Source organism: Coregonus clupeaformis, chromosome 8 (assembly GCF_020615455.1).
Source record: "Coregonus clupeaformis isolate EN_2021a chromosome 8, ASM2061545v1, whole genome shotgun sequence".
Lineage (NCBI taxonomy): Eukaryota > Metazoa > Chordata > Actinopteri > Salmoniformes > Salmonidae > Coregonus > Coregonus clupeaformis.
Window position 1 is genome coordinate 26,003,954 of NC_059199.1, and position 568,698 is coordinate 26,572,651.

The window sequence follows — 568,698 nt, forward strand, 5'->3', positions numbered from 1 at the left end:
CCTGAATACCTCGATCTGGCGCAAGCGTTCTCTAAAACGCAGGTGACTAAGTTACCACCTCATCGGGCTGGGGATTGCGCGATAAACCTCCGGGTAGACGCTGTACCTCCCAGGAGTCACATATACCCCCTGTCACAGGCTGAAATGGTGGCTATGGAGACATATGTCACCGAGTCTCTGCGCCAGGGGTATATACATCCCTCAACTTCACCCGCCTCCTCGAGTTCCTTCTTTGTGAATGCACCCGTGCATTGATTATCGACCACTGAACAGGGATACGATAAGATTTAGTTATCCTCTCCCCGTCATTCCTTCAGTGATTGAATCAATGCACGGGGCGCGCTTCTTCACCAAATTAGATCTCAGGAGTGCGTACAACCTGGTGCGTATCCGAGAGGGAGATGAGTGGAAGACAGCATTCGGCACAAACACGGGGCATTATGAATACCTGGTGATGCCCTATGGTTTGATGAATGCTCCCTCAGTTTTCCAGTCCTTTGTGAATGAGGTGTTTCGGGACATGCTTGGTCGCGGTGTAGTGGTCTACAGCGATGACATCCTGGTGTATTCCGCTACGCACGCCGAGCATGTGTCCCTGGTTCGCAAGGTGCTGGTCCGACTGTTGGAAAATGACCTTTATGCTAAGGCAGAGAAGTGTATGTTTTTCCAGCAGTCCGTCTCCTTCCTCGGATACCGCATTACCACCTCAGGTGTGGAGATGGAGGGAGATCGCATTTCAGCCGTGTGTAATTGGCCGACTCCAACCACGGTTAAGGAGGTGCAGCGCTTCCTTGGCTTTGCCAACTACTATCGGAGGTTTATCCGGGGCTTTGGCAAGGTCGCAGCTCCGATTACATCCCTGTTGAAGGGTGGGCCATCCCGGCTCTGCTAATCTGCTGAGATTGACCTGGCCTTCAGGAGACTGCGGGGTCTGTTCACCTCAGCTCCGGTACTGGTCCACCCCAATCCATCACTACCGTTTGTAGTAGGGTCCGAGGTAGGGATAGGCGCTGTCCTGTCCCAACGCTCAGGCACGCCACCCAAGCTCAGCCCCTGTGCCTTCTTCTCTAAGAAGCTCAGCCCTGCGGAGCAGAACTACGACGTTGGTGATCGGGAGCTGTTGGCTGTTGTCCAAGCCTTGACCGTGTGGAGGCATTGGCTCCAGCATGGAAGGTTTGGAAGGCGTTCATAGAACGTCTGGGGGTCTCGGTCAGCCTGACCTCTGGGTTCCACCCCGAGTCAAATGGGCAGGTGGAACAAGTAAATCAGGATGTGGGTAGGTCCTGCGGTCTTACTGCCAGGACCGGCCGGGGGAGTGGTCGGTGTTCTTGCCATGGGCAGAATATGCCCAGAACTCTCTCTGTCACTCCTCTACTAACCTAACACCATTCCAATGTGTTTTAGGTTACCAACCGGTTCTGGCACCGTGGCACCAGATTCAGACCGAGGCTCCTGCGGTGGATAACTGGTTTCGGCGCGCGGAGGAGATGTGGGACGCTGCCCACGTTCACCTCCAGCTGCCGTGCGTCGTCAGAAGGCCAACGCTGACCGTCACCGCAGTGAGGCCCCGCTCTTCGTAACGGGGGATCGGGTCTGGCTCTCGACCCGGAATCTGCCCCTCCGCCTGCCCTGCCGGAAGCTGAGCCCACGGTTTGTGGGGCCGTTCAAAGTCCTGAGGAGAGTCAACGAGGTCACATATAGGTTATTACTTCCCCCTGATTACCGTATTAACCACTCGTTTCATGTGTCTCTCCTCTGGCCGGTGGTAGCTGGTCCGCTCCAGGAGTCTGAGGTGCGGGAGGTCCCTCCACCTCCTCTGGAAATCGAGGGGGCCCCGGCGTACTCTGTCCGTTCCATCCTGGAATCGATGCATCGGGTGGGGGGCCTTCAATTCCTCGTGGAGTGGGAGGGGTACGGTCCGGAGGAACGGTGTTGGGTTCCGGTGAGGGATATCCTGGATCCCTCCATGTTACGGGATTTCCACCGTCGCCAACCGGCTCGCCCTGCTCCGCATCCTCCTGGCTGTCCCCGAGGCCGGGATCGGCACGCTGCTGGAGCCGCGCGTCAAGGGGGGAGGGGTACTGTCATGACTTCCGCCGAGGCTGCCTCCCCTCCTTGTTCGGGCAGGTTTCGGCGTTCGGCGTCACCGGCTTACTAGCTACTGCCGATCCATTTATCATCACTCCATTTGTCTTGTCTTAAATTACACACACCTGGTCCTTATTACCTCATTAGTCATTGTATAAGTGTTCCCTCTGCTTCCTTGTCTGTGTGGGTGATTGTTTATGGTGGAGGTTAGTAAGCTCGGTGGAGCGCGTGTATTTTGTATCGACGGGAGAATTTTCCCATGTGCCTTGTATTTTCCAGTGCGCCTGTTTTGTGCCCTGGAGTGTGTTTGACGCATTTCTGCGTAAACCTGTATTTTGCGGATTAAAGCCTGTTATTCTGTGATTTACCCTCCTGCGCCTGACTCCTTCAACACCACATCGTAACAACTCATTCAAGGGTTTTCTTTATTTTTACTATTTTCTACATTGTAGAATAATAGTGAAGACATCAAAACTATGAAATAACACATATGGAATCATGTAGTAACCAAAAACGTGTTAAACAAATCAAAATATATTTTATATTTGAGATTCTTTAAAGTAGCCACCCTTTGCCTTGATGCCAGCTTTGCACACTCTTGGCATTCTCTCAACCAGCTTCATGAGGTAGTCACCTGGAATGCATTTCAATTAACAGGTGTGCCTTCTTAAAAGTACAATTGTGGAATTTCTTTCCTTCTTAATGGGTTTGAGCCAATCAGTTGTGTTGTGTGAAGGTAGGGGTTGTATACAGAAGATAGCCCTATTTGGTAAAAGACCAAGTCCATATTATGGCAAGAACAGCTCAAATAAGCAAAGAGAAACGACAGTCCATCATTCTTAAGACATGAAGGTCAATCAATCCGGAAAATGTCTAGAACTTTGAACGTTTCTTCAAGTGCAGTTGCAAAAACCATCAAGCGCTATGATGAAACTGGCTCTCATGAGGACCGCCACAGGAATGGAAGACCCAGAGTTACCTCTGCTGCGGAGGATAAGTTCATTAGAGTTAACTGCACCTCAGATTGCAGCCCAAATAAATGCTTCACAGAGTTCAAGTAAAAGACACATCTCAACATCAACTGTTCAGAGGAGACTGCAGAATCAGGCCTTCATGGTTGAATTGCTGCAAAGAAACCACTACTAAAGGACACCAATAAGAAGAAGAGACTTGCTTGGGCCAAGAAACATGAGCAATGGACATTAGACCGGTGGAAATCTGTCCTTTGGTCTGATGAATCCAAATTTGAGATTTTTGGTTCCAACCACCGTGTCTTTTTGAGACGCAGAGTAGGTGAACGGATGATCTCTGCATGTGTGGTTCCCACCGTGAAGCATGGAGGAGGAGGTGTGATGGTGTGGGGGTGCTTTGCTGGTGACACTGTCTGTGATTTATTTAGAATTCAAGGCACACTTAACCAGCATGGCTACCACAGCATTCTGCAGCGATACGCCATCCCAGTGGGACTATCATTTGTTTTTCAACAGGACAATGACCCAAAAAACACCTCCAGGCTGTGTAAGGGCTATTTGACCAAGGAGGGTGATGGAGTGCTGCATCAGATGAGCTGGCCTCCACAATCACCCGACCTCAACCCAATTGAGATGGTTTGGGATAAGTTGGGCCGCAGAGTGAAGGAAAAGCAGCCAACAAGTGCTCAGCATATGTGGAAAAGCATTCCTCATGAAGCTGGTTGAAAGAATGCCAAGAGTGTTCAAAGCTGTCATCAAGGCAAAGGGTGGCTACTTTGAAGAATCTCAAATATAAAATATATTTTGATTTGTTAAACACATGTTTGGTTACTACATGATTCCATATGTGTTATTTCATAGTTTTGATGTCTTCACTATTATTATACAATGTAGAAAATAGTAAAAATATAGAAAAACCCTTGAATGAGTAGGTGTGTCCAAACTATTGACTGGTACTGTATACATGAAGGCAGGGTAAAGTGACTAGGCATCAGGATAGATAATAATAAGAGCAAAATAAAGAACAGAGTAGCTCTGCTCTCTCTAACGGGTACTGTTTCAGTAGTTTCTTTCTGTTATCCAGTAGCAAAAATAGTGTGGAATTATCTATATGTTATTGTTAATCCAAGATGATGATTATATCATTTTTTTGCACTAAATCATTAATCTATTCATTTACTTTAGGTCTATTTTCATTTGCAACAATTACACCCCTTATTTGCTTAAAACTTTCTTTGTACTCTATCCATCTTTCATAAGTCAAACAGCATTAGACTGCTCTCCTAAAATGTACTTTTGTTTAACCAAAATTAAACTTTTAGAGGGGCTTGTAGCACAGACCACTGTTAATATATCTATTCAGCATATTATTTCTGGCTGGCCCATTGTGTGTTCCACTAAAAAAGCAATTTTTTAACACAGCAGTCCATTTTTATGTGCACCGCCCAAGAGAGGCCATGTCCTGAACATCAGCACAGGAAATGGACTACAATGCATCTATTTCCAGGAGCTCTGGCATAGCCCTATGGTCCAGTCTCGTTAAAACCCACTGCCATTATAGCTCAATCTCCGGCTCTCCACCAGCCCCAATTGCAGCCCAGGCCCTTTGTTTTTAGTGCATCTGGTGGATCAGATGAATTTCCTCTCCTCCAGGACAGTGGTGAGTGACCTCAGGTATTGTTTGAGGTTGAACAGGGTGAACGTCTTATACCTGATAAGATGGATTCGAGTGAGAGTAAGCGTCGGCCCATCTGGGCTTATCATGCTGAGATTTTCCTACTGAACTGACTCGAGCCATGTGATACGACCACTGGGCAAGCTCTTAGAACAATGATAATGATAATGGTTGCTGTGTGCTCGTGGATTGTTTCATTGTGTTCACAGTAAGAATGCAGCAGCTCTCCAACGTCAAGTGAGTTTGTAGTCAACCCAAAATAAGACACACCATTACAGGGCCTGCACTTTCCACATTATGGTATTGTACTGGTCCAACGGCACTTTGTGTTGGGAGGAAGGATAACTAAACCTTAAAGACTAAGCTACACATGTAGAGCTAAGAATGCAAAAATATTTCACTTATTTCAAAGAATGTCAGATTAGAATAAGACCTTAATAAAAACTTCACGTTAAGAGCTTTGGCAGATTGATGCTGCTGCATATGCATGCCAATGGGGCTTCCTGTACTTACTGTAGAGAAATGGTAGACTGTAGCTTTATATGATAATCCCATTCCAGTATATACAACAGCTGTTAAAAAGGACAATTAACTTGGGTCCTCTCCCCAAACCGCTAAATATCTTATTCTAGGCCAAAGTACCACTGCCTTTGGACACAAATCACAAATACAAATTAGAGTTTGATTTGAAATAGGAACACCCCAATCCATCGATTCCCATCACTTTCCGGATGAGTTTTAAACCCCCAGATGTGTTGACCAGTGCAGCTACAGCAACAGAATCACCACCAGCTTTAGTATATTCAACCTTCTCTCCCAGTCATTTCTCCATGGCTGGATTGAGTGGATGTGCGGAATGTCCTGGCGAAGCAGGACAACGTCGTTAGCCGCAGCTCCTTTCTCCTCCTCCGTGTTGGCCCTCGTCTGCTGTATGTCTTAATCTTTACTACTGTGTACACTTGTTGTCGAGCGAGGCGCCATGGCAACCGGGCTCCAATTCGCCTATGGTATCTGGAGACGCAGTCAGACAGGGGGAAAAGCAATAAGTGTTAAAACGCTAGGCCAGGCAGCCAATCGAAAGTATTCCAGTGAAGGGAAATACTGGAGCCAACACTGATGGAGAGTGGGCAAGCCGTTACTATAGCGTGCTGTTGATCTTGGCTGGTGCATCTCCTGCTGTGCCGGAGTTAAGGCAAAGCTTCAGAGCCCATCATTAGCTCTTTACTTTGAGCTGCAACGGAAAGTTTATGCAAGGCAGAATTAGCCCAATCTGACATAGACTTAATTTATTAATGAAATACAGGATATTTCATTCACTATTGTGTATTGAAAAACACAGCTCATTAGTCATAGCAACATATAGCTGTTTTAAATAGTGTTGAACAGATGTGTCTGGCTCTGGCTCCGTCCCTGGTGTGGGCAGCAGAGGGAATGCAACAAGGCTGGGTTTAGATGGCTCTCTCTTCACCACCTGTGACATCATTGTTTAATGTTTAGCTTGTTCTAAGGCAAAATGTGTTAGGGCCATACCAATACAACATAGCATAACCAACTGATCACTGTGGTAGGTCTGGGCCCCTTTGTCAACCCTGGATGAGAGCCTCAGCCTCACATTGTGGAAAGCACAAAAACGGTGAGTATAGTGTACTACAGATCTCAGGTGAGTTTGTGAGAGGGTCCTGTGACGTGTTGCAGCATCTCCAGGCAAATCTCCTCTGTGTCACGACTTCTACCGAGGCTGCCCCCCCCTCCTGGTTCGGGCAGGCTTCGACGTTCGTCGTCACCGGAGTACTAGCTACTGCCGATCCCATTCTCATCACACCACTTGTCATGTCTTGTCAATCACACACACCTGGTGCTCATTCCCCTAATTAGTATGTGTATAAGTGTTCCCTCTGTTCCCCTTGTCTTTGTGAGTGATTGTTTTGTTGTGAGAGCGTGTAGCTCGGTTGAGCTACATTTCACTGTGTTATTGCCAAAGTGGATGTTTTCCCTTGTACAGTTTTGTTTGACGCTTGGGGTGTTTGATTTATGCAAATGGGTTAAACTCTGGACTTCAGTATTTTACCTCCTGCGCCTGACTCCTTCTTTCACACCTCGTCACACTCTGACGGTTGTTTTGCTGTGTTGTGTCGTCGCCCGTAGCCACGCAGAACCGCTGCTTCCCTGGCACTACCTCTACATGTGGGAGCGTTTAAGCCCCAGGCCCCCCTCCAGCCCCCCTCCAGCAGGCAGACCCAGGCCCCAGTCACCTATGTCTGCCGGATTCCTTTGTAGTTCAACCACGGGTTAGCCTACCATAGCCATAACATGTGTAATGTACCGTGTCACCGGGAAGAAAGAAAAAAGAGGGGAAAATGCTGCTTGACTGAATTCAAGGAGGCAAAATATCAAGATGGTCCAGACTATAATTTGTGTTAGTGTACATCTCAGTCTTCCCAGGCAGTGGCCACAGTTGACCCAGAATAAGCAAGTCATTCTTCTCTGCCCTCTAGCCCACAGAGTCAGTTCCCCCTGGGGTCTCTTAATTCATAGGGCTAGGGATCTCACTCAGCCACTGCAGACCTTTCAAAGGCACTGCCAGAGCGGTTCCACAGTATTTTTTGCATGGCATTTCCCCCCATGCCCAGTCCCCATGCACCGTCCATTGTTACTGTTATTGGAGAGAGCATGACATTTACCGTATATGCAGCACTCTTTCAATACGTTCCCATAACACAAGCCTTTATGAGGGCACAAGGTTAGAACTGGGAGAAGATAAGCTGGAAAACAGAGGCTATGATTCCTGCAACTTAGGAATTGGAGCTACGAAATAGGAAGTGAAGACAGTGCAGGTATTGTAGCTACAGTGTAATAAAAAGTGACCCACAACAATGCAACACATCTGCTGTTGTCTCTCAGAGCATTCTTCTTTGGCATCAACAATATTTTACTTACACTTTGCACTTCACTATGCACTATTTTCACCCTGCAATAAACTGTTATAAAAAAAGGAAAAAGACTGATTGCAGAATATACCTAATAGAATTTTTTAAGTATCTTAATGCCTCTTAGACATATATTAATACAATATGTGCAAAGTTGTGCAAAGTTCATTATTCTGCACTCCCTTCGCAAAAACAGTAGGAAACCATCAAGGCAGCTTGGAGTGAAGGGCCTCACCTGAAGCCTTCAGGGAGCTGTGTGTTATGGCCACACATCGCTTACACACGCTCAAATTACAATCCCACAAATCTTCAGGGGCCACACGTCGGCCCCTCCAGCCTGTGTGGTCCTATGTCCGTTCTCAGATCTGGGTTTGACCTAGCTATATTGCTGTGATCTGTGTAGCCATGTCTACATCTGAAGTACTAATGTTTCAAAACGATTGAGGGTGAATTCATAAATCTCTCTCTCTCGGCTTGGCCTAAGCTGTATCTCTCTGGGTAAACTGCTTGTTTGTGCATAAATGCTGTCCTCCCCCTCTTCTTCTCCACCCTTTCTTCTCCTTTTCTCTCTTTATTGCGGGGGCTCGCGTGGGATGAGGATGGTTTACATGCTGCTAGGAAGAGAGTGGATAAGAGGATCTAAGGGTTGTTATAAAAAAAAAATTTGACGTGTTTGTTCCTGCTGCCAACTAGAGGATCCTGGTGCGTATATCCTCGAAGAGGCTTGGTGATTCTGCCAGCTAAATTACAGCGGTGGGAAGCGGTGAAAAGAACTGCCATACAGAACAAATTAGCTTGATGGTTTCAGTGGGTCATTTTCCAATTTCATGCTGTCAGTATACTGGTAGTATAGTCGAAATGATATGACAATCACAACAAATACAAGGTTTCGATTTATTTGTTATAGTCCATCGAGGCTAATCTTCCTGGGTTCTAACACAATACAAAGACTTCAAACACAGTTTCAGACTTACATATAGAACCTATGAATTATAGGCTCACTATGCGTACAATACATTACATAATTGAGGACTACTGTAACTAATCTCACCCAACGAGAGCAATTGAGCCTGGGAACAAGGTTATATTGTAGCATAAGTGCACAAAAAGATGGACAATCACCTCAAGTGGAGTCAGTCAAGTGTGAGAAGAGCTGTTGGATGTCCATTGGGTGACTAGTTGGCCAGAGAACCGATCTCTCTGCCTGTCTGGCCTCAATGCCAGTTGATGTTGGCAGTCAGAACTCCTCTGCTCTGGGACTGGGAGTGATGAGGAGGCCCACACCACACAACTGAGACCAGAACATCTGAGCGTAATAGAGCAGATAACTGTGCTCTTAACAAGGATAATAAGGGCAATAGCTTTAAAGATAACTGTAGAGGTCAATGGCAAATAAGAACTGTAGACTTGCGAGCATAATACTACTGTGGTTTACTTTAAGACCTCACTTCAGACATCCAGAGTGATCAATGCATCCAGTGATGTGTACGCTCTCTGTGAGGAAGATGGGTTTGTTTAGCAGTCCATAAATTGATATTGAATTGGCAAAACTAAGAATCAACAGTTTGAGCTTCTTCTTGAGCAGATTCAAACGCTTGCCATCAACCCCTCAGGTAATAGTTAACTATAGTAATTCCTGCCCCATATCTCTGCACCAGCGGAGGCAACTAGTCTTTGATAAGGAAACACCATAGGGAGACACTAATGTAAAAGCCATAGGCAGCATTGGCAATGCTATTATTTACATCCTCAATAATCACCCATTGTCATCTGTGTTGAGAGCAGCAAAGGGCCCTTGGCACACAGTAGCACCTGGGGACTAGAAAGGCCTTGTGTTCGGCATGGCTCCCACAATATTCAATTGTTCCACTAATGTCATTGTGAACTTCAATGTGGCTGGCTCTGCTCCCAATTCCTGCGATACAATGATCACAATTCATCATGGAAATATTGAATTCGTATTTTCATTGTCAACGTGGGTATGACAGTGTGTTATTTATTTGTCCTCCTGTCTCAGCTGCAGCGTTCGTTCACACCTTGTTTATCAATTAGACCCTTTGATAAGGCTCATTCTGTGGGCAGAACAATTGGTGGTCAGAGTCGAGCACTATTGTCTAATTGTTTAACTCATTAGTGTTAGCTAGCAGCGCATCTAGACAAGGTTAGTTACGCAACACTGCCTCAGTAATACAGTTCTATTACACTGTGTGGATAATATGAAATAATGAAAAATCCGTTGAACTCAATTAGCATAGTGCCGTGTGTATGTGCAAGCTTGGTTGGCTACACTGCACCCACTCCTAGACACAAACAATTGCTGCTAACATAACGAGAGCCAAACCCCATATCAACTTGTGTCTTTTGGGATAGTCTGTTAGTTTTGGTTGTAGCTCAGCATTAGATTCCCTCATAATTAGCTTTCTTACTGGAATGTCAGTTTATTTGGGAGCACCAGGTGCAAGTCAGTTGTGTGCTGAGTATCACAGATTCTTGATTGGATTTCCACTGATGTGCACCTGGAAGACTAGGGTCATTTGATTCCCATCTGATCCAACCCAATTGTACAGCTTCCCTTATTCCATTAAGCTATGTGTAAATCAAATGTGCTCAACTAGCCGCAACACAAAACAGCAAAGCAATAATCCCTTATTCCCCTACCTAGGCCCATTCCCCATTGAACAGAAGACCATAGGCAGGCACAGACAGAGTGCCAAGCTTGCAAGAAAAGGTGCTGGAAGGCTATTGATGGTGGCTCACTATTTGGGCTGAGAAGAAGCCCAGTTTAAAGTGCAGTAGTTACTACGTTGTACAGCAGAAAGCACTGTTCTGCACACCCACTTTTATATTCATTATGATCATATAAACATAGCTGATACGTATACTTATCAGTCAGGAGTGCTTGTTGGATTTCTTTTTATTTGCCTCACAAACCATGGCAGGCTTATCACATATCAAGGCAATCCAAAAAACATGTCCAAGGTAATCTAACAGTTTTACAGTATGATAGATCCTCTCTCCCTTGATCCAACCATAATGTTTTTACACATACCTCTATATTACCTCTATATATTCAGAAGATTAACATAACAGTAAGTTGCATAATTCTCTCTCAGTGGCGATGTCCTTTCATTTGATTCCAGGGAGTTCCTCCCCTGATGCATCCTTCTCAGTGAGATAACATCTGTGTTCGTCTGCTGCACCCTTGTGGTGCTTGGCTGGAAGGAACATCCCTTCATTATACCAGATAAGAGTGGACTATACAGCAGAGTTTAAACAGGTTCTGATCTTTTTGCCACTATTGTTTTTTTGACCAATCAGATCTGATCTTTTGCCAATAATTGGGCAAAAGATCAGAATTGGGCTGCCTGTGTAAACACAGCCAGTATCTAACAAATGCAGACTAATGCATATATTAAAATGGACAGTCAACAGAAAGTCTCTCACCTTACATATTGAGTGTACACATAAACAAAGCAGATCAGAACATATGTGAATGCATGTCCAATGGAGGGCGCCACACTCCCATTCTCTTTCACTATTCTCTAACACACACACCAGCCAACTCTTCTCTATTAAGACATCCTTTGTCTTGAGGGGTCTTGAGCTATTAGACATCTTAGCTCAAAACTCATAAAAAAAAGAAACCTGGCTACAATGCTCTTTTATCATTGGCAGTGTATGTCCCTAGGAGGTGACAAGGACAGCCATCGATTGGCCTAAATGATAGTGAAGAGCCCGATTGACCCGCATTGATTCCTTTCCCTGAAGCCGGCCTTTGATTATGACCACTTTACGCCCAATCAGGCAGGTGCTCTTTTTTATGGAGAATCCCATTAATGGGTGTTAACTCCATTTCTGAGGCCTATAATGGGAGGTGGCAGATTATTGGCTGGAGGTCACTTCAATGGCAGGTGGCAGATTAGATGGAAATATTTTAGAGGTAAGTATTTCATATTTCAATTCAACCCCACCGCATTGCACACAATTATATACAGTGCATTCGGAAAGTATTCAGACCCCTTTACTTTTTCCACATTTTGTTACGTTACAGCCTTATTCTAAAATTGAATACATTGTATTCAGACCCTTTATTCAGTACTTTGTTGAAGCACCTTTGGAAGCGATTTCAGCCTTGAGTCTTTTGGGTATGATGCTACAAGCTTGGCACACCTGTATTTGGGGAGTTTCTCCCATTCTTCTCTGCAGATCCTCTCAAGCTCTGTCAGGTTGGATGGGGAGCGTCGCTGCACAGCTATTTTCAGGTCTCTCCAGAGATGTTCGATCAGGTTCAAGTCCGGGCTCTGGCTGGGCAACTCAAGGACATTCATTCATTCTTGTTCTCGAAGCCAGTCCTGCGTTGTCTTGGCTGTGTCCTGTTGGAAGGTGAACCTTCGCCCCAATCTGAAGTCCTGAGCACTCTGGAGCAGGATTTCATCAAGGATCTCTCTGTACTTTGCTCCGTTCATCTTTCCCTCGATCCTGACTAGTCTCCCAGTCCCTGCTGCTGAAAAACATCACCACAGCATGATGCTGCCACCACAATGCTTCACCGTAGGGATGGAGCCAGGCTTCCTCCAGGCGTTATGCTTGGCATTCAGGCCAAAGAGTTCAATCTTGGTTTCATCAGACCAGAGAATCTTGTTTCTCATGGTCTGAGAGTCTTTAGGTGCCTTTTGGCAAACTCCAAGCGGGCTGTCATGTGCCTTTCTACTGAGGAGTTGCTTCCGTCTGGCCACTGTACCATAAAGGCCTGATTGGTGGAGAGCTGCAGAGATGCTTGTCCTTCTGGAAGGTTCTTCTATCTCCACAGATGAACTCTGGAGCTCTGTCAGAGTGAACATCGGGTTCTTGGTCACCTTCGAGACCAAGGCCCTTCTCCCCCGATTGCTCAGTTTGGCTGGGCGGCCAGCTCCAGGAAGAGTCTTGGTAGTTCCAAACTTCTTCCATTTAAGAATGATGGAGGCCACTGTGTTCTTGGGGACCTTCAATGCTGCAGACATTTTTTGGTACCCTTTCCCAGATCTGTGCCTCGACACAATCCTGTCTCAGAGCTCTACGGACAATTCCTTCAACCTCATGGTGTGGTTTTTGCTCTGACATGCACTGTCAACTGTGGGACCTTATATAGACAGGTGTTTGCCTTTCCAAATCATGTCCAATCAATTGAATTTACCACACGTGGACTCCAATCAAGTTGTAGAAACATCTCAAGGATGATCAATGGAAACAGGATGCACCAGAGCTCAATTTCGAATCTCATAGCAAAGGGTCTGGTATTTCTGTTTTTTCTTTGTAATAAATTTGCAAAAAAATCTAAAACCTGTTTTTGCTTTGTCATTATGGGGTATTGTGTGTAGATTGATGAGAATATAAAAAAAAAAATCCATTTTAGAATAAGGCTGTAACGTAACAAAATGTGGAAAAAGTCAAGGGGTATGAATACTTTCCGAATGCACTGTATGGAATACTAGGAGTCGGGTGTATTGGTATGGGAGGGGTGGTGTTTTAATACAGGAGATGGGATAGTCTTAGTACATTACATTTACATTTTAGTCATTTAGCAGACACTCTTATCCAGAGCGACTTACAGTTAGTGAGTGGATACATAATTTTTTATTTTTCATACTGGCCCCCCGTGGGAATCGAACCCACAACCCTGGCGTTGCAAACGCCATGCTCTACCAACTGAGCTACATCCCTGCCGGCCATTCCCTCCCCTACCCTGGACGACGCTGGGCCAATTGTGCGCCGCCCCATGGGTCTCCCGGTCGCGGCCGGCTACGACAGAGCATGGAGTTAGTAGTTGCCAATATGGTGTCTACCAAAGGCACTAAAAAGAGTACATTAAAAAAACATGTTTGGCAGTTACAGAGATTGAGACAGTGTAAAATAACGAGGCACATTATTTGTTTTCCACAGTTTTTTATTGAAAGCTTCATCAGAGGAAAAAAACAACTCATTAAAATTTAAGTTTAATCCTAACATCCACAGATGTACAGATATTTCTCAAGGATCACACACACTGAGTGGCGTGAGTGAGGCATGACCACGTCCTCCTTTGCGCTTGACCCCCAAAAAGAAGAAAAACAACAAAAAAGAAAATAGAAAAAATAGAACTAAACAAAAAATATCAAAGAACCGCTCTACTGTCCTAATAAATATTCAATTTTTTTTATCTTCTTGAATAACACTCCTGACGCCTAATGCAAGTTCTGTAGGTTTCTCTAGCAAATTTGGTTGGCCATTTCTAATGATTGTTACTCAATAGTGTTTGATGTATCTGGGAGCCATTTCATTCAGGAGAAGGTCTGTGTTAGGTTAGTTGGTTGGCTGAGCTCCTGGGGATGTGTGGCCAATCGATGGCTCCCGTCAAAGATGAACCGGAGCATCAATTAAAACGCATGGGCCACATTTTTTGTGTGGGCGTTTGAGCAATTTCCCCACTGAATTACGTGGTGGTAAGAGCTGAAAGAGTGTTGAGTTATATCGAGCCCGGAGCTCTCCTGTCACACTTCACTGTGGGAGACGTTATGTCGAGGTGAGGCCCTACTCTGAGACACTGTTTGTCATAACACACAGTGCAGTAGTGCACTGTATGGGGAATAGGGTGCCAATATAGGACACAGTATCCCCTATATAAGAATAGGGTGCCATTTCAGACACAGGGCCTGTCTTTTCTAATCCACTGTCTAGTCACAATGGGGGAATTCACAAGAAGCCTATGACAATGGGGTATGACATTGAACAACTTGGAACGCCATTCTGATTAATATGTTCCTAGGACTAGAAATATGGTAGATAGATATTAACGACTGGCTTGATATCTAGACGGAGGCAGTGAGACAGACACAGACGGATTGGAGAAGTGGACGGTGTAAAAAAAGGCAGTGAACTGAAGCACCTCTGTAACGCAGCTTGGATAGATACAGTACAGTCGTGGTCAGAAGTTTTGAGAATGACACAAATACTAATTTTCACAAAGTCTGCTGCCTCAGTTTTGATGATGGCAATTTGCATATACTCCAGAATGTCATGAAGAGTGATCAGATGAATTGCAATTAATTGCAAAGTCCCTCTTTGCCATGAAAATTAACTTCATCCCCAAAAAACATTTCCGGCCTGCCACAAAAGGACCAGCTGCCATCATGTCAGTGATTCTCTCGTTAACACAGGTGAGAGTGTTGACGAGGACAAGGCTGGAGATCACTCTGTCATGCTGATTGAGTTAGAATAACAGACTGGAAGCTTGAAAAGGAGGGTGGTGCTTGAAATCATTGTTCTTCCTCTGTTAACCATGGTTACCTGCAAGGAAACACGTGCCGTCATCATTGCTTTGCACAAAAAGGGCTTCACAGGCAAGGATATTGCTGCTAGTAAGATTGCACCTAAATCAACCATTTATCAGATCATCAAGAACTTCAAGGAGAGAGGTTCAATTGTTGTGAAGAAGGCGTCAGGGCGCCCAAGAAAGTCCAGAAAGCGCCTGGACCGTCTCCTAAAGTTGATTCAGCTGCGGGATCGGGGCACCACCAGTGCAGAGCTTGCTCAGGAATGGCAGCAGGCAGGTGTGAGTGCATCTGCATGCACAGTGAGGCGAAGACTTTTGGAGGATGGCCTGGTGTCAAGAAGGGCAGCAAAGAAGCCACTTCTCTCCAGGAAAAACATCAGGGACAGACTGATATTCTACAAAAGGTACAGGGATTGGACTGCTGAGGACTGGGGTAAAGTCATTTTCTCTGATGAATCCCCTTTCCGATTGTTTGGGGCATCCGGAAAAAAGCTTGTCCGGAGAAGACAAGGTGTGCGCTACCATCAGTCCTGTGTCATGCCAACAGTAAAGCATCCTGAGACCATTCATGTGTGGGGTTGCTTCTCAGCCAAGGGAGTGGGCTCACTCACAATTTTGCCTAAGAACACAGCCATGAATAAAGAATGGTACCAACACATCCTCCGAGAGCAACTTCTCCCAACCATCCAAGAACAGTTTGGTGACGACCAATGCCTTTTCCAGCATGATGGAGCACCTTGCCATAAGGCAAAAGTGATAACTAAGTGGCTCGGGAACAAAACATCGACATTTTGGGTCCATGGCCAGGAAACTCCCCAGACCTTAATCCCATTGAGAACTTGTGGTCGATCCTCAAGAGGCGGGTGGACAAACAAAAACCCACAAATTCTGACAAACTCCAAGCATTGATTATGCAAGAATGGGCTGCCATCAGTCAGGATGTGGCCCAGAAGTTAATTGACAGCATGCCAGGGCGGATTGCAGAGGTCTTGAAAAAGAAGGGTCAACACTGCAAATATTGACTCTTTGCATAAACGTAATGTAATTGTCAATAAAAGCCTTTGACACTTATGGAATGCTTGTAATTATACTTCAGTATACCATAGAAACATCTGACAAAAATATTTCATAACACTGAAGCAGCGAACTTTGTGAAGACCAATACTGGTGTCATTCTCAAAACCTTTGACCACGACTGTAGACTGAAACTGAACACAACTGTTTTGATATCAAAGACATAGGGGCGAATCCTAACTTCCACTAAAGTCAATGTTTTAGTTAGTGATGCATTGATGTCAGTGGGAGACTAAGTTAAAATTTTACTTAAGTGGAAGTTAGGATTGACCCCTTAGAGCCTACGTAGGTAAGTGAGACTATGATGGTAAACAATGGAGTGCAGAAGTTTAGTCTCTCAGTGATAACCTTACTCTGATGAACAGATAATATGATGACTAACACACTGACTGAAACACTGTGTATGTGTGTGTGTGTGTGTGTGTGTGTGTGTGAGCGAGTGAGCGTGTGTCAGCGGCTGTGGCAGAGCATGCTTCCAATTAGTAACTTTCTCCCCTCAGTGTGAGTGTGAGGTCCAGCTGGTTACAGACATGTAGTGAATGGACAGACCGACTGCACTGAGTCTCTCACAGTGCTGCATGAGGTGGAGGTGCTCAACACTCTGCGCTTTGACAACTTCTGCCTGGCAACATGAGCTAATGACCACCTATGGCTGGTTTGTGCTGAGACATAGGCTAGCTAGCTATATGAGCTATCCTCACCAAAAAAGATTCCTTAACTGTAGCCCCCTAAAACGTAGTGACATTTTACCAGACCAAGTTTGCCATTGTGCTCCAACTAGTGTAGAATAAGAGAGGAGTTTAGTCAGCCATGATACTGCCATTTCAATTATGTAATGACCTCATTGATGGGAGATGAAAGATTCACAATGATATTTATCTTACCCAATCGAGGTAAACCTCTACTCACTTCAATGTTTTGTCTTTCTTGAATCTCAAGCAGCAATTTGGAGCGCATACGGTTCGGTTTTGCGATTCTTATAAGCTCTATTTGTAAACGTATTTCCTTTTATGTCATTACTATTGAATCTTAGACGGTAACAATATTTGTAGAGCATTGAGCTTTGTAATAAAAGGTGACTGCGGTCAGATTCCTACAGTTAATCAAAGGTTTCTTAAAGTAGCAGCTGTAAGAGTGGTTTATGACGTAGAGAACCTAGCTGCAGGTACAGTTTGAACACCATAGAGGTTGAGGAGCAAACAGCGACCCCGACCGACGGTCTAGCTTAAGATCTGGACACCCCATACTGTAGCAGCTAGCCTGCTCACACATGGCAGGGAAAAAATAACGCAGCAAAAAAAATGTGTATTACCCAGAGCGACGTGCAGAAATGTAGACGGTTGTTGTCAGTGGTGTGAGAAGGTACAGACGTTTTGGATTTGTTTGTCTGTTGGAATATAAGTGGGTGATTTGGCGCGTATAGCCTACACTCCAGAGTTACGCTTATCTTGTAATCAAAGTTTTCTGTAATTGGAAAGTAAACGCAAAAGATGAGGGGAAGTGACAGGATGAGTGTAAAGAGGAAAGGGAGAGATGACAGTGAGCAGCTAAGTAGCTCTGGTGTTGGTAGATTGGTACAGTAATATTTGATCATTGACCTGTCATTGGATGGAAGACGTGGGGTGAATATTTTATGGGACAACAGAATGTTGAATGGTTATATTTCCTCTGGTTTTATTGCCTTTGTTTCTGACAAAAACAATATGGTGGCCATGATACCAGCTCACTATGTAGACTATGTAGTTCACTATGTGACTGTTTTCACTTGGTTTTAAAAAGCACAACCCAATAGGATGAGCCATTGTAGTAAATTAATGTTGATCAAATGACCAGTGCATCACAGACCAATGGACACAAAGCAGGCACATGCCCAAGACAGCTTCCACAGTAGCACCTTAGAGTAGGTTGTACATTTCTAGTATTTTCATTAGCACAACTCGTTAAAAAATCAACGGTTCCCTTATATAAGACAGCTTTTCCATGTGCTTTTTTCTATGCTGTAGATATTGGAATCATTTGGAAGCTTCGTTAAAGGCACTCGATAAACAATTGTTACAGACGTTGCTATGTGTGATGTCATAGCTGACCTATGATGTCACTGCCATCTTTTCCAGAATGCAATGCCTTTGAGTCACATGAACTGCTGGATCTCAATACGTGCAATTGTTAACGAAAAAAGAACACAAAAACCCCTCTTTTTCTCTAAAAAGGGGCTTTGAGGGACACTGGAGTGGATCCCAATGCCCTAAGGGGAGACAGATTGGGCCCCGTCAAGACTCATTGAGAATGTGACTAAAGTTGGTTTGTGGTTCAGCTCCTGCACTGTCCAATAAGGAGGGAAAACCTCACAGAGAGAGAGCAAGAGAAGAGAGAGAGAGTGAAGCCTGAGCACATTAGTGGTGCCAGCGGTGCACATGGAGCACTGAAAAACAGGAGGCTTTTTAGAGCTCTAGCACCACAGCGGGCAGGCATACAGGGACACAGAGGTTGCGTCAGGAATGGCACCCTATTCCCTATATACTGCACTACTTTTGACCAGAGCCCTATGTGGCTTGGTCAAATGTAGTGCACTATATATGGAATAGGATGCCATTTCAGACACAGCCAGACACTCAGCCACTCCAACAGGGTACTGTAATGGGGATAGAGACACACAGTGCTCCAGAACAGGGCACTTTAATGGGAATAGCGTGCCTGCCATCCCACAGAAACAGGCTATTTATTATGGGACAATCTTCGGAGATGAAGTCATCTCTAATGGCAATGGATAGGGTATTGATGGTAGGCTGAAAGGGGTGAGGCTGAGATGTTTACAGGCTAATGTCATCAAATTGGGGACAAAAGGCTGACAACACATGCTTTTTAGGATTGGTTGAAAGGTTACTGTCAACATATTGTAGTGTACTATTCTGGCTGGAAAATAACCCCTTAGGTCTGAGTACAGTAGTGTTTATCCAGCACATAAATATAGAATATAATGGGGTTCATTATCAGAAGGATCTTGAAGAGAGATAATGTTGGCTAAAGCCGATAACACTACTGTATGCTTCCATATGTTAGTTCTGTATGTTTAGAGTTCAGAAGCACACCAGAGGCTAACGTGTCAATGCTAGTCTTGAATTTAGTTCCTGTCCTCCTAATAGTGCTGAGCGATTAGTGCTTTTTGAAGTCGGTTCGGTTTCGGTTCGATTATAAGAAAATAATAATCACGGTTTTGGATTTCGGTTTCGCTAATTTTTGTAAACATTAAATGCACTTTGACATTGACACCAACACAGAATAATACAATTAATAAAAGTCCCATGATGGTAATGACTACCCATTATTGCTTATCACTTATTATAAACTGGGTGATTCGAGCCCTGAATGCTGATTGGCTGACCACGGGTATGACAAAACATTATTTTTACTGCTCTAATTACGTTGGTAACCAGTTTATAATAGCATTAAGGCACCTCAGGGGTTTGTGGTATATGGCCGATATACCACGGCTAAGGGCTGTATCCAGGCACTCCGCGTTGCGTCGTGCTTAAGAACAGCCCTTAGCCGTGGTATATTGGCCATATACCACACCTCCTCGTGCCTTGTTGACCTACTTGTTGTGTGTATGTACTGACATGTATGTGTAACTGATAGATGCACACACAACACACACACACACACACACACACACACACTACATGTTAATGTTTTGAAATGTATGTAAATTGTAAAGTATTTTGTCTGTAATGTCTTTTTCGTTATGTGTCGGACCCCAGTAAGACTAGCTGTCACCATTGGCGTCGGCTAATGGGGATCCTAATAAATCAAACCATCATTTATTCACATTACTTTAGTTGAATAAAATATTTCAGTTGTGTATATTACATTTGTTTTATTTGATGACTTTATTTGATGACTCCAAGTCATCATCTTATCTCTATAGAGCTGCTGCCTATGCTGTTTGACAAAAACACTATTTTGTAGTTCTTCAAATTAAATAAGGCATACTTTTATGACAGCTGAATACCAACTATCAATCACTTAGATAATGTATTTTCAGGTAGAGATATTTTGCGAAGCAACAGCTGCTCTCTATATCACCTCACGATTGCGCATTCATCTCTATTCCTTAGCAGGCGTAAAAGAAACAGACTGGACAAGCAGATGTGCAATGGATTAAGGTCATTGAAATTAACTATCACATTTTATGCGCTTAACTATGTAGAATTTGGCCTGTTGGAAACTCCAGTCCCTACTTCATCGCACAGTTCAGGCTAGATCCAATTTATCTCTAGATAAATGTGTGCATTGAGCTCAAAAAAATAAAAAGGATTTCAAATAATTGAACCAATTAGTTGTTTAAAAACCAAAAAATACCTACATTTCAGTTGATTGCTCAGCACTACTAAGGACATAGTGCCTATGGGGAGCAGGACATGTTTTACGTCCACGCAGAGCATTTTGGTGTTTGTATGACCGGAGAAAGATAAAATGCAGGGCAACGTTGATGAGACTCCCTGGGAGGGAAGAAAATGTATCAGTTTCATTTAGTTATCATTGATTCAATGAGATAAAGAGACAGCATCGAGGCATAAATCAGTGAGCCGAAAAAAGCCAGAAGCGATGCATCAATGACCAAGGAGGAGCGAGCTGCAACATTCCTACATTTTTCCTATAGTGTATTGTCTATTGTTGACTAGTGGAATGCCCGCATGGCTGGCGAAAGTGTTGTGGAACATGACAGTTGAGAGACGGAAAGACAATTGAAGTGGTGGAGAGGAACATTAGGTCGGACTGCCACTAGTTGCATCACACATCCAAATACTGTTTGACGTCAGTGTGATAGTTTCGACAACCGTGGAAGGTAACTTAAACCAAAAAAGAAAATCGGAAAGGAAGGAAAAGTAAGGACTGGTCCGGCCATCAAGGTCAAATTAAAAACAACAATGACAACAGCAACAACAACAACAACAATATCAACAATAACAACATCAACGACAAAATCAAACTGAAAAACTAAAAAACTCTGGATCAGAGTGTCTCTTCATCTTTGGTATAAAAATGGCCATCCTTGGGCTGCATTTGATCCACAACTAGGAAAGACTACAGAAATTGTCAACAATTTCTTCTATTGCTTTTGCACTGATTGGTTTAAAACGTAAGCTCCTACTGTAGGCTATCTACGAAGTTTATCACTGCGAGCATTTTTTCCACAGTTTTTTGTTTGTTTTAGACTTTTTCTTCTTTCTTTTTTTTTGTTGCAGTGTGACAAGCAAAGCGGGCTAAAAACATCTTTAAGCTCATAAAAAAAGGTAAAATGTTGCAGATAAAAAGCATTAATGTCATCAACAGCAATCTTGCCATAAAATAATATAATTATGATCATAAAAAACAAGATTAGCATTTGCAACAGACTGCCTTTTCTACAAAGCAGTTTCTTTTTTTCTCCTTATTCTGAATAATCTCTTCAAAGCTTTATCTTTTCCCACTCTTTTCCTCGGCAGACATTTAGTTTTTTTCTCTTACACTCAGTTACCTCTGACATAATTACTTATCAAAGTTTTCTTCTAATGAAGAAAAGAAAAAAACTCTTCTCTATTAAATCTTTACAGCTTATGTGATAGATCTTTATTTATTTTTTTATCTCTCTAGCTCAATTCCTGCAGTATCTTGTACCATCACAGTGGTCCAAGAGACTGATTTAGTTTGCTTTTTATTTTCAATGAGACGCCAGACTTAACTCTCTGTAAAAGGTCCTCTGACACCCTTAAAATTAAGGCCATGAAGATTCAAGAAAGAAAAACAGTTGTTTCGAATATATCTAGAAAATTAAAGTTTTACACGAGAAATCAATAAAAGAGTGAAAAGAAATCGTAGCTTAATATCTGAGGAAGACAATCTCTGTGTATCTCAAACTTTGACTCCCCCTTTTCTAATTACAAAATAAACCTCATCACCTACCTGCGCATTCAACATTTCAATTTGTTTTTGTATTTTTTTTCAGTTGAGAAATTTCTTGAAGAAACAAGTCAAGCTCAAGCCCAGCCCACCAGGCATGTTCCCAGACTAAACATTTTCACCACTTTGCACTGTGCCCAGCGACTCCACCCCCCCCCCCCACCTCTCCTCTCTTCCAGGTATGAAATGGAAAAAAGTGTCTATTTTTTTGGTGCCTGGGCAATCTGGAAGCAATCTCTCTATTCTCCACATTCTCAGTGCAGCCAACCCCCCTGTCTCAATGCAACGCTGTCACAGGAATATTCTCCTCGCCAGTCGCTATCTAATGAGGAAGAGAAGAACCACAACGAGAGAGAATCAAAGGAAAGGTAATCACCATAATGCACACATTCTAAAAATGACAATAAAGGGACAATTCACCCAAATTACAAAATTACATATTGGATTAATTACCCTGTAGTGTAAACAGTCTATGGACATGATATGACAGCATTTGAACCAGTGTCCAGGTAAACAAAACCAAAGCACGGATTGTTGTCCTACCCTGTCCATAGACTGCTTAGAGAGTAAGGAAACAAATATATATATTTGTAATTTGGGTAAACTATCCCTTTAAATTAGTAAATATCCATAAAAACTCAATGTAAAAGAACAAAGTAGCAAATAGTCAGCTATAATATGGCAAAACAGTAGACAATGTCAGCATAATATTATGACGGGTATTAGTCATCGTAACCAAATAGTCCGGACTCCATATCGGCAATACAGTGGCTTGCGAAAGTATTCACCCCCCTTGGCATTTTTCCTATTTTGTTGCCTTACAACCTGGAATTCAAATGGATTTTGGGGGGGGTTGTATCATTTGATTTACACAACATGCCTACCACTTTGAAGATGCAAAATATTTTTTATTGTGAAACAAACACGAAATAAGACAAAAAAACTGAAAACTCGAACATGCATAACTATTCACCCCCCCATGCATAACTATTCACCCTCCAAAGTCAATACTTTGTAGAGCCACCTTTTGCAGCAATTACAGCTGCAAGTCTCTTGGTGTATGTCTCTATAACCTTGGCACATCTAGCCACTGGGATGGGTTCCGCTGGTGTACAGCAATCTTTAAGTCATACCACAGATTCTCAATTGGATTGAAGTCTGGGCTTTGACTAGGCCATTCCAAGACATTTAAATGTTTCCCCTTAAACCACTCGAGTGTTGCTTTAGCAGTATGCTTAGGGTCATTGTCCTGCTGGAAGGTGAACCTCCGTCCTAGTCTCAAATCTCTGGAAGAATGAAACAGGTTTCCCTCAAGAATTTCCCTGTATTTAGCGCCATCCATCATTCCTTCAATTCTGACCAGTTTCCCAGTCCCTGCCGATGAAAAACATCCCCACAGCATTATGTTGCCACTACCATGCTTCACTGTGGGGATGGTGTTCTCGGGGTGATGAGAGGTGTTGGGTTTGCGCCAGACATAGCGTTTTCCTTGATGGCCAAAAAGCTCAATTTTAGTCTCATCTGACCAGAGTGTACCTTCTTCCATATGTTTGGGGAGTCTCCCACATGCCTTTGGGCGAACACCAAACGTGTTTGCTTATTTTTTTCTTTAAGCAATGGCTTTTTTCTGGTCACTCTTCCGTAAAGCCCAGCTCTGTGGAGTGTACGGCTTAAAGTGGTCCTATGGACAGATATTCCAATCTCCGCTGTGGAGCTTTGCAGCTCCTTCAGGGTTATCATTGGTCTCTTTGTTGCCTCTCTGATTAATGCCCTCCTTGCCTGGTCCGTGAGTTTTGGTGGGCGGCCCTCTCTTGGCAGGTTTGTTGTGGTGCCATATTCTTTCCATTTTTCAATCATGGATTTAATGGTGCTCCATGGGATGTTCAACGTTTCTGATATTTTTTTATAACCCAACCCTGATCTGTACTTCTCCACAACTTTGTCCCTGACCTGTTTGGAGAGATCCTTGGTCTTCATGGTGCCACTTGCTTGGTGGTGCCCCTTGCTTAGTGGTGTTGCAGACTCTGGGGCCTTTCAGAACAGGTGTAGATATACTGAGATCATGTGACACTTAGATTGTACACAGGTGGACTTTATTTAACTAATTTTGTGACTTCTGAAGGTAACTGGTTGCACCAGATCTTATTTAGGGGCTTCATAGCAAAGGGGGTGAATACATATGCATGCATCACTTTCCGTTATTAATTTTTTAGAATTTTCTGAAACAAGTTATTTTTTTCATTTCACTTCACCAATTTGGACTACTTTGTGTAAGTCCATTACATGAAATCCAAATAAAAATCCATTTAAATTACAGGTTGTAATGCAACAAAATAGGAAAAACGCCAAGGGGGATGAATACTTTTGCAAGGCACTGTATGTGTTGTTGATATGTACAGTGAGAAAATGTCATCAGTACTCACTTGGACTGGTATGAGTAAGCAGTAACATGTTCGCTGGAGCCATCCACCTGGATCTGTTGCTGCTGCCCACTCACGTCCTGCGACGAGGGGGCCACTGACTGAGGAGAGGCATCTGTGACCACTCCCTACGGGGACAGGAAGTGGGCGTGAGACAACAGGAAGTGACATCTTCCATGTAAATCAATGTAACCGTTTTGTAATATATTTATATATTTATGTATGTCTCTGCATAATAATGTCCAAGCTGTTTAAATAAACCTAAACCTATGGATCGTTCGCAATGATTTCCTGAGTAATACTACAGTAACCTTGAGAAAAAAAAAAACTATTTTAAAGTCACAAGGCTACATGATATGGGTTTCAATTCTGTATTTACTTTAACTCCAAAGTTTAACGTCTCATCTCTATCACGTTAACAAGATTTCAAGGATGCTCTTAACACCATGTTAATACATCATCCTCCGAGACACTCCTTGTCTACAGCTCCTCTCAACAGTACTGATATATAGAACCCCTCTGATGGTGGCATTGACGATGTGTGGCATTGAGGATGGAATAGGCGAGTGACAACAAGAGAACCCCTGGGCTAACACTATGTCTCTGAGTCTCTCGTCTCTCTCTCCAGCCGGTGACTTTATGAAGGGTGGCTATCTCCTGATGATCTTCTCCTCTCTGGAGCTGGGGGAGATGGATGGTGGTGTCAGGGCGTTGTCAGCTGGGCAGCCGCTTGCTAACCAGAGGCCTGGGGCTGAGGAATGTGTGTGTTGAGCACACGGGCCATCCGGGAGAGGGACAGCACCGCCGGCAGTGTCTCTCACTTCAGCGCCTGCCATCTGATACAGGACTGATACTCCATCTGAATGGGCCGGTGCCGTCAGCCCTCCAGACAGCCGTACACACTCATAATTTATCAGCGTGTGCCCGTCCGCTCTGACCTGCACGCTCGGCACGCTCAACGGTAGCAAGCCGTGGCAACGTGTGCTTGCCAGTTTTTATCGAGCCGATGTTGCAGTGTCAGTGTGTGTGTTTGTGTGTGTGTGTGTGTGTGTGTGTGTGTGTGTGTATATCTGTGTGTGTGAGAGTGTGTATGCATTTCTGCCCTTAGGAGTGTATGTGTGTGTGCATCCAGTGTGAGTGTGTAGACGCATTCTATGTGTACATCCGCGTGTGTGTATCTGTGTGTGTGTGTATATGCATGTGTGTGTATCCGTGTGTGTCTGTGTGTGTCTGCGTCTGTGTTTTTGTGGTTTTACTATCCTTGTGGGGACCAGAAGTCCTCACATGGATAGTAAAACAAGCTAAATTCAGACAAGTGGGGACTATTCACCGGTCCCCACAAGGAAAAATTCTATTTTAGGCTTAGGGGTTAGGCTTAGGAGATAGTGTTACGTTTAGAGTTAGGGGTTGAGTTTAGGGATAGGGAAAATAGGATTTTGAATGGGAATCAATTGTTTGGTCCCCACAACGATAGTAAAACTTACTTCAACAGGGATGGCTGTCTGAGGCACAGGAGTGTACTGAGGAATGTAGGTCCCTTGCATAGGCGCCCCGGCAGCCGCAGCCGTTATGTACTGGAACACACACATCAACAACCTGTCATGTCTTGTCCTTTCCTAACTTCAACAACAATCAATAGATCACAGGAAACAGAAACAATAATACAGTGGGGAAAAAAAGTATTTAGTCAGCCACCAATTGTGCAAGTTCTCCCACTTAAAAAGATGAGAGGGGCCTGTAATTTTCATCATAGGTACACGTCAACTATGACAGCAAATTGAGGAAAAAGAATCCAGAAAATCACATTGTAGGATTTTTAATGAATTTATTTGCAAATTATGGTGGAAAATAAGTATTTGGTCACCTACAAACAAGCAAGATTTCTGGCTCTCACAGACCTGTAACTTCTTCTTTAAGAGGCTCCTCTGTCCTCCACTCGTTACCTGTATTAATGGCACCTGTTTGAACTTGTTATCAGTATAAAAGACACCTGTCCACAACCTCAAACAGTCACACTCCAAACTCCACTATGGCCAAGACCAAAGAGCTGTCAAAGGACACCAGAAACAAAATTGTAGACCTGCACCAGGCTGAGAAGACTGAATCTGCAATAGGTAAGCAGCTTGGTTTGAAGAAATCAACTGTGGGAGCAATTATTAGGAAATGGAAGACATACAAGACCACTGATAATCTCCCTCGATCTGGGGCTCCATGCAAGATCTCACCCCGTGGGGTCAAAATGATCACAAGAACGGTGAGCAAAAATCCCAGAACCACACGGGGGGAACTAGTGAATGACCTGCAGAGAGCTGGGACCAAAGTAACAAAGCCTACCATCAGTAACACACTACGCCACCAGGGACTCAAATCCTGCAGTGCCAGACGTGTCCCCCTGCTTAAGCCAGTACATGTCCAGGCCCGTCTGAAGTTTGCTAGAGTGCATTTGGATGATCCAGAAGAGGATTGGGAGAATGTCATATGGTCAGATGAAACCAAAATAGAAATTTTTGGTAAAAACTCAACTTGTTGTGTTTGGAGGACAAAGAATGCTGAGTTGCATCCAAAGAACACCATACCCACTGTGAAGCATGGGGGTGGAAACATCATGCTTTGGGGCTGTTTTTCTGCAAAGGGACCAGGACGACTGATCTGTGTAAAGGAAAGAATGAATGGGGCCATGTATCGTGAGATTTTGAACGGAAACCTCCTTCCATCAGTAAGGGCATTGAACATGAAACGTGGCTGGGTCTTTCAGCATGACAATGATCCCAAACACACCGCCAGGGCAACAAAGGAGTGGCTTCGTAAGAAGCATTTCAAGGTCCTGGAGTGGCCTAGCCAGTCTCCAGATCTCAACCCCATAGAAAATCTTTGGAGGGAGTTGAAAGTCTGTGTTGCCCAGCGACAGCCCCAAAACATCACTGCTCTAGAGGAGATCTGCATGGAGGAATGTGCCAAAATACCAGCAACAGTGTGTGAAAACCTTGTGAAGACTTACAGAAAACGTTTGACCTGTGTCAATGCCAACAAAGGGTATATAACAAAGTATTGAGAAACTTTTGTTATTGACCAAATACTTATTTTCCACCATCATTTGCAAATAAATTCATTAAAAATCCTACAATGTGATTTTCTGGATTTTTTTTCCTCATTTTCTCTGTCATAGTTGACGTGTACCTATGATGAAAATTACAGGCCTTTCTCATCTTTTTAAGTGGGAGAACTTGCACAATTGGTGGCTGACTAAATACTTTTTTCCCCCACTGTATATGTTAGTTCATTATTAACAATCATGTCAAAGTGTTGTGATCCAAGTGACTGAACATTATGGATAAAACAACCCCCCAAGAGTTCACACCACATATTCAATTTACATGGGATCCACTCTGCAGGTCAAATACACCAGTTACTAATCTGCTATATACACTGAGTATACAAAACATTAAGAACACCTGCTCTTTCCATGACAACCTGACCAGGTGAATCCAGGTGAAAGCTATGATATATTATGTCACTTGTTAAATCCACTTCAATCAGTGTAGATGAAGGGGAGGAGACAGGTTAAATAATAATTTTTAATCCTTGAGACAATTGAGAAATGGATTGTGTATGTGTGCCACTCAGAGGGTGAATGGGCAAGACAAAAGATTTAAGTGCCTTTGAACGGGGTATGGTAGTAGGTGCCAGGCGCACCAGTTTGTGTCAGGAACTGCAACGCTGCTGGGTTTTTCACGCTCAACAGTTTCCCGTGTGTATCAAGAATGGTCCACCACCCAAAGAACATCCAACCAACTTGACACAACTGTGGGAAGCATTGGAGTCAAAACGGGCCAGCATCCCTGTGGAATGCTTTCGACACCTTGTCCATGCCCCAATGAATAGAGGCTGTTCCGAGGGCAAAAGGGGGGGTTGCAACTCAATATTAGGAAGGTGTTCCTAATATTTGGTATACTCAGTGTATATATATGTTATTGTAATTCCCTTTCCGTCCTTAGGAGGGTGCTGTGAGACATACATATGTGTTTTTAACAGAGCTGTCTGACTATGGGAGGCTAGTGAGAGAGGAACAGAGAGCAGGAAGCAGAGGAGAGCAAAACAGAGCACTCAGATCACCCTGAGCCGCTTCAGTGTGTGTGTTTTAGTGTGTGTGCGGAAGTGTGTATGTGTGTGTTTGTGTGTGTGTGCACATGTGTGTGTACATGCGTGTGTGTGCGCCCCATGACCTATATTCCATGCCTTTTAAAGCAGAGCTGCAGGATGGCCATTGTACAGATGCGCTACATGCTGGGTTACATGACAGCCACATGGCTTTCTAATGCAAAATAAACTAAGAGGCTAGTAGGCCTTTGTTTGTGTGTGTGTGTGTGTGTTTGTGTGTGTGTGTGTGTGTTTGATTTGACAGTCTGTATGCTTTTTAATCAGCACATGCTTGTGCGTAGAATGTCTACATAATATGCTGATCAGTCTAAGCCCTCCCCTCCCCAGTGTACAGTATATGTGTGTTTGTGTGAGAGAGAGGCTTTTAGCAATAACGCCTGATAATCCCTGATAATAAAAACCCAGCCAGGTTGCCTCTCCTCTTCCTGTTGCTCTTCCTGTTTTAACAGGAAAAGGAAGGACGATCCCTTTCTCTTTCTCCCTCCTTTCCCTAATTTCTTTGCCTCCCTCCCAGTAATGAAAAGCGTGGCAGTGGCCCCCTCTCTTGGCCCGGCGCCGGTGGAGTGTCATTACCGGCAACGGCGCTAATGGATCAGGTACGGCTCCGCCGCGCAGCGCTAATGAGAGGAGCTAAAGGCCACGGACACGGGTGATTAACTTACCCCACTCCTCTCCCTGCTGCAGAGGGCCACCGACACCCTTGGAGGATGGGTGGGGAGGGAGAGTGAGATGGTAGGGGGGAGGGGGAGGGGGAGGAGTTGTCACACTTTGGATGGGGTGAGGTGGCACGTCTGACTTCCTGACTCTGTAACGCTCTCTCTTGGTTCTCCCTCTCTCTCCCTCCCTCTCACTCTTTCTATCTCCCTCATTCTCTCTTTCTTTCTCTTTCAGTCCACAATCAGCTAGATTCACTGTGTGACCTTTTCTGCTCTGGCGAATGGCGCCCGTTGCATATCAATTCCTCAGGACCTTTTGTCTATCCCCGTTTTCCATTAGATTATTCTACTAACTCACCTGTGAAGACGGCATGAAAGCAAATGGAGGGAGCGGAACTTAATTAGCGATATCAAAACCGATGTGTCAAACAGAGACAGGCTTTTGAAATGTTATATCTCTCTGTAGCTTGAAAAGGGGCTTAATAAGGAACTTCTTCAGCTTCTCTGACCTTTCGTTAACCTATTTACATGACCATGACTTTACAGTCACCAGGATCCTGACATGTCAGGAGTTGACAGGGAGAGCTGACAGCGTGTGTAATATAAGTGGAATAATTGGCTTAAATGAGCAAGATCATTTTGGCCAGTTCAAGTGTGTAGGGCATTACCGCTTAAGCAAAATGAAGGTCCTCTAATTGTAGTATATATAGTGGAATTGTACACACACTTGCTTACACGAATGTGTACGCGTGCACACACACACACACCAAGCCTCGAGCAGATGGCGTGTTTGATGAGCGCGAGGCAGCCTCAGCGTGTGTTCTTAACGAGGGTAGCGTGAGTGGACTTCGTAAGGATCCCTCTCACTGTACTGTTCACACAGCCAAGAGCACCAGTGGGGTACAGGAAAGACATCTCCCTCTCTATCTGTATGTATACAGTACATACCGGGTTCCGGCAGCAACTCACTGTAGGCAACTAATGGTGGCACAGCATCAGAATGGATACTGATGAGTTCCACTTTAGAGATATTCATAAGATTTTCATCTTCCCTGCAGGGCATCGCTAGCCTGTTGGAACCAGCCAGATTGCTGCATTCACCATTCTATTTCACTTCAATTATAAGTCTGGGCTTAATCCAATAGATGGGCATTTGGATGCAGAGAGAGTGAGTGAAGCTTGTGGTCATCCATACAGAGATGGATGTTTAATTGAAGATGAAAGAAGACATGCTATTGAAATGTCTTGCTGTGCCCAACACACCATGTAAAGCCCTTTGAGACCAGGTGAAAAATATACCATACAAACCCAATCCATTACTACACAGTCATACTGTACAACATAATGTCCACTCTATCCATGCTCATTTAACGTCTATGAGGGATGAGGGCTCAGGCTAGTCTTGGTCCATCACTGTTATCCACATAGACATAGAATTACTAGAACGGGAATTCGTTTCTATGCTTATTTACATTTACATTTATCCAGACTGACTTACAGTTAGTGCATTCATCTTAATATAGCTAGGTGAGACAACCACATCTCAGCCATAGTAAGTAAGCTGCTATTAAGTCAGTGCTAGTAAGAAAAGGACCTCCCAGCTGTGTGGAAGATGGGTTCTAGCAGCAGCCTGTCTGGTTCTCCAGTCTGAATCAGTGTTAACCTGTAGGAGGGTGAGCCTTAGAACCCATCACCCGGAGGGACATCGCTGCTCCCAGGGAGGATGGAGTCGACCGAAAACCTGTCCATCAACCACTGTCGCCATGATGACCAAAGCTGGATGTGGATTATGGCTTAGGGAAGGAAGGGTCACCTCTTGTCAATACAGGACTAAGACTGAATCGTACTACACTGGCTCCGACGCTCGTCGGATGTGGCAGGGCTTGAAAATTATTACAGAATACAAAGGGAAGCACAGCCGCGAGCTGCCCAGTGACATGAGCCTACCAGACAAGTTAAATCACTTCTATGCTCGCTTCGAGGCAAGCAACACTGAAGCATGCATGAGAGCATCAGCTGTTCCGGATGACTATGTGATCAAGCTCTCCATAGCCGATGTGAGTAAGACTTTTAAGCAGGTCAACATTCACAAGGCCGCAGGGCCAGACGGATTACCAGGACGTGTACTCTGAGCATGCGCTGACCAACTGGCAAGTGTCTTCACTGACATTTTCAACATGTCCCTGACTGAGTCGGTAATACCAACATGTTTCAAGCAGACCACCATAGTCCCTGTGCCCAAGAAGACTAAGATGACCAGCCTAAATGACTACCGACCCGTAGTACTCACGTCTGTAGCCATGAAGTGCTTTGAAAGGCTGGTCATGGCTCACATCAACACCATTATCCCAGAAACCCTAGACCCACTTCAATTTGCATTCCACCCCAACAGATCCACAGATGATGCAATCTCTATTGCACTCCACACTGCCCTTTCCCACCTGGACAAGAGGAACACCTACGTGAGAATGCTATTCATTGACTACAGCTCAGCGTTCAACACCATAGTGCCCTCAAAGCTCATCACTAAGCTAAGGACCCTGGGACTAAACACCTCCCTCTGCAACTGGATCCTGGACTTCCTGACGGGCCGCCCCCAGGTGGTAAGTGTAGGTAACATCTGCCACGCTGATCGTCATCACGGGGGCCCAAAAGGGGTGCAGTCCCCTCCTGTACTCCCTGTTCACCCATGACTGCATGGCCAGGCACGATTCCAACACCATCATTAAGTTTGCCGACGACACAACAGTGGTAGGCCTGATCACCGACAACGATGAGACAGCCTATAGGGAGGAGGTCAGAGACCTAGCTGTGTGGTGCCAGGATAACAACCCCTCCCTCAACGTGATCAAGACAAAGGAGATGATTGTGGACTACAGGGAAAAAAAGAGGACTGAGCACACCCCCATTCTCATCGACGGGCTGTAGCGGAAAAGGTTGAGAATCTTGGTGTCCACATCATCAACAAACTATAATGTTCTAAACACACCAAGACAGTCGTGAAGAGGGCATGACAAAGCCTATTTCCCCTCAGGAGACTGAAAAGATTTGCATGGGTCCTCAGATCCTCAAAAAGTTATACAGCTGCACCATCGAGAGCATCCTGACTGGTTGCATCACCGCCTGGTATGGCAACTGCTCGGCCTCCAACCGCAAGGCACTACAGAGGGTAGTGTGTACGGCCCAGTACATCACTGGGGCCAAGCTTCCTACCATCAAGGACCTCTATACCAGGCGGTGTCAGAGGAAGGCCCTAAAAATGGTCAAAGACTCCAGCCATCCTAGTCATAGACTGTTCTCTCTGCTACCGCACGGCAAGTGGTACCGGAGCGCCAAGTCTAGGTCCAAACGGCTTCTTAACAGCTTATACCCCCAAGCCATAAGACTCCTGAACAGCTAATAATGGCTACCCGGACTATTCGCATTGTCCCCCCCCACCCCACCCCCTCTTTTACGCTGCTGCTACTCTGTTTATTATCTATGCATAGTCACTTTAACTCTACCCACATGTACATATTACCTCAATGACCTCGACTAACCGGTGCCCCCGCACATTGACTCTGTACCGGTACCCCCTGTATATACAGTGAGGGAAAAAAGTATTTGATCCCCTGCTGATTTTGTACGTTTGCCCACTGACAAAGACATGATCAGTCTATAATTTTAATGGTAGGTTTATTTGAACAGTGAGAGACAGAATAACAACAACAAAATCCAGAAAAACGCATGTCAAAAATGTTATGAATTGATTTACATTTTAATGAGGGAAATAAGTATTTGGCCCTCTTCTCAATCAGAAAGATTTCTGGCTCCCAGGGGTCTTTTATACAGGTAACGAGCTGAGATTAGGAGCACACTCTTAAAGGGAGTGCTCCTAATCTCAGTTTGTTACCTGTATAAAAGACACCTGTCCACAGAAGCAATCAATCAATCAGATTCCAAACTCTCCACCATGGCCAAGACCAAAGAGTTCTCCAAGGATGTCAGGGACAAGATTGTAGACCTACACAAGGCTGGAATGGGCTACAAGACCATCGCCAAGCAGCTTTGTGAGAAGGTGACAACAGTTGGTGCGATTATTCGCAAATGGAAGAAACACAAAAGAACTGTCAACTACAAGTGGTGGCCAACTACAAGAAACGTCTGACCTCTGTGATTGCCAACAAGGGTTTTGCCACCAATTACTAAGTCATGTTTTGCAGAGGGGTCAAATACTTATTTCCCTCATTAAAATGTAAATCAATTCATAACATTTTTGACATGCGTTTTTCTGGATTTTGTTGTTGTTATTCTGTCTCTCACTGTTCAAATAAACCTACCATTAAAATGATAGACTGATCATGTCTTTGTCAGTGGGCAAATGTACAAAAATCAGCAGGGGATCAAATACTTTTTTCCCTCACTGTAGCCTCCCTACTGTTATATTATTTTACTGCTGCTCTCTAATGATTTGTTATTTTTATTTTTGTACTCATCTATTTTTTACTTAACTTAAAACTGCATTGTTGGTTAAGAGCTTGTAAGTAAGCATTTCACTGTAAGGTCTACACCTGCTGTATTCGGCGCATGTGGCAAATCAAATTTGATTTGATTTGTCATGTCCCAACTGTGTCACTGTGTAAAAGGCACTTTCAGATTTAAATATGATGGGTAGAATCTAACAAACGGGTGAGGGCCATTGGCAGAATAATATACAGTGCATTCGGAAAGTATTCAGACCCATTCCCTTTTTCCACATTTTGTTACGTTGCAGCCTTATTCTAAAATGGATTAAATTATTTGTTTTCCTCATCAATCTACACACAATACCCCATAATGGCAAAGCAAAAACAGGTTTTTGGACATTTTTGCGAATTTACAAAAAATTAAAAACTGAAATACCTTGTTTACATAAGTATTCAGACCCTTTGCTATGAGACCCGAAATTGAGTTCAGGTGCATCCTGTTTCCAATTAGATGTTTCTACAACTTGATTGGAGTCCACCTGTGGTAAATTCTATTGATTGGACATGATTTGGAAAGGCACTCACCTGTCTATATAAGGTCCCACAGTTGACAGTGCATGTCAGAACAAAAACCAAGCCATGAGGTCGAAGGAATTGTCCGTAGAGCTCCGAGACAGGATTGTGTCGACAGGGTACCAAAACATTTCTGCAGCAAGAACACAGTGGCCTCCATCATTCTTAAATGGAAGAAGTTTGGATCCACCAAGACTCTTCCTAGAGCTGGCCGCCCGGCCAAACTGAGCTATCGGGGGAGAAGGGCTTTGGTCAGGGAGGTGACCAAGAACCCGATGGTCACTCTGAGAGAGCTCCAAAGTTCCTCTGTGGAGATAGGAGAACCTTCCAGAAGGACAACCATCTCTGCAGCGCTCCACCAAACAGGCCTTTAAGGTAGAGTGGCCAGACTGAAGCCACCGCTCAGTAAAAGGCACATGACAGCCTGCTTGGAGTTTCCCAAAAGGCCCATAAAGGACTCTCAGACCATGAGAAACAAGACTCTCTGGTCTGATGAAACCAAGATTGAACTCTTTGGCCTGAATGCCAAGCGTCACGTCTGGAGGAAACTTGGCACCATCCCTATGGTGGAGCATGGTGGTGGCAGCATCATGCTGTAGGGATGTTTTTCAGCGGCAGGGACTGGGAGACTAGTCTGGATCAAGGGAAAGATGAACGGAGGCAAAGTACATAGAGATCCTTGACGAAAACCTGCTTCTGAGCGCTCAGGACCTCAGACTGGGGCGACGGTTCACCTTGCATCAGGACAACGACCCTAAGCACACAGCAAAGACAATGCAGGAGTGGCTTCGGGACAAGTCTCTAAAGGTCCTTGAGTGGCCCATCCAGAAACTGGACTTGAACCCGATCGAACATCTCTGGAGAGACCTGAAAATAGCTGTGCAGCGATGCTCCCCATCCAACCTGACAGAGCTTGAGAGGATCTGCAGAGAAGAATGGGAGAAACTCCCCAAATACAGATGTGCCAAGCTTGTAGCATCATACCCAAGAAGACTCAAGGTTGTTATCGCTGTAACGTAACAAAATGTGGAAAAAGTCAAGGGGTCTGAATACTTTCCGAATGCACTGTACATGAAAAGTAGCAATATCAAGCATTTGAAACAATATCTAGGATTGCCAATTGAAAATAAGAACAGTGAGAAAGACAATAACATTGTCAAAGTGAGTGAGGTTACCACCCCATTTTGATAGCAGAGTAGAGCAGTGTTGACCTTCAAAACTAGCTCTGCGTTTCGTAACGTGGAACTTTCCTCACCACCGTTTAACGGGGGCCGACACTCCTATACGCATTCTTTACCGTAAAAACACGGCTGCATTCTCGGAAACCTACGGTCACCGCTACTGGGACAGAATGGGAACATTTAGTTATTTCCTTTGGGAGAAAAAAGCCACAGCCATGTAACCACAGGGACTTCGAGAACAGCCAAAAGTATTCTGAGGTGTGGCGGCCATTTTGGTTGTTGACTGTGAGGACAGACACTGCCGATGGCAGGTGCTAACTGAGGCTTTCATAGGACAGAGCAGCATGAATGACATGACATAAAACAGCTCACCATATGTAAACACTCCATCTTAAATAATGTAAATATACCTCAACATCACATCGAAACCTTTTTCCACAGGTTTTTCCTATGAAGCAACCATAAAGGGGCTTTCCCATCTGGCTCTGGACCACATGATAAGAAGACACATGGCTTCTTTCCAATAAATTATCAGGGCATTGCATGCAATATTGCATGCTATATGCAGCACACATAATAGTCTACATACAGTGCAGTGCCTCAGGGCTGTACGGTCGTGGTCAAAAGTTTTGAGAATGACACAAATATTAATTTTCACAAAGTCTGCTGCCTCAGTTTTTATGATTGCAATTTGCATATACTCCAGAATGTTATGAAGAGTGATCAGATGAATTGCAATTAATTGCAAAGTCCCTCTTTGCCATGAAAATTAACTTAATCCCCCAAAAACATTTCCACTGCATTTCAGCCCTGCCACAAAAGGACCAGCTGACATCATGTCAGTGATTCTCTCGTTAACACAGGTGAGAGTGTTGACGAGGACAAGGCTGGAGATCACTCTGTCATGCTGATTGAGTTAGAATAACAGACTGGAAGCTTTAAAAGGAGGGTGGTGCTTGAAATCATTGTTCTTCCTCTGTTAACCATGGTTACCTGCAAGGAAACACGTGCCGTCATCATTGCTTTGCACAAAAAGGGCTTCACAGGCAAGGATATTGCTGGTAGTGAGATTGCACCTAAATCAAACATTTATCGGATCATCAAGAACTTCAAGGAGAGAGGTTCAATTGTTGTGAAAAAGGCTTCAGGGCGCCCAAGAAAGTCCAGCAAGCGCCAGGACCGTCTCCTAAAGATGATTCAGCTGCGGGATCGGGGCACCACCAGTGCAGAGCTTGCTCAGGAATGGCTGCAGGCAGGTGTGAGTGCATCTGCACGCACAGTGAGGCGAAGACTTTTGGAGGATGGCCTGGTGTCAAGAAGGGCAGCGAGGAAGCCACTTCTCTCCAGGAAAAACATCAGGGACAGACTGATATTCTGCAAAAGGTACAGGGATTGGACTGCTGAGGACTGGGGTAAAGTCATTTTCTCTGATGAATCCCCTTTCCGATTGTTTGGGGCATCCGGAAAACACCTTGTCCGGAGAAGACAAGGTGAGCGCTACCATCAGTCCTGTGTCATGCCAACAGTAAAGCATCCTGAGACCATTCATGTGTGGGGTTGCTTCTCAGCCAAGGGAGTGGGCTCACTCACAATTTTGCCTAAGAACACAGCCATGAATAAAGAATGGTACCAACACATCCTCCGACAGCAACTTCTCACAACCATCCAAGAACAGTTTGGTGACGAACAATGCCTTTTCCAGCATGATGGAGCATCTTGCCATAAGGCAAAAGTGATAACTAAGTGGCTTGTGGAACAAAACATCGACATTTTGGGTCCATGGCCAGGAAACTCCCCAGACCTTAATCCCATTGAGAACGTGTGGTCAATCCTCAAGAGGCGGGTGGACAAACAAAAACCCACAAATTCTGACAAACTCCAAACATTGATTATGCAAGAATGGGCTGCCATCAGTCAGGATGCGGCCCAGAAGTTAATTGACAGCATGCCATGGCGGATTGAAGAGGTCTTGAAAAAGAAGGGTCAACACTGCAAATATTGACTCTTTGCATAAACTTAATGTAATTGTCAGTAAAAGCCTTTGACACTTATGGAATGCTTATAATTATACTTCAGTATACCATAGTAACATCTGACAAAAATATCTAAAAACACTGAAGCAGCAAACTTTGTGAAGACCAATACTTGTGTCATTCTCAAAACTTTTTATTCATCACACATCAAAACCCATCAACGTAGATTAGCCCGCTCCAATCTTGCCTGTTAGCACAGCTGGGAGAGATTAGGGGCATTCTTTCATCCCAGAGCCAACATGGCATTGCAGTTGCTGACAGCTCACCTGGAAACACATGGGGCCGGCGGAAACTGTATAATACAACACTGTTTCAATCACACACTACACTCAAGACACAGTGCTGGAGCACACTAAGCCCCCTCTGGCCCTGGAGCCATAGGGTTAGAGCAGGAAGTGGGGGACTGGATAGTGTGTGACACCTCTAAATCTCCTGACACGAGAGGGGAGTTCCTTTTTAAGGGGGAAAGCAGGAAGCTGGATGGAGTGATATGGTTGATGTGTGATTTAGTGGGTTAGAGGAGTCATAATATCGCCTGGTGTTCACAGTGAGGCTCGTTGTTCTAGTCAACGGGAAGTCTGTTAAACTTTAGGATATAAAGGAGATATGCTATTCAAACATCTTGCTGTTCACACACAAGTGACGGAATTTCCATGTTGGACATGGAGACAGTTTTAGAGATATATCCACACATTTCATGTGGGTAAATGTAGAAAGAATTCCATTCACCGGTGCCATGTGTACCCTTAGACATAGATATTGCTGCTGCAGATACTGTATTGACCATATAATCCTGTACTATTTGATAAGGATATGGACACTGACTACGGTGAAGCTGCAGTGAACCATATCTGGCGCTGATACTGTTCAGTACAGATTTGAGAGTGATACTATGTGGCTTGAGTCGATATAAAGATATAGCTATGCTCCTGATACAGTCCGTGAAAGATACTATTTTAGAGATGTAGGCTTTCAGAGAAATATGATTTTAGGCAGAATCTACCGCACACCCAGAGCTGATTAATGAAGGTGCTGGAGGCAAAAGGCAAAACTGGAGAAACAAGAAAAAGTATTCGCACACTTCCAATCGGATGCAAATTTCTTTAATTGTGGCTGAGCTTTCCCACTATTGTTTGTGGAGACATGCTCTGATAACGACATTCCTCATCCATATATTTATAAATTCTTATTCCATTCCTTTCCTTAGATTGTGTGTATAAGGTTTTTGTTGTGGAACTGTTAGATATTACTTGCTAGATATTGCTGCACTGTCGGAACTAGAAGCACAAGCATTTCGCTACACTCGCAATAACATCTGCTAACCATGTGTATGTGACCAATACATTTGATTTGATTTTATTTGAATGTCGACTGACCGAAACCTCATCCACAACTAGAGACTTTTTCCTGTTTCTCCAGAGAACATTAGTAGATACGGTCCTATGTGACTCGGTCGGTAGAGCATGACTCTTACAACACCAAGGGTCGCGGGTTCGATTCCTGCTGGGGCCACCCATACGAAAAATGTATGCATGCATGACTGTAAGACGCTTTGGATGAAAGCATATAATATTTATATATTAGATACAGGAGGCATGGTACTACAGATAGCTGCCGTCTCAGAGTGATATTATTTGATGTGAGTAGGATATATGGGGTGTATTATAGTGCATTCTCAGAGTGATATGATTTAGCTTGAGTAGATCCAGTATGGATGGGTCTATGGATGGTAGAGTACTCACACTTCCTGTAGTGCCCAGGGACAGATGGTTCATCTGCTGGGAGAGCGGGCCCATCATGTTGGCAGGCTGCATGGACATAGTGTGGTCCATGGCTGGGGTGATCACTGCACCCTGAGGGAGGGGAGAGGGGGAAAGGGAAGAGAGGGGAATAGAGGGCATGTTAAGGCAATGGTGCCAATGGGTGGGCGAAGAACAAAGTAGCATTTTATACTACATCAATGGGTTGTTGAGCATCGGAACAGGAGAGCATCAGAGAGTCAATACATGCTGTTGATGTTGCTGACATACTGTATGCGACTGATTCATTGATTGTCTGTAGTCAGCACACATCTCTTCCTCTCATGCTATTGCGATGTGTGTAGCCCTAACAGGCGGATCAGTAGTGGTAACATATAATTTTTCATAAAGCACTCTGGATGGAACAAGAGGGAATGTGATGAATTCATTGCTGCTCTTTCATCGCCTTGTCACGAAGCGAGTCGCTTCTCGCTTTTCTCTACCAGCCAAACCTCTGGAGTGAGGCATTCAGAAACAAAGCCTTTTTCCTTGGCTCCAACTCTTTCCTCTTTTACTCGATTTTCCCTCGCTAATTTGTCTACTGTGTCCGTCTTCCTGTGTGTGTGTGTGTGTGTGTACACCCTGCTGGTGACTGTGTGGGACGATTGGAGAACAAACTGAGCAGACTTGGCCTGTCAGAATCACTGAGGCTGTCTCCTCCCTGGCGTTCAGAACACTGCTGCTGTGTGGCAGGCCGCTCTCTTTTTCCCCTATCTCTCTCTCATATCTCTCTTTCTCGCTTCCTCTCTCTTCCTCTCTCCCATCCATCACTCTCTCTCTCGTCTCTCTCTTTCTCTTTCGTTTTCTCTCTCTTTCGTTTTCCCTTTCTCTTTTGTTTTCTCTTTCCTATTTTTCTCTTTCTCTCTCTCGCCCATCTCTCCACTTCCCCACTCTGCACGCATGCAAGGCCCAATCCATCCAGGAGTTTCATCTTAGCAAAAAAGAAGGGAAGGCGTGCTGGAGAGAGGAGGGCGTTGGAGGGTAATGGGAAAGAGGGTGACAGGAGAGAGAGAGAGATTGGGAGATAAGGGAGAGGGATAAACTGAGAGAGAGAGATGGGGGATAGAGGAGTGGGGGAGTTAGATGGATATTGGGAGACAGACAAAAAGGTGAGGAAGATGGATTGAGGGAGAAGCAGTACAGAGCTAAGGGTACCTGTAACCGATTCAGCGGCTGACAATGCTTTTATAATGGGAAACGGAGAGTAACGGAAGGGCTTAATTCACAGAGGTGTCGGGGAGAGTTAAGCCGATTTGTGATTTCGATTTTCTGTGTTTGCGAGAGTTTGTGTGTGTGTGTTTGTGTGTGTGTGTGTTTGTGAATCCAAGGAGAGCCAGCAAAAGAGATGAGAATGATTTGTCTAGTTTGTGTGTTTGTGTTTGTGTTTAAGAACAATATACTAGATAATATATATTCATGAGAATCTGATATGTATGAGATCGTGTTTTTGAGTCTATATTCAATTAATGTTTGTGTCGGTGTGTGTGTATGTGTCATACTGAGTGTGTGTGTGTGTCATACTGAGTGTGTGTGTGGGTCATACTGAGTGTGTGTGTGTGTCATACTGAGTGTGTGTGTGTGTGTGTGTGTGTCATACGGAGTGTGTGTGGGTTGCTAACAGGAGAAGTGGATAAAGTGCAGCTAGTTAGTTAAAGATGGCATTGATCCTCATCTAGAGAGAAGGGAGGCGAGATGTCAGACATCAAGGCTGTTAGACGGGCTGTAATGTCCTCTGTCTGATGTGAAGCAGGCTTTACAGACTAACCCCTGATTGAGCTGGGTGCTGTAGAGGCCCTGGGCCCCTAATACCAGGATTGCCCATCTTCAGGGCATAATGTAGGTTTTGTGTACCACCACCAAAGCACCCACAGATGAAAAAAAGGTTAGTCTACTGGTGTTTGGAAAATTGCATAAGTCATTCAGTGATAGTGTGTGTGTGTGGTCAGCAGCATGCTATTTCAGATAGTCTTTGTGTGCTCCCTTCCATGGCTGCACCAGGTTCCAGGGCCTCGGGCACCTTTCCAGGCTTGTAAGCCCTAAGAAGGGAGGCTGGATTGTGGAGTCTATTTCTCTAATCCACAACATGAAACCCACCTAGGGCTATCAGACAGACAGACAGGGCTGCCCTTGCTTTGCAGCAGCCTGCCTACAAGACCCCACGTGGTGAAGGCTAAGACACAAGTCTGAGGTACAACGTTGACCCAACAGAGATAGCCTACCTGAAACACCATGATGTACACTGTGACAGGATGTGTTGGAATTTTTCTTTGACTATGGCTAGAGAGCCACTATCTCGTTTTCCAGAGGTTCCTTAATGAACAAAAACACCAAGATTGAACAAACTGAAACCAAAGAAACGAAGAGACAAACCGAGACATTCTGAGACAAATATAGAGACTATGAGCATATCTAAAACATCTTCACACAATATACTACAGTGGTGGGGCAGAATCAGACTAACTGATATGTTAGCGGACACATCGATGGCTGCACAAATGAACAAAAAAGCCATTTAGGCGACACTGTGACTGTGATATGCTCTGGTGAGACTACTTCACCGCCCCTGATGTGCGTTGGCTGCAGCAGCCGCCCTGACCGTCACAGCACTTTTACGACATGTCTCTGACTGTCTCACTGTCCCATGTGAGTGCCTGGAAACTCTGGCGTGGTGATTTACAACGTCAGGGATGGCAGTGGTTGCTGTGGTAACGGGCACCAAAACAAACGCTGGCTCGGCGTTCCCTGAAGCAGCCTTGGAATCTGTGTGGGACAAGGAGTGTGTGGGATTTGATTTGAATCTATATCAGAGTCAGAGGAATACTACTCTGGAATTTATGTTTTATTGAGGCAAAGAAATAGCATGAGGAATGAACACATTTCTCCAAATTGATCTTGTAGAAACAAATGTAAATGTATTGTAAGCGACTCTGACAAAACATGCAGCATTCAAAAATATTGTAACACTACAAGCCAGTAAAACATCAATATCACTAACAATATCAATACTAACCTGATCCCAGACCTGTTTGTGCTTTTGCCTATACACCATTGTCATTATCAAGCCAAATGTTCAGCATGACAATTCCATTAAGAGTTGGCAAGAGAGCAGAAATAGACTGGCACCCAGGCTATCTCAATACATCTTCTATACTCCAAACCAACGGTCTAGAACTCAGAACAGACTTCACCCTCTGTAACCATATTTGCTGGCAGTGACACAGTAGCTGAAGGGAAAACCAGCAGAGCCATTTTACAGAATGCGCGCACACACAATGAGAGCAGCTCAAGGACACCGGAGACTGAGCCGAGGCCCCGGCTCAAATTCTGCCAACGAATAAAATTCATAACATAACGTTCTCCCCCTGAACCGAAGTGTATCATACAGTGGTATGATTCAGTGCTTCCCATGAAGGGAGATAGTTATGGTTCTATTTAAAGTTGCTGCAAGAAAGACCAACTATGGTACAACGCAGAGGAATTCAGTGAATAGGGTGTAACTTCTTTGAACAAGCACAAACATGGAATATATATTAAACCAGCATACTGTAGTGAGCACATATATCAAGGGTGTATATCAGTATACTTTATATCAGTCACTGGGAAAAAACAACAATGTTGCGCTTGGCTAGTTTATCTTCTGCAGTAGTTTGGCAGTGTGGAGTGTGTGTGTTTGCCTCTGTTTATCTTAATGTGTGTGTTTGCTGGAGCAGGGACCATGTAAAACTGGTTATGGTTCTACACTGCAATTTTTTAAAATCTTACATAGATATCTCCTACCGTTAGAATGCATTGACTTGACGTCTTACCAAGGTAAATTACACTATATATACAAAAGTATGTGGACAACCCTTCAAATTAGTGGATTCGGCTATATCAGCCACACATGTTGCTGAGAGGTGTATAAAATCGAGCAAACAGCCATGCAATCTCCATGGACAAACATTGGCAGTGGAATGGCCTAACTGAAGAGCTCAGTGACTTTCAACGTGGCACTGTCATAGGATGCCACCTTTCCAACAAGTCAGTTAATTACTGCCCTGCTAGAGCTGCCCAGGTCAACTGTAAGTGCTGTTATTGTGAAGTGGAAATGTCTAGGAGCAACAACGGCTCAGCCGCGAAGTGGTAGGCCACACAAGCTCACAGAACGGGACTGCCGAGTGCTGAAGCACGTAGCGCGTAAAAATCAACTATCCTCGGCTGCAACACTCACTACTGAGTTCCAAACTGCCTCTGGAAGCAACGTCAGCACAATAACTGTTTGTCAGGAGCTTCATGAATTGGGTTTCCATTGCTGAGCAGCCGCACTCAAGCCTTAGATCACCATGCACAATGCCAAGTGTCGGCTTGGAGTGGTGTAAAGCCATTGGACTCTGGAGCAGTGGAAATGCGTTCTCTGGAGTGATGAATCACGCTTCACCATCTGGCAGTCCGATGGACGAATCTGGGTTTGGCGGATGCCAGGAGAACGCTACCTGCCCCAATGCATAGTGCCAACTGTAAAGTTTGGTGGATGAGGAATAATGGTCTGGGGCTGTTTTTCATGGTTCGGGCTAGGCCCCTTAGTTCCAGTGAAGGGAAATCTTAACGCTACAGCATACAATTACATTCTAGATGATTCTGGGCTTCCAACCTTCTGGGCTTCCAACAATTTGGGGAAGGCCCTTTCCTGTTTCAGCATGACAATGCGCCTGTGCACAAAGCGAGGTCCATACAGAAATGGTTTGTCTAGATCGGTGTGGAAGAACTTGACTGGCCTGCACAGAGCCCTAACCTCAACCCCATCAAACTCCTTTGGGATGATTTGGAACGCCAACTGCGAGCCAGGCCTAATCGCCAAACATCAGTGCCCGACCTCACTAATGCTCTTGTGGCTGAATGGAAGCAAGTCACCGCAGAAATGTTCCAACATCTAGTGGAAAGCCTTCCCAAAAGAGTGGAGGCTGTTACAGCGGCAAAGGGGGGACCAACTCCATATTAATGCCCATGATTTTGGAATGAGATGTTCGACGAGCAGGTGTCCACATACTTTTGGTCATGTAGTGTATCTTAGTGCACTGGCAGACAATTTTGCTTATTTAAACAAAACAAAAAAGGCTTGATACAAGTGGGGTAACATAAAGTATCTTATTTAATGTTATTTTATTCTAATAAGACATCTTACCAAAACAAATTATCTTAGTGCGTTGGCAGATAATTTTGCTTAAGGCTTTAAACAAGTTAGAATATCTTAGAACAATACAAATTATCTTGATGCATTTTCCAGGTAAGCTAAATCAACTAAAACAAGTCAATTTTAAATTCATTATCTCAATACAATGCCACAAAAATCTAGGTAACGCTGACATTGTTTGCAGTGTAGTCTACTCAACTATCCCAGGTCTGCTTCTGACTGATCTACTGCAGGCTTTAGCTCACAGCCCAAGTACTGCTGGCAACACCACCCTCTCAGCTGGCACATACACCACACCACAGCTTCCAAGAACCTCAGTACTGGAAGGGACAGGTGAGAGTGTGAGAGAGAAAGAAAGAAAGAAAGAAAGAAAGAAAGAAAGAAAGAAAGAAAGAAAGAAAGAAAGAAAGAAAGAAAGAAAGAAAGAAAGAAAGAAAGAAAGAAAGAAAGAAAGAAAGAAAGAGAGAGAGAGAATGGGAGAGAAAGAAGCGAGTTGAAGCCTTTTTTAACAGCAATTGAAAACAAGCTGTCATTTTCGTTTGAAGTTTTCGCTCTAAGCACTTCTCGTCCAAGGATACACAAATTTCTGCAAACTGTTGTCTTTTCATTTTTCTCTCCATCTCCTAACAAAGCGCAACGCTGAGTGATAGAGCACTCAGGCTATGGTTGTCAAACTCAATCTAGTGATATAAACAATATACACTGCTGTTTCTACCATGTAGCAGCAGCCCGCAAACTCTTACTCAAAGAACACTTTCAAATCAAATCAAATTGTATTTGCCACATACGCTGAATACAACAGTTGTAGACCTTACAGGAAAATGCTTACTTACAAGCCCTTAACCAACAATGCAGTTTTAAGAATAAAATAAGCAAAATATAAAAATAGTAAATATTTAAAGAGCAGCAGTAAAATAAAATAACAGTAGGGAGGCTATATACAGGGGGTACCGGTACAGAGTCAATGTGCGGGGGCACCGGTTAGTCGAGGTAATTGAGGTAATATGTACATGTGGGTAGCAGCAGCGTAAAAGAGGGGGTGGGGGTGGGGTAGGGTGGGGTGGGGAGACAATGCAAATAGTCCGGGTAGTCATGATTAGCTGTTCAGGAGTCTTATGGCTTGGGGGTAGAAGCTGTTAAGAAGCCTTTTGGACCTAGACTTAACGCTCCGGTACCGCTTGCCATGCGGTAGCAGAGAGAACAGTCTATGATTGGGTCGCTGGAGTCTTTGACAATTTTTAGGGCCTTCCTCTGACACCGCCTGGTATAGAGGTCCTGGATGGTAGGAAGCTTGGCCCCAGTGATGTACTACCGTACGCACTACCCTCTGTAGTGCCTTGCGGTCGGAGGCCGAGCAGTTGCCATACCAGGCGGTGATGCAACCAGTCAGGATGCTCTCGATGGTGCAGCTGTAGAACCTTTTGAGGATCTGAGGACCCATGCCAAATCTTTTCAGTCTACTGAGGGGGAATAGGCTTTGTCGTGCCCTCTTCACGACTGTCTTGGTGTGTCTGGACCATGATAGTTTGTTGGTGATGTGGACACCAAGGAACTTGAAGCTCTCAACCTGTTCCACTACAGCCCCGTCGATGAGAATGGGGACGTGCTCAGTCCTATTTTTTTTCCTGTAGTCCACAATCATCTCCTTTCTTACTTCTCACTTATCATGTAACTCCTTCAAAATTCCAACTGCCACCGACAGCAGCACACTCTAGCATACCTGGGTTCAAATAGTATTCAAAATAATTTTGTCTAATGTAGTCTGGCCCAGGGGTGCGAACACTGGAGTGACGGACCACCCTTGCTGTCTCTGCCTGCCTGGCCCGCTCCCCTCTCTCCACTGGGATTCTCTGCCTCTGACCCTATTACAGGGTCTGAATCACTGGCTTACTAGTGCTCTCCCATGCCGTCCCTAGGAGGGGTGCGTCCCATCGTGCCAGGTCTTTTTCTGCTATACTCAACTTGAATGGGTTGAATCACTGACGTGATCTTCCTGAGCAGTTTTGCGCCCCTTTGGTCTTGTGAGGTGGAGGAGATCTTCGTGGGCTATACTCAGTCTTGTTTCAGGGTAGTAAGTTGGTGGTCTATTGATATTCTTGCAGTGGTGTGGGGGCTGTGCTTTGGCAAAGTGGGTGGGGTTATATCCTGCCTGGTTGGCCCTGTCTGGGGGTATCGTCGGACAGGGCCACAGTGTCCCCCGACCCCCCCTGTCTCATGAAAAGCCAACTGACATTTACTCCTGAGGTGCTGACCTGTTGCACCCTCTACAACAACTGTAATTACTATTTGACCTTGCTGGTCATCTATGAACATCTGAAAATCTTGAAGAACTATCTGGCCTTAATGGCCATGTACTCTTATAATCTCCACCCAGCACAGCCAGAAGATGAATGGCCACGCCTCAGAGCCTGGTTCCTCTCTAGGTTTCTTTCTAGGTTCCTGCCTTTCTAAAGAGTTTTTCCTAGCCACTGTGCTTCTACATCTGCATTGCTTGCTGTTTGGGGTTTTAGGCTGGGTTTCTGTATAAGCACTTTGTGAATCTGCTGATGTAAAAATGGCTTTATAAATACATTTGATTGATTGATACTCTATCTGGGCTCATTTGAGCTCGCCGGGCATAATGGACGATTAGAGTAGTCCCAAAAGTGCAAACACCGCCCATCTGGCATTCCAGGCAGGCAAAAAAGCATATGCTCAAAGTATTTGAAAGATTTCAAATTGTACATTGGCTTGCGAAAGTATTCACCCCCCTTGGCATTTTTCCTATTTTGTTGCCTTACAACCTGGAATTAAAATCGGTTTTGGGGGGGGTTTGTATCATTTGATTTACACAACATGCCTACCACTTTGAAGATGCAAAATATTTTTTCTTGTGAAACAAACAACAAATAAGACAAAATAAAACAGAAAACTTGAGCGTGCATAACTATTCACCCCCCACAAAGTAAATACTTTGTAGAGACACCTTTTGCAGCAATTACAGCTGCAAGTATCTTGAGGAATGTCTCTATAAGCTTGGCACATCTAGCCACTGGGATTTTTGCCCATTCTTCAAGGCAAAACTGCTCCAGCTCCTTCAAGTTGGATGGGTTCCGCTGGTGTACAGCAATCTTTAAGTCATACCACAGATTCTCAATTGGATTGAAGTCTGGGCTTTGACTAGGCCATTCCAAGACATTTAAATGTTTCCCCTTAAACCACTCAAGTGTTGCTTTAGCAGTATGCTTAGGGTCATTGTCCTGCTGGAAGGTGAACCTCCGTCCCAGTCTCAAATCTCTGGAAGACTGAAACAGGTTTCCCTCAAGAATTTCCCTGTATTTAGCGCCATCCATCATTCCTTCAATGCTGACCAGTTTCCCAGTCCCTGTCGATGAAAAACATCTGCACAGCATGATGCTGCCACCACCATGCTTCACTGTGGGGATGGTGTTCTCGGGGTGATGAGAGGTGTTGGGTTTGCGCCAGACATAGTGTTTTCCTTGATGGCCAAAAAGCTCAATTTTAGTCTCATCTGACCAGAGTGTACCTTCTTCCATATGTTTGGGGAGTCTCCCACATGCCTTTTGGCGAACACCAATCGTGTTTGCTTATTTTTTTCTTTAAGTAATGGCTTTTTTCTGGCCACTCTTCCGTAAAGCCCAGCTCTGTGGAGTGTACGGCTTAAAGTGGTCCAATGGACAGATACTCCAATCTCTGCTGTGGAGCTTTGCAGCTCCTTCAGGGTTATCTTTGGTCTCTTTGTTGCCTCTCTGATTAATGCCCTCCTTGCCTGGTCCGTGAGTTTTGGTGGGCGGCCCTCTCTTGGCAGGTTTGTTGTGGTGCCATATCCTTTCCATTTCTTAATAATGGATTTAATGGTGCTCCGTGGGATGTTCAAAGTCTCTGATATTTTTTATAACCCAACCCTGATCTGCACTTCTCCACAACTTTGTCCCTGACCTGTTTGGAGAGCTCCTTGGTCTTCATGGTGCCGCTTGCTTGGTGGTGCCCCTTGCTTAGTGGTGTTGCAGACTCTGGGGCCTTTCAGAACAGTTGTATATATACTGAGATCATGTGACAGATCATGTGACACTTAGATTGCACACATGTGGACTAACTAATAATGTGACTTCTGAAGGTAATTGGCTGCACCAGATCTTATTTAGGGGCTTCATAGCAAAGGGGGTGAATACATATGCACGCACCACTTTTCCGTTATTTATTTTGTAGACCTTTTTGAAACAAGTTATTTTTTTCATTTCACTTCACCAATTTGGACTATTTTGTGTATGTCCAATACATGAAATCCAAATAAAAATCAATTTAAATTACAGGTTGTAATGCAACAAACTATGAAAAAAGCCAAGGGGGATGAATACTTTTGCAAGCCACTGTACTTGAACCCAGGTCTGCGCTCTAGTGTAGTCATTCTGATTGGTTGTGGCAATGTCCTCTCCCCTTACCATGCTCTGCTGCCTCCATATTGCACAGACACCAGGAGAACACTCCCCCTAGAATGGCCCATTGGTTTAACATGCTGTGCAAGCCAACAGCCCCAAATTGCAGCACAATCAATTGGTTTAATACTTTAAGTAGCCCCCGAACGTTAGGCTAGCACGCTCCGCTAGTTTAATGTGTTTCATTGGATCGGCGGCACAGGGGGACGACCACAATGTGGCCATGTACAGGAAGAATATGAGTGCAGACATAAAGAAAGACAGGTTGGGTGGTGTTATCCATTGACGAGTGGAGGGAGGTTGAAGCGGGGGGCGGCAGCTGGGGTTAGGGCATGGGGCCGTCTGGTGGATTGTGGATGCAGCGCCATTGGAACGAGGATATAGGAACAGAGAGAGAGACGAAGACACACTGGTCTATAGGGAGAGAGCAGAGGGGACGCTACTGTATAGCTAGCATTATTCTACTATAGGCCAGGCCAATAGTCACAATAGAAGACTATAGATTAAAGGACTTACAGATACCTCATATGGGTTATGTAAGACCAACAATGACAGCCCACTCATACTCATCAATATGTAGACACGTTCACATGTAAAAACATTCACACACTGTATTTCACAAGCAATCTCTCACACACCTAATGCATTCATAAACACACCCATACAGTGCATGCTGTGCAGTAAACAGCATAAACCCCAGACACTCATACAGCATACCTAACCAATCCAATACACACACACACACACACACACACACACACACACACACACACACACACACACGTGGCCAAGCTTTGATCCTCTCCTCTTTGTAGCATCTGTAGCACCAGGGGCTCCCGTCCCGTCATGGCGGCTGGGTGGCTAGGAGAGGGAAGGAGAGGAGACGGGGAGGCTAGGTGGTAATGGGAGCAGCAGCAGGGGTAGTAGGAGGTAGGAGGGCTTCTCTATGGATAGTGGTGCTGGTGTTGGTGGTGATGGTAGATCAGGAGCTATAGTGTTGCATTGTTCCTGCTTGGCCGGCATCACATCTGTACAGTAGTCGTCTTTGATACTGCCTGTGTGTAAATGATCTTACTTACTAGCACCCCTAAAGATATGGCTCTGGAGGACCCATACAGTGCCTTAGGTATGATGTAGTGTATGAAGACCAGTGGGATGGCTTGGGGATAGATCTTTCTTCAGATACTCCAGCCTCCAGCACAATATCCCTACTCTCTGCAAAACGTGAGGCCATGAGACTGCATTTTCAGTCCCTCACATTAGTGCAATAGTAATAACATATTGATAACATGGCAATAGCCTAACATCACAATGGTACCAGTATAAAAAGCTACGTACTGCCGTAAAGCTCAGGGTCAGGATGGGAGATTGGATGCAGCAGAACCATTAGGAGCTCTGAAAGCATCAGCTCTCATAAACAACTCATACAGGCTGCTCTAATGCACAATACCTACTAATTGCCTCTTACCCAAACAAGAGACTAAGTTGTCCTAAAGTGGGAATCAGTCTGTTGCATTACAATAAGTGCTATTATAATGCTATTATTAGCTACTCTGTGTGAAAAATGCATGAAACCACAAATAATGAAATAAACAACTATATATTGTCACGGTTTCGGCCGAGACTGCTCCTCCTCCTGGTTCGGGCAGGCTTCGGCGTTCGCCGTCCCCGGAGTACTAGCTGCCACCGTTGAATGTTTCGTGGTGTGATTGCTTTGGTCTGTCTTGTACACCTGTGTCTGTTTGTGTTCTGATTAGGTGTCCTATAAGTTCCCTGTTTTGTATTGGTTCGTTTGTGTGTTGTTGTCTGCCTGTATTTCGGAGCTGCGTGTTGACGCTCTGTTTGTTTGTTTAGTGTTTACGCATGGTGTACGTATTCACTCGCCTCTGTTTGTTTTCGAGGCCGTGTATTGTATTTTTGCACTTTTGACTAGTAAAGTCTGTTGGACGAAGCCTCTGTCCTGCGCCTGACTCCTCCACCACATCCACATCGGTTCATCTGACAGAACAACACACCAACTATGGAGTCAGCAGGAGCAGCTGCGACACCCAAGTCGCTGGAGGAACGGATCAGCTATCAGGACACCATGATCCGGCAACTTGGGTCCGCCATGGACGAGGTGTCCAACACTCTGCGCCGGTTGGTTACTGGGGAGGTGCCCACGTCTTCCTACACCATCCCATCACCAACGGCCAGTCCTCCTCTCTCAGCACCGGAACCCAGGGGCATTCGGCTCTCGCTCCCGAGGGCATATGACGGTTCTGCAGCCGGGTGTCAGGGGTTCCTCCTGCAGGTGGAACTTTACCTGGCTACCCTACACCCAGCGCCCTCGGGATACGAGAGCGTCTCCGCCCTCATCTCCTGTCTATCCGGCAAGGCGTTGGAGTGGGCCAACGCCGAATGGAGGGGAATAGACGCCGCTACCATCACCTACGCGGAGTTCTCCCGCCGCTTCAGGGCTGTCTTCGATCACCCACCTGAGGGAAAGGCGGCGGGGGAGCGTCTGTTCCACCTCCGACAGGGGGAAGAGGAGCGCACAGGAGTTCGCCCTGGAGTTCCGGACTCTAGCGGCGGATGCGGGGTGGAATGAGAGGGCCCTCATCGACCATTACCGGTGTAGCCTACGAGAGGACGTTCGTCGTGAGCTGGCCTGCAGGGACACCAACCTATCCTGCGACCAGTTGGTGGACATCTCCATCCGTCTCGACACCCTGCTGGCTACCCGCGGGACGTCCCCGAGTGGGGGTCGTCCATTCCACCCTCCAGCACCTCCGAGCCGATTCCCATGGAGCTCGGGGGTGCTGGCGCTAGAGAGAGGAGGAGAGAGAACCCGAGGGGGGCCATCCCCTGCACCAACTGTGGCCGTGGAGGACACACCGCGGCCAGGTGCTGGGGAGGGTCTCCTAGGAGAGGGGACAACAGGTCACGCACTGGGGAGTCATTTCAGGTGAGTAGGCGCCCCACTTACCCAGAGCTCTCTGTTGGTCACATGAGTATTCCTGTGAGATTTCCACAGGTGGCACCTCATTCCCAGCATAAGGCGCTAGTAGATTCAGGCGCAGCTGGGAATTTTATTGATCGTGCATTTTGTTATAGGTTAGGAATTCCCCTTCGGCCGGTAGAAGCCCCCTTTCCTGTCCACGCCCTAGACAGCCGGCCGTTGGGGTCGGGGCTGATCAGAGAAGTCACAGCACCACTTAAGATGACGACGCAGGGGGGTCATGAGGAGATCATTCAGTTTTATCTGATTGACTCTCCTGCGCACTCCCGTGGTGCTGGGGCTTCCCTGGTTAAGCGCCCATGATCCTACCATTGCGTGGCAACAGAGGGCTCTTATGGAGTGGTCTGCCCAGTGTGTAGGGAAATGTCTAGGTGTTTCCTTAGGGGCGACCTCGGTAGAGAGTCCGAACCAAGTGCCCGCAATGCGCATTCCCCCTGAGTATGAGGACTTAGCACTTGTGTTCAGCAAAACGAGGGCAACACGGCTACCACCTCATAGACAGGGGGACTGTGCGATAAATCTCCAAACAGGAGCGGCACTTCCGCGGAGCCGTGTATATCCCCTGTCTCAAGAGGAGACTGCGGCTATGGAGACTTACATAGCCGAGTCCTTGGCACAGGGATACATACGGTCCTCCACTTCCCCGGTTTCCTCGAGTTTCTTCTTTGTGAAGAAGAAGGATGGGGGTTTGCGCCCGTGTATTGATTACCGTAGTCTCAATCAGATCACGGTTAAGTACAGTTACCCTCTTCCACTGATTGCGACTATGACAGAATCATTACGCGGAGCGCAGTTCTTCACAAAGTTGGATCTCAGGAGCGCGTACAATCTGGTGCGCATTAGGGAGGGGGGATGAATGGAAAACGGCATTTAGCACCACCTCGGGTCATTACGAGTATCTCGTCATGCCATACGGGTTAATGAATGCTCCTTCAGTCTTCCAATCCTTTGTTGACGAGATTTTCCGGGACATGCATGGGCAGGGTGTGGTAGTGTACATCGACGACATCCTAGTGTACTCTTCTACACGAGCCGAGCATGTAGCCCTGGTGCGCCGAGTGTTGAGAAGACTGTTGGAGCATGACTTGTATGTAAAGGCAGAGAAATGCCTGTTCTTCCAGGAGTCCGTCACCTTTTTGGGTTATCGGTTGTCCACGTCTGGTGTGGAGATAGAGGTAGACCGTGTGTCGGCCGTGCGTAATTGGCAAACTCCAACCACTGTAAAAGAGGTGCAGCAGTTCTTGGGTTTCGCTAATTACTACCGGAGGTTTATCCGGGGCTTTGGACAGGTTGCAGCTCCCATTACGTCCCTGCTAAAGGGGGGTCCGGTTCGTTTGCAGTGGTCAGCTGAGGCGGAAAGGGCATTTGTCAAACTGAAGAACCTGTTCACCTCGGCCCCGGTGCTGGCGCATCCGGATCCCTCTTTACCATTCCAAGTAGAGGTAGACGCGTCCGAGACCGGTATTGGGGCAGTCCTGTCACAACGGTCCGGCACGCCACCTAAGCTCCGCCCCTGTGCGTTCTACTCCAAGAAGCTCAGCTCGGCGGAGCGCAATTATGACGTTGGGGACAGGGAGCTGTTAGCTGTAGTCCAGGCCCTAAAGGTGTGGAGGCATTGGCTTGAGGGGGCTCAACACCCTTTCCTCATTCTGACTGATCACCGTAACCTGGAGTACATCCGGGCAGCTAGGAGATTGAACCCTCGTCAGGCAAGGTGGAACATGACACAGAGGAGAGGGCCATAGAGCCTACTTCCATACTGCCGGAGTCTTGTCTGGTGGCTCCGGTGGTATGGGAGGTCGATGCGGAAATCGAGCGGGCACTGCGTACCGACCCTACTCCCCCCGAGTGTCCTGTGGGGCGGACGTACGTTCCGCTCGAGGTTCGTGATCGTCTTATTTATTGGGCTCATACATCACCCTCCTCTGGACATCCAGGTATTGGCCGGACAGTGCACTGCCTTAGCGTGAAATACTGGTGGCCAACGTTAGCTAAGGATGTGAGGGTTTATGTCTCCTCCTGCTCGGTGTGCGCCCAGTGTAAGGCGCCTAGACATTTGCCCAGGGGTAAGTTACATCCCCTGCCCGTTCCACAACGACCATGGTCCCACCTCTCGGTGGATTTTGTAACCGACCTACTCCTTCCCAGGGGAATATCACCATTTTGGTCGTTGTGGATCGGTTCTCCAAGGCCTGTCGTCTCCTCCCAATGCCGGGTCTCCCTACTGCCCTACAGACCGCCGAGGCCCTATTTACCCACGTGTTCCGGCACTATGGGGTCCCCGAGGATATTGTATCTGACCGAGGTCCCCAGTTCACCTCCAGAGTCTGGGGGGCGTTCATGGAACGCTTGGGGGTCTCGGTGAGCCTTACCTCGGGGTACCACCCAGAGAGCAATGGGCAGGTTGAACGAGTCAACCAGGATGTGGGTAGGTTTCTGAGGTCCTATTGCCAGGACCGGCCGGAGGAGTGGTCTAGGTATATCCCCTGGGCAGAGATGGCCCAGAACTCTCTCCGCCACTCCTCCACCAATTTAACACCTTTCCAGTGTGTTTTAGGGTATCAGCCGGTCCTGGCACCGTGGCACGAGAGCCAGATCGAGGCCCCTGCGGTGGACGAGTGGATTCGGCGCTCGGAGGAGACGTGGGACGCTGCCCATGTCCATCTGCAGCGGGCCATCCGTCAACAAAAGGTGAGCGCCGATCGCCACCGCAGTGAGGGACCGGTGTACGCACCGGGAGATCGAGTCTGGCTCTCGACTCGAAACCTGCCCCTCCGCCTGCCCTGCCGGAAGCTGGGTCGGCGGTTTGTGGGGCCCCTTTAAAGTCCTGAGAAGATTGAACGAGGTGTGTTACAGGTTACAACTGCCTATTGAGTACAAGAATATTAACCCCTCGTTCCATGTGTCTCTTCTCAGGCCGGTGGTAGCTGGCCCACTCCAAGAAGATGAGATAGGAGAGACCCCTCCGCCCCCTTTGGACATCGAGGGGGCCCCCGGCGTACAGGGTCCGGACCATCTTGGACTCGAGGCGCCGGATGAGTGGTCTCCAGTATCTCGTGGAGTGGGAGGGGTACGGTCCGGAGGAACGGTGCTGGGTGCCTAGGAGGGACATCCTAGATCCATCCCTCCTGACTGAGTTCCACCGTGGGCATCCCACGCGCCCGGGTCCGCGTCCTCCTGGCCGTCCCTGAGGCCGGGGTCGGCGCACGGCTGGAGCCGCGCGTCAAGGGGGGGGTACTGTCACGGTTTCGGCCGAGACTGCTCCTCCTCCTGGTTCGGGCAGGCTTCGGCGTTCGCCGTCCCCGGAGTACTAGCTGCCACCGTTGAATGTTTCGTGGTGTGATTGCTTTGGTCTGTCTTGTACACCTGTGTCTGTTTGTGTTCTGATTAGGTGTCCTATAAGTTCCCTGTTTTGTATTGGTTAGTTTGTGTGTTGTTGTCTGCCTGTATTTCGGAGCTGCGTGTTGACGCTCTGTTTGTTTGTTTAGTGTTTACGCATGGTGTACGTATTCACTCGCCTCTGTTTGTTTTCGAGGCCGTGTATTGTATTTTTGCACTTTTGACTAGTAAAGTCTGTTGGACGAAGCCTCTGTGTCCTGCGCCTGACTCCTCCACCACATCCACATCGGTTCATCTGACATATATACCGGTAGTTAGGTATAATTGAGGTTGTATTCTAGCTAGAATGATTGAGTTTGAGATCTGTTGAGCTTGTGTGTGCTAAATATTTACGGTAAATATGACACGAAACGCTGGTCCTCTGTAGCTCAGTTGGTAGAGCATGGCATTTGCAACGGCAGAATAGTTGGTTTGATTCCCGGGACCACCCGTATGTAAAATGTATGGACCGATGACCATAAGACACTTTAGATAAAAGTGTCTGCTAAATGGCATATATTATTATTATATTACTATAAAAAATATTGTCATTTAGCAGACGCTCTTATCCAGAGCGACTTACAGTGGTGAGTACATACATTTTTGTACTGGCCCCTGTGGGAATCGAACCCACAACCCTGGCATTGCAACTGAGCCACATGGGACCTATTAGTAATGTAGGGTTAATATAACATGAAACGCTGACTGATATATGTAGTATTGCAGTACTATTGCAGTATTGGATGCTGATGGCCTGGTATGTTGCTGAGATGGATTGAGCAGGCTAGCTGGTGTTCTGCTCTGCTAGCTAAATGCTGTTGAGTCACACTACAGTCCACCAAGACCCATAAACTCTGTGTCTTCCCACCCAGAAACACATGTTTGTACACTTAAGAAAGAGCGAATGGACATCCAAGAGGTTATCACAATGGAACTATCAACTTTTATATATTGTTTCCGATGATTGAAGACAGTAGTGGAGGAATCATTTAGCTATCAGCGATGCAATTCGGTTCACTGCTTGAGAGTTTGGGTGAGTTCCGAAGGTGGTCTGAAAGTGGACTTGCCACAGGAGGAGTTTGAAATGATTTTCCAGACGGAGCGTCTGCTTTACCAATTCTAATGCTGCCTGATATTAGCTCTAAATATATTGAAAAGTGCCTTCGAGGTTGAAATATCTCTTGAGATGAGGATTATGAAAGGTTCATAACTGTCACGATCGTCAAGCATAGAGGAGGACCAAGGCGCAGCGTGTGCAAAATACATCTCTTTATTTTAGAAGAGAGAAAAACACGAAACCGAACACTATCCAAAACTAACAAAACAACAAACGACCGTGAAGCTAAATAACGTAAGTGCACCGACAAGCAACAAACGTTCAACATAGACAATTACCCACAAACACATGATGCCCATGGCTGCCTTAAATATGGCTCCCAATTAGAGACAATAAACCACAGCTGTCTCCAATTGAGAACCAATCCAGGCAGCCATCAACATACAAACACCTAGACAAGACATTACCCCATAAACCTACAAACCCCTAGACAAACCCAAAACACATACTTCACCATGTCACACCCTGACCTAACTAAAATATTAGTGAAAACAAAGATAACTAAGGCCAGGGTGTGACATAACCCCCCCCTTAAGGTGCGAACTCCGGGCGCACCTGCCTAAAGTCTAGGGGAGGGTCTGGGTGGGCGTCTGTCCACGGTGGCGGCTCTGGCACTGGTCGTGGTCCCCACCCCACCATAGTCACTACCCGCTTTCGTAGCCTCCTCCAAATGACCACCCTCCAACTTAACCCCACTGGATTAAGGGGCAGCACCGGACTAAGAGGCAGCACCGGACTAAGGGGCAGCACCGGACTAAGGGGCAGCACCAGGATAAGGGGCAGCACCAGGATAAGGGGCAGCACCAGGATATGGGGCAGCACCGGGCTAAGGGGCAGCACCGGACTAAGGGGCAGCACCGGACTGAATGGCGGATCCTGGCTGGCTGGCTCTGGCGGATCCTGGCTGGCTGGCGGATCCTGGCTGGACGGCTCTGGCGGATCCCGGCTGGACGGCTCTGGCGGATCCTGGCTTGACGGCTCTGGCGGATCCTGGCTGGACGGCTCATGGCTGGCTGACGGATCTGGCTGCTCATGATTGGCTGACGGATCTGGCTGCTCATGGCTGGCTGACGGATCTGGCTGCTCATGGCTGGCGGAAGGCTCTGGCTGATCCTGTCTGGCGGAAGGCTCTGGCTGATCCTGTCTGGCGGAAGGCTCTGGCTGATCCTGTCTGGCGGAAGGCTCTAGCGGCTCCTGTCTGGCGGAAGGCTTTGGCTGATCCTGTCTGGCGGAAGGCTCTGGCTGATCCTGTCTGGCGGAAGGCTCTGGCTGATCCTGTCTGGCGGAAGGCTCTAGCGGCTCCTGTCTGGCGGACGGCTCTGAAGGCTCATGGCAGACGGGCGGCTTAGCAGGCTCAGTACAGACGGGCAGTTCATGCAGCGCTTGGCAGACGGACAGTTCAGACGGCGTTGGGCAGACGGGCAGTCCAGGCGCCGTTAGGCAGACGGCAGACTCTGGCCGGCCGAGACGCACATAAGGCCTAGTGCGTGGTGCCGGAACTGGAGGTACCGGGCTGAGGACACGCATCTCAGGTCTAGTGCGGGGAGAAGGAACAGGGCATGCTGGACCCTGGGGACGCACATAAGGCCTAGTGCGTGGTGCCGGAACTGGTGGTCCCGGGCTGAGGACACGCATCTCAGGGCTAGTGCGGGGAGCAGGAACAGGCCGGACCGGGCTGGCGACGCGCACCGTAGGTTTGGTGCGAGTGGCAGGAACAGGCCGGGTCGGGCTGGCGACGCGCACCGTAACCTTGGTGCGGGTGGCAGGAACAGGCCGGACCGGGCTGGCGACGCGCACCGTAGGTTTGGTGCGAGTGGCAGGAACAGGCCGGGTCGGGCTGGCGACGCGCACCGTTAACATAGTGCGTGGAGCAGGAACAGGCCTGGCTGGGCTGGCGACGCACCCCGTAGGCTTAGTGCGTAGAGCAGGGACAGGCCGGGCTGGGCTGGCGACGCGCACCATTAACTTAGTGCGTGGAGCAGGAACAGGCCGGGCTGGGCTGGCGACGCGCACCGTCCATTTGGTGCGAGGGGGTCGTAACAGGCCGGACCGTACTGGGGACACACACCACTGGCTCTACCCCGGGAACTGGAACGGGCCGGACCGGACTGGTAATACACCCCAGTACCACTCGCCGTGCCTCTACATCTCCTCTCCCTACTTTGACCAGTGGCCCCCGTAACCTGGTGGCCTTTTGAATTCGCCCCTTCTCTGCCTCCGTCAGCCCCGTCGTCCATGCCCTGTGCCCCCCCCTAAAAATTTCTTGGGTAGTGCTCACGGGCTTCCAGCCTTGCCTCCGTGCTGCCTCCTCATATCGCCTCCTCTCGGCTTTAGCTGCCTCCAGCTCTTCACGAGGGAGGCGAACTTCTCCCGGTTGTGCCCAAGGACCCTTTCCATCCAGTATCTCCTCCCATGTCCATGACTCCTGTGTAGGTGGGTCCTGTTGCCGCTTGACACGCCGCTTGGTCCTAGATTGGTGGGTAATTCTGTCACGATCGTCAAGCATAGAGGAGGACCAAGGCGCAGCGTGTGCAAAATACATCTCTTTATTTTAGAAGAGAGAAAAACACGAAACCGAACACTATCCAAAACTAACAAAACAACAAACGACCGTGAAGCTAAATAACGTAAGTGCACCGACAAGCAACAAACGTTCAACATAGACAATTACCCACAAACACATGATGCCCATGGCTGCCTTAAATATGGCTCCCAATTAGAGACAATAAACCACAGCTGTCTCCAATTGAGAACCAATCCAGGCAGCCATCAACATACAAACACCTAGACAAGACATTACCCCATAAACCTACAAACCCCTAGACAAACCCAAAACACATACTTCACCATGTCACACCCTGACCTAACTAAAATATTAGTGAAAACAAAGATAACTAAGGCCAGGGTGTGACAATAACATTCTGTCCAAAGCTCTCTAACTCTTCTGTGAGTTATCCGAAGGCACTGTGAATTTACCGCAAGTGAAGGTAGACATCCAGCATCTTCGACTTCCTGTCGACCTTGAACCCAAAAGGTCAAAGGTCCATGTGGGACTGCTAGAGGACATACAGTAAATCACATGACATAGAGAATGGTAATGCACTTACTGTAGGTTGCATAACGTATTGTTGATGAGGCATCCATGACGTACTCTGGACCTATGAGGGAGACATCAAATGAAACATTATTTACTTAAGATAACCCATGCCACCTCTTTTCCCTTACAATCAACAGTGTGCAATAACTGATGTTCCATTGTCACGCTATTTCTCTGCATGCCAGTGCATGCTTGTGCCTTATCCTTTCCCACTGTTACTTCCGTGCCTGGGAAGTGTGGGCGTGTTGAGGTAAGATGAACCCTTGGCCAGTTGAAAACACACAGGTCTTGAATTTGCTGAATTAAGCACAGCGTGTTACGCCACAGGCCAAGATGGCTCAAACCAGCTTGGCTCGACAGCGGCAACCCGAATATCGAGTGACAAGAACCCACAAACTAGCCCTAAGCACAAAAAAAACCTACTGCTCTATTGGACTTTGTGGGCCATTCAGTTCAAAATAATTCCTGCTATTGACAGTGAGAGAAGCAACAGTTGAATAAATGGACCATTTAGATTTGCTGGAGAGGAGCATTAGACAGCTAGTCAGAGATAAACACATCTGCCCATTGATCCTTGGGGAAATGATTGAACTCAACAAAGACAAACAGACGCTAATCTTCTAAAAGAACGCCAATCCTCTGAGCTCGTTAAAGCCCATGATTTGGAGCTTGCCTAAACAAGTGAGGTTTTTTTATTGTATAGCACAGAGTCACGTTTGTTTGTTTCTTCCTCTCAATGTTTGTTCTCGACCAACAGGAAATAAAAAGAGACGATAGACGAGCTTTGTTCCGTAATAGTCCATCTTTAGAATTTTTCCATGTGTCATCAACGAGATTCAAATTCCATTTGGAATTTCAATTGAAAACTGTGTGCTATTGAATGTTTTGACTGAGATTGAGTGTTTTTTTAAAACTAATACTCATTATGGATCCAGTAGTAGTGGCAGTGATTACTTAATAAGAAGCTGGTACATTGTGTGACTGACTGTTGTCCAGTGGTCTGGTCTGAGTACCTCTGGCTGACCCTGCCCTGAGCTTGTGCTTGATATTAAGGCAGCCAGAACACAGCAGGGCAGACTGTACGGCTAGACCTTCCACTGTCATGTAACGAAATAATCAGGATGTTTTCCCAGAGTACACAGTCCAAAGAAAGTTTGGACATTTGGTGAATAAGACATCGTTTTAGTTTGTTTGTTATTTCCTAGATACAGTAAATAAATCAAACGTAAAACCCACAATTCAATAAACAATAAATTATAATTATAATAATAATATAATAATAATAATAATATGCCATTTAGCAGGCATCTGCATCTGAGCAGATTATATATAACAGGAGACAATAAAAAATGTGTGTGTGCAAAATGCTTCATATTTTCTACCACAAAGAGCTGAATTCATATAATATTTCTCAATTTTGGCCACTAGTGATTCCTTTGTCTCATATGCTTTGCTTCCTGCCTGCTCTACTCTTTGTACTTGAGCAGAAGATGGAGGACTCACTTTGCCTGACGCTGCCTGGCTGAAGGGCAATATTACAGGAAGCGGTGGTGGCCGATATTGAAACTGTGAGGATTAATATTCCTCAAAAGCCAGGCCATTGTTTTTGATAAATCAATTTGGGAAGCCTTCGGAACGTGGATTAGCGTCGCGCCCAGGCCCACTTCTCACCCCAGCACTGGACCTGAGTTTTAATCAGACATTTCTGAAAGGCGGACAAGCCAACCTTCACCAACCCCCTCCCCTCTCTCTTTCCTTCTCCGTCTTTTTCCGAACACACACACACTCTCTCTCTCTCTCTCTCTCTCTCTCTCTTTCCTTCTCTCTCACTCTCTCGTTCCATCTCTCTCTCCCTGTCGCTTTCCCTCTTTCTGCATTCTAATCAGCCTCAATGATAAACAGAGAGTGCTCTTCGGGGAAAGTGTAGGTGAACTGAACAGTGTTTCAAACATCTGGAGGTGCTTGAAATTGTGCATGTTTAGAAATGGAAACGCTCCGTTTCACATGGTTCCAGGGATCAACTGGGATGCAAAGTGTGGAATTCAGTTAGCAGGAAAATGACATAAAATGACTATGAAAGGTATGACAGCTTGAAAAAGCTTGAAAAGCACAACGGGTCAGGACAGCGAGGGAGAAACTGTTTGTTTTTTCCAACACTCTAATTCCTAACGGGAGTTGCTTTTCTCTCTTTTCCCTCAGTCTCTTTCCTGCTCATTTTCTGTTGAGACTTTCCATCTGTTGTGTTTACCGCCTACAAAACAGATGTCATCCAGCATCGTTGGCAAACCAATGAGGAAAGCTCAGAAATTCAGAATCTCTGAGAGCCCCTTGCTGTTTTCCAGCCCCACAGCTTGCCCATCTCCCAGCCATTCCCCAGTCGCCCGCAGCTATCTCCCTCTGGCTACACTCCAGTACATCACCCACCTGATATGTGGAGACGGGGGAAGCAGCGATGAAGGGCGTGATGGACGTCTGTGCGATCATGCGGTTGGTGGCGATACTGTAAGGCGAGGTGTAGAACCTGAGGGGAGAGAGGAAACAGAGCAGGAGAAAGGGAGGTCAGACACTGGTACTAGATGGCACTATAGGTCTCCATTCATTACAACTGTTTGCATTTAAATATCAGGAAGATCATGGTTATTAAGGGCCTATTAAGGGTTTATTAAAATGTTTGGTTAGTGAACTACTGTTTCAAAAAGATGATTGGGAATTAACATTCATTTCTAGACACCAGTATGTGAGGGCATATTTGAGTGTTTTATGCCTTAGGCTTTTTATATACTAACCTCTAAATGAACCATATGAAATCTTTTGACACACATATTCCTCGAGCCAGTCTATCGCCGCATAAGGACTGGAATGGACCATACAACAGAAACAATCTCTCTCCTAAAATACCTTTTATGTCCATTGATGCATCCACACCAATACACACACACACCCACATAGTTGTCTATGCACAGATCCTCACATAGTCAGTCTTTGAGGCCGTACAGACAGAGCTTCCTACATGTGGGTAATAGCTCTTCATTGTCTTGTTTCATCCCTTTGCCTGCTCAAATCAAACACAACGCAATATATTGTGTTTCGTGGGGTGCATAAAAGTTTCATGAAGAGTCTTATGGCTTCTCAATTGAAAAGTCTGGTTTTGTCAAATTGAGCTTTGTCGTCGCATAAAAAAGGTCTGTCTGTGTTTTCGCCCCCCAGCCTCGAGTATTAAGGCTATACCATGCTGGCTGGCTTAGGCTGATGGCTGACTTCAATCCACAGTGTTTGGAAAAATGCAATCCATTTAAAGAAGGCTTTTCCTAAGTTTTGAGTCGGCTCTTGGGGAAAGAGCTTGCGGGCTACTTTATCATGGTGGGCTACTTTATCATGGTGGGCTACTTTAACATGGCGGGCTACTTTAACATGGCGGGTTACTTTATCATGGCAGGCTACTTTATCATTTGGGGCTACTTTAACACGGCAGGCCAATTTATCATGGCGGGCTACTTTAACATGGTGGGCTACTTTATCATGGCGGGCTACCTTATCATGGCGGCTACTTTAACATGGCGGGCTACTTTAACATGGCAGGCTACTTTAACATGGAGGGTTACTTTATCATGGCGGGTTACTTTATCATGGCAGGCTACTTTATCATTGCGGGCTACTTTAACACGGCGGGCTACTTTAACACGGCGGGCTACTTTATCATGGCAGGCTACTTTATCATGGTGGGCTACTTTATCATGGCGGGCTACCTTATCATGGCGGGCTACTTTAACATGGCGGGCTACTTTAACATGGCGGGCTACTTTAACATGGAGGGTTACTTTATCATGGCGGGTTACTTTATCATGGCAGGCTACTTTATCATTGCGGGCTACTTTAACACGGCGGGCTACTTTAACACGGCGGGCTACTTTATCATGGCAGGCTACTTTATCATGGTGGGCTACTTTATCATGGCGGGCTACCTTATCATGGCGGGCTACTTTAACATGGCGGGCTACTTTATCATGGCGGGCTCCTTTATCATGGCGGGCTCCTTTATCAGCCCTGGGTGTCATTTTTATCCCCTCACTGGTTAAGTGTTATACCACACTCAATGGTCCTCTATAGCTCAGTTGGTAGAGCATGGTGCTTGCAATACCAGAATAGGGGGTTTGATTCCCTGGACCAAGCACCCATACGTAAAATGTAAGTCACTTTGGATAAAAGTGCTTGCTAAATGGCATACAGTGAGGGAAAAAAGTATTTGATCCCCTGTTGATTTTGTATGTTTGCTCACTGACAAAGAAATGATCGGTCTATAATTTTAATGGTAGGTTTATTTGAACAGCGAGAGACAGAATAACTACAAAAAAATCCAGAAAAACGCATGTCAAAAATGTTATAAATTGATTTGCATTTTAATGAGGGGAATAAGTATTTGACCCCCTCTCAATCAGAAAGATTTCTGGCTCCCAGGTGTCTTCTATACAGGTAACGAGCTGAGATTAGGAGCACACTCTTAAAGGGAGTGCTCCTAATCTCAGCTTGTTACCTGTATAAAAGACACCTGTCCACAGAAGCAATCAATCAATCAGATTCCAAACTCTCCACCATGGCCAAGACCAAAGAGCTCTCCAAGGATGTCAGGGATAATATTGTAGACCTATACAAGGCTGGAATGGGCTACAAGACCATCACCAAGCAGCTTGGTGAGAAGGTGACAACAGTTGGTGCGATTATTCGCAAATGGAAGAAACACAAAAGAACTGTCAATCTCCCTCGGCCTGGGGCTCCATGCAAGATCTCACCTCGTGCAGTTGCAATGATCATGAGAACGGTGAGGAATCAGCCCAGAACTACACGGGAGGATCTTGTCAATGATCTCAAGGCAGCTGGGACCATAGTAACCAAGAAAACAATTGGTAACACACTACGCCGTGAAGGACTGAAATCCTGCAGCGCCCGCAAGGTCCCCCTGCTCAAGAAAGCACATATACAGGCCCATGTGAAGTTTGCCAATGAACATCTGAATGATTCAGAGGAGAACTGGGTGAAAGTGTTGTGGTCAGAAGAGACCAAAATCGAGCTCTTTGGCGTCAACTCAACTCGCCGTGTTTGGAGGAGGAGGAATGCTGCCTATGACCCCAAGAACACCATCCCCACCGTCAAACATGGAGGTGGAAACATTATGCTTTGGGGGTGTTTTTCTGCTAAGGGGACAGGACAACTTCACCGCATCAAAGGGACGATGGACGGGCCATGTATCGTCAAATCTTGGGTGAGAACCTCCTTCACTCAGCCAGGGCATTGAAAATGGGTCGTGGATGGGTATTCCAGCATGACAATGACCCAAAACACACGGCCAAGGCAACAAAGGAGTGGCTCAAGAAGAAGCACATTAAGGTCTTGGAGTGACCTAGCCAGTCTCCAGACCTTAATCCCATAGAAAATCTGTGGTGTGAGCTGAAGGTTCGAGTTGACAAACGTCAGGCTCGACACCTTAATGACTTGGAGAAGATCTGCAAAGAGGAGTGGGACAAAATCCCTCCTGAGATGTGTGCAAACCTGGTGGCCAACTACAAGAAACGTCTGACCTCTGTGATTGCCAACAAGGGTTTTGCCACCAAGTACTAAGTCATGTTTTACAGAGGGGTCAAATACTTATTTCCCTCATTAAAATGCAAATCAACTTATAACATGGATTTTTTGGTGGTTATTCTGTCTCTCACTGTTCAAATAAGCCTACCATTAAAATTATAGACTGATCATGTCTTTGTCAGTGGGCAAACGTACAAAATCAGCAGGGGATCAAATACTTTTTTCCCTCACTGTAAACTATATATACAAAAGTATGTGGACACCCCTTCAAATTAGTGGATAAGGCTACTTCAGCCACACACGTTGCTGACAGGTGTATAAAATTGATCACCCGCCATTCAATCTCCATAGACAAACATTGGCCTTACTGAAGAGCTCAGTGACATTCAACGTGGAACCGTCATAGGATGCCACCTTTCCAACAAGTTTGTCAAATTTCTGCCCTGCTAGGGCTGCCCCGTTCGACTGTAAGTGCTGTTATTGTGAAGTGGAAATGTCTAGAAGCAACAACGACTCAGCCGCGAAGTGGTAGGCCACACAAGCTCACAGAACGGGACTGCCGACTGCTGAAGCACATAACGCGTAAAAATCAACTATCCTCGGCTGCAACACAAACTACTGAGTTCCACACTGCCTCTGGATACAACGTCAGCACAATAACTGTTTGTCGGGAGCTTCATGAAATGGGTTTCCATGGCCGAGCAGCCGCACTGAAGCCTTAGATTACCATGCGCAATGCCAAGCGCCGGCTGGAGTGGTGTAAAGCTCGCCGCCATTGGACTCTGGAGCAGTGGAAAAGCGTTCTCTGGAATGATGAATCACGCTTCCCCATCTGGCAGTCCGACGGCCAAATCTGGGTTTGGCGGATGCCAGGAGAACGCTACCCCAATGCATAGTGCCTACTGTAAAGTTTGGTGGAGGAGGAATAATGGTCTGAGGCAGTTTTTCATGGTTCGGGGTAGGCCCCTTAGTTCCAGTGAAGTGAAATCTTAACGCTACAGCATACAATGACATTCTAGATGATTCTGTGCTTCCAACTTTGTGGCAACAGTTTGGGGAAGGCCGTTTCCTGTTTCAGTATGACAATGCCCTTATGCACAAAGCGAGGTCCATATAGAAATGGTTTGCCGAGATCGGTGTGGAAGAACTTGACTGGCGTGCACAGAGTCCTGACCTCAACCCCATCGAACACCTTTGGGATGAATTGGAACGCCGACTGCGAGCCAGGCCTAATCGCCCAACCTCACTAATGCTCTTGTGGCTGAATGGAAGCAAGTCCCCGCAGCAATGTTCCAAAATCTAGTGGAAAGCCTTCACAGAAGTGGGTGTTAAAGCAGCAAAGGGGGGACCAACTCCATCTTAATGCCCATGATTTTGGAATGTGATGTTCAACGAGCGGGTGTTCACATACTTTTAGTCATTTAGTGTATATTTTCACACTATGAGGTTGGAATAATACCATGAAATTGTGAAAATAATGATAATGCCATTTTAGTGTAAGAGCTGTTTGAATAGACCTCCTGAAATGTCAGCCTGTTTTGGTGGGATGGAGTTTTGGCCTGCCTAGCGACATCACCAGGCGGTATAAGTTAATAGACCAATAACAGTTAGTCTTCAGGTTACATATCCCTCCCATAAGGCACGTCCAATTAGGCCCCTCACTCAGACCACTCCCAAAATTATTTATTGATAAATTGCTCTTTGCTAAGAAGCTTTTTTTGTTTCTTTTTGACAATTTTAATTGAAATAAATTACAGTAAGGTACTTCATTGTTATCCAGAAATGATTTGATATTGAGATAAAAAAATGGCTGCATTGGGCCTATAAACGTAGAACAGTGCTCACAATCCGGTCGATTTTACATTTCTGTAAACAACGACAATGATAAAGCCTTACGTTACTATTATTATTATTTTTTGTTTGTTTCACGCTGTTGGCGGTAGGTGCACTTGATTCAGCAGCCCTAGCGTCGGGAAAGTAAAGTGTTCCCATTTTGAATCATTTCATGTGTCTGAAGGTAGAACTCCGCCTACCCTGCAGCCCAATCAGAGCAAATCAAGTGCACCTATAGGCCTACAGCTGGCCAATCAGATAGCTCAGATCACCGTGTCTGCACAGTTTCCTCAAGCCATAGACTGTAAAAGACACCTAGAACTCACAGCATAGTTGATACTGTGAGATTTCAAAACTTTTAAAACCATGACTAGAGAGAGACTCAACGAATACAACAAAGAGCTGCTGCTTTTATGAGTAAGTTCATGTTTAGGCCTAAGTTGTTATTCAGCACTGTCAACACTTTGTTCAACACTTTTATAAGCCATAAAATGTGTGTTCTCCCTACTTCCACTCACGCTACAACCAGCACTGCAGCTGCAATGAATTACTATAGCAGTGTACCGATAAGCTTGCTTTGCTATTATTAGGGGCTTGTGTCTTTTTTAATATCAAGGAATATTTAACTTTCTTTGGTCATAGGAGTAACAAAATGAATTGGTGCATGAGGCAGAAATAATGCAGTGTGACTGGAAGACTGTGTCTTTATTTCTCTGCAGAGGAAGGGAGAGCGGAGGGAGGGTGTGTCGGGTGAGAGGCAGCCGCTGCTCCCTCCCTCCCCTCAGACTGACCATCAGATGAAGGCCATCAGTCCAGTAAAAAAATAATAAGCAAATGATTATGCTCACTCAGCCTCACAAGTAATACAACAAATGATCTATTACCAGTGTGATCATATACCAACATTGGCAGGGCAATATGCAGTGATAATGTATTGGGCCTATAGCCTACTGCACAAACTTCATCGCTACAGAACTGTTTTTAATTGGTTAATGTTGCATAGGCTTACGCTTTTTAAGTCATGTTTTTAAAAAATCTGAGCGGTAGATCTCGGCTTGCATTTTAACTCAGAAAGTGATCTTGACTCAGAAAAGGTTGGTGACCACTGACATAGAACTATTGTCACCGACTACAAGCCTTGAAGTAATCTCAACATACTGCAGGAATTATTCTCCATATACTGTATCTATACATTACTACTGTATGTCTACTAGGTGGTCACTGTGCTACTCTCCATGTTTCCTCTAAATTAAACGTTTTATTCATGTCGGCTTACTATTACGGTTCTAAAACGGCCAGTGCTGTATCTAATGAGATGCTATTAATTCATCCAGTCTTATTCCAGAGTCATTGAGATAAGTGCTTCAGGAAGCAGGGAGAAGAAGGGAGTGAGAGAGAAGCTTCCTGTCACAGACTGAGGCCACATTGAGATAGGACGGAACTCAAGGCTCTCCTCCCCTTCCTGTTACAGCACACAGTGAAAAATAGAACACTTTGCTTGGCCATTTATTTCCATTGCACCCCTTGGTACACAGGCACAGAAGGCACGCATACACACACGCGCACACACACGAACAATCAGAGTCACAGATAAAAGGGACAGGCACACATGCAGGCAACCAGGCATGAAAGCATACAGTGGGGAGAACAAGTATTTGATACACTGCCGATTTTGCAGGTTTCCCTACTTACAAAGCATGTAGAGGTCTGTAATTTTTATCATAGGTACACTTCAACTGTGAGAGACGGAAAAAAAAATCCAGAAAATCACATTGTATGATTTTTAAGTAATTAATTTGCATTTTATTGCATGACATAAGTATTTGATACATCAGAAAAGCAGAACTTAATATTTGGTAAAGAAACCTTTGTTTGCAATTACAGAGATCATACGTTTCCTGTAGGTCTTGACCAGGTTTGCACACACTGCAGCAGGGATTTTGGCCCACTCCTCCATACAGACCTTCTCCAGATCCTTCAGGTTTCGGGGCTGTCGCTGGGAAATACGGACTTTCAGCTCCCTCCAAAGATCTTCCTCCAAACACGGCGAGTGGAGTTTAGACCAAAAAGCTCTATTTATGTCTCATCAGACCACATGACCTTCTCCCATTCCTCCTCTGGATCATCCAGATGGTCATTGGCAAACTTTAGACAGGCCTGGACATGCGCTGGCTTGAGCAGCGGGACCTTGCGTGCGCTGCAGGATTTTGATCCATTACGGCGTAGTGTGTTACTAATGGTTTTCTTTGAGACTGTGGTCCCAGCTCTCTTCAGGTCATTGACCAGGTCCTGCCGTGTAGTTCTGGGCTGATCCCTCACCTTCCTCATGATCATTGATGCCCCACGAGGTGAGATCTTGCATGGAGCCCCAGACCGAGGGTGATTGACCGTCATCTTGAACTTCTTCCATTTTCTAATAATTGCGCCAACAGTTGTTGCCTTCTCACCAAGCTGCTTGCCTATTGTCCTGTAGCCCATCCCAGCCTTGTGCAGGTCTACAATTTTATCCCTGATGTCCTTACACAGCTCTCTGGTCTTGGCCATTGTGGAGAGGTTGGAGTCTATTTGATTGAGTGTGTGGACAGGTGTCTTTTATACAGGTAACGAGTTCAAACAGGTGCAGTTAATACAGGAAATGAGTGGAGAACAGGAGGGCTTCTTAAAGAAAAACTAACAGGTTTGTGAGAGCCGGAATTCTTACTGGTTGGTAGGTGATCAAATACTTATGTCATGCAATAAAATGCAAATTAATTACTTAAAAATCATACAATGTGATTTTCTGGATTTTTGTTTTAGATTCCGTCTCTCACAGTTGAAGTGTACCTATGATAAAAATGACAGACCTCTACATCCTTTGTAAGTAGGAAAACCTGCAAAATCGGCAGTGTATCAAATACTTGTTCTCCCCACTGTACATGCACGCACGCACAAACACCTGAGACCTATCGTCACTACATCTCTTATAGATTCTTTAAATCAAAGAGTAACAACTTGCACACACTATATTAATCAAGCGATATGACAATCATATTGAACTAGTCCTATAGACTGCTCGGAGGGATGGAAGGTGCCAGGGATGTATAGATTGACTCTTACCCATTCTGCATAGCAGCAGGATCATATGTTAACTGCATACCAGTCTGCAACACAAGAGAGACGAGACATATCACAGGTTAATCATTGAATCATTGAATTTCAATTTCAAGTCAGCATAATGAACAGGATTTGAGAGATAGGAAACAAAAGGGATTTCAATACACTTTATGCATGTGGGAAAATGATCGACGCAAGCCTTTTAGAGAGAGAGAGAGAGAGAGAGAGAGAGAGCGAGAGAGAGAAAGAAGGGAGGAATGACAGTGAGCGTATGCATGAAAGTGTGTGAGGCCCTTATCTCTCTTCCTCTTTCTCCCCCTCTCTCGTTTTCTTCCCCTCTCTCTCCTTCTCTCATCTGCATTCCTGAAGCCTCTCTCCCGGAGGAGGGCTAATCCCATTTATTTTAACGGGAGGCAGTTGATGACAGTAGATTTCATCAGCACGCTTTCCCCCTCTCTCCCCCTGTCCCTCTCTCTCTCTCTCCCGCTCTCTGTCCCCCTCTCTTTCTCTCATTCTCTCTTCCCCTCTCTGTCTTTCTCTCCCTACCTCTCTCTCTCCATCCCTCTTACTCCCTTGTTCCTCTAGGAGGGTGTGTGAGCTAAAAGGGAGGAATGACCCTCAGGATCTAGGGGGGGATCAGTGTACATGGACCTCACCCACGTGAGTGAGGGGAAACAGAGATCCAAATGAATCCTATACCGTATGCAGAAGCCCTCAGTGACACGGCCACTGCAGATGTGTGCGGACATTAGCATAATATACAGTAGGACTGTGTGTGTTTTCATTCTTGTGAGTGTGTTTGAGTGTGAGTATGAGTGTTTGCATTTGAGAGAGTGTGTCTGCATTTGAGCATATGCATTCAGACCTGAATGCTGATTGGCTGACAGCCGTATACCACGGGTATGACAAAACATGTATTTTTACTGCTCTAATTACATTGGTAACCAGTTTATAATAGCAATAAGGCACCTCAGGGGTTTGTGGTATATGGCCAATATACCACGTCTAAGGGCTGTATCCAGGCACTCTGCATTGCGTCGTGCATAAGAACAGCCCATAGCCATGGCATATTGGCCATATACCACACACCCTTGGGCCTTATTGCTTAAATATATATATATGCAGTGCATTCGGAAAGTATTCAGACCGCTTGACTTTTTCAACATTTTGTGACCTTAAAGCCTTATTCTAAAATGGATTAAATACAAAATGTTCCTCATCAATCTACACACAATAGCCCATAATGACAAAGCAAAAAACGGGTTTTTAGATTTTTTTGAAAATGTATTACAAATATAAAACAGAAATACCTGATTTACATAAGTATTCAGACCCTTTGCTATGAAACTTGAAATTGAGCTCAGGTGCATCCTGTTTCCATTGATCACCCTTGAGATGTTTCTACCACTTGATTGGAGTCCACCTGTGGTAAATTCAATTGGTTGGACGTGATTTGGAAAGGCACACACCTGTCTATATAAGGTCCCACAGTTAACAGTGCATGTCAGAGCAAAAACCAAACCGGCCTTGGTCAGGGAGGTGACCAAGAACCCGATGGTCACTCTGACAGAGCTCCAGAGTTCCTCTATGGAGATGGGAGAACCTTCCAGAAGGACAACCATCTCTGCAGCACTCCACCAATCAGGTCTTTATGGTAGAGTGGCCAGACGGAAGCCACTCCTCAGTAAAAGCACATGACAGCCCGCTTGGAGTTTGCCAAAAGGCACTTAAAGGACTCTCAGACCATCAGAAACAAGATTATCTGGTCTGATGAAACCAAGATTGAACTCTTTGTCCTGAATGCCAAGCGTCACGTCTGGAGGAAACCTGGCACCATCCCTATGGTGAAGCATGGTGATGGCAGCATCATGCTGTGGGGATGTTTTTCAGCGGCAGGGACTGGGAGACTAGTCAGGATCGAGGGAAAGATGAACAGAATTAACTTTTAAGAAGGCACACCTGTTAATTGAAATGCATTCCAGGTGACTACCTCATGAAGCTGTTTGAGAGAATGCCAAGAGCGTGCAAAGCTGTCATCAAGGCAAAGGGTGGCTATTTGAAGAATCTCAAATATAAAATATATTTTGATTTGTTTAACACTTTTTTGGTTACTACATGATTCCATATGTGTTATTTCATAGTTTTGATGTCTTCACTATTATTCTACAATGTAAAAAATAGTAAAAATAAATTAAAACCCTTGAATGAGTAGGTGTGTCCAAACTTTTGACTGGTAGTGTATATATACACTGAACAAAAATATAAACGCAACATGCAACAATTTCAACGATTTTACTGAGTTAAAGTTCATATAAGAAAATCAGTCAATTTAAATTAAGTCATTAGGCCCTAATCTATGGATTTCACATGATTGGGCAGGGGCGCAGCCATGGGTGGGCTTGGGAGGGCATAGGCCCACCCACTGGGGAGCCAGGCCCAGCCAATCAGAATGAGTTTTTCCCACGAAAGGTCTTTATTACAGACAGAAATACTCCTCAGTTTCATCAGTTGTCCGGGTGGCTGGTCTCAGACGATCCCGTAAGTGAAGAAGTCGGATGTGGAGGTCCTGGGCTGGCGTGGTTACACGTGGTCTGCGGTTGTGAGGCCGGTTGGACGTACTGCCAAATTCTCTAAAACGATGTTGGTAGAGAAATGAACATTACATTCTCTGGCAACAGCTCTGGTGGACATTCCTGCAGTCAGCATGCCAATTGCACGCTCCCTCAAAACTTGAGACATCTGTGGCATTGTGTTGTGTGACAAAACCGCACATTTTAGAGTGGCCTTTTATTGTCCCCTGCACAATGTGCACCCATGTAATGATCATGCTATTTAATGAGCTTCTTGATATGCCACACCTGACAAGTGGATAGATTATATTGGCAAAGGAGAAATGCTCACTAACAGGGATGTAAACAAATTTGTGCACAACATTTGAGAGAAATAAGCTTTTTTTGCCTATGGAAAATTTCTGCAATCTTTTATTTCAGCTCATGAAACATGGGACCAACACTTTACATGTTGCTTTTATATTTTTGTTCAGTATATGTGCCTGTATGTTCCACTGACAAGAAGTGTGTGTACTGGTATGCGTCTGAGTTAGGGTTGAATATTTTCCCGGTATTTTACAAATGTTCCATCCTGAGAATAAATCAATTTTCTCCCGGGTAACCTGGTATTTCCCGCCAAAACCGGAAGTGTCATTCAAAAGCATTATAAAGCATATAAATAGGCTTATGTCTGGATTTGATTAGAGCTTTGATCTACAATTCAAGCCTGATGCTACCTGAGCCTGATGAGCCATACATTAAATACATTTTATGAGCCATACATTAAATACTTTTAATGAGTGCAAGCCCAAAGAAGCTCAAATGATTGTGCCATTATCCAATACATACAGTATATGATGGGCTACTGCACATTACAGTAAGCATGACAGAAAAACATAAAAGCCCATAGATGTAGCTAGCTATATGCTCTCTTGGGTAAATCAATGAAACTAGCTCCAGTAGGGTAATATTTTTGATTGCGAACTGTATTACTGTACGGTATTGTATTATACTGTATTATATGGACTGGAATTATGCACATCGTTCAAACCATGATAAAGCAGGAAGAGAACATACGATTCCATACTGAGATGGGCTGAGATGTCTGTCTCCACCCTGAGCGTTGATGATTCATCATGCAGAGGCCGTAGAGAAGCCAGATTTAGACATCGCATATAATTTAACAGTTCCATTTCACGCCATGGTGTTCATATACATAATTTATTATAATTTAACAGTTTCTCGCAGTTTTTTATCCCGGGAAAAGGGAATAGTTTTGGGCGGTAAATCCTGGTAAATCTCGGTAACCAGGTTCCCGCCATTCAACCCTAGTCTGAGTGTATGCATCTGCTTCACAGTATGCATGCACTGCATGTTTCACTGTGTGCCTGCATCTATATGTTCATGTCTGTGTATGTATGTGTCTGTATCTGTGTGCCTATACAGTGTTACAGTGCCTTCAGAAAGTATTCACAACCCATTACTTTTTCCACATTTTGTTGTGTTACAGCCTGAATTTAAAATTTAGATTTTGTGTCACTGGCCTACACACAATACCCCATAATACCAAAGCGGAATTATGTTTTTAGAAATAAGTATTCAACCCCTTTGTTATGGCAAGCCTAAATAAGCTTCAGGAGTAATAATGTGCTTAACAAGTTGCATGTGCAATAATAGTTTTTAACATGTTTTTTAATAACTACATCATTTCTGTACCTCACACATAAAATTATCTGTAAGGTCCCTCAGTCGAGCAGTGAATTTCAAACACAGATTCAACCACAAAAACCAGGGAGGTTTTCCAATGCCTCGCAAAGAAGGGCATCTATTGGTAGATGGGTAAAAATAAGAAGAAATTAACTTTATGTCCTGAATACAAAGTGTTATGTTTGGAGCAAATCCAACACAACACATCACTGACTACAACTCTTCATATTTTCAAGCATAGTGGTGGATGTTATGGATATCATTTAAGGACCAAAGGATTGACAGCCATCCCATACAGATTGCAAAATAGTTGGGAAGAGATTTTTGACGTACCGATCCCATGGCATAGTGTTTATGAACTGATATGCAAAACGACACCGGATTCAAAACTTTGAACCTTTCAATTTAAATTATTATATAGAATTCTTGCTACCAATATAATGTTATTTCTATGGGGGATACAATCTTCCCAGCTCTGCAGATTTTGCTGCGAAGAGACAGAATCATTAGATAATTTGTTTTGGTACTGTCCATTTGTAGCTTGTTTTTGGACACAGGTCCAGGAATGGCTAAAGGAGTGCAATATTAACCTTGCAGATAGCTTTACTGGGTGATCTGAAAAGTCATAGTCAATCAATCAATAATATAATAATACTTTTAGCAAAAATGTTTATTTTCAATTTACAATCTGTAGAAACAATGAGAATAGAAAGGTTCAGAACTTTTGTAAAACATCACAGTACAGTTGAAAAAGATATGGCAAATAGAAATCCTATATGGAAGGTGTTAAGCGATAGATGGGTGGTGTTGAATGGAGTTGAAGGATGGGACTAATAACAACTAACAACAACTAATAACAGGATAACTAATAATGTAAGCATACTGTGTCCATAATAAGTATATAGGTTGTAGGTTGGGAGCTTTTGTGAAAGAGCACAGTTAGAAAGATATGGCATATAGAAGCAAACCGGATGGACATCATGAAAATTATCGGAGAGGTTGAAAGTAGTTCAGGAGAAAAAACAAACAAAATATAATTATTGTAAAATTGACTGTGTCCATAAAATGTATATAGTAAGTATAAGCTGGAAGTAGAGGCCTAAGCGTTGTTGTTCACTAGTTTACTCCAATTAGGGAAAGGGTGGTGGGGTTGGAAAGTAATAAAGGGGAATATATATATATTTTTAAGGATATGTATGTGTATGTATGTATGTATGTATTGTGATGTCACGAGAGGCTGTGTCCTGGAGGGACGTTACATCCCCCTGAGGTGGCTGCAAACCCAGACAGCTATGGCTCCATCTGCTGGTATGGTCGGGAACTCCACCCCTCTATGGCCAATCTTCCCACGCAGCTGAAACAAATGAGGAGCTGATGAGCTGAAGGTTTGGGAAGGGAAGACACACAGTCTCCAACCTGGGCTCTCTGGAGGACAAGAGTGCTGCACGTCCACTTCCATGAGGAATATAAGGATTTGGAGATACTTACCTTTGGGAAATACTCACCTTTGGATATATGCACCTGTGGAAATACGTGAGAGACATTTGGAAGGACTTTTTGCTGGGTTGGCCGCTAGCTGCAACGTGGACTACAGTAAGGCTGGGGAAAAGTTATCTGAGCGAGTGAGAATTATGATTTTGGATGTGGAAGAGACATCCCTGAACTGTTAACCCTTAAAGAGCCACAAGAGAACAGAATTTTGTTATATTTTCGTTAATTTCCCAAGACCTATAATAAAATCCTTGTTTTGTTTGAACCTTGTCTCCTTGCACTACTTGAGCAATCCCGCTGAAAGCTGTGTAGCCTCTCGTGACGTCACAGATGGTGGAGAATACGGGCACGCTCAAGCGTTAATAGTGCATGTCAGAGGAGGATACCGAAGGTTTGATCACCCAGTTTTCCAAGTTGGCCGTAGGCTCCCCGCCGACTGAAATGGAGGACATATTGAAAGCCCTTGTTGCTGGCCAGCAAGCCCAGATGCAAGCAAACGTGGCTCTCTTGGAGGAGCAAAAGAAAGCCAACCTTCTGAAGGCAGAGGAATTGCAGTTGCAGAGACAGAGGGTGGTCCAAAATACCCGCCCAATAAAGGCAAGTGACTTTATATCTAAGATGGGAGCTACCGATGACATTGAGGCATACCTGCATGCATTTGAGGCCACGGCCACTAGGGAAGCCTGGCCCAAGCAACAGTGGGTTGGTCTGTTAGCCCCCTTTCTAACCGGGGAATCGCTGAATGCTGTCCGGGACCTGGGCCCTGACCAGGTTACTGACTATGATGCCCTGAAGTCTGAGATCCTCAGCAGATATGGACTCACAAAGTTTGGTATGGCCCAGCGCTTTCACAGCTGGACCTTCCAACCAGACCAACCTCCTCGGGCGCAGATGCATGAACTTGTCCGAATCGCAAGGAAATGGCTGGATCCGCAGAGGAATACAGCAGCGGCGGTGGTGGAGGCCGTTGTGGTGGATCGTTACCTACGCGCCCTGCCTTATGAGGCAAAACGGTTCATCAGTCAACAGGCCTTGACCACGGCTGATCTGACCGTGGAAGCTGTGGAAAAGTACCAGGCCACAGCGGAGATGCTGAATGCTTCCCGAAAAGACCCCAGGAGTGCGGCCCCACCACAAATGGGAAGAACCCGTCCAAAGGACCCCAAGGTCTCGAACCCAGCCACGTCAGGACTTATCCCGGCTCCAGGGGGAGCCAGAAACCAGGCGGGTCCAAGAAGAGTATACCAGGAGGGGGAAACTCGACAGTGTTACCGGTGTGGGGAGATGGGACATATCTCCTGGCAGTGTGGGAAACCAGCCGATGAACCTATGCCCACTGCGGAGTCCTCCAGCTCAGCACCCACACACCGTTTTGCCTCGCTCTTGGGAGTCGTAGATGGCGGCCCAGATCGACCCCCCCCACCTGCCCGGTAACTGTGAATCACCATGATGTGGAGGCCTTACTGGATTCTGGTAGCCGGGCCACCCTGGTGCGTAAGGATTTGGTGGGCCCAACGTGTCTGACCCCGGGGAAAGTCCTCCCAGTTTCCTGTGTCCATGGGGACACCAGAGAATACCCCATTACTGAACTTACAATGACCAGCACACGGGGAACCATACACACGACGGCGGGGGTGGTTGATTCCCTCCCCGTCCCTGTCCTAATTGGACGAGACTGCCCAGCCTTTTACCCACTCTGGAGAGAGTCTCAGGAGAGGATAACCCGAGTACCTCGGAAACGGAGAGGCAAGACTCATGCTGGGAAGGCTCCGGTGCAATCCTCCGAATTACTCACTCCCGCCCGGGCTCTGATAGGGATGGCAGGTGCCCAGACCGACACAGAGACGGAGCTACAGAATCTGGACAAAGAACTGTCTGGTCTGAAGGCGACCGCTGAGAGGTATCGTTTGTTAAAGCAACAGTTAGACATGAAGACAGAAGAGTTAGATATCCTCCAGGCTAAACTCCAACAGAGCTCCTTCCATAAGCAACAGGAGGAGCTGGAGAGGCTGCGCAGGACCATCGAGGAGTGTGAGGAGACCCTGCGCAGTAGTAAGGAGGTCCAGAAGAAGGCAGAGGAGAAGTACAAGGTGTTGGAGAACAAGATGAAGAATGCGGAGGCAGAGAGAGAGAAGGAACTGAAAGCTGCTCAACAGAAGCTAAACTCTGCTAAAACCAAGGCTGATGCGTTCAGTAAGAAACTCAAGGAGAGACAACAGGAGGCTGAGTCCCTGGTCCTAGAGGTGGAGGAGTTGAAGAGAGAGCAGGCTGGCAAGCACCACGGCAATGCGGACGCCCTCTCCCGGCGTGATGCCTTCTTCGCTGCCTTTACCCCGACGAGGACGTCGGTCCCGAGGAGGGGGATGTGATGTCACGAGAGGCTGTGTCCTGGAGGGACGTTACATCCCCTGAGGTGGCTGCAAACCCAGACAGCTATGGCTCCATCTGCTGGTATGGTCGGGAACTCCACCCCTCTATGGCCAATCTTCCCACGCAGCTGAAACAAATGAGGAGCTGATGAGCTGAAGGTTTGGGAAGGGAAGAGACACAGTCTCCAACCTGGGCTCTCTGGAGGACAAGAGTGCTGCACGTCCACTTCCATGAGGAATATAAGGATTTGGAGATACTTACCTTTGGGAAATACTCACCTTTGGATATATGCACCTGTGGAAATACGTGAGAGACATTTGGAAGGACTTTTTGCTGGGTTGGCCGCTAGCTGCAACGTGGACTACAGTAAGGCTGGGGAAAAGTTATCTGAGCGAGTGAGAATTATGATTTTGGATGTGGAAGAGACATCCCTGAACTGTTAACCCTTAAAGAGCCACAAGAGAACAGAATTTTGTTATATTTTCGTTAATTTCCCAAGACCTATAATAAAATCCTTGTTTTGTTTGAACCTTGTCTCCTTGCACTACTTGAGCAATCCCGCTGAAAGCTGTGTAGCCTCTCGTGACGTCACAGTATGTATGTATATATGTATATGTGTATGTGTGTGTATGTGTGTATGTATGTATGTATGTGTGTATATATGTGTATGTATATATGTATATGGATTGGAAGTGATGCAGACAATTACATTGATGGAAGTTACAATCTATATGCAATATTATGCTGATCTACCCCCTAATATATATATATATATATATATATATATATAAAAAGAAGGGCACCTTTTGGTAGATGGGTAAAAATAAGAAGAAATTAACTTTATGTCCTGAATACAAAGTGTTATGTTTGGAGCAAATCCAACACAACACATCACTGACTACAACTCTTCATATTTTCAAGCATAGTGGTTATGGATATCCTTGTGAAGGGCAAGGACTAGAGGAAAACCTGGTTCAGTCTGCTTTCCAACACTAGGAGACCAATTCACTTTTCAGCAGAACAATAACTTAAAAGACAAGGCCAAATATACACTGGAGTTGCTTACCAAGATGACATTGAATGTTCCTGAATGGCCTAGTTCTAGTTTTGACTTAAATCGGCTTGAAGATCTATGGCAAGACTTGAAAATGGCTGTCTAGCAATGATCAACAACCAACTTGACAGAGCTTGTAGAATTTTATAAAGAATAATGTGCAAATATTGTACAATTCAGGTGTGCAAAGCTCTTAGAGACTTACCCAGAAAGACCCACAGCTCTAATTGCTGCCAAAGGTGATTCTAACATGTATTGACTCAGGGGTGTGAATACTTATGTAAGTTCGATATTTCTGTATTTAATTTTCAATACATTTTCAAAACTTTCTAAAAACATGTTTTCACCTTGTCATTATGGAGTATTGTGTGTAGATGGGTGAGAAAAAAACATATATTTAATCCATTCTGAATTCAGGCTGTAACAACAAAATGTGGAATAAGTCAAGGCGTATGAATACCTTCTGAAGGCACTGTGTATGTGCTAATGGCCATCCCAGACATGGCCAGCTGTCTGGTGAGGCTGATAAGTCCCATGCGTGGTGCCCTTACTTCCATGTGTTAATGAATTCCACACCATGGCTGCCTGGCTCACACAGACAATCCCCCATAAGGGTCGGCTGCATGGCCATGACTGATTATGCATGCTGTTGGCACGTCCGGTACAAAGAGAGAGAGAGAAAGGGAATGTGTGTGTAAGAAAGAGAAGGTGAGATGAAGAGGAGAGCGAAAATAGTGTATGTGAGAAAGAATATATGGAAGAAAGTACATGTGTCTGAGTATGTGTGGGAAAGAGAAAAAGAGAGAGTATATGTACGAGAGATAATTAGAGTATGTGAGGGAGAGAAAGTGAGAGTATGTGAGGAAAAGAAAGTGAGAGTATGTGAGGGAGGGAAGGTGAGAGTCTGTGAGGGAGGGAAAGTGAGAGTATGTGAGGGAGAGAAAGTGAGAGTATGTGAGGGAGGCAAAGTGAGAGTATGTGAGAGTGAGAAAGTGAGTGTATATAAGGGAGAGAAAGTGAGAGTATGTGAGGGATATAAAGTGAGAGAATGTGAGGAAGAGAAAGTGAGAGTATATGAGGGAGAGAAAGTGAGAGCATGTGAGGGAGAGACAGTGAGAGTATATGTCTAGGAGAGGAAGTTGGAGTATGTGAATGAGAGATAGAAAGTGAGAGTACGTGCAAGAGAGAAAGTTGGAGTAAGTGTGTGAGAGTCAGAGAGAGAGAAAGTTGGACTATGTGTATGTGTGTGAGAGTGTCTGTGTATACTGTAGTATGTGTTTGACAGATAGAGATCCCACTAAAAGGGGTAGTTTGAGGACGGCTCCTCTGGCAGCTGGAAGGCCACCTGTACTGGACTTCCACAAGAAACCCCAGCCATCCATGGTGTGTCCGGCTGTAGGTCACACAGACACAAACACACACACACACACCCTCTCTCCCTCTCTCTCAAAAACATCAGTCATGCTTCCTTTCACACAGGGGAGAACCAGGTGGTTTCGCCATTAACACTTTCATCAAGAGAAAGCACTTGAGCTAGTGTGACTTTGTGAGACTACGTGTGTGTATGTTAACGATTTAATGATTTATGGTGTGTGTCCGTGTGAGTATGGGTGCTTGATCCCACGTGACTTTGCATGTGTGTTTGCATGTGTGTGTAAGCGCACATCATTTGTAAGATGTAACACATGTTCGAGAGAGTGTTTGCATGCCTCATAGTCACTTAGAAGAAAACTTGTCACCTCTTTCAAAACCTCCATTTGACTTCTGACCCTTTTTCAACTACTGACTAATCATGCTACAATGTGGTTGCTTGCTGCTCTACGGGTGTTCTACTACACCCCTCATGTGTTTAGGGAGTTTGGCTGACTTCAAAAGGGGTTCAATGGAGAACATAACAAATGGCGTGCGCCGGCGGCCCTCTTCATCTGGCCACGGAACGGGAGGCCCCTGGTGAACGATTGGAGAGCGTCTGATAAACAGACTGCTGATCAATGACTGTGGGAGCTTCGCTGACACACACAAAGGTACGAACAAATGTGCGCGCACAAACACACTGTGATGTCACGAGAGGCTGTGTCCTGGAGGGACGTTACATCCCCCTGAGGTGGCTGCAAACCCAGACAGCTATGGCTCCATCTGCTGGTATGGTCGGGAACTCCACCCCTCTATGGCCAATCTTCCCACGCAGCTGAAACAAATGAGGAGCTGATGAGCTGAAGGTTTGGGAAGGGAAGACACACAGTCTCCAACCTGGGCTCTCTGGAGGACAAGAGTGCTGCACGTCCACTTCCATGAGGAATATAAGGATTTGGAGATACTTACCTTTGGGAAATACTCACCTTTGGATATATGCACCTGTGGAAATACGTGTGGGACATTTGGAAGGACGTTTTGCTGGGTTGGCCACTAGCTGCAACGTGGAATACAGTAAGACTGGGGAAAAGTTATTTGAGCGAGGGAGAGTTATGATTTTGGATGTGGAAGAGACATCCCTGAACTGTTAACCCTTAAAGAGCCACCAGAGAACAGAATTGTGTTATACTTTCGTTAGTTTCCCAAGACCTTTAATAAAATCCTTGTTTTGGTTGAACCTGGTCTCCTTGCACTACTTGAGCAATCCCGCTGAAAGCTGTGTAGCCTCTCGTGACATCACAGGTGGTGGAGAATACGGGCACGCTCAAGCGTTAATAGTGCATGTCAGAGGAGGATACCGAAGGTTTGATCACCCAGTTTTCCAAGTTGGCCGTAGGCTCCCCGCCCGACTGAAATGGAGGACATATTGAAAGCCCTTGTTGCTGGCCAGCAAGCCCAGATGCAAGCAAACGTGGCTCTCTTGGAGGAGCAAAAGAAAGCCAACCTTCTGAAGGCAGAGGAATTGCAGTTGCAGAGACAGAGGGTGGTCCAAAATACCCGCCCAATAAAGGCAAGTGACTTTATATCTAAGATGGGAGCTACCGATGACATTGAGGCATACCTGCATGCATTTGAGGCCACGGCCACTAGGGAAGCCTGGCCCAAGCAACAGTGGGTTGGTCTGTTAGCCCCCCTTTCTAACCGGGGAATCGCTGAATGCTGTCCGGGACCTGGGCCCTGACCAGGTTACTGACTATGATGCCCTGAAGTCTGAGATCCTCAGCAGATATGGACTCACAAAGTTTGGTATGGCCCAGCGCTTTCACAGCTGGACCTTCCAACCAGACCAACCTCCTCGGGCGCAGATGCATGAACTTGTCCGAATCGCAAGGAAATGGCTGGATCCGCAGAGGAATACAGCAGCGGCGGTGGTGGAGGCCGTTGTGGTGGATCGTTACCTACGCGCCCTGCCTTATGAGGCAAAACGGTTCATCAGTCAACAGGCCTTGACCACGGCTGATCTGACCGTGGAAGCTGTGGAAAAGTACCAGGCCACAGCGGAGATGCTGAATGCTTCCCGAAAAGACCCCAGGAGTGCGGCCCCACCACAAATGGGAAGAACCCGTCCAAAGGACCCCAAGGTCTCGAACCCAGCCACGTCAGGACTTATCCCGGCTCCAGGGGGAGCCAGAAACCAGGCGGTCCAAGAAGAGTACACCAGGAGGGGGGAAACTCGACAGTGTTACCGGTGTGGGGAGATGGGACATATCTCCTGGCAGTGTGGGAAACCAGCCGATGAACCTATGCCCACTGCGGAGTCCTCCAGCTCAGCACCCACACACCGTTTTGCCTCGCTCTTGGGAGTCGTAGATGGCGGCCCAGATCGACCCCCCACCTGCCCGGTAACTGTGAATCACCATGATGTGGAGGCCTTACTGGATTCTGGTAGCCGGGCCACCCTGGTGCGTAAGGATTTGGTGGGCCCAACGTGTCTGACCCCGGGGAAAGTCCTCCCAGTTTCCTGTGTCCATGGGGACACCAGAGAATACCCCATTACTGAACTTACAATGACCAGCACACGGGGAACCATACACACGACGGCGGGGGTGGTTGATTCCCTCCCCGTCCCTGTCCTAATTGGGACGAGACTGCCCAGCCTTTTACCCACTCTGGAGAGAGTCTCAGGAGAGGATAACCCGAGTACCTCGGAAACGGAGAGGCAAGACTCATCCTGGGAAGGCTCCGGTGCAATCCTCCGAATTACTCACTCCCGCCCGGGCTCGGATAGGGATGGCAGGTGCCCAGACCGACACAGAGACGGAGCTACAGAATCTGGACAAGGAACTGTCTGGTCTGAAGGCGACCGCTGAGAGGTATCGTTTGTTAAAGCAACAGTTAGACATGAAGACAGAAGAGTTAGATATCCTCCAGGCTAAACTCCAACAGAGCTCCTTCCATAAGCAACAGGAGGAGCTGGAGAGGCTGCGCAGGACCATCGAGGAGTGTGAGGAGACCCTGCGCAGTAGTAAGGAGGTCCAGAAGAAGGCAGAGGAGAAGTACAAGGTGTTGGAGAACAAGATGAAGAATGCGGAGGCAAAGAGAGAGAAGGAACTGAAAGCTGCTCAACAGAAGCTAAACTCTGCTAAAACCAAGGCTGATGCGTTCAGTAAGAAACTCAAGGGAGAGACAACAGGAGGCTGAGTCCCTGGTCCTAGAGTTGGAGGAGTTGAAGAGAGAGCAGTCTGGCAAGCACCACGGCAATGCGGACGCCCTCTCCCGGCGTGATGCCTTCTTCGCTGCCTTTACCCCGCGAGGACGTCGGTCCCGAGGAGGGGGGATGTGTGATGTCACGAGAGGCTGTGTCCTGGAGGGACGTTACATCCCCCTGAGGTGGCTGCAAACCCAGACAGCTATGGCTCCATCTGCTGGTATGGTCGGGAACTCCACCCCTCTATGGCCAATCTTCCCACGCAGCTGAAACAAATGAGGAGCTGATGAGCTGAAGGTTTGGGAAGGGAAGACACACAGTCTCCAACCTGGGCTCTCTGGAGGACAAGAGTGCTGCACGTCCACTTCCATGAGGAATATAAGGATTTGGAGATACTTACCTTTGGGAAATACTCACCTTTGGATATATGCACCTGTGGAAATACGTGTGGGACATTTGGAAGGACGTTTTGCTGGGTTGGCCACTAGCTGCAACGTGGAATACAGTAAGACTGGGGAAAAGTTATTTGAGCGAGGGAGAGTTATGATTTTGGATGTGGAAGAGACATCCCTGAACTGTTAACCCTTAAAGAGCCACCAGAGAACAGAATTGTGTTATACTTTCGTTAGTTTCCCAAGACCTTTAATAAAATCCTTGTTTTGGTTGAACCTGGTCTCCTTGCACTACTTGAGCAATCCCGCTGAAAGCTGTGTAGCCTCTCGTGACATCACAACACATACAGTACGTACTGTACGTGTGTGCACGCACGCACTCTCTCTCTCTCATCACACACATGCACACACACACGCACACACAAAGGCCCCAACAACTCCAGCACTTAAGCCTCCACCAGCCTCTCACTCATGTCCTTAACCAGAGTAATGGGAAGCAAGGAGTGAGGGAGGGAGGGAGACGAGGGAGGAGAGATGCAAGACTCTTCCTAGCTGTTGAGCCTGAGGCCATGGGAGGGCCTTTTTACAGAGATAAAAACACGAATCATGTCGTTAATCTGCGCGTGAGACGTAGTTGGGCGCGAGGTGAGCCGTTTAATCTAAGGAGGACAGCAGATTTCATCAGGCACGCTGTGTGGGGACGAGAGGGAGGAGAGGAGAGATGAGAGAGAGCCGAAGTGTTGTTGTGTATTCCATCTATTCTAGTGATGCTGCCTCTTTTCTTTGATCCTTTCTTCTCTCCTCCTCTTTCCAGATGCTGCACACGCACCCCTCTCACCTCACGTCAAGTGTAGTCAGCTAACCCTGTCAGTGTGTGAGGCTCTGTAGCAACATGCTGTTAGGGTAAACAGGCCTCACTGGGCTCAGTGTTTGGTCTGCTGAGTTTGTGATGGACACACACACATACAGTATATGCTTGCAAAGCACACAAAAACATCACACACAAGCAACAAGCAGACAAACTGGAGAGTATGTTATGTCTCCTGAAAGACACACAGTCAGGCCCATCTCCACATAGTGCCTATATCTTGTCCTTTCCTTCTACCTTGCAGCTTCAGCACAACTGTCAGCCCCTACAAGTTCAGCCCCGTGGTGGTATAGACCCGCATGAAAAACCCTCCAACTGCCCTTCCCGTTGTAGGTTGTTACTGCTGAATATGTTAGGTATCCAATTTATAGGCCCGAACTACTATGAACCATAGGTGGAACACCTATATGTTTGGCAGCCTTGGCAGGGCACTCATACAACCTTGAAATATAATTTATATTATATTATTTTGAAGGTTTGGATCGTTACTTAAAAGTGCTTTTTTCAACCTTTTTCACTGCCAGTGCCAAACTTAAACATGGGAGACAGACTGTCATGTTTTACATGGACCCAGATGTGTTGGAATCCTAAAAGGCCTTTCTGAGGGGACCTAAGTGACCCATTAAGACTTCCATTTCCTCAGAGGTTAAATGCCTGCCTTTGAACCAAACGTCATTACAGTGCCATGAGTAGGTGGTATGTAATGCAGGGTTATTGGTAACTGCCGAATGGCTGTACCTATGGAACCAAAATGGCGACTGTAATGAGTCCGTGGCTTACCTCGCCCTCCCTGTGCCACGGCCGCCCGTTCTGCGGGTACTTGCTCTGGCTCTGGCGTTTCTTCTGCCCTCCGTCTGCGAATTTGCACAGCAAAGGCTCGTTGGGGGCTGCAGAGAGAGAGAGAGAGAGAGAGAGAGAGAGAGAGAGAGAGAGAGAGAGAGAGAGAGAGAGAGAGAGAGAGAGAGAGAGAGAGAGAGAGAGAGAGAGAGAGAGAGAGAAGGGGTTAGTAAAAACAGAAACCAACGTCAGGAGGACTGAAATAGCGACCCTTCTGAAGAACCCGAGCCCCTTTGAAGTGTGTCTCCCTTTCTCTTTTCTGCCCCCTCCCTCCCGCCAGCCAGCCCTCCCTCCTGTAGAGTGCCTTGTGAAACTCCCAGACACTCAGTTTTGGCAAGGCCATTCATTCCCCCAGCCTCAGCCCCACTGGCAGCCCTTGAAAGAGCATAGCTGGGTATTGTTGAAATAATAATCAGAGTAATCGCTCTCGTAAATTGCTTAGAGACGGTATTGTTTCGGCGCTCTGTCAGCCAAAGCTAATTTCTGTAAGGCATTCCCGTTCCCTCCTATACAATCCCCCTATTTTGTTAGAACAGCTTTTCTTCTTGACTTTTCATCTTTATGATTCTTTCCACTCCGCAACCAGGAAGGTTTCTCATCGGGCTACAAACATAAAAGTGTTTGGGTGAGAATGTGAGAATGTGAGGATGAGTTGTTCTCTGAGTGACCACAGGGGGCAGTCTATCCATGTGCTCACGCTAGCTGCTACAGTCTGTGCAATGACAGGAAATGCGAATGGACAGAAACATTGTAAGTCACTTAAGGACAAATATCACACTGGGGTAACATAGCCATTCATCACCTTTGTGATTTAACCTCAGATCCCATACATTCACCCAGGACGTAGCCACAAAATATGAATGGACAAGAAGAGGAAATGACCAAGATTGGCTAATTGCAGTTTATCAATTGACAGTTCATGGGATCTCAACTCCTCCATATAGTCCCTTATCTAGATAATCGCAGCAGCACCAAGATATAATTGCCGTAACAAGTTACATTTTCTGTGTGATACATAGTTCTTAGAACAACTCTCTAAAGGCCACATTCTCACACTACTCCTAGAGCAGTTGAGCTTCAGACGAGATAAAAAGTCCGAAAAAACCCCACCTTCTGTGGAAAGACAGAGCCACTGAGGGCTGGAATGAAAAGAGGGGAAGAAAGAAAAACAAAGGAGAAGAAAAGCCCTTATTGAGTGGTTTCTCGTGAGAAAAACGTGTGGCTCTTTTGGCCGGGGATCGGGGGTCTTTACTGTGTCCGTCCCCTTTTAGTTTATTTTGCGTGTCTGCGAGTTCGGTATCTCTGTGTAGAAGGGAACTGTAGAGATGAGAGAGAGAGAGAGAGAGAGAGAGAGAGAGAGAGAGAGAGAGAGAGAGAGAGAGAGAGAGAGAGAGAGAGAGAGAGAGAGAGAGAGAGAGAGAGAGAGAGAGAGAGAGAGAGAGAGAGAGGTAGAGTAAGCTAGCTGAAGGATCAAACAAAACGGCTGCGCTGTGGGTCGACGTGAGCCAGCCTTGTTCAAACACTGTTCCCCCGCAGCTGCCGAGCCGAGTGGACGGGCAGACGGGTGACCTGTCATCGCGTTCGCATTAGAGGCGTTCTGACGATACCGACGCAGGTGTCGTTTGTGGCGTGAGATGCTGGACTGTGAGGAAGTGACCTTTCAGCTCCCACTCCCGAATTTGACACAGACAGGAGCTTCATTGATGTTTTAATCTCAATTCCCCAGATGTTTGGGACTCAACAATACGTCCCTGTACACTGGAGACAATTCAGTACACTGAGGACAAGGCCAACAACCCCATGTGAAAGAGAGCAACTACAGTGTCCATATTAGGACAGCCTCAGTTGAGACTGACACAATTACTGACGAGATGGTGGCTGTCCTAATATGAACGCCCTACGCAACAGAGGAAAATGACAGTAACCTTCCAGTGGAAGGTTCCATGTGCTTGAAGTGTTTGATACTTTTACTCATTTAGCAGACGCTCTCATCCAGAGCGACTTACAGGAGCAATTAGGGTTAAGTGCCTTGCTCAAGGGCACATCGACAGACTTCTCACCTAGTCGGCTCTGGGATTAGAACCAGCGACCTTTCGTTTACTGGCACAAGGCTCTTAACCACTAAACTACCCGATACCTTTCCCTTTGTTCCATTTCGGCCATTACAATGGTCCTCTCTCCACCAGCTCCTCACTGTAACCTAGGTCGTGATGATGCAGTAGACTAACACACAGAGGTATTATTTGTTTGCCTATTACAGGAAGCGAGTGAAAAGCGGATGAGGGAGGAACAAGATGCAAATGAACGGGGGATTCAGGGAACAAACTCTTCAGACTTCAACTCACAAGGGTGGAGATGTTGCTGGGAAAAACAAGAAAAAAGCTTCCGGAAACTCTCTCTGACTGTCCTCTCAGGGAGGTAATTAGCAGTCTGGCTAATTTAGTGGATCCGACATGCAGCAACACTGACGTCCCATGAGCAAGCCTCCAGATCCCTCCAGCTCCCACAACACAACGGCCAATTTGTTGAAGATTCGAGGCCAAAATCTACAGCCCTTCTTGGCCTGGACTCCCCCAGCCCCCACTATGCTGAAAATGAAACAGAAGAATGCATAATGACCTACAGTACGTTACCCATGTTGTGGCTTTACTGGCTTATGGCTACAACTTGTAAATGTAAACTTCAAATTGGCCGCCACCTCAGTCAATGTGTGCAATTCTGAGACAAAAATGTTTTCCCGCATCTACCAATTTAGCACTATTTAATGACGGAAAAATTAGGGAAAGAGGAAAAGTACTTTTGGTCCAAGGTCAACAATGGACGCTAACAAGGTACTCTACGAAAACTCTTAATTGTTCTTTATGTGCGTCGCCATAGTAACGGGTCTCTCTCTCTCTCACACACACACACACACACACACACACACACACTAGGATGCCAGCACGGCAAACAGCATGAGCAGCAATGGTGGAAACATTTCACCTGGAGTCATGTGGCTGGATTAGAAGAAATGACCTCACTAGTTTGGAGGCCGGCACATAGTCACACCACAGCTACTCTGCTTCGTTTACATCAGACATACTGGTTTCCTACTCCTTAACCTTTTACTGCAGTGGGCTAAATCAGGGTCACACAGAGTGATTCTTGGTAGTCTTAAATAAATCTACTTTGAAACAAAAGTATACACCTCACATACAGTGGGGAAAAAAAGTATTTAGTCAGCCACCAATTGTGCACGTTCTCCCACTTAAAAAGATGAGAGAGGCCTGTAATTTTCATCATAGGTACACGTCAACTATGACAGACAAAATGAGAAAAAAAATTCCAGAAAATCACATTGTAGGATTTTTAATGAATTTATTTGCAAATTATGGTGGAAAATAAGTATTTGGTCAATATCAAAAGTTTCTCAATACTTTCTTATATACCCTTTGTTGGCAATGACACAGGTCAAACGTTTTCTGTAAGTCTTCACAAGGTTTTCACACACTGTTGCTGGTATTTTGGCCAATTCCTCCATGCAGATCTCCTCTAGAGCAGTGATGTTTTGGGGCTGTCGCTGGGCAACACGGACTTTCAACTCCCTCCAAAGATTTTCTATGGGGTTGAGATCTGGAGACTCCAGGACCTTGAAATGCTTCTTACGAAGCCACTCCTTCGTTGCCCGGGCGGTGTGTTTGGGATCATTGTCATGCTGAAAGACCCAGCCACGTTTCATCTTCAATGCCCTTGCTGATGGAAGGAGGTTTTCACTCAAAATCTCACGATACATGGCCCCATTCATTTTTCCTTTACACGGATCAGTCGTCCTGGTCCCTTTGCAGAAAAACAGCCCCAAAGGATTATGTTTTCACTCCCATGCTTCACAGTAGGTATGGTGTTCTTTGGATGCAACTCAGCATTCTTTGTCCTCCAAACACGACAAGTTGAGTTTTTGCCAAAAAGTTATATTTTGGTTTCATCTGACCATATGACTTTCTCCCAATCCTCTTCTGGATGCACTCTAGCAAACTTCAGACGGGCCTGGACATGTACTGGCTTAAGCAGGGGGACACGTCTAGCACTGCAGGATTTGAGTCCCTGGTGGCGTAGTGTGTTACTGATGGTAGGCTTTGTTACTTTGGTCCCAGCTCTCTGCAGGTCATTCACTAGGTCCCCCCGTGTGGTTCTGGGATTTTTGCTCACCGTTCTTGTGATCATTTTGACCCCACGGGGTGAGATCTTGCGTGGAGCCCCAGATCGAGGGAGATTATCAGTGGTCTTGTATGTCTTCCATTTCCTAATAATTGCTCCCACAGTTGATTTCTTCAAACCAAGCTGCTTACCTATTGCAGATTCAGTCTTCCCAGCCTGGTGCAGTTCTACAATTTTGTTTCTGGTGTCCTTTGACAGCTCTTTGGTCTTGGCCATAGTGGAGTTTGGAGTGTGACTGTTTGAGGTTGTGGACAGGTGTCTTTTATACTGATAACAAGTTCAAACAGGTGCCATTAATACAGGTAACGAGTGGAGGACAGAGGAGCCTCTTAAAGAAGAAGTTACTGGTCTGTGAGAGCCAGAAATCTTGCTTGTTTGTAGGTGACCAAATACTTATTTTCCACCATAATTTGCAAATAAATTCATTAAAAATCCTACAATGTGATTTTCTGGATTTTCTTTTCTCAATTTGTCTGTCATAGTTGACGTGTACCTATGATGAAAATGACAGGCCTCTCTCATCTTTTTAAGTGGGAGAACGTGCACAATTGGTGGCTGACTAAATACTTTTTTTCCCCACTGTACATGGTTATGGGCTTAATAAAAAGAAGACACCTGTACCATGTCAAATGTAGAGTGGAAATGTACTCAATTATGAGTTTGCATCCCAATATTACACTTTATATACTCCAAAACCGCCTTAAAAAAGCCAGACTACGGTTTGCAACTGCAAATGGAAACAAAGATCGTACTTTCTGGAAAAATGTCCTCTGGTCTGATTAAACAAAAATAGAACTGTTTGGCCATAATGACCATCGTTATGTTTGGAGGAAAAAGGGGGTTGCTTGCAAGCCGATGAACACCATCCCAACCGTGAAGCACGGGGGTGGCAGCATCATGCTGTGGGGGTGCTTTGCTGCAGGAGGGACTGGTGGACTTCACAAAATAGATGGCATCATGAGGAAGGAAAATTATGTGGATATATTGAAGCAACATCTCAAGACATCAGTCAGGAAGTTAAATCTTGGTCGCAAATGGGTCTTCCAAATGAACAATGACCCCAAGCATACTTCCAAAGTTGGGGGGTTGGGGTAGAAGGATTACTTTATCCTATCCCAGGTATTCCTTAAAGAGGTGGGGTTTCAAATGTCTCCGGAAGGTGGTGAGTGACTTCGCTGTCCTGGCGTCGTGAGGGAGCTTGTTCCACCATTGGGGTGCCAGAGCAGCGAACAGTTTTGACTGGGCTGAGCGGGAACTATGCTTCCGCAGAGGAAGGGGAGCCAGCAGGCCAGAGGTGGATGAACGCAGTGCCCTCGTTTGGGTGTAGGGATTGATCAGAGCCTGAAGGTACGGAGGTGCCGTTCCCCTCACAGCTCCATAGGCAAGCACCATGGTCTTGTAACAGATGCGAGCTTCAACTGGAAGCCAGTGGAGTGTGCGGAGGAGGGGGGTGACGTGAGAGAACTTGGGAAGGTTGAACACCAGACGGGCTGCGGCATTCTGGATGAGTTGTAGGGGTTTAATGGCACAGGCAGGGAGCCCAGCCAACAGCGAGTTGCAGTAATCCAGACGGGAGATGACAAGTGCCTGGATTAGGACCTGTGCCGCTTCCTGTGTAAGGCAGGGTCGTACTCTCCGAATGTTGTAGAGCATGAACCTACAGGATCGGGTCATTAAATGTCAGGAATTGTGAAAAACTGAGTTTAAATGTATTTGGCTAAGGTGTATGTAAACTTCCGACTTCAACTGTATGTACAGTGGGGAGAACAAGTATTTGATACACTGCCGATTTTGCAGGTTTTCCTACTTACAAAGCATGTAGAGGTCTGTCATTTTTATCATAGGTACACTTCAACTGTGAGAGACGGAATCTAAAACAAAAATCCAGAAAATCACATTGTATGATCTTTAAGTAATTCATTTGCATTTTATTGCATGACATAAGTATTTGATACATCAGAAAAGCAGAACTTAATATTTGTTATAGAAACCTTTGTTTGCAATTACAGAGATCATACATTTCCTGTAGGTCTTGACCAGGTTTGCACACACTGCAGCAGGGATTTTAGTCCCACTCCTCCATACAGACCTTCTCCAGATCCTTCAGGTTTCGGGGCTGTCGCTGGGCAATACGGACTTTCAGCTCCCTCCAAAGATGTTCTATTGGGTTCAGGTCTGGAGACTGGCTAGGCCACTCCAGGACCTTGAGATGCTTCTTACGAAGCCACTCCTTAGTTGCCCTGGCTGTGTGTTTCGGGCCGTTGTCATGCTGGAAGACCCAGCCACGACCCATCTTCAATGCTCTTACTGAGGGAAGGAGGTTGTTGGCCAAGATCTCGCGATACATGGCCCCATCCATCCTCCCCTCAATACGGTGCAGTCGTCCTGTCCCCTTTGCAGAAAAGCATCCCCAAAGAATGATGTTTCCACCTCCATGCTTCACGGTTGGGATGGTGTTCTTGGGGTTGTACTCATCCTTCTTCTTCCTCCAAACACGGCGAGTGGAGTTTAGACCAAAAAGCTCTATTTTTGTCTCATCAGACCACATGACCTTCTCCCATTCCTCCTCTGGATCATCCAGATGGTCATTGGCAAACTTCAGATGGGCCTGGACATGCGCTGGCTTGAGCAGGGGGACCTTGCGTGCACTGCAGGATTTTAATCCATGACGGCGTAGTGTGTTACTAATGGTTTTCTTTGAGACTGTGGTCCCAGCTCTCTTCAGGTCATTGACCAGGTCCTGCCGTGTAGTTCTGGGCTGATCTATCACCTTCCTCATGATCATTGATGCCCCACGAGGTGAGATCTTGCATGGAGCCCCAGACCGAGGGTGATTGACCGTCATCTTGAACTTCTTCCATTTTCTAATAATTGCGCCAACAGTTGTTGCCTTCTCATCAAGCTGCTTGCCTATTGTCCTGTAGCCCATCCCAGCCTTGTGCAGGTCTACAATTTTATCCCTGATGTCCTTACACAGCTCTCTGGTCTTGGCCATTGTGGAGAGGCTGGAGTCTGTTTGATTGTGTGGACAGGTGTCTTTTATACAGGTAACGAGTTCAAACAGGTGCAGTTAATACAGGTAATGAGTGGAGAACAGGAGGGCTTCTTAAAGAAAAACTAACAGGTCTGTGAGAGCCGGAATTCGTACTGGTTGGTAGGTGATCAAATACTTATGTCATGCAATAAAATGCAAATTAATTACTTAAAAATCATACAATGTGATTTTCTGGATTTTTGTTTTAGATTCCGTCTCTCACAGTTGAAGTGTACCTATGATAACAATTACAGACCTCTACATGCTTTGTAAGTAGGAAAACCTGCAAAATCGGCAGTGTATCAAATACTTGTTCTCCCCACTGTATGTCTGTACTGAATTAATCATTCAACTCTAACCCCCAAGCCAGTGTAGGACTAGACTCTTGGTTCAACCAGAGCATTGCAACCAAAACTCTTCAGTATTCCATATCACAGTCAATGTACAATGTGCAGAAAATCTGTCAACACTGTTACAATGAAAGCTTAAGCTACTTGTTAGATCATCAGAAATTCCAACATTTTACACTTCAGTTTAGTAAGACATTAACTGCTTTTTCTATGGACCGGCATCCTTAAACCAAAAACAACAGTCTTATTGGCTTTAAAATAACCTCTTGTGAATGTCAATTCAGTATGCTACACGTCCGTCCTCCATTCTCCCTGTTATTCCTCAGAAGCATGTTGAACTGTACATCTGGCAGTCTGAATGGCAGAATCAATGCAGGAATGCCCAGAACTACGTCAGGGTGGGGGTCCATTGAATCAAGCATCTTTTAACCATCAAGCAAGTTACAAAAGAGGCCTCTCTCAAGGCAAATGCAAAGCGAGGAGGAGGCTTTGAGTCAAACCAGCATCGCCTTGTACTGTGCGGGTAAAGCACTGTCAATGATAAATGGATAGAGGCCTATTCATCTCTCTCTACAACAGTATGTGCAGTTCGCAGAATAGGATTCGTGAAAGACAACATCTCTACAGTACAACAACAAATTATTATTCTTTTTTTTTTACCCCCTTTTTCTCCCCAATTGGTAGCTACGATCTTGTCTCATCGCTGCAGGTCCCCAACGGGCTCGGGAGAGGAGAAGGGAGTCATGCATCCTTCAAAACATGACCCGCCAAGCTGTGCTGCTTCTTAACACACTGCTCGCTTAACCCGGAAGCCAGCCGCACCAATGTGTCGGAGGAAACACTGTTCAACTGACGACCGAAGTCAGCTTGCAGGCGCCCAACCCGCCACAAGGACGATGCTGGGCCAATTGTGTGCCGCCCTATGGGGCTCCCGGTCATGGCCGGCTGTGACAAAGCCTGGGATCGAGCCTGTAGTGGCGTCTCAGCACTGCGATGCAGTGCCTTAGACCGCTGCGCCACTCGGGAGGCCAACTCTATCAGTTCTGATTACTGCCTTTACTATTACTGCTTATTCTTATATAAGAAAGACAACTCCTCAATATACAGTTGAAGTCAGAAGTTTACATACACTTAGGTTGGAGTCATTTAAACTAGTTTTTCAACCACTCACAAATTTCTTGTTAACAAACTATAGTTTTGGCAAGTCAGTTAGGACATCTACTTTGTGCATGACACAAGTAATTTTTCCCAACAATTGTTTACAGACAGATTATTCACTTATAATTCACTGTATCACAATTCCAGTGGGTCAGAAGTTTACATACACTAAGTTGACTGTGCCATTAAACAGCTTGGAAAATTCCATAAAATGATGTCATGGCTTTAGAAGCTTCTGATAGGCTAATTGACATCACTTGAGTCAATTAGAGGTGTACCTGTGGATGTATTTCAAGGTCTACCTTCAAACTCAGTGCCTTTTTGCTTGACATCATGGGAAAGTCTGGTTCATCCTTGGGAGCAATTTCCAAACGCCTGAAGGTACCACGTTCATCTGTACAAACAATAGTACACAAGTATAAACACCATGGGACCACGCAGCAGTCATACCGTTCAGGAAGGAGACGCTTTCTGTCTCCTAAAGATGAACGTACTTTGGTGTGAAAAGTGCAAATCAATCCCAGAACAACAGCAAAGGACCTTGTGAAGATGCTGGAGGAAACAGGTACACAAGTATCTATATCCACAGTAAAACAAGACCTATATTGACATAACCTGAAAGGCCGCTCAGCAAGGAAGAAGCCATTTCTCCAAAACCGCCATAAAAAAGCCAGACTACGGTTTGCAACTGCACATGGGGACAAAGATCGTACTTTTTGGAGAAATGTCCTCTGGTCTGATGAAACAAAAATAGAACTGTTTGGCCATAATGACCATCGTTATGTTTGGAAGAACACCATCCCAACCGTGAAGCACGGGGGTGGCAGCATCATGTTGTGGGGGTGCTTTGCTGCAGGAGGGACTGGTGCACTTCACAAAATAGATGGCATCATGAGGAAGGAAAATGATGTGGATATATTGAAGCAACATCTCAAGACATCAGTCAGGAAGTTAAAGCTTGGTCGCAAATGGGTCTTCCAAATGGACAATGACCCCAAGCATACTTCCAAAGTTGTGGCAAAATGGCTTAAGGACAACAAAGTCAAGGTATTGGAGTGGCCATCACAAAGCCATGACCTCAATCCTATAGAACATTTGTTGGCAGAACTGAAAAAGGGTGTGCGAGCAAGGAGGCCTACAAACCTGACTCAGTTACACCAGCTCTGTCAGGAGGAATTGGCCAAAATTTACCCAAATTATTGTGGGAAGCTTGTGGAAGGCTACCCGAAACATTTGACCCAAGTTAAACAATTTAAAGGCAATGCTACCAAATACTAATTGAGTGTATGTAAACTTCTGACCCACTGGAAAAGCTGAAATAAATCATTCTCTCTACTATTATTCTGACATTTCACATTCTTAAAATAAAGTGGTGATCCTAACTGACCTAAGACAGGGAAGTTTTACTAGGATTAAATGTCAGTAATTGTGAAAAAGTGTTTAAGGTGTATGTAAACTTCCGACTTCAACTGTAACTCCAGAATGAGGCTTCATTAGAATTCTGCTTCACGTTGCTTCCTCCCTGCTGGGAAGAATTTCTAATAGATTATTTAAAAAGGGCCTAATTAGGATCAGAATGGTTGACCTATTGATTTTAGGGAGAGAGCTGACTGAATGACCATAATTTTGTCAGAGACAGAGAAAAGAAAGACAGATAGTGAGAGAGAGACAAAGAGAAATGGAAATGCAGACAGAGAGACACAAAGATGTCAGTCTGATTTTAAAATGGTCTAATTAGGATCAGAATGGTTGACCTGTTGATTTTGGGAAGAGAGTTGACTGACTGACCATCATTTTGTCAGAGAGACAGAGAAAATAGAGACAGGAAGAGAGAGAGACAAAGAAAATGGAAAGGCAGACAGAGAGACACAAAGATGTCCATCTGAGTAATACGTCTACAAAGAGGGAGAAAATCCCTATATCAAGAGACAATCTGGTTGAATAGTGGGGATGTGGAGGGAAACGGCAGAGCATAAATAAGCGTCGAGACAATATCCCTCATATGTAGAGTTTAACATAAGCCCCCACCACCCAAATCCCCCTTCTTCACCACTATCCCCACCCCGTGGGCTAGACGCAGACGGCTCACCAGCCCGGCAGAAGAAGCGGCGGCCCCTCTCGAAGGATAGGGATTTGACGGCTCTGCGTCAATAGTGCTCACAACAACTGCCAGCCAGCGTTGTGGCGTCCTTGAGGACGGAAAAGAAGACTGCCTGTCGGCCTTTTTGCTGACAGAAGCGACGGGCGCCGCTCAGCGATAATTGGATGCAGCTAGAGAGAGAGAGGGGTGCATTTTTCCTGATCCATATTTTAGACGGGGAGGAGGACGAGGATGTCAACAAAGCTCTCTCTCTCTCTCTCCCTCTCCGAGCCAATATGGTTACTCCCTGTATGGATATTGATCGCCCACAGCGTTTTCCATAGAGGGCTCATGCGGCCCGCCGCCAAGCCGTCCTGGTCTGAGATGTTATTATGGATTACGGGAAAGGACCCTCTCAATGCAGAGAGGTGGTAGGTAGGTAGGGGCTGATCAATGAGCTGTTGCACACTTAACAAGAGTAATGTAATGTAGTAGTCCCGTCTCTAGTTCTTTCTCTCTCTCTCTCTCTGCATGGCTGAAGAGAAGACAGACTGGTCTCAGGACAGATTGAGAGAAATAAACAAAGCTGATGGATGATGGGTGGATGCTGTGCTGCATCATGGCCCCCAGGTCTCAGGTCTGTCTGGTTATTGTACATGATATATCAGTAATGGATGATGATGACCACCTTTAGAGATATGAGAGGGTTGGACACTGACAAAGACCACTTTTGGACTAGATAAATAGATGCACTCAGACAAAGGCTGTGTGTGAAGACGAAGTGTAGTCAAGCTTACTAGCTTAGCATGGTGTTAAGATACAGCAGTATATCATAGAGTAGTGTATCCATGCTTTGAATAATACTGTGGGTGTATTAGTATAGTCATACTCCAGGTGAAGCAGCTGGTTTTTCAGTCCCAAAAAGTAGAAAGCGCCTAGCTGCTCGCCTGTTGACATGGATGTCACACGACCACGTCTTAAACTGTTACACTAACTCACATTCACAGCATACTAAAAACTGAGCTGTCATTGAAACTGCTGAATTGGCACAGTCGGTAGGGTCACACACTCAACATTTCAGAGGTGGACAGACCATACCTGCTATGCAGACCCACAAGGTACAGTAAAGACTAGCATGAGTGCTACCCCAGTAAAAAAATCCTATAAGATTCCTCCCCAAAAAATCCTATTAGAATCCAAAAGAAAATCCTATCACATTTAGGAACCTATAGGATAGAATCTGGTGCATCTGCAACAACAATAGCTGTGAAACCTACTGAGATTGTCCGCAAGGTTGTTTACATTTGCGTCAAAAAGATGGGCGGGGGTGGGACGGAGGGGAGGGAGGCAGGTAGGGAGGGAGAGGGGGTGGTTGCAACAAAAATGTTTGCAATTAATGTTGTTGTATTTTACTGGAACAAATTACAACAAACTATAATTTAATGGGTTCAATTAAGACATTTGTTTATAATAGGATTTGGGTAGGAAAGTAGGCCTACAGTATGGTTATCCTTTAGCATGAGTTCTAGCCAAGTAAGCCTACAGCAGTGGTCACAAACGATCTCCAAGGCATTTGTAGTCGATCACCAAACAGTTCAGTAAAAAACATCAACAATAAAGCCTTGCGTTTCTATTTATTATTTCAAATCTTTTAAAACCATGACCAGAGAGAGACTCAACGAATACAACAAAGAGCTGCTGTTTTCATGAGTAAGTTCATGTTTAAGTTGTTATTCAGCACTGTCAACACTTTGTTCAACACTTTTATAATCCATAAAATGCGTGTTCTCCCCTTTTCTCACCGGAGGGAGGGTGAGAGGCAGCCTCAACGCTGCTCCCTCGCTCCCTTCAGACTGACCATCAGATACAGGACATCAGTCCAGGCTGTGCCTCAAGTAATACAATAAATTATTTATTACCAGTGTGATCATCTTTTTTTCAACATAATTTCAGAATGGTCTGAGAAGAACAACATTGGCAGGGCAATTCAGGCATAGCCAATATGCAGTGATAATTTATTGGGCCTATAGCCTACTGCACAAACCTCATTGCTACATTAATTGGTTAATGTTGCATAGGCTTATGTTTTTTAAGTGATGTTTAAAAAAAATCTGAGCGGTAGACCTCGGCTTGCATTTTGAATCCTATAAAATCCATTAGGATACATTTTGATTTCCAACAGTAAAAAAAGTAGTCCAATAGGATTCCAATAAGATTCTGATAGAGGGGGGAGAAACTATAGGGTTGAGAGAATCCTATAGGATTTTTTGACTAAGGTAGCAAAGTAGGCCTACAATATGGTTAGCCTTTAGCGTGAGTGCTAGCAAAGTAGGCCTACAGTATGAATTATCATTTAGCGTGAGTGCTAGCACACAGCAACACTGACAGTGAGACTAGAGCAGGACAATCCTCTGGGGCAAACTCTTTGAGGTACAAGAAAAACTGTTAAAGGAGGAGAGCGCTTCACTTTAGCTTAACCTGCTAATTCCCCCGAACCAGCCTCTCCAAACATTAACATTACCATGGGGAAGATAAATAAACACGTCAGGGGGTAGAGGGGGGAGGTGCCAAGTCTAATGGAGTGTTCTCCTCTAGTCGTACACATTTCAATAACATTTATACAAGCAGACAGCTCTCACCACATTTATTTTCAAACGGCATGGTTGGAGTGTTGCTGGTACCCGCTGCTTAGCTGCAATTTAAATGTGGGTCAGAGACAGATGTTTCCAATGCTATGGGCTGTTAGGGCCTGGCACTGTACTGTTCTGCCAGCTCTCTCTCTGCTTCTGTCCTATAGGATCCTACATTTGTCCAATAGGATTCCAATAGGATTCTGATAGACGCTCCTCAGACCCTCCATCTCTCGTAGTGGGAATAGAGCCTAGGTTTCCACTGCAGGCTTTCCAGGAAGTATGGACATGACAAAATGAAATTACAGGACAATAAATGTATTATCAATGGGGCCTCAATACTCTATCGGAGTAATACTCAGATACCCATTGGCTGAGGCAGGGAGCGACCAGCCAATCAATAGTGTCACCCGGGGTGATTGATGATCAATGCTGACACAGACGTTGATTTATGATCGATGGAGCCGGGGCTAGTATGACTAGCTGCTCGATGCTGTTCCTTTACTGTAACTGATTGGGAATCGATGAGGAGTGGCACTGTAGCTGATTAGAGATCAGGGCTTGTATTCAAAAAGCATCTCAGGAGTGATGATCTAGGATCAGTTTTGCCTTGTAGGTAGATCATAATGAATAAAATAGCATGGACAGGGGGTACCTGATCCTAGATCAGCACTCCTACTCTGAGACGCTTTGGGTCGATTCAGACGCAGGAAATGTATGCCTTTCCTACGCACGCCTTTCCTACGGACTTCTCAGTAGTTGGTATTCAGACTTACCTTATGCAGGTGCGTAACGGGCTTTGCAGGCTGAATAAATGTAATTAAACCGCTGAAAACCCTCTCACTTGCTGGCCAACAGATTTTCTCGTGGAGTTTTCATTCAATAGCGTTTTCAATACTGTTTATCTAAAGCCATCCCTTTAAATTTCGTGTACCTTTAATTTTAATTCATGGAATATATGGAGAAAACGGTTCAGAATATTAGGGATCAATGAAAGAAAGCCACATAAATACACGCCTATCAGTCTCCTTTTCATCTGATCTTGTATATTATTTAGGGTTAGGAAAGTATTTATGAATAAATAAAAAAAGGTTTTGTGAATATATTGGTGAATCAAAAATACAGTGGTTTGATTAATCTGAAAGTTGCCATATTCAATTGTTCAAGCCTGTCATGGAATCAGCCGAGGCTACCCCTCCTCCTTGCTCGGGCAGGCTTCGGCGTTCGTCGTCCCCTGAGTACTAGCTGCCACCGATCTATGTTTCGGTGTTTGTCTAGTTTGTCCTGATTGTTTGCACCTGTTTCCCATTATGTTATATTGTATTCCCTTTATAAACCCCTGTCTCTCATTGGTTATTGTGTGTGATTGTTTTCCGTTAGGTCGGCAGTGCTGGTTGTATGCGTTATTTGTTCCTCCCTGTTTTGGAGGTTTGTTTTGTACTTTCTTTACTGTGTTAAGTAAAGTACGTTCTGCCAGTAGTTCGGTGTCCTGCGCTTGACTTCGTTTCCCGCATACACGTCACCTTGACAGAATCACACACCACTCATGGAGTCAGCAGGAGCGGCGGTGCCAGCTGGATCAATGGAGGAACCCGTCGAACACCAAGTGGCCATGATCCAGGCTCTCGGCACCGCCATGGAACAGGTGGTGAGCACTATTGGGCGATGGGAAAGAGAGGGTCTGCCTACGCCTTCTCCAACGATACCACCACCATCGGCGATGCCCATCGCTTCAACCTCCGGGGTCCAGTGGGATTCGGCTCTCGCTCCCGAGAGCTTATGATGGCACAGCGGCCGGGTGTCAGGGTTTCCTGCTCCAGGTTGAACTCTACCTAGCAACCATCCACCCGGTGCCCTCGGTATACGAGAGCGTGTCCGCCCTCATCTCCTGTCTGTCCGGCAAGGCGCTGGAGTGGGCCAATGCCGAGTGGGGGGGAATAGACGCCGCTAATGTCAACTATGCAGAGTTCACCCGCTGCTTCAGGGCAGTATTCGATCATCCACCAGAGGGTAAAGCGGCGGGTGAGCGTCTATTCCACCTTAGACAGGGGAGGAGGAGCGCACAGGAGTTCGCGCTGGACTTCCGGACGCTGGCTGCCAACGCGGGATGGAATGAGAGGGCCCTCATCGACCACTACAGATGCAGCCTGAGGGAGGACGTGCGTCGGGAATTGGCCTGCAGGGACACCAACCTCAGCTTCGACCAACTGGTGGACATGTCAATTCGCCTGGATACCCTGTTGGCTACCCTCGGATGTCCGGATTCAGGGCCGTCCATTCCATCCCCCAGCACTTCCGAGCCGACCCCTATGGAGCTCGGAGGTGCTGGTGCTAGGGAGACCAGGAGAGAGACCAGGAGGGAGGCCATCCCCTGCACCAACTGTGGCCGCAGAGGACACACTGCTGGTCGGTACTGGGGAGGGTCTCCTAGGAATCGAGGCGGTAGGCAGCGCACTGATGAGTCATTCCAGGTGAGTAGGCACCCAACTCACCCAGAGCTCTCTGTTGCGCATATGTGTATTAAAGTTGTGTTTCCGAGGTTTCTCCTCACTCCCAGCATAAGGCGCTAGTAGATTCAGGCGCAGCTGGGAATTTTATCGATCGCCAATTCACCTATAAGTTAGGGATTCCTATTGTACCTGTTGATGTGCCCTTCCCCATCCATGCCCTAGATAGCCGCCCTTTGGGGTCAGGATTGATTAGGGAAGTCACAGCGCCGCTCAGGATGAAAACACAGGAGGGCCATGAGGAGATACTAAGTTTGTATTTGATTGATTCTCCTGCGTTTCCCGTGGTGTTGGGGCTTCCCTGGTTAACATCTCATGACCCCAACATTTCATGGCAACAGAGGGCTCTCAAGGGATGGTCTGATCAGTGTTTCGGACGGTGTGTAGATGTTTCCGTAGGGGCAACGACGGTGGAAAGCCCGAACCAAGTTCCCACCATGCACATTCCACCTGAGTATGCCGATTTGGCACTCGCCAATTACCACCTCATCGACAGGGGGATTGTGCAATAGACCTCCAAGTAGGCGCTGCGCTTCCGCATAGTCATGTGTATCCTCTGTCTCAGGAGGAGACGGCGGCTATGGAGACATACGTCACCGAATCTCTGAGACAGGGATACATACGGCCGTCCACTTCCCCTGCGTCCTCGAGTTTCTTTTTTGTGAAGAAGAAGGATGGGGGTTTATGCCCGTGTATTGATTACCGTGGTCTCAATCAGATCACAATCAAATAAAGCTATCCTCTCCCTCTGATTGCTAGTATGACGGAGTCATTACAAGGGGCGCGATTCTTCACAAAATTGGATCTCAGGAGCGCGTACAACCTGGTGCGCATTAGGGAGGGAGATGAGTGGAAGACAGCATTCGTACCACCTCGGGTTACTATGAGTACCTCGTCATGCCATACAGTTTAATGAATGCTCCTTCAGTCTTCCAATCATTTGTGGACGAGATTTTCCGGGACTTGCATGGACAGGGTGTAGTGGTGTATATTGATGACATTCTAATATACTCCGCTACACGAGCCGAGCATGTGTCCCTGGTGCGTCGAGTGCTTGGTAGACTGTTAGAGCATGACCTGTATGCGAAGGCGGAGAAATGTCTGTTCTTCCAGGAGTCCATCTCATTCCTGGGACATCGGTTGTCCGTGTCAGGGGTGGAGATGGAGATTGACCGCGTTTCTGCCGTGCGTAATTGGCAGACTCCCACCATGGTGAAGGAAGTGCAGCGGTTCTTGGGTTTTGCCAATTACTACCGGAGGTTTATCCGGGGCTTTGGACAGGTAGCAGCTCCCATTACCTCCCTGCTAAAGGGGGGTCCGGTGCGTCTGCAGTGGTCGGCTGAGGCGGACAGGGTGTTTAGACATCTGAAGGACCTGTTTACCTTGGCTCCGGTGCTGGCACATCCGGATCCCTCTTTGGGGTTCCAAGTTGAGGTGGATGCGTCCGAGGCTGGGATCGGCGCTGTGCTGTCTCAGTGCTCGGGTACGCCACCAAAACTCCGCCCCTGTGCTTTCTATTCTAAGAAGCTCAGTCCGGCGGAGCGCAATTATGACGTGGGGACAGGGAGCTGTTGGCTGTGGTTCAGGCCCTGAAGGTGTGGAGGCATTGGCTTGAGGGGGCTATACACCCTTTTCTCATTCTGACTGACCATCGTAACCTGGAGTACATCCAGGCAGCGAGGAGGCTGAACCCTCGCCAGGCAAGGTGGTCTATGTTTCTCTCCCGATTTGTATTTAAGCTCACCTATAGACCAGGGTCACAGAACGCTAAGGCAGACGCCCTGTCCCGACTATATGACACAGAGGAGAGGTCCATTGAGCCCACTCCCATACTCCCGGAGTCTTGTCTGGTGGCACCGGTGGTGTGGGAGGTTGATGCGGACATCGAGCGGGCGTTACGTACCGATCCTACTCCCCCACAGTGTCCAGAGGGTCGGAGGTACGTGTCGCTCGAGGTTCGCGATCGATTGATATATTGGGCTCACATGTCACCCTCCTCTGGTCATCCTGGTATTGGTCGGACAGTGCACTGCCTTAGTGGGAAGTACTGGTGGACCACTTTAGCTAAGGACGTGAGTGTTTATGTTTCCTCCTGCTCGGTGTGCGCCCAGTGTAAGGCGCCTAGATACCTGCCCAGAGGGAAGTTACAACCCCTACCCGTTCCACAACGGCCGTGGTCTCACCTATCGGTGGATTTTGTCACGGACCTTCCCCCCTCCTAGGGGAACACGACGATCTTGGTCGTTGTGGATCGGTTTTCGAAGGCCTGCCGTCTCATTCCTATGCCAGGTCTCCCTACTGCCCTACAAACTGCTGACGCCCTGTTCACACACGTTTTCCGGCACTACGGGGTGCCTGAGGATATAGTGTCTGATCGGGGTCCCGAGTTCACCTCTAGAGTCTGGAGGGCGTTTATGGAACGTCTGGGGGTCTCGATTAGCCTTACCTCAGGTTTTCGCCCCGAGAGTAACGGGCAGGTGGAGAGAGTGAACCAGGATGTGGGTAGGTTTCTGAGGTCCTATTGCCAGGACCGGCAGGAGGAGTGGTCAGGATATATTCCCTGGGCAGAGATAGCCCAAAACTCACTCCGCCACTCCTCCACTAACCTTACGCCTTTCCAGTGTGTGCTGGGTTATCAGCCGGTCCTGGAAGAAACCTGGAACGCTGCGCATGTCCATCTACAGCGGGCTATCAGGCGGCAAAAGGCGAGCGCCGATCGCCACCGCAGTGAGGCTCCGGTGTATGCACCGGGAGATCGGGTCTGGCTCTCGACCCGAAACCTGCCCCTTCGCCTGCCCTGCCGGAAGCTGGGTCGGTGGTTTGTGGGGCCATTTAAAGTCCTGAGGAGATTGAACGAGGTATGCTATAGGTTACAACTGCCCATTAGTTACCGCATTAACCCCTCGATCCCTCAGGCCGGTGGTGGCTGGTCCACTCCAGGAGAATGAGATACGAGAGGCTCCTCCGCCCCCGTTGGACATCGAGGGGGCTCCGGCGTACTCAGTCCGTTCCATCTTGGATTCGAGGCGTCGGATGGGGGGCCTGCAGTACCTCGTGGAGTGGGAGGGGTACGGTCCGGAGGAACGGTGCTGGGTCCCTAGGAGGGACATCCTAGATCCCTCCATGTTGAGGGACTTCCACCGGAGTCATCCGACTCGCCCTGCTCTGCGTCCTCCTGGCCGTCCCCGAGGCCGGGGTCGGCGCATGGCTGGAGCCACGCGTCAAGGGGGGGGGGGGTACTTTCACGGAATCAGCCGAGGCTGCCCCTCCTCCTTGCTCGGGCAGGCTTCGGCGTTCGTCGTCCCCGGAGTACTAGCTGCCACCGATCTATGTTTCGGTGTTTGTCTAGTTTGTCCTGATTGTTTGCACCTGTTTCCCATTATGTTATATTGTATTCCCTTTATAAACCCCTGTCTCTCATTGGTTATTGTGTGTGATTGTTTTCCGTTAGGTCGGCAGTGCTGGTTGTATGCGTTATTTGTTCCTCTCTGTTTTGGAGGTTTGTTTTGTACTTTCTTTACTGTGTTAAGTAAAGTACGTTCTGCCAGTAGTTCGGTGTCCTGCGCTTGACTTGGTTTCCCGCATACACGTCACCTTGACAAATCCATTAAATATTGGAAGGTAATAGGGGTTGAACAGTAGTCCTATAAATCTACCCTAATAATCTTCACTAATCATGGAACTGTCATCATGAACCGTGCGCCACGCTCCAGGTTTAAATGTATGGCCTGCATTCCATAATGATTCAAATAGGTTATATGTCACAAATTATTACACAACTTTTAATACGTTAGCCTAATATGATCCACTATTGCTAGCAATCCTCAGGAACAACCACACAAACGTGACAGATGAAAGAATGGTAAACTACTAATGGAATGATGCAAAATGTAAGGAAACTAACACTAAAGTGACAGTTATAAATGTATGTGGGTATAACTGACGGTGGCTACCGATAGTGGCTAATATTTAACATGATATAAATTGTAAAACATACAGTGAAAAGTCTGGGCATATAATTAAAACATTCTAGAAATCATAAATCAACTCGGTAGGTTTGGCGCTATACTGTCATTTGGGCATGGCTACAGAAGCCTATAGCTTGGGTCTCCAAATGTAATTCCTGTAAGTTATAAGGCCAGCATTTCATAAACTTTACTGTGGAAAAGGTGATATGTTGATATACTTCAGTTTGCTGCCATATGACTGGTTTCACATTTGTCTCCAGAGATCATAAGGTAAAATAGGTCTAAAACATTTGTCATTTATATTTACAATCCCCTTATCCAAACGGCTTACTCATTTGCCTAGCTTTGATCAATTTGTAAATGACAGTGAATGAATGGTGTTATTTCTATCTGAAAAAAATTAAGTACAGGTTACACTTGGAACCGACAGGTTGCTCGACTTTAATTGTTTCATCCTGCGTAAAGGTGGTGGAATTATGAGGGAATTAAATCAAGGAATTAAGTCACCTTCATTTATCTCCACCCCAAATTAATAGAGGGTGAATAGCATGCTATTCTCATGCTTTTGATCAAGGTCCAAATACGCGTAGAGAGTGTTGTGAAATCCTGCACAGAGCCTTCACCGTGCGCTGCCACTTTAGGAGCGCACCAGCTGTCAGGAGGGAGGAAGTACAGTAAATACGGCTCTTCCATCTCTGTGTGAGAGCTCTCAGTTGGCGCGGCAGTTTTGACGGTGTGTGCAAATCTTTGCAGAAGTCATGTTTGTTTTCGCCGCGCTTAGTTAGTAACGTTTTAAGTCAAGTGTTACCGCTCTACTTCGTGTTTGGAACCTGTGGGGACTGCTCTTGCCCTTGATTTACTGGATTAATGGCCATGTTGCGAAGCTTTAACCAACAAACCAAAGGGTGTATCGGACAGACGGACAAGTGCAACTGCAAGCCGGAAGTTAACAGCTAAGACCATAGCCCTCTGTCCCTCTCTCTCGCTCCAGTGCTTTACACTGGAGCTGACTTTTTTTGTGTTCAGTGCGGTTGGGAACTGTAAATGCACTAGTATTGACATTTTCGTTAAAGGGAGTGTGTGTTTGAGTATATTGCTTATTATTTTTTTATTCTCTTTTTGGAGCTGTATGGATTGATTTATTGTGTATTGGCCTAAGAAACTTTGGGGACATTTAAAGGCATTTTTTGTTTTGAACTACACACACACACTCACCCATTAATGTAAGAAATACAGCTATTTGCAAAGCATCTAATGATAACTGGGTTCTTTATTGTCTGGTGCCTCCATGGAATTGCCTCAGAGAAGTTCTAATCATTATTATCGTATGAAGTATTATTGGTTGGGTTATCCCTGTGCTGTGAGTTGTTATATGGTGTGCTTTAACCTTTCTCTCTACTGGTTATCTGGCAAACAGGCTACACTCTAGGCAGTCTCTTCTGCTGATGTGTGTGTCTGGTTGCAGTACTCTCTCTCTCCTACTATTTTCATATCGGCAGTGTAATAACTGACTGGACCCCGAACAAAAATCTTTATCTTTACTCCTCTCTAATAATACCACTACAGAACTGGGCCCGAACAGGGATTCCCTAGGGACCTATGGAGAAAAGCACCCATGAACACACCATTTATTGGAACCCAACACTATGTCAATGTGGACACACCTAATGGTAATTAGAAGGACTAAATTGTGAAATGGAGTTTGAGAGCACTGTCCCTTATCCCCAGGCTTCTGGCTCGCCTATAACCTCTGCACCATTACCCTCCCCTCCACCTCGTCCTGTTACCCTGCCCAGACAGACTGGGAGAGGTGTCTCTGTGCTAACTGGACAAATGGAACAACAATGGACACACACCAACTATAGTGTGACAATGCAGGAGAATGCCATTCTCAAACTCAGTGAAAGTGTGGAGGCTTATCAGAAAGATGTGCAGCTGAGGTTGACTCACTTCCCCTGTCAAATGGAGGAAAACCAACAACAAACTGTTCAAAGACAGAAATATTTGCAAGATTCTCTGAAACAGGATGTTCAAGGGAAAAAATACAATGTTTCAAAACACTCATAGAAACTAACCATGATCTAGTCAGGAACAAAAACGGAGAGCAGAGGAGTCGGCCTCTGTTGTGAAGGAAGTGTGTGCTCACCTGAAAGATGTTATGGAGGACATGAAGAACTCGCTCACAGAGGAAATCTGATTCATGATGGAACAATCTTAAAAGGATACATCTAATGAGATAGAAAATGCACAGAAGGCTACCGACCTTCAACTGGAGGAGCTGCACCAGGAGGTGATGCAGTGCTTTTCCCTTCTGGACAAGCATCTGCTCCTTCCTCAGTGTTTACATCTGCCACTGACTCTGCAATCAAGGGAATAGGAACAGATGGCACTGGCAAAAACCCTTGGAAGAGACTGTTAAACAACAGAAATCCAGTTTCATCAAGACCCCCTGCCACTGTCATCCCTCTAGAGAGCTCCATCCCTATCAAGCTCCTTTTCCCCACTTTTGGCAGCCCAGAAGATTATGTTGATCCTCTGCTTTTCCTATCTAAGTGTAATGATTTCCTTTCCTGCTGGCCCCTTACGGATCTGGAGGTTCTTGCCATCCTCCATAGTGTTCTCCATGGTGCAGCAAGAGACTGGTGGGAGATTGACACCTGTTCATGGGCTATCTGGGAGGAGTTTCAGAAACTATTCTTCTCCACCTTCCTCTCAGAGGACTATGAGGATGAACTGGCAGAACAGGTTCGTAACAGAGTCAAGGGTGAAGTAGAGCCAATACAGGACTTTGCCTTCTCCTATCGAGTTCTATGTAGGAGATGGAAGGCTGACATTACTGAGCAGGAGATTGTCAAACTCATTCTTTAGAACATTGTTCCGCACCTTGCCAGTCAACTTCGCGAACGTGTGCAGAATGTGGAGGATTTGGTGCGTCTTGGGACCCAGTTTGAGAAGGACTGGGAGCACCACCTCGAAACTCAAACCCCTGTTCCCTCATCCCGGTACCCAACAACTCTCCTGGTGCTAAATCTTCTCAGCAGTTTGTGCCTAAGAACCAAGGCAAAAGTCCAGTGATGTGCTGGAGGTGTAAGGGTCAACATCCTACAGGTTCCTTCCCTCTCTGTGGCCAGCGTCAGGATTCATAAAAAGGTCAGAAAGGACAGAAAACAGACAGTCTAGACAGGCGTGGTGGCTTGCATTTGGTTAAGTCGGCCTCAATGCCATCTATGAAACCTTCAGACTGCTCACTTAGCTGTCTGATTCATATTCCTCAACAACTGCTGGTCCCCCTGACTGTTAGGAACTTTAGAGGGAAGGCCATAATGGACACAGAGCAACTTACACCCTGATACAGGAGCCCCTGTGGAGAAAGATGGCATTACCGCATGAGGAAATTCGAACCTGGGAGGAAGGACCATTGTACTTGGAAAATGGAGATGATGCTGATTTCTACATCGAACAAGCAGTGAAACAGATGATGAGAGGTGTCAGCTCTCCCAGATGCTGGAGATGAATGGTGAGGTATGTACTTTTACACCCAGACTAACAACAACCTTCAAACACAAAATCTACACCCGGCATGAAGTTCCAATTCAACAATGTCCCTACAGGCTGTCCCCCGCCAAACTGGCGATTCTCAATGAACAGCTCGAGAGCATGTTAGCTAATGGCTTTGTGGAGCCTTCTTTTTCCGGGTGGGCTTCTCCGGTTTTCCTGATTCCAAAGAAAGATGGTGGATATCGATTCTGTATGGACTACAGGAAGCCGAATGCCATTAAACAGAAAGCAATGCCTACCCTCTACCGAACATCAATGACATACTGGAATCTCTGGCCAGAGCGACCATCTTCAATAATCTGGATCTGAAAAGCGGATATTGGCAGGTGGCAATGGATCCTGCCAGCCATGACAAGACTGCCTTCGTCACCCCTGCTGGTTTGTTCTCCTTCAAAGTCATGCCTTTTGGTTTAAAGAATGCTCCAGCAACCTTTCAAAGCCTGATGGAGACTGTCCTGGGAGATCTAATGATAACTGGGTTCTTTATTGTTATTATTGTCATTATTGTATTAAGTATTATTGGTTGGGTTATCCCTGTGCTGTGACTTTTGGTTACAGTGCATTCGGAACGTATTCAGACACCTTGACTTTTTCCACATTGCCAAAACTATAGTTAGTTAGTTAGTTAACAAGAAATTTGTGGAGCGGTTGAAAAACAAGTTTTAATGACTCCAACCTAAGTGTATGTAAACTTCTGACTTCAACTGTACATATAAGATGAGTAATGCAATATATGTAAACATTATTAAAGTGACTAGTGTTCCATTTCTTAAAGTGGCCAGTGATTTCAATAGGCAGCAGCAGCCTCTAATGTGCTAGTGATGGCTATTTAACATTCTGATGGCCTTGAGATGGAAGCTGTTTTTCATTCTCTCGGTCCCAGCTTTGATGCACCTGTACTGACCTCGCCTTCTGGATGATAGCGGGGTGAACAGGCAGTGGCTCGGTGGTTGATGTCCTTGATGATCTTTTTGGCCTTCCTGTGACATCGGGTGCTGTAGGTGTCCTGGAGGGCGGGTAGTTTGCCCCCAGTAATGCGTTCGGCAGACCGCACCACCCTCTGGAGTGCCCTGTGGTTGCGGGCGGTGCAGTCGCCGCACCAGGCAGTGATACAGCCCGACAGGATGCTCTCAATTGTGCATCTGTAAAAGTTTGTGAGGGTTTTAGGTGCCAAGCCACATTTCTTCAGCCTCCTGAGGTTGAAGAGGCTCTGTTGTGCCTTCTTCACCACACTGTCTGCATGGGTGGACCATTTCAGTTTGTCAGTGATGTGTACACCAAGGAACTTGAAGCTTTCCATCCTTCTCCACTGCAGTCCCGTCAATGTGGATAGGGGGGTGCACCCTCTGCTGTTTCCTGAAGTCCACGATCATCTCCTTTGTTTTGTTGATGTTGAGTGAGAGGTTATTTTCCTGGCACCACACTCCCAGAGCCCTCACCTCCTCCCTGTAGGCTGTCTCGTCATTGTTGGTAATCAAGCCTACTACTGTTGTGTCATCTGCAAACTTGATGATTGAGTTGGAGGTGTGCTTGGCCATGCAGTCATGGGTGAACAGGGAGTACAGGAGGGGGGCTGAGCACGCACCCTTGTGGGGCACCAGTGTTGAGGATCAGTGAAGTGGAGATGTTGTTTCCTACCTTCACCACCTGGGAGCGGCCCGTCAGGAAGTCCAGGACCCAGTTGCCCAGGGCGGGGTTCAGACCCAGGGCCTTGAGCTTAATGATGAGCTTGGAGGGTACTATGGTGTTGAATGCTGAGCTATAGTCAATGAACAGCATTCTTACATAGGTATTCCTCTTGTCCAGATGGGATAGGGCAGTGTGCAGTGTGATGGCGATTGCATCGTCTGTGGATCTATTGGGGCGGTAAGCAAATTAAAGTGGGTCTAGGGTGACCGGTGAGGTAGAGGTGATATGATCCTTGACTAGTCTCTCAAAGCACTTCATGATGACAGAGGTGAGTGCTACGGGGCGATAGTCACTTAGTTCAGTTACCTTTTCTTTCTTGGGTACTGGAACAATGGTGGCCATCTTGAAGCATGTGGGGACAGCAGACTGGGATAGGGAGAGATTGAATATGTCCGTAAACACACCTGCGCATGCTCTGAGGACGTGGCTAGGGATGCCGTCTGGGCCGGCAGCCTTGCGGGGGTTAACATACTTAAATGTCTTACTCACGTCAGCTACAGAGAGAGCCCACAGTCCTTGGTAGTGGGCCGTGTCGGTGGCACTGTGTTATCCTCCAAGCGGGCGAAGAAGGTGTTTAGCTTGTCTGCATGCGAGACATCGGTGTCAGCGAGGTGGCTGGTGTTCCTTTTGAAGTCAGTGATTGTCTGTAGATCCTGCCACCCTGCCACATACGTCTCTGTCAATCTCAGTTCAGATGGCGCCAGAGAAGATGGCTGCCGTTTTACAGCGCTCTAACCAATTGTACTATTATGTGTGTTTTTTCGCGTTATTTGTAATTTATTCTGTACATAATGTTTCTGCCATCGTCTCTTATAACCAAAAATTGATATCTATCAGGACAGCGATTACTCACCTCGTATTGGACGAAGATTTTTTCTTCAACGAGTCGGACGCGAAGGATATCCTACAGACACCCGAAAAGGCCAAAATCCCGTCATTCGCAGGAGAAAGAGACGGAGATATCGTGGATGTAGGTCGGGGTGCCTTGTAAGGATCCGACGGCGAGCGAGTAAACTGCCATTTCCATCAATCCTATTAGCCAATGTTCAATCATTTGAAAATAAATTAGATGACCTAATATTATGGTTATCCTACCAACTGGACATTAAAAACTGTAATATCTTATGTTTCACCGAGTCGTGGCTGAACGATGACATGGACAACATACAGCTGACGGGATATACGCTACATCGGCAGGATAGAACGGCTGACTCCGGTAAGACAAGGGGTGGCGGTCTGTGTATATTTGTAAACAACAGCTGGTGCACAAAATCAAATACTAAGGAAGTCTCAAGGTTTTGCTCGCCTGAGGTAGAGTATCTTATGATAAGCTGTAGACCACACTATTTACCAAGAGAGTTTTCATCTATATTTTTCATAGCTGTCTATTTACCACCACAAACCAATGCTGGCATTAAGATTGCACTCAATGAGCTGTATAAGGCCATAACTAAACAGGAAAACGCTCATCCAGAGGCAGCGCTCCTAGTGGCCGGGGACTTTAATGCAGGGAAACTTAAATCCGTTCTACCTCATTTCTACCAGCATGTTAAATGTGCATCCAGAGGAAAACAACTCTAGACCACCTTTACTCCACACACAGAGACGCATACAAAGCTCTCCCTCGCCCTCCATTTGGAAAATCTGACCATAACTCTATCCTCCTGATTCCGGCTTATATGCAAAAACTAAAGCAGGAAGCACCAGTGACTCTGTTAATAAAAAAGTGGTCAGATGACGCAGATGCTAAGCTACAGGACTGTTTTGCTAGCACAGACTGGAACATGTTCCGGGATTCTTCATATAGCATTGAGGAGTACACCACATCAGTCACTGGCTTCATCAATAAGTGCATCGATGACGTCGTCCCCACAGTGACCGTATGTACATACCCCAACCAGAAGCCATGGATTACAGGCAGCATCCGCACTGAGCTAAAGAGTAGAGCTGCCGCTTTCAAGAAGCGGGACTCTAACCCGGACGCTTATAAGAAATCCTGCTATGCCCTCCGACGAACCATCAAACAGGCAAAGAGTCAATACAGGACTAAGATTGAATCATACTACACCGGCTCTGACGCTCGTCGGATGTGGCAGGGCTTGAAAACTATTACAGACTACAAAGAGAAGCACAGCTGCGAGCTGCCCAGTGACACAAGCCTACCAGACAAGCTAAACCACTTCTATGCTCGCTTCGAGGCAAGCAACACTGAAGCATGCATGAGAGCACTAGCTGTTCCGGATGTGATCACGCTCTCCGTAGCCGATGTGAGTAAGACTTTTAAGCAGGTCAACATTCACAAGGCCGCAGGGCCAGACGGATTACAGGACGTGTACTCCGAGCATGTGCTGACCAACTGGCAAGTGTCTTCACTGACATTTTCAACATGTCCCTGACTGAGTATGTAATACCAACATGTTTCAAGCAGACCACCATAGTCCCCGTGCCCAAGGACACTAAGATAACCTGCCTAAATGATTACCGACCCGTAGCACTGACATCTGTAGCCATGAAGTGCTTTTAAAGGCTGGTCATGGCTCACATCAACACCATTATCCCAGAAACCCTAGACCCACTCCAATTTGCATACCGCCACAACAGATCCACAGATTATGCAATCTCTATTGCACTCCACACTGCCCTTTCCCACCTGGACAAGAGGAACACCTACATGAGAATGCTATTCATTGACTACAGCTCAGCGTTCAACACCATAGTACCCTCAAAACTCATCACTAAGCTAAGGATCCTGGGACTAAACACCTCCCTCTGCAACTGGATCCTGGACTTCCTGACGGGCTGCCCCCAGGTGGTAAGGGTAGGTAACAACACATCTGCCACGCTGATCCTCAACACGGGGGCCCCTCAGGGGTGCGTGCTCAGTCCCCTCCTGTACTCCCAGTTCACCCATGACTGCATGGCCAGGCACGACTCCAACACCATCATTAAGTTTGCTGACGACACAACAGTGGTAGGCCTGATCACTGATAACGATGAGAGAGCCTATAGGGAGGAGGTCAGAGACCTGGCCGTGTGGTGCCAGGATAACAACCTCTCCCTCAACGTGACCAAGACAAAGGAGATGATTGTGGACTACAGGAAAAAAAGAGGACAGAGCACGCCCCCATTCTCATTGACGGGGCTGTAGTGGAACAGGTTGAGAGCTTCAAGTTCCTTGGTGTCCACATCACCAACGAACTATCATGGTCCAAACACACCAAGACAGTCGTGAAGAGGGCATGACAAAGCCTATTCTCCCTCAGGAGACTGAAATGATTTGGCATGGGTCCTCAGATCCTCAAAAAGTTATACAGCTGCACCATCAAGAGCATCCTGACTGGTTGCATCACCGCCTGGTATGGCAACTGCTCGGCCTCCGACCGCAAGGCACTACAGAGGGTAGTGTGTACGGCCCAGTACATCACTGGGGCCAAGCTTCCTGCCATCCAGGACCTCTATACCAGGCAGTGTCAGAGGAAGGCCCTAAAAATTGTCAAAGACTCCAGCCACCCTAGTCATAGACTGTTCTCTCTGCTACCGCACGGCAAGCGGTACCGGAGCACCAAGTCTAGGTCCAAAAGACTTCTCAACAGCTTCTACCCCCAAGCCATAAGACTCCTGAACAGCTAATCATGGCTACCCGGACTACTTGCACTGCCCCCCCCACCCCCACCCCATCTTTTTACGCTGCTGCTACTCTGTTAATTATTTATGCATAGTCACTTTAACTCTACCCACATGTACATATTACCTCAACTACCTCAACTAGCCGGTGCCCCCGCACATTGACTCTGCACCGGTACCCCCCCTGTATATAGCCTCCCTACTGTTATTTTATTTTACTTCTGCTCTTTTTTTCTCAACACTTTTTTGTTGTTGTTGTTTTATTTTACTTTTTTATAAAAAAATAAATGCATTGTTGGTTAAGGGCTGTAAGTAAGCATTTCACGGTAATGTCTACACCTGTTGTATTCGGCGCATGTGGCAAATAATTTATTTGAGCCGTTGAATTGCGACTCCACTTTGTCTCTATACTGATGTTTTGCCAGTTTAATTGTCTTGCGGAGTGAGTAGCTACACTGTTTGTATTCTGCCAGATTCCCAGTCACACCTTGCCATGGTTAAATGCGGTTGTTCGCGCTTTCAATTTTGTGCGAATGCTGCCATCTGGTTTCTGGTTAGGGTAGGTTTTAATAGTCACAGTGGGCACAACATCTCCTATACACTTCCTGATAAACTCAGTCACCGTTTCTGTGTATTCGTCTAAATTATTTTTGCACGCTACCCGAAACATATCCCAGTCCGCGTGATCAAAACAATCTTGAAGCGTGGATTCCGATTGGTCAGACCAGCGTTGAATAGTCCTTAGCACGGGTACTTGCTGTTTGAGAAAGGGAGGAGCAAAATGGAGTCGTGGTCAGATTTGCTGAAAGGAGGGTGGGGGAGGGCCTTGTAGCGAAGTTTGAATAGCAATGGTCGAGGATTTTAGCAACCCGAGTACAACGGTCGATATGTTGATAGAACATCGGCAGCCTAGTCCTCAAATTTGCTTTGTTAAAATCCCCAGCTACAATAAATGCAGCCTCAGGATATGTGGTTTCCAATTTGCATAAAGTCCAGTGAAGTTCTTTGAGGGCCGTCGTGGTATCGGCTTGAGGGGGGATATACACGGCCGTGACTATAACCGAATAAAATTATCTTGGGAGATAATACGGTCGACATTTGATTGTGACATATTCTAGGACTTGACTTGAGTTCCTGTATGTTACTACAATTACACCATGAGTCGTTAATCATGAAACACACACCTCCGCCCTTCTGCTTCCCGGAGAGATATTTATTTCTGTCTGCGCGATGAACTGACAACCCATCTGGCTGGACCGATTGACAGAATATCCCCAGAGAGCCATGTTTCCGTGAAATAAAGTATGTTACAGGCCTTGATGTCTCTCTGGAAAGAAATCCTTGCCCTGAGCTCATTGACTTTGTTATCCAAAGACTGAACATTAGCGAGTAATATACTTGGAAGCGGTGGATGGTGTGCGCACCTCCTAAGTCGAACCAGCAGGCCACTCCGAGTGCCTCTCCTCCGCCGGCAATGTTTTGGGTCAGCCACTGGAATCAGTTCAATTGCCCTGGGGAGAGCAAACAAAGGATCTGCTCCGGGAAAGTCGTATTCCTGGTTGTAATGCTGGTGAGTTACCGTCGCTCTGATAACCAATAGTTTTTCCCGGCTGTATGTGATGATACAAAACACTTTCTGAGCTAATAATGTACAAAATAATGTATAAAAAAATAAAAATACCGCAAAGTTTCCTAAGAGCTAGTCGCGAGGCCGCCATCTTCGTCGGCACCAGGTTAATACAAAAACTGTGGGACCTTATGTAGACAGGTGTGTGCTTTTCCAAATCATGTCCAATCAATTTAATTTACCACAGGTGGACTCCAATCAAGTTGTAGAGAAATCTCAAGGATGATCAATGGAAACAGGATGCACCTGAGCTCAATTTCAAGTCTCATAGCAAAGGGTCTGAATACTTATGTAAATAAGGTATTTAATTTTTATGGGGTATTGTGTGTAGATTGATGAGGAAACATTTTTATTTAATCCATTTTAGAATAAGGCTGTAACATAACAAAATGTGAAAAAAGGGAAGCGGTCTGAATACTTTCCTAATGCACTGTATATGGTGTGTCTTCTCCTTTCTCTCCACTGGCTATCTGGCAAACAGGCTACACTCTAGGCAGTCTCTTCTGCTGATGTGTGTGTATCTGGTAGCAGTACTCTCTCTATCCTACTATTTTCATATCGGCCGTGTAATACTCCTCTCTAACAATACCGCTACATGAGAAAAGTGCATGAAATGGGAATTACATTCCATTTACACACGCTTAACTAGGGTCAGAATTCCACCCTTTGTGAATACAGGCCCTGAGGAGTGGCTGGTTGAGGTGGTGGAGGGAGAGGCCTGGGAGCACTGAGCTGAGGCCAGTAGGTTCTCTACTGTGTGAACGGGGCAGAGTCCTGGGCCGTAATTAAGGCTCTGTTGACAAGAGCTTTCCACTGGTTTATAGAAGCAGCAGCAGGTGCACTGCTCTCCCTCTCTCTTGCTCTCTCTCTCACTCCAGATTTTTTTCTCACACATTCTCTCTCTCTCGCCGCATCTCTCATAGGCTACACATTCTCTCTCTCATCTCTTGCTTTCTCATGCTCATACATCATCTTTTCCCTTCTCTCTCCTTCTCTAGTGTCTCCCCCCACCCCCCACCCCCACAACACACACACACAATCTCTCGGTCTCTCATCTTTCTCTCAATGTGATGTCCCATTGTTTTTCTGTAGCCTACGCTGGTGGCAGAAACTCCCCATTGTGGTAGACCAATGCTCATAAGCTAACTGCATCACTCCCTTAAAACACTTCAAAGTATATATATATATATTGTGTCTGTGTGTGTCTGGTATGCATTCTGTGAATCCCAGAGGAAAAGGCAGGCGGGATGAACGGAAATACTGCAGAATGGCTGACCTGACAAGAATAACTTTGAGTAAGCCCTTGCCTAAACGTCTCAGACGTGATGAAAGCACTTGTTTTTCTCATCCTCCGTTAATGGGCCCAGATCGATGGTGGAGAAAAGCTTTTCTCTCCCTCCATGCACCGACCCAATGGGAAACTGTCTAGATATCAATACAGCCATGCCTCACCAACAATGCAGTGATGGACAGAGGCTCCTCTGCTCAGTGTGAAAGGAGGGCCTAGTTGGACATAGAGAGGTAGAGAGTCCATGGGCAGACGAAATGAGTGGGGGGAGACAGAAGAATTCTAATTAGATTTGCAATGGGAATACACTGATAAAAAATTTGTCTGTGTGTGTGTGTGACAGGTAACTAACGTCCCCCAACATTTTGACAACTAGAACTACTGTGCTGAACACAAAGGCAGCGAGCGGGCAGGAGAGTCGGTACGGCGACCGTCGCCGACAACAACCAGCCTGCCACATGCTGCAGCTTAATTGGGAGCGATTATGAAGGAAGCGAATGCTTATTGAATTCCCGGGCCTGTTATTTAGATAATACTGGAGAGAGGGCCCTTCTTCTCTCCCCCTCTGATCCATTCAGAGCCACAGCGGGGTCCAGTTGCCTAATCCTGCCTGTTTGTAATGGCGACTAGCGAGAAGGGGGGATTTGGACCCTCTACCCGTCACTCCCTGGATCCTGTGTGTCTCTACCAAGTCCCTGTGTTTGTTTTTTCTCCCAAATGATCCTATTGGAGCCTATTTGACGAGTTAACTTGATCCCTCTCCTTATTTTTGATCTTTGTTTGACGATCAGGCTAATTATTCTATTCCTTTTTTGGGCTTTCCAAAAGCAATTACCACACTTCAAAATGAGCCTGTGAGTGTGTGTTAACCGCGTGTGTGTTTATATGCGGGGAAGAGTGTTGTAGTTGAACAGAGCAGATGGCTAAATGGCATGAATAAAACTTTTTAAATGTCTGCCACCGAGTGGGTAAGGAAAATGTAACATAGGGATGCCGGAGTTGTTCACAGTTTGAGGCAACACATCAGAACTCAACATGAGTGTAAGTGAGCTTTAGTTGACTAATGCCTGTTCTACACAGACTAGGAGGACTGTGTATGATTAACATTTCAAATGTAAATTTCACAGCCTAACCTCAATATGAAAACTTTGGGTGGCCGGGACCTCATCAGTGACTGTTGTGGTAATAAGATGCTAAAACAGGGTGGCCAATAGCAGCTTTACCACGGTTATAACCTACATAATGTAATATAGCCTAATAAAGGCTTTAAGAAGCTGTTGATCCTGAGAAAGTATTCACATTTTAGTACATACTTTATAGTTTACACTTTATACTACTGTATGCCAAAAGGTATTTTTAAAGCATCTTAAAAAGGCATTTCAATGTAACTGTAATGGTTGTGCATCCTCCAATCAAACGCCCAGCTGTTGGAAAACACTGAGATTTTACTTATTTTTCTAGGTCCTAATTTCAACCCCATAAAAATGTAATGCCTTTATAAAGACCCCCAGACCCCCATTTATGCCGGACCATTGGCATAGCTTCAGATTGAGAGGTGATAGTGGTGATAGCGCGGGTATTAAAAACAGCAACATTTAGCAGCTTAGAGAGCAAACGCAGCCCTGGGTTCACAGGGAGCCAGCAGAATCATTAGCCAGCCGCCCTACCTAAAAATGTACTCTATAATCCTTGATCTCCAACGCCATTTGCTTTTCAGACTGAAATTGGATACACTCCACATGCCCCCTCTCGCAGAAGGCCGAGCACCCGTTCCACAAATAAGACATCCTGAAAAATGTATCGGGGTACATTCGTGACGAGATTATGTCTGGGGCTGAAAGACGGATATGACTTGCCTAAGGTAATTCATAGATTTGTAGGGACTTTTCAATGGAAAAATTAGGTGGTGTTGTTATCATAACTACATCACTGTTATCAGTAATACTGAACAGCTTCTGCCACAACCACTATTGCTATTTCTACAATTCAGCAAGAGCCATGAATAGGGCAGTATATAGGTAATTAGCCACCTATGCCGATAAGCCTACACAGTGAGCCACATACATACACAGTCCATTGTTGTAAAGAAAGCAATACATACAATGGCTCTGCTTTTCAATCAATCAGATAAGACTAAAACAAGCATGTAAGCCACTTTGAGTCTCTCAGAGGCTTGATTCAGCCTTAATTCCCCCACGGTACAGCACTGTGTCTTAAAGTGTCTGGCCTGCCTTTATGGGCAGTTACTGTTGTGTTTCCCCTATTACCAGTGTGCCCAGCGGGTGTGAGATCCACAGCCAGGGGAGCGGAGAGCTGCAGGGGTGGTCCCCAGACACCACAGCTTCACATTTTCCGCCAGACGTGGAATGCCGGAGCACTGACTGACTGCAGAACAGAGGAGGGCTCTGGCAATTACTGTCCCACTGCAGTCCACGGCCAAGCTTTTCTCTGTGAGACAATCTCAGGTCCAGGCTGGAGGTAATCAAAGCAATGGACTCATAAGATGGGGGGTTTGTGAGCAAGCGACACAGAGAAAGTCTGTGTGTGTGTTTGTATGTAGGAAAGAGAGAGACAGAGAGCTGAAAGTAAAAAGGTAGTAAAAAAGCGAGAGCGGGAGCCAGAGAAAGTGAGGGATAAGATGAGGTTCGATGCAGGTGTGTTTCCACTAGGCTTGGGCGGTATCCAGATTGTCATACCTTCATACCGACCTTGTACCATCCCAGGATATTCGGTAATGAACACAAGGGTTGCTATTTTCAAACCTCACTGAGCCTCTGATATCCGAAGGTTAGCAATGCTAACAAGTACATGTAAAATCCCATAGCGAATGCTAACTAAATGCTAACGAGCGCATTGCAAACTATTTTCAGGACAAACATCCCAGCTCATGAACTTATACAAGTAAAAAAATAAAAATACTCACTGTTGCTGCACGCACAAAACAAATATTAGACAGTAAGGCTCTTGATCCAGGAGGGTTTTCTCTGCTGTTACCAAGCGAATCTTGATGATCTACGATTAAGACTATCCTACCAACGGGACATTAAAAACTGTAATATCTTACGTGTCACCAAGTCGTGGCTGAACGACGACACGGATAATATAGAGCTGGCTGGGTTTTCCGTGCATCGGCAGGACAGAGCAGCTACGTCTGGTAAGACATGGGGCGGGGGTGTGTGTCTATTTGTCAATAACAGCTGGTGCCCAATGTCTAATATTAAAGAGGTCTTGAGGTTTTGCTCGCCTGAGGTAGAGTATCTCATGATAAGCTGTAGACCACACTATCTACCAAGAGAGTTCTCATCTATATTATTCGTAGCCGTCTATTTACCACCACAAACCGATGTTGGCACTAAGACCGCACTCAACGAGCTGTATAAGGCCATAAGCAAACAACTAAATGCTCATCCAGAAGCGGTGCTCCTAGTGGCCGGGGACTTTAGTGCAGGCAAACTTAAATCCATTTTACCTAATTTCTACCAGCATGTCACATGTGCATCCAGAGGGAAAAAAAGTCTAGACCACCTTTACTCCACACACAGAGACGCATACAAAGCTCTCCCTCGCCCTCCATTTGGCAAATCTGACCATAATTATATCCTCCTGATTCCTGCTTACAAGCAAAAACTAAAGCAGGAAGTACCAGTGACTCGCTCAATACAGAAGTGGTCAGATGACGCGTATGCTACGCTACAGGACTGTTTTGCTAGCACAGACTGGAATATGTTCCGGGATTCATCCAATGGCATTGAGGAGTATCCTCAGTCACCGGCTTCATCAATGTACATGTATGAATCACTCACTGTTGTGCAGTATGAAAAAAATAATTTATGCACTCACTAACTGTAAAGTCGCTCTGGATAAGAACGTCTGCTAAATGACTAAAATGTAAAAATATAAATCAATAAGTGCATCAATGACGTCGTCCCCACAGTGACCATACGTACATATCCCAACCAGAAGCCATTGATTACAGGCAACATCTACACCAAGCTAAAGGCTAGAGCTGCCGCTTTCAAGGAGTGGGACACTAATCCGGACGCTTATAAGAAATCCCTCAGACGAACCATCAAACAAGCAAAGCGTCAATACAGGACTAAGATTGAATCCTACTACACCGGCTCTGACACTCGTCGGATGTGGCAGGGCTTGCAAACTATTACGGACTACAAAGGGAAACCCGGCCGCGAGCTTCCCAGTGACGCAAGCCTACTAGACGAGCAAAATGCCTTTTATGCTCGCTTCGAGGCAAGCAACACGGAAGCATGCATGAGAGCACCAGCAGTTCTGGACGACTGTGTGATCATGCTCTCCGTAGCCGATGTGAGCAAGTCCTTTAAACAGGTCAACATTCACAAAGCCGCGGGGCCAGACGGATTACCAGGACGTATACTCAAAGAATGCGCGGACCAACTGGCAAGTGTCTTCACTGACATTTTCAACTTCTCTCTGACCGAGTCTGTAATACCTACATGTTTCAAGCAGACCACCATAGTCCCTGTGCCCAAGAAATCGAAAGTAACCTGCCTAAATGATTACCGCCCCGTAGCACTCACGTGGTAGCCATGAAGTGCTTTGAAAGGCTGGTCATGGCTCACATCAACACCATCATCCCGGAAACCCTCCAATTCGCATACCGCCTCAACAGATCCACAGATGACGCAATCTCAATCGCACTCCACACTGCTCTTTCCCACCTGGACAAAAGGAACACCTATGTGAGAATGCTGTTCATTGACTACAGCTCAGCGTTCAACACCATAGTGCCCACAAAGCTCATCACTAAGCTAAGGACCCTGGAACTAAACACCTCCCTCTGCAACTGGATCCTGAACTTCCTGACGGGCTGTCCCCAGGTGGTAAGGGTAGGCAACAACCCATCTGCCACACTGATCCTCAATACTGGGGCCCCTCAGGGGTGCGTGCTTAGTCCCCTCCTGTACTACCTGTTCTCCCACGACTGCGTGGCCAAGCACGACTCCAACACCATCATTAAGTTTGCTGACGACACAACAGTGGTAGGCCTGATCACTGACAACAATGAGACAGGAGGAGGTCAGAGACCTGGCAGTGTTGTGCCAGGACAACAACCTCTCCGTCAATGTGAGTTAGATAAAGGAGCTGATCGTGGACTATAGGAAATGGAGGGCCGAACAGGCCCCCATTAACATCGCTGGGGCTGTAGTGGAGCGGGTCAAGAGTTTCAAGTTCATTGGTGTCCACATCACCAACGAATGATCATGGTCCAAACACACCAAGACAGTCGTGAAGAAGACACGACAACACCTTTTCCCCCTCAGGAGACTGAAAAGATTTGGCATGGGTCCCCAGATCCTCAAAGTTCTACAGCTGCACCATCGACAGCATCCTGACCCGTTGCATCACCGCCTGGTATGGCAACTGCTCGGCATCTGACCGCCCAGTACATCACATGGGGCCAAGCTACCTGCCATCCATGACCTATATACCTCCTGTAGCTCAGTTGGTAGAGCATGGCACTTGCAACGCCAGGGTTTTGGGTTCGATTCCCATGGGGGGCCAATATGAAAAATTTATGCACTCACTAACTGTAAGTCGCTCTGGATAAGAGCGTCTACTAAATGAATAAAATGTAAAATGTAAAAATATACTAGGCGGTGTCAGAGGAAGGCCCAAAATATTGTCAAAGATTTCAGTCACCCAAGTCATAGACTGTTCTCTCTGCTACCGCACGGCAAGCGTTACTGGAGCGCCAAGTCTAGGACCAAAAGGCTCCTAAACAGCTTCTACCCACAAGCCATATGACTGCTGAACAATTAAACCAATGGCCACCCGGACTATTTACATTGACCCCCCCCCCCCTTTGTTTTTACACTGCTTCTACTCGCTGTTCATTATCAATGCATAGTCACTTTACCCCTACCTACATGTACAAATTACCTCAACTAACCTGTACCCCCGCACATTGACTTGGTACCCCCTGTATATAGCCTCGTTATTGTTACTTTTTATTTTATTTTATATTTTTTACTTTAGTTTATTTAGTAAATCATTTCTTAACTCTATTTCTTGAACTGCATTGTTGGTTAAGGGCTTGTAATTAAGCATTTCACGGTAAGGTCTACAACTGTTGTATTCGGCGCATGTGGCATACAATTTGACTTGATATTATACTTCAAATAAATCGTTTCAACGGTATTGAAAAACCATCCCGTGGCTATTTCCAAATACCCCGGTATACGGTATATACGGTATACCGCCCAAGCCTAGTTTCCACTGTCCTTCATCTCATAAATGCCAGCCAGCAGGCACTTCATAAAATAAATAGACTTGCCAAAGACCCATGTGAGAAAGGAGAAACATTGCCATGCTGTTACCAAAGGAAGTCTAGGGGAAAAGGGGGACGTAGAAGATGACCGCTGTTGGATCAGGATGAATGTCCATCCCAAGGTCCAGTGTGTGTGCGTGCTTGTGAGAGGTCCCGTAGCATTTCCAAAAATACCCGTAAGCGTGACCTCTGCGTGTTCCCACACACTCCTTTTCCGGCTCTAATGGCAGATCAGCTCTATTTCGGGGCACTGTCAGGTTTAATCTCTCTGTCGTAGGTATCCTGGGACGAACTGGGGGGGCGGACGATGGTGACAATGACATTCGGTTGGTAGCCGGAACAGATGCCCAGTTTTCCCAACACACAGGACGTGAGACATACAGACATTAGACACAAACAAGCAGCCCAAAGGTCAGTGCGGAGCAAGCTGTGTCAGCCAAGTTATATTTGTCTACTTCCCAATATATACCAATTTTAAGCCAACATGGTCTCTTTCGAATATGTCAAAATAGTGACATTTCACCATAGTAGTTCTACATAACATAAGTTGACAAATTAGTTACTGTATATGTAACTTATGGATATATTTCTTATTTGTCACTATAATGGCGTATTAGTTAGGCTATATGTCTGTTCAAATAGTGCTCTGCGATGATGGTGCTCTACAGTTGAGGGACTGAATACTACCATATCTATCTCTTCAACGCACTATAACCTTTACACATATGAGTTTCAGAAAAAGCGACTTAATTTACCAAATGCTCTTCATCAAACTCCCTGACCTAACAAAATGGATGGCTAGTGGGAGGCGGAGGGGAGTAGAGTACTGAGCCATGGAATGCACGTATCCAGAATACCAAGCGTAACACAGATGCCAAGGCCATGCTACCCTCCTCAGCAATCTAAAATCTTCAGTCTGTAAGACAGGCCATGGCCCCGGGTTACGAGTCCTGTGACCTAACTATGGAGCAACTCAACATAATTAGGGTTCATTGTCATACAAACCGTAACAGTAGGTCCCTGGGTTCAAACTTTGAATAATTATTCACGTCCAGAGCGGTGGTGTGCCAGGATCAATGTGTATCTCACAAATCTAGCCAAATAAGGAAATATTATGCTTAAACTGTATGCTGATACTGTTACTACAGTTTGCACCTATACAACATTTGCAAACATATTGCCATCATTCCAAATAATCTGAAGGGTTCTCAGTTTTGCTTATAATAAAGAATGATTATACACAAACTGGCTATCATTTCTAATGGGGCAAAAACAGTGAATTTCACATAAATCCCAAAACAAGAGCATTTGGCTCCAACAATAATATTGTGTGCATAGAACCGCATCCAAAAACAAGCTGAGTAGGGAGGGATGATGAGAAGGAATGTGTATAATGAGAGGAGGGGAGGGTGGATGAGAGAGGATGAGAGAGAAAGAGAGGAGTGAGATCAATCCAGAGAACAGCTGGGGTGGGTTGAGCAGGGTCAAGCTCAGGAGACCATCTCACAACCAAGGTCATCCTTTGATCTCCACAGGCAGAGAAAAGGCCCCTAAACTTTGGGTTGGCTGGAAGCATTCTAAACTCTGGGTTGTCTCTCTCTCTCCTTCTCCCTTTACTCTCGTTTTCTGTCCTCTGTCTCTCGCCCTCTATTTCTATCTTGATCTGTACAGCCCTCTCTCTTTCTCTCTTTCTTGTTCTTTCTACCTCCCACTCCCTCCTTTCCTCTTTGTCTATCTCTCTTTATTATCCCTCCCTGTCTCTTTCTACACATTAGACTTGGAATAGTGGAGAACAAAGTCAATCATTACCAGACAGGCCTAAAACCCCTCAGAGCTAAAGCATCCCTCTCCTCTAAACAAACTTTGAAGACTATTATTATTGCGTAGTGCAGTCGCTGAATACATTTCATTGCTTTGCGACAGTCTCAGTGAGAGAGAGCTAGAGAGAGAGATTTTTCCTCACCGTCGGCTGTGTGCACGGTGATTGATATAGTTCAGTGGCAAAACAAACAAAGCGTGACAAATCCAGATTATTGTCTGTGGGTGTGATAAGAGTCTAATGAGAAATTGCACGTTGGGGGGAAATTTATCCTTCGCAGAGAATCTGTGATTTACTGGGGATTTTAATAACTTCCTGTGTCTCCCTGGTTTAATGGTGAGACATGCAGGCAGCCAGAGGGGTTTACCCTATGGAAACAGATTCCATTAAGATGCAATATCTTTCTCAAAAGTGTATTTCCACACTTGTTAAAGGCCCATGGAGGATCATTATTTTCCATTGCTCTGCATATCAGAAATGATGATAGTGTTGCTGTGAAATAATGCAATCACGACTGAGGAACATAAAAATATAGTTTATATTGGGTAAAAAACTATGGATAATGATACAAATAATAAACAATACACAATAAAATCAATCAATGCCAGATCAACCCACATCACACATAAATCAAACACGTGCTTATGGACATCACTTAGATTGTCTGACACTGCTTTGCAATACAGCAGCACAAACCTCCAATCTGCTCAGCTCTGCAACGTGTTAAGTAAAATCTATCGCCGGAAGAGAAAATTGGACTTCAGACAGGCCACTTATTAGCCAGGGGAGTGTGGGAGGGATCTGAGAAATTAACATGGATTACTCAAGTATGACTGGCAGTTTCAGAAGGGCTTTTATGACTTACCAAGTGATTTGGGACTTCCCTGAATTCAGCGAGGGATGTTTAATACTGTGCGCTGTCTCGGCTATATCTTGGCATCAGAGCGCCTTGGCTGAGGCTGGTCGAACGGCTAGGGAGGGAGCTTTACCTGCAGCCCCGGCGGGCCAGGCCCCATTGTTCTGCTAAGAATGATGGGATTTGAAGTTCGGCCAACATTCTGACAATCTATTGGCCCCAGTTGCGCTTTGGGAGAGGGAGGAGAGGGAGGCTTGCCAGGGGTGGCCCATGGTTCTCTGGCATCTGGTGCGTCTGCGGTGGGCGAGTGGGTATGGAGGCTTCACCAAAACAAAAGCATGGGTGTCATCAGAATCCCTCACGAATAAGGGAAGTAAATCTGAGAAAATTGGTCGGACAGAATTTTCCAAATGCAACCACATTTATGTGTGGAGATGTTTTACATGGGAAGGCACTGCTGTTGCCTGCAGTCATCGGGAGGAACAATAAAAGACATGTAGAGCGATACATCCAAGAGAGAGCCTGGGAGACACTGTGGTTTGCCGAGGAATAATGAAAACAGACAGAGGGGATGGAAAAGGACTGTGAGAAAGAGGAGCAGGAAAGGGCCCATAAATTTTGCATGTTACCGTTTGGGTTCTGTCTCCCAGAGCCATCACCACTTCCTGATGTGGTTTCCATAATTTATAGAGCTTCTATTGGGCAATTGGAGTCCACTTTCAACCGTGCAGCCATGTTGGCTCTACACTCAGAAAAGACTAGAACAAAGAAAGATAAAGGATGAAGGGATAAAACAAGAGATGTCTTATCAGTCTGGACTTGATCTTAGTTTGTCTATATCCATGTGATTACTGAAGTCATCATCGAGCAATGCCAGTCTTAGCAAATCCTTATTCTTCTTTTAATCCCAAAATAAATCTAGAAACACCCTCACTGTGTTGATCAAGCAAAGCAAGCTGTCGTTTGATTGTTGCCTACGACACTCCAATTCGAAGAGCAAAGAGCAACAATAGGATGAAGTAGTATTGTATTTTTAATCTAATCAGTTCATTCTTCTTGCTGACATCACTTGGACATGAGATCAGAGCAGTGTGAGATCTGTTCACCTGCCAGAATGAAACAACTTGTAATGTATCTTCTTTCCTGGTCTCATATTGCATTTAGAAACGGGTATCAATGATAAGCCGTTTGAATGCATTGCATGAGAAGGACCTAATCGGCTAGGCTCATACCGCTAGGAGGATTAAATAATTTTTATCTGCTCTGCCTTTGACTTTACAAATGCTCTTGTTCACACCGTAAATCACAAAGCATCTCTATTGGGTCTCACTCAACTTTAGCGACATTTCAAAAAATTTACTTTTCTTTAAACAGCGTGGATGGGTTTACACTAAACAGACACTGAAAAACAAGGGTGTTGTTTTCATAAAATATCTCTCCTGCAAGAGAGTGTGTGTGTGTGTGTGTGTTTTGAGTTGAGCGGTGGACGGGCGCAGGCAGGACCGTTGACTGCCGCATTGCACAGAATACCTAAACCGCTGTGGTCCCCCTTCGGAGCGATTGATCATGTCCCGATCTCTGGATCAGACAAGGGGAGAGCTGACTGCTCCAATCCACATCTCATCCACATCTCATCTCACACTCAGGCTTTAGCAACACGTAGGAAAATAACTATCAGTATGGTAAAAGTTTAGTATCACCTTATTGAATTGAAATTAAACGAGCTAACGTCAGTTTGTTTGAAAATATTTAGTAACTAGTGTAGTTACTGTGTAGTTAGCTACATGTAATGCCATTTTGAAACGTACTTTGTTTTCCTATATGGTAACTGTACAACTTAATGTACAGTATATGACCTCCATCTGCGTTTCATATATCCAATGTAATTCCCTGCGTCTGCACCACACATCTCCAGCTCTGTACTTGCCTTATCTTGGAATCACGGACTTCCTGCCCATATGGAAACCAGCTTATTTCCCTACGGCCCCTTGACATTAACTGATGATCTGTTGCTGACGTCCAGATATTTACTTCCTCCTATGGGACACGGGGTGACAATTCTATATCCTCTCACAGCAACTTGACACACCTGAGAAGAAAAGCCATAACTGGTGGCGGTGCCCGTGCCCCATCTCTCTATCTGACTAAATATGATGGAGTGGCCAAGCAGGCAATTCAGAGGCTTGTCAAAATGTCGGCCAGAGGGAACTGGAGCAAGCTGAGGACATTGAGGGAGGAATGTGTACATTGGGTTTCTGGGTTTTGTTAAATGGTGATAAGAAAGAGAAAGGAGTTCATTAGCATTATGTAGATGCTGACACTACACATTCGGGACAGGATGAGTGGTTTTGTGTGTGTGTGTATATGTGTGTGTGGGTGGGCGAGTGAGTGAATGCGTATGTGTGTGCGTGCCTGTCTTGGGGACAGTGTGAGAAGGCCAGTTAAGTCCGTCTGATACACACACACACACATAAACTATGCTAGCATGCTGAGCATGTGTTGAAGGGCACCGGGGGGAGCCGCTGAGCTGTCAGAACAGGATGGATGAAGAGGCTGCCCTGCATAGCAACAGGCTCAGGGGAAATACCAGCAGCACCATGACACGACACAACACATCATGGTACACTAGGCTAAAGTTACACTGTGGCCTTCACAACGCAACATGCTACACTAAGCTAACGCTAGGCAACGCTATCGCTAGGATATGCTAGTGCTGTGGCCTTCACAACACCTCTAGGCTATGCTACGCTGTGGCCTTACAGAACACAACACCACGCTACGCTAGGCTAACGCTACACTATGCTAACGCTACGCTAGTGTTGTGGCCTTCACAGGAGCTCTACTTTCTCAAGGGACCTGCAGCTAGAACATCTGAGTTTGATGTTTAGATGCATGTTGTTGAGGGATTTCTGTTTGGCAGACAGTGACACCATGTCAACGTGGGCAGGGTTTTGATAGAAAAAGACAGTACATTTCAATCTCTATACACGAAGAGGCACAGACTCTACTGTAGCTAACAAGGTAAAAACAACAGTCAGTACTACAGTGACTGGATTAATCAGTCTATCAAGGTCCAAGGGAAATTAGCAACAACAACAATAACAAAATGAGACTTTGCAATCAAACGTCACTGTGCAAGAGGAGACCATCAAATCACAGCAACTTATCCGAACACTTCAGATGATGACAATTTCAATTGATTAAGTTTGATGAAATACAAAGACTGATTTATAGCTGATCTCTGAAAATCTTGTCCGTTGGCACTTTTCCTTAGAATCTATAAACCATAATAGTTTCCCCCCAAGCACCTGGGAGGGGACACTTAAAGGGGAAGGTCAGTGTGATATTATCACTTTAAAGGTTTCCCATTACATCCCAGCCCCATATACGCCCATGCTTTTAATGGATAGTGGGATAGCCTATACAGTGGGCTCAGTGGAATATACGGGCAATTGTAAAAATGTCTCTATGGGGACTGTACTGTAAGGGACTATATTCTAAGGGCAGTCCATGCTGTGTCCCTGTGGATTCTAGTGTGTGAGTATTCACACTGTCAATAAAACCATCGGGGGGCCTGGTGAGGTCTCCACAGAAACCCTCTTGGCCTCAGGTTCCTATTGAAATGAACAGGGGTCTTAGTGCACCACTGCACCTGGCCTGAAAACTGCTGAGGCAGCCCACTCTCGTATTCCCTCTCCTTCACTCTCTCTCTCCCTCCTCTCTCTCCCCCCCCTTTCTCTCTCACTCCCTCTCTGTGTCCCCTTGGCAGGTTGGCTTCAGGAAAGCCAGCTCTTAAGTAGATTTCAGAGCAGCAAAGAGGCCCACAGTGTGAATATTAAGAGCGCTTTGGCTTCCCTAGAAGCTCCTGAAACCAACAGTCAGCGACAGCCAGGCAGGCCCTTTTTGAATAAGAGGATAGTGCTAGTGAGAGAGCTAGTGACAACGCTCACGTCGGGTGTCAGAAGTGCAATTGTACACAATCTATCAAGGAGTGGAAAGTTGAGACGGTGCAATTAATATAACTGAATCAGGACGGAGGGTTTCTCTGTGAAAATGTGTGATTTTCTTACCTGGAATGCCTGGTGGGGTTTTCAGGTATTTCCCATTGAAATGCTGTATTACCACTTCACATTTCTCAGTGGACTCCATCCTGTAGCAAAAGGAAAAGTACATTAACTGGGGGTATTAGAAATGATGAATCCATAAAACCTGCTATAAAACATACAATACATTTCACATCTACATTTACATTTTAGTCATTTAGCAGACGCTCTTATCCAGAGTTACAGTAGTGAGGGCATACACTTTTTCATACTGGTCCCCCGTGGGAATAACGTTGTGTCACACGTCGTAGCCTAGGTATCTGTTCTTTAACCAGGCAGCATACAGTGCATTCGGAACATGAACATGGTCTAAAATCATGTTTTAGGCAAAATCCACAATGCAACTAGTTCAGCATATGACAGGAGACACCGTTTCTGTATAACAATCGTGTATTCAGACTCCTTGACTTTTTCCACATTTTGTTATTACAGCCTTATTCTAAAATTAATAATATTGTTTTTTCCCCCTCATCAATCTACACACAATACCCCATAATGACAAAGCAAAAACAGGTTTTTAGAAATGTTTGGATGCACCTGAGCTCAATTTCGAGACAATTTTAGAATAAGGCTGTAACGTAACAAAATGTGGAAAAAGGGAAGTTGTCGGAATACTTTCCGAATGCACTGTATATTCTACTCAAGTGCCTTAGCAGAATACAACTATTACAAATGATGAAAACCTAAAGCATAACATATACTATATGTAGTACATTTAAGTATGCATGGAACATTTTCTATGTTGATCCAATGTAGATTCGAGGCCCTATGACAACACCTATTGTTTTCCTTGGCACAAGGCTGAGTGCTTACAGCATGTGGCTGAGTCATTTTATGACGAGGCAAATTGAAGATGTACACCCTTGATTTACAGTGATATCCAAATTCTCCTGGACTAACTGAGGAAAGTGAGTGGAGTGAGCACTAATAGAACATGAGAGACTGGAGAGAGTGTTGACTGTCTGTGTGTCATGTAACAGGAAGGGTGAGAGTGGTAGAGTTACTAGGGGAGTGACTCATCTCATTTACAGAGAACAAAGTCACATCATATTAAACCCTAGCCACCCTCCCTTCCTCCGCTTGACTCAGACCACTGATCAACTAAATACAGTGGGGAAAAAAAGTATTTAGTCAGCCACCAATTGTGCAAGTTCTCCCACTTAAAAAGATGAGAGAGGCCTGTAATTTTCATCATAGGTACACGTCAACTATGACAGACAAAATGAGGAAAAAAAATCCAGAAGATTACATTGTAGGATTTTTAATGAATTTATTTGCAAATTATGGTGGAAAATAAGTATTTGGTCAATAACAAAAGTTTCTCAATACTTTGTTATATACCCTTTGTTGGCAATGACACAGGTCAAACGTTTTCTGTAAGTCTTCACAAGGTTTTCACACACTGTTGCTGGTATTTTGGCCCATTCCTCCATGCAGATCTCCTCTAGAGCAGTGATGTTTTGGGGCTGTCGCTGGGCAACACGGACTTTCAACTCCCTCCAAAGATTTTCTATGGGGGTTGAGATCTGGAGACTGGCTAGGCCACTCCAGGACCTTGAAATGCTTCTTACGAAGCCACTCCTTCGTTGCCCGGGCGGTGTGTTTGGGATCATTGTCATGCTGAAAGACCCAGCCACGTTTCATCTTCAATGCCCTTGCTGATGGAAGGAGGTTTTCACTCAAAATCTCACGATACATGGCCCCATTCATTCTTTCCTTTACACGGATCAATCGTCCTGGTCCCTTTGCAGAAAAACAGCCCCAAAGCATGATGTTTCCACCCCCATGCTTCACAGTAGGTATGGTGTTCTTTGGATGCAACTCAGCATTCTTTGTCCTCCAAACACGACGAGTTGAGTTTTTACCAAAAAGTTATATTTTGGTTTCATCTGACCATATGACATTCTCCCAATCCTCTTCTGGATCATCCAAATGCACTCTAGCAAACTTCAGACGGGCCTGGACATGTACGGGCTTAAGCAGGGGGGACACGTCTGGCACTGCAGGATTTGAGTCCCTGGCGGCGTAGTGTGTTACTGATGGTAGGCTTTGTTACTTTGGTCCCAGCTCTCTGCAGGTCATTCACTAGGTCCCCCCGTGTGGTTCTGGGATTTTTGCTCACCGTTCTTGTGATCATTTTGACCCCACGGGGTGAGATCTTGCGTGGAGCCCCAGATCGAGGGAGATTATCAGTGGTCTTGTATGTCTTCCATTTCCTAATAATTGCTCCCACAGTTGATTTCTTCAAACCAAGCTGCTTACCTACCTTGCAGATTCAGTCTTCCCAGCCTGGTGCAGGTCTACAATTTTGTTTCTGGTGTCCTTTGACAGCTCTTTGGTCTTGGCCATAGTGGAGTTTGGAGTGTGACTGTTTGAGGTTGTGGACAGGTGTCTTTTATACTGATAACAAGTTCAAACAGGTGCCATTAATACAGGTAACGAGTGGAGGACAGAGGAGCCTCTTAAAGAAGAAGTTACAGGTCTGTGAGAGCCAGAAATCTTGCTTGTTTGTAGGTGACCAAATACTTATTTTCCACCATAATTTGCAAATAAATTCATAAAAAATCCTACAATGTGATTTTCTGGATTTTCTTTCCTCAATTTCTCTGTCATAGTTGACGTGTACCTATGATGAAAATTACAGGCCTCTCTCATCTTTTTAAGTGGGAGAACTTGCACAATTGGTGGCTGACTAAATACTTTTTTTCCCCACTGTATGTACGTACCAGTAAGGTGTCTATGATCTATAACTCACTCTATATCACTTACTAGCTGTCCCCTCTCTCATCCTCCCTTCTTTACTTTCTATCTTGCTCTCTCTCCCTTTCACCCCCTTTTTCCATACCGATCTACCTCTCTTCTTTACCCTCCATCTTTTTCATATGCCTTATCCATTTCTTTCTGTCATCCATCTCTTTTCTCTCCCCCCCCCTTACCTATTTTTTACTCTCCATCTTTCTCACCGGTCTTTATCCCTGTTACCCTCTCCCCCACTCTCTCTCTCTCTGGCAGTGGGTCCTGTAGTGTAAGTGGATCAGGTCCCTGTGTCACATTGTGGCAGGATGAGTCAACGGAGCCCTTTTCAGAGTGACTGGCCTTGAATGGCCTGCCATGCACACATTCACCTACTGCTGCAGCCAGTGATCCAATGGGGCGCATGCGTCCCAGACACACACACACTAACACAATTACACACACTTTCAGTGCGGCCCCTCCATCCTGCTATTCACAATGCTAGAGAGGCCCCAGATGAGAGGAGAGAATCTGCATAGAGCAGAGGTAACCTCTCTCTTTTACGCAATTCTAAATAAACCCATCGCCCTACCGTAGGCACTGTGTGGATCTGGAAGGACTCTGTACTAACTATATGCAATATGGTAATGAACTTCTGTCACAAGCGAAACTAGGGATTGATTTGTAATTTGGAAAATGTATCCCTCCTGTGAGCAGTTGGATCAGACCCATCCAGGCTGACAACTAGTCTTTACCTACCTACTCTGTTTCTCTCCATCTCATCCTCTTTCTCTACCTCTCTCCATTCTCTTCTCCCTCACTATACACATCTCCCTCCCTCTATTGCAACCGTCTCTCTCTTTTACTATACACATCTCCCTCTCTCTCTCTCTCTCTCTCTCTCTCTCTCTCTCTCTCTCTCTCTCTCTCTCTCTCTCTCTCTCTCTCTCTCTCTCTCTCTCTCTCTGTTCTACCCTTCTTTCCCCCTTCATCTCTCTCAGGTCTGATGAGCCCCTGGCAGCCACCCATCCTCTTCCTGGCTGCTCTGTCTCTGCTCTGTGTGAAGCAGGGAGCCCTGCATGATGGTTAATGACATCAGGTGATCTTGTCCACAGTGATTAGCGGCGACGCCCCCAGTAATGGGCTCTGATAACAGTAATGGAGGAGTGCAGAAACACTTAGCAAGGTTTACTCTCTCAAATGCCCCTCTGTCCCTCAACATCTGTGGACTAGAGGCTGGGGCCTTCTGTCTCAACACCCAATGAGTCTAAAATGGATGGGACTGTATGTGACTATTTAGTGCACTGCTTTTGACTAGAGCCCAGGGAATATATGCACTATATAGGGGATAGGGTACCATTTCGGACGCACCCTTGCCTCTCTCTTTCTCCTGCTGTTTTGCTATCTCTCTGTCTATTTCATTCTCTCTTGCTCACTCCCTCTTTCTTCTCTCCCACTCTATTGTCTTCCTCATTGTCTCTCTCAGAACAGCATCCCTTGGCATCTTTCTTTTTATTGCTCTCTTTTGTCTCTCCCTCTCCACTCCTCTTTCCTTCACCTCTCTCCTTTTCCCTTCTCCCTTCTCCCCATCATATTACTTCCCCACTCAGCCCCATTTGAACAGGTGGCCTATCACAGCCATGCACTGTGCTGTGGTTGTCACGGTTTCGGCCGAGGCTGCCTCTCTTCCTTGCTCGGGCAGGCTTCGGCGTTCGTCGTCTCCGGAATACTAGCTGCCACCGTTGGATGTTTCTATGTTTGTTTGTTCTGGTCTGGTATTTTACACCTGTTATCGTTTAGTGTCATTAGTGTCCTATAAGTTCTCGTTGTGTTTGTCAGGTGTTGTGTGTGATTGTTTTCCTGTCTGTTGATGTTCTACTGTTTGGGACAGACGCTAGTTTACCGTCGCACTGTTGTTCGTGCGTAGTCGGGTTTTGTATTTTACGCACTGTTGCGTATTGTTTACCTCCGGGTTAGTTTACCCGTGTATTTTTGTGCTTTGCCAGTAAAGTCAAGTTTGACTGAGCTCCTGTGTCCTGCACTTGATTCCACCACACCGTCGCATCAGAACCCTTGACAGAATCACACACAGATTCGAATGGAATCAGCAGGAGCCGCAGCAGCACAGGAGACGTTGGAAGACAGGGTCCGGGAGCAGAATGACCAGATCCTGCGGATGGGGTCCGCCCTGCAGGAGGTGATCACCACCCTCCAACGCTGGGAGACCCGAGGGACACCCCCAACGCCATCTTCCCTGCCCTCACCATCGGCAAGTCAGCCCATTCCCGCTCCGGAACCCAGAGGAGTTCGACTCTCGCTCCCGAGGGCCTACGATGGGACCGCTGCCGGGTGTCAGGGCTTCCTTCTCCAGGTGGAGCTTTACCTGGCCACCGTGCACCCGGCGCCCTCGGGACTCGAGAGCGTGTCCGCCCTGATCTCCTGCCTTTCCGGCAAGGCGTTAGAATGGGCCAACGCCGAGTGGAGGAGAATAGACGCTACCACCATCACGTATGCTGAGTTCTCCCGCCGCTTCAGGGCGGTGTTTGACCATCCCCGGAGGGGAAGCGGCGGGGAGCGTCTGTTCTGCCTCCGGCAGGGGAAGAGGAGTGCCCAGGAGTTCGCTTTGGAATTCCGTACTCTAGCGGCGGATGCAGGGTGGAATGAGCGGGCCCTCATCGATCACTACCGCTGTAGTCTACGTGAGGACGTCCGTAGGGAGCTGGCCTGTCGGGACACCAGCCTCTCGTTCGACCAGTTAGTCGACATGTCCATCAGGCTGGATACCCTGCTAGCTACCCGCGGACGTCCCGAGGGGGGTCCGTCCATTTCACCCTCCAGCGCCTCTGAGCCGTGCCCCATGGAGCTCGGGGGCGCTGGCGCTAGAGAGAGGAGGGGTCGGAGTACGAGGGGGTCCATCTCCTGCACCAACTGTGGTCGGGGAGGACACACCGCGGCTAGGTGCTGGGGATGGCCTCCTAGGGGAGAGGACGACAGGCCCCGCACTGGGGAGTCCTTCCAGGTGAGTAGGCGCCCCACTCACCCAGAGCTCTCTGTTGCACACTTCTGTATACCTGTGCGTTTTCCACAGGTAGCACCTCATTCCCAGCATAAGGCGCTGGTAGATTCAGGCGCGGCTGGGAATTTTGTTGATAAGAAATTTTGTTCAGCCTTAGGGATTCCCCTTCTCCCTGTTGACGTCCCCTTCCCCGTTCATGCCCTAGATAGCCGTCCGTTGGGTGCGGGCTTGATCAGGGAGGTCACGGCGCCACTTAGGATGTGTGCGCAGGGGGGTCATCAGGAGATGATCCAGCTATTTCTGATCGACTCGCCTGCGTATCCGGTGGTGCTGGGCATGCCCTGGTTGAGTACCCATAACCCGTCTATTTCGTGGCAGGAGAGGGCTCTGATGGAGTGGTCTGCCCAGTGTGTGGGTCGATGTTTAGGCGTTTCCGTAGGGGCTACCTCGGTGGAGAGTCCAAACCAGGTGACCGCATTGCACGTTCCCACTGAGTATGGGGATTTGGCTATTGTGTTCAGTAAGTCGAGGGCGACGCAGTTGCCTCCCCATAGGCAGGGAGATTGTGCGATAGACCTCCAGGCAGGAGCTGCGCTCCCACGGAGCCATGTGTATCCTCTGTCTCAGGAGGAGAAGAGAGCTATGGAGACTTACATAGACAAATATCTGAGACAAGGATACATACGGCCCTCCACTTCCCCTGCGTCCTCGAGTTTCTTTTTTGTGAAGAAAAAGGATGGTGGGTTACGCCCGTGCATTGATTACCGTGGTCTCAATCAGATCACTGTGAAGTACAGTTATCCACTCCCGCTGATTGCGACCATGACGGAGTCATTGCACGGGGCGCGTTTCTTCACTAAATTAGATCTCAGGCGCGCATACAACTTGGTGCGCATTAGGGGGGGCGATGAATGGAAGACAGCCTTTAGTACCACCTCGGGCCATTACGAGTATCTTGTCATGCCATACGGGTTGATGAACGCTCCTTCAGTTTTCCAATAATTCGTGGATGAGATCTTCAGGGACATGCAGGGGCAGGGGGTGGTCGTGTACATAGATGACATTCTCGTGTACTCGTCTACCCGAGTCGAGCATGTGGCCCTGGTGCGCCGAGTGTTGCGGAGGCTGTTGGAGCACGACCTGTATGTCAAGGCAGAGAAGTGTCTGTTTTTCCAGGAGTCGGTCTCCTTTTTGGGTTATCAGTTGTCTGCGTCAGGGGTGAAGATGGAGGTAGACCGGGTGTCAGCCGTGCGTAATTGGCAAACGCCAACCACTGTGAAGGAGGTGCAGCAGTTTTTGGGGTTTGCGAATTACTACTGGAGGTTTATCCGGGGTTTTGGACAGGTGGCAGCTCCCATAACGTCTCTTTTGAAGGGGGGTCCGGTGCGTCTGCAGTGGTCAGCCGAGGCGGACAGGGCGTTTGGGAGGCTGAAGGACCTGTTTACCTCGGCTCCGGTGCTGGCGCATCCGGATCCCTCTTTACCATTTCAGGTAGAGGTGGACGCGTCAGAGGCCGGTATAGGGGCCGTGCTTTCGCAACGGTCCGGCACGCCACCTAAACTCCGCCCCTGTGCTTTTTATTCCAAAAAGCTCAGTCCGGCGGAGCGAAATTATGACGTAGGGGACAGGGAGCTGTTAGCCGTGGTACAGGCCCTAAAGGTGTGGAGGCACTGGCTTGAGGGGGCTCAACACCCTTTCCTCATTTTGACGGACCACCGTAACCTGGAGTACATCCGGGCAGCGAGGAGACTGAACCCTCGCCAGGCGCGGTGGAATATGTTTTTGACCCGGTTCACATTTAAAATCACGTACATCCCTGGGTCACAGAACGGTAAGGCAGACGCACTGTCTCGGCGGTATGACACGGAGGAGAGGTCCGTGGAGCCCACTCCCATACTGCCGGAGTCTTGTCTGGTGGCACCGGTAGTGTGGGAGGTCGATGCTGAACTCGAGCGGGCGTTACGCACCGACCCTAGTCCACCTCAATGCCCGGAGGGTCGGAGGTACGTTCCGCTCGAGGTTCGGGATCGATTGATCTATTGGGCTCACACGTCACCCTCCTCTGGACACCCTGGTATCGGCCGGACAGTGCACTGCCTTAGTACTAAGTACTGGTGGCCCACGTTGGCGAGGGATGTGAGGGTTTATGTTTCCTCCTGCTCGGTGTGCGCCCAGTGTAAGGCGCCTAGACATCTGCCTAGGGGTAAGTTACTACCCCTGCCCGTTCCACAACGACCATGGTCTCACCTCTCGGTGGATTTCATCACTGACCTTCCTCCTTCACAGGGGAATACCACTATACTGGTCGTTGTGGACCGGTTTTCTAAGGCCTGTCGTTTGCTCCCTATGCTGGGCCTTCCTACTGCCCTGCAGACCGCCGAGCGCTATTCACCCATGTGTTCCGGCACTACGGGGTACCCGAGGATATTGTGTCTGATCGAGGTCCCCAATTTACCTCCAGAGTCTGGAGAGCTTTTATGGAGCTGTTGGGGGTCTCGGTGAGCCTCACCTCGGGTTACCACCCGGAGAGTAATGGGCAGGTGGAACGTGTGAACCAGGATGTGGGTAGGTTTCTTAGAACATACTGCCAGGACCGGCCGGAGGAGTGGGCAAGGTACGTTCCCTGGGCCGAAATGGCCCAGAATTCCCTACGCCATTCCTCCACTAACCTAACCCCTTTCCAATGTGTGTTAGGTTACCAGCCGGTTCTGGCACCTTGGCAGCAGAGCCAGATCGAGGCTCCTGCGGTGGATGAGTGGGTGCGGCGCTCGGAGGAGACATGGAACGCTGCACACGTCCACCTGCAGCGGGCCCTCCGTCGTCAAAAGGCGAGCGCCGATCTCCACCGCAGTGAGGGACCGGTGTACGCACCTGGTGATCGAGTCTGGCTCTCTACCAGAAACCTGCCCCTCCGCCTGCCCTGTCGGAAACTGGGTCGGCGGTTTGTAGGGCCATTTAAAGTCCTGAGAAGATTGAACGAGGTGTGTTACAGATTACAACTACCTGTTGAGTATAAAAGTATTAACCCCTCGTTCCATGTGTCTCTTCTCAGGCCGGTGGTAGCTGGCCCACTCCAAGAAAATGAGATCAGGGAGACTCCTCCGCCCCCATTGGACATCGAGGGGGCACCGGCGTACTCCGTGCGGTCCATCTTGGATTCGAGACGTCGGATGGGGGGTCTCCAATATCTAGTGGAGTGGGAGGGGTACGGCCCGGAGGAGCGGTGCTAGGTGCCGAGGAGAGACATTTTGGACCCGTCTCTCCTGACGGAATTCCATCGTGGTCACCCGACGCACCCTGCTCCGCGTCCTCCTGGTCGTCCCCGAGGCCGGAGTCGGCGCACGTCTGGAGCCGCGCGTCAAGGGGGGGGTACTGTCACGGTTTCGGCCGAGGCTGCCTCTCTTCCTTGCTCGGGCAGGCTTCGGCGTTCGTCGTCTCCGGAATACTAGCTGCCACCGTTGGATGTTTCTATGTTCGTTTGTTCTGGTCTGGTATTTTACACCTGTTATCGTTTAGTGTCATTAGTGTCCTATAAGTTCTCGTTGTGTTTGTCAGGTGTTGTGTGTGATTGTTTTCCTGTCTGTTGATGTTCTACTGTTTGGGACAGACGCTAGTTTACCGTCGCACTGTTGTTCGTGCGTAGTCGGGTTTTGTATTTTACGCACTGTTGCGTATTGTTTACCTCCGGGTTAGTTTACCCGTGTATTTTTGTGCTTTGCCAGTAAAGTCAAGTTTGACTGAGCTCCTGTGTCCTGCACTTGATTCCACCACACCGTCGCATCAGAACCCTTGACAGTGGTGTTGCTGTGTGTGTGTGTGTGTGTGTGTGTGTGTGTGTGTGTGTGTGTGTATGTTCATGCATGCGAATGTCCATGTTAGTCTGTAGGAGTCTGCCTACCTGTCCTTCTGTAACCTGCTATAATAGAGTGGGGAATAGGAGTGGACTGCTGCACGGGCTGAATAAAATAAATCCCTGCAAGATGGTGTTGTTGTTCTCATCAACACCATCCTCTGGGTAAACAAGCCGAAAGTGTTGTGTTGTGGGGAGAGAAATGAGAGCAGTGTGGAGGATGAGGAGGACGTACATGACTTTGAAGGGATAAGAGGGTAAACTCTCAAGTTTTACAGGAGGAAAATATAGCCTCAAACAGCTGGGTGATATGCAGACAGAAGTATGTACAACGTGTGTGTGTATGTGTGTGTCTTTTTCTCTCTCACACACGCATGCAAACCCGCAGGCTGGCAGGCACTACCCTTCTGGCTTCATAACACTTGTCAATGGAGTTTGTGTGTTCCAGCAGGTATACCTGGCGAATCCGACCCCTCTGCTGACCCCGTTGGCGTCCCTCAGTATCCGCGTGGAGATGACGTGACCAAAGGGCTTCAGCATGTTCTCCAGCTCCTGCTCATCCATGGTTACAGGCAGGTTGGAGATGTACAGGTTAGTAGGGTCCTGCTCCTGTTGCTGTGGAGGGAGAGAGAGATTCAGAAAGCTATATTGTCTCAACATTTGGTAATTTGGTGTAAGAACGATACACAAGAACAGATACATAGTGAGAGCGCGAGAGAGAGAGAATGTGTGTTAGAAATTATGTATCAGTTATGCTTTAAATATGTATAACCAGTGTCTTGCGAGCTGTCACGAAACACAACTTTCATCACAGGCAATTCTGTGTGAACTCAGATACAGCTTGGCCTCTGCGATGATGACAATCACATTCCTACATACAGTTAGAGCACGCTTTTTAACTATGCTTGTCTATGTACGCAGTGTGTGTGTGCGATGGAATTTGTGTATGTGGGTAATACTGTGTGTGCCAGCATGTGTACGAGTAACCTATGCATACCAGCGTGTGTGTATGCCAGGGAATGTAGGATAGGATGAACTTTAATGTCCCAGAGGGGAAAATTTATTTAGACACTATACCTTACACATTCAACATAATACATACAGTGCCTTCAGAAAGTATTCACACCCCTTTACGTTTTCTAGATTTTGTTGTGTTACAGCCTGAATTTAAAATTTATTAAATCGAGATTTTGGGTCACTGATCTACACACAATACCCCATAATGTCAAAGTGGAAATTTGTTTGTAGAACATTAAAGAAATTAATGAAAAATGTAAAGCTGAAATGTCTTGAGTCAATAAAGTATTCAACCCCTTTGTTATGGCAAGCCTAAATAAGCTCAGGAGTAAAAATGTGCTTAACAAATCGCATAATAAGTTGCATGGACTCATTAAGTGTTCAATAATAGTGGTTAACATGATTTTTGAATGACTACCCCATCTCTTTACCCCACACATACAATTATCTCTAAGGTCCCTCAATCGAGTAGTGAATTTCAAGCACATATTCAACCACAAAGACCACAGAGGTTTTTCAATTCCTCGCAAAGAATGGCACCGATTGGCAGATGTGTAAAAATGTAAAAAGCAGACGCTGAATATCCGTTTGAGCATGGTGAAGTTATTAATTACACTTTAGCTGGTGTGTCAAAACACCCAGTTACTACAAAGATACAGGTGTCCTTCCTAACTCAGTTGCCGGAGAGGAAAGAAACTGCTTAGGGATTTCACCATGAGGCCAATAGTAATTTTAAAACAGTTACAATACTAACCTAAATGACAGAGTGAAAAGAAGGAAGCCTGTACAGAATCAAAATATTCCAAAACATGCATCCTGTTCGCAACAAGGCACGTTAGTAATACTGCAAAAACTGTGGCAAAGAAATTAACTTTTTGTCCTGAAAACAAAGTGTTATGTTTGGGGCAAATCCAACACAACACATCACTGAGTACCACTCTTCATATTTTCAAGCATGGTGGTGGCTGCATCATGTTATGGGTATGCTTGTCATCGCCATGGACTAGGGAGATTTTTAGGATAAAAACAAACGGAATACAGCTATAAGCACAGGCAAAATCCTAGAGGAAAACCTGGTTCAGTCTGCTTTCCAACAGACACTGGGAGACGAATTCACCTTTCAGCAGGACAATAACCTAAAACACAAGGCCAAATCAACACGGGAGTTGCTTACCAAGATGACATTAAATGTTCCTGAGTGGCCTTGTTACAGTTTTGACTTAACCTTTTACTGCAGTAGACTAAATCAGGGTCACACAGAGTGATTCTTGATAGTCTTAAACAAATCTACTTTCAAACAAAAGTATACACCTCACACACATGGTTATGGGCTTAAAAAAGGAAGACACCTGTACCATGTCAGATATAGAGTTGAAATGTATTCAATTTTGAGTTTGTATCCCAATATTCAACTTGATATACATCACAGAAGACTGAAATATAACAAAACTGTTTGACATAGAAACACCAGATTTTCGTTGTAAAAAAATAAATACGTCTTAATTTCATAATTAATAATGAATATTTTAATAACATTCCACCCATGAGGCCAAAGAGGACGCGTTTGGTCATTGACTGCAGGAAAGGGATACATCGGCTTGTAAATCTATGGCAACACTTGAAAATTGCTGTCTAGCAATCATCAACAATCAACTTGACAGAGCTTAAAGGATTTTAAAAACAGTAATGGGCAAATATTGGACAATCCAGGTGTGTAAAGCTCTTAGATACTTATCCAAAAAGACTCACAGCTGTAATCCCTGCCAAAGTTGCTTCTACAAAGTATTGACTCAGGGGTGTGAATACTTACAGTATGTAAATGAGATATTTCACTTTGTCATTATCAGGTATTGTTGGTAATCCATTTAGAATTCAGGCTGTAACACAACAAAATGTGGAATAAGTCAAGGAGTATGAATAGTTTGTGCATGTACACATATATAGGTGTGTGTGTATGTATGCCAACTTGTGTGTGTGGTATTTCTATGTCAGCGTTTGTGTTTACCGGTGTGTTTCTGAATATCAGTGAGTGTGTATGTGTTCACTAACTTGTGTGTGTATGTTTACACTAATGTGTGGTCTGTAGCGCCCGAGGGTTCTAGCTAGTGGGGGCAAAGCTGGCGGGGAGAGCCAGGGAGAGAGGGTGGCAGCAGGCCAGCAGCGTCTCTCCAATATGGCCAGTCTGGACAACCACCAGCACATCTCATCACACCCTTTAGCCCACCGTAACCAGGGCCAAGCAGCCATGGCAAGGCTTACATTTTAACAGCAGCGTCTTCTATTCTCCTGAATGGGAGCAAGCTGTGCTGTGGTATAGCTAGCAGGCTAACTAGCAGCCCTGAGGGCTAACACCTAGACATGATACTTCACTTTAGCCACAGAGAATAATGACCAGCCAAGGAATTAACTTTACCAGCAGCCTCTTTTCATTACCCTAATAGGAGCAAGCTGTGTTGTGCTGCTAGCAGGCTAACACAGGCTAGTAGCCCTGAGGGCTAACACCTATACATTTACATTTTAGTCATTTAGCAGACGCTCTTATCCAGATTGACCTACAGGAGCAAGTAGGGTTAATTGTCTTGCTCATGGGCACATCGGCAGAGTTTTCACCTAGTTTGCTTGGGGGATTCGAACCAGCGACCTTTCGGTTAATGGCCCAACGCTCTTAACCGTTAGGCTACCTGCCGCCCAATACATGGTACTTCACTTTGCCACAGAGAGGAATGACAAAACCCGACCCAGACATCAACAGACATGACCGCTTCAAAATGGCCTTGTAGAGGGAACAAACTGTGACTGATGAGGTTTGTAAAAATGTCCTGTGTAGATGTTTAGCCACTCCTCAGTACTTCTTCCCTGTCCCTTTTTAGCTTCTTCCCTCTCTCTTTATCTTTTCCCTCTCTCTTTTTGCTTCCTCCCTCTTTTTTGTTATCAATAGAAAGCAGAGGAAGTATCTCGGCTGTCTTGTTCCATCCGACCGTCGATCCTTTCTCTGATTAATTAAGTGTCTTATCGAACAGGACATGGAGGATCTGATTAAAGCCCATCATGGACAAAACCCATACTGGAAAAACAGGAAAACATTGGTCTTCTTCTAACCAGGAACTCAATTTGCAGACTTCAGCACAAATAACAAGGTCTTGTTATTTTGGTGGTTTAACACCATCCTGTCCATGCTAAAGTATGTTTTACATTGTTTCCAGTGTATTCATGAGTTATTGGGGGGTGCAACTTAATGTAGGTAGTACAAAAAGGGCTTCCAACTCTTAATTAAAAGAGACTTCTATACCATTCTATTCAATTACAGCCCATTGATTTCCAGAGGGCCAGTATTCAGAATGATATCAGATATGCTAATATTAAGGCAGTTGCTGATTCACATAGTTAGACATGCACATGCTCAGCTGTCGGGCCGTAAATGAAACAGTAATTGAGGCGAGTGTGTGTGTGTGTATATGTTTGTCTAAGTGCATGTCATAGTGTGTGTGTGTACCAGTGTATGTGTGCATGTGCAAGGGTATGAGTGTGAGCGGGTGTGTGTGTGTTTGCATGTCTAAGTGTGTGAGTGTGTGTGAGAGTCGTTGCATGCCGGGGCCTAGGCGAAGCATCCCCTTGCCATTGAGCTGTGCTATAGAAGGTTAATGGAACGCCTGCAGGCTGTGAGGGCTCTTTCATGGGGATGACGGATGGCACGCCGCGCCCGAGCCGACAGCCTCTCTCATATTAAGGGTCTGCTCTGTTTACCTCAGTGTAATTTCAATGAATATTACCTCATTATAGAGGAGGAAGAGAGAACAAGAAAGAGGGAGGGGAGAGAGAGAGAGAGAGAGAGGATGAGCTCTGACATGACATGGAGAGAGATATGACACATAAAATAAAGCCCTTGTTGCCTTTGCAGAGTACTTAAAGATAAGGCCATTAACAGTGCTCACGATCTGCCTCCAGGCAATCCAGGTTATATTAATTGAAATGATAAAAGTGAGAAGAGACAGACAGACAGACAGATGTGTGTCTTGACTAGGGGCACTGTATTTGACACTACACCGGTCCTCTGATTCGTCCTCAGAGCGGCGGCAATTAAAGACAAAGACTATAGTGTTTTGAAGCAAATTTTTGAGATTTTTTTTTCTATTGATAATGTTAAATTAACAGCCATACAGAAAGACTCATGTGAAGGTGAAATTACAGAGGAGGAACTTCTGGATGCAATTAAAGACTTTAAGTCCGGGAAAACTCCAGGGTTGGATGGCATACCTGTCGAGGTATACCAAACCTTTTTTGATATACTCAGAGGACCGTTATTAGCATGTTTTAACCACTCCTATGTAAATGGTAGATTATCAGACACTCAAGAAGAAGGCCTGATTTCATTATTACTGAAACAGGATACAAGTGGAAAATATAAAGATCCAGTCCATTTAAAAAATTGGCGGCCCCTTACACTTCAGTGTTGTGATGCAAAAATTCTAGCAAAATGTATAGCGCATAGAATTAAAAAGGTATTGTCGGACATTATTCATTCTAATCAGACAGGTTTTTTTACATGGGCGATACATTGGAGATAATATAAGGCAAGTACTGGAAACAATAGAACACTATGAAAAATCTGGGAAGCCAGGCCTGCTATTCATAGCATACTTCGAAAAGGCATTTGATAAAGTATGACTGGGTTTTATATATAAATGCCTGGAGCATTTCAATTTTGGACAATCTCTTATAAATTGGGTTAAAATCATGTATAGTAACCCTAGGTGTAAAATAGTAAATAATGCCTATTTCTCAGAAAGTTTTAAACTGTCAAGAGGAGTGAAACAAGGTTGTCCACTATCGGCATATCTATTTATTATTGCCATCGAGATGTTAGCTGTTAAAATCAGATCCAAAAATAATAAAGGGATTAGAAATCCAGGGCTTAAAAACAAAGGTGTCATTGTACGCTGATGATTCATGTTTTCTTTTAAATCCACAACTTGAATCCCTCCACAGCCTCATAGAGGATCTAGATACATTTTCTAACCTCTCTGGATTACAACCAAATTATGATAAATGTACTATATTACGTATTGGATCACAAAAAAAATACACATTTTACATTACCATGTAGTTTACCAATAAAATGGTCTGATGGTGATGTGGATATACTCGGAATACATATCCCAAATGAAATAAATGATCTCACTCCAAAAACATTTAATAGAAAGTTAAAATAGATAAGATCTTGCTACCATGGAAAGGTAAATACCTGTCAATTTGTTGAAAAATCACACTTTTTTTGTTGAAAAAAACTCTTTAGTATTATCCCAGTTTACCTATTTGCTTATGGTCTTGCCTACGCCTAGCGAACAGTTTTTTAAATTATATGAGAAAAAAATATTCAATTTTATTTGGAACGGCAAGCCAGACAAAATTAAACGGGCCTATTTATATAATGAATATGAATTAGGAGGACAGAAATGATTAAATATTAAAGCATTAGACCTATCACTAAAAGTTTCAGTCATACAAAAACTATACTTACAGTGGTGTGAAAATTGTGTTTGCCCCCTTCCTGATTTCTTATTTGTTTGCATGTTTGTCACACTTAAATGTTTCAGATCATCAAACAAATTTTAATATTAGTCAAAGATAACACAAGTAAACACAAAATGCAGTTTTGAAATGAAGGTTGTTATTATTAAGGGAAAACAAAATCCAAACCCACATGGCCCTGTGTGAAAAAGTGATTTCCCCCTACAACCTAATAACTGGTTGGGCCACCCTTAGCAGCAACAACTGCAATCAAGAGTTTGCGATAACTTGCAATGAGTCTTTTACAGCGCTGTGGAGGAATTTTGGCCCACTCATCTTTGCAGAATAGTTGTAATTCAGCCACATTGGAGGGTTTTCCATCTCAATAGGATTCAGGTCAGGACTTTGACTAGGCCACTCCAAAGTCTTCATTTTGATTTTGATTCAGCCATTCAGAGGTGGACTTGCTGGTGTGTTTTGGATCATTGTCCTGCTGCAGAACCCAAGTTCGCTTCAGCTTGAGGTCACGAACAGATGGCCGGACATTCTCCTTCAGGATTTTTTGGTAGACAGCAGAATTCATGGTTCCATTCATCACAGCAAGTCTTCCAGGTCCTGAAGCAGCAAAACAGGCCCAGACCATCACACTATGACCACCATATTTTACTGTTGGTATGATGTTCTTTTTCTGAAATGCAGTGTTACTTTTACGCCAGATGTAGTGGGACACACCTTCCAAAAAGTTCAACTTTTGTCTCGTCAGTCCACAGAGTATTTTCCCAAAGGTCTTGGGGATCATCAATATGTTTTCTGGCAAAAATGAGACAAGCCTTAATGTTATTTTTGCTCAGCAGTGGTTTTCGTCTTGTAACTCTGCCATGCAGGCCATTTTTGCCCAGTCTCTTTCTTATGGTGGAGTCATGAACACTGACCTTAACTGAGGCAAGTGAGGCCTGCAGCTCTTTGGATGTTGTTGTGGGGTCTTTTGTGACCTCTTGGATGAGTCGTCGCTGCGCTCTTGGGGTAATTTTGGTCGGCCGGCCACTCCTGGGAAGGTTCACCACTGTTCCATGTTTTCGCCATTTGTGGATAATGGCTCTCACTGTGGTTCCCTGGAGTCCCAAAGCTTTAGAAATGGCTTTATAACCTTTTCCAGACTGATGGATCTCAATTACTTTCTTTCTCATTTGTTCCTGCATTTCTTTGGATCTCGTCATGATGTCTAGCTTTTGAGGATCTTTTGGTCTACTTCACTTTGTCAGGCAGGTCCTATTTAAGTGATTCCTTGATTGATAACAGGTGTGGCAGTAATCAGGCCTGGGTGTGGCTAGAGGAATTGAACTCAGGTGTGATAAACCACAGTTGAGTTGTGTTATAATGGGGGGGGGGCAAACACTTTTTCACACACGGCCATGTAGGTTTGGATTTTGTTTTCCCTTAATAATAGCAACCTTCATTTCAAAACTGCATTTTGTGTTTACTTGTGTTATCTTTGACTAATATTTAAATTAGTTTGATGATCTGAAACATTTAAGTGTGACAAACATGCAAACAAATAAGAAATCAGGAAGGGGGCAAACACTTTTTCACACACGGCCATGTAGGTTTGGATTTTGTTTTCCCTTAATAATAGCAACCTTCATTTCAAAACTGCATTTTGTGTTTACTTGTGTTATCTTTGACTAATATTTAAATTAGTTTGATGATCTGAAACATTTAAGTGTGACAAACATGCAAACAAATAAGAAATCAGGAAGGGGGCAAACACTTTTTCACACACAGCCATGTAGGTTTGGATTTTGTTTTCCATTAATAATAGCAACCTTCATTTCAAAACTGCATTTTGTGTTTACTTGTGTTATCTTTGACTAATATTTAAATTTGTTTGATGATCTGAAACATTTAAGTGTGACAAACATGCAAACAAATAAGAAATCAGGAAGGGGGCAAACACTTTTTCACACCACTGTAAATCCGAACTGGTTCTCTAGCAAACTAGTAAGATTGTCTCACCCAATGTTCAAGAAAATACCTTTTCCCTTTATTCAGATTACAACCCCTCACTTTCAAGTATTTGAAAAGGAAATAATCTCCCAAAGATCACTATTTCTAGAAGCAGCTGGAGACAAAAAGGCAGTGGTACAAATAACAGGCTCTTTGATGAGCCCCCTTCTACTCCCAGAGATAGGCTCCCCCCCAGACCCCCGAATGTTGGGATCAAGCCACCTGCCTTTGAAGGGTCTGTTGTCAAGCACGTCCAAGCCGCCACTCTCCCTCTGTCTGCCCGCTGCACTGTCCCCACTTTTGACAGCCACATAGAGGGGACAGTAAGAGGGTGAAGGGGGGATGAGGGATACAGAGCTACATATGTTAAGTGTGTGTGTGAGGGGATTTAGGTCCTAAAGAGGGCGCTATGGAATTCTGTGAGCATGTGAGAGTACAGATACACCCCCCCCCCCCACCCATGTATCAATGCACTGAGAGAGAGAGAGAGAGAGAGAGAGAGAGAGAGAGAGAGAGAGAGAGAGAGAGAGAGAGAGAGAGAGAGAGAGAGAGAGAGAGAGAGAGAGAGAGAAGAGAGAGAGAGAGAGAGAGAGAGAGAGAGAGAGAGAGAGAGAGAGAGAGAGAGAGAGAGAGAGAGAGAGAGAGAGAGAGAGAGAGAGAGAGAGAGAGAGAGAGAGAGAGAGAGAGAGAGAGAGAGAGAGAGAGAGAGAGGTCCTTATGCTCCACACTAGGCTAACAAAATCCACATTCCAAATTCATGCAAAGAGATGAGAAGCAGAAGATTTGTGCTGTCCCCAAGTCGGCCATTTCCTTTCAATTAAGGCACAATAAACACAAACAGCTCCTAAACTGCCTGCCTGATATTAAGCCATAACTGTAAGACAATAACACAGCCTATGATCTGACATACAACACAATTGATCCATTAACTGCTTGTGCCATTATGTCAATGTAATGTACTATAATTACATTTGGACGCAGTAAAAAGCGCCACCTTTTCATTCACCTCAATGATAGTTTGTTTCATTCTGCTACAGCCACCCAGGACAAATCCACTACTCCACTCTGCCACAAAACCTATCCTAAAATCAGCATATGATGCCACGGTACGTAGTCTAATACATCACATTAATTCCGACCTAGCGTTCTTTCCCTTCCTGCAACAATCTATGTCAACGACAGCTGAGGGGGTCCGACCACCCCCGCCGAGGCACCAAGGTGTTTAGTTGAGTGTACCTTAACACTTATTCACACTCTTTAATTACATTAACCCACACAGTACCACCACAGCACCGTCCCCCTTGACACATGCATATGAATATGGTTTATTGGCACTTATGGAAAATAGGCAGCTGGTAGCTGGTACTATTATATATTATAATCTGCTGAAGATGTTAGACGCCATGGAGGGAACAAGAGGTGGTGATACATTATTAAGGGGTCCGCACGCCGTCAGCAAGTCAGGCAGCATGGGCTTTGTTTTAGGCTAAGAGGCATCATCCAGGCGGGAGGTGGGCTGGGTTGGCATCCTGGGTTGGGTGGTGAAATATTCATTGGGCAGAGAGAGTTTGGGGTGGCAAACAGGGTGTTGGAATATGTCACGGCGTGTCATGCGGTTGTGCTGCATGTAAGTAAAAAAAAGCAAACATACACACACGTACAAACACTGAAAAGAAGCCTGCAAATTGTCTCAACAACGGTTAGAAATAGCTGAAAAAATCAACATATAAAAAGGGAATGGCTACAAGAAATGCCATATCATTAGCAATCTATGTTTAATGTGAACATCTAAGAATATTAGTTCACATCAACATACATTGAAACATATATCTTAATCTATAAATGAACCTTTACATTAGCAGTATGACAACTATATTAACCAGATGAAGGGAACCTATAGACTTACTACCTCTCTCTCTCTCCCTCCCTCCTTCATTTTCTCGTTTTCACAGGCATGTACGTGGGAGAAGATCACACCTTTTCCCAGCAAAACAGACATAACACCTCTAAATCACGGCAGCCATCAGTGACATGCCTCATACATTTTGATGAAGGGTTAATGTGAATTTAAATGGGTCGATATGTGCTTCACCCGCGCTTAATCACAGCCACTGATTTGATTTTGTATCTCCCTCGGTGAGCTAATATTCCAGAGATTAAAATTTCATGTGGAGCTCATATCAAAAATCCATTATTAACATGGAAGAAAATGGGCACCGGGTGCTGGATGGCCTTACCCCTCTTACTTAAGCACAGACACACAGGCTAGGACTTAAAAAGGCAGACAAAATACATTTTTATTTGATCAAATCCCAGGTTGGTCTCATTAAGTCATATTATGTCCACAATCATGATGTTTCCTCATCTCCCAAAATTGAATAACATCACTAATCTCTCCCCCATTGCCATAATGCGTTTACAGTATTTCCCCCCATGACAGTGTTGCTACAACAGCTCATTGTGTTCTTGGTAAATGCATTTCTCCTTCTCGGGTCTAATGCATCATTTATGATATCATTTTGGGATATTGAATTCCTCTTCGTTGACATAATTTGGCAGGCGGTCATTTGTTTAGACTCGTTTAGGGCGTGTTGCTAGTTGGTGTTTGATTCCTGTGTTGACCAGGAGGGGACCTCTCCTACGACACGCCGTCAGGAGCCATGACTGTAAATTATAGATGATTCACTCAGAGAGGGCACCTGTCTCGGCCTAGATAACCTAGCCAGCTCGGATTCTCATTCTCACTTTATTCCTCCATCTCACCATCCCTTCTATTCAGCTCAGAAAGCCTCATCTTCAACAAAGGAGCAGAGATTGTAGTGATGTATCTTTTCCTACATTGACAGTATGATCCAGGCATTCCAGTTCATGGTAATCAAAATGTGTTGATACTGTGTAAAATGGGGTCTTCATATTTAAGCGTATAAATATCTATTGATATAAATGTTTATTTTATCTCACAGATCAGGGAAGATTGAGATGCTCTGTTGCCTTGAGTATCAAATGGCTACAACACCCTTCCTGTTTTCAAGATACTACACTGAAGAAAAATATAAACACAACATGTAAAGTGTTGGTCCCATGTTTCATGAGCTGAAATGAAAGATCCCAGAAATATTCCATACGCACAAAAAGCTTATTTCTCTCAAATGTTGTCCACCAATTTGTTTACATCCCTGTTAGTGAGCATTTCTCATTTTCCAAGACAATCCATCCACCTGACAGGTGTGGCATATCAAGATGCTGATTAAACAGGATGATCATTACACAGGTGCACCTTGTGCTGGGGACAATAAAAGACCACTCTAAAATGTGCAGTTTTGTCACACAACACAATGCCACAGATGTCTCAAGTTTTGAGAGAGCGTGCAATTGGCATGCTGACTGCAGGAATGTCCACCAGAGCCGTTGCCAGAAAATGTCATGTTAATTTCTCTACCATTGGCAGTACGTCCAACCGGGCCTCACAACCGCACACCACGTGTATGGCATCGTGTGGGACAGCGGTTTACTGATGTCAACGTTGTGAACAGAATGCCCCATGGTGGTGGTGAGGTTATGGTATGGGCAGGCATAAGCTACAGACAACGAACACAACTGCATTTTATCAATGGCAAATTCGAATCCACAAAGATACTGTGACGAGATCCTGAGGCCCATTGTCGTGCCATTCATCCGCCGTCATCACCTCATGTTTCAGCATGATAATGCACGGCCCCATGTCGCAAGGATCTGTACACAATTCCTGGAAGCTGAAAATGTCCCACTTCTTCCATGGCCTGCAAATTCACTGGACATGACACCCATTGAGCATGTTTGGGATGCTCTGGATCGACATGTACGACAGCGTGTTCTAGTTCCCGCCAATATCCAGCAACTTTGCACAGCCATTGAAGAGGAGTGGTACAACATTCCACAGGCCACAATCAACAGCCTGATGAACTCTATGCGAAGGAGATGTGTCGCACTGCATGAGGCAAATGGTGGTCACACCAGAAAATGACAGGTTTTCTGATCCACGCCCCTACCTTTTTTTGTGTGTTCGTGCCGTGAAAGGAGGGGTTTATTCTTTGTCTGAAAGCAATGGCTAGCTAGTATGCTAACTATTCTAGCTAACTAACTGGCTGAATAAGTTGACGACGGACTCGCTCAAGCTGTCGGGACTAACCCACAACGTTAGACACGGACACGAATGATCTGCTTGGCGTGTTGACACACTGGTGGTTTGTTGTGGCCGAGTATTGGTGCTAAACCGTGTTGTTGGAGTCCGGCATGCTAGCTGGCTGTGGCGTCTTATGACTAGGTGCCCTGGACGATTTTCACGGGAGGAATACTGTACCAAGTTAGCTTGCTGAATAAACTAAGTTAGTCTATTCCTAGAAAACATTGAACCACTGTAGTTTACAACATTTATAGTTTCTGAGGTGGAAGTTGGGAGAGTTATATTTGGGCGTTGTGGTGAGGGAGGCCCCGCTCTCTCCTTTCCCAGATGTTTAGTTCATTTCATTCCGATCTCCTTTGCATTATTGTAGCCATTTTCTGTAGCCTGTCAACTATGCCTCTGTCTATCCCTGTTCTCTCCTCTCCGCACAGGCTATACAAACGCCTCACACCGCATGGCTGCTGCCTCTCTAACCTGGTGGTCCCTGCACGCACCACCCACGTGGAGTTCCAGGTCTCAGGCAGCCCCTGGAACTGCCGTTCTGCTGCCAACAAGGCAGAGTTCATCTCAGCCTATGCTACCCTTGTCACGAACGTCTACTAAGTGAGTGGACCAAGGCGCAGCGTGCGATACGAACATGACTTTATTAATTAAAGTACTCAATACAAAACAACAAACAATGACGAATCGTGAAGTCCTCAGTTACAATGACTGATACGGAACAAAAACCCACAACACTAAGGTGAACACTGACAGTTTAAATATGGCTCCCAATCAGAGATAACGAGCCGACAGCTGACACTCGTTACCACTGATTGGGAGTCACACGACCAAACAAGGAAACACAACCAAATACAACACAACCAATACCAAACACAACCAAATGAACACACCCTGGCTCAAAATACACAGTCCCGGAGCCAGAGCGTGACAGTACCCCCTAAAGGCGCGGACTCCGACCGCGCCTACACCCCAAATAGGGGAGGGCTGGGTGGGTGTTGCTCCTCGGAGGCGGCTCCGGCTCGGGCTTGACCACCACCCTACTACAATCCCCCGTAGTGCCCCCCAGTCCGAGCTGACCCAGTTAGCTGGATCAGGACTGCCGACGCGCACCCCTGGCTTGGCGCGTGAGGCAGGAATGGACCGGACCTGGCAGACGATACGCACCCTTTGCATGGTGCGTGAGCCGGAACAGGCCTCACCAGGCTGAAGACTCGCATCCCTGGCTTGGTGCGAGTAGCAGGAATGGGCTGAATCCGACTGACGACTCGCACCCTTGGCTTGGTGCGAGTAGCAGGAATGGGCTGAATCCGGCTGACGACTCGCACCCTTGACTTGGTGCGAGTGGCAGGAACAGGCCGGGTTGGGCCGGCGACGCACACCGTGGACCTGGTGCGTGGAGCAGGGACCGGCTGGGCTGGGCTGACGACGCACACCGTGGGCCTGGTGCGTGGAGCAGGGACAGGCCGAGCTGGGCTGACGACGCACACCGTGGGCCTGGTGCGTGGAGCAGGGACCGGCTGGGCTGGGCTGACGACGCACACCGTGGGCCTGGTGCGTGAAGCAGGGACAGGACGAGCTGGGCTGACGACGCACACCGTGGGCCTGGTGCGTGGAGCAGGGACCGGCTGGGCTGGGCTGACGACGCACACCGTAGGCTTAGTGCGTGGAGCAGGAACAGGCCGGGCTGGGCTGGCGACGCACACCGTGGGCCTGGTGCGTGGAGCAGGGACCGGCTGGGCTGGGCTGACGACGCACACCGTAGGCTTTGTGCGTGGAGCAGGAACAGGCCGGGCTGGGCCACAGGGGACCAGTAAAAAAAAATATATATATATATATATAAAGAAAAAAAAAGAAAGAAAAAAAAGAATGACTCACTAACTGTAAGTCGCTCTGGATAAGAGCGTCTGCTAAATGACAAAAATGTAATGGTATTTTGGCCCTCTCCTCTAGAGCAGTGATGTTTTGGGGCTGTCGCTGGGCAACACGGACTTTCAACTCCCTCCAAAGATTTTCTATGGGGTTGAGATCTGGAGACTGGCTAGGCCACTCCAGGACCTTGAAATGCTTCTTACTGTGTTTGGGGTCATTGTCATGCTGAAAGACACAGCCACGTTTCATCTTCAATGCCCTTGCTGATGGAAGGAGGTTTTCACTCAAAATCTCACGATACATGGCCCCATTCATTCTTTCCTTTACACGGATCAGTCGTCCTGGTCCCTTTGCAGAAAAACAGCCCCGAAGCATGATGTTTCCACCCCCATGCTTCACAGTAGGTATGGTGTTCTTTGGATGCAACTCAGCATTCTTTGTCCTCCAAACACGACGAGTTGAGTTTTTACCAAAAAGTTATGTTTTGGTTTCATCTGACCATATGACATTCTCCCAATCCTCTTCTGGATCATCCAAATGCACTCTAGCAAACTTCAGACGGGCCTGGACATGTACTGGCTTAAGCAGGGGGACACGTCTGGCACTGCAGAGTTTGAGTCCCTGGCGGCGTAGTGTTACTTTGGTCCCAGCTCTCTGCAGGTCATTCACTAGGTCCCCCCGTGTGGTTCTGGGATTTTTGCTCACCGTTCTTGTGATCATTTTGACCCCACGGGGTGAGATCTTGCGTGGAGCCCCAGATCGAGGGAGATTATCAGTGGTCTTGTATGTCTTCCATTTCCTAATAATTGCTCCCACAGTTGATTTCTTCAAACCAAGCTGCTTACCTATTACAGATTCAGTCTTCCCAGCCTGGTGCAGGTCTACAAATTTGTTTCTGGTGTCCTTTGACAGCTCTTTGGTCTTGGCCATAGTGGAGTTTGGAGTGTGACTGTTTGAGGTTGTGGACAGGTGTCTTTTATACTGATAACAAGTTCAAACAGGTGCCATTAATACAGGTAACGAGTGGAGGACAGAGGAGCCTCTTAAAAAAGAAGTTACAGGTCTGTGAGAGCCAGAAATCTTGCTTGTTTGTAGGTGACCAAATACTTATTTTCCACCATAATTTGCAAATTAATTCATTAAAAATCCTACAATGTGATTTTCTGGATTTCTTTTTCTCAGTTTGTCTGTCATAGTTGACGTGTACCTATGATGAAAATTACAGGCCTCTCTCATCTTTTTAAGTGGGAGAACTTGCGCTAAATACAGGGAAATTATTGAGTGAAACCTGTTTCAGTCTTCCAGAGATTTGAGACTGGGACGGAGGTTCACCTTCCAGCAGGTCAATGACCCTAAGCATAATGCTAAAACAACACTTTAGTGGTTTAAGGGGAAACATTTAAATGTCTTGGAATGGCCAAGTCAAAGCCCAGACCTCAATCCAATTGAGAATCTGTGGTATGACTTAAAGATTGCGGTACACCAGCGGAACCCATCCAACTTGAAGGAGCTGGAGCAGTTTTGCCTTGAAGAATAGGCAAAAATCCCAGTGGCTAGATGTGCCAAGCTTATAGAGACATTCCCCAAGAGACTTGCAGCTGTAATTTCTGCAAAAGGTGGCTCTACAAAGTATCGACTTTGGGGGGGTGAATAGTTATGCACGCTCAAGTTTTCTGTTTTTTTTGTGTTATTTCTTGTTTGTTTCACAAGAAAAAATATTTAGCATCTTCAAAGTGGTAGGAGTGTTGTGTAAATCAAATGATACAAACACCCAAAAAATCAATTTTAATTCCAGGTTGTAAGGCAACAAAATAGGAAAAATGCCAAGGGGGGTGAATACTTTCGCAAACCACTGTACTTTCTCATTGTTCCTCAACTGCAGTGTATGATATACAATTTTCTAGCTCTGAGTCTCTACATTTATCCAAGTAAAAAACACAATTTCCTCCCAAGTGGCGCAGCAGTGCTTGAGTCATCACTACAGACCCGGGTTCGATCCCAGGCTGTGTCACAACCGGCTGTGACCGGGAGACCCATGAGGTGGCGCACAATTGTCCCAGTATCATCCGGGTTAGGGGAAGTTTTGGCCAGCCCGGATTTCCTTGTCCCATCGCGCTCTAGTGACTCCTTGTGGCAGGCCGGGCGCCTGCAAGCTGACTTCGGTCACCAGCTGGACAGTGTTTCCTCCGACACATTGGTGCGGCTGGCTTCCGGGTTAAGCGAGCAGTGTGTCAAGAAGCAGTGCAGCTTGGCAGGGTCGTGTTTTGGAGGACGCATGGCTCTCGACCTTCACCTTTGATGCAAAATGCATCATACCGGCTGTATTTCTGTATTTTAAAAGTTATATACCAAAATATAGTTTTTAGGTGGAATTTTCCTTTAAGGTCTCCTGAGGTTCTCCATTGAGGTGCAGACCCATGGTTCTCAGGCTCACAAGGACCCCATAAACCACAAATGGGGTGACCCCTGTCCTCACAAACCCCCAAAGGGGATGTGTGTCCAGCTTGGTTTCCCCTTTTACAGTGCTTCCAGCGCTTTACTGCACATTACCCTTGGAGCAGCGCCGGATGGGGTCCGAGGCACATAAAGTCACCATGCCTGCCGTCTCCACTATGGATGAGTCAAATGATCCGCATCAGCGGACATTACTGACTTCAAAGCGTTTGTCTGTAAGACCCCTCTGCTGGCCGGTCTGCCAGCACATGGCTATGTTAAGAATGTGGACCCCAAGACTCAGCTGGTTAAGAATGTGGTCCTCTGTAGCTCAGCTGGTAGAGCACGGTGCTTGTAACGCCAAGGTAGTGGGTTCGATCCCCGGGACCACCCATACACAAAAATGTATGCACGCATGTCTGTAAGTCGCTTTGGATAAAAGCATCTGCTAAATGGCATATTATATTATTATTATTATGGGTCAGGGATCTTCACTGTTTACTGAAGGGCAGAAGGCAAACTTAGTCAATAACTCACACACATGCACATGCATGCACACTCAAACATACACACAAGGGGTACTTCTGCTATCAAAATGTATTTTTTGTAACGGGCACACAGGAAGAGGTTATTCTGCAACATGGTTGCATTAGAATATAGTATGTAAAGAATAGTGATGTTTAACCATCGACATAACCTGAAAGGCCGCTCAGCAAGGAAGAAGCCACCGCTCCAAAACTGCCATATAAAAGCCAGACAACGGTTTGCAACTGCACATGGGGACAAAGATCGTACTTTTTGGAGAAATGTCCTCTGGTCTGATGAAACAAAAATAGAACTGTTTGGCCATAATGACCATCGTTATGTTTGGAGGAAAAAGGGGGTACCTTGCAAGCCAAAGAACACCATCCCAATCGTGAAGCACGGGGGTGGCAGCATCATGCTGTGGGGGTGCTTTGCTGCAGGAGAGACTGGTGCACTTTACAAAAAAGAATGGCATCATGAGGAAGGAAAATTATGTGGATATATTGAAGCAACATCTCAAGACATCAGTCAGGAAGTTAAAGCTTGGTCGCCAATGGGTCTTCCAAATGTTCAATGACCCCAAGCATACTTCCAAAGTTGTCGCAAAATGGCTTAAGGACAACAAAGTCAAGGTATTGGAGTGGCCATCACAAAGCCCTGACCTCAATCCTATAGAACATTTGTGGGCAGAACTGAAAAAGCGTGTGCGAGCAAGGAGGCCTACAAACCTGACTCAGTTACACCAGCTCTGTCAGGAGGAATGGGCCAAAACTCACCCAACTTATTGTGGGAAGCTTGTGGAAGGCTACCCGAAACGTTTGACCCAAGTTAAACAATTTAAAGGCAATGCTACCAAATACTAATTGATTGTATGTAAACTTCTGACCCACTGGGAATGTGATGAAAGAAATAAAAGCTTAAATAAATCTTTCTCTGTACTACTATTCTGACATTTCACATTCTTAAAATAAAGTGGTGATCCTAACTGACCTAAGACAGGGAATTTTTACTCTGATTAAATGTCAGGAATTGTGTAAAACTGAGTTTAAATGTATTTGGCTAAGGTGTATGTAAACTTCCGACTTCAACTGTATATAGAACCTATGACATTTATAAAATTAATTTGTTTTTCTTTTGTCACTGTCACGACTTCCTCCGTCACTGCCGTTCCTCATCTCATCATTCCATTTATTTTGTCATGTTTATTACACACACCTGGTTCATATCCCCTCATCAGTGTCTGTATAAGTGTTCCCTCTGCTCCTCCATGTCTTTGTGTGTGATTGTTACTTTGTGGAGGTATCGCTAGCTCTGTTGAGCCTTTTGTTATTTTATCACCGGGAATATTTACCTGTGTATGTTTGGTTCCCAGTACGCATTTAAGTCGCACTGGGATCGTGTTTACTAGGGGTGTAACGATCCATCTACTACATCGATGTATCGATTTATATTCCTATGATCCAACTACATCGATCTGTGCTCGGCGAGTTGGCCTTTTGGACAACATATATCAATCTAACATTGTTTTAAAATGTAATAAATCGATTGTATCGATACTAGGAAATAACCCATTGGATTTAAGCACGTCAGACTTTATATGGATGTTTTTTCTTAGCACTTTTAATGATAAAGGCTTTAAACATTACTCGATTCAGTCTGCCTATCCGTGACGTCATCGCCCGCGCCAGCAGCAGCGCAAAGGCGCAAAGACAACAAAACATAGCATGGCGGACGACAGAGGAGAAGCCGACGAGCGAGAAATTATCAAGCCACCATTGCGGTCCTTACAAGAAACAGGAATCTAGGAAACTTCACCTGCACTGTCCAGTATCCAGGTATTTATTTCAGTCACACTGGTTGAATTTTTGGCTAAAAGGTTACTGAATCGATTTCAAGTCACTGAATCGTTTCGGATCGTATCGTTCTAAATGAACCAATATCGTCCTTGAATCGTATCGACAACCACGAATCGTGATACAAATCGAATCGTTGTTAAAACGAATCGTTACACCCCTAGTGTTTACGCATTGCTGCGGACTACCTTGGGCTGAATAAAGCATATTCCTTCTTTACACTCCTGCACCTCCGTCACAGTTATAATTTCTGCATTTATTTGGGTAAAATATGTATATAACAAAATGTTAAAAGTGGACCCAGAGGATTTTTCCAAAGTGGATGCCCATAACTGTCAATACAGACCCAAGACCGATGACGGAATCAGAGTCAATCCTATCTGTATAAATCGTGATAACACACCAAATTGACAAAACAAATACTTATTTGCAATTTCCCTGTGTTCACCTCAAAGCGCCACATTCCTTCAGACAGAGTCAGACCAGCAGGAGATCATTGTTGCTGTATGACTGTAGTGTCTCATTGGCTCAATAGCACCAGATGACCTATGTTGAGGGGCTGGACGGCTGCTTGTAACAGTCTAATTAGCATCTAAATGGCCTGTAAGAGAAGTGGTGCTGTTAGAGGCTGGAGGAGATAGATAATGTGTTTGTCATGGACACTGATGATACACTGAGTGAACTAACAAACTAACGACCCACCCTTGTGTCTCACTGAGATCTCCCCATGTCTCAACAACAGCTTGCTGTGGGTGGGTGGGTTTGTGTGTGTGTGTGTGTGTGTGTGTGTGTGTTTGTGAGCGGGAGGGAAGACACGCATGACGGAAGGGCTCTCGTTTAGCGGCCCTGCAACATTAAAGCATCTAGACAAATTGGTCATGACGAAGATGGGAGATAGGAGGTGAACGTCCAGATCACAGTGTGTATAAGAGACATAATTAGGGACTTCTGGTCCTCAGTGAAGGATAGAGGGGAGGTTTGGATGGATGCCCATTAAGTGATGTAATTTTGAACTGAGGTCAGGGGTCAAGGAGGAGAGTGGTGAGACTGTCCCCATTTCATTGTGATGTCACACACTTTGGCAACAATTTACAATTGTCTTGAAGAGTGAAGTGATCTCTATTTTGAATTGCACATATACTCCACAAATTGGAATATTGGCATTCAATTAGCTATGAGTTACATACATCTAAGGTTCTAATCGATCCACCAGACACACTGAACATTGGCCCGACTACACTGAACATTTTATGCCAAGCCTCCACATAGCTTTCTTGATGCACAAGATATACCACTGTTTACATATCAAATACTGCTCTCACTTACTCCACACATATAATTTTTTCTATTTTAAATGTTGTCTACTATTTCTCTTTTTTTTTCTCTGCATTGTTGGAATGGGCCCATAAGTAAGCATTTCACTGTTATACACAGTCTATAAATTCTTCAGTTAATAAGCCTTTGTTAGAAAATGTGAACTCATCAATCCTTTATCATGGCAACATCTAATGAGGTCTTAATTCAAGTGTGTGTGCATCATTAACAAGGCCTGCTGTTTGAAGACAGCACTTGAATCGGCCTTTCATCTCCACCACAACGTGTGGAGAAAACTGGTCATATTACGCTGCTGCGCAAAAATCTAGCAAATGGTCATTTGTAATGTTTCACCCCGTGTGAATACTTGTAAAATACTTCTATAATATTCTTCTCTTGATTTGCCTTGTAGAGTCACACTATAAATCTCTTGACTTGGACAATGGGATTAAGAATGAGGAGAATTGCTAAAGTTGGTCAACTGGCAAACCAGCAGTGTTTAGGACCTCGGAGGCTGCCACCAGATCATTCATCCTAAAAAACGTCAACCTGCTTTACTGTACCTGGTAGTACAGTAAATGTTGGCATCCTGGTACTCAGCATCTCTTCATGGGCACTGGGCTGTGACAGCACCATGACTCGCAACCTGGCAGCAGACATGAGAGATTGTGTCACCGTGTGATGACATCAGAGGAGGCTTTGGGGGATACAGGTGTCAACCATGACTGGTGACACCATGTCCATTTACAAGACCCAACACAAAGATAAAGGGATAACGATCAAGGCCCATAGCATACTTTTTCACCACACCCTGTCAAGTGCCTTTCCCGTTGTCTCTCTACCATTACTGCTATAGCATACAGCCTAACAGAAATTGTGGTTGTTGTGTTGTTGTTGTTTCCAGTGGTATGGCCTCATGTGACTGCTATGTGCTAGCTGCATTTGTGCAGGCAGCGCAACGCCCCCACATCCCCCGCTGCTATAATTACACTAATTGGAATCAGATGATGCCCGGCTTAGTTGGAAAGGAATGCAAACGGGGCTACAGGGCTTTTCCGCACGGAAAATCCGCTGGAAGAGGTGAACACGAGACAGAGGGGGAGAGGAGAGCAGAAGAGGGCCGGTGCAGTCATGCAGTCACGCATTCTGTTGTCCTGGCATTAATAAAATAGCCAGGATTCCTTGAAACACAGTGAGGCAAACACACACACACACACACACACACACACACACACACACACAAAAGGTTTGAGTGTTGTTGTATGTTGGCAAAATGTTCAGGCAGCATGTCAGGTAAAGGCATGATTTCAATTACCTAAACACACTACATACAGTGAGGGAAAAAAGTATTTGATCCCCTGCTGATTTTGTACGTTTGCCCACTGACAAAGACATGATCAGTCTATAATTTTAATGGTAGGTTTATTTGAACAGTGAGAGACTGAATAACAACAAAAAAATCCAGAAAAACGCATGTCAAAAATGTTATAAATTGATTTGCATTTTAATGAGGGAAATAAGTATTTGACCCCTCTGCAAAACATGACTTAGTACTTGGTGGCAAAACCCTTGTTGGCAATCACAGAGGTCAGACGTTTCTCGTACTTGGCCACCAGGTTTGCACACATTTCAGGAGGGATTTTGTTCCACTCCTCTTTGCAGATCTTCTCCAAGTCATTAAGGTTTCGAGGCTGATGTTTGGCAACTCGAACCTTCAGCTCCCTCCACAGATTTTCTATGGGATTAAGGTCTGGAGACTGGCTAGGCCACTCCAGGACCTTAATGTGCTTCTTCTTGAGCCACTCCTTTGTTGCCTTGGCTGTGTGTTTTGGGTCATTGTCATGCTGGAATACCCATCCACGACCCATTTTCAATGCCCTGGCTGAGAGAAGGAGGTTCTCACCCAAGATTTGACGGTACATGGCCCCGTTCATCGTCCCTTTGATGCGGTGAAGTTGTCCTGTCCCCTTAGCAGAATAACACCCCCAAAGCATAATGTTTCCACCTCCATGTTTGACGGTGGGGATGGTGTTCTTGGGGTCATAAGCAGCATTCCTCCTCCTACAAACACAGCGAGTTGAGTTGATACCTCTTTGGTCTTGGCCATGGTGGAGAGTTTGGAATCTGATTGATTGATTGCTTCTGTGGACAGGTGTCTTTTATAAAGGTAACAAGCTGATATTAGGAGCACTCCGTTTAAGAGTGTGCTCCTAATCTCAGCTCGTTACCTGTATAAAAGACACCTGGGAGCCAGAAATCTTTCTGATTGAGAGGGGGTCAAATACTTATTTCCCTCATTAAAATGCAAATCAATTTATTAAAATGTTTACATGCGTTTTTCTGGATTTTTGTTTTGTTATTCTGTCTCTCACTGTTCAAATAAACCTACCATTAACATTATAGACTGATCATTTCTTTGTCAGTGGCCAAACGTACAAAATCAGCAGGGGATCAAATACTTTATTCCCTCACTGTATACATGAGCTCAATTGAATTAATTGATCTAATTCATGGAGATTGAATCCACTCATTTGACATGCAAGCACACGTGGTATCACAGTCACTGTATGCATACAGATTTCAGGCAGCAGACTAGAGGGACTAGGGGTTTGATATCTACACATCGTATGATGAAAACTCGAAATACACCAAGGGTGTAATATCTGTACATCGAATGATGAAAACTGGATATACACACTTGCTGATACGAGGCCAGAATATTAAAGGTTAGAATCTCTCCGTACGAGGGCAAGTATAATATAAACCCTGCCAAAAGCATATTTCCTCCCAAGTTGGCGAGGGAGGGCAACAACCCAGGCAGGTTTCATTCTGTTGAAAGTCACACTTGAAAGTCGGTCTGATTGTCTTCGGTTTATGTACTGTTCTGTGGCCACTGAGGCGTGGGACGCAGTGTATGGATTCCCTGCAGGTGATGGGGACTTAATGAAAGAGAGACACACTGGAAGCAAACAGGGCCCTTGTCAGTTCCACTGAACCACAGGGTCCTGCGCCTCAGTTGTCCTCCTCACCAGCAGGGGGCAGTGTAGCAGTGTCGAGTCCACAGGGAGGTGGGGTGTTTACGTGTCAGTCAGTGTGTTTGTTTACCCAGCTAAAGAGCTGTGACAACGGGAAGTCACCAAAAGGTTGATTCAATTATCTCCTGACTCCCACTCATTGACCCTTTTACAAAACAACATTTCCTGGTACTTGTTTCTATCACGTGTTCCAAGGCTAATAGAGAGCTCTTTGTCAGGTTCCCTCCCTATCACTGTGTACATCTCATCGGCACTGGGTGTACGTCTCGTTCAAACCGCATGTACGTCTCATCGTCCTAGTGTGCATCTCATCGCTGATCTATTAGCATGGGGGTGTTAAAGAGAACACACAACACAGGAAGTGAACAATGAGTAGTCCACCTCCTCTCCTCTCTGGGTGTCTCCATGTGGATTAGAATGTGTGGTTTGTCTATGCAGCACTTTTGTTTCCTCTTGCTTGGTGGACGACTGCTCCTCGCCTTTGTCTTCCACATCGCATTTGTCTCGCTCTCTGTTAGTTACAGAGTGTAATTAGCACGCCGGCGCGAGCCACGGACTCCCCGGACACCTCAAAACTCATTAAATTCCACTAGTGTCGTTTTTTTGCTGGCTTGCTTTTGCCCAATATTAATCTTCCTCTCTCCCCAAACTTTAATACTTTGATAAATGTTTATAAAAAAAAGGGAAAAAATATTTCGCCCTGTTATGTAATAATGGTGTGTATGTGTTTGTGTGCATGTGTGCACTTTAAGGGATATTATTGCCGTGTGGATTTAAGGTCAGGCCTTAACGAGGGGCTGGCTAATTACATGTGAATTGTTGCCTTGGTTTCTTGACGAACGTAGCAGGTCGAAGAGGAGACCCGGTGGTCTCCCTGTGCCTCCAGTCAATGACAGTCATACATTTCCTCCTGCTCTCCTCTCCCCAGCAGGCCACACAAACAAGGTCATTGTCTGTTGTACAGATGTAGGATCTTAATTTGATCAACCTGCAATCCACAACATTTTAAACTTGTAGTGTATCGGAGGTCTAAAACAGCTTCTGAAGTTGGTAATTTACAGTTAGAAATTTCAGACTTCATTTTCCCTTATGAAAAAGGCATCAACCCCTACAAAAATGTCCATGAATTATAATCCACATAATAATTCAGATTTTCTGTTGCTGCAGGATTATTTTCCTGCTGTAGCAAAATGGCTCAAATTAGGATCCTATGCATTCGGAAAAGTATTCAGACCCCTTGAATTTGCCTTATTCTAAAATGGATTAAATAGATTTTTCCCCTCATCAATCTACACACAATACCCCATAATGACAAAGCAAAAACTGTTTTTTATAAATTTTTGCAAATGTATTACAAATAACAAACGGAAATATCACATTTACATAAGTTTTCAGACCCTTTACTCAGTACTTTGTTGAAGCACCTTTGGCAGCGATTACAGCCTTGAGTGTTCTTGGGTATGACGCTACAAGCTTAGCACACCTGTATTTGGGGAGTTTCTCCCATTCTTCTCTGCAGATCCTTTCAAGCTCTGTCAGGTTGGATGAGGAGCGTCGCTGCACAGCTATTTTCAGGTCTCTCCAGAGATGTTCAATCAGGTTCAAGTCCGGGCTCTGGCTGGGCCACTCAAGGGCATTCAGAAACTTGTCCCGAAGCCACTCCTGCGTTGTCTTGGCTGTGTGCTTAGGGTCGTTGTCCTGTTGGAAGGTGAACCTTCGCACCAGTCTGCGGTCCTAAGCGCTCAGGAGCAGGTTTTCATCAAGGATCTCTCTGTACTTTGCTCCGTTCATCTTTCCCTCGATCCTGACTTGTCTCCCAGTTACTGCCACTGAAAAACATCTGCACAGCATGATGCTGCCACCACCATGCTTTACCATAGGGATTGTGCCAGGTTTCCTCCAGACGTGATGCTTGGCAATCTTGGTTTCATCAGACCAGAGCATCTTGTTTCTCATGGTCTGAGAGTCCTTTAGGTGCCTTTTGGCAAACTCCAAAGGGGCTGTCATGTGCTTTTACTGAGGAGTGGCTTCCATCTGGCCACTCTACCATAAAAGGCCTGATTAGTAGAGTGCTGCGAAGATGGTTGTCCTTCTGGAAGGTTCTCCCATCTCTACAGAGGATCTCTGGAGCTCTGTCAGAGTGTTCATCGGGTTCTAGGTCACCTCCCTGACCAAGGCCCTTCTCCCCCGATTGCTCAGTTTGGCCGGGCGGCCAGCTCTAGGAAGAGTCTTGGTGGTTCTAAACTTCTTCCATTTAATAATGATGGAGGCCACTGTGTTCTTGGGGACCTTCAATGCTGCAGAACATTTTTGGTACCCTTCCCCATATCTGTGCCTCGACACAAACCTGTCTCGGAGCTCTACGGATAATTCCTTCAACCTCATGGCTTGTTTTTTGCTCTGACATGCACTGTCAACTGTGGGACTTAATATAGACAGGTGTGTGCCTTTCCAAATCATGTCCAATCAATTGAATTTACCACAGGTGGACTCCAATCAAGTTGTAGAAACACCAAGGATTATCAATGGATGCATCAGCGCTCAATTTCGAGTCTCAGAGCAAAAGGTATTTCTGTTTTTTATTTATTATAAATTTGCTACATTTTCTAAAAACCTGTTTTCGCTTTGTCATTATGGGGTATTGTGTGTAGATTGATGCCGAAAAAAATCAATGTAATCAATTTTAGAATAAGCCTGTAACGTAACAAAATGTGGAAAAAAGTAAAGGGGTCTGAGTACTTTCCGAATGCACTGTATGTATAATTTGGTTGGAGATAGATGACATGATGATGTCCTTGCAAAAAGCCTTTATTTTTGACCCGTATCAATTGATATTGATTGCTGCACTGTTGGGAAAGAGCAAGCAAAAAAGGCATTTCACTGTACTTGTGCACATGACAATAAAAACATGAAACTGGAGACCTCTTTTTTTCTCTCTCCCTCTTGTTCTCTCTCTCTCCATTCTACAAAAAAGTAAGTTGAAGACAAAGTTAGCAAATGAAGATTGGCATCTCTGATATTTCCTCTTACGAGACAGAATCTCACCCATCACTTTCCACATCTCACTGTGTGTCAGTCCTCTGGTGACTTTCAGGAGTATGGGTGGTGGTGGTGTCATGGGTAATGTGTGACTCTGTGGTCCTTTGACTGACGGGTCCTGCTGGGTTCCTGTGCCAGGCTGGGTTGGGCAGTGCCCTCGTGGGTCAGACAGCTGCCAGGGAACGCAGGACGTAAGGCCCTCCTGCCCCATCCCTACCCATCCCACACAGCCTCATCAGGGTCTGACAGAGGCCTGAGTGGCAGCAACCACAGAAACAGCATATGATTTGACTAACTAACCACTAACTGGTGAAGCACTTACTGTAAATACATTTGACATCTACATCTAAGTCATTTAGCAGACACTCTTATCCAGAGTGACTTACAGTTAGTGAGTGCATACATTATTTTTATTTTATTTTTCATACTGGCCCCCCATGGGAATCGAACCCACAACCCTGGCGTTGCAAACACCATGCTCTACCAACTGAGCTACATCCCTGCCGGCCATTCCCTCCCCTACCCTGGACGACGCTGGGCCAATTGTGCGCCGCCCCATGGGTCTCCCGGTCGCGGCCGGCTACAACAGAGCCTGGATTCGAACCAGGATCTCTAGTGGCACAGCTAGCACTGAGATGCAGTGCCTTAGACCACTGCGCCACTCGGGAGAACAAAATAATTTTACATCCATTATTTTAGTCATGTAATTGTGCATTTTATATAAGTGATGTGAACTTATTTGTGAATAGATTGATGATACATTCCCTGTTAGCATTTATAGCCACGTACAGTTGAAGTCGGAAGTTTACATACACTTAGGTTGGAGTCATTAAAACTAGTTTTTCAACCACTCCACAAATTTCTTGTTAACAAACTATAGTTTTGGCATGTCGGTTAGGACATCTACTTTGTGCATGACACAAGTCATTTTTCCAACAGTTGTTTACAGACAGATTATTTCACTTCTAATTCACTGTATCAAAATTCCAGTGGGTCAGAAGTTTCCATACACTAAGTTGACTGTGCCTTTAAACAGCTTGGAAAATTCCAGAAAATGATGTCATGGCTTTAGAAGCTTCTGATAGCCTAATTGACATAATTTGAGTCAATTGGAGGAGGTGTACCTGTGGATGTATTTCAAGGCCTACCTTCAAACTAAGTGCCTCTTTGCTTGACATCATGGGAAAATCAAAAGAAATGAGCCAAGACCTCAGAAAAAAAATTATAGACCACAAGTCTGGTTCATCCTTGGGAGCAATTTCCAAATGCCTGAAGGTTACACGTTCATCTGTACAAACAATAGTACGCAAGTATAAACACCATGGGACCACGCAGACATCATACTGCTCAGGAAAGAGACGTGTCCTGTCTCCTAGAGATTAAAGTGCAAATCAATCCCAGAACAACAGCAAATGACCTTGTGAAGATGCTGGAGGAAACAGGTACAAAAGTATCTATATCCACAGTAAATCGAGTCCTATATCGACATAACCTGAAAGGGCGATCAGCACTGCTCCAAAACCGCCATATAAAAGCCAGACTACGGTTTGCAACTGCACATGGGGACAAAGATCGTACTTTTTGGAGAAATGTCCTCTGGTCTGATGAAACAAAAATAGAACTGTTTGGCCATAATGACCATCGTTATGTTTGGAGGAAAAAGGGGATAGCTTACAAGCCGAAGAACACCATCCCAACCGTGAAGCACGGGGGAGGCAGCATCATGCTGTGGGGGTACTTTGCTGCAGGAGGGACTGGTGCGCTTCACAAAATAGATGGCATCATGAGGAAGGAAAATTATGTGGATATATTGAAGCAACATCTCAAGACATCAGTCAGGAAGTTAAAACTTGGTCGCAAATGGGTCTTCCAAAATGGACAATGACCCCAAGCATACTTCCAAAGTTGTGGCAAATGGCTTAAGGACAACAAAGTCAAGGTATTGGAGTGGCCATCACAAAGCCCTGTCCTCAATCCTATAGAACATTTGTGGGCAGAACTGCAAAAGCATGTGCGAGCAAGGAGACCTACAAACCTGACTCAGTTACACCAGCTCTGTCAGGAGGAATGGGCCAAAATTCACCCAACTTATTGTGGGAAGTTTGTGGAAGGCTACCCGAAACGTTTGACCCAAGTTAAACAATTTAAAGGCAATGCTACCAAATACTAATTGAGTGTATGTAAACTTCTGACCCACTGGGAATGTGATGAAATAAATAAAAGCTGAAAGAAATCAATTTCTCTACTATTATTCAGACATTTCACATTCTTAAAATAAAGTGGTGATCCTAACTGACCTAAGACAGGGAATATTTACTAGGATTAAATGTCAGGAATTGTGAGAAACTGAGTTTAAATGTATTTTGCTAAGGTGTATGTAAACTTCCAACTTCAACTGTATATGGCAAGCAAATGAGCAGTCCTGTAATCTCGATCACCATCTGTGACCTTCGAAAGCCAACACGTGAACCGTATACTATAGAGTCAACCACATTTTCATTTTTGAGAGAAGGTACACTACAGGAGGGTCAAACCTCATATAACTCACATATTTCACTATATCCTATCTTGCATATGAACTGAGTCTAGACAGTGTCCAGACAGAATTAGTCTCCCACGGCTATGTAGAAAGTCAGGCACATCCCATTAGTAATAGCACAGTAGGCTAATGTCTCATGCTATCACTGCAGGTAGCCCCTGTCATGCTAATGTAGCATTGAGGATCTTTGAAGCCATCCTGGCTGTAATGACGTCTGAAGAACGCTTTTGAGGATGGAACCCTCTAGGGACTCATTAACGGAGAGGAGAAAGAGAGAAATATAGAAAGAGTGCGTGTGTGTGTGCCTGCCTGCGTGTGTGTGTGCTTTTTGAAGGAGGGGGCGTAGGGACAGATTGGTGGAAGATGGCTATTTTTGCCCAACTTCATGGGAATCTCAAGCTGTTTTCGAGTACAGAGAGACAGACTGTTGGTGGTGGTGGAGGAGGGTTATGCCCAAATTCACTGGGGTGGTAGGCATGTGGTGCCTTGGCAGAAACAGTGCCGGTGGAAAGCTTACTGAGTCACAGCATGCTTCGGTGTAGTGTGTCAGTAACTGATGTGTCCAGGGCCGTGCACACAGACAAGTGTATTTCTTTGTATTTTTTTTTTTTTTCAGGGGGTAGATCAGCTTTAATAGCAGATAGATTGTGGTTTCTATCAATGTAATTGTCTGCATCATTTCCAATTCCCCATATATATTCTATTTTGTAAATATATATATATATATATTTAAAAATATATATTTTCCTTCTTTATTATTTTCCCCTAACCTTACCACCCCTCCCCTAATTGGAATAAACTCATTAAATATTTATTTGCTAAAAGCAGTGTTGTAACATATGGCCATGAATATGGTGAAAGACCTCAATTAATTAGATAAAGGTAACGATAGGCAAGTGGGAAAACTATAATAGTGTGCAAAGCTGTCATCAAGGCAAAGGGTGGCTACTTTGAAGAATGTCAAATATAAAATATATTTTGATTTGTTTATCACTTTTTTGGTTACTACATGATTCCACATGTGTTATTTCATAGTTTTGAAGTCTTCACTATTATTCTATAATGTAGAAAATAGTATAAATTAAGAAAAATCCTGGAATCAGTAGGTGTGTCCAAACTTTTGACTGGTATATATACAGTGATGGAAAAAAGTATTTGATCCCCTGCTGATTTTGTACGTTTGCCCACTGACAAAGACATGATCAGTCTATAATTTTAATGGTAGGTTTATTTGAACAGTGAGAGACAGAATAACAACAACAAAATCCAGAAAAACGCATGTCAAAAATGTTATAAATTGATTTGCATTTTAATGAGGGAAATAAGTATTTGACCCCTCTGCAAATCATGACTTAGTACTTGGTGGTAAAACCCTTGTTGGCAATCACAGAGGTCAGACGTTTCTTGTAGTTGGCCACCAGGTTTGCACGCATCTCAGGAGGGATTTTGTCCCACTCCTCTTTGCAGATCTTCTCCAAGTCATTAAGGTTTCGAGGCTGACGTTTGGCAACTCGAACCTTCAGTTCCCTCCACAGATTTTCTATGGGATTAAGGTCTGGAGACTGGCTAGGCCACTCCAGGACCTTAATGTGCTTCTTCTTGAGCCACTACTTTGTTGCCTTGGCCGTGTGTTTTGGGTCATTGTTAAGCTGGAATACCCATCCACGACCCATTTTCAATGCCCTGGCTGAGGGAAGGAGGTTCTCACCCAAGATTTGACGGTACATGGCCCCGTCCATCGTCCCTTTGATGCGGTGAAGTTGTCCTGTCCCCTTAGCAGAATAACACCCCCAAAGTATAATGTTTCCACCTCCATGTTTGACGGTGGGGATGGTGTTCTTGGGGTCATAAGCAGCATTCCTCCTCCTACAAACACGGCGAGTTGAGTTGATGCCAAAGAGCTCGATTTTGGTCTCATCTGACCACAACACTTTCTCCCAGTTCTCCTCTGAATCATTCAGATGTTCATTGGCAAACTTCAGACGGGCCTGTATATGTGCTTTCTTGAGCAGGGGGACCTTGCGGGCGCTGCAGGATTTCAGTCCTTCACGGCGTAGTGTGTTACCAATTGTTTTCTTGGTGACTATGGTCCCAGCTGCCTTGAGATCATTGACAAGATCCTCCCGTGTAGTTCTGGGCTGATTCCTCACCGTTCTCATGATCATTGCAACTCCACGAGGTGAGATCTTGCATGGAGCCCCAGGCCGAGGGAGATTGACAGTTATTTTGTGTTTCTTCCATTTGCGAATAATCACACCAACTGTTGTCACCTTCTCACCAAGCTGCTTGGCGATGGTCTTGTAGCCCATTCCAGCCTTGTGTAGGTTTACAATCTTGTCCCTGACATCCTTGGAGAGCTCTTTGGTCTTGGCCATGGTGGAGAGTTTGGAATCTGATTGATTGATTGCTTCTAAGGACAGGTGTCTTTTATACAGGTAACAAGCTGAGATTAGGAGCACTCCCTTTAAGAGTGTGCTCCTAATCTCAGCTCGTTACCTGTATAAAAGACACCTGGGAGCCAGAAATCTTTCTGATTGAGAGGGGTCAAATACTTATTTCCCTCATTAAAATGCAAATCAATTGATAACATTTTACATGCGTTTTTCTGGATTTTTGGTGTTATTCTGTCTCTCATTGTTCAAATAAACCTACCATAAAAATTATAGACTGATCATTTCTTTGTCAGTGGGCAAACGTACAAAATCAGCAGGGGATCAAATACTTTTTTCCCCTCACTGTATGTATGTATGTCTGTATGTATGTATATGTGTATATATATATATATGTATATATGTGTACGTGTATATATATATATATATATATATATATATATATATATATATATCATGGGGGATTGGAAGTGATGCAGACAATTACATTGATGGAAGTTACAATCTATCTGCAATATTTAGCTGATCTACCAACTTTTAAAAAACACACAAAAACAACAACATAGTATACAGTGGGGAAAAAAAGTATTTAGTCAGCCACCAATTGTGCAAGTTCTCCCACTTAAAAAGATGAGAGAGGCCTGTAATTTTCATCATAGGTACATGTCAACTATGACAGACAAAATGAGAAAAAAAAATCCAGAAAATCACATTGTAGGATTTTTTATGAATTTATTTGCAAATTATGGTGGAAAATAAGTATTTGGTCAATAACAAAAGTTTCTCAATACTTTGTTATATACCCCTTGTTGGCAATGACACATGTCAAACGTTTTCTGTAAGTCTTCACAATGTTTTCACACACTGTTGCTAGTATTTTGGCCCATTCCTCAATGCAGATCTCCTCTAGAGCAGTGATGTTTTGGGGCTGTCGCTGGGCAACACGGACTTTCAACTCCCTCCAAAGATTTTCTATGGGGTTGAGATCTGGAGACTGGCTAGGCCACTCCAGGACCTTGAAATGCTTCTTACGAAGCCACTCCTTCGTTGCCCGGGAGGTGTGTTTGGGATCATTGTTGCTAAAAGACCCAGCCACGTTTCATCTTCAATGCCCTTGCTGATGGAAGGAGGTTTTCACTCAAAATCTCACGATACATGGCCCCATTCATTCTTTCCTTTACACGGATCAGTCGTCCTGGTCCCTTTGCAGAAAAACAGCCCCAAAGCATGAAGTTTCCACCCCCATGCTTCACAGTAGGTATGGTGTTGTTTGGATGCAACTCAGCATTCTTTGTCCTCCAAACACGATGAGTTGAGTTTTTACCAAAAAGTTCTATTTTGGTTTCATCTGACCATATGACATTCTCCCAAACTTCAGACGGGCCTGGACATGTACTGGCTTAAGCAGGGGGACACGTCTGGCAATGCAGGATTTGAGTCCCTGGCGGAGTAGTGTGTTACTGATGGTAGGCTTTGTTACTTTGGTCCCAGCTCTCTGCAGGTCATTCACTAGGTCCCCCCCGTGTGGTTCTGGGATTTTTGCTCACCGTTCTTGTGATCATTTTGACCCCACAGGGTGAGATCTTGCGTGGAGCCCCAGATCGAGGGAGATTATCAGTGGTCTTGTATGTCTTCCATTTCCTAATAATTGCTCCCACAGTTGATTTCTTCAAACCAAGCTGCTTACCTATTGCAGATTCAGTCTTCCCAGCCTGGTGCAGGTCTACAATTTTGTTTCTGGTGTCCTTTGACAGCTCTTTGGTCTTGACCATAGTGGAGTTTGGAGTGTGACTGTTTGAGGTTGTGGACAGGTGTCTTTTATACTGATAACAAGTTCAAACAGGTGCCATTAATACAGGTAACGAGTGGAGGACAGAGGAGACTCTTAAAGAAGAAGTTACAGGTCTGTGAGAGCCAGAAATCTTGCTTGTTTGTAGGTGACCAAATACTTATTTTCCACCATAATTTGCAAATAAAGTCATAAAAAATCCTACAATGTGATTTTCTGGATTTTTTTTTCTCAATTTGTCTGTCATAGTTGACGTGTACCTATGATGAAAATGACAGGCCTCTCTCATCTTTTTAAGTGGGAGAACTTGCACAATTGGTGGCTGACTAAATACTTTTTTTCCCCACTGTATATATTTCAATTGACCCAATTCCATCCCAATGAATCAAAACATTCTCACATATCAATTTCCGACTCACTTTTGTCAGATGGAAAGACTATGAAGGATCTATAGAAGCTGCAGCCATGAAGCGGTGCAGTGTATTCGTTACCGGGAAGATCTCACCATTTACATTCCCCTAACCCCATGCCTTTCATGCCGGGTCTGCTTTCAATATCAAAGCTGCTTTGGAGAGCCTCGGGTGGAATGATAACACTGAAAAGGAGGACTTAAGTGAGAAACGTAAGATCTTGAAAAGAGACGGAGGAGGAAAAAATGGCATATCAATCCTCCTTTAACTGACACAAACATTTCCAGAGCGAGTTGAATATGTGGGGAAATCTGAACATGACGTTTAAGTGTGATAAAACATCATTATGCGGCTCCATGAAACATAGCCATAGTTTGGGTTGATCCTTCCCTCAGATGGTGGCATTAGAATGGCATATCACTGTGTGTGTATATGTGTGTGTGTGCTTTTCCTCAAATTTTTTCCTAAAGAAATGCACCTGCAAGCTGTTGGAGATTACTCAAAAGATGTTTGAGATTTCTTGATAGAGTATGTGCTAGTTACAATGAGGGAAAAAAGTATTTGATCTCCTGCTGATTTTGTATGTTTGCCCACTGACAAAGACATGATCAGTCTATAATTTTAATGGTAGGTTTATTTTAACAGTGAGAGACAGAATAATAACAACAAAATCCAGAAAAACACATGTCAAAAATGTTATAAATTGATTAGCATTTTAATGAGGGAAATAAGTATTTGACACCTCTGCAAAACATGACTTAGTACTTGGTGGCAAAACTTTTGTTGGCAATCACAGAGGTCAGACGTTTCTTGTAGTTGGCCACCAGGTTTGCACACATCTCAGGAGGGATTTTGTCCCACTCCTCTTTGCAGATCTTCTCCAAGTCATTAAGGTTTCGAGGCTGATGTTTGGCAACTCGAACCTTCAGCTCCCTCCACAGATGTTCTATGGGATTAAGGTCTGGAGACTGGCTAGGCCACTCCAGTACCTTAATGTGCTTCTTGAGCCACTCCTTTGTTGCCTTGGCTGTGTGTTTTGGGTCATTGTCATGCTGGAATACCCATCCACGACCCATTTTCAATGCCCTGGCTGAGGGAAGGAGGTTCTCACCCAAGATTTGACGGTACATGGCCCCGTCCATCGTCCCTTTGATGCGGTGAAGTTGTCCTGTCCCCTTAGCAGAAAAACACCCCCAAAGCATAATGTTTCCATCTCCATGTTTGACGGTGGGGATGGTGTTATTGGGGTCATAGGCAGCATTCCTCCTCCTCCAAACATGGCGAGTTGAGTTGACGCCAAAGAGCTCGATTTTGGTCTCTTCTGACCACAACACTTTCACCCAGTTCTCCTCTGAATCATTCAGATGTTCATTGGCAAACTTCAGGCGGGCCTGTATATGTGCTTTCTTGAGCAGGGGGACCTTGCGGGCTCTGCAGGATTTCAGTCCTTCACGACGTAGTGTGTTACCAATTGTTTTCTTGGTGACTATGGTCCCAGCTGCCTTGAGATCATTGACAAGATCCTCCCGTGTAGTTCTGGGCTGATTCCTCACCGTTCTCATGATCATTGCAACTCCACGAGGTGAGATCTTGCATGGAGCCCCAGGCCGAGGGAGATTGACAGTTATTTTGTGTTTCTTCTTTTTGCGAATAATCGCACCAACTGTTGTCACCTTCTCACCAAGCTGCTTGGCGATGGTCTTGTAGCCCATTCCAGCCTTGTGTAGATCTACAATCTTGTCCCTGACATCCTTGGAGAGCTCTTTGGTCTTGGCCATGGTGAAGAGTTTGGAATCTGATTGATTGATTGCTTCTGTGGACAGGTGTCTTTTATACAGGTAACAAACTGAGATTAGGAGCACTCCCTTTAAGAGTGTGCTCCTAATCCCAGCTCGTTACCTGTATAAAAGACACCTGGGAGCCAGAACTCTTTCTGATTGAGAGGGGGTCAAATACAACAAAAGAGTGGCTCAAGAAGAAGCACATTAAGGTCCTGGAGTGGCCTAGCCAGTCTCCAGACCTTAATCCCATAGAAAATCTGTGGAGGGAGCTTTTTTCCCTCACTGTACATGCATGCCATGTGTGTTTGTGTGTGTATGTGTGTGCGTGCACAAGACTACATGATATCACTGTACTGTTTCTCAGCCAATGGGTGAAGTTGAATAATGATGAAAAGAAACCTATACAGTGGAAGAAGATAATGTAGATGATATTTGACAGGTGGCTGATTAAAGGTAAACAGTAAGACCTCATTCAATTGAGAGAGATTGATCCAAGTGGCATGAACTCATGGAAAGATTGAAACAATATTTATCTGCAAAAAGTGAAACAGAAAGACTGAATTACCAGGGATGCATGTCAGGGGTGCTGAAGGTGGGTGTGGTGCAGGAATCAAGCGCAGGACGCAGAAACTAAGTCCAAAAGACTTTAGTGAAATATTCACGTAGTACACGAGCAAACAAGCCCGGAGGCGAGAATAAAGGTGCACACAGGCGTCAAACAATAGGCGCACTAACATGTGCGAAAACCTCTCCAAAACAACGGAGGGAAACACGTAGCTCAGAACACCAAACAGAAAAGCAATCACACACAACACCTGACACACACAACGAGAACTAAATAGGACACTAATGAGGACTAACTAGACACAGGTGTACAACATCAAGACAAAACTAAACGAACATGAAACATAGATCGGTGGCAGCTAGTACTCCGGGGACGACGACCGCCGAAACCTGCCCGAACAAGGAGGAGGAGCAGCCTCGGCCGAAACCGTGACAATGCATTTGATTTTGATGGGGCCAAAAGCAACTTCAAAATACACAAGATTATGATCCTTTACTTTGTTTATATATGAATGTAACTGGAATTTGTGTTATGTCTTTGTAACTTGTAATCTGTAAGAGACATGAAGTAGAGTTTTTTTTTTATTGTATGATGTTTTATTGTATTATTTTCTAAAACCTTTTCTAAAAAATATCACATTTCAATGTACACATCATGCTTAGCTTATACTGCCTCTCTGTGTGCAACTCTTCTGCATAAGCTAGGTGATCTCCATCCTCCCAATCCTACTTTACCACAGTGTCAACCCCTCCCTGTGAGCCTGTGTGTGTGTGTGTGACCTCTCTGCTGTGTCCTGTGGATAGGGGGTGTAAAGAGAGGAAGCACTCCCTACCTCTATCCTCATCATTCACTTCCACACAGTAAACAACACCCTCCAGGTAGTGGCACTGATGAGGGGAGCACCCCGCTAACTGGGGACGTGCGAATGGCAGGTTTGTGTGTGTTTGTGTGCCTGTGTGTGTGTGCCCGTGCGTGCATGTGACATGTGCATGTACATGTGAGTCAGTCCATTATGCCTGTGTCCTGGCCTCTTGTGTGTTTAAGGTGTTAAGTGTATGTCTATGTTACGGATACAGGTATCCTGTGTTTTTGTGTGTGTCTCTCCTTCTGCCCTAATCACAGGTGTCCTGTATGTTCCTGATTGGTGGTCGTTGAGGTGTCTGCTGATTGGACCAATCAGTGAACATTCCTGTTAATTGCACCACCTGTTATTCGTTTGTTCAATCACACATCCCATTTTATAAAAACCAGACTTGTGTTTGTTGCAGGAGAGAGAGACTTTTTGCCATATGTGAGTATGGACACGGTGGTGTCCTGTGTGTTGTGTACGCACTAAGTTGTTGGTTACCCTATTGGTAACATTATTAGAATATATTTCTTTACCTGAGTGTGGATACTGTTGTATCCTGTGTACTTATTTAATTGCTGAGTACCCTGTTTAGTAGTTTTGTGTGTTTTTTGGGAAAAGGGGGTTTAAGCTAGTTGCCCTTGGGCGTACATTACCCGTAGGGAAGAAATCTGTCTATAAACACCAGTTAGACCTGAGCGGACCACCCACTGTATTTTTGTATGGTAGCAGTAGCCTAGCGGTTCTTCAGGCAGGCTAGATCAGTTTAGGGGGTTTTTACACTATTGTTTCATTTCTTGGGTCCTGCTCAGCCCTTTTTCCCAAACCCTTACCGTGTGTTCATAAATAAACACTTTGTGTTTGACGGTAGTTCATGGTAGTTGTGTCTTATTTGTTCTCACTATTCCATGCCACACTTATAATTTACATGAATTTATGTTACGGGTCTCATGTCCATCCACCCTAGATGTTTAGAGCCACGGGGTTCGTAACATAAAGTGGGGGGCTCGTCCGGGATCCTATCTATCCCATGCTACTCATGTAAATTAGTTAGTGTCTGGTTCAGTGTTGAGCTTAGCAGCTGTAACTACCTGTTTTTTTTGTGTGTTCAGTAGTCGACGGCTCGTGTTGCTAGTAGGATGGCTACTTTTGAGTTGGAGGCATTTTTGGAAAACCCTACGTGGGAGGTTTTGATAATTGCCGTAGAGTGGATCTACAGGCTTTGGCTGACCACTTTTCTGTACCCATACCGAGGGGTTTAGTGAAAGCAGAAGTTAGGGAAGTAGTGTTAGCGATATTGTTAAACGAGCGAGTGCTTGAGTTACCGCCGCCTGAGTCTGCTGCTCCTGTAGGGGATGTGGTTGCTGTTCCTGTAAGCCCATCAGTGTCTGAGGACGAGGCTAAGGCTCCAGCCACATTGCCCTGTTATGACCCACTCTCCCCACTGACTGACAGTGATGCCAGGATGGATGTCCGCTCGACACGGCTCCAAATAGAGGCGGAAGAGCGGGCACAAATCAGGCAAGACAAGCTGGAGATGCGTAAAATGGAACTAGAGGCAGAACAGGAGACGCGTAAGATAGAACAGGAGACGCGTAAGCTAGAGGCAGAACAGGAGACGCGTAAGCTAGAGGCAGAACAGGAGACGCGTAAGATGGAACTGGAGACGCGTAGGCTTGATCAAGAACTGGAGACGCGTAAGATGGAACTGGAGATGCGTAAAATGGAACTAGAGGCAGAAACAGCGAGGTTAGTCTCTGCTCATACTATGCCTGCTAGTGAGCCAGCCTCACCAGCGGTGTCGTCTGCTACATTTGATATTAGTAGACAGATCACCTTGGTACCTGTGTTCAGGGAGTCAGAGGTTGATTCCTATTTCAGAGTGTTTGAACGGATAGCGGTAGCATTGAAATGGCCCGAAGAGGTATGGTGCCTATTACTTCAGTGTAAACTAACAGGTAAAGCCCAAGAGGTTCTGGCAGCGCTACCTCTTGAAGACAGTTTGAATTATGAAGTGGTCAAAGCTACTGTTCTTCGTGCCTATGAGCTTGTTCCTGAGGCATATCGACAGAGATTTAGGTCTCATAAAAAGTCTCCTACTCAGACTTATGTGGAGTTTGCTAGAGACAAAGGAAATCTGTTTGACAAATGGCACAGTGCTAGTAAGGTAACTGATTTTAACTCTCTACGGGAGTTAATCTTGTTAGAAGAGTTTAAAAATTGTTTACCGGAACGCATTGTAGTTTATCTGAACGAACAGAAAGTATCCTCACTGTCGGAAGCGTCTGTATTGGCAGACGAGTTTGTGTTGACGCATAAGAGCGTGTTTTCGCCTCGTACGGAGAGCAGGGCTGCAGAGTTGCTAACTTTTAGTCCTAGTCGACCAGCAGTACATCCAGCACGCCCAAAAGATGTGCGTCACTGTTTCTATTGTCATAAGGTGGGACATTTGGTTAGTGATTGCTTTTTGCTTAAACGCAAGCCGGGGATGACTCAGCACGCCAGGCCGCCAACGGGTGTTGGGCTGATTCGTACGGTTGTAAAGCCGGAATCAAGACAGAAGCCTCATAGTGAATGTGGTTTGAAAGTCCCTGTCCCAGATCACAGTTATGAACCGTTCATTTTTGAGGGGTTTGTTTCTATATCAAATGACGAAGCGTCTCAGCGTCCAGTTAGAATCCTCAGAGATACTGGTGCGGCGCAGTCGTTCATACTCGCTGATGTGTTGCCCTTGTCCAGTAATACATATTGTGGTTCCAGTGTGTTAGTACAAGGAATTGAAATGGGTTTCGTCCCAGTGCCATTGCACTTTGTGAACGTACACTCTGAGTTAGTCAGTGGATTGTTCAGAGTGGGCGTACGTCCTATGTTGCCAGTAAAAGGTGTGACATTTATAATGGGCAACGATATTGCCGGAGGAAAGGTAATACCCATATTGGAGGTATTGGATAAAAGTGACCAGTCTCTCTCCGAGGAGCTGGCACAGGGTTATCCAGATGTGTTCCCCGCTTGTGCTGTCACACGTGCTCAAGCACGACAAGTGGGTGAAGTGGTAGATTTGTCAGACACGATTCTATTCAGAGAGTGTGACCCAGAGGATAGTTCGAGTGCTACCTCTGGTAAGCTGGTGCAGTCTGACCAACAGCCCAGAGAAAGGAAGAAGGATGTGGAACTTGTTGCTGAAGCAATACAGTTACCAGTTACTCGTGAGCAGCTGATCGCTAACCAACAGGTTGACATTAGCCTGGCTAAATGTTTTTCTAGTGTTGTCTCAAAAGACGAGGCTAAAGAAGAAAAACATGGCATACTTCATTGATGGTAATCTCCTCATGCGTAAATGGACATCCCATGTTGACGCTGGCGGAGATTGGAATGCTGTTTACCAAATAGTGATTCCTACAGCCTTTCGACAAAATGTTTTATCCCTCGCTCATGATCACCAGTGGTCCGGACATCTGGGAGTCACCAAGACTTATGATCGTGTTTTGCGACATTTCTTTTGGCCTGGTTTAAAACAAGATGTGGCTCAGTTCTGTCGGACTTGCCACACCTGTCAAGTAGTTGGGAAACCGAACCAGGTTATTTCCCCCGCGCCTCTTTGTCCCATACCGGCCATAGGTGAACCATTCGAACATGTGATGGTTGATTGTGTTGGACCATTACCAAAAACAAAATCTGGTAACCAGTTTATGTTGACAATTATGTGTGTGGCCACCAGGTACCCAGAGGCCATTCCTCTGCGAAGGATTACTGCTCCAATGGTGAGTAAAGCGTTGATCAAATTCTTCTCAACTTTTGGATTACCTAGGGTGATACAAACTGATCAGGGTACGAATTTCCTTTCTAAACTTTTCAAACAAGTGTTAAAATCCTTGTCAGTTACACACCGTGTGTCAAGCGCATATCACCCAGAGTCTCAGGGTGCGCTTGAACGTTGGCATCAGACCCTGAAGTCTATGCTCCGTAAATATTGTTTGGAATCTGAGAAAGATTGGGATGAGGGAGTTCCTCTAGTGTTGTTTGCTGTCCGTGAGACAGTACAGGAATCCCTAGGGTTCAGCCCAGCTGAACTGGTGTTTGGACACACCATGAGAGGACCTATGAAAGTCCTTAAGGATCAGTTTTTGTCACAAGAGTTGTGTGTGAAAGAAAATGTGTTGGACTACGTTAGTCGCTTTCGTGAGCGCCTACATGCTGCCTGTGCTCTAGCAAAGGAAGCGCTGTCTTCCTCACAGAAACGGATGAAACGACACTATGACACACAGGCTGTTTCTCGTTCACTGCAGCCAGGTGACCGAGTTCTTGTGTTGTTGCCTGTGCCAGGAGCGTCATTGTCAGCACGTTTCGCTGGTCCTTATGTCATTGAAAAGAAACTAACTGAAACTGACTATGTGATACAGACTCCTGATAGAAAACGCCAATCTCGTGTGTGCCACGTTAACATGTTGAAGACATACCACAACAGACCCGTTACTCAGGTAGACAGTCCAGAGAAACTGGCCGAGTCGGCTGTCTCTGTTGCTGCTACGGCTGTAGTGGGAGGTCATGTTAATGATGTGGACGGAGATGGTTTGGAGTTGCGCAATACTCAGCAGCAGTGTGCTAGATTGCCCAATTCAGAGATGCTGCTGTCTCTCCCGTCAAGCCTGATTCATTTAACGGACAGACAGTCAGATGATATTGTGAGACTATTACACAGCTTTCCATGTCTTTTTAATGATGTTCCTACATGTACAAATGTGTTAGAACATGACATTAATGTTGGAAACGCTGCACCTATCAAGCAACATCCTTATCGTGTCAACGTCGCTAAGAGAAAGATAATGAGGGGTGAGGTCGGTTATTTGCTGGAGAATAACCTGGCTATGCCAAGTTCAAGTCCTTGGAGTTCTCCGTGCATTCTGGTTCCTAAACCTGATGGGACATCCAGATTATGTACGGACTATCGGAAGGTCAATGCTGTCACAGTGCCCGACTCGTTCCCGTTACCCAGACTGGATGACTGTATTGATACTGTTGGTGCTGCTACCTATGTAACCAAATTAGATCTTCTAAAAGGTTACTGGCAGGTGCCGTTAACCCCACGTGCCTCCGACATCTCTGCATTTGTGACCCCAGATCACTTCCTACAATATGCTGTCATGGCATTTGGGATGCGGAACGCACCAGCCACTTTCCAACGCCTGGTTAACACAGTATTGGCTGGAGTTCCTAATTGTAGTGCTTACCTTGATGATCTGGTAATTTATTCAACTGAGTGGTCTGATCATGTTAACACTCTAAGGGTAGTGTGTGAACGTCTAGCAACCGCTTCTCTAACCCTGAACTTAGCAAAGTGCGAGTTTGGGAAGGCTACTGTTACTTATCTTGGTAAACAGGTCGGCCATGGTCAGGTGCGCCCTGTAGATGCCAAGGTCTCAGCTATAAACGCATTTCCCGCACCTACCACCAGAAGAGAGCTACGCCGTTTTTTAGGGATGGTTGGCTACTACCGTAGTTTCTGTAAAAATTTCTCTGCGGTAGTTGCTCCATTAACGGATTTGCTCAGTCCGGCGAGAAAATTTGTATGGTCTGAAGATTGTTGTACTGCTTTCAACACTGCTAAAGCACTCTTGTGTAGTACTCCTGTTCTTGCTGCGCCAGATTTTGAGCGGCCGTTTAAACTGGAGGTAGATGCAAGTGCCAGAGGTGCTGGTGCTGTTCTACTGCAGCAAGACCAGAGTGGAGTGGACCATCCTGTCTGTTATTTTTCACGGAAATTTAACAAATGTCAGACAAACTATTCCACCATTGAACAAGAAGCTCTAGCTTTGTTGTTAGCTCTGCAGTACTTTGAAGTTTATGTTGGTTCCAGTGCATTACCAGTGGTAGTGTATACTGACCATAACCCCTTAGTTTTCTCCACCGGATGTACAACCAGAACCAACGCCTTATGCGTTGGGCACTTGTCGTGCAAAATTATAATTTGGAGATCCGCCACAAAAAGGGGGTTAGATAATGTGTTGGCAGATGCTTTGTCTCGTGTGTAATGATCTAGGTTTTTTTTTGTTATCCCGGCAGGATGATTATTGAATTTTGGGTGTTGTGATAGTGCGTGTGTCGCAAAACCATTTTGGTTTGCTCTTTTAAGGGTGGGAGTGTTACGGATACAGGTATCCTGTGTTTTTGTGTGTGTCTCTCCTTCTGCCCTAATCACAGGTGTCCTGTATGTTCCTGATTGGTGGTCGTTGAGGTGTCTGCTGATTGGACCAATCAGTGAACATTCCTGTTAATTGCACCACCTGTTATTCGTTTGTTCAATCACACATCCCATTTTATAAAAACCAGACTTGTGTTTGTTGCAGGAGAGAGAGACTTTTTGCCATATGTGAGTATGGACACGGTGGTGTCCTGTGTGTTGTGTACGCACTAAGTTGTTGGTTACCCTATTGGTAACATTATTAGAATATATTTCTTTACCTGAGTGTGGATACTGTTGTATCCTGTGTACTTATTTAATTGCTGAGTACCCTGTTTAGTAGTTTTGTGTGTTTTTTGGGAAAAGGGGGGTTTAAGCTAGTTGCCCTTGGGCGTACATTACCCGTAGGAAGAAATCTGTCTATAAACACCAGTTAGACCTGAGCGGACCACCCACTGTATTTTTGTATGGTAGCAGTAGCCTAGCGGTTCTTCAGGCAGGCTAGATCAGTTTAGGGGGTTTTACACTATTGTTTCATTTCTTGGGTCCTGCTCAGCCCTTTTTCCCAAACCCTTACCGTGTGTTCATAAATAAACACTTTGTGTTTGACGGTAGTTCATGGTAGTTGTGTCTTATTTGTTCTCACTATTCCATGCCACACTTATAATTTACATGAATTTATGTTACGGGTCTCATGTCCATCCACCCTAGATGTTTAGAGCCACGGGGTTCGTAACAGTCTATCTGTGAGAGATGGGAGATGGAGAGAACATGCTCTGTCGCCTCAGCCCGATCTCTCACGCACTATCAGCAGGCTTCCCCACATCGTGTCAGTGCTTTCTTCAGTCTACTCTCCCCAGGAGACTTCCAGACAGGACCCACACACAGATAATGACTTGCCCTGATTCCCTCCTCCCTTCCCTCCTCCATTTCTGCAGTTCCACTGCCAGAAGAGGTGGGCTGACCCCAGAATAGTCCCTGAGCGCCAGTCCATTTCCAGGAACCTGCTGGGCATCGCAACAGGTCTGGGGGTATCTGACGTCAGAGACGAGGTAGACTGGGGTACTTTAGTACCTCAGCCCACCATGAAAGGCTTCTACACCTTTCCACAGAGATACTGATGTACAGATATTTAGAAGCAAGGGGGTGAAACTTTCCAGGTCCTCAAACGGTTTGTTCTCTCTCTCTTGCTGTGTAATGTGAGTGTTTGCCGCAACACGCAGGTAAATGCTGCTTCATTTTGGGATCAGTGCCTCAAAAGGTTTGAGTTTATCCAATCCGCCTCTGACCAAACGAAACCTCCAGAAGTCTGTCAATCTCTAACATGAACACAAACAGACATGCTCTCTGCTGAGTCTTCTTGAAGCCAAGAAAGCCGTACAGGGAGGCATTTTTGCAAAAAGCTCTACTCTGAGGGAAAAAAGTTGACGGACGCTTTGCCCCAGGAGGGACTTAATGGCATGCTGAAGGCTTTCAAATGGAGGGGAAGCTTGGCCGCTGTGCAGCGCCCTAAGTAAACCCACTCCAGAATGACACAATGCTGTTGGTGCGGGCCAAGCTTGCTTGTTCTACATTACTCACTCAAACACACAGGCACGCACATGCCACTCCACCCTTCATAGCCCTTTCCTGCAGTCAAATGACCTAGTGGCCTCATGAGTGGAATTGTCACGACTTCCACCGAGGCTGCCCCACCTCCTGGTTTGGGCAGGCTTCGGTGTTCGTCGTCACCGGAGTACTAGCTACTGCCGATCCCATTCTCATCACTCCACTTGTCATGTCTTGTCAATCACACACACCTGGTGCTCATTCCCCTAATTAGTATGTGTATAAGTGTTCCCTCTGTCCCCCTTGTCTTTGTGAGTGATTGTTTTGTTGTGAGAGTGTGTAGCTCGGTTGAGCTACATTTCACTGTGTTATTGCCAAGGTGGATGTTTTCCCTTGTACAGTTTTGTTTGACGCTTGGGCCGTTTGATTTATGCAAACGGATTAAACTCTGGACTTCAGTATTTTACCTCCTGCGCCTGACTCCTTCTTTCACACTTCGTCACAGGAATGTTATTAATATTTTTTATAATTTCATAATTAATAAACGTTCTTTCAAAAACCCGCCGAAAATCAAGTGTTTCTATGTCAAACGGTTTTGTTATATTTCAGTCTTTTGTGATGTATATAAAGTGTAATATTGGGATACAAACTCAAATTTGAATATATTGTCAACTCTATATCTGACATGGTACAGGTGTCTTCTTTTTTGTAAGCCCATAACCATGTGTGTGAGATGTATACTTTTGTTTCAAAGTAGATTTGTTTAAGACTACCAAGAAACACTGTGTGACCCTGATTTAGCCCACTGCAGTAAAGGGTTAATCACTACGCACAGCATAGCATACCCCCTCAAACAAAGCAGTCAATCTATCTCCACCCACTGTCATGCCAACCCTGGACAGGGCATTGGTGACACCGTAAAGTAAGAAATGTCATGCTCCGTATGGAGTAAATTACCCAGAATCAGTGTCATTTTCCATGCAGCCATAGTCACGTTTTGCCATCTTTCATTGCATAGCACAGAATAAAATGTAAACGCTGATGGAGGGGATATTGTAGAGTGCTTGAAATGGGAAAAGAACACTCAAAGAAGGAAAGGTGTGCAAAACTTGAGACAACAAACTGATACTTTTTAGAGCTAAAATGCTGGACAGGGATTTATAATACCAGCATGACATGCAAAAGTGTATAGTAGAGCCAAAATGGAGTCCAAGACGAGAACGAGGGACACGCCAGGACTCCAAGAGCTAGCCAGAGTAATGGAGAAAATAAGCCATGGTCCTGCCGTCCCAAAGTGAAACCAAATACCCAGTGAAACCAAACCGTTGGTTTTTATTTAGCACTGTTTACAAACCTGCCTCGTAAAAAAGCCGAAGGGAGCGGCGGCCATTTCCTTGCTGATGGCATTACAGCTCATACGGCTCCACCACTGGGAGCCATCTGCTTTTCCTGTGTTTATGTCTCTCAGGACCCCGTTTAAATATGACGGAAGACGCCAGCGATAGAGCCTGCTTTTAAATCTCTGACTCTCGGTCACTGACTTGCATGTACCAGTCGGTCTGTTTGTGTGCGGGGAAGGGGGAGTCCTGAGTGTGTGCGTGTGTACCAGTCAGTCTGTCTGACAGACTCTGTCATGCCTGGCCTGGTCGTCCAGAATTGGATCAGAGGGATATCCAGTAAAAACTGGCATTTAGATTTAGAGACATCCTTTGAGGACTGTCGCTGCCTGTTCTGTTCCCTGGGAGAGGAAGAACACTCCCTTCCTTCTGAGCGAGATAAAAGGATGACAGCCCAAAGCACAGTTAAAAACATGTATGTTTCACTGAGGCAAAGCTCCTCAGAGTCTGTGAGACAACTGAATTAAAATGCATAATTCTCTAATTAACGCACCAGATGCTCGTAAGCCAAGGCATGTTCAGTGCAGAAACTGGGTAGCAAGACACTCAAATGATGTACAATATAGACCAGAGTATCAAACATTAAGTACAGTGCAATGTAGCAGATGTTCACAAGCCACAAGACATGCTCAGTGCATAAAATGCACAAAATAATGTAGCTCCACATTATATAATATACAGTATACTGTACAATAGTACTGTACAGTATAGAATAATATATACCATTTAGCATACGCTTTTATCCAAATGACTTAGTTATGCGTGCATTCATTTTTCACATATGGTTGGTCCAGGGAATCGAACCCACTATCCTAGCATAGCAAGCGCCATGCTCTACCAACTGAGCTATAGAGGATCACAGAACAAGGTTAGGACCTGTCAGAGAATCAGACACCCACAGAGCTGTCATGAAGCATAAGGCTGCATCACCATCTCTCCAGGGTACTGGATACAGCATCCCCAGTCTCCTCTGCTGTTCTCTAAGGTCAGGAAGCCCTGCTATCACAGCAGTGAGAGGCACCATACATTGGACCACTCCTCTGCTTGTGCCAGTGATTGGGACACCCAGTAGTTTTTGTTAGTACTGGTAAATCCATGTCGGACATAAAAAAAAAAAATCCCATTGAGGCTTTCATTGGAAATTATACATTATACTTGCCTGTGTTGTCTTCTAGGCCGTAGTTAACTCTAACTATCTTTCATCCCAATATCTAATCAAATCAAATCTCCACGTGTGGGAGATCTTGGGGCTCACTCCAAGCAGAGGAAAGGCCATACAGTATGTTGCAGCCAAGAAATCAGAGCCTGGTTGGCATGCAGCGCAGGCCTAGTTCATTGTTGGTTGGGAATGATTCACATAGCAGCCGTTAAAGCTATGTTTGTTTACTCCCAGCCACCAGGGGCAACTGTTTCTTTATCGTTCTCTCTGTCGCTCTCTTACTTCCACACACACTCTCACTCTCACTCTCTCACTCTCACTCTCTCTCTCTCTCTCTCTCTCTCTCTCTCTCTCTCTCTCTCTCTCTCTCTCTCTCTCTCTCTCTCTCTCTCTCTCTCTCTCTCTCTCTCTCTCTCTCTCTCTCTCTCTCTCTCTCTCTCTCTCTCTCTCTCTCTCTCTCTCTCTCTCTCTCTCTCTCTCTCTCTCTCTCTCTCTCTCTCTCTCTCTCTCTCTCTCTCTCTCTGGCCTGAGGGCAGCTATTCTCACAACAAGACTAAGATCTAACAAGGCTTATTCATTTAACTAACACAAATAATGCCAATAGGCTTGAAACCAGTCCACTCAAGGTGTAAAGCAGTAACACTTTGCTATGAAAGCAATAGTGCTTATCGGCCTTCTCGCCGGCTAAGTAGAAATGTATAATTTATAGCTGGTACTTAAGAGGTGTTTGGCACTCGCAAGGCCACTAAAGACTGAAGACGCACAATCCCAAAGGCTGTGTATTATCCTGAACACTTTACACAAGGCTGTTATCTGATGGGAGCATCTTGTCTAAGGGGCAAAAGGCTTTATCTATCTATGGGCTCAGGGATTTGAACCCTCAACCTCGACTGATCATTTTGTGAAGCACGGCGATGATGACTGTGCCACTTTGCTGCCCAAATGTCACCCTGCCCTTTCTCTCTATTCTGAAAAGCCTGTCAGAGGGGCCCGGGAGTCCTCGCTAATTACTGTTCCCCTTTGTGTGGGTGTGGGTGGGTGTGTGTGTGCATGTGTGTGCCTGTATGTGTGCGTGTGTGTGTGTGTGCTCGGTGGCAAAAGACAGACTGTGCCTGTTTAAAGGTCACAGTAAACTGGTGTATCAGCGAGTGAGAGACGGCACGTACACTACAGACGCCTGCTATCTACACTACAGAGCACTAACAGAGTAGGATAGGTGCCATAATATGTGCTCCAATGTGCACTTTCTGGCAAACAGGGAATTATTAGCTTAGCAATTAAATGACAGATCACATTTCTTATCAAGGAGCTACTTATTACTGTAGATGAGTGCATACTTCATCATAAAAAATGTGTGTGTATGTGCGTGCATGTATGCACGCGTGTGCATGTATTCATGTGTGTGTGTGCATGTGCATAAGACAAATATAGATCTTAACACGTGCTCCCAACCCCTGCCTCTCCTCCTGCCTCCTCACCTTTCCTGGCTGTGTTGCTCCTTCCTTGTGGTGGCGGCACAAGGTGATTTAGAAGTTGTTTAGTGCGGGGGAAAGAAAGGCTCGCAGCAAGCAGAGTCAGCGGAATGGCCTCCCTGTTCTGTGCATAGCTCCCTGCTATGTGTCTAATGGCTCCTCTACATATGGAGCCTCCCTGGTGAGCTCAACTGCTAATTACTATATAGCACCTTCCCCTACTCCTCTCCTCCCTCCAAAAATAAGGACATACCACTCAGCACAACTTCTCTCCATCTCTCCCTCCTTAATTTCTCTCCTTCCTTCCCTCCTTCGTTCCACTGTTTGCTTTGTTTCTCTCCTCTCTCTTCTTCTTCTCTTCTCTCTGCCTCTCTTAAACAGATACTTCGGGATTTTGGCAATGAGACTATGGGTAACTGCTAGCATGCTGGGGAAGTAGATAAAGGGCATCATTGCCAAAATCCTAAAGTATCCCTTTACACTGTTGACCCAACACAGAGTCTCTAGACCTATAGACTTCATTCAGACACCAAACTTTGTATAGAGGAGCAATGTCTATAGGATCTCTATACCGATCGGGTGGTGGGATAAACATCTTGTGTCATGGGAGCCTCCATGCATTGCTTCCGGGATGGGATAGTCTGGGCGCTCAACTAAACCACAGCCCCATTAAAAGGTTGTTATTAAAATGGGTGCAGTGGAGCGGACGGGGTGTGTGCGTGCATGTGTGTGAGCCATGCTAATGGGGCGTAGAGAGGTGCAGTGATTCTGAGAGGCTATATGGGGAGGGAGAGAGAGAGAGCGAGAGGCGAGGCAAGCGTGAGCTGCCCGTGGCCACAATCAATTACAAAGTGTTGGGCTTCATGCTCTAACCCGACGCATAAATGTCAGCCAGTTTCCCCAATGCACGCCTCCATTTGCATCCATTGCTGCGGTGGAGAGGAGACTCAACCTCATGTGTTTTTGATGGAGGGTAAGAGGGAGGGAGAAAGGGAGACTATTAGGGGACAGTGGGAGAGATTGCTGTGGGATTGAGTGGTGCTTACTTACAGTATTTACTGATGGCTATGAAATGCGCTGAATGATGGCACGCCACAGCTCTGTCTACTTCGTAGAAGCTGTGAGGCTCTCTGTTCTGAGTGCTGATCTAGGATCTATCCATATAATCTTATTCATTATGATCTAAAAGGCAAAACTGATCCTAGATCAGCACTGAAATCTGAGAGGCTTTGTGTATACGGGCCCTGGTCATATAACACAACCATGTATACAGAGGTGCTCCATCACATATTTCTCTTCTGCATTTCCAAAATATGAAAGACATAGAGGGAGAAAGAGACAGAAATGGAGAGAGAGAGAGCGGGACAGAGAGAGAGAGAGAAAGAGGGACAGAGAGAGAGAGAGAGAGAGAGAGAGACAGAGAGAGACAGAGAGAGAGAGAGACAGAGAGAGCAAGACAGAGAGCGCGCGCGAGAGAGAGAGAGCGATAGAGCGAGAGAGAGACAGAGAGATAGACAGAGAGAGAGAGCGAAAGAGAGAGTGAGAGCATGACACCTGAGGACAGAGGTCTATGAGAATGGCCTCTCTGTATGATCCTGCGGTGCAGAAGAGAGAAGACCGGAAAAGAGAGGAAGAGAGAGGAAGAGAGGAGAAAGAACACACAGCGTAGAGCCAGACGGTTGGAGGGACCGACACAGCTGCGATAGCGATTAGGGCCCTTATGTATTAAACATACCTTTGTAGAGCAGGCTGAGGAGAGGAAAGGAGAAGAAAAGAGGGAAATGGAGAGGATGAGAGGGAAGAGGAGGGAGGGACAGTAGCCAGCAGAGCTTCTGACTCATCCCTCTGTCTAAACGAAAGTAGATGTGTGTGTGTGCGTGTGTGTGAATGTGTGTGTCAGGAGAAGTGAAAGCTGTTCCCCTGCAGGTCCAGAGTCTCTGAATGGCCTCCAACACACAGTCATTATAGGCTGACAGGGACACTTATATACCGCCACCAAACAGCTCCTTCTTTTCTATTCCTCCGCTAGCTACTGCACCTCTCACCGCTCCCTCTCTTCCTCTTTCACGTTCATTTACTTCTCTCCCTCCGGCTAGCTATAACTACTCCAGTCTTCCATGACTGACACTGTTTCATAGAGATTTGAAGCTTAATAGATGGAAGACGATAAGTGGCTGTTAAATAATGAGGCGCTATTCAATCAAAAATGGTGCAAGGTTTCAAAGGTTTCTGTTTTTGTATTCATGTGTGTGAAAAAACAATGTTTACAGTATGAAACCAAAATAATACTCACTGATTATGACAGACAGATTAATTGAAACACGCTTTTTCCTTGTGTCAGGAAAGGGTTATTTTCGCTGTATCCTGGACACCCGGGCCATATGTTATAGAGAAGGAGGTATTCATAAGATGTTAACCAGCACACTGCTGAACCTGTCAGTTTCCCTCAAGCTGATCTGCTTGATTGGCTGAATGGGATGCTACTGTTTATGCATAATCCTGTCTCGGCTACTGTACATGTATGTGCATTTTAAAATAGCTCAACATGCAAAATCTTGCAGTTGCTTGGGCACGTTTCAAAGGCAGAATTGCATGATCGTGACACAGGCTGTAGTCAGTCAGTTGGGGTGGATCTGGTTCAGGGAATTGGGGAAAGATCAAATGTATTGGTCATGCCACAGGGAAATAAGGACATGCTCCCCAATAAAAAGGGGATTGCTCCCTCCAGTCAACCGTGATTTCATAATACTACACTTTTGTAGAACTCTTTTCGGGCCTCTCACATCCTTAAACATATGCCCTCACGACGGCCAAAAACAGCCCCCCAATATCATTCTCCTGCCCATTGTTTTCGTCCATTTACGACCCTTGAGACACTTTTCAACTAAAACCCCTCATTGTTGTATTAACCCTGGAGAGAGGGGATGCCAGAGCCAACAGAACCAAAGAGCCAAAGAAGCCAGAGAGCCAAAGCAACGGGCTTCCAGTAGAAAAGCCACAACACAAACGAGCTATTGGCAGGGTCCGGAGAGGCAGTATTTTTCCAAAAGTGATTACCTTCTCTCCCTTTTTCCCTCCCTCACACAGACAAGCTGCCCCTGGCAGCTGCTTCTACTATGCGTCTCCCTGGGCACTTGGCGGAGCAGGGGAGCCGGTTCAGGAACCCTCCACATGCAAATCGCGTGGAAAACTGTCAAGGCTTTTCTCTGGGAGGGCCACTCTTTCCAAAGCCATGAAACAGAGCCTGATTAGCGCTCCACGCCAGTGTCAAACCTCCGGAAACCAACATCAGCTTTGGAGAGGGAGTCTTTGTTGGAGCCCCTACTGTTCAAACGCCAGGCATGTTGTAGTAGTGGGTTCATCGTGATTCTCCAGGTGTAAGCCCTCCTGGTTGACTGAGCGATGTTACACTGAATGTTTACAATTAGTGACATTACACACACAGCTGAAGATGTCAAACCTCATAGGTTATTGACAATGTGGAGAGAGCTATAGATCTGCACAGCTGGGTCAGAATAGTGAAATATTGTGAACAAAATCTGTGTCAAAAGTCAACATTTGAGAGCCAACCGTAAAAGCAAATACAGTAATACCAATGCAAATATGAAGTATATTGAAGTACCACATAAGTAAAACACCATTATGTACAGACAAAATGTCATGTATACCTCTGGTGAGTCAGATATGACCAGGGGCCACCAGACAGCATACAAACAGATCATAATCCTCTTTCGTAATTGGACACATGAGACATGTTGTCATTGACCAATGAGACTGGAGCAGATGGCAACACAGGCGCAATCAACCCTTCTACTCTACTCTGTCTCTTACAGCGATACGCCAAAGGCAGAGATCGAGGCATATTTCAAACTCCCCTCATCCACCCCTCCTTATTCAAAGTGAAAGATATCTCTCAACTCCTATCAAAGAACCTTCTTCCTCTGAGACCCCCCACTGAGTGCGCCCACTAAGAGCTCCACCCCCCTCCTCACCGACCCCCATCCTCTCAGCCCCTAATGCACAGCCAATGAGATTATCCCCGTTCATGTAGGCCTTGAATTACTCACGTTATGACTTGATTGGCCAATGATTCGATTGGAGGCACATTTATACTTCCTCTGGTTCTCTCAGACCCCATCGACTCTCTTTCACTCTTTCTCTCTGCCTCCCTCCCTCTCAAGGCAACACTGTGCCATCAGCTAGCTATCGAAGCAGGTGTGACCATTTCCATGGAGATTGATGAACCACTTTATCAGGAAAAGGGCTCAGATCCGGATACAACAACCACACAGTTTCTCACAAAGCCCTTTTTTGCCTTTTCATTCAATTGCCACTGCTTTTGTAAACATCCATGTTCTTGCTTTTAGTAAAAACTTGTTAGGGAATACTATATGCCTATTGTCATGGTGAATACTAAACAAGGTTACAGCTTGAAAAACCGTCCCACGCCTGCGCCTGTAGAGCTGAGCAGTGCCAGGCCAGATGGAGAATAATGTGATGTACTGAAGGGGTGTTCATCATAAAGAGGATGAGCTCTGTGTGTAGCATCCACTAAATCTGGCTCAAAGGTTGGAGAGGGAGTGATCGTTATTCAAGATGGCAATGGCTCCCAACCTACCGTCTGTTCCAGATCTTTCTTATAGCGAACGTCGGTCAGTGAACGTCCCTGGCTTGGCTCGGAAGATCGCTCCTTGAATCCTTCTTCTCTTCTAACACAGTCCTGGAGCAGCACACCTTCAACAGGCCTAGGCTATCCAGAACTCGCAAAACACAAAAGTACCCTGAAATTCCTCTGATGGGTCTTGACAAGGCCGTTTGGCGAATGTACTGTACAATTCATACGCAATTGATTTGTTCACACAAGGAACTAGCAGAAGTAATGTCAAGGATTTCCTGTTTGAGTATCATGTTAAGTAAATGTATATTATTTGAAAATCGGATGTAAACATTGCTGTCAGACTGGCTAGGAAGGAAAAGAGCATTAACCATTGTACGATGCGCAGCAGCCTAAAATATTGAACGGTTTAGAGTCAGATTACACAACATGGAACCTAAAGATGTGATACTATTTGACTGCTTGCTTCGTAATACATTTGAAAGTTAGCATGTTCTTCCATCGGTTATTGCAGGAGGCATCTGTATGAACGTCACATCCCAGAAGAGAGAGAGAACGCCAGAGAGGATGCTCCTTGTGCATACATCTGTCTCTCTCTCTGTGTCTCGGTCTCTCTCTCTCTCACTCTCTGTAGTTGATGGCAATCTCACGTCTGGTTTTCTCTCTTGTCTTGTCTACTGTTTTCTCCATTACTTCTTCAGTTGTCAGACTCCCAAAGACTAGCCATCTGGTTTCAATCAGGTCTGCTCTGCACCAAACATAACAACACAGGGACAACACAGACATGTAGCCGTGTAAACACATAAACACGGAGGACGTGATGAGCACGCAACACATAAACACTGGAGGAATCACACACAACAACTAAATTATATAATGACAAAACTACAAAGGCAAAATACTAAGACAATACCAGAGGGGAGGATGCGAGTTAGACTTCGACTACTGTAAAGACAACTCTAACCAAAAGATAACATTAAGATAGCATGATGATTATACTAGGTGTTGCAACACAAAGCCATTGCCTTGATTACAAGATGATAACACACGGACAACAAAGAGATAACCCTAACATTAAAGAGATAACACTAAGACAACATTGCAAAAGTACAAAGACAATGCCATGATAACAGTGGCACAGCACAGACGCAACACAAACATAGCGCACAGACCAAATATGAGAAGCCAGACACAATAAACACGGTATAGGAGGAGCACCCTTAGCACAGGAAGCTAGAAGCAAGTGAGACATAACCAAGGCAAAGACATAACAGACTCATCACAGGTTGAGACACAACAACAACTCTGCAGCAAATTACAGACGACAGAACGCAGACAAAAGTTTTAAAATTTTCTACATTGTAGAATAATAGTGAAGACATCAAAACTATGAAATAACACATATGGAATCATGTAGTACACAAAAAAGTGTTAAACAAATCAAAATATATTTGAGATTTGAGATTCTTCAAATAGCCAGCCTTTGCCTTGATGACAGCTTTGCACACTCTTGGCATTCTCTCAACCAGCTTCACCTGGAATGCTTTTCCAACAGTCTTGAAGGAGTTCCCACATATGCTACTTTTCCTTCACTCTGCAGCCCAACTCATCCCAAACCATCTCAATTTGGTTGAGGTCGGGGATTGTGGAGGCCACGTCATCTGATGCAGCACTCCATCACTCTCCTTCTTGGTAAAATAGCCCTTACACAGCCTGGAGGTGTGTTGGGTCATTGTCCTGTTGAAAAACAAATGATAGTCCCACTAAGCCCAAACCAGATGGGATGGCGTATCGCTGCAGAATGCTGTGGTAGCCATGCTGGTTAAGTGTGCCTTGAATTCGAAATAAATCACAGACAATGTCACCAGCAAAGCATCCCCACACCATAACACCTCCTCCTCCATGCTTTACAGTGGGGAATGCACATGCGGAGATCATCCATTCACCCACACCGCGTCTCACAAATACACGGCGGTTGGAACCAAAAATCTCAAATTTGGACTCCAGACCAAAGGACACATTTCCACCAGTCTAATGTCCATTGCTCGTGTTTCTTGGCCCAAGCAAGTCTCTTCTTATTATTGGTGTCCTTTAGTAGTGGTTTCTTTGCAGCAATTCGACCATGAAGGCCTGATTCACATGGTCTCGAAACAGTTGATGTTGAGATGTGTCTGTTACTTGAACTATGTGAAGCATTTATTTGGGCTGCAATTTCTGAGGCTGGTAACTAATGAACTTATCCTCTGCAGCAGAGGTAACTCTGGGTCTTCCATTCCTGTGGCGGTCCTCATAAGAGCCAGTTTCATCATAGCGCTTGATGGTTTTTGCGACTGCACTTAAAGAAACGTTCAAAGTTCTTGAAATGTTCCGTATTGACTGACCTTCATGTCTTAACGTAATGATGGACTGACATTTCTCTTTGCTTATTTGAGCTGTTCGTGCCATAATATGGACTTGGTCTTTTACCAAATAGGGCAATCTTCTGAATACTCCCTGCTACCTTGTCACAACACAACTGATTGTCTCAAATGCATTAATTCCACAAATTCACTTTTAAGAAGGCACACCTGTTAATTGAAATGCATTCCAGGTGACTATCTCATGAAGCTGGTTGAGAGAATGCTAAGCGTGTGCAAAGCTGTCATCAAAGCAAAGGGTGGCTATTTGAAGAATCTCAAACATAAAATATATTTTGATTTGTTTAACACTTTTTTGGTTACTACATGATTCCATATGTGTTATTTCCTAGTTTTGATGTCTTCACTATTATTCTACAATGTAGAATATAGTAAAAATTAAGAAAAATCCTTGAATGAGTAGGTGTTCTAAAACTTTTGTCTGGTAGTGTAGATATTTCACTATGATTTTACAAGCGCATACAGCCGAACATGCATCATCCACCCAGATCCACACAGGGCTCAAGGTTAACAGCCTTGGAGGAGGGCTCGGTCTGTTTTTAGGATGTGCTGATGTACAGTATGTTTTGTAGGGTAAACAACCCCGGATGGCGAAATGTGGCGTGGAGGAATCACCCCGCAGAGGGTGATAATTTCTACCCCCAGTATCAAGCCTGCCCCCGTGGTCTCTGAACTGCTGACTGGCTCTCACTCTGCTCTGACTGGGGCCCTGGAGACAGCTTCATTAGTGAACTCTGAACAGCCCCCCTCTTCACACACACGTATTCGCGCACATACATGAACACAAGCATGCACACACACACACGCTAACACGCACGCAACACACCTCCCCTGCTCAATAACAAGCATTCAGCAGAAGATGCAGATTTGACATTAACTTCTCTATTCTTTTTTTGTTGTTGTTGACCTTTCACCCCCCACTCAGAGATCACTAGCAGAGACTGGACAGACACACTGCCACACACAGTGACATTCAGATGGAGGGGAAAAAACAGCAGTGCCAAAGCCAGAGCCCACTACTTCCCCAGTTCCCTCTCCCTCATTAGTCTGAATAAGAGACATGGGTGTCACAGTTCCCCATCCATCAACAGTCACTAGGCAGGCCCTGGCTGATGCGTGGGCCCTTTGACATGGCCAGAGCTCTATGCTGCTCTGTCTCAGAGTCCTCCTACAGTACAGCCCCCACCAATATGATGGAAACTGTCAGCGTAATTTAACATGGCATGCCTGCACAATTCATTAGGGCCCTGCAGAGAGAGAACGAGAGCGAGAGAACCAGAGAGAGAGAGAGAGAGAGAGAGACAGCGAGAACCAGAGAGAGAGAACGAGACAGAGAGAAAGAGAGCGAGGGATGGTGATGGTGGGGGGACAGACGACCAAAAAGAGACAGAGACAGACAGACAGTGATGAACCGGTGACAGCCAGCCAGTCATGGGATGAGAAGGACAAACCCGACCATGATCCTCACTCCAAGCTGTGTGATTAGTCTCTCGTTATGGCCAGGCACGTAACACGGTCGGCACTATTTGTTTGTGTTACCATCGGCAGCCAGTCGAAATCCAAACAGACTGTGCAGCAGCGCCCAGAATTAACATTAAATCTTAATTACGTTGAGAGGCTTTCTCAGTGCGGTAGAAATGTAAACTCACGCAGACAGGAGCTCTAAGCCCTGAATATGTAACTGTGCTATGGTGGGAGGGTACCTTAATCGTGTTACATTTTCTAGTGAATTAAAGATAGCTTGGCTGGTGGGGCTTTCGTTCGTCTACTGTGTGTGTGTTACACAGTAAGGCCGTTGTGAGGCGGTGGATTAATGTGTGTTTAGATAGAAGAACCTACAGATTAATTACCCCTAGCAATGTAACTTCATGCATAAATTATATCTTATTCTCGCCATCTAAATGTATGGAAGCTAAATTCATACATTATGATAGCATAGTGCTATAAAAAAACGAATTACATGATGAGGCTTATTTGGTTTATTAGATAAGCCATGTCTGTGTGAATGTGAAAATAAGCTGTTTCAGGAGCACGAGCACAGTGCTCGTCATTCAATGTCATTTGGAGTCCCTTAGCTTTAAATAGCTCCTACTTCACTGCATGGTTTAGGTTGGCACTCATGTGGTATTTTCCTGCTGGTTCAGTCGGAGGGGAAACTCACAGTTCACAGTTTCCAGGCTGTAAGGGGAAATTGCCCTCTCATGCCTCGTGAAGGATGATAGGAAGAGGAAAATGATGGCAGAGAAATCCCCCCTGAAAATACATTGTCAAGGAGTAGTCTCCTTTAAAATGTGTGGAAACGGCGAAATAGTAGGCGTCCATCACACACATTTTAAAGAAAATACATGGTCAAGAAGTCTCTCCTCTCCTTTAAAATTCTGTTGATACGCCGAAGTCCACCCACCACACAGAATACTAAGAAGAGCGTTGGTTGGGATTGCGAAACCTCCAGTGATAAGAAAGTCTACGAGGGAGCTGTTAGTGGAGCGTAGATTTAAACATATCTATAATGTGTGTAGTCAGGGCTGTGCATGCTGGCAGAGAGGGTAGACAAGGGAGGGGTAGGGAGGAGGGCTGGAGATGCTGGCATTGAGGAATCTAATCCCCGAGTTAATTGGTATGACTGATGAAGACAAATTGAAATGGGGCAGCTGAATCAGCGGCTCGCATTTTAGGAAGGGCTGGGAGAGCTTAAAGCACTCTACTGCAGCCACAGCCGCCTACTGCAAGCCCACAACATACTCCAATCAAAGAAACAAACACACAAGTGTGTGTGTTTGTGTGTAGATCCGGACCTCGATAATAGTTGTTTTGATTTTTAAAAACATTTTACCCCTTTTCCTCCCCAATTTCGTGATATCCAATAGGTAGTTACAGTCTTGTCCCATCGCTGCAACTCCCGTACAGACTCGGAGAGAGGCGAAGGTTGAGAGCCATGCGTCCTCCGAAACACGACCCTGCCAAGCCGCACTGCTTCTTGACAACACTGCTCGCTTAACCCGGAAGCCAGCCGCACCAATGTGTCGGAGGAAACACTGTACAGCTGGCGACTGAAGTCAGCATGCATGCGCCCAGCCCGCCACAAGGAGTCACTAGAGTGCGATAGAACAAGGACATCCCGGCCGGACAAACCCTCCCCTAACCCGGACGACACTGGGCCAATTGTGCGCCGCCTCATAGGTCTCCTGGTCGATGCCGGCTGCGACACAGCCTGGGATCGAACCGGGTCTGTAGTGATGCCTCAAGCACCGCAATGCAGTGCCTTAGACCGCTGCGCCACCCGGGAGGCTCTGTAAAAATAAAAACAAATAAAAATATATAATAATAATAACTAACTTACTGTTGCGAATTAGAATAGAAGAATACACTATGTGCACTTTCGAAAAATTGGTTGCAGCAGTTTTCCTCTTGTTATACAGTACCAGTCAAAAGTTTGGACACACCTACTCATTCAAGGGTTTTTCTTTATTTTTACTATTTTCAACATTGTAGAATAATAGTGAAGACATCAAAACTATGAAATAACACATATGGAATCATGTAGTAACCAAAAAAAGCGTTAAACAAATCTAAATATATTTGAGATTTGTGATTCTTCAAATAGCCACTCTTTGCCTTTATGACAGCTTTGCACACTCTGTACAGATTACCTTGTAGGTAAAACTGCTAACACCATGAAGGCATAACCAAAAATACACAGATTTTCAACACTATCCAGCTTTGTCCAGCATAGCTTCAACATGTTCTGGGCATCACTGTCCTTTCTCTGACCAAATGGGTAAACTAATGCAAAGTGCTGCTTAACCTGGGAAAAAAGTATTTGATCCCTTGCTGATTTTGTACGTTTGCACACTGACAAAGAAATGATCAGTCTATAATTTTAATGGTAGGTTTATTTGAACAGTAAGAGACAGAATAACAACAAAAAAATCCAGTAAAATGCATGTCAAAAATTTTATAAATTGATTTGCATTTTAATGAGGGAAATAAGTATTTGACCCCCTCTCAATCAGAAAGATTTCTGGCTCCCAGGTGTCTTTTATACAGGTAATGAGCTGAGATTAGGAGCACACTCTTAAAGGGAGTGCTCCTAATCTCAGTTTGTTACCTGTATAAAAGACACCTGTACACAGAAGCAATCAATCAATCAGATGGAATGGGCTACAAGACCATCGCCAAGCAGCTTGGTGAGAAGGTGACAACAGAAGTGGCTCAAGAAGAGGCACATTAAGTTTCCTGGAGTGGCCTAGCCAGTCTCCAGACCTTAATCCCATAGAAAATCTGTGGAGGGAGCTGAAGGTTCGAGTTGCCAAACGTCAGCCTCGAAACCTTAATGACTTGGAGAAGATCCGCAAAGAGGAGTGGGACAAAATCCCTCCTGAGATGTGTGCAAACCTGGTGGCCAACTACAAGAAACGTCTGACCTCTGTGATTGCCAACAAGGGTTTTGCCACCAAGTACTAAGTCATGTTTTGCAGAGGGGTCAAATACTTATTTCCCTCATTAAAATGCAAATCAATTGATAACATTTTTGACATGTGTTTTTCTGGATTTTTTTGTTGTTATTCTGTCTCTCACTATTCAAATAAACCTACCATTACAATTATAGACTGATCATGTCTTTGTCAGTGGGCAAACGTACAAAATCAGCAGGGGATCAAATACTTTTTTCCCTCACTGTATGTATGTATGCATGTATGTATCTATCTGTGATGGTGGATTCAGGGTCCTTTGAAATGGCTCTCCCTCAGTCTGGTAGTGGATGCAGATCAATTGAGGGAGTAAGGGAGGGGCTTAACACAGTTGCCACATCAAAGGGATTTGAATAACTGCATACTGTAGCCATTATTGAGTCGTATTTATATTTATTTATATTTGCTACAAAGCGAAGCAATGGCAGCATCGAGCATATTGAGGCTGGCCTTCGCTCCTTTTGAAATACACCGATTTGGGCTCAGGGCCACTGCTAGGCAATTTGGTAACAAAATAGACAGCTATTCACCGAATAAAGCTTTAATTAGAATATTACTTGTTTTTGTTCGTAGTGCCATTCAACTACAGATAGGATCGTATAATGAATTGAGAATTGAATTACAAAGCGAAGTCACAACAAACAGTAAAAAAAAAAAAAAAAATCCCGTCTCAATTCTAAGTCTTTCTCTGTGTATTGGGATGGTGATGTATGCCAATGTCCATTAAAAGTTACTGTGACTCTCGCTCCTCTAGAGGGAGTGTGGCAGACCAGACACTCTCTCCCTCTGATAAGTTTGTAACTTTGTTCATTAGTGCTGGCCTGTCTCCTGCTGCAGCCGGCTGTCTGTGGTGACACAGTCTCTGCCAGACCTCTCTCTCCCTCTCCCTCTCTCTCTCCGCCTCTCCTTCTCGCTCTCTCTCTCTGCACGTCTCCAAGCTGCTCTGTGAAATAATTTACCGCACGCCGCGCTCCTCCGTATGATTGAAGCGTAATTAGAGCGCTGAGACAGTGTGAGCCAATGACGGGGCACGGGACTGCGAGCTAGTCAGATGGTCCTTCTCACTTGTGCTGGTTTTGCCCTTCAAAAGTATCACTTTGGGGAAAGGAGGGTGAGAGGAGCACTGCCGCTATGGCGAGTTGATGCTGCAGCGCTGCTGCATGAGGCGTCTATGCAATTTATGCATTTAGAGAGATTAAGAGAGAGGAATATACATGTGTAGTGGAACCTAAAGAGGCTTTGTATCCTCCCACAGGCTCAGTGATACTGTCATACTGTCACTAGGGGAGAAACGTATAGTATAAAGCTAAAGGAGGAATGGGCTTTATAAGGAGACAAGAATATACATGAAGTATGCACAAAATATGTGCTGTTGTGTGTGTATCTGTAGTGTATTCAAAGTGCGGCTGTGACAGGCAGACACATATGGAGCGGAGGAACTAGAAAGCATCTTTACTAGGCTACACCATAATCTCTATGACACCCCCAGTCTCGATGGCATCACACTACGCGTGGAGCCGGGAAATGTGCTGATTACTACTATCTTCTGGCTGACACCATATACTTTATGAAAAACATAGTTCTCAAACAGCTCGCAATGTCTTGCTGAAATGGCATCATATTCAAGGTGGGATAACACAAACTGCAGAGAGAGATGGCTGCTGAACCTGCACCTGTATCCTCTAGTCCAGCCAATTATTATTTATTTCTGAATAGATTCCCACTGCCTGAGAAGAAGGCAAAGTTGACCTCAGCCTAAGGTGCAGAGCAGCTATGCTAAGCTAACCTAGCTATTCTCAGCCACAGCAACAACGGCGTCAGCCATCCGTTTGATTGAAGTCCAGAGGTCACCCTTCGTCTCGTTAAATTGTAAAGGGGTGTCAGTGCAGGAACTGTGTCAAAGAAATCACCCTTAAAGGATAATAGGGTAATAATGAAAATAATACTACCGCTGACTGCCCAGACCACCCACAGGGAGCTTCCTCACTGTTTGTATGAATATAAATGCAATATTTACATTTCCCCTGAGAGATAGGAACGTCAATCTCCGTTATTCGACGTTTAGTGGGCTTTTGCCCTGACCGAGGCCCAAACGTTACCGTAACGATTCCATGGGCCCTTAAATCTCCAAATGGCAAACAGAGATGGCTGCCTGATGGGCCGGAGCTGAGCGTTTTTAGCATATTTTCCCCTCACTCTAATGTGGACAGGAAGTGAAGGGCAAGCGGAGGCAGAGAGGGTAAACAGCCCTGAGTTAGGGAGGGTAAACCTCGACCTGACTCCCTGTTCCTAAATATTACATGTCAATAACAACCTCAATAACACCCTCCACATTCAAATGAACCAGAGGCTCTTATTTTGGGCTTTTAAAAAAATGTGTTATTTTCTCCCGCGTTCCGATTTGCCTCTCTGCTATTACTGGAGAATAAACATGGTAATGTTTGTTAGCTCAGGAGGCAGTGAATTCAGATTGAATACAGGGTGAATCTAAATAGTCAAGGGAGTGTGACGTGTGAATATCCGTGTGTGTTGGGGATCCTATGGCTAAGCTGGGCTGGTTCAGGTAGCTTGGCGAGAGAGAGAAAGAGAGAGAGAAAGGGAGAGCTTTGTTTTCATCTCGGCAACCATAAGACAAACAAAGACAACGGTAGAGAGATAATTTCCATAAAGACTGGGTTGTTGTCTGAGAGGTAGCAGCTGTCAGGTGGAATTGCTTCTCCAACACAAACACCACAATCGAGGGCGCTCACCCCATAATTCAGTGTGATTGGCTCAAGGGGAAAATGGCACCCTGCGGAGAGTTGAGGAGGAGAGCTCTTTGACAGGTTTGCATCTGCGATGGGAGACGCGGACCGTTTCCTTGTTATCATTCTGTCTCTTTTAATGTCAGTCTTCGTGAGGGGAGAAAAAGCATTCCACACGCAGTGACACGGAGAATGAAGTCTTCAGCTAGGTGTGAGGGACCTCCCCCCCTCCCCCCCCCCTCCCCCCACTGAAGAACACACACACATACTCTCGCCCAAGCTGCTGCTTTGTAGGTGACTGACAGCGAGGGAGGTACAAGGAAGTGTCCTTCAGGTACCTTAATTATGGTTCTCATCCTCCCTCATGCTGTCACAGTCCCCAAGGGGGAGGAGGAAATAAAAGGAAGCCAATGTTTCACGTTTCCTTGGTATTACTAATTCAGAGGGGGGACATCCAGACAAAAGAAGGGGAAGGAAGACGAAATAAAGACCCATTTCTCCACCTTTCTCTTCCCTTCATCTCTTCTCACCCTTGCAGCCGTGTTTAAAATACGTAATCTTAATAAAAGCCTTTTAATGGCACTGCAGCGGGAAAAGAAGGTGCAACTTGATTACTCTGACGGTTTTATTTAACGAGCTCAAAGCCTCTGGCTCTGACTAGCAATTCCGTTTATTACTTTGTTGTGGGAGATCTACGTGACAAAATGGAGCCTTGGGACGTGGAGAATGAGGAGAATGAGCCCCAGCATGACCGTGTTCAGTCATCGGGGTGGCAGCAGTCGCCACAATGATTTACACCTGAAGGATGTGATGGTGATGCTCACCTGGGTTCCTGTTTGATGCCTCTGGGGCAACCGACTGGTGTTTCAAAGTCACAGCTACAGACCGGCCACGTTAATTATGGATGGGACTAAATTGTCCTCATTGAATGTATGGCAGGCGAACGAACACATGGTAGACGGGAGTGTGTGTGGCTGTGTGTTTGTGTGAGAGAGAGACAAAGGCTGAGAGATAGAGAGAGACAGAGAGAAAGAGAGCAAGTAGAAGAGAGACTGAGTAGACAGAGATACAGAGAGTCAATAAAAACTAAACTACCCCTTAATGTCTCTCAGAAGTGGGATAAAAAGACAGAAGTAGAGAATGCCAGACCCTTAATTCATGTGGCCGGAAACATTCAAGAGTACGTTCACCCACACACACACACAAACACTGTAAAAAGGCCAGCTGTTTTATATTGGGACAAAAGCCGACTCCTGGGAATGTTGACTGACAACAGAAAGCAATACAAAAAGGTTTAAAATGAAATAGGGAAAGAGCATATTCCCTAATCTGTATTCTGTGTGTGTGGCCTCTTATAAATATTAGAGGGAGGACAGACACTTTGTGAAGCTAGGGAATGGATAAATTGTACATTTGAGGAGATCATCTCCCCTCTAGCTGATACTCCCATTATATTCCATCACAATAATGGGGGTATCATCTTCATCATAATTTCATTATCCTCACCATCATTATTGGAATTGTGAATAAAAATCGAAGTATCTCTCATCTTCATCATTACCACAGTTCTAATCAACACCAATGCCAGCAGCATCAGTAAAAGTAAAAAGTCTGATTAATGTTCAATTACGCCTCTAGTTAACTGCCCTTATGGTATGGCCATTCACTCTCTCAAGCTGTGAAGTTCACTGGGGTCTCGTGTTCCAGTTCCTCTCATCTGCTTCCACTTTCACACAATCATATCAAAGAGCACATGACAGGCGCCTATGCCCACTGCAACCAAAGCACAGCCTAATTGACAGTGTCCACCACACGTGCACGCACACACATGCACACACGGCATGGTGCTGTACTGTATATGGCCGCAGCCCTGCCCCTGTCACACACTGTGGAGTAGTTATGGAAGAGATGGGTGACAGTGCCATTGGAAACATAGAGCATATCTAAACTCCCCTTCTGCAGGCCTCCCACCATGTCCTACACATTACAGTCTGTATCTGGGTCTGTATCTGGATAGGGGCCAGACCATGCAACTGTAAAAGCCCATATTCAGTAATGAGCGAGCAGACCTTGTATATTTAAGCAATAAGGCCTGAGGAGGTGTGGTATATGGCCAATATACCACAGCTAAGGGCTGTTCTTAATCACGACACAATGCGGAGTGCCTGGATACAGCCCTTAGCCATGGTATATTGGCCATAAAGTGAGGGGAGAAATTATTTGATCCCCTGCTGATTTTGTACGTTTGCCACTGACAAAGAAATGATCAGTCTATAATTTTAATGGTAGGGTTATTTGAACAATGAGAGACAGAATAACAACAAAAAAATCCAGAAAAACGCATGTCAAAAATGTTATAAATTGATTTGCATTTTAATGAGGGAAATAAGTATTTGACACCCTCTCAATCAGAAAGATTTCTGGCTCCCAGGTGTCTTTTATACAGGTAACGATCTGAGATTAGGAGCACACTCTTAAAGGGAGTGCTCCTAATCTCAGCTTGTTACCTGTATAAAAGACACCTGTCCACAGAAGCAATCAATCAGATTCCAAACTCTCCACCATGGCCAAGACCAAAGAGCTCTCCAAGGATGTCAGGGACAAGATTGTAGACCTACACAAGGCTGGAATGGGCTACAAGAGCATCGCCAAGCAGCTTGGTGAGAAGGTGACAACATTTGCCAACAAGGGTTTTGCCACCAAGTACTAAGTCATGTTTTGCAGAGGGGTCAAATACTTATTTCCCTCATTAAAATGCAAATCAATTTATAACATTTTTGACATGCGTTTTTCTGGATTTCTTTGTTGTTATTCAGTCTCTCACTGTTCAAATAAACCTACCATTAAAATTATAGACTGATCATGTCTTTGTCTGTGGGCAAACGTACAAAATCAGCAGGGGATCAAATACTTTTTTCCCTCACTGTATACCACAAACCCCTGAGGTGCCTTATTGCTATTATAAACTGGTTACCAAAGTAATTAGACCAGTAAATATCCATTTTTGTCATACCACGGCTTTCAGACAATCAGCATTCAGGGCTCGACCTACCCGGTTTATAATGTAGTGTATGTAATGGGTGTAAGTCATCGAAGGACTCTATAAAATGTGTTTATGGAGCAAAGCCATTCCACTAAGGGGGATGCCTGAGGAATGAGCTTGGCCTAGCGTTGGTGGGGTTGACGCTAAGTTGCTAACAGTTCCTAACCTTGGCCATTTGAGCCTGGCCTAGACTATCATATAAAGTGGTGATGCTAACATGCTAACGCCTTAACTATATTAGCATATACTGTATAGCACCGATGCTAACGTGCTAACAGTTCTTACCTTGGCCATTTGAGCCTGCACCCCGGTGGCTTTGAGAGACGACACCGCCTTCTGTGCTGCAGCCGGGCTATCAAAGTCCACGAAGCCATATCCTGAAGGTAAAGAGAGAAGGAGAGAAGAAAATAATGATGGGAAATGCAGGTGGAGTTCTTAGACGGATAGAGAGAATGACATGGCTTGGTAATTGTAGCAGTAATAGGTGGGTAATATGACCACAGAGGCTGCCAGTTCTCATATCTTGTAAGCACTACATCGCTTAATAATTAGCGGCACTGACGTTCATATGGGGATGCTTAGGAATGTTAATTAGCAGCATACATGAACTGTTTAGCAATAACAAACCCAAGCCGGCGAGCCACTTGAATGAAGGAATCTACACTGGTATTTTAAAGTCCTACAGTAGCCTACATTATACAATGCTACATTTTTAAAGCACATTTTCCAGCAAAACTATACAAAGAATCACAACAATGCACAGATAAAGTATATACACAAACATGCCAATCATTTTTATTTTTATTTTAACCTGCCTATCGGTTCTTCTTATGAAAGGAATCCCCCTCAAAACAACGAACCCTTCAATCCCTTGATATTTGAAGTGATTGACGTTGGCCATCACGCTCCTCACAACAACAGCCCATTAGTACAGAGAGCCATTTCATTTCACAGGGTTTTTCATTTTCTCCCCGGCAAACAAATCTCTCAAAGGTTGACGCCGTCGTACAAGAGCCTTCCCTTGTTTTTTGTGGGGGGGTTTTCCACTCTCCCACCCCCTCCGGAAATCCATCAGTGGTGAAAAGGCGAGAATGAAATCTGCAGCTGTGATTTATGAGTTATTGTGATCCCGACATTCCCGGGGATGTATCAGCGGAGGGGTCACGTCGGTGTTAATTAAAATTTGGTGCCAGATTAAAAGCAGTCAATGGTGGCCTCTGATCCACTGTTTCACAAGGAAAGTGTAATTAGAAAGGGATAATGGGGGGAGCTGGGCCGAGCTAGTGTGGCTGCCCTCTACACACTTTTTCACACACACACAGATGTGTGTGTCTGGAGTTTCCTGCATTCAATAGAGGTAAAGGAGCGTGAAATAATGGCAAACTCATAACCTGTGGCAGAACGGAATTGAGCTCATGTCTGATTAACAACATGGTGGTAAAATGAAGGAGAAGTGTTAATAAATGTTAATTAGGAAACACTACTGTAAGAGCTGGAGGTGAAATAAGGTTGAATTAAACCATATTGCCAAAACAGATCTAGTGGTTCTACTTAGCTGAGATGCAGTTAACCGGTCCATAAATATATTATTCAAGAGGTGAATGGTGAAGTATAAAAACAGAATATTTTCAGGACATCCCATCAAAGGAATGTTCATTGGAACAGGAACAGGAAGGGGATTTGAGAAAGAGACAGTTGACCTACATTCAGCATCGATAGGAGAGTACTGGTTCCTCAGAGCAGCGATTACCTGTACGGCACTGGAAAGTCACTGTGGTCGGCTCCATGCAGAGACCAAGTCCAAAAGGCCACGGCACTACGGCGCCACCTCAAACGATCAAATGACCCGTGAATACACAAACCATGACAGAGAGAGTTCAACTGAATCCAGTTGCAGGAGTCCGGAGAGGACAATGTAGGTCAGGACAAGAGAGTTCAATATGACAGACAGTGAAGCCCTCAATAACTGGAGTTACAGTATGCATGTCTAACTTGCTACAGTACAGGCAGTATTGTATTGGGAAGCCAAAAGCCAGGACTGTCTGGGTTCCTGCATACATACTGTATAGTCATCCCACAAGAGTCATTTGGCCAGTACAAAACACTCGCTCTCTCAAGATGCTGAGAAACAGATGCACCATTGAGAGCATCCTGTCGGGCTGTATCACCGCCTGGTATGGCAACCACAGGGCTCTCCAGAAGGTGGTGCAGTCTGCCCAACGCATCACCGGGGGCACACTGCCTGCCCTCCAGGACACCTACAGCACCCAATGTAACAGGAAGGCCAAAAAGATCATGTAGGACATCAACCACCCAGCCATGGCCTGTTCACCCCGCTATCATCAAGAAGGCGAGGTCAGTACAGGTGCATCAAAGCTGGGACAGAGAGACTGAAAAACAGCTTCCATCTCAAGGCCATCAGACTGTTAAATGTGACCCGTTACAGAAAGCTGGGCGTATTACGCACATCAATACTTCACAGGAGATGAATTTGATCTTAAAACATTTTATCAAAGGCAGAAATGCCTTCCTGAACATGTGAACTTTCATGTGCCTTAATAACAATAACAAACAATCTGTAAATATAAATAAAATGTGAAATCACCAAGCTGTTTAGACAAGGAGAAAATACAGACTCTTGCCTAGCCATGATTGGTTGAGATAATGAGGGGGCTGGGACATTCACGAGAATGCCCTTTTCTCCTAAATGGGATTATACATTTATCAATTTTTAAAGCAGCATTACTTCCCCATGTTTCCTCCAACTACAGTGTATGATATGCCCTTTTGAAACTCTGAGTGTACTTTTATCCAATGTAAAAAACACAATTTCAAATCTTTGAACATGAGACTGAAAAGAGATGGTGGGTCACAAATAGACATCACTAGCTGGCCTCCACTCAGTACCCTGCCCTGAATTTAGTCACTGCCTCTAGCCGGCTACCACCCGGTTACTCAACCCTGCACCTTAGAGGCTGCTGCCCTATGTACATAGACATGGAATCACTGTTCACTTTAATAATGGAACACTGGTCACTTGAATAATGTTTACATACTGTTTTACTCAATTCATATGTATATACTGTATTCTAGTCAATCCCATCCTATTCAACTATTGCTGTACATTATACTATTCTATCCTACATATTCTACAGATATATCCACATACTGTCCAAAATGTCTATACATCCCATCACATATATATATATTTATACTCTGGACTCTGACATTGCTCATCCTAATATTTATATATTTCCTAATTCCATTCTTTTACTTTTAGATCTGTGTGTATTGTTGTGAATTGTTAGATATTACTACACTGCTGGAGCTGGGAACACAAGTATTTCGCTACACCTGCAATATCATCTGCTAAGTATGTGTATACGACCAATAAAATGTAATTTGATTTGATTTGAATACATCAGGGTCAGGAGACAACCTTTCACTCAGTTCAAGCGATCAAAAATAATATCACACACAAACTGCACATGCTCTCAAAACACTGTTGTTCAAAGGCAAGTATGAGGTGCAGTACAGTATTTCTAATGAGGGTGCTCTAGAATTACACCCAAGGAGATGGAATGGAGGAAGGCATCGCTTTGAAGTCTCAAACACATCCTGGCTGTACACAAACCAAAAAATCAATCTGTCCTTTAAAGCCGGCTCAACTTTTTTGAGAAGATGCACCATGTCTGATACACTGCGCAGATACCAAAATAAAATCGTTAGCAGAATAAAGAGAAACATGAACTGCCATATCGTATTTCCTGGGCCTGCTCTAACTGCTGCTGTCGAGATAAAGACAGAATTGTCAGTTAGGATAGTGTAGCCTAGAAGCGCCGCAGAGAGCAGCAAGAGCCCCAGGCCCCTATGGAACGCAATGCACTTTAGGCTACACCGCTAACGCTAAGCTACGTAGCTACAATATCCTGAGACCAGATAAGGGACTTATTACAATGCATGAATCAATCATGCATGCATCATTCGTGCATCAAATTATGTTAATCCTAATTACGTAGGGGGAAATTAGCATACTTTATCTGCATAACAGTCTGGATTGTTTGGCCCCCCCCCCCCAATTAGATTTTCCCATTTTGATACAGAATTCCCATTTCCATATTCTGCTAGCTCTAAATATCCTGTTTTGCATTGCATACTACTTTATAATAATACCATCAGCAGGAATAATGGTTCAGTCACACATAGGCAGACTCATAGTTACATGTAATCTTTAACATCCATGTGAGTCATCAAAGAGAGAGAGCAGCTGAAGCACATGCATGATTAATTACAGCTGTTACACACATGTAAATGATTATCGAGAGCATTTGCATGCTGTAATAGAGGAGATACATATGGCCACTCTAAACAATATTCATGCTGCTTTATACAGTATCATAGAATTACAATATTTCAAAAATGTGACATGCCAGCCCAATGGGGGCAGATGATGCTAGGTCTTATTTCACAGTAGCAGGGCCGGAGTTATGGCCCACCCTACTGTACCTCCTTGCCCGTCCAAATAAAATATTGAAATATTGATCATTTATTTGACCGAGATGCACGCCGAATGAAAGAGTATGGCATGTCATACTATTTCTGGCCAGACAGCATCAGATACATGGGCTACATACAGAGAGAGGGACGCTGTTTCGCTCGCTCGAAAGCTTTCACCGGTGATATAGTTTCAGCAGAGAGGAAGATGCGAAGCGAGAGGGCTCACTCTCGCCACAATCTGTCCAGTATAAACCCAATGCATTTCTATGGGAATAATATGCAGACCTAAGCTTGTCGCCTGCCTTACCGGCTTTGGGACAACAACTCCCATTGTTAGGGCGGAGACATGAGCATCTCGTCATTATATACAACTCTCTGGTTTCAGCCTCTTGCGAATTGGAAAGGAAAGTTGGCGGGTGCACAGTGCACTGTTAGGATGCTGGATTTCCCTAAAGTAAATTGATGTTTCGCCAAAATTATATAAATACTCCTGTCTAAATAAAATCATTCAAAATACTTCACCAGAGAGCATGACTTCTGCACAGAGGATCATTATGTCACGACTTTCGCAGAGGATCCTCCCCTCCTTGTTCGGGCAGGTTTCCGCGTTCGTCGTCACCGGCTTACTAGCTGCTGCCGATCCATTTATCATCACTCCACTTGTCTTGTCTAATTAATCACACACACTTGGTCCTTATCCCCAATTGTATAAGTGTTCCCTCTGCTTCCTTGTCTGTGTGGGTGATTGTTTGTTGTGAGCTGTGTGTAGCTCGGTTGAGCTACCCTTACCTTGTTGTTTGCCAGGGTAGATATTTCCCCTGTGCCTGAGTTTTGTTGTGGCATGCTTGCGCAACTGTTTATCGACGGAATAAACTTTTTGGATGCGTATTACTCTCCAGCGCCTGACTCCTTCTATCACATGCATCACAGAATCACCCACCTGCTATGGAGTCAGCAGGAGAAGAGCGCATGCCTGGAGTCGTGGCATGGGTCCAGGAGCACTCCACGATGCTGGCCAGCTTGGGGGAAGTGATGGATCGGGTTCTTCAGGTAGTCCAACGCCTTGAGAGGAGCAGACCCGATCTGTCGAGACCAGCTGGCCAATCGGATCCAGCCACCTACACCCCAGCACCAGGAGGGATCCAGATATCCCGGCCACGGGCGTTTGAGGGGACAGCAGCGCTGTGCCAGGGATTCCTCCTACAATTGGAGCTTTACTTCGCCAGCATCAGGCCAGCACCATCGGGAGAAGGTGACCGTACTTGTTTCCTGCCTCTGTGGGAAAGCCCTGGAGTGGGCCAACGCGGTGTGGAATGAAGGAGGAGCCGCGTTGGAGGACTACGGGGAGTTCGCTCACCTCTTTCGCTCGCCCGAGGGTCGAGAGGCCGGTGTGCGACTGGTCCACCTGAGGCAGGGGACGAGGACTGCGCAGGACTTCACGTTGGAGTTCCGGACGCTGGCAGCGGGGTCCGGGTGGAACGAGCGGGCCCTGATCGACCAGTTCCGGTACCATCTGCGGTTGGACAACCTGCTGGCAGCCAGAGGACGTCCTGGTAGGGGTCTGCCCGTTTCCACCCCGGAAGACTCGGACCTCGAGCTGATGGAGCTGGGTGGAGACGCCGGCCATGAGAGCAGAGGAGGACAGCGACAGTGCCACTCTGGTGGCACAAAGGGAAAATCCACCACACGTTGTAGTCAACGTTCTTTTGGTTCTGGAGGCGGCAGGCAGGGCACTCACGCATCACCCCAGGTATCGAACACCCACACTTGTTCAGAGCCCTCTGCTGCGTACTGTAAAATATTTGTCTCCTTTCCTGAGCACATGGATGTTCCCCAGTGTAAGGCGCTAGTCTTGGGAACTTTATGGACAGGGCATTCACACACCATATAGGCATTCCATTGATTCCCCTATCCATTCCACGCCCCATCAGAGCAGTTGATAGTCGACCATTAGGGTCCGGGTTGGTTAAGGAAGTTACTGCATCAGTCACCATGATTACCCAGGAGAATCATTGTGAGCAGGTGACATTTTCCATTATTGAGTCTCCTGCTTTCCCTGTGGTATTAGGTATCCCTTGGCTAGCACTCCACAACCCCGCCTTTTCATGGCCACAGAGGGTTCTCACGGGGTGGTCGCGAGAGTGTCAGGGTAGGTGTCTAGGTGTTTCCATTGGTGCAACCACGGTGGAAAGTCCAGACAGTACCTCCACTGTGCGCATTCCCGCTGAATACCTAGATCTGGTGCAAGCGTTCTCTAAAACGCAGGCTACTAAATTACCACCTCATCGGGCGGGGGATTGCGCGATAAACATCCGGGTAGACGCTGTACCTCCCAGGAGTCATATATACCCCGTCACAGGAGGAAACGGTGCCTATGAAAACATATGTCACGAGTCCCTGGGCCAGGGGTATATACGTCCCTCCACTTCACCCGCCTCCTCAAGTTTCTTCTTTGTGAAGAAGAAGAACGGAGGTCTGCACCCTTGCATTGATTATCGACCACTGAATAGGGAGACGATAAGATTTAGTTATCCTCTCCCCCTCATTCCTTCAGTGATTGAATCAATGCATGGGGCGCGCTTCTTCACCAAATTAGATCTCAGGAGTGCGTACAACCTGGTGCGTATCCGAGAGGGAGATGAGTGGAATACAGCATTCAGCACAACCACGGGGCATTATGAATACCTGGTGATGCCCTATGGTTTGATGAATGTTCCCTCAGTTTTCCAGTCCTTTGTGAACGAGGTGTTTCGGGGCATGCTTGGTCGTGGTGTAGTGGTCTACATTGATGACATCCTGGTGTATTCCGCTACGCGCGCCAAGCATGTGTCCCTGGTTCGCAAGGTGCTGGCCCGACTGTTGGAAAATGACCTTTATGCTAAGGCAGAGAAATGTATGTTTTTCCAGCAATCCGTCTCCTTCCTTGGATATCGCATTTCCACCTCAGGTGTGGAGATGGAGCGAGATCACATTTCAGCCGTGCGTAATTGGCCGACTCCAACAACGGTTAAGGAGGTGCAGCGCTTCCTTGGCTTTGCCAACTATTATCTGAGGTTTATCCGGCCAACGCTGACCGCCACCACAGTGAGGCCCCCATCTTTGTACCGGGGGATCGGGTCTGGCTCTCGACCCGGAATCTACCCCTCCGCCTGCCCTGCCGGAAGCTGAGCCCGCGGTTTGTGGGGCCGTTCAAAGTCCTGAGGAGAGTCAACGAGGTCACATATAGGTTATTACTTCCCCCTGATTACCGTATTAACCCCTCGTTTCATGTGTCTCTCCTCAGGCCGGTGGTAGCTGGTCCGCTCCAGGAGTCTGAGGTGCGGGAGGTCCCTCCACCTCCTCTGGACATCGAGGGGGCCCCGGCGTACTCTGTCCGTTCCATCCTGGATTCGAGGCATCGGGTGGGGGGCCTTCAGTACCTCGTGGAGTGGGAGGGGTACGGTTCGGAGGAACGGTGCTGGGTCCCAGTGAGGGATATCCTCGATCCTGTCACGATCGTTTATGGAAGATACGGACCAAGGCGCAGCGTGATAAGCGTACATTTTATTAAGTACTTAACTCACGACAAAACAACAAACAAACGAAACGTGAAGTCCTAGGTTACACAAAACAAACCTTAACGGAACAAGATCCCACACCGACTAGTGCCAAACAGGCTGCCTAAGTATGGTTCCCAATCAGAGACAACGAGATACAGCTGCCTCTGATTGGGAACCACCCTGGCCAACATAGATCTAAACGATCTAGCACATCAACATAGAAAATATAACACAGAAACTACACACCCTGGCTCAACATTTCAGAGTCCCCAGAGCCAGGGCGTGACAGTACCCCCAAAGGCGCGGACTGCGACCGCGCTACACAAACACAACAGGGTAGGGGCCGGGTGGGCATTCCGCCTCGGAGGCGGATCTGGCTCAGGTGTGACCACCACTTTCTCTCCACCTCCCGTTACGCCCCCTGATCTGGTCTGGCACCGCTGACTGGAGCTGGACCCGGCGACGGTGGATCAAACCCGTATAGGCTCGGATTGAGCCGCTGGCCGGAGCTGGACTGGACACCGGTGGAGCGGATTGCTCTGGCTCGGAGTGGATCCGCTGACTGGAGTTGGACCGACGTGGAGCGGATTGCTCTGGCTCTGGAGTGGATCCGCTGACTGGAGTTGGACCGGACCCCGGTGGAGCCGGATTGCTCTGGCTCGAGTGGAGCAGCTGACCGGTGCGGACCAGGCACCGGTGGAACAGGCACGAGCCGTGCGGACTGGACCACACGCACCACTGGGGGGTACTGTCACGACCTCCTTGTTCGGGCAAGTTTCGGCGTTCGTCGTCACCGGCTTACTAGCTGCTGCCGATCCATTTATCATCACTACACTTGTCTTGTCTAATTAATCACACACACCTGGTCCTTATCCCCAATTAGTCATTGTATAAGTGTTCCCTCTGCTTCCTTGTCTGTGTGGGTGATTGTTTGTTGTGAGCTGTGTGTAGCTCGGTTGAGCTACCCTTACCTTGTTGTTTGCCAGGGTAGATATTTCCCCTGTGCCTGAGTTTTGTTGTGGCATGCTTGCGCAACTGTTTATAGAAGGAATAAACTTTTTGGATGCGTATTACTCTCCTGCGCCTGACTCCTTCTATCACATGCATCAAACATTAGCTAATTTTCAAAAAAATTGGCAAAGATACAGTGCGTCTCTCTCCAGAATGTAGGAAAGTGCACATTTGGCAATGTCTGATTTCTGATTGTAACTCACCACATACACCACTAATTTTTTCTTCGCCTCACACAAGTCATCAAGTCTGTTTTTTTAAACATCCATTGCGAATGATAGTTCCTCAGTATTTGAAAAATCTTTCCAACACTCAGGCCTCGATTATCACGAAGCCTCGGTGTGAAAGAGCAAAATATATAATGATCTGGTGATCCCATATATCCAGCGGAAACGTAATAAAAAACAGCTTTCTGTCCCGAGCTCACTTTCGCAGGAAACTTTGATGGCCCAGAATAGGCTAGTTGATACAATGTTGCAAGTTCATTAGCAACAGTTAGCAACAGAGAGATGAATGTGATGAAAGAACCAGAATTTTCATCAGGATATTTTCTACTTTTTTTATTTGTCTGCTTTAGGCCTATGTATTTCACTTAGTTGATGATGGATGTTATAGGCCTACTGCTGCATTGGCCTTCAGGCTATCTCTGAGTTCTATGCTTTCATTTCTTTAGCTGCGAATGGATCACAGTGTATCAATGTGTCCATATGTCCATATGGCAGAGGCTAGTGCTCTTGCCATAGTTTAATTTACATTTTTAGATTTGTATAATTTTACTTCAGATTTGTATGATTAATCACATGACAATGATTTTGAGAAACGAAAACGTTATTATTGAAATGAAACTGTTCCACGAAAATGTACATTTAAAATAATCATAACTGGCAAGACGATTGGTAGAAATGGTAGGATAAATTGCTAGCTTCCCCAAACTTGAAACTCACGAGCTGCCATAGTCTTTACTATTACACCCATTTTTAAAAATGCGCGCAAGCGCGTGCACACAGGGAGTCCCGTGAAAAAACGGGCCCGCCTATGGAAATAAAATGCCCGTCCAACTAATACCTTCTGGCGCAGGGTCTGCACAGTAGCCCCGTCAAATTATTTAAACAAATATTATAATTTTTCTTCCAGAAATGCCTTTATAGTATCTGAAGATTATGCCTTTGTTAAATGTTTTTCATGAAGAAATGGAATGTTGTTTATGGTAGTATCAAGAGGGAATGTTTTAGGTGTAATACCACATACCACAGACAGGAGGTGGGTTGTAGACAGGGGAGACTGGTGATTGGCCAGAAGAGGGAGTCACCCCCCTTTTTGCATTGTTTATAAATAGGGGTTAAACGATGAGACGTTAGAACGGCCATAGCAATCTTGAGGAGCGTTCTCCGGACAACGCGTGTCTGTAATTTATGCTGTAACCTCGTGGTATGAATAAAAGCCTCTAACACGATGCAGCATAGATCGGACTCTTTTGTTGACAGCGATAATTGCCACCATTCATCATATACGACATAATGGCGCCCAACGTGGGGGCTTGGGTTTTGCGTCTCTTCCTTGTTTCAGTCAATCGCTGGGCTAACTCTCTCTGAGGCATGGAAAGGGTGAGTGTTCTTGCCGCTTCGGAGTTTGTTAGATTGGATATGACTTGTGTACACTGAAGCGATGCTCCATTATAACCTGGCCTCAGGTGGCGGTGTTGCTGGTCGACTAGAGTCTGCTAAAATTTATTCCATTGGAAGCGGCAGTTAATTGGAAGCATTTAGAGCATTAAACGGTAGGATTTAAGTATTGAAAGTGTATGGTCCATTGGTAACGGGTGACAATGGTTGGTAAATTCAGATATGCGCATTCTTTAGGGCACTGGACCGCTTGAAGACCCCGAGGGGGCCATTTTAGATAATGGGCTGGCAAATCCGTGTGTACGATAGAATGTATATTCGGTGGGTTTCTTTTTTTTAAAGAGAGCTCAGATTCATGAGGTTTATCTGATTGTGATTATGATTTGACTCTCGTCCGACGGGATGTTTGATTGGATCTGATTTCTCGGTGTAATGGTCATTAGTCTCGGCAACAAAAACGGTAGGAGAAATAGGTTAAAAAATAAATAGGCCAGTGCAGGGTATGTTTCTGTGTAGTAGGCTGCAGTTGGCTAGAGGCTGAAGCTAAGGCTGGATTGTTTTGGGCCACGTGGTATATCGTTGCTCAGGCTAATCTTTGTAAGGCTAAAGTGTGAATCATGCTATAGTGTACCTTAGGCTAAGCTAAATGCTAATGCTACAGGCTAATTGTGTTGTGTGCTACATGTTAACGTATCCTTAGAGATTCCGTTGCGATGGGTGAAAGTCTCTTAAACTTGTTTATGTGTTTGTAAGTCAGGTTATATGTTTTGTGAGCGCTGTTAAATGTTGTTTGACTATAAGGGGGAAAATGGGGAATTACAGCTGGACTGGTATTCTGTTTGGAGAGAGAGAGTAGAGAATCTTCCTTTCACGGTGAAAGTGTAGTGAGGAATGATATTTGCGCATGCGTTTAATTTTGCGACACTACAGTACCAAATGTGGGAGTTGGAGTTTATGGCACGAGATTAGGGAACGTTTTGTTTTACGGCACCATGAGGGGATGCTGAGACTCAAGTGAGGTTAAAATGATATTTGCGCATGTGTGATTTTACGGGGCTAAAAACTACAACATGTGGTTATGTGCTAAGCCTACAAAGCACGGCATTATGGGTAAGGGTCATAGGTCCCATGTGGGGGGTTTTTTGGGGAAAAATCTCTTAGGTGTTAAACGGCTGTTGTTCGAACGGGAAACTATTTGGCGATATGTAGTAAAGTTATAAATCAAATATATGTTGACGGAGTATAATTAATTAAATTAAAAGACGATTAAAATTAACTGAAATGTTTTGGAGCGATCTATGTAATAAATGATATTTGCGCATGCGTGGATTTCTGTAAAACAACACATTGGTTAAACTGCAGGGGGAGACAGAGGAACACAGACGACGGAACAAATACGCATAAAGAGATTTTAACACGAATCTTATAAGTTTAAACGGCGGTGGGTTAAGATGAAACTTGTTTTGGGACCTATTGAATTTATAAATTAAATATATGATAATGGATTATAATGGATTGAATTAAATAATTAAATAACAGATTAAAATAATGTTTTTGAGCGATCTATTTAGTTCTGAGTTTAGTCTTAGAGTGAATAATGTACAACGAATGAATATTGAATGGTTGGAAATACTCAGTGATGGCATTAACTACTAAAATGTGATTCTGTGTCTCTGTTTTTTCCTGTCATATGAGTGGAGCGATACGATACGACAGGAGAGAGGAGGGGTTAACGTGTGACTGACGTGCGTCACGTGACAAGGTGTGACGAGGCAGAGTCAGACGAGAGGATCAGATCAGGCTAGTGCACAAAATCATCCTAACAAGATATGTGATGTTATGACAATTTTACATCGGCTTGGCAAATACTATTTCATTAAAAGTTGTATTTTGGTGGCTCTGTGTATCACTGGGGTTTGATTACAGATGTGTTGGGAATCCAGGATGGATTGAGGATTCTTCTGTAAATTTATGATAATTAGGGGTTATAGAGCAAGGGGTTAAAGGCTTTGTTTATGGGTATTTTAGTCTGAAGATGACTAACTTGCATTTACTTGCAGTTGATGGGTTGTGGTAATATAGCCACCACTAATTGATATTGGTGACATAGGAATAGGAATTGGGGTTAATTATTCAGGATTGTTAATGGATTTGTTTAGGTTATATTAAGAATTTAAGGGGGGAAGTCATAGCCATAGGCTATACAGTCTAAAATAACATAGGTCACAATAAAGGAATATAAAGGGTTGATATAGGGGAAAATTGACTAAAATAGTAATTATTTAACTAAGGTAGTGTTAGGAGAGACTAATGGCAGATGTTAGTACACCTTTCTCACATACGGATTCAGCACAAAGACACCCACCTTACGAGAAGGAAGCTTTCAGTGATCATCTAGCATGGTGATTATGGCATCAGAGATGAAGACGAATACGAGCAGAAACGACGATGAAGATGAATTCAAAACTCCAGAAGGAAGAAAATGAGAGGTCTGGAACGTGAAGGAGAAGAGGATGATGAAGATGAGTGATTGATGAGAGGTCATGGTGGAGGTGACTCTGTGATCAGAGGGAAGTGGCAAGAGAGGAAAGAAGAAATGGATACTAGAGATTTGATCTCTGATGAAAGTTGAAGGTACAAGAGCAAAGAAGAAATGGAGAAGTGGAAGAAGTAACACGACTGGATGAAGACCTCAAGAATTGAAGGAGAAGAATAATACAGTGAGGCCAAAGGAAAGGCCACTGGTAAGAAGATGATATTTCAAGAACAGAACTTAGAAGAGAACCTTTGGAAGAATACTGATAGGTCCACAACGAGAAGAACCGGACGAAGAAAACTCAATTAAATACAACTTATAACTGGTGGTGGAGAAGAAGAAAATAAGTGTTGGTTATGAAGAATCAGAGTGAACCAAATCAACAATCACTGTTACAGCTTCAACTGGACAATGTCAAGTGCAATTGTACCAGCCAAGGGGGGTACCAGGTTATCCATATCCACTGTCAGTTTCTGGACAGACACAGAATTGGAGAAGAAGAAACAGAGGAAGATCAAGGAGCAAGTGAAGATCACCTGTGCTTCAGGTGAACACTAAATATTCTAGAGTGTCTAGAATATCCGGAAGGGGGGTATCAGCTGAGAGCATCGATTAGAGAAGAAGAGAAAATAGCCAACAATTGAAGTAAAAACAACCGACCATTAGAAGTGATAGTGAATAGGGGAAAAACTTATTTGGGTTTAGGCCTAAAGAGGTTAAACATCTCACTATGTAAAATTAATTAGGTTAGGATAGGGATTTGAGGTAGTAAAACAGTTTACTCTTCGGGAATCAATTGAGCTCTGCTATAGAAGTCAAATAGGAATTACAATAGACATACTAATATTAGGACAATATATCAAGGATATTGTGGGAAGAGATGCATGGTGTAAATTGAAGTGTTCAATCAGAGGCACACTAGACGACTGACTGTCTGGTAGAATATTTTAAGAAGTAGGGTTTTTGGGAATCATTTGCTTAAAAGATAATATCATAGGAAGGATGATAATGTATTAGATTGCCTGTTAGACAATCTGTCTGGGAAAAAACTTAATAGGGGTGACTGTTATTTTGGGTTACATTCTTACATTAAGAGATTTGAGGTTAGGCTAAAAGGTGTTTAGTCGTTTTGCCAAGTCTGTGTAAAGGAGTCAGGAGCAGGTGGGGAATTCCCAATCACGTATTCTAAAAATTGGTGGGAAGGAATTTTGTCAATAAATCAGTGGAAAAAGGTTTGTTTAAAGGGTAGGAGAAGATTAGATTAAAATAAGTTAGGAGAACTAGGGGTGAAGGAACTCTGAGACAGTGAGCTAAGTTCAAAGTTAGTAGTAAGAGAGAGAGAGAACAGTAATGAATGACACTTTAGAATAGGAAGATCAAGGTAATTGTGGGTACTTTTGTTATAATCAAAAGGTTTAAAGTTTAGAGGTAGAACTGAAAGGGGGAAAAAGTGACACTAATGGTGATGGATGGAAGTACAAGTAAAGAGTTCAGAGCTTTGGGATGAGGTAGTAACAATAATGACATCACCACGTGAGTCTATTAAAACAACAGTGAGAAGTAATTTAACTCTTTCAACATTGATAGTTATTAAAGCCATAAATATAGCGCATTTGATTATAAGGGTCCAGCATCAATTATAGGGGGAAAATACTGTTATTAGAGTTAGGATAATAATAATAATAATATGCCATTTAGGATGATGACGTTTCTTTCACAGAGAGAGAGAGATAATTAGGGAGAATAAGTATTGTTAGCAGGATCAGAAGTAGAAGCTGTTGGACTTAGTCAAATAAGGGATTATTTTGTGTAAGGTTACAGATAAAGATCAGGGAGAATATGTGTACTTATCTAGTGAAAGCATAGAAATTTGTTCCGGTTAAGAATTATGGGTTAAAGGGCTATGTAATTTATAAGGTGATGCTTATAATGGAAGATTTGAAGTCTGTAAAACTTTCTACAGTCACAGAGGGAGTTAAGGATAAGTTTATTACAGTAGTCACTCCAACAGGGAATAATCGAATAGGATGTTGGTAGTTTCCCACTAGAGGGAATTAAGGGTTTTAATTCATCAACTAAATCAACAACGTTAATGGTAACTTTGGGAAGGGATTAATGATACGATGGTAATAGCAAATGTAGGAAGGATGACAACAACTTTTCTGAAATTAAAGGAGGCAGCAAGAGAGACTCAGGGGTTTAGGTTACGACGAATAGGGTTAAAAAAGCAGAGCAGATAGTAGTAGAGAGCAATATAGATTAATCTGAAATGGAGAAGAGAGATTCATCATGGAAGCTGCAGGATGAGGTCTTTTGATTTTGATGACAGAGGGGGGGGGCATCTGATCAGTGCTGCTCGTTCCTCTGTTGTGAAAATTAGAGATAGATTAACTCATTCTGTAAGAATCAGTGAGGAATCTTGAGGGTTGATGTCTGTTGGGGATGCCAGCCCAAGACCTGTTGGACGGTTGCGCAGCCTCTAGTGGGTCTGGGTCAGGGTTATGCTTTGTCATGACTGTGGTATCGGCAACAGTCATTGACAGATAAAATAATGTAGTTGTCAGAACAGTAGGGTTTAAGTGTTCTGGGGTAAAGGGATTACCCTATGGGAATTGTTAGATGGAAAGTAAGGTCAGGTAACAGTGGAAACCTGAAGTATTCAGGTGAAACATTGAGGGCTAAAAGTTATTGTTGTTATAATAAAACATATGAGGTAAGGGGTATGTTTATGGGAATATCAGAGGGTGATGAGTATAGTATAACTTTGGATAAGTATGACTTTAAGGGTAGTAATGACAAATAATAGGTTACTTTTTATGTATCAGGTAGTAGAAAAGCAGGACTTTGATGGTTAAACGATTAGCTTTTGACTGACAATGTGACTATGGGGAATGGAGATTTGATAGGATTTGGTTGCAAGATCAGTTAGGCCAGTAGGGGCAGTGATGGGTCAGATTTTAGTTTCAGCTTTGATAACACTGTGTGATGTTTGTACTGACTTTTGAGAAAGTTATGAGATTGAGATAGGTTGGAGAAGTGATGCCTGGAGACAACACTCAGATGCCGTTGGTGATTGTTCCTGATCTGGACGAAGATGGACGAGGGGATTTAGATGGACTACTGATGGATAAATATCCTTTTTGATTATTTGATCATTTTATTTTTATTGTTTCAAAGAAAACATTTTGTAGGCTGATTTTAATATGATTTTAGAATGATTTTATGAATAAAGGGGGAATGGATAATGTGATTCATACATCATTGATATGTCATTTTTATATTCTTTTAAATTGATGTGGAGGTTTAATTTGAAAATGTTGTTTTGCAAAGGATACTGTTTGGTCGTTTCTTTTCTTTTCATTCCAGAAGCATGTGGGGGAACATGGGAAGGGAGAATATGACTGGAGGAGATGAAATAAGGAGGGTGTGGCTGATTCCATCATCAACAAGTCCATTGGAGGAGGAGACTACGGAGGAGATGAAGTGTAGTGGACTACATTCCAGTGTCTGCAATGAAATATAGACATATTTGATGTGTAATACATAATGGTGTCATATTCTTAGGTATTGATTTTAGTAGAATGATGTTTGATGTTATTGAATGCAGATGAGGATCTTAGATGCTTTTGTTTATTTCGATGGGGTTAGGGAAAGGACGGTTAGGCAGGGAGAGATTCCTTTTCAAGTCCTATGGGTTGACCAGCTTGAGAGTGGATGTTTCTGGATAGGATTTTGTTTGCAGGGGAAACATGTGTATTTAATGGCATCATAGTTTCAAATGTCTTTACATGATTTATGAGTTTATCTGGAGTACCGCGGTGGTTGCCTGGGGCAGAGGGACCGTGAGAGAATTTTACTGTCTTGATTGATGGATGGATGGATTTGGAACAAAGGTTGCCGGACAGTTTTTCGCTCTCACACTCCATAAAGATTTATTCATAATTCATAGTAATGTGTTCACACTTCATAAACAGTTTGTTCATAATTCATAGTAATGTGTTCACACTTCATCAACAGTTATTCATATTTCATAAGAAAGGTATTTACACTCTAGAGGAGAATGTTTTGGTTTAAGGTTAAAGATACTCAATAAGATAAGTTGTTACTAGTCATAATCCTATTCTGTTTGGTTTCGAGACGTTTAGTTCGTCTCGAAAGGGGGGAATATAGTATCTGAAGATTATGCCTTTGTTAAATGTTTTTCATGAAGAAATGGAATGTTGTTTATGGTAGTATCAAGAGGGAATGTTTTAGGTGTAATACCACATACCACAGACAGGAGGTGGGTTGTAGACAGGGGAGACTGGTGATTGGCCAGAAGAGGGAGTCACCCCCCTTTTTGCATTGTTTATAAATAGGGGTTAAACGATGAGACGTTAGAACGGCCATAGCAATCTTGAGGAGGCGTTCTCCGGACAACGCGTGTCTGTAATTTATGCTGTAACCTCGTGGTATGAATAAAAGCCTCTAACACGATGCAGCATAGATCGGACTCTTTTGTTGACAGCGATAATTGCCACCATTCATCATATACGACACCTTCTTGAACATGTGAACTTTCTTGTGCCTTAATTACAAACTTGTATGGGATCTGTAAATATGAATACAAATGTTACATTATGAGCCTAGTTTAGCCAAGGAGAAAGCACTGAGCTATATAGGGAGAAAGACAGAATCCTTCTCCCAACTAAGCTATACCGAAACTAATTTCACACATATAACAACAGATTAAATAAATTAAGTAAAGTATGGTGGGAAGAAAGGAGGAGAATGGGTGAGTTGATGACGAAGGGAAAGCAAACGATACATAATTATGTAACCACCAATTGTGAATGAAGAACAGGGCGACCCATTCTATTGAATTGATCCATTCAAATTATAATATTAAAATGTACCCTATATCAGTCCACCGAATCAAAGCAGTCTTATCAGTCTACTCTGGCCTACTTGGAGTAGGCTGACAGTGAGAGAGTGTGTAATTGTACATGCTGAACGGCTTTCAATATCTGGGAAAATATCCACATCGGGCAGCAGGTGAGCGAGTGTCGGAGAATGTGGTGATGAGGCTTGTAGAACCTTACGTTGTCTTCACTTCACTGTCATGGCGAAGAAGTTGCTTGCAAAGAAAACAAGTTTGGCCCGCACCATGGACAAAGTGAGACGGGAGCTCCATCCCTCTGAGCAAAATAAGGCACCTGCACAACCGTTGTACTCCACAACGGTGCTGAAGAACGACAAGATGAAGAACGACAAGATGAGGAGACATAATAAAGAAATCTGGAGACTATTACGCACTACAACCAAACAAAGGTACTGTATGTCAAAGTGTGTCAAGCAAGTGAAAGTTACAAAAATTGTGTCAACTGTTAGGACAAGGGATAACAGCTCAATTAAATCCAACTGATGCGATTGCGTGAAGACGCACACAAGCAGGAGCTAACAATAATTTACTATTTTTGACTGCTGTCGTAGCAACACTTATATTCATTATAATGACATTATTGCTTTTGTGCTGAGTTTCACTATTTATCAAGGCTACTTGGAGCATATAATGATGTTTAGGATACTAATGTTTTCATCATGACCGCGCATCTTGACGGTGCGTCTTGGTGGTTAGGGTATTTTATTTTGACGTTATAAAAAAGAAGCTGTTACCATGTTCCAACACGTATGCTTTCTATTTCATAGTTGCAACAAAGGCACTCCAAGAATAAAATTGTTGAACACTTGAATTTGTATCCCCCCCCCCCCCCCCTTTTTTATTATATGTTTTACATACAGCCTACAGTAACATCAACTAACGCAAATGCTATTGTGTTATTTGAAAAAATAAATAAAAATAGTATTCTAATGTTACCCAAGGCATTCATAAACACAACCAAATTATAATTTTTTGCTATAGCATATATGAAATGTAGGCTAGGCTATTAATTACACTGTTAAAATGTTGCAGTCAGAATGACTGCTCATTAGCTTGAAGGGGGTCCGTCGAGGCCCAGCGGTTTTAGTGTTAAGGGGGTGTGAACGATTCATAATGGACGTCAACAAAGAAGAGCTCTCGAGCACTCAGCAAAATCTTTCATGGACATTTATCCTACTTGTCTCCAAAGTGGGATAAAACATTTTAGATGTTTTAAAGAAGCATATCTTTCCCATGCTTCCTCCAATCTCAGTGTATGATATACCATTTTGGAGCTCTGAACTTTTGTAATCTGTAAAAAAAAGCATTTAATATTTTTCGACATAAAATATGAAATGGGATGTGCTGTCACAAATTATTTAATTACATTCAAAAGGCTCTATTGGCATGGAAAGTGCAACAACATATATTGCCAAAGCAAACATATAGAAATGTATCAAATCAATGATGACACAGATGTATTTCAAGTGAGCAAGTGTCACTTACAGAGTTACAGGCATAGCAATGTAAAACCCTAATTGATGATATACTGAATGTAATAGGATATCCGATAGACCTATGGCTAACAGTGAGAAACATGGTAGACCATGGGCCAGGACTAATGACTCAACTTATGGGAGTGTTTATAGTTGACCCTGTTATTTCCACCACCACATCCCTCAATAAAGTTTTTGATGAATTCATTAAATGAAGCAATGGGACATTGGTCATGTTTTCGTGCTTGTAGCTTTGCTCTTGTTTACTCAGCCCCTATCAAATCATTGGAGAGGACATAGGAACCCTTGACAATATGTTTTTAAAGGGAGACTTTTATGAGATGTATTTAGTAAGTCTTTGGGGTTTTGACCAGTGACCAGCCCTTTCGCCGGCAGGGAGGGTGGGTGGGTGATGGTTTGGGTGAGCTGCATTGCGGTGAGCAGAGCAAACAGTAAGGCAATGTGGGGGTTTTAAATAGCTTGCTGGATGGCATTCTGGGCTAGCTGAGTCTGAGTGAGTGTCTCTGTGTGTGTCTGTGTGTGAGTGTGGCTAGCTGCAGCCAAGCCAAGGCTGGGTTGATTGGTCCCGCTCCAAACCCAGATGAGAGAATCCTCGCTAGGTTCTGCATTCCTCCTCATTTATCCTCCTGCACTGAGTGACTGGCGATAAATAAAATTAGACTCCCAGAGTCCGTCTTGTGGCTGCTGTCCATTCACCACCAAACCAGCAGTGTGTGCGTGTATGTGTGTGTGTGTATGTGCGTGCGTGTCTAAACTGAGGCGATGTATGAAAATGTTATCTTTGGGTTGGAGACCTCTGACCACATTAGTCCCATCAGGGCGTAACAGCACAGGGAGTTGACATATCACACGGCACCACTTCCCCCTCACAAATACACTGGTAGGACAGACGTGTTTTCATCTTGGCTCCTCTGCACACATACTCACACCCAACGCACACTGCTCATAGAAACACACACGTGTGTGTGTACATGTATAGTACGTGTGCATATGTGTGCACACACACACACACAACGTACAGAACAGAACACACAGCTATTACACATTCATTTACCATTCACACATTCAATGTCAACCTGTCAGCCTAATGCTCTGGGACAATATCTCATTTATTGTAAAATAATAATAATAATTTTATATGAGACACTACAGGTGAGATAGTGGTACATGCAATTAACTTATCAACCCTGCAACATGGATTTATGGGGGATTCATCTCTTGCTGATGCACCATATTGGCTTCATTGTATTTCTTGTAATTTTCTCCCAGGTATAAAAGTGTCCTTGAATGCATCCCAAATGGCCCCCTCACTACATAGTGCACTACTTTTGATCAGAGCCCTATGGGTCCTGGTCAAAAGCAGTGAACTATACAGGGAATAGTGTGCCATTTGGGACGTAGTTCTTATCTGTGAGCTGCAGTGCCCTGCTGAGGGCAGAGTGCCAGGGCACAGGGCCAAGGGGACACGGACAGCACAGCTCACTGGTAACATACATTACAGACTGTGGACACTTGTCAGGAACAACCTCATACAGCCTTGGGTATAGACACTACGGGCTGGTTTCCTGGACAAAGATTAAGCCAGTCCTGGACTAAAAAGCATTTTCAATAGAGATTCTCTATTGAGCATGCTTTTAAGTTCAGGACTAGGTTTAATCTGTGTCCAGGAAACTGGCCCTATGGGTTTCAACCCAAAATGGATCTACCTGTCAATCATCATCTGATCAATAACCTTCTGCCTTCTGCCTCCCTTAGCTGCAGGATCTGTTTATTGATCTCCTTTCTGTCTGCACCACTGTTACTGTAGCAGAACTAAATGTTACTGTAAAGCATTGCTTATTGTAGAACTGTTACAGGTTAGTGCAGCAGAACATGAAATCAACCAGGTGCTATAGATATGAGATTATCATCTTGACTATTCAAATACTGAAGTATTTTCATATCTGGGCTTTAATTAATCCTTCCTTCCCTCTATCCTTCGCCTTCCTACCAATGCCCAGGGGTAACGTATAGTACAACACCATACAGTACAGCTGCTATAGTATTTTACTCAAATTCTCATAAATCAAAACAAGTAACTGGGTTTCTGAGGTACAGCAATTCCAAAACCAACATTGTTGTTGCACAGTTGATTTAACTGATGTGCAGTTCACATTTTATGAATAATTAAGAAATATGAGGACTATCATAAATCTTACTATCATAAATGTTCCATCATGATTTGTGGACTCCTGAAGCTATCTATATTGGGCTAAAATGTTACTGAAATACCCAGTTACTATGAGAGACAGCTCAGGTTTGAACAGCGCTCAGTTCACAGTGTTTAAATTAAGCTCCATTTGGATGAGAGAGAATTACAAATGCGCCAATCTTGACTAAATGGCTAGCCTGATTTAAAAGACCCAAAACCAGCCTTTAAATTATAATTAGCATATTTTATGAACACCGCTCACAGACAACTGGTGTTAATTGATCTGAGTTGGTAGAATAATGTTAGTGAGAAAATATCCTAAACGCACAGCAGACCTGGTCTCCATTCAGATGTGTAATTGCCTTCGCCACTCAGTTACACAGTAATTCACAGTAACTACATTGTCTTGTTAGCTTAATAGTGTAACCCTGCATCATCTGAATAGCTCTTGAGAGGGAGGGAGGCAGAGACCTGCAGGGTGTTAATTACTTGTCAAAAGGTTGTTAAAGGTAGACTCAGCTAAATGACCTTGTAGTACCGCAGATTTTGAGATGAGCGAGATGCAAGACTTCGCTCTCACACGGTCACACATAGTATCTGCGCATGTGCACGAGTTTGCTTCACGCTGTTGGAGTGTGGTAGCCAGAGCACCAAAACATCAGAGAAGTTGACCCTCGCACTTCAACACTCTTAGTTGTTACGGAAATTGACCCACTATGCTGTTTACTTTCTGCATCTACGTCATATCGCTGAGTCTACCATTAAAATGGATCATCTGGCAAAACACTGAGTGGTAATAGTGACAAGAGTGCAAACATACACACACACACACACACACAGGGGGGGGTAGAAAACACTGGTTCTTGAGGGCTACTTAATGCTGATATTTAATTTGACGATTTAAGTAAATTAAGTCATAGGCTAGAATGTCAACAGACCTTAAACAGTGGCAGATTACGTGAAAAGGTGAGAACCAGAGGGCACTTAAGCCCACAAAACTTGGAGTTCTAGAGGGACAATTAATAAACAGTGCCATTTTGTGCTACATGTATGTCCAGTTTAGCCGGAGTGTTGATGCAGGTTGGAAAAGAGCAACATAATCAAATCAAATCAAATGTTATTTGTCACACGCTTCGTAAATAACAGGTGTAGACTAACAGTGAAATGCTTACTACCCAGCAATGCAGAGAGAAAAAAAGATAAATCATTTAAAAATAATAACAAGGAATAAATACACAATGAGTAACAATAACTTGGCTACATACACGGGGTACTAGTACCGAGTCCATGTGCAGGGGTACGAGGTAATTGAGGTAGATATATACAGTGCATTCGGAAAGTATTCAGACCGCCATATTCTGTTACGTTACAGCCTTATTCTAAAATGGATTAAATTGGTTTTTTTCCTCATCAAACTACACACAATACTCCATAATGACAAAAGGAAAACAGGTTTAGAAATTGTTGCTAATTTATTACAAATAAAAAACAGAAATATCACATTTACATAAGTATTCAGACCCTTTACTCAGTACTTTGTTGAAGCACCTTTGGCAGCAATTACAGCCTTGAGTCTTCTTGGGTATGACGCTACAAGCTTGGCACACCTGTATTTGGGGAGTTTCTCCCATTCTTCTCTGCAGATACTCTCAAGCTTCTATTTTCAATAAATGTGCAAAAATTTATAAAAACCTGTTTTCGCTTTGTCATTATGGAGTATTGTTTGTAGATTGAAAAAAACAAACAATTGAATCCATTTTAGAATAAGGCTATAACGTAACAAAATGTGGAAAAACTGAAGGGGTCTGAATACTTTCCGAATGCACTGTACATTTAGGTAGGGATAAAGTGACTAGGCAACAGGATAGATAATCACCTCAGCTACTGTGGCAGATTGCACAAAAATGGGCAGACAGAGCAAATATTTTAACAAAGCATAGATCAATGAAAAATCAAGATTGGCCTCCGAAAAATAAATCTCCAGTGCAGAGACAAACATAAAAATCATGACAAGGACAAAGTGTTCCTGTATTTTTTATGCGCGGCCCTCTTTGTCCCCCAGCTCTGATTCATTCATGAGGAACAGCCAAGCCGCCCCCATCTACCTTTATTCATGCATTTCTGATTTATTCCTTCCTTAACTAATCAAGGATATGATCATTACTCAGGAAGATGCAGGGGCGAACCCCGAACCCCTGGCAGGTCAGGGGAAGGCCGCAGCCCCCATTGTGGTTACCACACCAGCGACGTTGGCTCTCGGATAAAAAAGGGTGGTAGATACGCCCTCGACTGATAACCCTCAAGTCCGTTTGTCGATTGACCGGGAGGGAAGAGAGCTCAACAGTGTTGTATAAGGATGGAACTGACGTCAAACACAAGCAAGGGTGGTGTCAGAGCTCAGGGCTCATGACACAGAGACAGTGCTGCTGTCCCTCGGGGCATTGGTCTCCCGGCCAGCCAGCCCTGGAAGTGAAGCGGCGACCACACTTCCAGCGGGAGCGGCACAGGAAGTGGAGGGGTGGGTGGGGGGTGGGTGGGGGTGGGGGGGACTTTGGGAAGGTCACTGCTGGAGGAATGTGGTGGCCGGGTTCAATTTACGACGTGCTCACCCTTTCAGATGCCAGCTTGGTGAGCAGCCAACTTGGAAGGCAAGTGAGCGCCTTGGCTTAAAGGAATGGGAGCTGGAAGAGGGAGGGAGATGGAGGGGGGAGGCTTGAGCTGTGTGAGGCTCTGCAGCAAAACAAAGAACGGGTGGAGTATGGGTACACCACGTTGAGGTTTGCGACGCCACCCAATCAATGGAATTCTCCCATTGTGATTACCAATTAAGGGCATTACTACACATACAAACAGGGGACAGGCTTATGCTCTCTCTTTATGCCTCTTTCTCTCTCTCCTGTTTCTCCATAGCTCGCTTCTTTTTGGAATCGCTTTTGGGAAGAGAGAGGCATTTTGGAAGAGGTCCGCTGCTGGCCGCACTTAAGTTGAGATTCTCATCTGCACATAATTCATTTTCAAAGGGCAGAGGGGCTGTGGAGAGAATCCTTAATTGCGCCGGCAACATAGACAAATGTTTATATCTCGGCCCCTCTAATGAGAAACCGATAATGGATGCAAACAGCACTCGCTTGGCTTTCTCTTTCCACTTCCCCGAAAGGCACATGGGACAATCCGAAACAGGCCTTTTTGGAGAGCGCAACCTCATTCATCAATTCTCCTTTATGCTCGGCATCATGCAATACTCTACTCAGCCATCGATGTAGCCATAAATCTCTTTTTATAGAGACTAACATTGCAGATATTTCTCCATTAGAGGGTCACTCTGTGCAAGGGGGTGGTGTATGGATGCAGGCAATTGTAATGGTCAAGCCTAGTAGAAAGTGATGCACCACTTTATATACTGTATCTCTTCTACAGGATCATTTTGATTGGATTTATTTTATTATTGTAGTGTCATGCATCTTCAAGGATTCCCAGCCCACATTGGCTTATAAGATACTTTATGAGCTGTAGAAAAATAAAATAATCTCATATACACTGAGTGTACAAAACATTAAGTACAAAACTTTCCATGACATAGACTGACCAGCTGAATCCAGGTGAAAGCTATGATCCATTATTGATATCACTTGTTAAATCCACTTCAAATCAGTGTAGATGAAGGGAAGGAGACAGGTTAAATAAGGATTTTTAAGCCTTGAGATAATTGAGACATGGATTGTGTATGTGTGCCATTCAGAGGGTGAATGGACAAGACCAAATGTTAAGTGCCTTTGAACGGGGTATGGTAGTAGGTGCCAGGCGCACCGGTTTGTGTCAAGAACTGCAACGCTGCTGGGCTTTTCACGCTCAACAGTTTCCCATGTGTATCAAGAATGGTCCACCTCCCAAAGGACATCCAGCCAACTGTGGGAAGCATTGGAGTCAACATGGGCCAGCATCCCTGTGGAACGCTTTCGACACCTTGTAGAGTCCATGCCCTGACGAATTGACGCTGTTCTGAGGGCAAAAGGGGGTATATGCCATTTAGCAGACGCTTTAATCCAAAGATATTTAGAGTCATGCGTACATACATATTACGTATGTGTTTTCCCGGGATTCAAACCCACTATAATAATAATAATATGCCATTTAGCAGACACTTTTATCCAAAGCGACTTACAGTCATGTGCGCATACATTTTTACGTATGGGTGTTCCCGGGGATTGAACCCACTACCCTGGCGTTACAAGCGCCATGCTCTACCAACCACACTATCCTGGCGTTGCAAGCACCATGCTCTACCAACTGAGCTACAGAGGACCAATATAAAATAACAACAGGCAGCTGAGAAGAGAACAAAGCCGTGGGAGCCAATCGTATCATCTAATTTCCCACAATCCAGTGTGGTGTTGAACCGCCAGGCCGGCTTGGCGAATCTCAGCCTCAGCGGCCTTATCTCCTGGCAGAGGAAACGGAGGTCCTTTAAAGGGCTGAGGTCATTTCCTCTGCCTCAGGGCTCATACAGGAAAATATAAAATGTCTTCATTCGGTCAGCCCCTGCTTTCCTTCAAATGCCTGCGCTGCCTTATGGCAAATTAGTGGTTTCGGTTCCCCCAGACCCTCAGATTATGCTAACCAACATCTCACTAAATGAAAAACATCCAAAGGGAAGCAGAGGGAACAATAGAGGGACAGAGAGAGAGAATGCCTCCCCTATTACCTACAGAGCTTGACGGCCCTTAAGCCTTTCACAACTTCCTGTTCCCATTGCTCTCCAGTCAGTCCAGGGTGTGAGTCAGTGATGGGAAGATGGAGAGGCTCATTCAGGGCCCGCACAATGCAGAGGTGGAAGGCAGTCACGCTGTGATGCTAGGCAGGCGGAGGATTGATAGATCTGCTGCTGGTTGCTGCAGGAGCCATAGAGTCCTAAGGCAGATGGATGATTGTGTGGGTGGGGGTGTAGGCTGTGTGTGTGGGGGAGAGGAGAGGCTCTAGTATGCTAGCCTCAATGTGATTGTGCACTCTGCGAGTGTGTTTTACAGAGTGCATAAATGTGGAATGTACATGTGTGTGTTATTCTATGTGCATGTGTGCATGAATGTACGTATGTGTATGCATGCTCAGTGGTGGAAAAAGTACCCAATTGTCATACTTGAGTAAAAGTAAAGATACCTTAATAGAAAATGACTCAAGTAAAAGTGAAAGTCACCCAGTAAAATCCTACTTGAGTAAAAGTCTAAAAGTATTTGGTTTTAAATATACTTAAGTATCAAAAGTAAATATCATTGCTAAAATACTTAAGTATCAAAAGTAAATGTAAAAGTATAAATCATTTCAAATTCCTTATATTAAGCATACTAGACGGCATCATTTTCTAGTTTTTTTAATTTACAGATAGCCAGGGGCACGCTCCAACACTCAGACATCAATTACAAATGAAGCATGTGTTTAGTGAGTCCGCCAGATCAGAGGCAGTAGGGATGACCAGGGATGTTCTCTTGATAAGTCTGTGAAATAGACAATTTTCCTGTCCTGCTAAGCATTCAAAATGTAACGAGTACTTTTGGTTGTCAGGGAAAATGTATGTATTAAAAAGTACATAATTTTCTTTAGGAATGTAGTGAAGTAAAAGTAAAAGTAGTCAAAAATATAAATAGTAAAGTAAAGTACAGATGCAAAAAACTACTTAAGTAGTACTTTAAAGTATTTGTTCTTAAGTACTTTACACCACTGTGCATGCTTGAATGTGTGTGTATAATGAGTGCATGCATGCGTGATTGTGTGAATGTGTGTGTGTGTGTGTGTGTGTGCGTGCGTGACTGCATTTGTGTGTGTGGTACATCAGTGCCCAGCATATCTCTGTCTCTCTACAACAAACAGGTTCCTCTCCCACGCTTCTCTCTCAGTGTATATCGCATTTCTTAATCTTTCCCAGAGATGACTGGTTGCTGACCTCTTGCACCCTCCCCTTTCCTCGCGCTTTGCTGCATGCTCACTGAGCTGAACTAAATACAAATAACACAGGAGAGGAGGGAGGGAGGATTGGCCTTGCTTGTTCCCGGCTCGGTGTCTGTCTGATGGTGCCACCGTGTTGAAAAAGCACTGCCTCTGACATTTAAACAAGCGCCAGGTCAAAAGGGCAGACGACTGAAAACAAAGTGATACTGGAACAGGGCGAAGCAATGCTCTTTTTATGACGGATACGAAGCCTGCTCCAACCCATACCTGCCTTCCTGCTTCTCTTTGAGGGGAAATGCATTCACCTTTACAAGGATGGAGAGGAGGAGAGAGCATCTTTTGAAAGGAAAAAAATCTATTTAGAAGCAGATTGTGTTGACTAGAGTAACCTCTGAAGATTGATGTTATCATAAAAAGGTGTACGGGTATGTTACAACATTCGATTCTCACTAGAAGAAAATAATTTCAGTTTATGAAATAAAATACTGGTCAGAGTCAAGAAAAAAAAAACTCAGGCCCTCTGTATCAAGCTCTCTAAAATCTGAAATATATTGCACATGTATTTCAACATCAGTATGAAAGGAATGAGGTCCTGGCTGTCAGTAGCGATCAGAGACATGGGTTACATGGTAGGGGTAAGCTAGATATCTGCATTTATTCAGAAACACATGGCTTCTGATGAGACCTTTGAGCTATTGCTGTCTCTCTCTCCACCCCCCCCTCTTCCTCTCTCTCCTCTCTTTCTGTCTCACTCCCTCTTCCCCCCTCTCTCTCTCTCCCTCTCTCTCTCTGTGCACAGGGCTGGACCATCATTTCCACTCGTAAAATACAGACGCTTATACTTGGCTTTTGGCATCTCAGCAGAGCTGCATTCCAGGCAGGTGAGGTATGGAAAACTGGTCTCCCGCTAGTACAGAGCCGAGTGCCTGGCCCTCCAGAGCATAACTCACCAGGCCAGTGCCTGGACACAGAGAGGCTCTACTGTATTTCATCTCCACACCCTGTGATTTACTTCTCACCTCTGGTGTACCCTTATACTCCCTCAATCCTCTCTTCCTGTTTTCCATGACCCATGGGTCCATCCTTCCTCCTAACAAGGGGCCCAGGCTGACTTCTGAATGCCTACATGAGTCACCAGCAACAAATTGACATTTTAGTCATTAAGCAGACTCTCTTATCAATTAGGGTTAAGTGCCTTGCTCAAGGGCACATCAACCGATTTTTCACCTAGTTATCTCTGGGATTCGAACCAGTGACCTTTTGGTTACTGGCCCAATGCTCTTAACCGCTAAGCTACCTGCCGCCCCACACAAAGGTGGTTAAGCCAATCCTAGGTTTTTTCAGCCTTGAATCATGGAGGGTTGTTTTCCCTCCACATTTGACCCGGCACACAACGGGTGGTATCCATCCAGGTAAGGACGGGTAGGAAGGCGGCTTCACCTTGAAGGGGGCAGCAATACCGAGTAAGGAAGCTGCGAAAAACAATTTAAAGTATTGATGGAACTTCAATAGCGCTTAAACAGTGCCGCCAGACACCTCGGGACTAATCCGTTGTTTTTCTCCCACTCTAAGACTGGCCATTAAAGGGCTCTACACACTCTACGCAAACGGAGCGACCGCTGAATTTTTGGAACGGACCGTACACGACACTCCGTCGCTCCGTTTGCGTAGTGTAGAGGAGAGTGAACAAAAGGAAAACTACTGAAATGTATTTACAGTACTGTACCAACTCGGCTGAAGCAGGGAATATGTCTATGAATAACTTGAGATGTAAGACAAGAGTGATATTAATTAATGTTTAACTACATCGTACTTGCCTGTTAGCCTTCTAATTGGATATGTATACTTGATTAGCAATTTGAAAATGAGCCGCTAATATGACGGCTCTGTTGTTTGGTTTGCTGTGTCAACATGACATTCATAGTGAGTATACAGACAGCACAGGCTAATGCTGTTTTCCAAGACCCGGTTGAAAGAGGAGGAAATAAAAGAGTCGACAGAGACGTAGCTAGGGAGGGGTTGTACAACAACTGCCTATCCTCTGACGTCCTTCCAGCGAGCGAGCTTCATTGCAGGGCCTAGTTATTTACCTCCATCCTTCCTCCAGCTAGCGCTAACTGCTAAATAATTGATTTACGACATGCTGCCACTTCCTTGACTGAGGTCTATGTTAATGCCAGGGCTTGGCTCCGAACGCTTCCTATGACAAAACATCTGCTTTGAAGAGTGATCGTCGTGCCAAGGACGGTGGCAGACACAAGGCTCTCGGTGGCTAACACAAGGCTCAGTATGCATCCCAAATGGCACCCTATTCCCTACATAGTGCACTACTTTTGACCAGAGCCCTGGACAAAAGTAGTGCACTACCTAGGGAATAAGGTGCCATTTGGGATAGTGACCTTGGTGACGTACCTTTGCACTGGTTGGTGTTCTTGTCCAGGATCGCCTTGGTTGACACTATTTTTCCATATCTGTGAAGAGAAGAGAGAAGCAGAATGACTAGGCGGAATTGTTCTAGAACATAACAACGTCGGGAATATTCTTAGAATTCAGTAATGCTATTAACATTACAGTAGGCTATTTGTCCTCTCTCAATTCTCTAACCTCCACTTGGCCTATTCAATAAAAAATGTAGCGAGCCACGATTGCTCTCTTGATAACCATTACCACTGTTGGGAAATAAACATAGCGGAAGTTAACACATCGGGAATGTCTACTACCACTTCATCTCTCCCATTAATCAAACAACTGCACTATGAATAAATCAATAAAAAATATTTAAAAATGACTTGCTGTGGCAAAAACTCATCGTTATGGACTGTGTGGACTAGAGGATGACGGCATCAGGCAGCTCTGTATGTGTTTGTGCCTGTGTGTATGCGTGCGTGCCTGTACTTGCCCTTGTGTTTGAGTGTGTGTGTAGGAAATAGAGCTTCTCTCTCAGTACATAGGGAAGTGTGGAGCTTCCTGTCCCATATTTCACCAGCGGGGGATAATTGTGCCATTTCTCAACGCACAGTGAAGACTCTATTTACTGCATGCTGCGGTGGGGTGGGTGGCAGGTATGAACTGATGAGCACAAAGAGGAAAACTACAGCCTGACACTCAGCCTCCTGGATACCAATCAGACTATTGTCTTGATGGGATAGAGACACAGGGTAATTTGACTGTGGGTGCGTCCCAAATGGCACCAGTTCCCAATGGGCCTGGGTCAAAAGTAGTGTACTATTAAGGGAATAGGGTGCCATTAGGGATGCAGCCCTACAGGCGGAAACTTAGCCTCATGGATACCAATCAGTCTATTGTATTTTATGGGAGTGAGAAACACAGGGTAATTCGACTGTATCTGGTAAGAAATATCAACAGGGATTCTTAATCACTGAGAGAGTTCGAGGGCGTCTCCCATGAGCAATAGAAAAGATTGGATTCAACATATGGTTGGTGCATATGTTTGATGGCATTGATATACTTTTTATTTTGGCTATTGATGTTAAACTGTTGAGGACAAAGCCTGCAAGTAAGCATTTCACTGTATCGTTTACATCTGCTGTATCCTGTGCACGTGACAAAGAAACATTGATTAAAAATAATCGTGCATAATTACCGAAGACACAATGGTAATAATGAGCGTGTAACTCTATGCTTGTGAATAGGGTTTGACAGAACATAAATTGGAAAGGATATCAGAGCTTTACATTTTCACAACTAACTCAATGAAGTTACACATCAATTGTAAAATGTATAGTGTTAACGTTGCACTGATCAATGTGTGCATGTGTTTTTTGCATGTCTGGTTGTGTGTGTGTGTGTGTGTGTGTGTGTGCAGTCGGCTCGTTCTGGGAAACAGTTAAAAAGGCCTCCTATTGGCATGGAATTGGGGAAAGTTCTCATTATAACTTTGTTTGGGTCCACTGGGACCAGGAGACACTCATTTCTGGATGCCAACTCATCATGGCTCGTCTCATTACATATTAAAGACGGTTCATCAATGCATCGTGTCTGTGATCCAAAAATACCCCACAAAGACACCAGGGGTGGGATGAAAAGAAAGGTAGAATCAGGCATCTAGCCCATAATGGAGAATATTGGAAATAAACAGGGAATACAAGCCATACACAAGCCGTGTGTGTGTGTGTGTGTGTGTGTGTGTGTGTGTGTGTGTGTGGACACCTTGCTGGCGGCTTCTCTTCCATGACTGGTTGGTGTGGCTTTGATGTGACAGAGACAGTCCCTGTGAAGCCCAGGTTTAACACTGGTGATGCTGTAGCTGTGCTAGAGCCTGTCTCCACTAATCCTATTTCAATCACTCTCAGTCTCCGTTATCACTGTCTTTACTCGTCCTAGTCCTTCCCCAGTCCCTCTCGCTCTTTCCCTATTTTTCTCTCTCTCCCTGGCTCCCTCTCCTCCTCTATCCCGCTCCCAATTCTCTCTCTCTCTCCAGTGGCGTACCGCAGTTTCGCGGGACCCCCGCAAGGTCTGAGAAGGTCTTTTGTCTCTCTCGGGGAAACAGCTAACTTCCTAAAATTCTACACAATTTGCCATGGGGCAAAGACATTTATTTTTATTTTTATATCTAATCTCATGCTATTCTACACATTTTGCAATGAGGCTGAGAGAATTTGGCATTTTTTAAGATAATTTCATGCTATTCAACACGTATTGCCATGGGGTAGAGAGGGAAATGTGCAGTTTTATAGCTAATCTCATGGTATTCTACACATTTTGAATTGAGGCTGAGAGAATTTGGCATTTTTAAAGCTAATTTCCTGCTGTTCTACACATATTGCCATGGGGCGGAGAGGACTTCCAAACCAGCCTAATTGGAATGAATGGCAGTAGAGGCATAATACTGATTTTACTTATGCAGGAAAATAAAACAAACAAAACATTTGATATATGAGAAATTATGTAATAGAATTACTGTCAACCTAAAATATTGTCATGTAATCATAAAAACAGTTTATGCGGGTTTAATACCAGTGTTCTGTATCACCAGCTTCTAAAATATATGTAAACAGACCATAAATGTCTCAATTGATGTTTTCTTGGAAAGCTGAGAGTGCTATTTATATGATCAAATGGGGTATGCCAGCGTCTCTTTCCCCCGTCTTCCTCTCACTCTTTCTGCCTCCCTCTTTCTCTCTCTCTCTCTCTCTGGCAATCATTCCACCGCCCTATCCAATCAAGAATTAGAGATGACAATACTAAAAAGAACACCCGCCCAATAAAAATACAAGGTTTTATAGGTGGTTCTATGTCGTTGAAAATTGTACAAATTGAGGCAACTGAAAAAGATGTCATTCGTTTGAAAGTTTTCTGGGAATTGAAATACGATGCGTAGCCTCAACCATAGCTTCTACTTTTTGGGTGGAGGCCTGATGATGAGACATTAGATATTTTCAATCCATTGAATATCCACATCTCCTTTTTCCTCTCTGGGTGAAAGGATCCAGGCATATTTCACTTCCACCATACCGCTGGGGGTGAAGTAGTTCTTACGTGGGGATGGGGAGCAGGCCAGAGCCAGCACACATCACTGGTGCAGCTTTGCAGGACGAGGCGTGAGGGGGACTGGCGGACCACCCAAGCGTGGTGTTGTCCCCCCTCTGGCTCTCCAAAGGCTCTGCGTGTCTGTTTGCTGCAGTAGACGTGTGAAGTGGCATGACAGGTAGGTGGGAAACAGCTCCAGGCAGTTTCTGCTCCACGTCTATGTTTCCCTACCTCCCTTCTGCTGACCACATGGTATAACCACATCCACTAGGGGATACAGTCACATTCTCTCCTCTGTGTGTGTGTGTGTGTGTGTAAACACCCCAGGGTTTCTGAAAAGGGGTCTGACAGGCCCTTGGGCCCCTAGGTTTCGGGAGGAGTTTGAAAGGAGGACTTTGAAAGAAAGTGATCCTGCTGTCGATCCCAGAGGCAGATGAGGGCCCCTGGCTGTGTGGTGTCTGTGTCAGTTTATCCCTGAGTTTTGCGTTTATATAACTCAATGTTTGATGGTAATTTAAGAGACAGGTGTCACTGTTGTACACAGATTCTGAATGGACAAGTAGGGATAGAGGTAGAGAGAGAGACAGAGGCAGAGGAAGAGGGATAGATTGAGTGATAGAGTGAAAGCAGGAAAGTGAGAGATGGATAGAGTGTCACATCAAGGTATGGCGCCTGCCTTGGCATCCCGGGCCCATGAGTTAGTGCCATGTTCCGGTTGACCCTCAAGCTCAGCCAACCCCTCTCAGAGCTCTAAAGGTGAGCCTGACAGACAGGGGTCAAACCACAGCTATTTGTTCAGTGGGGTATTAAGAACTAGGACCAGTGAACCTGGAAGCATGGGAGCTTCCTCTGTGACTACAGGACAGAGGGTTAAGGGCAGGCGAGGAGGCCCAGGTTGTGTTCCAAATGGCACTACATTTCACTATATAGTGCACTACTCTTGACCAGAGCCCAGGGCTCTATATAGGGAATAGGGTGCCATTTGGGACGCAGGCCCAGTCTCCCAGTGTACTGCAGAGATCGACAGGCAGGTGCTGTGCACTGCTGAACTAGCCTGCTCTATCCTGATGGACACCTGGCAGGGGGGAGAGACGCTGCTCACTCAAGTAGCACTGAATCAAAATCAATCATGCTCCACACTCCTGAGCTGTACTTGTGTACTGTAGAGGGACCTGCCCTTTGAAGATATCCCACAGCATGGCCATTACACTACCACTGTACAAGATGTTAAAGTTGTCGGTTAAGCCCTTCTCTCTCTGCTTCTATCAGGTGATACAACGGTTTTCTGTGATCTGTAGGTCTAAGCTCTTTGGCCCTCCTCACCCTCCGGTCCCACCCACCGAGGAACGTATTCCCATTGCTGGAAGACAACAGTTCTATTTCAAAATGTAATCTTGACATTTCTGCATTAGAAATGAATTATGATTGCTCTTCTGGCAACGACGGCCCTTTGACAAATTGTGACCCCGGTCGATTAGGCCAATACTTTGCTGGCTCACTTCAAGATGACCTGTCAACTGGCCCAGGGCTGGACAAAACTTGATCACACACAAGCTCCAAGCTTGGGTTGCATTTCCTCCTTGGGATTTTGTTAGCCAGTTCACACTCATCCGGGATCCGGCACTTCGTCACTTTTAAGGGGCTCTGACTGAGGCTAGCTTGACTAGCCTCCAATAGACGTGTCAGCCATGTCGGCCATGGTTGAGCATCACCAGTGTTAAAGAGCAGTGTTGGCCATGGTTGAGTTAGCGCCTGCAGCTGACCTGAGAATGATTTAGTGGTGATGTCCTTGTCAACCCAGGATCTGTCTCAGGCCAAAAATAACACACACACTCTGAACACACACACACACACACACACACACACACACACACACACACACACACACACACACACACACACACACACACACACACACACACACACACACAGGCCATGATTGAGCATCACACACAGCATAATGCATTTCTGACAGGTAGTGCTGGTGAAAGATGCTGTCCGATCATCAGATTGAGCTCACAGTAGAGATCTCCACCCACATGGACCAGAGGGAGGGAGGGCAGGAGAGAGAGAAAGAATGAAAAAGAGAGAGAGAGAGGGGGGAGGGGGAGTGAGGGAGTGAGGGAGAGAGAGAACGAGAGCGAGAGAGTGAGAGAACAAGAGGACGTGAGAGCGAGAACAAGAGAGAGTGAACGACTACAGTGGCTCCACTTTAGTTATAAAAAAAGTGCTTTAATGGAGTGAGTGGGAGAGAAAATGGCAGTGTGTTTGTACAGTGGGGGAAAAAAGTATTTAGTCAGCCACCAATTGTGCAAGTTCTCCCACTTAAAAAGATGAGAGAGGCCTGTAATTTTCATCATAGGTACACGTCAACTATGACAGACAAAATGAGAAAAAAAATCCAGAAAATCACATTGTAGGATTTTTAATGAATTTATTTGCAAATTATGGTGGAAAATAAGTATTTGGTCAATAACAAAAGTTTCTCAATACTTTGTTATATACCCTTTGTTGGCAATGGTACAGGTCAAACGTTTTCTGTAAGTCTACACAAGGTTTTCACACACTGTTGCTGGTATTTTGGCCCATTCCTCCATGCAGATCTCCTCTAGAGCAGTGATGTTTTGGGGCTGTCGCTGGGCAACACGGACTTTCAACACATCCAAAGATTTTCTATGGGGTTGAGAGATCTGGAGACTGGCTAGGCCACTCCAGGACCTTGAAATGCTTCTTACGAAGCCACTCCTTTGTTGCCCGGGCGGTGTGTTTGGGATCATTGTCATGCTGAAAGACCCAGCCACGTTTCATCTTCAAAGCCCTTGCTGATGGAAGAAGGTTTTCACTCAAAATCTCACGATACATGGCCCCATTCATTCTTTCCTTTACACGGATCAGTCGTCCTGGTCCCTTTGCAGAAAAACAGCCCAAAAGCATGATGTTTCCACCCCCATGCTTCACAATAGGTATGGTGTTCTTTGGATGCAACTCAGCATTCTTTGTCCTCCAAACACGACGAGTTGAGTTTTTACCAAAAAGTTATATTTTGGTTTCATCTGACCATATGACATTCTCCCAATCCTCTTCTGGATCATCCATATGCACTCTAGCAAACTTCAGACGGGCCTGGACATGTACTGGCTTAAGCAGGGGGACACGTCTGGCACTGCAGGATTTGAGTCCCTGGCGGCGTAGTGTGTTACTGATGGTAGGCTTTGTTACTTTGGTCCCAGCTCTCTGCAGGTCATTCACTAGGTCCCCCCGTGTGGTTCTGGGATTTTTGCTCACCGTTTTTGTGATCATTTTGACCCCATGGGGTGAGATCTTGCGTGGAGCCCCAGATCGAGGGAGATTATCAGTGGTCTTGTATGTCTTCCATTTCCTAATAATTGCTCCCACAGTTGATTTCTTCAAACCAAGCTGCTTACCCCTATTGCAGATTCAGTCTTCCCAGCCTGGTGCAGGTCTACAATTTTGTTTCTGGTGTCCTTTGACAGCTCTTTGGTCTTGGCCATAGTGGAGTTTGGAGTGTGACTGTTTGAGGTTGTGGACAGGTGTCTTTTATACTGATAACAAGTTCAAACAGGTGCCATTAATACAGGTAACGAGTATTAGAAGAAGTTACAGGTCTGTGAGAGCCAGAAATCTTGCTTGTTTGTAGGTGACCAAATACTTATTTTCCACCATAATTTGCAAATAAATTCATTACAAATCCTACAAAGTGGTTTTCTGGAATTATTTTTCTCAATTTGTCTGTCATAGTTGACGTGTACCTATGATGAAAATTACAGGCCTCTCTCATCTTTTTAAGTGGGAGAACTTGCACAATTGGTGGCTGACTAAATACTTTTTTTCCCCACTGTATGTGTTTAATAGAAGGAGTAATAGGCGCTGCATACAGTAGGGCTATTTTCCACAGCACCACAGTTCTCGTTCAGTCTTCAGCGTTCCAAAATAGCTCCTGTTTGTCCACGGCCGTCTACAACCTGTCAAGCCGACATGCCACGCATTTCTGTCTGACACGCACAAATGAACATATCTCATCTGTGCTGCTTTCTCCACACTACTCCAGATGAAAGGGAAAGAGCGAAAGAGGGGGAAGGGATGAAGAGCTAGAGAGCGTCAAAGCAGCTGGGAGGGAGGGAAACTGTGGAGTCCTGAGGGCTCGACTTCCTGCCCTCACGTCAATCAGTCTTTAGGCTGCTGGCTGCTGCGACTAATAGATGGAGTGGAGCTTTCATTTTACATTTACATTTTAGTCATTAAGCAGACGCTCTTATCCAGAGCGACTTAAGGTTAAGTGCCTTGCTCAAGAACACGTCGACAGATTTTTACCTAGTCTCTCTGGGATTTGAACCAGCGACCTTTCGGTTACTGGCCCAGTGCTCTTAACTGCTAGGCTACCTGACGCTTCCCAGCAGAGTGTGTGTACTGGCTGTAACTGGCTGTAAAGAGACAAACAGAGGGAGTGCCTATGAAAAGCCAAGCTGTCCCGATACCATGTATACAGTAATAGGGGGATGAATAATGTAAGAGATTGCCTGGGGGCATATCAGCCACTGCAGAGCAACTGCTCTCCAAATCGATGTTGCCGTTGTCTCGCCGCCTCAGAGGTTAAGCGCCGTTATCTCGGTCTGTTCTGACGGACGTGCGGCGGAGTTGGTCGACTGGACGGAGAAGGAGAGAGAGAAAGGGCCAGGAAAGGCGGAGCTGGACCGAAACTGTAGGGCGGACAGGGCGTCGATGACAGAGCCGAAAGAGCCGAGGCTGGGCTGACTGGAGTGTCTTTTCTCACACTTCATCCCTTTTTGCAGTTTGTTGAAAAGGAGCCCGTGGGATCGGGGAGGCTCTGATAGCCAGCCGGTTTGTGTCAACAGAGGGCCTCTGAGAGTCATTAGGGATAATGTGGCGCTTCGGATCGCAGAGGCTCTGTGGAACAGGTGGTCCCAGGGTCACCCCTTCCTCCTTCCTCTGCTGTGTGGAGCTCCAACCCCTCCCTCCCCACTCTCTCACTCCTCCATCCCTCGCCACACATGGGAAAGTTTTTTGGGACAATTGGCGGTGATTTGTTCTTGATTTGGGTTTCTCTCCGTTTGATCAGGCGAGGGATAGCAGCGTGATAAAAATAAAAAAATGCACTCACTAACTGTAAGTCGCTCTGGATAAGAGCTTCTGCTAAATGACTAAAATGTAAAAAATGTGATACAGAACACAGCTGTAACTGGTCCGCGGCTGAAATTGAGTGCAGAGATCCAGAAGGGCGGGATGGAGGGAGGGGAAAACAGAGAAGGCAAAAGGGAGGAGGAGGAAAGGAAGGGAGGGAGGGGAGCTCTGGGGTCCTTTACAATGTACATTTTTGAGTTATGGATTTGGGCCACTGGCAGGGAGAATGTGAGCTCGAATGCTTCTGTTATTCCAGGTGTGGGCCCTATGTCCAGCTCTGGAGCGCCTTGTATAAAAGTGCTCTTTACTCGAAAGAATCCGCGGGCTGGTTCAGCCCCTCTACCTCTCCTGGGTGGTGAACTGCAAAAAAGAAAAACACTGGGGCTGCCCAACCGATTGGTAGTGAAATGGATCATAAAGTTTGCCATTTCCCAAAAGGGCTGGGGGGTTAGCGTTGGCTGCACACCCCATGGGTGGGTTACGCTTGGCCCTGTGCCCCACATGCCTGGCTTGGTCCAGGCATTTTTCTCACGGTAACGGCTGTTCCATACAGGTTTCTCTAGCTCTGGGTATTCAGCCAAAACCCCCTTCTCTGGCTGCTTCTCCACGCCCATATATCAGGCTGATGGTTCTGGAGAGCTACAGATTCAGCCAATTGAATAAAACAGATTAAGCACACTCCCAAATCCCACTAATTGCTCTTCCAACTGCGTATAATTAGAACCTCTGTGGCCATTGTTGTTATTGACTCTCTTTTCTTTTGGCCATGTTTGAAGGAGTAGAGGAAGTTGTAGCAGTTGAGTGTTAGGACTCGTTGGAGACTGTAGCTCGCTGTATCGTTACGGTTACGGAGCTGAGTTCATTTTCATGCAGCAGTTTGAGAGAACTTTGGCATTTCCAAGCATCACTCAGGCTGGCATGTAACAACCTCCAATCAACAGCTACGATATGACACACTCTCAAGAATGCGTCAGTTGGCGGCACTGTGTTTGCTTTAGAGATACGGGGCCTGGGCTGCTGGGGCTGTTTCACAATGTGACCCCACGAACCTGTCTCAGGAACTGGCATGGCTCAGCTCACCACAAGGACTCATAATAATCGGAGTTGTCTCGAAAACCCGACCCTAAGCGACAGTGACCAGGGTCTGGTTTCAATGACAGACTCTTTAGGCATAGAGGAACTACGTCACTGTGTACTTCACTACCTTATCCGATTCACACCAAACCTCTACACCAAAGTTGCAGTCTACCAGGCAGTGTGTGTATCTACACACCTTTATGGATGTGAAACATGGACAGTCTACAGCCGACACTTAAAACAACTGGAGTCCTTTCACATAAAATGCCTTCAACGCATTTTGAAAGTGACCTGGCAGGACCGTGTGCCACACTGAGACATCCTACAGAGAACCAACTGCAGGAGCATTGAGGTGTCCATCACACACCACCAGCTTAGACGGCTCGGCCATGCCATCCGGAGGCCAGAGGATCGCCTGCCGCGAAAGACGCTCTATGGACAGCTAGAACACTCTGCAGGTGGGCAGAAAAAGCGGCTAAAAGATCAACTGAAGATATCACTAAAGAAACCCTGCCTCCCTCGAGATTGTTGCTGTGGACCGTTCCACCTGGCATGGCCTCTGCCATCAAGGAGTGCAGTTGGCCGAGGAAAAAAGGACTGTACGTAGCCTGTGAAGCGACAGAGAAGACATATGACCATGCCTGCACCGGCCTCAACAGGACAGGCCTTTGTGTGCTCTTTCCGTGGCAGACAGTGTGCATCCCGCATCGGATTATACAGTCATCAACGAACCCACAAGCAGTAGTGGAAGTCATCATCGGATATGATGGATTATCTTAAGTACCTTATCCACTTGAATAAAATATAAAAAAGTAGCTAGCAAAATGGATATCAAAGAGGTGATTTTTAATGAGTGCGAAATGCAAGAGGCTAGTTTGCATTAACTACCTTCACTAAAATCACTGCAAATGTTTTGCCTGCAAACTTTGGTTTCGTATCGCGACTTTCTGGCCTTTGTGATTTGTTGAAAGAGTTGTCTGTCTGAAGAGGACTCACCCCAGATTATTTTCTTTCTTCCTTAGCGAAGTTGCCAAAAGAGTCCGTCATTGAAGCCAGACCCTAGTCACTGTTGCCTAGGGTCGGGTTTTCAAAACTAATCTCTGAGAGGAAAATGCTGCTACACACACACACAGGCAGAGACAGACAACCCCATGATACTGATGAGGGAAAATAACTTGGACCTCATTTCAGAGGTTTCAGTTTAACATGAAGCCTTGGGGGACAAGGCGTCGAGCCAAGGGAGAATGCCATTGTGGTGGGGTGGAGCAGGTTGCGGTGGGAGGAGGACCCGGGTGTCACAGACTGCAGCGCCACATGACCTTTTGTGAAAATGCTACTACCCACCTGTGCCTGAAACAGTGGCTGGCTAATTAAAGTTTCATTGGCATTGGATTTTCATTGGCACAGCAGACCTAGGGCAACCTTGGGGGCACATGGACAATACGGACGAAGGAGACTGGCAAAAATACAGGGGAGAGAAATGCTGAGGGAAGAGTGTGTGGGAGAAAGGGAAGTCAAGCATCCAATAGGGTTCAGTGAGGCAGTAATGGTCTACGTCCAATGTTCCAATGACCGCCAAAAGTCATGTTTTGACGTGCAGTAGCTAGTAAACCGTAGAATTATATTTGAACCCTCACGGCCGGGTACTTTACTTAAGTTCCGACAATGCCCTTCTGAAAAACGTTCGGCCTCAAATTCAAGATCATATTGAATTGAAAATTAAGTTGAAACTGTCTACAGTGAGAATGTACAAAAGGGGACTAAGAGATATGCAATGTCAAAACGCGGAGTACCTCCATGGTCTTATTACGCTTGCTCTCTAGCTAATGGAATTTTGATGGGTCAATATCAAGACATGCGGGACTTCTGACATAGTGAGAGCATTACCAAATACTGGACAGCGCATTCCGATTCCATAAGATCATTAAATAATTGGCTGCATTTGACTGGGACATTTCTGAAAAGATGGGCAAGAAAAGGTTACGTAACCAGCAGACTTCCCTTTTAGCCTGTATTTCACAATTTGCAGTGTTGTCTTTATTAATGATCTTGACCCTTTACTCGCTTAAGACGTGGAGGAATTTAATGGAGCTGAACAAAGCTGTTAGTGTGTGTGTGTGTGTGTGAGGGGCTGTGTGTGTGTGTGTGTGTGTCTGTGTGTCTGTGTGTTGCAGCATGATGACGCCCTGGTTCGTGGTTCCTGGGGGAGGCAGTCCAATCTAGGCTTTATTAGGGCTTTATTGAGCTGTGTGTATGTGTGTGTAAATTCATGCACGTGTGTTTTTATATTGGACACACACTTGGCAGAGCTTTTATGATTACCCGTGTCTGTTTCTTTTATACACTCACAGTTGGTGGAGCTTTAATACGGGTGTGTGTGTATCAGCAGGTAGGTGTAGGTGTGTGTGTGTGTGTGAATGTGTGTGCATGCGTGTACGCGCAGGTGTGTGTGTGTTTCTAATCATCTGTGTATGTGTGCCACACTCACGGTTGGCAGAGCTTGATGAGATCCTGGTCCGTGGTCCCCGGGGGCAGGCCTCGGATGTACAGGTTAGTTTTACTCAGCTGCTCGGATCCGCCATGACTGCAGCTGTTATGGCTGGGGCTAGGCGGAGCCATCGGGTGGGGGGGTGGAGCATAGGGCTGCTGCAGGAAGAGAAGAGAGGCGGGGTTAGGGCTAAATATATATTTTTATAAGTAACGTGAATAACTTGCACATCTTTGAGAGAGAGAAAGGGAGATAGAGAGGGGGAAGAGAGAGAGAAAGAGAGGTAGAGGGAGTGATGTTAATATATCTTTTATGGAATCAATTTTCTATGGAACCCAACAGACACAAAGAAAGAAGTGGTGGTGTATATCATTCAGGACTTCGTAAAATACTCTGGTCAGTGAGCTGGCTCCTAAACCACTATGGCATACAGGACAGTACTGATCCGGTTTGCAAAACATCACTGCGTCATTAGTGAGTTGGTATCATAAGAATGGTAAGCCTTTCTGGTGGTTTAGTGTTATATGAGGGGCATTCTCAAAATGATGTGTTGAGAGATGTTGGTTGGAGTGCATTTTTTGGGGGAGTGACATTTCTTCTGTTGTTGATGGTTTTAACGGAACCAACAACCTGTGAACCATTCACTCTTTCGCTCTTCACATTTGTGTCTACAAACCTCCCCATCTATATCACAAAACTACATTTCTCTCTCCCATCTTCTATACACTAAATCTCTCTTCCTTTGCTCTCTCTCTCTCTGCAGCCTTCTCTCCCTCTCTCTCTCTCCCCCTCCATGTGTCTGTGTTCCCGTTAGTGTGGATTTATGGTGTGAGTCAGGGCTCCCCGCTCACAGCCCATTTATATCTCTATTCCAGGGATGCTGCTCCCGGTGACAGAGAGGGAACGGGGGGCCTGTGGGCATAGAAGAGAGACAGAGGGATAGAGAAAGAGGGAGAGAGGGGAAGAAAGAAAAGAAGGAATAGTACGAGAGAGAGAACTGGAGATGGGGGAGGTGAAAGAGAGCTAGAGACAGAAAGGGGTGGGCAGTGATGGAGAAAGAGGAGAAAAGTGAGAGAATACAGCTTAAAACGCCACCAGCGGCTCCACTTAACCACGTTAACCCCCTAGCCTCCCTGGAGAGACACTGCACTCTGGGATATGCGAAACCTCCTACCCCGAGATAAAACAAACACGCGCACCCCTCATTGTATCCGCATGTTAGCACCGGCCTGTGAAGCATTGCTGATTTGATGTGCTATTTTGAGTGTGCTCGGGCAGTGTGTCGCCTCCTCTGACAATGAGCCGAGGCCCCTGGAGCGTGAAGGGAGCCCACGTCTATCAATGGGAGGCCAATTATGATGCTGGGCTAACTGGAACTGACGGCCAGCCACTCTCTCAGTAGAGTATTGAGTACAAACAATGTGGTTCATCGCCGCCGAGCCACAGCATATTGTGTGGAGGGAGAGAGAGAGAGTGAGAGAGAGAGAGAGAGAGAGAGAGAGAGAGAGAGAGAGAGAGAGAGAGAGAGAGAGAGAGAGAGAGAGAGAGAGAGAGAGAGAGAGAGAGAGAGAGAGACCTGGTGGTAGTACACAGTCCATTTAGGAAGGAGACTGGACATTTACTGGAGGGGGGGTTGTTTTGGGGGTCAGGATACATTTTATGTAGAAGGAAAGACAAGCTCAGTTCTGGTTACTTTTTTAAAGGACATTCTACTCCAAAATGAATGGAAATAAAATTATGCTGACACCATCTAAAGTATACATTTCCACCTACAGAATAACATATTGGTAAAATTATTTGTTAAATTTTTTTTTTTGTGTGAAACAAACAAGAAATAAGACAAAAAAACACAAAACTTGAGCGTGCATAACTATTCACCCCCCCAAAGTCAATACTTTGTAGAGCCACCTTTTGCAGCAATTACATCTGCAAGTCTCTCAGAGTATGTCTCTATAAGCTTGGCACATTTAGCCACTGGGATTTTTGTCCATTCTTCAAGGCAAAACTGCTCCAGCTCCTTCAAGTTGGATGGGTTCCGCTGGTGTACAGCAATCTTTAAGTCATACCACAGATTCTCAATTGAATTGATGTCTGGGCTTTGACTAGGCCATTCCAAGACATTTAAATGTTTCCCCTTAAACCACTAGAGTGTTGCTTTTGCAGTATGCTTAGGGTCATTGTCCTGCTGGAAGGTGAACCTCCGTCCCAGTCTCAAATCTTTGGAAGACTGAAACTGGTTTCCCTCAAGGATTTTCCTGTATTTAGCGCCATCCATCATTCCTTCAATTCTGACCAATTTCCCAGTCCCTGCCAATGAAAAACATCCCCACAGCATGATGCTGCCACCACCATGCTTCACTGTGGGGATGGTGTTCTCGGGGTGATGAGAGGTGTTGGGTTTGCGCCAGACATAGCGTTTTCCTTGATGGCCAAAAAGCTCAATTTTAGTCTCATCAGACCAGAGTACCTTCTTCCATATGTTTGGGGAGTCTCCCACATGCCTTTTGGCAAACACCAAACGTGTTTGCTTATTTTATTCTTTAAGCAATGGCTTTTTTCTGGCCACTCTTCCGTAAAGCCCAGCTCTGTGGAGTGTACGGCTTAAAGTGGTCCTATGGACAGATACTCCAATCTCCGCTGTGGGCGCTTTGCAGCTCCTTCAGGGTTATCTTCGGTCTTTTTGTTGCCTCTGATTAATGCCGTCCTTGCCTGGTCCGTGAGTTTTGGTGGGCGGCCCTCTCTTGGCAGGTTTGTTGTGGTGCCATATTCTTTCCATTTTTTAAATAATGGATTTAATGGCCCTCCGTGGGATGTTCAAAGTTTTGGATATTTTTTTATAACCCAACCCTGATCTGTACTTATCCACAACTTTGTCCCTGACCTGGAGAGCTCCTTGGTCTTCATGGTGCCGCTTGCTTGGTGGTGCCCCTTGCTTAGTGGTGTTGCAGACTCTGGGGCCTTTCAGAACAGGTGTATATATACTGAGATCATGTGACAGATCATGTGACACTTGCATCTTCAAAGTGGTAGGCATGTTGTGTAAATCAAATGATACAAACCCCTAAAAAATCAATTTTAATTAAGGCAACAAAATAGGAAAAATACCAAGGGGGGGTGAATACTTTCGCAAGCCACTGTGTATATATATATATATATATATATATATATACACTGTGATCCTGTGACACTTAGATTGCACACAAGTGGACTTTATTAACTAATTATGTGACTTCTGAAGGTAATTGTTTGCACCAGATCTTATTTAGGGGCTTCATAGCAAGGGGGTGAATACATATGCATGCACCACTTTTCTGTTATTTATTTTTTAGAATTTATTTTAATTTCACTTCACCAATTTGGACTATTTTGTGTATGTCCATTACATGAAATCCAAATAATGTAATGCAACAAAATAGAAAAAACGCCAAGGGGGATGAATACTTTTCCAAGGCACTGTAGCCTATGCATGGTCCATATCATTAGCTATGCTGTTAGCAATAACAATTATCAACGGTAGCTCAACTGATGCAGCATAGTGGCTATAAATAAAAAGGCTGAATCATTAGCCATATCCCAAACGTGTTCTTTTAACTAGTTGATTAATTTTATGTCCTAAAAAACTTGAATAAACACAGTGAATATAATGTAGGCTTTTAAGCAAAGGCTATTAAAACCGCTGTTTTTTGAAGATTTGTTGTGCATTGACTGCTAGTCAGAATTCATGTTTCCCTCATGTTTCCCTCCCTGTCTGATTTCTCTATTCATTTCTTGTTTTGTTTGCTGAGGAAAAGTAAATGTAGACTGTTCTAACATCTCCAAAGTGAGCATCAGCAGAAATATTTTTTGGCCATGGCGTCAATGATTTTGCCAAGGTGCAGCGCCATAGCTAAATGACTGCAGCGGAAACACTGTTGGGAAGAGTCTGCACAAAAATCAACATATATCATTCCACTGCTGGGATGTTTTGATAGTTTACATGTTGTTGATGCCATAGTCATTTCATTGTCTTGAATTACATCATATTAGCTACTGTAACTACTAAAAGCAAGGTACATAAAATCATCCTCCAAATACTTTTATATGTGTATTATTCATCTAAAATAAAATGTCCCTGTACATTTTGACACACACCAAATGAAGATTAAAATCCAAGTGTTGACTAAACTCTGAGCTAGGGTGCATCTCTCCCCCATCCCCTCTGCGGTACATTAGATTACCCACACTACACTAAACTCACTGGGTGACACAATTTACATGCAAATTCACTGCAGCACACTAGCGATACAGTGTTGGTCCCTATTGAAGGTGACATGAAAGAGTCTCTTTACTCCCTAGTATATTGTGCAGCGCCGCATTCCTCCCTCCACTCCAGACTTGGCTTACGTCCTGGACTTTGGAAATCATGTGTCCCGCCCTATTGATTTGCTTTCATTTTTAAGGTCAGAAGCTGAAATCTTACACAATGAGGCATGGAGGGTCAACCCCGACCCATTACTTACAGTGCTGGGAAAGAGGGAGGTTATCCAAGAGAAAAGAAAAGGCTCTCAGAAGCCCCGGGATTAGAAATGAGAGGGTGCTAGAGGTCCCTGAAGAGCTGTGTGTGAGGGTTTGCGTATGAGTGTGTGTGTGTGCCTGTGTTCTGCGTCCAAGTCTGAGTATGTGAGTGCACACTGACCAGCATGTGTGGTTGACTGTCTGTTGTCTGTGTATTCAATTACTCCCTCTTTTCCTCTCTCTTTCCTCTTTTCTCTTCTCGAGTTTAATAAACAGATTTCTTCCTCTTCCGGATTGTCCGTGACTGGTATTTACCCTCAGCCTGCTCACCCTGTCAGTCTGTGAGACGCACAAAACCCCCAGCCCCCCCAGAAATATATAAACATCTCCCTCACATGTCTGGCTGATCGGAATTGAATACAGCGCTTGACAAAGAGGATCTCTGCTGCCTTGCTGGCTGCCTTCAGTAAAAGGAGATGGTTATGACACTTCAAAACCTCCAGGTGGTAAATGAGACAAAACTCCCGTTTCCCCTCCAACCCCCCGTCGCGGCACGTCACTACAGAGGCATGCCAGGGTTTGACGTTTGCCGTAGCTGTGTTTCAGATGGGCAGAATGGTTTACACAGGGACAATTTACAGAGCTAGCCATGCGGGGGGCTCTGCCGCCAACGTGACACGCTGGAGAATGTTTATGAGTGTATTAACCAAGGATGATAAATCTATCGTATCGTATATATGGCTGCGGCGGGCTGTACAGTATATACACACACGGAGACAGCGCACACATTTCTTCTGATTGGAGCAAGGGAAGAGCTGTCAGTGGTAGAGAGTGTTTGTGTAAATGTATGTGTGTGTGTGCGCAAAATCCAATCCACTGCAGATTGCCAGTCCAAGCAAAAGCCAACTAACCAAGGCTTGATAAATAAATAAAAAACATTGGGCTACAGTAAAAATACTAATAAATAAAATAAGATAGAAAACACTCAAATCATACCAGACCGTCCTCCTACTGTAATCCAAACAAAGCAAACTTGTAAATATGGACAGCTACCTGGTACTATAAAGAGCCTGCATTAGGCTACATAATTTCCACACCAGTATGTGTGTGGTATGAACATGTAGCAGATATAAAGTCCATAGAGAGGGAGGGAGTAGGCTACAGTCATTTGTATGGGGCCTGTGTTACAGTAGTTGGTATAGGGCCTGTGTTTGCCCTCTCTGCCTGCCTGTGAGTGGATGAAAGGCCCTGTGCTGTAGGCTGGTAATTGGGTCTGATTTATAGGTGTCCACGGCAGCAGTCACTGAGCCGGTCGAGGACTGGCCGAGGGCCAACCACACTACAGCCATGGCGTCAATATCAGAGCACCAGCACCCTTCAGCCTACACTGCTTGGAGGGAGTTATGACACTGTTTGTGTGTGTGTGCATGTGTGTGTGTGAGTGAGAGTGTGCGAGGATGACTATGCAAGTGCGATTTGCTGGGTGAATGCCTTTATACAGTGTTACAGAGCCTTCGGAAAGTATTCCCACCCCTTGACTTTTCCACATTTTGTTGTGTTACAGCCTGAATTTAAAATGGGTTAAATTGAGACAATAAACCATAATGTCAAAGTGGAATTATGTTTTTGAAATCTTTACAAATTAATTATAAATGAAAAGCTAAAATGCCTTGAATCAATAAGTATTCAACCCCTTTGTTATGGCAAGCCTAAATAAGTTCAGGAGTAAAGATTTACTTAACAAGTCACATAATAAGTTGCATTGACTCAATCTGTGTGAAATAATAGTGTTTAACATGATTTTTAAATGACTACCTCATCTCTGTACTCCACACATACAATTATCTGTAAGGTCCCTCATTCGAGCAGCGAATTTCAAACACAGATTCAACCACAAAGACCAGGGAGGTTTTCCAATGCCTCGCAAAGAAGGGCACCTATTGGTAAAAAGCAGACATTGAATAACCCTTTGAGCATGGTGAAGTGTTAATTACACTTTGGATGGTGTATCAATACACCCAGTCACTACAAAGATACAGGTGTCTTTCCTAACTCAGGAAGGAAACCGCTCAGGGATTTCACAATGAGGCCAATGGTGACTTTAAAACAGACAGAGTTTAACGGCTGTGATAGGAGAAAACTGAGGATGGATCAACAACATTGTAGTTACTCCACAATACTAACCTAATTGACATAGTGAAAAGAAGAAAGCCTGTACAGAATAAAAATATTCCAAAACATGCATCCTGTTTGCAACAACGCATTAAGTAATACTGCAAAAAAATTGGCAAAGCAATTACATTTCTGTCCTGAATACAAAGTGTTATGTTTGGGGCAAATCCAATACAACACATTACTGAGTACCACTCTCCATATTTTCAAGCATAGTGGTGGCTGCATCATGTTATGGGTATGCTTGTAATCGTTATGGACTGGGGAGTTTTTTCAGGATAAAAAAAATAAACGGAATGGAGTTAAGCACAGGCAAAATCCTAGAGGAAAACCTGGTTCGTGTCTGGTTTCCACCAGAAACTGGGAGATGAATTAACATTTCAGCAGGACAATAACCTAACACACAAGGTCAAATCTACACTGGAGTTGCTTACCAAGAAGACAATGAACGTTCCTGAGTGGCCGAGTTAGCTTTGACTTAAATCTGCTTGAAAATGGTTGTCTAGCTATGTTGAACAACCAATTTGACAGAGCTTGAAGAGTTTTGAAAATAATAACGTGCAAATATTGTACAATCGAGGTGTGCAAAGTTCTTAGAGACTTACCCAGAAAGACCCACAGCTGTAATCGCTGCCAAAGGTGATTCTAACATGTATTGACTCAGGGGTGTGAATAGTTATGTACATTTATATTGATGTGTTTCATTTTGAACAAATTAGCAAAAATGTCTAAAGACGTGTTCACTTTGTGATTATGGGGTATTGTGTGTAGATGGGTGAGGAAAATAATATATTTAATCCATTTTGAATTCAGGCAGTAACACAACAAAATGTGGAATAAGTCAACGGATCTGAATACTTTCTGAAGGCGCTGTATGTGCTTGTATGTGTGCTTGTGTTAAGCATCACTGTGAAGGCCCACCTACACTACAAAAACATAAGCAATTAATTTGTAGTGATGGGGGGGAAAATTAACCGTTAAATATCGCAATATTATTTTGGACGATATTATATATAGTATCAGTCAAAAGTTTGGACACACCTACTCATTCAAGTGTTTTTCTTTATTTTTAAAATTTTTTACATTGTAGAATAATAGTGAAGACATCAAAACTATGAAATAACACATATGGAATCATGTAGTAACCAAAAAAGTGTTAAACAAATCAAAATATATTTTATATTTGAGATTCTTCAAATAGCCACCCATTGCGTTGATGACAGCTTTGCACACTCTCGGCATTCTCTCAACCAGCTTCACCTGGAATGCTTTTCTAACAGTCTTGAAGGAGTTCCCACATATGCTGAGCACTTGTTGGCTGCTTTTCCTTCACTCTGCTGTCCGACTCATCCCAAAACATCTCAATTGGGTTGAGGTTGGGGGATTGTGGAGGCCAGGTCATCTGATGCAGCACTCCATTACTCTCCTTCTTGGTAAAATAGCCCTTACACAGCCTGGAGGTGTGTTGGGTCATTGTCCTGTTGAAAAACAAATGATAGTCCCACTAAGCCCAAACCAGATGGGATGGCGTATCGCTGCAGAATGCTGTGGTAGCCATGCTGGTTAAGTGTGCCTTGAATTATAAATAAATCACAGATAGTGTCACCAGCAAAGCACCCCCACACCATAACACCTCCTCCTCCATGCTTTACGGTGGGAACTACACATGCGGAGATCATCCGTTCACTCACACCACGTCTCAAAAATCTCCAATTTGGACTCCAGACCAAAGGACACCGGTCTTATGTCCATTGCTCATGTTTCTTGGCCTAAGCAGGTCTCTTCTTCTTATTGGTGTCCTTTAGTAGTGGTTTCTTTGCAGCAATTCGACCATGAAGGCCTGATTCACACAGTCCCCTCTGAACAGTTGATGTTGAGATGTGTCTGTTACTTGAACTCTGTGAAGCATTAATTTGGGCTGCAATTTCTGAGGCTGGTAACTCTAATGAATTTATCCTCTGCAGCAGAGGTAATTCTGGGTCTTCCATTCCTGTCGCGGTCCTCATGAGAGCCAGTTTCATCATAGCGCTTGATGGTTTTTGTGACTGCACTTGAAGAAACTTTAAAAGTTCTTGAAATGTTCAGTATTGACTGACCTTCATGTCTTAAAGTAATGATGGACTGTCGTTTCTCTTTGCTTATTTGAGCTGTTCTTGCCATAATATGGACTTGGTCTTTTACCAAATAGGGCTATCTTCTGAATACTCCCTGCTACCTTGTCACAACACAACTGACTGGCTCAAACACAAATTATATTTTAAGAAGGCACACCTGTAAATTGAAATGCATTCCAGGTGACTACCTCATGAAGCTGGTTGAGAGAATGCCAAGAGTGTGCAAAGCTGTCATCAAGGCAAAGGGTGGCTATTTGAAGAATCTCAAATATAAAATATATGTTGATTTGTTTATCACTTTTTTGGTTACTACATGATTCCATATGTGTTATTTCACAGTTTTGATGTCTTCACTATTATTATACAATGTAAAAAACAGTAAAAATAAAGAAAAACCCTTGAATGAGTAGGTGGCTATCATAAGTTGAATGCACCAATTTGTAAGTTGCTCTGGATAAGTGCGTCTGCTAAATGATGTAAATGTAAATGTGTGTCCAAACTTTTGACTGGTAGTGTAGATACTTTGACTCCAAATATCGTTTTTCTATAATTTGTTTTAGGGGGGTAGCGTTAGCTAGCACTAGTCGCCTGAGCCAAAACTCCGGTATTTTTCATACTATAGCTTGTCCTATAGCTTGTTCTCCATCTTCTTTTTAAATAGTGAGTTAACATGTTTTCAGCACTTATTTCCATGACTGATCAAAACTCATTTTGTCATGCTCTCTCTTGTCCTTCTGCAGCAGACATATAGTGAGCAATATGTTCAGAACATCAAATCGCATAAAACTCGCAGTTTCGAATCACAATACATATAGAATCGTGAGAATCACAATACATACTCTATTGACAGCAAAGTATCGTGATAAAAGTATCGTGATAATATCGTATTGTGAGGTCCCTGGCAATTCCCAGCCCTATTAATAATTTGTGCTGCAAATCTCAGACAAGCTGAATATTCATGTATACAGCCAGTATCTGTACAGCAAGTATACAGTATGTCTGCCAAACACAAATCCCAATACACGAAGGGTGACCGTAAACATGTGTTCTTAAACCACTGTCTTCAAGCAGAAAGATACAGTGTGTCGTCCCATCCACTTCCTTTGTCTCTCTCTCCCATGGTTAACCCATAGCCAGAGGAGTGAATAGGAACACATCTTTCACTGCCCTAAGGACAGATGCTAAAGCCAATGTCTCCTATTACGAGGCAGACAGAGAGATATATATGATGGGGTGGAGGGAGAGAGAGAGACAGAGAGTGAGAGAAAAAGAGAGAGGTTGAGATAGAGAGAGAAATCGAGAGCTTGATAGACAAAAAAAGAGAGAGTGGGAGAGAACAAGTCACAGCAGTGCCTCCTTCCAAAATCCCGTTGGACTTCTGGTTAGCCTGGGGGCCTTCCATCCAGAGAAACAAAACAAAAGCGAGAGCTGGGATCTAGGATGCAGCAGCACAGCAGAGCAGCCTGAGCACCAGCCAATGAGGAGACCAGGCTATTTTTAAACATGTTGATTGGTCTATCTCAGAGTTTCCAAACTCGGTCCTGGGCCCCCCCCAGCACATTTTGGTTTTTGCCCTAGCACTACACTGCTGATTCAAATAACCAACTCATCATCAAGCTTTGATCATTTGAATCAGCTGTGTAGTGCTAGGGCAAAAAACGAAATGTGCACCCAGGGGGTGCCCCAGGACCGAGTTTGGCAAAACCCTAGTCTATATCTAAGGTTTCTGTCGGTCGGTGGGTGAAGACAACAAAGCGGCAGGCTTTAGTGGGGGAGACAGAGCTGGATATTGTGTTCTCTGTGTCAGGCCACGTGTCTTTATATAAAAACCAAGGGGTTTAAATATAGTCCGTCTTGGCCCCCGGGGGAGGGAAAGTATGCAGAGCATGTCGTCGTATTATGACAGAGATGGAAGAGGTGAACGTTGTACATCGTAAATAAGACATGTTAGACGCAGTTAGTGTGCTGTGTTTTTCTTTTTAATATAGAGGCGACTCTCGTGTCTATGAAAAGCTGACGTAACGTATAAATTGATTTGGATGAGTAACAGAGTGTTTTTCTGTCACTGTGAACGTATGGCTATCACGCCAGTCTCACTACAAGAACAAACTTTACAAAGTGACATTGTGTGTTAGGCATATGATTGACTTTGCTTTCATGATATGGTTATATTTTTAAACATTTCTGTTCATTATATTATCATTTGTATTTATTTTATTATTTATTTCTAGTTTATCTTTTATTTTATGCACTTTGAGATTAATCTTGTATAATGAAAAGCACTTAACACATTTTATAAATTATATGGGTACATATATTCTGAGTATGTGATTACAAGATAGACAGGTGCATTACTACATTGCCATGGGGAGCAAGGCATTTAAAGTAGAGGGCGTTCATGGAACCTACATAACCACTCCTACACTGTCTACATGTAAGTAGCTCCTTGGACAACCATAAATCTCCATCGCAACAGACATTAACAGTCAACTGGTGTTTAAGTGACATTTTAAGGCTGAGGCGTGTTAGTGGGAGTGATTTCGACAGCTTGGCAGTTGAAAACTATTGAAAATGTGAAAAAACACAAATGTTTCATAGGGATAACTAAAAAGGCAGTGAGTGCTGTGACCCGAGCGAAAGTCAAATTCGATGGATATAAATATTTGGGCTGATTTACAGTTACAGCCGGCTGGGCCGCGTGGGAGGAGAGAGTCTGCCGAGACACAAGGTTACAGAATTCCATCGCCTCAAAAACTCCCGAAGCTATATAGTTCTCCCTGAGCTCTTTAACCTGTTTTTAAGAAATTGTCACAACACTCACAATCATACAGGCGCAAACACAATACGAAAACAAATTGGCTACCGGTTTATTACGGTTATTTTGATTTTCATTCCTATGCAATTACTCCCAATTGAAACAGAGTATAAACGGAACAGTTGGGTTTATTCAATTGGTTTATTGAATTTACTTCTGGTTACCGTAGCTTGGGTACACTCTGCTGCGTTTTAATATATTGTGACTGATAGGATAAGTAGGTAGCTCTCTGTTCGATTCTCCACAGTGTGCAGACTGAATGGTGCAGGTAGTTTTGTGCAGATTGAATGGGGATTTATGCTGTGAAGTAGAGCTGCAGTGTTGCTGGGAGAGCAAGGGGTATCCCCTCTCTCTCTCTCTCGCTCTCTCTCTCTCTCTCTCTCTCTCTCTCTCTCTCTCTCTCTCTCTCTCTCTCTCTCTCTCTCTCTCTCTCTCTCTCTCTCTCTCTCTCTCTCTCTCTCTCTCTCTCTCTCTCTCTCTCTCTCTCTCTCTCTCTCTCTCTCTCTCTCTCTCTCTCTCTCTCTCGCTCTCTCTCTCTCTTCTCTCTCTCTCTCTCTCTCTCTCTCTCTCTCTCTCTCTCTCTCTCTCTCTCTCTCTCTCTCTCTCTCTCTCTCTCTCTCTCTCTCTCTCTCTCTCTCTCTCTCTCTCTCTCTCTCTCTCTCTCTCTCTCTCTCTCTCTCTCTCTCTCTCTCTCTCTCTAATTTGGAGCCACATTCTTCAGGAGTCAGTTGTGTTTCTCACAGGAATCCCAAACACAAACAGAGGGGAGGCGAGGGTGGGGGCGCGGCCCACTCCTGTGTGACCTCTCTCTCTCTCCCTCTCTCTAGCCCTCACTCCCTCTTTTTCTCTCTCTCTCTTTTTCTCTCTCTCCCTCCCTCACTTTCAGACGTGTCTGCCAATCCAGTCATGAGCCTGACAACGTCCCCACGCTGCGCTGCTGCAGTCAAACAAAGAACACACACAGACACACACTGTGCTATCAGAAACACACACACATACACAACCTTCGTACACATGAGTGTGTACACATGCACACAAACGTCCTAATAGGTGATAGACCAATGCACTTGATGCATTAAAGTACAACATATTCCCTCCTCACTCATAACATCTCCTCTCCCATACACATGCATCCGCTCACATAAGCAGATATACACAGAGCACTAATAGCTGCCGTTCTATCTAGCTCCATTGGCTGCAGGCAGAGAAGCAGGGCCTGGCCTGGGTGGAGGAGAGTTATTGCTGATGTGCAGGGAGAGCTGGGAGGAGAGGGGGCCGCTCCCGACAGACCATTTGTTCTGCCGTTCTTCAGCCAAAACAAATTTAAGTCTCTCCTACAGAAGGTCAACTGTGCTCAAATTCATAAATAAGGGGGTAATTGGCACAAGAGCAGTGGCGAAGCTCAAAGGCCACCTCCGTCCTGTCCCAGAGTTACAGCCCACTGACCAATGGGGGGAGGCAAACCCACAAATACACACACTGTGTCACACACACACACAGACCCACACACACTGACAGACATGCACACACTGTATAGTTGTATACATAGTTGAATTTGAGTAATGTCTGTACCGTCTACCTTTTAGCACAGGGTATGCTATATACAGACTATTCTAGAGCCGGATCGACTCCCTTATCAAGCATTGCAAACGCCCCCTATGCTATGCGACTGTGAGTGGCTATACAAACCACAATATAACTATTTGCATCTGTGTGTGTGTGTGTGTGTGTACGCAACACTGCTTTTCTCTGGCAGCCTCATTCACACATGCGTAGTACAGAGATACAAGCGTCTGTTTGCATCCTAACACACATGAACGCATGCAGATCCCTAACACCTGTCTTGAATATGCTGTCTTTCTTTTTAACATCTAAAACAGCCATACCATCTCTGGAATGTCACTTTAGGCCCCCAGCAAATCTATTCCATGAGGCATCAATGACAAAAGCCAGACTGGATGCTGGCACCAAGTGCCAGGCACTGCTATGGTAGATGTGCACAAATGATGACAAACCAGCAGGGAAACAATGACTGTTTCATTGTCTTTTATGGACTATTTTACTGCATTCCTCTCAAAGGAATGCACACGTTGTGAATTGTGCTGTTTGTTAAAAGGTATGAATTCCTTTCCTACACAAAAACAGACTAAGGTGCCCTCAAGTGGGCCGAATAGCAATATGGACTCACACCTGTGAGACATCGCTAACAATTCGAATTTATGTTTTTTTTAAGCCTGCAAATGTCAAATAAACTACTTGAATTTGAACATGTATGTAGTTCCCAAACTGTAGTTTAAACTCAACTAGCCCCAAAAGAATGCAGACCATATCTAACGTATAGGTGAGTAACACAGAGCTAGAGGATGACGGGAGCGCGCTGGTGTTAGTCACAGTCTTGTATCGCTTCAGGCCTCAGTATTCAAGAACCGTGCAACCATCCTCCTCCCTCCTCCTCCTCCTCCTCATTCCTCCCCCTCCTCCTTCTCCTCCCCCTCTCCATCCTCCTACCCCTCCTCTCCCCTCCTCCTCCTCTCCCTCTTCCTCCTCCCTCCCCCTTCTCCTACCCATCCTCTTCATTCTCATCCTCCTCCTCCCTCCTCCTCCTCTTCCCTGTTAAGAGCCATCGGGGAGCTGACGCAGTGTGATGAGCAGAGTTTAGTAGGCCAAAGAAGACCATGTGCCAGATTCCAGCATCTTAAGCAACAGGCTCTCCTCTGTGGAATACTGCATTACTCAACACAAACCCTCTACATCCCATCCCACCTCCTCACGCACTTAAGCATATCGCAGGGTTTCATCACAAATAGGCAGTAGAGCTATGTAGTGTGTATATCCAAATTGCGGAGAGAGTAATACTATATGTAACCTATTGGAATGGTTTTGAGTATATATAGTATGTTGAGGAAGAGGAGAAACTAGTTTATGTATCTTAGTAAAGTTATTGTTGACATTCACAGAATAATCCATCATTCTGATGCAATGGTTGGCTTGGATATAGCACTAGGTGACACATGAGAGAAGTTTGGACATGTGCAGTTCTGGGTTTATTGTATTGGCATGCCTGATGAATTAGTGCCCCTTCAAACGAGACTCTCAGTAAGTTAGGGGAAAGAGTGTTAGACTTCCCTGGGCAGGAGATCTATGCCGTCTATCGCCATGACTTACTGGAAAAAGAGGAACGTTCTGAACTTTTCCCCAGCTCTCACCAAGTGGAGTTCAATCGTTGTGGGGTTTAGAGCTTTTTCCAAGAGTGTCCCAATTTGTGAGAAATAACATGAGCCATACTGGACGGCCAGCAAAAAAGAAGAAAGTGTGAAATAAAATAAATGAAGAGACGGAGTAAGAGACAGATCGCGTGAGAGAGAGAGAGAGAGAGAGAGAGAGAGAGAGAGAGAGAGAGAGAGAGAGAGAGAGAGAGAGAGAAAGCATAGTACTGTTGTACATCAATGCTATAGGCTAGTGATAGAGAACCCTGCCAATTGGGGAGAATTACAGTGTTTGTCCAGCCCTTGTTAGGTGGTGTGATTTATTCATGCCATAAGTCACCAGTGCTGGGGAATATGAGAGTGTAACGGTGTAATGTTTCCTCCCTGCCGCAGTGACTCAGGTCTGCCATGCCCTCACTGGGGAAGAGTTTACTGGGTGCAAAACAAGGCAGTGGTCAGGGATCAGGCTTGTATATTTTTTGGAGAGGAATATGTCACTGACAAGAGTCTTTAAAAAAATAGTTTTCTTATGCAATTTTTACTTTTTGGCTGTTATAAAAACGTATTCAAATCTAGATACACTATGGGCTGCATTACACATGCGAAAGTTTATATGAGGAGCTCTAGTTTTATTTTCTAGGGGGAGAAACTTCCACCAGTGAAAAATTATAAAAACGATTCAAGATTTCACAAGATTGCAGTTTCTGTATATCCATTTGTATTGCCGACCTACAGTGTTCCATAAACCATGGCAAGTTGTGGGGAGACATAAAAGATGAATTCAGCAACGGTGGTCTTGTCTTTTGTATCTGCTAAAGTGTTTCTAAACTATTTATTTACCCTCCAATGGAGTCTTTCCCTCAGACGATAGTCACGCACTATTGTTGTGTGCCGTGTGGCCCTCCATTCTGTCGGGCCTGGCTCTGAGGGAACAGCGATCGGCCCATTGTCCTGCCACACAGATTACCACATGAACAGGAAGCTCCTTGGCTCTGCCAGCGGCAGCCTCCCGCTAAATACCCAAGACAGGAGACTCATTGTGGAGGGAATGGCGGACGGGTCGGTCAACTACCACGGACGGAAGATTAGCATGACAACACGGCACATGCAGCGTTTTATGTCTGTACGACTTATATGAGTCGGAGGAGAGGGATACCACACAGAAAGCAGCCATCAGACACAGGGTGGCCTTCCTCTAGGCGAGGAAGTGAAGGAAGCTGGAAATGCATTATTAATAAATTAGAGCCGGCTTCACGCCCCGCGGGCACCCAGACATCTTCTGCTCCGATCCCATTCGCCCCGGACACTGTTGGAAGCTGAGTTTTAGACTACATTTCAAATGGCACCCTATTCCCTATATGGTGCACTACTTTTGACCAGGGCCCATTGGCACAGACTTGAACTTATCCTGAAAATACCTGAGGCTTGAACGATTGTGAAATCCTGTGGTTTCGGTTTCAACAGCCTTTGACAATGGAGCTGTGCTATCTCATGCAATGGGGTTTGAAGGATACAGATGACATCACCAGAATATAACTCTAGGCAGACGTCTGTTGGACAGCTTAATGTTCTGTCCGTGTTGAACGTTGTAGCTGGATCGCAGGTGTGGGGGCAGTGGAGGCGAGCATTGGGAAAGTCTACGCAACATTCTGATTGCACAGATCTGCAGCCATCTCTAACCATGCTACTAGCCATTTGAATCGCACATTTCATTCAAATACTGCTATGTTCCTGTTAGTTATACAATTCTCACTTGCCACTCAACGTTTGTGTGTGTCTGCTGGTGTTAGCAAAAAAAAACAGAAAACCAATTTCCATTTGAACCAAATGGACAATAAATTATATATTCTATTACCCCACAAGGCAACATGTGGTTTTGACTGTGCTTGATGAGAATGTGTCTAGTAACCTCAACAACATATCCTTCATCCAGATTAAAATGTATGCATTAATGACCGTAAGTCGCTTTGGATAAAAGCATCTGCTAAATGGCATATATTATTATATTTTACATTTTAGTCATTATATTATTTTCAGGGGTGAAAGTAAGGCGGTGTCATACCGGTAAAACATGAGCCTGTCACAATAATGAAAACAAAATGTCAAAACTGTAGGCTATTACACCATTATTTATCATTACCATATGTCAGAGGCATGAAAAATTAGCAAATGGACTTGAAAACGGGTGGTATAGCCTACACTCCAAAATGCGATGTGGTTAGACGAGAACACATATATTTTACCAAGGCAGAGATGTGTGGCCGACACAGAGACGCGGGCGGACAGCAGTGGAGGCCTAATGACAATCGGCAAATGTCATTACAGTTGTTGGTGTTTTGTGTAAGAGATGTCTCTTTCCATTCACCTCTGTTTGGAGGCTGGAAATATGGTGGGAGTGGATGAACGTGTGCGGTGGCCCATTTTCGGAGCTAAACTGACAACAACACATAATGCCTCACATTATTCTGCCCAAAAACAATAACTTCTCTCACCCAATGGCATGAGGGCTGTTTAGTTGAGTGCTGATGCCGCCCCATGATAAGCAGTGCCGCAAAATATTTAGCTTGTCCATGCCCAGCACGCCTCTCCAGGGTGCTGTTGGAGAGACGCAGCACTGCGACGCTCCACCAACGCTCCATCAAATTCATTAAACATAAATGATGTAGCCTACGGTAGAAAGAGTACACTCTTAGAAAAAAGGGTTCCAAAAGGGTTCTGTCCCCATAGAAGGACCCTTTTTGGTTTCAGGTAGGACCCTTTTGGGTTCCGAGTAGAACCCTCTGTGGAAAAGGGTTCTACCTGGAACCAAAAAGGGTTCTTCAAAGGGTTCTCCTATGGGGATAGCCAAATAACCACTTTAGGTTCTAGATAGCACCTTTTTTTTTTTCTAAGAGTGTAGTAGCCTATGTGTTTTTTCTGTAGCTCATAGACTGGAGACCAAATGTATTACAATGTCATGAGACAAACACTTTCTCAATCATTAACGAGGAGAGAGAGTGTGGGTCAACTAAAAAGGCAAGCAGGCAGACATCAGCTTTGGAGTGGCTGCGACATAATGAAAAAGTGGTAGACAGCAAATGGTGCTGAAAGTAATTCGTTTCAACAATTGTCTTCATTTTAATTCGACCTCACATACAACAAGAGGGCTTTGTGTTGGAGCCTATTTCTTCCTATTCAAACAAATAAGAAGTAGGCCTACCTGTTTGACAGACGCAATTACACTATGCATAGATTTGTCAGTATAGGCAAATCCTCCAATACTGTCACCATGCACTCCTTAAATACCTTAGTGTCTGGTAAGGGCTTGGTGTGTTTGGTTAAAACCAAGGCTCAAATTGAGTGAGGGTATGCCATACCCTTTCTTAAAGAAAAGGGCAAAAAGGATACCTATTGTTAGCTTTATATTTTGAAATAAATAAATAAAAAGTATCCAGATAACATAAAGCGTTCTATAACTATGCTTAATAGGTGATGTCTTGTGCTAGAAACAAGCTCTAAAATGGCCACAGAAGATGTGACTGATGCATATTGGGAGATATTGATTAGTCTATATGACATTCTGAGGCTGAGCTACGGCCTTCCATATTGGGGGAGACAAAAAATGGACTAATTCTGTCCCTATTAATTGAGCTTTCACTTTCTGAAAATAGAAGATGTTTAAACACATGCAGCTTTTAGGGAAGCACTTCTATTGTTGGGTTAAGCAACGGACGTGTAGCAAGCAGTTGAAGCTTACATTTTTCTGCGTCGGTCGAGCATCTGTCTGGGTGGAAAGGTAACTTTTGAAAGTGCCATGCTTAGATTCATAAGGATGTCTAATATTACATTATTTGCAAACAGCAACCGTTTCGTTGCAAACAAGACACTCTGGTTTGACATTGGAGAAATAGGGTAAGAATGCATTTTTCTCTGTCCCTTCTTCCCTGAAGATTTTATTTTCACTATCCACCTTTCTTTTGAGACTTTTCCAGAACTACATTTTCTCTTGATTGCAATCGTTTTTTCCCCAATTAACGCACAAAGAAACATAAAAAAAAAACTAATTTAATAGAGACATTGGTGATTTTATCAGTGTAATCACATTGAAAATATTAGGATATGTTATTGACATTGAACTGATTATATAGCCTACTAAGCAGATGTGTTAAAAATTGTGTTTGTAACTCTTTAGTATTATCCCAGTTTACCTATTTGCTTATGGTCTTGCCTACGCCTAGCAAACAGTTTTTTAAATTATATGAGAAAAAAATATTCAATTTTATTTGGAATGGCAAGCCAGACAAAATTAAAAGAGCATATTTATATAATGAATATGAATTCGGAGGACAGAAATTATTAAATATTAAAGCATTAGACCTATCACTAAAATCTTCAGTCATCCAAAAGTTATACTTAAATCCGAACTGGTTCTCAAGCAAATTAGTAAGATTGTCTCACCCACTGTTCAAGAAAGGCCTTTTTCCCTTTATTCAGATTACAACCTCTCACTTTCAGTTATTTGAAAAGGAAATAATCTCCCAAATGTCACTATTTCTAAAACAAGCCATAGAAAGTTGGTTGCAATTTCAATTTAATCCTCCAGAAACGACAGAACAAATAATGCAACAAATATTGTGGTTAAATTCAAATATACTAATTGACAAAAAACCTTTATTTTTTGACAGAATGTTTAAAAAAGGTATAATCTTCGTAAATGATATCATCGGTAGGACTGGTGGAGTTATGTCACACATGCAGCTAACAAAAACATATGGAAATGTCTGCTCTACCCAGAATTACAACCAAATAATTGCAGCCTTACCGCAAAAGTGGAAGAGGAAAGTTGAAGGGGGAGAAAGTAAGGAACTTGTCTGTCGGCCTTGCATTAAAGAACATAATTGGTTAAGGAAAACTGTGATAAATAAAAAAGTATATCAGTTTCACTTAAGGACCAAAGGATTGACAGCCGTCCCATATAGATTGCAAAATAGTTGGGAAGAGATCTTTGACGTACCGATCCCATGGCATAGTGTTTATGAACTGACACGCAAAACGACACCGGATTCAAAAATTAGAATCTTTCAATTTAAATTATTATATAAAATTCTTGCTACCAATAGAATGTTATTTATATGGGGGATACAATCTTCCCAGCTCTGCAGATTTTGCTGTGAAGAGATAGAATCATTAGATCATTTGTTTTGGTTCTGTCCATTTGTAGCTTGTTTTTGGACACAGGTCCAGGAGTGGCTAAAGGATTGCAATATTTACCTGGAACTAACCTTGCAGATAGCATTACTGGGTGATCTGAAAAGTCATAGTCAATCAATCAATAATATAATAATACTTTTAGCAAAAATGTTTATTTTTAATTCACAATCTGTAGAAGCAATGAGAATAGAAAGGTTCAGAACTTTTGTAAAACATCACAGTACGGTCGAAATATATATGGCAAATAGAAATCCTATATGGATGGTGTTAAGAGATAGATGGGAGGTATTGAATAGAGTTGAAGGATGGGACTAATAACAAATAACAACAAATAATAACAAAGATAGCTAATAATGTAAGCATACTGTGTCCATAATAAGTATATAGGTTGTATGTTGGGAGCTTTTGGGGAAAGAGCACAGTTAGAAAGATATGGCATTTAGAAGCAAACCGGATGGACATCATGAAAATGATCGGAGAGGTTGAGAGTAGAAGAAGTTCAGGAGCAAAAAATAAATAAATATATATATATATATATATATATATATATATAGATATAGAATTATTGTAAAATTAACTCTGTCCATAAGGTGTAGATAGTAAGTATAGACCGGAAGTAGAGGCCTGGGCGTTGTTGTTCACTAATTTACTCCAAGTAGGGAAAGGATGGTGGGGTTGAAAAGTAATAAAGGGGAATATATATATAAAAAATTTAAAAAAACATGGGGGATTGGAAGTGATGCAGACAATTACATTGATAGAAGATACAATCTATCTGCAATATTAAGCTGATCCATCCCCCCCCCCAAAAAAATAAAAAAATAAAAAAATAAAAAAATAAAAATTTGTGTTTATTTTGTAGCATAGGCCTATGAATTGGCCTGCTAATATGTTGTGTTCTGGCGACTATTAGCTGAGAAAAAAGTTGGCCAAAGGCCAAAACTATTGCCTACCCCTGCTGTACACTATTCTAGTTTAGCGGGGATAGAAGGGGGTAGCAATTTTTTGTTCCGCCCATACATTTTTGGGGTGCACTCGCGTGCAAACATAGGAGGTCCCTTACCGGGAAGAAATTAAATCCGCTTTCACCCCTGATTATTATTATGTATTAATCCAATAATAAATATAAAACTGAGTTTGTGTGGCCTTGATCGCATCCTTACATCATGACAGCATATTCTTCCCATGGTATAAAACCCAGCTACTTTCTGCTGGAACACTGCATAGCCAGCTGTGTGTGCTGTCTTGTGGGAATCAGTAATGTCCTCAATGTCTTAAGTAGAAAAAGAATGAGCAAGTGAGAGAAAACGAGTGACAAATATATACCTGTTTGTTTATCATTAGCTAGGTTTCCATCCAATTGGCGACAGATTTTCATGCGAACATTCAAAAATCTGCATAAAGAAAACATGCGCATTTTCCCACCAGTGGTGTTTTAACCAAACTGACTTGTAGATAAAAATCAGTGCGTGATGACGTAGAGATGGATAGAGGCATGGGGATAGGTGGTGGTAAGAAAAACTCTGTTTTTATGTGCACACTAAACCATCTTGTCATGTTTATTCAACATTGGGAGCACTGAATGTCATGTCAGCTAAAGGGAATTTGGGCTATTCTGGTGACAAAAAGGGGCATGGCTAATGTACAGTTGAAGTCGGAAGTTTACATACACCTTAGCCAAATACATTTAAAAACTCAGTTTTTCACAATTCCTGACATTTAATCCCAGTAAAAAATTCCCTGCCTTAGGTCAGTTAGGATCACCACTTTATTTTAAGAATGTGAAATGTCAGAATAATAGTAGAGAAAATTATTTATTTATTTTATTTTATCTTTATTTAACTAGACAAGTCAGTTAAGAACAAATTCTTATTTACAATGACGGCCTACACCGGCCAAACCCGGACGACGCTGGGCCAATTGTGCGCCGCCCTATGGGACTCCCAATCACGGCCGGTTGTGATACAGCCTGGAATCGAACCAGGGGGTCTGTAGTGATGCCTAAAACACTGAGATGCAGTGCCTTAGACCGCTGCGCCACTCGGGAGCCCGAATTAATGACTTCTTTCAGCTTTAATTTCTTTCATCACATTCCCAGTGGGTCAGAAGTTTACATACACTCAATTAGTATTTGGTAGCATTGCCTTTAAATTGTTTAACTTGGGTCAAACATTTCGGGTAGCCTTCCACAAGCTTCCCACAATAAGTTGGGTGAATTTTGGCCCATTCCTCCTGACAGAGCTGGTGTAACTGAGTCAGGTTTGTAGGCCTCCTTGCTCGCACACTCTTTTTCAGTTCTGCCCACAAATGTTCTATAGGATTGAGGTCAGGGCGTTGTGATGGCCACTCCAATACCTTGACTTTGTTGTCCTTAAGCCATTTTGCCACAACTTTGGAAGTATGCTTGGGGACATTGTCCATTTGGAAGACCCATTTGCGACCAAGCTTTAACTTCCTGACTGATGTCTTGAGATGTTGCTTCAATATATCCACAATTTTCCTAACTCATGATGCCATCTATTTTGTGAAGTGCACCAGTCCCTCCTGCAGCAAAGCACCCCCACAGCATGAATGCTGCCACCCCCGTGCTTCACGGTTGGGATGGTGTTCTTCGGCTTACAAGCTGCCCCCTTTTTCCTCCAAACATAACGATGGTCATTATGGCCAAACAGTTCTATTTTTGTTTCATCAGACCAGAGGACATTTCTCCAAAAAGTACCATCTTTGTCCCCATGTGCAGTTGCAAACCGTAGTCTGGCTTTTTTATGGTGGTTTTGGAGCAGTGGATTCTTCCTTGCTGAGCGGCCTTTCAGGTTATGTCAATATAGGACTTGTTTTACTGTGGATAAATATACTTTTGTACCTGTTTCCTCCAGCATCTTCACAAGGTCCTTTGCTGTTGTTCTGGGATTGATTTGCACATTTCACACCCAAGTACGTTCATCTCTAGGAGACAGAACGCGTCTCCTTCCTGAGCGGTATGACGGCTGTGTGGTCCCATGGTGTTTATACTTGCGTACTATTGTTTGTACAGATGAACGTGGTACCTTCGTTTGGAAATTGCTCCCAAGGACGAACCAGACTTGTGGAGGTCAAAAAAAAATTTCTGAGGTCTTGGCTGATTTCTTTTGACCTCCAAATGACTCAAATGATGTTAATTAGCCTATCAGAAGCTTCTAAAGCCATGACATCATTTTCTGGAATTTTCCAAGCTGTTTAAAGGCACCGTCAACTTAGTGTATGTAAACTTCTGACCCACTGGAATTGTGATACAGTGAATTAGAAGTGAAATAATCTGTCTGTAAACAATTGTTTGAAAAATGACTTGTGTCATGCACAAAGTAGATGTCCTAACCGACTTGCCAAAACTATAGTTTGTTAACAAGACATTTGTGGAGTGGTTGAACAACGAGTTTTAATGACTCCAACCTAAGTGTAAGTAAACTTCCGACTTCAACTGTATATGACCAAACTGAGAACCAGTCGTTTTTCTCTTCGTGGCAAGAGAGACAGACCAGCATTAATTTCCTTCATTCCCTGCAGCCAAACAATAAGTAACTAAATCAGAACACTCTTAAAAGCCCTGCACCACAATGCACACATATCTCTCCCCACCCCACTTCCACTCTTAGCTGCTATAAAGGATTTAAATTCCGGGAAAGAACAGTCATTCACATAAGTAATCAGTTTCATGAGCTCTCTCACTCACTGACTTATTCGACAACTCCGCCACATTAGACAGCCACTGGTGAAAATAAGAAAAAGGGAAACGCATCCAATTATTTGTGCATAATGACGGCTCTGTTATCCACTGAGGCAGTGCCTCCCAGTAAAAACAATTCCCCTCTTCTCTCTATGCATCTCAAGTACTGACAATAGCCAGGAGTAACAGGGCCCTAATTTCATGGTACTCCTATCATTCCTTAAGAGTTATGGCCCATTGGCACCGTCTCTGAGATATATTTATGGTGGGAGCGGGGTACATTAGTGAGGTGTTCCCCTAAAAGCAGGCGCATTGGCAGGCCTTGGTGGCGGCCATCTCAGGGTCATGTATCGGGCACTGGAGCTTGGAGGAGTCGTGGACCGTAGAGTTTATGAGGAGGCTTCCCTCTGTGAAGCGCCACTGGCATCCGATGGCATGCCCTTCAGATGCACAATGATTCATTACCTCGCCTCCAGTCAGGCAATAAATCCTATAACGACATGAGTCGCTTACAAGGTCTCCAGGGCACCCAGACTTTCTATTTGTGAACCCCAACAACATGCCCCCTGAAACGACCCCTTCCAAAATGGAAATATTGATAAATCAATGCTAGATTAATCCAATATATGATGGAATGAAAGCAACAATGACAGTATCCTGGATACTAGTTGATATAATGGTTTTGGAGCAGGCAAACCGCTAACAGCTCAGGTTTTCAGGTGCCTTGGCGGTGGACTTTTGCCCTCCACCACTTCTCATTGTCAATGGGTGCTCTTAATAATTCATAGGCTTTAAGAATCGGCAGGCCCTAATTGGTGGGCTGCTGTAATCCTCTCAGCACTGCGGGGACCGCAGCTCAGTGGCAGCTGCTTTTTACAGGGAAGCCGAGAAGAATTGACTCGCCTTTTTCCAAAAAGGAACCCAGCTTGAAGTTAAAAGGCCTCGCTTGAAATTGAAACAGCACCGTGAAGCAGCACACAAGGTGTGTGGGTGTGTGGTTGGGTCGGGGCTCCTTTCATACACTTTGAGAATGTGAGCTGGACCACTCAGGACTCTCCAGGACTCTTTTTGGAGTTTGGTGTTATGTCAGTCAGTGGGTCTGTGTAGAATCGATTAGAGACAAAATTGTGTCGGCTCACATCTGGAAAATTACACTTATGTTGCTCTGTGTACAGTTAGGTGAATGGGTTTAACACCAATTACACCTAACAACACATCTCACTCCTTGCAGCGGAGAGAGAGCTAGCGAGAGGGACACAGAGAGAGAGAGTGAGCAAAGACCAGATCACTGACATGACAAGATCCTCCTGCAGGGTGGCTGACAAGTAATCACATGATCACGAGTGTGTGTGTGTCAATCCATCCTGGGTATCTCAGGGGGACGTGAATCATGCTGCTGGTGCTGTCAGTCACAGGCAGGGCCCCTTAGGGCAGGCAACCTCTATTACCTATCTCTCTCCTCTCACTGTGTTACCATGGAGCCGCATCACAGTATCTTTGCTTGAGCAAATCCCATCCTCATCCACCCTGCTATTTTTCTAATCTCCTTCGCAATTGGTCCTAATCATTTGGAAATCTTGATTTGCGAGCAGAGGCAGACTAAGCACACACTACTTCTCCCTGTAGCCGGAGATTGAAGATTCTCAGCAGGTCGTCGGTGCCTGATCACTCTTTTCTGCCTGTTTCTCAAAGTCTCCCTCTCAGTCTCTTTCGGTCCCTGACTCAATCTCTCTATGTCTAGCTTTCGATTTAGCTATGTCTGTGCTACAACCACTCTCTCTGTGTTCAATCTCTTTCTCTTTTTTATTTAACTAGGCAAGTCAGTTAAGAACAAATTCTTATTTACAATGACGGCCTACCACGGCCAAACCCGGACGACGCTGGTCCAATTATGCGGCGCCATATGGGACTCTCAATCACGGCCGGATTGTGATACAGCCTGGAATCGAACCAGGGTCTGTAGTGACACCTCTAGCACTGAGATACAGTGCTTAGACCGCTGCGCCACTCTGTGTTGCATCTCTTTCTCTCTCAGCTTCTCCCTCCCTATCTCTCTCTCTCTCTCTCTGTCTGTCTCGTCTCCCCCCTCCCTCCTTCTCCTCTAATAGCTCAAATTGAGTTCAGCCATGAGAAACCCTTCTGTGTGTTTAAGTCCTCTCTGGCTCTTCCCCACTTGTTATCCCCAGAGTGGCTTTCCGAGGCGCTTAGGCAGCAAGGTGCGTGGGTAACGGATCTAAGCGAACGACTAGAACTTCACCTGATGCTTTTCACCTGAGAGCCGCTGACAAGCCGCTTGCAACCGCATCGTGCGTCTGCCGAGCCGAACTCCATCTCTCCCTCCCTCCCTGCACTCGCTTTTATCGAATTACCGGGCGTAGTCACACCCTGTACTGCGTTTAAAACAGCCTTAATATGTCTCGGCGTGGTGTAGACAGCTGTGTCATAGGCACTGTGTTCCAGATAGTTACCGCAAACGGAGGCCAAATGGAGAGGAAACAAATAGCAAAATGAGGAGCGTTACTCTGAATGACTCATTAACCATCCAGCCCATGATGCTCAGTGTGATTTCAGCCTTGCTCAAAATGCCTTAAGTATGTCATTTGTCTGTTCCCATCGATTCCTTTCTCCCACAACTTGTAATTGAAAAAGAAAAGAAAATGCTATTCAAAACCATGGGAGGGAAAGACATTGCTGGATGACAGCATAGCTAGTCGGTGGATGGGAATCTTTGAATCCAGATGAGTTGGAGTGATTGAGCTGCATTCAATGTATCACATTCTAAATGATTATTGTAGCCCTGCAGATAATGATTTCCTACAAGTCAAATTGTTTAGAGGAGAAATCATGCATTTTCTCTTTCCCCTCGCTCAAATCGAATGGTTGGGGACCAAGATGTCTGATCCGATTCAACATTTGTTTTGCCGTGACTGTCAGCGAGCCCAAGCTTTCTAACCGGGGTCACTGCGGGAAAAAACAAATCAGGTTTTATTAGGGGAATGAGAGGCGCTTTGGGGGCCAATAGCTATCAGAGTGCTGCTAAAACACACAATACCCAGCAAGGAGATTGGATTCCTCCTGCACCTCATCGACACAACACTGGGGTCACTCCTCAATTTACACGGGTCACAGCTAAAACAGCGCTACAAGCAAGCTTTGACTTTCTCCATTAGCTTCCCATCTCTTATACACAGAAAAAAACAAAGGCCTAATCCTAAGGAGAGGGAGAAAAAACAAACAGATGCAGCTGATGACAATTCATTGCCCAACTGGAATCATTACAATGCAGCATGTGGAGCATGTGGCGTTTTATCTCGCGCTATTGATGCGCGAGCCATTAGCATAACAGATACCTTTTGACGATGTGTCAGATGTATTTTTGTAAATGTACAGGGAGAAATCTCTAACAGCTGTATCCTGGGTCTCATGTATGCTTCAAAACAAATAGATTTCTTTAAAGCCAATTGATTCAAGTTAGTAACGTTGTGCTCGTATTGTGTTTCAATAGTAGGGCTGACCCCAATTAGTCGACTGGTCGACTGTTTGGTCGATAGGCTGTTGGTCGACCGAGATTTTTCTTTGTCGAGCAGTATCAAATATATATATATATTATTTTATGGCACACGAGACACCTGTCTTATTTGCGCCCATCTCAGTGAATTAATCCATTGCGGAGGCCGAGCCTAATCCATTGCGGCGATGGCACAGTACAAGAAGGAGAGTGTGGCTAAGATGGACAATGCACTCTCTCTCCAGAATGCACTCTCTCCCGCCAATTTGTGCACATTCATTGTTTCATAACTTAATTGTGTGAATTGTTTCCGTTTGATTGTTATCAATTCTCCATTACATACCACCAGTAGTACATTTACCATTAATTCCTATAATTTCTAATCTACAATGGTTGGTTACGGTAATGTCTGTTAATGCATTCAATTTATTATTATTCCAGTCTTTTACCGTTCTCATTGTAGGAGTGGACACATTGTTTTCAGAGAGCACAACCTACACTTGTGAGAAACAAGTTTTACTTTATTTCATTCCATTTACGAGTTTTGTCAATTTAGTAATTATCTTTTGTTTGGAGCGCTCCTGTCAATGTTGAGTAAGGACGCGTACCTGATTACACATAGAAGTAGGCCTATAGGCTACTGTCACACCCTGGCTCTGGGACTCTATATGTTGAGCCAGGGTGTGTTCATTCTATGTGTTGTATTTCTTTGTTGGCCTGAGTGACTCCCAATCAGAGGCAACGAGTGTCAGCTGTGGCTGGTTGTCTCTGATTGGGAGCCATATTTAAACTGTCGGTTTTCCCTTAGTGTTTGTGGGATCTTGTTCCAGTTGGTTGTGTTTAGACTTAGGACGTCACGGTATCGTTTGTTGTTTTGTTATTCGTGTGTGCACTTTAATTAAATAAAGTATGTTCGCTCAACACGCTGCGCCTTGGTCTACTCGATACGACGATCGTGACAGAAGATCCCACCATACCAGGACCAAGCAGCGTGTCCAGGAGCAGGCAGCCTGGACGTGGGAGCAGATTTTGGACGGGCAGGGGTCCTGGACCTGGGAGGAAATCCTGGCCGGGATGGATCGCCGGCCATGGAGTGAGATAGTAGAGGCGCGACGGAGAGAGGAGCAACGGCGTGATCAGTGTCGTCGTCGGACGGTCGAGAGGCAACCCCCCAAAAAATTTTTTTGGGGGCACAGGGCATGGACGACGGGGCTGACGGAGGCAGAAAAGGGGCGTATTGAGGAGGCCACCAGGTTAAGGGGGCTATTGGCGCAGAGGGAGCAGGAGTTAGTGTTGCAGAGGGTGGAGCTATTGGAGGCGATAAGGGAGAGGGTGAGAATTGAGGCACGGCGAGAGGAACTCGGTAGGCAGCTGAGGGAGCGGAGGGTTATGACGAAACCCAGTCCCGCTCCTCGCACCAAGCCTAAGGTGTGCGTCGCCAGTCCGGCCCGGCCTGTTCCTGCCACTCGCACCAAGCCTACGGTGTGCGTCGCCAGCCCGGCCCGGCCTGTTCCTGCCCCTCGCACCAAGCCTACGGTGCGCGTCGCCAGCCCGGCCCGGCCTGTTCCTGCCACTCGCACCAAGCCTACGGTGCGCGTCGCCAGCCCGGCCCGGCCTGTTCCTGCCACTCGCACCAAGACTACGGTGCGCGTCGCCAGCCCGGCCCGGCCTGTTCCTGCCACTCGCACCAAGCCTACGGTGTGCGTCGCCAGCCCGGCCCGGCCTGTTCCTGCCACTCGCACCAAGACTACGGTGCGCGTCGCCAGCCTGGTCCAGCCCGTTCCTGCTACTCGCACCAAGACAGGGGTGCGAGTCGTCAGCCTGGTAAAGCCCGTTGCTGCTCCACGCACCAAGCCAGGGGTGCAAGTCGTCAGCCCGGTAAAGCCCGTTCCGACTCCACGCACCAAGCCAGGGGTGCGAGTCGTCAGCCCGGTAAGGCCCGTTCCGGCTCCACGCACCAAGCCAGGGGTGCGCATCGTCAGCCCGGTCCGGCCCGTTGCTGCTCCACGCACCAAGCCAGGGGTGCGAGTCGTCAGTCCGGTGAGGCCTGTTCCGGCTCCACGCACCAAGCCAGGGGTGCGCATCGTCAGCCTGGTAAGGCCCGTTCCTGCTCTACGCACCAAGCCAGGGGTGCGTATCGTCAGCCCGGTCCGGTCCATTCCTGCTCCACGCACCAAGCCAGGGGTGCGTATCGTCAGCCCGGTCCGGCCCGTTGCTGCTCCACGCACCAAGCCAGGGGTGCGCATCGTCAGCCCGGTCCGGTCCGTTCCTGCCTCACGCACCAAGCCAGGGGTGCGCGTCGTCAGTCCGGCACAACCCGTGCCTGGGTCACCGGTGCCTAATCAGGTACCAGTCAGCTGCTCCACTACGGAGCTGAAGCTAACCGCTCCTGCTACGTCCAGTTCAGCTCCAGCCAGCAGGGCCAGACCGGACCAGGGGCGCTATGGGGGGATTATTGGAGGGTGGTTGGCAAGCCCGGAGCCAGAACCGCCGCCGAGGAGGAATGCCCACCCAGCCCTCCCCTGTTTTGTTCTAGTGGAGGCGCGGTCGCAGTCCGCGCCTTTAGGGGGGGGTGCTGTCACACCCTGGCTCTGGGACTCTATATGTTGAGCCAGGGTGTGTTCATTCTATGTGTTGTATTTCTTTGTTGGCCTGAGTGACTCCCAATCAGAGGCAACGAGTGTCAGCTGTGGCTGGTTGTCTCTGATTGGGAGCCATATTTAAACTGTCGGTTTTCCCTTAGTGTTTGTGGGATCTTGTTCCAGTTGGTTGTGTTTAGACTTAGGACGTCACGGTATCGTTTGTTGTTTTGTTATTCGTGTGTGCACATTAATTAAATAAAGTATGTTCGCTCAACACGCTGCGCCTTGGTCTACTCGATACGACGATCGTGACAGCTACCTGGCCTGCGCGCAAATGTAGGCATATAAAATGTGCCCATTTGGGGATCTGATAGTATTTCTGATTGGCGTACTAATGAGCTGTGGAGCTTCTCAAAATAATGTTTTCTTCACCTCAAACAGCAAGCAAACAAAGTTTGTTTTTACATCTGAAAAATCTTTCCAGCTCTCTCCCTATTCGATAACCACTCAGTGTGAAAGGGAAAAATGTCATGCTCTGATCCAGTGGAAACGTCATAAAATAGGCCTACCTGATTACTTCTTATCCCTTGCGCAAGTAGCCTATAGCTGTGTCTGTCCAGAGCTCACAGGCGCTGGAAACAATGTTGCAAGTTTGCTAGTGTGAGCTTCGGGCTGGAACCAGTTGATAGTTGATATAATGTTTCCTAGTTCCTTGCAGACAGGCCATGCATAGCCAATGTGATTTATAGGATATTTCTTTTTAAAATCTGGATATTTTCTACCTGCAGGCTGCAATGTTTTTATTTGTTGGCTTTATGTAGGCTATTTTTACATAGTTGGCAATGGCAACAGAAGTTACTTTTTAGGTTTGTATCATTTTAATTTAGATTGGATAGAATTTTGATTAACCACATGACAATGATTTTGAGATACGGAGACGTTATTATAAATTAAATGAAACTGTTCCACGAAAATGTGCATATGAAAACCATAACTGGCACGCAGATCGGTAGAAATTGTAAGATAAATTGGCATTCCACATGAGAAAGGTTGCCGACTCCTCGTACGGCAAATTTGCGAAAGGCAGAATGTGCGAAAGCAGGAGCAGGATGGTTGGGTCAGGTTAAGGTTTTTTTCTTCGGGTTATCATGATCTCTGGCACCCTTTTGAGTCATTTGTGTCTTATTTCATCAAATAGTAAAAAATACACATTTAAAAGTCAATCGATTGGTTGAAAGAACAGACGACTTTTGGGCGACAAAGATTTTCTTTAGTCTGGGACAGCCCTAGTCAATAGGGCATTTAAAGTCAAGCCAGGTGGTCCTATGTATCCACCTGGCTTGACTTATATATATATCCCTCTAGAATATCCGACAGGGTCAATTCGTTATGAATAGAAGCACTACAGCCCACTGCATAGCAATCAGGCCCTCTATCAAGTTATTGAATGAAAACATGGCCAAGGGCAGGAAGAAAGCCAACTTGAAATATACTACCTAGTGTTTTATTAGATTTTTTGCATTTTCATTTTGTGGGCAAAGTGATATGTTTAGGGAGGGTAGACAGGCTGGGTATTAGACTTGATATAATGTCAGTGGTGGCATATTTGGGAGCATGTGTGAGTTGCAGTATGGGTACACTGTGCACGGTATAGGATAGTCCTGCAGCCGCAACCACAGCCTCATTTAAACACTGCTCAACCTTGAGTGACTTCCAAAAAGTTTCTATTCGGGATAAGGTTATTCAGGGTAGCCCTCAAAACATCTGAAACAGCAGTTAAGACTACACATTAATTTCATGCTTACAAGTGAGAAACAAAGGCCAACATATGCAACCAGTTTGAAGTTCACTCAGTCGTTATGTATTATGCATACTAAAAAACAGGAAATAGTCTGTGTTAAACAGTGCATACACTCGTACATTGTAGAGGCATGTATTAGCTAAAGCCTATTGACAACCATGGCACGCCATCCATGATGGTGCAGCACAATAATCCACACTTGTGTTTCCTACAGAGCATTTGAGCTCCAAATAGCCCTCTCAAATACAGTATGACTTTCTCAGTCGGTGCTTCTTAAACAGTGAAACATCACATGCTCTTTCCAACTGCTGTCATACAGATTTATCAAGCCGGCAACAATGAATGCTAAACTCACTCCTGTACAAAACACCACGGAGACAGACCGCTGCTGCTCTCCAACAAAAACAAAATCACGGTAGGACAATTATCCGCGTCCATTTTAACGTAATATGGGAAGAATATGAGATGTGTGGGAGAGAGAGAGGGAGGTGATTTTCATGCCTTGTGGGGGTGGGAACAAAGTTGTGTGTGTGTGTAGCTGTGGGCTTTGGTGTGTGTATGTTTGGGGTTGAATAGAGGCCGTGGTATGAGCTATGAGGGTTGTTTGGGTCTTGAGGGGGCTAGTTCAAAGGGTTGTTTGGAGGTAGGAGCAGAGCAGTATTCAGTATTCGGAAAGTATTCAGACCCATTCACTTTTCCCCAAAAAAATTACGTTAACGTCTACACACAATACCCCATAATGACAAAGCAAAAACAGGTTTTTAGAAATTTTTGCAAATGTATAAAAAATATAAAACAGAAATACCTTATTTACATAAGTATTCAGACTCTTTGCTATGAGATTCGAAATTGAGCTCAGGTGAATACTGTTTCCTTTGATCATCCTTGAGATGTTTCTATAACTTGATTGGAGTCCACCTGTGGTAAATTCAAATGATTGGACACAATTTGGAAAGGCACACACCTGTTTTGTTGCATTACAATCTGTAACTTAATTGGATTTTTATTTGGATTTCATGTAATGGACATACACAAAATAGTTCAAATTGGTGAAGTGAAAAAATAAAAAAATAAACGTGTTTCCAAAAATTCTAAAAAATAAATAACGTAAAAGTGGTGCGTGCATATGTATTCACCCCCTTTGCTATGAAGCCCCTAAATAAGATCTGGTGCAACCAATTACATTCAGAAGTCACATAATTAGTTAAATAAAGTCCACCTGTGTGCAATCTAAGTGTCACATGATCACAGTATATATATATACAGTAGCTTGCGAAAGTATTCACCCCCTTGGTATTTTTCCTATTTTGTTGCCTTACCACCTGGAATTAAAATAGATTTTTTGGGGGTTTGTATCATTTGATTTACACAACATGCCTACCACTTTGAAGATGCAAAATATTTTTTGGGGTGAAACAAACAAGAAATAAGACAGAAAAACAGAAAACTTGAGCGTGCATAACTATTCACCCCCCCAAAGTCAATACTTTGTAGAGCCACCTTTTGCAGCAATTACAGCTGCAAGTCTCTCGGGGTATGTCTCTATAACTGCTCCAGCTCCTTCAAATTGGATGGGTTCCGCTGGTGTACAGCAATCTTTAAGTCATACCACAGATTCTCAATTGGATTGAGGTCTGGGCTTTGACTAGGCCATTTCAAGACATTTAAATGTTTCCCCTTAAACCATTCAAGTGTTGCTTTACCAGTATGCTTAGGGTCATTGTCCTAATGGAAGGTGAACCTGTCACGACTTCCGCTGAGGCTGCCTCACTTGAGCGTGAATAGTTATGCACGCTCAAGTTTTCAGTTTTTTGGTCTTATTTCTTGTTTGTTTCACACAAAAAAAGATTTTGCATCTTCAAAGCGGTAGGCATGTTGTGTAAATCAAATGATACAAACCCCCAAAAATCCATTTTAATTCCAGGTTGTAAGGCAACAAAATAGGAAAAATGCCATGGGGGGAGAATACTTTCGCAAGCCACTGTATAAGGTCCCACAGTTGACAGTGCATGTCAGAGCAAAAATCAAGCCATGAGTTCAAAGGAATTTTCCGTAGAGCTCCAAGACAGGATTGTGTCGAGGCACATATCTGGGAAAGGTTACCAAAACATTTCTGTAGCATTGAAGGTCCCCAAGCATACAGTGGCCTCCATCATTCTTACATGGAAGAAGTTTGGAACCACCAAGACTCTTCCTAGAGCTGGCCGCCCGGCCAAACTGAGCAATCGGGGAGAAGGTCCTTGGTCAAGAAAGTGACCAAGAACCCGATGGTCACTCTGACAGAGCTCCAGAGTTCCTCTGTGGAGATGGAAGAACCTTCCAGAAGGACAACCATCTCTGCACACTCCACCAACCAGGCCTTTATGGTAGAATGGCCAGACGGAAGACTCTCCTTAGTAAAAGGCACATGACAGCCCGCTTGGAGTTTGCCAAAGGGCACCTAAAGGACTCTCAGATCATGAAAAACAAGATTCTCTGGTCTGATGAAACCAAGATTTAACTCTTTGGCCTGAATGCCAAGAGTCACGTCTGGAGGAAACCAAGCTCTGCTCATCACCTGGCCAATATCATCCCTACGGTGAAGCATGGTGGTGGCAGCATCATGCTGTGGGGATGTTTTTCAGTGGCAGAGACTGGGAAACTAGTCAAAATCAAGGGAAAGATGAACGGAGCAAAGTACAGAGAGATCCTTGATGAAAACCTGCTCTAAAGCGCTCAGGACCTCAGACTGGGGCGAAGGACAAATACCCTAAGCACACAGCCAAGACAATGCAGGAGTGGCTTCGGCACAAGTCTCTGAATGTCCTTGAGTGGCTCAGCCAGAGCCCGGACTTGAACCTGATCAAACATCTCTGGAGAGACTTGAAAATAGCTGTGCAGCGACGCTCCCCATCCAACCTGACAGAGTTTGAGAGGATGTGCAGAGAAGAATTGGACAAACTCCCCAAATACAGGTGTGCCAAGCTTGTAGTGTCATACCCAAGAAGACTCTAGGCTGTAATCGCTGCCAAAGGTGCTTCAACAAAGTACTGAGTAAAGGGTCTGAATACTTACGTAAATGTGATATCAGTTTATTTATTATCTAAATTTGCAAACATTTATAAAACCTGTTTTTGCTTCGTCATTATGGGGTATTGTGTGTAGATTGATGAGAAAAAAACTACAATTTAATCCATATTAGAATAAGGCTGTAACGTAACAAAATGTGGAAAAAGTGAAGAGGTCTGAATATTTTCCGAATGCATTGTATGCATTGTGCTGCTGTATGGTGCTTTGAGCGTTAGACGTAAGGAGGAGATGCAGGAATGTGCAGGGGACGTGAGGAGGCTGCAAGGCAGGTAGGCCAGTCAGGGTGACCTCATGCGTTTGGCACAGGGACAGGCTATCAGGTTTCCCCAGTGCAGATTCCAGCTTGCGCTCCACAGAACATTTCCCAGGGCCCTCTCCTCCGGTCTGACTCTTTGGAAGTGTGTGTGTGTCTGTGTTTGCGTCTGTTTGTCTGGCTGTGTGTGTGTGTGTGTTTGTGAGTGTGCTTGTGAGTGTGCTTGTGAGTGTGCCTGTGCGTGCGTCGTGTGTGTGTAAGTGAATGCGTGCATGTCTGTGTCTGTGTGTGTGTGCGTATAAGAGTCATTGTGTGTCACTCTGCTCAGTGAACTCAATGGGCTATGCAGTGCTCCCACCCTCTCTCACAACACATCACCGTTTCCCCCCTCCTGTCCAATGTAAGTCCTGCCAGTTTTAGTTTCTTCAAAAGTTGAGTGCGTATGTTTATGTGTATTAGCATGCTATGTATGTATGTATGTATGTATGTATGTATGCACTGTATGTATGCACTGTATGTGTGCGTCGCAAATGGTACCCTATTCCTTATTTAGTGCACTTCTTTTGACCAGGGCCCTGTTCATAAGTAGTGTACTATATAGTGTAGAGAACTGGGTGCCATTTGGATGCAAGCCATGTTTATGTATGATAATGGATTTGCATGATTTAAGTGTGCCACAGTTTTCATTATTATGTCAAAAGTGTGTCTGTGCATTTCTATCTGTACATACATAAAATCATGTTCTCTCACAAACTATTCGTGTGCATGTACTCCATTCGTTATCTTATATAAATCTCAATACGTTCTTACGTATGCATGTCTGAAGGCGCTGCATCGGGTCTGTGGTTTGGTGACCTTGGCTTACCCGCACTCACATGTCGGGGGCTGCCTCAGCGCTCTCGCTGCAAATGAGGTCTCCGGCATCGCTACGACAATGACACGACAACGCCAGTGATCCGCTAGATAACCCCCGTTAGACAGCCTTTAAAGGACCTCCCTCTTCCACCAATCACGGCAGTAATTGCCCAATATACCGGCATGGGCCTCCTCTACACATGTGGATGGGATAAACAGATGTGCAGCGCTAGTGCTACAGACAAGCCCTGGGACTGGAAGCGAAGGGAGTCCATGCCCCTACAAGGCAGGATAGAGGGCCTCCTGCTGCAGCTACCACTGGCTGTAAAACTGCGATCCATACCCAAACAGAACGGCAGATGATCTGCTCTCGAACGGAGAAGAAGAAGTACATAACTGGGGCATAAACATTTCAGAGAGGCTACAGTAACAGTCTAAACGATTAGAACTGTAGCTGCGTGGCTGGGGGAACGTTGCGTCACTGGAGTATTTATTCAACGTTGGAGGAGAGGCCATGTCAGCTTGGTGAATAATTGCAGGCCCAAAGTGCTGAGGACTGAATGGAGCAGACTGCAGCTCTATCCGAGCAAGGCTTTATCGACTGAATTCTAACGGTGAGGCAGTATCTCTGCCAGAGCATCCGCAGATACTAGGCAAGATGCCATTGTGGGTAATTGGCCAGTGCAGACCAAAGTTCAAGTTATCTGAGTTGGGAACTTTTTTGATCAGTCAGTTCTGGAAATGTCTGTGGCAGTGTGTCCTTGTAAGCCTGATATAATTCTCTATACAGAATAATTCTTCCCAATCTGCTTGCAAAAGCAGAACATATGGCAATTACACAAGCATACAGCTGCTGTTTTGGGGCTAGGCGATAAATAATGGATACCAGTCTTCCACAGGGTCCTCAAAAAAGCTAATGAGAGAGAAGGAATTAATAATCAAGTGTTTTCTTACCCAAGGACTCAAAATATAGGAAAAACAATTAGATTCTATTCACACTTCCACAGCAAGTATTCCAAAACTAACATTTGCATTTAGTAGGCTAGATTTTATTCACATCTCTAACTGATGCTGTCGTTGTAATGAATACTCAGGGAGAAAAAGGTGTAGATTCACACGCAGAGCGCGGCAGGTGTTTATTTCGCCTTCGCAAAAGGCAGGAATCGTGGTCACAGGCAGGCAATGGTCATACACAGGTAGGCAAACAGGCAGGAGTAACAAAACTAGGACTGAAGGCTAAAACTGATTCTCACAAACGAGCTAGGAAAAGTCAATACCTCACAAGGCACAAACAGAATGAACTGAACTAAATAAGGAGATAATGAGACCAGGTGAGTAACAAACACAGGTGAAATCAATGAACAAAAATGAAAGACAGGGCTACGTTCAAAAACACAAAGAAACAGAGCTACGTTCAAGAACACAAGGTTGACTAAGAAAATAAATACAGAACCTTACAGTACCCCCCTCCCAAGGGAGGCTCCTGACGTATTCGGCCCAGGCCATATACCGACTCCAGTCATGTGGAGAGGCAGAACATTGTTGGCGGAGGTACTTCCCTATTTCTTGGTTCAGGCGTTCCGTCTGCCCGTTGGTCTGGGGATGGTACCCGGAGGAGAGGCTGAGGGCGAGCCCCAGTCAGTCACAGAAGGCTCGCCACACCCGGGAGACAAACTGGGGCCCGCAGTCAGAGACGATGTCCTCCGGAATCCCATACAGACGGAACACCTGTTGGAACATACACTCAGCCAATTCCATGGCGTTAGGTAAATGAGGAAGAGGAACCAGACAACAAAATTTTTTTAAACGGTCTACTATGACAAGGATGGTGGTGTTACCAGAGGATTCAGGAAGGTCTGTGATGAAGTCAACAGCTATGTGGGACCAGGGTCTGTGAGGGATTGGCAAAGGTTGAAGCTTACCGGAAGGGAGATGACGAGGGCTTTTGGTTTGGGCACAGACTGGACAGGAGAGTACGTAATGCCATTGAGGACCACCAGAACTTTGGTGGTTTGTCTAATGCCCAGATGTCTTGACCCCAAGGACGTGTGAAACCATTGCATCAGTTGGGGTCTAACAGCTGCTGGTACGTAACTCTTCCCAGGTGGTGTCTCAGGAGGAGCCGGGTCTGAGGTTAGGGCTTCTTGTATAGCAGAAAATGGAAGCGTGTGAAGAGAGCCCTGCGGGCTTGTCTGGAGTTTAACCTCTTGGCCCCTTTGATATATTCCAGATTACGATGATCTGTTAGGACGAGAAAGGGATGTTGTGCACCCTCCAGCCAGTGGCGCCACTCCTCGAGGGCCAGCTTGATGACGAGGAGTTCTGTTACCCACATCGTAATTTCTCTCAGCGGCTGATAACTTCCTGGAGAAGAAGGCACAAGGATGTGATTAGGGAGGTGTTCACACCCGCTGAGAGAGTAAGGCTCCTACTCCTACTTCAGAGACATCCACCTCCAGGGTGAAAGGAAGGGTCGGATCAGGTTGGCGAAGGACAGGAGCTGAGGTGAAGAGGTGTTTCAAGTTGTTGAAAGCAGTCAGGGCGGTATCAGTCCATTGAAGGGTCCGGGTCTTTTGGCTGGTAAGGGCAGTGAGGGAAGCGGCAGTAGAACTGAAGTTCAGAATGAACCGGCGATAGAAGTTGGAGAACCCAATGAAACGTTGGAGTTCCTTAACGGTGGTGGGTTTGGGCCAGTTACTGACGGCGGTGACTTTGTTCTCATCCATGCTGACCCCTCCAGGTGTCAGTACGAAACCAAGGAAGTTTACCGAGGTTACATGGAAAGTGCTCTTTTCAGTCTTCACATAAAGGTTATGGTCAAGAAGCCGTTGAATAACCTTTTGTCCATGCTGTATGTGTTCCTTCAGGGAGTGGGAGTAAAATCAGGATGTCATCAATGTAGACGATGAGAAAGCAGTTGATCATATCCTGGAAAACCTAGTTCATAAAGGATTGGAAGCCGGCGGGGGTGTTAGTAAGGCCGTAGGGCATGACCAGGTATTCGTAGTGCCCTCGTGCGGTGATAAAGGCCGTCTTCCATTCGTCGCCTTCATGTATACGGACAAGGTTATATGCACTTCGCAGGTCAAGTTTTGTATAGATGTTGGCGCGGCCCACTTGTTCAAGGGTCGCTGGGATCAGAGGAAGAGGGAAACGGTTATTGACCATGACATCATTCAGGGAACGGTAATCAATACATGGACGGAGACCACTGTCCTTTTTTCCAACGAAGAAGAAGCTGGATGCAGCCGGGGAAGAAGAAGGACGAATGAAACCGTTTGAGTGTTTCATCAATGTAGTTCTTCATTGCCACATTTTCCGGGATAGATATGGGGTAAACACGGCCCTTTGGTGGGGACACTCCAGGGAGTAAGTCAATAGCACAGTCCACTGTGTGATGTGGTGGCAGAGTGGAGGCCTTGATTTTGCTGAAGACATTGCTGTACTGGGCGTATTCAGATGGTATAGTGGGTGGTACTGCAGAGGCAGAGTCCTCAATAGTGATGGCTCTGCAGGGTAGGCGGAAACAACTGGTGAAGCAGGTAGAAGACCAGGACAGTAGTTCACCTTGTCGCCATGAGATGGCAGGGTCATGACGACAAAGCCAGGGTTGTCCAAGGATGAGTGGCTGTTTGGGGGATGAGAGTTCCATGAGTTGAATGGTTTCGGTATGGAAGACTCCAATCTGGAGGGTGACGCTCTGTGTCAGGTGCGTAATGAAGCCTGTGCCCAATGGCTGCCCTTCCAGGGCGTTAATTCTTAAGGGAGGGGTGACAGGTGTTAGATCAATGTCAAGCTCTTGTACTAGCTGGTGATCGATAAAATTACCTGCTGCTCTTGAATCTATCAAACCCTCTATGTACTTCGTAACCCCCGTCGCGGTTATCAACACTGGGATGGAGAATTGCTTCTGGGAGATATTTAGAAATAAGGACACGCCTACCTGCATGGCAGCGGAGGGACCCTTCTCATCTCTCCGTGGGGGGCGAACAGGGCAATGGCTGAGTAGATTATCTTTCCCTCCACAGTATAGGCAGAGCCCTTCTTGGATACGCCTTTGACGTTCGATACACGGGAGAGGAGCGTGGCCCAACTGCACAGGCTCTGGAAGACTCGGACGGGATGACAGAATCATGGAAAGAAAAGGTTTTGGGTTCCTGGGTGGCAGAATTCTTCGACGGTCGGCGATCAGGTGGTCGATGGAGATGGACATACGAATGTATTGATTTAAATCCTGAAGGTCACCTCTACAGGCCAGCTCCGCCTGAAGTTCCCTGTTGAGCCCTCTTCGGTAGATGGTAAGTAAAGCAGCCTCACTCCATCCACTCCCTGCAGCCATGGTGCGGAACTCGAGGGCATACTCGGCAGCTGAATTGCATCCTTGTTGAAGTTCTATGAGGAGGTCTCCTATAGGATGACCGGAAGGAGAGTGATCGAATACCTCTTTGAAGACGGTGTGGAAATGGTTCTCGGATCCGAGTTCTGTGCTGTTGGCAGTCCATATGGCGGTGGCACAACAAAATCCACCCTGCTCTTGTCGGTGGCGAAGTTAGTGGGGTTGTGCTCAATGTATTTGCTGCATTGCATCAGAAATCCCCGACATTTCCCAGGTGAACCGTCATACTTTCCAGGCATGGATATGAATGAAGGAGGGCTATGGGTTACGATACCTGGCATCGGAGGAGTAGGGATAGGCTGGCGGAGAAGATGGCAGATTTCTTCCATACACTTGTCTTGCTGGGTTAGGCACCGCTGTAGCTCCGCTGAATCCATTCCGTTTTGGTGAGGTATTCTGTAATGAATACTCAAGGAGAAAAAGGTGTAGATTCACGCGCAGAGCGCGGCAGGTGTTTATTTCGCCTTCGCAAAAGGCAGGAATCGTGGTCACAGGCCAATGGTCATACACAGGTAGGCAAACAGGCAGGAGAATCAAAAACTAGGACTGAAGGCTATAACTGGTTGTCACAAACGAGCTAGGAAAAGTCTTAGTAGAGTCAAAACAAACAATACCTCACAAGGCACAAACAGAAAGAACTGAACTAAATAAGGAGCTAATGAGACCAGGTGAGTAACAAACACAGGTGAAATCAATGAACAAAAATGAAAGACAGGGCTACGTTCAAAAACACAAAGAAACAGGGCCGCGTTCAAGAACACAAGGTTGGCTAAGAAAATAAATACAGAACCTTACAGTCGTGATGACATTTCATGCCGAATAAGGTTTGTTTCTCTCTCACAGACACGAGGCATTAAGCCGTTGATTCACGGTATGCGACTTCTCTATCCTCTTCTCTCCAGAACATGTGGGTGACCTTAATAATTTATGAAAGGAGTAGAAATGGGAAATACTGTACGCACCAGTGCAGATTGTGCAGGAGAAACTGGTGTTCTACATCAAAGCCTGAACCATGCAAGTCAGTCTCATGCAGTTGTCTGTTACAAAACTGAACCTTTACCCTGAGAATATGTGGCTGCCTGCGAAGCAGAGTGATTAACTATTAAAAGGTGCGAGAAGAGACATCTTGTATGGAGAACACACATCATAATGCCACTTTTTAATTATGTTGCCAATGGCTGTTTATGTGCTACTAATTACTGGCGAAGAATAATAATCTTTCCTCCTATTCGACTCTATAATGCCGACGGCGTACTCTTACTCTCCATTCATCCTCCTGCTGCGTGACTACTTGGCTCTCCCTCTCCCTACACCGGTGTCATTGCAGTCTAATTCATGCCGCCTACCTGTCCCACTCTGTGTTTTTCCACACGCTGACTAATACTCCCAAGCCATAGCATTGGGGAGGGGTTAGGGCGTTCTGAAGGTCTGCCAAAATAATCCCTCAGACAAAACCCACAAAGGCGGCTTGAGTCATTTAACACGAATAGAGCCCAGAGAAAGGGCTGTTTGCATTTGGTTATCCCCAAGCTCGAAAAGGTTCATCTGCAACACCAAATTGGTGCATGTATCTCTGTTTGTATAGGAACTCATTGTGGTTTAGTTAGAGGGATCCGACACTACTGGCAGCTATTCAAGCCCTCATGCCTATTTGCTTATCCTCATTCACAGCAGAATTAGCTTTTACCTGAGCCATTTGTCAAGCTAGGTGTGACATGGTATTTTCATTGAGTCTGCCATTGCTAGTGCAGCTCTGTATGGTAAATGTTAGGGGCTGTACATGTTTGAGAGGCCAGGCTGGGCCTCCCTGGTAAGGCTTCACCACCATTTGCATGTCTGTGACACGAACCTCACAACATTTCCATGTCTGCAGATCTGATTAGAGACGCTAGGTCATTGGTTTGTGTGGCTGGAATGGAAATAAAATGCAAATTCCACAGAGTGAGATGTGCACCGCCAAAGGATTTGTACTGTCAAACTATGATGTCATTATTAGGGGGATAAAATCACATCATGAAAAATGAGACCGTTAGTAGAAACTCTCGGCTGGTAATTTTCCCAGAGTCTTACTCCAACATGCAAATCCTGGTACGTTTCCCAGCGTGTAAATCCAAAAAGGTTTTCCACTTGAACAATATTGTAACTTGAAGTGAGACTCCCATTTTTTGGGGGGGAGGGGGGGTAGATCAGCTTTAATATTGCAGATAGATTTGAACTTCCATCAATGTAATTGTCTGCATCACTTCTAATCCCTCATATGTTTTTTTTTCTTCTCACATATATATATATATATATATAGTGAGGGAAAAAAGTATTTGATCCCCTGCTGATTTTGTACGTTTGCCCACTGACAAAGACATGATCAGTCTATAATTTTAATGATAGGTTTATTTGAACAGTGAGAGACAGAATAACAACAAAAAAATCCAGAAAAACGCATGTCAAAAATGTTATAAATTGATTTAATTTTAATGAGGGAAATAAGTATTTGACCCCCTCTCAATCAGAAAGATTTCTGGCTCCCAGGTGTCTTTTATACAGGTAACGAGCTGAGATTAGGAGCACACTCTTAAAGGGAGTGCTCCTAATCTCAGTTTGTTACCTGTATAAAAGACATCTGTCCACAGAAGCAATCAATCAATCAGATTCCAAACTCTCCACCATGGCCAAGACCAAAGATTGTAGACCTACACAAGGCTGGAATGGGCTACAAGACCATCGCCAAGCAACTTGGTGACAAGGTGACAACAGTTGGTGCGATTATTCGCTAATGGAAGAAACACAAAAGAACTGTCAATCTCCCTCGGCCTGGGGCTCCATGCAAGATCTGACCTCGTGGAGTTGTAATGATCATAAGAACGGTGAGGAATCAGCCCAGAACTACACGGGAGGATCTTGTCAATGGTCTCAAGGCAGCTGGGACCATAGTCACCAAGAAAACAATTGGTAACACACTACGCCGTGAAGGACTGAAATCCTGCAGCGCCCGCAAGGTCCCCCTGCTCAAGAAAGCACATATACAGGCCCGTCTGAAGTTTGCCAATGAACATCTGAATGATTCAGAGGAGAATTGGGTGAAAGTGTTGTGGTCAGATGAGACCAAAATCGAGCTCTTTGCCATCAACTCAACTCGCCGTGTTTGGAGGAGGAGGAATGCTGCCTATGACATCAAGAACACCATCCCCACCGTCAAACATGGAGGTGGAAACATTATGCTTTGGGGGTGTTTTTCTGCTAAGGGGACAGGACAACTTCACCGCATCAAAGGGACGATGGACAGGGCCATGTACCGTCAAATCTTGGGTGAGAACCTCCTTCCCTCAACCAGGGCATTGAAAATGGGTTGTGGATGGGTATTCCAGCATGACAATAACCCAGAACACAAGGCCAAGGCAACAAAGGAGAGGCTCAAGAAGAAGCACATTAAGGTCCTGGAGTGGCCTAGCCAGTCTCCAGACCTTAATCCCATAGAAAATCTGTGGAGGGAGCTGAAGGTTCGAGTTGCCAAACGTCAGCCTCTAAACCTTAATGACTTGGAGAAGATCTGCAAAGAGGAGTGGGACAAAATCCCTCCTGAGATGTGTGCAAACCTGGTGGCTAACTACAAGAAACGTCTGACCTCTGTCATTGCCAACAAGGGTTTTGCCACCAAGTACTAAGTCATGTTTTGCAGAGGGGTCAAATACTTATTTCCCTCATTAAAATGGAAATCAATTCATAACATTTTTGACATGCGTTTTTCTGGATTTTTCTGTTGTTATTCTGTCTCTCACTGTTCAAATAAACCTACCATTAAAATTATAGACTGATGTCTTTGTCAGTGGGCAAACGTACAAAATCAGCAGGGGATCAAATACTTTTTTCCCTCACTGTGTATATATATATATATATATATATATATATATATATATTCCCTCCAGAGGGTGGTCCTCTGTAGCTCAATTGGTAGAGCATGGCGCTTGTAACACCAGGGTGGTGGGTTCCATCCCTGGGACCACCCATACGTAAACATGTATGCGCACATGACTGTAAGTCTGCTAAATGGCATATTATTATTATTATTATTATTATATATATATATATATATATATATATATATATATATATATATATATATATATACGCACACATACATATATACATATAAATACATATATATATATATATATATATATATATATATATATATATATATATATATATATATATATATATATATATATATCCTTTAAAAAAAAAATCCCTTTATTACTTTCCAACCCCACCACCCCTTCCCTAATTGGAGTAAACTAGTGATCAACAACGTTTAGGCCTCTACTTCCAGCTTTTATATTTTATGGACAGAGTCAATTTTACAATAATTCTATTTAGTTTGTTTTTACTTCCTCTACCCTCAACCTCTCCGATCATTTTCATGATGTCCATCCGTTTTGCTCCTATATGCCATATCTTTTTAACTGTGCTCTTTCACAAAAGCTCTCAACCTATATACTTATTATGGACACAGTATGCTTTACATTAGTTATCTTGTTATTAGTTGTTGTTAGTTGTTATTAGTCCCATCTCCCATTTTTAACAATTTCCAGAAACTCTGTTCCCGTTATTTTCTGCAGGCTGTTTTGTCCTAAAACAGAGTCTCATTTTGAGTGGGGAGCTCTGCTCTCTGTTTCGATGTCATTAGGCTTTCTGTGTTTATCATAACATAGACGGCTGGTATGGCTCAAACCACAGCCTAGAATATAACCCTATAATAAGCTGAAACCACGCGGAGTGCTGGGACAGCCATGCCATGTCCCTGAGAGGATGGCTAGTCTAGGCAGATGATTATCTCTCATTGCGTATGAACATAGAGACAAGCCACTCACTCTCACAGACTCCCGGACAGCCACATGCGAACGAACAGCCTTTCTCTAGTACGCAAAATGCAGGGGATCCATCAGCTTCTTCAAACGAAGCCCCTTCGTTAGAAATGCAGGAGCAATTACCCTGGCTAGCTCTGAGTGAGTGAACACCGCGCCACGCCAACACTCTGGGAACCATACCGCACTTTCCGTCCTGAAGCCGGCTGCCAGTGCAGAGGCAGACCAGACACAGCAGACAGAAAGCCGGGTCTACAGTTACAGTAGAAGAACACACCCTTTCACTAACATCCTGTCAGTCTTTTCCAGAAGTAACTAAGACCCTCAACCCCATAGCTGCTGCCTAACCTCGCTCAGAGAGGCAAGTGCATGCTAACAGAGAGCGCCACTCACAGCAGGCTTTCTCAATAAACATTCTGCCTGCTCTGTCCTGTCTTTCCAGAATGGGGCGAAGTGAGATGGTATCTTGTACCCTCGGAATTGCAGTTACGCAGTTCAGAATACAAGGCTCTTGGTTTGCCTGCCCTGCAGCTAGTCCTATTCATGTCCTACTTCTCTGATGTTAATATCCGTAAGTGAATGTAAAAATGGGCATTTACAGGAGGTGCCTCTACCGCCACACCTGCCATCCTGCACTGTAGTCAGCGGGGGCTCCAGGACAGAGGGAGTTAGACAGAAAAAGAGGGTGGAGAGATGGAGAAAGAAATGGGAGTGAACTTGAAAGGCAAAAAAAGAGAGGGAGGTACAGCAACAAAAGCCATGTGTATGAGCCACAGCATCAAATACAAAAAATAGAGCGTGCACTTGCAGAAAAGCAAGACCGGGAAACAAAGGAATCCGCAGTAGGGCTCCACTGGGCATCCCTGAGCCCACTCCACTCCACTGTAGTGCTGCAGGACTCTGCTATACTCCAGCCCCTGGCCCCCATGCAGAAGCAGCAGCAGCCTAGCTTCCTTCTGTAGTGCAGAGCAGAGCTGCCTGTGAATCCAGATGGCCGGGGACAGAGAACACAGTGACGAGGGCTCCCTGAGGTCACACTGACACCACCGCCAGCAGCACTCACTCATAGCCACTCACTCACAGACTCATAACCAGGGAGCATCTGTGGTCATAAGCCATTCAGGGTATGCAGGTTACACTATGCCTACATTCATTGTGCTACAGTTACATTTGATAGTAAATCCCAGTCCCTAAATCCCATCTGATCGTTATAGCTCTGCGGGTTGAACTAGAGAAGACCGGAACAGCGGAAATGGAAGATTCCATCAAATTTTCCCTGTTTCTTTAATTCTCGTCGATAGAATTAATATTGAACGTTGAAAGGCAGAACACACTCTCACAAAGCAGCCGTAATGAGATGTGGACCTGAGTGTGTAAGGGGCAGGGGCCTACTTTATAAATGTTGAGTACATTTCAAACAAAATATAGAGATTTATAAACTTGGGACACGCCATACGCATGTTTCTCATAATAAACCAGACCTGACGTAAAACTGTGGCGAGTGAACAAGCATTATAACTCCGCCTGAATAACGCCCATCATTCACCTTTTATGGTGACAATAACACCCTTATTTGCTGTATACTTTGGAAGTATTGGAATTAGGCCAAGACAGTAGGCTATCTAAAGGAAATAGCAACTGCGAACTTGATCAAATATCTTTGGAGGTGTTGGCAGAATGTTTTCTTGTGGCTTGCTGTATCTGACCGTTTCTGAAAGACAAAAACAATTGCAAATTGCTGTTGACCTGTAAACAGATCGTTTGAATTCAATAATGTTTTGCATGTACTTTTTCTTGAACCTAAATATGCTGCACTGCCCACGAATTCTGTAACATTGTCTACTCTGAGTAAAATGTAAAGTAAAGTAGGCCTACTTACAATGCAAAAGATGAACTGTCTGTTTATCTGTTCAATTCTACTGTATGTTATAAACTGTGCATAGCGCATAGAGCAAAACCTTGAAATTATAATAGCGTATCTAATAGGCCCAATTAAACGAGAGTTGTGCATGGTTGTTGTATGGCCAGAAAAGGTAAAGAATTTATTCTGCAACGGTTATGATATATGTATTATATTTATGAATTAAATATTGTCTATTCGAGAAATGTGACATTACAGTATTCAGACATAGCCTACAAAACGTCAATGGAAAAGGTGAACCGTCTCTGTTCTACCGTTAAACTATGAGCGTCGGATCGGATCTCATAGAGCAAAATACTTGAAATAGCTTATTTGTGAAGTGGGTCCAATTAAATGAGAGATGGGACCAATGGTAGCCTATCCTAACTTAATTGTTGTAGGCCTATAGTCTATTTCGGGCTATCACAGTCAGACAAGGTGAGGAATTTATTTTCTGCAATGATCATGTAAATGAAATAGCCTAAATAATAGGAAATATTCCTATTTCTAATTATTTTAGAATGCAAAGATAAAATAAATAGATTTTCGCTCTTCTCACTAATGGCAAATGATTGCATCTTGTTATTATATTTAGGTAGGCTACCAGTGTTTTGTTGTGAATAAGAGTATCATCATACATTCCCCATTTGCACATGGCTACTAAGCTACTTTTGCCGTCTTGAAATGCAATACTTCAACCACTAGAAACTGTGCGTACGTATGGTGTAAGGTTTGCGGGTGGATAAACACATTCTCATGTCAAGTTAAGTTTGATAAATGCCAACTTTTGCATGAAAACTGGCGCATACATGTTTTGGGTCATATTTTGTGCATACGCAACGTTTATAAATGAGGCCCCAGGCCTCTGTAGCTCACTCAGTGCTTATGAGGAGGCAGTGGCGGCGGCACCGGGTACAGCGTAAAGTAATGTATGTGTGTAGATAGGGGCCGAGTTGTCAGTTGATAAATGAGAAGGAGGCCAGAGTGCCCCAGCGCTGTGTTATGTACAGCACACAGGTAGACAAATGAAGCCATCCACTCCACTGAGTGACAGCTACACGTAGAGGGATTGTATGGCAAGATAACAGGCGTAGGTAGATAAAAACCAGAGGTGTGGGCGTGGGTTGATTAATGATCAAAAAGCCACTGGATTGTGGTGGTGATCCGGGGGAGGGAAAACAAGGTAGAATGGGAGCTAGCTGAGAAGCTGCTGCCAACCTTTACAGTATACTGACTAAATGAGCTTAATGCAAGGATTTCAACAGCACTGCCTCTGCATGTGGTTTCGTTCAATCACTCTTGAAGCATGTATTAGCAATTGTGTCTAGAAATGACTCATTGTGTTCTATGATGCTGTCTGTGTTATATGAATACGTTGAGTCACATGAATAATACGCCTTTAGCTCAAGAACAGTAAATATAATATCAAATAAAATCCAGTGGTGTAAAGTACTTAAGTAGTTTTTTTGGGTATCTGTACTTTACTTTACTATTTATGTTTTTGACTACTTTTACTTTTACTTCACTACATTCCTAAAGAAAATAATGTACTTTTTACTCCATACATTTTCCCTGACACCCAAAAGTACTTGTTACAATTTGAATGCTTAGCAGGACTGGAAAATGGTCCAATGCACGCACTTATCAAGAGAACATCCCTGGTCATCCCTACTGCTTCTGATCTGGCGGACTCACTAAGCACAAATGCTTTGTTTGTAAATGATGTCTGAGTGTTGGAGTGTGCCCTTGGCTATCCGTACATTTTAAAATGGTGCCGTCTGGTTTGCTTAATATAAGGGATTTGAAATTATTTATACTTTTACTTTTGATACTTAAGTATATTTTAGCAATTACATTTAATTTTGGTCCTTAAGTATATTTAAAACCAAATACTTTTTTTACTTTTACTCAAGTAGTATTTTACTGGGTGTCTTTCACGAGTCATGTTATATTAAGGTATCTTTACTTTTACTCAAGTATGACAATTGGGTACTTTTTCCACCACTGATCAAATCAAACTTTATTTGTCGCATGTGCCGAATACAACAGGTGTAGACCTTACAGTGAAATGCTTACAAGCCCTTAACCAACAATGCCATTTTAAGAAAAATAAGTGTCAAGTAAACAATAGATAAGTAAAAAATAAAAGCAGTAAAATAACAGTACAAAGAACAGTAGCGAGGCTATATACAGGGAGTACCAGTACAGAGTCAATGTGCGGGGGAACCGGTTAGTCGAGGTAATTGAGGTAGTATGTACATGTAGGTATAGTGACTATGCATAGATAATAAACAGAGAGTAGCAGCAGCGTAAAAGAGGGGGTGGGGGGTGGGGAGACAATGCAAACAGTCCGGGTAGCCATTTAATTAGCTGTTCAGGAGTCTTATGGCTTGGGGGTAGAAGCTGTTAAGAAGCCTTTTGGACCTAGACTTGGCGCTCCGGTACCGCTTGCCATACAGTAGCAGAGAGAACAGTCTATGACTAGGGTGGCTGGAGTCTTTGACAATTTTTAGGTCCTTCCTCTGACACCGCCTGGTATAGAGGTCCTGGATGGCAGGAAGCTCCAGTGATGTACTGGGCTGTACGCACTACCCTCTGTAGTGCCTTGCGGTCGGAGGCTGAGCAGTTGCCATACCAGGCAGTGATGCAACCAGTCAGGATGCTCTTGATGGTGCAGCTGTAAAACTTTTGGAGGATCTGATACATGCCAAGTCTCCTGGGGGGGAATAGGCTTTGTCTTGCCCTCTTCACGACTGTCTTGGTGTGTTTGGACCATGATAGTTTGTTGTTGATGTGGACACCAAGGAACTTGAAGCTCTCAACCTGCTCCACTACAGCCCTGTCGATGAGAATGGGGGCATGCTCTGTCCTTCTTTTCCTGTAGTCCACAATCATCTCCTTTGTCTTGATCACGTTGAGGGACAGGTTGTTATCCTGGCACCATACGGTCAGGTCTCTGACCTCCTCCCTATAGGCTGTCTCATCGTTGTTGGTGATCAGGCCTACCACTGTTGTGTTGTCGGCAAACGTAATGATGGTGTTGGAGTCGTGCCTGGCCATGCAGTCATGGGTGAACAGGGAGTACAGGAGGGGACTGAGCACGCACCCCTGAGGGGCCCCCGTGTTGTGGATCAGCGTGGCAGATGTGATAATGAGCTTTGAGGGCACTATGGTGTTGAACGCTGAGCTGTAGTCAATGAATAGCATTCTCACGTACGTGTTCCTTTTGTTCAGGTGGGAAAGGGCAGTGTGGAGTGCAATAGAGATTGCATCATCTGTGGATCTGTTGGGGCGGTATGCAAATTGGAGTGGGTCTAGGGTTTCTGGGATAATGGTGTTGATGTGAGCCATGCCTTTCAAAGCACTTCATGGCTACAGACGTGAGTGCTACGGGTCTGTAGTCATTTAGGCAGGTTACCTTAGTGTTCATGGGCACAGGGACTATGGTGGTCTGCTTGAAACATGTTGGTATTACAGACTCAGTCAGGGACAGGTTGAAAATGTCAGTGAAGACACTTGCCAGTTGGTCAGCGCATGCTCGGAGTACACATCCTGATAATCCGTCTGAATGTTGACCTGTTTAAAGGTCTTACTCACATCGGCTACGGAGAGCGTGATCACACAGTCATCCGGAACAGCTGATGCTCTCATACATGCTTCAGTGTTGCTTGCCTCGAAGCGAGCATAGATTTAGTTTTGTCTGGTAGGCTCGTGTCACTGGGCAGCTCGCAGCTGTGCTTCCCTTTGTAGTCTGTAATAGTTTGCATGCCCTGCCACATCCGACGAGCGTCAGAGCCGGTGTAGCACGATTCAATCTTAGTCCTGTATTGATGCTTTGCGTATTTGATGGTTCGTTGGAGGGATTTCTTATAAGCGTCCGGGTTAGAGTCCCGCTCCTTAAAAGCGACAGCTCTACCCTTTAGCTCAGTGCGGATGTTGCCTGTAATCCATGGCTTCTGGTTGGGGTATGTACGTACGTTCACTGTGGGGACGACATCATCGATGCACTTATTGATGAAGCCAGTGACTGATGTGGTGTACTCCTCAATGCCATCAGAAGAATCCCGGAACATATTCCAGTCTGTGCTAGTAAAACAGTCCTGTAGCTTAGCATCTGCTTCATCTGACCACTTCTTTATTGACCGAGTCACTGGTGGTTCCTGCTTTAGTTTTTGCTTGTAAGCAGGAATCAGGAGGATAGAGTTATGGTCAGATTTGCCAAATGGAGGGCGAGGGAGAGCTTTGTATGCGTCTCTGTGTGTGGAGTAAAGGTGGTCTAGAGTTTTTTTTTTCTCCTCTGGTTGCACATTTAACATGCTGGTAGAAATGAGGTAAAACGGATGTAAGTTTCCCTGCATTAAACTCCCCGGCCACTAGGAGCGCTGCCTCTGGATGAGTGTTTTCCTGTTTGCTTATGGCCTTATACAGCTCATTGAGTGTGTTCTTAGTGCCAGCATCGGGTTGTGGTGGTAAATAGACAGCTACGAAAAATATAGATGAAAACTCTCTTGGTAAATAGTGTGGTCTACAGCTTATCATGAGATACTCTACCTCAGGCGAGCAAAACCTTAAGACTTCCTTAATATTAGATTTTGTGCACCAGCTGTTGTTTACAAATATACACAGACTGCCACCCCTTGTCTTACCGGAGGCCGCTGTTCTATCTTGCCGATGCAGCGTAAACCCCGCCAGCTGTATGTTATCCTTGTTGTCGTTCAGCCACGACTCGGTGAAACATAAGATATTACAGTTTTTAATATCCTGTTGGTAGGATATTCGTGATCGTAGCTTGTCAATTTTGTTATCCAATGATTGTACGTTGGCTAATAGGACTGATGGAAGAGGCAGATTACCCACTCGCCGTCGGATCCTTACAAGGCACCCGATATCTCCGTCTCTTTCTCCTGCGAATGACAGGGATTTGGGCCTTGTCGGGTGTCTGAAGTAAGTCCTTTGCGTCCGACTTGTTGAAGAAAAATCTTCGTCCAGTATGAGGTGAGTAATCGCTGTCCTGATATCGTAAGAGACGGTGGCAGAAACATTGTGTACAAAATAAGTTACAAATAATGCGAAAAAACACACATAATAGCACAATTGGTTAGGATCCCATAAAACGGCAGCCATCTGAAAGAATCCTCTTCTAGCTGGAGCGCTTTGTGCTGCCCTCATAGAGATTTGCATCAGCAGATGACTAGCTATGTTTCTAGCCTAGTTTAACTGCATGTCCACCATTAAAACCCAATATAACAAAAAAATATATAACTTGTGCTTTGCTCTGCCTTTGATTAGGCTACACTGAAAGGTTACAACCAGAATGGGGATATAGCGGTGGCCAGCCAGCGGCTGTTAGCCAGGCTTGAAAGCAGCAGGATTTAGATGGGTCCGTTGTTATTTCTGCAGCACAATGGCTCACCCCGTGTAATGTAACCAAACCCTTTTCCTTGCTTTTCACCCGCCCCTCCCTCCCACCAGCCCCCATCTCCTACCCCCACTCTCCCGCTTTAAGGAATTAGAGAAAGTATAAATGGATCCCAAGGTTCCAGGCAGAAACAGGCATAAAGCCACTCAATGGGCTCCATTGACTGGTGTTTACTTAAGACCCAGGATATTAGCCTTTGTTAAATCTATCTCTGTGTCTGCCCCTCAGCTTCTCTCTGTATGCTCTACTAGTGTGACTGTGACACAGACGGTGTGTGTGTGTCTGCCTGATTTCTTGATAGGAAGGGTATAATGACTAGGACTATGAGTGGTGACATTGTAGTACAGTGGACTCCGGTGACTACTGTAGGCTGTACTGTAGAAGATGAGTTCCTCTGCATAAGCGAGGCAATTCATTGAAAAGGAGATGCATTCAAAAGGGGCAAAAAAATATACATGCAAAGAAATCTATTGTGACATAAACTTGATCTTCCGCAACTTGTACTTTGGAAATTCTGTAGTCGTAAACCAAAATAGCTGTCAATTCAAGTTTATAAGGATAATCATGACATGCCAAGGCATACATAATGTTGCCAACAGACATAGTGTTTGGATGAAATGCACACATTCCCCATAATAACTATAATTAAATTACATAATTGATATGTGAGGCGTAATTGTTTACTGTTATTTCCTCATTTGTAAAACATATATAATTCACTTATGATTAAAATCAAACAAATACTCAAATCAAATATAGAATACTAGTGAAATCCTAGTCACCATGTTCAATAAAGTATCATATCTGAGAGATTCAGCGTTGGTTACGTTCGTTCGTTCACGGAGCAGCATGGGTATAGAAACAGGTCTTTAAATTATTATTTATCAAAGCACTGACCTGCAGGCTCCCTTCACCTTCGTACCTTATAAAACAAGCCATAAAAATGCTCTTTCAGGAATCAATAATTCTGTTCAAGAGAAGCACATGCTACGCTCCACTGCAGTAATCAATAGAGGGCCAAATGCTATTGTTTCATCTCATTTCTGAGTTTTACATGCCAATCCTCGCCGTCGACTGGCATGTGCTCGTCGAACGGCGGCGGGTCCAGCGAATTATATGTGGCTATATGAGACATTTGAAATTGAAAACGCCTTTGACAATGAAATTCTTTCATACCAAGAAGACTCATAATATACTTTTTCATCCTAATAGAACCCAGATGTTCTGTAGATTATACATACAGTGAGGGAAAAAAGTATTTGATCCCCTGCTGATTTTGTACGCTTGCCCACTGACAAAGAAATTATCAGTCTATAATTTTAATGGTAGGTTGCCAAGGCCCTCTCTGGGACCCTGCCAAGGCCCTCTCCTATAATCTACTGATCAATGATCATTAATTGTAGCGTCGGAGGGTTCTCTCTGCACTCTCAGTCACAGAGAGAACCCTCTGCTCTCACATCACTGGCCCTGGTCAGAGGCCCATACATACATATGCCATACATACCAGTTATTGGCACAAACTAGAGTAACTAGCCGGGAAAACCATTTCTCAACGACTTTAAAAGGGTGAAATGCATTGCTGTTGGGCATGTTCACCGTCGTTGGTCAGACGAGTTTGCATGACATGGATATCGCACTCAAGGATACATCAATCGCTGATGGAGGCTAGATCCGATCTGCGCTGACCTTGAGTGGGAGTCGACGATAAAGAGGGGGGGAGATATGCCTGTTGCAGTGGAGTGGGGAGGGAGGGCGGAAGGAAAGGAGGGATGAGGGGCACCCCTGATTGAGAGACCTGAGATGAGCTCCTCTGAGATATGACAGAGAAAAATAGGGAGGGAGAGGCAGAGGAAAGAGGGATAGAGAGGGGAGGGGGCAGAGTGAGAGGGAGAGGGAAGCCATATGGCAGCAGCACAAATGTATTGAACTATAAATCAGAAGAGAGACCAATGGGCTACCAGGTGGGGCCGCCGATATTCTTCTCTAGGATTCTCCAGCTAGCTACCTCAGCAGCTCTTTACAATAGGAAGGGAAGATGACAAAAGACGTTCCATGGCTTTATCTGCATTAGTTTATCCTTTTGATGACGGAGGACTTTAAGTCTGCCCGACTGTCTTGCCATCTGCCACCAACCAGAGGCCAGGTTTTCACGCCAGAGGTAGTGATGCGTACAACGGCTAGAGCAAATATAGGCAGCCCTGGCGGATGCCTGTTTACTTTCAGCCTGTGGCTGGTCACCATGTCGGTTATAAGGATGAAGGCATGGCTGAGCCAGGATAGGAGATACGGCTTTTACTGTGTTACTAATGGTAGCAGAGATGGGTGGGTAGTCATCTCATTGGTTGATTTATTGAATGTATTAGACAATTAAAAGTATTAGGCTGCTCCAGGCGTAGACAACATTACATACATAAACAATTATTGAGGATAGAAACACAATAAAGCCTGGAGGCTTATTTCCATTGTGGTTCTCATTGTGTTTCTGACTCATGCCACGCCACCCTCATTTGATATTTCACCCAATATTCATTCTCCGTTTCTTAATATAGCAGACTAAGAAACATGACAAAGCCAGTGCGATTAACAGTTTGCCAACCTAACAATCGCAACATAGGAGTAACCCATCACACTACAATCCAGTTAGCCTTAATTAATCAATCTTCCGGACAGCTCCACTGGCCGTACCGAGACTGGACAAACAAGCGTTGATGCCTCACCAAGTGACAGACATGAAAACCCCAGAAAGCCACTTGCCATCTGAAACCATCACGGCTAAGGCCAGCCATCCTTCACACCCCATCCCCACTCAGCGGCTTGACAGGAGGAGCAAAGGAGGGGTAGGAGGAGAGGAGGAGGATGGAGGAGGGGGTTGGGGTAGGGGTGTGGGACGGTGGGGGTGAGGTTAAAGGTACTGAAGTGATGAGCCATGGGTGTCCTACCTTGGTCTGGAGATAGTGGGGGTAGTAGTATGTGTACTGAGGGTACATTGGTTGCTGTTCCAATCGCTTGCCCATGTAGCTGGAATCCTTAGCGCCGTGGCAAGGAATGGAGACGGCGGACGAGCGTTAATAGTACTGGGGCTTGGCTCTCTGACTGTAGGTCCCTTATTTTTCCCGTCCACACTGGTGTGTTGTATTACTGCTGGTCCTCCGGAGAGCAGGCAGGATTCGTCTGATGGAGAGTGGCTGGGAGAGGGGTTGCCTCTGTGAGGATAGTTCCTGCCCGACAACGCCTTTTAGTTAAATCTCCTGGAGAAGAGCTCGGCAGATGCTCATTCCGTCTCTCAAAAATATTCCCCACAAGTCTTAAAAACGGACGCTGCTGCGTGTCCTGTCTGCGTGTCCTGTCTGTCCCTCACTGGCTGGTGTCGGATAGTAACGCGTGAGAAGAGCGGTAGAGGAGGAAGAGGAGGAGGAAGATGAGCAGGTGGCAGTGGCTTTAGGCAGTCCTGCGAACAAATTGCTGGCACATGAGAGTGTAGTAGAGGAGAAAAGGAAAGACAAGGAAAAGGGGGGAGGATAGATAGATCACTTTTCTATTTAAGCTGTCTTTCTATAGCTTACCTCGCTCCTCGGCTTCAATCTCTCTCTCTGTATCTGCCTCTCTGTCGCTCACTCGGCTGCTCTCTCTCTCTTTCTTTCTCTCCTCTATAGTCTGATATCCCAGCTGCTCTATGTTGTACTGTCAGACACAGGATATATCCTCAGCAGCGCACTAACAGATGGACTTTGGGAAGAGTCCGAATCGGAACGCGAGAGACAGGCAGGAACAAACCAAAGAAGCAATCGCAGTGTATAATGGTTCAGCCAGAGCAGAGCAGATTACACAGAAACAATCCCAGTTCCTAATTGATACGGCACAGAGAAAAAAAGGAATCTTGACCGGTCCGCTGGTTCAGAGAAGGAGAGAAAAAAAATACTATAATGAGAAGCACAATGACCGTGTCCCAGGTGCCCAACAGACAGACAAGCCAGAGAATCTCCCGTCTGCGATCCTGCCTTTTCCTGCTCTTGTAAAATATTCTCTCTCTCTCTCTCTCTCTGTCTCTCTCTCTCTCTCTCTCTCTCTCTCTCTCTCTCTCTCTCTCTCTCTCTCTCTCTCAGGGGGCTCGTCCTGCACTGTGAGCAGGCTGCCTCCTCCTTCCACAGCCGGTAGGAGGGACTTGAGTTGGCTCCGTGTGAGGGAGCAATCCAGACGTAGATCAGGGCGCTGCAGTATTTCCACAGCCAGAGAAAGGAGCGGGGAGAGGGGGACGGCAGGCAGTATCGTGAGGAGTCTATTCCCCCTACTGGCTGCCAAAGGACCTAACGCCTGGTTTAACCTCTCCTTCATAAATGAGGGATGATTTTACTTCTGAACAAATCGGTAACCTTGAATATTACTCCATACTTTTATAAAACTATAAAACAACGATAGGTTTTGCTTATGTGTTCATTGGTAAAGTCTGAAAAGGTATGTTTCAAGCATTCACCTTTCTCTTGGAAGTAAATGACACTGTCAGTAGCGACATTATATCAATATCATGTCTAATTTATACCCTCCATATTGTTGTGATGATACATCAAACAAATCATATTTGTGCAAATGTATTGTGCTTGTTTTTCTGTGTAACCATGACAGACCAGCACTTAAAAACATATTCAAATGCAAACGTAATTTACAATCCTTTCTAAATGATCACTCAGGGTGCTATGCTTCCACATAGGAAGCAATGTTGGGGGCGGCAGGTAGCCTAGCGGTAAGAGCGTTGGGCTAGTAACTGAATGGCCGCTGATTCGATACCCCGAGCTGACTAGGTGAACAAATCTGTCAATGTGCCCTTGAGCAAGGCACTTAACCCTAATTGCTCCTGTAAGTTGCTCTGGATAAGTGTCTGCTAAATGACTAAAGTGTCAAAAATGTAAATGTTTCCCAACATAAAACATTCTACCTGACCAATGAAGCTCCTCTTGCTATGGAATGACAACATTGAGAACACTTTCCACCCACATCAGATGTGGGGAGTATGTGGCCGTTCAGAGATCATAGTGAACACCAAGCGTTGGGTAAAGAGTGCTTGAGGGAAAATCACTCTCTATATATACTACCAGCTACAAACTGACACTGTTTGATGCTATAATATCTAATACATGCCATTTAGTAGACTATTTTATCCAAAGCGATTTACAGGCATACGTGCATACATTTTACAAAGGGGTGGTCCAGGGAATCAAACCCATTATCCTGGTGTTACAAAGGTCAGGCTCTACCCACTGCAGAGGACTATAGCATGACAGTGGAGTCCAATGGACAGCAGGAGGATGGTAAGGCAGTCTCTACCTTCTCTTTGGCCTGCGAGAAACCTTCGCTGCACACACAGACTGTGGCTTAATCTGTGGAGGTCAGTGAGTGCAAGTCCACAAGTTCATGGGCTTCAGTTTTCAGTCAACTCAATTAGCAAAATTATCATTGACTTCAAAGTGAGCAAAGAACTACAAGAAAAACTAATAAATAAAATGTGGTATGCAAAGCATTTAAAACAACAAACATTTGCTATAGATGTATACCACCCCTACCTTGTCACAACACAACTGATTGGCTCAAACGCATTAAGAAGGAAATAAATTCCACAAATTAACTTTAAAACAAGGTACACCTGTTAATTAAAATGCATTACAGTTGACTACCTCATGAAGCTGGTTGAGAGAATGCCAAGAGTGTGCAAATGTGAGAATGTGATTTGAAGGAGTCAGGCGCAGGAGGGTAAATCACTGAATACAGAGTTTATTCCGTAGGACACAGTTACGCTAGATAGCGTCAACAAAGTAAATACAAGGTACGGGTTACTCAACCTAGCTACACTCAATTCACAAATAACAATCACCCACAAGGACAAGGGGGGCAGAGGGAACACTTATACATGTACTAATGAGGGGATATGAACCAGGTGTGTGTAATTGACAAGACAAGACAAATGGAATGATGAGATATGGAGTGGCAGTGGCTAGTAGGCCGGTGACGACGAACGCCGAAGCCTGCCCGAACAAGGAGGGGAGGCAGCTTCGGAGGAAGTGGTGACAGTACCCCCCCCCCCCCATGACGCGCAGCTCCTGCAGCGCTCCGACCCTGGCCTCGGGGACGGCCAGGAGGACGCGGAGCAGGGCGAGCCGGATGGCGACGGTGGAAATCCCGCAACAGGGAGGGATCGAGGATATCCCTCACCGGGACCCAGCACCGTTCCTCCGGACTGTACCACTCCCACTCCACGAGGTACTGAAGGCCCCCCACCCGACGCCTCGAATCCAGGATGGAACGGATGGAGTACGCCGGGGCCCCCTCGATGTCCAGAGGAGGCAGAGGGACCTCCCGCACCTCAGACTCCTGGAGCAGACCAGCCACCACCGGCCTGAGGAGAGACACATGAAACGAGGGGTTAATACGGTAATCGGGGGGAAGTAATAACCTATAGGTGACCTCGTTGATTCTCCTCAGGACTATGAACGGCCCCACAAACCGCGGGCTCAGCTTCCGGCAGGGCAGGCGGAGGGGCAGATTCCGGGTCGAGAGCCAGACCCGATCACCCGGTACGAAGACTGGGGCCTCACTGCGGTGGCGGTCAGCGTTGGCCTGCATCCCACGTCTCGTCCGCGCGCCGAAACCAGTCAACCAGCGCAGGAGCCTCGGTCTGGCCCTGGGGCCACGGTGCCAGAACCGGTTGGTGACCCAACACACACTGAAATGGCGTTAGGTTAGTGGAGGAGTGCCGGAGAGAGTTCTGGGCATATTCGGCCCATGGCAAGAACACTGACCACTCCCCCGGCCGGCCCTAGGCAGTAGGACCGCAGGAACCTACCCACATCCTGGTTTACCCGTTCCACCTGCCCATTAGACTCGGGGTGGAACCCAGAGGTCAGGCTGACCGAGACCCCCAGACATTCCATGAATGCCTTCCAGACCTTGGATGTGAACTGGGGACCTCGGTCAGACACTATATCCTCTGGTACCCCGTAGTGCCGGAAGACGTGTGTAAACAGGGCCTCCGCATTTTGCAGGGCCGTGGGGAGAGCAGGCAGAGGAAGGAGGCGGCAGGCCTTGGAAAAGCGGTCCACAACGACCAGGATGGTGGTATTACCTTGGGAGAGGGGAAGATCAGTCAGGAAATCAACACTTAGATGAGACCATGGTCGTTGTGGAATTGGTAAAGGTTGTAACTTACCCGCTGGGAGGTGCCTAGGTGCCTTACTCTGGGCGCACACCGAGCAGGAGGAGACGTACACCCTCACGTCCTTAGCCAAGGTAGGCCACCAGTACTTTCCAGTCAGGCAGCGCACTGTACGACCGATACCTGTGTGAAAGGAGGAGGGGGACGTGTGTGCCCAGTAGATCAGACGATCACAGATAAGAGCAGGCACGTACCGCAGCCCAGCTGGACACTGAGGTGGAGATGGATCTGTGCGTAATGCCTGCTCTATATCCGCGTCCATCGCCCATACTACCGGCGCCACAATGCAGGAAGCCGGGAGTATGGGGGTGTTGTCTCTGGGGCTCTCCTCTGTGTCATACAGCCATGACAATGCGTCTGCCTTCACGTTCTTCGTACCCGGGATGTATGACAGTGTAAAATCGAACCGGGTGAAGAATAGGGCCCACTTGGCCTGGCGAGGATTCAGCCTCCTCGCTGCCCAGATGTACTCCAGGTTACGGTGGCCCGTCCAGATGAGGAAAGGGTGTTTCGCCCCCTCGAGCAAATGCCTCCACACGGTCAAAGCTCGGACAACAGCCAACAGCTCCCGATCACCAACGTCGTAGTTCTGCTCCGCCGGGCTGAGCTTCTTAGAGAAGAAGGCACAGGGGCGGAGCTTGGGTGGTGTGCCCGAGTGTTGAGATAGGACAGCGCCTATCCCTACCTCGGACGCATCCACCTCCACTACGAACGGTAGTGATGGATCGGGGTGGACCAGTACCGGGGCTGAGGTGAACAGACCCCTCAGTTTCCTGAAGGCCAGGTCAGCCTCAGCAGACCAGCGGAGCCGGGACGGCCCACCCTTCAACAGAGATGTAATGGGAGCTGAGACCTTGCCAAAGCCCCGGATAAACCTCAGATAGTAGTTGGCAAAGCCCAGAAAGCGCTGCACCTCCTTAACTGTGGTGGGTGTCGGCCAATTACGCACGGCTGAAATGCGATCCCCCTCCATCTCCACCCCTGAGGTGGTAATGCGGTATCCGAGGAAGGAGACGGACTGCTGGAAAAACATACACTTCTCTGCCTTGGCATAAAGGTCATTTTCCAACAGTCGGGCCAGCACTTTGTGAACCAGGGACACATGCTCAGCGCGCGTAGCGGAATACACCAGAATGTCATCAATGTAGACCACTACACCGCGACCAAGCATGTCCCGAAACACCTCGTTCACAAAGGATTGGAAGACGGATGGAGCATTCATCAAACCGTAGGGCATCACCGGGTATTCATAATGCCCCGTGGTTGTGCCGAATGCTGTCTTCCACTCATCCCCCTCCTGAACAAGCACCAGGTTGTATGCACTCCTGAGATCTAATTTGGGGAAGAAGCGCACCCCATGCATTGACTCGATCACTGACGGAATGAGGGGGAGAGGATAACTAAACCTGATCGTCTCCTTGTTCAGTGGTTGATAATCAATGCAAGGGCGCAGACTGCCATCTTTCTTCTTCGCAAAGAAGAAACTCGAGGAGGCGGGTGAAGTGGAGGGACGTATATACCCCTGGCGCAGGGACTCGTGAAGTATGTTTCCATAGCTGCCGTTTCAGCCTGCGACAGGGGGTACACATGACTCCTGGGAGGTACAGCGTCTACCCGGAGGTTTATCATGCAATCCCCCGCCCAATAAGGTGGTAACTTGGTAGCCTGCGTCTTTGAAAACGTGTGTGCCAAATCGAGGTATTCTGGGGGAATGCGCACGGTGGAGGTACTGTCTGGACTTTCCACCGTGGTTGCACCAACGGAAACACCTAGACACCTACCCTGACACTCTCGCGACCACCCTGTGAGAACCCTCTGCGGCCATGAGAAGGTGGGGTTGTGGAGTGCTAACCAAGGGATACCTAATACCACAGGGAAAGCAGGGGACTCAATAATAAAAAAAGTGATCTGTTCACAATGAGTCCCCGTAGTTCTCCAACGCGGCTCCTCCTTCGTTCCACACCGTGTTGGCCCACTCCAGGGCTTTCCCCGAGAGGCAGGAGACAAGGGCGGACACCTTCTCTCGCTCCGATGGGGCCGGCCTGATGCTGGAGAAATAGAGCTCCAGTTGGAGGAGGAATCCTTGGCAGAGAGCCGCCGTCCCGTCAAACTCCCGTGGTCGGGATATCTGGATCCCGCCGGGTGCTGGGGTGTGGGTGGCTGGATCCGGTTGGACAGCTGGTCTCGACAGATCGGGTCCTCTCCTCTCCAGGCATTGGACGACCTGAAGAACCCGATCCATCGCTTCCCCCAAGCTGGCCAGCATCGTGGAATGCTCCTGGACCCGTGCCACGACTCCAGGCTTGTGCTCCTCTCCCGCTGACTCCATAGTGCGGGTGGGTGATTCTGTGAGAATGTGATTTGAAGGAGTCAGGCGCAGGAGGGTAAATCACAGAATACAGAGTTTATTCCGTAGGACACAGTTACGCTGGATAGCGTCAACAAAGTACAGGCACACGGGGAACAATATCCCCGGAAATACAAGGTACGGGTAGCTCAACCGAGCTACACTCAACTCACAAATAACAATCACCCACAAGGACAAGGGGGGCAGAGGGAACATTTATACATGTACTAATGAGTTGATATGAACCAGGTGTGTGTAATTGACAAGACAAGACTAATGGAATGATGAGATATCCAAGATGTTGTAGCAGTGTGGTCGTGTACTCTGTAGTGTGTCCGTGTAAATAGCCAGTTTTTTGTTTTTTTGTCTCTTTCGTACATATTTCTCTATCACACTTTTCCTCCTTCAACTAAATATACTTTCCTGCAACCCGCCTCACCCAATGTGGAACGGATTATATTATTTATTTGACCTTTTTATCCAGAACCTCCAGTTGAATCTAGCCAGCTAGCCAGCTAACTAGCGAACTAGCTACTTGCTATTAGCCACCGTTAGCGGTTTTCACCATTGTCCATGGCCTGCACTACCTACCAGCCAGCTCTAGCCTGGACTATTATCGGCCAGTCTGCACAGCGCGCTATCGACCAAGAACATATCGGATTTCTGCCGGAATCACTGAATCACTGGACCTTAACACCGGATCATTGCAACTAGCTAGCTGCAACCGAATGGATGTTGTTGGATTTTCACCACCGACCTCGAAGCAAGCACCAGTTAGCCTTGAACTAGCCTTGAGCCAGGCACATCTTCCGGCTATCTACCTCTCTGTCAACCGGACGGGACCTCCTAGTGTCGAAACGGAGTCCCGCCGATCCATCACGACTGGTCTGCCAACGTAATCGTCTGATGTGGTTTCAACAGGCTTCCCGTTGCGACGACCACGAAGATCCATCTGCTAGGCCCGGCCCGCTAGCACATGCAATCAACAGCCGTGCTTCCTGCTCGCCTGTGCTGTAGCAGCCATTCGAACTGCTCCCGGTCTCACCTATTGCTGTTCACTGGACCTTATGATCACTCAGCTGCACAGCTGATGCCTGCTGGACTGTTCCTTTACACGGTACCCCCATCCTGTCTATCTGTCCTGTTTATCTGTTTAGCCTCAGCCCAAACTTTCGTCGCCATTACCAGTTGTTTTCTTAGCTCTCTCGAATAACACCTATGATTGCTTTATGCCTCTCTCCCTTGTCAATATGCCTTGCCTATTACTGTTCCGGTTAGTTCTTATTATACAATTTCACTGTAGAGCCCCTAGTCTAGCTCAACCAGCCTCAGAGAGCTCCTTTGTCCCACCCCCCATACACATGGAGACCGGCTCAATCGGTGCCTCCAGTGATGCTATGTCTTTCATTGTTACCCAACGCTTAGGTTTACCTCCACTGTACTCATATCCTTCCATATCCTTGTCTGTACATAATGCCCTGAATCTATTCTACAACGCCCGGAAATCTGTCCCATTCTCTGTACCCAACGCACTAGAAGACCAGTTCTTAAAGCCTTTAGCTGTATCCTTATTCTACTCCTACTCTGTTCCTCTGGGGATGTTGAGGTTAACCCAGGCCCTGTTGCCCCCAGTATCACTCCTACTCCCCAGGCGCTATCATTTGCTGACTTCTGTAACCGTAAAAGCTAGATAGAACTGCCAAAGGGGGCGGAGTTGCAATCTACTGTAGAGATAGCCCGCAGAGCTCTATCATACTATCCAGGTCTGTGCCCAAACAGTTTGAGCTTCTACTTCTAAAAATCCACCTCTACAGAAATAAGTCTATCACTGTTGCCGCTTGCTACAGACCCCCCTCAGCCCCCAGCTGTGCCCTGGACACCATATGTGAATTGATTGCCCCCCATTTATCCTCAAAGTTCGTACTGCTTGGTGACCTAAACTGGGATATGCTTAACACCCCGGCCGTCCTACAATCTAAACTAGATGCCCTCAATCGCACACAAATTATCAAGGAAACTACCAGGTACAACCCTAAATCTGTAAACATGGGCACCCTCATAGATATCATCCTGACTATTTCAACCTCTAAATACACCTCCGCTGTCTTCAACCAGGATCTCAGCGATCACTGCCTCATTGCCTGCGTCCGTAATGGGTCCGCGGTCAAACGACCGACCCTCATCACTGTCAAACGCGCCCTAAAACACTTCAGCGAGCAGGCCTTTCTAATTGACCTGGCCCGGGTATCCTGGATGGATATTGACCTCATTCCGTCAGTAGAGGATGTCTGGTTGTTCTTTAAAAGTGCTTTCCTCTCCATCTTAAATAAGCATGCCCCATTCAAAAAATTCAGAACTAAGAACAGATATAGCCCCTGGTTCACCCCTTGACCAGCACAAAAACATCCTGTGGTGTACTGCATTAGCATCGAACAGCCCCCGCGATATGCAACTTTTCAGGGAAGTCAGGAACCAATATACACAATCAGTTAGGATAGCAAAGGCTAGATTTTTCAAACAGAAATGTGCATCCTGTAGCACTAACTCCAAAAGGTTTTGGGACACTGTAAAGTCCATGGAGAATAAGAGCACCTCCTCCCAGCTGCCCACTGCACTGAGGCTAGGAAACACTGTCACCACCGATAAATCTAAGATAATCGAGAATTTCAATAAGCATTTTGCTACGGCTGGCCATGCTTTCCACCTGGCTACCCCTACCCCGGCCACCAGCTCAGCCAACCCCCCTGCTTCTCCTTCACCCAAATTCAGATAGCTGATGTTCTGAAAGAGCTGAAAAATCTGGACCCCTACAAATCAGCTCGGCTAGACAATCTGGACCCTTTCTTTCTAAAATTAGCCGCCAAAATTGTAGCAACCCCTATTACTAGCCTGTTCAACCTCTCTTTCGTATCATCTGAGATCCCCAGAGATTGGAAAGCTGCCGTGGTAATCCCCCTCTTCAAAGGGGGTGACACTCTAGATCCAAACTGTTACAGACCTATATCCATCTTGCCCTGCCATTCGAAAGTATTTGAAAGCCAAGTTAACAAACAGATCACCTTCCATTTTGAATCCCACCGTACCTTCTCCGCTATGCAATCTGGTTCCCGAACTAGTCATGGGTGCACCTCAGCCACGCTAAAGGTCCTAAACTATATGATAACCGCGATCGATAAAAGACAGTACTGTGCAGCCATCTTCATCGACCTGGCCAAGGCTTTCGACTCTGCCAATCACCGCATTCCTATTTGCAGACTAAATAGCCTTTGTTTCTCAAATGACTGCCTCGCCTGGTTCACCATCTACTTCTCAGAATGTGTCAAATCAGAGGGCTTATTGTCTGGACCTCTGGCAGTCTCTATGGGGGTGCCACAGGGTTAAATTCTCAGGCCGACTCTATTCTCTGTGTATATCAATGATGTTGCTCTTGCTGCTGGTGACTCTCAGATCCACCTCTACGCAGACGACACCATTTTGTATACATCTGGCCCTTCATTGGACACTGTGCTAACAAACCTCCAAACGAGTTTCAATGCCATACAACACTCCTTCCATAGCCTCCAACTTCTTCTAAACGCTAGTAAAATTAAATGCATGCTCTTCAATCGAACACTGCTTGAACCCGCCTGCCCGACTAGAATCACTACTCTCGGCGGGTCTAACTTAGAATATGTGGACAACTACAAATACCTAGGTGTCTGGTTAGACTGTAAACTCTCCTTCCAGACTTACATTAAGCATCTCCAATCCAAAGTTAAATCTAGAATCGGCTTCCTATTTCGCAACAAAGCCTCCTTCACTCATGCTGCCAAACATGCCCTCGTAAAACTGACTATCCTACCGATCCTTGACTTCGGCAATGTCATTTACAAAATAGCCTCCAACACTCTACTCAGCAAATTGGATGTAGTATATCACAGTGCCATCCGTTTTGTCACCAAAGCCCCATATACTACCCACCATTGTGACCTGTACGCTCTCGTTGGCTGGCCCTCACTACATATTCGCAGCCAAACCCACTGGCTCTAGGTCATCTATAAATCACTAATAGGCAAATCCCCGCCTTATCTTAGCTCATTGGTCACCATAGCAACACCCACCCGTAGTCTGCGCTCCAGCAGGTATATCTCACTGGTCATCCCCAAAGCCAACACCTCCTTTGGCTGCCATTCCTTCCAGTTCTCTGCTGCTAATGACTGGAACGAACTGCAAAAATCTCTGAAGCTGGAGACTCTTATCTCCCTCACTAACTTTAAGCATCAGTTGTCAGAGCAGCTTACCGATCACTGCACCTGTACACAGCCCATCTGTAATTAGCCCACCCAACTACCTCATCCCCATATTGTTATTTATTTTGCTCATTTGCACCCCAGTATCTCTATTTGCACACCTTCTTCTGCACATCTATCACTCCAGTGTTAATACTAAATTGTAATTATTTTGCACTATGGCCTATTTATTGCCTTACTGCCATAACTTACTACATTTGCACACACTGTATATATATTTTCTGTTGTATTTTTGACTTTATGTTTTGTTTACCCCATATGTAACTCTGTGTTGTTGTTTTTATCGCACTGCTTTGCTTTATCTTGGCCAGGTCGCAGTTGTAAATGAGAACTTGTTCTCAACTGGCTTACCTGGTTAAATAAAGGTTAAATAAAATAAAAATATTAAAAATATGGAGCGGCAGTGGCTAGTAGGCCGGTGACGACGAACGCCGAAGCCTGCCCGAACAAGGAAGGGAGGCAGCTTCGGAGGAAATCGTGACAGCAAAGCTGTCAAGGCAAAGGGTGGCTACTTTGAAGAATTTGTTTAACAATTTTTTGGTTACTACATGATTCCATATGTGTTATTTCATAGTTTTGATGTCTTCACTATTATTCTACAATGTAGAAAATAGTAAAAATTAAGAAAAACCCTTGAATGAGTAGTGTCCAAACTTTTGACCGGTACTGTATGTCAAGCAATACTGAGTGAGAATTCACACAGACAGACCGAACTCACAAGGGTGATTTCCCCTTATTAAAAAATAATTGATGTTTTCAGACCAAATTGCAGATTTTCAGTGCATTACTTAAAAAATAGGTCCCAGCTCAATTATGCCACATTTTGCACATGGATTTATAATAGCGATTTCTTTCCTCATTCAAACATGTATTTTTGTCTACAGTAGAGTACACAGTGATGTATGTAGGCAGCATGCGTGCAGGCTAGTGGGCAGACTGAATCAATACTAGCATCCCACAGACAGAAACAAAGCAGCGAGAGAGAGAAGGGCTATGGCATGTGGAAGCAAACATAATTATCAGATAGGCTGCATTTATCTGTGGAAAAGAGATTAGGCAGCTATCGATTGTGGATTAGCAGATTAACAGCTCCAGGACAGAAGGACTGGCAGGGCAGGGTTACTCACAGAATGGAGGGATGGAGAGGGAGAGAAAGAAAGAGTGAGAGAGAGAGAGAGAGAGAGAGAGAGAGAGAGAGAGAGAGGGGGGGGTGGGGGAGAAAGGGAAGAAGAAGAAAGAGAGACCAGTAGAGCGAGAGAGAGAGAGAGAGAGAGAGAGAGAGAGAGAGAGAGAGCATTCTGACATTTTGTGTGGTCACGTCTACTGCCTTGATGCATACTTTCACAAATTACTACTCAAGATTGACACGTTAACAGTTAACACATTGTTATTGCCATAACTCAAGACTTACTTGGAACTAGGCAGATACCCTTGGCTAATGTTGAAGTTTTATAAGGCAGCATTCAATGGCTCAAGACTCGTAAAGCTTACGTGGGTGGGTATCCAACTTTCATCCAAATATTCTGCTCTGTATTCCATCATAGCAAAAGGAAAGAGGGTGGGTGAATGTGGATGTGCCAGTTCTGTCTCGGCACTGATAGGGGCGCTGAAGTGAATCAGTGGACTGACGTTAGTCTGAGGACAGGGGCGATATGAAGCCAGCTGTTTAATCATGGCCGCCAACAGAAAGAGGGATGGAAGGATGGTGTTTTTTCTCCATGTGATTGATAGTGATGCAAAGGTTCCCCACCCTGATTCACACACGAATGCACACATGCACGCACACACACACACACACACACACACACACACTCGAAATGCACACACAAAAATGCGCACACAAGCCCTGATTCATCTCTGCAGCTTCCAGGAAGACAGAGCTGGAGCGAGAGGGCGAAGGGAAGGACGGCTATATGGAAACGTCACAGTCTGTGTGAGGTGAGAGCAGCGAGAGACACGGCCGTAACACAAAGCAGTCTGGGTGTGGGTCTGACCGGGGGCCTTTGAAAAACAGCCATACTGTGAGGCTGGAAGAGACTGGAAGTGGATCACACAGACAGACACTCGTAAAGTTGCCATGCAGTGTGCAGTGAGTCATCTGTGGGATATGAAGTGAACAGATAGGATAGATGGTTCTCCCATGGTGCAAAGTGATCACAGTCTCCTCTAAACAACCCAGATGAGAACTACGAAAAGCAAAGCTCTCCTTAGTCATCGACTTCATTGTGAGAGGAGACATTACTTCTCGAGAGAAGATCTGACTTTAATGCCCTTGCCAACATGTTTTATTGGTATTAGAAAAAGGACTAAATCATATCTACACTCGCAGGCAAATGTATATGGGAAAGTAGAATTACATGTATTTTCTTTGATTGCAAGATATTTTTGAGTGTTCCGTAAATACTTGAATACCTGCCCTTTTCTGTTTATTGACCTTTTTATCTGACTGTGGAGAAATATCCTACTAATATCCCTGAATCCTCACTGAGAAGAGGCAGGAATGAGAGAGAAAGCTACAAAGAGAGAGAAAGCTAAGAGTCAAAGCAGAACAGAAACGACTACGCTCTCCCAGAACCCCTGGAAGATCTAATTAACAACCAAGACCGAGACACCCCCGCTACTCGGCAACAACTTCTCTATGAGTGGCACATTATTCAAGGGGCTCGGTGCGATCAAGAACCTCCCATTTTCTTCCACTGGACAGTCGTAGGCGTTTCCTAGAACTGACCAGATGCTTGGAATTCGAGGGAGTGCCGGCACCGAGCCAAGGAAGAGTGGTGGGAGAGGGGGTGAGAATGAGGGGAGCAGCACAGGGCTTCGGAATTCGTGGAAAAACACTGCAGCCATTGACAGCGGCTCTACTTGGAGCTAGAGAACCTGACCGCCGCAGATGCCCAACGTTGTTCTGTATCACTCCAATTCCTGTGACTCATTTACTACCATCCAAGGAGGCCAAGAAGAAGAAGGCGGAGATTGAGAAGCATCAATGAGTTAGAAACATGAGACCTATGAGAGGTAGAGTTGCTACTGCAGTTAGATTAAATACAACAGAACGTATTATTACTCTCTCTATGGTTCTCTGATTAGGTTGTTCACAGAAAAACCTGAGCTGTTATAAATGATCTTGTACTGAGAAAGGAGGTCCGGTTCTAGGCTGATGAAGATGCTTGGTAACAGACACCAGTCAGTCGGAGTGTGAGCGGTAGTGTGTGTGTGTGTGTGTGCGTGCATGCATGACAGTGTGTTTGTGCGTGTGCTTGAGAATGTGTGATCGAGAGTGTGTGAGATTATGTGATTGAGAGTATGTGAGTTTATGTGAGTCACGTCAGGTGGCCTGCAGCTGTGGGTGGGTGTGAGGTACTGTAGCACTGCAGTCAGAGAGACTGTAGTATATGAGGGTAAGGTTATTCTAATACCACCATTTTCCGAGGGGTGAAGTGCAATTCAGCAGAGTTCCAGGACCAGATTTCCCTGCCCTAATCCTAACCTTAATACTTAACACATACAGTACATAGGCTGGAGGCAGAAGCCTATAGCCTAATAGCCATGAACCAACCTGAGGGGCACTCGATAATCTTGGAGTCTTAGGGGCGTGTGGGGTTGCTAGGGACATGGCTGGGGGTGGCAAGGCTGAGGTGGGAAGAGAGCCAGAGAGCAGGTGCTCGTTCAGATGGACACACATGAAATATGTAAAGTAGAACAAACATGAGTAGATGTAAACCAAGAAATCATGTAAGCTCTATTCATGGCATTTCTATCTGCAATGTTCGACAACGTTTGGCAGCTGAACGTGGGCCAGGGGTTTAGAGAGGCAGGGTAATCACAGGGGTCGGTTGAGGTCTTCTATGAACACATGGTGGGAGTAGAAAAGTTCCTTGAAACATTGCTGAAGACAACAGCAAATCAAGTTGCGAAATGTTGCTGTGAAAGGACCAGGACGGGGTGGGCGGACAGCAGTGGTGTAGTAAAGCTCAGTCGAGCCATTCTGGAATGAAGTGGAATGACAAAACGTCACAGTGGAATGAGAACAGAGAACAGAGAACAGAGACAGAGACAGAGACAGAGACAGAGACAGAGACAGAGACAGAGACAGAGACAGAGAGAGAGAGAGAGAGAGAGAGAGAGAGAGAGAGAGAGAGAGAGAGAGAGAGAGAGAGAGAGAGAGAGAGAGAGAGAGAGAGAGAGAGAGCGAGAGAGCGAGAGAGCGAGAGAGAAAGAGAGAAAGAGAGAAAGAGAGAAAAAGAGAGCGAGAGAGAGAGACCCATTCTGAGGGGAGTGTTTCAAAAAGGTAAATGGAGCAGAACCCTATTCCAGCAATCGACTAACTAAAACTCCCCTTGTGTCTCATCGTCTGAATGCAAAATAGAGACGCCCAGGAGAGACGGTCTGTGGCTGTGTAGAACTATGGCAAATTTTTTTATAAAAAACGCACACCCTTGCCTTTGTTGCACTTACAGTTGCACGTCTTTTCTAACTAGCACTGACTTTGCTAATAGCTGCTTTATTGAGGAAAAGTTTATTTACAATGACTGTGATGTGGTTGTATCACCTAGCTACCTTAAGATGAATGCACTAACTGTAAGTTGCTCTGGATAAGAGCATCCGCTAAATGACAAAAATGTAACATGTATAAATATGAAATGTATTACTGTTCATCTTATAATATTAGCCAGTCCAATGTGCACTAGTGTAAAAGTTCAACAATTATATTTTCCGATGGTAATGTTGCTTGTTTACCACGCATTGAGGTTCCAATAGAATCTACAGGCAAGTACTATGCATTCCTTTACAGCAAAACATTGGCTTCATGCTTGAAAGGTTTATTTGCCATTCTGAGCTATCACATCAGCCAACAAAGCAATCTACAGAGACCCAAATATATGTTATATATTACTTTCAAAGGCTGTGAACTTCACTCTATACACATTCATGTAGTCTCCCGAGTGGTGCAGTGGTCTAAGGCTGTGCCACTAGAGATCCCGGTTCGAATCCAGGCTCTATCGTAGCCGGCCGCGCCCAGGAGACCCATGGGGCGGCGCACAATTGGCCCAGCGTCGTCTAGGGTAGGGGAGGGAATGGCCGGCAGGGGATGTAGCTCAGTTCATAGAGCATGGCGTTTGTAATGACAGGGTTGTGGGTTCGATTCCCACGGGGGGTATGAAAAAATATATATAATAATGTATGCACTAACTGTAAGTCGCTCTGGATAAGAGCGTCTGCTAAATGACTAAAATGTAAATGTATTCCAACGAGCCATTTCCATTGAACTCCATCATAAAGGATAGGCTAGGTACAGCAGTATTCTAGTGAGACATTATGGAGGCTGGTAAGCGACTCCGTAGCGATGCATTGAGATATTAGTCAGAGTAAAAGGTTGGGGGGTGATGCACTTAGAGATTGCATCCATGGTGACGGCGGCGGGCGGGCGCCTGTATAATTAGTGCTGCTGAAGTCATCAAAGAGAGCCAGTAAATGGAGCAGAACGTCTCCTACAAACCAAAGCTCTACATTTCCTTTCACACAACAAACTAACGATCGCTGAGTTGAAACGAGCGATGTGGCAACATTACAACAACACATCCCAGACCTGGGTTCAAATACTATTTGAAATCATTTCAGTGCTTGATGAGCTGACAATACCTGGCGTAATGGACCAATAGAATAGTCCCAAAACTGCAAACCCTGGCCATCTGGCACCACAGGCAGGCTAGAGCAAACACTCAAAGTATTTTGAAAGACTTCAAATAGTATTTGAACCCAGGTCTGCATCAAACTGGATCTGCTGGAGACTGCAGAGTGGTTGAGACATTTCCATAATTCCATATGTCAATATAGTGTGCCTTGGTAGTAAGCCTAGGACTTGGTTTGGTTGCACACATTTTGGCACTGGTTCAATTGAACAGTTTGATATTTCACAGAGGTAACCAAAGGTTCAATAACGTGTCAGGGGTGCAGTGATGGTGGTGGGCCAACATGGAAGTGAACCATGAAGCTCTTTTCCTGTAACAAGACTAGTTCAATTAGTGTTTTCCTGGTGACAGATCACCACATTGTGGAATGTCAAAAAATAACAAAGTGGAGAATCATTCAAAAAAATTCTGCAACAATTCAGCTAATTTCTAGAGTACAAAACGATCCAGCAACAGCGAAATTCCAGCTAAAGTACATTTCATTACATTCTCCACTGCTTCCCCAGTAAAAGGAAGTCAGACACAGCTCTGGGGAGAGATGGCTGAAGACCTGGTCATTACCTACAGTAACAAGGTGTGTTGCTTAAAGTCTGCTCTGCTTCCCTCACTCTATGCTGTCTGTAGCAGACAGTCAATCCATGGAGAGGGAGAAACCACCCACCGACCAGACCAGAACAGACCAGGCCCAGAACAATGCACCTGGAAGCCCTGAACACAGTAGAGCAGCTGGTTACTACAGATTTGAACATACAACTGTGCCTGCGAGCTGTGTGTGTGTGTGTGTGTGTGTGTGTGTGTGTGTGTGTGTGTGTATGTGTGTACGTGTGCGTGTGCGTGGTATGTGTTCTTGATCCCATGCCGTGCATGTGTGTGCATCGGGGGCCTCACACCTTCATTAGAGAGGAGACCTCATCAGCTCTTTCATTTCCATAACGTTCATATACAAACATCACTTATGCTCATATTGTAGGTTGTGCTGGAGGAGAAAATAATCAGGGGTAATGTTTTACAGATGTTTTGGGTGTTTTAAAGTTGATACTAAAGCCCCAGGCAGCTTCAATTCTCATATGAAAACCCATCTGTGTGTGTGTATGTGTGTTCCCGCTCCCATGTGTGTGTGTCTAGAGTGTGTGTCTAGAACCAGACATGATCAGACTGAACTGTCATGAATTAAGGAGTAACATTTACAACCCTTGCTACCAGATGAGTTATGTTCCCTGCTCAGCCTAGTCACAGACTAATCACAGAGAGGGTCAAAAACAGGTGCAACAAGATCCACTGAACAATGATTTCACAGACAAGGTGTCTTCGAATCCTCTATTAAATATCACAATATGGCTGCGTTTACACAGGCAGTCCAATTCTGGTCTTTTGCCCAATTATTGGCAAAAGATCTGATCTGATTGGTCAAAAGACCAATTATTGGCAAAAGATCAGATTTGGACTGCCTGTGTAAACAGCCTAAGTGACATTACTAGAATGTAAAGCTGAGGCCTCACATAATAGTAACAACACAAGATGCTAATTTATTTGCCCAAAGATTCCACTATCACCCTGTTGCTTGTTCACCAAACATCCACCATTGTGTTAAACACTTAATATCAACCATGGCTAAATGAAGATTGGTGAAACACTGCAGTGAGGGATTTGCATAGTCAGGTCTTATGCAATAGGAAATTAAACATATGGGGTTTCGATGGTTGGCAGATTCTGCGTATTCCTGTGGTCTCGTGCTCGCAACCCTGTGGTTGGCTTTTAATGTTTAATGGTAGCAAACGCCAACATCTAGTCACGGTAGGAAATGTCTAAATCCTCTTAAATGTAATCGGAAATGTAATGAACGTAATCCCTAAAAGTTATTATTTATCATGAGAGGGCCATAAACAATAACTAGTAATGCTGCATACTCCAAGTAAGGTTCAAATCTCACCTTTCTGGTAAAATTTTTTATTAATTGCTGAGGTGTAGTCACTTTTGAGGACAAAAGCTCAAGTATACAATACAAATATGATAAAAATGTATTTCCTATTCAACAAAACTGCATGAATAAGGCTTGAAATTACATATTTTTGTATAAATGTATAAAATGACTTACTATAAGATTTCACCTTCCTTATAACTGTAAAATACATATTTGTATATTTAGTGTCAGAGAAAATGTGCATATTTTCTAAAAGGTCCCTCTTGATCAAAACATCGCTGTCAACGTCACACAGAGCTCTAGCGTGGCTTCCTGAACTCGTTAGGAACTCGCCTTTCATCTCCTTTTAATCTTGTCCGTCTATAACAAACAGAAAGTGTTTTTTGTTTAGAATCTATGAATTATTTTAGATTACTGGCTATAAATCAATCTCTGAATGTGCTACATTGACAAAACCTCTCTCTCCTGCTGCGTTATGATGTAAGGATTCCAGGCATATGCGTTGTTAGTGGCTGTGACGTTAAGGTTCAGCCAGGAGTTGATGGACAGTCGAAAGAGCTAATGAAATGGTAGGAGGGACATCCCAGATTCAAGAGGTGTCAGATTTCACAGCCTGCTTCATACAGGCAGAAGAGTGGGCGAACGCTCAATGCAAGCCATTTCGATCTACGGTGTCCACAGATCAATTTATAAGCATAAATGTCGGTCAGAACCGGTATCGGAACCACGCAGGTCCCCTAAACAGATGTTTTAAGGTGCATCATCCACCAAACATCAATTTAGATGTGTCAACTATAGCCAGTACTGCACTACAAGTTGGTTGTCATATAGAGAGCTGGGCCCACTCATATTGTGAAACAAGCTTCATTTAATCAATTGAGTTATAATGCACACATAAACAGTGTGCCATGTGTTGTAGCAGCAGTTTAAATAGCAAAGTCTATACAGTGGTTGATGGGGCTATATTGACTGTTCATTCAGGTTGTAGGCAATTTCCTCTATTGCGGTTTTATAAAACGTGCTTATCAAACATGGATTAATACTAGTTATCATTTGAATAAACCAGTTGATAAAGCATAGATACAATCAAGATAACGGTAACATCATGGAAATTATTAAGTACAAATGCAAACAATCCAAATTATTCAAAGACAAATTCCTAGTAGTATATTGAAAACACATCCATTTCACACACCTTTGCATTATAATACTTCTGTATCCATTTCCACTAACAATCGACAGTATTTACGGAGCGATATGTGAGAGAGCACCTCGGTTATTTTAATGGTAAGATAGATTTCCCTAAAAACACTGAAATTGGCTATTATCTGGTAATTACTCAATAACAATGTAGGCAGTAATAATTCAGCAACTCAACAGTGCTGAAAACTCTGTGTTAACGTGAGGATGGGGTGGGCGAAGAGATTAGATAACACACACACACACACCTGTGTGAACAACACACACGCTTGAGTGCACACACACACACACTCACTAACCAAAACACAAATCCCCCCTCCCCCCTCCCCCCTCACACACACACACACATACACACACAGTCACTCTAGCTTAATGTAAACTGTTGAGGCAATTTAAAGAAGCCTTGGCAGCAGTTAATGGTCTGTCACAGTCTAACGGGTTTAGATCGCTTACAATGGAGTCGGGCACTAAGCCCACAGCTCACGGTTAATTGTTCAGAACCTGCTTCTGTGAGTGTTGCTGTCTGTCTCAGAAGGGGCCAATTAGAGCCGTCCTGCGCCCATGACAAAGGCCATTGCCTCACTTTATGAGGACAAAGCTGCTGCTGCTGCTACAGTGGTCAACAAGCAGGGAGATGATGGACATTCAGGACTGCTAGTGGGAATAATACATTGGATTCATGGGCCACTGCAGTGACTAGAATGTGCGTCGGGCAAATATGGGTCAAGTAGTTGACTAAGAAGACTACTAAACAAGCTATCAAATGAATAAGGAAAAAAAAATAATGTTGGCTTTGTACCTTAAATTGCGTCAGTCTGAAAGAGTTCTCTAATGACACAGTCATGCCTGAAACGCTTTCCTGAATGTCTACAGGTTCGGAAACTTGACCCAGAATATGTTTGACAATTTCCTTTTAATTAGGCCTTGAAGACAAGACTAATTTCAACTGCCGTCCTGAGAGCTACATTAATTACTGTGACAAAGTCCATTCTTGGCTCTTGGCGACAATGAATCATAGCAACATGTTGGGGGAACAACAGGCTCCATTCAGAATAACTGATAAAACACAGTCACATGAAATGTAAGCTACTGTCTTGAAAATTAAATGACTAACCCTGCCTCAAACTCTGACCACAACAGACCTGGTCTCTCTCTCCCTCTCTGAATGACGTGCACTCCAGATGCCTTGCTGCTATTTCTGGGGCCAGATACCCTTCAACCCAAAACTTTGCTGCACTGTACTGTACCTTCAAAACTCACACATCTGTGTGCCCACACATTGGTCCTAAACGTCATAATAAAATTGACTCCCTCCAAAATCCTACAGAAGGCCTGAAGTTTCCCCTCAGCCTGTACATTTTATCTCTCTCTGCATCCCACAGTCTCTCTCTCTCTCTCTCTCTCTCTCTCTCTCTCTCTCTCTCTCTCTCTCTGCCTTCTCATCCCTCCCTCCCTCCCTCCCTCCTCATCTCATTCCCTCTGCCCCTCAGGGGTCCACTCTGGTCTCTCCTGCTGGGTGATTCACAGATGGTCTGGGCTCGGCTGGCGCAGGGCAGGCAGGCGGCCCGGCCCACGGACACTCTGCTCACACCAGAGGCAGGCAGGTCATTCATTCAGCTAAATCTGTCAGCCTTTATAAACAAGTGTTTGTGAGTTATGGGCAATTTAGATAATCACAACATTGAGGGATGTGCCAAAGACCAAGAGGCCTCACAGAAGTGACTGATGAAGCACGTTGGGATGCGGCCGAGTGCCATGCCACACCTAAGGCTGATCATCGTGACTTATGTGACCTTCGGCCACTCTGCCATTATCTACATCTGGTTTGGGCTGAGCTATTTTCTGACCACCAAGAGGTTGATATCCTGTGTGAGAAGGGGGCATTGCAGGACAAGTAGGGGAATTAGATACTTACAGCATACCATATAATGGTGCTTTCTCGTTCTCTTTTTCTCTCTCTCTCTCCCCCTCTCTCGTCTCTCTGACATCCTGAATTGTGGATGTGCCTAGAATTCAGACAAGCGGGTTTGTATCGACAGCATGATTGGCCGGTGTGCTTGGCAAGTGTAATGAAATAACAACTCGAGTGTGTGCTCCCATGGACCTCGAGATTTAATCGAAAGGTTCAGAGGGATGTGTATGTCCTCAGATGAAAGAAAGTCTGTTGTAATCTATGCCTTGTATGATTGAAATTCCACTAGCATGACATACAGATTTAGGATCTTAATTTGATCACTTTTGTTGCTGAGAATTCAAGGTTTAAAAAAACTTAGCACACAATTCCCCAGGCACTGGCCTTTTGTTCTCTGAGAGAAGCGTTAGAGCATGTGTGTGTGAGTGAATGTGCCTATGTGTTGACACAATGTGGATAGGCCTGAAAGCCAACATTCAACGAAGTCTCCCATACACATATCCTGTCACAACAGACTATTGGCCTCTGGTCCAGTAATCAGTGAAGAGGGCTTTTAGTCACAAACACACACACACAGTACTCACACACAGAGTACTCACACCCAGTCACACTTACACACACACACACACAAACATCTTTAATCTAAGATGGCACTGCAGTGGATAGCAGTTTGAACAATATTCTGTGTTTTTTTACGCTGACCTTTTTTTGTACATAATGTCTCCGCTATAATTTCCTATGACCGAAAACAGCTTCTGGAGATCAGAACAGTGATCACTAACCTCGATTTGAATGACAATAACTACTTCAACGAGTCGGCAGCTCTGGACCTTCTGCTTACTCCGGACCAGGCCCTAATCCCCGGGACTCGAAAGAGGAAGCAACGGCGCAAAAGAGGCAGCGATCCTGACTAGTCTACGTTGGCGTGCAAATAAACTGCCTCTACCCTCCGTTCTGTTGGCGAACGTACAGTCACTAGAGAACAAACTGGACGAGCTCAGTTCGAGACTATCTTATCAACGGGACCTGAAGAAATGTAATATTCCATGTTTCAGGGAGTCGTGGCTGAACAAGGACATGGATAATATACATCTCGCTGGCTTTCAAAGCAACGTCAAGACTGGTCGGGGAGGGGTGTGTATCTTTGTTAACAACAGCTGGTGCCCGATCTCTAATGTTAAGGAAGTCTCAAGTTTTTGCTTGCCTGAGTTAGAATACCTCATGATAAGCTTGGTAAATAGACCATATTATTTACCAAGAGAGTTTATCTATATTTTTCGTAGCTGTCTATTTACCACCACAAACTGATGTTGGCACTAAAGCCACACTCAACGACTTGTACAGGGCCATAAGCAAACAACTAAATGCACACCCAGAGGCGTCTCTTCTCGTGACCGGGGACTTTAATGCAGGGAAAATCGTTATTACCTTATTTTTACCAGCATGTCACCTGTGCAACTAGAGGGGACAAAATTCTAGATCGCCTTTACTCCACACACAGAAACGCATAAAAGGCTCTCCCTCGCCCTCCCTTTGGCAAATCTTACCATAACTCTATCCTCCTGATTCCTGCTTACAAGGAAGCATCCGATAACATTGAGGGGTTTACAGAATCAGTCAAAGCTTCATTAATAAGTGCATCGACTACGTCGTCCCCACCGTTTTCAAGGAGCGGGACACTAATCCGTACGCTTATAAGAAATCCCGCTACGACTTCCGATGACTATTGCCCCATAGCACTCACATCTGTAGCCATGAAATGCTTTGAAAGACTGGTCATGGCTCACATCAACACCATCATCCCAGACAACCTGGACCCACTTAAATTCACATATCGTCCCAACACATCCACAGATGACGCAACCTCTATTGCACTCCACACTGCCCTCTCCCACCTGGACAAAAGGAACACCTATGTGAGAATGCTGTTCATTGTCTACAGCTCAGAGTTCAACACCATAGTGCCCTCAAAGTTCATCACTAAGCTCAGGACCCTGGGACTGAACACCTCCTTCTGCAAATGGATTCTGGACTTTCTGACGGGCTGCACTCAGGTGGTGAGGGTAGGCAACAACACATCCACCACGCTGACCCTCAACACGGGGGCCCCTCAGGGGTGCGTGCTTAGTCCCTCCTGTACTCCCTGTTCACCCACGACTGCTTGGCCACGCAAGAATCCAACACCATCATTAAGTTTGCTGACGACACGACAGTGGTAGGCCTGACCACCGACGACGATGAGACAGCCTATAGGGAGGAGGTCAGTGACCTGGCAGTGTAGTGCCAGGACAACAACCTATCCCTCAACGTCAGCAAGACAAAGAAGCTGATCGTATACTACAGGAAAAGGAGGGCCGAGCATCCACATGGACAGGGCTGTAGTGGAGCGGGTCGAGATCAACAAGTTCCTCGTGTCCACATCACTAAGGAATTAACATGGCCCACACACACCAACACAGTCGTGAAGAAGGCACGACAATGCCTCTGCCCCATCAGGAGGCTGAAAAGATTTGGCATGGGCCCTCACATTCTCAAAAGGTTATACAGCTGCACCATTGAAAGCATCTTGACTGGCTTGGGATGGCAACTGCTTGGCATCCGACCGCAAGGCACTAGAGAGGGTAGTGCGTACGGCCCACTACATCACTGGGGCCGAGCTCCCTGCCTTCCAGGACCTCAATACCAGACGGTGTCAGAAGAAGGCCCTAAAATTGTCAAAGACTCCAGCCACCTAAGTCATAGAATGTTCTCTCTGCTACCGCATGGCAAGCGGTACCGATGCAGCTTCTACCCCCAAGCCATAAGACTGCTAAATAGTTACCCGGACTATCTGCGTTGACCCTTTTTGCAATAACTCTTTTGACTCATCACATACGCTGCTGCTGTTTATCATCTATCCTGTTGCCTTGTCACTTTACCCATACCTACAGTGCCTTCAGAAAGTATTCATACCCCTTGACTTATTACACATTTTGTTGTTACAGCCTGAATAAAAAATGGATTTAAAAAATATATATATTTTTTTTAAGTGAAAACGTGTTTTGACATTTTTGTAAATTTATTGAAAATTAAATACAGAAATACTGTATCTAATTTACATAAGGTTTCACACCTCTGTGTCAATATATGTTAGAATCACCATTGGTAGCAATTAAGGCTGTGAGTCTTTCTGGGTATGTCTCTAAGAACTTTGCACACCTGGACTGTACAATATTGGTTGTTGATCATTGCTAGACAGCCATTTTCAAGTCTTGCCATATATTTTCAAGCCGATTTAAATAAAAATTGTAACTAAGCCACTCAGGAACATTCAATGTCGTCTTGGTAAGCAACTCCAGTGTATATTTGGCCTCGTGTTTAAGGATATTGTCCTGCTGAAAGGTGAATTTGTCTCCCAGTGTCTGCTGGAAAGGACACTGAACCAGGTTTTCCTCTAGGATTTTGCCTAGTCTGTGCAGGTGACAAGCATACCCATAACATGATGCAGCCACCACAATGCTTGAAAATATGAAGCGTGGTACTCCGTGATGTGTTTGCCCCAAATATAAAGCTTTGTATTCAAATCAAATCACATTTTATTTGTCACATACAAGTGTTTAGCAGATGTTATTGCGGGTGTAGCGAAATGCTTGTGCTTCTAGCTCCGACAGTGCAGTAATATCTAACAAGTAATATCTAACAATTTCACAACATATACCCAATACACACAAATCTAAGTAATGGAATTAAGAATATATACATATATGGACGAGCAATGACAGGATAAAGATAATCTCTTTGCCACATTTTTGGCAGTTTTACTTTAGTGCCTTATTTGCAAACAGGATGCATGTTTTGGAATAGTTTTATTCTGTACAGGCTTCCTTTCTTTCACTCTGTCATTCAGGTTAGCATTGTGGAGTAACTACAATGTTGTTGATGCATCCTCAATTTTATCCAATCACAGCCATTCAACTCTGTATCTGTTTTAAGGTCACCACTGACCTCATGGTGAAATCATTGAGCGGTTTCCTTTCTCTCCAGCAACTGAGTTTGGAAGGACGCCTGTGTTTTTGTAGTGACTGGGTGTATTGATACACCTTCCAAAGTGTAATTAATAACTTCACCATGCTCAAAGGGATATTCAATGTCTGCTTTTTATTTTTACCCATCTACCAATAGGTGCCCTTCTTTGCAAGGCATTGGAAAACCTCCCTGGTCTATGTTTGAATCTATGTTTGAAATTCACTGCTTGACTGAGTGACCTTACAGATAATTGTATGTGTGGGGTACAGAGATGAGGTAGTATTGTTTAACTCTATTATTGAGTCTGTTCAACTAATTATGTGACTTGATAAGCAAAATTGTACTCCTGAACTTATTCAGACTTGCCATAAAGGGGTTGAATACTTATTGACTGAAGACATTTCTCAAAACATCATTCCAGTGACACAAAATCTAAATTGAATACATTTTTAATTTAGGCTGTAACACAACAAAATCTGGAAAAAGTCAAGGGGTGTGAATACTTTCTGAAGGCACAGCATACACAAAGTAATCAGACCCCTTCACTTTTTCCACATTTTGTTATGTTACAGCCTTATTCTAAAATGGAATAAATTGTTTTCCACCCTAATCAATCTACACACAATAACCCATAATGACAAAGCAAAAACAGGCTTTTAGAAATGTTTGCAAAACATCTCCCATTCTTCTCTGCAGATCCTCTCAAGCTCTGTCAGGTTGGATCGGGAGCGTCGCTGCACAGCTATTTTCAGGTCTCTCCAGAGATGTTCGATAAGGTTCAAGTCCGGGCTTTGGCAGGGCCACTCAAGGACATTCAAAGACTTGTCCCGAAGCCACTCCTGCATTGTCTTCGCTGTGTGCTTAGGGTCGTTGTCCTGTTGGAAGGTGAACCTTTGCCCCAGTCTGAGGTCCTGAGCGCTCTGGAGCAGGTTTTCATCAAGGATCTCTCTGTACTTTGCTCCGTTCATCTTTCCCTCGATCCTGACTAGTCTCCCAGTCCCTGTCGCTGAAAAACATCCCCACAGCATAATGCTGGCACCACCATGCTTCACCGTAACGGTTGGTGCTAGGTTTCCTCCAGACGTGACGCTTGGCATTCAGGCCAAAGAGTTCAATCTTGGTTTCATCAGACCAGAGAATCTTGTTTCTCATGGTCTGAGAGACCTTTAAGGTGCTGTCATATGCCTTTTACTGAGGAGTGGCTTCCACCTGGCCACTCTACCATAAAGGCATGATTGGTGGAGTGCTGCAGAGATGGGTGTCCTTCTGGAAGGTTTTCCCATCTCCACAGAGGAACTCTGGAGCTCTGTCAGAGTGACCACTGGGTTATTGGTCACCTCCCTGACCAAGGCCCTTCTCCCCCGATTGCTCAATTTGTAGTCTTGGTGGTTCCAAACTTCTTCCATTTAAGAATGATGGAGGCCACGTGGTTCCAAACTTTTTCCATTTAAGAATGATGGAGGCTACTGTGTTCTTGGGGACCTTCAATGCTGCAGACATTTTTTGGTACCCTTCCCCAGAACTGTGACTCGACACAATCCTCGGAGCTCTACTGACAATTCCTTCGACCTCATGGCTTGGTTTTTGCTCTGACATGCACTGTCAACTGTGGGACCTTATATAGACAGGTGTGTGCCTTTCCAAATCATGTCCAATCAATTGAATTTACCACAGGTGGACTCCAATCAAGTTGTAGAAACATTTCAAGGATGATCAATGGAAACATTATTCACCTGAGCTCAATTTCGAGTCTCATAGCAAAGGGTCTGAATACTTATGTAAATAAGGTATTTCTGTTTTATTTTAAATACATTTGCAAAAAATTCTAAAAACCTGTTTTCACTTTGTCATTCTGGGGTATTGTGTGTTGATTGATGAGGAAAAACATTAATTTAATCAATTTAAGAATAAGGCTGTAACGTATCAAAATGTGGAAAAAGTCAAGGGGTATGAATACTTTCCGAATGCACTGTACAAAACTACCTCAATTACCTCGTACCACTGCACATGGACTCGGTACTAGTACCTCGTGTATATAGCCAAGTTATCGTTACTCATTGTGTTATTATTGTTTTCCAGGGGTTGGAACCGGTTCAGGGAACAGAACAGAAAACCGTAAAAGAAATACATTTTTCGAGGAACAGAACCAAAACTGAGAACGAAAGTGATCTATACTGTTCCGGGAACAGAACCGTTATTTTAAACGCATGGGAACCGGTTAATAACGTTATTTTACGTTCTGGGCATTTTTTATTTCAGTCCCACAAAAGAACGCAACAAAGTGCCTATGCAAAGCCTTATTCCAGAGTCTGCCAGTGTGTGTGTGTGTGTAGGCTACCTCCATCTCCCCCTCACTCTGAAGCATAGTCTACTGTAGCTACTGACGTTACAAGCATGATTCAGAAATTAGGGAGAGAGATGTTTTATTGAAGAAGAATGGATTAACTTTTTCAATGCTAGTTAAGGATACTATAGTTAACACGTTTCACATTGGATTTATTAACTACAAAAAGGTAAGACTTTTTTTATTTTAATTCTGGTGCCGCTCTGCACACATAAGCTTGTTAGCTAGCTAGCTAGCTCTGGTCTAGCTCTTGAAAACTCTAGGTGGCATTATGTGTAATGTAGAGAGTCATGATCAAGGGCTAGCTCTGGTCCAATGTTAGTTAAGCCAACTCTCAGAAGTTCAAAGACATTCAAAGTTCCTTCATAGAAGCCGCTCCTCTGTAGGTATAATTCTGTGGTATTGTTGTGAATTGTTAGATACTACTGCACTGTTGAAGCTAGGAACACAAGCATTTCGCTACACCCGCAATATCATCTGCTAAATAAAATGTGTCAAATAATATTTGATTTGACATAGCTTGCCCACTCCATAGCAAGCTTCTCTGTCCATTAATGAAGTCATTTAATGTCGAGCTAAATGTAAAAAGTTCTGAACTTTATTTTGCTAGTCGGAACAGTGGAACTGAACGAAAAAAAATAATGGTTCTGTTCAGAACGAAAGGATTGGAAAATTATTTCGGTTCCAGCACCTGCATTGTTGGGAAGAGCCCATAAGTAAGCATTTCACTGTTAGTCTACACCTGTTGTTTACGAAGCATGTTACAAATACAATTTGATTTGATTGATTTGATAGTACACTCCATGAATGGTGGTACAATTTGCAAAAGCTTGAGTGCACAAATGTAATCAAATGAGAAGACTGTGCTAATGCAATGAGGCCAGTTGTGCACAGTTGTCACGATCGTCAAAAGGAGCGGACCAAGGCGCAGCGTGGAATGCGAACATACTTTATTTATATTCACCACACGAACAAAAACAACAAAACGATACGTGAAGTCCACGGTCAAATACACAAACCAACACGGAACAACATCCCACAAACACAACTGCCCAAACGGCTGCCTAAGTATGGTTCCCAATCAGAGACAACAAGCAACAGCTGATTCACGTTGCCTCTGATTGAGAACCACCCCGACCAACATAGAAACACATGAACTAGAAACTGAAACATATAACACAAAACATAGACACTACACACCCTGGCTCAACATAAAAGAGTCCCTAGAGCCAGGGCGTGACAACAGTTAACCAGTCAAGGCGTTCAAGAGGGACAAATAGATGCATGAATATGATTCTCCAGTCCAGCTTGGCCAGCTCTGGGAGGGCTTGGTTGTCTCAAACAGTTTCATAGTCCTGCAGTTAGGAGAAACACACATTACGAACATTACAAACATCTGGCAATGGTGAAACTGGAAACATGAGGGGGCGGTTACGCAACTCTGACATTAAACAGAAGCCCACAATAAACGAAATACAGTGTTCTCACCGAATTTAGGCCACGGGTAGTTTTATTTGTAGGACATAAAAGACTGTAAAAACACCAGGAAATCAGCACCAAGTGATTGTAATTTAAGAAATCTGTTCCCAAGTATTCCCACACATAATAGAGAGACACGTGATATTATACAAATGTAAGCAAGGTTTGAAATTATTATGTTTTTGTCAAACATTATATATTTTTGTGCTTCTTGCGGTCAATTTGCAGTCTACAAATTATTTGTAACTATGTTCCGGTCCCCCGACCATCCGTTCAAGAAAAAAAATCAGCCCGCGACTGACTCTAGTTGATGATCCCTGCAATAGGGTGTCCAATCAAAAACACAGATTTTTACCAATAGGTAAAATAATATGTTAATTATGTAGATATTTTCTCTAAGAAAACCAATGGTCCAAACCTTACGTCTCCATCATAATCTGTTCAAAAGTAATTTGAGTTTTTACCCTTGTAGGAGGGCCAGCTATTACATATGCACTATTCCGAACCACAGCGATAAGGGGAAGATAAATAATTCCACAAATGCAATGAACCATTGAGGAATTGGCACATTAACACGTATAGAATAACGGAATGAAAGGAGGAGAAAGAGAGTGACACAATAAACAGAGTGAAAGTATTATAATGTAGATAAAATAAAAAGGGAGAAAGGAATGGGGAGGAGGAGGACTTAATCGGCTATGTTTATTTGAAATGTCACTAAAAGGCCACCGTTAATGTTACAAGGGAAATAAAAACATTTGTGACCTCGTCCTGTGTGTGTAAACGTTGTGTTATTACCATCTATAAATGTTTTATAAACTCATTACCAAGGGGACAAGGAGGATCATTTGTCCATTTGAACACCAGACAGAACAAGGAACATGGAATGCTTCCTTTACTTTATCTTTGTATTTCTAATCAATTCTCTACAGACCAGAAAATCCATTGAGCAAAACCCAGCTACACTCAAGGATTCTAGCTAGACTCTAGGGTTGCATCCCAAATGCCACCCTATTCCCTATATAGTGCACTAGTTTTGACCAAGGCCCATTGCGCTTTGGTCAAAAGTAGTGCACTACACTCTTAGAAAAAAGGATTCCAAAACGGTTCTTCAGCTGTCCCCATTGGAGAACCCTTTTGGGTTCCATGTAGAACCCTTTGTAGAAAGGGTTCTACATACAACCCAAAAGGGTTCTACCTGGAACCAAAAGGGTTCTGCCTGCTACCTAAAAGGGTTCTTCAAAGGGTTATCCTATGGGGACAGCCGAATAACCCTTTAAGGTTCTAGATAGCACCTTTTTTTCTAAGAGTGTATATAGGGTATAGGGTGCCAATTGGGACGCATGCTAGCTGCTAGAGCAACCTTCCCAGCCAGCCTCTGAAGAACCCAATAACACAATTTGCCCTTTTTTAGCAATCATTAGGTTGTCAAGTTTTATTACACTCAAGCACCTGAAGGCCGTTCAATTTGCTGTGACCATTACCTGTACTGGTTAAGTGTTTGTTTAATGGTACACCGGAGGATTGTGTGTGACATATGAGATACAGATGGAAGGCCTGTGGCGCTTGGCAATGGCATCCTTCATTCAACACAACTCATGCGTCTCCTCAGTCCTCGCTCGGGTAGATCACATCTCCTCCGCTCTCTCTTCCGACTTCCTCTGGTTCTGCTTTGTCATAATCCCACATCTCCTCGGGGACCTCCATCCCATATTAAAAGTGGAAATGTATCCGCTTCCATTGTAATTAGGAAACCACTGGAGGCACAGGCGCTTGATCTCAGCTGGATCTGACCTCCTCTGTTTTCCTTTATTTACTTGCCTCGCTTATCCGAGGGGACAGAGAGGCAGAGCTCTCAGTTATGTTTTTCTTAAACTTTTTTGGGGGGAGTCTTTGCATGTCATTTGCTTAAAAGTTTTGGAGACTTTGTTTTCTTCCTCATGCATGTTTTAAATGAGAGGCCATGAGAAAATACACAAACCTTAAAGGATAGAGGGATAGTGGCATGCTTTGATTGCTAGGATTTGTCTGGCATAAACAGCTCTAGGCGTTGCGAAACCGCCAATGGGTCTAAAGCCGTAACTTTTCTTGTAGCTGTTGCATGGCGGGGGAGAAATTGCTTTCTTCAGGGACAAAAAAAAACAAATAAACGCAAAGAAAACATTCGGCCTGGTTTCCCGTAAAATCAAATCAAATCAAAATTGTATTTGTCACATGCGCCGAATACAACGGGTGTAGACCTTACTGTGAAATGCTTATTTACGAGCCCTTAACCAACAACGCAGAGTTTTAAAAAAGTAAGAAAAATTTGCTAAATAAACTAAAGGAAAAATAGTAACACAATAAAATAACAATAACGAGGCTGTATAAAATGGGTACCGGTACCGAGTCAGTGTGCAGGGGTACGGGTTAGTCGAGGTAGTTGAGGTATTATGTACATGTAGGTAGGGGTAAAGTGACAATGCATAGATAATAAACAGAGAGTAGCAGCAGCATATGTAAAGAGTGTGAAGGAATGTGAATGTACTGTATGTGTGTGTGTGTGTGGCTTCAATATGCATGTGTGTGTGTTTTGTGTGTGTGTTTCCATGTGTGGGTGTTGGAGTGTAAGTGTAGTATGTGTGAGTGTGTGGTTAGAGTCCAGTGAGTGTACATCGAGCCTGTGCAAGACAGTCAGTGCAAAAAATACGAATAAAATAAGGGGGTCAATGCAAATAGTCTGGGTAGCCATTTGATTAACTGTTCAGCAGTATTATGCCTTGGGGATAGAAATAAACAGCCCAGTGAAAGTGTGTGTCTGCGTGGTGTGGGAATCGGGTCGAGGGCAAAGCAGCGTTTGATGTATCCAGGGATCAGATGGAACCGACACAGGTTAGCGGGAGACTGAGATCCACCAACAGGGTGTGACCAAGCATCCTACACAAACACTGAGGTCCACATGACAACCAGAGTCTAGGGTGTGTCAGTGTGTTTGTGAATCAAGAGTAGTATATACCAGATTCAGACACAGACAGTCACCAGCCCTAGCCAGGTCCCAGAACTGTTTGTGCTGTCTTGCCAACTTCTATGGTTATTTATTTATTTTTATTTAACCTTTATTTAACCAGGTAAGCCAGTTGAGAACAAGTTCTCATTTACAACTGTAACCTGGCCAAGATAAAGCAAAGCAGTGCGATAAAAACAACAACACAGAGTTACATATGGGGTAAAACCAAACATAAAGTCAAAAATACAACAGAAAATATATATACAGTGTGTGCAAATGTAGCAAGTTATGGAGGTAAGGCAATAAATAGGCCATAGTGCAAAATAATTACAATTAGTATTAACACTGGAATGATAGATGTGCAAGAGATGATGTGCAAATAGAGATACTGGGGTGCAAATGAGCAAAATAAATAACAATACGGGGATGAGGTAGTTGGGTGGGCTAATTTCAGATGGGCTGTGTACAGGTGCAGTGATCGGTAAGGTGCTCTGACAACTGATGCTTAAAGTTAGTGAGGGAGATAAGAGTCTCCAGAGATTCTTGCAGTTCGTTCCAGTTATTGTCGGCAAGACAGCACAAACAGATCTGGGACCAGGCTAAATTACCCCTGCTCTAGTCAATAGGAGACATTCCTCAGGGATATGGCTGGGGAACATGGTGTACCATAGCTATGACACTCAGCACATGACCACAACCGACATGACCACAGCCGTAACCAAAACCATTGCTTGTTTCTTTTATTCACTAAAGGAATGTTCATTGTTTATAGACGAGTTGGCTGACAACGTCACAAAAATGATGCACACGCATCGATGTGGCCGGAAGCCGTGCTTTGTTATGATTCTGAACGGTCAGACAGCTAGCAACAGTTACAAGAAGCTGCCATGTGGGGAATCGCATGTGGTTTGTTTCAGCTAGTTGTATCTTGTTCTTGATACCATGTCTTGTTTTGACTTATTTCATGTTAATGCTAATATGGCTCAAATTCATTAGCTAGCTAACCAACAACTGTAACAATGTATTTGAGAGACGTGCTCATTGTGCAAATGTATTTATGTTTTCAATAAACATTTGGATACTAAATATAGTTTACATGTTGTCAACAATCGAAGCCTACCCCGTCTGTTTTGCCCCATAGTTGGGCACAACCAACCCGTCTATATACAACTGAGTGTGAGTAAAGTCAAAAACATTTGGTTCTTTACACACAATTGAAATCACTGAAGTTGTTGTGGTACTGGTGATGGTACTTGTGAAAGCAATTGTAACAATAACAGCAGAAGAAGTAGTCGTTATAGAATGTACACTACAGTGGTATGGGTCAGGGGGAGTGCAGTGCCATTGGTAGAGGTGCCTATAGCTACCGTCATAGTGTGCAGCAGCATGTGATGTTACTGTTAACATACTGAACTAAATCTAAGGTTTATTGAACCAGCATCTTATCAACACAGGGTAACAAAGAATAGTATGCAACATGAAACAAAATGGAGACTGATGGTTATCACCTACTACGCTACAGTATGTTCAATCAGTCCTTCACTATTCACACGCAAGAACTTCAGGGGGGTCTCTCCATGTTGGTGGATACAGGGGATCTCAGAGATGCACGGAAGGTGAGGGGGGTTTCAGGATGTTTGATTGCTTTGGTGGGATTAGCCAGATGTGTTGCCCACTACACACTGTATGTGTCACGATCGTCTAAAGGAGCGGACCAATGCGCAGCGTTGCGAGTGAACATGATGACTTTATTTTATTAAAGCAACCACGAAAAAACAACAAATGACGATAGTGAAGTCCTCTGTAACACTGACAGAAACATGGAACACTGGAACAAAAACCCACAAACAAACAGTGAAACACAACAGTATATATATGGCTCCCAATCAGAGATAACGAGCCGACAGCTGACACTCGTTACCTCCGATTGGGAGTCATTGACCAATCACCACTAAACACAAACAAAATGAAACTCACCCAACCCCAACACCACCAAATGAGATACACCCTGGCTCTAACACACAGTCCTGGAGCCAGAGTGTGACAGTATGTCAGTGTGATAACAGATAAACATTCATTTCCCATCTCTCATTTAATATGACCCACATCACAGTAATAAATAGATAAGCTACTTCAAGTATTTTGCTCTATGCGATCTGATCTGAAACGCAGTTTACCTTTTCCATTGATGTTTGTAGGCCAAGTCTGAATACTTTAATGTACCATTTCTCGAGTAGAGAATATTTCATAAATAAACATAATACATATCATCAAATTCATCATCAAATTCCTCACCTTTTCTGGCCATGATGAGTTCATATTCCCACAGTAGCAATAGAACAAATTACCACGCACATCTCTCATTTAATTGGCCTATTAGATAGGCTATTATAATTTCAAGTTTTTGCTCAATGCATCCGAAAGGGAGCACGGTATATATCAGAGTAGAATTGAACATGTGAACAGACAGTTGATCTTTTGCATTGAAATGTGTAGGCTACCACTGTAAGTAGGCCTACTATATTTTTTTTAAATCAGAATTTGCGGGCAGTGCAGCATAGGTCCGGAAAAAGTAAATGCTAAAAATGATTGAATTCACACTCTTGGCATTCTCTCAACCAGCTTCATGAGGTAGTCACCTGGAATGCATTTCAATTAACAGGTGTGCCTTCTTAAAAGTTAATTTGTGGAATTTCTTTCCTTCTTAATGCGTTTGAGCCAGTCAGTTGTGTTGTGACAAGGTAGCGGGGGTAAGCCCTATTTGGTAAAAGACCAAGTCCATATTATGGCAAGAACAGCTCAAATAAGCAAAGAGAAATTACAGTCTATCATTACTTTAAGACATGAAGGTCAGTCAATACTGAACATTTCAAGAACTTTGAAAGTTTCTTCAAGTGCAGTCGCAAAAACCATCAAGCGCTATGATGGAACTGGCTCTCATGAGGACCGCCACAGGAATGGAAGACCCAGAGTTACCTCTGCTGCAGAGGATAAGTTCATTAGAGTTACCAGTCTCAGAAATTGCAGCCCAAATAAATGCTTCACAGAGTTCAAGTAACAGACACATCTCAACATCAGCTGTTCAGAGGAGACTGTGTGAATCAGGCCTTCATGGTCGAATTGCTGCAAAGAAACCACTACTAAAGAACACAAACAAGAAGAAGAGACCTGCTTGGGCCAAGAAACATGAGCAATGGACATTAGACCAGTCCAAATTTGAGATTTTGGGTTCCAACCGCCGTGTCTTTGTGAGACGCGGTGTGAGTGAACGGATGGAGGAGGTGTTATGGTGTGGGGGTGCTTTGCTGGTGACACTGTCTGTGATTTATTTAGAATTCAAGGCACACTTAACCAGCATGGCTACCACAGCAGTCTACAGCGATACGCCATCCCATCTGGTTTGGGCTTAGTGGGATTATCATTTGTTTTTCAACAGGACAATGACCCAGGCTGTGTAAGGGCTATTTGACCAAGAAGGAGAGTGATGGAGTGCTGCATCAGATGACCTGGCCTCCACAATCCCCCGACCTCAACCCAATTGAGATGGTTTGGGATGAGTCGGACCGCCGAGTGAAGGAAAAGCAGCCAACAAGTGCTCAGCATAAGTGGGAACTCCTTCAAGACTGTTGGAAAAGCATTCCAGGTGAAGCTGGTAGAGAGAATGCCAAGAGTGTGCAAAGTTGTCATCAAGGCAAAGGGTGGCTGTTTGAAGATTCTCAAATATAAAATATACTTTGATTTGTTTAACACTTTTTGGTTTACTACATGATTCCATATGTGTTATTTCATCGTTTTGATGTCAATTATTATTTTGGGAAACTATTATTGTGATTCATCCTATACTGTCCCTAACATCATTACCCCATAGCAACAGATGTGGGATACATACACACACTCTCCCCACCCTTCCCCCACAAACAACAACAAGCTCATACCAACTCAAGAAAATATTTGATGTGCGAATGCATATACAGTTGTAGCTTTTTGAGAAGGCATGCAAAATTGAGCAAGAATGGGGAGATTTGATTAACCAATGTCAATGTCAGAGACACCCCTTTCCCCTGAAACACACACGCTGGTCCCCCATTTCCCAAGCATCTTTGAGCAGTCAGACCTTTCGATAATTTTGTGCCGCCAGAGGCACAATAATTTGCCCCCTCCCCATGGGTTACTGCAGTTAGTGTTGCCAGCACTGCCACTACCTGGGTGGGGGTACTCCACTGGAATTCCCACCAGTTAGGTACAAGGTCTTTAAGGTTATCATTAGCAGCTTTGAGAAATTCCTTGTATATAATGCTCACCCACCCAGGGGCTTTGGCTTTGTTTGACCTTCCCTGCCAGGCAGGCACAGACTCTTGGGAGCAGTGTATCTTTCTGTCTTGGCTGCGTATAGGCTACCTGTCCTTAGTGTGTGGGTCACTCAGGTGGATGTCTAGGGTATAGGTTTGGGGGCCGTTCCATCATGATATGGCAATAAATAAATAAACGATATTTGTAATTTATTTAAAAATGTATATCCCATATCTGCACAAAACTGAAAACTCTCTCTGTCACAACTCCTGCTCGCAGACACACATGGGCTCTGGCATTTGCAACCATTTTCCTTTTTCACTCACTTAACTAACCACAATTTCCACCACCGCCACACTTCCCCCCACATACAACCGTACATACTCACATACTGTGCCTTCTATGTCCTCTGTTTGCTCTGTTCTTATCTCTACCATGTTGATTCCTACCTACAGTTGGTTATCAATGTACAGTTTATCGACTACGAGAGCTACATGTTTCCCTTTTAGTCTATTCACTTTGAAGAGTGGGTACAGAGCTTTGCACCATTCTGCAATTTCCTTCAGGAACTGATCATTCATACCTATTTTCGTGCCAGCAAGTTTTTTGCCAGGCGTTTAACCATAATTGTATCTTTAAAGAATGCAAATATGGCAACGTTTGGGCGCTCGTATCGCTGTCCTCTCTGTCCAAAACGATGTACACGTACGAGTTTAATTTTGTCGACAGTATCGCCTGGGCTCTGTAGCACTTTAACCTGGAATTCTTTCACCACACTCTGGATCTTCACCCTCATAATACCGGTAAGTACCACATTTTCTCGCATAGAGCTAGTCTGTATTTCAGGTAAGGCTTTTCTCAGAAACATGTTCTCTTTTTGAAGTTCTTTAACGTCTGTTTCAATAGTATTGACTGTACCTTTTAGCTTGTTTCTTTCTTTCTCCACTGTCACCGCTTTTTCCTCACTCATCTCGAGGCTCGCCTTCAACTCCTTTATATCTTTATAGACTAGTTCTAGTACGCCCAATTTATCTTTTATCGACTTTAGCAAGTCGGTTTCTACACTTACCGTTCCAGGTGGTGAAAAGCATAAATCGTCTGTGTCAGTCGAGGAGTCTCGTTTTCTTTTGAGGATTGGTTCTCAATGCTTACTCTCCGACATGTTTTGGTGTTGACTGTGTTGGTAATATTGGTCGATACATTTTTCTAGCCTTATAATTTGTTTTGTGTTGTTATCCAGATGGAAGGTTATTGCCCACAAGTATGTGGAGTGAAGTGCTAATATTTAGCCAGATATACAGATATTGAATATTACGTTTCTATCTTGAGGCATTCTGCACTGCTGTCTTCAGTCTGCCATTGTTCCTGGCTTCAGTCCCTTCAAGGTCTTATGAGACTTACCCAAATACTTACTCAAAAAGACTCAGGAAGAGTTGAGTTGGTTTTGTGCGTGCGCAGTCTTTTCATAAATATTTAGTGTAACATTTACGGATATAAATCAGGGCCCCAGGAGATTGAGAGAGACAGGGAAGGTGGAAGAGAGTGTGGAGAGGTGGAGAGAGAGAAGGGGAGACATGAGAGAGCAAAGGGAGTGCAATGGAGAGTGCAGTGAGCACAGCTATACAGTACGTGTTTGAGAGTACTCACTGCTGGCTGTCTCAGGCAGTAGGCGTAGCTGGTGTGCGTGGGGTGGTGATGGAGGTGGTGGTGGGCCGGGTAGTGCAGGCTGGCACGGGGGTAGGAGACGGAGTGGGCACTCCAGGCCTCCTGAACACCGCTGGTCCACTGGGAGCTGAAGCCTGCTGGGCTCATGGCCGTCTTACTGCTGTGGTATCCTCTCACCGCTGCACTGGGCTGAGGGAGGAGTGGGGACAAATGTTACTGCTCAAAAATAATATAATATATAGTGGCTTGCGAAAGTATTCACCCCCCCTTGGCATTTATCCTATTTTGTTGCCTTACAACCTGGAATTAAAATATACTTTTGGGGGGTTTGTATCATTTGATTTACACAACATGCCTACCACGTTGAAGACGCAAAATATTTTTTATTCTGAAACAAACAAGAAATAAGACAGAAAAACAGAAAACTTGAGCGTGCATAACTATTCACACCCCCAAAGTCAATACTTTGTAGAGCCACCTTTTGCAGCAATTACAGCTGAAAGTCTCTTGGAGTATGTCTCTATAAGCTTGGCACATCTAGCCACTGGGATTTTGCCCATTCTTCAAGGCAAAACTGCTCCAGCTCCTTCAATTTGGTTGGGTTCCGCTGGTGTACAGCAATCTTTAAGTCATACCACAGATTCTCAATGTTTCCCCTTAAACCACTCAAGTGTTGCTTTAGCAGTATGCTTAGGGTCATTGTCCTGCTGGAAGATGAACCTCCGTCCCAGTCTCAAATCTCTGGAAGACTGAAACCGTTTCCCTCAAGGATTTCCCTGTATTTAGCGCCATCCATCATTCCTTCAATTCTGACCAGTTTCCCAGTCCCTGCCGATGAAAAACATCCCCACAGCATGATGCTGCCACCACCATGCTTCACTGTGGGGATGGTGCTCTCGGGGTGATGAGAGGTGTTGGGTTTGCGCCAGACATAGCGTTTTCCTTGATGGCCAAAAAGCTCAATTTTAGTCTCATCTGACCAGAGTACCTTCTTCCATATGTTTGGGGAGTGTCCCACATGCCTTTTGGCGAACACCAAACGTGTTTGCTTATTTTTCTTTAAGAAATTGATTTTTTCTGGCCACTCTTCCGTAAAGCCCAGCTCTGTGGAGTGTACGGCTTAAAGTGGTCCTATGGACAGATACTCCAATCTCCATTGTGGAGCTTTGCAGCTCCTTCAGGGTTATCTTTGGTCTCTTTGTTGCCTCTCTGATTAATGCCCTCCTTGCCTGGTCCATGAGTCTTGGTGGGCGGCCCTCTCTTGGCAGGTTTGTTGTGGTGCCATAATCTTTAAAATTTTTCATAATGGATTTAATGGTGCTCCGTGGGATGTTCAAAGTTTCGGATATGTTTTATAACCAACCCTGATCTGTACTTCTCCACAACTTTGTCCCTGACCTGTTTGGAGATCTCCTTGGTCTTTATGGTGCCGCTTGCTTGGTGGTGCCCCTTGCTTAGTGGTGTTGCAGACTCTGGGGCCTTTCAGAACAGGTGTATATATACTGAGATCATGTGACACTTAGATTGCACACAGGTGGACTTTATTTAACTAATTATGTGACTTCTGAAGATAATTGGTTGCACCAGATCTTATCTAGGGGCTTCATAGCAAAGGGGGTGAATACATATGCACCTACCACTTTTCCGTTATTTATTTTTTAGAATATTTTGAAACAAGTAATTTTTTTCATTTCACTTCACCAATTTGGACTATTTTGTGTATGTCCATTACATGAAATCCAAATAAAAATCAATTTAAATTACAGGTTGTAATGCAACAAAATAGGAAAAATGCCAAGGGGGATGAATACTTTTGCAAGGCACTGTATGTCATTTAGCAGACACTTTAATCCAAAGGGAGTTACAGTTGTGCGTGCGTACATTTTCGTATGGGTGGCACCAACGGGAATTAAACTCAAGATCCCGCCGTTGCAAGGGTCATGATCTACCAACTGAGCTACAAGTTGCCATCTCGCTCTCCATGCAAACCCTCACAACCGGGTGCCCACACATTTACCTGAAACCATCGCAGGAGGAGGAGGAGGCTCTTGATGAAAGATCTCCATTCTGGAATGTTCTCACTTTATTTTCTCTCACTCCCATTCGTTCCTGAGCAGCTGTTGAGAAACCCACCCCTCCAAACCCACCAGTCACGGTCTAGATGTGTTCTTGCTAGAAATGTGCCGATGGGTTTGATAAGATTCTTGGATTAGAGTCTGGCAGCGTGCAGCCCGTTTGGCATGATGTGTGGGTATTAGCAGGGCACAGGAACTACTGTGGTAAATCTTGCTGACAGGCTAAGCTTACACTGCTCTAAGAGGGATGCCTGTAGCATGCTATGACTACTGGAGCAAGGAGAACTTTGGAACTACTGAGGCTGGTCTTTGACTTACACACTGAGAGAGATGGAATGACGAAAAGAGAGATGGAAAGAGTGATAAAGAAAATAAAAGACTGACAGAGAACAATATCTGTGAATTATGATGACGTCCCAAAACTATTCAATCAATTTATTACAGGCATTTTGATCCAAAATCCACTCTGCTGTCATGTCTACATATTATGTTTCATGACAGAGGGAATTGTTATTTGTGAAATATGAGGACCAAATATGAAGAGCCATATTTTAGTTTTGTGTAACTGTGAGGCATGCGAAGTAAAGCCACGTCAGAAGAACTGCAGCTATACATCACGGCCAAACATTAACAGTCTTGTTTATGCGTATGTTAGATTTGCACAGGGGTCAGGGGTCGCCTCACTGGGGGGAGACTCTAGAGAGAGCGATGGATGCAATCTGGCCACACAGCTGTGCTCCCAAACCCCTCCAGTCTAATGCGCTGGATCGCAGAGGAGACCGGTGGGGAAAAGTTCAGAGTTCACCTAAATAAATAGGATCCGAAGCAACAGGTTTACGGTGTGTGCCCCCCCACTCCTGCGTTTTCTTCAATCTTGGTTTCATCAGACCAGAGAATCTTGTTTCTCATGGTCTGAGAATCTTTAGGTGCTTTAGGGTAAACTCCAAGTGGGCTGTCATGTGCCTTTTACTGAGGAGTGGCTTCCGTCTGGCCACTCTACCATAAAGGCCTGTTTGGTGGAGTGCTGCAGAGATGGTTGTCCTTCTGGAAGGTTATCCCGTCTCCACATAGGAACTCTAGAGCTCTGTCAGAGTGAGCTTAGGGTTCTTGGTCACCTCCCTGACCAAGGCCCTTCTCCCCCGATTGCTCAGTTTGGCTGGGCGGCCAGCTCTAGGAAGAGTCTTGTTGGTTTTAAACTTCTTCCATTTAAGAATGATGGAGGCCACTGTGTTCTTGGGGACCTTCAATGCCGCAGATATTTTTTGGTACCCTTCCCCAGATCTGTGCCTCGACACAATCCTGTCTCGGAACTCTACGGACAATTCCTTCGACCTCATGGCTTGGTTTTGCTCTGAGATGCACTGTCAACTGTGGGACCTTATATACACAGGTGTGTGCCTTTCCAAATAATGTCCAATCAATTTAATTGACCAAAGGTGGACTCCAATCAAGTTGTAGAAACATCTCAAGGATGATCAATGGAAACAGGATGCACCTGAGCTCAATTTCGAGTCTCATAGTAAAGGGTCTGAATACTTATGTAAATAAGGTATTTCTGCTTTTTATTTATAATACATTTGCAAAAATATCTAAAAATCTGTTTCCGCTTACTCATTATGGGGTATTGTGTGCAGATTGCATAGGATTTTTATTTATTTAATCAATTTTAGAATAAGGCTGTAACATAACAAAATGTGGAAAAAGTCAAGGGGTCTGAATACTTTCCGAAGGCACTGTACATTATTAGCAATGTCCGATAATTTAAGGGCAGTATTCACCAGTTCGTAGAGTTTAAGTGCCGCCTACAGCTAAGCAAACATGTTCATTGGGCTTATAAATGAGGACTATTGAGGCAGACCTTCAGAAAAAGGCATATAGTTTTCCCATTCAGAGGTATTTGTCCAGGCCAATAACTCTCTGGGGAGAGATATGTTTTATATATGTTTCCTACACATAGAGTTATACAAGACTACAGAGTCATTGACATGCAGCTAAAGCTCCTATGGGCACAGAAATATTCAGCCACATCATACAGGGAAGGGGGCTGTTTCTTAAAACACGAAGGGGAGATCAGAGGGTCTTGACACACCTAGACTGGAATGTGTGATTGTTCCCCAGAGTCTGGCTTCGTGACACAAGCTTTCAGCAGCTCGTCAGAGCCTTACACACTGCACATATTTATACATTTTATATGAGGACCAATCGGCTCTGGTTACACAAGTCTTTTCCTGTTCTGAGGGGCATGTTTTACTTGCGGATGAACAGATGTGCATGCACTCAGATGTGTAAATGTCCAACTTATAGATTGATACAAATCGGCATAGTTTGGGTGCGGGGGTACTGCAATTTTTTTCAGACGGGGGGGGGGTAAAAAAACTGGCCGCGCTGAAGTCGTCTATATCGGTCTGCTAATACAGGACTAGTAAAGGCCCTGTGCACTACTTTTGTGAAATAAATTTAACTAAATGTATTTGAGTGTTTACCAGCATGTGTAACTTGAATCTTATAATTATCTGTACAAAACAGTTAATCTGTGGAATATAAAAATGCTTGCTAGATATATGTTTTCCTGTTTCTTGAAATACTTTGCAAATGCAACTTATTTCTATGTGAAAACTGAAATGGTCTATTCATTCCTTTTTCATTTTAGTACACACTCTTATCCAGAGCAACTTACAGTAGTGAGTGCATACATTTTCATACTTTTTCGTACTGGTCCCCCATGGGAATCGAACCCACAACCCTAGCATTGCAAGTGCCATGCTCTACCAACTGAGCCACATCACATCATCACAAACAATTTACAGTGCCTTCGGAAAGTATTCAGACCCCTTGACTTTTTCCACATTTTGTTAGGTTACAGCCTTATTCTAAAACTGATTAAATTGTTTTTTTCCCTCATTAATCTACACACAATACCCCATAATGACAAAGCAAAAATAGGTTTTTAGATATTTTTGGTAATAAAAAAAATTAAAAAAATTAAAAAAATATTACATTTACATAAGTATTCAGACCCTTTACTCAGTACTTTGTTAAAAGCACCTTTGGCAGCGATTACAGCCTCGAGTCTTCTTGGGTATGACGCTACAAGCTTGGCACACCTGTATTTGGGGAGTTTCTCCCATTCTTCTCTGCAGATCCTCTCAAGCTCTGTCAGGTTGGATGGGGAGCGTTGCTGCACAGCTATTTTCAGGTCTCTCCAGAGATGTTCGATCAGGTTTAAGTCTGGGCTCTGGCTTGGCCACTCAAGGACATGCAGAGACTTGTCCCGAAGCCACTCCTGCATTGTCTTAACTGTGTGCTTAGGGTCGTTGTCCTGTTGGAAGGATAACCTTCACCCCAGTTTGAGGTCCTGAGAGCTCTGGAATAGGTTTTCATCAAGGATCTCTCTGTACTTTGCCTCTGTTCATATTTGCCTCGATCCTGACTAGTCTCCCAGTCCCTGCCGCTGAAAAACATCCCCACAGCATAATTCTGCCACCACCATGCTTCACCGTAGGGATGGTGCCAGCTTTCCTCCAGACGTGACGCTTGGCATTCAGGCCAAAGAGTTCAATCTTGGTTTCATCAGACCAGAGAATCTTGTTTCTCATGGTCTAAGAGTCTTTAGGTGCCTTTTGGCAAACTCCAAGCGGGCTGTCATGTGCCTTTTACTGAGGAGTGGCTTCTGTCTGGCCACTATACCATAAAGGCCTGATTGGTGGAGTGCTGCAGAGATGGTTGTCCTTCTGGAAGGTTCTTTCATCTCCACAGAGGAACTCTGGAGCTGTCAAAGTGACCATCGGGTTCTGACCAAGGCCCTTCTCCCCCGATTGCTCAGTTTGGCCAGGCGTCCAGCTCTAGGAAGTCTTGTTGGTTTTAAACTTCTTCCATTTAAGAATGATGGAGGCCACTGTGTTCTTGGGGACCTTCAATGCTGCAGATTTTTTTGGTACCATTCCCCAGATCTGTGCCTCGACACAATCCTGTCTCGGAACTCTACGGACGATTCCTTCGACCTCATGGCTTGGTTTTTGCTCTGACATGCACTGTCAACTGTGGGACCTTATATAAACAGGTGTGTGCATTTCCAAATCCTGTCCAATCAATTTAATTTACCACAGGTGGACTCCAATCAAAGTTGTAGAAACATCTCAAGGATGATCAATGGAAACAGGATGCACCTGAGCTCAATTTCAAGTCTCATAGCATAGGGTCTGAATACTTATGTAAATAAGGTATTTCTGTTTTTAATTTTTAATACATTTGCAAAAAACTCAAAAAACCTGTTTTTGCTTTGTCATTATGGGGTATTGTGTGTAGATTGCTGAGGATTTTTTTCATTTTATCACTTTTAGAATAAGGCTGTAACGTAACAAAATTTTGAAAAAGTCAAGGGGTCTGAAAACTTTTCAAAGGCATTGTATGTCTCAATGTACTCAATTACTGTATTATAAAAATTAAAAAATCATGGTGATGGAAATTCTACAGGCACAAACCTAGATGACCAGCCATGTATATTTACATTAACTGATTTGTAAGGGATGGTAAATTAATACTGCACAAAACATGTTTGTTTTCCATGTTATTTGATCAAGAAAAATATTTAATTTGATGTGGATGTTTTGTGTCTTTGCCCATAACGTTGCACCTTTTGATGTAAATGTTTGAGGACAGGGTTTTGTGCTTTCTGGATACCATTAGAATGACAATCACAGAGAAACGGACAGGGCAAAAACTCTTACAAGATACTGTTCTTAATTGCACAACTATCTTTTTGGACAAAGCGGAGATGGCTGTATCGGTCCGCTACTTTTTATTTTTTATTAATCGTTTTATTTTTAAATTATTTTTCAGGGGGTGCTGCAGCACCCTCAGCACCCCTACTTCCCACGGCTATGCAAATCGGGTACCAGGCTCTTTAAATGCATATCCATCTTAAGCCATTCATGCCTAGCCTCTTTAAAATTTAAACACAATACTTCCATTTTAAGCTACTTCATGCCAAACATTACAATAGAAGATCTATAACAGGAGCTTGGATTCATCTTTATTCCAGCAAGTCCCCTTTTATATCATAATGCGTTCCGCAAACAGAGGGATGTGCGTTATCTTCTTGGTACAAGATATTTATTCAGTTTGAGGGAGAAGAACAATGTAATGATTTATATTCAACATACTGGGGGTGTTATCTGTACCATTTGTTCCCCCCAAAATACAAGTCCCATAAATCAGGGGGGATAAATGCCTCACCTTCAATGATGAGGAAGCGAGTCGTTACTACATTAATACATTTAGGAGGAGTTAAGGAACCAGAGCACAGTGACTGCATCCCAAATGGCACCCTATTCCCTTTAGAGCTTTAGCCCATAGAGCTCTGGTCAAAAGTAGTTCACTATAGGGAATAAGGTGCCATTTGGGAGGCATCCAGTGTCTCTCAGAATACAATTTTTCACGTGTGAGGCTGCTCTCTTCCTTTCCACCCTCTCTTCCCCTCAGTAAAACTGTGTGAGGAAGGAAGGGTGCCCAGGACAGACATGTATGGAATACAGAGCTCATTTGTTCTCCCATTACATGAACAAGGCATATGTATTACGTAGTTGATAGGCCTGTGTACTATAAAAGTACCAAACATCTTTTGAGAGCAGTGGGAGTCCACTAAAGACAGTAATCAGCTCTCTGAATATAAACTCCAGAACTCTTGGGTTAATCCCACCATGTGGTTCCCCCTCAGAAGAATACGATCTGACAAAACGATTCCTCGCTTTCCAGGAAATACCTGGGACCATGAAATCCCCGACACAAACCGAAAACAACCTCTTCTGAAATGGTTTGATAACCAACTACAGCCAAGTCCGATTGTTTTTGTATTGGGGTGATCTAACAGAAATAAAACTCTGTGAAATCCTACAGTTGTACGGTATCCCTGTGCAATATCGACTTTCTCGTAAGATGAGTCTAATAGCCTGAAGCTACAACCCTTCTTTGCACAAGTTATCTAACAGCATGTTTATTTTTTTCTAGGGATGTCAGGATGCATGCCGAACATAATTACAGTATATGTCCTTGGGGCTGTGTTGATGTTAGGTCCATTTGGTCTACAAGGAGAGCTGAGTCTCCAGCCTTCATTTGTATTCCAGGTCGGTGTGTCTGGGAGGCTTGTTGGGGGGGTTGGTACTGTGACATCCCGAAGACAGTCAGATCCCAGACAGCGATGCCCGAGCTAAGCTTCCTGTCTGCCTTGCTTTGCTTTGGCTCTCCATCGAAGGAGCAGGGGTCCCAACTCAAAGGACTGTTCCTTCCCCTTCTCCCTTACGAAAAAAGATTGCAATCAGAGTGCAGTACAACTGCAGTCAGAGTGCAGTATAACTGCAGTTAGAGTGGAGTATAACTGCAGTATGCAGCAAATACTGCATCCAAAATAACACCGTTTTTTTACTGCAGTAATTTTATTGTAACTGCAGTTAGTCTGCAATTACTGCGTCTAAAATATCACAGTCGACTGCAGTTACTGCACTTTTACTGCAGTTTCAAAACTGCCATCTTTTTTTGTAAGGGCTCCATTGTGCTGTCTCCTGTACAGTCGAGACTTTTATGGATTTTCCAACGTTTATGGAAAATGACATAGAAACCACCATTACACGGATGTAAACCTCACATCACTTGTGAGGTCTCATTCGAAACCGATAAAAATGATGCTCCTCATTCGTAAAGTTCCAAAACGTGAACCCCAATGAGAAAATAACAGAGTGCAAAAGTACTTTTATTAAGAAGAAATTAGTAGTTTCAGGGTGAGAGACACCAACTGACACAAAAGTCATACCAGATAGTATTAGGTTTAGGATATTGTCTTCCAGAGAAACCTCCACGCCTCGTTGCCCCGTTTGGCTGGGTATGAAAGAGATGCAGCCTCCCTGATAAATGGTTTCCTGAAACCTGTGTTGCATGAACCTCTGTCCCAGGTGCTCTCCATCGCCTACCGTCCCTACACAGTCACTTTGCAACATGCTGCCTTGTTTTTCTGTCAGTACATCTGTCAGAACTCGCCACATGAGGCTGGGTGAGAAGGGAAACGCTACTGGTTCCATGGGTCACTGCCCCCCCTTCCCTCACCAACCGAGGCAGACGACTGCATGGGTTCACACTTCTTTCTGGGTTGTTTCTCTACAGAGGATTGAGAGTGAGAACTTACCCTAGGGCCTACTGTAACTCTAGCTAGCGCAGGGGGCTGAAGGGGGCCAACTTTCTCTCTTTCTCTCGCTTAACCTGCTTCTTTTCATGGTCAAAACACTTGAAGATCTGAGATGGTGGCTGGCTGGAGACATGCTGGAGGAGTGTAACCAAGGCAACCAGGTCCATTGAATTTTACTGTGTAAAAATACTGTGCGTTATAGGGAAATAATGCACACTCTAGAATGCCCTTCAAGCTCATCAGAAACGAGTATTCAACAATGCCATGGTATAAACAACTATAAACCTACCAGTTTTGCAGTGTGCCGCTACCTTCAAGAATTTGACACAGACACAAATTTGACACATAGAACACTATACATTGTTTATTCCAGTTTGACGAGACAACAATTATGTCTTCCGTAAACAGAGCTCTGATACTGGACAGTGGTGTGAAGCCCTCAGAGGTGTTGATAAAGATTTACTGGGTTGTCTCTGACCTGAGAAACTCCCTGGTCAACCAAGATGCGCCATTCTACAAAGGAGCTCCCGAACCTGACACATGTCTGAGTCTTATCCATCCTCTCCAAATATTTTCCTTGGCCCTGACACATGTTTATGCACTGACGAACCTGGGGCCAGGGGGGTTGGGTACCGCTGTGAAGCCGGATGTGAAGCCCCCTGCATCCTGGAGTTCTTCTCTTCTGGGATGTGACTGACTGACTCGTCTACAGTTGTTACCGCAGGCTACTAGGCTGCGTCCCAAATGACACCGCATTCCATATATAGTGCACTACTATGGGCCCTGGTATAAGGAACTATATAAGGAATAGGGTGCCATTTGGGACACATCTCTAGTCTCAAGGGCTGCTCTGCTTGGCCTTGTGATAACTAACCCTCTCCAGCACTCCTGGAGCTCTCTTCAATGACCCATGTTTGGATACGTTGAGAAAAGAAGCAGTGGTCCACCCCCCACTGGAGAAAATACTAAAACATTTACAAAAAGGTACTTCAGGAAAAAGGGCAGACTGAGGCTATGACCATATACAGTCATTGGAGCAGCAAAACAATAACGGACTGGTTTCTTACTGTACAGTATGTAAAGCCAATGCAAGAATGCAAAAGTATGCAAATCTACTCAGCGATAAGGTTCATTATGACATAAGTACACGCCTCTGACACTTCACACCAGAGAACAGGCAGCCCTGTCTGAAAGCCGAAATGCCACGCCGTAACCTGTTAACAAAGGTGCCGAACACCCAAACGCTGTGTAGAGTGCCTGTTAATGCCAGTGTGCTAACTATGATTACAGCAGTTATCCACTGGTTCACCCACACTGTGTCTAAGTGGCTCACACCTACACAGGAATGCTCTGACTCTGACACCAGACCCAGCTCTCTCGCTCTCTTTCTCTCTGCAACTCTCTCTGTATGTATGTATCTCTCTCTTTCCTCTCCTCGTCAATTTTTTCTCCCAATCTCCCTGTTTCTCGCTCTCTCTTTATTCTCTCTCTCCTTCTCTGTCTCTTACTTTGTCCCCCGTCTCTCGCTCTTCATCACCCTGTCTCCCACTCCTTCCATTCCCTCCTTCCCATCCTCCCTCTCTCCCCTCTCTCTCTCAGACTGGAGATGACGGACGCATGTGATTGCCCGAGGACCCTCAGTAGAAGATAATAAATCCCTGATGACACACAGAGGGGCATCCCATTAGAACACAACCTGTGCACTGGCAGGTACAGTCTCATGTGTCCATTAAGTGATGCAGCATGCTCAGTAGTCTATACTCACAGTGCTGGGGATGAGGAGCATATAACCTGTGGAAATTAACCAGTCAATCCGTATGCTTAGCTTTAATTCCAAAAGTACCTCAATGACTGCTTCATGATATTTTTGGTGAAAACATTAACATACAGTAACTACACTGAGTGTACAAAACATTTAGAACACCAGCTCTTTCCATGACAGACTGACCAGGTGAATCCAGGTGAAAGCTATGATCCCTTATTGATGTCACTTGTTAAATCCACTTCAAATCAGTGTAGATGAAGGGGAGGAGACAGGTTAAAGAAGGATTCTTAAGCCTTGAGACAATTGAGACATGGATTGTGTATGTGTGCCATTCAGGGTGAATGGGCAAGATTTAAGTGCCTTTGAACGGGGTATGGTAGTGGGTGCCAGGCGCACTGGTTTGTGTCAACAACTGCAACGATGCTGGGTTTTTCACACTCAACAGTTTCCCGTGTGTATAAAGAATGGTCCACCACCCAAAGGACATCCAGCCAATTTGACACAACTGTGGGAAGCATGTGAGTCAACATGGGCATGCATCCCTGTGGAACGCTTTTGACACCTTGTAAAGTCCATGCCCCGATTAATTAAGGCTGTTCTGAGGACAAAAGGGGAGGTATTAAAAGTCCCTGGAGTCTGGCATCCATGCATGCGGCAGTGGAGTCTTGCATCTGTTAGAACGAGGGTGAAACAGCTGCCCCTCTCCCAGTGTAGTGAGGTGACATAGTGTGTTCTGTGTCAGTGCCTGTCAGAGGAGTCTGCGTCACAAATGGCACCTTATTCCCTATATAGTGCACTACTTTTGGCTAGAGCCCTATGGGCCCTGGTCAAAAGTTGGACGCTATATAGGGAATAGGGTGCCATTTGGGACACACCCTGAGAGACTGAGCAGGTTGTCCTGCAGTGTCCTTGGGTCTGCTGCCTGCTTTCCCTAGCTCCAGATGGGCCGGGGTGCAGCGGGTACTGCAGCATCACTCTGAATGACGTGCACTACGACTCCAGATGCCTTGCTGCTATTTCTGGGGCCAGATACCCTTCAAACCCAAACTTTTGCTGCACTGTACTGTACCTTCAAAACTCACACATCTGTGTGCACACACATTGGTCCTAAACGTCACAACAAAATGGACTCTCTCTAAAATCCTACAGAAAGCCTGCAGTTTCCCCTCAGCCTGTAAATTCTCTCTCTCTCTCTCCCTCCCTCTCTCTCTCTCTCTCTCCCTCCCTCCCATGGAGGAAGGGAAATGAAGAATTAAGACAAGCGCAAAAGAAAACAAACCAAGTCGGAATGAAGTTGGAGAAATACTGCAGTCCTCCAATAATAACAGTTCTCGATAAAATTCTATTTTCTCAACACTGTATCCACAAGATGTTATCATTTTCCTTTAAATTCAATTTTGTTTTTTTTGCTCAAATGAAAACTGTACTGTATGGCTTAGAGTTGCAGCTGTGAGTTGCTCCTATAAGGCTTGGATCCAGAATGACTCATTGAACGCTTGTAGGTATTGTTGTACGCAACCATCAAGGCCAAGGTTCCATGAGGCGCTCTTCGCTAGTCTTCCATAGAACTCAGCCCTGTCTGAATATAGCCCTCATAAGTGTTTGACCATGCTTGCATTATTTCTCATTCTCCTGAATTTTGAGCAAAACAACTATTTACAATTTCACTTCACTGAATTAAGAAACAACTCAAAAAGTTGTCATTTTCTCCATGAGGATGTTAACCTTGAAAAGCTTTTGCAGCTTATTGAAAGAAAGTGCTGACCATGAACTTACTTCTTCTTAAAGATCTTTGTTTGTACTAAAGGGCGCACTGTGCGGAATGTTCAAGAAGCACAAACATCTCACTATATCAGGGACATCTCATTTGGTCTTACACTAGAATTACCATAAAGCTTGAAAGCTTTTAAATGTTCCACAAGATTTAACCTTTTTAAATGCACCTACCGATTATGTATAGCGGAGAAAGCCACTTAAACATGCTCTTGATTGCTCCCATTACATTCAGTCACTGGACTGCTTGTTCATTGTCTAATTCTGGTATGGCAGGGAGTAGCACATTCACAGTATACAGAGTGGCAGGCTGAATTCACAGAACACACTGTTCTGTCCACCTCTCTTTCTCCCCCTCTCTCTGTCACCCTTTCTTACTGCCCCATTTTCTCTCCATATTACCCTCTCTCTTTCTCTCGTTCCGTGAGAGACAGGGAGCAGGAACAGACCGATCTTGCGTCTTGATTTTGCCAGCAGATTTTCGCCAGCCACTCTTCACCCCAGTGGAGCAGAACAAGCTATGCATGCACAGTCATGAACACATTCCAGCTCCGGCCCAGTGACAACACTGGCAGGCCCGAGCACCAGAGACAATCAGACAACACTGTCTGCGTCCCAAATGGCACCATATTCTCTACATAGTGCCTATGGGCCCTGGTCAAAACTAATGCACTATGCAGGGAATTGGGTGCCATTTGGGAAGAAGCCACTGTCACTGGAGAAGGACTGCAGTGGTGTCACAATCAAAGTGCCACCTGATGGGGTTGACTTGACCTCTGAGTTTTATGCGCACCAGACATCCTTCATTTCGTTACGTTAGTTTTTCTGTCCAACAGCTGAACCTGTGGGAATTGTGTCCTTACCTTTTTCATACCACGGAGTCTCTACTGTATCTGATGAACAGTACATTGTATGTGAAGGTATCTTTAAGAGCACCAGAGATATGTGAGGAATTTAAATGTTATGCTAATAGCTATGGCTGGGTTTGCTTGCTTTGACGAAGAGAGACAATCAATTGATCTGATCCGGCTGATTCTGAGGAGACACTTAAAAGCCCAATGAAGTTTGAGCGCAAAATGTATATTTACCAAATCGAATGTGTTCACACATTCTTCAGCGTATGTCATCTAAGAGCTTCGATTAAAGCCCCCCTTGCCACATGCGCAGCAAACTACATAAAAACGAGGACAAACTGCCACTACTCACTGTTTATTATCTATGCATAGTCACTTTACCCCTACCTACATGTACAAATTACCTCGACTAACCTGTACCCCTGCACATTGACTCGGTACCGGTACCCCCTGTATATAGCCTCATTATTGTTATTTTATAGTGTTATTTATTTAGTATTTTTAATTACTTTAGCTTAGTAAATATTTTATTAACTATTTTCTTAAAGCTGCATTGTTGGTTAAGGGCTTGTAAGTAAGCAGTTCACGTTAAGGGCTACACCTGTTGTATTCAGCGCATGTGACAAATAAAATTTGATTTGATTTGAACAGTCAGAGAAGAAGTCGTCACAGAAAATGTATAAATGAGAGGCAAATGTCAAGAAACCTCACAACAATGAAACCAAAACACACAATCCACATGAGCTAGACTAGCTGCTAGACAGGCAAATGCCCCTTTGCCCTTCCAGTCTCCAAAGTGCCCTTTTGGGTGGTGGTATAATTTTTTGTTGTTGTTCTGAACTCACTGGCTGCAAGTCGTCGTTAAATTGACATAAGATGATGAATGTAGCTAGCTACCGACATTATGTAATCCATTTGCCCATTCGTCATCAAAGCATCCATGTGAGGTAGTCTTCTCCATAATTATTGCCTTAGCCAAAATAACTTCAATATTGTGGTCAATCTTTGTTGGTTCATGACGATTTCACAAAAGATACATCCAATTTCAAGGCAAAGGCATACAGCTAAGCGCTTATGAAACTACACTTCTATCCTGGGTTTCACAACTGATACCAAAGGAGTGGGACTTCTACCATCACAATAGGAAGACTGGGTTAGGCAAACAGCATTGATTGTAATAGATCAGTGCTACATGAGTAAAGAGTTGTTATGAAATTACATTATAAAATTATATAATGAAGTTAAAAGATTATGGATATTATACTGAACAAAAATATAAACGCAACATGCAACAATTTCAACGATTTTGCTGTGTTACAGTTCATATAAGGAAATCAGTCAATTGAAAATAATGAATTAGGCCCTAATCTATGGATTTCGCATGACTGGGCAGGGGTGCAGCCATGGGTGGGCCTGGGAGGGCATAGGCACACCCACTGGGGAGCCAGGCCCAGCCAAACAGAATGAGTTTTGCCCCACAAAAGGGTTTATTACAGACAGAAATAATCCTCAGCACCCCCCTCCTCCTCCTCAGACGATCCTACAGGTGAAGAAGCCGGATATGGAGGTCCTGGGCTGGCGTGGTTATATGTGGTCTCAAATCAAATCAAATCAAATTTTATTGGCCACATGCGCCGAATACAACAGGTGCAGACATTACAGTGAAATGCTTACTTACAGCCCTTAACCAACAGTGCATTTATTTTTAATAAAAAAGTAAAATAGAACAACAAAAGTGTTGAGAAAAAAAGAGCAGAAATAAAATAAAATAACAGTAGGGAGGTTATATATACAGGGGGGTACCGGTGCAGAGTCAATGTGCGGGGGCACCGGCTAGTTGAGGTAGTTGAAGTAATATGTACATGTGGGTAGAGTTAAAGTGACTATGCATAAATAATTAACAGAGTAGCAGCAGTGTAAAAAGATGGGGTGGGGGGGCCAGTGCAAATAGTCCGGGTAGCCATGATTAGCTGTTCAGGAGTCTTATGGCTTGGGGAAGAAGCTGTTGAGAAGTCTTTTTTGGACCTAGACTTGGCACTCCGGTACCGCTTGCCGTGCGGTAGCAGAGAGAACAGTCTATGACTAGGGTGGTTGGAGTCTTTGACAATTTTGAGGGCCTTCATCTGACACCGCCTGGTATAGAGGTCCTGGATGGCAGGAAGCTTGGCCCCAGTGATGTACTGGGCCGTACGCACTACCCTCTGTAGTGCCTTGTGGTCGGAGGCCAAGCAGTTGCCATACCAGGCGGTGATGCAACCAGTCAGGATGCTCTTGATGGTGCAGCTGTATAATTTTTTGAGGATCTGAGGACCCATGCCGAATCTTTTCAGTCTCCTGAGGGGGAATAGGCTTTGTCGTGCCCTCTTCACGACTGTCTTGGTGTGTTTGGACCATGATAGTTTGTTGGTGATGTGGACACCAAGGAACTTGAAGCTCTCAACCTGTTCCACTACAGCCCCGTCGATGAGAATTGGGGCGTGCTCAGTCCTCTTTTTTTTCCTGTAGTCCACAATCATCTCCTTTGTCTTGGTCACGTTGAGGGAGAGGTTGTTATCCTGGCACCACATGGCCAGGTCTCTGACCTCCTCCCTATAGGCTGTCTCATCGTTGTCGGTGATCAGGCCTACCACTGTTGTGTCGTCGGCAAACTTAATGATGGTGTTGGGAGTCGTGCCTGGCCATGCAGTCATGGGTGAACAGGGAGTAAAGGAGGGGACTGAGCACGCACCCCTGAGGGGCCCCTGTGTTGAGGATCAGTGTGGCAGATGTGTTGTTACCTACCCTTACCACCTGGGGGCGGCCCGTCAGGAAGTCCAGGATCCAGTTGCAGAGGGAGGTGTTTAGTCCCAGGATCCTTAGCTTAGTGATGAGCTTTGAGGGCACTATGGTGTTGAATGCTGAGCTGTAGTCAATGAATAGCATTCTCACGTAGGTGTTCCTCTTGTCCAGGTGGGAAAGGGCAGTGTGGAGTGCAATAGAGATTGCATCATCTGTGGATCTGTTGGGGCGGTATGCAAATTGGAGTGGGTCTAGGGTTTCTGGGATAATGGTGTTGATGTGAGCCATGACCAGCCTTTCAAAGCACTTCATGGCTACAGACGTCAGTGCTACGGGTCGGTAGTCATTTAGGCAGGTTATCTTAGTGTCCTTGGGCACGGGGACTATGGTGGTCTGCTTGAAACATGTTGGTATTACAGACTCAGTCAGGGACATGTTGAAAATGTCAGTGAAGACACTTGCCAGTTGGTCAGCACATGCTCGGAGTACACGTCCTGGTAATCCGTCTGGCCCTGCGGCCTTGTGAATGTTGACCTGCTTAAAAGTCTTACTCACATCGGCTACGGAGAGCGTGATCACATAATCATCCGGAACAGCTGGTGCTCTCATGCTTGCTTCAGTGTTGCTTGCCTCACAGCGAGCATAGAAGTGGTTTAGCTCGTCTGGTAGGCTTGTGTCACTGGGAAGCTCGCGGCTGTGCTTCCCTTTGTAGTCTGTAATAGTTTTCAAGCCCTGCCACATCCGACGAGCGTCAGAGCCGGTGTAGTACGATTCAATCTTAGTCCTGTATTGACTCTGTGCCTTTTTGATGGTTCATCGGAGGGCATAGCGGGATTTCTTATAAGCGCCCGGGTTAGAGTCCCGCTCCATGAAAGCGGCAGCTCTACCCTTTAGCTCAGTGCGGATGTTTCCTGTAATCCATGGCTTCTGGTTGGGGTATGTACGTACAGTCACTGTGGGGACGACATCATCGATGTACTTATTGATGAAGCCAGTGACTGATGTGGTGTACTCCTCAATGCTATCTGAAGAATCCCGGAACATGTTCCAGTCTGTGCTAGCAAAACAGTCCTGTAGCTTAGCATCTGCGTCATCTGACCACTTTTTTATTAACCGAGTCACTGGTGCTTCCTGCTTTAGTTTTTGCTTATAAGCAGGAATCAGGAGGATAGAGTTATGGTCAGATTTGCCAAATGGAGGGCGAGGGAGAGCTTTGTATGCGTCTCTGTGTGTGGAGTAAAGGTGGTCTAGAGTTGTTTTCCTCTGGTTGCACATTTAACATGCTGGTAGAAATGAGGTAGAACGGATTTAAGTTTCCCTGCATTAAAGTCCCCGGCCACTAGGAGCGCTGCCTCTGGATGAGCGTTTTCCTGTTGACTTATGGCCTTATACAGGTCATTCAGTGCAATCTTAATGCCAGCATTGGTTTGTGGTGGTAAATAGACAGCTATGAAAAATATAGATGAAAACTCTCTTGGTAAATAGTGTGGTCTACAGCTTATCATAAAATACTCTACCTCCGGCGAGCAAAACCTCGAGACTTCCTTAGTATTTGATTTTGTGCACCAGCTGTTGTTTACAAATATACACAGACCGCCACCCCTTGTCTTACCTGAGTCAGCCGTTCTATCCTGCCGATGTAGTGTATAGCCCGCTAGCTGTATGTTATCCATGTCGTCGTTCAGCCACGACTCAGTGAAACATAAGATATTACAGTTTTTAATGTCCCGTTGGTAGGATAACCGTAATCTTAGGTCATCTAATTTATTTTCCAATGATTGAAGATTGGCTAATAGGATTGATGGGAGCAGCAGTTTACTCGCTCGCCGTCGGATCCTTACAAGGCACCCCGACCTACGTCCACGATATCTCTGTCTCTTCCTCATGCGAATGACGGGGATTTGGGCCTTGTCGGGTGTCTGTAGGATATCCTTCGTGGCCGCCTCGTTGAAGAAAAATTATTCGTCCAATAAGAGGTGAGTAATCGCTGTCCTGATATCCAGAAGCTCTTTTTGGTTATAAGAGACGATGGCAGAAACATTATGTACAAAATAAATTACAAATAACGCGGAAAAACACACATAATAGTACAATTGGTTAGAGGGCTGTAAAATGGCAGCCATCTTCTCCGGCGCCGTTCTCCGGCGCAGTACCAACCGTAGGTAGAGAAATTAACATAACATTTGCTGATTAAATAGCGTGATCATTACACAGGTGCACCTTGTGCTGGGGACAATAAAAGGCCACTAAAATGTGCAGTTTTGTCACACAACACAATGCCACAGATGTCTCAAGTTTTGAGGGAGCGTGCAATTGGCATGCTGACTGCAGGAATGTCCACCAGAGCTGTTGCCAGAAAATGTAATGTAAATGTCGTTTTAGAGAATATATGGCGTTGTGTGGGGGAGCGGTTTGCTGATGTCAACGTTGTGAACAGAGTGCCCCATTGTGGCGGTGGGGTTATGGTATGGGCAGGCATAAGCTACGGACAACGAACACAATTGCATTCTATCGATGGAAATTTGAATGCACAGAGATACCGTGATGCAATCCTGAGGCCCATTGTTGTGCCATTGTTGTGCCATTCATCCGCCGCCATCACCTCACGTTTCAGCATGATAATGCACGGCCCAATGTTGCAAGGATCTGTACACAATTCCTGGAAATTGAAAATGTCCCAGTTCAGGCCTGCATCCTCACTAGACATGTCACCCATTGAGCATGTTTAAGATAGTCTGGATCAACGTGTACGACAGCATGTTCCAGTTCACGCCAATATCCAGCAACTTCGCACAACCATTGAAGAGGAGTGGGACAACATTCCACAGGCCACAATCAACAGCCTGATCAACTCTACGCGAAGGAGATGTGTCACGCATGGAGGCAAATGGTGGTCACACCAGATACTAAATGGTTTAACTCATTTTTAAGGTATCTGTGCCCAACACATGCATATCTGTATTCCCAATCATGTAAAATCCATAGATTAGGGCCTAATGAATTTATTTCAATTGACTGATTTCCTGTTATGAAGTGTAACTCAATAAAATCTTAGAAATTCTTCAATGTTGTGTTTATATTTTTGTTCAGTATAGTAATCTAGCTAGCTAGCCATTTTGTTAACTGTAGCATATGGTACCCTATTGAGTTTGGTTCTAATCCCCGAGCCGACTAGGTGAAAAATCTGTCGATGTGCCCTTGAGCAAGGCACTTAACCCTAATTGCTCCTGTAAGAGCGTCTGCTAAATGACGTAAATGTAAACTTTGTTCTTAATCTGTCATGCAGCGTATGACGTGACGTATCCACTGAGCATTCACGGTTGTCAAGTCCTTCCTGATTTGCTATCAGCAGTCCAGTGGTTTGTATGCACTGAGGATGATGGCTATGGGTCATAACAATCGCTCATCATTTGAAGGCATCTATCCTATTCAATGTATTTTGGGCACAGTGGTGCTAGTGCTCTGTAATCTGCTTTTGAAGTTACATGGTGCACAACAAATCGACCACAGTGTAAGAGTGTGACAAGGGAGTAAATGACGTGTGGACCAGTGAGCTTTGGCTCCACTACTCCTAACATCATTACTCATGGGGCTGATGATTTGGTACACAACGAAGCGTTCCAGAACATTCTGAAAATGCCCAAACAAACTGCCTATAAATCAGAGATGAGGGAAACGCCCAAGACCACAAAGTTCAAACGCAGGGCGAGAAACTGAACAATTTACTATAAACTCCACTGCCAAAGATGTTTTTTGAATCCCTAATCGCAAATGCTCAGACTACGACCTAGGTGTTCATCAAGGTAATAGGGCCCAATAAAACCATCATGTGTGAGGGCTATTTTATGTTTGCTACCTACAGTTTCTACGGTGCAGTAATTTTCATTGCACAGCACAGATATTCCCATAAATTCAATGTCTCTCTTGGACACTCAGCGGTGTTGGCCGAATGGCTGAGTTTCAGTTTCCACACGTCCCACACCCTGTTTGATACTGCCTCAAGCTGGGAGAGGGGAGAGCAGGCCACTGCCAGAGCAAAATGGATTACTCACCGAGCACACACCTGCCAGCGATACAGGGTGTATGTGTTCTTCTATCCTTGTGGGGACCTAAAATCCCCCAAAATCCCCACAAGGATAGTAAAACAAGGAAAATTCTCACTGGTAACGACAAAGGCTATCGTTCCCTCGATCCTGACTAGTCTCCCTGCCGCTGAAAAACCTCCCCACAGCATAATATTGCCACCACCATGCTTCACCGCAGGGATAGTGCCAGGTTTCCTCCAGACGTGACGCTTGGCATTCAGGTGAAAGAGTTCAATCTTGGTTAAATCAGACCAGAGAATCCTGTTTCTCATGGTCTGAGAATCCTTTAAGTGCCTTTTGGCAAACTCTAAGCGTGCTGTCATGTGCCTTTTACTGAGGAACGGCTTCCGTCTGGCCACTCTACCATAAAGGCCTGATTGGTGGAGTGCTGCAGAGATGGTTGTCCTTCTGGAAGGTTCTCCCATCTCCACAGAGGAACTCTGGAGCTCTGTCAGAGTGACCATCAGGTTCTTGGTCACCTCCCTGACCAAGGCCCTTCTCCCCCGATTGCTGAGTTTGGCCGGGCGGCCAGCTCTAGGAAGAGTCTTGGTTGTTCCAAACTTCTTCCATTTAAGAATGATGGAGGCCACTGTGTTCTTGGGGACCTTCAATGCTGCAGAAATGTTTTGGTACCCTTCCCCAGATCTGTACCTCGATACAATCCTGTCTCGGAGCACTACAGACATTTCCTTCGACCTCATGGCTTGGTTTTTGCTCTGACATGCACTGTCAACTGTGGGACATTAAATAGACAGGTGTGTGCCTTTCCAAATCATGTCCAATCAATTGAATTTACCACAGGTGGACTCCAATCAAGTTGAAGTGTCACGACTTCCTCCGAAGCTGCATCCTCTCCTTGTTCGGGCAGACTTCGTCGTCACCGTCCTTCTAGCCACAGCTGCATCACATCTCATCATTCCATTTGTTTTGTCTTGTCTATTACACACACCTGGTTCATATCCCCTCATTAGTATGTGTATAAGTGCTCTGTGTATTTTGTATTGCCGGGGTATATTTTCCCTGTGTGCCTGTTTTGTTCCAGTGCGCCTGTTTTGCGCACTGGACTGTTTGACGCTATTCTGCATAACTCTGTATTCCGAAATAAACTCTGTATTCTGTGATTTACCCTCCTGCGCCTGACTCCTTCAAATCACCCATCACATGAAGAAACATCTCAAGGATGATCAATGCAAACAGGAATCATCGGAGCTCAATTTTGAGTCTCATAGCAAAGGGTCTGAATACTTATGTAAATAAGGTATTTCCGTTTTTTATTTGTAATAGATTTGCAAAAATGTCAAAAAATCTGTTTTTGCTTTGTCATTATGGGGTATTGTGTGTAGATTGATGGGGGGGGTCTGAATACTTTCTGAATGCACTGTAAGAGTCATATGGGCTATGTGGAATCTGTCACGTCTGAAATGATGAGGACACACACACACTTCTGAAGTCAGTCACCTTATAAATGGGCTTAGAACTCAACCGTGTGTCATCATATGACCTTGATGAAGATAGCTGAGGGACAGTGGACAATGACCCTCAAGATGTGACACAGTATACTGTGAGGCCATTCGACAAACCCACAGAAAGTATTCATAACCTTTGACTTATTCTACGTTTTGTGGTGTTACAGCCTGAATTTAAAATGGATTTTTTTTCTCACCCATCTAAACACAATACCCAATAATAACCAAGTGAAAACATGTTTTTAGACATTTTAGCAACCTGATAGAAAATTATTTACATAAGGATTCACATCCCTGAGTCAATACATTGTACACAAAAATGTATGCACGCATGACTGTAAGTCGCTTTGGATAAAAGCGTCTGCTAAATGGCATATATAAATAGAAGCACCCTTTGCAGTGATTACAGCTGTGAGTCTTTCTGGGTAAGTCTCTAAGAGCTTTCCACACCTGGATTGTGCAACATTTGCCCAATCTTTTCAAAGTTATTCTAGCTCTGTCAAATTGGTTGTTGATCATTGCTTGACAACCATTTTTAGGTCTTGCCATAGACTTTCAAGTAGATTTAAGTCAAAACTGTAACTCGGCCACTCAGGAACAATCACTGTCTTCTTGGTAAGCAACTTCAGTGTAGATTTGGCCTTGTGTTTTAGGTTATTGTCCTGCTGAAAGGTGAATTTGTCTCACAGTGTCTGTTGGAAAGTACACTGAACCAGGTTTTCCTCTAGGATTTTGTCTGTGATTAGCTCCATTCTGGGGGGGAGCATTCACATAACAATACAACACATTACTGAGTACCGCTCTATATTTTCATGCATAGTGTTGGCTGCATCATTTACATTTACATTTTAGTCATTTACCAGACGCTCTTATCCAGAGCGACTTACAGTTAGTGAGTGCATACATTTTCATACTGGCCCCCCTGGCCCCGTGTAGCTCAGTTGGTAGAGATTGGCGCTTGCAACGACAGGGTTGTGGGTACGATTCCCACGGGGGGCCAGTATGAAAATGTATGCACTCACTAACTGTAAGTCGCTCTGGATATGAGGGTCTGCCAAAAGACTAAAATGTAAATGTAAATGATGCAACCACCACTATGCATGAAAATATAGAGCGGTACTCAGTAATGTGTTGTTTTGGATTTGACCCAAACCTAACCCTTTATATTCAGTAGGGCTGACCCCATTTAATCGACTGGTCGATTGTTTGGTTGCTGTTGGTCGACCGAGATTTCTTTAGTCGAGCAGTAGCAAAAAATAAATACAAATAAAATCAGAATTCATGGTGTACAAGACACCCACAGTGGCAAAACTGCTCCAGCTCCTTCAAGTTGGATGGGTTCCGCTGGTGTACAGCAATCTTTAAGTCATATCACAGATTCTCAAATTGGATTGAGGTCTGGGCTTTGACTAGGCCATTCCAAGACATTTAAATGTTTCCCCTTAAACCACTCGTGTGTTCCTTTAGCAGTATGCTTAGGGTCATTGTCCTGCTGGAAGGTGAACCTCCGTCCCAGTCTCAAATCTCTGGAAGACTGAAACAGGTTTCCCTCAAGAATTTCCCTGTATTTAGCACCATCCATCATTCCTTCAATTCTGATCAGTTTCCCAGTCCCTGCCGATGAAAAACATCCCCACAGCATGATGCTGCCACCACCATGCTTCACTGTGGGGATGATGTTCTCGGGGTGATGAGAGGTGTTGGGTTTGCGCCAGACATAGCGTTTTCCTTGATGGCCAAAAAGCTCAATTTTAGTCTCATCTGACCAGAGTACCTTCTTCCATATGTTTGGGAAGTCTCCCACATGCCTTTTGGTGAACACCAAACGTGTTTGCTTATTGTTTTCATTAAGCAATGGCTTTTTTCTGGCAACTCTTCCGTGAAGCCCAGCCTGGCTTAAAGTGGTCCTATGGACAGATACTCCAATCTCCACTGTGGAGCTTTGCAGCTCCTTCAGGGTTATCTTTGGTCTCTTTGTTGCCTCTCTGATTAATGCCCTCCTTGCCTGGGCCGTGAGTTTTGGTGGGCAGCCCTCTCTTGGCAGGTTTGTTGTGGTGCCATATTCTTTCCATTTTTTAATAATGGATTTAATGCTGCTCTGTGGGATGTTCAACATTTTCGAATATTTCTTTATAACCCAACCCTGATCTGTACTTCTCCACAACTTTGTCCCTGACCTGTTTGGAGAGCTCCTTGGTCTTCATGGTGCCGCTTGCTTGGTGGTGCCCCTTGCTTAGTGGTGTTGCAGACTCTGGGGCCTTTCAGAACAGGTGTATATATTCTGAGATCATGTGACAGATCATGTAACACTTAGATTGCACACAGGTGGACTTTATTTATCTAATTATGTGACTTCTGAAGGTATTTGGTTGCACCAGATCTTATTTAGGGGCTTCATAGCAAAGGGGGTGAATACATATGCACGCACCACTTTTCCGTTATTTATTATATTTTGAAAAAAGTTATTTTTTTCATTTCACCTTAACAATTTTGACTATTTTGTGTATGTCCATTATATGAAATCCAAATAAAAATCCATTTAAATTACAGGTTGTAATGCAACAAAATAGGACAAACGCCAAGGGGGATGAATACTTTTGCAAGGCACTGTATCTGATTCGTGCCTGTCTGAGTGGACTAATCCATTGTGGAGGCCATGGGGATGGCACAGTCCATCACTCTAAGACATGTGCTACTGAAATTGTATATGGTTATGTTACGTAGGAACAATGGTGCAACACTAATAAAAAATGTATTATTTTATAACAGATTTGCTTTCTCCCGATTTGGATAGCATTCACTGTCCGCGGTTCTGAAACACATCAGTGCACTGTTGAATTGGCGCCTTTTCCTATACCATGTTTCTATGTGCATAATAGCAAAGTTAACCAGCATATTGGTGTTGAGAACAATGCGGTGGAGGCAGCAATGGAGTTAGGAGATGAGAAAACAGCCCTTGCCTTAATTGTCTAAGAAAAGTGAGGAGAGAGGAAACCCCAACTTAATTAGGTCTATAATCAATAGCCTAACTGTTAAATGTGCATGGATTTATTAATCATCCATATATATATACAGTTGAAGTCGGAAGTTTACATACACCTTAGCCAAATACATTTAAACTCAGTTTTTCACAATTCCTGACATTTAATCCTAGTAAAAATGACCTGTTTTAGGTCAGATAGGATCACCACTTTATTTTAATGTGAAATGTCAGAATAATAGTAGAGAGAATCATTTACTTCAGCTTTCATTTCTTTCATCACATTCCCAGTGTGTCAGAAGTTTACATACACTGAATTAGTATTTGGTAGCATTGCCTTTAAATTGTTTAACTTGGGTCAAACGTTTCAGGTAGTCTTCCACAAGCTTCCCACAATAAGTTGGGTGAATTTTGGCCCATTCCTCCTGACAGAGCTGGTGTAACTGAGTCAGGTTTGAAGGCCTCCCTGCTTACACACGCTTTTTCAGTTCTGCCCACAAATGTTCTATAGGATTTAGGTCAGGGCTTTGTGATGGCCACTCCAATACCTTGACTTTGTTGTCCTTAAGCCATTTTGCCACAACTTTGGAAGTATGCTTGGGGTCATTGTCCATTTGGAAGACACATTTGCGACCAAACTTTAACTTCCTGACTAATGTCTTGAGATGTTGCTTCAATATATCCACATAATTTTCCTTCCTCATGATGCCATCTATTTTGAGAAGCGCACCAGTCCCTCTTGCAGCAAAGCACCCCCCACAGCATGATGCTGCCACCCCCGTGCTTCACGTTTGGGATGGTGTTCTTCGGATTGCAAGATCACCCTTTTTCCTCCAAACATAAAATGTTACATTTTAGTCAGTTAGCAGACGCTCTTATCCAGAGCGACTTACAGTTAGTGAGTGCATACATGTTTTCATACTGGCCCCCCGTGGGAATCGAACCCACAACCCTGGCGTTGCAAGCGCCATGCTCTACCAACTGAGCTAACGATGGTCATTATGGCCAAACAGTTCTATTTTTGTTTCATCAGACCAGAGGACATTTCTCCAAAAAGTACGATCTTTGTCCCCATGTGCAGTTGCAAACCGTATTCTGGCTTTTTTATGGCAATTTTGGAGCAGTGGCTTCTTCTTTGCTGAGCGGCCTTTCAGGTTATGTCGATATAGGACTCATTTTACTGTGGATATAGATACTTTTGTACCTCTTTCCTCCAGCATATTCACAAGGTCCTTTGCTGTTGTTCTGGGATTGATTTGCACTTTTCGCACCAAAGTACGTTCATCTCTAGGAGACAGAATGCGTCTCCTTCCTGAGCGGTATGACTGCTGCGTGGTCCCATGGTGTTTATACTTGCATACTATTGTTTGTACAGATGAACATGGTACCTTCAGGCGTTTGGAAATTGCTCCCAAGGATGAACCAGACTTGTGGAGGTCTACAATTATTTTTCTGAGGTCTTGGCTGATTTATTTTGATATTCCCATGATATCAAGCAAAGAGGCACTGAGTTTGAAGGTAGGCCTTGAAATACATCCACAGGTACACCTCCAATTGACTCAAATTATGTCAATTAGGCTATCAGAAGCTTCTAAAGCCATGACATCATTTTCTGGAATTTTCCAAGCTGTTTAAAGGCACAGTCAACTTAGTGTATGTAAACTTCTGACCCACTGGAATTGTAATACAGTGAATTAGAAGAAATAATCTGTCTGTAAACAATTGTTGGAAAAATTACTTGTGTCATGCACAAAGTAGATGTCCTAACCGACTTGCCAAATCTATAGTTTGTTAACAAGAAATGTGTGGAGTGGTTGAAAAACGAGTGTTAATGACTCCAACCTAAGTGTATGTAAACTTCCGACTTCAACTGTATATATATATATATTTATATGTTTTTATATATCATTAAAACTTGTTTTTCAACTACTCCACAAATTTCTTGTTAACAAACTATAGTTTTGGCAAGTCGGTTAGGACATTGACCAGTAGTACCACTATTGAGCAGTAGGCTTAAGAACGCATCCTGTTCTCTGGTACGCTTATAATGCTTACGTTGTTCCAAACGGTCAGAGAAATTATATTGTAATCTAACAGCACCTGTTTGGCACACATAATGTGCACGCAGCACTTGCTCCTTACCTTATTTTTCTTGATCTCCAGTATTTTCCACAACTAGTCACATTTATTCCACACATCGGACTTCCCCTTTACCTCCTGAGCAACCAGTAAACATTCCCCAATTTTCTAGTTTATTTGTCCTCTGCATTTTGTTGTCACGTGTTACTGTGTTCAGTTTTTTTTTATAACCAATCTATTGATGTGATTATGATATGCTATAGGTCAGTCCCTATTGGTCACGTTGAGAGCAAGGGTTGTGGGAATAGGGAATGATTTCGGTAACAGAACTTTTCAGTTAGAAATGGCTGTAGCCTAATTATGTTGCAGCTTCAGCAACACGGGCAGCGTGATAAACACTGTTGATGTTCTGTGGTGGTCGCTGCAGCAAGGAGGAGAGAGAAACAACGGGTGCTAGTCACACAGTCACTCGCTGTCATTTTTTTAACAAATCGCAGCAAGTCTGTGTCACGCCCTGGCTCTGGGGACACTGTTATGTTGAGCCAGGGTGTGTAGATCTATGGGTTTTGTTTCTATGGGTGTTTATTTCTATGTTGGCCAGAGTGACTCCCAATCAGAGGCAACGAGTGTCAGCTGTCGTGGGTTGTCTCTGATTGGGAGCCATATTTAAACTGTCTGTTTTTCATTCGGGTTTGTGGGATTTTGTTCTATTTTGGTTTGTGTAAAACCGTAGACATCACGTTATCGTCTGTTGTTTTGATCGTGTGATCATTCCAATTTAATAAATATGTTCGCTTTCAACGCTGCGCCTTGGTCCTCCTCATTGGTAGACGATCGTGACAGAAAATCCCACCAAGATGTGACCAAGCAGCGTGTCCAGGAGCCATCGCCTAACAGATCTCCTTCGCCTCCTCGACTGGGTCAAGCCGAGTGAGGAAGAGAAGGGCTTGACCTTGTGGCAGAAGGGCGAAAGGCTGGCGAGGGACATGGAGACCTGGTCCACGGGTAGGGGAGACGCCCATACATTTTTTAGGGGGGGGGCTAACGCCGTGGACGACGGGGCAGCAGGAGGCCGCCAGGTTACGGGAGTCACTGGTCACCAGGGGGAGGGAGGATGTAGAGGCACGGCGAGAGGTACTGGCGTGTGTTGCCAGTCCGGTCCGGCCTGTTCCTGATCCCCACGTAGGGCCAGTGGTGTGTGTTCCCAGTACGGTCCGGCCTGTTCCTGCCACTCGCACCAAGTCTACGGTGCGCTTCGACAGCCCGGCTCGGCCCGTTCCTGCTCCCCGCACCAAGTCAGGGGTGCGCTTCGACAGCCCGGCTCGGCCTGTTCCTGCTCCCCGCACCAAGTCAGTGGTGCGCTTCGTCAGCCCGGCTCGGCCCGTTCCTGCTCCCTGCACCAAGTCAGGGGTGCGCCTCGACAGCCCGGCTCGGCCCGTTCCTGCTCCCCGCACCAAGTCAGTGGTGCGCCCGTCAGCCCGGCTCGGCCCGTTCCTGCTCCCCGCACCAAGTCAGGGGTGCGCTTCGACAGCCCGGCTCGGCCCGCTCCTGCTCCCCACACCAAGCCAGTGGTGTGCGTCGTCAGTCCGGCACGGCCCGTGCCTGTTCCCCGCACCAAGTCAGGGGTGCGCCCGACAGCCCGGCTCGGCCCGCTCCTGCTCCCCACACCAAGCCAGTGGTGTGCGTCGTCAGTCCGGCACGGCCCGTGCCTGTTCCACCGGTGGCTGGTCCGGCACCGGTCAGATGCTTCACGCCGGAGCTAGAGCAATCCGCTCCACCAGTGTGCAGTCCAGCTCCGGCCAGCGGGGCCAGACCGGACCAGGGGTACTTTGGGGGGTTGGAGAGGGAGCGGGGATCAGGTCCGGAGCCGGATCCGCCGCCTAGGCGGAGTGCCCACCCGGTCCCTCCCCTGTGGGTTTTGGTTGACGCGGTCGGAGTCCGCGCCTTTAGGGGGGGGTACTGTCATGCCCTGGCTCTGGGGACACTGTTATGTTGAGCCAGGGTGTGTAGATCTATGGGTTTTGTTTCTATGGGTGTTTATTTCTATGTTGGCCAGAGTGACTCCCAATCAGAGGCAACGAGTGTCAGCTGTCGTGGGTTGTCTCTGATTGGGAGCCATATTTAAACTGTCTGTTTTTCATTCGGGTTTGTGGGATTTTGTTCTATTTTGGTTTGTGTAAAACCGTAGACATCACGTTATCGTCTGTTGTTTTGATCGTGTGATCATTCCAATTTAATAAATATGTTCGCTTTCAACGCTGCGCCTTGGTCCTCCTCATTGGTAGACGATCGTGACAGTCTGAGCCCAGTCGGAATCCCTTTAGTCATTTGTGTCTTAATTATTTAATCAAACAGTTCGCTTAAAGCATCAGACAAGTTCACTGCATATACTTGATTTGATTAAAACACATAGGATGTGTCTATATAAGTATTTTTTAAATATATTTCTAAAAACCTATATTTCGCTTTGTCATTATGGGGTATTGTGTGTAGATTGATGAGGAACATTTTTGATTTAATCAATTTCAGAATAAGGCTGTAACGTAGCAAAATGTGGAAAAGGTCAAGGGGTCTGAATACTTTCCGAATGCACTGTATATGGAAAAGTACACGTTTGAAAATGTAGACCAATCGATTGGTCGAAAGAACAGACGACTCTCGGTCGACCAATATTTTTGTTGTTGTTGGGGACAGCCCTAACATTCAGAACAAAAAGTGAATTGCTTGCCACATTTTTTTTTGCCAGTATTACTTTAGTGCCTTGTTGCAAACAGGATGCATGTTTTGGAATATTTTTATTCTGTACAGGCTTCCTTCTTTTCACTCAATTAGATTAGTATTGTGGAGTAACTACAATGTTGATCCATCCTCAGTTTTCTCCTATCACATCCATGAATAAACTAATGTAACTGTTTTAGAGTCACCATTGCCCTCATGGTGAAATCCCTGAGTGACTGGGTGTATTGATACACCATCCAAAGTGTAATTAATAACTTCACAATGCTCAAAGGGATATTCAATGTCTGCTTTTTTATATTTTTACCCATCTACCAATAGGTGTTTGAAATTCACTGCTCGACTGAGGGACCTTACAGATAATTGTATGTGGTAGCTATTCAAAAATCATGTTAAACACTATTATTGCACAAAGAGTCCATGCAACTTATTATGTGACTAGTTAATCAAATTTTCATTCCTGAACTTATTTAGGCATGCCATAACAAAGGGGTTGATTATTGAATTGACTCAAGACATTTAAGCTTTTCATTTGTAATACATTTGTAACATTTTCTAAAAACATAATTCCACTTTGACATTATGGGGTATTGCGTGTAGGCCAGTGACCAAAACAATCTCAACTTAATCAATTTTAAATTCAGGCTTTAAAACAACAATCTGGAAAAAGTCAATGGGTTTGAATACTTTCTGAATGCACTGTAAGCTTTCCTGCAGGAGATCATGCAGTATTGGACTCCCCTTGGTCTTTTCACACCAGCTAGAGATCAATGGTCTGAGAGACAACAGGCCTGGCTGGGAGTAGGTTCTGTCCAAATGGCATACTATTACCAATTTAGTGCACTACATTTTAACAGAGACCCTGGTCAAAACTAGTGCACTAAATAGGAAATAGAGTGCCAATTAGGGCGCAACCTAGAGGGGGGGGGGGGGGATGCTGAGACAGTATCTCAGGTCACATTGCGAGAAAATCCAACACATCCATCTCGTTTGGTATGACCCAGGCTTGGAGAGACTCCCGTGACCTCCTTATAACATATCCCAAACAAAATGAATTAACAGTAGTCAATGTGCTGAATGCAACAAAATTAATCAATAAGTACGATTTTATTTTTTATCCTTACTGCATTCCACAGAATTGACTGTATTTGCACCCTTCAACCATCCTACCCCTCATCACCATTTCAAGCCTCCCAAACTGAATACCTCCAAACCATCCATTTGACTAAAGGGAGTTTTATTCACAACAGATATAGCTGAGCTTGAATAAAAAGAAATAACAGGTGACATTCTTCATTTCAATACCCACATGAACTGAGAGGAAGCTGAGAGAGCGACCTCCAGCTGCCTTAGAGTGGAAGAGGGGACCATCCCTGCAGGATATGGCTAAGAACATTAGCCTCCTGCGCAGCTATGAAAAGCACTATTGAACGGCTGAGGCTAATGTGACTTTCATTAGCGCTATGCTAGCGGCCGGAGGCTGAGGCAGGCCAAACCCAAATTGAAAAGAGCTCAAGCATAACTGTGTCGGACGCCCAACATTCTACCCCTAGCCCAACTGAATGAATTCCTGCCTCGCCCAACATAATAATTCCTAAGCTCCAGTTACTCCCATATCAAGCATGGGGTTTCTTTGGTTGGGTTTTTAACTAACCTAACATGGGTTAACACAGCAATTGTTTGAGTATCTCAAGTCAAAGACGCCAACCCATGGGAACAAGATGTAACAAAAGCATAAAAATTCAAAATACCCTTTAAACACTAAATAATAATGAGAGTCATGATCAAGTTGAAGTGTTTCTCAAACGTAACTCAGAAAAACGAGGAAATTACAGCATAGTAAACAATCAAAAGATTGAGGAGGCATTCCTCAGTACTGTATAGTCAGCTATCTGGAGGAGTTGCCATGCCAAAACAAATGGGTAACTTTTGTTTTCACTGCCATCCAACATCACTTTATCTTGGCCACAGTGTGGTACACCCCCGCTTCTCTCTCCTTTCTTTCTCTTTCTCTCACTCACATTACCTCCATCTTGCCAGATCTGCACCATGCACCTTAATGCCAGCATAGCAACAATCTGCCATTTCAGGTCGGTATGGGAGCAACAACATTTGTGAATGGGTCGTTTGAGAGAAATGCAGACAAAATGCAGGTATTTTTTGTAGCAAAATGCTGCACAATTACCAGTCGAGTCCCAGGTGCGGCTTGGAGGGCTGCTTTCTGCTGAGCCCTGGGAGTGCCATTGAAACCTGCTCTAGAATCGTACATCTTCATCGCCTCTTCGTCGGCTCTCTTAGACAGCAGATGTGCACTGCTGCGATCACCGCATGGCTGCCTGACACGATTCAGGTCAAACATTCCAAGTGAGAAGAAGTTAGAAAGAAAAAGGTGTGCAGATATGATGTGATGCAATGTCCAAACAGCATGAAAGAGCACTGGAGTTGTGAATGATGAAGTTGAATGAGTGCCGAGGTGATCTTGAACATTAGGCTGTAGGTGGTGAACTATGTGTTTTCCTAATTCGAGAGAGGTCTTAATGTGGTACTCTCCAGTCTCCATTGGTGTGGCAGGCCTTGTTATAGCCGACAGACAGCAAGAAAGAGCACTGGAGTTGTGAATCATGAAGTTGAATGAGGGCCGAGGTGATCTTGAACATTAGGCTGTAGGTGGTGAACTGTGTGTTTTCCTAATTCGAGAGAGGTCTTAATGTGGTACTCTCCAGTCTCCATTGGTGTGGCAGGCCTTGTTATAGCCGACAGACAGTCAGACCTGAGTGGTGCTGCAGTGGATCTGTCATCCTATCCCTGACAACGATATAGGGGCTTTGCAAGGGGGAAACAATAGTGTTGACAAGCGCTATCGGGCCTAGCAGCATGAAGACAGGCCAAACAATTTCATTTTGCAGCCAATTCATTATCAGGACAGGCAGAGTGTACTAATTCCTGAAAACCAACAATAGCAAAGCATCTTTCTAATCAAGCCCTTGAGTAGCATTGCTTAGTGCACCGGTCTATCCATTTTGGATTCCTGCGAAGAGCCTGATTGGATTCAAGAACGCTCCTAATAGACTCCGCTGAATTCTATGGACCAACCACAGGGCTTTGTCTCAAGCTATTAGAGACTAATTGAGGTATATGACTATCATTAATTTTTACATAAATTCCACATTCATTCTGTCAACATTCCATGTCAATGACAGTAAACACTAAATAGCTACAGAGGACAACATCAAAAACTTAGACACAGTCATTTGTTCTTCATTTGTTGAAGACCTACAGCAAGCAGGTTCATGCTTGGCCATAACATTCAATGCTACGTTGTTATGATTTAAATTCCTCACCAAGACAGGCCAGCACCAGACCAAGACAAGCAGAGTACTGGCAGGCATGCGCCACAGCATAGAAAATTACTGAACTCAATAGGAAAGAGTACTAGACTCCTTTGACAATTAACAGCGTAGCTGGACCCATAACTTCTCCCCTTACTGATCTTTCGGGGGTGAAAATAAGGCTAACAGATCTGTCTATAAGTACAAAGCGGACTGTGCTTTTTACACAATGGAGATGTTCAGAATAAGTCTAAGTGATCTCTGTCTATAAGCACACTGTTTTCACACAATGGAGAATGGAGTCTTTTATAGAGAGGAGAGTGGGTCTGAAATTCACGTCAGCTATGAAGCGCTCGAACGAGAAGCGGACTCACTCTATCCCCCCGAGGTGTCGAAAATTAATTACATCCGGCACGGCAGATCCTGCCTTTCTATTAAACGCTTCTTTACGAGATGGCCCTCAAATGAGCCAAATTGGAGTGATGTGACAGCCTAAGAACTTTGTCTGCTATTGTTTTGAAGCTGGCTGTCCCCTCCAATGACTCAGTTAGCTAATGTCAGACAGAACAGAGTGGATGCTTACAGTAGGGGTGCCTCCTATCTGACTCCATTGTAATTCATTCTTAGTGGCTTAATGAATTGTACAGATAAAGGCATGCATGCATCAATGTGCTTAAATTAAGTCAATGTGCTTAAATTAATAGAATTACTTTCTACTTGAAGGACGTTATTACGGCGCAAAACAGCTTTATCTCTGGATTAAATCATTCACAATTCACAATGCGTCCTCTTTATAGTGTGTGATCTAATGCGTTCAATAAAACTGACAACTTTTAAGGGCTAATTCTACTGAGGATAGATGGTCAAGATGGATTCTAAAATGGCTTCCTTGTCTCAACAATCCGATGATACCGTAGATAGTAAGTGATGAAATTACTCGCAATAACATGCATAACATTTAACAGAGCTTAGAGTACGATATATTTGATTAATATTTGATAAGGCCTTTATAATGCATAGAGTTTATGACTACCAACCTACTAATGAAAACTGACTCACGTTGCTATGGCATCAAACGGTAGATGTCATAAAAGGTTAACGGGTTGCACATGCATCTTTAATCATGTCAATTTTCTACTGACCTAGATGTCTCCGAGGCTTAATCTTAAAAAATGTGTTTGTTTATAAAGTCGTGTTGACCCTGACACTGCACTTGACCGGAGTTCACAGCTTACCTCAAACACCCAAACATGTACTCCAAACAGCCTTGCTCTGCTTGGCAGGTCAATGCCCCTCTCATGTGCTTCTCAGCAGGGCTGACTGAGTACAGAGCACTCACTGCTTAGTATGACTCTGTCCCAAATGGCACCCTATTCCTTATGTAGTGCACTACTTTTGACCAGAGCCTATAAAAGTAGTGTACTACATAGAGAATAGGGTGCCATTTGGGATGCAACTTATGACTCACATATCTCTGGAATAAGACTGTTGTGGAAATATGTTACATCCTCAACAATAGAGGCTTCTCTGGTGTGAACCTGAACTTGCAGCACGCATAGACATATCAATCAAACATTCACCTTCCACAAACCAACACCTACACGTTGAACACAGGCAAGTAGATACAGCTGGCAACATTGTAGGAGAGAGTACAACCTTATCCAACAGTAATTTATGCAAAATATACCATACAGTAAAAAAACTATTCAGGGCCAGTAATTAAGAGTAAAAGTCCACCACAGCAAATATCCTCTGTTGAACTTGTGTAATTAATGCCACATTCCACACCCAAAACGTTCTCTGAAAAAAACATCAAATTAAGCAAAACAAATCATGAGCCTGCAAAAACATTGCAACAGGAGTTGCTGTTGAGAGGTGAAGATAACCACAAACACAACAGAGTCAGGGGTGTGTAAGTGTCTCCATTTACAGGAATCCAGAGGTCCTTGGCCCGCTGCAGAAAATGTGTCCAAACCCCAAAACCACATAGCTTATGCCTTTCACCCAAGACCATGTCACCGCTTTCCTGCCAGGCCGACCCTGGCCATCATGATCAAGCCCTGCAGTTCAATTAGAGTTCACTGTTCTAAGGGGCATTGGAAAAGGTCCCTGTGCGCACGCTGGAATTGGAGCGAATGCTGCCAATTTCTTCTCCCGAGAAATTGCCAAGGAAACAACAACCTTTCCAGTAATGGAGTTGCCTGCTGCTGTTCGTGATGGGATTGGATTTAATGTTGTGTTCTCTCTCGGCATCTCAAGTGTAACGTACATATTCAATTCCATGGATTTAATAACTTTTATTACGTCAATTGACTCTCCCTGGGCAGAGACACATGCTGTATATCCCAAATGGCATTCTATTTCCTGGGACAAATCCAATAGGGAATAGGGTGCCATTTGAGACGCAGTCCTAGACGCCTGCTGCTGGAGAACGGGATAGGGAACTGCTTGTACTTTGTCTAATACTGTAGGTTAGTATGATTATGTTAAAGGTCAGCGGCTTGTTGCCCCTTGGTGTACAGCCGAGGTGAGATGTGATAACAATACCAACAACTCCATACCATTTATGTGAGCAACACAATGCAATCCAGTTGGAAATGGAGATAAATGACGATAAGGAGGTATAAGAGGAGGTGGAGGAGGTAGAAGAGGAGGAGGATAAAGAATAACCTTGTGAACCTTGTCCTGTATGTATGGCTGCTCACTCTTAGCCCACTGTTAGACACATTACAAAGAGGAAAATCATAGATAAGACTACAAAGCAAAACATACAGCAGCGGATAACGCAGGATCCTGTGGCAAGGCCTTCCTCCTCACACACATAGCAAGTTATACAGCTAACACCACTCAGAATACAGCCAGGAGCAGGCAGCCCTCCTTCTCCCTCCTTCCCCCTCTCTCTCTCACTTCAGCAGAGGGAGATAGCATAGATAAAAAGAGGTGTTTAAGCTGCACCACTTGAAGCGAGTGCTCATCTGCAGCCGAAGGTGTTGTTCCATCGCACAGCTATGGCGGGTAGACGATCACAGACACCGCTCAAGGCCATGCGTCTACAGCTGCCGAGATAGTCCTCCTCACAGTCACGAAAGAGAGAAAGAGGAGATAGAGGAGGAGGAGGGATGGCCTACAGCTTTAGCTAACATTACAACAACAACAACACTCAGGCTGTGTACTGTATAAGTGCCTCACAACGGGTGTGATGACATACCCCGCGAGCCCCGAGCAAAGCCTTGACAAGAATTACATAAAACACAGAAATCTAATTCCCCCATGCAACACAAGGCTCAGATTTCCCGATGTAATTCAATTTGAACCCAGAGTTTGTCGTTGCACTCTCCAAACAAACACGTTCCAGGCTCTCTCGTCATTCACAGACTCGGCCCCCTCTGCCCTCTGCTTTCCACAAATCCACCCGAAAAAAAAGTGCCAGCAGTAATTCCATCCCTCATTATTCTTCATTACAGTGGTGATAAGCACCCAGGGCCAGATCATATTGGCTGTTAACTAAAGTTTCGGAGACAATTAGCTCAGGTTGTTAAAATTAATAATTGTTACGGCTGGGATCTCAGAGGCTAGCAGAAGCTCTGCTTTTATGGTATGTTTATTCAAGCTCTCTGTGGATATCGATTGAAGGCTGATTGTAAGCAGTGGGGTAAGGCGTTCAACAATCGTTTGCCGGATTTACTCTCTCTGCACAGAGACGAGCAAACCAATCGTGACAGAGATTAGAGCTGATGCACAGCAAAACACAGACAATCTCTAAACTTTATGATTACCTTAATCTTGATTAACTTGATTTGGCCGAAATCATGCAATCATGCCATTCTGTCTGTTCACAGAATTGGGAATATAGTTATCATTCGGCAGTTCAAAGAACTGATCATGAACACCCCTCAGCTTTAATATTTCAGATAGATTGTAACTTCCATCAATGTAATTGTCTGCATCACTTCCAATCCCCCATGTTTTTCTTCTCGCAAATATATATATACAGTGGGGAAAAAAAGTATGTAGTCAGCCACCAATTGTGCATGTTCTCCTACTTAAAAAGATGAGAGAGGCCTGTAATTTTCATCATAGGTACACGTCAACTATGACAGACAAAATGAGGAAAAAAAATCCAGAAAATCACATTGTAGGATTTTTTATGAATTTATTTGCAAATTATGGTGGAAAATAAGTATTTGGTCAATAACAAAAGTTTCTCAATACTTTGTTATATACCCTTTGTTGGCAATGACACAGGTCAAACGTTTTCTGTAAGTCTTCACAAGGTTTTCACACACTGTTGCTGGTATTTTGGCCCATTCCTCCATGCAGATCTCCTCTAGAGCAGTGATGTTTTGGGGCTGTCGCTGGGCAACACGGACTTTCAACTCCCTCCAAAGATTTTCTATGGGGTTGAGATCTGGAGACTGGCTAGGCCACTCCAGGACCTTGAAATGCTTCTTACGAAGCCACTCCTTCGTTGCCCGGGCGGTGTGTTTGGGATCATTGTCATGCTGAAAGACCCAGCCACGTTTCATCTTCAATGCCCTTGCTGATGGCAGGAGGTTTTCACTCAAAATCTCACGATACATGGCCCCATTCATTCTTTCCTTTACACGGATCAGTCGTCCTGGTCCCTTTGCAGAAAAACAGCCCCAAAGCATGATGTTTCCACCCCCATGCTTCACAGTAGGTATGGTGTTCTTTGGATGCATCTCAGCATTCTTTGTCCTCCAAACACGACGAGTTGAGTTTTTACCAAAAAGTTCTATTTTGGTTTCATCTGACCATATGACATTCTCCCAATCCTCTTCTGGATCATCCAAATGCACTCTAGCAAACTTCAGACGGGCCTGGACATGTACTGGCTTAAGCAGGGGGACACGTCTGGCACTGCAGGATTTGAGTCCCTGGCGGCGTAGTATGTTACTGATGGTAGGCTTTGATACTTTGGTCCCAGCTCTCTACAGGTCACTCACTAGGTCCCCCAGTGTGGTTCTGGGATTTTTGCTCACCGTTCTTGTGATCATTTTGACCCCACGGGGTGAGATCTTGCGTGGAGCCCCAGATCGAGGGAGATTATCAGTGGTCTTGTATGTCTTCCATTTCCTAATAATTGCTCCCACAGTTGATTTCTTCAAACCAAGCTGCTTACCTATTGCAGATTCAGTCTTCCCAGCCTGGTGCAGGTCTACAATTTTGTTTCTGGTGTCCTTTGACAGCTCTTTGGTCTTGGCTATAGTGGAGTTTGGAGTGTGACTGTTTGAGGTTGTGGACAGGTGTCTTTTATACTGATAACAAGTTCAAACAGGTGCCATTAATACAGGTAACGAGTGGAGGACAGAGGAGCCTCTTAAAGAAGAAGTTACAGGTCTGTGAGAGCCAGAAATCTTGCTTGTTTGTAGGTGACCAAATACTTATTTTCCACCATAATTTGCAAATAAATTCATAAAAAATCCTACAATGTGATTTTCAGGATTTTTTTCTTCTCAATTTGTCTGTCATAGTTGACGTGTACCTATGATGAAAATTATAGGCCTCTCTCATCTTTTTAAGTGGGAGAACTTGCACAATTGGTGGCTGACTAAATACTTTTTTTCCCCACTGTACTTACCTTTCCATGGTAGCAAGATCTTATATATTTTTGCTAACTTTCTATTAACATTTATTGGAGTGAGATCATTTATTTCATTTGGGATATGTATTCCGGGTATATCCACATCACCATCAGACCATTTTATTGGTAAACTACATGGTAATGTACAATTTTTATTTTTTAGTGATCCAATACGTAATATAGTGCATTCGTCATAATTTGGTTGTAATCCAGAGGGGTTAGAAAATGTATCTAGATCCTCTATGAGGCTGTGGAGGGATTCAAGTTGTGGATTTAAAAGAAAACATGAATCATCAGCGTACAATGACACCTTTGTTTTTAAGCACTGGATTTCAAATCCCTTGATATTATTGTTGGATCTGATATTAATAGCTAACATTTCGATTGCCGTAATAATAGATATGCCGATAGTGGACAACCTTGTTTTACTCTTCTTGACAGTTTAAAACTTTCTGAGAAATAGCCATTATTTACTATTTTACACCTAGGGTTACTATACATGATTTTAACCCATTTTATAAGAAATTCTCCAATTTTGAAATGCTCCAGGCATTTATATATAAACTCCAGTCGTACTTTATCAAATGCCTTTTCAAAGTCTGCTATGAATAGCAGGCCTGGTTTCCCAGATTTTTCATAGTGTTCTATTGTTTCCAGTACTTGCTTTATATTATCTCCAATGTATCGCCATTGTAAAAAAAACCTGTCTGATTAGAATGAATAATGTCCGACAATACCTTTTGAATTCTATAAGCTATACATTTTGCTAGAATTTTTGCATCACAACACTGAAGTGTAAGGGGCCTCCAATTTTTTAAATGGACTGGATCTTTTTATTTCCCACTTACAATTAGCTTCAGTTAGAGGAGATGGAAGCGACTGAAATATGCTTAAAGTACTTTGCTTCCTCCTTCAAAATATATTTGGTGCATCATGGGTGACTTCATCATTTGTAACCAGTTTCAGTAAATTATTTTTGGTAGCATTTCTATGTTGAAGATTAAAAAAGAATGTGGTGCATTTCTCCCCATATTCCATCCAGTTTGCTTTATTTTTTATAATATATTACACTTGATCTTTCTTGAATAAGTTTTTCCTCTAATTTATTCTCAGCCTCTATGTTACAGTTTTTATTGCTATCTATCTGTCCTGTTATAGACCTTCTATTTCCTTTGTTAGTATTGCTTTTGTTTTCGAGGTGAGTACTGAATTGCATGTCCTTTAAAGGCACATTTAAAACTGTCCCATACAATAAGGGGATTTGCTGTACCTATGTTATGTTGGAAAAAATCGGTTATAAATTCCTCTGTCCTAGTTAAAAACAAGTTATCATCCAATAGGCTTTGATTAAATTTCCAATATCCTCGCCCACGTGGAAATTCAGTAAGAGTAATGTATATGCCAATTATATGATGGTCCGACCGCATTCTGTCCCCTATCAACACTTTTTAAACTTTTGGTGCCAACGAGAATGACATAAGACAGAAGTCAAGACGACTAGCTTGATTGAGTCTCCACCATGTAAATCTCACTAGGTCAGGATATTTAAGCCTTCATATATCCACTAATTCTAATGTATCCATGACATTCATGATTTCCTAGAGAGCATGAGGGTGATAGTTTGTAGTGTGATTTCCTTTACGGTCCATTGAGCTATTTAAAACAGTATTATAATCTCCCTCCATAATAATAGAGTCTTGTATTGCTTGCAGGGTAGATCATTTATTATATATATTGTCAAAGAAGTGTGGATCATCATTATTTGGTCCGTAAAGGTTAATGAGCCATACAGTTGAAGTCGGAAGTTTACATACACTTGGGGTTGGAGTCATTAAAACTCATTTTTCAACCACTCCACAAATTTCTTGTTAACAAACTACAATTTACAATTACAATTTACAATTTAGTCATTTAGCAGACGCTCTTATTCAGAGCGACTTACAGGAGCAATTAGGGTTAAGTGCCTTGCTCAAGGGCACATCGACAGATTTTTCACCTAGTCGGCTCGGGGATTAGAACCAGCGACCTTTCGGTTACTGGCACAACGCTCTTACCCACTAAGCTACCTGCCGCCAAAAAAAAATAACTATAGTTTTGGCAAGACGGTTAGGACATCCACTTTAAGTAATTTTTCCAACAATTGTTTACAGACAGATTATTTCACTTATAATTCACTGTATCACAATTCCAGTGGGTCAGAAGTTTACATACACTAAGTTGACTGTGCCTTTAAACAGCTTGGAAAATTCCAGAAAATTATGTCATGGCTTTAGAAGCTTCTGATAGGCTAATTGACATAATCTGAGTCAATTGGAGGTGTACCTGTGGATGTATTTCAAGGCCTAACTTCAAACTCAGTGCCTCTTTGCTTGAAATCATGGGAAAATCAAAAGAAATCAGCCAAGACCTCAGAAAAATCATTGTAGACCTCCACAAGTCTGGTTCATCCTTGGGAGCAATTTCCAAACGCCTGAAGGTACCACGTTCATCTGTACAAACAATAGTACGCAAGTATAAACACCATGAGACCACGCAGCCGTCATAACGCTCAGGAAGGAGACGCGTTCTGTCTCCCAGAGATGAACGTACTTTGGTGCGAAAAGTGCAAATCAATCCCAGAACAACAGCAAAGGACCTTGTGAAGATGCTGGAGGAAACAGGTATAAAAGTATCTATATCCACAGTAAAACAAGTTCTATATCGACATAACCTGAAAGGCCACTCAGCAAGGAAGAAGCCACCGCTCCAAAACCGCCATAAAAAAGCCAGACTACGGTTTGCAACTGCACATGGGGGCAAAGATCGTACTTTTTGGAGAAATGTCCTCTGGTCTGATGAAACAAAAATAGAACTGTTTGGCAATAATGACCATCGTTATGTTTGGAGGAAAAATGGGGTTGCTTGCAAGCCAAAGAACACCATCCCAACCGTGAAGCACGGGGGTGGCAGCATCATGCTGTGGGGGTGCTTTGCTGCAGGAGGGACTGGTGCACTTCACAAAATAGATTGCATCATGAGGAAGGAAAATTATGTGGATATATTGAAGCAACATCTCAAGACATCAGTCAGGAAGTTAAAGCTTGGACGCAAAAGCCCTGACCTCAATTCTATAGAACATTTGTGGGCAGAACTGAAAAAGTGTGTGCGAGCAAGGAGGCCTACAAACCTGACTCAGTTACACCAGCTCTGTCAGGAGGAATGGGCCAAAATTCATCCAACTTATTGTAGGAAGCTTGTGGAAGGCTACCCGAAACGTTTGACCCAAGTTAAACAATTTAAAGGCAATGCTACCAAATACTAATTGAGTGTATGTAAACTTCTGACCCACTGGGATGTGATGAAAGAAATAAAATCTGAAATAAATCATTCTCTCTACTATTATTCTGACATTTCACATTCTTAAAATAAAGTGGTGATCCTAACTGACCTTAAACAGGGAATTTTTACTATTATTAAATGTCAGGAATTGTGAAAAACTGAGTTTAAATGTATTTGGCTAAGGTCTATGTAAACTTCTGACTTCAACTGTATCTGTTTATGGTCCAACAACATATTTAAAATCATCCATCTACCTTGCGGATCTGTTTGGACAATTTGCACATTTGGATCGAAATTACTGTTCATTAATATTATCACCCCTTTTGAGTTTCTTTGCCCATGGGATAAGTATATTTCACCCCCCAGTACCTTTCTTCATCCAGAATTGTTGAATGAGTTTCCGGTAAACAATAGATATTATATTCCTTCTCTTTGAGCCATGTAAATATTGTTCTTCTTTTGTTATTATCTGCTAAGCCATTACAATTATAACTGGCTATACTTGTTTCACCACTTACCATAATGAGCTACAGGTTTCACATCTATTCATCATAATATATCTTTGTAACATTACCAATAAAAAAATCCCATAGTGATTGAGTGTCCATATAGCTGTACCATGATATTTGCATTGCTACTAAGTAACCCTCCAATTGTTCTTCACTGTTCCCTCCACTAAAGCCCCTCCCCATCCCAAGTTGGGTTGTCATCCCAGTGATTGGCATACCACCCCCGTCCCCCCGGATCCCTAGGCCCCCCGAGAGGCCAGGACCCATCCTTCGAAAACAGCACACAGTGCCACCCACAAAACAGAAGCAGGTCAACCGCCAAAAGCATTTCCAATGCTCTCACCTCAATATATATATATATATATATATATATATTAGGGCTGTCAAATGATTAAAAATTTTAATCAAATTAATCAGAATTTTCAGTGGATTAATCATGATTAATCACTATTTGCAATTACACCTGAATCCTAACCATTTTTTTTCTGAAATGCATACCAAAAGATAAATAACAGGACACAGATACATAATTTTCATATTATGTCTGTTTATTAACACAGCCAAATAATGGTGTTTTAAATCAAGCTGAAACATACTACACACCATAATATTTGTCTTTGTAATGTTCCATCACTTCCTCTTTGGCATTCCTCTTAACCAGGATGTACAATTTACAGTATTCAATTGAACAGAAAGCAATAAATGTAGTCAAATCATAACAGTGACCTACCACATTTTTGCACAATTTGAGTCATCTGTGGAAAAAAACATTTTCAATAAAACTTTTAAATCAAACCAAAGAACAATCTTTTACCTTTTCCTCCATTCTTTAATCCAGTTGCTCAAAAATCCAGTTGCTAACTACTATAACATGTTGCACTGAAACTGGTCTTTTTGTTTGAACATCACCTTTCAAATCTACTGAGCTTCATCATCTTTCAGCCAGTTGCTGAGGCAAACTAACTTGTTCACATTTTCTGAAAGTAAAGCTGACCTTTTCTTGTTCACAATGTGACCTGCAACTGAGAAAAGTCGTTCACAGGGAACAGTGGTTGCAGGAGTGGCTAGATATCAAATTATCTGAGGTTGATTTTGTTAATTGCCTGCAAACATTCAGCGTGGTCTGGCGCAAACCACTTGCTGAATCTGACGGCCCAGCAAACGCATGTTTGGCGTTGACATGGTACTTCAAGCTTGAACAGCTCCGGTGAAATTGAAACTCCTTCTTACAAATCTTGCAAATAACCTTGTACTTGTTAACTGTACCATCATCATTCTTTTTATATTTGAATCCGTCAATAGGCCCACTTTGCTCACCTTGCTCCATCTCGCCTCTAGCTCCCAACCACTTTCCTGACCTGAATAATTTGTCACACTGCGCATGCGTGAAATGCGTTTAAAAAATTGACGTAATTAACAGCAAACAACTAATTAACGTCGTTAACGCGCTATTTTTGACAGCCCTAATATATATATATATATATATATATATAGCTATTAAAAATACATATCTATTCAAATATCTTGCATATCTTAATTTCCATCATTATCAATGAATATGCGTAATAATGTCCGCAGTTCATGCAAAGGATAGTTACCTATAACCCGGATTGCCATTGTATTACATTACATTTATGTCAAGCTATTCTTATTTTAGCAAACAATTATTGTGGTTCATCCTATATTCTCCCTAACATCCTTACCCCCTTGCAACAGATGTGGGATACACACAGACACACGCACATACTCTAACACACTCAATCCCTTTCCTCCACAATCAACCATAAGCTCAGATGCTCAACGGTTGTTACATCCCAGAACCCAACTCAAGAAAGGACCTGATTTACGAATGCATATACAGTTACAGCTGTTTGAGAAAGCATGCAAGATTGAGCAAAAATTTACACAAATTTGAGATTTGATTAACCTATGTCAAGTCCTAGGTGATGGAGATCAGATCCACCCTCTTCCCCTGAGACACAATCACTCTGGTCCCCCGTTGTAACCATTTTTACCAAGCATCTTCGAGCAGTCAGACCAGATATGTGGGTTTTAAATCTAATATTTTATTTCGTTAGTAGGTCTTTGAAAGCCTTATATTACTGTAGCAGTCGCTAGATTGTTGTCATTCCATAGATGATTGACTGTAAACACCAGAGGCTGATATGATCTGACAGGAAGAGTTATTATGCTAAACTATGGCAGTCTCCTTTTCCTAGTCTCTGGCTGCCTCCCAAATTGTACCTTTTCCCTATATAGTGCACTACTTTTGACCAGAGCCCGATAAAGTAGTGCACTATATAAGGAATAGGGCCATTTGGGACACAGCTCTGTGAAAACTATGCTCCAGCTGAATAAAACATACTAACGCTCTGAAATGAAGACGACGTGGCTTCCATGCATTTCCCGCCCCCCAAATATTTAACATTGTTTGCGTTTTGGGAGCTTCCCTGACGTGCAACCGGACTCTAAATCCAGCCTCAATTAATTGTGCTTGTTCCTCCTCCCCTCCTGTGGGCAGCCTCTGAACAGCAGCGAGGGCCTACTAACACAGTCACGCAGCATGAAAACCCTAAGAGACTGCATTCCATCTTTTGTTTTTCTGAAGCTCTCCTAGTCATGATAAGGGGGCACGCTCCATCCAAAGTGGAAGTAACGTAACATTGGATCAGGATCCATATTTATAGTTTATTGCTTATGCCTGAAAACGGGAAACGCAGACATGAATATCCAAACCAGAGACACAAACACGTCGTCCCCGGGACCGAGGTGAGGCCGCAGAGGGGTTTGGTAATACCCTGTATAATACCCACACAGTTACTGAGAGCATCTGCTTTAGGGAGGGGAGGGTGGAGAAGGAGGGGTGCTTATTTGGAATGGATGTGCTTCTGGCAGTTATAAGGAATTCTATTATTGCTCACAAAAAGCAAGTATCTATATGGTAATTTCCACATAACGTGTGTGCAGTGGGTAGATACATGATAGTGTAATTAATGGTTCCTCTGGTGAGCGCCTGATTAATGCAAGAGTAGGCATTGAACACATATGGATTTCTACTGCAAACTATTGGAATATTTCATGAACAATGAGGTAAACAGGCCCTCTTACAGCCATCTAGAGACCACCCTAGTAGAAAAACTTCCATAGCCAAATGGCACCCTATTCCATATTTAGTGCACTACTTTTGACCAGAGCCCTATGGGTAGTGCACTATAAAGGTAATAGGGTGCCATTTGGGACGCAACCCACATGTTGTCCCTCGGGTTAATATGTACGTTTGGGAAGGACGAAAAAACAAAAGATTCTGAGCAAGGTCCTTGTCTTTCCTTAAGTGCTGCATCTTTCTCAATATCGTGGAGGTTTCTGTTCCCGTGGCCACACTCCTCCCGGCATTATTAGCTCTGCTTAATAATGAACCCACCAGGCATCGTCTTTATTAGGAAGGATGGAGGAACTGGGGCCAGGGAGCAAAGCTGACCCTGCTACAATCTCTTCACTGGGGATCTGGCACAGGAATTTTAATAGGAGAGCAAAGCGGGCAGGTGGGTCAGTCCTGGAGACACGCTGTGCATGCCAATCTGGCCCCTGCATCCACTGCTTCCATGGCTCAGGAACAAACTGAAGGAGACAGGAAAGGTGGTGTTGGCAGGGGGATCAGGACAGCGATGCAGCTTCCATTCAGGTGAGAGGGAGCATCGTTTGGTGACAAACTGAGACCATGAGCCACGCTGGCTTGTCCATATTAATGAAGTTGGTTGAGCGGTGATGATTCCTGTTAATTGCTTTTGCTGGATTGTCAGCTGGACTACTACTTGGTATGAGCAAGAAATAAATGAAAGCAGTAAAGTTGGGTCTATTGTGGCTATTCAGATTTACAGCCTCATCTCACCCTAGGCTCTAACAGACCTGATCCCATTCATAAACCATTCACTCTCCCTACCTACTTAAAATGTTCTGCCTCGGAGCCACAATTTATTTCACCCATTTTAGAATGTCCCTGCCCCAAACAACGCAGGTGATTTGTTGTATATTTAAGGCAGTTTTTCGGCTTTCCGCGCCTTGGTAATTGTCACGGCGACCTTGATGCAGATAGGATAAAATAAAAATACCCGCTGTCAAGACTCCGCCATTAGTACCGCCGGAGAATTGCCACATTCCCTCTCTGATCCCTGTAAGCATTTCTGATTCCGAGCATGTCCGCCCATTCTGCCATACCCACTGCTCGTCTAAGAGAGAGAGCTCTCTCGTTCCCAAATATGTGTGCATAACACAATATTTCAATCTATTTTTATGATAAAACTGTGTATACAATTCCGAAGGCCCACTGCAAAACTGCTTCTCAGGGAAGGTTGAGGGACAGTTTCAGATAACCTGAAATGCTCTTTGAGATCTAGAAATTAAGTCCCACACATCCGGGAGCTAGATAAGGTGGAAATATAATAGAAATAGAACTACAGGTGATGGAAGTACAATATTGGGGGGATACAATCTATGTTTCTCACTGATAGAGACTGATAATTGAGCCAAGCAGATGATGTCTTGGCACTATGAGCTTTTGACAATGATATTTCTTCATCTCATGGTTGAGAAGACATTTGACAGACACATTCCTGGTAGTCCCTATGACGGACATGCTTTGAATCTGGCAAGACCGGTAAAGATGTGAAATGTATAGCGGGAAAGAATGCAACATATCTTTATAAGTCTGTGCGTTGGTCCACCAGAAACCTAATCTAGATGTTACAATTTACATTGTGCTGAGTTTGCATTCCCATACCAAGCCCACAGCAACAGACCACATAGGCGGGTAACTGAACCATAACAATCATTAATCTGCCCCAACGACAGGAAAACTAAACTTTGGTAAATATTCAGTGATGCTAATAAATCTGCAATACACAAAACCAGAAACGACTCATAAAAACAAAGTACCAAGCTTGGATAAATGAAATAACTCAATACTATTCTTTCACTAAAACTGTAGTCTATATCGACTCACAATAACAATGTCTGAATTGTTCTCTTTACGTTCAACTGAAATCTACTGTATGTTGTTCAATCTTAGGTCCAATAATAGGTTAAAATTGGTAGTATTTCACAGACCTGGGGTCCTACAGTGCCTTCAGAAAGTATTCACACCCCTTGACCTTTTCCCTAAAAAGTTGTGTTACAGATTGAATTTAAAATTGATTAAATTGAAATGTTTTATCACTGGCCTACACGCAATACCCCATAATGTTAAAGTGGAATTATGTTTTAAACATTTTTTACAAATGAATTAAAAATGAAAAGTTGAAATGTCTTGAGTCAATAATAGTGTTTAACATGATTTTTTATATCCTTTTGAGCATGGTGAAGTTATTAATTACACTTTGGATGGTGTATCAATACACCCAGTCACTACAAAGATACAGCCGTCCTTCCTAACTCAGTTGCTGGAGAGGAAGGAAACCGCTCAGGGATTTCACCATGTGGCCAATGGTGACTTTAAAACAGTTACAGAGTTGAATGGCTGTGATAGGTGAAAACTGATCAACAAAATTGTAGTTACTCCACAATACAAATAACAAATATTCCAAAACATGCATATTCCAAAACATGGATTTGCATGTTTTAGCAAATATTCCAAAACATGCAAATCCAATACAACACATTACGGAGTACCACTCTCCATATTTTCAAGCATAGTGGTGGCTGCATAATGTTATGGGTATTCTTGTAATCGTTAAGGACTGGAGAGTTTTTCAGGATATAAAAATAAATGGAATGGAGCTAAGCACAGGCAAAATCCTAGAGGTAAACCTGGTTCAGTCTACCTTCCACCAGACACTGGGAGATACATTCACCTTTCAGCAGGACAATAACCTAAAACACAAAGCCAAATCTACACTGGAGTAGCTTACCAAGCAGACAGTGAATGTTCCTGAGTGGCCGAACTACAGTTTTGACTTAAATCTACTTGAAAATCTTTGACAAGACATAAAAATGTTTGTATAGCAATGATTAACACCCAATTTGACAGAGCTGGATGAATTTTGAAAATAATAAATGGGCAAATGTTGCACAAACCAGGTTGACTTTGTCATTATGGGGTATTGTGTGTAGATGGGTGAGATTTTTAAAAATGTAATCCATTTTGAATTCAGGCTTTAACACAGCAAAATGTGGAATAAGTCAAGGGGTAAGAACATTTTCCGAAGGCACTGTTTGTGTCAAACATCCCAGAGTAGGAGTGCTGACCAGGTCCCCCTTGTCCATATAATCTTATTCATTACGATCTAAAAGTAAAAACTGACCCCTAGAAGAGCACTCCTACTCTAAGAAGCTTTATGAATATGGCCCCGGATCCTATTAAAATCCATAAAAACATCACTTCTAATCCTCCACGATGTGTCAGTCCAACAATCACAATCTGTTTTGTTGTGTGAGTGGAGGACAGCTGACCTAATGAAGAACGTTGTACTTGGTCTTAGCACTGCGCTCATTTCTTGCCTTGTCAGCTCTCCAAATTAAGAATGATGGTCTTATTTTTCTGCAAAATGGTTGATTTAGTTTTGAACACATTGGCCTAGCCTACACAACACCCCCATAACTCCAAGGCCATAAAATAACAACAGTTAAAGCCATATAAAATGACTGAAAATGAAAAAGAGGTTATAACAAGAAACACAAACATGTGCTACATGTTCAAACTGAGAGGTACCAAGACCTTGCCTGACGACTCAACCTGAATTTAATTTTGTTGCTCTATCGATCGCTCCATACATCAGTCTGAACCTGCTATCCTATAAGTTGTTTGTGCTGACGTCAAAATGACGGGATTCATGATTCCTATAGGCCGGCTCTGGCCCAACCCATCAGTTTGTAGGACCAACCAGAACGGTTTGGAATGGTGTAAAGTACTTAAGTAAAAATACTTTAAAGTACTACTTAAGTAGTTTTTTGGGGTATCTGTACTTTACTATTTATATTTTAGCCAACTTTTACTTTTACTTCACTATATTCCTAAAGAAAAGAATGTACTTTTTACTCCATACATTTTTCCTGACACCGAAAAGTACTCGTTATATTTTGACAGGAAAATGGTCCAATTCACACACTTATCAAGAGAACATCCCTCGTCATCCCTACTATTCAAACTGAGAGGTACCAAGATCTTGCCTGACGACTCAACCTGAATTTAATTTTGTTGCTCTATCGATCGCTCCATACATCAGTCTGAACCTGCTATCCTAGAAGTTGTTTGTGCTGACGTCAAAATGACGGGATTCATGATTCCTATAGGCCGGCTCTGGCCCAACCCATCGGTTTGTAGGACCAACCAGAACGGTTTGCAGTGGTGTAAAGTACTTAAGTAAAAATACTTGAAAGTACTACTTAAGTAGTTTTTTTGGGTATCTGTACTTTACAATTTATATTTTAGCCAACTTTTACTTTTACTTCACTATATTCCTAAAGAAAAGACTGTACTTTTTACTCCATACATTTTCCCTGACACCGAAAAGTACTCGTTATATATTTGACAGGAAAATGGTCCAATTCACACACTTATCAAGAGAACATCTCTCGTCATCCCTACTGCCTCTGATCTGGCGGACTCACTAAACACAAATGCTTCGTTTGTAAATTATGTCTGAGTGTTGGAGCTGACTGTTGGAGTGTGCCCCTGGCTATCCGTCAATAAAAAATATAAATAAATTGTGACGTCTGGTTTGATTAATATAAGGAATTTGAAATGGTTTATATTTTTTACTTTTACTTTTGATACTTAAGTACATTTTAGCAATTGCATTTACTTTTGATAGTTACGTATATTTAAAACCAAATACTTTTAGGTTTTTACGCAAGTAGTATTTTACTGGGTGACTTTCACTTTTACTTGAGTCATTTTCTATTAAGGTATCTTTACTTTTACTCAAGTATCACAATTGAGTACTTTTTCCACCACTGACGGTTTGAATGTGTTCGCATTCGAGAAGTCGTCGGGGAGGAAGCAAATCCAGACTCATCGTGGCACTGGAGAAGAAACGTTAATGGGTGTGGCGTTTGGCCAGAGCGATGTTGTGGATGGGTAGCCAGGCAAACCAAGACCTAGAGTTAGAGAGGGCCATAGGACATAGGCCAGTGAACCCCCCAACAGTGAGAGGTTAAACACTCAAAAACATATTCATCATCTACAGTGTCTTTATGCAATTACAGTATGGGAATGACTAATTCACACTTGGAGGTTGGCAACGGGAAATCCATAAAGATGCTTTGAAATCGTGACGCAATCCAGGTGACGAAATCGTAAGTGGTCCATAACAATTGCGATGACATCATTCAAGGATTAGCTAAGAGGATCCTGGTGAGCATACATACATCATTAATGTTGAGGATACATCAGAGGTCAATATCACAAAACTAATAATGTTTTGTTTTTCTTCATAGAAATATACATACACATATACATATACATACAGTGCATTCGGAATGTATTCAGACCCCTTGACTTTTTCCACATTTTGTTACGTTACAACCTTATTCTAAAATTGATTCAATAGTTTTTTTCACTCATCAAACTACACACAATAACCCATTATGACAAAGCGAAAATGTTTGCAAATGTGGAAATCACATTTACATAAGTATTCAGACTCTTTACAGAGTACTTTGTTGAAGCACCTTTGGCAGCGGTTACAGCCTCGAGTCTTCTTGGGCATGATGCCACAAGCTTGGCACACCTATATATAGTTTCTCCCATTCCTCTCTGCAGATCCTCTCAAGCTCTGTCAGGTTGGATGGGGAGCTTTGCTGCACAGCAATTTTCAGATCTCTACAGAGATGTTTGATCGGGTAGTGTCCGGGCTCTGGCTGGGCCACTCAAATACATTCAGAGACTTGTCCCGAAGCCACTCCTGCATTGTCTTGGTTGTGTGCCTATGGTCGTTGTCCTGTTGGAAGGTGAACCTTCGCCCCAGTCTGAGGTCCTGAGCAGGTTTTCATCAAAAATCTCACTGTACTTTGCTCCGTTCATCTTTCCCTCGATCCTGACTAGTCTCCCAATCTCTGCTGCTGAAAAACATCCCCACAGCATGATTCTGCCACCACCATGCTTCACCGTAGGGATGGTGCCAGCTTTCCTCCAGACGTGACGCTTGGCATTCAGGCCAAAGAGTTCAATCTTGGTTTCATCAGACCAGAGAATCTTGTTTCTCATGGTCTGAGAATCTTTAGGTGCCTTTTAGCAAACTCCAAGCGGGCTGTCATGTGCCTTTTACTGAGGAGTGGCTTCCGTCTGGCCACTCTACCATAAAGGCCTCATTAGTGGAGTGCTGCAGAGATGGTTGTCCTTCTGGGAGGTTCTCCCATCTCTACAGAGGAACTCTAGAGCTCTGTCAGAGTGACCATCGGGTTCTTGGTCACCTCCCTGACCAAGGCCCTTCTCCCCCGATTTCTCAGTTTGGCCGGGCGGCCAGCTCTAGGAAGAGTCTTGGTGGTTCTAAACTTCTTCCATTTAAGAATGTTGGAGGCCACTGTGTTCCTGGGGACCTTCAATGCTGCAGACATTTTTTGGTACCCTTCCCCAGATCTGTGGCTCGACACAATCCTGTCTCTGAGCTCTAAGGACAATTCCTTCGACCTCATGGCGTGGTTTTTCCTCTGATATGCACTGTCAACTGTGGGACCTTACATAGACAGGTGTATGCCTTTCCAAATCATATCCAATCAATTGAATTTACCACAGGTGGACTCCAATCAGTTTTAGAAACATCTCAAGGATGATCAATGGAAACAGGATGCACCTGAGCTCAATTTCGAGTCTCATAGCAAAGGGTCTGAATACTTATGTAAATAAGTTATTTCTGTTTTTTATTTTTAATAAATCTGCAAAAAATTATAAAATCCTGTTTTCGCTTCGTCATTATGGGGTATTGTGTGTAGATTGCTGAGGAAAAAATTATATTTACAAAAATAGAAATGCAACATGCAACAATTTCAATGATTTTACTGAGGTACAGTACATATAAGGAAATCAGTAAATTGAAATAAATTCATTAGGCCCTAATCTATGGATTTCACATGACAGGGCAGGGGTGCATACATGGGTGGGCCTAGGAGGGCATAGGCCCACCCACTGGGGAGCCAGGCCCAGCCAATCAGAATGAGTCTTTCACCACAAAAGGGCTTTATTACAGACATAAATACTTCTCAGTTTCATCAGCTGTCTAGGTGGCTGGTCTCAGATGATCCTGCAGGTGAAGAAGCCGGATGTGGAGGTCCTGGGCTGGCATGGTGGTCTGCAATTGTGAGGCCGGTTGGATGTACTGCCAAATTCTCTAAGAGAAATTAACATTACATTCTCTGGCATCAGCTCTGGTGGACATTCCTGCAGTCAGCATGCCAATTGCATGCTCCCTCAAAACTTGAGACATCTGTGGCATTGCATTGCCTGACAAAACTGCACAATTTAGAGTGGCCTTTTATTTTCCCCAGCACAAGGTGCACCTGTGTAATGATCATGCTGTTTAATCAGATTCTTGATATGCCCCACCTGTCAGGGGGATGGATTATTTTGGCAAAGGAGAACTGCTCACTAACAGGGATGTAAACATATTTGTGCACAACATTTTAGAGAAAAAAGCTTTTTGTGCGTATGGAAAATTTCAGGGATCTTTAATTTTAGCTCATGAAACATGGGATCAAGACTTTACATGTTTCGTTTATATTTTTGTTGAGTATATTGCTGTTTAGTAAAAAAAGGTATATACACTACCGGTCAAAAGTTTTAGAACACCTACTCATTCAAGGGTTTCTCTTTATCTTTACTATTTTCTACATTGTAGAATAATAGTGAAGAAATCACAACTATGAAATAACACATATGGAATCATGTAGGAACCAAAAGAAAGTGTTAAACAAATCAAAATATATTTGATATTTGATATTCTTCAAATTGCCACCCTTTGCCTTGATGACAACTTTGCACACTCTTGACATTCTCTCAACCAGCTTCATGAGGGAGTCACCTGGAATGCATTTCAATTAACAGGTGTGCCTTCTTAAAAGTTAATTTGTGGAATTTCTTTCCTTCTTAATGCGTTTGAGCCAATCAGTTGTGTTGTGACAAGGTAGGGGTGGTATACAGGAGATAGCCCTATTTGTTAAAAGACCAAGTCCATATTGTGGCAAGAACAGCTCAAATAAGCAAAGAGAATTTACAGTTCATCATTACTTTAAGACATGGTCAGTCAATCTGGAAAATTTCAAGAACTTTTAAAGTTTCTTCAAGTGCAGTCGCAAAAACAATCAAGCGCTGTGATGAAACTGGCTCTCATGAAGACCGCCACAGGAATGGAAGACCCAGAGTTGCCTCTGCTGCAGAGGATAAGTTCATTAGAGTTACCAGCCTCAGAAATTGCAGCCCAAATAAATGCTTCACAGAGTTCAAGTAACAGACACATCTCAACATCAACTGTTCAGAGGAGACTGTGTGAATCAGGCCTTCATGGCTGAATTGCTGCAAAGAAACCACTACTAAAGGATACCAATAATAAGAAGAGACCTGCTTGGGCCAAGAAACACGAGCAATGGACATTAGACCGGTGGAAATTTGTCCTTTGGTCTGATGAGTCTAAATTTGAGATTTTTGGTTCCAACCGCCATGTCTTGGTGAGACGCAGTGTGGGTGAACGGATGATCTCTGCATGTGTAGTTCCCACCGTAAAGCATGGAGGAGGAGGTGTTATGGTGTGGGGTTGCTTTGCTGGTGACACTGTCTGTGATTTATTAGAATTCAAGGCACACTTAACCAGCATGGCTACCACAGCATTCTGCAGCGATACACCATACCATCTGGTTTGGGCGTAGTGGGACTATCATTAGTTTTTCAACAGGACAATGACCCAACACACCTCCAGGCTGTGTAAAGGCTATTTGACCAAGAAGGAGAATGATGAGTGCTGCATCAGATGACCTCGCCTCCACAATCCCCCGACCTCAACCGAATTGAGATGGTTTGGGATGAGTCGGACCGCAGAGTGAAGGAAAAGCAGCCAACAAGTGCTCAACATATGTGGGAACTCCTTCAAGACTGTTGGAAAAGCATTACAGGTAAAGCTGGTTGAGAGAATGCAAAGAGTGTGCAAAGCTGTCATCAAGGCAAAGGGTGGCTATTTGAAGAATCTCAAATATAAAATATATTTTGATTTGTTTAACACTTTTTTGGTTACTACATGATTCCATTTGTGTTATTTCATAGTTTTGATGTCTTCACTATTATTCTACAACATAGAAAATAGTAAAAATAAAATGAATAGGTGTCCTAAAACTTTTGACCATTAGTGTATTTATAACATTTATTTTACCAAATTGGCCAGGGGAAGGGAAATAATCCTCTCCTAATATCTAATGATATTGACCCCAGTTGAGACCAGAGAAGTAAAACCTGTCATTGAATAAGCCTCAAGTCCTGGGGAAAGATGGCGGTTGAGGTGTTTGGGGCATTTAGGGCCACCAGAGTCCCCTCAGCATGGCCCATCACTCATGGGTTGCATCCCTAATGGCACGCTATTCCCTATATAGTGCACAATTTTTTTTTACCAGAGCCCTATGGTCCCTAGTCAAAAGTAGTGCACTATACAGGAATAGGGTACCATTTGGGACACAATGCTGATGCAGTGAGATTACTCTGTTGGTCTGGCCTCCTCGTCCTGCCAAGGCCATGAGTCGGACACTAATCCCCCTTTGATGAGTCCAGCTTCAGAGGCAAAGCGCTGACATTTCGCACTAAGGCCGCCTCCCTTTCCTCCTGCCACGCACGGCCACGCAGGGCGCCTTTGGGGGCTTCTTTCATTCCGACCTTGGCGAGACGAGGGACTGGATGCGGATGACTGGTGGATTAGTGAGCAGCTCACAGGGGACCATCATCCATCTGAGAGGCAGGATGAGCAGGACTCCTCATGGCCAAATGTTGTCCCATCGTCAGCCCTTTTCCAATTCCTCATCCAGTGACACAAGCAAAGCACTGTGCTGCTACAAAGGTCAAAATCCTAATAATCTAGTTTCTAGATTTACCTTGGTACCTAGCATCAGTAATAGGTTCTAGGTGGTACAGCTCATTCCATTTCCATTTGCATGTAATTCAATGCATTTTCCTTTTAGGTGAAGGGTGGAAAACACGTTACTTTGATGAACTAACTAGTCTAAATGTTGCCTTTTGCTTCTCTTGCCAGTATCTCGCAGCAGCAGAGACTTATGATCTGATTTCAGAAGTAATAAAAATCCAACAGCTGGCCTACCGGACGGCTATCGATTTTCCCCAGCAGAAACGGATCATGGATTCAGAGGAACATTTATGAACGCACAGGGTGCAAGGAATTATACGATAGCCCCAGTAATTCCCTAAATCCACTATTGATCGGTGGGTACAGTGAGAACTGTGAAGCAGTTCTGGCCTGGTCGGCTTGGGTCAATGTTAGCTGCTCACACCAGGAGATTGGAGTCCACGGCAGTTATTTTCCTCCCAGCACGTAGTAGCTGCCTGCCGCTGAGAGGAGAGTAGAGGAGAGGATTGACTGTAGAAGGTGCAATCAGCAGGTTCCATCATCCACCTGCGAGCATCTCAATCTGACCATTATAGAGAGAGAGCTCATCCATCCACCAGCACCAAACTGGAGATAGTTTTATCAAACGGCCTCTCTATGAAGCAGATGCATTTATTTTCACACACTACTAGTCCCGTAGTGTGACTGTGTGACTGAAGGGGGAAAAGGTGTATCTATCAGATTTACCATCAATGTATACGGCGTATACGGATGCAACTGAGTGCATCCGTATACGCCGGCTTCCTGTAGTAGCCCTAGGGATGTGTTAAAACACTGCAGCGCTGCCTCTACAGTAGAGCAAACACATGAGCAATGCTTTCAGACAAACAGACAGACAGACCGAAAGACAAAGAAAGCGAGAGAAAGAGTAGTAATGGGGGGGGGATCGATAGTTACATATCGCAATAACTCCAAGTATCGATTTTTTTATTTTTTTTACAGAGAGACTAAAACACAGGGAGAATATACTATGAAATGGTTATGAGCTCAGTCAGTAATCACAAATCCTCCATAACCTTGTGAGGCAATGTGCTTGAAACACTATCGAGCTCATATACCAAATACTCCCAAGAAAGGACAGCTTCTACCCTGCATGACTGATACTCTGAAATAGTTCAACACTAACCAGACAAATACCCATGATTTAAAGCCTAATGCATTGCAGCCATCTAATAACCTGAGCTAATGAACGGGTGAATAAGTGGTTGATGATTGAATATTCAAATCAACAGTAGATATACTATTTGACACTTCAGGCCATACTAAGGTGTGGCACTGCCTCCCTCTGGCACTTTAAGGAAGTACACACCTTTGAGTGGATTATACCTGTGATATTACACTGACCTTTACTGAGTGTACCTATTCATATGATACCTATGATACATAGTGGGTCTCGGGGGGTTGGGTTGTGAGCATGAAGACATTTCCATTCTCTGCAAGTTAATGGTCAATAAAATATTCTTCTTCTATTGATCTCAAAACATCACATTTACATGAGCAGCAATAGTGCATCAAGAACACAAGAGCTAAACTAGAGGACAGAGGGTATGATTACAAGAGGGAGGTGGGAGACAAAAATCACACATTTCTGAGAACAGTGGAATAAATTGTCCATGCTGATCTATGTGCCATTTTCGTCATTGCGGCAAACTAAAACCTCTTGACTGTTTATTAGCTGAAATCAGTTGGAGAAACTGCTCCTTTACAGAACATTCATTTACCTGATTCTATGTATGAACCTGTAAGTCCTTTAAGTTAAGGGAGAACATCTAATTTTACAAAAACGGGTGTTAAAGATACACCAGTTGAGCACAATTAAATAATTCTAAAGCTGGCGTTGCTGCTGTATATCTTCAGCGCGGCCTTTCCCTATCCGCTGCCTGCATGCATTAGATAACAGTAGCTATGGTTCCCTGACAAAAAGCCATTGTCTTCCTCCTTAGAAAGTATGCTTGCTACAGACACTATGCTGACCATTGATCTCTATAAGGAGCCACGGTTCTGAAGCTAACTGCAGGGGAGGGAGGTGGTTGTCACGGTTACCTGATGCAGCATCAGAGTGGCCGACCATCTGCCATGTAAAGAAGAACACGGTGCCTCGCAGGCGCCCGTTTGCTGTAATTACAGAAAAGCCTACAGAGGTGTGTGGGTGTGTGGCATCCACTCGTCCTGCACCCTCGAGCCACCACTACACTGGGTAAGGGGTAGCATCTCTGTGTTTTTGCTGACCAACCAACACGTCAGTGACAGGTGAACCAGCACATGCACACATCTGCATACACATGGTCAGCATACAGGGAAAGTATACTTCTGTGGACCAAACTCTTCTTTGTTCATCATCCAAACCTCTCACATTTTTACTTGGTATTACTCTCAAGCACTAGTACACATAGACACAAAATGCACTTGCAAACATGGTCCAAAACGTGGTTCAAACATGCATGGTTCTCAGTCCATGCACTAATATTGTGTTACTTATCAGAGCTTCATTCAATCTTTATGAAGTCAACTTCTCAATATGAAGAAGCTACTTACTTTGCTCCAAATCTCTGTGCTCTGCTATAGCTGTCTGCAAACTTCTCTCTTTTCTTAGAGCATCGGCAGAGTGAGGCTGAGTGGACCAGACACTTAGAGACAAGGATCAGACTGGGCACACGCTCCGTCCCCATGGGGACCGTTACCAAGGGCAACACAGCAACAGCTTAGGCATGTCTGGGCATCACCAAGGGCCTGACTGTGCAGAGTTTGGTTTGGGATATGTCTCAAATGGGATATGTCTCCCTATTCCCTATGTAAGTGCACTACTTTCGACCAGAGCCCATAAGCAGTGGTATTACTTTTGTACTCATTTCTATGAGCCCTGGTCAAAAATAGTGCACTATAAAGGGAACAGGGTGCCATTTGGAATGCAGTCTTGGTGTGTAACTGGCCAGGCTGCCATACTTTGTAGGCTAGCTGCTGCCATACTTTCCTTAAAAGAGGCACAAAAAAAGGCAATTAAGAGCCAAATGCAGTTTAAATCTCTCACTGATCCAATTAAAATTGAGGCCCTGCAGATATCTGCTGGTTTCTAACAAGCTCAAATTAAGATAGTTAGATGGTGCCATAGCCCTGAATATATCCCTGGATCGTCCCAAATGGCACCCTATTCCCTACATAGAGCACTACTTTTGACCAGAGCCTGACTATGGGCCTTGGTTAATAGTGCACTATATAAGGAATAGGGTGCCATTTGGGACGCAACCCTGACTGAGTGACTGACTACTAGTGAAAACATCCGCCTCTTTATTTTCTTTCCGAGTATAACTTCGGTTGGCCAATAGAAAATAAATGTGTATTTGGAGTTATTATCGCTCTCTAATTTACCGTAATGAAACCACGAGCCGGCGTGGGCGGGATGAGCCTTTTTAATTTGCGTGTCGGACGCAGGCCTGCATATTAAGCACCTCATTTGCATGTCACTCCACTTGGGATTCCAATTAAACCCTTGATTAATTCCTTGGCTAACCTGTTAAATAGAATCTTTAAGTGGTTCAACAGGGGCTCTAACAGCACTAGTGTTGACAAACAAACACACACTTTAGTAAACTCACAGTCTCCCTCTATTGTGGGTAATCTGTAATATGATTAATCATTGGGACTTGCAGCCACTCATTTTGAAATGTGAATGTCCCCCCTCGACAGGACGCTACTGTCTGGAGTGCCAGTGAACACTCACTATGTACAAACCCAATAGATCCCTCTTAGGAATAATAATGTCTAACTATACTGAACAGAAATATAAATGCAACTTGCAACAATTTCAAAGATTTTACTGAGTTACAGTTCATATAAGGAAATCAATCAATTGAAATAGATGTATTAGGCCCTCATCTATAGATTTCACATGACTGGGCAGGGGTGCAGCCATGAGTGGGCCTTGGAGGGCATAGGCCCAACCACTGGGAAGCCAGGCCCAGCCAAATGTAATTAGTTTTTCACCATAAAAGGGCTTTATTACAGACAGAAATACTCGTCAGCACCCCCCCTCAGACGATCCCGCAGGTGAAGAAGCCGGATGTGGAGGTCTTGGGCTGGCGTGGTTACACATGGTCTGCAGTTGTGAGGCCGGTTGGACGTACTGCCAATTCTCTAAAATGACGTTGGAGGCAGCTTATGGTATAGAAATGAACATTACATTCTCTGGCAACAGCTCTGGTGGGCATTCCTGCAGTCAGTATGCCAATTGCACGCTCCCTCAAAACTTGAGACATCTGTGGCACTGTATTGTTTGACAAAACTGCACATTTTAAAAGTGGCCTTTTATTGTCCCCAGCACAAGCGCACCTGTGTAATGATCATGCTGTTTAATCAGCTTCTTGATATGCCACACCTGTCAGGTGGATGGATTACCTTGGCAAAGGAGAAATGCTCACTAACAGGGATGTAAACAAATTTGTACACAACATTTGAGAGAAATAAGCTTTTTGTGAGTATGGAACATTTCTGTGATTTTTTATTTCAGCTCATGAAATATGGGACCAACATTTTACATGTTGCATTTATATTTTTGTTCAGTGTAGTTATGAGGCCCATCAGTTCAGATAGACATCAAAAGTGGATAACTTTTTTAATGAGTTCTCCATAAAAAAAAAATCAACATTGGATCCCCATTAGCTGCTGCCAAGGCAGCTGCTACTCTTCCTGGGGTCCAGCAAAATTAAGGCAGTTCATACCGTTTTAAAAACATTACAATACATTCACAAATGTCCATGAGTGGCATGGTTGGCATTTGTTACATGATTAGCATTTGATTGCCATTCTTAGGGAGGAAAGCAATACTAAAGAAGTAATTAAAATTGAATGAAATTGACACAGCGAGGCTTATATTACAGCTGCACATTGAAAGAATTAGGCTAGTCAAAATCAGACCATCAGAATCCCATCATGGCTCTGCTCCAGCCAAAGCATCCCCTGCAGCCTGTGGTAAAGACGTAAATACCACTAAGCAGACTGCCTCAATCATATAAGGCTTTCTAATGCTGGGGTAGCTAAGGACATAACCTAAGATGCAGGTAGTGTTAACTGACCAGCAGCCACTGATCTGACCCTCAGCCCTCACTACCTTCACACACATATGCGCACACAGACGAACACAAACACACTACAACCTAAAACATCCCAAGACACACACACACACGTGTTTCTGCACCATTTGGCCAGGCAGCTTCGGAGAGACTAGAAAGAGGAGATGCTTGGCCTTGTTGCATGTGCGTTATTTACCACGGTTTTACAGGCAGCTGTTATAGGAGAGTGTGAGGTCCGATAGCTGCTGCTGTTATTTCTGCCCGGCAGGCGCTCAGGCTGTGCATGAAAACCCTTCCTCACTGCAGCTGGTCACCCAGGCTGGAAACATAAGGCTCAGGTCAAAAGTAGTGCACTATATAGGAGATAGGTTGCCATTTGGGACGCAATCATAGTGGCTATTTACAGGGTCTACTGTAAATACGGCCCGGCCGACGATAGTAACTAAGGGATAGGCCCTAACTCAACTCTCCTGCTCCGTGAACGTCAGCTTAGCTGTGCTACATTTACATTACATTTTAGTCATTTAGCAGACGCTCTTATCCAGAGCGACTTACAGTTAGTGAGTGCATACCTTATTTTTTTTTTTTTTTTTTATTATTTTTTCATACCCCCCATGGGAATCGAACCCACAACCCTGGCGTTGCAAACGCCATGCTCTACCAACTGAGCTACATCCCTGCCGGCCATTCCCTCCCCTACCCTGGACGACGCTGGGACAATTGTGCGCCGCCCCATGGGTCTCCCGGTCGCGGCCGGCTACGACAGAGCCTGGATTCGAACCAGGATCTCTAGTGGCACAGTTAGCACTGCAATGCAGTGCCTTAGACCACTGCGCCACTCGGGACCAACTGCCGGAAGGAGGTCAGCTATACTCTGGAGTAACACTTGATTTCTGTTACACAATGCACATGAATATGAAATGGGAGATGCATGCAAACTTGTCAATCAGTAGATATGTGCTGTGTATGCGCCGACACGTTCATGCGGTTTCAATTCACCCTTCCCCATACTCTTTCAACACAAACATAGGCCCACAATATAAACAAATGCCCTTACACATGCTACTATGTACAGCATGTACTACATAAATCCTGTTCTCTTTAATTCAACCCTGTTTCTTCCTCTTATTTACAACCCAATCTATTGATCTCTTAAATCAGAGAAAGATGCTATGCATGACATAGGTAGACATGTCTGTGCTCTGTACCTAAGACTGTAAGCTGAGTGTCCCGCTGTACGCCACTCAACCTCAGCCATGGCTGGCTGACTACCTGGCTTACTGACAGGGGGCGTGTCACTCTGCGTGTCCCAAATGGCAACCTATTCCCTATATAGTGCACTTCTTTTGACCAGGGCCCGTAGTGAATAGGGTGCCATTTGGGACGCAACAACTGTCTTTGGCCCACCTGCTGAGCAGAGTCTTTCCTGCAGTTACCCTGTCTCACTGACTGACTGATAGACAGACAGACGCCTGTTCTGGCCTGTGGAGTGTCCCTTACATCGCAGACTCACATCTGCATCTCAAATGGTACCCTATTCTCAATCCCTATATAGTCCACTACTTTTGACCAGAGCCCAACCTACAAGGGCGAGGACTTTTCCACGACGTGCACCCTGGACGTCAAGGTCTTCTTCAAGGAGACCAACACGCACACGCTGCCCCTGGTCAAAAGTAGTGCATTAGATAGGGAATAGGGTGCCATTTGGGACTCAGGAACAGACTCACCAACCTGCTGCAGCATTACAGTGAAGCAGAGACAGGGCTGAGCTGGGCAGATACACGCAGGGTACAGGAAGGTCACAGGGAGACAGATGGCCAGGGTCTCCGTTACATATTGGGATTTCACCCTTTGCATTATGATGCAACGGTGACAACATGGAGAGAGGGATATTGATTGCAGATGGAACCCTGGCTGTGCATACTAGTACAGTGCATGCCTGTCCGCAGTCTAATTCCAGACAAGTTGCGGTCCATTACCATTTATTACCCCATTATTACACTATTGCCTCTGAGCAAGTCTACCTTAAAAACACTTTTTATGAAATAAAAGAATTCTTTACCACAATACCCACCTGAAGCAATGCATACTAAACTTTTCACACAGTTGAAGTGTCCTCTATCAGAATGAGTTTTTAGCTATCTGGTCTCATGGCAATTCTACAGTCCAGGGAGCCTGAAACTCCTCTGTTCATCTCTGTCTCTATTGCACTGTGAGTTCAGTTACACTGACATTGTATCAGTGCTGCAGAGGGCACTTTCCCTCAATGCTCTCTCAGATGTTGTCTAATACGTTTTGGCTCTAAGTGGGTCATTGTGAATCCCGTTGGATTCAGGCTTTTCTGAATCCCTAAAGAGACTCACTTCCGGTCGCGATTTCTCTCAATTTTAATTTGTATTATTATTATTATTATTATTATTTTGTCATTTAGCAGACGCTTTTATCCAGCGTGACTTACAGGAGCAACAAGTCAGGTCGTCAAATTTCTGCCCTGCTAGAGCTGCCCCAGTCAACTGTAAGTGCTGTTATTGTGAAGTGGAAACGTCTAGGAGCAACAACGGCTCCTAGAAGTGGTAGGCCACACAAGCTCACAGAACGGGACCGCTGAGTCAAGAAGCAACGTCAGCACAATAACTGTTTGTCGGGAGCTTCATGAAATGGGTTTCCATGGCCGAGCAGCCGCACACAAGCCTAAGATCACCATGCACAATGCCAAGAGTCGGCTGGAGTGGTGAAAAGCACACCGCCATTGGACTCTGGAGCAGTGGAAACGCATTCTCTGGAGTGATGAATCACGCTTCACCATATGGAAGTCCGATGGACGAATTTGGGTTTGGCGGATGCCAGGAGAACGCTACAGTACCTGCCTCAATGCATAGTGCCAACTGTAAAGTTTGGTGGAGGAGGAATAATGGTCTGGGGCTGTTTTTCATGGTTCAGGCTACACCCCTTAGTTCCAGTGAAGGGAAATCTTAACGCTACAGCATACAATGACATTCTAGACAATTCTGTGCTTCCAACTTTGTGGCAACAGTTTGGTTAAGGCCCTTTTCTGTTTCAGCATGACAATGCCCCCGTGCACAAAGCGAGGTCCATACAGAAATGGTTTGTCAGAGATCGGTGTGGAAGAACATGACTGTCCTGCACAGAGCCCTGACCTCACTAATGCTCGTGGCTGAATGGAAGCAAGTCCACCAGATCCCATATGACAGATCCTATGCACAGAGCTTGTTAGTATAAGAGTCATTGAATGAATCATTCAAAAGGGAGTGCTAAAAGTATCCGCCGATATCTAAAGACGAGGAGTGGTTCCCACTTCCCACGCAGAGCATAAATCCTTCCTTGCCTGCAATCCACTCCCATAGTTGTGATAGAATTGGCCTGTCCGTTCCAATGTGCCACTAACCCAATCACTCACTCACTCTGCTCTCTCTTCCTTAAAGTCTTGTTACGGCCTTCTAAGTCCAGTGATTACCATCATTACAGGTGTTACTCAACGCACACCTAATCCCTCTACCCTGGGGGCAAGGACTGTGGGGAGTGGAGGGTGCCGGTGGCAGAAATGGGTGTATATAGGCTAATCTTGATGAGGGGTGTGGGCTTTGGGACAGAGGTTGTGAGTGTAGATGTGGAATATTCCTGTTAGGTTGGAGGAGGATTCCCAAGAATACCCCAGTGTCAAGTTGTGCCAAAACAGTGGAGTGAATGAGAGGATCAAGTAAGCAGGGATGGCCTGGAATAGAGAGCAATCTGGATTAGTCAGGGATCTTTTCTCTCTCTCTCTCTCTCTCTCTCTCTCTCTACTGCTGGAGACCTCTGATGGCAAACGCTAAAAGGTCCAATGGGAAAGTCAGAGATACTGACCTGTTCTTATTGCACTGTAATTAGAGGTCCTCTGTAGCTCAGTCGGTAGAGCATGGTGCTTGCAACGCCATGATAGTGGGTTTGATTCCCAGGACCACCCATACGTAAAATGTATGCACGCATGACTAATTCGTTTTGGATAAGAGCGTCTGCTAATTGGCATATATTATACATTATATTATTAAGCAAGCTTCTAACGGTTTCATCGACTGAACAATTATATTGTGAGATATAAGTAGATATCAAGATAAGAACTACCGTGTTTAAAACAATCAGAGGAATTACTGAGACTTTGGGATAGGGTTCAATAGATCTACGTTGAATAGCAATAGCTTTCCCTGCACTATAAGATTATATCTGTGATGTCCACAGTGCAAAGGCAGGCTGCGAGTCATTGCACTTCACTGTCAGATATGAGATGGAACGTCTAGCATACCTTCACATACAATTAATTCCTTTAAATAAGCACATCTATTATTGCTTCAGAAGTAATAACTTAATTACCATTCTCTCTTTAGTAGTCTAATTAGTGGATTACATCAGAGCTCTGTAATATACAGTTAATTATAAACCCAGTGGTTTGAGTGCTGATTGGCTGAAAGCCAATACAACGGGTATGACAAAAAAATTAATCTGATAACCAGTTTATAATAGCAATAATGCACCTCGGGGGTTTGTGGTATATGGCAAATACACCACACCTCCTCGGGCCTTATTGCTTAATTATAAACTGGGTTGCCCTGAATGCTGATTGGCTGACAGCCATGGTATATCAGACCATATATCACAGGCATGACAAAATATTTATTTGTACTGATCTAATTACGTCGGTAAACAGTTTATAATAGCAATAAAGTACCTCGGGGGGTTGTGGTATATGGCCAATATACCACAGCTAAGGGCTGTATCCAGGCACTCCATGTTGCGTCGTGCTTAAGAGCAGCCCTTAGCCATGGTATATTGGCCATATACAGTTGAAGTCGGAAGTTTACATACACCTTAGCCAAATACATTTAAACTCAGTTTTTCACAATTCCTGACATTTAATCCTAGTAAAAATTCCCTGTCTTAGGTCAGTTAGGATCACCACTTTATTTTAAGAACGTAAAATGTCAGAATAATAGTAGAGAGAATTATTTCTTTCAGCTTTTATTTCTTTCATCACATTCCCAGTGGGTCAGAAGTTTACATACACTTAATTAGTATTTGGTAGCATTGCCTTTAAATTGTTTAACTTGGGTCAAACGTTTCGGGTAGCCTTCCACAAGCTTCCCACAATAAGTTGGGTGAATTTTGGCCCATTCCTCCTGACAGAGGAGGTTTTGTAGGCCTCCTTGCTCACACACGCTTTTTCAGTTCTGCCCACAAATGTTCTATAGGATTGAGGTCAGGGCTTTGTGATGGCCACTCCAATACCTTGACTTTGTTGTCATTAAGCCATTTTGCCACAGCTTTGGAAGTATGCTTGGGGTCATTGTCCATTTGGAAGACCCATTTGTGACCAAGTTTAACTTCCTGACTGATGTCTTGAGATGTTGCTTCAATATATCCACATCATTTTCCTTCCTCATGATGCCATCTATTTTGTGAAGTGCACCAGTCCCTCCAGAAGCAAAGCACCCCCACAGCATGAGGCTGCCACCCCTGTGCTTCACGGTTGGGATGGTGTTCTTCGGCTTGCAAGCAAACATAACGATGGTCATTATGGCCAAACAGTTCTATTTTTGTTTCTTCTGACCATAGGACATTTCTCCAAAAAGTACGATCTTTGTCCCCATGTGCAGTTGCAAACCGTAGTCTGGCTTTTTTATGGCGGTTTTGGAGCAGTGGCTTCTTCCTTGCTGAGCGGCCTTTCAGGTTATGTGGATATAGGACTTGTTTTACTGTGGATATAGATACTTTTGTACCTGTTTCCTCTAGCATCTTTACAAGGTCCTTTGCTGTTGTTCTGGGATTGATTTGCACTTTTCCAAAGTACGTTCATCTCTGGGAGACAGAACGCGTCTCCTTCCTGAGCGGTATGATGGCTGCGTGGTCCCATGGTGTTTATACTTGCGTACTATTGTTTGTACAGATGAACGTGGTACCTTCAGGCGTTTGGAAATTGCTCCCAAGGATGAACCAGACTTGTGGAGGTCTTACTTTTTTTTCTGAGGTCTTGGCTGATTTCTTTTGATTTTCCCATGATGTCAAGCAAAGAGGCACTGAGTTTGAAGGTAGGCCTTGAAATACATCCACAGGTACACCTCCAATTGACTCAAATTATGTCAATTAGCCTATCAGAAGCTTCTAAAGCCATGACATCATTTTCTGGAATTTCCCAAGCTGTTTAAAGGCACAGTCAACTTAGTGTATGTAAACTTCTGACCCACTGGAATTGTGATACAGTGAATTATAATTGAAATAATCTCTGTAAACAATTGTTGGAAAAATTACTTGTGTCATGCACAAAGTAGATGTCCTAACCGACTTGCCAAAACTATAGTTTGTTAACAAGACATTTGTGGAGTGGTTGAAAAACGAGTTTTAATGAATCCAACCTACGTGTATGTAAACTTCCGACTTCAACTGTACCACACACCCTCGGGCCTTATTGCTTATGTGTAATGGGAGTTTACCTAATTAAGACATCACTAAAACTGTGGAGAACAGAACAGTCATTTAGTAATTGATAATGACATTCAATTATTGTTTTTTTTGCCAAACCTTTTGCAGGACACAATCTACAGAGACTAGGCAAGGTAAGCAGTCCTTTGTTCACGGTTTTGTAAATGAAATGCATATCATCATCATCCTCTCTTTGAACACACGAACGGAGCACCAAAGCCAGTTTTTTTTTTCCTCACTAGCCTTTGAATATTTGGAAGGTGGTACAGTAGGCCTATATTGACATTATCAACTGGGATAGTGTGTGTGTGTGTGTATGCGTGTGTGTGTGTGTGCATGCGTGTGTACGTGTCTCCCTCTCTCAATCGCTCTCTCGTGGTAATGTGTAAGCATACGCAGAAACTGCTGCACCTCGGAGCTGCCTAATAGGGTGTGAATATATATTACAGACTCCTGGGGAATGGGAGGGAGGTGTTTGCACTTATTATGACAGAGCCTGTGGGTTACCTTAATGATGCCCTGGCACGTGGTGAGGTAGTGTTCATCCCTTTGTTTTGCAGAATATCTGATGCAGATGGATTGGGTTGGCTGTGCCCAATTGGCACCCTATTCCCTACGGGCACTGGTCAAAAGTAGTGCACTATAAGGTGCCATTTTGGATATACCCTGAGTTGGCTCTACATTGCACACATGCAGGGCTTAAGTGGGTTTAGAAACCTGGGCTCCCTAATGTGCCAATTGGACAAAGGTGTGGTTAATGATCCTTAGAAGGTACTTTATATGCGTCATGTAGGAAAGACGTAAACAGCACATATCATGGATCCTATAGATGGGCTCAGGTTTTGGGGAAATCATAAACATATATTTTCACGCAGTGCAAAAACATGCATAAACAATGCAGTTGAGTTTCTATTTGTTCCACAATGTAACTATTATTTTGTTATGAACATGAATCTAGAGACATGCATGTTTGCAGTACAAAAATAATTGTCTTTTTAATTTATTGTTGTAGGATTTTATTTAATAGACTCCATGTTCGACAGTTTTGGGTTTAATCTTTCTGTTTTCTATATGTTTGGAAATCAGTGGTGCAGAGTCTGGCTCTTTTCGCTTCCTCAAGATGTTATTGAGAGATTGCCAAATATCATCTAAACACCGGAAAATATTGATTCAAATAGTGCTTGATTATAATTAATTGTGTGGCCTTTCTAAATGGAAACAGATTTTCCAGAGTGAAATATTTGAGTGGAGATGTCACTACTAAACATTGGCTGGAGCATCTGTTGCTGCAATCTGAACTGAGGTCATCTTTCCATGAGTGGTTTGCTCTTCTTATGAATTGAATGACCAGTCTACGCATAAAAGTTGATATTTTTATAGGGTTTAAGTGTTGTGCGTAAGGTGCAATTATCACACAACGTTGGGTTTAAAGAGCAATCATGTGTACGCACGCACACAGACATACGCCCCCCACCACACACACACAGGGAATTAATTATGGTATAAGAGTAAAAAGGGAAGACTATTATTGCCGTTCTGCCTCAGTGTGTTGTTGTGTTGAGAGCCTGTGGCTGAGACAATGTGTAACTAATTGGGCTTAATACAAGCAGGCTGGCAAGGACGCACACATATTAAATTCCTATTAAAAAATGAGAGCGAGGAAAGGGGAATCAGAAAAGGAATGTAACGGTGCAAGTTTGAATGATGACCGTAGCCGTCAGGATGTGTACTCAAAGCATGCGCAGACCTGGCAAGTGTCTTCACAGATATTTTCAACCTCTCCCTGACCGAGTCTGTAATACCTACATGTTTCAAACAGACCACCATAGTCCCTGTGCCCAAGAAAGTGAAGGTAACCTGCCTAAATGATTACCGCCCTGTAGCCCTCACGTTGGTAGCCATGAAGTGCTTTGAAAAAGGCTGGTCATGGCTCAGATCAACACCATCATGCCGGAAACCCTAGACCCACTCCAATTCGCAAACCGCCCCAACAGATCCACAAATGACGCAATCTCAATCGCATTCCACACTGCCCTTCCCACCTGGACAAAAGGAACACCTATGTGAGAATACTGTTCAGTGACTACAGCTCAGCGTTCAACACCATAGTGCCCACAAAGCTCATCCCTAAGCTAAGGACCCTGGGACTAAACACCTCCCTCTGCAACTGGATCCTGGACTTCCTGACGGGCCGCCCCCAGATGGTAAGGGTAGGCAACAACACATCCACCACGCTGATCCTCAACACTGGGGCCCCTCAGGGGTGCGTGCTTAGTCCCCTCCTGTACTCCAATTTCACCCACGACTGCGTGGCCAATCACGACTCCAACACCATCATTAAGTTTGCTGCGTGGCCTGATCACCGACAACGATGAGACAGCTTATAGGGAGGAGGTCCGAGACCTGGCAGTGTGGTGCCAGGACAACAACAACCTCTCCGTCAATGTGAGCAAGAGAAAGGAGCTGATCGTGGACTATAAGAAAAGGAGGGCCGAACAGGCCCCCATTAACATCAACGGGTTGAAGTGGAGTGGGTCGAGAGTTTCAAGTTCCTTGGTGTCCACATCACCAACAAACTATCATGGTCCAAACACACCAAGACAGTTGTGAAGAGGGCACAACAACACCTTTTTCCCCCAGGAGACTAAAAAGATTTGGCATGGGTCCCCAGATCCTCAAAAAGTTATACAGCTGCACCATCGAGAGCATCCTGACTGGTTGCATCACCGCCTGGTATGGCAACTGCTCGGCATCTGACCGTAAGACGCTACAGAGGGTAGTGCGCACGGCCCAGTACATCACTGGGGCCAAGCTTCCTGACACCCAGGACCTATATACTAGGCGGTGTCAGAGGAAGGCCCTCCCCCCTTTGTTTTTACACTGCTGCTACTCGCTGTTTATTATCTATGCATAGTCACTTTACAAATTACCTCGACTAACCTGTACCCCCGCACATTGATTCGGTACCGGTACCCGCTGTATATAGCCTCGTTATTGTTATGTAATTTTGTTGTGTTACTTTTTGATATTTTCTTAACTCTATTTTTTTAACTGCATTGTTGGTTTAGGGCTTGTAAGTAAGCATTTCACGGTAAGGTGTACACTTGTTTTATTCGGCGCATGTGACTAATACAATTTGATTTGATTTGATTTTGATACCCAAACACACCTCAACACCCACCAACGTCAAAGGATAAAAATACCATTCAGTGGAAACATTAACTCCCCCTGTACCATTTGAGAAACAACTATAATAAACAAACATAATGAGGGGAAGTGGGGAACAGGTGGCACCCGCTGGATCTCCTGGACCTAAACCCTCAGGTTAGACGGACAGAGGGGGATTAGGACACACACTCCAGCGAGCACAGATCCCGTTAACTGGCTCTCAGAGGCCAGGGCTCCTAAGGAAACTGACAGCAGGGCTATTTTCGGGTTGTAAAAAAAATCACTGATTTGGACAACAGTCTGGGATGGCCGGACCCTGCTATCGCTCTCCATTAGAGCGAATGAAAACAGTAAAAGGAGCCCACTTTGCCACTTTGTGGCAGAGAGCAACCCCTTGCTCCACGATGCTTTGAGAAACAGATGAGGGATAAATGTGTTGTGACAGAAGCTAATAGAGTTTTCCGGAGCTGACTGTGTGTGTGTGTATGTGTATGTATGTACAGTATGTACAGTGCATTCGGAAAGTATTCAGATCCCTTCCCCTTGTCCACATTTTGTTACGTTACAGCCTTATTCTAAAACGGATTAAATAAATACAAATCCCCTTATCAATTTACACACAATTCCCCACAATGACAAAGCGAAAACAATGTTGACATTTTGGCAAATTTCTAAAATAAAAAAAACAGAACTACCTTATTTACATAAGTATTCAGACCCTTTGCTATGAGACTCGAAATTGAGCTCAGGTGCATCCTGTTTCCATTGATCATCCTTGAGATGTTTCTACAACTTGATTGGAGTCCACCTTTGGTAAATTCTATTGATTGGACATGATTTGGAAAGGCACACAACTATCTATATAACGTCCCACAGTTGACAGTGCATGTCAGAGCAAAAACCAAGGCATAAGGTCGAAGGAATTGTCCGTAGAGCTCAGAGACTGGATTGTGTCGAGGCACATATCTGGGGAAGGGTATCAAAAAATGTCTGCAGCATTGAAGGTCCCCAAGAACACAGTGGCCTCCATCATTGTTAAATGGAAGAAGTTTAGAACCACTAAGACTCTTCATAGAGCTGGCCGACTGGCCAAACTGAGCAATTGGGGGAGAAAGGCAAAAATGTATAGAAACCTGTTCTTGCCTTGTCATTATGGGGTATTGTGTGTAGATTGATGAAGGGAAAAATCCATTTTAATCCATTTTAGAATAAGGCTGTAATGCAACAAAATGTGGAAAAAGCCAAGGGGTCTGAATACTTTCCGAATGCACTGTATGTTTGTGTGTGTGTTTTTGTGCTGAGGGGAGGTTGCAGAATATTGACTTGGGATACACATAACTTGACTGTGCAAATCTACAATGGATGAATTACTTACATCTTTGTGCTATACACGTACAGTGAGGGAAAAAAAGTATTTGATCCCCTGCTGATTTTGTACGTTTGCCCACTGACAAAGAAATGATCAGTCTATAATTTTAATAGTAGGTTTATTTGAACAGTGAGAGACAGAATAACAACAAAAAAATCCAGAAAAACGCATGTCAAAAATGTTATAAATTTATTTGCATTTCAATCAGAGAAATAAGTATTTGACCCCCTCTCAATCAGAAAGATTTCTGGCTCCCAGGTGTCTTTTATACAGGTAACGAGCTGAGATTAGGAGCACATTCTTAAAGGGAGTGCTCCTAATCTCAGCTTGTTACCTGTATAAAATACACCTGTCCACAGAAGCAATCAATTAATCAGATTCCAAACTCTCCACCATGGCCAAGACCAAAGAGCTCTCCAACGATGTCAGGGACAAGATTGTAGACCTACACAAGGCTGAAATGGGCTACAAGACCATCGCCAATCAGCTTGGTGAGAAGGTGACAACAGTTGGTGTGATTATTCGCAAATGGAAGAAACACAAAATAACTGTCAATCTCCCTCAGCCTGGGGCTCCATGCAAGATCTCACCTCGTGGAGTTGCAATGATCATGAGAGCGGTGAGGAATCAGCCCAGAACTACACGGGAGGATCTTGTCAATGATCTCAAGGCAGCTGGGACCATAGTCACCAAGAAAACAATTGGTAACACACTACGCCGTGAAGGACTGAAATCCTGCAGCGCCCGCAAGGTCCCCCTGCTCAAGAAAGCACATATACAGGGCCGTCTGAAGTTTGCCAATGAACATCTGAAAGATTCAGAGGAGAACTGGGTGAAAGTGTTGTGGTCAGATGAGACCAAAATCGAGCTCTTTTGCATCAACTCAACTCGCCGTGTTTGGAGGAGGAGGAATGCTGCCTATGACCCCAAGAACACCATCCCCACTGTCAAACATGGAGGTGGAAACATTATGCTTTGGGGGTGTTTTTCTGCTAAGGGGACAGGACAACTTCACCGCATCAAAGGGACGATGGATGGGGCCATGTACCGTCAAATCTTGGGTGAGAACCTCCTTCCCTCAGCCAGGGCATTGAAAATGGGTCGTGGATGGGTATTCCAGCATGACAATGACCCAAAACACACGGCCAAGGCAACAAAGGAGTGGCTCAAGAAGAAGCACATTAAGGTCCTGGAGTGGCCTAGCCAGTCTCCAGACCTTAATTCCATAGAAAATCTGTGGAGGGAGCTGAAGGTTCGAGTTGCCAAACGTCAGCCTCGAAACCTTAATGACTTGGAGAAGATCTGCAAAGAGGAGTGGAACAAAATCTCTCCTGAGATGTGTGCAAACCTGGTGGCCAACTACAAGAAACGTCTGACCTCTGTGATTGCCAACAAGGGTTTTGCCACCAAGTACTAAGTCATGTTTTGCAGAGTGGTCAAATACTTATTTCCCTCATTAAAATGCAAATCAATTCATAACATTTTTTACATGCGTTTTTCTGGATTTTTTTGTTGTTATTCTGTCTCTCACTGTTCAAATAAACCTACTATTAAAATTATAGACTGATCATTTCTTTGTCAGTGGGCAAACGTACAAAATCAGCAGGGGATCTCAATAGGATTGGGCCTATAGTCCCAACAATTCAATGGCCCATAATAACGGGGCACACAAGTCCATTCAACTGCATCCACTTGAGATACCAGATAGATGAAAGGCGCTACAGGTGCTTGCCATGATTTTGATGTTGAATCAACATGGGAAATCAAATCAAATTTTATTTGCCACATGCGCCGAATACAACAGGTACGCTTACAACAGTGAAATGCTTACTTACAAGCCCTTAACCAACAATGCAGTTTAAGAAAAAAAAGTGTTAAGTAAAAAATAGATAAGTAAAAAATAAAAATAACAAATAATTAAAGAGTAGCAGTAAAATAAATAAACTGATTGGATTTGCCAAAAGTCATCAATGTAAGGCCATTTAGTCATTTTTTTCACACAAATGTTAACCTAAATCCAATGACATGGTGAATTTCTTTGTTGAATTCACATTAGTTGACAACTCAACCAAATGTAAACTAAAACTAGACGTTGAACTGATGTCTGTGCACAGTGGGTTGTGTCTTTCCTGATAGAGTTGGATAGATAGAGGTTATTCGACATTATGTAATATGAGTTACAGCCTTTTATTTTATTACTGTAGTTAAATGGTATTCATTCTAAACTGTGCTTCCTCCTCAAGATGAGAGACTCATTAACGTATGTTCAATTATCATGAGGTAATTAAGAGTCTGAAACAGAGTATAAATCCACCTCACATTGTTCACCTTAGCTCAATTCTGACATAAGACACTTGGTCATACCAGACAGTGCCATCCAAATAAAAATCATCAGTTAGACTTTGTAAGGGGTTTTGTGATCAAACTTAAAAACCTCCAAATGCATTGATTAACCAGTGCTTCTGGATCCCGGCAGAGGATCGAGGCCGGCCCCAACCATATCCGGAGGAAGGCTGGTGGGATCGATGGCATGCAGGGATGCTATTAGAGCTTCAAAAGCATGTGTGGAAGGATAAATAACAAGGTAATTACATTACATTTACATTTTAGTCATTTAGCAGACGCTCTTATCCAGAGCGACTTACAGTTAGTGAATGCATACATGTTTTTTTTGTTTTTTTGTTTTTTTTACTGGCCCCCCGTGGGAAACGAACCCATATCCCTGCCGGCCAAACCCTCCCCTACCTTGGACGACGCTGGACCAATTGTGCGCATCACCAGGGCCTAGTAGCGAGTTAATCTGCGCTGTTGTGGGGAGGGGTGCTTGATAGGAGGGTTTGTTCAGTGTGTCAGTCTGCATTTCGCTCAAACGTCCACATTCCAACATAAACCAGAACAACACGGGACAGAAGGAGGACATATTTGCCTTCAGTGTTTGGGGAATGGGTAATGTATAAACAAATAATGAAGTCGAGGCTGGCAAAAAAAATTATATTTCATGGAAATTATTTGTGGGGAAAGTGTGAGGAAAGCCACCAATCTGCTTTTCAGGAATATTAGGCTGTGTTTAGACAGGCAGCCCAATTCTGATATTGTTTCCTCACAAATTGGTCAGTTCAGCTCTGGAAAAGATCTGATGTGAAAGATCTGATGTGATTGGTCAAAATACCAATTTGTGGAAAAAATATCAGAATTAGGCTGCCTATCTAAAAGCAGCCTTAGTTATTGTTTCCGAACCATGATCACAATTCAACAATGCGGTAATAATGACTGCGTCCCAATTGACACCCAATTCCCTATTTAGTACACTACTTTTGACCAGGGCCCAATGTCAAAATGAGCAATGCAGAAATAGTGTCAAATGCAGTGAATGAAGCCACAAAAAGGGTAAGTACATGCCACAGAGTTGAAGGTACAGAACAGACACCTTCTGTCATGAGGAGTACACAATGTTCTGCAGTTTCTCTCCATTCCTGGAAGAGAGGTTCAAAAGACCTCTAGACTTCATAGTGAATAATGATAAAATTGGTGTGCTATTATCATAGAATACTTAGCCAGTAGCTTTAACGACAGCAACCTGTGTTAAACACCATCACTGGTTTAGCTAGGGATTTATCTAGCTTAATCATACAGCAAGGCGAGAGACCATCTGTTCTTCTGGTGCTTTAGTACAGCTGAATGGATATTAGAGAATCCATAGACCCAAGGCATTACGGGTAGATTGAAAGCATCTGGCCAACAAATCACAAAATAAATGACCAACCAATTCACCCTCATCTGTAACAGTTTTATATTAAAGCATTGAGATTAAAGCAAAGAGTCACATTTAATCAAAACCTATTCTATCTGGCTAAAATGAAATAAAATAAATCTCACCACGTAAACATTAAATTTGCTTACGCTATGGCTTTTGTTCATTTTCAAACACACACCCAGTTTATGTGGTGAGCAATTGAATATAATTTGTAACCTCGCTTTCTGAATTAGCATGTGTGTCATCTTCGTAATCAAATACACCAGACATAATTGCCGGTATAACAATTCCACTCAGTGTTTAAAAGCTTTCTCCCAAATGAGTCATCCTTAATGAAAACAGACCGCAAATTACCAATGTTCTGAATTCTCACTCTCCATTATATGCTTATGAGAACAAAAAACAACTTTTCTGCAAGAACAGATATATACACGCACCAAAATGGAGCATAATTATAAAAATTGCAGAATCAGCTCAACTCCTACGTGTGGTTTTAAGCTTTGTGCTTACTGGGGGACATTATGCCTTCCAGTGCCATTAATGAGTTTAAAAAGGTCACTAGACTGATATGACACCAATTATAGCAACATTCCAAATAACCAAATACTCTAGCTTAGCAGAGCATGGTGGCCAGCTAGCTTAGCATTCTGTGCGAGTTCAACAAAGACGGTCTGCTGTAATGACACAAAACAAAGTCCAGAAGAACACAGAAGGACATATAGTGCTGTTATTTTTCAGTTTTTAAACAACTAATTGACTGACATCGGTTCAATTATTTGAATTTCATTTCGTTTTCTATTTGTATTTTTTATTGTGAGCGCAATGCACAGTTTCTCTAGATATAAATCAGATCAAGTCCGAACTGAGCGATGTAGTAGGGAGCTGTAGTTTCCAACAGGCCAATATTCGACATAATTTAGCGCAGAAAACGTGGTAATAAACAGCAATGAGCACTATCCACTGCGCGCATACTTGTCCGGTCTGAGACAGAGAGAAGAGACAGAAGAATGCGCGATCGAGAGGGATAGAGAGCAGTTGCTTCGTGAGGTATCTCTACCTGAAAATATATGATCTAAGATTGATAGTTGGTATTCAGCCGTCATAAATGTATGCCTTATTTACTTTGAAGAACTACTAAAATAGTGATTTTGTCAGACAGCATAGGCAGCAGCTCTATAGAGATGGGATGAAAACTTGGAATGAAATAATAAAGCCATCAAATAGGCCTAAAAAAACTGAAATACACTGCTCAAAAAAATTAAGGGAACACTTAAACAACACAATGTAACTCCAAGTCAATCACACTTCTGTGAAATCAAACTGTCCACTTAGGAAGCAACACTGATTGACAATACATTTCACATGCTGTTGTGCAAATGGAATAGACAACAGGTGGAAATTATAGGCAATTAGCAAGACACCCCCAATAAAGAAGTGGTTCTGCAGGTGGTGACCACAGACCACTTCTCAGTTCCTATGCTTCCTGGCTGATGTTTTGGTCACTTTTGAATGCTGGCGGTGCTTTCAACAACCCACACAAGTGGCTCAGGTAGTGCAGCTCATCCAGGATGGCACATCAATGCGAGCTGTGGCAAGAAGGTTTGCTGTGTCTGTCAGCGTAGTGTCCAGAGCATGGAGGCGCTACCAGGAGACAGGCCAGTACATCAGGAGACGTGGAGGAGGCCGTAGGAGGGCAACAACCCAGCAGCAGGACCGCTACCTCCGCCTTTGTGCAAGGAGGAGCAGGAGGAGCACTGCCAGAGCCCTGCAAAATGACCTCCAGCAGGCCACAAATGTGCATGTGTCTGCTCAAACGGTCAGAAACAGACTCCATGAGGGTGGTATGAGGGCCCGACGTCCACAGGTGGGGGTTGTGCTTACAGCCCAACACCGTGCAGGACGTTGGCATTTGCCAGAGAACACCAAGATTGGCAAATTCGCCACTGGCGCCCTGTGCTCTTCACAGATGAAAGCAGGTTCACACTGAGCATGTGACAGACGTGACAGAGTCTGGAGACGCTGTGGAGAACGTTCTGCTGCCTGCAACATCCTCCAGCATGACCGGTTTGGCGGTGGGTCAGTCATGGTGTGGGGTGGCATTTCTTTGGGGGGCCGCACAGCCCTCCATGTGCTCGCCAGAGGTAGCCTGACTGCCATTAGGTACCGAGATGAGATCCTCAGACCCCTTGTGAGACCATATGCTGGTGCGGTTGGCCCTGGGTTCCTCCTAATGCAAGACAATGCTAGACCTCATGTGGCTGGAGTGTGTCAGCAGTTCCTGCAAGAGGAAGGCATTGATGCTATGGACTGGCCCGCCCATTCCCCAGACCTGAATCCAATTGAGCACATCTGGGACATTATGTCTCGCTCCATCCACCAACGCCACGTTGCACCACAGACTGTCCAGGAGTTGGCGGATGCTTTAGTCCAGGTCTGGGAGGAGATCCCTCAGGAGACCATCCGCCACCTCATCAGGAGCATGCCCAGGCGTTGTAGGGAGGTCATACAGGCACGTGGAGGCCACACACACTACTGAGCCTCATTTTGACTTGTTTTAAGGACATTACATCAAAGTTGGATCAGCCTGTAGTGTGGTTTTCCACTTTAATTTTGAGTGTGACTCCAAATCCAGACCTCCATGGGTTGATAAATTTGATTTCCATTGATAATTTTTGTGTGATTTTGTTGTCAGCACATTCAACTATGTAAAGAAAAAAGTATTTAATAAGATTATTTAATTCATTCAGATCTAGGATGTGTTATTTTAGTGTTCCCTTTATTTTTTTGAGCAGTGTATTTTATTAAAGTAAAGTAATGTGAATAAATTATGGTTAATAAGTGATCAGCAGTAATGGGCAGTCACTACCATCATGGGATTTTATTCATTGTTTTATTCTGTGTTGTTCCAGCATTCAACCCACATAATGCATAAAATAATTATCGAAAACGAAATCCGTGATTATCTTTTACAAATCAAAACTGAACCGACCTCAAAAAGCAAGAATCACTCAGCGTGATATGATTTTATTTTATTCAGCTGTATATTTAAAGCAGTGGTCACCAACCTTTTCTGAGTCAAGAACACTTTCGCAGTCAAAAAGCAAGCAGAGATCTACACTCTTAGAAAAAAAGGTGCTATCTAGAACCTTTAAGGGTTATTTGGCTGTCCCAAAAGGAGAACCCTTTGAATAACCCTTTTTGGTTCCAGGTAGAACCCTTTTGGGTTTCATGGAACCCAAAATGGTTATACCTGGAACCAAAAAGGGTTCTACATGGAACCAAAAAGGGTTCTCCAATGGGGACAGCTGAAGAACCCTTTTAGGACCCTTTTTTCTAAGAGTGTACCGCTCAGATTGTTTTATAAACATGACTAAATTTTTACATTAACCTAATAAAACAATTCTGTAGAAATGAGGCCAAATAGTTTTATCACAGCATATTAGCTATATGCCTGACCTGCCAATATTGTTCTTCTCAGACCATATTATATTTCAAAACTTGAGTTTTGATAACAAAATAGATCAGTTAGTGTAGCAGTTCCCAGTTGTCTTGAACGCACTGAAATCGAAGATGTTGTTGTTTTGAACAAGGCATTAGTCTCAATGGAGGGAGGGAGAGAGCAGCAGGGGGTCTGCCTCGTTCCTTTCCTCCAGTGAGACTGACCACAGAGAGGGGACACCGTCTTCCACCTGATGGTGAAACTCAATTCGCACCGCATCTGACTCAGGCACACATTCATGTTGTTCCTAGGACCAGAGAAAGTGAAATACTCCCTCGATATTAAAATAGACACGACGAGTTGCAAATAACAATACACTTGGCTAGTCATACACTACCAGTCAAAAGTTTAGACACACCTACTCATTCAAGGGTTTTTCTTTATTTTTACATTGTAGAATAATAGTGAAGACATCAAAACTATGAAATAACACATACGGAATCATGTAGTAACCAAAAAAGTGTTAAACAAATCAAAATATATTTTATATTTGAGATTCTTCAATTAGCCACCCTTTGCCTTTGATGACAGCTTTGCACACTCTTGGCATTCTCTCAACCAGCTTCATGAGGTAGTCACCTGGAATGCATTTCAATTAACAGGTGTTAATTTCCTTCTTAATGCGTTTGAGCCAATCAGTTGTGTTGTGACAAGGTAGTGGGGGAATACAGAAGATAGCCCTATTTGGTAAAATACCAAGTCCATATTATGGCAAGAACAGCTCAAATAAGCAAAGAGAAACGACAGTCCATCATTATTTTAACACATGAAGGTCAGTCAATACGGAACATTTCAAGAACTTTGAAAGTTTCTTCAAGTGCAATCGCAAAAACCATCAAGCGCTATGATGAAACTGGCTCTCATGAGGACTGCCACAGGAATGGAAGACCCAGAGTTACCTCTGCTGCAGAGGATAAGTTCATTAGAGTTACCAGCCTCAGAAATTGCAGAAAATGCTTCACAGAGTTCAAGTCACAGACACATCTCAACATCAACTGTTCAGAGGGGACTGTGTGAATCAGGCCTTCATGGTCGAATTGCTGCAAAGAAACCACTACTAAAAGGACACCAATAATAAGAGACCTGCTTGGGCTAAGAAACACAAGGAATGGACATTAGACCGGTGGAAATTTGTCCTTTGGTCTGGAGTCCAAATTTGAGATTTTAGGTTCCAACCGCCATGTCTTTGTGAGACGCGGTGTGGGTGAACGGATGATCTCCGCATGTGTGGTTCCCAACGTGAAGCATGGAGGAGGTGATGTGATGGTGCTTTGCTGGTGACACTGTCAGTGATTTATTTAGAATTCAAGGCACACTTAACCAGCATGGCTACCACAGCATTCTGCAGCGATATGCCATCCCATCTGGTTTGCGCTTAGTGGGACTATCATTTGCTTTTCAACAGGACAACGACCCAAAACACACCTCCAGGCTGTGTAAGGGCTATTTGACAAAGAAGGAGAGTGATGATGGAGTGCTGCATCAGATGACCTGGCCTCAACAATCGCCCGAACTCAACCCAACTGAGATGATTTGGGATGTGTTGGACCGCAGAGTGAAGGAAAAGCAGCCAACAAGTGCTCAGCATATGTGGGAACTCCTTCAAGAATGTTGGAAAAGCAATCCAACTTGAAGCTGGTTAAGAGAATGCCAATAGTGTGCAAAGCTGTCATCAAAGCAAAGGGTGGCTACTTTGAAGAATCTCAAATCTATTTTGATTTGTTTAACACTTTTTTGGTTACTACATGATTCCATATGTGTTATTTCATAGTTTTGATGTCTTCACTATTATTCTACAATGTAGAAAATAGTAAAAAATAAAGAAAAACACTTGAATGAGTAGGTGTGTCCAAACTTTTGACTGGTACTGTTAGTATTCACAACCCTTAGTCAATACATGCTAGAATCACCTTTGGCAGCGATTACATCTATGAGTCTTTCTGGGTAAGTCTAAGAGCTTTGCACATCTGGATTGTACAATATTTGCACATTACTCTGTCAAGTTGGTTGTCGATCATTGATAGACCACCATTTTCAAGTCTTGCCATAGATATTTAAGCTGATTTAAGTCAAAACTGTAACTAGGCCACTCAGGAACATTCAATGTCGTCTTGGTAAGCAACTGCAGTGTATATTTGACCTTGTGTTTTAGGTTATCGTCCTGCTGAAAGGTGAATTTATCTCCCAGTGTCTGTTGGAAAGAAGACTGAACCAGGTTTTCCTCTAGGATTTTGCCTGTGTTCAGCTCTATTCCGTTTATTTTTATCCCAAAAAAAACTCCCTAGTCCTTGCCGATGACAAGCATACCCATATCATGACGCAGCCACCACCATGCTTGAAAATATGAAAGTTGGTACTCAGTGATGTGTTGGATTTGCCCCCAAACATAAATCAAATTAATTTCTTTTTTTGCAGTTTTACTTCAGTGCCTTATTGCAAACAGGATGCATGTTTTGAAATATTCTTATTCTGTAAAGGTGTCCTTCTTTTCACTCTGTCATTTAGGATAGTACTGTGGAGTAACTACAATGTGGTTGATCCATCCTATCATAGCCATTAAACTTTAACTGTTTTAAAGTCACCATTGGCCTCATTGTGAAATCCCTGAGCAGTTTCCTTCCTCTCTGGCAACTGAGTTAGGAAGGACGCCTGTCTCTTTGTAGTGACTGGGTGTATTAATACACCATCCTAAGTGTAATTAATAACTTCACCGTGCTCAAAGGGGTATTCAATGTCTGCATTTCTTTTTACCCATCTACCAATAGGTGCCCTTTGCGAAGCATTGAAAAACCTCCCTGGTCTTTAAGGTTGAATCTGTGTTTTAAATTATCTGCTCAACTGAGGGACCTTACATATAATTGCATGTGTGGGTCCATGCAACTTATTATGTGACTTATTAATCAAATGTTTTACTCCTGAATGTATTTAGGCTTGCCATAACAAAGGGGTGGAATACTTATTGACTGAAGACATTTCAGTTTTTCGTTTTTAATTCATTTGTAAACATTTCTAAAAACATAATTCCACTTTGACATTATGGGGTATTGTGTGTAGGCCAGTGACACAAAATCTCAATCTAATCACATTTCTATTCAGGATGTAACACAATAAAATGTGGAAAAAGTCAAAGGGTGTGAATACTTTCTGAAGGCACTGTACATATACATACACTGACGAACACAAACACACAGGTGAGCGGCACTAAACAGCCAGGTGACCGAGTCTGTCTCTTTCTACACTCTTAGAAAAAAACTTTTTAGGTTCCATGTAGAACCTTTTACACAGTGGGTTCTACATTATATGTATGTATGTATGAAAATGTATGCACTAACTGTAAGTCGCTCTGGATAAGAGCGTCTGCTAAATGACTAAAATGTAAAAATGTAACCAAAAAGGGTTCTATCTGGAACCAAAATGGGTTCTCCTATGGGGACCCTTTTGGAACCCTTTATTATAATAATGATATAATAATAATAATAATAATAATAATAATAATAAGAGTGTAGCATTAGAGGAAGCCTTCCCTGCAAACAGAAACAGTGCATTGGAGGCAGGCTCATCATTGATCACCCCACCCCGACATAAATACACAGACACACACACAGGCGATGTGGAAGGAGGAAGGAGAAGAGACATACTTTTTTGTCATCTCGGTGGCCAGCAGCTGGCTGAGTGTCCATGCTGTGGTTGTCAGCGGTAGGCCTGGCGCTCCCCTCTGTCTGGCCGTCCTCCAGCTTGCTCTGCTGATGGGCACCCGACTGTTGAGGGGAGGAGGGGAAGGGGGAGGGGAGGTCCTCCACTGCTTTCTGTATGCCACTCTGGACGTCCATCTTGCCCTGCAGTGTCATCCCATGGAGCGAGAGAGAAGGGAGGAGGGGGAGAGAGAACCAAAGAGCGAGTAAGGGAAGAGAAATAGGATATACACATTCACAGAGCTGACGCACTAGTATACACACATACAGTCACACACATGCAAGCACATGTGCACATACAGTACCAGTCAAAAGTTTGGACACACCTACTCAATTCAAGGGTTTTTCTTTATTTTTTACTATTTTCTACATTGTAGAATAATAGTGAAGACATCAAAACTATGAAGTAACACATATGGAATCATGTAGTAACCAAAAAAAAGTGTTAAACAAATCAAAATATATTTGAGATTTGAGATTCTTCAAAGTAGCCACCCTTTGCCTTGACAGCTTTGCACACTCTTGGCATTCTCTCAACCAGCTTCATGAGGAATGCTTTTCCAACAGTCTTGAAGGAGTTCCCACATTTGCTGAGCACTTGTTGGCTGCATTTCCTTCACTCTGCGGTCCAACTCATCCCAAACCATCTCAATTGGGTTGAGGTCGGGTGATTGTGGAGGCCAGGTCATCTGATGCAGCACTCCATCATCACTCTCCTTCTTGGTCAAATAGCCCTTACACAGCCTGGAGGTGTGTTTTGGGTCATTGTCCTGTTGAAAAACAAATGATAGTCCCACTAAGCACAAACCAGATGGGATGGCGTATCGCTACAGAATGCTGTGGTAGCCATGGTTAAGTGTGCCTTGAATTCTAAATAAATCACTGACAGTGTCACCAGCAAAGCACCCCCACACCATCACACCTCCTCTTCCGTGCTTCACAGTTGTAACCACACATGCAGAGATCATCCATTCACCTACTCTGCGGCGGTTGGAACCAGAAATCTCAAATTTGGACTCAGCAGACCAAAGGATCGGTCTAATGTCCATTGCTCATGTTTCTTGGCCCAAGCAAGTCTCTTCTTCTTATTGGTGTCCTTTAGTAGTGGTTTCTTTGCAGCAATTCGACCATGAAGGCCTGATTCACGCAGTCTCCTCTGAACAGTTGATGTTGAGATGTGAAACCACACACTATTGCAGAGACTTTGATATTACTGGCCGCAAATTATATGGTGAAAATAATGTGTGGGGAGGCAGAGGCACAGAAACTCACATCAATACCTTGGTCAGATAAAACTGTTAAACAAAGTTTTTGCTCTCCAAATGGACGTTAGCTGTGAGGGCCGAGATGCCCATGAATTGACTTTTGTTCGCTATACATGTCGGGGGATGCTATTCACAAGGACATATTGTTCTGTCTCACGATTCCAGAGCATGAAACCGTACAGGTGATGTTCAGTGTGTTGTGTGGCTATATTGACAAAAACAGATTCCATGGGATCGAATGGTGGGCTTTGTACAGATGGGGCTCCATCTATGGAGGGACGGTGGGCAGGCCTCTGCACTCTAGTTATGAATGTGTCTCCCTCTGCCATTTGGACGCATTGTATGATACACAGAGAGCAACTGGCGGCAAAAGAGCTGAGCACAGAACTAGGAGATATACTGCAGCAGGTAACTTCGATTGTAAACTACATCAAACCACATCCACAGCACGTACGCCTGTTCGCAAAATTATGTGGCGATATGGGATCAGAGCATGACAATGTTCTATTTCATACCGAGGCTTGGTGGTTATCGAGGAAATGTGTTGGAAAGATTTTTCGCATTGAGAGGGGAACCATTTACAATTGATGTAGAAAAACCAGACTTTGTTGACTTTGTGTAATTATAAGAAAATTGTGTATTTTTGCCTATTTAACAGACATATTTGGGAAACTGAACGCAGACATGCAGGGGAAATAAAAAAACATTCTACAGATGAGTGACCTAATCAGTGGATTCAGAGGAAATAATTCTTATTGGAGAATCTTTCAAAAGAGAACCATGCCCCCTTCCCTCACCTGTGCATGTTTCTAACAGAAAACAGCATCAGTAAGTGTCCCACATGAGTGATAACTGCTCACCTCCAACGCTTGGAAGAGCACTTTGGGACCTACTTCCCAATCCATTTGACTGTGATCCTGGCTCAGTTGACATGACGATAAGTGAAATCAAACAGCTGATCGAGCTGTCATGTGACCGAATGCATTCACAGGTCACTATGGAAGAGTTTTGGTTGCTGACTCAAAGGGAATAAAATACCCTGCCGTCTCCCTCTGAGCATTAATTCCGCGTTCAAAACAACAGGGAACTCGGAACTGGGAACTTGGAAATCTCCAACTTCCGACTTCAGTGCATTCAAGACAACTGAAAACTCAGATAAAAACGAGATCTGACTGGGAAAAATCATTTTGAATGGTCATCTAACTCGGAATTCCAACTCAGGAACTCGAGAGCTCTGACTTTCTGACCTGAAGATCACTGATGTCCTGATTTGACCTCGCATTTTTCAGAGTTCCCAGTTATTTTGAAAGCACCATAAAACTCATGGTACCCTTCGCCAGCTCTTATCTGTGTGAAGCTGGATTCAGAGATGAGGTGCGCACTGTCGACCACACCCCCTGACTTTGAGAAGCTCTGACATGACACGCATCAAGCACACCAATCTCATTAGTTGTGGTGAGATAAGATACATTATGTCAGACTAATTTTCAATTGACTTTCTTAGCCCCACATTAAAACTATGTGACTGTGAGTTGAGAAGACAATCAGAAATACTGTTAGAATGTTTTTCTATTGACTGCCATAGCCCCAAATAAAAAAGTAAACATTGGCTGTTAATTACATAATTATTTTCACATGGTTGTGGTCGCAAGAATTTTCAAATATCAAAATGGGGTTGTGGGCCAAAATAGTTTGGGAAACCCTGATGTAATAATACCCAAATGCTGGTGAATGTTCCATATGCTGGGTCGTTCCATATTATTTCAATCACTATCTGGAAGTGACTTTTTGGATCTGAATGCCTAAACATTAAGGAGATAAAACGTGCTCAAAGATGATCCATTTTGCATGCCCCACGCTACCATGAGACATCCATGTCTTCATCACTGAAAAATATAACCTGTTGAGTTTTATATCATTTGAAAGCTTACAAAAACAGGGTTGTCGAACTGTTTAATGATTTATTGAGAAAAAAAGTTGAAATAAAAATGACATTTTTTAATCTTTAACATCAATTATCTAAAAACACAAACTCTGATTTTTTACATGTTCATATATGTTGTAGCTTCGACCCTATTTTACGTCTGAGGAATTTGTGTTGTGCCTGCCATCGATTGAGACACAGCATACTCTTGAATACAGGGTGGGTGTCATATTTTAGCTGATAAATGTACTAAAATGTGAATAAAGTTGACATTTCAAATAGTACCACAAAGATGGTTGGACGTCCACACATCAGAGAATGTTGACTTGAGTGGGAATATCCATTGTTATACATTTTTGTCAATCTTCTTTAGGAAACCTATTGAAATCATAGAAATATAGATAATAGACATTCCCATTTAAGTTGACCTTTGACGGTGGGTGGGCCAGCGACTATCTTTCTGGTAGTAATTGGAAGTTAAAAGGTGCACCATGTAGAAATCGCTCCGCCATTTCCTGGTTGCTACAATTCAAATAGTTAGCCTAATTTCAGTTTATATGTGACAAAACAAGCAAGTATAGTGTACAGTCGTGGTCAAAAGTTGAGAATAATAAATAAATAGGTCATTTAGCAGACGCTCTTATCCAGAGCGACTTACAGGAGCAATTAGGGTTAAGTGCCTTGCTCAAGGTCACATCGACAGATTTTTCACCTAGTCGGCTCGGGGATTAGAACCAGCGACCTTTCGGTTACTGGCACAACGCTCTTAACCACTAAGCTACCTGCCGCCCTGAGGAAAAAATGCAATATGTTGAATGTACTTGCACTCTACACTCTTTTAAAAAAGGGTTAAAAAAGGATTCTTCAGCTGTCCCCATAGGATAACCATTTTTGGTTCCAGTGAGAACACTTTTTGGTTCCACGTAGAACCTTTTTTGGTTCCATGTAAAAGTAAAACCCTCTGTGGAAAGGGTCCTACATGGAACCTAAAAGGGTTCTACCTGGATCCAAAAAGGGTTTTTCAAAGGGTTCTCCTATGGGGACAGCCGAATAACCATTTTAGGTTCTAGATAGCACCCTTTTTTCTAAGAGTGTATTGTATAGATTAATCCATAACATTGTCTCACTGTCAAATACAGTATGTCATGCACAGTATTTCACTAGGATCACAGAACGTGAACATTTGTACTTAATGTAGAACACTTCTACCTAAAGTTGAAATCCTTTGACAATGAATGTGAAATAAATTCTAAGAATGTCATGACTGTCTCATGTAAGGATTGTTGTACAGTTGTGGTCAAAAGTTTTGAGAATGACACAAGCATTGGTCTTCACAAAGTTTTGTCAGATGTTACTATGGTATACTGAAGTATAATTACAAGCATTCCATAAGTGTCAAAGGCTTTTATTGACAATTACATTTAGTTTATGCAGAGTCAATATTTGCAGTGTTGACCCTTCTTTTTCAAGACCTCTGCAATCCACCCTGGCATGCTGTCAATTAACTTCTGGGCCACATCCTGACTGATGGCAGCCCATTCTTGCATAATCAATGCTTGGAGGTTTTTGTTTGTCCACCCGCCTCTTGAAGATTGACCACAAGTTCTCAATGGGATTAAGGTCTGGGGAGTTTCCTGGCCATGGACCCAAAATGTCGATGTTTTGTTCCCCGAGCCACTTAGTTATCACTTTTGCCTCATGGCAAGGTGCTCCATCATGCTGGAAAAGGCATTGGTCGTCACCAAACTGTTCTTGGATGGTTGGGAGAAGTTGCTCTCGGAGGATGTGTTGGTACCATTCTTTATTCATGGCTGTGTTCTTAGGCAAAATTGTGAGTGAGCCCACTCCCTTGGCTGAGAAGCAACCCTACACATGAATGGTCTCAGGATGCTTTACTGTTGGCATGACACAGGACTGATGGTAGCGTTCAACTTGTATTCTCCGGACAAGGTGTTTTCCGGATGCCCCAAACAATCGGAAAGGGGATTCATCAGAGAAAATGACTTTCTCAAAACCTTTGACCACGACTGTAGAGAATCATTGTACCATTCAAACCGCTGTGAAATATATTTTCCATAGCTAAAAATATTGTATTCTCAGCTGTTTGAAGCTGGTGTACAAAACCGAATGTAAGCAAAAAACGAAAAACGTAAAATTGGGAAGCATAGAAATAGTGCACATAGAACAGATATACCGCTTCTTATACTTGCTTTCAATGAGAATGATAGATCAATAAAAGTCACATTTCAATGTGAATTTGGTCGGGCCTTCCAAAAAGTTACATATTGCAGCTTTAAAGTTTCAATTCAATTTAAATATCAATAGGGTACTAGCATGGGTCTGAAGGGATAGGTCCATTCTATGAATTATATTTATATGATTTAATTGACGCCCAGCCTGTATTCAGAAGTATGCTGTGTCTCAACCTATGACAGACACAACATAAACACTTCAGATTATGTAAAATAGGGTCTAAACTATAACATTTGTGAAAATGAGAAAAATCAGCATTTATGCGTTTTTAGATCATTGATGTTAATGCTTAAAAAATATAATTAAAAACTATTTTCACGAAATCATAGAATGTGTTTGTAAGCTTTAAAATTATATCAAACTCAACAGTTTATCTTTTCATTGATGAAGACATAAACGTCTCATGGTAGGGTGGGGTATACAAAATCTGTCAACTTTGAGTACCTCTATCTCCTGAATGTTTTGGCATTCAGGATCAAAGTCACTTTCTGACCACGTCCACCATGGGCAAACGTATGAAAGGTTTCATTCAAATCAAAATGGGTGTAGTCAGAAAGTGATTGAAATCATATGGAATGACCCTGCTGTCTTATCTCAAGTCGGAGGACATTGTCGATGACAAACAACCTCTTGAAAAAAATTATGGGGGAAGTTGGTTTGTAAAGCCTAGATTGCAGGTATATCAACTGCCTTTTTGTCCCACGTTGTGAGCTTTACAGGTGTCAATACTTCTTCACGTGATAAAACACAAATTCTATCTAAATCGGTCGTAGTTACACCTGATAAGCTAGAAGGGATATCACATTAACTTTGTTTATTTAACCTAGGGTGCAATAAAACTAGGCTATAACCCAAACAATAGTCTACCAGACCCTGTAGCATTTTCGCGCATTATGTTGAAATGACTGCCCGAGACGTGTGACCGAGAAAACAAGGCACATTGACAAATACAGGGTTAATTGTCCATTAGAAATCTAGCCTTGTTGTCCTTTTGACATAATTAAATTAAACAAACGTACTTGTATGTAGGCCTATGTATGCATAGAGAGAACATGCAATTTGCTTAGACCATTCCCTATAGAAATTAGGATCATTTCATTAAACGGCATCAGACAAGGTACCCTATCGTGTTTCTCTATTCTCTATTTGAGGAAGGTTATTCGAGGATCTACTTAACAGCTCTAGGCCAATCTGAGTAGACTAAAAGGTAATAACGAAAATGCACATTTAGCCTAACTCTCTTCCTACCGGTTGACACAATGTCCGTATGTTGTGCCTGTACCTAGACTAGTAGGCTAGTGAGGATACAATGTTTCAACGGCTAAACGTTTTGAACGTTGCTATCTAATAGAAACAAGTCGCTAGAACACCGAAATACCTCTGTCACCAGCGCTCCTGGTTATGTCAGTAGCTGCATTTCAAATGGAGAGGAAGATGCGGTAATGTAACTTGCTTTACATCTCTGTTGCTTTGACGCAGAAAACCACAACCGTCGGGGACAAAATAATAAGTATAAGGTTAATTAAGTAGAGGTGAGTATAAAAACTAAATGTAGGAGAGGCTGCGGTTCGGTTCGCTACTGACGGCACGGTGTAGCCACACAAACTACCGATTTAATGTAAAGGCGTGTCCTTGCGCGCTGTCACAAATCCTCCTCCGCCTTGCGGTTCGTCCGAGCTCTTATGTGGGTGATGAGAGGTCACCAACAAGAGTAAAACTGTCAAGGGAAGAGGATGGAAGAATGTGATTCTTGACATGTGGTGTTACTTTTTGTTGCGTAAAATATGGTCACAAAAGTCACAGTCAAGGAATTCACAATTCAGTCTTGCAGCAACACGTACAGTAAGATCTACATTTTACATTTACATTTTAGTAATTTAGCAGACGCTCTTATCCAGAGCGACTTACAGTTAGTGAATGCATACATTTTCATACTGAAGGCCTACTTTCATCTAGGCCTACTTCAGCATTGTGTTCAGATTATTATGTAAGTATTGTAGGCTCACGAAGACCAAATTGTTGACAGCAATGGGTCTTCAAACACAAAATTTCAACTTCTTCAGATTATTGGGTTCAGAAATTATTTTTAGCTTTTTATCAATATTAATGCATGCAATCACCATGATCAGAATGTGTGATCATTGAAAATGCATGAGTATAACCTGTTACCATTCTATAATGTTATTACTTTATTCTGTGCTGTAATAACTGCTACCAAAATGTTTTATATTTGTGTAAGGTGCAAGCTATAACCACAAGGTGGCAACACACACTTTTATAATGGACTCTAAGTAAAGCAACTACAAACATTCATAAAGTAATTTCCCCAATTGTCATTTGTTTTCTGCTTACAGTAAGCATTGCTAATTGCCCAGAGCTGTTTTTTTTTTGAGAGCTGGCATAAATTAAAATAATTTTGCAATATCCGCACATGCTGTTGCAACAACATACTTTTATTATTGGTATTAAATCCATTTAATTAGCTGGGAAATGTACTTACTTTGCAAGGAGACGACTGAGAGAGGAGAAAGATCTCAGAGGAGGGAAGTAAATGTCTGAAAACATTTTAATTATGTGCTCTCACCATGGGATGAGCTGTTGGGGGGAGGGGACTCAGACCAAGACTCTCATCTGTTCACACAGGCTGTGGCTGAGGAGTCACATGGGAGTTGTCCATGGATGCATCCCAAATGGCAGCCTACTCCCTATATAGTGCACTGCTTTTGATGAGAGCCCATAGACATGGCACCCTGTACCCAATATCGTGCACTACTTTGGACTAACATTTGGGAGCCATTTGGGACACTGCCCATGCCTGTATCTACTCAGGGGCCATTCATACTGATGCATCATCCAAACAGAATGGAACCCACCCAAACGAACAACTGCTCCGACATTTGGGCCTTCGTCTGTGTTAATGGCAGCCATCGCCAAGTAGACAGGCTCTGTGTGGAATTGAAGATCTGTGGCGGTCTGCTGTAAGTAACTGTACGCAGGCCCATTGGGCTGGGCTTGGTTTCAACCAGCAGGGACACAGACATGGACATGTCACCCCCCTATCCATCCGGTGCAGACAGATGTTTTCTGGGCATTGTTGTTCTGCCCCATTGGTAATTGTTTTCTTTCAGGAGCGGCCAAGGGCTGAGGTGCCAGGGAGTGCCTGAGGATGCAGGCAGGGATGGATATGTGCGGTTGGCAGATCCACGCGGCTGAGCGTCCAGCATTCCCCCTTCCATCCAGCATCTCCATGTGGTTTGAATAAACGACAGACAATGGGAAAACAATGATTTTGTAAGCAGAGGAGAGACCTAAGAAGCTGAGGGTAGAGTCTGACTCACAACATATCCACTATTTTTAAGATAATGGTCTAATTATGCTAGCAAATGAGCCACAGACATAATGCACTCTCCATTTATGACTGAGTTACGGTCTTTTAAAGGGTATTTATTCATCATGACATATGTGCTGTAAGTTTGTATTTGTTTGCATGGTTATAGTAACAACTTCACTGTGCAGTGCAGTACTCTACTGCTTTAGCCCACAGAGCTCTGGTCTGGTCTTAGCAGACACTTATCAGACAGTTGGCCTCCAACTGGTCCTGTCATAGTCATCAGAAGCCGTTGAAAATGGATCCAATTAACACATACTGAGTGACCAAGGCCCTATTATCAGGCAATTATCCAGTCTTTGGTAAGAGGACACTGTTTGACAGCCAGTAAGGCCCTGAATGTAAGCCACTAGAGGGCACTTGCACACTTCTTCTTGCAAGCTCGGCCCCTTACAGAACACAGGCTATGGCCTGTGTAATCGCTGATTATAAATGACTGGATAGGTGAAAGCAATGTGAAAGAGCCCTCGCTTTCACCTTTCCAATCACGTAAGATCGGTAATTACTTAAAGGAAGGGAGGAATGAAGAATGCCTTTCAAATGTATTCAAACAGGGCCTATACATCTGAAACAGACCCCTCACTGTGGGTTTCCAGTAGGCCTACGTTTTATGCAGAACATGCATAATGTTCACATCATACATGTCCATCTACTGTAGGCCAATAATCAGTTTCAATAATAATAATTGTAGTGGCTAACCTAGTCACAAGTTTCCGATAGCCACTTAGTCCATCTAGACATCCACATTGCCTCCCCCAATTTCAAATGCTCCGGCTTGGGCTAGGCCAGGGGTCCCCAATTACATTCAGCCGTGGGCTGATTTTTCCTTGCGCGGATGGTCAGGGGACAGGAACATATAGTTATAAATAATTTGTACACTGCAAATTGACCACAAGAATCCCAAACAGATATAGTATTTGAGAAAAACAGAATAATTTCAAACCTTGATTACATTAAAAACGTCAATAATCATTGCTTGCGATACGGCTTTCGAAATGTATGGCCCTCATCTTTCATCAGCGAGAAATAATTCTTAAAATAAAAAAAGATACACTGACTTCAGCATTTTTGCATAGATCCTCCATCCAATGAAACTACATTTCCGCTACACTTCCCGAGTTACGCTTATACACGTGTTCGGCGCATCCTAGATAGCTAATTAGCACAGGTGGTCGCCTCTTGTCTTCCGCCTGTAAACAAGCACTGTAACATGGAGATATGGCCATGTGGGAACACTAACCCTAACAAAGGTGTATCAATTTAACCTTTTGTTTTTTGAAAATAATTTCTTGCTTATATGAAAGATAAGGTCCTTATGCTTCCAATACTATCCCGCAGCTGTTTGAAGCTGGTGTACAAAACTGAATGTAAAGCAAAAACAAAACTTAAAAATTGGAACAGATCTACCGCTTCTTATACTTGCTTTCAATGAAAATGATAGCTCTATAATTTGGTCGGGCCTCCCTAAAAAGTTACATATTGCAGCTTTAAAGTTTCAATTCAATTTAAATATCAATAGGGTACCAGCATAGGTCCATTCTATTAATTATATTTATATGATTTAAATGACACGTGTTAGTGTTCAGATTGAGCATCAGGGATCTTAACAAAACTCCCCCGTACAGAAGACGCCTTTGTCCAATGACTCTTATGTGAAATGTAATGGAATTGAGAGTCATGATCAAGGGCTACGAACACATACAGTATTTTTTTGTTAAGAAAACTTGGGGGACAAATAAAATCCCAACAACCACATAAGTAGGCCAAAATGGCTCCTACAACAATGCTTTGTTGTCTTGTATAATACTATTAGAATGTCTTTGTTTGTAATGATTTCATTGATACAGTATACTAATGGACATAATTTAGAGTATTACTAAAGGAACTCAATTTGTTATATCTGATCTGCTGTATCTGTCAGCCCATGCTAAGATTTTATTTATTTTTATCCAGGAAAAGACACTTGAGGTTAGAAACCTCTTTTGTGAGGGGGTCCTGGCAAAGATAGTTAAGACGGACACAGTGGAGCCAAGGTTGATGTACAAGCCACGTGGTTGTTCTCGTCCCTCCACTAGAGAGTGCCAACTCAACACACAGAGCCTTGGCTGTAGCCAGGCTGTCCTCATTTCAATGCCTGCCACACTTCTGTCAAGTTTGCCTTAAAAGCCATGAAGAATGGCAGATGCAAGGTGCGGGGCTTTAGCCAAAGAGTGTTGTGAGGATCATGACCATACAAGATGCACACAAAAGGCCTGGAACATACAATCAGTCATCAGAAGGCTATTAAAATGTTGTGCAATGGGTTTCAATAATCTGTATCTAAGTGCTTTAGTATTAACACAATACTGTGTAGAGATGTAAAAATGTCAACCGAACAGGCATGTGACAAAATCCAGATTACCTCAACAAACCCACCTCTTGCCCTCTGTGTCTCTTTCCCTGGAATCCATTTTATATTAGAACATACACAGCATCTGTGGAAATGTTGTTCAGAGACGTTGGTTGTAGCAGCGTTGTGCGTCTGACTGTCAGTCCCTAGCTCAACTGTACCGCTACCACCTGACAGAGCGTGAGGCAGCAAGGCCCCAGCCGTGAGGCCATGGAGCCCGGTTGGAGGGCAGCCCTGTGAAGCTGCTGCGGTTAACAGTAGCACGTCTCACATGTACGCTAACACTACGCTACCTGGCAGGCTGGCTGATAAACAACAGCCAAGCCTGATTATGGAGTAGCACCTCAGGCCCACATTTCTTGCAGGTTGACATTTATTGCCATGAATCTTGCCCTGGAGGCAGAGCTGAGCGATTTCCGCTAGATGTATCGTAAAAATTCATGAAAACTTTTTGGTCTTAATTTAAGGTTGGGCATTGGTGTTAGCAGTGTGGCACAGGTTACATTTAAAATCAGATTGGATTACTTTGTGGCTGTGCCCCCTCATGAAATTAATATATATATATTTTACATTTTAGTCATTTAGCAGACGCTCTTATCCAGAGCAACTTACAGTTAGTGTATTAATCTTAAGATAACTAGGTGGGACAACCACATATCAGAGGGGGGAAGAGGTAGAAGGTAGGGAGAGGCAGTTCCTCTTGCTGCTCTGTAGGCAAGCACCATGGTATTGTAGTGGATGGGAGCTTCGACTCGAAGCCAGTGGAGTGTGCGGAGGAGCGGGGTGACATGGGAAGGTTGAAGTTCCTTGTCATCTGCATAGCAATGATAGGAGAGACTATGTTAGGATATGACAGAGCGGAGTGACTTGGTGTATAGAGAGAAGAGGAGAGGGTCTAGAACCGAGCCCTGAGGGACAACAGTAGTGAGAGTACGTGGTGCAGGCACAGATCCTCTCCACGTCACCTGGTAGGAGCGGCCTGCCCGGTAGGAGGCAATCCAAGAGTGTGCAGAGCCTGAGACGCCCTGAGAGGGTGGGGACGATCTGATGGGTTATGGTGTCGAAGGCAGGGGATAGATCTAGGAGGATAAGAACAGAAGAGTAAGAGTCAGCTTTGAGAGCCTCCGTGACACAGAGAAGAGCAGTCTCGGTTGAGTGACCTGTCTTGAAGCCTGACTGGTTAGGGTCAAGAAGATCGTTCTGAGAGAGATAATGAGAGTTGGAAGTTGAAGTGTTTTGGAAAGAAAAGGGATACAGGTCTATAGTTTTTTATGTCAGATGAGTCAAGTGTTGGTTTCTTGAGGACTGGAGCGACTCGGGCCATTTTGACGTCAGAAGTTCCGCGTGGCTCAGTTGGTAGAGCATGGCACTTGCAACGCCAGGGTTGTGGGTTCAATTCCCACGGGGGACCAGTACAATAGGAAAATGTATGCACTCACCACTCTTTGTCAACCACTGAAAATAAGGTTGACGACATCGCTCAGGATAAGAGCATCTGCTAAATGACTCAAATGTAGAGGGGACGCGAATAAGGAGCGGATGTCATCAACCTTCTTTTCAGTGGTTGACAAAGTCATCCACAGAGAGGGAGGAGGAGGAAAATCGTTTCCTAGGGTTAGAGGCAGAAGCTGGAAATTTAGAGTGATAGAAAGTGGTTTTAGCAGCAGATATAGGAAGATAAGGTAGAGAGGAGGGAGCTAAAGGATGATAGGTCCTCAGGAAGTTTAGTTTTCCTCAATATTTGCTCAGATGCCCGCAGCCCTGTTTTGTAAGCTCGCAATGAGTCACAGAGCAGGAGGGGAGGGCCGAGCCGGCCGGGAGGAAAGGGGACAGTGCGAGTCATAAGATGTGGAAAGGGAGGAGAATAGGGTCAAAGCGGCAGAATCAGGAGATAGGAGGGAGAAGGATTTAGCAGAAGGGAGTGATGATAGGATAGAAGAGGACAGAGTAATGGGAGAGAGAGAGAGTGAAGATTGCGACGGTGCATGACCATCTGGGTAGGGGCTGAGTGGCTAGGGTTGGAGGAAAGGGAGACAGAAAACTAAACAAAGTAGTGTTCAGAGACCTGGAGGGGGGTTGCAGTGAGATTAGTAGGTGAACAGCCTCTAGTAAAGTTGAGGTCTGTCTTGTAAGTTGGAGGGGATTGGGAAAGGGTGAGGTCAAAAGCAGCAAGGAGGGGAAAGAGAGTCGGAAAGAAATTAATCAGAGGCAGACGTCGGGAGGTTGGAGTCGCCAAGTACGAAGAGCGGTGCGCAATCGTCAGGAAGTGATATTATCAAGGTGTCAAGCTCATTGAGGTACTTTCCAAGGGCACCTGGTGGGCGATAGATGACAACAATGTTAAGCTTGAGTGGACAAGTGACAGTGGACTTCAAATGAGGACTTCAAATGGGGAGATTGACAGGTTAGAGAGGGAGAAAATCTCCAGTTAGGAGAAATGAGTAGCCACCACCGCGACGAACAGATGCTCTTGGACTACAAGACTAAACATAGTCAGATGAAGAGAGCAGCTAGAGTAGCAGTGTTCACTGGGTTGATCCAGGTTTCTGTCAGGGCCAAAAAGTCAAGGGACTGAAGGGCAGCATAGGCTGAGATGAACTCAACGATCTTGACCGCAGATCGGCAGTTCCAAACGCTGTCAGAGACCAGAATTCCATATGGGTTGTGCGCGCAGGGTACACTAAATTAGAACGTTTGCAACCAAGGCCTACAGGGAGAGGAGCGACAAGGGATAGAAAACACGTGCATAGTTGCCAAAGCTACAAAATAGCAAAATGAGATTAGAAAATAACTAGGTAAAATACTCAATTGAGAGAGTTGTGTGGAGCCTTCCTCTCTTTCATTCCTCGAAGACTGAAGCAGAACAACTTGGCGGAACAGTCTTAGTTTTGCCGACGAGACTGACACGACCGCCGCTTACACAGCTGCCGCTGAGAAACCAGGAGAGACTGAAGTACTAACACTAATTGCTAATTGCCTAGTAGAGGTGAAGAACGCACCTCCCTGGACTAATTGTGTCACGAGTTACAAAGCCAGAACCCAGAAGCAGACCAGGACAAGGTAAGTTGAAACGAAGGTGAGTGTTTATTTACAAATTCAAGAGTGATGCTGAATAATCCAGGGAACAGAGCGGGCGGCGTTGGTTAGTTGTTGGGGGTGCAGTGGTTGATCCAATCATGGCTCGGCAGCCGCCGACCACCAGGCAGAGGTTGGATGAAGGTTCCGGACGGGTGACTGCAGATGGAACAAAACGGAGGTAAGTAGACAATAAACCAACAAGGTGCAAAACAACAAAACTAACGCTAGAAGCTCTAAGACTGATACTCTGGTAAACCTACTGTTCATGGCTAACGATCCGGCAGGGAATGGATGTTAGGCCAGAGCCTAAGAAGGGTGATGATCAGGACCAGGTGTGCAGATTGCTGATGGGATGCAGGTGCGGAAATCAAGAGAGCTCCCCGGAGCGTTCCAGAACCCTCGGGAAACTGGAGATCACGAGCAGAAAAACTAGTCCACAGACCGGACCCGACTCAGACTGCCGGGATCGTTACAGTACCCCCCTCCGACGAACGCCACCGGGCGGACTCCCGGAGCGCCAGGATGGAGGCGGTAGAAGTCACGGATGAGGTCAGCATCTAGGATCTGTCGCCGCGGAATCCAACTCCTCTCTTCAGGACCATACCCCTCCCAGTCCACGAGATACTGGAAACCCCGGCCCCGCCGTCTGGAATCCATGATGCGTCGCACCGTGTAGGCAGGACCACCTCCGATCATCCGAGGAGGAGGAGGAGGAGGCGGAGGAGGCAACAGAGGACTGAGGAAAACAGGCTTGAGGCAGGAGACATGAAAGGTGGGATGGACTCTGAGCGTCCTCGGGAGTTTGAGTCGAACTGCCACCGGATTGATCACCTTCTCCACCACAAACGGACCAATGAACTTCGGTAACAACTTCCTAGACTCAGTCCGTAAAGGAAGATCCCGTGTGGCCAACCAGACCCTATCTCCGATGGTGTAGGTGGGAGCGGGGATCCGGCGACGATTCGCCTGGAGCTGATACCGGTCCGAAACTCTAAGGAGTGCCTTTCTGGCCCGATGCCAGGTCCGGTGGCAACGACGAATATGGGCCTGAACAGAAGGCACTGAGAGCTCCTTCTCCTGAGAAGGGAACAAGGGAGGTTGGTAGCCATACAGGCACTGGAAGGGAGACATCCCAGTGGCAGATGTAGGGGAGAGTATTGTGGGCATACTCAACCCAAGGCAACTGAGAGACCCAGGAGGTGGGGTTGGAAGAGGCCAGGCAGCGTAGCGTGGATTCCATCTTCTGGTTGGCTCTCTCCGCCTGACCATTAGATTGGGGGTGAAAACCAGATGTGAGACTGACTGTAGCTCCAATGGCCAAACAGAAGGACTTCCAGACAGCAGAGGTAAACTGAGGGCCACGGTCGGAAACGATATCACTGGGCAACCCGTGGACCCTGAAAACCTCCCTAACCAGGATCTCGGACGTCTCCGAGGCAGAGGGAAGCTTGGCAATTGGCACAAAGTGGGCGAACTTGCTGAATCTGTCCACGATAGTCAGAACGACCGTGTTCCCCTCAGAAGCGGGCAACCCAGTGACAAAGTCCAGGGCCAGATGCGACCATGGTCGCCGGGGAATAGGAAGGGGGTGAAGTAGTCCAGAGCTGGGCCGATTGGTACTCTTATTCTGCGCACACACTGGACAGGCAGCAACATAACCCCGAGTATCCTCGGCCATGGCAGGCCACCAAAAACGTCTGCGAAGAAACGCCATCGTCCGAGCCACGCCAGGGTGACAAGCCATCTTGCTGGCGTGGGACCATTTGAGGACCGCAGGACGAACCGACTCAGGCACAAACAACCGACCGGGTGGACCGTTACCGGGACCGGGCTGCGTCCGAAGAGCCGCCATCACCTCCTCCTCAATCTTCCACCTAACAGCTCCCACGACGCAGTTCCGGGGGAGAATAGTCTCGGTCTTGGACCCACTCTCCTCCGTCTTGGAGAACATCCGAGACAAGGCGTCCGCCTTGCCGTTCTTAGATCCAGGTCGGAACGTCAGGGAAAAATTGAATCGTCCGAAAACAACGACCACCTGGCCTGACGGGAGTTGAGACGTCTAGCCGATTGCACGTAAGCAAGATTCTTGTGGTCAGTCCAGACAATAAACGGCTGCTCCGCCCCCTCCAACCAGTGGCGCCACTCCTCCAAGGCAAGTTTCACCGCGAGAAGCTCCCGGTTACCCACATCGTAATTCCTCTCCGCAGGCGAAAGGCGACGAGAGTAGTAGGCGCAGGGATGGAGTTTACTGTCCGTGGAGCATCGCTGCGACAGGATGGCGCCAACTCCCACATCAGACGCGTCCACTTCAACGACGAACTGACGGGCCGTGTCCGGTTGAGAGAGAATCGGTGCGTTGGTGAATCGCCTCTTCAAATCCAGAAACGCTCGATCCGCCTCCGGATTCCACTTGAAGCTCCTGATACTGGAAGTCAAGGCCGTTAACGGAGCGGCCACACGGCTGTAATCCCGGATGAATCTGCGGTAGAAATTCGCAAACCCCAAAAATCTCTGGAGCTGCAATCTCGTACCGGGCTGGGCCCATTCCAGAACCGCTCTAACCTTCTCCTGGTCCATCCTAATCTCTCCCCTGGAGATGATGTACCCGAGAAAGGATGTCGTGTGGGCGTGAAACTCGCACTTCTCGGCCTTCACGAACAGGCGATTCTCCAACAATCGCTGCAGAACCTGCCGGACATGCTGGACGTGGTCGGAAGGTTCCTTCGAGAAGATCAGAATGTCATCCAGGTAAACAAACACAAAGAGACCGATCATATCTCTCAGGACGTCGTTCACCATACTCTGGAATACCGCTGGAGCATTGGTCAGTCCAAACGGCATCACCTGATACTCAAGTGACCCATCGGTGTATTGAAACCCGTCAACCACTCGTCTCCCTCTCTGATCCGGACCATGTGATACGCATTGCGTAGGTCTAGCTTGGTGAACACCGTAGCACCCTGTAAGGAGTCGAAGGCAGAACTCATCAAGGGCAGGGGATACTTGTTCTTGACCGTGATGTCATTCAACCCCCGATAATCAATACACGGTCGAAGAGAGCCATCCTTCTTACCCACAAAGAAGAATCCTGCCCCCCAGGGGTGATGACGAGGGACGAACGAGACCAGCAGCTAGGGACTCCTTGATGTAGGTCTCCAAAGCCTCACGTTCAGGGCGGGAGATACTGTATAACCTTCCCTTGGGGTAGACAGCTCCAGGGAACAGGTTGATGGCACAATCATATGGTCGGGTGGGGAGGGAGTGACAGAGCCTTCTGCTTACTGAACACTTCCCCCAAATCGTGATATGTCTCGGGAACCAGGGACAAATCTGGGGGTTTAGCCTCAATCACCTGACTGGGAACCGAATGGGGACAGGCAGTCTTGAGACAGTTAGCATGACAATCAAGGCTCCAACTCGTTACCTTGCCCGTCACCCAATCGAACGTGGGATTGTGTTCCTTCAGCCAGGGGTATCCAAGGACCAGAGGAACATGGGAAGACGGCAGAATGAAGAATGAAATCATCTCCGAATGATTCCCCGACAACAGCATCTTAACCGGTTCAGTCCTCATCGTGATACGTGCCAGACTACTGCCGTTCAGAGTGGTCGCTTCAATGGCTTCCGGCAATTGCTCCTTGGAAAGCCCCCAGCTGTTCCACCAACTCGGCATCAAGAAAGCTTCCATCGGCACCTGAATCGATAAAAGCGTTAATCGCTAAGCTCTGATTCCTGTTCACAAGGGTAGCCGGAAACGGGGTCTGACAGAGGTACTGAGAGGTTGAAACTGGCTCGCTAAAAGTCCTCCCAACTTTAGCGAGCCGGGCAGTTTGACGACCGCCGGGAACAAGTGGAGATGTAATGTCCCGAGCTACCACAGTAGAGGCAGCAGTTGGTCTTACGTCTATGTTGACGCTCCTCCTTGGTTAACCCGTGCCGCCCCACTTGCATGGGTTCAGAATCGGGAGAGAGGACCTCTCCACTAATCCTTTGTGGTGGAGAATGATCGCCGTGTTCTGGTCCACCACCCGACCCGACTGGGAACTGAGAAGCTGATCGATTGGACGGACCCCATTGCTTCTCCCTCCTTCGCTCTCGGACTCGATTATCCACCCGAATAGACAAGGCTACCAAGCTGTCCAGGTCACTAGGCTCCGGATAGGAGATCAACTCATCCTTGAGCTGCTCCGACAGACCCTGGTAAAAGGCCGCTTGCAGAGACTCCTCATTCCACCCACTCTCCACAGCCAACGTCTTGAACTCGATCACGAAGTCGGCCACGCTGCGAATTCCTTGGTGAAGCGAAAACAGGCGCCTAGCTGCGTCCCTCCCTCGGACGGAATGGTCGAAGAGCTTCCTCATCTCGGCCGTGAACCCCTGGTATGAAGCCATGCAGGGTCTTGTCGTTCCCAAACGGCTGAAGCCCACTCCAGCGCTCGACCACGCAGCAACTCAATCACAAAGGCTATCCTAGCCTTGTCTGTGGCATAAGAGTAGGGCTGTAGATCGAACACTAACCCACACTGCATAAGGAAAGAACGGCATCTTCCCAGCTCCCCCTCATATTTATCCGGCGTCGGAACCTTGGGCTCACGGAAGGACACAGCTCCAGACGCGGCAGGCGAGATGGGTGAAACCGGTAGTGGATCCTCCACCGGAAACTTGCGCTGGTTCTGGACCTCCGTCAGACCGGTAGAAAGGTTCCGAACTGACAACGCTATCTCCTGTAGTGCCGTGCTATGTTGTCCCAACATCTTCTCCTGATGGGAAATGGCATGGCGAACAGAGTCCAGGTCCGCTGGGTTCATTACTGGCCGGATCGTTCTGTCACGAGTTACAAAGCCAGAACCCAGAAGCAGACCAGGACAAGGTAAGTTGAAACGAAGGTGAGTGTTTATTTACAAATTCAAGAGTGATGCTGAATAATCCAGGGAACAGAGCGGGCGGCGTTGGTTAGTTGTTGGGGGTGCAGTGGTTGATCCAATCATGGCTCGGCAGCCGCCGACCACCAGGCAGAGGTTGGATGAAGGTTCCGGACGGGTGACTGCAGATGGAACAAAACGGAGGTAAGTAGACAATAAACCAACAAGGTGCAAAACAACAAAACTAACGCTAGAAGCTCTAAGACTGATACTCTGGTAAACCTACTGTTCATGGCTAACGATCCGGCAGGGAATGGATGTTAGGCCAGAGCCTAAGAAGGGTGATGATCAGGACCAGGTGTGCAGATTGCTGATGGGATGCAGGTGCGGAAATCAAGAGAGCTCCCCGGAGCGTTCCAGAACCCTCGGGAAACTGGAGATCACGAGCAGAAAAACTAGTCCACAGACCGGACCCGACTCAGACTGCCGGGATCGTTACAGTACCCCCCTCCGACGAACGCCACCGGGCGGACTCCCGGAGCGCCAGGATGGAGGCGGTAGAAGTCACGGATGAGGTCAGCATCTAGGATCTGTCGCCGCGGAATCCAACTCCTCTCTTCAGGACCATACCCCTCCCAGTCCACGAGATACTGGAAACCCCGGCCCCGCCGTCTGGAATCCATGATGCGTCGCACCGTGTAGGCAGGACCACCTCCGATCATCCGAGGAGGAGGAGGAGGAGGCGGAGGAGGCAACAGAGGACTGAGGAAAACAGGCTTGAGGCAGGAGACATGAAAGGTGGGATGGACTCTGAGCGTCCTCGGGAGTTTGAGTCGAACTGCCACCGGATTGATCACCTTCTCCACCACAAACGGACCAATGAACTTCGGTAACAACTTCCTAGACTCAGTCCGTAAAGGAAGATCCCGTGTGGCCAACCAGACCCTATCTCCGATGGTGTAGGTGGGAGCGGGGATCCGGCGACGATTCGCCTGGAGCTGATACCGGTCCGAAACTCTAAGGAGTGCCTTTCTGGCCCGATGCCAGGTCCGGTGGCAACGACGAATATGGGCCTGAACAGAAGGCACTGAGAGCTCCTTCTCCTGAGAAGGGAACAAGGGAGGTTGGTAGCCATACAGGCACTGGAAGGGAGACATCCCAGTGGCAGATGTAGGGAGAGTATTGTGGGCATACTCAACCCAAGGCAACTGAGAGACCCAGGAGGTGGGGTTGGAAGAGGCCAGGCAGCGTAGCGTGGATTCCATCTTCTGGTTGGCTCTCTCCGCCTGACCATTAGATTGGGGGTGAAAACCAGATGTGAGACTGACTGTAGCTCCAATGGCCAAACAGAAGGACTTCCAGACAGCAGAGGTAAACTGAGGGCCACGGTCGGAAACGATATCACTGGGCAACCCGTGGACCCTGAAAACCTCCCTAACCAGGATCTCGGACGTCTCCGAGGCAGAGGGAAGCTTGGCAATTGGCACAAAGTGGGCGAACTTGCTGAATCTGTCCACGATAGTCAGAACGACCGTGTTCCCCTCAGAAGCGGGCAACCCAGTGACAAAGTCCAGGGCCAGATGCGACCATGGTCGCCGGGGAATAGGAAGGGGGTGAAGTAGTCCAGAGCTGGGCCGATTGGTACTCTTATTCTGCGCACACACTGGACAGGCAGCAACATAACCCCGAGTATCCTCGGCCATGGCAGGCCACCAAAAACGTCTGCGAAGAAACGCCATCGTCCGAGCCACGCCAGGGTGACAAGCCATCTTGCTGGCGTGGGACCATTTGAGGACCGCAGGACGAACCGACTCAGGCACAAACAACCGACCGGGTGGACCGTTACCGGGACCGGGCTGCATCCGAAGAGCCGCCATCACCTCCTCCTCAATCTTCCACCTAACAGCTCCCACGACGCAGTTCCGGGGAGAATAGTCTCGGTCTTGGACCCACTCTCCTCCGTCTTGGAGAACATCCGAGACAAGGCGTCCGCCTTGCCGTTCTTAGATCCAGGTCGGAACGTCAGGGAAAAATTGAATCGTCCGAAAAACAACGACCACCTGGCCTGACGGGAGTTGAGACGTCTAGCCGATTGCACGTAAGCAAGATTCTTGTGGTCAGTCCAGACAATAAACGGCTGCTCCGCCCCCTCCAACCAGTGGCGCCACTCCTCCAAGGCAAGTTTCACCGCGAGAAGCTCCCGGTTACCCACATCGTAATTCCTCTCCGCAGGCGAAAGGCGACGAGAGTAGTAGGCGCAGGGATGGAGTTTACTGTCCGTGGAGCATCGCTGCGACAGGATGGCGCCAACTCCCACATCAGACGCGTCCACTTCAACGACGAACTGACGGGCCGTGTCCGGTTGAGAGAGAATCGGTGCGTTGGTGAATCGCCTCTTCAAATCCAGAAACGCTCGATCCGCCTCCGGATTCCACTTGAAGCTCCTGATACTGGAAGTCAAGGCCGTTAACGGAGCGGCCACACGGCTGTAATCCCGGATGAATCTGCGGTAGAAATTCGCAAACCCCAAAAATCTCTGGAGCTGCAATCTCGTACCGGGCTGGGCCCATTCCAGAACCGCTCTAACCTTCTCCTGGTCCATCCTAATCTCTCCCCTGGAGATGATGTACCCGAGAAAGGATGTCGTGTGGGCGTGAAACTCGCACTTCTCGGCCTTCACGAACAGGCGATTCTCCAACAATCGCTGCAGAACCTGCCGGACATGCTGGACGTGGTCGGAAGGTTCCTTCGAGAAGATCAGAATGTCATCCAGGTAAACAAACACAAAGAGACCGATCATATCTCTCAGGACGTCGTTCACCATACTCTGGAATACCGCTGGAGCATTGGTCAGTCCAAACGGCATCACCTGATACTCGAAGTGACCCATCGGTGTATTGAAACCCGTCAACCACTCGTCTCCCTCTCTGATCCGGACCATGTGATACGCATTGCGTAGGTCTAGCTTGGTGAACACCGTAGCACCCTGTAAGGAGTCGAAGGCAGAACTCATCAAGGGCAGGGGATACTTGTTCTTGACCGTGATGTCATTCAACCCCCGATAATCAATACACGGTCGAAGAGAGCCATCCTTCTTACCCACAAAGAAGAATCCTGCCCCCCAGGGGTGATGACGAGGGACGAACGAGACCAGCAGCTAGGGACTCCTTGATGTAGGTCTCCAAAGCCTCACGTTCAGGGCGGGAGATACTGTATAACCTTCCCTTGGGGTAGACAGCTCCAGGGAACAGGTTGATGGCACAATCATATGGTCGGTGGGGAGGGAGTGACAGAGCCTTCTGCTTACTGAACACTTCCCCCAAATCGTGATATGTCTCGGGAACCAGGGACAAATCTGGGGGTTTAGCCTCAATCACCTGACTGGGAACCGAATGGGGACAGGCAGTCTTGAGACAGTTAGCATGACAATCAAGGCTCCAACTCGTTACCTTGCCCGTCACCCAATCGAACGTGGGATTGTGTTCCTTCAGCCAGGGGTATCCAAGGACCAGAGGAACATGGGAAGACGGCAGAATGAAGAATGAAATCATCTCCGAATGATTCCCCGACAACAGCATCTTAACCGGTTCAGTCCTCATCGTGATACGTGCCAGACTACTGCCGTTCAGAGTGGTCGCTTCAATGGCTTCCGGCAATTGCTCCTTGGAAAGCCCCAGCTGTTCCACCAACTCGGCATCAAGAAAGCTTCCATCGGCACCTGAATCGATAAAAGCGTTAATCGCTAAGCTCTGATTCCTGTTCACAAGGGTAGCCGGGAAACGGGGGTCTGACAGAGGTACTGAGAGGTTGAAACTGGCTCGCTAAAAGTCCTCCCAACTTTAGCGAGCCGGGCAGTTTGACGACCGCCGGGAACAAGTGGAGATGTAATGTCCCGAGCTACCACAGTAGAGGCAGCAGTTGGTCTTACGTCTATGTTGACGCTCCTCCTTGGTTAACCCGTGCCGCCCCACTTGCATGGGTTCAGAATCGGGAGAGAGGACCTCTCCACTAATCCTTTGTGGTGGAGAATGATCGCCGTGTTCTGGTCCACCACCCGACCCGACTGGGAACTGAGAAGCTGATCGATTGGACGGACCCCATTGCTTCTCCCTCCTTCGCTCTCGGACTCGATTATCCACCCGAATAGACAAGGCTACCAAGCTGTCCAGGTCACTAGGCTCCGGATAGGAGATCAACTCATCCTTGAGCTGCTCCGACAGACCCTGGTAAAAGGCCGCTTGCAGAGACTCCTCATTCCACCCACTCTCCACAGCCAACGTCTTGAACTCGATCACGAAGTCGGCCACGCTGCGAATTCCTTGGTGAAGCGAAAACAGGCGCCTAGCTGCGTCCCTCCCTCGGACGGAATGGTCGAAGAGCTTCCTCATCTCGGCCGTGAACCCCCTGGTATGAAGCCATGCAGGGTCTTGTCGTTCCCAAACGGCTGAAGCCCACTCCAGCGCTCGACCACGCAGCAACTCAATCACAAAGGCTATCCTAGCCTTGTCTGTGGCATAAGAGTAGGGCTGTAGATCGAACACTAACCCACACTGCATAAGGAAAGAACGGCATCTTCCCAGCTCCCCCTCATATTTATCCGGCGTCGGAACCTTGGGCTCACGGAAGGACACAGCTCCAGACGCGGCAGGCGAGATGGGTGAAACCGGTAGTGGATCCTCCACCGGAAACTTGCGCTGGTTCTGGACCTCCGTCAGACCGGTAGAAAGGTTCCGAACTGACAACGCTATCTCCTGTAGTGCCGTGCTATGTTGTCCCAACATCTTCTCCTGATGGGAAATGGCATGGCGAACAGAGTCCAGGTCCGCTGGGTTCATTACTGGCCGGATCGTTCTGTCACGAGTTACAAAGCCAGAACCCAGAAGCAGACCAGGACAAGGTAAGTTGAAACGAAGGTGAGTGTTTATTTACAAATTCAAGAGTGATGCTGAATAATCCAGGGAACAGAGCGGGCGGCGTTGGTTAGTTGTTGGGGGTGCAGTGGTTGATCCAATCATGGCTCGGCAGCCGCCGACCACCAGGCAGAGGTTGGATGAAGGTTCCGGACGGGTGACTGCAGATGGAACAAAACGGAGGTAAGTAGACAATAAACCAACAAGGTGCAAAACAACAAAACTAACGCTAGAAGCTCTAAGACTGATACTCTGGTAAACCTACTGTTCATGGCTAACGATCCGGCAGGGAATGGATGTTAGGCCAGAGCCTAAGAAGGGTGATGATCAGGACCAGGTGTGCAGATTGCTGATGGGATGCAGGTGCGGAAATCAAGAGAGCTCCCCGGAGCGTTCCAGAACCCTCGGGAAACTGGAGATCACGAGCAGAAAAACTAGTCCACAGACCGGACCCGACTCAGACTGCCGGGATCGTTACAAATTGCTGATTGCCTTGGAAAGAAGAAACCACTCCCCCTCCAATAGAACAACTGATTACCAAAATAAGTCACAAATTGCCCTGCCCCTGAATCCTGGTTGATGTGTCAACAACTATCTGCAAGTTATGAGCAGTCAGCAGTTCACACACCAAGTAGGCTCCTGGGAAGACATCACTTAAAGTAGATGGCTCTAGCTAGCAAAAACACAGTACTAGACAACAACAGATAAAGACAAAAATTATACTTATCACTTATGGAGATATCAGGAGTCCTCTAGCTATAGAAGGAAGCACTAGTAACTATGTAGAGACTTGTAGGGATTGTGTAGTGAATGTGTAGTTTATGCAATACTCAAGTTTTGTAGTGTTCAGGAGGAAAACAGTAGTGTTTCCAGTAGTAATTAGGTAGATATTTTTACTACTTGATGTTGGTAGTAAATACAGTGCCTTAAGAAAGTAGTCATACCCCTTTACTTATTTAGCATTTTGATGTGTTACAGTCTGAATTCAAAATGGATTACATATATTTATTTTCTCATCCATCTACACACAATACCCCATAGTGACAAAGTGAAAACATGTTTTTAGAAATGTCTGCAATTTTATTTAAAATGAAATACAGAAATATCTCATTCACATATGTTTTCACACCCCTGAGTCAATACTTTGTAGAAGCACCTTTGGCGGCGATTATTGCTTTGAGTCGTCTTGGGTATGTCTGTATCAGCTTTGCACATCTGGATTTGGGGATTTTCTCCCATTCTTCCTTGCAGATTTTCTCAAGCTCTGTTAAGTTTGATGGAGAGCGGCGGTGAACAGCAATCTTCAAGTCTTCCACAGATTTTCAATGGGATTCAAGTCTGGGCCATTCCAACATTGCTTTGGCTGTATGCTTGGGGTTATTATCTTGTTGGAACGTAAATCTTCCCCCCAGTCTAAAGTCGATTGCACTCTGAAGCAGGTTCTTATCAAGGATTTACCTGTATTTGGCTCCATTCATTGTTCCCTCTATCCTTACCAGTCTCCCAGTCCCTGCCGCTGAAAAGCATCCACATAACATGATGCTGCCACCACCATGCTTCACGGTAGGGATGGTGTTAGACTGGTTATGAGCTGTGCCTGGTTTTCTCCAGATATAGCACTTTGCAAAGAGGCCAAAGAGTTCAATTTCTGTCTTATCAGAATCTTTTGCCTTATGCTCTCAGAGTCTTTCACGTGCCTTTTTGCAAACTCCAGGCGAGCTGTCATGTGCCTTTTTCTCAGGAGTGACTTCCGTCTGGCCACTCTCCCATAAATCCCAGTGCTGTAGAGACTGTTGTCCTTCTGGCAGGTTCTCCCATCTCAGCCAAGGAATTCTGTAGTTCTGTCAGAGTGGTCATTGGGTTCTTGGTCACCTCCCTGACCAAGGTCCTTCTTGCCCGGTTGCTCAGTTTGGTCGGCCGGACAGCTCTAGGCAGAGTCTGGGCAGTTCCATATTTTTTCAATTTCCCAATTATGTGCTCTTGGAAACTTTCAACACTCTAGAAATTGTTTTATACCCTTCCCCAGATAAATGTCTCATCACAATTCTATTTCAGAGATCTACGGACAGTTCATTGGACTTCATGGTATAGTTTCTGCTCTGACATGCACTGTCAACTGTGGGACCTTATATAGACAGGTGTGTTTCTTTCTAAATCATGTCCAAATTGAATTGCCACCGTTGGACTCCAATCAAATTGTAGTGACATCTGAAGGATGATCAAAGGAAATTGGATTAATCTGAGCTCAATTTGGAGTGTCATAGCAAAGGGATGTGAATACTTACAGTAAGCTCCAAAAGTATTGGGACAGTGACAATTTTGTTGTTGTTTTGGCTCTGTACAGCACTTCGGATTGGAAATGATACTATGAGGTTAAAGTGCAGACAGTGAGCTTTAATTTGAGGGTATTTCCATCCATTACGGGTGAACCTTTTAGGAATTACAGCACTTTTTGTACATAGTCCCCCCATTTTAGATAGTCCTGAATAAATTGTGAATAATGATGAGTGAGAAAGTTACAGACGCACAAATATCATACCCCCAAGACCTAACGTCTCACCATTACAATGACAGGGGAGGTTAGTGTTTTTTTGGGGGGGTGGGGGATGATATTTGTGCATCTGTAACTTTGCTTTTTTGCCCTTCCGCGTCACTTTATACACAGAAGATCTCCGCTAAACACAAAATCAAGATGTTTATCTGTCTTTCTGTGACCGCTGATAACTTCAGAAAGAATGTGACAGTGACTATAAATACAAAGTTGCCCATTTCTTTGCATAGCAAGTGAAGGATATAAAGACGTTTCAAATGAACACCGAGATCACTGTATTAAAAGATAAATACAGTATAGGCTACATAGACCTATATATTTGAATGATATTGAAATCAATTTCATGTTGATTCAATTGAGTTTTATTTAGCTATTTGTACATGACTGTCTTACGTTTTTGTCTCTATATAGCCTATTTCATGATGTGCCAAATCTTGAATTAGTGTGTTATTATAGGATAAGCATTATTTGTAGCCATAGGTGATAATATCTCTCTAGGAGATGATCCGTTGTCAGTATTGTGGAATAATTATAATGTTAAGGTAAGATTGGAAAGGGAGAACGCTGATCCAAGAGCAGTGCTTCCTTTCTTTCGATCCTATCAGTATCGACACATGCCTCAACAACGCACTTAGCGAAAGTTCCATCGCTATCGGGGAACCGGGCCCAGGTCATGTGCATACAAAAATATTGGATATAATGCTAAACATTATATGCAGACATGTGTGTGTGTGAGCGTGCATGCGTGCGTGCGTGTGTGTGCATGGAGATACTGTGCCTGATCACCGGTAGTGAGTCATACCTGTCAGAGCCATCTTATCCACAGCTCTGTTGTAGCCATGGTGACTCAGACCCCATCAACCCCCAGATCACTGGGACAGGCAAAGTTCAGATCAAACACTTACTAAATGTTCCACACCATCTCCAAAATACATCTGTTGCTGCATTAGAGAAACCAACCCTGAGTCTTACTGTATGACAGAGGCTAAAAGTCATAGTCACAAATCAATCTTAGTCAATAGATGATCAGGTTAATGGAAAATGGAAGGATTGGATTGGATCTCTTTTGAAATGTCCATTGATATGTTGATGAAATCAATGTAACAGTAGCTGCAGTCTTTAAGTAATAGAGCACATTGCAGTAATTTAAAGTACATTGTAGTAATTTGCATTTCATTTCGACAAGACACGGTACAGAAGCACAATGTGTTCCATGAGATGTGGCACTGCTCAAAATAATGAGCTGACACAACGTTTGTCAATCTGGATGTGTGTGTGTGTGTTAGCTGTAGAGAGTGCATAGTATGAATGTGGCAAATCGTTTTTTTAAAGGCTTTGTGGGGTGTGAATTCTAGAAGAATAACTGCGTAATTAGCTTTACTGTGAATATCTCATTTTATCTAAAAATACAACCTCCCATCACTGCTGTTAATCGTATTTATTTGATTTTTTTATAATGTATTATCAAAATGCGTAATTAAAATAGAACATTTTAATTCCTGTTATTTTCTATACATCTATTTATTCACGTTTCAACATTGTATTTTCTTAAACAATCAATCAATACATTTCTATAAAAAAAATCCTCACCACAAAATCAGATATTAAAAATATAGATACAGATATATTACAATAATTTGGTAGAACATTTCACTTCATTGCAATAAAGTAGTTCAAAGGAAGGAAAGGAAATCCAATATGCAGTCTGCATCAATTATAACATGATTGTGACAATTATTGCAGCTTCATCCATGAGCTGGTCAGACTTGGTCAGAACTGACATTGGGCTTATAAACAACGAAATATTGAGCCATAGTTTGATGATTCGGTATTACAAAGTGTGTTAAATACAGTAATACAATTGACCTTGTGTGTGCGCGTGCGTATGTGGTGCGTGTATGTGTATACGCGTGTACGCGCGTGTGTTGTCTCCAAACCCGGGTTGAATCATTAGGAGGTGATTCTCACTAACAAGGTCTTAGGAGCTGTCAGGAGAGATTCACAAGCAGGTTTCTCCACGATGAGGAGAAGTGTGACAAGTCTTATCAGGGTCTTTGCTGTTGCCGGGTGTGTTTTTAAAACAGCCCTCTTTATTTGGAGTGAATGTGTTCTAGCAAGGTCTCTGCTGGTGTTGTGCATTGATTAAAAGTGTTTTCACGATTACCCGTAGCGAGTCTATTCCAGTTTAACAGGGTTAGTTGCAGTTTTAATGAAGGGTATGTAATCATTACAAGTGAAAAGGGTTTCACACAAGCTCATTGTCGGTGTCATGTGTTGTTGTGAGGAGAACTTTGGCACTCCACAGGGGTAGGTCTTGTTTCCACTTGTTTTCTGTGATGAGGGGTACTTGGTCAGGAAGAGCAGGAGGGTGTTAAACGCATTCATTGCGTTATCCGTCATATGGAAACTTATTTTTTGCTGCACCACTGGTACAAGAAGCAGGCTCTGAAACCGTTTGTATGTGAAGAGGAGAGGAGATCTGTTTCCACTACTGTTTGACTTGTTGGTTTTAGTTGATACGGATTTGATTATCTCTCCTCTGCCAAGAGGTTTGCGTGAAATCTGATGGAAAAGGTTATATCATGTAATTGTGGTTCTGTCACTCTTTATTTGTCTGTGTGTCTTTCTGTTTTTCTTTTGAAATATTTTCCTCTTTCAGTTGCCCGCGTGCTAGTTTTGGTTTTATGGATTTTGGTCAGCTTTGTGTACATTGGTGTGAGTTAACTTTTTACAGCTTCGCACACAGTAAATGTGCTTTTCTACTGAACTCCTATTCAGCAGTAACTATAAAAGACTGCAAAGCCACTACAGCCACATGCATTTCTCAGACACTCAGAGGTGTTGCTCTTTTTCTCAGTCTGAGGGCACTTGACACTGTTAAGCACAAGAGCTTTAAATATTCCCAAAATAATATCAAATCAATATTTTCTTAAATAATGCTAAAATGTATCTGACGAATATGTTTTTCAGCCCCTTTGCAGTTCCTCTTTTCACTTCCCTCTAATGATAATCTCACTTCTCTTTTTGCACCCATTACTAAGAGTACAAGATATTACTAAGAGATTGAACATTATGAGTGAACATCCCAGCAGCAGCACAGCAAGGCTTCCATGTGTCTGCTTGTATCTTACGAATGTGTTTGTGTATTCCTGTATGCTCATCTGTCAGTTCACTATATCCGAACACAATAATTTCAACAAACACAAGTTACATTTCGGCGTGCAACACTAGAGGCGTATTTGAATTATGTATTGTAGCATCTGACCCTTTTCTAGCATTCTCTGATGGGGCCAATAGATATTAAATGGTTGACTTGTGAAGCTATAATGAAGTGACTGTCATGTTATTGACAGGGGAGCCCAATGCTTTGGAGCAAAGCAGAGCTTCCAACCGAGGGCCTCCGGTAGGCAGATTATTACAGTGCCTTTATAATGAGCTAACGTTCTTCCTCCGCCACTGTTCACTCTGAAGGGAGAGGCGCTGTATTCCCCTATCACAGCTGCAAAACGGAGGTGTAAATTAAAGCAAAACAGGGTAAAAAAAACTATGTAGATGTAGGTAGGCTACAGTATTCCAGTGATTTAAGTGTGAAATGTATTTTCTGCTGTAGAAAGGACTATAAGGGAGAGGAAAGGGATATTTATTATTGTGGTATTCACAATATGGTGTGTGTTTGGTGTTGAGTGTGTATGTGTGTGTGAGTGTGTGTGTGTGTGTTTCTGTTGTGTAAGTGCATGGGGATGCCCATGAAGGTGTAATTAACCGTCAGACACGGTGTTGAAATTCACTGCTGCTGTTTTGCCAGTCCTGAGGATGCTGTCACTGCCCTCAGGTAACTGTTAACCTTGATGGCTGACAGCTGATTTGAGAACAGTGTGACAGGTGTACATTTCACACACAATTCAGCAGCCTCTCACACTAATCCAATTATTTTCTGAACCTGTGGGTATTTCTTTCGTACATCTGATTAAAATCCCAGTACGGTGGTTAGAAATAACATGCTTTTTTAAATACTGTAGCTACATTTTCAGTGCGTATTATGGAGCGCTGCATTGAGATGTCTGTGGATTTTTTGGCCACAAAAACTGTTTTTTATAAATCAATGTTATTAATTCTGTATCAATGATTTAGCAGTTATCAAAATTATATTAACTATACACTTATTTATATAGTTAAAAACATAACGCTTGTGCTTTACCTATTCTATATATCAATGCTTTGAATATAATATTTAATTATAGATTTAAAAAAAAGAAGCGAAGAGAGAAATAAAACAGAATGCTTTTATGGGGGAGAACACAATACACTGTACATAACAAGGCATCTTCTTGGGGATAGAACAAAATATACCACTTTCAGAATGTGCAAGATCTCATGCAGTTGTCTCTCTCGCACTCTCTAGCCCTCTTCTCTGTCGGCGCTAAATCACACATTAGTACAGCCAGTGGAAGTGTTGACAGTTTTACAAACAGAAATGTAAAACGCCATACTCAAGGGGGTCTGAGAGATAAGGGGTGAGCCGAGCAGGGCAAGAAACAATGCAAAACGTGGCCTAGAGAGGCATCTAATTCCATACAAACACCTCAATGACTGAGGTTATTTTAATTATAGACAGAACGAATGCCAAACCAGAAACAACTTTAGCCTCCGCTCAGTGTGTGGAGGAAGAGGGGGTACCCTGTAGAGAGGGAGAACACTGTTGGTCGCTACTATCCATGGCATTTCCTGTAACCTTTCGCTTCCTGGCACCTTAAATTCGAAAATAAGCGTGGTAAATATGGCAAATCAAGTACAGCTAAAATAAGCCAGTGTCAAGCAAACAAAACCTTGTTAATTCAAAACAAAAATACTGACCAAATTACTGTGTACAGGAGCTCATCAATTTGATACAAATGTAGCCTATAAACACATAATTATTTTCAACTCGTTGAAAATATGTGAACAAGTACACCCAAGAACATCAATAAACACAACCAAACCCACACACTCACATAAAACACACTTTCATGTGCACAATTAGTAAGTACAGTGTGGTTTGGCCTAAAATATTAGCTGCTTAGTGACTCTCTACTGTTGGTCAGTGCACACACAACGTATGAGGAATCAGCGAAAGTGAGAGACGTTCCCCATGGGTTGTGTTAGCCTGCTGAGTACCGCTCCGGGGTAGGGACCGTTAAGACCATTCAGATAGCCCTGTCTAATCAGAACATAGATTTATAACACTACTAAATCATTACAGATTACACAAGACTATGTCATTGAATGTCCTTTTTATATTTCACAACCATTGAGTGGTCTATTGACAATACAAAGTTGCCTGAACATGTTTTCATAGTAAAATATTACAATATGGTGTGTGCAGTTCACTTGATTTTAGCACATACTGTTTAGAAGCACAACTACTAAAGCGAGTTATGATTTTTTTCTACGTATTTAGATATAATTTGCATATGTACAGGTAGCCTATGTGAAGCCTTAAAATGTAACAAAATAAGATCACGTGTTGAATTTTACACAGTCCTTTTAAAGGGCTAATCATGCATAGGACTTCAAAACAACCCTGAGTGATGTCTCAACACCTAGTGTTTTCTTTAGGAGAGGATAGAGGCAGCTGGAGGGATGTGGTGAGAATGGGAAGATTTGTGTGTGTTGGGGGGGGTGGAGGTGCAGGTGGGTGGGTAGAAAAAAGGGGTAAAGAAAACAAGTGACAGAATCGCAGCAGGGGGGAGCGGCAGCACTGAGGGTCCCAGTCTATTTGGAGGTGACGGTTGTGGTGTGTCTGTGTGTATGCGTGTGTAATTGCACAAATAAGCGTGCAAGTGTGTGTGAGTGTGTGTGTGTGGTTACACGTGCGGCTGATTGGGAAAAGGGGTTGTGTGTGAGTGAGAGACACTGATTGGCCCCAACTTGGCCCAGTACTGGTAGGGGCACAGGCCTTGCCTCCCTGAAAGGCGTCATTAGAATGTGACAAAACTGCTGGGGGGCAAAACTGGCCGCGGCACAATGATCAATTCGGCGGAGGGGATTGAAAAGGGGGAAGGAAGGTGGCATTTTGGAGGAGGGGGGTGCATCAGGGGTGCGTACAAGCCCCCCTGCTGGTTTAATTACTGCTGTGTGCGCCTCTCCATTAACGGCACACCCATGGTCCAGTGGCCACCGCAGGCCTGCACAAAGCTGGTGGGGAGAAAAGGGGACTGGGAGGGAAAGAGAAAGAGGAACAGACAGAGACAAACGCAGGGCGCTCATTAGCGAATGGTAATCGCCGGCCGAGAGGTTGTGCACTCATCTCACAAAACGCCACATGTCAATTTGTCCCCCCTTTATTCATGGCCCTCACTCTTTTCTATGCTAGTCTCTCATTTTCTCTTGTTGAGGAGAATTGGATGGAGCGCCATGGGGGGAAACGCTTGAGGAATCATGTAAACACAAATGCAGTGCAGTGGAGGGCTCCTGCTCGCAGGCTGGACCAGGGGAGGACACCTCCTCAACTTTGCTCTGTCCTTACGCCATCAAGTCCTACAGTGTATTGGACCACTGACCCACTAAAGGCTCTAGTTTTAAATACGTGTCTGCACCACGAGAGACAAAGGTCAGCTCTCTATAAAAAACATTTCTATTGAGCATCCGTTCATCTATTAAGCTCCTGCAAAAGGAAGGGAAGAGAAGAGGTCAAGGCCTTGGTGGCATGCATGGTATGTGCTTGTCCACAGCAGTGGAGGATCCCAGTGCACAATCCTATATTGTTCAGCATGTACGGTGCGCTTATGGTCATGGTCCGATTGCTGCCGAATATCTAATGCAATTCCATCGGCAATGATTTGGAGGGCTCTCTCACTTTCTCTCTCTCATATTCAAAAGTGAAATCAGATCTCCCAGTCAAGTGGAATTCAATATTCCTCCTCCATCTTACTTTGAAATGAGTCACAGTCATCCTTATGGATTAAAGCACACTCATCATCGAAGAGGAGCGGAGGAGGAATCTCTGGAGACTATCTACTTCAGCCTCGTCTCTATTTCTCTCTCCATCTCTATCTCTCTATCTGTCCCTCCTTCCCTGTTTGGATGAGCCACAGGTAATCAGAGATATCATGTCAAAGGAATCACTCAATATTCCGAAAACCCTGTTCTGCTAATGTGATCACAAGCTCATGTCAAGCCGTTTCCTCTGTTAAACATAGATGTTTGCTAGAAGGCGTAACACATTGCACAGTAACAACAATGCCACAATGACTACAAAACATTTAAAGATTTGTCATGAACACATGAACACATTTTCTACAAACTTTTTTTCTCTGAGTTTTCCACCTCTTTGAGTTTGGCGATAGCGATGTCTGTTGTGGTTAGCTACACAGGAAGTCACGTTTCCCCCCACTCTTATAAAGCAATGTGTCTTCAGGCTGAGAAGCAGCACAGTGGTTGCCAGTAAGGCCTTTCACTCAACCATTTTTTTCACACAAAAAATCGTATGACCAACATTTTTACAAACAGCAGCACTTCATAGGCAAGTAAAAATGACCATAACTCCATTTTGGGTTTTGTGTCAATAACGACTGTGTATGACCTATAAGGGCGAGGAACAATAATGTTGTAGATATAACAGAAATGGACAGAGATTGAGGAGAGATCTTCCTACACCTCTTGATTCAAACAGCCAATCCAGGGAAGGCCAAAGTAAAGAATGCAAACAAACCTCTCCATAAAGACAAATATTGTAATTTATTGTACAATATTTGGCTCTAGTGAAAAGCGTTCATTAGCACCCCTTTTGTATTATAATTTGGTAAAGGGTAACCTACAGTTAGACTACCATAAGATTTCTTCACACCTAATTCTCCTCATCACATGCTATTTTCCTCATCACAAGACTTAATTGGCATGAAGATGGAAGTGAGAAAACATAAAAGGAAGTAAAAATGGCAGGTATTTATCCTATTATTTAGCCTGACATTTTCAACCTCTCCCTGACCCAGTCTGTAATACCTACATGTTTCAAGCAGACCACCCCTGTGCCCAAGAACACCAAGGTAACCTGTCTAAATGACTATCGCTCCGTAGCACTCACATCTATAGCCATGAAATGCTTTGAAAGGCTGGTCATGGCTCACATCAACACCATCATCCCAGACACCCTGGACCCACTCAAATTTGTACACCACCCCAACAGATCCACCAATGATGCAATCTCTATTGCACTACACACTGCCCTTACCCACCTGGACAAAAGGAACACCTACAGTACGTGAGAATGCTATTCATTGACTACAGCTCATTGTTCAACACAATAGTGCCCTCCAAGCTCATCACTAAGCTAAGGACCCTGGGACTGAACTCCTCCCTCTGCAACTGGATCCTGGATTTCCTGATGGGCCTCCTCCCCGGTGGTATGGAGAGGCAACAACACATCCGCTGAGCTGACGCTCAACACTGGGGCCCCCCAGGGGTGCGTTCTTAGTGACCTCCTGTACTCGCTGTTCACTCACGACTGCGTGGCCATGTCACCGCTTGACATCCGACCGTAAGGTGCTACAGAGGGTTGTGCATACTGCCCAGTACATCACTGGGGCCGAGCTCCCTGCTATCCAGGACCTCTATACCAGGCAGTGTCAGAGGAAGGCCCTAAAAATTGTCAACGACTCCAGCCACCCAAGTCATAGACTGTTCTTCATAGACTGTTCTCTCTGCTACCACACGGCAAGCGATACTGGAGCGCCAAGTCTGGGACCAAAAGGCTCCTGAACAGCTTCTACCGTCAAGCCATAAGACTGCTGAACAGTTAATGAAATGGCTACCCTGACTTTTTGCATTGACCACCTTTTTATTAGCACTGACTCTCTTGCACTGGCTCTACCCACACACTCACACAGACACACTTTCACACTCTTTCACACTCTTCACATTCGCTGCTGCTACAATGTTTATTATCTATCCTGATTGCCTAGTCACTTTTACCCCTACCTACATGTACATATTACCTCAATTACGTCAACTACCTCGTACCCCTGTACATTGACTCGGTACCAGTACTCCTTGTATAAAATCTCGTTATTGTTATTTTATTGTGTTACTATTTCCTTTTCATTTTTTTGCAAAATGTTCTTACTTTTTAACTCTGCATTGTTGGGAAAGGGCTCGTAAGTAAGCATTCCACGGTAAAGTCTACAGCTGTTGTATTCGGCACGTGACAAATACAATTTGAATTGATTGAGATTTGATTTATTGTACATTCTCATATGCTCAATTATGATCCATTTCTGGCCTTATTGGAGGTCCATTGTCCACCAACCCCACCCACCGTGGTTTGTAAGGACACTTGCCAACTAGTCTACAATAAGATATTTTCTCAGTAATCCTTTATAAATGTGACTGCAAATTGAATCAAGTGAGTGAGAAGATGTGGAGTTGCTACTCGACTGGAGCCCCCCCCCCCCACCCATGCTATACCACAATACACAATCACGTAAGCTCTTACACGCTCACACAGTTTTCCTCACACAGCAGTAGCTGAGTTCAGGTCTCTTTTAATGGGGTGGTCATGAGGGGGTCTGCTAGTGCTCTTCCATACTGTGAAGGAAAGGTGAGCTCACCCATGTACATTAACAGGCATCACAGGAATATTTCTTGTTTGTCTCTGCTTCGTGTCTATGTTTGTTACTGTGTTGCCTTGTTTGCACATAGCCAGGAAATTGCACCTTGCAAGAAAGTTCACAGCTCAAGCTGTGTGTTTGCCACATATCCCAAAATGACTGGACTTGTAGAGAAAGCAAATAAATAGTTATAGATCCTTAAAAAATTAATAAAGTGTTTATTCATTGTTTTTATTTAGAAGAAAAAAAATGAGGACCAAATATTAAACAAGAAAAAAAGAAAAGAGATGTGCAAAAAGATACAAAAGGTCTTTATTTTTTAGTGGTGTTTAATGGAGACAACTGGAGGGTTGGTAAAAGATCCTAATGTCAAAACTGAATCCGGGGGGAATGGGTGCAGACCAAGGCTGGCCAGAGCTGGGTGCCAGGGTCTCAGTGGGATGCACCCCTTTCTGGTAGGCTGCTTGCCTGGCCCCCCTCCTGGTCCCCCAGCGTGGTGCAAGGATGCTCGGTCAGCGCAAGACAGTTCCATCTGCCCCGCACGGCACCTCGCCTCGGCCTGCTACAACTGCTACTGCTACAGCTAGCCCCTCCACCATCCCTGCTTCTCCATCCCTGCTCCACCATCCCTGCTCCACCATCTCTGCTCCACCATCCCTCCTCCTTCATCCCTGCTCCACCATATCTGCTCCACCAGCCCTGCTCCTCCATCCCTGCTCCACCATCCCTGCTCCACCATCTCTGCTCCGCCATCCCTGCTCCACCATCCCTGCTCCTCCATCCCTGCTCCTCCAATCCTGCTCCACCATCCCTCCACCACCCGCACAATTGCCACCTTGGAAATCCCCTACTGCTGTCCTGACCTGGAGCAAATGGCTCACCTTCACCAGGGATGGGATGGACTGGGAGGGTTGACGGTTATATATTGTGTTGTGTTCTTTTCTGCTTCCTTGTAAAGCAAGGGAATATCTTTGTTTTCTTTTAATATCAAGACTCAGACACACAAAGGCTTGGGACTAATTATAGGACGTACATGAGTGCTCGGCTGGTAAATAAGACAGTTTCTCAAACATTTTAGGGTGCATGTCAGAAATAGGAAAAGGTTCCAAATCTAAATCTCCAGGGCTGCTTCTATTCTTTGAAGTGGCCAAAAGCATACAGTGAAGTGTGCAGAGAGCGAGAGAATGGTTAAGCGCTCAAAACAAAGGGTGTCTCTAGTGTGGGTGGGTGTCAAAGAGGAGGGTGTTTCCATCTTTCTCTAGTTCTCTTTGAAATTGTTCTTCACCGATGTGCAGAAGCATGGGTGGTGGCCACCATCGTACAACAAATCAAAGGATAAAATATATTTTTTCTCTTTAACACCTTTTACCATTCTATTTGTGTTCTTGTAAAAAGAACAACAAAATATTTGCAGTATGAAAATCAAGCCGGAAGAAATAAAGACACTTTTCAGTAATGCTTTTTATCTGTTAGTATTAACTCAACGTTGACCATTACTAATTTGGAAGCAAGATTATCTGTACGATCTATCAAAATAACATCTATGAACATTTCCCTTTTCAACTATAGCATAATGACCAAACAATATTTTTTAACATTCTCTCGTCTACTCTGACGTGTCAAACAAAGCGTTGATGAAAAAAGGACCTTGCGGGTTTAAAAAGGATAACTTATTTTTTGTAATTTAGCAGATGCTCTTATCCAGAGCGATTTACAGTTAGTGAGTGCATACATTTTCATACTTATGTTTCACATAGACTGTTAAATAAAGAGCTCTGCAAGATTTTGTCTTTTTTTATATTTGGTGGTCTGCGCTTATGGTTTGGTAACCAGTTGGTGTGCCTGCAAGCACTATATTCTGAGAAGATAAGTAACACCCTGCATCATACTCATTCATTAGCCCAAACTAGCACACCAATGATCCCATAGGCATCACTCACAACATTGGCAAGTGACATACACATTCACATACTCATAAACTAACATTACAATTGTGTAAAAGGTTAACATGCTACGGAAGTAAACACAGCATTTACGTTTTCTCACTCCTCATCTTCATCATGCTAATCAAAGATATGACAATCGTCTCAAAGCACACCACGTAAAGATCTCAAATCCATTGCACAAAACAACTCCGAACTCCACAGGCTACTACAACCCCCCCAGGTCTGGCGGAAAGGGAAGAATATCCAATTATGACAGGGGTAGAAAGGGAGTTGCTCCTGCAAATGGGACAGGCAGGCGTTATTGTGCGGCCCAGGCTAGCGCGCTGAATGTAGTGAATGGGGACCAGTCTTGCCCTCTGTGCTGTCCCAGCTGTCATTGACTGATGCGGTTGGTTGGTGGGGGGGATAGCCCTGTTTGTCGTCCCCAACTGGTGGCTCCTGTCCTGTGTTAACACCAAGTGTCGGCGAATCGTAGCGAAGCTAATTAATGCCAGGAAATGAGATCAACTAACAGAGGCCCGGGCCAGCGCCATACGGCTAAATGGCTGCCTTCAATGGAGTCTAGCGTAGAGTAATTACCACAGGTCCACTCCACAATGGCGGCTTTATGGACGCTGAAAGTGATTTCATGTATGTTGTTCAAGGAGATGAGAGAAGTCCATCAATGGTTAACAATGGTTAACATAGATGTGTTTGTGTGTGTGGATGCCGATTGCTCTATCGACAATGGCTGCTGAAGTGAACTATCGAAGCGGGCAAATATTCATTCTGTTTTGGAATCTATGGGAAGTCTTTAACCCTGACACTTAAAACTATGCGTATTCAAGTAATGCACATGATGGTAGTAGATCTAAACATAGTCAAACCTTAAGCAACACAGGATGGATATTAGATGTACATAGGCCTACTTGTTAAAGTGAGGTGAGTGTTGTCTTCAACATTACATGTTATATGGTTCAGATATTTGCACAAAATAAATAAATAATATAGAAAACATACAGAGATCCCAAATTTGACAAAATCAAACGAACGATACAATCACATGTTAGTTGAACTGATACGTTAATCAAACAAAAATTGGACTAACATTTCGGACAGTATTTTCATATTTGAACCTACTTTATATACATATATTTCTGTTTATTTCTATTTCTATATTTCTATCCAGGTTGACACACACGCACAGTCGTGAAGAAGGTGCGACAGCGCCTCTTCCCCCTCAGATGATTGAAAAAGTTTGACATGGGCCCTCAAATCAATCCTCAAAAAGTTGTACAGTTGCACCATTGAGAGCATCTTGACTGGCTGCATCACCGCTTGGTATGGCAACAGCACCGCCCTCGATGGCATGGTGCTACAGAGGGTGGTGCGGACGTCCCTGTACATCACTGGGGCCGAGCTCCCTGCCATCTAGGACCTCTATATCAGGCGATGTGAAAGGAAGGCCCGGAAAATCGTTAAAGACTCCAGCCACCCAAGCCATGGACTGTAATCTCTGCTTCCGCAAGGCAAGCGGTACCGGTGCATCAAGTCTGACACCAACAGGCTCCTGAACAGCTTCTATCCACAATCCATAAGACTGCTAAATAGCTAACAAAATGGCTACCCGGACTGAGTTGACCCTTGTATTTTTATTTTTTTGCACTGTCTCTATGCATACTCATAGGACTCTACACACTCACGCACACTGACACTCCAACACACACATAACATGCACACACGTTTATACTGACTGTACACACACACGCACACGCACATACACTCACATAAAATCTTAATTTACCCTGCTGCTACTTTGTTTATCATACATCCTGATGCCTAGGTCACCTTACCCCTATACATATCTACCTCTATCACATCTGTATCCCTGCACATTGTAATATGGTATTGGAACTGACCCTATATATAGTTTCTTACTTTCTCGTGTTCTTATTTCTTATTTTTACTTCTTCTGTGTTTTTGTTCTACCTTATGTTATTTTTAGTACTACATTGATTACTGCATTGTTGGGTTTAAAGCTTGCAAGAATGACATTTCACTGTACTTGTGCACGTGACATTAAAACTTGAATGTTCCCTCTAAACTGTGCGCAGTAGCCTGAGACTGCAGCACAGCTCCGGGACTACAGTGCAGAAATATCAACCCGCAGAGAAAAGCACAAGATTGAACTTCACTACTGCAGTGGTCACCAACCAAGGCATTCCTAGTTGATCGCCAAACATTTATGTAAAAAACCCAACAGGTTGTTGGTGTCGGGCTGTTGGTGGTAGGTGCACCCGATTCAACTGCCATGCGCGCCGGGTAGGCAAACTGTTACCATACTGAACCATTTCATGTGTCTGAAGGTACAAACTCTGCCTTCCCGGCGGGCCCAGAGAACAAATCAAGTGCACTATAGGTTTACCGCTGGCCAATTGGATGGCTCAGATTACCGTGTCTGCAGTAATGTAGCAGGCATCAAAGAAAGCTACAGCAAAATTTATACTGTGAGATTTCAAAATGTTTAAAACCTTGACTAGAGAGAGACTGTCAACGAATACAGCAAAGAGCTGAGTTCATATTCAAGTTCTCACTCAGCACTGTCAACACTTTGTATTCAACACTTTTATAAGCCATAAAATGTACTTTCTTCCTAATTCCACTCAGCGCTACAACAAGCACTGCAGCAGTAATTACCTTCAGGCTCTGATCAGTCTCTACACCCAAACGAGGGCATTGCGTTCTTCCACCTCTGGCCTGCTGGTCCCCCTACCTCTGCGGAAGCACAGTTCCCGCTCAGCCCAGTCAAAACTGTTCACTGACCACCTTCCGGAGACACTTGAAACCCTACCTCTTTAAGGAATACCTGGGATAGTATAAAAGACACCTGTCCACAACCTCAAACAGTCACACTCCAAACTCCACTATGGCCAAGACCAAAGAGCTGTCAAAGGACACCAGAAACAGTCTTCCCTGCACCAGGCTGGGAAGACTGAATCTGCAATAGGTAAGCAGCTTGTTTTGAAGAAATCAACTCTGGGAGCAATTATTAAGAAATGGAAGACATACAAGACCACTGATAATCTCCCTCGATCTGGGGCTCCACGCAAGATCTCACCCCGTGGGGTCAAAATGATCACAAGAACGGTGAGCAAAAATCCCAGAACCACACGGGGGGACCTAGTGAATGACCTGCAGAGAGCTGGGACCAAAGTAACAAAGCCTACCATCAGTAACACACTACGCCGCCAGGGACTCAAATCCTGCAGTGCAAGACGTGTCCCCCTGCTTAAGCCAGTACATGTCCAGGCCCGTCTGAAGTTCGCTAGAGTGCATTTGGATGATCCAGAAGAGGATTGGGAGAATGTCATATGGTCAGATGAAACCAAAATAGAACTTTTTGGTAAAAACTCAACTCGTCGTGTTTGGAGGACAAAGAATGCTGAGTTGCATCCAAAGAACACCATACCTACTGTGAAGCATGGGGGTGGAAACATCATGCTTTGGGGCTGTTTTTCTGCAAAGGGACCAGGACGACTGATCCGTAAAGGAAAGAATGAATGGGGCCATGTATCGTGAGATTTTGAGTGAAAACCTCATTCCATCAGCAAGGGCATTGAAGATGAAACGTGGCTGGGTCTTTCAGCATGACAATGATCCCAAACACACCGCCCGGGCAACGAAGGAGTGGCTTCGTAAGAAGCATTTCAAGGTCCTGGAGTGGCCTAGCCAGTCTCCAGATCTCAACCCCATAGAAAATCTTTGGAGGGAGTTGAAAGTCCGTGTTGCCCAGCGACAGCCCCAAAACATCACTGCTCTAGAGGAGATCTGCATGGAGGAATGGGCCAAAATACTAGCAACAGTGTGTGAAAACCTTGTGAAGACTTACAGAAAACGTTTGACCTGTGTCATTGCCAACAAAGGGTATATAACAAAGTATTGAGAAACTTTTGTTATTGACCAAATACTTATTTTCCACCATCATTTGCAAATAAAATCATTAAAAATCCTACAATGTGATTTTCTGGATTTTTTTTTCTCATTTTGTCTGTCATAGTTGACGTGTACCTATGATGAAAATTACAGGCCTCTCTCATCTTTTTAAGTGGGAGAACTTGCACAATTGGTGGCTGACTAAATACTTTTTTCCCCATTGTATATATATATATAAAATATATAAAACAAATGAAAATTAAAAATATACTCTAAAAATTAAAATGTACATTGTAAAGTGGTTGTCCCACTGGCTATCATAAGGTGAATGCACCAATTTGTAAGTCGCTCTGGATAAGAGCGTCTGCTAAATGACATAAATGTAATGTAAATGTAATTAATGAGTAGGAGAGTGTATCTATAGGCTTGAGTTGTTGTTATTATTAGCGGCTTGGGTCTTTTTTATTATCGAGGAATATTTCACTTTCTCGATTCATGGGCGTTACAACATGAATTTGTGCATGAGGTAGAAATAATGCTGTGTGACTCGAGTTTCGCCATCAGCTAGAAGACTGTGTCCGTTTTTGGTCAGTGTCAGTGGAGGAAAGGGAGAGCGGAGGCATGTTGAGTGGTGGAGCCTCAGTCTGCTGCTCTCTCCCTCTGCTAAGACTGACCATCAGATGTAGGCACAATCAGCCCAGTAAAATAAAAATAAAAGTACAATTATTTAAATGTATGCTCACTCAGCTGTGCTTCACAAGTAATACAACAACATATTTATTATTACATATATTATTACATATAGCCTACCTCAAATTTTGAAATATATGGGCCGAACAACAATGCATTGGCAGGGCAATTCAAGCAAAGTTAATATGCGGTGATAATGTATTGGGCCTATAGCTAACTGCACAAACCTCATTGCTACAGTACTGTTTATAATTGGTTAATGTTGCATAGGCTAACATTTTTTAAGCAATGTTTAAAAAAAATCTAAGCGGTAGATCTTGGCTTGCATTTTGACTCAGAAAATGTTGGTGACCACTGTTCTAGAGTTTACCATGTTAACACTATAAACGTTTCCCTTTACTGTGGCAATTGTGATCAAATCAATGCAATATTAGCCACTTTCAATGCAACATACCAAAACAAAATTAACTATGCAAGATATTTTGTTGTTGGCAGAACGCATTGGAGTAGGATTCTATTGCATTGACAGGCACCACTCAGCCCATACTCTACACAGACCGATGCGGCATAAACAATCAGAGCTGCAGTAGGTCTATATGCAAATAGACCATTGCCATATATTGATCTGTGCCGTTTACTCTGAACTGGACTGTGTTTACAGCATGAGCGGTCATGAGTAGATGCGCTTGTTTTGAGATCAGATTGAGAGCTGCATGTATCCACATGTGCAGTGTTGTATTTTGAGACAGGCTTGAAGAAGCTAAGAGGGTAGCATCATTTGTCTGATTCTCTGTAATAATGGTATGAGAATAATAATGCATTTTGTTTTGTAAAGGGGTTTCTTGCATCAAACAACACAACAGCATTTTCAGTCACCTCCTTGTCTGAAGGACAAGTGGATAAACAGGTTAATGTCAAGGTTATTGTCTTGCATGTTTTTTTCAAAAGTCTCATGGAATGTAGGTCTACATTGAACACCACACATTGGCTGCTACTGTAGGCTGAATGATAGAACAGCTAGTTCCATGTTAAAATGTTATGGGATGCATTTTCTCCATTGTTTTTGATGGTAGGCTACTCTGGTAGGCCTACATTATGATCAAATAGCCACAGTAGCCTACATGGCCACTGTTAAAACTATAACTTAAAGCGGGTACAGCCTCAGTGTTCACAATAAACGCGCGCTGGAAGTTGCACAGAATTTTCACAACGTTCAAGTTTGCGCTCAGCAGACCTGAAATTTCCTCAGTGCCAGAAAAAATTTGAGGGAACATTGCTGATAAGTAAAGGTCAGTGTGTTTATCTGGCCTGCCATGTACAGTATTGTGATGAAGTGAACCATACTTACAGCTGAAATAGAGTGAGTGCTTATCCTAGTGAGATCAGCTACTGATCCTAAGGTGTGAAAGTTGTGGTGAAACAGCCTTTCTCAGAACTAAAGATAGACGTAAGACAAGTTAAACGTTCATATATTCTGTTGCACGTGTGAGCCCCAAAGCATCTTCCCTCTCACTTGGCCTCTCGAGATCGCCTGAGGAAAAAATACCCAGAGGAAAAAATGCAACATGTTGAATGTACTTGCACTCTACACTCTTAGAAAAAAGGGTTCAAAAAGGATTATTCAGCTGTCCCCATAGGATAATCATTTTTGGTTCCAGGGAGAACACTTTTTGGTTCCACGTAGAACCCTTTTTGGTTCCATATAAAAGTAAAACCCTCTGTGGAAAGGGTCCTACATGGAACCTAAAAGGGTTTTTCAAAGGGTTCTCCTATGGGGACAGCCGAATAACCATTTTAGGTTCTAGATAGCACCCTTTTTTCTAAGAGTGTATTGTATAGACTAATTCATAACATTGTCTCACTGTCAAATACAGTATGTCATGCACAGTATTTCACTAGGATCACAGAACGTGAACATTTATAATAATAATAATATGCCATTTATTGTTGTACAGTCGTGGTCAAAAGTTTTGAGAATGACACAAGTATTGGTCTTCACAAAGTTCGCTGCTTCAGTGTTATGAGATATTTTTGTCAGATGTTACTATGGTATACTGAAGTATAATTACAAGCATTCCATAAGGGTCAAAAGCTTTTATTGACAATTACATTTAGTTTATGCAAAGAGTCAATATTTGCAGTGTTGAACCTTCTTTTTCAAGACCTCTGCAATCCCCCCTGGCATGCTGTCAATTAACTTCTGGGCCACATCCTGACTGATGGCAGCCCATTCTTGCATAATCAATGCTTGGAGGTTTTTGTTTGTCCACCCGCCTCTTGAAGATTGACCACAAGTTCTCAATGGGATTAAGGTCTGGGGAGTTTCCTGGCCATGGACCCAAAATGTTGATGTTTTGTTCCCCGAGCCACTTAGTTATCACTTTTGCCTTATGGCAAGGTGCTTCATCATGCTGGAAAAGGCATTGGTCGTCACCAAACTGTTCTTGGATGGTTGGGAGAAGTTGCTCTCGGAGGATGTGTTGGTACCATTCTTTATTCATGGCTGTGTTCTTAGGCAAAATTGTGAGTGAGCCCACTCCCTTGGCTGAGAAGCAACCCCACACATGAATGGTCTCAGGATGCTTTACAGTTGGCTTGACACAGGACTGATGGTAGCGTTCAACTTGTATTCTCCGGACAAGGTGTTTTCCGGATGCCCCAAACAATCGGAAAGGGGATTCATCAGAGAAAATGACTTTACCACAGTCATCAGCAGTTCAATCCCTGTACCTTTTGCAGAATATCAGTCTGTCCCTGATGTTTTTCCTGGAGAGAAGTGGCTTCTCTGCTGCCCTTCTTGACACCAGGCCATTCTCCAAAAGTATTCGCCTCACTGTGCGTGCAGATGCACTCACACCTGCCTACTGCCATTCCTGAGCAAGCTCTGCACTGGTGGTGCCCCGATCCCGCAGCTGAATCAGCTTTAGGAGACGGTCCTGGCGCTTGCTGGACTTTCTTGGGCGCCCTGACGCCTTCTTCACAACAATTGAACCTGTCTCCTTGAAGTTCTTGATGATCTGATAAATGGTTGATTTAGGTGCAATCTTACTAGCAGCAATATCCTTGCCTGTGAAGCCCTTTTTGTGCAAAGCAATGATGACGGCACGTGTTTCCTTGCAGGTAACCATGGTTAACAGAGGAAGAACAATGATTTCAAGCACCACCCTCCTTTTAAAGCTTCCAGTCTGTTATTCTAACTCAATCAGCATGACAGAGTTATCTCCAGCCTTGTCCTTGTCAACACTCTCACCTGTGTTAACGAGCGAATCACTGACATGATGGCAGCTGGACCTTTTGTGGCAGTGCTGAAATGCAGTGGAAATGTTTTTGGGGATTAAGTTCATTTTCATGGCAAAGAGGGACTTTGCAATTAATTGATTGCAAAGTCATTCTGGAGTATATGCAAATTGCCATCATCAAAACTGAGGCAGCAGACTTTGTGAAAATTAGTGTTTGTGACATTCTTAAAACTTTTGACCACGACTGTATGGTACATTTTGTTTTGTTTGAAACCAGAATGGTGCGTAATGTTCATAATGTAACCCTGGATGAAAAACACAAATTAAAAGATCATCAAAACAAGAAAAATAGTGAGAGAGATAGAGAGAGAGAAAGAGATTGAGAGAGAGAGAAAGAGAAAGAAAGAAGACGAGAATAATTCATCAGCATATCATTGAGACCTCTTTTACATTTGAAATGTATAAAAATAAACAAATAGAGATGGAGCATTCATTGGGTTTAATTAATAGAAGTGATGCAGTCACACGCCAATGGAGGTGTCTATGACACGTGTTTTTTCTGCTCTGAGAGTGCTCCCCAAGCGCAGAGGGAGGTAAGGCCTGTGTGATTCTCATCTGTTCTCAAATATAAATGTATTACTGATTGCTCATAACTTTAACTCAAGCAAGTTTGGTGGTGAGGATTCACCTCAGATGACCACTGATGGTGGTGGTATAGTACTATTGCAGGACTATAGTATCAACATTGAGCATTATATTTCTTGCATCTTGTAGATATAGGAAAGCATTTGCTTAGCTAAGATTACTGTAGCAAACAATTTGCTACATAAATGGCAAATTGTGTAATACCAGCTATTAGCATTTTGATCATGTCAAACACTTGTTTTCTTTGCATGAGCTCTATGTGCAGTAAACATGCTCCTTCCCAGTACCTTCATCTCAATCAGCATGAATATAGACAGACAAGCGTTTTGGTGTGTAATGTAGCGGAAGTGTCTGCCAGCCTGGAGCTATAGTGGCACCCCGGCACTGTCAAAGGTGCCGTCACGTTTAGCCTCGGGCCGTACTCAAATCACTGCTGTGGTGGTTCCAGGGCCCGTGTACCAGCAGTGTCTACTGATGCACGCTTGACTAAATCCCCCACCACCTCCAACCACCACCAGCGCCACCCCACATCCCCCCGTTCTCTTCCTCACCTCCTCCCCACCACAGTGGTGCAGGAGGCAGGCTGCGGCCCCTCTCCCCAGGCCCAGTGGATGGAGCTCATCCACCCAGCACTAACGGAGTGCAGACAGGCCGTGTCACACAGGCAGCCTCCGGTCCCCTAGCACCACCTCTCCCTTCTTTTATTTGCTCTTATTTCTCATTCCTTTCCTCTCATCTCCTCTCACCACCAACCAGCCACCCTGGACTGACTAGGAGGGCTGATGTTAAAAAGCCTCCTGCGGCCAGCCTGCCTCGTCCAAAACAAAAGCAGCACTCCTGGAACCCCTAACAGGACATGTCCGGTAATGGGTCTGTATGTCCCAATCCTTTCACAGTCCTGGACCCCAGCAGGACAGTTTATATCTGCGTCAACTCTCTTTCTTTACAAAGTCATTGTCTTCATTTTGAACCCAATGATTAAACGCTTGATAAAAGTTGGACATTTGGTATAAGTTAGATTGAGGTCAAGACAATGATAACAGAGGTTTGAGGTTTCAAGTTGTTTGTCCCTACTGTCTCAAAAGCATCTTTGCCTTTTAAAAATAAAACAGGGCTGCTCAATTCCGGTCCTGGTTGGCCGATAAACACTTCTGGTTTTTGTTTCTACCTGGTAGTTATTTGCACTCACCTGGTGTCCCAGGTCTGAATCAGTCCCTGATTAGAAGAAGAGGATGAAAACCATAAGTGTTTTGGCCCTCCAGGACCGACATTGAACAGCCCTGAGTCATAAACAGTGACACCCATGTGACCTTGTATTACTGGGGGTTATCAATTCAATATTATACACAGTATGCTATGCTACTGCCATGCCATATCAATCATTTACAGGTGACAGTGCTCCATTTATACATTTAAAGTAAACATGTTCTGTGCTTGATATTTCTCTATCATATAATGTCCCCAGTTCCTTTCTTTGTAAATTATTTAGAATTTGAAATGTTTTATATTGGGTAAGGTTTACATACTGTAGGTGTAGTAGCACCAACTGATACCATAGATTACAGCACTAATCTATAGACAATCACAACCAGAGAAAGTGAGAGAGATGAGAAAGAAACAAAAGAGAGAGACACATGGAAAGAGATAATACCTCAGATCAGGCTCAGATAATTCAAGAGGAGGGGAGAGGAGAGAAGGGAAAGCAAGTGAGCAAGTCCCCTGCCATGGATCTGCTTGCCTGCCAGAGCGACGAGCCAGAGCGTTCACAGGTCCAGGAGAAGGTGAGAAGTCGGGGTCAGGCTCTGTGGCTCTAATTTGGAGATTTTTCATTTTCAGCTCCCGATTTGGGAGGGTAAGAAATCGTACCTGTGAGAAGCCCTCAGGCAGAACATGGCGAGGTGTGGAAGAATCTGTATCTCACAGCACTCAGTGTGGTGCCTGACTGTGCCTGCACTGTTGTTGTTCCTCTCCCATTGTAGTATAATACCTCTACAGGGACACATATAGTGCAGTATCTGTGATCTTCCAGTAGCTACTCAGTACTTGTGTTGTAAGTAAGCCATTCTGTCTCTCTATTCTGGGAGGACACCAAAGAGAGTGTCTACAGTTTGAGAGATACTCCTGAAATACTGAGAACATACAATACTACACTCTTAGTGCTATCTAAAACCTTAAAAGGTTATTTGGCTGTCCCCATAGTATAACCCTTTGAAGAACCCTTTTTGGTTGCAGGTAAATCCCTTTTGGTTCCAGGTTAGAACCCTTTTGGGTTTCATGTAGAACCCTTTTGGGTTCCATGAAGAACCTTTTCTACAGAGGGTTCTACATGGAACCCAGAAGGGTTCTACCTGGAACCAAAAATAGTTATCCTATGGGGACAGCCGAAGAAACCTTTTGGAACACTTTTTTCGAAGGGAAAAAACACATCATCATGTCATCATCATCAAGTTGTCGACCACAGTGCAAAATGTGGGCTGTCGTGTTTCAGCACTTTATTTGCTGCACTCGTATTTCATAACACTGTTCTCCTCTATGATTTGTCACCATGGACACACAGTACTGTGATAATAATAATAACTGCATTTATATAGCACTTTTCAAACAGCAGATCATAGAGCTTTCAACGTTTCACCATTACTATGACTCGTCACCATTGACACACAGTACACCCTCTGCTCATTCACCCCTGAAGAACCATCACCATCCATACACATCCTGGCCCAATGACCCCGCATCTGTTAGACCGCCATTGATATCGTCACCGCCATCATCGCTATCTGCCCTCAGCGGCGAGATCAGCCTGTTGAAAAGATATCTCTGACCTTTGCTTGTCATGGCCTTGTCAGCCCGACACGGAGAGGTGACGAAAGGGCCCATTCTCCCTCATTTTGTCATAGTGTATCACCCATCAGACAGTCAGCTCCTCCGCCTCACTCTTATTAATTGCAGGAGCGGTAATCACAATGGAGACCTACTTCTGTTTCAATCAAGGGGACGTGGCTGGCTGGACTTGGCGTGGCATGGTTGAAGGGTGTTTGTTGGAGTCCAACGTTTAGCTGTGTGTGTGTGTGTGTGTGTCCACCGTTTAGCTGCTCAGCCTCTTGTCTTGTCGTTTACAGGGTGATGTAGGAAGACTTTAATTTAGTGTGGTATTATACCTTTTTCTATTATTAAGTGATGGTTACACAGTCACTTCTAATATGTGACAGTAAATCAATCAATTCTAATATGTCAATATGAACCTACAACAATGTATCTGCCAATAAACACAGGGTTGTAGCATCTTGATTTAAAGTGGGACCTATCAATTTGATATACTTATATTCTAGATGCTGCACCCACTTTCATAAAACCATAGAGCAAGATATTGCATCTATGTCATGATACAGAGGTACAGTATGATGCCATTGGATATCTGCCATTGTTCTTCCATTGTTGCCAACATCATCGATTCATTGCATCTTCCTTTCTCTCCTTTCTCCTTTCCTATTCCTAAGCCATTGCAATAAGACCGGAATACAGTAACCTCATTCCCAACACCTCTGCTGGTGTCTGGGGACATGGGTCTACAAGAGAAAGTCCTGATTCCTCTCTCTCCACTGCTCCACAACCACACGGCTCAGTCAAGCAACATCGACAGGCCTCCACTGAGATTACCTCGTACCCCCATCCAGCACCCCTCGGCCTCACAAACCCTTTGACCCACCGCCCCCCACCTCCAAACTCCTTAGCCCCCACACTCCGACTCCCGCTCCACCCCCAACATCCCTCTAGAGAAGTCAAGCCATCCATATCGAGCGGGATGGATGTTGAGACCATACTTGTATTGTCAGAGGACTCCTCCGCGGCCACTTACCTCCGTGGAACATTTAGTGCCGTCTTGCTGGGCGCTGGACAGAGAATAGCACTATAGGGTCACCGATGAATTGCTATTTTTGGTCGGGGGGTAAACACACTGCTTTGTAGGCATTAGTACCCCCTCTCTCTCTCCAACGGCTGAGATTTTACTTTATTATGATCCTTTTATATCCTGTATGAGTGTTTTTGGTTTGCCAATTGATTGAAACAAAGGCTTGGTTGATGGTTAAACTAAGTGTGGTCTCCTTTTTCTGTTTTTAAAACATAAGCCTATGATTTTGGGGAAAGATTTATACATTTTGAGAAAAACATTGATACAATGTTGCGTTCGCAGTCTTGGCCACTTACGACGATATACGATATATAAAAAATTTATCTTTCTCTCAAAGCATTGCTGCAATAAATTATTTTGTGAATGACTGCAGTGACAGTATTAAAAAATATATATTCAGTTGAAGTCGGATGTTTACATACGCCTTAGCCAAATACATTTAAACTCCGTTTTTCACAATTCCTGACATTTAATCCTAGTAAAAATTCCCTGTCTTAGGTCAGTTAGGATCACCACTTTATTTTAAGAATGTGAAATGTCAGAATAATAGTAGAGAGAATGATTTATTTCAGCTTTTATTTATTTCATCACATTCCCAGTGGGTCAGAAGTTTACATACACTCAATTAGTATTTGGTAGCATTGCCTTTAAATTGTTTAACTTGGGTCAAACATTTTGGGTAGCCTTCCACAAGCTTCCCACAATAAGTTGTGTGAATTTTGGCCCATTCCTCCTGACAGAGCTGGTGTAACTGAGTTAGGTTGGTAGGCCTCCTTGCTCGCACACACTTTTTCAGTTCTGCCCACAAATGTTCTACAGGATTGAGGTCAGGGCTTTGTGATGGCCACTCCAATACCTTTACTTTGTTGTCCTTAAGCCATTTTGCCACAACTTTGGAAGTATGCATTGTCCATTTGGAAGACCCATTTGCGACCGAGCTTTAACTTCCTGACTGATGTCTTGAGATATTGCTTCAATATATTCACATAATTTTCCTTCCTCATGATGACATATATTTTGTGAAGTGCACCAGTCCCTCCTGGAGTAAAGCACCCCCACAGCATGATGCTGCCACCCCCGTGCTTCACGGTTGGGATGGTGTTCTTCGGTTTGCAAGCATCCCCCTTTTTCTTCCAAACATAACAATGATCATTATGGCCAAACAGTTCTATTTTTGTTTCATCAGACCAGAGGACAGTTCTCCAAAAAGTGCGATCTTTGTCCCCATGTGCTGTTGCAAACCATAGTCTGGCTTTTTTATGGCAGTTTTGGAGCAGTGGCTTCTTCCTTCCTGAGCGGCCTTTCAGGTTATGTCGATATAGGACTCGTGTTACTGTGGATATAGATACTTTTGTACCTGTTTCCTCCAGCATCTTCACAAGGTCCTTTGCTGTTGTTCTGGGATTGATTTGCATGTTCGCACCAAAGTACATTCATCACTTGGAGACAGAACGCATCTCCTTCCTGAGCAGTATGACGGCTGCGTGGTCCCATGGTGTTTATACTTGCGTTCTTGTTACGAACCCCGTGGCTCTAAACATCTAGGGTGGATGGACATGAGACCCGTAACATAAATTCATGTAAATTATAAGTGTGGCAGGGAACAGTGAGAACCAAAAATGACACAACAACCATGAACTACCGTCAAACACAAAGTGTTTATTGCTGAACACACGGTAAGGGTTTGGGAAAAAGGGCTGAGCAGGACCCAAGAAATGAAACAATAGTGTAAAACCCCCTAAACTGATCTTGCCTGCCTCAAGAACCGCTAGGCTACTGCTACCATACAAAAATACAGTGGGTGGTCCGCTCAGGTCTAACTGGTGTTTATAGACAGATTTCTTCCTACGGGTAATGTACGCCCAAGGGCAACTAGCTTAAACTCCCCTTTTCCCAGAAACACACAAAGCTACTAAACAGGGTAATCAGCAATTAAATAAGTACACAGGATACAACAGTATCCACACTCAGGTAAAGAAATATATTCTAATAAAGTTACCTATAGGGTAACCAACAACTTAGTGAGTACACAACACACAGTACACCACCGTGTCCATACTCACATATGGAAAAAGTCTCTCTCTTTCTCAACAAACACAAGACTGGTTTTTATACAATGGGCTGTGTGATTCAACAAACGAGTAACAGGTGGTGCTATTCACAGGAATGTTCACTGATTGGTCCAATCAGCAGACACCTCAACGACCACCAATCAGGAACATACAGGACACCTGTGATTAGGGCAGAAGGAGAGAAACACACAAAAACACAGGATACCTGTATCCGTAACACTCCCACCCTTAAAAGAGCAAACCAAAATGGTTTGCGACACACGTACTATCACAACACCCAAAATTCAATAATCATCCTGTCGGGATAACAAAAAAAACCTAGATCATCAAACACGAGACAAAGCATCTGCCATCACATTATCTAACCCCTTTTTGTGGCGGATCTCCAAATTATAATTTTGCACGACAAGTGCCCAACGCATAAGGCGTTGGTTCTGGTTGTACATCCGGTGGAGAAAAACTAAGGGGTTATGGTCAGTATACACTACCACTGGTAATGCACTGGAACCAACATAAACTTCAAAGTACTGCAGAGCTAACAACAAAGCTAGAGCTTCTTGTTCAATGGTGGAATAGTTTGTCTGACATTTGCTAAATTTCCGTGAAAAATAACAGACAGGATGGTCCACTCCACTCTGGTCTTGCTGCAGTAGAACAGCACCAGCACCTCTGGCACTTGCATCTACCTCCAGTTTAAACGGCCGCTCAAAATCTGGGGCAGCAAGAACAGGAGTACTACACAAGAGTGCTTTAGCAGTGTTGAAAGCAGTACAACAATCTTCAGACCATACAAATTTTCTCGCCGGACTGAGCAAATCCGTTAATGGAGCAACTACCGCAGAGAAATTTTTACAGAAACTACTTTAGTAGCCAACCATCCCTAAAAAACGGCGTAGCTCTCTTCTGGTGGTAGGTGCGGGAAATGCGTTTATAGCTGAGACCTTGGCATCTACAGGGCGCACCTGACCATGGCCGACCTGTTTACCGAGATAAGTAACAGTGGCCTTCCCAAACTCGCACTTTGCTAAGTTCAGGGTTAGAGAAGCGGTTGCTAGACGTTCACACACTACCCTTAGAGTGTTAACATGATCAGCCCACTCAGTTGAATAAATGACCAGATCATCAAGGTAAGCACTACAATTAGGAACTCCAGCCAATACTGTGTTAACCAGGCGTTGGAAAGTGGCTGGTGCGTTCCGCATCCCAAATGCCATGACAGCATATTGTAGGAAGTGATCTGGGGTCACAAATGCAGAGATGTCGGAGGCACGTGGGGTTAACGGCACCTGCCAGTAACCTTTTAGAAGATCTAATTTGGTTACATAGGTAGCAGCACCAACAGTATCAATACAGTCATCCAGTCTGGGTAACGGGAACGAGTCGGGCACTGTGACAGCATTGACCTTCCGATAGTCCGTACATAATCTGGATGTCCCATCAGGTTTAGGAACCAGAATGCACGGAGAACTCCAAGGACTTGAACTTGGCATAGCCAGGTTATTCTCCAGCAAATAACCGACCTCACCCTCATTATCTTTCTCTTAGCGACGTTGACACGATAAGGATGTTGCTTGATAGGTGCAGCGTTTCCAACATTAATGTCATGTTCTAACACATTTGTACATGTAGGAACATCATTAAAAAGACATGGAAAGCTGTGTAATAGTCTCACAATATCATCTGACTGTCTGTCCGTTAAATGAATCAGGCTTGACGGGAGAGACAGCAGCATCTCTGAATTGGGCAATCTAGCACACTGCTGCTGAGTATTGCGCAACTCCAAACCATCTCCGTCCACATCATTAACATGACCTCCCACTACAGCCGTAGCAGCAACAGAGACAGCCGACTCGGCCAGTTTCTCTGGACTGTCTACCTGAGTGACGGGTCTGTTGTGGTATGTCTTCAACATGTTAACGTGGCACACACGAGATTGGCGTTTTCTATCAGGAGTCTGTATCACATAGTCAGTTTCAGTTAGTTTCTTTTCAATGACATAAGGACCAGAGAAACGTGCTGACAATGACGCTCCTGGCACAGGCAACAACACAAGAACTCGGTCACCTGGCTGCAGTGAACGAGAAACAGCCTGTGTGTCATAGTGTCGTTTCATCCGTTTCTGTGAGGAAGACAGCGCTTCCTTTGCTAGAGCACAGGCAGCATGTAGGCGCTCACGAAAGCGACTAACGTAGTCCAACACATTTTCTTTCACACACAACTCTTGTGACAAAACTGATCCTTAAGGACTTTCATAGGTCCTCTCATGGTGTGTCCAAACACCAGTTCAGCTGGGCTGAACCCTAGGGATTCCTGTACTGTCTCACGGACAGCAAACAACACTAGAGGAACTCCCTCATCCCAATCTTTCTCAGATTCCAAGCAATATTTACGGAGCATAGACTTCAGGGTCTGATGCCAACGTTCAAGCGCACCCTGAGACTCTGGGTGATATGTGCTTGACACACGGTGTGTAACTGACAAGGATTTTAACACTTGTTTGAAAAGTTTAGAAAGGAAATTCGTACCCTGATCAGTTTGTATCACCTTAGGTAATCCAAAAGTTGAGAAGAATTTGATCAACGCTTTACTCACCACCGGAGCAGTAATCCTTCGCAGAGGAATTGCCTCTGGGTACCTGGTGGCCACACACATAACTGTCAACATAAACTGGTTACCAGATTTTGTTTTTGGTAATGGTCCAACACAATCAACCATCACATGTTCGAATGGTTCACCTATGGCCGGTATGGGACAAAGAGGCGCGGGGAAATAACCTGGTTCGGTTTCCCAACTACTTGACAGGTGTGGCAAGTCCGACAGAACTGAGCCACATCTTGCTTTAAGCCAGGCCAAAAGAAATGTCGCAAAACTCGATCATACGTCTTGGTGACTCCCAGATGTCCGGACCACTGGTGATCATGAGCGAGGGATAAAACATTTTGTCGAAAGGCTGTAGGAATCACTATTTGGTAAACAGCATTCCAATCTCCGCCAGCGTCAACATGGGATGTCCATTTACGCATGAGGAGATTACCATCAATGAAGTATGCCATGTTTTCCTTCTTTAGCTCGTCCTCTGAGACAACACTAGAAAAACATTTAGCCAGGCTAATGTCAACCTGTTGGTTAGCGATCAGCTGCTCACGAGTAACTGGTAACTGTATTGCCTCAGCAACAAGTTCCACATCCTTCTTCCTTTCTCTGGACTGTTGGTCAGACTGCACCAGCTTACCAGAGGTAGCACCCGAACTATCCTCTGGGTCACACTCTCTGAATAGAATCGTGTCTGACAAATCTACCACTTCACCCACTTGTCGTGCTTGAGCACGTGTGACAGCACAAGCGGGGAACACATCTGGATAACCCTGTGCCAGCTCCTCGGAGAGAGACTGGTCACTTTTATCCATTACCTCCAATACGGGTATCACCTTTCCTCCGGCAATATCGCTGCCCATTATAAATGTCACACCTTTTACTGGCAACATAGGACGACGCCAACTCTGAACAATCCACTGACTAACTCAGAGTGTACGTTCACAAAGTGCAATGGCACTGGGACGAAACCCATTTCAATTCCTTGTACTAACACACTGGAACCACAATATGTATTATTAGACAAGGGCAACACATCAGCTAGTATGAACGACTGCGCCGCACCAGTATCTCTGAGGATTCTAACTGGACGCTGAGACGCTTCATCATCTGATATAGAAACAAACCCCTCAAAAATGAACGGTTCATAACTGTGATCTGGGACAGGGACTTTCAAACCACATTCACTATGAGGCTTCTGTCTTGATTCCGGCCTTACAACCGTACGAATCAGCCCAACACCCGTTGGCGGCCTGGCGTGCTGAGGCATCCCCGGTTTGCGTTTTAGCAAAAAGCAATCACTAACCAAATGTCCCACCTTATGACAATAGAAACAGTGACGCACATCTTTTGGGCGCGCTGGATGTACTGCTGGTCGACTAGGACTAAAAGTTAGCAACTCCGCAGCCCTGCTCTCCGTACGAGCCGAAAACACGCTCTTATGCGTCAACACAAACTCGTCTGCCAATACAGACGCTTCTGACAGTGAGGATACTTTCTGTTCGTTCAGATAAACTACAATGCGTTCGGGTAAGCAATTTTTAAACTCTTCTAACAAGATTAACTCCCGTAGAGAGTTAAAATCAGTTACCTTACTAGCACTGTGCCATTTGTCAAACAGATTTCCTTTGTCTCTAGCAAACTCCACATAAGTCTGAGTAGGAGACTTTTTATGAGACCTAAATCTCTGTCGATATGCCTCAGGAACAAGCTCATAGGCACGAAGAACAGTAGCTTTGACCACGTCATAATTCAAACTGTCTTCAAGAGGTAGCGCTGCCAGAACCTCTTGGGCTTTACCTGTTAGTTTACACTGAAGTAATAGGCACCATACCTCTTTGGGCCATTTCAATGCTACCGCTATCCGTTCAAAAACACTGAAATAGGAATCAACCTCTGACTCCCTGAACACAGGTACCAAGGTGATCTGTCTACTAATATCAAACGTAGCAGATGACACAGCTGGTGAGGATGGCTCACTAGCAGGCATAGTATTAGCAGAGACTAACCTCGCTGTTTCTGCCTCTAGTTCCATTTTACGCACCTCCAGTTCCATCTTACGCATCTCCATTTCCATTTTACGCGTCTCCAGTTCTGCCTCTAGCTTACGCATCTCCAGCTTGTCTTGCCTGATTTGTGCCCGCTCTTCCGCCTCCATTTGGAGCCGTGTCGAGCGGACATCGATCCTGGCATCACTGTCAGTCAGTGGGGAGAGTGGGTCATAACGGGGCAATGTGGCTGGAGCCTTAGCCTCGTCCTCAGACACTGATGGGCTTACAGGAACAGCAACCACATCCCCTACCGGAGCAGCAGACTCAGGCGGCGGTAACTCAAGCACTCGCTCGTTTAACAATATCGCTAACACTACTTCCCTAACTTCTGCTTTCACTAAACCCCTCGGTATGGGTACAGAAAAGTGGTCAGCCAAAACCTGTAGATCCACTCTACGGCAATTATCAAAAACCTCCCACGTAGGGTTTTCCAAAAATGCCTCCAACTCAAAAGTAGCCATCCTACTAGCAACACGAGCCGTCGACTACTGAACACACAAAAAAACAGGTAGTTACAGCTGCCAAGCTCAACACTTAACCAGACACTGACTAATTTACATGAGTATCATGGGATAGATAGGATCCCGGACGAGCCCCCACTTTATGTTACGAACCCCGTGGCTCTAAACATCTAGGGTGGATGGACATGAGACCCGTAACATAAATTCATGTAAATTATAAGTGTGGCAGGGAACAGTGAGAACCAAAAATGACACAACAACCATGAACTACCGTCAAACACAAAGTGTTTATTGCTGAACACACGGTAAGGGTTTGGGAAAAAGGGCTGAGCAGGACCCAAGAAATGAAACAATAGTGTAAAACCCCCTAAACTGATCTTGCCTGCCTCAAGAACCGCTAGGCTACTGCTACCATACAAAAATACAGTGGGTGGTCCGCTCAGGTCTAACTGGTGTTTATAGACAGATTTCTTCCTACGGGTAATGTACGCCCAAGGGCAACTAGCTTAAACTCCCCTTTTCCCAGAAACACACAAAGCTACTAAACAGGGTAATCAGCAATTAAATAAGTACACAGGATACAACAGTATCCACACTCAGGTAAAGAAATATATTCTAATAAAGTTACCTATAGGGTAACCAACAACTTAGTGAGTACACAACACACAGGACACCACCGTGTCCATACTCACATATGGAAAAAGTCTCTCTCTTTCTCAACAAACACAAGACTGGTTTTTATACAATGGGCTGTGTGATTCAACAAACGAGTAACAGGTGGTGCTATTCACAGGAATGTTCACTGATTGGTCCAATCAGCAGACACCTCAACGACCACCAATCAGGAACATACAGGACACCTGTGATTAGGGCAGAAGGAGAGAAACACACAAAAACACAGGATACCTGTATCCGTAACAGTTCTATTGTTTGTACAGATGAATGTGGTACCTTCAGGTGTTTGGAAATTGCTCCCAAGGATGAACCAGACTTGTGGAGGTCTACAATTTTGGCTGATTTCTTTTGATTTTCCCATGATGTCAAGCAAAGAGGCACTGAGTTTGAAGGTAGGCCTTGAAATACATCCACAGGTACACCTCCAATTGACTCAAATGATGTCAATTAGCCTATCAGAAGCTTCTAAAGCCATGACATCATTTTCTGGAATTTTCCAAGCTGTTTAAAGGCACAGTCAACTTAGTGTATGTAAACTTCTGACCCACTGGAATTGTGATACAGTGAATTATAAGTGAAATAATCTGTCTGTAAACAATTGTTGGAAAAATGACCTGTGTCATGCATAAAGTAGATGTCCTAACCGACTTGCCAAAACTATAATTTGTTAACAAGGAATTTGTGGAGTGGTTGAAAAACGAGTTTTAATTACTCCAACCTAAGTGTATGTAAACTTCCGACTTCAACTGTACTGTATATGTAAAACCCTTTGACCTTGGTTAATCTCTGTGTTCGCGTAAAAGAGAAACAATGACATGAGCCTCACAGAAATCCTTCTTAACTCTGAAAAATAGACAACACTAACTATGGACTGTTAAGTATGAACTGGCCAGATTTGTTTTTCTGTTGGTAAACACTTGATAAATAATAAATGTCTTAGTGAAGACTGATACCCTATGAGAACTAGCCGCTGTACGAAACAGCCTAAACAGCTGTCAGGGAGGACTGTGCGGCCTGTGTGTGCGCATGTATGTCTGTGCATCTGTGTTTGTGTGTGGGTGTCTGTGCATTTTAATAAGAAGGTGTTGACTCTGCCCTTTAAGGCTCACCTGTGGGAAATCCCTGTAGTTGTGTGTGTGTGTGTGTGTGTGTGTGTGTGTGTGTGTGTGTGTGTGTGTGTGTGTGTGTGTGTGTGTGTGTGTGTGTGTGTGTGTGTGTGTGTGTGTGTGTGTGTGTGTGTGTGTGTGTGTGTGTGTGTGTGTGTGTGTGTGTGTGTGTGTGTGTGTGTGTGTGTGTGTGTGATGTGTATGTGTGTGTGTGTGTGTGTGTGTGTGTGTGTGTGTGTGTCTGTGTGTCTGTGTGTCATGTTGGGAAACACATATCTGTGCACCTCAGCGCAACACCTGCCTGAGGCTGTGGCTGTTTATGACAGTGGCTGTGTGATCTGGAAAGGACTAGGCTGAGCATCGTCTGTGACACTCTGGCTCCATGGACTTTGATTATTGAGCCAGGGTTGTTCATTTTCATTTTGGGTGTATTTCTATGTTGGATCTAGTTGTTCATTTCTATGTTTGGTTTTGTTGTATTAGTCATATGACTCCCAATCGGAGGTAACGAGTGTCAGCTGTCGGCTCGTTATCTCTGATTGGGAGCCATATTTAAACTGTGTGGTTTCACCTTGGTTTTGTGGGTTTTTGTTCCTGTACAGTATTTGTAACTGTGGACTTCACTAGTCGTCTTGGTTTATTGTTTTTGTCGTTCGTGTACTTTTCTCTAATAAAGTCATGTTCGTTCAACGCGCTGCGTTTTGGTCTCCTTCGCTCATTGACGACCGTGACAGAAAAACCCACCATCAAAGGACCAAGCAGCGTGTCAAGCGGCAACAGGACCCAGCTCCAAAGGCTTCCTGGACATGGGAGGAGATTTTGGACGGAAAGGGGTCCTGGACTTGGGAGGAGATCCTGGATGGGATGGATCGCCGTCCATGGAGCGAAACGGTGGAGAGGCGACGGCGAGAGGAGCAACGGCGTCAGCAGGGCCATCGTCGGAAGGTCGAGAGGCAACCCCAAAAAGTTTTTTGGGGGGGGCACATGGCTTGGGCGGCTGGGCAGCAGGAGGCTGCCACAGGGCTGACGGAGGCAGAGAAGGGGCGAATTCAAAGGGCAACCAGGTTACGGGGGTCACTGGGCAAAGTAGGGAAAGGAGATGTAGAGGCACGGCGAGTGGTACTGGGGTGTATTACCAGTCCGGTCCGGCCCGTTCCAGTTCCCGGGGTAGAGCCAGTGGTGTGTGCCTCCAGTACGGTCCGGCCTGTTACGACCCTCGCACCAAGTGTACGGTGCGCGTCTCCAGCCCGGCTCGGCCTGTTCCTGTTCCTCGCACCAAGGATACGGTGCGCCGCCAGCCCAGCGCGGCCTGTTCCGGCCACTCGCACCAGGGATACGGTGCGCGTCGCCAGCCCGGCCCGGCCTGTTCCGGCCACTCGCACCAGGGATACGGTGCGCGTCGCCAGCCCGGCCCGGCCTGTTCCGGCCACTCGCACCAGGGGATACGGTGCGCGTCGCCAGCCCTTTCCCACCAGTGCCTAGACCACGTACCAAGCCTCCTGTGTGTCCCCAGAGTCCTGTGCGTCCCTGTTGCTGCTCCCCGCACTAGCCCTGAGATGCGTGTCCTCAGCCCGGTACCTCCAGTTCCGGCACCACGCATCAGGCCTACGGTGCGTCCCCAGGGCCCAGAATGCCCTGTTGCTTCTCCCCGCACTAGCCCTGAGATGCGTGTCCTCAGCCCGGTACCTCCAGTTCCGGCACCACGCATCAGGCCTACGGTGCGTCCCCAGGGCCCAGAATGCCCTGTTGCTTCTCCCCGCACTAGCCCTGAGATGCGTGTCCTCAGCCCGGTACCTCCAGTTCCGGCACCACGCACCAGGCCTACGGTGCGCCTCAGACGGCCAGAGTCTGCCGTCTGCCCAACGGGCCTGAACTGTCCGTCTGCCCAACGCCGTCTGAACTGCCCGTCTGCCCAACGGCGCCTGAACTGCCCGTCTGCCCAACGCCGTCTGAACTGTCCGTCTGCCAAGCGCCGCAGGGAACTGCCCGTCTGTACTGAGCCTGCAAAGCCGCCCGTCTGCCATGAGCCTTCAGAGCCGTCCGCCAGACCCGGAGCCGCTAGAGCTCTCCGCCAGACAGGAGCAGCCAGAGCCTTCCGCCAGACAGGATCAGCCAGAGCCTTCCGCCAGACAGGAGCAGCCAGAGCCTTCCGCCAGACAGGATCAGCCAGAGCCTTCCGCCAGACAGGATCAGCCAGAGCCTTCCGCCAGACAGGATCAGCCAGAGCCTTCCGCCAGACAGGATCAGCCAGAGCCTTCCGCCAGACAGGATCAGCCAGAGCCTTCTGCCAGACAGGATCAGCCAGAGCCTTCTGCCAGACAGGATCAGCCAGAGCCTTCCGCCAGCCAGGATCCGCCAGAGCCGTCCAGCCAGGATCCGCCAGAGCCGTCCAGCCAGGATCCGCCAGAGCCGTCCAGCCAGGATCCGCCAGAGCCAGCTAGTCAGGTACTGTCCCTTAGCCCGGTGCTGCCCCTTAGTCCGGTGCTGCCCCTTAGCCCGGTGCTGCCCCTTAGCCCGGTGCTGCCCCCTTAGTCCGGTGCTGCCCTTAGTCCGGTGCTGCCTCTAAGTCCGGTGCTGCTCCTTAGTCCGGTGCCGCCCCTTAATCCAGGTGGGTTTAGTCGGGGGTGGTCATGTGGAGGGGGCTACGGAAGCGGATAGTGACTAAGGTGGGGTGGGGACCACGACCTGGGCCAGAGCCGCCACCATGGACAGACGCCCACCCAGACCCTCCCCTAGACTGTATGCTGGTGCGCCCGGAGTTCGCACCTTTAGGGGGGGGTACTGTGACACTCTGGCTCCATGGACTTTGATTATTGAGCCAGGGTTGTTCATTTTCATTTTGGGTGTATTTCTATGTTGGATCTAGTTGTTCATTTCTATGTTTGGTTTTGTTGTATTAGTCATATGACTCCCAATCGGAGGTAACGAGTGTCAGCTGTCGGCTCGTTATCTCTGATTGGGAGCCATATTTAAACTGTGTGGTTTCACCTTGGTTTTGTGGGTTTTTGTTCCTGTACAGTATTTGTAACTGTGGACTTCACTAGTCGTCTTGGTTTATTGTTTTTGTCGTTCGTGTACTTTTCTCTAATAAAGTCATGTTCGTTCAACGCGCTGCGTTTTGGTCTCCTTCGCTCATTGACGACCGTGACATCGTCACACAGCCACACACACACAAAACACACACACACACACATAGAGAAACATTCTGTGCCCACACACATCAGTACTTCATGCATAAACATAATCACTGTATACACAAAATACACACACACACACACAAGCCCAAACACACAATATTAACACTGAAAAATGTAATAACCACAGGCCAGTGTGAGCAGGATGAGGGGCACTTGCTCAGCCGTCCGCTCCTCAGCAGGACTTATATTGCAGCAGTAGGCAGGGGAGCCTGGCAGAGGCACCAGCCTACAAAGTTCAATATAAACGAACAGTGGGATCTCCCAGGGACCTGGCAGGAAAAAGCTTAGCGAAGTTAAAGCCTCACCAGCCCTGCCTGGCTGCCCATGCCAACCATGCCAACAGAGCTGGGTAAGGCTGGGTAGGGCTGGGTACGACTGGGCTGGTGGCCCACCATCCACCCTGACACACTTAGGGCCTTGTCAGTCGTCACCTTCCTTTAAAGGGACAGTGTCACTGACTCATTGTCACTGCTACTCAAGGTTCTTATAGGAGTTAATTATTTTGTTTGTATATATTTTATCAGTATTATATTTAATCGACAGTGACATTTGATGCCTTTACATTTGTTTTGTCCTGTAATTGGTAAAATTGTATTGTGAATTAGATCATGCAAACGTATTACTGTGAGACTGTGCGTAATTGTTGTAATTCAATCTATACTGAGCTATTTTGTCAAAACTGTATTACGTTGAGACATTTTCAATGTATTACTTAATATCAATACGGATTGTAGGATCATAGAACCTATTACTTTCTTATTCTAAACATGACATACGCCCATAATGTAGGGTTGGTTGCCTGGAGAACAAAGTGAGAGGAGTGCTTCATCATGCCACCAAAAAGACCCCCTGACTTCATTAAACAAGATAACCCCCTGAAATCATCCCAACCCTCTCTATGCTTTACATTGAACCCCCACCTACGCCCAACTCCCACCAACTCCCTCCCTGTTAGCTTGAAGATTGGTCCCCCACTTCAGATGGCTGTGGACACAATAATGACTTAACAGATGGGGTTTTTAGAAAGCAGTTAAGGCGAACAGCGGGTGGTTCCTTTAGGGGAAACCGGGAGTCCAACAGCCAGCTCACAGGGTGAAAGGGGACTGGCAGAGCTGTAGCACAACACTGCTCCTCATCAACTATTGTTTAGAAAGGATAGGCTCTCTTTTAATACATATGCTAATCACCAGGATTGGCGTGTATGTTTCTCTGTTTGTGTGGATATGTTTTGTGTCTCTACGTGATTGCGTGTGTGCCTGCCTACCTGCATGTGTGCATATGTGCACATTTCTATGTGAATATGCATGTGCTTTGGAAATGCTAATCAGACCAACCTGCTTTTGTATACCTGTGTGATAATTGTAGTAAAAACGTCATCTGTCTGTTTCTTGCTCTCCTTTCAGGGGGCTGGCGTAGTCTTTTGTTTCTCTGGCCCCAGGTGTCAGGGGTCGTCTGGTCTCTCTCGTTAGCGTCCTAGAGCGCCAGGCAGCGTGGCAGAGCAAATAGCTCGGCTGGAGCATGCCTCCCTGGATCAAAGGACAATATGGTTCCTATCACATCATATGGAGACCTCATTACTCCCTTAATGCTAGCATTCTGCTCATAATGTTAGCTCAATTGAGTTGGTTTAGGTAACAAAGCCATGAAGAAATAGACATTTGAACAATGTATTAGTAGATGGGGATATTGAATTCTACCAACAAAATACCATGGGGGCTTTCAAGATGTCGAAATAATTAATATGGATGTGATTCGGTATACATTTGTTTATCTTGATGACTGATATATCTCACTTACTTCTATGGGGGCTTGGCTGTCCCCTCTTTTCATTCCTGTGCTCCAACACTCCTACACTTAGAAAAAAGGGTTCCAAAAGGTTTCTTTGGCTGTCCCCATAGGATAACCCTTTTTGGTTCCAGGTAAACCCCTTTTTGGTTCCAGGTAGAACCATTTTGGGTTCCATGTAGAACCCTCTGTGGAAAGGGTTCTACATGGAACCCAAAACGGTTCTGCTTGGAACCAAAAGGTTTCTACCTTGAACCAACAAGGGTTCTTCAAAGGGTTCTCCTATGTGGACAGCCGAAGAACCCTTTTAGGTTCTAGATAGCAAAATACATTCTAAGAGTGTACAGTGCATGTCAGGGTTTCCATTATTCTGAATATTGACAATTGTCCACTCTCAGCAATAATACTAATCTTCCCGGGATCCAGCAACAAGGGACAGCAGCCATCATGCTTCGTGCATGGGCCTTCACTTGGCAACGCTGCCACGCACGCGACACGACACCTGGAGGGAGAAATCACATGCGTGTTGTGACCGGGTGGAAAAAGGCCCTTCACGGTCTCTCACCTTCACCCCCTCAGCCCCCTCAGCGCAGGACCCTGAGGAGGAGGAGCCCCCCTCCCAGCATCCTCGCTCCTCCACTCTCCAAAGGTCATCTGATAGGGGGGAGGCGAGAGAGAAAGAAAGAGAGAAAGAGATGGATAGAGAGAGAGAGGGGGAGAGAGAGAGGTAGAGAGAGAGGGAGAAAGAGCCCAGTGAGGGCAGCGGGGGTCAGTGACACAGGGGGGCCTGAGGAATCGTCACCTCGCAGACCTCACCCCAGAAACACAATTAGACTACATGGGTCTCTAATGCTTTCTAGGAGTACAATCCGTACCCCTGGAGAGGGAGGGGGATAAAAGCCACAGCCTTCTATCTCCTTCTCTCTCTCTCTCTCTCTCTCTCTCTCTCTCTCTCTCTCTCTCTCTCTCTCTCTCTCTCTCTCTCTCTCTCTCTCTCTCTCTCTCTCTCTCTCTCTCGCTCCCACTACTTCTTTCTCTGTCTCTCTCTCTCTTTTGTTCCTCTCCCCATGGGTATGCTGGCTCTCTGCCTCCCTTCATCACAAAGGCCATGTCCCTTTGTCTCGCTGTCCCAGGGCAGGGCTGGACAGGACACAGGGTTTGTGGGAAATCTGTGTGAGCTTTTCTCTGGTCCCTTGAAGGACTGTACCACTACCTGCATAATAAGTTCATCTACATTTTCACATTTGAGTCATTCAGCAGACACTTTTATCCAGAGCGACTTACAGGAGCAATTAGGGTTAAGTGCCTTGCTCAAGGGAACATCGACAGATTTGTGTGTCATATTTTCAAAATAACCCCTGATCTCATACTGTTTTATGGGCACACGGACACACCGCTCACCCATGTCTGTAATCCTCTTATTAATCTGTCATCAAAACTTTAATACCATGTAGCTATGTGTGTGTTTGGGGCTCAGGCCTGGTCTTCACAAGTGTTGACACGCCACGTCTCCACCAAAGCCTTATCTGACCCTAGCCAACCCTCTGAATACCTGCTGAGACTGGCCCTGTCTTAAGTAGCTATCATCCACACATGGCTAAAGGTTGGCCTGGAGCATATTACAGGAGGTACAGGAGTCACTGCACATGTAGCCGACACTGACAAGACCATACATCCATCTGAGATATAGGAATGTAACGCTGCATGCATGCAACCACCCACCCACCCCAAAGCATCTCTCACATGCGGTCACGATATCCACACACAAACGACATGAACCCCCTGACAAAAACAATCTCAGAATCTCACGCCTCTCCTCCCGCCTCGCGTGGCACGGGCGTTTGCGCCGAGACCCAATTGCCATGACAGCGTGACCCACAACCCTTCTACCCCTTCCTCCCCGCTCGTCATCTATTTTACCCCCACTCACCTCCATCCCTCTCTCCATCCTCCCCCTCCAATTACAATATCCCGGTAATGGCCGCCTTTGTTTTTCTTGGCGCGGTCGCGTGGATTTGTCAGGACGCATTTCCTGTGCGCAAACTGAGGGCTGCCGCTGCGTGGCAATCTGGGCTCACTTCTCAGGCAGCTAAACCCTTTGACACTGTGCTTTTTAATTAAAATTACATTATGATTAATCAGCCAGAAGGGGGGCCCCTCTCCGTTCGTTTCCAGGCAGGTCTGATTACAACCTGTGATGGATGCCACTCGCTGCCAAGCCGCTAAAGATGTGCTGGCAGATGCGGCGGCCCGGCCAGCTTGTCGAGCCCCGGGGTTGCGGGCAACGAGGGAGGAGAGAGGTGCTAGGAAAGGGGGAAATGACACAGACAGAGGGAGAGAGGACAGATATTGGAGGAGAGGGGGAAATGACAGAGACAGAGGGAGAGAGGACAGATATTGGAGGAGAGAGGGAAATGACAGAGACAGAGGGAGAGAGGACAGATATTGGAGGAAAGGGGGAAATGACACAGGCAGAGGGAGAGAGGACAGATATTGGAGGAGAGGGGGAAATGACAGAGACAGAGGGAGAGAGGACAGATATTGGAGGAGAGAGGGAAATGACAGAGACAGAGGAACAGAGAAGAAAAGCGACGTGAAAAGGGACAGAAAGTGGACAGAGAGACATTGGGTGAAGGATGTTAAGAGAGGTAGCGGGTAGGGATGAAAAAGGTAGTAAGAAAGAGAGAAACAGAGAGTCAGAGTGCAAGAGAAAGGAAGACAGAGAAAATGATGAGAAACAGAGCGAGTGAGACAGACAGAGACAATAACAGAGACCCCATAGACTGGGAAGGCACTTCAGAATGCGCCCCTCAGACATACCCAGCAGCCCCCTGGAAAACAATATTGATCTGGATATGTCTGGTCTGCCAGAGAGTGACTCCCAGAGCAGAGGAGAAGAAGGAGAAGGAGGAGGATAAAGGGGGGATCAGTTCTCCCTACAACAGTACAAGGTGCCTGGGTCTGGAAACAAGAGCCCATACTTACCTCCAGTGTCTAAGAGGGCACTGAGGGTCCTTTGTAGTGCAGGTACAGTAGTGTGTAGTCTGTGTACTGTAGTGTGTCGGCTCGGGAGCCCAGTAGTCTGTTTACTCAGGCTGAAAGAACCATGTTAGAAGCGTGTCCCTACACCAGAAAACAAAACCGTGAGGAGGATGTCAGGCAAGTAGTGCATCGATGGAGGCTTACATGGCCTGTGCGACACGTTTAAAATTGAATTAGTCAACAATGCGACACTGGGCGCGTCAGGGTTCTCTCTGGTAATGGCAGATTGCATGAAATATCTGTTATAGTAGACATTTTACAGGAACCGTTATTATATTCAATCCAATATTAACCCATTATCATATTGAACTCATATTGAATTCAACTCCATTCATTCCTCATGAATGACGTCAAATGGCTATTAGCAGATTGCATAACATGTAATGATACTATATGAGAGAAAACACTGAATGAAGCAAAGTCTGTCTCTCTGGGTGTGAGGGGGTGGGGTGAAGTGCAGGGGGTTGTAGGCGGTGAAGGGGTTAAGCTGGAGAGACGGGAGCGTTATCGAGCACGTCCCCACTGCTCATGGGTGTGCAACAGGGTGTGTGCTAATTGGAGGGGACCTGGGGAAAGGTCAGGGATGGAGCACTGACTGACTGAACACCCCCGATACCATTCAACCCCTCCACTGACTGACTGACTGAACAGTGCACACCCCTTCACCCCCAACACCTCAACCCCAACCCCAGTCCCTCCAACATATAGTAGTCTAATGAGCACAGACATCCCTGCATTTAACTGTTCACCTCATTTCTGGATATCAGTCTTTTAACTGTCTTCATACTTATTCAGTATGATAGTAAGTGACGTAGGTTTAATGCATAGCGAGTAGTAGCGACCAGTAAACGTATGTATTGGTCCAAAACCAGGAATTGACTCCCATAGAAATTATGTCCATGAACATTGGATACAATTTGGCTTTACTAGCCAGTAAAATGGCTGATGTTTTCTCCGTTATAAACTCCAGAGCAAAGACAATAATTTGTGGTGCTTGACAGGCAGAATTAAAACCCAGTTGGTTGTCTGTCGCTGTCAGAGTGCAGAAGGCCTTAATCAGACTCCATTAATTAGATGCTCTTATTTTGAACATGCGGTGGTTGAGCTGCCACCAAGGGTTAGAAAATGATGACTTTTGCAAGCGCATAGTCTATTTCATTTGTGATTGTTTATTAATTAGTGTATGTGTCTGTTTTAGTATGTATGTGTATTCATCTTTATTTTCCCCATCATTCTATGTGGATAGGAATCCCTGCTCAAATGCCCAACTGTGGCTCATGTGTACGGTATGAGAGAAAAAGTGTTGTGTGTGCGTGTTTCCATCCATCCATAGCCCGCGTGCGTGCTTTGGCACCATCAGCGGGGCTCAGTGGCGCTGACCTGACCCTCCGTTGAACCCTGTGCCCCTGCGATCCATACGTATCATTTACCCACAGCCCTCCCCTCCTCTCTCCCCTCCCCTCCCCGCTTTCTGGGCTAATGCACAGAGGCGTGAAACACCTCGTAATGCTCAATCACAGCGGGACAGAGTGGACAAGGAGCCATCCAGAGTGACAGCACAGGGCCAAGGAGGCGGCAAGGCAGAGGGAAGAACGACCCACACCCACCACCCTCAGGGAAAGGAGGTAGGAAAGGGAGTTGGTGAGGGGTGGGGGGGACAGCCAGGGGGTTAGAGGGGTAGGGGTTACACTAAGGGAGTAGAGGGGTGGGGGGCTACAGAGGGGGTAAGTTAGTCTTGGGGTATAGGGTGTAAGGGGTGTTGGCATGGTAAGTGGGTGTTGGAGCTGGATGATAATGGTGAGGATGTTTCCGTGTGGGACTATGGTGTTTGGATCTGCAAGTGAAAAAATGAGAGAAAAAGAGAGGAGAGAGAAAGAGAGAGAGAGACCGCAACAGACGGAAGTCGCACACTTGCGAAGTTGGAGGTGTGAAAGACTTGATCAGGCTGAAAGGCAGCTTCTTGGATTATTGTTTGTTTTTTTAAGCTTGAGATCGTTTCAGAGATATTTAAAAAAAAATTTGAAACAAGACAAGACATGGGCAAGACCTCAAGTACTCATAGCGTACAAGTCAAATGGTTGTGAATTGATACATGTACAGTGGGGAAAAAAAGTATTTAGTCAGCCACCAATTGTGCAAGTTCTCCCACTTAAAACGATGAGAGAGGCCTGTAATTTTCATCATAGGTACACATCAACTATGACAGACAAAATGAGAAAAAAAATTCCAGAAAATCACATTGTAGGATTTTAAATGAATTTATTTGCAAATTATGGTGGAAAATAAGTATTTGGTCAATAACAAAAGTTTTGTCAATACTTTGTTATATACCCTTTGTTGGCAATGACACAGGTCAAACGTTTTCTGTAAGTCTTCACAAGGTTTTCACACACTGTTGCTGGTATTTTGGCCCATTCCTCCATGCAGATCTCCTCTAGAGCAGTGATGTTTTGGGGCTGTCGCTGGGCAACACGGACTTTCAACTCCCTCCAAAGATTTTCTATGGGGTTGAGATCTGGAGACTGGCTAGGCCACTCCAGGACCTTGAAATGCTTCTTACGAAGCCACTCCTTCGTTGCCCGGGCGGTGTGTTTGGGATCATTGTCATGCTGAAAGACCCAGCCACGTTTCATCTTCAATGCCCTTGCTGATGGAAGGAGGTTTTCACTCAAAATCTCACGATACATGGCCCCATTCATTCTTTCCTTTACACGGATCAGTCGTCCTGGTCCCTTTGCAGAAAAACAGCCCCAAAGCATGATGTTTCCACCCCCCATGCTTCACAGTAGGTATGGTGTTCTTTGGATGCAACTCAGCATTCTTTGTCCTCCAAACACGACGAGTTGAGTTTTTACCAAAAAGTTCTATTTTGGTTTCATCTGACCATATGACATTCTCCCAATCCTCTTCTGGATCATCCAAATGCACTCTAGCAAACTTCAGACGGGCCTGGACATGTACTGGCTTAAGCAGGGGGACACGTCTTGCACTGCAGGACTTGAGTCCCTGGCGGCGTAGTGTGTTACTGATGGTAGGCTTTGTTACTTTGGTCCCAGCTCTCTACAGGTCATTCACTAGGTCCCCCCGTGTGGTTCTGGGATTTTTGCTCACCGTTCTTGTGATCATTTTGACACCACGGGGTGAGATCTTGCGTGGAGCCCCAGATCGAGGGAGATTATCAGTGGTCTTGTATGTCTTCCATTTCCTAATAATTGCTCCCACAGTTGATTTCTTCAAACCAAGCTGCTTACCTATTGCAGATTCAGTCTTCCCAGCCTGGTGCAGGTCTACAATTTTGTTTCTGGTGTCCTTTGACAGCTCTTTGGTCTTGGCCATAGTGGAGTTTGGAGTGTGACTGTTTGAGGTTGTGGACAGGTGTCTTTTATACTGATAACAAGTTCAAACAGGTGCCATTAATACAGGTAACGTGTGGAGGACAGAGGAGCCTCTTAAAGAAGAAGTTACAGGTCTGTGAGAGCCAGAAATCTTGCTTGTTTCTAGGTGACCAAATACTTATTTTCCACCATAATTTGCAAATAAATTCATTAAAAATCCTACAATGTGATTTTCTGGATTTTTTTTCCTCAATTTGTCTGTCATAGTTGACGTGTACCTATGATGAAAATTATAGGCCTCTCTCATCTTTTTAAGTGGGAGAACTTGCACAATTGGTGGCTGACTAAATACTTTTTTCCCCCACTGTATTTATCCATTGTTTATCCACTTTACAGGTTAGTCTCATAGAGATAAAATCTATTTTTCTAGAGAGGACTGTGAATGACTACACCAACATAACAAGTGTGCAGTGTTGCACTGACAGTATAGAGAAAAATAGCACTAGCTTTATGCCCTTTGTACCACTTTATGATACACAGGCGACAATGATATTGTATGCCTCCCATCTCTATCAAAATAAAGCTCAAATATACACTGTGTGTACAAAACAAAACATGTTCTTTCATGACATAGACTGACCAGGTGAATCCAGGTGAAAGCTATGATCCCTTATTGCTGTTACCTGTTAAATCCACTGCAATCAGTGTAGATGAAGGGGAGGAGACAGGTTAAATAATCATTTTTAAGCCTTGAGACAACTGAGACATGGATTGTGTATGTGTGCCATTCAGAGGGTGAATAGGCAAGACAAAATATTTAAGTGCCTTTGAATGGTGTATGGTAGTAGCTGCCGGGCACACCAGTTTGAGTGTGTCAAGAACTGCAACGCTGCTGGGTTTTTCACCCTCAACAGTTTCCTGTGTGTATCAAGAATGGTCCACCACCCAAAGGACACCCAGCCAACTTGACACAACTGTGGTAAGCATTGGAGTCAACATGGGCCAACATCCCTGTGGAACGCTTTCGACACCTTGCAGTCCATGCCCCGATGAATTGAGGTTGTTCTGAGGGCAAAAGAGGATTCAACTCAATATTATGGCGCTCCTAATATTTTTTACACACAGTGTGTATACAATATGGTCAAAATAATGCTTCCCTCATCAAAATACTTTAACATTCAGAGATACTGTGCATTTTTATGACCTTTTTAAAAAATAACTGACCAGTAACCAATTTTGCACATAGACACTATCTAAGTGTGAGACATAGATAATGGCAATACATAGATATACTGGCAATTCTATCCATGTGATGCAATTGAGATAAAACTGAAACACTCCAAGTCTGCACAATGTAATGTAAACAAGCACAAGATCCGCTTCCACCTTGGCAGAGTCCCTGATGTCCTTGCCCTTGCCCTGTGGACCCATGCCCAGGGCCCAGGCAGCACTGTGGCCAAGCTGCCCAATGGTCCAGCTAATCATATGCAGCGCCGCAAGGAAGCTTATGCATGTCCCAAATGGCAGCATATTCCCTATATAGTGCACCACTTTTGGCCAGAGCCCTATGCACTATATAGTTTGCCATTTGGGACAGCCAGTGTCAGCCTATGCCAGCTTATGCCTCCCTTACAGTCGGATGCCAAGGCCAGAGCCCACAGAGAAGGACCCTGACAGACAAGCTTGGCATTACAGTGAACATTGAATGCATTGGCTTGAATGTGTGGGGGAGTTTGGAGTGGACCCCCCCAAACTTGGAGTGGTACCCCCCCCACTCTGTGTGTACCCCTCTGTCCAATTCCTGCTGTGGGGGCACTGACCCCTCTGACTGTGTGGACAGAGATCCCGCTGACCAACACAAACACTGCCATTACTAAGGCCCAGCAGGGCGGGACCATACGAAAACACTGAAAGGCAGTGTTGTGTGTATGTGTGTGTGTATGTGTGTGTGTATGTGTGTGTGTGTGTGTGTGTGTGTGTGTGTGTATGTGTGTGTGTGTGTGTGCGTGTGGTTCTGTATTGAGACGGGGGGCATTTTCCTTTCCAACATATCACAGGTGACCTCAACTCCCCCTGGTTCTCCCTCAGTGACAGCCTGTTCAGGAGACAGAAGGCAACACGAGGAAGTATCTATTCATTTCCTCAATATTGTATGTGTTCATGTATGGATTTCATCATTACTATTCATGGACCATTACAAAACATCATAGCATAATTAAATAGGTTATCATTTGAAATGGACAAAGGGTTAAACAAATAAAGGGTGATTTGAAGCAAAAGGTCACAGGCATTATGGAGAGGACTTTGACAGTTAGGTAGGGTAGAAGGGTGGAGGGTAGGAGGAAGATGTCATCTGAGAAAACAAACCCAAATTACTTTACGCCCACCGAAGCACACACACACACACACACACACACACACACACACACACACACACACACACACACACACACACACACACACACACACACACACACACACACACACCATAAGCTGCAAGTAGCCATCTGAAAGCATCTGTTTTCTAAACAGATGAGTGACCTTGTGTGTGGCCAGGGAAGGATGTGAGCGCTATGGCACGACAGGGGTGTGAGCCATACAGGGGAGGGGGCAAAGGAGAGGGTTATGAGACAGATCAAATCCCCTCATCACTCATTCAGATATCCCTCTCTGTCACTCAGATACCCCTCCCTGTCAAAAGTGTGTTTGCAGTTGTGTGCAAGCGTGCATACATGAGTGTGTGTGTGTATATGTTGCATGTGTTCAGTATTTGAATGTGCATCAGCATCTAAATAAAGTGTGTACACAGTGAGTGACTGTATCCACTGTGGGTGGCCTCTGGCCCCTGGTGACCTTTGACAAGTCTCTGTCACTTCTCACCTCACAGAAACGAACGTTGTCATTCCAACAGAATGACATCATCGTCCCTCCTCCTAAAGCCGTCTCTTCAATTAAACCCTAACGAATGGCTTAACACACTGCCACATCAAATTACTATGTTGTATTTCACCTCTGTTGGATGGTGGACCTAGGGATGCATGGAGAAGGAGCCGATATCACACATGGTTACAGGGGGTGTCCATCCTGACCATATCATTATCATCATCGTGAGACTCCACAGCGAGAAAGGATGTGTTGTTTTTTTTCACACGCGTCAGACCCAAAGGGGTTCCCCCGGTCAGGCCATCTAGCCGGAGAGCCTTGTCTCACCTCTGTGACATGGAAGCCACCCTGGCTGTCTGTGTCACCTCACATTCCCGGCGCCCAGAGAAGGACACTGTGACTAACGTGACAGGGCCAGGGGAAGGTGAAGAACCCAAAACGCTTAAGACACACATGGCTCAGAGCCAAGTCTGTGCCTGCCTAGTGCCTACACACCATCCTCCTCCTGTCCCTCCTAGCACATGAGGATATCTATGTGAACTTTTATACTTTCTGATCCTTCTAACCTTTACATTCTGAGGAGAAATGCAAAAGGACAGTAATGTTCAATGTCTTTGTGAAAAAATCAGGCTCTCTGACATTGTGACAAGTGTCATTCGAAAATATAATTGCAGTCCCGTCTACGATGACCTTGCCGCCATTACGTGCAGTTTTGTAGAATGTGCCAAGTAAACTAGATGAACATTGCTTCATCCAGACCAAATACGCACTCTTTATGCAGATATCTACTCTCGTTGGCAAACATTTTGCCCTTTTGCCAACTTACCAGTGTATCCATCTGAAAACAAGCGCTGCTTTCTTTCAGTGGCTTATTTTCTATGTCTGAGACAAACACCTCAAAAATGACTTCTTTATTCTCCTTCATAAACCAACTGACAGACAATCCAACTGACAGATGTCAGTCATGACTCACGCTGGTTACTGTGTGGGGGTTCTGGTAGGTGCAAAGCAAGACAGGGATTCCTATGTTCTTGTGTTGCTTTTTCATGAAAACTGCTTTTTATCAAATGTATCTGCAATGGTGGTCTATGGTCTGGTCTGACATGATTTACTTTCATTTCAACAAAAAGCACAGCACAATACCTCAGCTTGATTTTGTACTCTTCAGTGCAATTAGATTACAGTATGTAATGTAAAATATCTACTGTAAACTTACTTGTCTCACTAATACCTCGCTGATTTTGAATTATGTGCTGGCAGTCATTACGGTCAGTTAATAGCCAATTCATATTTTTCATTATAATAATAATAATAATAATAATAATAATAATCATTATTTTGTTATAATTTCTTGAATAATGTCTGTCCTGGAAAATGTTGTGCACAACAAGTTACTGTATATCCGGGATTGAACATAGTCTGTATAGGTGACATAAGATGCCATAAACAGTAAGTGAGAATACTAAAAATGAGAATATGATGATAATAAATGCGTAGTATATTTTATGGCTTATGCATCTGCTGTCTCTTATGAGGAATATAGCATCAAAGCTCTCTGCCACTGACTTGCTCATCTGTGAATAAAATGATGAGAAACTGACGCTATGGATGACTTGTGGATGGGTGACAAAACATGTGACCCCTGCTCTCGCGTTTCGGCCAATCACGTAACACTCAGCTCAATGGCATGCGATTTAAAGAGAAAAGGCACAAAAAACAAACAGCAGTGGTCCTTAGTATCCTCCCTCCCCTCTCCTTACCTCCCCTCTTTATCCAATCCTCCTACGTTGCACTGATGAACTTGTGCTCCCTGCCTTCTATTTGACCTCCTTGAGTGCCGCAACCCTCCCTCCACCTCCATCTCCCCCCTGCCTTCCTCCTCTTCCTCCCAGGCCTTCCAACGCGGCAGACTGCCGCTCCCGCCTGGTCGCCCCTCGCCGTCTCACCGAAGTGAGAAAATAAGATGGCATTGGGATCTATTAACACATTGAGCTGAGTGTGAGTGAGGGGGCCCAAGCCCCAGCCGAGGCCACTCTCCTGAGCCCCTTACAACCGACCGACTGCCACGAGGGCTGCTCTGGCCTGGGGCTGGCAGGAAGGTGCAGGGGTGGAAGAGGTGGAAGGGTGGAGGAGGAGGCATGGATAGGGGTGAGGGGGGAGAGAGGTAGGGGGGATGGCTGTAGGCAATTAGACAGGGCTGAGTACTACCATAGAAGGGGGTAGATGGTTGTGGTTGGGGTTGCTGTACGGAGCACGTTGTGACTGGTCCCCAAGAAATCTCAGCACCTCATCAACAGGAGCCATATTGATCGGAGGATTGATCCACCTGCTAGGAGTAATGATCAATAGATGCCTGTAAGGACTTGTGTGTTCTGACAAAAGAGGCTTGCGTACTGTACTGTACACACAGGGCCACGACATACCTTGAAATGTGAGGAGTGAATTGAATCTGGTGTCTAAGAAGCAAATTGATAATTTTTTAAGTAAACAATATTTTGGCACAAAACTGCAGGGGACAAAACGTGAGGATTATTTCTGATAGCGCATGTTACGAGTGTGAGCATGTGCACGTGAGTGCGTGATGGTGATTTTTCAATAAAATGTTTTAATTTGTAGACAAACTGAAGCATCTCAGAGAACATCTGAGATATTGTTATTATTCTTATTTTATCCTTGTTCAAATTGTATGATAACTACACTGTAATGTGCTGACATCCACAGGATTCCACTCATGAACTTGTTGGCACTATAAAATATAATGTGTGTCTTCAGAGAGTGTCAGTACATTGGTGTGATTACACAGTTTTTTTTTACAATCAAAAAGGATAACTCTCGATTTGCTGTCACACTTCAATTACACTTCCATTTCATAACATTAACAAACACATAGTGCGGTGACAAATAATACATCTCTGATGATATTGACATCCCATGAATGTGCCAACATATTGTCCGATTAATTAATGAAAACGGGCAATGATATTAATACATTCCTAATTATGGAATAATGATAATTGTTGTATGATTGATTACTAGCAAAATGCTTGTTTAATGTTAAATATATACTAAAAACAGATCTGTCAAATTCTGTCAAATGAGCACGTGGCATATTTTAAGAATATACAGTATCTACTGTGTGCAGTTCATTATTCCAGCAACAATTGATAAAAATGTACTGTATACTGATATACAATGTTTGTGTGTGTGCCACAATCCTTTCCATACCCTGACAGTTCAAAAGAAACACCACCATTTTGTCAGCCCCAAGCTCTCAAAAAGACATGTGGCCTTCCCTCAGAGGAACGGGTTACCAAACGAACCAAGCATGATATTTACAGGTGTGAAAAGATACATTTGACTAATACAGTGAGAAATTCTTCCGTCAAGTGTGCCCCTTCCAATATATGCCTGCTCGGTTCAAATGAGGAAGAGCGAAAAAATCTTAAGAGCGAGTCAGTCATCTTGTCTTTTGGCTGTGTTTATTAAGAGGAGCCGAGGCGTAGCTGAGCACAAGTCTTAAGAGAAAGTGATAAAATATACAGCGAGAAAAGCTCTGAAAGTGTCAGGAAATTAAAGCTCAGTGCAACAGCGGGGCGGGGGGAGGGGGGAGTGTTCAAGATGATCACAATCTGCTTGTCCGACTTCAGAGAAGAAGACTTGTCCTCAAGGGCCTCGATGTTCTCCGGCATCATTAAGCAAGAGACCGACAGCCTGGGTCAGCAGACTGACCGCACATCATAGGATGAGAAGATGGGGTAATTCTATAACACAAAACTGGATTCAATCATTTCAAACTAAAATGCACTAGTTCTGAAATGTAAAGTGTGTCAAACCTATCACAAGCTACATTTTGTTTGCAAGCGTCAGGTCAGGTCATCAAAAGGTGTCTTCTCATCAAGGGAAGCTCCTCATCAAAAGGTGTCTTCAAACGAGGACACGAGGACAGAAGAGTAAATACGAGGGGCCTGTTTAGTGTTCAGAACACCATAGTCAAGTGAAAGAGAAGGGAATGGGGGTATGGGAGGGGGCAGGGGGTGGAGAAGGAGGGCACAGGAGGGTTGTGACCATGCATCCAGGCTAATGCAGCATGGCTCTGAGCCCAGACAAGACAACACTGGGTCTGCCTGTCGTGTCACAGAGCAGCTCAACATCCTGTACAGAGTCAGGAACATTAGCATGGGGACTGGTAGCTCAGTGCCAACACTGCACCTACCTCATACCATAAAGACAAGTGATCCTACAAACTAACGTTGCAGTTTTGTCATTTCACTATTTGTCTTTTCAAATAGTGAAATGTACACCTGTTATACATCCACACATTACTTACGATAATGTTATAACAATGACTACAACATTTATTACAATTAATTTACATTGATTTAGACACTCACTTAAGATTCCATAATGTTATTCATTATTTTCTAATAGAATGCTGTATAAATTACACATATTGTTGTGATTTGTACAATAGTAATATACTGTGTTCCATAATGTTATTCATTCATTTTAAATTGAATACTGTACAGATTACACATATTGTTGTGATTTGTACTGTAGGAATATACTGTATTTTCAAAAAAATCTACATGCTGTAATAAAAAGGACAGGCGCTTCCTATCTCCCTCCACATTGAACGGATTTTGATGTCAGTAATTCTCCACCTTGAACTCCACCTAATTATCCACCTTCAACATTATTCTCATAAGAATAAAATGATGCTGAAGAAATGTATACAGAGCAAAATCATTAAATGACAAGCTTTGATACCTAAAGAAACTTCCAACTCCTTGTTCTCCCCTGCTGTATTTGAGCTTGCATCCCTTTTTCTACTTTCTTCCTCTCCCACCATTCACAGCCCGCCGCTATGCCCCTCTCCGCCCCTCCATGCGGCCTGACGGGCGCAGAGAGAGACCCCCTAATTAATGGACGCAATCTTGCGGCGCTCGACCAGCCTTAAAACTCTTTTAATGAAGGGATTAGCTGTGGCGCATTAAGATATATTTAACCCGCAGCACTAGCTCTGTTTCAATAAGTATTAAACAGCCCATTAAATGGAGTTGGGAGCTCAATTAAGACAGACAAAGGACAACACACTGAATGTGAAGGGGGGAGTTGGAGAAGGTTGAGGAGGAGGGTCGGGATTCGGGGTATGTGCCCTTTGCATTTAGCATCTGCCCAAACAGCTCATGGTGAGCCGAAGGAGAAAGGGGACTGACGTGTTATAGCTGGAGGGCACAGTGTCGGGGCCAGTGATGGTTTACTTTACATCCATCCAGGGTCAAGTGGAATGGAGGACTGGCTTCTTCAGAACCTCAACAAATAGGGTGGATCAGGGCTTTCTCTTCCCTCCAGCAGGGGCCCCAGTATTGTCCTCAACTTGCTCTCTTCTCTCTCTCTCTCTCTCTCTCTCTCTCTCTCTCTCTCTCTCTCTCTGACTGCCCACAGTGTCTCTTACTTACTTTCCATTTCTTGTAGTTGAATATCAAAATCTAAATTGGATATCTCAGACTATTTAAAAAAGTTTTTACTGAACAAACATATGTTATTTTGCTATTTGAACTAATTTGAACTGCTGAAAGTCTTCTCAAAGTGTACCCCGCATTGGAACCTGAAGCCAGAAAAGTCCAAATCTATTTTCTAAGTTGTTGATTTTTGCACAAACAATGAACCACCTTCAGGCATGCCAGAGCCCCTGCTGAGCAATGCTGGTATTGTTCACTTGGAAAACAAAACTGGCGTGGGTGCTGGCTTTATCAATTTTCTCTTTTTCGCCCACCATTCGTTAATTTCGTGGCATGGTGAAGGCCCATGTTGGACCCAGCAGGCTGTCCCATACGCGTGGCAGCTCCTAAAATTAGTTGGAGTCAGCGGTGGCCTCTTTGCAGTTCTGCCTCAGAGGATGTTCGCTACAATGCTGATCCAAAAGCAACAGCGCTGATAAACACCTTTGTCTCACTATCTGAACATTTGGAATACAACTTGGATTTTAAACAAATCTCAAAAAAGGGGCTACAAGCTAAAATATTGGCCGTTTTTTACGTCCACCTGTGTCAATCTAATAAAGATCTATTGATCTGGGTACCTTGAAATTGTGGACCGAGAGACAATGCAGACTGAAAATGCGAAATAATCCACTGTTTTTATAATAAATTCATTCAGAGTTTATACCCTCGTTAAGGGACTCTCCTTCATATTTAAAAGTATATTTACTAAGCACTATACCAAATGTAATGTTTTATTTGGCCCCCCAAATTTATATTGTTGGACATAAAAAACGGTTTAAAAAAATCAGCTCAAGGCATTTTAATTTTGGAAATCTGTTCCGAAGTATTCACACACATAATACAGAGACACGTGATCGTATACAAATGTAAGCAAGGTTTGAAATGATTATGTTTTAGTCAAATATTATGTCTGTTTGGGCTGCTTGCGGTCAATTTGCTGTCTACAAATTATTAGTAATTATGTTCCAGCCCTCCAACCATCCGCTCAAGAAAAAATCAGCCAGCGGCTGAATTTAATTAATGATTCCTGGTGTAAAGGGTTATACACTGCAACATGCATATCATACAGATGATCAAATATACTCCAAAGATAATAAAACAGGATAATATAGTTTTCCTTTACGATAGCATGGAGTGTTTTAATTACAGATCATTACATATGCTAACACAGACAGATCCTCTGCATGATGAGCTAGCAAGACGCATTCAGAGGCGTTAATTGGCCCCAAGACTCCAGGCCCTCCTTCCCTATCTATCATGATTATATTGAACACGACGTGGGCTAGCATCGAAATACATTCCCTATCAAATACCATTACCCCCTTGTTCGGCAGAATGTGGCGGAACAGCTTGCTGCTTTTTGGGGTTTGTCTGCTGTTGAGCTAATTGGCCTGAAACTAAATTCCAACCAAGTGGCTGTCAGTGTGCCCTATCTGTTTGAGTGGATTTGAAGGGGACGCAAGTGCTCAGGGATGGACAGTCAGAACATGCTTCGGCTTAGATGAGCACCATGCAATCGTGGCACAAACCTTCAGTCCGGATTAACCTTCAAAGTCATTAGCATTTGCGTTAGCTTGCAGGCTAGCAGATCTACTGTGGAGGCTATCAGCTGCTGCAGAGATGCGACTGACAATAAACAGTGAAAGTGAATTACAGTGGATTATGGTTTAGCAGACATTGCTCAGATCAGATAGCTCCAAGATATACTACTGGATATCTGTTTTGCTAGTTCTTTGTCTCATATACTTCACAGTACTTAGTTTATTAGCACTGGTAACTGAAATATACCCTTCAAACCAGAATGTAAACCTTCCCTTCAAACAAGAACCCAAACATACCCCTCAAACCAACCAAACAGTGTTAGCGAAAATGCTAAATGCCACTATTTTCTTTCTCACAGCATTAGGCATCCCAGTCTGCTACAGTAATAACATACACTACTCTGGTAACGGTGAGAGGAGAGTGTGTCACCCCAAAAAAAGCCACTGTGAAAAACAGGACTACCCTCCACTGATACTGTGTGATACTGTGTGGCATTGGCACAATCCTGTTATTAAGGGAGCCGGCTGGCAGGCTGACAAAACTATGGTAAACACCCCTCCCGCTGTGTTCTTTGCACCCTGGTCTCAGCTCTCTGAGGTATTCCCTGCCTGTTGGTCCTGTGAGGAAAGGGAGAGGGAGAGAGAGAGAGAGGGAGAGAGAGAGAGAGAGAGAGAGAGAGAGAGAGAGAGAGAGAGAGAGAGAGAGAGAGAGAGAGAGACAGATGGGTGGGGGTGAAAGAAAGAGAGACTCATCAGCCCGGAGTGTGCCATGTCACCTGCTGCAGCATCAGGGTTCACTGCTCACATCTCCCCCCCAATCTCTCTACCCCTCTCTCCCTCATTCTCTCCCTCGCGTCAATAAGTCGCATGATGGTGTAAAGTGTAAAAAACCAAGTGACCCGGTTGCCTGAGTGCTGGACATAAACTACCGTAGGGTGGGTGGAGGTGGGTGGGTGGGAGGTGGGGGGCCTGTTTCACACTCTGTGGGTGAATCACCTTTCTTCACAGATTGGCCTCCTTCTTGGCGGAGCTGCCACGGTGCAGTTCATAAGCACATGTTAGTGTTGATCAGCTCACAGTCCGTTCTGACCAGTCAAGGGTGACAGTGAGAGGTGCCATGATATGGATACCTGGTGGAGAGATTATAGGCCTGCTCTGCCGGGAGTTTAGATGGATGGTAGTAGGGGATGAGCGGGAATTTGGTTGTTGTGATGGTATGATGGTGGATTCCATTAAAGCCGATTGAAATGTTTGAAATGAGCACTGTAGAAAATGTGTACATTATTTATAGTTGACTTCCAAGTCAACTATAAAGTAAGGGCTTATGAGGCAAGACATATCATTGTCACTATCAAGTGTGTACTGATAGATCTTAGTGAAAGTTGATCATCGCATGACTACTACTACTGAGGACTTCAATGAAGTACTGCCTTCTGAGTGTCGATGGGTGAACTCCACCAAAGTTGACTTGGACCAAGCCAAGATGGAGGCCTCAGCTGCGGCTAAGTGAAGCCAACGCGTGGTGAAGGCCTTTGAGCAGGGTGACAGGAGGGAGCGGGGAGCCAGTGAGTGCATGTTAGAGAGCGTTTGGTGAAAGTGCAGACAGCTTGGGAGGTGCTAATGAATGCCGGGCACTGCTAGCGTACTGTACCCAGGCTCCGGCTGCACACTGGCAGCCTCCTGTCCCTCCTGCCCGTGCGATATGTGAAAGATCAACCGGTTGGAGAGACCAGACGGGAACACACACATAGTACATACTGTAAACGTGCATCCACACGTATGGACGCGGACACACACAGCTGGCTCCCTACTGGTGTCACGTCCGCTTTGTGTTGTGCCTAAGAACAGCCCATAACTGTGGTATATTGGCCATATACCACACCCCCTCGGGCCTTATTGCTTAAATATATCATGAATCATACACATGCCTATTTATGCATATTTAAACACACACACATATACAGTATATATATACAGTGCATTCAGAAAGTATTCAGACCCCTTGACTTTTTCCACATTTTGTTATGTTACAGCCTTATTCTAAAATGGATAAAATTCATTTTTCTCTTCATCAATCTACACACAATACCCCATAATGACAAAGTGAAAACAGGTTTTTAGACATTTTTGCAAATGTATTAAAAATACATAACAGAAATACGTTATTTGCATAAGTATTCAGACCGTTTGCTATGAGACTCGAAATTGAGCTCAGGTGCATCCTGTTTCCATTGATCACCCTTGAGATGTTTCTACAACTTGATTGGAGTCCACCTGTGTTAAATTCAATTGATTGGACATGATTTGGAAAGGCACATACCTGTCTATATAAGTTCCCACAGTTGACAGTGCATGTCAGAGCAAAAACCAAGCCATGAGGTTGAAGGAATTGTCAGTAGAGCTCCGAGACAGGATTGTGTCAAGGCACAGATCTGGGGAAGGGTACCAAAACATTTCTGCAGCATTGAAGGTCCCCAAGAACACAGTAGCCTCCATCATTCTTAAATGGAAGAAGTTTGGAACCACCAAGACTCTTCCTAGAGCTGGCCGACCAGCCAAACTGAGCAATCGGGGGAGAAGGGCCTTGGTCAGGGAGGTGACCAAGAACCCGATGGTCACTCTGACAGAGCTCTAGAGTTCCTCTGTGGAGATGGGAGAACCTTCCAGAAGGACAACCATCTCTGCAGCACTCCACCAATCAGGCCTTTATGGTTGAGTGGCCAGACAGAAGCCGTTCCTCAGCAAAAGGCACATGACAACCCGCTTGGAGTTTGCCAAAAAGCACCTAAAGACTCTCAGACCATGAGAAACAAGATTCTCTGGTCTGATGAAACCAAGATTGAACTCTTTGGCCTGAATGCCAAGCATCACGTCTGGAGGAAACCTGGCACCATCCCTACGATGAAGCATGGTGGTGGCAGCATCATGCTATGGGGATGTTTTTCAGGGACTGGGAGACTAGTCAGCATCGAGGCAAATATGAACGGAGCAAAGTACAGAGAGATCCTTGATGAAAACCTGCTCCAGAGTGCTCAGGTCCTCAGACTGGGGCAAAGGTTCACCTTCCAACAGGACAACGACCCTAAGCACACAACCAAGACAACGCAGGAGTGGCTTTGGGATAAGTCTCTGAATGTCCTTGAGTGGCCCAGCCAGAGCCCGGACTTGAACCTGATCGAACATCTCTGGAGAGACCTGAAAATAGCTGTGCAGCAATGCTCCCCATCCAACCTGACAGAGCTTGAGAGGATCTGCAGAGAAGAATGGGAGAAACTCCCCAAATACAGGTGTGCCAAGCTTGTCCCGTGCAGCTCAGTTGGTAGAGCATGGCGCATGCAACGCCAGGATTGTGGGTTCGTTTCCACACGGGGGACCAGTATGAAAAATGTATGCCCTCACTAACTGTAAGTCGCTCTGGATAAGAGCGTCTGCTAAATGACTAAAATCTAAAATCTTGTAGCGTCATACCCAAGAAGACTCAATGGTGTAATCACTGCCAAAGGTGCTTCAACAAAGTACTGAGTAAAGGGTCTGAATACTTATGTAAATGTAATATTTCCGTTTTTTATTTTTATAAATGAGCAAAAATGACTAAAAATCTGTTTTTGGTTTGTCATTATTGGGTATTGTGTGTAGATTGATGAGGGAAAAAAACAATTTCATCAATTTTAGAATAAGGCTGTAATGTAACAAAATGTGGAAAAATTCAAGGGGTCTGAATACTTTCCGAAGGCACTGTATATATACAGTATATCAATATTCATGTGTTGTTGAGAAAACATATTTGCTCATAGCTTATTTTGACTTGAAATGAATGGTAGTGTATCTCAGATTCTTGATTGAGTCTTTACGAACCAGTCATACCATCTGTGGTTGTCTTTAACGTCACTCTATTTTATGGATACCTTACAAGTGATTTTCAACAAAAGGGCATTCTACATAGAACAAACACAAAACCTGCTGTGTTGGTATAATATGTGAAGATAGCATTGTCTATGGTTTCTGAACATTTTAAAGTTGGCCGTGGCTGCGAATACAGAGTTTTCGCCCACACCCCCCCTCCCTCTGGAAACCTCTTTCTCAAAGCTATGGATCCAGATCACTTTCTGCATTTGTTATTTTAGGCACACATTTGTTCTACTTCGCTGCTGCTCACACTCACTCCACCTTCCTTCATGTTTCTGTCTTTACTCACCCTCTTCTGAACCATGATAACGTAGCCTATGTCTCTGCCTCATTTTCTGGACATATTAAATAAAAACTCAGTGGCGATTTGAACGAACATTCAAAGCCATTATGAAGGCTACAACCTACTTTGTCTGTTGTAACGGATATTGCAGTTGCACAAGCAGGACGCAGTCCCTACACATTGCATTGGAGCAAAAACAATCTGCGTTTTATATAATGATGTAGGCTAATCTTTGTAGTTGCTGCCATATCTTTTTTGCTGAAAAAGAACACTACTATTTTGACTGCCTGTCTCCTGCTTAACCAATGTTTGCAATGATGATGAAAAAAGAACATTAAATCGCTAATTAGACTGCGTGTCTGTGACTTACTTGTGTTTTATATGCTGCCTAGATAGCTGCATGTAACTCCCCACTTGAGTTTTACATTGGGGCAACATATTTTCTGCGAGTTTGTACGAACATGATGATCATGTATTTTGTGTACAACATGCAAATAGTGCATGTAGCCTAACTCCCCTCCTGAAAAAATAACATGAAATCACACTTATGCTTAATAGCCTACTGAGGCATGGAATGCAATAGTTGGAACATGTTGACCATGTCCTTTGTGTACAACATGAAGTGTGTAGGCTACACCTGACAAAGGCGTTCATCGCCGATCAAAGCGGCAGCGGAGCACTGAGCAGAAGGTATGTAGGCAGCGGAGTGGGCAGCAGCTACGTATTTTTAAAAAATATGTTTTCTAGAAAATCCAGAATCACAGCCACTCCGGTTAACGTTTGGTGCATTTGAAACACGTGGGATATGAACCCGGATCTCCCATGGAAGCAACCAACGTAGTAGACCATTAGACCAAGAAGAAATACCAATTTGGGCCCAAGGATAGACACTGGTTTTGAAGTTCGCAAGTGGGGCTACCTCATCACGTGACTATGACCGACTCATGTCCACTGTTGGTTATGAAGTTCGCAGGCGGGGCTACCTCGTCACGTGACTATGACCGACTCATGTCAGCTACAAGTTGCTAATGTTTTCTGGTTAGCAAGTTTCAGACTCTCCCCATTGCTTTTCAGGGAGGCCACAAAATGTGATGCATCTGATTTTCTCTCGTAGATTGCTCCCTTCAGAAACATGTATTTATGAGTAACTTGAACCTCATTATATACTCTTTGCGAGTTGTCTGGAGATGTATCTATTCATTAGCTTCAAAAGGGTGTCATGTGTATGAATTATGCTAACAGGATCTAATTAGCAGATGCAAATGAGGTTAGTCAAAATTGTACTGAAAAGACAGAAGAAAAGCTCCATGGGATAGTTGGAGCATGACAGCTTACCAACTGCCCCCACGCTGGGCACCAAATGTGATGGTTCGCCCCTGCTGCTGCTCTTTACAGGAGACAGGATTGAACCATAAACACAGATGTGGGGAGGGCACCCGTATCAAAGGATCATCTAAAACTCAATACCTGCCTGTGGTCAAAATCCTTCCAATGACCCTAAAGACGTTCACAACAGCATCTACACATTACCAAATGTACATGTGCGTTAATTAACAAGCGTGTTGAAGAACATCTTGTTTTCTACCTAAAATTATTTGGCCCACCACAAAAACAACCCCCAAAAAATATTACACAACCAGCTGATGGAACTTGGGAATCCGGTGTTAATGAAACTCACCAATAGCAGCCGCCTACAGGCTCCTGCCATTATGACATCAATGCCCCAGACTGTGGCAGAGCTGGCAGAGCTCGAGAGCAGGCCTTCTGGTCTCGGCAGGGAGGTGGGCCAGCAGGCTGCAGGCAGGAGCAGGGTCACAGACTCCTCTTCCTGCTATGGGAACCACGACGACACTCACAGGCACTGGCAGGCAGGAGCATAGGGGGGAGGCAGAGACCCTTTTTAGGCATGTCACAGAACACAAAGAGCACAGAGCGGAACGTACCTGGCACTGGCAATGATCAGCTAGCCATGCCTTACCCTTGCACTGACCCTCAAGCCATGTAGACCCTGCCAAGATCAGAATGGACAGTGATGGGTGGAAACCGGATCAGGTTATTTTGTCAGGTTGAAAGAGAGTCTCACTGAATAAATCACTATGAACAGGGGATGATTGGCTGGTACATGTTATTGTACACGATATTGTGTCAGGAGAGAGGAGAGTGAAAGACAAAGAGTGAGAAAGAGAAAGTAGGCAATCTTGGAGCGGCCCAGCCACCCACTCTTCCACCCACACACTGATACACTTCACCTCAAGCCCACACACACACACATAGACTAGATGGGGATCAGAGGCGTACCTCGTTACCCACAATTCTCACCACACCCCCAAGTCTTGCGAGCAACAGGAACCTCAAAGGTCAAAAGACTTGTCCTAAACAACTTCTATGTGGCCTGATATTGCACAAACCAGGATACAGACCACAGCTCTTCTAATATATATAATATAAGAACATGCCAAACCAACCAAGCTGAGTGTTGCTGTTCATTAAAACGGCAATCAGCAGTTGAAACAATAACAAAGCTGAGGGACGAGATATGTCTCAAATTCATAGAAAAACCTATGGATGCAAGGACTGACCATCCATGATATCAACAATATGGTTTTAACCATGTTTTGAGGCCATATCCTGTTTGTTCACATTTACTTTGTTTACAAACATTTGAGTCAAACAAGCTTCTACAGTATTTTGTGGTACGACAGTTGAACTAAGCTCATGAGGCATTTCAGTTATATTCTTCAAGAATCAACGGGTACATATCATTAATGAACACGTCCAAAATAGGATGTACCAACTGCAGATTGCCCCTTTAACGGTCACTAGACTAATACCACCATAACAGCCTACTGATAATACCAAAATACCAAAGCAGAATTCAAAAAAATACCGATCACGACAATGCCTCTGAACAGCCTGAAACAGATCCCATAGGTAATGGCAAGATCAAGTATTGCTTTCATACATTGTTCTTTTTGACTGTATATGAAGGGGGTCTTAACTCTAACACCTCCCACGCAAATGTACCTTGCTGTGTCTCACACACACACCCACCACCTCAGCCCAGGGCTCCCCTTTCAACAGCCTACTCGCTGAAGGTGTGATCGCTGCTCTTGCTGGTGTGGAGGGGGGGCGATTCTTCAATCAGGCCTACATGCATGTATTATGTTGGGATGTCCTCTGCTGCTTCATCACACTTTTTTTGTGTGATTGGAAAGAGTCGTGTTGCGTCCCTTTTCATAGGGGATCCCCTGCGTGTCATTTTTCTTACTGAGCTGATAAGGAAAGGTAATGCTTGTATACCAGTCCAAGGGGGGTTTCACTTAGTAGTTGTCATGTTTTTTGTATCTTTTATACTCATTGTTAGCTGGAAATTCATTGGATAGCCCATTGTCTGCTTTTTCACCTAAAAACAAATTCATGGCAAGTCCTAAGTGGGCTATACACTTGAATTGAGCTCTCAACCTTTTTATTCTATACTATTAGTGAGTTGCACATTATCTGGCAACTTAATATTGTATGTGGATGTCTATGTGCATGAGTGACTAATAACATGCAAGCATTTGTGCGGGGGGGGAAATGAGTTGTTCGTTGCCTATACAACAGATTTTTTAAACAGAACCCGGAGCATTAGTGCTGGGTTTGGGGCCAACTGGTCCCATCTGTTTGGTTCTAGCGAGGTCCAAAGCAATGAGATGATCTTCGAAAGCAAGCTTCCCCGTCCCTGATCGACAGAATGTTTGATCGTTGTGTCTAGACCTCCACCATATCTAACCTGCTAGCACAGAAGGACACGACAAACATGACATACATGACATACATGACAAACACTCGACAGACGATCCAAAGGAACAGATAAACTCCTTTCCCTTCCCCATGTAACTTGGAGACTCATGATAGTTGCTGTTCAGTGTTTCTTGTCACTCAAGTCCAACCTGAGGGAGTTTGTCTGGATACCTCTTTGTATGGCTGTGGTGAAGGCATTCATTTACAGTTGCTGCCAATGGGTTGTACTATGACCAAACTTCCGTCCAATTTCTGTCAATTCTTAACCTGCTGGGTTCAAAAAACGATTGAACAAAGTCACTCCCCACTGCGCACAGATGTCAATTCAACGTCTATTTCACATTGGTTCAACGTCATTTTGACGTGGGAAAAAACGTTGGTTCAACCAGTGTGCCCAGTGAGTCCATACCTCTCTTACTTTCTACTTTGCTGGACCTTGCTTTGGGGAACATGTAAGCTAATTTTCTATTTTAAAAAATCTTGATTCTGACATAGGGTTCTTTGCTTTTGTACTTGACACTGTGCTGCTCTCCAGTTAGACTGAACTGCTATGGGCCGCCACAATGTATGTGGGAGTCCCTGCTGTTTCCCTGACTGCCAGGCTCTCCCTTTGCAGCTTTGGCTCCAGAGCCATGCAAGCCCATCTGATGTGGTCTCTCCATCTGACTAGTCGTCACCCATCCATCCACCAGCCTTTTGGAGGGATCCTTCAGTACAGGAGGGACGCAGATTGTTGTTGGCCATTTACATGTAAATACAGAGACTCACGGCCTGCGCCTGTGTTCAATATTGAAGGGGTCTGCTGCACACAGGTCTCTGTGTGTGTGCATATATGAGTGTGCGGTGCATGTGTGTGTGGCCTGCTCCAATACATCTAAAAAACGCAGCTGCCAAATTACAGGGAATGTTTTAATACAATTCCATGCTGTGGTCCCTAATTGCATTTTGTCACTGGATGCATTCCTTCAGAACTGAAAATTCAACCATTGTTGAATGAACGATTGATTTGTTAATTATTTGATTGAAAATGTACTGAAAGCCAATAATATTTTCTGCAAGTAAGTTAAGTCATATAAATATATTAGCTAGACATTTACTGAGATTGACAGAAAGAGAAATGCAATGGAGAGCCAAGTCTAGCATTGTAAGTGCAGGCCCCCAGAGAGGTACTAGAGATCCCTGGGCAATGGCACGGTTTCACCGCAGGGTCACCCTTAAACCATTAAACATGTCTACATAGCCAACCTCCCACTAGCATAGTGAGTCAGTTAGGGCTTTCCTCTGTGTTTCTCTAGATGCTACATTCTCACTTCTGACTCACTGATTTAACCACACTGAGACAGAGCAGGAATACTCCTGTGGTATAAGTCAGTCTGTGTTCCCTGTCCATAAAGTGGAGAAAAAATAAAGAGGGTACGAAATGCAGTTTCTGAGTCAGGAGTAGCAATGTGATAAAAGCTCACCTTGTTCGGCAGTAATAGTGCTTGTGGGACAGAGTACCCCACCCCACCCACCCCCCCACCACGGCCAAGAGAGTGTGCCTGTCAAGGGTGTGTTATCTTCCAAGGCTTGATGCCGAGTCGATACAACTCTGCCATCCTTCTATCCCTCCCCCTTCCTCCCCACTCCTTACGCCTCACGTTCCACAGAACACATATCCAGCCAACGCTGTCAAACTTTTAGCACCTGTCATTTTGCTTGGCCCCTCATGTCGATTCCTCTGGCATGGGATGGGATGGATGTGGAGAAGTGGGTCAACAAAGGTTGATGTTAAAATGGGGATGAGGGTGAGACGGAGGCCAAAGGACTGACATCCATCTTGGTTTTCACAAGCTCACATGTTTTACCCATGATTCACTAAGAGAAGATAAGGGTTGGCTACATGTGTCAAAACCATGCAGTGGTAATTTGTATCCACAGACTAGCCTCAATATGTTCTGCATGTCAACATGTAATGGTAAACATTGACACGTCTCACAAGATGCATGCAATCACAGCAATATCACCATAGTCCATAAATAAAGTTACAATTGTCAGCAGGACTAGTATTTTAAACTAAACTTGCCAGAGGGTGCAAATGAAGAATGGGACTGCTGCCTTGACACAGGCCATTAAAAAACAATAGGACACTCCAGTCCAGAACTACAGTATGTACTTCAAGCTTTGAAAATACTGTTTATCTAGGCCTAATGTACATTGAGAGATTTGTCCTAGTGGTTGGAAAGTCAGACATAAAGTGCACACCAAGCCTGACACTTGCTGGGCCCGTGAGGGCCCGTCTTCCATATAGTGTCCCTGTCCCAGGAGAAGGCCCGATTGTGACACTTCCCATAGTGCAGTAATCCAAAAATCATGTTGGAGTACCTTGGGATCAAATACAGTCTGTGTGCCTTTCAATCCTCTCTCTGTAAGCAGTGCAGGTACCTGACTGAAGATTTATCTTAACACAGTGGATTATCATAGCCCCCTAAAAACCTCCTTCTCATATCCAAGTATTGAGCCTCAGCCTAGGCTAAACACATCCCCCAGATACAGGATGCAACAATAATCCGCCCCTCCATTCATCCATACACAGAGAGTACAGATACATACCGGAGATATACTGAGGCTTATCTGTGGAACGTTAATAAATAACATTCCTCTGATTTTGTGCATTCATGTGTTGTTGTTTTTATGTAGCTTCAATTCATACATTGGATTACGTACAATGTGCTGCATACATAGTGGAGAATTCCCTTGGCTACCTCAGTGACTGGCTGGCAGAAGATGGACAAGGGAGAAACTTCTATTACATGATAATTTGCTCCACCAGAGTGGATTATCTGGAATGACATACACATCAAGCATGAATACATTTGACATTTTACACAATTTAATGGTGTAGCTTATCTTTTTTAATTTGGGGATTTAAAATGTCATTAAGGAACTTGAGAATATGTGCGTCACTCAAATTTGGTAGAAATTGACCTGTAATCAAGGTCCTATAAACCACATCCTTTTTGCCATTGCTATTTCAGCAACTTAAGGGCAAAAGGAGATGAGAGAAAGCAGAAGCGATACCAAATGCCCTTTTATAGCCATTGAAGAAAGCAATATATAACCAAATAAAATGTGTGGAATCTGTCTATTTCAAAGACAGCAAGTGTGGTAACATAAGCTTTGACTTGCGTAAACACCATCCCTTTGATTCCATGTTTGTTCTTGCTACACAGTGGAAAATATACTGAGGGACCTTCCATGATAGAATAGTCAGATAAATTCTTTACAATAAAAATGTTCTAGAGAGGATGATGATTTGCGGAGCAGAGCATGGTCAGGATGGCGCGCGATGAAGTTGGTTATTTTCCCATCATGCCTCCCGCCAGGGGTCTCGGTAGTGGGGATGCACTAATGAGCCTGGTGTTATTAATCCTTGCAATGGGGTACATGAATTCACTCCCGAGCAAAGGCTTCAGCAGCCGCCTTGGCCCATAAAAGCTGGAATGTATTCCTTTCATGTGCTCTGCTGATTATCTACTCTGACAACAATATGGTAAGACTTCCATGCCCCTGGCCCCAGGCCATCCAAGGTCATCTCCGACACACTTGGACTTTTATGGGTGGTCAAGGAACACGCTGACAGGTCAGAACGGGAGCTCCTTTACGATTCGACCTAAACATCGGCCTCATTTGGAATTAGTTTATGTGTAGGTGCTGCATAAATCACATTTATTCTGTTTTCTACTTTCAAACGGCGTCCACAGCTTTGCAGTCATTTTGGAAAAAACAACAAAACTTGAAGCCGTGCGGTTATGCCCGTTAAAATGATAGCGGTTGCGTTTTTATTGTTTGTTTTACCGAGTTTTTCTTGCCACATGCATGCAGTCATCTGTGAAACATAGCTGTAAAGTATAATGATCGGTTGTGAAATAATTCAGATAAACAGATTTTTTATTATATTCTTCTTGACTGTTTTGAAAAACAGTGTGTCTGCCTTTCAGGCTAGATTTATTCCCATTGACCAGATACTAACTTCCACTTCCCTGCCTATTTCCCCCAACATAGATAGACTACTTTCACTTATGGATTTATGATAATTTACTGATCCTACTCCAACTCATAAAACGCACAGTTTGGTGGAGTTAGACTAACGAGGTGTTGACAGCTGTTTGCTGAGAAATAGAGAGCCTAGTCTTTAATACCTAGACACTGCCTAAAGCCAAGCCTACCGACTGTAAAGTTCCCCTTTACCCCATCAGAGTGACCTCAGAGGCATGGTCGTGTGCACTTCTGCCCTCAGTGCCCTGAACTTCAACTCACTGCTATGATATGGGCGGCAAGTAGCCTAGCGGTTAAGAGTGTTGCAACCGAAAGATTGCTGGTTCGAATCCCCGAGACAAGGTTACAAAATCTGTATATGTGCCCTTGAGCAAAGCACTTAACCCTAATTGTTCCAGTAAGTTGCGCTGGTTTTCCATGTGTATGACACCATTCCATCCACCAGCCTCCTCTGGTGTCCAAATCATCAAATAGATGCCTCCTTTGAGTTTTTGGTTACTCACAAGCTGTGTGTGTGTGTGTGTGTGTGTGTGTGTGTGTGTGTGTGTGTGTGTGTGTGTGTGTAAGTGATTGAGAGAGAGAGATAAAGGGAGAGACAGAGAGAAAGAGAAAGAGGGAAAGAGAGAGAGTCACACTCCTTACAACAGAAAGTAAGGTCTCAGTGCCTGCTGTAATTCCAGCACTTAAGATTTCCACAATAACAGGCTGGTTATCATTGCCTCATGTTCTGATTTGCTCAGTCCACTTTCTCCTGAAGCCTCCGAGACTGATAAAGTAGACACATCGAAGACAGTCCTTCATGATTTCACAAGTCCTATTATTTCATCCTAGTAAAAATTCCCTGTCTTAGGTCAGTTAGGATCACCACTTTGTTATGAGAATGTGAAATATCACAATAATAGTAGAGAGAATTATTTACTTCAGCTTTTATTTCTTTCATCACATTCCCAGTGGGTCAGAAGTTTACATACACTCAATTAGTATTTGGTAGCATTGCCTTTAAATTGTTTAACTTGGGTCAAATGTTTCGGGTAGCCTTCCACAAGCTTCCCACAATAAGTTGGGTGAATTTTGGCCCATTCCTCCTGACAGAGCTGGTGTAACTGAGTCAGGTTTGTAGGCCTCCTTGCTCACACACACTTGTTCAGTTCTGCCCACAAATGTTCTATAGGATTGAGGTCAGGGCTTTGTGATGGCCACTCCAATACCTTGACTTTGTTGTCCTTAAGCCATTTTGCCACAACTTTGGAAGTATGTTTGGGGTCATTGCCCATTTGGAAGACCCATTTGTGACCAAGCTTTAACTTCCTGACTGATGTCTTGAGATGTTGCTTCAATATATCCACTTAATTTTCCTTCCTCATGATGCCATCTATTTTGTGAAATGCACCAGTCCCTCCTGCAGCAAAGCACCCCCACAGCATGATGCTGTCACCCCCGTGCTTCACGGTTGGGATGGTGTTCTTCGAAACATTAATAAAGTACAGTATTTCTCACATGTTGGTATTTTGAGTTTATCTCTATAATTATATTGTTTATATTTTTTTAAGTATTGTTTGTGCATTGCCAGTCAGGGGTTCCAGTAATTTTGGAGCCCACCATATATATACAGTACCAGTCAAAAGTTTGGACATATTTACTCATTCAAGGTTTTTTCTTTATTTTTTACTATTTTCTACATTGTGGAATAATAGTGAATACATCAAAACTATGAAATAACACATATGGAATCATGTAGTAACCAAAAAAGTGTTAAACATATCAAAATATGTTTTATATTTGAGATTCTTCAAATAGCCACCCTTTGCCTTGATGACATCTTTGCACACTCGTGGCATTCTCTCAACCAGCTTCACCTGTAATGCTTTTCCAACAGTCTTGAAGGAGTTCCCACATATGCTTAGCACTTGTTGGCTGCTTTTCCTTCACTCTGCCGTCCGACTCATCCCAAACCATCTCAATTGGGTTGAGGTCAGGGGATTGTGGAGGCCAGGTCATCTGATGCAATACTCCATCACTCTCCTTCTTGGTAAAATAGTCATTTTGCAGCCTGGAGGTTTGTTGGGTCATTGCTCTGTTGAAAAACAAATGATAGTCCCACTAAGCCCAAACCAGATGGGATGGTGTATCGCTGCAGAATGCTGTGGTAGCCATGCTGGTTAATTGTGCCTTGAAATCTAAATAAATCACAGACAGTGTCACAAGCAAAGCACCCCCACACAATCATTCCAACACTCTACTCAGCAAATTGGATGTAGTCTATCACAGTGCCATCCGTTTTGTCACCAAAGCCCCATATACTACCCACCATTGTGACCTGTACGCTCTTGTTGGCTGGCCCTCACTACATATTCGTCGCCAAACCCACTGGGTCCAGGTCATCTATAAATCACTGCTAGGGAAATCCCTGTCTTATCTTAGCTCACTGGTCACCATAGCAAACACCCACCCGTAGTCTGCGCTCCAGCAGGTATATCTCACTGGTCATCCCCAAAGCCAACACCTCCTTTGGCCGCCATTCCTTCCAGTTCTCTGCTGCCAATGACTGGAACGAACTGCAAAAATCTCTGAAGCTGGAGACTCTTATCTCCCTCACTAACTTTAAGCGTCAGTTGTCAGAGCAGCTTACCGATCACTGCACCTGTACACAGCCCATCTGAAATTAGCCCACCCAACTACCTCATCCCCATATTGTTATTTATTTTGCTAATTTGCACCCCAGTATCTCTATTTGCACACCATCTTTTGCACATCTATCATTCCAGTGTTAATTACGAAATTGTAACTATTTTTGCGCTATGGCCTGTTTAGTTATTGCCTTACCTCCATAACTTACTACATTCGCACACACTGTATATATATTTTCTGTTGTATTTTTGACTTTATGTTTTGGTTACCCCATATGTAACTCTGTGTTGTTGTTTTTATCGCACTGCTTTGCTTTATCTTGGCCAGGTCGCAGTTGTAAATGAGAACTTGTTCTCAACTGGCTTACCTGGTTAAATAAAGGTGAAATAAAAATGAATAAAAAATAACACATCCTCCTCCATGCTTTTAGGTGGGAACTACACATGCGGAGATAATCCGTTCACCCACGCCGCGTCTCACAAAGACACGGCGGTTGGAATCAAAAATCTCCAATTTGGACTCCAGACCAAAGGACACATTTCCACCGGTCTAATGTCCATTGCTCTTGTTTCTTTTTCTTTTTTCTTTTTTATTGTATGCATCACTTCCAATCCCCCATATGTTTTTTAAATATATATATACAGTTGAAGTCGGAAGTTTACATACACCTTAGCCAAATACATTTCAACTCAGTTTTTCACAATTCCTGATATTTAATCCTAGTAGAAATTCCCTGTCTTAGGTCAGTTAGGATCACCACTTTATTTTAAGAATGTGAAATGTCAGAATAATAGTAGATAGAATGATTTATTTCAGCTTTTATTTATTTCATCACATTCCCAGTGGGTCAGAAGTTTACATACACTCAATTAGTATTTGGTAGCATTGCCTTTAAATTGTTTATCTTGGATCAAATGTTTTGGGTAGCCTTCCACAAGCTTCCCACAATAAGTTGGGTGAATTTTTGCCCATTCCTCCTGACAGAGCTGGTGTAACTGAATCAGGTTTGTATGCCTCCTTGCTCGCACACGCTTTTTCAGTTCTGCCCAAAGGCTTTCTATAGGGTTGAGGTCAGGGCTTTGTGATGGCCACTCCAATACCTTGACTTTGTTGTCCTTAAGCCATTTTGCCACAACTTTGGAAGTATGCTTGGGGTCATTGTCCATTTGGAAGACCCATTCGCGACTTAGCTTTAACTTCCTGACTGATGTCTTGAGATGTTGCTTCAATATATCCACATAATTTTCCTTCCTCATGATGCCATCTATTTTGTGAAAAGCACCAGTCCCTCCTGCAGCAAAGCACCCCCCCAGCATGATGCTGCCACCCCCGTGCTTCACGGTTGGGATGGTGTTCTTTGGCTTGCAAGTGCCCCCCTTTTCCTCCAAACATAACGATGGTCATTATGGCCAAACAGTTCTATTTTTGTTTCATCAGACCAGAGGGCATTTCTCCAAAAAGTACTATCTTTGTCCCCATGTCCCCAGTTGTTGCAAACCGTAGTCTGGCTTTTTATGGCTGTTTTGGAGCAGTGGCTTCTTCCTTGCTGAGCGGCCTTTCAGGTTATGTCGATATAGGACTAGTTTTAATGTGGATATAGTTACTTTTGTACCTGTTTCCTCCAGCATTTTCACAAGGTCCTTTGCTGTTGTTCTGGGATTGATTTGCACTTTTCGCACCAAAGTACGTTCATCACTTGGAGACAGAACGCATCTCCTTCCTGAGCAGTATGACGGCTGCGTGGTCCCATGGTGTTTATACTTGCGTTCTATTGTTTGTACAGATGAATGTGGTACCTTCAGGTGTTTGGAAATTGCTCCCAAGGATGAACCAGACTTGTGGAGGTCTACAATTTTGGCTGATTTCTTTTGATTTTCCCATGATGTCAAGCAAAGAGGCACTGAGTTTAAAGGTAGGCCTTGAAATACATCCACAGGTACACCTCCAATTGACTCAAATTATGTCAATTAGCCTATCAGAAGCTTCTAAAGCCATGACATCATTTTCTGGAATTTTCCAAGCTGTTTAAAGGCACAGTCAACTTAGTGTATGTAAACTTCTGACCCACTGGAATTGTGATACAGGGAATTATAAGTGAAATAAACTGTCTGTAAACAATTGTTGGGAAAATTACTTGTCCTAACCGACTTGCCAAAACTATAGTTTGTTAACAAGAAATTTGTGGAGTGGTTGAAAAACGAGTTTTAATGACTACAACCTAAGTGTATGTAAACTTCCGACTTCAATTGTATATATACACATACATACATATAAATACATATACATATACATATATATATATATATATATATATATATATATATATATATATATATATATATATATATATATATATCACATCTTTAAAAATTTCCCTTTATTACTTTCCAACCCCACCACCCCTTCCCTAATTGGAGTAAACTTGTGAACAACAACGCTTAGGCCTCTACTACCAGCTTATACATACTATATACATTTTATGGACAATGTCAATTTTACAATAATTCTATTTTGTTTGTTTTACTCGTGAAATTCCTCTACCCTCAACCCCTCTGATCATCTTCATGATGTCCATCCGGTCTGCCTCTACATGCCATATCTTTCTAACTGTGCTCTTTCACAAAAGTTCTCAACCTATAACCTATATACTTATTATGGACACAGCATGTCCTACATTAGTTATCTTGCTGTTATTAGTTGTTGTTAGTTGTTATTAGTCCCATCCTTCAGCTCCATTCAACACCTCCCATCTACAGTGGGGGAAAAAAGTATTTAGTCAGCCACAAATTGTGCAAGTTCTCCCACTTAAAAAGATGAGAGAGGCCTGTAATTTTCATCATAGGTACACATCAACTATGACAGACAAATGGAGAAAAAGAATCCAGAAAATCACATTGTAGGATTTTTAATGAATTTATTTGCAAATTATGGTGGAAAATAAGTATTTGGTCACCTACAAACAAGCAACATTTCTGGCTCTCACAGACCTGTAACTTCTTCTTTAAGAGGCTCCTCTGTCCTCCACTCGTTACCTGTATTAATGGCACCTGTTTGAACTTGTTATCAGTATAAAAGACACCTGTCCACAACCTCAAACAGTCACACTCCAAACTCCACTATGGTCAAGACCAAAGAGCTGTCAAAGGACACCAGAAACAAAATTGTAGACCTGCACCAGGCTGGGAAGACTGAATCTGCAATAGGTAAGCAGCTTGGTTTGAAGAAATCAACTGTGGGAGCAATTATTAGGAAATGGAAGACATACAAGACCACTGATAATCTCCCTCGATCTGGGGCTCCACGCAAGATCTCACCCCCGTGGGGTCAAAATGATCACAAGAACGGTGAGCAAAAATCCCAGAACCACACGGGGGGACCTAGTGAATGACCTGCAGAGAGCTGGGACCAAAGTAACAAAGCCTACCATCAGTAACACACTACGCCGCCAGGGACTCAAATCCTGCAGTGCCAGACGTGTCCCCCTGCTTAAGCCAGTACATGTCCAGGCCCGTCTGAAGTTTGCTAGAGTGCATTTGGATGATCCAGAAGAGGATTAGGAGAATGTCATATGGTCAGATGAAACCAAAATAGAACTTTTTGGTAAAAACTCAACTCGTCGTGTTTGGAGGACAAAGAATGCTGAGTTGCATCCAAAGAACACCATACCTACTGTGAAGCATGGGGGTGGAAACATCATGCTTTGGAGCTGTTTCTCTGCAAAGGGACCAGGACGACTGATCCGTGTAAAGGAAAGAATGAATGGGGCCATGTATCGTGAGATTTTGAGTGAAAACCTCCTTCCATCAGCAAGGGCATTGAAGATGAAACGTGGCTGGGTCTTTCAGCATGACAATGATCCCAAACACACCGCCCAGGCAATGAAGGAGTGGCTTCGTAAGAAGCATTTCAAGGTCCTGGAGTGGCCTAGCCAGTCTCCAGATCTCAACCCCATAGAAAATCTTTGGAGGGAGTTGAAAGTCCGTGTTGCCCAGCGACAGCCCCAAAACATCACCGCTCTAGAGGAGATCTGCATGGAGTGATGGGCCAAAATACCAGCAACAGTGTGTGAAAACCTTGTGAAGACTTACAGAAAACATTTGACCTGTTTCATTGCCAACAAAGGGTATATAACAAAGTATTGAGAAACTTTGTTATTGACCAAATATTTATTTTCCACCATAATTTGCTAATAAATTCATAAAAAATCCTACAATGTGATTTTCTGGATTTTTTTATCTCATTTTGTCTGTCATAGTTGACGTGTACCTATGATGAAAATTACAGGCCTCTCTCATCTTTTTAAGTGGGAGAACTTGCACAATTGGTGGCTGACTAAATACTTTTTTCCCCCACTGTAACTCCACCAGTCCTACCTATGATTTCTTTTATGAAAATTATACCTTTTATAAACATGTTTTCAAATAATAATGGTTTTTTATCAATTAGTATATTTGAGTTTAACCACAATATTTGTTGCATTATTTGTTCTGTCGTTTCTAGAGGATTAAATTGAAATTGCAACCAACTTTCTATGGCTTGTTTTAGAAATTGTGATATTTGGGAGATTATTTCCTTTTCAAATAACTGAAAGTGAGAGGTTGTAATCTGAATAAAGGGGAAAAGGCCATTCTTGAACATGGGGTGAGACAATCTTACTAATTTGCTAGAGAACCAGTTCAGATTTGAGTATAACTTTTGTATGACTGAAGATTTTAGTCATTTATTTGGAGGCTGGTAACTTATCCTCTGCAGCAGAGGTAACTCTGGGTCTTCCATTCCTGTGGTGGTCATCATGAGAGCCAGTTTCATGATAGCGCTTGATGGTTTTTGCGACTGAACTTACACAGTTCTTGAAATGTTCTGATATTGACTGACCTTCATGTCTTAAAGTAATGATAGACTGTCATTTCTCTTTGCTTATTTGAGCTGTTCTTGCCATAATATGGACTTGGTCTTTTACCAAATAGGGCTATCTTCTGTGTACCCCCCTAACTTGTCACAACTTTTAAGAAGGCACACCTGTTAATTGAAATGCATTCCAGGTGACTACCTCATGAAGCTGGTTGAGACAATGTTCTCTAGTTGCGCCGTGATTCACTCAGTGTTCTGCCAGTCATGGGGACACTACATCACCGCAAAATCTACGGGGAGAGCTCGAAAATTCAAGCCCCATGGGTGCTGCCATAGATTTACATTAGAAGTGCCCATCCAAGAAGGCTCAAGGTCATTGGCCACAGATTAAATGATGTCAAATCACGTTATATTTACCGTAGCTTTGATTGGACTGATCATGTCAACATCATACCTTCAAATTCTTAGCTAGCAAGCAGTCATCATCATGAATCAAGTCGACAATCTACTGGCAAATCCTTTTCAATCCTTGTCATATGAAGGGAAATTACAGACAAAATGTATCGGTGCTCATCGACCATTGGACATAAACATTACACAACAAGTTGGAAATTGCAAATTCAACAATGAGTGGTTTGGAAGGAATCAGTGGCTAACTGCAAGTGTTGGAAAGCAATCACTAGACTGCTATTCAGTGGAGAGGGTGTGTGGTCCAAGTCTGGGTTTAAGGGTCTCTTTTCCAAGCTTAAAAAGAGAAACATTCACGTTCCCAGTTGTCTTGAAAGCACCATAAATCCAGAGAATGCCAGACTTTGATGACAAAGTTTGATGACAAAGTTTGCCCACAAGAAGGACCGCCGCGCCACCTGTTCAAGTGAGCACAGCACAACAAGGTGAGCCCAAAAATGTATTGTATGCTGCTGCATAAATGATTTAATATGCCACGGGGATATGTATACTGTAGCTATGAAAGTAATACTACGTGTATGTTGAGTAGTAAGCTGTTAGTAGCCCGTGTGCCTCACCCTAATCATTCCTTTCCCCTTTATAGCTTAGCCCACTGTTCTGACTTGGTGGTGCACATGTAGCCTATAGCCTGTTTTAGAGAAATGTAATAATCAAATATTGTAAGAGCTTTCATTGTCTGCTTATATGCCCCCTTTATTTATCCTACGGTTCTGACTTGGTGTAAAGGGAGAATACTGTAAGAACGGCCCATATTCTGAATTCTGTCACTGTACATTTCAAAAGTGTTGAACAAATAGTTAGATTGACTATGTCCGTCCTAGCTCGCTCATTAATGTCTGCATCGAAATTACGGATTGTCTCTTATCCGCTCGTCGGTCCCTTATGCCATAGTTTGGACATCTCAATTGTCAGTATAAACCACATTTGTTTAAGCAAGTCAGCCATATCAGCTATGTTTTTTTTAAAGGCAGTAAATGAGGCTGAATGAATGGTTTCGCTGCCAGACAAGGTTCCCCTGATAGCCAGGTGTAGCGGTGGTAAGGAATCACTCCATGGTGCTGAAAAGAAAGCTCTGCTGTTGGGACAGCTTAATTTAGGCCCTAAACAGTTTGTGTGCACCATTTGTCACCGTTATAGTGCAATTCATGTATTGTTTAGTGTTGTGTTGTGTATTGGCTTTGCTGGTATATTTTTGAGTTTGCCCCACCAAGATTTACATGCTAAAATTGCCACTGTCCCCATGTAATGTTAATAGGGAGCTAACATGGCTACCATAGTGTTATGTAAATGCATCATAATGCTCATTCTAGACATTCAGTTTTATAGTATCTTTTTTAAATTCCTTATGTAATGTTAATGGGGAGCTAACAAGGCTGCCACAGAATGCTGAAGTGTCATGTAAATGAATCATAATGCAGAAACCGCATTGGCCCAACTCTCTAAAAACATAGCTCTGGCTATAGCTAACTGTCTACTGTTTGCATTGAAAAGATGCATTCAGCACCGGCTTCTAGTTTCACCCATCCAAAGTGAGAGGACTGCAGTGTAGAGATAGCAGACGGCTCCCTCATAGTGAGGGAGCACTCAGATCTTCAAAAAGTTATACAGCTGCACCATTGAGAACATCTTGACTGTCTGCATCATCGCTTAGTATGGCAACTGCTTGGCATCCGACCATAAGTCTCTACAGAGGGTAATGCGTATGGCCCAGTACATCACTGTGGTCGAGCTCGCTGCCATCCAGGACCTCTATGCCAGGCAGGGTCAAAGAAAATTGTCAAAGATTCCAGCCACCCAAGTCATAGACTGTTCTCTCTGCTACCACATGGCAAGCGGCACCGAAGCGCCAAGTCTGGGACAAAAAGGCTCCTGAACAGCTTATACCCCCAAGCCATAAGACTACTGAACAGTTAATAAAATGGCTACCCTGACTATTTGCATTGACCCCCTTTTTATTTGCACTGACTCTTTTGCACCGGCTCTATGCACACTCACTGGACTCTACCCACACACTCACACATACTACACTGACACTCCAACACACACACACACACACACACACAGACATACACACTACATACACTCACACAAAACACACACACACACACATGCATATTGACGCCACACACACTCACACAGACACATTTTCACACTCTCACACTCTTCACATACGCTGCTGCAACTCTGTTTATTATCTATCCTGATTGCCTAGTCACTTTTACCCCTACCTACATGCAATGTTCCCTCTAAGCTGCACGGTTGCGCAGGGAGCACAGCTCCCCTCGGACTGCAGGCAGAAGAAATATCAGCCAGTGCACTCAACGTTCTAGAGTTTTCCCCCTTTAGTTAACACTGTCAAAGTTTCACTCTACTGTGGGAATTGTGATCGAATCAACGCAATATTAGCCACTTTCAATGTAACATACCAAAACAAAACAAACTATGCAAGACTTAGTATGCAAAACTAACTGTGCAGGAGATTTTGTTGTAGGATTCTATTGCATTGACAGGCATGACTCAGGCCAATACTCTACACAGACCGGTGCTGCATAACCAATCAGAGCTACAGTAGGCCTATATGCAAATAGACCATTACCATACATGGATCTGTGCCATTCACTTTGAACTGGACTGTGTTTACATCATGAGCGGTCACGAGTAGATGCGCTTATTTTGAGATCAAAGCGAGAACTGCATGTAGCCACCTGTGCACATTTGTTCATATTCTTTGCTAGTTAGTCAGTTATTAGCCCAGTTATAACTAATGACTAATTCTTGTCAACAATGAGGGAGTGGTTGCTTCCTACAAGAGCACAAAATGTGTGCATATCTAGCCATCTTTGAAAAGCGAGTCAGGTAAAGAGCTTTTTTTTCAAGTCTAGCTATATCCATGTTTTGGGATTAATTTTTCTCCACAGTTTTTGATGGTAGGCCACTCTGGTAGATCTACATTATGATAAATTAGCCACAGTAGCCTACTTGGCCACTGTTAAAGCTGTAACTTAAAGCGGGTACAGCCTCAGTGTTGACAGTAAATGCACACTGGAAGTTGCACAGAATTTTCACAACATTCAAGTATGCGCTCAGCAGACCAATAATTTGCTCAGTTTGGACACACCTACTCATTCAAAGGTTTTTCTTAATTTTTACTATTTCCTACATTGTAGAATAATAGTGAAGACATCAAAACTATGAAATAACACATATGTGTTATGATTTACCAGTATTAGAACCCAAATGCAGACAAGTACACCAAGCCAGAGAAGGTTTAACAGGTTTATTTAAAATGTTCAATAGTCCAGGTTTCCAATAATAGGGGAAGAGCAAGTCCAGGTTACAGGGAGGGTAACAGATCCAGGTCAGGGCAGGTGTGGTACCGTAATGTCCTAGTGTCCGTGGTGAGTCCAAAAGAGAGGTCCGGTAGTGGAGAGCAGGATGGTGGTGGCAGGAGTGAAGCGGAGGCAGGAGTCAGGTTCCAAATATATGGTCGTCTTGACTATGATCTGACGATGAGTGGTAAGTTTGACCGGGTCTTAAAGGCTGAGGTGATTATGGTGAATGAGCTGCAGCTGGAACCCTGACTCCCGCACACCAGACTTCACTCCTGCAATCAAGGACAGACAGAGGGGAGGGAGAGAGCAGAGAGAGAGCTACCTAGCAGCAGTAGGCCTAACAATATGGAATCATGTAGTAACCAAAAAAGTGTTAAACAAATCAAAATATATTTTATATTTGAGATTCTTCAAATAGCCACCCTTTGCCTTGATGACAGCTTTGCACAGTCTTGGCATTCTCTCAACCAGCTTCACCTGGAATGCTTTTCCAACAGTCTTGAAGGAGTTCCCACATATGCTTAGCACTTCTTGGCTGCTTTTCCTTCACTCTGCCGTCCTACTCATCCCAACCCATCTCAATTTGGTTGAGGTCGGGGGATTGTGGAGGCCAGGTCATCTGATGCAGCACTCCATCATCACTCTCTTTCTTGGTCAAATAGCCCTTACACAGCCTGGAGGTGTGTTGGGTCATTGTCCTGTTGAAAAACAAATGATAGTCCCACTAAACCAAAACCAGATGGGATGGCGTATCACTGCAGAATGCTGTGGTAGCCATGCTGGTTAAGTGTGCCTTGAATTCTAAATAAATCACTGACAGTGTCACCAGCAAAGCACCCCCACACCATAACACCTCCTCCTCCATTCTTTATGGGGGGAACTGTTGGAAAAAGCATTCCTCATGAAGCTGGTTGAGAGAATGCCAAGAGTGCAAAGCTGTCATCAAGGCAAAGGGTGGCTATTTGAAGAATCTCACATATAACATCTATTTTGATTTGTTTAACACTTTTTTTGGTTACTACATGATTTCATATGTGTTATTTCATTGTTTTGACAATGTAGAAAATAGTAAAGATAAAGAAAAACCACTTTGTTGAAGCACCTTTGGCAGCAATTACAGCCTTGAGTCTTCTACATTATGACGCTTCCACCTTGGCACATCTGTATTTGGGGAGTTTCTCCCATTCTTCTCTGCAGATCCTCTCAAGCTCTGTCAGGTTGGATGGGGAGCGTCGCTGCACAGCTATTTTTAGGTCTCTCCAGAGATGTTAGATCGGGTTCAATTCCGGGCTCTGGCTGGGCCACTCATGGACATTCAGAGAAGTCATTCCTGCATTGTCTTGGCTGTGTGCTTAGGGTCGTTGTCCTGTTGGAAGGTGAACCTTTGCCCCAGCCTGAGCTCCTGAGCACTCTGGTGCAGGTTTTCATCACGGATCTCTCTGTACTTTGCTCCGTTCATCTTTCCCTCGATCCTGACTAGTCTCCCAGTCCCTGCCGCTGAAAAACATCCCCACAGCATGATGCTGCCACCACAATGCTTCACCGCTGGGATGGTGCCAGGTTTTCTCCAGACTTAGCGCTTGGCATTCAGGCTAAAGTGTTGGTTTCATCAGACCAATCTTGGTTTCATCAGACCAGAGAATCTTGTTTCTCATGGTCTGAGAGTCCTTTAGCTGCCTTTTGGCAAACTCTATAACAATTTTTTTCATCTGTTTCCACCACATGAATGCAGTTGTCAATGATTACTCTCTGCACCTGTATTCAATAAATCCTGCACCTATGGGAAATTATCTTGCCTCCACCATCTACACCTCCCTTGGTTGAGAGACACAAATACAAAAGTTTTTGCCACATTATTTAGGTCAGCAGTGGATGCTGGTGGATGCCAAGTGAAGCCAAGCTTCAATTTTGACAAAAATTGTGTTTCATAATTTTACTTCAATTCACAAGTGGTTGAATGTATCTCAACGGAGAAAGCATCCGAGCGAGTGAAACAGCGCCCCTCTGTCTCAGTATGTGTAGCCTGTGTATCTGATGCTGTCTGGCCAAAAAGAGTATGACATTGTTGCCACTCGTAGCATTGAATTCAATAACAACTGAAGCCAGAAAGCATTTGCATCAATTATAAAAAAATATTTTTAAAAATAGCCAATTAGTGTTGAGCTAAACTGAATGAGCTCAACTGTGAATGGTCCTGGCACACCAAAAAAAAGTGTCAAGAGAAGCCCGTTTGGATTTGGCTTCACACCAATTACATCACATTAAAAGCTAAACGTAATTGACAGAAAAAATTTGAATTGTTTCATCTCGTTGTGTCATTGTCCTCCAGTGGCTAGTTAGCCAGCTAAAATTGTCCCTTTCCTAAATTAACCATGGATGGAGATAGGGATTTGGACCTGTTGTTTTACTTACTTTTCTGTACTGGCCAATGATTATAATGCCGATTCTGATCCAATCATGAATTCATACATTGTGCCTCTGGTCTGAGAAGATGGAAGTTCAATGTGTAGCTAGATGTAGTAGGCTAATAATAACTAGCTGGCTCATCATTGCCTGTGAAAGTAAGTTAGGCTGGCTATGAAGTATTTTAAGCATTTTAAGGTAGGACAACGAAAACTAAAAGCATGTACTGTATGACAGAGTCATAGACCGTTTTGGCAACATGAAAGAGAGGAGGATGGCGTTGGCATTCCTCTACAAGTAGAGTCAACATGATTTGTCTACTTGCGCACGCACACACACAAGTTGTCACGTCTCCTCCCGTTGCTCCCCTCCGGCGCTCTGATTCGCCGGTCTACTGAGCCACCTGTCTGAGCGCACCACCTCGGCAACACCGGAATGGAAACCCAACGCACCCTAATCACCTCCAGCGCACCTGCACCTCATCATCTCATCACCAACCCTATATAGCCCTGGACTGTTCAGTGTTGTGTTGTGTGTGATTGTTAGTGTTTTGTCGTGTACTCGCTCTTTGTTGTTCTCTTGCTCAGTGTTAAGTAAACCTTTACATTGTTGATTCCTGCGTCTGCGTCCTGCCTCTTCGTATCCTCAGTACTCGTCACAGAATCACACACCAATCACAAAGATGGATGCAGCAGGTATTCCTCCTGGAGTTTCCCAGCGCCTCGACCAGCACCAGCAGCAGATTGCCCAGCTGAACGCCGCCATGCCGGAAGTGCTCCAAACGATGCATAAACCGACCATCGCTCAGGTTCCACCTCAGGGAGCGGCGAGTGCACCCAGTCCACCTCGTCCCTGGCTATCACCAACGTCTGAGGGACCCCTCGCCTTGCCGGAGCTCTATGACGGGAAAATGACAAAATATAGAGGCTTCCTGCTACAGGTTTCACTGTATCTGGCGCGTTAACGTGGGGCATCTCTCAAGCCATGATAGCGCTGGTGATTTTGCTACTGAAGAGAAAGGCGCTGGATTGGGCCACGGCAGTCTGGGAAGGCGGTGAGGCCGCGGCACTTCCCTACTCCACCTTCCTCGCTCGGTTCAGGGCGGTGTTCGATCATCCCACGGAGGGAAAGGACGGGGGTGAGCGTCTCCTCTGGCTACAACAGGGAGAGGGGGCCGCGTGCGAGTACGCCCTGAACTTTCACACGGTGGCGGCGTCTTCCGGCAGGAATGAGCGTGCTCTGCGCACGGACTTCAGGAGAGGCTTACGGGAGGACATCATGACGGAACTCGAATGTCGGGACGACGAGATGGACCTTGATACCCTCATCGCCACGTCCATTCATCTTGATGACATGTTGAGAGACCGACGGCGTTCCCAACACCTCCCGGAGCCTGGACGCTCACCCCATCTGAGCTATGGAAACCACCCTGCCTCCGAGTCCTCACCCATGGAGGTGGGCAGCACCCCCTACACCACCACGGACCACAGATCTCCTGGTAGCTCCCTATCTAGGCAGTATGACTCCCATCGCCGCTCCGTGAGTGTTCCATCCTCACCTGCCACCAAACCATTGTTTTTAGTTCCCCTAACAGTGAATGGTTCTTCCTTCTCTTTGCTTTCCACGGCAATGATAGATTCCGGATCAGCGGGGAACCTTATAGATAGGGAGCTGGTCTCTGAATGGGGGTTGCCCCCCGTGCCACTGCCTTCTCCACTACTTGTCACCTTGCTGGACAATAAACCACTTGGATCAGGCACCATTACGCACGTCACTCTCCCCATCACCATCACCATTCCCACACTACCGGAGCACCACGAGGAGCTGTCATTCCACTTCGTCACATCACCCTTTCACCGGATCGTCTTGGGATTGCCCTGGCTCAGACTACACAACCCCACCATCAATTGGATCACCAAGAGGATCACAGCCTGGTCCACATCATGCTGAAAGACCTGCCTGCCAGTGGTATGTTGTTCCACGTCAGTGGAGTGTCCGGAGTCCGCCCTCCAGCCCAACATTCCACGTGAGTACGCAGATCTCTCCGATGTCTTCTCTGCCACCAAGGCTAAGTGTCTCCCTCCTCACAGGCCCTGGGACTGTACCATTGACATGCTGGAGGGACAACACCCCCCGAAGAGTCGCATTTACTCCCTCTCCATAGCGGAGACTGAGGTCATGGAGAAGTATGTGGCGGAGACCCTGAAACAGGGGTTCAACAGACGCTCTACCTCTCCTGCCTCTGCCAGCGTCTTCTTCGTGGCCAAAAAAGACGGAGGACTGAGACCGTGCATTGACTACCGGGGGCTGAACACAGTCACCACCAAGTACCGATACCCCCTCCCTCTGGTTCCGTCGGCCATCGAGCAGCTGCGAGGGGCCCGGTACTTTACCAAGTTGGACCTGAGGAGTGCCTATATCCTGATCCAAATCCGGGAAGGAGACGAGTGGAAGAAGGCATTCAGCACTACCTCAGGCCACTATGAATACCGCGTCATGCCCTACGGCTTCACCAACGCACCTTCCGTGTTCCAGTCCTTCGTCAATGACGTGTTCCGAGACATGCTGAGTAGACAGGTGGTGGTGTACATCGACGATACCCTGATCTGCTCGGCTACGTTCGAGGAGCATGTCAGGGACGTCCAAGCGGTCCTACTCCGCCTCCGGGAACACAGCCTGTTGGTGAAGGGGGAGAAATGTGAATTCCACCAACAGGCCATCTCCTTCCTGGGATACAGGATCAGTCCTCAGGGGGTGTTCATGGAAAGAGCAAAGGCGGACGCCGTCAGTCCCCACCACCATCAAGGGCATACAGAGCTTCCTGGGCTTCGCAAATTTCTACCGGCGTTTCATCAGGTCCTTCAGCTCCATAGCTGCCCCGCTCACCTCTCTCCTTAAGGGGGGGCCTCAGAAGCTGGCCTGGAACCCTGAGGCTGACGCTGCCTTCAAGAGGCTGAAGGAGAGGTTCACCACAGCGCCCCTCCTAAAACACCCTGATCCAGCTTGTCCTTTCATCCTGGAGGTGGACGCATCTGAGGAGGGCGTGGGTGGTGTCCTCTCCCAGCGGCAAGGTAAGCCAGAGAAAATGTATCCCTGTGCCCTTTTCCCGAAAAAGCTTTCCCCCGCAGAGAGGAACTATGGAGTTGGAGACAGGGAGCTGTTGGCGGTGGTCCTCGCTCTGGAGGAATGGAGACACTGGCTGGAGGGCGCAGTCCATCCATTCCGGATTCTCACTGACCACTGGAATTTGGAGCACATACGGGCAGCGAAACGGATTAACTCTCGTCAAGCCAGGTGGGCCCAATTTCTTACTCGCTTTCAGTTTATTCTGTCCTACTGCCCAGGATCCCAGAATGTGAAAGCCGACACACTCTCCAGGATGCACCATACTGGAGAAAGGAAGGATCTGGGGGGTCTTATCCTGCCTCCGTCTCTCATCGTGGCACCTGTCATTTGGGATGTGGACGAAGACATCCGTCTGGCGGCTCAGGAGGACCCAGCGCCTGCCAATGCCCCTCCGGGGCGTGTGTATGTACCCACCAGGGTCCGTGACCGCCTGCTGATCTGGGCACACACCACCCTTACGGCAGGGCACTCCGGTATGACGCGCACCCTACATTCTCTCTCACAAAAAACTGGTGGCCCACCTTGGCTACTGATGTCTCCCGCTATATATCAACTCCTGTTCCGAATGTGCCAAAACGAAGACACCTCGGAACGCCCCGGCAGGCAAACTAGTTCCTCTCCCAGTGCCTCAGCGACCTTGGTCACACCTGTCCATAGACTTTGTCACCGACCTCCCACGTTCTGACGGCTTCACCACAGTCCTGGTGGTCGTAGATCGGTTCTCCAAATCATGCTGTTTTTTGCCACTAACTGGTCTTCCTTCTGCTCTCCAGGTCACTGAGGTCCTGTTCCAACAGGTCTTCCGGCATTATGGACTTCCGGAGGACATCGTCTTGGACCGTGGCCCCCAATTCACCTCCCAAGAGTGGAAGGATTTCCTGGAGAAGATCGGGGCCACGGCTAGCCTCACTTCCGGGTATAGGCCTCAGTCGAATGGGCAGGTGGAGCACATGAACCAAGAACTGGGGAGGTTTCTTCGTTGCCACTGTCAGGACCGGCAGGGTGAGTTGCCGAGGTTTCTACACTGGGAAGAATATGCCCAGAACTCCCTCGTTCACTCCTCCACTGGACTCACTCCCTTCCAGTGCGTCCTGGGGTACCAGCCGGCCCTGGCACCTTGGACACCCAGCCAGACCGATGCGCCCGCTGTCAACGAGTGGTTCCGCAGGGCCGGACAGGTCTGGGACGCCGCCCATGTCCATCTCCAGAGGGTCATTCGTCAGCAGAAGGACCAAGCCGACCGCCACCGCAGTGAGGCCCCCGTATTCCAGCCTGGTGATCGTGTCTGGCTGTCCACAAAAAACCTCCCTCTCCGCCTGCCCTGCAAGAAACTGAGCCCCCAGTTTGTGGGGCCGTTTAAGGTCTTCTGGCGGATAAATGAGGTATCGTCCCAGCTGCTCCTTCCCCCTCACTACCGTGCCTCACACACTTTTCATGTGTCTCTCCTCAGGCCAGTGGTTCCTGGTCCTCTGGCGGATGCCGTCCACCGGGGTACGCCCCCTCCACCCCTGGACATTGACGGGAGTCCAGCGTATATGGTGAGGGACCTGCTGGACTCCAGGTTCCGTGGGGGACGGCTCAATTACCTGGTGGACTGGGAGGGGTATGGTCCTGAGGAGAGGAGCTGGGTTCCGGCTGGGGACGTCCTGCGCCCTGACCGGCCCGCTCCTCATCCTCGGGGTCGTCCTTTAGGGCTGCGACGTCCTGCGGCGGGAGCCGCACGTCCGGGGGGGGGGGAGTCATTAAAACTCGTTTTTCAACCACTCCACAAATGTCTTGTTAACAAACTATAGTTTTGGAAAGTCGGTTAGGACATCTACTTTGTGCATGACACAAGTAATTTTTCCAACAATTGTTTACAGACAGATTATTTCACTCATAATTCACTGTATCACAATTCCAGTGGGTCAGAAGTTTACATACACTAAGTTGACTGTGACTTTAAACAGCTTGGAAAATTCCAGAAAATGATGTCATGACTTTAGGAGCTTCTGATAGGCTAATTGTCATAATTTGAGTCAATTTTTTTTTTGCTTAACATCATGGGAAAATCAAAAGACATCAGCCAAGACCTCAGAAAAAAATTGTAGACCTCCAAAAGTCTGGTTCATCCTTGGGAGCAATTTCCAAACACCTGAAGGTACCATGTTCATCTGTACAAACAATAGTATGCAAGTATAAACACCATGGGACCACGCATCCGTCATACCGCTCAGGAAGAAGACGCGTTCTGTCTCCTAGAGATGAACATACTTTGGTGCGAAAAGTGCAAATCAATCCCAGAACAACAGCAAAGGACCATGTGAAGATGCTGGAGGAAACAGGTACAAAAGTATCTATATCCACAGTAAAACGAGTCCTATATCGTCATAACCTGAAAGGCCGCTCAGCAAGGAAGAAGCCACTGCTCCAAAACCGCCATAAAAAAGCCAGACTATGGTTTGCAACTGCACATGGGGACAAAGATCGTACTTTTGGAGAAATGTCCTCTGGTCTGATGAAACTCTAGATCCAAACTGTTACATACCTATATCCATCCTGCCCTGCCTTTCGAAAGTTTTTGAAAGCCAAGTTAACAAACAGATCACCGACCATTTCGAATCCCACCGTACCTTCTCCGCTATGCAATCCGGTTTCCGAGCTGGTCATGGGTGCACCTCAGCCACGCTCAAGGTCCTAAACGATATTATAACCGCAATCGATAATAGACAGTGCTGTGCAGCCGTCTTCATCCACCTGGCCAAGGCTTTTGACTCTGTCAAACAACTACTACAAATACCTAGGTGTCTGGTTAGACTGTAAACTATCCTTCCAGACTCACATTAAGCATCTCCAATCTAAAGTTAAATCTAGAATCAGCTTCCTATTTCGCAACAAAGCCTCCTTCACTCATGCTGCCAAACATGCCCTCGTTAAACTGACTATCCTACCGATCCTTGACTTCGGCTATGTCATTTACAAAATAGCCTCCAACACTGTACTCAGCAAATTGGATGTAGTCTATCACAGTGCCATCCGCTTTGTCACCAAAGTCCCATATACTACCCACCACTGTGACCTGTACACTCTTGTTGGCTGGTCCTCACTACATATTCGTCGCCAAACCCACTGGCTCCAGGCCATCTATAAATCACTGCTAGGCAAATCCCCTCCTTATCTTAGCTCATTGGTCACCATAGCAACACCCACCCGTAGTATGCGCTCCAGCAGGTATATCTCACTGGTCATCCCCAAAGCCAACAACTCCATTGGCCGCCATTCCTTCCAGTTCTCTGCTGCCAATGACTGGAACAAACTGCAAAAACCTCTGAAGCTGGAGACTCTTATCTCCCTCACTATCTTTAAGCATCAGTTGAGAGCACCTTACCGATCACTGCACCTGTACACAGCCCATCTGAAATTAGCCCACCCAACTACCTCATCCCCATATTGTTATTTATTTTGCTCATTTGCACCCCAGTATCTCTATTTGCACATCATCTCTTGCACATCTATCATTCCAGTGTTAATACTACATTTAAATAATTGTTATTTATTGCCTTACCTCCATAACTTGTTACATTTGCACACACTGTATATATATTTTCTGTTGTATTTTTGACTTAATGTTTTGTTTACCCCATATGTAACTCTGTGTTGTTTTTTTTATCGCACTGCTTTGCTTTATCTTGGCCAGGTCGCAGTTGTAAATGAGAACGTGTTCTTAACTGGTTTACCTGGTTAAATAAAGGTGAAATAAAAAACAAAAATAGAACTGTTTGGCCATAATTACCATTGTTATGTTTGGAGGAAAAAGGGGGTAGCTTGCAAGCCGAAGAACACCATCCCAACCGTGAAGCACGGGGGAGGCAGCATCATGCTGGGGGGGTGCTTTGCTGCAGGAGGGACTGGTGCACTTCACAAAATAGATGGCATCATGAGGAAGGAATATTATGTGGATATATTGAAGCAACATCTCAAGACATCAGTCAGGAAGTTAAAGCTTGGTCGCAAATGGGTCTTCCAAATGGACAATGACCCCAAGCATACTTCCAAAGTTGTGGAAAAATGGCTTAAGGACAACAAAGTCAAGGTATTGGAGTGGCCATCACAAAACCCTGACCTCAATCCTATAGAACATTTGTGGGCAGAACTGAAAAAGTGTGTGTGAGCAAGGAGGCCTACAAACCTGACTCAGTTACACCAGCTCTGTCAGGAGGAATGGGCCAAAATTCACCCAACTTATTGTGGGAAGCTTGTGGAAGGCTGCCCGAAAAGTTAAACAATTTAAAGGCAATGCTACCAAATACTAATTGAGTGTATGTAAACTTCTGACCCACTGGGAATGTGATGATAGAAATAAAAGCTGAAATAAATCATTCTCTCTACTATTATTGTGACATTTCACATTCTTAAAATAAAGTGGTGATCCTAACTGACCTAAGACATGGAATTTTTACTAGGATTAAATGTCAAGAATTGTGAAAAACTGAGTTTAAATGTATTTGGCTAAGGTGTATGTAAACTTCCGACTAAGGTGTATGTAAACTTCGCTCTTTGTTGTTCTCTTGCTCAGTGTTAAGTAAACCTTTACATTGTTGATTCCTGCGTCTGCGTCCTGCCTCTTCGTATCCTCAGTACTCGTCACACAAGTCTGCTTCCTTTACGAAGACTATGCGCTGCGCATATGGCACCGCGGCCGCTAGGGGGCGCCCGACCAAAAACTAAATACGAACTCAGTCAGGGTCTCAGCTTAGCCTACTATTGAGATTTAGAAAAGTAGAATACACAAGGTGCAATTTTGACATTTGGTAGTGCATCAGCAGTTTTCCCCTTGTTGTGTCAGTCACACAAAATGGATTGCTAGGTAAGGTAGTCTAGCCAGGAAACTAAACCTTGTAGTGGGCCTAATCATCACCAAATTACCAACCAGGCAAGCAGGGCATGTGCTCAGGGGCCCTGTCCTCCAAGGGGCCCCCATTGATTTTGTTAGTCATTATCACACAGATATCATATGAACATGGCATAAGTCATGGCGACTAGAATTGCAGGAAGTTAGCTTTAAAACTGCAACATTTTCTCCACCCCATGGCAAAATGTGTGTGTGGGCGGGGCAACCAAATCTCGCTTAGGGCCCCCAAAAGGCTAGAGGCGGCCCTGACACACACACACATGGAGAGAGAGAGAAATCAGTAGCCTAACATGGACAGCGACATGATATTTAGCTTAAGTTGATTGGACTAAATTGTTTTTGGTATCTTTAAGTTGTCACTGACTAAGCATTGGCTACTGTAGGTGACTTGATCATGTCGAAATGTTGAAGTTGAAATGGTGCTAAAATATTGCAGGCAGCTCCTGTTTTCTTTCCGAAACATCAACTTGTAGGTAGGTCATGTAACTGTTTGTTACATGCAATATGCTTGTTACATGCAAACGATTGGAACCATTTCCCTGTTTGGCCGCTAGGTTTTATGGGTATTATGACTCATACTGTGGTACTCTATATCACCCACTGGGCACAGAAGTCAGTTCAATCTTTTAATGTACATTTGGTTGAGTTGTCAACCAAAGTGAATTCAACATGAAATCAACAAAACATTTCACCATGTCATTGGATTTAGGTTAAAAGTTGGGAGAAAAAAAATACGAAATGGCCTTATGTTGATTACTTTTTGCAAATCAATTTAGTTGAATCAACGTCATCACATTGATTTTTTGGGTTGAAATTACTTGGAAACAACGTTGATTCAACCAGTTTTTGCCCAGTGGCATATTAACTAAATTATTAAAGACCAAACAACGCAATTATCATAACACATAGGTTGTATTATGTTTTTGTTTTTTTCTGGCTTGGCTTCCATCGTGATTTTACCCATAAGCATTAGGTAAATGGTATTGTCCAATTTCAGCATTGGAATTATAGTAGTCTGATGTTATTTCTGTTTGCTCTGCACAATCACTAAAGAGTGCTGTCCCAGATAGTCCCACCATGAAACAAGGCTGCTGCTGCTCCACACTAGGTTCATTCTCACATCTATCTCTACAATACTTCACAGTGAGCAGTGAACATAATCGAGTTCCTTGTATGCCTAAACCTTTTTTTCTGGGGGATGTTAGTTTTAGGGGACACATTTCATAATAGGGATATAATTCCTACCCCTTTTATTTGTGTATGTTTGTGGAATAGCCTAATATTAACCTATTTAAACCAATTCGTTTCTAAAAGGAATGGAACATAATATCTACTCAAACATAACATTGTTTTATGTTATCTTTATCAGACCCCCAAATAAAAAGGACAAATTGAAAAGCTACTTTTGGGACCATTTTTGAATGTGCAAAAGTGGCATAAGCGGCCAATGGGCTTTATGGGTGTCAACGCGAAGTGGCAGTGTTGTGTTTTTATTCTTGGGGCAGGCAGGCACCCACTGCCAACATTTACATTTTACATTTTTGTCATTTAGCAGACGCTCTTATCCAGAGCGACTTACAGTTAGTGAGTGCATACATAATTTTTTTATTTTTCATACTGGCCCCCCGTGGGAATCAAACCCACAACCCTGGCGTTGCAAACGCCATGCTCTACCAACTGAGCTACATCCCTGCCGGCCATTCCCTCCCCTACCCTGGACGACGCTGGGCCAATTGTGCGCCGCCCCATGGGTCTCCCGGTCGCGGCCGGCTACCACAGAGCCTGGATTTGAACCAGGATCTCTAGTGGCACAGCTAGCACTGCGATGCAGTGCCTTAGACCACTGCGCCAAACGGGAGAGTAAGCCTCTATATATGTCCTCGTTGTATTTTGGTATCACGTGTCGGCGCGTGCCTAAATAAGGAATTTAGATAACGCTCTGGCTCTTTCCCGAGCTGTCTCTTCGTTATACATCACCCGTTACCTCAGACGGAAAAATAATTGGCCGTTTTCCTTTTCTTGGAGAAGAACAACCCTGTGGGATTTGTTTCCGCATATCCCTTTCATATAGCCCAACCGTTTGATTATGAGGACACGATCAGATGTCACATTAAATGAACAATTGTTATTACTTTTTAATGTAAGAGTTATGATTAAATCACAATGAAAATAAAATACAAAAAAATCTATGAAAATCAGTTTCTTTAATATAGGTTTAGGCTATTTGATAACATATAGGCTAATCATCTTGCTAACGCATTCAATTAAACCATTCCCAAAAGTAAGCCTTGCCTAGGCTATATATTATTTGCTTGGTTGAGAGCCATGATTGTTTAGACTGTTTTCCCTTTTAATTATAGGTTATTAAATTGTTCTCAATTGATGGTCATTTATTATATATGTTTTATGATTAGCCTTTTTGTGAGATTAATAACAACTAATCTCAAAAAGGGATTATTTATTTTAATTGTGTAAACCACAGACCTCACAGGTGACACTTTCACTTTTTCACCGTTTCCTGTAAACAGGCTCACAGTCACTTCACATAATTGCTGCTGGAAACAAATGTATCACTTCATAAAGAACAGATGCGGACTGGATGATGTCGCGTGCTTAATGATGTAAATAAAGTAAAGTTCTTTATTATTATTTCACATTTTAACGTCTTATAATTTGATTTCAACATGCGCACTTTCCTAGTATTCGAAGAGAGATTTTTTAATGGCAGGCATTTCCATTTGACATACGAAAAGAGTTCTCAACAGAGAAAACAACAAATAAGAAGTTGATATGCATGGGGAGCCTTAACGTGACGTTTAGCGCACGTGCCGACTGATTAGATGCTGCTAGGAATTGTTTTGGGGAAAGATCGACTTTTTAATTAAATGCATGAGGTTTGTTTTTGTAACTTGGTAAAAGGTATGTAAGAATTCGTACATACAATATAGCCCAGAGGAATGCGTAAAAGAACAAAATAATCTGAAATAGTTTCAATTCAAATTTTTTTTTTTTCACGATGTGTGTAGGGTGTCCAATCAAAAACGCATATTTTGACCAATGAGTAAAATATGTTAATTGTGTAGATATTCCTCTAAGAAAACCAATGGTCCAAACCTCATGTCTCCGTCACAATCCGATCAAACATTATTGGAGTTTTTTTCCTTGTAGGGTGGCCAGAATTACGGTGACTAAATTAATGGAGGCCAGAGCAAAAAGTGGTCAAAAATCTGGAAAAATTGCATCGTGTCAGAGCCTTAATTCTTGCACAGAATCCAGCCAATTGACTACTTGACAGGCTCACTTTCCCGTTGAACTCATCTTTCTTCTCGAATCCGCAGTATAGAGGTAAAATGGATATCGCGTTTGAGACATGACATGTAGTATTTTTATATTTTAGTATAGCCTACGATTTTCATATTAATTCAAAATTCCTGTTTTTCGAAGAGCGTAGGCCTATCTCTGTGAAATCTCAACTGAGTACTGAGCGTAGGCTACAAAGCTTTTTATTTTCAAAACCTTTTACATTTAATTCAGCTCGTGTCATGTTAATTTTGCGACCCGCGGAAACAACTTTGAAGTCAACAGAGCTTGGTGTTTATTATCAGATGCATTATATTAAATCCGAATTTTGGACATAATGCTAATGATATGTTAGAGAAAGACTGTACCGAACGATTCAGAACATGAATAATCATATTTGTCTTTGTAAAATGTATTTTATAACATAAGGAAGTTCAATTTCATCACCAAAGCGCGTTTTCACCCACTCTGGTAATGTGTGTGGATATCTCCCAATTACTTTGATATATTTTGGGAAGAAACTCTGTTGATTTCTAGTCCTTCAGGCATACTTTAATCAAACTAAAATGTTCAGCAAAGGTCGTTGCATAGGCCTATAGGCTAATTGCTTTTATCCATAATATTCCCAAACATTGCGCATAACTAACAATTTAGTGAATTCAATGTCATAGGCCTGTAGAATAACCTAAATCATTGTCAAAATATCTAAAGTTGTGATTTCGTAACAGGCAACCCAAAGTCAGTGCAACTGTGCAATGGATTTAAAATAGGCTACCATAATTGACATAGGGTAACTATGTCTAATTGAATTAAATCAGTGAGTTGAACCAATTGGCATGGGAAGGGCTGTAGCCTATTCCATGGATCCCCAAAAGCTCCTCCCCTGACGCTTGCCATGAGTTGGGTGTGTGAATAAGGCGATCATATAAGAGCCCTTGAACAATTCGTGAGCAGATTATAATCGTATAGTGAGCGTAAATTCGTAGGTGCAGCTGAGAAGGTCAACATTAGTTAGCAGAGGAGAGCCGCACACCGAGGACTCATACCAGGGCGCAGTGGTGTAGCGTCTTGGTGATTGTAGCCTATTTTGGATCCTTTAATTTTTGTAGTGTTTGCTATTTCAAAAATAATGCAGCTAGAGAATATTCTTCCCAGCGCATCAACCATCAATTTACCCAATACTTTTTATAACCTCTCGTCATCAGATAGTGCAAATAATAGCCCGGGGCCATCGCAGATCGAATATCAAGAAGTTGACCGGACGGAATCCGAACCAAGTAACGGTCCCAATAAATATTTGAGCGGAGTGGGGAACGCCATGATGGGTGAGGGAGAGGGCAACGCCTTCACCGGGACTAAAGCTGCCCCAGACGGAAGAAAAGGCTCACCAGTCCTCGGTGAGGATGACCAATCCACTGGCCGGCGGTACAACATAGATGAACTTGGCACTGACAGATACTTTATATCCTCCTCACAGACGAGCTCCGATGTGGCAAATCAGTGTTCCCTCTTTCCATACGCAGGACAAACTGGGACAGTGTACAGCGGGGCAAATGGATCCAGGTATTCCTCCCTTCATTACGGATCGGTCCTGCCACCGACAGGGTTTTCATCCTCCGTGTGCCCTAGCCGGAGTCAGTTTGGCAGTAGCTACCAGTTCGCCCAGGGTCCAGGTTGCCTGTACCCCTCCTATCCGGGAACGGGTTCAGGTATTGGTTCCATGGCTCTCCCGGGGTCCACACCGGGAACGAGGGCTCAAGTTTATCTCTGCAACCGGCCCCTATGGCTCAAGTTTCACCGATTCCAGACCGAGATGATCATCACGAAACAGGGCAGGTGAGCAGAGGCGTTGGAGACAAGTTGATGGAATGTCATGTTTGATGATGGTTAGCCTACTAAATATCCGCCCATCTGTGATGTTCCAATAGTCCTTTATATTCCGGTGTCATATTTGCGTATATTTTGACAAATGTTATTTACACATCATTTTTATGAAGAGCACATACATGCCGACTTTGACATATAATTATTTACAAATAAACATGTAGGCTATACAAATGTTTAAAACCTTTTTTATTTTCGTGCACTGTATGCAGGAATAGCCTAAGTGAGGAAAATAAAGTGTAAAGTATTGATTAGTTCATGCCATGACCTAACCTTACGAATTTTCTTGAACGCAATGACTCCCTCTGATAATTTTCGTTTAAGTAAACCCTTGAAATTGTATTTGCAATAATTGTGGCATCAAATGTATTTTCTTTCAGGCGGATGTTTCCATTTCTCAGTTTCAACATCACTGGACTTAACTTGACCGCGCATTACAACGTGTTTGTTGAGGTCGTGTTGGCCGATCCAAATCACTGGCGATTTCAAGGAGGAAAGTGGGTTACTTGTGGGAAAGCAGACAACAACATGCAAGGTGAGACTAATATTAAATTCACCTGTAATGTAGGCTACGTATTTAGAGGCCTATAGCCTACAGAAGCAGCACATTTCAACTAACGGAAATTAAATTATATTTCGATAACGCATAGCCTGTCAATTAGGAACGTTTCGTTAGATGTCAATACACATTTCTCTAAAGTTTACACCCAATTAACTGGCTATTTATGCTGTGTTTCTGGTCGTTTCAAAGCGCACACGATCACATTACCTATAAATGTTTTTTGTTGGTTGATTATCCCCATTTTAAAAGAAAAGACAACCATTCAAACATTGTTAGCTGGTGACATTGATCTATAATGGAAAACGGATTCAATTATAATTCATTATTAGTAATCTTTTTCTTCTTTTAGTTCATATGATGTAAAATGGCCTGCCAATGAGACGTTTGTAATAACATGAAAATAGTCAACTTCAATCTTCTATTTGCATTTTTCCCCCAAAATTGTTTTTTACCTGTGCAATTTAACCATATTTAAATATTAGCCTAATAGCTCCAGTTTCACATCTGATTGCTTTTGAAAATTGAAATCCTGAGCATGTGATTCAATAATAGTTTGATTGCAAGTTATTTTTGGTAAATTGGCAAATTGCTGGTCTTTTTGGAAATGTATAGAGTTTGACACATAAGAGAAGTTCAAGTTAAGAAAGGGAAAATATCAGTGTTATTCCTTACATTTTTGTTTTGCATTTGTGCTGCATTGTACTTAATATTTTTATGTTCTATGTCCCACATCATTTATTAAATCACAGGTAACAAGATGTATGTTCATCCTGAATCCCCAAACACTGGTGCTCACTGGATGAGGCAAGAGATCTCCTTCGGCAAACTGAAGCTGACCAACAACAAGGGGGCAAATAATAACAACACACAGGTGAGGCCTACACCGTCATTTATTTATTGTGACTCAAATGTCTTTGGCTACTTTTTAAAAAGCTGTCTTTGGTGTTCTAGATCACAAATCAGTCCAAAACCATATTTATTTTTTATTTTGACAGTGCTATTGGCAAAAATCTCAATGTAATTGGTGACGTGCCAAATAACCAACCACAGTAACTGTTTTGAAAGCATGAGAAACCCAAGCACTAACTTTGAATTCACCTCTTTTTTTATTTTTTTTATTTTTTTTGGTAGATGATTGTCTTGCAGTCTCTGCACAAATACCAGCCTCGGCTGCACATCGTGGAGGTCACAGAAGAGGGAGTGGAGGACATAGGCAGTGACGCCAAGACACAGACCTTTACCTTTCCAGAGAACCAGTTCATTGCAGTCACTGCCTACCAGAACACAGATGTAAGATGCCCACTACTATCAATCTACTTAAATCTTAAGTAGATAAGATCCATCTTCTCTACATAAAAAATATCAGATCTGCTTAAGATTTTAAGTTTCTACACTGAGTACACAAAACATTAAGAACACCTGCCATAGACTGACCAGGTGAAAGCTATGATCCCTTGTTGATGACACTTGTTAAATCCACTTAAATCAGTGTAGATGAATGGGAGGAGATGGGTTAAATAATTATTTTCAAGCCTTGAGACAATTGAGACCTGGATTGTGTATGTGTGCCATTCAGAGGGTGAATGGGCAAGACAAAATATTTAAGTGCCTTTTGAACGGGGTATGGTAGTAGGTGCCAGGCGCACTGGTTTGTGTCAAGAACTGCAACGCTGCTGGGTTTTTCCACACAACAGTTTCCCCATGTGTATCAAGAATGGTCCATCACCCAAAGGACATCCAACCAACTTAACACTACTGTGGGAAGCATTGGGGTCAGCATGGGCCAGCATCCCTGTAGAACACTTTTGACACCGCCAACTCAATATTAGGAAGGTGTTCCTAATGTTTGGATACTCAGTAAATATTAACTGTCTATAAAATGTGTTTTTGTCAACACTTCTGACCATGGCTTGAACATTCTCTCCTTTCCAGATCACACAGCTTAAAATCGACCACAACCCCTTTGCTAAAGGCTTCAGAGACAACTATGACTCGTAAGTAACAATAACTTGCTTCCTTTTTTGCATGCGGTATTGTGGCAATTTTTTTCTGCTCTGCTACTTTTAGTCTCTCGTGTGAACTTGTTTTTCTTTTGCAAATGACTCATCCTTGGACCTTTTTTTTTGTCTCTCTCTTCCACAGGATGTACACAGCCCCAGAGGGTGACAGGCTGACCCCCTCCCCGACAGCCTCCCCTCGCGCTCACCAGATTGTGCCGGGTGCCCGCTATGCCATGCAGCCCTTCTTCCAGGACCAGTTTGTCAACAACCTGCCCCAGAACCGCTTCTACACCGGGGAGCGGGCCGTGCCCCAGACCAACAGTCTCCTTTCCCCCCAGGCTGAGGATGCTGGGGCCAGCTCGGCTCAGCGTTGGTTCGTCACCCCGGTCCAGCAGACGGGCTCCAACAAGCTGGACCTATCCTACGACCAGGACTACTCAGCCAGCAGTCTACTGTCCTACGGCATCAAGCCCCTGCCCCTCCAGACCTCACACGCCCTCAGCTACTACCCCGACTCGGCCTTCACCTCAATGGCGGCCGGCTGGGGCACCAGAAGCACTTACCAGAGGAAGATGACCACAGGCTTGCCCTGGTCCCCTCGGCCCAGCCCCCCAGCCTTCACAGACGACCAACTGGCTGTTAGCAAAGACAAGCTGCCCGAGGAGAGCACCGCAGCATCCACTTGGATCGAGATGTCCCACTCGCTGAAATCTGTGGACTCTACCGATTCGGGCGTGTACTCCATGGTCTGCAAGAGACGCCGGATGTCACCTGGTGGGTCGAGCACTGAGAACTCCCCCACCATCAAGTGTGAGAACTTGACCACATCGGAAGAGTTCAACAAAGACAACCCCAAAGGCATGGGATACTATGCCTTTTACACAAGCCCCTAAAAAGACTATTTATTAAAATCTTATTCTTTTTAGTTTTTAATTGAGTGCTCCCCTTACCTTTTTTTTTTAAACACCCTTTCTTAATTTTTATCTAAAGGTGCCAAAGCTTCATGCTCCCAAGCAAGCTGCACAGATTACTTACCCAGCCAGAGTCCCCCCCATACCTGAACACACATACATTGTGACAAATTGTTGTTTGTAAAGCATGTCCCCAGTTAATTTTATTTTTTACAAATGTGATTTTATTTAAGGTCATTTTGTTGTACAGTATTTGTGCACTTTAGTATGTGATGTATCTTGTACAAACTGTCTTCATGGAGGTGTTATGAAATGGGTAATAAAAACAAGCTTTTCATAAACAATCGTCCCACTTTGCAAATTCAGTCTTGTTTATTATCAATAATATATATTTACTTAAAGGAAGACTCAGTGAAATGACATTGCCATAAGCAGCATCGCAGATATTGAGATGAGCGAGATGCAAGACTTCGCCCTCATACAGTCACACATAGTATCTGCGCATGTGCACGGGTTCACTTCACGCTGTTCACAACGTGGGAGCCAGGGTACCAAAACAGCGGAGAAGTTAAGCCTCACTCTTCAATGCTCTTATCAAATCAACATTTACAGTTTAGCAGATGTTATAGTAACATAAGCATTTCGCTGCACTCACAATCTCCTAACAATACAGCATAATGTAGAACAGTACGTTTAATTTTTTTTATCAAATGTCGGAACTAATCCAATTTAATAACCCAACTAGCACTGTAACAGTAATCCAAATGCAATCTGTGTATATACACTGGATGAATTTACTAAGAATGATCTGTACAGCAGTAGATGGTGAGCTATGTCAAGAATCCAGTATATAAATATGTGGTGTGCAACTAAAACGCAATGTACAGTATTAGAATGGGTTATGTCGAGAACACAATATTTCAATAGTACAACACCTCATGGTAAAATAGAAAGAATTGCAGGAAATTAGCTTCTGGAGCAGAGTGGAATATAAATATATATGTAAGTGTATAGCAGTAGTTATAGAGGATGAGCCATGACTAGAATACATATTAAGTGGGTAAAATGGTATGTCAACATTATTAAATTGTTCAATGACTATGTACATAGGTCAGCAGTCTCAAAGGTATTGGGTGGTAGCCGGCTAGTGACTGTGTTTGAGGTTCAGTGCAGGGTACTGGGCGGAGGCCGGCTAGAGGTGACTGTATAACAGTGATGGCCTGGAGATTGAAGCTGTTTATCAGTCTTTCGGCCCCAGCTTTGATGCACCTGTACTGTCTCCACCTTCTAGATGGTAGTGGGGTTACCAGGCCGTGGCTGAGGTCCTTGATGATCTTCTTGGCCTTCCTGTGACACCGGGTGCTGTAGATGTCCTGGAGGGCAGGCAGTGAGCCCCCGATGATGCGTTGGGCTGACCGCGTTACCCTCTGGAGAGCCCTGCAGTTGCGGGTGGTGCAACTGCCGTACCATGCGGTAATACAGCCCGACAGGATGCTCTTGATGGTGCATTGGTAGAAGTTTATGAGGGTCTTAGGGGCCAAGCCACATTTCTTCAGCCTCCTGAGGTTGAAGAGGCGCTGTTGCGTCCATCTTCTTTACTACGCTGTCGGTGTGAAGGGACCATTTCAGGTCCTCAGTGATGTGCACGCAGAGAACTTGAAGCTTTTGACCCTCTCCACTGCAGCTCCGTCGATGTGGATGTGGGCTTGCTCTCTCTGCTGTCTCCTGTAGTCCACGATCAGCTGCTTCATTTTGTTGCCGTTGAGGGAGAGGTTATTTTCCTGGCACCACTCTGCAAGGGCTCTCACCTCCTCCCTGTAGGCTGTCTTATCGTTGGTGGTAATCAGGCCTACCACTGTTGTGTCATCAGCAAACTTGATGATTGAGTTGGAGATGTGTGTGGCCACGCAGTCATGGGTGAACAGGAGGTACAGCAGGGAGCTGAGCATGCACCCCAGTGGGGCCCCCGTGTTGAGGATCAGCGTGGTGGAGGTATTGTTGCCTACCTTCACCACCTGGGGTCGGCCTTAGCCCGTCAAGAAGTCTAGGACCCAGTTGCACAGGGAGGGGTTCAGACCCAGCGCCCTGAGCTTAGTGATGAGCTTGTAGGGCACTATGGTATTGAATGCTGAGCTGTAGTCAATGAACAGCATTCTTACATAGGTATTCCTCTTGTCCAGGTGGGATAGGGCAGTGTGCAGTACAATGGCGATTGCGTCATCCGTGGATCTGTTGGGTCGGTATGCGAATTGTAATGGGTCTAGGGTGTCAGGTAAGTTGGAGGTGATATGATCCTTAAATAGCCTCTCAAAGCAGTTCATGGTGACAGAAGTGAGTGCTACGGGGTGATAGTAATTTAGTTCAGTTACCTTCGCTTTCTTGGGTACAGGAACAATAGTTGACATTTTGAAGCAAGTGGGGACAGCAGACAGGGAGAGATAGATTGTCTGTAAATACAACAAAATGTACCCACTATTCTGTTTACTTTCTGCATCTAGCCTACGTCTTATCGCTGAGTCTACCTTTCATTTAAATGAAAAGTTGTAGGCCTAATTTTTGGAAATGTCCAACATAAGAAAGTATTTGGTATTAGGATACAGTTGACCCAATGACAAACAGTTAAGTGTAACGTTAGTTAGCTACTGTTTGATTATCATGAGGCTACTCACCATTTTCATTGTGATCTCGAACGCGCACCAGCGTGTGCAGGCCAGAAACTATTTGTAGATGAGGATTCCCGCCGGATGTTGATGACAAATCTTTTTGATTATCACCCCTGATCATCTTGGACAACCAAATATTTTGTTTAATTCGTAGCTTTCTAAATAATTCCGAAGCATTAATTTGAGATGCTTGGAGATATAGCTGTCATGAGTTAGTTGGTCTGCGATACATTTATAATTTGTGCATGTTAGCTCAATTATTATAATTTTTTTCAAATTTGCAACGAAGACAACAGTCAAGTTTTTGTGATGGACCTAATACAGCCTGTTGGAGCTAACTCCATTTAGTCAAAATACGACTGTAGTCATTAATCTACAAAGAACACGACCACATCCATATTATAGATAATAATTTACTGATCATTATTGTTATTAATATTAGCCTGTTATTACTACAATGTGTGAGTTCATTCAATATGACATGATGGTGTGGTGGATGGTGTAAGGCCTTGGTGTCAGCATCGTGAAGGTCCACCCCCAGCACCATCGAACAACAGTAAAGTCCAACAAAAACCAGACTGTTAACTGTAGTATAAGACTGTTCACTTCCGTTAAGAAGTAATTACAGGATATTGTTAGGCCTATAAGTTTGCTAGCTCATTTATGCATGTAACTGGACCCCCCCACACACACAAAAAATGAACTTACTGTTGACAATTAGAATCAGTGCCGACCCTAGATTTTTGGAAGCTCTAAGCAAGATTTTAGATTGGTAAGTAAGTGTAGCCAGATATCTACACTTATTACTGACCGGGCACAAAGGGCACGTACCAAGGGGCCCTGACCTCAAGGGGGCCCCCATAGATTTTGTTAGTCACTCTTACGCAAATATCAAACTATCACATATGGCATAAGTCATCAAACATTTCTCTCCACCCTATGGCAAAATGGGTAGAATTGCAGGAAATTATCTGTAAAACTTTCCTCATCATATTAACCTTTATATAAATTCACCATTAAACTGGTGTAAACCAGTGCAAATAATGGATAATACAGTGCCTTCGGAAAGTATTCAGACCCCTTGACTTTTTCCACATTTTGTTACCTTACAGCCTTATTCTAAAATGTACTAAATAAAATAAAAATCTCAGCAATCTACACACAATACCCCATAATGACAAAGTGAAAACAGGTGTTTAGAAATGTTTGCAAATGTATTCCATTTTTATTTTTTTATTTTATTTTAGTAATTAATAAAAAAATAAATAAAAAAAAAATACATTATTTACATAAGTATTCAGACCATTTGCTATGAGACTCGAAATTGAGCTCAGGTGCATCCTGTTTCCATTGGTCATCCTTGAGATATTTCTACAACTTGATTGGAGTCCACCTGTGGCACCCATGGGGCGGCGCACAATTGGCCCAGCGTCGTCCAGGGTAGGGGAGGGAATGGCCTGCAGGGATGTAGCTCAGTTGGTAGAGCATGGCGTTTGCAATGCCAGGGTTGTTGGTTCGATTTCCACGGGGGGCCAGTATGAAAAATAAAAAAAAAGATGTATGCACTCACTAACTGTAAGTCGCTCTGGATAAGAGCGTCTGCTAAATGACTAAAATGTAAATGTAAAATGTACATTTAATTGATTGGAAAGGCACACACCTGTCTATATAAGGTCCCACAGTTGACAGTGCATGTCAGAACAAAAACCAAGCCATGAGGTTGAAGGAATTGTCAGTAGAGCTCCGAGACAGGATTGTGTCGAGGCACAGATCTGGGGAAGGGTACCAAAATATTTCTGCAGCATTGAAGATCCCCAACAACACAGTGGCCTCAATCATTCTTAAATGGAAGAAGTTTGGAACCACCAAGACTCTTCCTAAAGCTGGCTGCCCGGCCAAACTGAGCAATCGGGGGGGAAGGGTCTTGGTCAGGGAGGTGACCAAGAACCCGATGGTCACTCTGACAGAGCTCTAGAGTCACGTCTGGAGGAAACCTGGCACCATCCCTACGGTGAAGGATGGTGATGGCAACATCATGCTGTGGGGATATTTTACAGCGGCAGGGACTGGGAGACTAGTCAGGATCGAGGAAAAGATTAACGGAGCAAAGTACAGAGCGATCCTTGATGAAATCCTGCTCCAGAGCGCTCAGGACCTCAGACTGGGGCAAAGGTTCACCTTCCAACAGGACAACGACCCTAAGCACACAGCCAAGACAACGCAGGAGTGGCTTCGGGACAAGTCTCTGAATGTCCTTGAGTGTCCCAGCCAGAGCCCGGACTTGAATCCGATCTAACATCTCTGGAGAAACCTGAAAATAGCTGTGCAGCAACGCTCCACATCCAACCTGACAGAGCTTGAGAGGATCTGCAGAGAAGAATGGGAGAAACTCCCCAAATACCGGTATGCCAAGCTTGTAGCGTCATACCCAAGAAGACTAGAGGCTGTAATCGTTGCCAAAGGTGCTTCAACAAAGTATTGAGTAAAGGGTCTGAATACTTATGTAAATGTCATATTTCAGTTTTCAAAATGTGAAAAAAGTCAAGGGGTCTGAATACTTTCCTTTTCACAGACATTTTTGGACTACAGTATATCCAATGTCTAAATGGTTAGTTGTGGTGAAGGGAGAAGTCATAACATTCGCATTGAGAACTTAGTGAGAATTAAAAAATCCCCTCCTCAGTGATTCCCATTTGAATTGATTTAAATACCCAGTATTCTAATTAATTCTGTTGTCAGACTCCTTGACAGAAAGTGAAGAATCTGTCTAACTCCAATTAACACATCCTAACAAGCTAGAGTTCTGATTTCTCTGGCCTTTCAGGAAGGAAGTGTGCAAGAAATAGACTCTTGGGGGAATGGAGTTTGGAACAAAACATCTACCTTGTTTGCTCTGTGTTCATGTCAGTGAATCATTGTATTCCATAGCATCTGATGAGCTAAGTGCTCTTGTTTTCTCTTGTGTATTGACCTCTGACTATGACACCAGGCATGAGGTGTGGCCATACAGTCAACTACATAGTTTGACATTTAGGCTTGTCAAGTGAACACCCAAGATATTTTACAAGTGAAGTTGAAGGAAATTAGTGCTTTAAAAGTAGCCTGTATAGATATCGGAGGGTAATGCAGCACAGGGCCACTAAGGTCTCAAGGTGCCAGTAGCCTTGATGCTATACACTAGAGGGCCACTTGCATTGGTGGTGCCTGAGGACCTTTATAGCATACAGTATATGGTTTGGACCTTCTCTCCTGCAGTCCACACTATACAGTAAAATCCTGATGTTAATATGACACTTCGGAGATTGGTTTCACCAAACATTCAGAGAGAAAAGCCTATTTGCAGCATATACAGACTTGCATTAACTATGCATAATCTCTGCTCATAGCGTGTGAGAAGCGTGAGAGAGGAAGAGAGAAAGAAGGAGAAGAACCTAAAAGCAGGACTTTCTGTGTGGTGTGTTAACATTACTAAAGTGCCTATCTTGTGTTGGACTGCCATTGCCCTGCACTGCAGTGTACCGTTCTCTAAATGCCCTCCCTTCGTTGACTTAAAGCTGCAATATATAACTTTTTGGGCGGCCAAACTAAATTCCCATAGAAAATGTGTGTTATAGACCTGTCATTCTACATTTACATTTTACATTTTAGTCATTTAGCAGACGCTCTTATCCAGAGCGACTTACAGGAGCAATTAGGGTTAAGTGCCTTGCTCAAGGGCACATTTACGTCATTTAGCAGACGCTCTTATCCAGAGCGACTTACAAATTGGTGCATTCACCCTATAGCCAGTGGCGAACAGTTTTGACTGGGCTGAGCGGGAACTATGCTTCCGCAGAGGAAGGGGAGCCAGCAGGCCAGAGGTGGATGAACGCAATGCCCTCGTTTGGGTGTAGGGACTGATCAGAGGCTGAAGGTACGGAGGTGCCGTTCCCCTCACTGCTCCATAGGCAAGCACCATGGTCTTGTAACGGATGCGAGCTTCAACTGGAAGCCAGTGGAGTGTGCGGAGGAGGGGGTGACGTGAGAGAACTTGGGAAGGTTGAACACCAGACGGGCTGCGGCATTCTGGATGAGTTGTAGGGGTTTAATGGCACAGGCAGGGAGGCCAGCCAACAGCGAGTTGCAGTAATCCAGACGGGAGATGACAAGTGCCTGGATTAGGACCTGTGCCGCTTCCTGTGTAAGGCAGGGTCGTACTCTCCGAATGTTGTAGAGCATGAACCTGCAGGATCGGGTCACCGCCTTGATGTTAGCGGAGAACGACAGGGTGTTGTCCAGGGTCACGCCAAGGCTCTTCGCACTCTGGGAGGAGGACACAACGGAGTTGTCAACCGTGATGGCGAGATCATGGAACGGGCAGTCCTTCCCCGGGAGGAAGAGCAGCTCCGTCTTGCCAGGGTTCAGCTTGAGGTGGTGATCCGTCATCCATACTGATATGTCTGCCAGACATGCAGAGATGCGATTCGCCACCTGGTTATCAGAAGGGGGAAAGGAGAAGATTAGTTGTGTATCGTCAGCGTAGCAATGATAGGAGAGGCCATGTGAGGATATGACAGAGCAAAGTGACTTGGTGTATAGGGAGAATAGGAGAGGGCCTAGAACTGAGCCCTGGGGGACACCAGTGGTGAGAGCACGTGGTGCGGAGACAGCTTCTCGCCACGCCACTTGGTAGGAGCGACCGGTCAGGTAGGGACGCAATCCAGGAGTGAGCCGCGCCGGAGATGCCCAGCTCGGAGAGGGTGGAGAGGAGGATCTGATGGTTCACAGTATCAAAGGCAGCAGACAGGTCTAGAAGGACAAGAGCAGAGGAGAGAGAGTTAGCTTTAGCAGTGCGGAGAGCCTCCGTGACACAGAGAAGAGCAGTCTCAGTTGAATGACCAGTCCTGAAACCTGACTGGTTTGGATCAAGAAGGTCATTCTGAGAGAGATAGCAAGAGAGTTGGCTAAAGACGGCACGCTCAATAGTTTTGGAAAGAAAAGAAAGAAGGGATACTGGTCTGTAGTTGTTGACATCAGTGGGATCGAGTGTTGGTTTTTTTGAGAAGGGGTGCAACTCTCGCTCTCTTGAAGACGGAAGGGACATAGCCAGCGGTCAAGGATGAGTTGATCAGCGAGGTGAGGTAGGGGAGAAGGTCACCGGAGATGGTCTGGAGAAGAGAGGAGGGGATGGGGTCAAGCGGGCAGGTTGTTGGGCGGCCTGCAGTCACAAGTCGCAGGATTTTATCTGGAGAGAGAGGGGAGAAAGAAGTCAAAGCATAGGGTAGGGCAGTGTGAGTAGGACCAGCAGTGTCATTAGACTTAACAAACGAGGATCGGATGTCGTCAACCTTCTTTTCAAAGTGGTTGACGAAGTCATCCACAGAGAGAGAGAGGGGGGGGGGAGGATTCAGCAGGGAGGAGAATGTGGCAAAAGAGCTTCCTAGGGTTAGAGGCAGATGCTTGGAATTTAGAGTGGTAGAAAGTGGCCTTAGCAGCAGAAACAGATGAAGAAAATGTAGAGAGGAGGAGTGAAAAAGATGCCAGGTCGGCAGGGAGTTTAGTTTTCTTCCATTTCCGCTCCGCTGCCCGGAGCTCTGTTCTGTGAGCTCGCAATGAGTCATCAAGCCACGGAGCTGGAGGGGAGGACCGAGCCGGCCGGGAGGATAGGGGACACAGAGAGTCAAAGGATGCAGAAAGGGAGGAGAGGAGGGTTGAGGAGGCAGAATCAGGAGATTGGAGGGAGAAGGATTGAGCAGAGGGAAGAGATGATAGGATGGAAGAGGAGAGAGTAGTGGGAGAGAGAGAGCGAAGGTTGCGGCGGCGCATTACCATCTGTGTAGGGGCAGAGTGAGTAGTGTTGGAGGAGAGCGAGAGAGAAAAGGAAACAAAGTAGTGGTCGGAGACATGGAGGGGAGTTGCAGTGAGATTAGTAGAAGAGCAGCATCTAGTAAAGATGAGGTCAAGCGTATTGCCTGCCTTGTGAGTAGGGGGGACGGTGAGAGGGTGAGGTCAAAAGAGGAGAGGAGTGGAAAGAAGGAGGCAGAGAGAAATGAGTCAAATGTAGACGTAGGGAGGTTGAAATCCCCCAAAACTGTGAGGGGTGAGCCATCCTCAGGAAAGGAACTTATCAAGGCGTCAAGCTCATTGATGAACTCTCCAAGGGAACCTGGAGGGCGATAGATGACAAGGATATTAAGCTTAAATGGGCTAGTGACTGTGACAGCATGGAATTCAAATGAGGAGATAGACAGATGGGTTAGGGGAAAAATTGAGAATGTCCACTTGGGAGAGATGAGGATTCCTGTGCCACCACCCCTCTGACCAGATGCTCTCGGGGTATGCGAGAACACATGGTCAGACGAGGAGAGAGCAGTAGGAGTAGGAGTGTTTTCAGTGGTAATCCATGTTTCCGTCAGCGCCAGGAAGTCGAGGGACTGGAGGTTAGCATAGGCTGGGATGAAGTCAGCTTTGTTGGCAGCAGAACGGCAGTTCCAGAGGCTGCCTGAGACCTGGAACTCCAGGTGTGGGGTGCGTGCAGGGACCACCAGGTTAGAGAGGCAGCAGCCACGCGGTGTGAGGCGTTTGTGTAGCCTGTGCGGAGAGGAGAGAACAGTGATAGGCAGAGACATAGTTGACAGGCTGTAGCAAATGGCTACAATAATGCAGAGGAGATCGGAATGAAATGAACTAAACATCTGGCAAAGGAGAGAGTAGGGCCTCCCTCACCAAAACTTCCACCTCAGAAACTATAATTGTTTCACTGAACCACCCGAACAAAAACTCTCCCAACAAAAACTCTCCCAAATTGTTGTGAACTACAGCGGTTCAATGTTTCAAGGAATAGACTCAACTTACTTTATTCAGCTAGCTAACTATGACACCATAGCTAACTAGCATGCTAGCATCCAATAACACACAGTTTAGCACCAATACTTGGTTACAACAAGCTACCAATAGTGTGTTAACACACTAAACAGATGATTCGTGTCCGTGTCTAGTTCCTTTCATAACGCAGCAATAATTAAACGTTGGCTAGCTAGCACAAATATATTGTATTTAGCTGCTACAGTACAGTTAGCTGGTCGTGTTGGCTAGCTAGCAGTGGCTACTGTGTTGACTTTGTTTGAAAAACGGCTAGCTAGCTAGCTTCGTGCTACACCCGGCACCGCCGAAAACAATGCTAACCTACAATAACTACCCACAACAGCCCACGATGCCTAACTATGACACCATAGCTAACTAGCATGCTAGCATCCAATAACACACAGTTTAGCACCAATACTTGGTTACAACAAACTACCAATAGTGTGTTAACACACTAAACAGATAATTCGTGTCCGTGTCTAGTTCCTTTCATAACGCAGCAATAATTAAACGTTGGCTAGCTAGCACAAGTATATTGTATTCAGCTGCTACAGTACAGTTAGCTGGTCGTGTTGGCTAGCTAGCAATGGCTACTGTGTTGACTTTGTTTGAAAAACGGCTAGCTAGCTAGCTCGTGCTACACCGGCACCGCCGAAAACAATGCTAACCTACAATAACTACCCACAACAGCCCACGATGCCTAACTATGACGCCATAGCTAACTAGCATGCTAGCATCCAATAACACACAGTTTAGCACCAATACTTGGTTACAACAAACTACCAATAGTGTGTTAACACACTAAACAGATAATTCGTGTCCGTGTCTAGTTCCTTTCATAACGCAGCAAAAATTAAACGTTGGCTAGCTAGCACAAATATATTGTATTTAGCTACTACAGTACAGTTAGCTGGTCGTGTTGGCTAGCTAGCAATGGCTACTGTGTTGACTTTGTTTGAAAAACGGCTAGCTAGCTAGCTTCGTGCTGTGAGCCTACCTACAATACCTAACTACAATCTAAATACATAATTAAGCCTTACTCGACAAAGCCCAAGCTATGTATAAAGCCAAACTTACCCGACGCCAGCTGACATTTGTCTTCTGCAATCAGTAGGTGTAATTAAGTACAGTAGCTACTAACTACCTAGCGTTGATGGCTCAGATAATGAGGTTAGAAAAACGGCTGAATGGTAGGTAGCTAGCTGGCTTAATTACAGGTACTCTTAAGCGTGAAATAACATTGGAAACAACTCTCCACCGTTGCTAAACGTTACCAGTAGCTACCCGCTAGCTAGCTAGCCTTGTGCTTCGCCGGGCTCCGCCGTAAACAATACTTACCTACAATAATTACCTACAGAAACCTACAATAATTACCTAAATAACTACCTAAATAAACTACCTACAATACCTAACTACAACTACCTACCTACAATCTAAATACATGGTTTAAGCTTTACTCAACACCATATAAGAAGCCAAGCTTACCTCCTGCTAGAGAAAACACAACCTCTCCCGACCAGGTGGATTAGAAACCATTGAAAGCATTTCTAAGAAGCGGAAAATCTGTTCTATGTGCACTATTTCTATGCTTCCTGTGCCTAAGTTTAGTTTATGCTTCTTTTACTTTTGGTTTTGTACACCAGCTTCAAACAGCTGAAAATACAATATTTTTGGTGATGGACAATATATTTCACAGCGGTTTAGATGGTACAATGATTCTCTACACTATACTTGCTCGTTTTGTCACTTAAACTGAAATTAGGCGAATTTTAGCAACCAGGAAATGGGGGATCGATTTCTGCATAGTGCATCATAGATCTTTTCCTGGACAAAACAAGAGAGAGCTCAGGGAGCCGTGACAAGTCAGAACTCCAACAACAAGTCGATAGACTCCAGTTGCTGTTCAAAATCATTCATGCAAAAGGTACAGTAATCAATAGACACCTCAACAGCATGCTCTTGAAACTCAGACATTGTTGAGTATAGGAGCTGGGCGCAGTGGGATGAGACCAGTAGTATGAAGTAGAGAATTTACTATTATTTTCAACTGCCGATGTGCACATTGTTTACTTAGCTTCCCATAACTAAATATGTGTTTATTCAGTATCAGTTAGGCTCTATATTAACAATTGATTTAATCTATACTGAACAAAAATATAAATGCAACATGTAAAGTGTTGGTTGTTTTCGTGAGCTGAAATAAAAGATCCCAGAAATGTTCCATACGCACAAAAAACGTATTTCTCTCAAATGTTGTGCACAAATTTGTTTACATCCCTGTTAGTGAGCATTTCTCTTTGCCAAGATAATCCATCCACCTGACAGGTGGGGCATATCAAGAAGCTGAATAAACTGCATGATCATTACACAGGTGCAACTTGAGCAGGGGACAATTAAAGGCCACTCTAAAATGTGCAGTTTTGTCACACAACACAATGCCACAGATGTCTCAAGTTTTGAGGGAGCGTGCAATTGGCATGCTGACTGCAGGAATGAACGTCCAACAGAGCTGTTGCCAGAGAATTGAATGTTCATTTCTCTACCATAAGAGAATTTTAGAGAACTTGGCAGTACATCCAACCAGCCTCACAACCCCAGACCACGTGTAACCACGCCAGCCCAGGACATCCACATCCGTTTAGTTTTACCTGCGGGATCGTCTGAGAACAGCCACCCGGACAGCTGATGAAACTGTGAGTTTGCACAACCAAAGAATTTCTGCACAAACTGTCAGAAACCGTCTCAGGGAAGCTCATCTGCGTGCTCGTCGTCCTCACCAAGGTCTTGACCTGACTGCATTTTGCCGTCTTAACCGACTTCAGTGGGCAAATGCTCACCTTCGATGGCCACTGGCACGCTGGAGAAGTGTGCTCTTCACTAATTAATCCCGGTTTCAACTGTACCAGGCAGATGGCAGACAGCGTGTATGGTGTCATGTGGGTGAGCGGTTTGCTGAGTGGCCTATGTTGGTGGTGGGGTTATGGTATGGCAGGCATAAGCTACGGGCAATGAACACAATTGCATTTTATCGATGGCAATTTGAATGCACAGAGATACCGTGACGAGATGCTGAGGTCCATTGTCGTGCCATTCATCCGCCGCCATCACGTCATGTTTCAGCATGATAATGCATGGCTCAATGTCGCGAGGATCTGTACACAATTCCTGGAAGCTGAAAATGTTCCAGTTCTTTCATTGCCCGCATACTCACCAGACATGTCACCCATTGAGCATGTTTGGGATGCTCTGGATCGACGTGTACAACAGTGTGTTCCAGTTCCCGCCAATATCCAGCTACTTTGCACAGCCATTGACAGGTAGTCTAGCGATTAAGAGCATTGGGCCATTAACCAAAAGGTCGCTGGTTCAAATCCCTAAAAACGACTGCGTGTTCAACTCTATGTGAAGGAGATGTGTCGTGCTGCATGAGGCAAATGATCGTCACACCAGATACTGACTGGTTTTCTGATCCACGCCACTACTTAAAAAAAAAAGGTATCTGTAACCATCATGTGAAGTCCATAGATTAGGGCCTAATGAATTTATTTCAATTGACTGATTTCTTTATATGGTCTGTAACTCAGTAAAATCTTTGAAATTGTGGCACGTTGCATTTATATTTTCGTTCAGGTTATATTGAATTAACTGGCAAGCTGTATTTTCAACATGTAGTCCTACAGTATTGGTATAGGTCTGTCTGGGTGTACAGGGACTTTCTACAGTAAGTGCCCTTCCCATAGGCCTTCATTGGTCCCAATGTGCTGTTTTCACATACTGTAAGAGCCCAACTCAGTCACCAAGGAAAATGCAGCCCCTGTGCATAACTGCAGCAACAAATGGACTGTGTGGCCGTTTTAATTACGTAATATTTTGATGTACAGTGCATTCAGAAATGTTTCAGACCCCTTGACTTTTTCCACATTTTGTTACCTTACAGCCTTATTCTAAAATTTATTAAATACATTTTTTTCCTCATCAATCAACACACAATACCCCATAATGACAAAGCAAAAACTGTTTTTTTGAAATTTTAGCAAATGTATAAAAAATTATAAACAGAAATACCTTATTTACATAAGTATTCAGACCCTTTACTATGAGACTCGAAATTGAGCTCAGGTACATCCTGTTTCCATTGATCATCCTTGAGATATTTCAACAACTTGATTGGAGTCCACCTGTGGTAAGTTCAATTGATTGGACATGATTTGGAAAGGCACACACATGTCTATATAAGGTCCCACAGTTGACAGTGCATGTCAGAGCAAAAACCAAGCCATGAGGTCGAAGGAATTGTCCGTAGAGCTCCGAGACAGGATTGTGTCGAGGCACAGATCTGGGGAAGGGTACCAAAACATTTCTGCTTTATTGAAGGACCCCAAGAACATGGTGGCCTCCATCATTCTTAAATGGAAGAATTTGGAACCACCAGGACTCTTCCTAGAGCTAGCCACCCGGCCAAACTGAGCAATTGGAGGAGAAGGGCCTTGGTCAGGGAGGTGACCAAGAACCTGATGGTCACTCTGACCACTCCTCAGTAAAAGGCACATGACAGCCTGCTTGGAGTTTGCCAAAAGGCACCTAAAGACTCTCAGACCATGAGAAACAAGGTTCTCTAGTCTGATGAAACCAAGATTGAACTCTTTGGCCTGAATGCCAAGCGTCACGTCTGGAGGAAACCTGGCACCATCCCTACGGGGAAGCGTGGTGGTGGCAGCATCATGCTGTGGGGATGTTTTTCAGCGGCAGGGACTGGGAGACTAGTCAGGATCGAGGGAAAGATTAACGGAGCAAAGTACAGAGAGATCCTTGATGAGAACCTGCTCCAGAGCTCTCAGGACCTCAGATTGAGGCGAAGGTTCACCTTCCAGCAGGACAACGACCCTAAGCACACAGCCAAGACAACGCAGGAGTGGCTTTGGGACAAGTCTCTGAATGTCCATGAGTTGCCCAGCCAGAGCCCGGACTTGAACCTGATCGAACATCTCTGGAGAGACCTGAAAATAGGTGTGCAGCAATGCTCCCCATCCAACCTGACAGAGCTTGAGAGGATCTGCAGAGAAGAATGGGTGAAACTCTCCAAATACAGGTTTGTCAAGCTTTTAGCGTCATACCAAAAAAGACTAGAGGCTGTAATCACTGGCTGCCAAAGGTGCTTCAACAAAGTGCTGAGTAAAGGGTCTGAATACTTATGTAAATGTGATATTTCCATTTATATCTGTAATAAATTAGCAAAAAATTCAAATAACCTATTTTTGCTTTGTCGTTATGTGGTATTGTGTGTAGATTGATGAGGAAAAAAATAATTTCATCCATTTTAGAATAAGGCTGTAAAGTATGCACTGAATGTTAGCTTTCAGTCAAACTGTGCAAAAGTGAAATCAAAACTCAACTCAACAGTTAAGTTTAGGCATTCATTCCGAGGGGTTAAGGAAAGGGTTAAGGTTTGGGATAGGGTTAAAACAGATCAAGTTAAATTAAAAACGAGCACCTCGCACTGGGATTGAACCCACGATCCTCAGAGCCATAGCTCGCGAGCCTACTAGATGGTAATAGGTGCTCACGCTGAACCCAGTGGATGGTATGAAATTGCAATGGAAATAATAATGACACCTGGGCGTCGTGATGCCTGCAGTTATGTACTCGGGAGTCATAATCCGTGCAAAATCGGCCTGTAAGAGCCATGAGAAAGGCCGCAGAGACAGAGAGCCAAGGAGGTTTGACATCCTCAGACCAGAACCTGAGGCAGTTTCCTCACCTCTCCAGTCACACACTATCACTACTCTCAGTGGCTAAACGGGACCACAGGCAACATCATGTTTCTGGGTCAGGAGGATTCTTAAGCTCCCCTTCAAAATGTAACCAAAGGACAGAATGCATTGAGATGGTGGTGAATGTTTTAGGGATGTAAAAGATACTGTTTGTCTTAATGGAACTTTTCCTGGTTAAATAAATGTTAAATCAAATAAAAGGTTTCTTCTTTGTGATAGTTCCTCTTTTGATGTGTTGGATATTATGTCAGCCTATCTGTTAAGATGGTTTGATGAAAAGTCGCAGCTCAGATCTGTAACAAGAGAAGATAAGCCTTTGGTTGACAACATGGACCTAGTGCCACCATGTCAAAGTATTCATACAAGCCTAAGCCTATGTGCTTTATTGGTACCATGTTGATGAGTCTTTCATGCAGTTCACAGCATATTTCATACATAAAAAATTATTCAGCACGCAAGGAAAATACAACTTTGACTTCTGTATTGTCAGCAACCGGTTCTTCACACATACAGTGGGGAGAACAACTATTTGATACACTGCCGATTTTGCAGGTTTTCCTACTTACAAAGCATGTAGAGGTCTGTAATTTTTATCATAGGTACACTTCAACTGTGAGAGACGGAATCTAAAACAAAAATCCAGAAAATCACATTGTATGATTTTTAAGTAATTCATTTGCATTTTATTGCATGACATAAGTATTTGATACATCCTAAAAGCAGAACTTAATATTTGGTACAGAAACCTTTGTTTGCAATTACAGAGATCATACATTTCCTGTAGGTCTTGACCAGGTTTGCACACACTGCAGCAGGGATTTTGGCCCACTACTCCATACAGACCTTCTCCAGATCATTCAGGTTTCGGGGCTGTCGCTGGGCAATACGGACTTTCAGCTCCCTCCAAAGATTTTCTATTGGGTTCAGGTCTGGAGACTGGCTAGGCCACTCCAGGACCTTGAGATGCCTCTTACGGAGCCACTCCTTAGTTGCCCTGGCTGTGTGTTTCGGGTCGTTGTCATGCTGGAAGACCCAGCCACGACCCATCTTCAATGCTCTTACTGAGGGAAGGAGGTTGTTGGCCAAGATCTCGCGATACATGGCCCATCCATCCTCCCCTCAATACGGTGCAGTCGTCCTGTCCCCTTTGCAGAAAAGCATCCTCAAAGAATGATGTTTCCACCTCCATGCTTCACGGTTGGGATGGTGTTTTTGGGGTTGTACTCATCCTTCTACTTCCTCCAAACACGGCGAGTGGAGTTCAGACCAAAAAGCTCTATTTTTGTGTCATCAGACCACATGATCTTCTCCCATTCCTCCTCTGGATCATCCAGATGGTCATTGGCAAACTTCAGACGGGCCTGGACATGCGCTGGCTTGAGCAGGGGGACCTTGCGTACGCTGCAGGATTTTAATCCATGACGGCGTAGTGTGTTACTAATGGTTTTCTTTGAGACTGTGGTCCCAGCTCTCTTCAGGTCATTGACCAGTTCCTGCCGTGTAGTTCTGGGCTGATCCCTCACCTTCCTCATGATCATTGATGCCCCACGAGGTGAGATCTTGCATGGAGCCCCAGACCGAGGGTGATTGACCGTCATCTTGAACTTCTTCCATTTTCTAATAATTGCGCCAACAGTTGTTGCCTTCTCACCAAGCTGCTTGCCTATTGTCCTGTAGCCCATCCCAGCCTTGTGCAGGTCTACAATTTTATCCCTGATGTCCTTACACAGCTCTCTGGTCTTGGCCATTGTGGAGAGGCTGGAGTCTGTTTGATTGAGTGTGTGGACAGGTGTCTTTTATACAGGTAACGAGTTCAAACAGGTGCAGTTAATACAGGTAATGAGTGGAGAACAGGAGGGCTTCTTAAAGAAAAACTAACAGGTCTGTGAGAGCTGGAATTCTTACTGGTTGGTAGGTGATCAAATACTTATGTCATGCAATAAAATGCAAATGAATTACTTAAAAATCATACAATGTGATTTTCTGGATTTTTGTTTTAGATTCCGTCTCTCACAGTTGAAGTGTACCTATGATACAAATTACAGACCTCTACATGCTTTGTAAGTAGGAAAATCTGCAAAATTGGCAGTGTATCAAATACTTGTTCTCCCCACTGTACATAGACGGCAAACACATCCATCTATTGAGCTTTGTGACACTTCTACATTCCTCTATAGGGGAGACCGGGGCTGGATGTCACACCTTTTCCTCACACTTTTACTTGTGTGTATTTTTCAGCACTAGCAAGACTCTTGTCAACATTAATAGAATGACCAAGGTCTTGGTTTGAAATGGGGACCATTTGTATTCTCATATTTTATTCCAACATGCTATGGGGTTGGATGTCACAATGTTTGCAGGGCTGTAGTGGTGTATGCATTCATTATGATGATGTACAATCCTACGGCTGATGTTTTAGACTCACCCCCGCCCCCGGGAAAAAACTACCTCAATCTAAATTGAAATGACTAAAACCAAATCTAAACTGTAGAAATCATAATGGATGTTTATACAGGCTCTTCACTCTGTCCAGCTTGCTAACAATCACCTAAAGGAAAGCTAGACAGTCAGGGAGCATTAAAAATTCCCAAAACGATGGATGGAGAAAAATGTTTTGGCACATTTTGACAGTGAGGAAATATAACACATTTTCAGTGCTGCCCTCCGGACCTTGGTGAAGACCGAATGCGGCCCGCATGACACCCCTGATTTAATACAAAGATGTTCGAGCAACTTCTGCTTTGACTTTCCTTTAATGGACATTTCAATTTGTTTTCATTGGGGAACATTTGATTTTCATAATGATGACAAAGCGTTTTTTCGAGCATGCCTCATAAAATTATGTACTGTAAACAACATATTTGGTGATTGAGTCTTTTCCTCAACCGTCAGGGAAAGGTGTGGACCGTGTCTGTGGCATGGGGTGAAATGCTCACAGGACCGTTATGTGTCAGGCCTATGTGTGAGTTGAGTTTCAACTTAGCGAGACCCTAAGTTTCCTAAGTAGGGCGTTGAGTGTTAGCAGAGACATTCAGGCGACAGGTAGGCGCTGCCGCCTGCAGGGCCTGCATGGTACCCTACTCCGTCTGCCTCGGACCCTAATAGTCAGAGCCAGCCAGGGCCCCACTCTGTGGCGCATGACTAATGCCGGAACAAGAGAGAGTGTCCTGCTGCTAGGCTGCACTTAACACTGCATTGATTTCAAATCCCCAGCGCTCTTCCCAGGGGGTGGTGGGACGCACCCCTGCTGGTGGGTCGTAGGACCCCCTCCCCCCATTCCTTGTCCCCCTCTATCTCCAGACCACATCCCCTACCAGCCGCTGTGTCCATTTGGGTGAACTAGACTGGATGGGTCTCTCCATACCTCCCCTCCCTCTCTACCTCCCCATGCTGGGGGTCTCAGTGGAGCCAACCAGGGTTCAGGGACACTAAAGCTCCCACAAGACCGCAGACATGGTTTGGTCGGGAGGGGGGTTAGGGCCAAGTGGAGTCAGGAGGCGGCCGAGTGGAACAGGTCTGTGGTCAAAATCAATGAATTGGCAATTTGGAGGAGCGCTTCCGACAGATTTGGGAATTTCACATTCCCTATCCCCTTCTCTCCTAGCGCCTGGGAGAGCATCACCACTAGAGAAAAACAACATCCCGTAAATCTGTAGGGAAAGAGACCAGAGACTCTTGATTTCTGCAGCCTCCTGGCACAAAACTTGACCTGTTCAATACTCATCAGTGTGGTGGCCAGTGTCACGTTAAACACTCAAATCTATTGCTGTGGTGAGTGATTTTGAAGGAGTCAGGTGCAAGAGGGTAAATCACAGAATAAAAGGGTTTATTCCGAAAACACAGCGGTACGCAGCAATGCGTCAAGCACTCCAGTGCGTAAATCAGGCGCACTGGGAAACAACAAGGCACACGGGTGAAATATCCCAGCGAAACAAAATACATGGAGCTCCACCGAGCTAAACTAACCTTCACAATAAACAATCACACACAAATACAAGGGGGCAGAGGGAACACTTATACGTACTGATGAGGGGATATGAACCAGGTGTGTGTAATAAACAAGGCAAAATAAATGGTATGATGAGATGAGCGGCAGTGGCTAGAAGGCTGGTGACGACGAACGCCGAAGCCTACCCGAACAAGGAGAGGAGGCAGCTTTGGTGGAAGTCGTGACAATTGCATTGTATGGAGAGGATTTAAGCTGTTTGTATGGTTGAGGATATCAGTAAAAGCCTATGTGAAAAGCCTATTGATTGGATAACCTTCGTTAACCTGCATGCATTTCTAGGGTTCAGTTGAGTCTGACCAAATTGCCTCACAATATTATGAGATTGCAGCTGCGCTACCAAAACACAACTGTAGAAAGTCCCCCATTACTGCTTTTACAAGAGGGTTCCTTGATATTGCTATCACAACAAGATGTCAACCTCAAAGCCTAGATACCTCCAATTTTTTAACTGTGAAATTACTACCTTTTTCTCTCCACTTTGGTGCTTTAAGAGTGAAAACTCTGTCTTCGTCATGCATTGTAATGTACCAATTTGCATCTGTTAGTGTTAGTATCTTCCAGTGCAGGTGGGGAGGCCTAAGCAGCTTTCACGTGTGCATGATATTTCAGATTGATCTCTCCCAGCTACATTCAGTATGGTGCATGTTTTAAGTAGGGCAGACGGCATTTCACTGTGCATTAATGGGCTCTCAGCCTGTTAAGACTCAGGGCACAATTAAGAGGTGATAGTCTGATCTCCCACCTCACATTTCTATTTCAGCTCTGTCGTGTGATTATGCCTTTTTGGGGGAGCCCTATTTATAGGCGAACACTGCTGAAAGGCAGGGTTTGACTGGTTGAACCTTTCTGTTTGATTCACAACACTCCCTTGTTGTAATGTTCAGAATGACTATGGGTATATATTTTGTCTGAAAGATGGTGTTGGGGTTTATAAGATAGAGAGAGATCTGAGGGCTTCAAATTGAATGGAAAAGCTTGGCGATCAGGCCAAACATAACAGGGTTGGGGATGATTGCATTTTAGTGCAGTTTGGAAGTGAATTGGGATTCCAATTCAAGAATAGATCAATTTCAATACATTTTCCATTCAATAAACAAATAATATTCTTAGGGAAAATTCTATTCATTTCTAGAATTGAATGTAGTTTATTAAAATAGAAATGACCCCAACCCTGTCACAGGATATTAACCTTTTACAATGCATGAATTAAGAAAATATTAGTTTTAATCAAGAACTTAACTTCTATTCCTAATATAGTTAATGATTTATGTTGAGTAAATATAACCTAATCTACTCATGTGTGGACCATTCCAGGCTAGGGCAAAAATGGAGTAATATTGGACTGCCACTTGCTGGTTAGAATGAGAAAATGCATTCTCTCCCTGACACTGATCAGGCTCAGAGTGCTTACCTTATTTCATCGTATTTTCTCATGGCCTATATATTTTAAAATCATAGTGCTTCATAGTACATTTTGTCTCCTGAAGAGTAATGCATCATTTCGTAATCAGTCACAATGATTTTGTTCCAAATTGTGTAATTAGTTAATTTACATTAGTTATACCTCTGGTTTTAATTGGACAATTATGAGGGCTGCTATGGAAACTTGACCTATCCTCTAGTCTAGAGACTAGGGGTGTGTTCGTAAATTCAATCTGGAGTACCAGAGTGCGCTCAGAGTGCGCTCTGGGCGTTCGTAAATTCAGAGCGTTGTC

General features: G+C 44.7%; 2 protein-coding genes across 5 annotated transcripts; one reads left to right on the plus strand and one right to left on the minus strand.

Annotated features, from left to right (window-relative positions):
* Positions 1–20,030: 20,030 nt before the first annotated feature.
* Positions 20,031–304,727, minus strand: LOC121571444 (RNA-binding motif, single-stranded-interacting protein 3-like). Its single transcript, XM_045221880.1, has 14 exons — positions 303,522–304,727; positions 248,247–248,404; positions 236,444–236,502; positions 206,564–206,655; positions 140,608–140,765; positions 130,519–130,598; positions 85,703–85,809; positions 69,934–69,977; positions 61,852–61,948; positions 59,438–59,488; positions 39,172–39,282; positions 25,868–25,957; positions 24,387–24,511; positions 20,031–22,285 (listed from the first exon to the last, which is right to left on the minus strand). Exons 1-14 carry the CDS (start codon positions 303,594–303,596, stop codon positions 22,282–22,284), a joined length of 1,251 nt encoding a protein of 416 aa, XP_045077815.1. The 5' UTR covers positions 303,597–304,727; the 3' UTR covers positions 20,031–22,281.
* A 237,437-nt stretch (positions 304,728–542,164) lies between these two features.
* On the plus strand, positions 542,165–547,833 carry LOC121571442 (eomesodermin). Of its 4 annotated transcripts, none has more exons than XM_041882901.1 (7): positions 542,165–542,385; positions 543,546–544,176; positions 544,605–544,759; positions 545,536–545,657; positions 545,918–546,076; positions 546,719–546,780; positions 546,929–547,833. In XM_041882901.1, exons 2-7 carry the CDS (start codon positions 543,659–543,661, stop codon positions 547,677–547,679), a joined length of 1,767 nt encoding a protein of 588 aa, XP_041738835.1. In that variant the 5' UTR covers positions 542,165–542,385; positions 543,546–543,658; the 3' UTR covers positions 547,680–547,833. The 4 variants fall into 4 exon arrangements, with proteins under 4 accessions (XP_041738835.1, XP_041738832.1, XP_041738834.1 ...); XM_041882898.2 differs by lacking the exon at positions 542,165–542,385 and having other exon boundaries at positions 543,251–543,737; positions 543,864–544,176; XM_041882900.2 differs by lacking the exon at positions 542,165–542,385 and adding an exon at positions 543,251–543,411.
* The last annotated feature ends 20,865 nt before the right edge of the window (positions 547,834–568,698 follow it).

What these genes read in the sequence shown, in the direction of transcription:
- LOC121571444 (XM_045221880.1), bottom strand. Translation starts at nt 303,596, where the DNA reads ATGGGCAAGCGATTGGAACAGCAACCAATGTACCCTCAGTACACATAC. An exon ending in AACCCCACCAGGCATTCCAG is followed by an intron (nt 85,810 to 130,518) that starts GTAAGAAAATCA and finishes CTCTCTCTGCAG; the next exon opens with CCCCCAACGAGCCTTTGCTG. An exon ending in CCCTGGGCACTACAGGAAGT is followed by an intron (nt 25,958 to 39,171) that starts GTGAGTACTCTA and finishes TGTGTGTTCCAG; the next exon opens with TACATAACGGCTGCGGCTGC.
- LOC121571442 (XM_041882897.2), top strand. Translation starts at nt 543,470, where the DNA reads ATGCAGCTAGAGAATATTCTTCCCAGCGCATCAACCATCAATTTACCC. An exon ending in AGCAGACAACAACATGCAAG is followed by an intron (nt 544,760 to 545,535) that starts GTGAGACTAATA and finishes ATTAAATCACAG; the next exon opens with GTAACAAGATGTATGTTCAT. An exon ending in CAAATAATAACAACACACAG is followed by an intron (nt 545,658 to 545,917) that starts GTGAGGCCTACA and finishes TTTTTTTGGTAG; the next exon opens with ATGATTGTCTTGCAGTCTCT.